The sequence below is a fragment of the Rattus norvegicus genome, chromosome 8 (genome assembly GCF_021556685.1).
Source record: "Rattus norvegicus strain SHRSP/BbbUtx chromosome 8, alternate assembly SHRSP_T2T, whole genome shotgun sequence".
NCBI classification, from domain to species: Eukaryota; Metazoa; Chordata; class Mammalia; order Rodentia; family Muridae; genus Rattus; species Rattus norvegicus.
In genome coordinates this window covers 64,322,319-64,745,406 of record NC_141541.1, presented here as the reverse complement: position 1 = coordinate 64,745,406, position 423,088 = coordinate 64,322,319, and the positions used below count along the sequence as shown (strand labels likewise).

At 43.1% G+C, this 423,088-nt stretch overlaps 2 protein-coding genes, 1 long non-coding RNA gene and 1 pseudogene across 15 annotated transcripts; 1 reads left to right on the top strand and 3 right to left on the bottom strand.

Moving 5' to 3' along the window:
• Positions 1 to 113,433: 113,433 nt before the first annotated feature.
• Hmg20a (high mobility group 20A) lies at positions 113,434 to 189,464 on the bottom strand. 2 transcript variants are annotated; one of them, NM_001108150.1, is made up of 10 exons: positions 189,194 to 189,464; positions 144,228 to 144,320; positions 137,170 to 137,317; positions 134,426 to 134,638; positions 129,833 to 129,965; positions 128,512 to 128,543; positions 123,604 to 123,679; positions 122,255 to 122,470; positions 120,209 to 120,351; positions 113,434 to 115,746 (listed from the first exon to the last, which is right to left on the bottom strand). In NM_001108150.1, the coding sequence occupies exons 2-9, from the start codon at positions 144,314 to 144,316 to the stop codon at positions 120,215 to 120,217; spliced, it is 1,044 nt and encodes a 347-aa protein (NP_001101620.1). In that variant the 5' UTR covers positions 144,317 to 144,320; positions 189,194 to 189,464; the 3' UTR covers positions 113,434 to 115,746; positions 120,209 to 120,214. The 2 variants fall into 2 exon arrangements, with proteins under 2 accessions (NP_001101620.1, XP_087418101.1); XM_087561975.1 differs by lacking the exon at positions 189,194 to 189,464 and adding an exon at positions 158,834 to 158,909 and having other exon boundaries at positions 113,482 to 115,746.
• On the top strand, positions 189,066 to 416,487 carry Peak1 (pseudopodium-enriched atypical kinase 1). 10 transcript variants are annotated; one of them, XM_087561970.1, is made up of 9 exons: positions 190,045 to 190,171; positions 234,678 to 234,741; positions 237,426 to 237,542; positions 301,208 to 301,363; positions 308,368 to 308,482; positions 359,685 to 362,914; positions 378,521 to 378,705; positions 391,434 to 392,176; positions 410,029 to 416,487. In XM_087561970.1, the coding sequence occupies exons 6-9, from the start codon at positions 359,805 to 359,807 to the stop codon at positions 411,190 to 411,192; spliced, it is 5,202 nt and encodes a 1,733-aa protein (XP_087418096.1). In that variant the 5' UTR covers positions 190,045 to 190,171; positions 234,678 to 234,741; positions 237,426 to 237,542; positions 301,208 to 301,363; positions 308,368 to 308,482; positions 359,685 to 359,804; the 3' UTR covers positions 411,193 to 416,487.
• Positions 323,130 to 325,812, bottom strand: Isca2-ps2 (iron-sulfur cluster assembly 2, pseudogene 2; annotated as a pseudogene).
• On the bottom strand, positions 347,486 to 378,626 carry LOC148004147 (uncharacterized). 3 transcript variants are annotated; one of them, XR_015627700.1, is made up of 7 exons: positions 378,401 to 378,626; positions 374,598 to 374,887; positions 364,412 to 364,545; positions 364,120 to 364,255; positions 353,360 to 353,737; positions 352,165 to 352,222; positions 347,486 to 350,196 (listed from the first exon to the last, which is right to left on the bottom strand). It is a non-coding gene; the product is annotated as an uncharacterized LOC148004147 (long non-coding RNA). The 3 variants fall into 3 exon arrangements; XR_015627701.1 differs by having other exon boundaries at positions 374,598 to 374,715; XR_015627702.1 differs by lacking the exon at positions 364,412 to 364,545.
• Positions 416,488 to 423,088: the final 6,601 nt, after the last annotated feature.

Below are 423,088 nucleotides of genomic sequence, written 5' to 3'. Positions count from 1 at the left end.
TTGTTGTCAGGTTGGGAAACATCAGTTTGGGAGAGGAGTACCCAGGGTCATAGGATAGAGTGGGTTGTTTGGAAGCTAAAAGGATGGTGGATCTTGACACAGCCTCTTTCTACTGTGGAAGGGTCACCACAGAAGAGGCCGGTGAATTACGCCATTGTTGTAAGCCTTGCTAGGGCTTACAGGCATCTCAGGGAAGCTAGAGAGCCTACTCTCTGTGCCCAGCAGCCTCTGGAGGGGACACAGGAGCAGCGGGAATCCAACCAAGGACACACAGGCTCTGGCCTGGAACTTGACCTCAGAGGCACACAGAACCTAAGTATTTCTGGCCACCATCCTGGGGTCCTGATCTGCACCTCAGAGCCTGCCGGGAAGGCTGTCCTGCCATCCCAAATGCTGCAGGTGGCTGTGCCCAGCTAACCTTTCCACATGGGATGGAGGGAAGAAGTCATAAGATGCTACCAAAGTAGAAAGGACAAGATCTGGAATCCTGAGGGTCTGCCCATTTTCCAGGGGATGGAACAAAGTCACTTCCAGGAGCAGGGCATGACAGAGAGAAAGATGAGGGGATTACCCTCACAAATAAATGGACTGATGGCACCCAGGAGGTAAGACTAGATGGAGCAGCAAGCTCCCCTTTCTGTTTACTCCTGACATGTCGGATGAGGTTCAGAGAGGGAGAGAGTAACCTACCAGAGTTACACAGCAGAGGCAGGAAGATCACCTTAGGGTCAGGCTGGCTCCTGTTCAAATCCCATCACCACTGAGACCCTGGTACAAAACGAGATTCAGAATCTGATTTTCAGAATGTCTGGAAATATTAATGATCATGTTGTATGATTTGGTGATTGTTGTGAGATTAACCCTGACGGGTAAGCAGGGGAATGGTTGCTGAACCCAGCAGCTGGGGTGTCAGAGACTTTGCAGGACCTGGTGGGGAGCCAGAAGTCCTGGGTCTCCAAATGGGGTCAGTTAGAAGCCGATCCTGGTACCTTGTCCACATGGTTCCTGGAGGCCTAAGTACATGGGAAGGTAAGGACAGACATGGCCATCTGTCTCCCTGCTTAGGGTAGAACAGCCATGCCCAGGGCCCTAAAGGACAGGTCTACCCATGTAAGTATTGATGAGAAGGGGCTACAGGAAACAAAGGAAAGAAGCAGAGTAGACCTTTGGCTGATGTCAGGGTCCCTGTAGCACAAGACAAAGACAGAGGTAGGGAAGTAGTTCACGTGGGAGAATGTTTATGTGGCATACACAAGGTTCAATCCCCGGTACCACAAATAAGTGTAGTGGTACACACCTGTAATCCCAGGAATAGAGGCCGGAGGATTTAGAGTTCAAGGCTACCCTCAGCTATGCAGTGAGTTCAAGGCCAGCCTATGGGGAAAATATAAAACCAACGAAACCAAGGACAGCACAGACCCACCAGAATGTGAGTGTCCTCCTGCTATAACAGCCCATACTGGACTGAAAGTCACTCCCTAACTCCCATCCCCCTTAGGAAATCCTCAGCTCCTGACTCCTTCCTAGTGTGTCTATTGGAGTCTCTCATCCCTTCTTTCAAAATGAATCCAACTGGTCACATACCAGACAATGCATTGGCTGCTTCAAAGTAAGGTGTTCCTCTCTTGTCTAATCAGCTGCAGCTAAGGAGATGCAGAGGCCAAATTTGGGTAAAGAAGTCACGGAAGGGACTAAGGTGGGGTAAAATTTTGCTACTCCCAAGACTTAGTGGTTTGGAGGCAATACCATTTATGAAACTCTCTATTCTGGAATTGGTGCAGAGCTCAGGAAAGACAGCAGCCTATCTCTGTCCTGTGGGGTGTTTGTCTGTCTACCAGGGAGACATGACTGGGTCTAAAAAGACTCAAGATAGTTTCTAACCGTGTCTCCTGTCTTATCAGAGGAGGTTGGTAAGGCTGGGGTAACTGGTTTCTGTTTCCACTCAGTCTGTTCAAACAAGCGTAACAACCCAGAGGCTCAGCTCTACGGCAGTGTCACAGAAGCCATCGATCGTGTGAGGCCTGGGCTAGAATGTTCCATATGAACATCTAGGCTCCTTCTGTTGTCTAGGCACATCATAAGCTCCTCAGCTTCAAGTTGAGGAGAGATTCTATCACCTGCCAGGAGAAACTGCCTGCTCATACTGGAGGACCTGCAAGACAAGAAGTGGCCACAGGTCCCAGGAAGTCATCCTCTCCAGCAGTGGTTCTCAACCTTCCTAATGCTGTGACCCATTAACACAATTCCTCATGTTGTGCTGACGCCCAACTATAACATTAATTTCATTGCTAATTCATAACTGTAACTTTATCACTGTTATGAATTGTAAATACTTTTAGAGACAGAAGTTTGTTAAAGGGGTTGTGACCTGCAGGTTGAGAACCGCTCAAGAACAAACATCTATAGTCCCTTTGTCTTTGGAGGATGCATCCATTGATATACAGGCCTCTAGAGTTTGCTCAGGAATAGGGGAGTCCTGAGACAGACTGGCTTTGCTGTCCCCTGGTACAATGTCCAGTGTTTCTGTGGCAGGCTTCAGCAGAGGCAGGGGCAGCAATCCTGTTGGCTGCAGTATATCAGGGGTTGTGCTGAGCAATAGGTACAAGCCATCCCTGAATTCTCTTCTTTAATCCCACTCTGAAGAAGTAATGTAACATATTCCATATGCTAACATATTCCATTTTAGAGGCAAATCTGTAGAATCAGGAGGTTGAAAGGATAGCTAGGCCCATCTCCAGGTAGGTTTGAAAGCCAGGACTAATTTTGAACCACTCTTAACTCAGGCTTCTTATCCATGAAGTGGACAAAGCTTACACCACCTCCTGCAGCCTCTCTTTCATGGATGAATGAGGCACTGGTGGCAAGCACGGTGTGGGTAGGTGAACAGAGTGAGCGTCGATGCTCGTGGCCAAGATCTATGCCAGTCAATCCTCCTAGGCCACCCTGGCACCGCTGCAGAGTGTAGAACTCTGATCAGAATACAAGACATAAGGCTTAGCAGCTGTGCTGAAGGCCTGGCAATCTGGCTTTGGCATCTACTAGGAGCTGGGGACACAGAGGCCATGCAGTGCAGTCCTAGGTGGTCAGAGCTCTCCCTGGGAGTTTAGTTGCTCAGCCTGCAAAGGGATTTATGGCCTCCTGCTATGGTATAATCTGCATTCACAACTCTGGCTGTTACTAGGGAAGGCTGGGGAAAATTCTGGTGACACAGAGACTGAGGGCGGCCTGGGCACAATCCCAGGTCCTCTCTTCCCCCAGCTCCTTTGAGTCCAGCCTTCATCCCAACCAGGACATCAACAGTGACCATACTTGGTTCTCTGCTCATCAGCTTCATCCTTGTCCCCAGCCCCTCTGTATTGTGGGGACACCTTCCTGAGAATGGCACTGCAGCATGTCCCAGGGAACAAGAGGAAGAAGAAGTCCAAGGAAGAGAAGGCCAGGGAGGAGTTAGGGACAGACGTCTTCTCTGAGACCTTCCCTCAACAATTGCACAGAGCCCAGGGCTGATCAGCATGACAGCAGTGGTCGACCTGTTTTGACAGCAAGAAACCAACGTCTCAGAGGGGCCCAGCTGCTGTGTAGGGCTGCGTAGTGGTACCACGATGCTTCAGAGAGCATGAGATTCTCTGCATTCCATTGTGCAGATGAGGAACAGGAAGAGAGGTGGCAGGCACAAGGTCACAAAATAAGTCATCAGCAGTGGTCCCTGCTCTGCCTCAAGCTGAACCAGGAAGTGGCCACGTGGAGGCTACCACCACAGCCCTCAGAAAACCTTCCCATGGGACAGACGCACAAGGTCAGGTGAGTGGGGGGAGGGGGCAGCTGGAGGCCCTGACTTTGTTCTGACTCGCAGACATTTACATAGCTCGTTAAAAAAATATGGCGTCGTAAAGAGAGGCATGGGCACAGTAAAGCTTGGCCCTCCATTACCTGCCAGCTCCATGGCTTCATGAGGGACACTCCAAGGACACGAGGAATACAGCTGAGTAGAAACGGGGCCGCGCCCACAGCAGCACCCACTGCTGGAAGGCAGAACAACCTGGTATCTCTCCTGTGCCTTGTCCATGGTCCAGCACTAGAAGTGGACATGCTTTGGGGGTGACCTTGCTAAACATCTCTGAACCTATCTTTCCCAAGAGCCTGGGAGAAGCCAGCACCATCTGGGCCTCCTATCTGTTTCCAGCTTTCAGCTTCCTCCCTGACCTCACTGAGGTTCCATCATGCTCCAGCCTGACCTGCCCATGATAACAGAAGCAACAATTATAACCTCTCCAGGAGTGTGCTTGGCCCATTAATCCCCATCTTCAAGGTAGCATGCTACCCTGACAGTCACCTGGGACAACATGGGACTAGGTCCCCTCCACCTCCCCAGCCCTGGTGTCCCTTCTGGCCCATTTCCCACACTGCTGCAAATGCTGCTCAGTACAGAGCCTCCAGAGGCTTCTCACCCAAAGAGCCCCTCATATGCCTTAGTGGTTTTCATACTCAGTCCTGTGTTTTCCTTCCTCTGAAACCATCTGGCACCTGGCCTCTGGCCCTCTAGCTCCCTTTCTTCTCTGTACAGCTGAGGTGGGGACCGGGTGAGCTCACCTGTGAGAAGCAGCTAGGACCTTCCGGACACTGGTAAGAGCAGGTAAGAGGCAGGACAGCTGTTGTCTTTCTTGTGTGGGGCAGCTAGAAAGAACAGGAACGCTGCAAGGTTGATGGGTCCCTGCAGTCACCTAGGCAGAAAGACCTTCTAGGGGTTGTGGGTTAGATGGCTGGGTGAACTGCTCAATAGTGAGGACACAAATGAAGAGACCAGCAGAGCAGAATGGGTTCCTGGGCTCCAGCTGGGCACACAAAAGCAGTTTTCCCAGCATACCTGTGGGGTAGTTTACGAGGGGGTCTCACCTAGGGACTGTATGTGTCCAGAGTCTCACCAGCAGTCTAGGCCAGGGTACAGTATGGGGGGATAAACACAGGTACAAGATTTTCAAAGTCTCCCAGAATTTCCAAGTCCCCTGATTTAAAATGAAATGTACTTAAAAAGTTTCAGCCTTGCTTTCTAGATCTCCCTGTGTTAGACAGAACCCTCCCTCCTATCAGTGTGTGATGTTTCCACCGAAAGAAAGCCAGATATGGGATGATGGCTAGGGAGGAAGGGCAGAATGTTTGCAAGAGCATTGCCTGGGCAATGGGGAGTTGTAGTGCATTCTTGGGCATTAGAACGACACATCTCACAGCTGAAGGAGGAAAAGTCCTGGAGGCCATAGAGTCCAAAGTGAGTATGCACACTTCTACACACACATACACCTCACCCTAGCACATGTGCACATCAAAGCATTCAACATCCGTATGGACCCCCATTCTCCTACACTGACAGGACAGCAGATTACATCCACACAAAACCTTACACACACACACACACACACACACACACACACACACACACACTCACGCACTCACGTGTGAATGCGCCCACGCACATGTGAGGTTGAACTTAACAATTACATACATGGTAGCCTCTTGGCCTAGAGCCTCCTCATTCTCACCCTGAGTCTGGGACAACCAATGAGAGCACTCCAAGCACTGTTTCCTAGGCAACCAGCCTGAACTATCTAGCTATGCTAGGAGGGGCTGAGGAGGGGGCATGGTCATGGGGACCACATACAGACACTGCCTTTTGAACCTGTGTACCTTGGCCCTTGTTCTTAAAAGGCTAGGAGACTGGGGGCTGGAGTGATAACAATGGCTTAGGAGTACCCAGATGAAAATGAACCATGATGGTGCTGATCTTTCTAGATGGGCTTGGGTGAGCATAATGGCTAGAGAAACCATAAGTGGCTGACTCTCCGCTGACTGCACGTACCCGTGTATGCATACATACATGTGCACGGACACACACACACTTATCATGGCAAACTTCAGTTCATGGTCTAGACCCTTCCACAAATGAATCCTCTAATTTTGGAGACAGTAATCCAAAATATGGGGACCAGGTGAGACTAGACCTTGAACTTTTGACCATTGAAATATAGTATATCAGGAAGTTGGGCTGAGTATAGGGGTTTAAGGGCACAGAGTCTGCAGCCAAGAGAGCTGTGTCCAAAACTTGGCTCTGCCACCAGCCAGCTGTGCGACTGTGGCAAGCTGCCCATTCAGCTTGTGAGGAGTGAATTAGATCGTGCCTTTGAGGCCCTTAGCACTGGGTCTGGCACAGCATAAGTGGCCAATAAATGTTTGCCCCTACTGTTATGATTCATGCAGATTCCCACAGCTTTCAGTGCCCAGTCGTTGTTCGAAACATGCAGAACAATCATGGGCCACTAAAGCAAGAGCCTCATAGGCTCAAGAGGAGGGTTTGTCCCCACCACACAGTCAGAGCCCTACCCCCAGGTGCCCTACCGCCCCCCCCCAAAAAAACGAGATTTGTCCCATTGGGGTGAAATTAGCGGTCCTGATTGTCATTTTCCTACTGGGCGCTTGCATTAAAAGCAGGCCTGGTTTCTCCCAGGCTCTCAGGCAGGCCCGGCATTCGAGCACATTCTCTATTTCATGGCCCATTGCCCTCAGCTCCAGGAAGAGTCACCCGCTCCTGCCAGAGGGCAGTTGTTCCCCACCCAAGAAGGCACCGGCTACAGGATGAGGCTTTAGACCCTCCCATCCTAATCCAGTCTAGACAGTATATGCCTCCACATACCCTGGGTGGTCCATAGAGTCAGGTACTAGCTCAACTCAGCTGTCATTCCTGTGTGACCGTTGAGTTTTCCCTTTCTGAAAATGGGATATTGCTTGCTCTAGAACTGTTCCCCCATCGAGTATCCACTCCCATCAGTCACAGAGAGGCAAGGACACGGTGAGCAAGATCCTACCTCAGGAAGCTGGGGGGGAAGGGGGGGAGCAACCGGTGGCTCATGGGAAACATTGGAAACTTCGGGGAGAGGGCTGGGGAAATGGTTCAGTTGGTAAAGTACTTGCTATGCAATCATAAAGTCCTGACTATAATTCCCAGAACCCACACAAAAACCCTGAAGCAAGGTCTCACTTGTAACCCAGTGCGCAGAAGCAGAGACAGGCTGATCCCTTCACTGCCTCAAGTCAGCGAAGGCAGTGTCATGGCTGTCTGAGGTGTGATACTTAAAGTTAACCTCTGGCCTACACACAACACACACACACACACACACACACACACACACACACACGCACACACACACACACACACACACACACGCACACACACACACACACACACTGTTAAGGAGGAGAGGAGTATCAAGCATTGTGAGAAATCACACAAGACAGGGTAGGGTAGGAGCAGCTATGATCATAAAGTACTCTGTGGCCTGTCAATCAGCCATTGATTGGAACCACAATCAATGGGAGGGGCCAAAACTCTTCATGTCCTGAGGCTGTGCCCCACCTCTTTCCTCTACTGCTGCTACCTTCCCAGGACACAGGCCCAAAGGCGTTTCCTCAATGCTTAGTCCCCTGCCCCTGCTCTCCTGTCCTATCTCACTCTGGGGGACAGGCAAACGGCAGCCCCCCACTCCTTTATCACAGCAGGGCCTGCCCTCAGCCCTGCTTTACATAATTGGCTTCTGGTGAGATCGGTTGGAAGCGATTCTCGGCATCAGCTTAAGCCTCTGCTCTGCTCCGCGATAATCTGCAGGCACCCTGAGGCACATTACCGCTCTTCTCAGCAAAAAAAAAAAAAAAAAAGGAAATGAAGATCATGGCTCTCCCTTCTGGGACTGTTGGCAAACTTGGATGCCATGTCCAGGAAAAGTACCAGGCTTGTGAGATGTGCCCAGAAGGTGCCAGCTGCTGCCCTACAGTAGGCCCTTCAGGAAATGGAGTAAGAGCCCCAGGCCACTCATGTGTTAACTACCAGGGTTGTCTGTGTTCCCTTACTGCTCAACTGCTACAACAGCCCATTTGGCTCGGGTGAGGGGAGTGGAGGTTGGGGTGAGAGTCTGTTCCTGTTGAGCAGAAGCTCAGGGAAGCCTTGTCCAGTGTAGCGAACAGGGACAAGGATGTGCTTGCTCTCCCCTTGGCTCAGCTTGTGACTGCACAGAGCTCAAGCCACCTGTCCCTCTCTGTAGAGGTGGCTTGCTCAGATGTCCTGTCAGGGGGATGGATGCATGACTGAGCTTGTTACCCTGAGATGGCAGCCTCGGCTATTCCAGCCCCCAGGGACAGCTCACCAGCTACCTACCCTGTTTAGCTGTAGATCCCCAGAGGGAGCTGTCAGGCCAGGATTAGGTCAAGTGTCTACCGTTGGTCCAATCAGCCAGGACAGGGCCAGGAGGCAGTGAAGGCTTTCTCTTCTAGGCTGCGGGAAGGACAAGGTTTTGAAGTAGGAATATGGATAGAATGAAAATGATTTTCCCCCCAAACTGGTGGCTCGGCTCCAGCTGCCTGATGTAGTCACAGGCAGACATGTACACCCCTGACTCCTGCCTCAATGGCAGGCAGTTCAAGAGCTCTCGAGGTATTTGGAATGTGCCGACAAGGTTCAAAGCCGGTGTTAGCCACTTTCCCATGCCTAGTCTTTCACTGCGGATAACCACTCCTCTGGTCATATTGAGGCCACACTTAAAGGCTTGCTCTCCTTGCCTAAATCAGTGTTACCCAAGCTGCTCTAGAACATGTGGTAAGAATCCAGATTCCCTGGTCAGGCCCAGCCCTACTGGATCAGAACACCTCCAGAGGATCTTTCCCACCCCATCAGCATCCTAGGCATGCAATCCAATCTCAGAGGGAAATCAGCCCAAGCCATAGGGACATCCGTGCAGCAAAGGAGGGGGAGCATCAGCTCTCAGCCCCTTGCTGTGCATTAGCCAGCAAGAAGCCAGTTCCTTCTCTCTGGTCCTCCTCCTGGTCTGATCTCACCCCAGCCCCATTCCTGTGCTGGAAAAACAGAGTCAACAGCTCCCATTCTGTCTGATCACAGGGCCTCTGGGGTAGGTAGTGAACCACAGCCTGACAGTACTTCCTGCCCTGGATGTGCCTGCTCTCTGAGAGGGCCCCTGGCCCACACTGAACTGGCCATCTCCACATCACTTTGCTGCTTGGACCACGTGCAGCCGGTCAAAGCCCTTCGCTGCGACGTTTGAATTCCGTTTTGTTAAGAGGGAGGCTGGGGAACGCGTGTGAATTTATAGACTCCTGGAGGAGCGGAGGCCAGCAACGGAATGTCCCTACAAGAAATGAAACACTGGTTCTGTTTTCCTCTGTGGTCCCTTGACCTGGATCTCAGTGGGCTGCAGGTCTGTAGGCCTCAGCAGAATGCCTGACTTTGCTGCTGAGTGAAAACAAAAAATTAAAAAAGAAAAAGGAACATGAACTGGTTCCAGATTTTGGCACCAGATGAATGAAAAGAGAAATAGAAAGGGAAGAACATGACTGCTCCTAGGTTTATTGTAGATTAAAGGCACAGCATAGACATTTTATCTGGGGGACAGCGTCTTCCAGAGTCAGAGACATCTGGGAGAGTCCAGAGTGAACATGACCCTGAAGTGCGTGAGGAGACGGGGTTGGGGTGGAGTGGGGGGAGGGGAGGGGGAGGGGAGAGGAGAGAGGAACCAGGTACAACACTCAGGAAGCTCAAAATAGTGTAGACAAAAGGGCCAGGTAACCAAAATGGTTGGCTTATATAGGGAAGGGCAGCTGGGGGAAAAACAGCCCAGCCCCTAGGCTGGACAAGTTTAGGGTTGGAGCAGACATACCAGCCATGAGGGCTTGTAACAGGTAGGGGATGGGGGATGCAGGGAGAATCAGGTAGACAGTCTTGCTGTGATATGTTAAATAGGTACCTCAGCCCTTTGTCCCAGGTTTGAAACCTAACAGTTACCACATATCATGTTGAACGGCCTCTTTACTCCTTGCCAAATAACTCAGTTTCTTGTCACCTTGCTCACAGTCAGGGGCTGTCCCAGGACCAGTGTCCTTGGAATGAAGGTAAGGGTATGATGAAGTGTTCAACAGCGTGACTGCAGAGAGATCTGACAGGCTTTGGAGCCAGCAAGGAGGCTGGGGAATCAAGACACTTGCTGAGGAAGGAATTGAAACCCACTGCCCCCACACTTTTCCCTCAACCATGAACACTTGGAAGGAGAGAACTGACTCTACACAGTGTCCTCTGAACCTCCATTACCACTGCGGCATATGCCACCTCCTTCCCCAGCAACAACAACAACAACAAGAACCATAGTTTTTTTAGTATCAGGGTCTTACCATGTGGCTTTTACTAGTCTGAAACTCTTTGTAGACCATGCTGGCCTCGAACTCACAGAGACCAGCCTGTCTGCCTCCCTAATGCTAGGATCAAAGGCATGCGCCACCACGCCCAGCAATAAGATATTTGTTAAAGAAAAAATTTAATCTCCAGTCTTCCTTCTCCCAAGTTGGAAACCGCCTGTGTGGGGGAGGGGTCTCCATTTGGGAGATGTCTCTGGGCTTTTTTACCTGAACACATCCATTCGACTCAACTTCAGCTCCCAATTTCTAACCAAATCTCTAGACCCACCACCACCACCACCACCACCACCACCACCACCACCACCACCACCACCACCACCACCACCACCACCACCACCACCACCGGATTTCAAAGTCCTACAAGACACATTCTGATTGGCTGAATTGAGTCAGATGATGTTAACCTGTCCAATCAGTTAAGGCCAGGGGATGTCTGGAAAACTGGCGGACCCTCCCTGGCAGGGTAGAAAAGAAAGTTGATCTGAAGGACCTGGAGTTCGCTCTGTTTCAACTCTTTTGTCTCCTAGAGAACACACACGGGCCTCAGAAAGGCTCACACTGCCCACTAGAAGCTGACACCATGGCAGGACAAATGTCCCCGAAGCGCTGATTCTCAGAGAGCTAGGAAGAGTGGAGGTCTCAGGCGTGGATTCATGCGGTTCCTCCAGCAGAGCCTAGCGGCTGCTGAGGGACAACCAGGGGTGACCCTCACCCTCAGGCACCAGCTGCAGGCCGATCTGCATCCTGTCCAGATATTTCCAGTAAATAAACATTGACGCTTTTGATATCATGTTAATTTCACAGGCGGCTGCTCTGCTGACAGTTTCCACACTCTGCCAGCGTCTCTTGTCAGCTTTACACTCACAGGCGGACAGCAGCCGGCTCACAGGCCACTCTGCACAGACATAAAAACAAATGCCTTGCTGCCAGGCACAGGTCTATGATCTCAGCACTCAGGAAGCTGAGGCAGAAGGATTGCTGTGAGTTTGAAGCCTGCTTAGGCTACAGAGTTAAGACTATCTCAAATATTTAAAAAAAAAAAAAGGCACTGAAGTTGCAATGGAGCAGTGAGCATAGTGAATCCCAGGCCGTGGAGAAGCAGCCCTGTACAGGGCTCCAACACCTCCTGGGGCAAGGCGCCAGGGCTTAGGACCCACTCCAAAGCCCAGCCAACTTCTGCTTCTCAAAACTTCTCTATAAGCTACCCAGAAAATTCTTGGAAGCGATTGCCTGGCTCTGCCTTTTACACAGCCCTATGAGGTCATTGAGGCACAGACTTGAGGCCAATGTGCAGGTGGAAAAGCTGAGGTTTACTGCAGATGAGGATTGGCTGAGGGGTACAGCCAGGAATAGGGGCAGAACCAAGGCAGGACAGAGTCCCTCTCCTGTCCCTTCCACACTCCCCACTTCATAAATCAGGAGCAGAAGGCCAGAGAAATGGTGTGGTGGAGTTCCCTACCTTGTCCTAAGCTTAGTGTAGTTTAGGCAATCCCATGGTATTATTTGTTCCCTCCCTCCCTCCCTCCCTCCCTCCCTCCCTCCCTCCCTCCCTCCCTCCCTCCCCCTCTCTCTATGAATAATCATGAGGTGTCATGCATATACATGAATTATTCTATTCCAGGATGAGCTTGGGACCACTTCTGGTTAGCATCTCTTTTCTGTCCTCTCAGTTCTGTGAGGAGTATCAGCCAGGGTTCCTGGGCTTCCCCTCAACTTCTCCTGACACTTCCCAACCTGTGTGGCAGCAATGGAGTTGGGAAGCAGGCAACCCTGAAAAAGACTGAAGCTTAGTCCCAAGTGTCAATAGCCCCAATACCCACCCCATAAATAGAGGCTTCACCAGTCCTAAGGATATGTGGTAACTCTGCATCCCAGGGGAGGTGACAGAGGCAGAGGGCAGCCCCTCAGCCTCTGATCCTGTCCAGGAAGGCTCAGATGGCCATCTCCTGTGGGGGCAGGGCTTAGAGGCGCCTGCATACCAGCTCACACCCACGCACTCCTGGCGCCTGCTCCAGCTCAATAAAGACTCGTTAATGGACTAAAGTGAGTTAGAGTCATTAACACTGTTATCAAAGGCGGCAGTGGCTGCCCCAGAGCTCCGGATCCAGCTCTCAGTCTGTGGAGCTTGAGCAAGACCTTCACTCCTCTCAGCCAGAGGTCTCTCACTCAGAACTGAAGTACAATGGCTTCCACCCCTGGAGGTTTCCCATCACTTGGCCAATGCTGTTCTCCACTTTTGAGGTGGGCATTCAAATCCTCCCCTCCCAAGTCCTTCCCTTACTGCCCCTACAGATAGATGCCTACCTGTGCAGGAGGATTCTGGATTTCAAGTGCAGTTCGGTCCTCAACTCTTTCATATCTACCTTGCAGCCTGAATAGAATCTCTTCTTCCCCTCGGACACTCAGGCTACCCCGAAAACCTTATGGTGTGGCAGGGAGAGTGGTTCAGTGGCAGAGCACTTGCCTAAATGCTGCTCCTGACACAGCTCTGTTTTTTTTTTTTTTTTTTTTTAAAGACATGGTGTCTTGTAGCACAGGCTGGCCTCAAACTCTGTATAGCCAAAGATGAGCTTGAATTCCTGATGCCCGGCCTAGGATTACAGGCATACATTACCATACCTAGCTTATGCAGTGCTAGAGACCAGACCCAGGGCTCCATGCATGCTAGGCAAGCACTCTACCAACTGGGCTAGCCCCAAGCTGTATTCATGCTGAAGAAATAGCTGGAGTAGATCTCTATCAGCACTTTTAAAAAGATTGTGCTTTTGTGATGTTACAGCATAACACAGGTGCTTGCCTCTGAACCGGAAGATCTGAATTCAATCCCCAAGACCCATATGGTAGAAGGAAAGAACTGACTCCCAAAGCTTGGCCTCTGGCCTACACACACACACACACACACACACACACCATGTCATGTATCTACCCCCCTACACAAACACAAAATGAATGAAGTATAATGAGTTTTTAAACTTTGTATTGATTCTTTGCGAATTTCACATCATGCACCCCAATCCCATTCATCTCCCCATCCCTTCATATCCACCCTCTGCCCTTGCAACATCTCCCCAAAGGAAAACAAAAAATAAAAATAATTTTAAAAAGAAAAGAAAACAAAAACATCTCGCTATGAAGCTGTTGTGTGTCACGGCGTGTCATATAGCACATGTTTTGCGCAAATGTCTTTGCTTGCAAATTTTCATTGCAATGAGTCATTGGTCTGGTTCTAGGCCTTTAACGTCTGCTATACTTTGATACTGGATCCTCACCGGGACTCTTCTGAGATATTCTGTTGTTGCCCTGTGTCATGGAGATCCTGCAGCTTTGGATCTGCAGGACCAGCTCCTTCACAGGCTCCCACAGATCATAGATGGGGTAGATGTTGAAGTGAGTCAACTCAGAGACCTGGATCTGGGCCTGGGTGAAAGCCAAGTTGGTCAGCCTGCCAGCTCTCTTGTACCTGCAGCACCAGAGCCAACCTGGTGAGGGGCAGGGCCAGCTCTCCTGAGTGCCACAGCAGGTAAGGGGCGGGGCTGGCTCTGCCCCCTCAGACATCAACATAGCCCCAGGTGGCAGCACAGACCAAGGACATCTGCATGGTCTTTGGGGGTAACCTGGGCCACAGACATTGACACAGACCCCTGCTACTGCAGGGTCAAGAACCTAGACATGGCCCTTGCAGCAGCATGGGCCACAACATCACCATGGTGATGACAGCACAGGTTCCTCACACTGCTCACCACTCTCCCGCTCCATCCCCTTCATAATGTACAGCCCTTTCCACTTCTCTTTCTCTCCCTTCTCCCCATCACATACCTGCTCATCTTTTGATATCTGTGTGCACTGCATGGCTTTGGGTGGGTGGGGCCTGTGGGATATCCTTCCTAAAGTATAATACTTTTCAAAGTGTCCAAGTCACCTCCTCCAGGGAGACTTCCCTAACTCCCCTCCCCGGCTGAGTCTTCTTCATTGTACCATCTGCAGGAGCCACCCAGAATGGAGGTTATGCTGTGGACAAATTAAAAGGAAAGTGGTTAAGAGCTCGTAGTGCCCTGGGCATGGTAGCACATACCTTTAAGCCTAGCCTTCAGGAAGCTGAGTTTGAGGTCATCCTGATCTTCATAGTGAGCTCCAGGATAGCCAGTACTACATAGAGAGACCCCATCTCCCAAAACAGAAGAATGAGGGGGAGGGGGGACCACGTAGTGCTCTGGCAGAGGACCCAGGTTCAGTTCCCAGCATCCATACGAAGCTGTTCATAACCACCTACAATTCCTATTTCAGGGGCTCTGACACGCTCTGGCCTCTGAGGACACCTGCACGCAAGCTAACACGGGCACACGCACATACACATGCTTTTTTTATTTAATAAGCAAATCTTTTTAAAAAGGGGGTTGGAGAGATGGCTTGATGGCTAAGAATGGTGCTTGCTCTTGCAGAAGAGACTCCTAAAACCCATGTGGGAGCTTACGAACATCTGTCACTCCACTTCCAGGGTCCCCTGACATTCCTAGGGCACCAGGCACACCTACACATACATGCAGGTAAAACACTCACACATATAAAATAAAAATAAACAAATATAATGGGGGGTTCTTTGTTTTTGAGACGGGGTTTCTCTATGTAGTCCTGGCTACCCTAGAACTCACTCTGTAGACCAGGCTGGCCTCAAACTCAGATATCCTCCTGCCTCTGTTTCCCAAGTGCTGGGTTTAAAAGCACAGGCCACCACTGCCAGACTCAAATAAGATTTTTTTTTTAAGTAAAAAAAATCCACGGGGTTGGGAATTTAGCTCAGTGGTAGAGCGCTTGCCTAGCAAGTGCAAGGCCCTGGGTTCGGTCCCCAGCTCCGGAAAAAAAAGAAAAGAAAAAAAAATCCCTTTCCCTATGATGATTTGCTCAGAATGGAATCCTCTCTGTCACGGGCAATATAGCTGTCTGCTTAGCAATCTATTCCCCACAGGCTGTCATCCCCAGGAGAGAGGCCAGGTCTGCATCCCTAGCCTTAATATATGATAGGAATTTCCAAATATGGGGGTCTCAGGCATTGAGCCATCAGAACAGTTACCCACAGGTGTGGACAAGTATGGACACAGCCCCTGCACCCTCCCATCCTTTCTCGGTGCCTACAAAGTCGCTTAATTGTTTTAGATTTTTCCTCCTTCATTACAGCCCACTTAACAAATTAGAAGTAAATAGAGGGAAGAGAGGCAGGAGCCAAGAGGAACTCACAGTGAAGCTGCCAATCGCTGCAGCTGTGTTGCTGGAGCTCAACAAGCCACCGAGAGCTTATATACACCAACCAAATGGGTGCCATCTAGGCTCTGAGTCGTTAGGGACAGTGGCTGCTCATCCAGGGGCCTTTATGAGCCTCTCCTCAGCCACTACTCTGACCTTCTCAATCCCATCCCTGTTAGACCCTCTACAGAGGAGAGAATGAGTTCCAGAAAGGCTAGGGGTGTCCCCTGGAAAGTGAGTCTGATAGCAAAGGCCAGGCCTCCACTCAACAGTCCTCTTGCCCAAGCGAACCCTCCTTGCCCCTGTGCTTTGAGCATTTCTTACAGACTTTTATGTCCTGTGTCTGGCCTGTGTATGAAAAGGCAAATGCCAAAACCACTTGTTTCTTTGACTTCATTACACATGCAGAAAGATACAGAGGGTAAGAAGGAATTATTGAGAGAGAGAGAGAGAGAGAGAGAGAGAGAGAGAGAGAGAGAGAGAGAGAGTCACAGGACAACTTAATGGAGTTCCTTCTCTTCTTCCACCTTTATACAAGTTCAACTTGAAATCATCAGATTTGCACAAAAAAAGCCTCAACCCCTGGAGTTTTATAAGCTGGGTGTATGGTATCCCACACCTGCACTCAGGAGACTGAGCTGGTAGGATAAAAAGTGATGCAATTGAAATAATACAGTCTAAGTGTCTTGGTTGGGTTTATTTTCTTTGCCAGTTAAAGATTTAAACACCAGGAAAAAGTTGAACTGCATCAGGTAGCAGCACAGAAACCTTAAACACCACAAATAGAACCAGCAGTTGAAGGAAAGTATTTGTTGTGGGTGAGGAAACACACATGCAGAGACCACAGAGAAAAGGACTCTGCAAAGCAGAGAAAGAAGCCAAGAAATGTCTCATTTCCAGAGCTGGGCTTTTAAAGCCTCTGGAGAGTTTTCCTCCCTACTTTAGGGTTAATCAGTTAAAGGCAGTATGGTTGATTGATCTACAACTGGTGTGTGGTCCTGAGTAGGCCTTGAACTTGTTGAGCCAGTCTATCAGCAGGGGACCTACAGCTGGAGACAAAAGCTGCCAGGCTTTTGTTTTAAGTCAGGAGGATGAGGAAGATGATGGCAATCTTGGAGACTGACCACATTCATTACCTAGCTACAGTTCCTCAGTTTGTGTCTGCCTATCATGGAGTCTGTCTAACTCTTGGTCTCTCAAAACTTCAAACTTGGGATACATAGCAAGATCCTGTCTCAAAAACTGAAAATAGTAATAACTGAAACAAGAATTATATTACAAGATAGGCATGGTGATACACGCCTTTGATTCCAGCACTTGGGAGGCAGAGACAGACAGATCTCTGAGTTCAAGGCAAGCCTGGTCTACACAGGATAGCAAGAACTACATAAAGAGATGCTGTCTCAAAAAAATACAATTTGAAAGATGAAATAATTATATCACAAAGGGTATAAAAGGTAAACACAAAGGAGTCAAAATAGAAACCTACTTTAAAACATGAATAATACAGAGGTGGATGCTCGCAGTCAACCATTGAACTGAGAACAGGGTCCCCATTGGAGGAGTTAGAGAAAGGATTGAAGGAGCTGAAGGGGTCTGAAATCCCATAAGAACAACAATATCAACCAACCGGAGCTCCCAGGGACTAAACCAAAATCCAAAGAGTACACATGGACAGACCCATGGATCCAGCTGCATATGTAGCAGATTGGCCTTGTTGGGCACCAATGGGAGGGGAAGCCCTTGGTCCTGCCAAGGCTGGACCCCCCCCCCCAGTGTAGGGGAATGTCAGGGTGGGAAGGTGGGAAGGGGTGGGTGGACGGGTGGGGGAACACCCTAACAGAAGAAGAGAGGGGTTTGGGGATTTGGCTCAGTGGTAGAGCGCTTGCCTAGCATGCGCAAGGCCCTGGGTTCGGTCCCCAGCTCTGGAAAAAAAAAAAGAAAAAAAAAAAGAAAATGTCTTGCTTTGGGCTGGAGAGATGGCTCAGTGGTTAAGAGCACTGACAGCTCTTCCAGAGGTCCCGAGTTCAAATCCCAGCAACCACATGGTGGCTCACAACCGTCTGTGATGGGATCGGATGCCCTCTTCTGGTGTGTACTTATATATAATAAATAAATAAATCTTTAAAAAAAAAAAAAAGAAGAGAGGATGGAGTAGGAGGTTTATGGATGGGAAATCGGGAAAGGGAGTAACATTTGAAATGTAAATAAAAATATCCGGGGTTGGGGATTTAGCTCAGTGGTAGAGCGCTTGCCTAGGAAGCGCAAGGCCCTGGGTTCGGTCCCCAGCTCCGAAAAAAAGAACAAAAAAAAAATATCCAAGAAAACATATATAATGAATAAGTTCTGGTTTCTAATCCATCATACCCCCAGCAGCCTACACACAGAGGCAGGACTCAGTGTTGGTTGGCACTTTCTCTCTCTAGGCTACAGTCAGTTTGCCTTCCATGGACAGGCTGCTCAACTCCCAGGAGAAGACTGACACCAAAGACTAACTCCTCCAAACCTGCCTTCCTAGGAAGGACTAAAGCCCTTTCCCACACAGAGAGAGCACTTTGTCTTCCATGACCTGTGTTATTCTGATGTCAGAGCGTGGGTGAGTTCCTGTCCATGCCCTTCACCCAAAAGCTGCAGCTGCTAGAAAGGATGTTAGTGGCTCTGGCCTCCAAACAGACGGCAAGAGACAGTAATCAGAGTGTCGTCTCCAGGATGACACCCCCAGCACATGGCTGGGTCCCATGTCCTACAGGATGGTAAGAGGTAGGGACCTGAGCACACATCTGCCCTGAGAAACAGTAGGAACAACAGCCTTCGGGGAAGTACAGCCACTCATTCATCCACTCATCAAATGTTTACTGAATACCTACTATGTGCCTGACAGCATATATACTGTATGCGGTGCTAGGGACACAATGAAAAACAGAACTGACAGAAGTCCATGCCGTGGTCATTCTCACAGCAACAACCACAACAGCAACAGATGCTTCCTGTCAGAGTAAGCAGTCCTGGCTCCGTGGGCCACATGTCATCTTTGTGGATTTGCCCATTATATTTAACTTCTTTATTTTCTTGTAATCCCTTAGAGATGTACTAACTATTTCTATTCCTGGGCCACCGCCAAACAGGTGGTTTGCTACGTGTGACACTCAGGCCGCAGTGCATCGATCCCTGGTGCATTGAGACGCTCTCCAGCAGACAAGCACCGTGGGACACAGAGTTTGTGCTTTATCTCTAGCAGCTACTTTGTAAGAGTAGGGTGAGATTAATTTTATCGGCACGGGCTTCAGCGAGTGATCTTATGAAAATTAAAGATGGGATCCTTTATCCACTTTTTAGCACCAACTCTTCATAATATGATGTGTGTTGTGTACTCATAGCATGTGGCACTTCTGACCAGTCACATTTCCTATGACCAAACAGTCCCCTGTGGCCAGTGGCCTCCATATTGGACAGTACAGGCTGAGTGGGAGAAACAGACAATAAACAAGATAAATAAGTCAGCTGTGGCAATATTTGATGATAATCGCTTGAGCTAAAGCTGACCCTATGGCAATATTTGAAAGTGATGAGCGCTATGAAAGAAGACAGAGTGGAGAGGGAGGGGAGCAAGGAACTCTGGGTAGGAGTCCCTCTCATCCTGGAGAATTTCACTCAGGCTCAGGACCTTACTCTCTCTCTTTCTTTCAAGTGTGTGTGTGTGTGTGTGTGTGTGTGTGTGTGTGTGTACAACATGTGGAAACCCAAAGTTGACAAGTGTCTTCCTTGACTGCTCTCTCCATCTTGTTTATGGAGTTGCTCACTGATCATGGAACTTAACATATCCTGGCTAGTCTAGCAGAAGGCTTCTGCATATGCTGTTTTTATGCTTTTATATGGATTCTAGAAATCAGAACTCTGGTCCTCACATGTGCATGGTAAGCACTTTACCCATTGAGCCATCTACCCAGCCTATGCCAAGGATCTTCTAAGTGATCCACAATGCTGTGAACTGTAGAGTGGACAAGAACGTGAGGGTTTATCATACCAAACCCCCTGGGTACGGGCTGCATTCCAGCCCTCTGACGTGACAGCAGGGCTCTTCTTAGCCACCTCCGAACGGGGAGCTTGTGGCTGCACTAGACAATCTTGATTTTGAATCCAGGATGAGATGTTTTTCTCCACTTTTTTTATTGCAGCCACATATACATAAAATTTCCTATCTTGGCACAGATATTATGCAGGTAAGCACAGCTCTCTGCTTGGATTTAAGGCCTACTCTACTGGAGAAACTAATGCCTGGTACTATACATCTGGCCAAAAACCCAAGGTTGGGAGCTTACAGTTCACAGGAATGAACCCACTACCATTATTATGCTGAATGAACACAATATTGAACTGCCTGTAAATTCTTATCTCCCTACCCATAGATTAGTGCAGCTCTTGGCTATTATCTTAGTTAGGGTTTTATCACTGTGAAGAGACACCATGACCATAGCAACTCTTACAAAGGAAAACACTTAATTGGAGCTGGCTTAGAGTTGAGGAAGTTTAGTTTATGATTATCATGGCAGAAAGCGTGGTGGCATATAGGCAGACATAATGCTGGAGAAGGAGCTGAGAGTTCTACATCTGGATGCACAAGTAGCAGGGAGAGCCAGTGAGACACTGGGCCTGGCTTGAGCATCTGAGACCTCAAAGCCCACCCTCAGTGACACACCTCTGCCAACAAGGCCACACCTACTCCAATAAGGCCACACCTACTCCAACAAGGCCACACCCACTCCAACAAGGCCACACCTACTCCAACAAGGCCACACCTACTCCAACAAGGCCACACCCACTCCAACAAGGCCACACCTACTCCAACAAGGCCACACCTACTCCAACAAGGCCACACCTACTCCAACAAGGCCACACCTACTCCAACAAGGCCTAATGGTGGCACTCACTGCGAGTCCATGGGGTCATTTTCTTTCAAACCACTACAGATATCATCAGAGAGGTTGGTGTGTAGTGTGGATAGTGGTTAGCGTGGACTCTCACATCTGGTCAGAGTGCAGAGAGGAAGTGGCAGGGAAATGCTCATCCACACATCACCCCCATAACAGGAAATGGGGCAGACCGATTCTAAGCCAAAGGTTGGGGACAACCCAAGCAAAACAGTGTCTTCTGACTATGACGGGAGTGTTACACACATGCTCACACAACTGCAGTTGCCTGGACAAGACCCACAAAAGTCTAAGCTGGTCAACATTTTAGTGTGAAAGGGAAAAGGTGTCAGTCATGAGCTCCCATCCTAATCTGGCTTCTATAGGAGAGTCCACTCTTTGAGGATGTGTCCTTTGGTAGTTTGACCACACTCCAGTAAATGGCCCTACACCCAAGGTAGATGGCCACCACAAATTGGCCTTGGCTGCTAATTTTTTTAAAAAAGGAGAGGACACAAAGTTGGGAAGGAGTGGGAGATGAGGAGTGGGTCTGATGGGGATTTAGAGAGAGCAGCAAAAGATAACTATGATCAAAATATATAGAATGAAATTCTTAAACAATTAATAAAAATATCATAAACACTTACTGTCTTAACTTTTTAGGTATATGAGCCAATGGTATTATCCTTATATTGTTGGAGTAATATTTATATAAAGAAAGCATTTGCCAAGATCAGGGAGATGGTTCAGTGGATTACAGCAAGCCTGAAGACATGAGTTTAATTTCTGGGAACTATGTGAAGGTGGAGGGAGAGAAACAACTCCACAGTGTTGTTCTCTGACCGGCACATGTGTGCTCTCCTAACACACACACAGCATGCACACACATGCACATAATAAATTAATATGTCAATATTTTTAAAAGAAAAACTATTTGTGCATTAGATTTCTCCTGTGGCTACTGGTTGCTGAGAGAGTAATGTTTGGAGTCCTCACCATGGTGTGTGTGGATCTGTCATTGGGAGGCTTTTGCCTGTAAGCAATGAGATATCCAACTGGTCCTGGTCTATTCAATAAAGAAACCATATGAATTCCAAAAATGAGTGGGTTTCAGAGCTGGTTGGTTCAGCAAAGATGTTCTTCCTCATCTCACCTCTCATTGGCCAGAATTGGATTACAAGCTCCTTCCTGAACAAGTCACCAGTTTGGGAACAGAATCACCAGCTGGTAACTGCCAGTCAACTCCACAAACTACACTGTGAGAGGAGAGTGGGAAGGATGTGGCGATGGCCCAGAGTGACAACCATGGGCCTCTAGTGGTGGATTCTGCTCACACCTGCTCGTTACCTCCCTGACCCAACCTCCTCTGTCCCAACAGAGTGTCCTCACCACCTAGGTCTTGAATCTTCCCATAGGCTATTTCCTCCCCTTAGAAGGCTTTCCTCTGTGTGCCACAGTCTGCCTTTGATGCCTAGTTTCTCTTTCTCCAAAGCTTCATGTCAGATATCATCCCTGTAGAAACACTATGCTTGGTCCCCAGATAATACAGAGGCTCTGGGAAGGCAGACTCCCTTCCAGAACCTAGACAAGAACCTCTATTGGGCAGACATCCAGTCAATCCTGTTATAGGAATTAGGTATATTTTTCAGTGTGGGATTTTGGTAGCTTGAAGACAGCTCAAGGTGCCCGTACTACCCAGTACCTTCTGGAGAGCAGTGCTGAGCACAGGGAGGAGTCCTACATCTGCCTCTGACTTTGGCCCAGTCAAGTATGTGAAGGGTTTGGTAGGTACAGTCGTTCGGTAGATGCTGGGAGCTGAGACAGGAAAGTGAACCCCATTCTTTGTGGCCAAAGGCTACCTGCTCCTCTTCTTCTCAGACTGTGTCTGTGAAGCCAGCAGAGCCCATGGGGAGTTAGTCCTCTTCTGCAGGGAGAGCTTAGAGGTGAGAGTGAGGCAGGGACCTCACAATTGAAATTCCATCAGGCACTCACAGAGTCTGCTCCCTGGAGCCCCGTGCCTTTGTTCCGTTTAATCAATACATAATTAAACTGAAATCCCAGCTTAAGAATTTCCAGTGGTGCTAAGACCAGAGTTTCAGAGGGTCTGGCAGAGCCGAAGCTCCCAGATTTACCTGCTATTAGTCCCTCACCGGCCTGGTTTACTCCGTCCTTTTGGCCCTCAAGGTCACCTTCCTCAGAAGGTCAGGCTAGTGTGCAACTCCAACTGTGACCAAGCATCTCAGGAGGGAACATACTCTCAAGACCTCATCCCTGCCCCTGGACAGTAGAATCTGGTCACCTTCACCTGAGAAGGGGAAACTGAGGAAAGCTAGCTGTGGTAGAAGGGGGACTCGGTCCTTTCTGCCCAGCCTTCCCCTCCTGCCTCTTTGTTTGAGGACTTTGAATGAAACAGACAGGCAAAAGGCAGTAACTGTGGGTGCTGAGGACTGCCTGGGTAAACCATGCATGAGTTCAACTCCACCACCCATTAAATTCTCACCACTTCCCTATGGCATTAGATGCTCTTAATGCCATTGTAAAGATAGGAACGCAGTCTTAGAGCAGGCACAGTATTACCAGTTGGTTGGTGGGGTGTAGGCTTTGAGCCAAAGCAGTGTATGTTCTAGGACCCTTGAACATCAAGAGCCCCAGTATAAGACGAGTCTGCCCACAGCTGCCAGGGAGGGCACAGACTCTGAGATACCTTGTTGCCAGGAGCCTGCCCCATCTTGAATATTCTCCACCCACCACATGATTCTCTTCAAGCCCAGAATTTGCTGACAGGAAAGAAATAAATGTTTCTTTTGGGACCTGAGGATGTTAGACTTCTACATGGGCAGCCCTGTGTTCAGAGACGTCAGGAACCCTACCTTAGACCAGTACTGGCCAGAAGAAACACATTCAGACTGAGCAGGTAAACAGAGAATGGATGTCTCCCAGGTCCAATCCAGCTCATGCCTGATCCAGGTGACCAGAGAGCCACCTAGGATGGTGATCTGACATCAGGCTATGCCCAAAACTTCCCCAACAAGAACATGGCCCTCCCTCAACAAGAACCAAGACCAGCCCAATGCACTAAAGAAGGAGAGTGGCCCTGTGCCTTCAGAAAACAGAGGTAGGATTACCAAACATATTGACTCATTGTCTTCATAAATCCCAGAGGAGCTGGGGCTTGATGGCACAGGCCTGTGATACCAGCTGCAGGGGATGCTATGGTGGGAAAGATCGAAACTTCAAGGCCAGCCTGGGCTACAGAGTGAATGCAAGTCCAGCTTAGGCAACTTAGTGAGATCCTTTCTCTAAACAAGCAGTAAGAAGACCCAGAAATGGTAAAGAGCTTGACTCTCATTCAAGAGGATAGTGTCAGGAAAAGGAGGGAGGGAGGGAGGGAGAAAGGAAGGAAAGAAGGGAGGGAGGAGAGAGGGAGGGAAGGAGGGAGGGATGGAGGGAGGGAGGGAGAAAGGAAAGAAGGGAGGGAGGAGAGAGGAAAGGAGAGAAGGAAGGAGGGAAGTAAGGGAGGAAGGAAAGAAGGAAGAAAGGAAGGAGAGGGGGTAGCAGGGAGACAGCCATAAGTACTCACTATTGTGGTCTGGTCTATCTGAAATCACAATAATGAGCAGAGAAGTCTCAGACCCTGAGAAAGAACTGACAAAGCACCTTGGAGGCATCAAAGCTGAGCCTGCCAAGCCCAGAGGCAAGCCTATAGGGAGACCAAGATGGTGGAGAGGAGAGCTGCCACCTCTGGAAGTCTAGACTAATACACCTATCCAGTGCCCAGCCTCACCTTCTCCTACACTTAGAGTAATACAGAAAGTCCACACAGAACTGGAACTCAAAAGAGCTGGAAGGGAGAGTGTGGGGTTTGTCACAGCTGAAAAACCAAAGAGAAGGCTTCTGGGCAGGGGGCAGGGAAGCTTCATCAAAGACACATGGAGAAGCCATTCGGCCTCTGTCCCCGTGATCCTCAAAACAAGGACATCCCTTATGTTATCAGTTATGGAGCCAAGAACCAGAATTTGGGCATGGCTGTGCAGTCAAGACAACACGGCCAGGCAGGCAGTGAAGCCGGGCTGGACCACTGTGATCTGTGGTTACAATTCCTATGGAGATGTTGAAAAGAGGACATCCACAGAAGGACCCAGAATCCTGCTTGAGTGAAGGAGGGATTCAGCGTCTCACTCCACCACTGGGGCCCATTGCTAATGCATGAGCCTGAGGGCGGACAGAATGTGACAGAATGTGACCTCAGCCAGCAAAGCAGGCAGAACGCACGGTAGGCAGTGGGTTGGAGTGGTGGCAGTGACTGGCTTGCGCAGGTCAGCCTCACAGTAGGCTGGCCCAGCCTGGTGGGCAGCTGGCCAGACTCACCCTTCCTCATCGGAGCCCCAGACAGTTGCACTGGGGCCAAAGTAAACCTCCTTCCTGGGGACATCCCCAAGCACCCCTCCTGCCTCATTCCCTCTGGTTCATGCCAACCTTTAAGGATGATATATGGCCAACCACACAGAAAGGGCAAGCAGAGATTGGAGAGAGGGCTAAGAAAATGTGACAACAGTTCAGCTCCCAGGGGGCAGGCGGGAGTGGGGCGGCTGGCTCAGGGTGTGACAGTCATGGTGATTAAAGTCCTCCCAGCCTCCCTCTCCACAGTCAGGGTTCTTTCGGAGGAGCTGGCAAAGACTTTCAGCCCTGTTATACAAGGGCAACAGAGGGTCCAGACCCTTCTTTTGGAGGAAGCCCCGTAGTTCTGGTACCCAGTGTCTGCTTCTCTTAGCCAGAGTACAGCATGGGAAGAGGTCAGCAGGGCAGGATGGGTCAGGGAGGGGGATTTTGAGGTATGAGGGCAAGTAGGGTGTCAGGAAAACACTGGGATTCACAGAAGACCACTGAGAGCCACTGGGCCTCGTCACTCAGCATCTGTGAGGTGTGGAGGTCAGGCACAGCCACATTCTGGCTCCATGTCAGCTCAGAGATTCCCAACTCACGCTCCTTCGGGGGTCCACCTCAGGGTTTTCTTCGGATTTTATTTTAGACACAGGGTCTCAGGTAGCCCAGGCTGGTTTCCAACCTCATTATAGAGCCAGAGATGACTGTGAACTCCTGCTCCTTCTGCATCCACCTGGGATTAGAGAAACTTGCCGTCACACGTGGTCTAAGCTGTGTGAGAGCAAACCCGGGGCTTCAGGCTTGGTCAGCAAGCGCTCTGCATGCCCTCAGCCCCTACATCAGAAATCTTTCATAAGCCACCATACTATGTTTCTCTGATCAACTGACTTATGGAGAAAGTTTATTTGAAAAGACAACCTTCTGTCCGTACCTGAAAAGAAAGGAAAAGAATCGCAGCTTCCATAAATAGAGGTTATCAGAGAGGAAAATACAACGCAAGCCATAAAAACCAAAACCGCATTCTAAACTGTGCAAGCTCGAAGCCAGGGGTCCTGGCCCTGTCCCCTCTCGGGGCCTCAGCAGCTGTAGAGCACTCTGTAGATTTATGGTCTGGGAATGAACAACACGGTCCTTCCATCTTGCTGCTGCTGTACTTATATGGCAGGTGGGAAAATTAAGGTCAAGATCACAAGTCAATAAGGATCAGAGATTTGAAGTCAGGCATTGTGAAGAAAGACTTTTGCGCCTTTCTTAAAACATCACCTTGTCCGGGCTCCTCCTGATAGACAGTGACTTAGAGACCTGCCTCAGCATGAGGCAAACAGGAAGGCAGGGAGAAGGCTGACCTCTGGGTGTAGGGCATCATGACAAGCTGGAGGCTGAGTTGCCTGCACCAGTGACAAGCCCCACTGCTCTGCCCCCACAACCCCACAAGAGGCCCCAAGGAAGATCCCTTTTATTGCCCCCTGACCTGCCTTTATGCCCCATAGCCCTGTCACGGCACTGGGAAACCTCCAGGCAGAAAGGCCTCTTTGTTGAACCTGAAGAAGAGTGGCCTAGTGTTGGTCACTGTGGTGAGCAGCACTGCTGTCCCCATGGCTGTGGCTCCCTTTGGGCTAGGAGGTAAAAGAATATGCTTTGCCAAGCGCTTGCAGCACGGTCCGTATCCTTGTCCTCCAAGGAAGCCGCAAAGCCAGAGGCCACGCTGGTGCCAGACGGAGTGTAGTCTGTCCTGAGGGAACAAGGCCTCACAGGGGGATCCACAGTCAGAGCCCAGGTTTTACTTTGTGGGGCTGAAAATGTCCTCTCCTCTTCCAAGGTCAGAGCCAAGCTGGCACCACATACATGGTGGTCTGAGGCTGGTGCTCCTGAAGTAGACCCTAAGTCAAGGACATGGCTGTTGTGAATTTATTTGTGAAGTGACCTCTGGGAGTACCAGGAGGGAAGATGAGGGGAAAATGGAAAAGGAAGGTTGCTATGGTAACCGGATCCTTGGGGAACCTCTGGAGGATTGATTGCAGGGTGCTTGCCTGAGCTGTCCCCACCATGGTGTGATAGAGGGAGACCAGCATTTGCCCTCCTTCTCCTTGTTCTTCATTGAGGCTGCTCCTGACACTGTTGGGATACCCCAGCTCCTGGGCCACAGGAAGCCCCAGGCAAAGGATGCAGATGTTCAAGCTAGAGAGCTTGGTGAGGACACAACGGGACCAGCGTGGTGTGAGCAGGGTCAACAGCACTTGCCACAGTGACTGTAGAACAGCCATGTCACTACTGAGCCTTGATCTCCTTCCCATAAGAGAGGACAACGCTGACTCTTTCATAGGGTAATTTCTTTCTTTTAAAGTTCCTATTGCATGTGTGTTTGTATGAGTGAATTGTGTGTTTGTGTAAGTGTGTTGTGTGTGTGTGTGTGAGTTTGTGAGCATGTGTACATGTGGGTATATGTGTGTGTTTGTGAGTGTGTGTGTGTGCATGTGTGTATGTGCATGAGTTTGTGAGTGTGTGCATGTATGTGAGTTGTGTGTGTACATGAGTGTGAGTGATGAGTGTGTGTATATTTGTGTGATTTTGTGTGTGTGAATTTTAAGTGTGTGAATATGTATGTTATGAGTGTATATATTTGTATGTTTGTGTGTGAATGCGTATGTGTGTGTGCATGTATGTGCGTATATTTTGTGTGTGTGCATGTGTGTTCGTGAATTTATGAGTGAGTGTGTGTGTGTGGTGTGAGTGAGTGTGTGTGGTGTGAGTGTGTGTGTGTGAGTGAGTGTGTGTGGTGTGAGTGAGTGTGTGTGTGAGTGTGTGTGTGGTGTGAGTGAGTGTGTGTGTGAGTGTGTGTGTGGTGTGAGTGAGTGTGTGTGTGAGTGTGTGTGTGAGTGTGTGTGTCTGTGTGTGTGTGGGTGTGTGTGTGGTATGAGTGAGTGTGTGTGTGTGTGGTGTGAGTGAGTGTGTGTGTGAGTGTGTGTGTGAGTGTGTGTGTGGTGTGAGTGAGTGTGTGTGTGAGTGTGTGTGAGTGTGTGTGTCTGTGTGTGTGTGTGGGTGTGTGGGTGTGGTATGAGTGAGTGTGTGTGTGTGTGGTGTGAGTGTGTGTGTGTGTGTGTGTGTGTGTGTGTGTGTGTGTGTGTGTGTGTGTGTGGTGTGAGTGTTCTTGCATGCCAGAAGCACCCTTCTGGAGATCAGAGCATAACCTGCGGGAGTCAGTTCTTTCCTTCCATGATGTGGGTCCTGGGATTGAACTCAGTTCATCAAGTTTAGTGGCAAGCACTTTTACCCACTGAGACGCCTTAATAGTGCCTCCAAGTTTTTGTTTCTTTGTTTTGTTTTTTGAGACAGGTTTTCACTCAGCCCAGGCTAATCCTCCAATGTAATATGTAAACCAGGCTGACCTTGAATTCCTCATCATCCTGTCTCCTCCTCCCAACAATGCTCTCAGTACAGGCATGTGCCACCATTCTCAACTAGGTGACCTAGCTTGCTTGCTCTTTTTAGAGTCTTGGTGTATCTCTCCAAACTGGCCATCTTCCTGTTTCAGGAACTGAGGTAGCTGGGATTACAAGTCCCACCACGGCTGGCCTGCTTTGAACTTTAAATAAGGTATTAGTAGCACAGGGCCCAGCCCAGTAGATAATAAAGATGCCTTTATTTTGGAAATGAAGCCATTGTTCAGCTTCAGGAAAAGAGTTTGGTTGAGTCATAGGCAATTGCAGAGGATGCAATCCCCAACAGAGCCCTGGGCTCCCAAACGGAGGCACGGATAATTACTCTCTGAAGGCATTACCTTCCAATGGGCATACGGCGGTCTTGGGAGCTAAGTTCTCCTGTGGCTCTGTTCCTTTCTCTCTCTACACAGTACTCTATGGTGTCTTGGGCTGACCTGGCTGCTCTAACAAGATGTCTTAGGCTGAGTAACCCAGGACCAATTGACACTGACTCCTTAGCAGTCCGGGGGCCAGGGAATCCAATCTCACAGTACTGGAAGATGGGGTGTCTGGAGAAGGTTCATTCCTCATATTCACAGAGTAGAAGACCCTCGAGCGCCACCTCTGAATACCACTACAGAGTATTGCATGTCACTATGAAGACTTGGAGCAAAGATTCAGACTACAGTGCACAGACAGTGGCCAGGAAGGCCAAGGGCCTGGGACTGACAGACAGCAGGCCCCACCTCTTTCCTATCCAGGGTACTGAACTCTCAAGGAGTCCACAGGTCATTGCTGGAAAGATGAAGGATAAGAGAAGACCTATTGTTGAGGGCATCAAACAAGCCAGGTTAACGATTATAGAAGGACGCGCTCAGAGAGAAGCCATCGTGTGTCTAGGGTTATTTATTGCTCCTTGCCTAGGGATTAGGCACAAGCACATCCTAAACAATGGGTAAGAAAGAAGGCATCATAGGGTGTCCTCCTGGCCATCCAACTTCACCCTACTCACCCTATCAGTCTGGATGGATGGAGTGGAGTTCGCTTCAAGCCTGGATAGAAGCCTGAAAATTCATCCTGAAGGAGAGGGAAGAGAGAGAGAGACTATGGGGTTGACATAGCATCCAGGATTCCAGGAAGAGCAGGTGGGGCTAAGGGGTGGGGAGAAAGGAAGCCCAGTAGGGCGTCTCTACTGTGCATCCCAGCCACTTTTGGAATGCAGCACCCATACTATTCCTCAGGAGGAATTCCCCTCCCACCCACTCCCAAGAGGCAGCTTCTTCCACAGTGGTGAGTAGGAAGTTACCTGAGCCATCCTTCTCTATGGCAGTCAGGGTTCTCCTCATGGGTTCTTGGTCCCAGTCATTCTAAAGCAGGCTTCTGGCAGCCTCTAGCACCCTGGGCAAGGTTCTGAGAACATTCCCAATGCCTCAGGAGTGCCCAGTGGGTCTTCTCTTGCTGTGTACCTTCTAGAGCTTGTGGGCATTAGGTCTTCCCTGAGGTGGGCACCTCATGGCTGTGGGGTGAACCCATTGCCTGTGCAGTGAGCCAATTGTAGGTCTAGGCCCAGCAGACACCAGATAGCAGTCTCCCAGTGGAGCAGGACTCGAGTCCATCAACCAATATCCATGGTCAGGTTGGCAAGAGCCGTCTGATAATGTATACACTTGTGTGTGGAAATGCATGGTGCCAGTGTGCACACATGGAGTCACCGACACATGCTAGTGAGTGTATGGATTGACAGGTTCTTTTTTTTTTCTTCTTCTTCTTCTTCTTCCACCTCCTCTGCGTCAGGGAGGATCTGTCATCTCCCCTCCTGTAATGATGTTGACCTGATTAAAATTTTTATTGGATTTCACAAAATAATTTCATATACAACATCTCCCCGGGGACTCTGCTGGAAGAGCTGACAGCACAGGACCATGGGAAATGAGAGTCTGGGGGCCAATATAAGGAGAGGGAGTGACAGGGAACTTGAGAAAGGTTGAGTCAGAAAGTAATTCATGCGTCTCTTATGGGATGGGCAAAGATAGGTAGAAGGGGAAGTTGGGTTTAAGCTCAGCTCCTGGGAGGCTGCAGGCTGGAGCATTGGTGTTTGAGCTCCAGCTGTAAGAGGAGTTCAGGTGACCCTACTCTGCGAAGCAGAAAACAGGAGGGGACCCAGTGGCAGGGATAGAAGATGAACATTCGCTGTTTCCTCTCTTCTCCCTTCCCAGGCCAAGGTTCTATTTCCACTGCTGAGCAGAGAATGCCACAGTCTGCACACACCCTGGAGGCCAAGGATCAAAGCTAAGGGAATCACCATGTGAAAGTGGCCCCAGGGTCCCCTGGCTGCTATAGAGGCCCAGACTGAGGCTTTATTTGGGGTCCCCTGGTTGCTATAGGGGCCCAGACTGAGGCTTTACTTGGGGTCCCCTGGCTGCTATAGGGGTCCAGACTGCAGCTTTGCTTGGAGGCAGTGCGCTAATCTGATTCCATTACCACTGACTGGGTGACTAAAGCAGTTCATTGTCTTCGTCTTTGTTTTCCTTCTGAGGAACAGACATTCAGGAAGATTCTAGAAGATCACAGAGGTTTTCAAAGGGCCTGGCTTGGGTAAGTGCCCTAACGTGGTAGTTGCTCTTTCTACCTCCTTGTTGTAACCCAGTTGTCCTTTATGCCGCAAGCATTCCTTCAAGTTCACCTGTCTCCAGACCGCTGTGCATTGACAGTGCAAACTTCCCACCTCATAGGGCTGACATCCCATCAGGAAAAAAAAATAAGAAAGCAAAACAGCATACCTGAGATGAGGAAGGAAAGAAAGTGCTTTAGATGGCGTCAGGTGTGATAGGGAAAACCAAGGTCAGACCAGAAAAGGTCTCAGGGGGTGCAGTTTACCAAGCACGAGTACTTGAGGTCTAGATACAAAGTCTTGAGGTCCGCCGGTCCTCAGCGTGAAACTCAGAAGTCCCACAAGTGCAATGGCCCTGGGGTAGATGCTCTGTCAAGTAGAGTAACATCAAAGAGACCAATGTCTGAGAGCAGAGTGAGCTGGGGAATGGGAGGACTGTGTACAGGGAGGAGACAGCCAATCCAGTATAACAGAGTAGGCTTCTCTGAGGTCTTTGGCTTTGCCAGGTGTGACAGGAATCCCTCCATATCTATCTTCCTCCCCATCATCTGGGTGAGAGCTTGGGGTCTTTTGCCTCGACCCAGTCGCAGGGTGCTTACCTTCTGTTGACCGAAGGTAGAAAGGCCAGGGTCACAGACCCCGCTCCCAAATTGCGGTGGGAAAGATTGGAGCAACAGTGAAGTGGTGCTAAGCAGGGCCTGGCTGGGCCCCAGGATGCCCTACTTACATCCCTCCTGCCTTTCCTGGCCAGGCATTGCAATTCTGAACACCCTAGCCTCAAGTCTGACCTTAGCTATTAGCCTCAACAAGAGGGTCTGGTCAAAGCAGTCTATGGGGAAGGAGCATGGAGCAGTGGATAGGTAGGACCATGTGGCCTGGCTATGTGCCAGCTTGGGCCCACTGTGGGCGAGCATCTCTGCAGGCAACAGGTAGACAGTACTCATGGCCAGGAAGATAGAGCATACACCTGCTATTGGGACTCAGCCCTTTTTTTCCTACTGTTTGTTTGTTTGTCTGTTTTTCAAGGGATTCTCCATGTCACCCTGGCTGTCCTAAAACTTACTCTGTAAACCAATGTGACCTCAAACTCAGAGATCCACTTGCCTCTGCTTCTCAGGTGCTGGGGTTAATGGTGTGTACCTCCACTACCTAGTGGCAGCTCTCTCTTCCTTAACACAGGCTATTTAGGGCATTTTCCTTGTACCAATGAGGATGGGGAGCATGTAACTAGAACAAAAGATTCCAGAGAAAATGGTGGCTCTAGCTTGGTACTGATAGCATAGCAGCAGAGAACAGGTCAGGAACACCAAAAGTGGTCCAAACTGAGCATCTGAGACGGTGCTGGGAGAAGCCATCCAGAGAGGAAAGACAGAGAAAGGTGTCACCCAAGGTGCAGGCCTAACAAGGGCCTGGAGGCCTAGGAGAGTGTGGACTCAACAGCCACAAATGCCTAGAGTGGTAGAAGTCTAGGAAGGAAGGTGGCTTAGTCTCTCAGTTGAGGGGAGCGTGATGGTTGGGGTCAGAAGTAGAGTGGGCCTTGTACACATGTTTGGTGGGGATCTAACTCTAGTGTGGAGACTAAGTTGGTGGGAGCAGAGGACCACTGAGGTACTCATGGGAGAGATGGGCTTCAGGGTATAACAAGAGTGTGTGCACAGTGTGACTACCACTGGGACAAAGAATGTTGTCAATTAGGGAAGGGTGAACAGGGTCCTAACACGGATAATGTTTAAAAGGGGGTGGTGGGGCAGGGACCTGAAGAGGGGCACATGGGTAGCTCAGAGCAGCTCTGAAGTATGATGTAGTACCTGGTCAAATGTGGGAGTATAAGGCTGCCGTCTGTGGGGTCCTTTGAAATCCATCACCAGAGGATGGGGAGCATGAAACCTGGACCTTGTCATCCAAGCCTCTTAGTCAGTGTCTACTCAAATAGCTCACCCCCTCCAGGTCCTACACAGAAAGCCTTGTAGAGGGGATAGGCTGCCCAGAAAAATTTATTTTTACCAAGTGCCCAAGTATTTTAAAAGAAGGCAAAATCATCGGGTTGCATGCCTCCTAGGGTCCCAGTAAATCAAGATGGGAGGCCAAGGGCCAGGCTGGTTGACCCAAATGTGTGCTGCGTTGCTGGGTAACCATCAGTCAGCTCGGCAAGCCAGTATCTCTGCAACCAAGGACTTGGAAAGAAGCTCACACCAGCACCCGGGGCCTGGGAACAGATATACCAGGCAGAGTGGGGAAGTCTCCCCCAAATGTCTCCTGGGAAAGTGTCCACATCCTTTGGAAGCTGCTCTCCATGGGGTGGGGAGGTGAGAACTGAGTGACTTCCCAGGGAGATGCACGTGACTGCAGGAACCAGCTCAACAGTGAGGCTTACTGGCTCAGGCTGTGTGGCAGGTGCTCCAGTGTGGGACCCTTGCCTCTTCCCCCTCAGCTCTTGCTCTGGGCAGCTGCCATGGTTGGCTATAAGGGAGCACTGCCTGTTTCTATGGGGATCTAGCCTCCTCTGGCTACTCAAGTCCCTCTGTGTTCACTGAAAACTTGAGCCAGTAAGAAGCACACACAGACAGGTAACTCACACCACAGGGAACTGGGCAACTACACCCCGTGCACATCAGAGTCTGCCAGAAATGCCACCATCAAGGCAGATTGTGAGGCTGACAGGATGGCCCGGGGTAAAAGGATACTGGCAGCCAAATATGATGTCCTGAGCCTGATCTCCCGGACCCATATGGTGGAAGGAGAGAACTGCCTTCTGTCAGTTGTCTTTTGATCCCCACATGCGCATCGAGGCATGTGAGAGCAAGTGCATTCTCATGCATGCGCACCCGTGCACACACACACACCCACACACACACACACTACATACATCGATGTCACTTTGAAATTAAAAACAAATAAACCAAAAACAAAACAGAACAAATAAACCAGCTTTTATCTTAGAAGCAGAAATGATGAGTAGAAAGTTCCAGAACCAGAGCTCGGCTTTTCCTGGGTAGCTTTTCCAGTTACAGTCAGGCTGTGAGGACCCCCTATGGGCTTCCTTTCTTCTCTGCAAGCTTGTGGAGGCTCTAGCTTTGAAGTGTGTGTGAACTGAAATGTGGTCCCTGTGTGCCTTAGACCATAGGCGGCAGGAAAGGATAGCAGCAGTGGGTGGGGGGCAGGACATGGGGTAGAACATGAAGTGGAACATGGAGGGTACAACTCCAGACCCAGCACCCCTAACTGGGAGAACTGGGAGTGTGCCTGGCACCGCATCAGCACTGCAGGGGATACAGAAGAGGAGCTACAGGGGGTCTGTGCTTGTCTGTGCCTTTCCACATCCGAGTGGCCTGTGCTCAGGCCCATGCACATCCTGCTCCCTCTGGTACCAGAACCCTTACCCTGCCATAGACCGGGACAGGCTGCTCTGCTCCTTCCAATGTGAGCAGCTGTCCCACCTACTTGCAGTGCTCACCAGAAGCCTTATTTTTCACAGCTTCCTCTCTACAACATGAGGCCCTCCCCTCACTTCGTTCACACATACCCTCTGCCCAATTTCTCAGGGTCTACAGGCTCCTGGCTCCTTTGCCCTTTCGCCATCAGTGAAGACAAGGATTTCAAGAACATCTGCTTACATCTTCTAAAAACCTATTTCATACTCATGTACCTCTGACGGCATGGGATAACTGAAACGTCCATGTAACATTGACCCATGGTACAGATAGTGAAACTGAGGCCTGGGCACTGTAAAGGGTGTTATATGTTGTAAAGATCATTGAGGTCTCACATTCCCTGCTATTTGCCAGTGTGCCACCTTAATAAAATGATTCACCTCTCAGAATCTCAGCTCCTAATTCATAGCTCAGGGAGGCAGCTGACAGTGAAAACCTTAGCCTCCTAGTGGTGCTGTCGAAGATGAATAAGTAAATCTCATAGCCCGGTACTGGCAGTCAGGAGTTCCCAGGAAGCAGATGTCCCTTCTCTGGGGCACAGTCTTGAGGAACAGGAGCCCACTCCAGCAAAACTGGCAGGATCAGCAGGTTGCCTGGCAGCAGGCAGTGGGCTCAGCAGGAGTTCAGAGTGAGTCTAGACTGGGCAGCTGGGGCCCTGCAGTGCAGGACAAGTGCCAAGTGTGCCCCTGGCAGAGCTGGAGACTCAGCAGTTCTGGCGTTGATGGGGTGGGCGGGGGGCTGGACCACTGCTGAGGAATTCTGTTGAAATGGAAGTTGCTTGAGTGTATAGTGTCTCCATCTCTCTGCATCCCCCGTGTTAGAGACGGGCTTGCTGTATTTCTCCCTTCTGAGTTCAGTGACAATATCTTCTGTTCCTTATTGAGATGGCCTCCGCTGTCCCTTCTATACCGGTAACAAGGGGTATCATCTTTGGTTTTTAGAGTCCAGGTGGCTCAGGGTTGGTCACGAGGAGGTGAAAGCATCAGCCGTACCTTGTAACAAGGTCCCTGTGGGGCTGGGTTCAGACTCTGCACAAGTCCTGCCTTAGGTGAGAGGAAAGAGAATTCTTACTGTGAGGCTCTTGCCCACAGCCTTGCCCCACCTACCTCCAGTTCTTCACAGTCAGAATCAGATTCACACATTCACTAGGGAAGCACTACTGGTCACCTGAAACCCAACACTCCCCCTCCCGGACCCCAGTCCACTCCTAAGAGCCCTGATATTCTCTAGGGAACCCTCTCCCCCATTCTCAGGCTGGACATGTGACCTGAGCCCAGTCAATGAGGGGCCACATGTGTGTTAGGGCACATGACCCAAGTGAATCAATACGGATGATTCTGGAATGGTTAGACTCCTGGAGTTACAGCCAATAGAACATAACTGCAGAGCTTCCAGGGGTGAAGGCCACTAAGGAAAGGAAGACCAAAAAAATGCCGTTATAGTGTTTGCACCCCTAGAGCCAGCTGTGCCTGAAATCCCTGTGTCCCCTTTATGACTCAATTATGTGAGACAGGCCATTGCTTCCTCCCCCCCCCCCACCCGTTCTTTCTTCTTTTTCTTTCTTTTCCATGTCTGGGGTTCTAATTTGGGACCTCGTGTATGCTGAGCGCATCCCCCGTGCTTGGAATACCTGCCACTGAACTATCCCGTAGTCAGCCGTTTTTGGTTTTGCTTAAGCCGTGTGGCACAAAGTTGGAATTGCTCATACCCAAGAGAGTCTTCACAGTCCCAAGAATAAAAATGTTGAGAGGACAGGATGGGAGCCCTACATTGTGAGGGCGGGGATGGCTGCTTGGACGGTAAGTCTCTGAGCCTCCCACACAATCCTAGCCTTGCCATCGAGGGCTGAAATAAAAAGACTCAGTAACCCAAGTGCACCTTGCCGCCTCTCACAGAGCGTGAGGAAAGAGGGTTCGTCCTGGATCCTGACCACTCTTGGTGGACTCTGTAGTCCCCTCTGAGGGCTGAGCTGAGGCTGAGGCAGCTCTCAACAGTTGCAGAGGGCCTTTCTCTGGGGACTGAAAAAGCCTTGGAGGTCCAACCTACCACCCCAGAGAGGTGGGCAGAGGCAACAGGACCTGACAGGCCAGATGCAGAAGAAAGGAAAACAGAGGGGGTGTGGGCAGAAGAAGAAAGGGCTACTTCAAAGCTCATAAAATCACAGAGAGCTGACTGCCCAAGAGGAGAACTAGCTGCTTCCTAAATTATGCAGATTTGTGCAAATATTATGCAAATTAGCCATGCAAAGGTGGCAGGGGGCACTCGCTGACAGGCTAGCTCGGAAGCCTCCTCATCAGTCAGTCAGCCTCTGCTTTGGAAGTAGGGGAGCTGTCACCTCTGCTAGTGGGTTGGTGGGTGCGGGGGCACAGGGTCTGGCTTATTCAAGACTGCTGCTTACCTTTCCCTCCTGGAGGGACCTCCCTCAAGTGACCCTCCAACTCACTTTCCATACCTAATTTCTTCTTGTCAGATGTGGCTGCACAGTCAGTACTCTCTGGTAACCGATCTACTTTCCCTTCCCTATGTAACAGATGAGGAAATAAATAGAGACCAGGACCTGGAGAAACACCAGCCACACCTCTGTAGATCTGTGCTTGACAAGGCTGAAGTCCTCACTCGCCTGCCGGAAAAGCTGGCCTTCTGCATGGTGACAATAGCAGCATCTCCTGGCTTGCAACACCAGCCTCACGAGGCCTCCTTAATCCTGCTGCTGCACCTGGAATTCCACCATCTATGTCCAGGTCATTATAGAACGTAGGGCTCCTAACATTTGTTCCCTCAGATTCAGGCGACAGAACTGGGGCTAGGCAACCACCACCTTGAATGTACAAGGTCACCCCCTTGTACACGGAAAGGTACATCCTCCTTCTGGATGTTCCCAGTGCCCTTCATGGCTGGCTGAGCCGCTCACCCCTTCCTCTTTAGAGTCTCCCATCGTTTCGTCACAGTGATGGAACCGGTCCATCTCTGTTGAGTGCTCACCTCGTGCCAGGCACCATTACAAACATTTAGCATCTTCACCACAGTCCTCCAGGTCAGAGTCTGTTATTACTCTCACAACTGGGCCAGAGAGCAGAGATGCCTAGTCAGTTAATCATGGCCGCCCATCTGACAGGTGAGGTGGTAGAGCCCTACCCAGGGATGCCTGCTGCCAGGGCACAAATCTAGGAGACCCGCTCAGTTCAGACTCCCTTCTCCTCCAGGAAGCCCATCTTGACTATAATCCTAAAGCCACTGGCCAGTTTCAAAGCCTCCTTCATAGCCTGTTGTAGCCTCCAAGGCTGCTCTCTTCTTGAATCCTATGGTTCAAGCCCAGTGGCTTGATCTGAAATTTGCTCATGAAATCTGGAAAGGGTTCTTGAAAGATAAGATGGGTCTTCCTGGGCCTTCCTTCCTCTATCACCTACTGTGGGCCTCTTGGATGTAGAGCCTGAGAGGGGGCCAGAGAGGAGTCTAGGGAGCCCAGGCCAAGACATTTTTTCCAGGGTTCTTCGTGTCTGGGTACCCCTTGCCTATAGTCTCAGTTCTATTTGTACAGTGATAGAGGACAAGGGACTTCCTTGACCTCTGACCACCCTTTTCTTGCAACATCTCCTGCTCCTGGCTATTCAGCTCTTTAATCCTTTGTCTCTGGGAACCTTGCTACCCTCCAGAGGGACTTTTCCTGAGCCTAACAAGGAGACCATTAGGGATATTCAGGTCCAGTCCCTTAGAGTAAAGATGAAGACTAAGTCAGGGTAGAGGTAAGGTTTGAACCCTTGATCCTAAATCTCAGTAAAGACTCTGCCAGGCTTTAAGGCTCTCTTAGGGCCACAGACACTTTTGAGAGTCTGGAGGAAGTTCCTAATACTAACAGATAAAAGCACAAGGCAGGAAGGCCTTAAGATCCCTGGCCATTCTGCCACCTGTGTCTTGATCTCAAAACTCGGAGCCTGGAGCCTAGGATATAATGCTGGACACTTCATCGCCAGTCCATTTCTTTTTTCTTTTTTAAAAAAGATTTATTTTATTCATTTCATGTATGTTAGCACACTGTTACTGTCTTTAGGCACACCGGAAGGGGATATCGGATCCCATTACAGATAGTTGTGAGCCACCACATGGTTGCTGGAATTTGAACTCAGGACCCCTGGAAGAATAGTCAGTGCTCCTAATCACTGAGCCATCTCTCCAGCCCCACCAGTCCATTTCTTAAAAGCTACTTCTTTTTGATGTCTGGGACTCCCTGGACAGCCAGCTTAGCCAATCAGTGAGCTTCAGGCTCAGTGAGAGACTCTCGCCTGAGAAAAAGAGGGAAACACATTAACCTTTGGACTACACATGTGTGTGCACACATACAGCTGTGTCTTGAGCAACACCATCCAAAACTGTCATCTGGCCTAACGTGCATTCACGCACTCATAAACATGCAAAACAACAACATGTATACAAAAAGATATTCCCAGGGATCCTTTGCATAATAACAAAATACCAGAAACTGCCCATCTCCTGTCAATAAAGGAACTGTTTGAAGAACCAAGGAGTACCTTGAAGCAGCTAAAAGGAGTGAAGATCAATTTCTAACATGGCAAGATTCCTCCACGCGTATCGGGAAAAGTAAATTCACAGTGAGTTCTACAAAGTAGAATCCTATTTAAGTCACTTAAAAAGAACACAGCTTGGGCCGGGCATGGTAACTCACACCTTTAATCCCAGCACTCCTGAGGAAGAAACAGGGATCTCCGTGAATTCCAGGCCAATCTAGTCAAGGTCTGTAGTAGTAACACCCTGTCTCAAAAGTAAAACAAAGCAGCAGAGCACAGCTCTGTCTGCCTGCATGTGTTTGGCTCCTCGTGCATTGGGTGAAAGGGTCTGAGAGATCACCATCTCAGAGCTAACAATAGGAGCGAGGGGGCGAGGGGAAAGGGGACCCGTAAAGCTGAACGCTGTTTGAGTTTTGTGGTGAAAATAACAACCATAGTAATCTTCAAATACTTTTCAATTACACGAATACAAAATTAAATAACTTCTCCTCTCCACACCTCTGAAAGCTATGTGGGGGTGAAGAAGACCCTTGCAGTTCATTCTGCCTGGCTCTTCCCGCTGCCCCTCCCCTGCCCCATCACAGCCAAGCTCATTTGGTCTTGGCTGCCCTGGCTCTGCCCTCAGGGTTATGGAACTGTCAGCTTGATTTCCACAACCTTCCATCAGCTGAGCGGGTGGCCATCTCTCAATCCTGATCAAACTGGATGCCATCATCTTTGTAACATCCGCTCCCTTGGGCCCCGGCAAGAAGCCATGAAGTAGGGACAAGGTCTGAAGATGCTCAGGCGCTCAGGCCACAGCTTCCTCTGAAACCTAGAAACGGCTCCCTGACAACAAGCGGGAACATTCAATTCCCTGAGGAAGAAAGAGACCAAGTCAGGATTGCCTTTGTGGCCGGGCGTGTGGGATAGACAGAGAGGACCTGCACTCAGAGAGCTCTGTGGAAACCTGGGAGGGAGCTCAGGGACTTCCCATTCTGCAGATGGCTGACAGGCTCAAGAAAGGAGAGCGAGGACGACGCCCTCAAATCCCCACAGTGAGTCTGCGCAGTGCTTCTGCGCACTCTAAAGCTCCCATGGAGAGCCTTGGCCTCTCCGTGTCCTTTTCTTACTAGCTTCCCACCGCAGAAAAATTCAAGAACCATCAGCAAGAAGCTGACAGGGCAGGAGCAGCCAGGCCCAAAGGGCCAGAGGCAAGCCAAGAAGGCTTACAGCTCAGCCAGTCATCAGTGGCCCAGGGAAAATATTGACCTTCCAGCTTCTAATGCCAAGTTCCATGAAAGCTTACAACTCCAGACTGAGAAAATCCACCAGGGTTGCATAAATATTTGAAAGTGTCCTATCGATTATCATCCTGGTACGGCTGCAACCCTGGTTTGAGGGTGGGCAGGGACAGAAGGCTGGGCCCTCCCTGCACCACAAGGTGATTTAGTCATCCATTCAGAATCTGTGCCTGTTTGTGCTCACTGGAAGTCAAAGCAGGATTAGACTTGGAAGGAGTGTCTGGTAGCGGGGGTGGATTGGAAAGATTTCTTACTTTATTCTGGACTATCTTGTTACGTTTTCTAAACATATAAATGTGTTGTTTTTTAAAAAATAGTCAATAAAAACGTTTAAACCGCTCCTGAGCCACCGTCTCTCTGGTCCTGGTTAGAAAGACCAAAAAAATTCAGACAATGTAGGAAAATGGACTCTACCAAGAGTACCCAACTGGGGGTAGGGGTGATCTAGCTGTCTACACCAACTACTGTGTCAGCGTTCGACTGTGACTGTTTATACATCTCTCTCTGCATCCCTATGAGCTCTGAGATGCCCAGAGCTCAGATAAACTATAGCTGTTAAATGATGCTGAGCATGTGTGGGACAGGCTCTGTGTGCTACACACACACACACACACACACACACACACACACACACACACACACGGAACAGTGACGTGTCGTGGAGGGTAGAGGAGGAGGTTTTCATGCCCTACCATCCTGCTGAAGTAACTTCAGAAGTGACTTCAGCTAGGTGTTGCTGAAGTGGTGGCTCCCTAGGCAGCCTTGAACCAACATGGACACAGCTCCCAGGGTTCCAGGAGCTTCCCCTCTTCAGGTTGGGGAACCTCAGACCTCTACCTCAACATCAGCCAACCTCTCAATGGCTACTGTGTGCAACCAGGCTTCCTGAACATTCCAATAAAAATGAAGAACGCTTGTGGAGGGGTCATCATTCTGAGGCCCCCAGAGAATACCTAGAACTCAACCCAAGGACAGTGGTCACAGGTTCAGCTGCAGGAGCATGTGCTGACAGGCTCTCATATCTGTGCCTGTGACACACAAACACATCAAGGATGTCGTGCACGTTTAGGGTTGTTTTTTATTTTAAAGATTTGCTTATTTTATTTGTATGAATGTTTTGACTGTGTACCTGGTGCCCACAGAGGTCAAAAGAAGGTATATAATTCCCTGGAACTGGAATTATGGATGGGTGTGAACCATTATATAGTTGCTGGGAATCAAACCTGCGTCCTCTGGAGAGAAGCCAGTGCTTTTGCTGCTGAGCCACCTCCCCCACCTGGGAAGGATTTGTTACTGGTCCTTCTTGTTGTTGTTTTGAGACAGGGTCTCCCTGTATAACTGTGGGTTGGCCTTGGAACTTGGGACATCCTCGAGCTCCCGCCTTAGCCTTCAGAGTACTGAGATTACAGAGGTGTGGCTGCCACGCTCAGCGTGGGCACATTCTTACAGTGTGCTCTGGTTTATGCTCAGGAATGTGAAGATTCCGTGTCCTCCAACACACACTGGTGGACAAGCAGTGGGCCACAGGTAGGTTTGGAGTCAGAGGGGCTTAGCCACTTCCCAGAGTCCAAGAACCCTCAGGCAGAGCCCCTAGGCAAACAGAGTTGGGGATTCTGGTGAGTCCTGTCCTGTTTTCCAGCTCCATCTGTACTCCTGGTTTGTGAGGCGGAAGAGAGGGGAAGTTTGGCTCAGTGTCCTCCAAGCACACACTCTTCATACATAACCTCCTCACATTCTGTGGTGTGGATGGTGGATTCAGCCAGAGGCTCTAGGCAGGCATTGATCTATGCTAATTAGTTCCCGGAGCCTAGGAGCCTGGAGGGACAAGCAACCTCTCTGCCCATCCACCTTGGCTGCCTCCTGTTTCTTTAGTGCTCTCCACTAAACCCACCATTTCCTCTTCTCATCCCCTCCTGCTCCTACACTGCCAGGCCAGCTCTCTCCCCCTTGGGTAAGTTCTATGAGTCCCTTTTGGGGCCCATCTAAGATGTGGATTATACTCCCCCAAACGTCCCAGGCCACAGATACTTCTTTGAACAGTCTCCAGGGTGGTCATGACGTGGGTAGACTGACTGAGCCACCTCTGCCTAAGCTTCTCTCAGGGTGGGATCACAGCCCTATAGTGACTACCCAGAAGACCCAGTGAGTGAGACCCGTCGGGGTGAACGTCCTCTAGACCATCTGTGACAGGAACCTTGACTCTTACTAGTGATGTCACAGAGCTACGTTCAGTCTCCTAATGACAAACTTTCTTGACTCTTCTCCCTGCTCTGGCAACCTTGAAAATTCTCATGTCTTTGGGTGCCTTCTGTGTCACAAGTCCCAAAGTTGCCTGTCCTTTAAGATGGTAATTGTAGGAAATGCATCTCCATTAGCACCCAAACACCCCACACTCCTGCATTCCCATGTCCTACCTGCCTTTGCCTGTTCCCAGGTCCTGCCTATGCTATGACTGTCCTTCCTGAGGCCACGGGAGCACCTTTCAGGACAACAGCAGCAGGTCCCAGCTCTTACACCCCACTCTCTTCCCTGAACTCCCCCCACCCCCAGCCATGCAGAGAAACATCCCCACCCCAGCCCCAACCCTCATCCCTGCAAACCCAGAATCGGATTTCACTTCTCTCTTTCCCTGACTCCTCCCATCCCCCCAGGCTCCCAGGAACCTGTGTGTCTCTCTAGAACAGTTCACACCCAGCCCCAGCTCCCAGGGCAGCACTGGCCTCCTGCTCCCTCAGCTTGACTTTCCTCCCTCCCCACAGGCCTTTCTAAAACCCCATCTGACCGGGTTCCTTCCCATTCCGAGGTGTTCTTTGCCTTTAGAGCACTTATCCTGACCTATTGCGTATTTATTCTTTTCTCTTTTGTAAAGAGGTTTTGTGGCTTAGTTCAGGCATCTAACAAAGGTACATCACGGAGCATTTTTAAGAAATGTAAAGGTTTATTTTATGCATGTGCATGGTTTGCCTACATGTATGGTTTTGCACAGTGTGCATGCCTGGTGCTCATGGAGCCAAAAAGAAAGGGCACCAGATCCCTTGGAACTGGAGTTACAAAAGGTTATGAGCACCACCTGGGTGCTAGGACCTGAACCTGGGATCCTCTGCACGAGCAGACCGTGCTCTTAACTGCTGAGCCATCGCTCCAGGTCCCATTTTTAAATAATTCACAACGGTATTGAGCTATACATTTATGGAGCCCAGACCTCAAAGTTATAAACAAATTGTATTCATGGTCAATACAAGAAGATCAAGTCTGGATTCCTATAAATCACCTTGAGAAACTGCTATCCTGGCTGACATCTATCCACCGTTAGGCAGCTTTGGTTAGGGCTGTTCGAGTCTTTCTAGCCAGTCAAGTGACTTGACATTTAGTGCCTGGTTCCCTGTTTACTGTTTGTATGTTTATTCTTGTGTCCTTTTTCTGTGTCTCTTGCACCAGATGTCAGTCATGAGAAAGACTTCCGTGTTTTACTGATCACTAGAAGACAGAGCGCCAAGTAGCTGTTCATGAAATGAAGGTGAAGAATTAAAATTTCAAAAAGTTAGGACGTGCCTGAGAGGGTGTTAGAGATAGGACTTGCCAAACCAGCTATCAGCCCCAAGGACATTGACCATCTGTAGCCACCCCCTCCCCTGAGTGAGATGAGCCACCCTACCTGCCTGCCGAGCTGCTAGAGAGCACGTACTCCTTGCTGATGTAATTTCGAGCCGAAAGTAACTGTGCACCATTTGAATTGACCAATCATGTGTAACCTCGAGAATGCCCCTATATAACCCCCCCCCCCGAGTTTGGAAGCTCGGGGTCGATTCCTCTGTCTCCTGTGTGGGATATGTATCGACCCGGGATCCCGCTAATAGGGATCTGGTTAATAAAAGCTACCTCCTGCTGTTACATCAAGATGGCTACTCGTGATTCCTGGGGGCACCCCATCCCACGATTGGAGTGAGAGACGCGGCTCCCCGTTTACTCTCTTTCAAAGGGAGGAAGGAATGGTAAGCCAGTGGTTAGCTGGCTCCCCGTTTACTCTCTTTCAAAGGGAGGAAGGAATGGTAAGCCAGTGGTTAGCTTACCATCTCTCCCTAGTCAAAAAGTGAAGACTACAGGTACCCTGCCACAGGAGGAGGGGTATCAAGATGGGAAGGGCAGCCTGGCCCTCCAAAGACAAGGCTAGCCCAAGCCAGAACCTGGCTACTGGGAGCCAAGTGATGAAAAAAGGCCCTGGGGCAGTCCTGCAGGCAGCCAAGGCATTGAAAAAAGAGCCTGGCGTCTGTCATGCGCACTTGTGCATAGGGATGGGGGTTGGGGGGCAACGACACGCACATGCGCCCTGGGGGATGTTTCCTGCTTATTGCTGTAGATTTGTATTCCTGCCGACTTTTATTTCAGGCCTTGTTTATTTCTCCTTAAAACGCGGCTGCTATGCCAAGAGTCGTACCCGAATTAGCTGCGAGTGTGTAATTTTACAGCTATTACCCGGGTGTTTCTGTGAGTTGGATAATAATGAGAGAAATATAAACAAACAACGGCTCAGTGGTTTAGCAGAGAGGCCTCGGAGCTGCACGTGCAGGCTTCCAAAGGGTGGAGTTCCATCCCTTCCCTGTCCTCATTTCTACCTACCCCCTCCTAGCCACAAGTCGCATCAGACCCAGGAACAGGGATGGGAGGAACAGGGGTCACGGAGCCCTGGCCCTAAGATGTTTGCGCCCCCAGAGGGACAGTCTCCCACCCACGGCTGTCCTCCTCATCCTCCCCTCTACAAAAGCAAACAAAAGCCTGGCCTAATTATGGGATATTTCCCTTCTCCAGTGGCTAATGGCAGCAGAGCATGTGTGACATTTTGCTCTCTTTCCTTTATTATTCTTGCTTTTTATCTACTGCTGCCAAGGGCTCCGGGCTGAGGCTGGCACAGATGCCCACCCCTCCTTCTTGGGCTCTGGTCTTTCCACTCCTCCTCACAGCCCCTCCCCTACCACTCCTACAGAGGGAGCTTGGACAAGCCTTTAGGCCACTCTTTGGAAAATGGGAGCAGGAGTGTCTGGGCTGGCTTTGGGCTCCTGAGAACAGGGACCTGCGTATTGCACCACTCCACTGAGGTCTCACAGAACCATTCTGTAAGTCCATGTATCTCCTTTGTGCTTCAGTTTCTCTAAATCTGTGCCATGAGAGATTTGATTCCCTGCTCTAACACCCAGGGTTGAGGGCCACGAACGGCTCAGAGCCATCAAGGGTCTCTTTGGGGGTGTCTCTGGGAATGAGATGCTCAGGGTGCCGGATTTTGCTGCAGGAGGAGGGTACTCAGCTCAGCAGAGGACGCAAGGCCAGGGAGACAGAGGAAAAAGAGGGAGACACTTTATGAGTCAGCTGCGCCTCAGTTTCCACAAACATTGTCACCAAAACCACCAAGCTTGCTACTTTTCAAAAAAAAAAATTACCAGATGCAAAGAAAGAGATAATAGAACGCGAACGTGTGCGACGTGAACCGGAAGGGGTTACTGTAGAGTGGCAGGGCAGCAGCAAGGGGCAGAGGACATAGGGGAGTAGAGAGGAGGGTTGACAGAAAAAGCCTGTATGAAAATGTCAAAATGAAACTCATTACTTTGTATGCTAATTAAAAAAATAATGAAAAATATTAAAAGGAACACAGAAAAGGTAAACCCATCAAATTTTCTTGTCTCCCCACAGAGGCGATGACCTCTGAGAAGTCTATCACGAATCCCTGCCAACTTTGGCCAAGGTAGATCTATTCTATATATTTACACACAGAGACTTTTTTTAAGAATCAAAATGGGGTCATGGCTTACATATTGATCAGCCACTTTCTTTATCCCTCACCAATATATCATGGACTTCTTCTAGGTCAGTACACTCAGATCGAACTCATTTTTTTAGTGGTGGTGGGGTGCTCCACTGTCCTGCTGGACCGCCATCGATGGTCATCTGGGTTGGCTCCAATTTGAGGCTATATCATTTTTTTGAAACTATAAATAATAGTTATCTGACAGCCCCTATACTTGGTGTCTTAAAGGGACATTAATTCTGCTTACAGTCACAAGGGTAGGCTCAGGCTGGGCTGGCTCCCAGGTGGACTCATTCACAGGCCTGTTTCATCTGGAAAAATGGCTGTGGCTTTAATGTAGGAGGACTCTAGCATGGGGTTTTCTTAAAGATTTATTTATATTTATTTTATGAATTTGAGTGTTTTGTCTGCCTGTATATATGCACACTGCACGTGTTCTGGTGCTTGCAGAAACCAGAAGAGGGCGCCACATCCCCTGGAACTGGAGTTTCAGAAGTAGTGAGCAGCCATGTGGATGCTGGGAACTGAGTCCAGCTCCTCTGGAAGTGCATCTAGTGCTCTTAACTACTGAGCCATCTCTCCAGCCCCCTAGGACTCCTATCTCATAGTTTTTCTTCTTGCAGTAGGCCTGCCTAAGCTCATCCCCATGGTTGGAGAGCTAGTGGAATAGCTTTCTTCAGTATTACGCAAGACCATACCCACCACAGCATCTCCTTGGCCAGTGCTAGTCAAGAAGTTAGTCCAGGGTTAAGGGGTGAAAAACCTAACCCTAACTCTGATGGGAGATTGGCAAATTGAGGCCATTTTGTCAATGAGCCTGTTACAAATAATGTTGTATTTACTGCTCTCCATTACTTCAGGCTAGCATTTCTGCAGATGCCAAGAGAGGCCTTGTGGAATGTGATTGTTTTTGCATTCTGTAGGGAGAGTAATACACAGTGCAAAACCATCCCTCCCAACAGTTTACACCAAAGTCTGCTCCCACCAACTTTCAAAACTGATAAACTGAAGGAGGGATGGGAAACCAGGCATGTCCTACCTCAATGGAGTCACCTCAGCGTCTGTTACTGGCACTTGCCAACCTCAAGAGTCCAGGGTAAAGGATTGCAGTGATCCTTGTGGAGACCTTGATAGCCAGGCTGACTATTAACCTAGCACTCTCTGGCTTCAGGCCCTACAGCCTGACCTTTCCTAGCCCTAACCCTGTGTTCAGATCAACATTGAGATAATTTTTATATGTGCCACAAGGAAAGAGTTCCAGCATCCTTTGTGGTGGGTAGCCAGTTGTCCGAGCTTGTGTGTTGAAAAGACTATTCTTTCCCCCCATTGAATTTTCTTGGCTCTCTGTTGAAAATCGATAGACTGTAAATGTGAGAGTTCATTTCTGAACTCTCATTTCTGTCCCATTGATCCATATGTCTTCTCTCGTGCCAGTGCTACACCGTCTTGATTATTGCAGCTTTGTGCTAAGTTTTGAGATCTAGAAATACAAGCCTGCCAACTTGTTTTTGTTTTGTTTTGGTTTTTTTTTTAAGATAATTTTGGCTATTCTAGATCCCTTAAACAGACTTTTTTTTTCAGAGCAGTTTCAAGTTCCCAGTAAAATTAAAAGAGTACAGAATTCCCATATGACCTCTACACACACACACATACAACCTTCACTATTGTCAGCATCCCAAGCCAGTGCATTTGTTTCAGTCGATGAGCCCGCACGGACACATCTGAAGTACATGGTTCATATTAAGGTCTTACTCTTGATATTAGACATTGAACTGATTTGGAAACTGACATATATCCATCATCATAGTACCATACAGAATAGTTTCACACTCGTTAAGTCCATCCCACTCTTCCCTCAAGCCCCAGCACACACTGCCCTTTTTATGTCTTGACGGTTTTGCCATCACCAGAATGATGTCACCAGGTTGCAGTCTTTACAGATCGGTTACTTTTACTTAGCAATATACATTAGACATTTTCCCATAATTTTACATAGCTATATTGCTGCTCACCTTTTAAATATTTATGTTTTATGGGGCTGGGGGGTTTCCTCATGCCATGGCAAGGTCTGGAATTGGTTCTTTTTTTTTCTTTTTTTCGGAGCTGGGGACCGAACCCAGGGCCTTGTGCTCGCTAGGCAAGCGCTCTACCGCTGAGCTAAATCCCCAACCCACTTTTTTTTCTTTTTTTTATTAGATATATTTCTTTATTGACATTTCAAACATTATTACCTTTCCTGGTTTCCTGTCCATAAGCCCCCATCCCCTCTCTCTTCCCTATACGAGTGTCCCCTCCCCATCAACCCCCTTACCACCTCCTCCTCTGACATTCCCCTGCACTGGGGGTCCAACCTTGGCAGGACCAAGGACTTCCCCTTCCACTGGTGCCCAACCAAGGCTATTCTCTGCTACATATGCAGTGTTTCTTTTCTTATGTTCTGGGGGTCAAACTTAGGTCAGCATGATTGGTGTGAAGCGCTTTTACCCACTGAAACATCTCCTTTCACCAACATTGATCTCTTCTTTAAAAAAACAAAAACAAAACTTTTGGATTGTATGGGTGTTTTATCTGCACGTCTGCCTCTGCACCACATGAATGCCTGCTGCCCATGGAGTCCAGAAGAGAATGCCAGACCCCCTCCGACTGGAATTGCAGACAGCTGTGAACTGCCATGTGAGTGTTGGGAATTGAACTCAGGTCCTCTGAAAGAGCAACAAGTGCTCTTAACCACTGAGCTGTCTCTTCTGCTTCTCTGACCACCTCTTATTTTATTTATTTTACTGACCGACAGACTGATTGATTGATGATTGATTGATGATTGGTTGATGACTGGTTGATGACTGGTTGATGATTGGTTGATGATTGATTGATGATTGATTGATGATTTTATGTGCATTGGTGTTTGGCTTGCATGTATGTCTGTGTGCGAGTGTTACAGCCCCTGGAACTGGAGTTACAGACAGTGTGAACTGCCATGTGGATGCTGGGAGTCGAACCCAGGTCCTCCCAACTGCTGAGCCATCTCTCCAGCCCCCCTAACCACTTCTTTTGAACACTAACGAATATTCCATTGTCCGATTGTACTATGGTTAACTAATTCCTCTGCGGAGGGTTATATTGGTTACCTGAAAGTTTCCTTAGTTATAGAGAAAGCTACTAGAGATATCCATGCGCAGGTCTATTCGATTATTTGATTGTTTTATGTTGTTGCTGATTTTGCATGTGTGTGGTACTAAGGTTTGAGCTCATGTAAATCAGGCAAGTGCTCTTTTGTAACCTCAGCACCCATTTTACTTTTATGTTTTTTTTTTTTAGATTTATTTTATTATATATAAGTACACTGTAGCTGTCTTCAGATACACCAGAAGAGGGCATCGGATCTCTTTACAGATGGTTGTGAGCCACCATGTGGTTGCTGGGAATTGAACTCATGACCTCTGGAAGAACAGTCGGGTGTTCTTAACCACTGAGCCATCTCTCCAGCCCTACTTTTATGTTTTAAATAATAATTTTTAATTTATTCTTTGGAATTTTCATATACATACACAATATATTTTAATATATATAATACATTTTTTATCACATTCATCCCACACCACTTTCTTCCCGCTCCCTTTCTCCCTCCCTTTGTTTATCTTTTTTCTCTTTAAAATGAATAGCCCATTTGCCACATTGCCCTGAGGGTATGTAAGTGGGCTCGGCTCCTGGCACTACATCTGGTTAGTGTTTCCCACGCACACATGGGACACAGTCAGCCTACCAGTGGCCACATCCCCAAAGAAAAGTGACTCTCACTCACTTAGCAGACACCAACTGTCAATAGCTCCTCAGCTGGGCAGGATCTTGAGCTCCTTCTCCACCCACGCTGGAATTTCTCTGGCTTGAACTTGTATGAGTCTTGTGCGGTAACCAGAGCTGCTGTGAGTGCTCCTGGGTAAAGGCTGAGTCACACTGTTTTTACCTTCTGAGGTAGGGTCTCACTATGCTGCCTGGCCTGGCTTTAAACTCAGCCTGCAGTCCGTGCTTCAGACTCAGCCTTCTCAGCAGCTCAGATAACAAGCCTGCAGCAGATGGAGCAGTACCTTTACAAGATTCTGTGTGCGTACAAGGTTTTAGCTCACTGGGGAGTATACTGAAGAGTCAAACTGCTGGGTTGTGTGGTAAGAGTATGTTTAGTTTTTGTTGTTGTTTTGTTTTTATATTTATTTATTTAATGTATGTGAGTACACTGTTGCTGTCTTCAGACGCGCCAGAAGAGGGCATCGGATCCCATTACAGATGCCAGTGAGCCACCATGCTGTTGCTGGGAATTGAACTCAGGACCTCTGGAAGAGCAGTCAGTGCTCCTAACCACTGAGCCATCTCTCCGCCCATGTTTATGTTTTTTAAGACCACCAAACTGTCTTCCAAGATATCAGTTCTATTTTGTACTCCTACAGCAATTCCTTGCATTTTCATTATAAATTTAGTATCATCTTGTCTGTTACTTCAATGAGTTGAGGTCTTGATAGACATGGCATTGCCTTTGTAAACCAGCTTAGGAGTATTGCTCTCTTTAGCATATTGTCTTCCGATCCATGAACATAGGATGTCTTTCTTCCAATCTTCTGCAATTTCTTTTAGTGTTTTGTGGTTTTAGATAAACTTGGCTAAATTTATTTCTAAGCATTTCACTCTTTCTTATAATGTAAATGAGATTGCCATCTTAATTTCATTGATCATTGCCAATGTGTGCAAGAAGAGTTTTATGCCACAGATGCAATACTCCTGCCTCTGGGTCTGGCCCTTAAATCAGTCACAGCTACAATATGTAAACAGGTAGGTAAGCAGCCAGGATAAGTCAGCATACGAAGTCATGATCTAAGAGCAGGGAGTGGGCATCAGGGAAAGAAGAAGCACATAGCAGGATAGACTTGAGCAGGTTTTAGAAGAGGGAATCAAAGTGTTCTAAGAAGACTAGGTAGGGAGGAAATGTCTTACTCAGAATACAGCATGAAGAAATCCTCAACAGATCTGGCCCTGTGACTCACTGGGGGAAAACAAAAGGCTAGCGAGTAGGACTGGGTTAGTGCCATCAACTGTGCTGAGAATCCATCTTGAGATTGTCAATTAATGTTACTTAAAGCAGGAGTTTGCTCTGGGCCTGTATATTTGGGAAGCATTGCGCTAAACAACCAAAGCACAAGGTACAAGATCAACATATAAAAATCAACAGACTAAAGCAAGGACAAGAAGCAGGGAGCAGGTACTCTTAGCTAGCTGCTCCTCTCTCTCTCTCTCTCTCTTTCTCTCTCTCTCTTTCTCTCTCTCTCTCTCTTTGCTTTCCTTTTTAAGGGATTTATTTACTTTTATTAATAACTATGTATCTGTGTGTATTTTGTGTCTGTACACAAGCCCACAGAGGCCAGAAGAGGGTATTGGATGCCCTGAATTACAATTGGTTGTAAACTACCAGATACAGGTACTAGAAACCAAAGTTGGACCCCTTGAAAGAGAGGGAAGCATTCTTAATTGCTGAACCATTATCTTCAGGTCCTAATGGATTCTTCTTAAAATTCTATTTCACATTTCTTTATTCTGTGGGGTCTAGGGGTGGGCTTATGCCATGATATATGTGGGGAGGTCAGAGGGACAGCTCGTGGGATTCAATTATCTCTACCTTGTGGGTCCTGATGATTGAACTCAGGTCATCAGGCACCGCAGCAAGCACCTCACTGGCCCCTTCCTTCCTTCCTTCCTTCCTTCCTTCCTTCCTTCCTTCCTTCCTTCTTTTTTTCTTCTGTTTATCTGATACTGTGTGTACTCAGGAGTTTTATGTCAACTTGAAACAAGCTAGAGTCATCAAAAAGGAGGGGGCCTTAATTGAGACAATTCCTCTGTGAGCTCAGGCTGTAGGCAAGCCTGTAGGGCCTTTTCTTAATTAGTGATTGATGTGGGAATGCCCACTGAGAATGGTGCCATCCCTGGGCTGATAGTCTTGGGTCCTATAAGAAAGCAGGCTGAGCAAGCTGTGGGAATCAAATCAGTGAGAAGCAGCACCCCTCCATGTCCTCACCATTATCTCCTGGCTCCAGGTTCCTGCCCTGTTTGAGTTCCTGCCCTAACTTCCTTTGATGATGAACAGTGATATGGAAGTGTAAGCTGAATGAACACTTTCCTCCCCAAGTAGCTTTGGGGAGGAAATATTGACGCCCCCCCCACACACACACACTAGTTATTGTGTTTCCTCACACAATAGTAAGCCTGACTAAAATGTAACAGTAACACTCGGATATAATAGTAACTCTTAAGATGCAACAGTAACACTTGGACACTATGCAAGGCCTAACGTAACCCTAGGGGTAATGCTATCCAGCTCAGTGCCAGGTCAATATTTGTACACTTGGTCAAGTATCTTGTCACCCTGATCTCTCCAACTCTCCAGCCGGAAGGAACTTACCAGAAGGATTTAAGAGGTTTGCTCTCCCATGACCAGACTGCGCCAATCTGGTTTGACTCTATCCTTTGCATTCCTGAGCTCCGCCACACTCAGAGTCCACAGTGTTAATCCTGAGAATCTGGAGGCATCGAGAGGATGACAGGTTGTTCCCACATCTACAGACAGAACTAACTAACATTCAATGAACACTAAGAACTAAAGCCTGGGCTTCAGGAGCTGATGATGCACTGGCCATGTACCTAGTATGTAGCTCTCATGTCTCCACCCTTCTCTGAACTCATTTGAGAGCCACCCTGGAGAGGTCCTTGGGCTGTCTGGCCTCTGATTACCCGCTTCTCCACTTGGGCTAGGTTCCTTCCACTGTTTTCCCATCTTCCTACTTTGACAGAAACCCTTCTCTTGGAGCCAACTCCCTGGAACTATGCCTGCTCTAGGCTCAGCACCCCCATCCTGCCTTTCTCCTGAGGTCCCAGAAAACAGAGTTGAGTGTCTTGTAGGCCCTGAGTTTTGTTTTGGGCACACTGAAACATTGAGAAATTATCAGATAAATTTAAGATGCCCAAGTGACAAGAGACAAGGGTCAGTAGGAAGGCTACGTGAGTAAACGTACTTCCTGCCAAGCTTAGGAACCTGAGTTTGATGCCTGGGACTGACATAGCAGAAATAGAGAACCAACTCCTACAAGTTGCCTTCTGCTCTCCAAACCCATGGGTACATAATTAGTTAATTAGTTGGTTAATTAGTTTAATTAATTAATTAATTAAAATAGAGACATCATTAGTACCCGATTACTCTTTATCAGATATTAAAGTCTTTTTATACAGTTATCTTGCTTCCAAAGTTGCATTAGCCTTGCATTGTAAGGCTGAATCATTGTTATTCCCATTTTACAAAAAAATAAGTAGAGACTCGGTCCTGGGGAGCCACTTGCTCAGATTTGAAGGCTGGGAGTCACCTCCGTATATGCTACCTTCAGACAGCATATTTCAAACCTAGACTGCAACTGGTCTCTAAAGGTCAAGAAGGGTAGTCTTCAGAGTCAGCGGAAGAGAGATCCAAGGACCACTTGAGGTACTCTGAGCTCCTCTGCCCTCAAACACATAATAGGTGCTCAGTAAGTGTTGGCCTACTAGCATCGGCATGAATAAAACTGCAGGCTCGGAGGCTACAGAATCACTAGTTCAGGATAGAGGTGGGGTAACTGACACTGAGGAGAAATAGAGTGCTAGCCCAGGGTAGCCATGTCCTTGCTCAGCACTGTACAACCTCCCCTGTTAGATTAGCCCCAGGCCAGGCAGCAGAGAGTTTGGCAGCCACCAGACGAGCCTCTCATTCTCCCTGTGCAAGGCTCCCTGGGATGTGGCCTTTATCAGGAAAGCTGCCTTTGAAAGCCCTGACTGTCAAATATGGTTCCTTCAAAGGGGCCAAAAGGTGGGCGTGCTCACCCTGCTTTGCCCCTGCAGGCTCAGCCGGCTCCTCATGATGGCTGGCGGGTATGTATTTTAAAACATCTAAATGCAGCTGAAGATAAAAATTATTTACAGCCCCCAACCAAGCTGGCAGTGCTTTAGAGTGTGCACTGACAGTGCCTCTCCCTCTTGCCTCTCCCCAGCTGATAAAAGGCCATAAACAAGGCTGACACGTTTATAATAACCTTTTTCTTCCTCTCCTTCCTCCCTCTCCTGGGCTCTCAGCTTGTCCTCTCGCTCGCACGCTATGAGGGATAATTTTTTATTATTCTGCCATTAGCAGAGAATAGAGAGTTTGATGGAGGGGAATAAAACATCAAATCATTCAGAAAGAGAGGGCGAAGAAAACAAGTGAGCAACTTTTATTTTCCCACGTCAGCAGCGGACATTGGGATGCCACCGTTGCAGACAGGGTTTGCAGATTTATTTTCCAATGCCCCACCCTCCCCATCCCCACCCCCACCCTCACCCCTGCTTTATTTCCTTTTTTCTTTCCCAAGCGGTGAGAGTGGCTGGAGGCTGGTTCTATTCGCCAGGTGGCTGACAGAGCCTGGGCCCAAGAGAAAGGTGGAATGCAATTCCCCCTTTGTCCTCAGGCTTTGGGCCCCTCCAGCGAGCAGATAAGCAGATAAGCACATTGCCTTCTGCAAGAAAGAGGACCATCAAAGGTCTCTGAAGAAGCTTGGCTTCACCGCACATGAACAAAGCTAGTGACACCAAGGTGGAATTCCACAAGCAAATACAAGCACGGCAGAGTTGGGGGTGGGGAGCAGAACCTCATGGATCTACACAGAAGAATCTGTATTGGCAAGACAACCGTGAGGCCAAAGGAATCCAGGTCCCTGTGCTGGATCTGCCTTCTTGTAGGTGTAGGCAGAGAGGGCTTTCCATGCCACGCAGATGTCCTTCTCACAGAGCTCTGGGGAGAAAGAAGAAGAGGTCCAAAGGGTTGAACTACAGCTGGGCCCTTCTGAATATTTTCTCCTGAAGACACTTCCTCCCCTTTGAAGCAGCAGAACCCCAAACCACGCTTTAGCAAGGCAGCCAATGATCTCCCATAGAGACCAACTCCCTCTTCAGAACCTCAGGGCCCTGGGTTTCCAGTGGAGCGCTGGTTGGTTCTCTGGAAAGTGCTAATGGAGTGCAGAGAGGCCCCAGGGAAGGCCCATCCTTCAACCCACCCCTGAATCCAGGCTCTTGGATGATGCACCAAGCCACTTCTGCTCTCGACAAGCTCTGGCCACAGGCTCTAACTGATGAGTTGTGAAGGTCCCAGGTTGGAGTCTCTAGAGGGCTTCAGCGAGGAATGTGGAATGTGGTTAACAAGGATCAGAAGAGGAAGGGTAGGGACAGGATCCAAGGCCTCAGCTCACATCCCAAGTGGCACCACTGACTTTATATTCACCCTGGATAACACAGGTCCTGTGACATTTGCCAGCAGGTCACAGTAATGTGGTTGGAGAAAGAGGCTCTTTTTTTTTTTAAAGATTCATTTATTTTATGTATATGAGTACACTGTAGCTGTCTTCAGACACACCAGAAGAGGGCATCAGATCCCATGACAGATGGTTGCGAGCCACCATGAGGTTGCTGGGAATTGAACTCAGGACCTCTGGAAGAGCAGATAGTGCTCTTAACCGCTGAGCCATCTCTCCAGCCTGAGAAAAAGGCTCTTTGTGGGATTTTTTTCAGCATTAATTATTTACTGTTTTGGGGAATGGTTAATATGTGTGGGTATTTATGGCATAGCTCTCATGTGGAGGCCAGGGGACAACTTTGTGGAATCCTTTTCCTCCTCCTACCTTTGCAAGGATTGAACTCAGGATTCCAGGCTTGAACGGCGAGCACCTTTATCGCTGAGCCATGTTAATGGCCTGCTGGATAGCAACTGTTACAAAAGCATCCTACAGTCTTAAAAGGGGTGTGGGCAGATGAGCTAGACAGAGTCACTGTAGGAACCCAGAGGACAGCTGGCAGCACACAAAGACCCAGAGACTTTAAGGCTTGCAAGCCTTTTTCTTACTAGAGTATGCAGACCAGGAAGACTGGAGAACCAGGCTGGACTGTTCCCAAGGTCTTCAGGAGATACCTTGCTGAGCACTCCAGGGTCACATGAAGTAAGTGGTCAGAGGATATACCATGCAGCTGTCCGACCATAGCAAGATTAATCATCACCATTCAACCAGGGCATAGACCTCCCCTTGGGGCTTCTTCCCTTGGAAACCAGTGGGCTTAGCTTCACAGATCATAGGAAGTAGAGGACATGGTATTTAGGATGGACTCTAGCTCCTCGGTGGCCACAAGAAGAAGATCCATCTCCCCTGCCCCTCCCACCCACGCCTGTACAACTTCCTTTCTTCTCACCATCAAAGGGACATCTGTTTCTCCATGGGAGGGAACTAAGATTCTGGGAACATACCTAGGGCTTTGATGTCCAGCACTGCCGACTTGGCCCTGCCTCCAGCCGCAGTCCCTGCTCCCTCTCCACTGCCTTAGGAGGCTGCTCGTCTACCATCCTCTGTATGATCAGCTCCTCTCTCCCTGCATCTGCCCAGATCTACTGTCCTGAGCCTTAAGACCAACTTAGATAGGAAGTTCCCCAATGGACCACTTCTTAGTCTACATAGGTCCTCTACCCTGTCCTGGAGAAACCAGTGGGAAATGAGGCTTTAGAGCCCAGAGGAAACCCTAAAAGCTGGGGCAAGCAAAGTCACAAGGACTGCAGCCACCCTGCTTTGTAGACTGGGCCCAGTCATGCTCCCAGAATGGAGGCAGCTGGCACACCAGGGTGAGATAGGAGGGCAGGGAACAGTGAGATGACCCTTTGCCTGCCTCCTAGCCTTCATCATTCTAGTGAAGCAGACAGCAAACAGAGGCATGGATGTGCTATCAGAGGGGCTGGAGCAGATGGACAGTCACTTGGAGGACAGACCTGAGATGAGCCTGGGACCAATTCCACTCTTAGTTGGGAGTGAGTAGCCTCCCCAAAGACTCTTCTTGACTGCTAGGTATTAGTCATTTCCTAAATACGTTCTTCCTCTCCTCTAGCTCCCTGTTGCCTTTAGGGGCACTGAGACCAGGGTCTTTCAAAAAGGTTTCCTGAGAGGGCTGGGCAAGGTGTTGGACAGGAAGATAGAGGGTCACTCCAATAGCGTGTGCTCTGGGGACGTTCCCAGCATTCAGCATGTGTAGTACTATACAGGTCGCATGGTCATTCGCACATGCATTGGACAATCATGCTTATACACAAATGCACACAGGTACATATACACGCTCACATTTGCACAATATACATTTAGCACCCACACAGCACACTGTACGCACATGCATATGCCATTTGCATCCCCAGGCTTTAATTGTAGAACTCACCTATCCTTGTCTTTGCCTGTAAAACCCTCATTGTCTATAATCTCTGATGCAGACCCAACCCCCTTTGCAACCTTCCATTGCCTCTAAAAGCCAGGGTGACTCAGCTAGGGATGCATCAATAGGACACTTTGTTCTAGACATCCTCATCCCCTCACACAAAACTGAGGACCACAGTGAACAGGGGAGAGCATGGGGGTGAGGTAACCGGGGAAATGGGTGGGGCTGCTGTCTCAATTTACAGATTTGAGGATCTTGCGGGGCAAAATGGCCCCATGTCTATGTTCATCCTAAACTAGCCCCTTCTAACTGAAGGGAAAGCCCAGGGCTCCACAGCTAGTGGCATCCAGAGAGAAGCTACAGGATGCCGCTCCCTCTGGGGCTTGGTGGTTGAAGAGGATCAGCAAAGGTAGAGTCAGCAGGGTAGTCTCTGCAGAGGAGGGGACAGCTTGAGCAAAGGTAAGAGATAATAAAGTATGAAAAAGTTGACACCCTATGGCCTCATGCCTCCCCTCGCCTCCTGCTCTTCTGGAGGCCCAGATGGCAGTGGTATAGCTCTGGGGGTCCCAGTTACAGAGGTACTCCCATCCCCATAGCCCAGGCTAGGCAGCCCTTGCTGGCTCCCTGAGGGTGAGCAGCTCCTGGAGAAGGGAGCATAGGTCTCCCTCTCAGGACAGACTTGGGAGAACTAGGCTGATTGGCAGCAAATGGGGCAGGGAGGCTGTAAATCCCACTGTGCAAGCCTGCCCTGCCCTGCTCTGCAAGGGCACTTAATTTAACCACTGCTGTCACAACAGCTTTGTGGGGCTGCTCACCAGGCCCCTGGAATTTATGACCCCAGAGAGACCTTGTTCTTCAGGCACTGAAAGCCTGTCCCACTGAGCCCAGGATCTGCCAAGGCTAAAATCTTGCCCTTCAGGGTGTCTTGGACAAGAGCAGTCCCCTTCTCCTGAGGTACCTCAGTGTCTCCCCAACTCTAACCACATCCTGCTGCTTACAGCAGGACTGAAGCGCTCTAAGATGCGGTCGGTGCAGTCGGACAGTTCTGCCAGGCCATCCTGGGGTACACGGTATTTGGGGGTCCACTCCCATCTCCTCCGGGGCTCCCCAATGGACTTGGCCTTCTGCACCACCCCCACCCCCTGCATGCTTCTCCACTTAAATGTGGTCCTCCTTAGGGGGCTGCAGACCCTTGTCACGCTGGGTCAGGGAGCAGAGCATTCATTGACTGCACTGGCAGCCGGAGAGGCCCGCAGCAGCTCCTCAGGCATCCAAATGAAGTTCCACCAGGTCTGCTAATCAGACTGGATTATCTACATAATCCTCCCCATCCCAAGGCCCCACGCTTGCTTCCAAATGAGGAACAATGATGTCTCCTGACCTTGGGCCACAATAGAGAGACCAGGAATACTAACGAATGCTCTGCTGTACCTCCCTAAGGTCACAAGAGGCTCCTGACGCCTTCCTCCTCGAGTGACATCCTAAGGATGGTACCCTTATGAGTAGTGACAGCATAGAGTAGGGCCTTGTGGGGCTTCTGTTTGAACTAGGCAAGCTTAGGTGTGCATCCCAGCTATGTGGGCCTTTTGCTGTATGACCTTGGGCAAAATGTTCAGCTACCCTGAGTCTGTTACCTCTCTTAGGGGATGGTAGCATATGATTGTTGGAAGGTGAGGTTTGCTGCATGGTGAGATGTGTACAAGGCCTCCAGCCCAGGGACTAGGATACCATAGGTGCTCTGTGGACAATGCCCCCTTTGCAAAGTATGATGGAGTCACCAGGTGGGCTACTTCACTGTAGATCACCAGAAGCAGCTATAACTAGTTCTGGCTGGCTGGGTAGACACTGCCATTTTTTCCTAGGGGGAGAAGCCAGGTGAGCTAGGAGGCTGACAAAACTCTGAGAAAGAGCTCTGGGGGCTTCCAAGATGCCAGCTCCTTCTGGTTTCTTACTGCCCAGTCATGCCTCCCAAACCCTGCCAAGTCTGCCGGCCCAGCCCTTTGCTCCTTGACCAACCTACCAATCTTTTTTCTTTTTTTAAATGGACTCTTTCTACATAGTCCTGTTACCCCCAAACTCTCTAGAGATTTGCCTCCCTCTACCTCCCAAGTGCTGGTATAAAAAGAATGCCCCACCACAGCCAGCCAGAGCCCACTAAGCTTGAACAGACCCAAGACAAGAATCTAATGCAACAGAGCAGAGAACAACCTTCTGGAAAGGTAGGATGGAGAGCCCAGGGAATCTCCCCTCAGACCCGTGGCTCAGACAAGCTGGTCTCATCTGTAAGAGGTGGGGAGTGTGGGAGGGTCCTGGGCTGTCTTCCAGGCAACCTCTGAATGTATTAGCTGTACCCATAACAGGAAGCCCTGTTCCCTGGGTGGCCAGCTCTGTACAGGCTTCTGCAGGAGCCAGTAGAGGGAGTGGGAAGTGTCTGTCACATGTAGACCCAGGCTACCTCACCTCTGCAGGATGAAGAACATGGGCCACAGGCAGGGCTGAAGGACCCAGAGCACAGATACCCTGAGCCAACTTCCATGTAAAGGCAGAAAAATTAGTGGATGCAGAGAAGATAAGCTCTAGGAGTGGGAGGAGTGTTGGTCAAGCTTTCTCACTGGGAAGCCAGTCATACTTAGGGAACAAGACAAATGGGCTTCTTGCAGTGGGCAAAAAGTGCCCTTACATGACAGGCTGTTGAGGGACAGGGCCAGGACCCCTGTTGCACAGTTGTGCAGCAGTACTGAGGATGCCTATGAAAATGAAGGGGTGACAGGAAAGGCAGGATGTGAAGGGGTAAAGAGGTGTCTACAAAACCCAGCTGGCTTTGCCCTTCCCTACCCTTCACATGGGAAGAAGGGAAGCAGAAAACCCTAGGGAAGACTTTGGGGGTGACAGAAGGATAGGTATAAGTGCTGATGGCCCCTCAAGGCCTGGCCTCCACCCCCAGGCTTTGGGAGGCAGGGAGGGATGGGTCCCCAACCCCTCTAATAGATTCTTCTTTGATCATGTTTTCCTGACCTTTGTAAAAGGCAATTTAAATTCTAATTGTCCTGTGAGTACCAAAGGAATCAATTAGAGACAAGAGTAGCTAATTGTGTGGGAGAAGCAAGTCCAGGGCAGGAGATGCAGGGAGGTACAGTACCTCCCACCCACCCGCAATGTCTGCCTGACAGCCTTTTGTCAGCCTCTCTTGCCACACACCCAACTCAACTCAAGTACTCACCATGCATCAGACACCTATTCTAATACTGTCAGTCCTAAGGAGAGGCGGGTGGCTAAATGCTGATCTCACCCCTATCGTACACGACAAGACTCAGGGCCAGTGATCACACAGCTAAGGGAAGACAGACCCCAAGGTTTGCTCTGCAGGGAGTCTGTTTGCAGAACCTAGATGCTTTTCACACCATGCTGGACCCACCGGGGAACACAGTGTTCTGTCTGCATCCAGGAGGCTTTAGTGAGCTGAGCAGGTGACAGGATGCAGTGACAAAGGAGCAGCAAGTCAAGACAGCAGGTATGCCCAGAGGCTGCTTGCCCCAATGATTTCTGCTATAACTGGGGAGCTTTGGCAGGCCTAGGAGACCCTGAAGCCACAGCAGTGACAAAATGGCTTCTATACAGCTGCTTTAGGGTGACTGTGACTCTTTAATTGTGCCACTAAAAGTTCAGTCATTTGTACTTAAGCCATTAACTGTAAGAATGTTGAGACTGGCTAGGCTGGAGCACCACAGGTGACTTTCCGGTTTCAAGACAGTCCTTCTTGATGTGCCCAGCTCCCCTCCGTCCCCAGGGAGGGAAAGCAGCAGGAGAAAGATGGGTCTTACTACACAGTCTTCAGCCCCAGAAGCCAGTAAAACCTGCTCTTCTGGGCAGGATCAAGGACCAGAGTTCAGTGTGCACTGAGGGGCTATCTCAGTATATAAACAAGGTCTAGCCCAGTGTATGAGCAGGGTGAGGGTCTGTATGGGAATAGAGCAGGATCAGGCTCAGTGTGTAAACAGTCAGTCCCAAGGGTGTGAGCAGGGTGAGGGCTTGGTAATGTAACCAGGCTGAGTGTTCAATGTATGACCTGGATCAGGGCTGAATGTGTGATCAGAATCAAGGCTCAGGTGTGACCAGGCTCAGAGCTCCATGTGTAAGCTACCTCAGGAACTTACCTAGTCTGAGGTTGGGGCTTAGTCGGTGTCTGATCCTTACTCTTCTCTCCGATTGACAGACAGTGTACTTGGTGTCAATTTTGCCCAGGAAACCAGGTAAGAATTGCCGGCTTTAACACTCCTCCTTACTCTCCTGTGTGCTCCTGGCTGTCTCACCTTCAGCAGCACATCATAACCCCGCCCCCTAGCACGAAGTCTCTATCAGCCTCCTTGTGACACAGACCATCCATGTCCCAAAGGAAAAGACCACAAATTGGCTATCCCTGCCTTCTTTCAATCTCATTGCTCCTGGATGCCCCCGTAGACATCTCAGCCTCAGCTGCACAGACTGAACACTCCCTGGAAACCTGCTTCTCCCTGACATCACCGGTATCAACCAAAGGCACCTAAAGGTCCAACTTGAAAATAGCCTAGCACTCTCCCCACAAGACCTTCCCCCACCCTTCTGCAGCAGGTCTGACTATCTTCTCTCTTAGACTGAACTGCAGTCTCACAGGCCTCTGTCCACCATCGGCTTCCCCTGCTGCGCTCTGAACTACAGACAGAGCGCCCTTTCCCAAGTGTTCATCTGACCACCTCACTCCCTGGAGGGACCCAAACAGAGCTAACCTAAATCAGCTGTGGGACACAACTTCTCCACAGCCCTGAGGGAAGGAGCCTCCCCAAGGGAAGGGGGTGTGGTGGACAGGTATGCAAAGCAAGAAGATGAAGGGAGGGGAGTTTCAGGAGATGCCCTGAGGTGTTTTTTTTTTTTACCTCAATCATTCCATTACTGAATATTAAATGTATGAAATAATTGGTTTCACATCATACAAAAAGGTAATATAGCTTTATCATATTCACCCCTTTGTTTGCTCTCCGTTTCTTCTATCTGTTGGTCTCCTTCCTCTTCCCAATTTGTTCCACTTCTACTCTTATGCCATATACACATCTGTAGGAATGTATGTGTATATTTATATGTATGTGTATGTGTAAGTGACTATATATGTATGTGTATGTGTAGGTGACTATATATGTGTGTGTATATGTAGGTGACTAGATATGTATGTGTATATGTAGGTGACTAGATATGTATGTGTATATGTAGGTGAATTTATATGTATGTGTATATGTAGGTGGATATATTGTGTATGTGTATGCACATATATATGTATATGCACATGTATATAGAGAGAGGTAAAGATTCCACAAAGGAGAAAACATGTGTAAAGCTTATTTCACTTAACGCTGTGATTTCCAGTCCTAACCATTTTCCTGCAATAAATGATTTTTTTTTAATCCAGTTCTTACGGTTCAAGAGACCGGTGTAGCTGTGAAAGATAGAGTGGGGGGGACAGAGCAGCACAGAGCCAGAGGCAGAGGAGGAGGAGCAGGAGGCACGGAAGGCAGGCTTAGTCCCTGCCCATACTCATCTCTCTGGCATCTCTAGGCTGCAGATGGCCTCGGGTGGTAATTCTTTAGCCAGAGACATCAGCCATCAGAAGGAGAGGAGAGAGCTGGGGTTGGGGCAGTGAAGAAGTCAGGCCGAAGGCAGATTTGGCCATGGCAAAGTGGCACACGGCTGGGGGAGGGCTCCATTTCAAACAAGGTGGGGCGGGAATGGACTCCAGTCCTGGATCCCTGCAGCATGTCCGCCCTGATCTCTCTCCACCTCCAACAGTGCCCAGCTCCCACCTGTGTGCCCTTGAAGGCTCATGCTGGGGGAGGTGAGAGGAAGTGACAGGAAACAGATGGCCAGATTCAGAGGAAGGATGCCAGACTAGCTCAAGGTCACCTGACTAGCTCAAGGTCACCCATATGCCAGCAATTAATCCAGGTTTGGCATGCTGGTCTCCTGCTCTGGTACCCTTTGCTCCAGCAGCAGGCGAGGAGCAGAGACTCCGAGGGAGGCTGAGGTGAGGTTGGACGACAGGGGTCTTGGGCTCGTGAGGAAGAGCTGAGCAGGGACAGAGAATTGTTTATTCAGCGTGGTTGCCATCAAGGTCCAGAGCTGTGAAACCATGACAGCTCCAGGTCCCAGACCTGCTTCCACCTCCCCAAGTGATACTGGGCCCTTCCCTGTCATGTCCAAGCTGCAGGCCTGCAGGTGTGACAGAGGAGACAAAAATGAGCCATTCCCAAGGGCCTTCCTGCAAAATCTTGCAAGAGATCACAGGCAAGAGTCAGCACAGGCCTCCTTGGACAGAGCTGAGCCGAGAGCCAGGGCAGTGCCAAGCCGGCAAGTCGGCAGGCATCAACTGCCGTGCTGCAGCCCTCCTGTTTGTGTGGAGGACACGGCTATGAAATGTAAGTAAAACCCAAGGCTAATTTCCCCGGTCAGAAGGAGGAGGCGCTGCAGCGTTCTCAAACCCTAATTAAACCCGCTCGGGCGGAGGAACACCAAAATCAGTTCCAAGATCAATATTGCTATTCATTTAGAAGTGTAACAAGGTTAGAGAGGTGAGCAAAGGAAATAATTAACTCATTTGCAGCCTTTTAAAACAGAAACAGTCATTTTAATCTCCAGGGTAATTAGTTAGGCTCTGTCCATCAATCGTGACGGCTGCCATTATTTTAAGTATTTTATTAATTAAGGAGGTGGGGGACTGAGGCACCTTTCTAGCCCCCCAACACTGTTTACTGAAACGGGAGAGCACTTGACAAAGGGTCAGCGAAGTCTGTGCTGAGAATGGTGGCTGCCAGAGAAAGGCTAACATGTGACAAGAGTCGCCGAAGTTGAGGTAAGCTGACAGGTGCAGAGACCCCCATCACACACACCAAGGCTTGACTCTTGCCAAAGAACGATGCTCCATTCAGAGTCTGGACGTGTTGGTGTCTGGGATTCCCAAGTTCTGCTCTAGTAACTGCTCCTAACTTTCTGGATGACAGCAACATGCCCCTGCCTCACCTTCCCGCCCTATGTTACTTCAGATGAACGTGGGATAGCCAGAAACTGAGGACTTGAAGTACCCAGGGGCCTCCAGCCACTGGAGGGCAGCAGAGCCCCAGGGACCCCAGAGCAAGGGCTGGGCGGGCTCAGGCTGTACCAGACCCCATTGTTCCTGCTTGTCACTCACTGCTTAAGGTCCCATTGCTCAGTCCTGTGACTTGGACAGGAAGCTGAGTCAGACGGTCTCTCACCCTGCTAACAGCCTGGTCTTGGCTATTCAATAGGAACCTGCCTTGCCCTGCTTCCCTCACATTCCAGATGGGGAAATAGACCCAGAGAGAGGCAGACTGTTGGTATACTAGTCTCCCCGTTTAGTATTTGTTAATAAACATGGGACACAAAATTCCTGGCCTGAAGACCTTCTGGGTGTAAATGTAACCAAACAGTAACCACTGGGCAGGATGAGAAAGCTGAAAGACAGACAGCTTGGGACAGAAGGTCAGCAGAGGCCATACCCCAAGCAACCTGAACAGTCAAGGAAGGCTTCCTGGAGAAGACAACTCTCAAATGAATCCTGGTGAAAGGCCGAGCAGCCCATTCCCCGGGAGAGGGAGAAGCAGTGCAGGGGCCCAAGCAAGAGCTCGAGGAGGCTGAGAAGGGGGTGCAGGCAGAACTGGACACCACAGGGTAGCTATGAGTGTCTTGAAGAAAAGGAGCCAGGCAGGAAAGTACTTGGTCTGGTGGCCACTGTCTTGCCAAGCCCTGCTGTGTCCCCCTGTACCCAGCCTTGGGCTTACCCTGAAGTCGATGATGTCATTTTCTCCAAGAGCCTCTCCCTAATGCTGTCCTCTCTGAGACTCATCTGGGAGGGGGTAGAGTGGAGAAAGAAGGAACTGTGGAGACAGAAAAACAAAAACAAAACAAAAAACTATGGCTGAGGGGGACAGCCAGGCAGGTGGGGGCTGCCTGTCTTACTGTCTTGGGCCATACCAGCAACGTCATCATTATAAAGCCTCTTCTAGCATACCTCCAGCCCCGGGGAAACTCTATCCCTAGAACTGACTCTCTCTCTAGTTGCTGATTCAGTGCCTGAGTGTGCAGAGAGCCCCGCTCGCAAGTCTAGTACACCCCTAATGCCTCCAGCACTGGTGTCCAGCGAGCTCTAAGTCAGCGAGTTCTAAGTCAGCCAGGCAGGTAGAGTTCTGCCCATGTTCATCAGTCACTTAGCAAGCTGGGAAGATCAGAGAGCTTGGCTGGTCACCCAGCTGGCACATGATCTTCTGGGAGAGTTCTGGGTCTGGGCACTGGCTCCAAGGTTGGGGGAGGGGGAAGCAGAAAGCAGAAGTCCAGAGAGAGGGAGGAGGGAAGAGGATCAGGCTGGAACTCTGTTGCTAGGGGCAACAGCATTGCATCCTGAGGAGGAACCAGATGCTGAGAAGGGCAGCAGATCCAAGCTCTGCAGGCTTGTGGGTGAGAGGGAGAGCACACAGCCAAGAGCCCAGGAAGAGGGTGGGACGTTCATGATGTATGTTTTTGTGTGAGGAGTTGTAAGGGGTTGGTATGTGGTGTGTGTGTGTGTGTGTGTGTGTGTGTGTGGTGAGGGAGGGGTATGGTATATGGGGTATGCGGGGGGTGGTAGGGAAGGAGTATGATATATGGTATGGGGGGATGGCGTGTGTGTGTGTGTGTGTGTGTGTGTGTGTGTGTGTATAGTGTGGTGGTGTTGTGATGTGAAGGGTTGTGTGTGGGGTGGTATGGGTGTCTGTGTGTGTAGGTGTATAGTGTAGGAGGTGTTGGGTTGTGAAGGGTTGTGTGTGTGTGTTTGTGTGTGTGTGTGTGCGTGCACATGCGAGCTCGCTCTGCAGTGCTGTCCTGACTTAGAGCAAGTATTTCCAGGAAGGAAGAGAACAGAGAGAACCACATCCCCTCCACATCTATAAGCCTGTTCTAGCTTTCAGGACCACAGTATCTGTGGGCCTCTAGAATTCAAGAGGTGTCTGAGGAGCTGGGGCTGGGGAAGCATGCTTGACTGAGCATGGGGCCATACCAGGGACTCCGGCCTGGGCCCAGCATGCCAGCTGTCCTACCTGCTAGGATCCAGGAAAGGACAGAGTTGTGAAGAGAGACTTAGGGGACACAAACAAAAGGCTAGTCCTCCCGACCTTTCCCACTTCAGTCTCCACATCTACAGAATGATGCAAAGAGTCTTGTCCTTTATTACAAAACTTAAGTCATACACAGGAAAGGGTCTCTTGTTAAGAGAATAAAAATCCCCCTGGTATTTGCTGCAAAGCAGGGATGGATAGACATTATCACTTTCCAGGTCTGCAAACCAAGGCTTAGACAGTTGGCTAAGTGGGGGGTAGGGGAGCAAGGAACTGATCACAGAGGAGTAAGTCACACCTCCACCACATTGCTGTCACCAGAAGCTGCCTCAACATCCAAACCTCACCCAAGTCCCCACCCTCATATGGCCAGTCCCTGAGCAGTAGAGTCTGCTCAACCTCACCTGCCTGACCCACTGACCAGACAAAGTCACCCCTCCCCTCCCCCAGGCCTTTGAGTCTCCATCCCACATCTGGTTAGTCCTCAACACTGCTCACAGAGTCATCTGTTTGCTTCCTGGCTGTTTCCTAGTCCCCAAAATGAGGTGGTGTAGACAATGCCCCTTTCCTATGCTCATGGATCCCACAGGTCAGGCATTTGGACAAGTCCCAGAAGGAACAGTTTGTTCTGCCATGTAACATCCGGGGCCTCAGTGGCTGTGATCAAGATCCTGCAGGAACATGTCCATACACTCAAATGGGTTGGGTTTCCCCCAGAAAACCTGCCAAGGACTTCCTGACCCAGCCCAGACCTCCTCAGGGTGCAGTGGCTCTGTTCTAGTAGGCGTTTACACGCTGGGCTCCAAGACAAGTGTCCCAGATAGAGCAGAAGTCATAGTGCGTTGATGGCCTGACCTCAGAAATCTCATGTGACCGCTCTGCAACTGACCCGCAATTTCAAGAGAGATTCAGACCTGCACATGTCCCGGAAAAGGGAAGAGGGCCCTCGGTCGAAGAGTCTGTGGGAATGGTGGCAGGGGCAGTGGTTGTGGCCCTGTTCTCTTTCACTACCACGTTCATTTTCTGTCACCTCTGGAACTAGGCATGGCCCTGTGTTCTATACTGACAGCTGTAGTTCCCATGTCCCAACAAGAATGCACTATGCCCCTTAGGCTGCTTGTTTCCCTCAGTCTTCTTGCACATAAGCCCCATGACCACCATCGGCCTTTGCTTCCCAAGCTGCTCTGTTACTTGCTGAGAACGCTGGAGCTTAATGTTTGCAGAAATCACACACCAGTCTCTTTCTGATGTCTGCAGTCAGTAACCCCCATTCTGACTTTCTCCAGAGGATGAAGTACCTTCACCCTGCCAGGCATGTGGGTTCCATTTCCACCAGACTAGGCCACACCACGTCCCTCTTCTGTCCTGAGGACCACACAACCGCCCCATACTCAAGCCAGAGTCCTGTACTCAAGTGCCCAGACTCTCCCAACATAAGCCCAAGCTAGGCTCTCCTCTCTCCGTGGCTGCCCTAGATGCTAGTGGCTGTGCCCCTCCTGTAGGTGCCACCTTCCAGCCTTGGAAGGCCATTTTCCCCAAGTAAGAACTTCAAACGAGGAAACCTGACCTTACCTCTGCCATCTAAGTTCTTACTGTGCGGCCCTGTGCCCTCATCCTTCTCACACCTGTGCTCAGGGTTCCAACTCCTCATGGGACAGGGACACCTTTCCCTGACCTCATGGAACTGACAGCTAAGTTTTCCTCTGACAAAGAGTGCATTCTTTCTCTCACTATTCAATGAGGTAACCACTGGCCCTTTAAAAATAGGGCTGAGGAAATGAAGCACGTGCATGTGGGTGTAGGTGTGTGTGTGTGTGTGTGTGTGTGTGTGTGTGTGTAGGTGTGGGTGTAGGTGTGTGTAGGTGTGTGTGTGAGTGTAGGTGTGTGTGTGAATGTAGGTGTGTGTGTAGGGGTGTGTGTGTAGGTGTGTGTGTTAGTGTAGGTGCATGTGTGTGTTAGTGTAGGTGTGTGTGTAGGTGTGTGTGTGAATGTAGGTGTGTGTGTGTAGGCGTGTGTGTGTGTGAGTGTAGGTGTGTGTGAGAGTGTAGGTGTGTGTGTGTGTGTGAATGTAGGTGTGTGTAGGGGTGTGTGTGCGTGTGTGTGTGCTCGAGTGTATATTTGTCTGTTTGTATGTGTGAAAAGGCCAGAGGTCAACATCAAGTATCTTCCTCTACTGCTCTTCACCCTGTTTTTTGAGACAGAGTCTCTCACTGAATCCTGAACTCACCAATTCAACTCTACAGGCTGGAAAATTCCACACATCCCCTGTCTGCCTCTCTAGTGCGAGAGTACACATACACACTGCTAAGCCTGTGGCTTTTACACAGATGCTGGGGATTGAACTCAGGTCTCCATCTTTGTCCCTCAAGCACTTTAGAGCCACCCCTCTTGACTGAGGAACTGAATTTGAAGTCCGTGTTTCATTAATTTTAACATTAATGGGTACACATGGTTGGTGGTTGCTACATTAGATTGTGCCACTCTAGGAGGAGGAGCCATTTCTTCCAGGAAATCCTCCCTGAACTCCCAAGGCTGGGGAAGAAGCCCCTCTTCCAAAGTGCACTAACTCCCTACTGGCCCACAGGTCATAGTATCCCCAGCTCATGGTCTCACAAAATAGATGCTTTTTCCTGACCCAGGTCTAGGCCCAGACCTTTTGAGTGTGGCTATGCACACGGGTACACAGGGAGTTTGTAGTAAGCAGCCCTTTGACTTTGGCAGGACCTGTGTGGTCTCTGGCCAGCTGAGAATCAGGGTCTCCCTCCCACACAGATGCTGGCACCCTGGGCAGGACCGGAAATGTGCCTCTGAATTGGCCTTTGTGAAAAATTAAACCCTGTTTTCATTCTAGTTCCTCAGAGGCTTCATCAGCAATGCAGATGAATCCTCACAAAATCCCAGCAGATAGCTTCCAGTTTTTGTGGGGACCACCTGCACTTCCATACTGTGTACAAGCAGGCCCCTGAGCGAGCCCAGAGCGTTGCCGTGAAATGACCTGCTAAGGCAGAGCCTTGGCCTGGGCTCGTGACATTCTTGAGCTGGGGTGTTGCAGTTCTGCACAGAAGCTGGGGCAAGCCTGCATTCTTTCCCTGCTCAGTTCCCTACCTGCGGCACTGTAGTCCTGGGAGGGACCGCCTCACGTCCCGGGGGGCAGGTTCTGGGCTAGAGGAAGGGACAGACGTGAATCTCACCCTTTGGAACTTCCTGGCAAGAGAGGGCTGTTTGTCTTTGCCAGTTCCCAGCCATTTCCTTGAAGAAAAAAAAATGGTGTGGTGATTAAAAGGAAAATGTCCCCAAAATCTCAGGCATTTGGACCTTTGGTCCTCAGTGGGAACTGTTTAGGAAGATTAAGGTGCAGCCTCACCGGTTGGAAGCCTCACTGGGGTAGGCTTTGAGATTAAAGAGCTAGGCCTTGTACCACTTCCAGGTGACTCTGCTTCCTACATATGGTTGAGATGTGAGCTCTCAGTTTCCTACTCTGGCCGCCATGGCTGCTGCTTAACGCCTTGATTCCAGTTATGAAGGGCAATGGTCAGGGTTCCCTCTAGAACTGTAAGCCCCCCCAAAAAAACCTCTCCATACATTGCCTTGCTCAAGATATTTGATCACAGCAAGAGGAAGTAACTAATAGGAAGAGAATCTTAGGAACCAGATGCTGAACAAGATTTCAGAGTCCAGGTCCGGTTTCTATAACATGGACAGACAGACTGAGGTCTGGGGGTGCTGGGCCCTGAACAACAGAATGGGGTTTCAGGAGCCTCAAGGTAAATCTCAGTCAAGGGCTCTGGACACCATGGCCATGACCTCACCCTGGACTCTCAATCGTGTCCTCCATCCATGTTGCAGAGAGAGAATCCCTGTCCTGCCTGGCACTGGGTAGTTGCCCTCAGCTGGGGCCTTGCTTATGAAAAAGCAAGGGACTTCCAAGGTGACACTCCATGGGAAAACAATTGCTTATCATGTAAGAGGCCCTGGCTTCCATCTCTATCTCTGGTAACCACTTTCTTCCAAAAATAGACCACAAGACTGTAGTGACAGTCCCCTATAGGGTGCAATGACAGTCCCCTGTAGAGTACAATGACAGTCCCCTCCCTATAGGGTACAGTGACAATCTCCTATACAGCACAGAGACAGTCCCCCTATAGAGTATGGTAACAGTCCCCTATAGGGTGCAGGAATAGTCCCCTATAGAGTGTGAGACAGCAGCAGCTGCCTCTGAGGCCACTATAGTTTTTTGAGTCTCAAAATGGCTGAAAGCATGAGTGAACAAGGAAGAATGGGAAAAAGAAATATGCAGGGGGTGGGGGAGTCCTGAGAACAGAAAGAAACCCCTCACCCTGGAACCTCTAGAGCGGACTGAGGGTCAAGGAGCTTCTGATAGGGGAGGGATAGGACTGCTTGCATCGTGTGTGTGTGTGTGTGTGTGTGTGTGTGTGTGTGTGTGTGTGTGTGTGTGTGACTGTGTGTGTGTGTCTGTCTGTGTGTGTGACTCTGTGTGTGTGTGGCTGTGTGTGTGTGTCTGTCTGTGTGTGTGACTCTGTGTGTGTGTGACTGTATGTGTGTGTCTGTCTGTGTGTGTGACTCTGTGTGTGTGTGACTGTGTGTGTGTGTCTGTGTGTGTGTGTCTGTGTGTGTGTCTATCTGTGTGTGTCTGTGTGTGTGTGACTGTGTGTGTGTCTGTCTGTGTGAGTGTCTGTGTGTGTGTGTCTATCTGTGTGTGTTTGTGTGTGTGTGTCTGTGTGTGTGTGTCTGTGTGTGTGTCTATCTGTGTGTGTTTGTGTGTGTGTGTCTGTGTGTGTGTCTGTGTGTCTGTGCATGCATGTATGCTTGTACGTGTGCATGTGTAGGGGGTCTGTCTGCATGTGTATAAATGCACAGACATTTATGGGGGCTCACTATATATCCCTGGATGTCCTTGAACTCACAGAGATCCCCCTGCCTCTGACTCCCAGGCGCCCTAATAAAGGCATGGGCCACTATGCTTTGCTACACTGTACTTTTTAGGCAGGGTCTCTTGCTGAACCTGGAACTGCACTGACTCTGCTGGACTCACCAGCTAGGGAGCGCTAGGGTTCCTGCCTCTACCTCTTCAGAGCTTGGACTTTTATAATCTGGGTGCTGAGGAGCTAGACTTGCTTGGGTCTTCATGCGTTTGCAGCAAACACTTTATACACTGAGTAATCCTCCACACCAAACCCTACATCTGACCTGATGGGCTCCACATGGCAGTCCCAAACCTGTGAACCTTCCCCACCCACAAAGGCCACAGTTATCTCTGGGATCTCCTCTCATCCCAGACAGCTCCCCTGGCCTTGTCTCCAAATTAGCCCTCCCCTGCCTGTCCCTGCCTCCCTTAGATACTCAGGAACTGAAATCATGAGTGCCAGCCCGTGCTAGCAATAGAACATCTTCCCTTGTTTTGTTTTGATTGGCCTATTACAGGCAGAGATTCCCCTCTTAGCCACCTAGTTGGGTTTTATTGCTATATCCCCATTACATCTTCAGAAGGCGTTCTCCTTGGATAGGAAAGCCACAGGCAATAGCAGCTACTCATGGGCTAGCGCCCAGCAGCTCAGACACTGCTCCCTCCAAGCTGGGTGGAGGAAATGAAGGTATGGGTCCAGGGTGGAGTCATGGCCACACCAACCAGAACAATAAATAGCATGCCTTCCCTCCTAGCCTAAAGGAATCTACCTCTCGGTGGAGATCTTGTCTCCTCCCCTAAGAATGAATCCAGTTGGACTGGTCATTCCACACACACACACACACACACACACACACACACACACACACACACACACACACACACACCCAGCCAAGGGACTACAGCTGATTGACCTTGAGTCATGCTAAAGACTTGGAGGGAATGCTTATCCCTCTAGTGAGATAATGTACTTTCTTTGCAGGAATCCTTGCCCTCTGTATGGTGACTATGAGGCTGACGTGAAGTTCTGTTAGATCTACACAACCTTCTGTGTCCTACCTCAGTAGACACAACATGTCTTTTTCTTTTCTTTTCTGCCTCATTCTTTTAGTTGCTGGCAGGAGCATACTTTAGGAGTTCCACTCTTTGTTCTATGAAATTTTCCACCTCCCCTACACACACATACGCACACACACACACACACACACACACACACACACACACACACACATACACACACACTCACACACGGCATGACTTTCTTCTTCTCCATCCTCCTCTCTGGGCACATTTGAGATTTACAGATTTCCTGGCCTGGATTTGTTTGTTTTCATTTTGGTTTTTTCTTCTTGAATTTTTGAGACAATGTCTCTATGAAATCCTGACTGTTCTGGAGCTCCCTATGCAGACCAGGCTATCCTTGAACTCATAGAGATCCTCCTGCCTCTGTTTCTGGAGTGCTGGAATTAAAGGCATATGACACCATGTCTGTCTATGAACTTTTTTTTTCTTTAGTTCATTCTTAAATTAGTTTAATAATGAGACTAAGGGTCCAAAGAGAGAATACAGGTAACCTGAGTCTTCAAGAGAGACTCCCTGAAATGTCCAGTAGCATTATTCTCTACATGTGGTCATCTTCAAGGTCACTTCATTTTCCAAAATGACTGCTCAGCCTCAACCTGTCTTCCTCCTAGGGAATCAGCAAGAAGCAGGAAAGTGGAAAGAGCCAGGCTCTTTATTTGTCTCCCTAGTGCAGACTTTCCCCGGAGTCCTATCCAGTTCATTCCTTTGACAGTAGCTCCCAGCCTTGCCTGGCTTCAAGGGAAGCTGGGAAGTATAGTCTTTAGGTGGATCAGTTGCCCCTAGAATAAAATTAGGGTTCTGATACGTGGTGCTGTGAATAAGAAGGGCTCATAGACTGAAGTGCTTGGCCACCCGGGAATGACACTATGTGAAAGGATTAGGAGGTGTGGCCTTGTTAGAGACCTAAGGTGGGTGTTGGGAACAGAACTCCAGTCCTTTGGAAGATCAGCAGCTCTCATAATCACTGAGTAATCTCTCCGGACCTGTTTGTGATTGCTTGTTTGTTTTGTCTTATTAGATTGTTTTTGAGACAAGGTCTCTATATAACTCTGGCTATTCTAACTCTGGCTATTCTAGAACTCAGTATATAGGCCAAGCTGGCCTCAAACTGAAAGAGATCTGCCTGCCCCTGCCTTCTCAATTCTGGAATTAAAGGTATACACCACCATCCTAGATTAGATATGTGTATTTTTTTTTCTTTTTTTCGGAGCTGGGGACCGAACCCAGGGCCTTGCGCTTGCTAGGCAAGTGCTCTACCGCTGAGCTAAATCCCCAACCCCGATATGTGTATTTTTTAAAAAGATTTATTTATTTTATAGATGAGAGTACACTGTTACTGTCTTCAGTCACACCAGAAGAAGGCATCCGATCCCATGACAGATGGCTATGAGCCACCATGTGGTTGCTGGGAATTGAACTCAGGACCTCTGGAAGAACAGTAAGTGTGTTTAAACACTGAGCCACCTCTCCAACCCCCAGACGTATATATTCATTTAGTAGTTCATTTGTTTTTGAGATAGGGTCTCCTGAAACTCCGGCCGGCTTTGAATTTGATCTTGGCTAAGCATGATCTTGAACTGATCCTGCTATCTACACCTCCCGAGTGCTGAGGTCACGGTGTGCATTACTACACCTGACTTCACCTTAGCTTTAGAATGAACTCTGACACACTTTCCTGGACCAGTCTAAGCTCTGACCTTGCTCCCTGAACCCTATCAAGGAGAGCTGATTTCTGGGCGTTAGCCGTGCATGTAGGAACAAGATTGAGGTTCAGGCTGGAGGGGCCCAGGCCCTCCAGACCTTGCAGAGTAGGGCAAAGAGCAAACCCATCCTGTGGACCCAGCAGAGAGTCAAGTGGGCGCTTTGAGAAACAGAAGGAGCTGGCCAGCTTCTCCCTAGTAATTTTCCCAGTCCAGACAGCTGTAATAGGGAAAGTATTGAAATTTAAATCCAAGCCCAGCCTAACCTCTCACCGCCTGCTAGCAGCCGCCCGCCTGTAATCTCGAGCTGGCTATCTCCTCCTGGGGAGAACGACAAACCGACTCCGGGAAAGTGATAAATTTTCAATTTTATTTTAAAATATACCAGATGGGAGATTTTATTGGAGCCATAAATATGTCAAGAGCAATGTTGGTGTGTGCTGGGCGATGCCCCCTCCTCAGGGCCTCTTCTCCCTGTTTAGAAATTCCATTAGATTCTTAATAAGAGGCTCGAGTTCGGCTGCAGCAAAATAGTCTGTATATTAAAGCAATTGAATTTCCATTTGCCAGGCAGCTTGCGCCCTAAGCTTCCAGGTTCCAGGGGTGTGGAGTTGCTAAGCTCATCCTAAATGAACCTAAACTAATAACTGCAGGCTGAGGTGGGGAAGAGAGGTGGAGGGAGGGAGTTGGTGGCACCAATCCCGACTCTGGGGAAGGAAGGAAAGATCCACCTTCATCTTTCCTGCTAGAATACCATCTAGGAATGAGAATCCTCGCCAAGCTGGGGGGCCAGCTCTCTTTTCAAAGGGGAAACTGAGGACCAAAAGTGCAGTGCTGTGGCTAGATTGGTGGTCCCTCTTCCCGACCTCCGATGCTTTTGCTGATGTCGTCATGCATCTGGGTCGTTTTGTGGAGCACGTGGTGGTTCAGTGTGTTTAGTGGGTGGGTGGGGAGACTGCAGCATCCACTTTGGAAGGTTGTCCTACGTCCTGGGTGTCTTCTCTCTTTGGCTCTGGCTGAGGACTTACTTCCAGAACCTCCTTCACCAGATCTTTCTTTGCTCCCTCCGAGACGGCAGACTTTTGTTCAGCCTCAGGCACCTGGATTGACAGGGATGTTAGAGATGACTTGATAAAAGGATCAGGGGAATGAAGTTCAGAAGGAGCACTAGGAATATGATTCTAGAACAATCTGGGAGTGGTGTCCACAATCTGTCTGCCCAGCTTGTTGTGCCTGACTTCAGCCACGGTTCAGAGGCACATACTCAGGTTAGACACAGACATTACCCAGTGACCAGGAGCCTGGATTAGAGCCAGAACGAACACAGCCTCACCTCTTAACTTGAAGCCTCCTCTTGCAAAGTGGGTTCACACTGCGAAATCCCAACAGTTAGCCAAAAGCGTGGGTTTACAGACCACTGCTGACACTCGCAAATGTTGGAGACGCACCCCACAAAGCACCAGGCAGGATGTTGGCTCCTAGAAAGCGTTCCAGAATTTTTCCCTCCAGCTCCCATTATCACAAGATTCATATTCCTGGATGTGTACTGTGTTCACTGTCCCTCCTCGTGGGGTCTGAGTCTCTAAGCTTATCTGATATCACTTCTGGAGACAGCGACTTTTCCCCTGCCCCACTTCCACCCCTCTGACAGGGTTTCTCTGTATAGTCTAGGCTGTCCTGGAACTCACTCTGTAGACCAGGCTGGCCTCCAACTCACAGAGATCCACCTGCCTCTGCTCTATGAATGCTGAGATTAAAGGCATGTACCACACTGCCTGGCCAGCAACTTCGAATTAAACAGAGAAGGATGTAAGACCCCAGGGGCTATCAGTAGAGGTTCAAATCCTGGCTTTTACATCCTTGCTGTAAGTACCCAGGGACTGCTGTGATGGTTTACTATGAACCGTGGGCTTTGTTCTCATGCAGTGTTGAGAGCTGGGGCTCCTGGAAAGCATGTGCATCATGAGACCTCTGACCTTATCAGTGGATTATCCTGTTGACTGATCGATCCACAGCTCCCCGGTATTATTGGAAGGTGGTGAAACTAGGAGGTGGAGTCCTGTTGAAGGAGGGATCTCTTTGGAGGAGGTGTGGTCCTGTGGGAGGAGGTAGAATCTCATTGGAGGAAGTAGGATCTCATTGGCAGAGGTTACATCCTGTGGGACATACTTATCCCTGATCTCTTCTGCACACCACACCCCCACCAAGGGACAAGCAGCTTTTCTTCTCAGTATCCTCCTGCCATTATGCTTGCCTCACCACAGCTACAAGCAACTGCAGCAGCTGATGAGGGACTGAAATCCCTGAAACCATGAGCCAAACAAACCTTAGCCTCTTCATGTTGATTTGCTCAGGGAGTTTATCACGGTGACTAAAGTGAGCAGCACTTCTCTGAGCCTCTGCTCCTTCATTGAGAGTGAGGGATCAATGCTTTCCCTCAGGACACACAGAGAGCCATGTGATGGAACCTTCCAGAAGCATGTCAGATTCACAGTAGCTGATGGGTAAAGGACTGACTTGGGGGTCTGTCTTTAGTTAGGGTTTTATTGCTGTGAACAGACACCACAACTAAGACAACTCATATAAAGGACTACATTTAATTGGGGCTGGCTTACAGGTTCAGAGGTTCAGTCCATCATCATCAAGGCGGGAACATGGGAACATCCAGGCAGGCATGGTGCAGGAGGAGCTGAGAGTTCTACATCTTCATCTAGAGGATACTGGCTTCCAGGCAGCTGCCCTTCCAGAAGTTATGAGTTCAATTCCCAGAAGCCACACGATGGCTCACCACCATCTGTAATGGGATCCGATGCCCTCTTCTGGTGTGTCTGAAGACAGCGGCAGTGTGCTCACATACATACAATAAATAAGTCTTTAAAGAGTCAGAGAGTGGCACACTGTAGGATATAAGAGCCTCCAATCCCAGCACTCTGGAGAGAGAAAAAGGAAGAACGGGAATTCAAAGCCATTTGTTGGCTACATAGAAAGTTTGATACATGAAACTCTGTCAGAAGAAAAAGAAAGAAAAAAAAAAAAACCAAGACAAATGAAAAAGAACAAAAAACTCCACAGAAACATATAGACTATACCCAATATAGAGATACCTTAAATATGTCTCTCTCAGAAGCTCCTCCCCCTCTGCATAGCTACTGACATCACTGGGACACTGTGTGTGAGTCCCTGAGCTAACCCACTTGCTGGCGTAACAACATCTCACCATACCAAGTCCTGCTCCCCACTTCCTTCTCCGGAAACCCCAGTGTGTAGCTTCAGGCTTTTTTTGTGTGAACCTCCTCATCCTCAAAAAGTGTTAAGAAGAGGCTCTGTCTGCCATGCAGGCTCTGACTCTCTTCAGAGGCCCTGCCATGCTGCCTCTAGGCCCCACCATCCCTTGTCTGTCCATAGTGTTAGTAAGTCTTCCAATAAACCCCTTAGTAATACCCAGTAACCCTGCTCAGTGTCTTTTTGACCTACTCGCCCCCAACCAAAGCCTAAGGTAAACTCTATCTTATCTTTGTAAACTCACTGACGTTGCTTCACCTCCATTCATCTTGGAATTCTTTTCTGCAGCATCCTCAGGTGTGTAAGTAGGGGGTAGCTAAAGGGGGTGGGCACTCTTCCCACTACTGCTGGTAGTGTTGGGCTGTCCCCCTGCTGCCTCAGACTTCCTCACCCATTTGTGGAGTGCCCCTAGACTCCTGTCATAACCTTTCTGACCCTTAGCTCTTCGATTTAACATAAAAATGATTCTGTTTCTCTCTTGGCATTGCTATGAAGGTGTTATCTTTGCCTCTTCTCTGGGAGCCGCCCCCAGCCTCTACAGGGACTTCTGGGGTCTACGAATTAGACTTCCTGGCGTCTGTTGCCCCTTAACCAGCTGTGTGGCCTGAAATAAGCTATTTAACCTCTCCGTCCTCCTTCCCTAGCTGCAGCACAAGATTGGTAGCTAGTGGCCATGTTTTATAAGGCTGCTATCAAGACCTTGATAAATGAGTTCGTCCACCTGACTCATTTGAACCTGGTCCTGGTTCGGTGTGACTCTTGCCATGCACACCCAGCTACACAACAGTAGGAGGTACCTTGTAGAGATATAATGTGCAGGGAACAACCTCTTCACCCTGACAATTTTTTTCTCCCTCTCATGGTCATCCTTGTAGAAATATCTGGGTGAGAAGCTTCCAGGGGGTCCCCCTGGGCCTGGATCCTCAGGGCAGATCCACTCCTACTGCAGAGGCTTGCTTGTCCCTGAACTGAACTAGCCCTCCAGATCCGCCATCCATCGATCGCCGGCCACAGAGGCAGCCAACCAGACACACACTTTTAACAGCCTCTTAATGTGATGGAGCTCAGTGAGCTCAGAGAGGAGGCACGCCAGGGGCTGCAGGAAGCTTTCAAGGTCATTCAGCAGCAGCCTGACCTTGAAGCCAGTAGCTGGCAGGGAACGGCCCAGGGGCTGCTGGGATGGGGACCATGTGTGCTTTTCCTTTTCTTGCTTGTCAAGGAGGCCCTGGGGGCCTAAGCTGAGGAAAAGCGTTTAAAAAAAAAATCAGGAGGGGGTGTTAAGCTACTTAAAAAGGCAGACTAGGGGACAAGGGGACAAATCTTGCTGGAGACAGTGACAGAGACACCCTCATTCCCCCTCCCAGACACGACACGTTTCTTTGTCACTGGCCAAAAAAAAAAAGGCCATGGCCCTGAGACTGGCTGGGAGGATGAATGATTCCCACCGCTCCCAAAGTCCGTCTTGTGAGGACCTGCTATTTCCTTTGTCCTGTAGATGGATAAGTCTGGGAAGTTCTTATGAAGACACGTGACTGGGTGGATCTTGCAATGTGGGGCTACCAGCCAGACCACCCACACCCAGCTTTTCCTAGAGAGCACAAACACTCAATACCCCTGTTGGCCGCTACTCCCTAGGCTTATCCAAAGAAGTCAGGATTCTGGCCCCTCTCAGCCACAGCTTGGGCAAACGGATGGCACAGGTCCCTCTGTCGGTCAAATCTCGGGTGTTATGAGCCCATTTCACAGATTGCTTTCCAGCGGCTGCTCTGTTGGCCAGTAGTGGACTTCAAAGTCAAGCCTGATTCTCAGATGAGTGCAACCAAGCTGGCTTTGGCTTGAGGAGGAGCCTGGGGGCCTCTAATCGCTGGGTCAGGTTCTCCGGGACTACAGGAGCACTGGTGGAGCAGGCCATAGTGGAAAAGCCATGTCCCTTTCCGCTCACTCTTCTTACTTCAGTCAGCCCAGAGAGAAGTCCTGGGAAACCTTAGGCCCAGGGTCTCCCAAAGTCTACTCCAGCTCAGGGAAGCCCAGAGGAACAAGGGACTTGAGGTACATTGTCAGTCTTAAGCTGGGAACTGGTTGCCTTGGCCCAGTTTTGGCACGACCACAAGCTAGGAAGTGCATGGCACAATTAACTGCAGTCTCTGTCTCAGTTTCCCCATCTGTGCAATTGGACACGGAGAGTCCAGACTAGAAGGTGGCACTAGCTGGCCCTCCGGCCACCTGGCTACCCTAGGACAGTGCACTCCAACAGCAGCTGGTGCATGGAGGCTGACCCACCGGAAGTCAGGGGCAGGGCTGTGGCTCCTGGCCTTAAGTTGCAGGGCTCACACAGACCAATTCACACTGTGCCCACAGAAGCCAGGCAGGAAGTGAACCAAAAGCCACGTCCCCAAGACCGAGAGGCCCTGGATCCATTATAGGGCTGTTCTGGGAAGGCAGCCTGTCTAGGCTGGCCCTGGGCCCTGAGGGACAGCCAGCTGCTTCCTGCTTCTGTCTTCCCACTCAGATCAGAGGACGTGTTCTGTTTCCTACAAATAAAACACCAATGGGCACAGCATCGGGAGCCGGTCTGCAGACTTGCCCTCCCCCATTGTCCTCACTGCCCTCCCCCAACAAACACGAGGCAGCTGCTGTTTTCTATGGTCTTCCTATTTATTTATTTTTAACAAACTGTTTATTATAATAAGCACTCCCAAAGTAGTGGCAGGTGGATCTCTGTTAGTTCAAGGCCAACCTAGTTGATATAGCAATTGAGTTCCATACCACAGCCAGGGCTACGCAGTGACATAGTGAGATCTTATCAAAAAAAAACAAAACAACAACAAAAAAAAAGACAACAAAATTTTTGATGTTTGATATCTTTCTTTCATTCTTCCTTCCTTTCTTCCCTCCTTCCTTCTCTCCTCCTCCTGCTCCTCCTCCTCCTCTTCTTTTGAAATAGGGTTTTCCTGTGTAACAGCCCTGGCCATTCTAGAACGTGCTCTATAGACCAGGCTGCCTTCCAACTCATATTCTCCTGCCTCTACCCCCCAAGTGCTGATATTAAAGGTGTGTGCCACCATCACCTGGCAATATATAAAAAATATTCTTATTGTATGTTCACTGGTGTTTTGCCTGCACGTGTGTCAGGTGTGAGGTGTCAGAAGCTCTCTGGAGCTGGAGTTACAGACAGGTATGAGCTGCCCTGTGGGTGCTGGGAATTAGACCTAGAAGAGGATCCTGTGCTCTTAAGCACTGATGCATCCTTCCAGCTCCTTGGTGGTTTTGTTTGTTTGTTTGTTTAGTTTGGTTTGATTTGTTTTTTACATTTCGTCTTTTGAATGTGTGTGTGTGTGTGTGTGTGTGTGTGTGTGTGTGTGTGTGTGTACTCCATGCACATGTAGACTTTGAAGGACAACTTAGGGGAATTCTCTCTTTCTACCACCTGATCCCAGGGTTCTAATCCAAGCCATCAGACTTGGTGACAAGTTCCTTTACTCACTGAGACATCTCATTGGCCCAGTCTTTCTTATTCTAAGGTCTCCCCCAAGTGAAGAGCATCATCCTGGAATATGGCATAGGTGGTCAGTTGAAGGCTATCCGAGGCCAGCAGGCTGCCATAGAGACTGAGGCTGGGCCAGACAGAAGCACCACCAGACACCTTTATCCCTGACTTCCTCACCCTGTACCTCCATGTGTGTCTCTCTGTGGTTAAGGTGACCTGAGGCACTTCCAGGCCAGCCACTCAAAAGCAGAACCTGTGGGCAGCCACAGGGTTCAGAACCCAGGTCCTGGAGGATAAGGCTAGCCCAGCAAGTGCAGGCCAGAGGCAGAGGGTAGTTCTGTGCCCAGGTTTGTCGCTCCAGCTCCCTATGCACACCTGTCCAGATGAGTAGATTCATATGAAGGATCACGCCAGGCTCCCCCATCAACAGGACCGTCTGGGTTTGAGAGTCAGGGGAAAGCAACGTTAAATGGAGAAGACAAGGCAGGGCCCTGTCAACAACAAGGTTCTGCTGGAGCAATCACGAAGTGAGACTTGGTGTGATTTGCTGGGTGATCATTGGCTAGATGTGCAGTCTTTGGACTTGAGCCTATCTGTGAAATGGCATGTGGGTTGATCCTCCTTGGCCTTTACACTTCTGTCAGACATGACCGCAGTGCCTCTATGGTCTCAGGTTTTCCTCAAGTATTGCCTACCTCCCCTTGCCCCTAAGCATCTAAAGTATTACTTCGTGCAGAAGGCCTGTGTGCCAGGGCTGCTCACCCAGCTCCTCACACAGGCTGCCAGTACCCACCCCCCTTTTCTAGCCTCAGCCCTGTGAATCAGTGCCTCTCCAGTCCATGAGACCACACGGAAGCAGGGTCAAAGCTGCCACAGGACTCAGAATCTACAGCTCTTCTCCCTGTGGAGCAGACTAAAGCCTTAATCCCTTTATACAAAGCCCATAGAATCCATCTTCTCTAAGGGGAGGAGGTGAGGTGAAAATTGGCTTAGCCACTGATCTAGAAGATGCTTGCTCAGAGGACTAATGCAGCTGGTCACTTTGGCCACACACATAGCCATGGCTACCCCATACATGTCGGGGAACGCTGAGAGATTCAGTGATACAGAGACCCAGGTAAATGGCTATCTAGATATAGACAGGTCTGGACAACCAAGTTCCTAAAGTCAACTAATTTGCTGTTTTGGCTCAGGTTGAGTGTCTGACCCAAGGCATGATGACTCTGAGAGACACAGTCAGAGGGGCAAAAGTATAGACAACTGAGAAAATGACCCTCTCAATCACTATATAATGTTCCTTCTGGCCAGAAGGAAGAGGATGTTTAGTAAATTCCCTTCCAATAAAATGTCAGACCAGCCAAAGATAAAGACATCTGAGCAGAGATGGCTGACAGCCTCAGGCATTCCCAGAGAAGACACTGTCAGGGTCTGGAAGTTTCTCTCCTCCATGAAAGCCCATGGCTGTGTCCACCTCTGCATGTGTGTGTGTGAGGCATGTGTGTGTGAGGCATGTGTGTGTGGAGCATGTGTGTGTGAGGCATGTGTGTGTGAGGCATGTGTGTGAGAGGTCAAGGACAGAGCTTTGTGTCACTAGAGGATAGCAGAGGATATTACAAAACCAGGTCCACAGAAGGACTTGCTAAAACCATCTACAGGGCTGGGCCAGCAAGAGGGTTAAGTATGTAAAGGTACTTGCTTGACAACCTGAGTTCGATCCCTGGGATTCACATGGTGGCAAGAATGAACTGATTCTCAAAAATTTGATCTCCATGTACATGCACATATATGTGCACACATTTAAATAAAAGGATAATTTTTAAAAATTTAAATAGTGTCCATAGGGATTGAGGTTGTAAAGTTGGCTTAACATGAATGAGGGTCCATAAAACAGGAGCTGGATTGATGGATTGGCGGTTAAGAGCACTCATTCGTGCAGGAGACTTGAGTTCGATTCTCAGTATCCTCATGGTGGCTTATAACCATCCACAGCTCCAGTTTTAGATGATCTGACACATTTTCCTGACCTCTGAAGACACCAGGTTCACACATGGGTCATAGACAAATATTCAAGCAAAGCACTCATATGCATTAGCTAAAATAAAACAAATTAATATTTAAACATTAGTTGTTTATTATTTATACAGTTAATTTATTATTTATTTATTTTGTTCGTTTGTTTTGAAACAGGGTCTCTTTATGTAGTCTTGGTTGTTCAGGAGTTCACTATGTAGACTAAGATGACCTCAAACTCTTAGAGATCCTCCTGCCTCTGCATCCTGAATGCTGGGATTAATGGTATGCTCTACCACACCCAGCCTTAGCCTTGTTTAATGTGACTAAACCACAGAGACAACCCTGCTGTCCAACAACAGGAGCCTGGATAAACTGTGGGCAGCCACCCCATGCGTCATTGTGCAGGATGGGACAAGGCTGTGAATGTCTTTGGTGCATCTTGGTTGTGGACCCAGGAAGTTAAGGCATAATACAAATCAATGTGAAACTGGCCTCAGAAAGACTTGATCCCAAAGACAAGGTCTCTGAGGATGGGCAGGAGATTTTGTTCATTCTAAGTGCACTGTTTTGTTTTCCATTTATGTTGTGGCTTGGATCTGAAGAACCTCCCCCCAACCCCATCTACAGGCTTCAGTGTGCAGGGTTTAGAGGTTGGAGTTCCTGGGATGTGGCTGTGTCATGGACAATTGGGAGGTGATGGAACAGAGGACCTGGGTTAATGGAGGAAGTGAGTCACTGGGGTGAATGCCCCTGAGGGCTACATATATTATCCCCTTTGACCTCTCTCTCTCTCTCTCTCTCTCTCTCTCTCTCTCTCTCTCTCCTTTTTCTCTCTTTGCTCCCTCCCTCTTCCCTCCAGCTATTACGAGGTGGTCAGCTTTGCTCTACCATGTGGTCCCATCATGATTGGCTTCACCATGGGCCCAGAAGCACTAGAGCCAAGAATTGTAGACTGAAGGCTCTGAAACCGTGAGCCAAAAATAAACCTTTTCAACGTTAAGTTGGTTGTCCAGGGTATTTTGTCACAGCAATGGAACGCTGGGCAACAACTCTGTTGGGGAGATATCTCCACTTTACAAGATGAGGAGACTGAGGCTTGGGCAGGTGGAGGGTTGTTGATTTTGCCTTTTTTCTTCTCTTTATATTTTTAAATTTATTGGTGGGTGGTGGTAATTCACAAGTGTCACTCCACGCATGTGACAGTCAGAGCAACCTGTGGGAGTTGGTTTTCTTTCTCTACCAAGTGGGCTCCAGAGATCATACTCAGGTTGTCTGTCTTGGAAGCAAGCACCTGTACCTGCTAGGCCATCTTTATAGCAGTAAGAAGTCACCAACCATGAGTTCTTCCTGTGCACCGGGCAACGAGAGTGAGCCTTATCGGAGGGCAAAGAAGGATCTGGCCGCAATGCCCTCTTGGCCTGTCACGCACAGCTCTGAGGCACCCAGTGTTCCCTGTTTGCCTCCCCTAAGACTCCCCAGCAGTTCAGCCCCAGCCCAGAAGCTGTAGAACTACATTAGAAGATATCAACAGAAAAGGAAGTTGTGTGTAAAGCTGACACACACTTTTCTTCTGCATTCTGTCTTCTGCTTCCAGTGGAGACCAAGTGTGACACTCATCTTCAGCATCTGTGTCATCAAGTCTCCAAAACACCAAAGTAATAGTCCCACCTTTGTCCCAGACAGGGACGCTGTTGGATACATTTGATGCAGAGGGTCAAATTCATTCTGGAAACATTCACTAATCATCTGCTACAAGCCTGTGCACTGGGCTAGGGTGGGGGGACACAATGAACGAGACCTATCAGGACCCACAAGATGCTCAGTGGCTATGGAGGATAGCAGACAGTCTAAGGATTAGGAGGTTACTAATCAGGCTCAGGGTAATCCAGGATTAACTCCTCGGTAGCAGAGTGCTAAGGGACCATAAGTTCCGGTGGATGATCCTGGGAGTTGGGGCCATCAAAGGACACATAGTCTCCTGGAATGAAGGACACACACACACACACACACACACACACACACACACACACACACACACAAAGTAAGCACTGAGAGTAGGGAGGGGAACTCCAGCTGCAAACTGTAGACAGAGCAAAGGGTACTGGAGTGCTCTGACAGTGAGGCCTCATATCCTAGAGATATGATTCCCTGTGGTACTTCCTGCTTTGTCTATGACAGCCATGCCTGCCCTGCCAGTACACAGTCAATCCTTTGTCCAGCACCCCAGCCCTAACTATCTCTATTGTACCCTACTGTGATGGTTTGTATGTGCTTCGCCCAGAGAGTGGTACTCTTAGGAGGTGTGGTCTTGTTGGAGTGGGTGTGTCACTGCGAGAGTAGGCTTTATGTCCCTCATCCTAGCTGCCTGGAAGCTAGTCTTCTAGCTGCCTTTGGAACAAGATGTTGCACTGTCGCTCCTCCAGCCCAATGCCTGCCTGGATGCTGCCGTGTACCCGCCTTGATGATAATGGGCTGAACCTCTGAACCTGTAAGCCAGCCCCAATTAAATGTTGTCTTTTTTAAGAGTTGCCTTGGTCATGGTGTCTGTTCACAGCAGACACCTTATCTAAACCTTATCTAAGACACCTACTTACAATCACCCTTAGCTGGTGGCTCCCTACCATGCTGAACCATCTCACTTCCAGGCCTCTGCCCAAGCTGTCCTCTCTTCCAGCAGTGCTCCCTACACCAGGCCTCTGCCCATGCTGTCCTCTCTTCCAGCAGTGCTCCCTACATCAGGCCTCTGCCCATGCTGTCCTCTCTTCCAGCAGTGCTCCCTACACCAGGCCTCTGCCCATGCTGTCCTCTCTTCTAGCAGTGCTCCCTACCCCATTTTTCTCATCCTTATAAACTGCTGAATACTTGGCTCTGCCCTTCTCCTCTCCCAGAACATGCCTGCAGGAGAACTTCACACTATAAAGAACTCTGGAGCAAAACTCTATGCTCCAGGGCCAGGAAAATGGCTCAGCATCTAAAGCTCTTGCTGCCAAGCCATCACCATCAGCCTGAGTTTGGTCCCTGGGCCCAGCACAATATATGAAGAGTTGTCCTCTGACTTCTACACACACACCATAGAACATGCTTGTGTGTGTGTCTGTCTGTGTGTGCGCGTGTGTGTGTATGTGTGTATACGCGCTCATGTGTGTTGTATATACTACCCAGACACATGGCTATACACAGATAGATTAAAAAAAAAAAAAAAAGCTGTTCTTCAACAGCCCCAGAAGTCACCTGACACAATACACTGATTTATAGAAACCAGGGGGAGCCAGTGAGGTGACTCAGCAGGTAAAAGGTATCTGTTCCCAAGCCAGAGGACCTGAGTTCAGTCCCTACAATTCATATGCAGGAGGAAAAGAATCTACTCCCACAGGTTGTACACACACACCATGGTACACACACACACACACACACACACACACACACACACACACACACACACAGAGTGAATCAGAAATGTTAAAAACATTAGTAACTACTTAGGTTGATACTATGTAATAAAGGCTGCTTCCCAAGGGATTTGCTGAATACACAGTCTTAATATTGCTCACTAAGGGGATATAAACTCAGCCAAATATAAAACAAAACACACAGGCTTTGAGCTGGAAAGATGCTGCAGCGATTAAAGGCCAAGACTCAACTGTGAAGGCAAGAGGGTGATGGCACTGGTATGCTGGGGGCTTAGCTGATGGAGTGCTTGCCTTGAAAACACAAGAACCTGAGTTCAAGTCTCGTGAAAATAAAGCCCAAGGCCCTGTGTGGTGACATTCACTCACACTGTGAGTTTGAGGTCAGCCTGGTCTACCCAGAGAGTTCCAGGCTAAGCAAGACTAAATAGTGAAAGCTTGTCTAAAATAAGAATTTAAACATTTAAAATCCTGGTGTAGTAGCTTACATTTTTTTTTTTTGGTTCTTTTTTTCGGAGCTGGGGACCGAACCCAGGGCCTTGCGCTTCCTAGGTAAGCGCTCTACCACTGAGCTAAATCCCCAGCCCCAGTAGCTTACATTTGTAATCTCAGCAGTTGGGGGTGGGATGGGTTGAGGGGTGGAGACAGTCAAATTCCTGGAGCTCTCTGGCCAGCCAGCCTAGCTAACCTAGTTTCAAGTTAGCAAGAAATCATGTCTCAAAAAAAAAAAAGTCAATTAATTAAATTAAATTTAAAAGGTAGTGGCTGAGACTTGAAGAATGACACCCAAGGTTGCCCTTGGCCTCCTGTGTGTGTTTATGCATCTCCCTACCTACACTCTTATCTGAGACTGGGGTGCCAGGCAGAGGCACTGCTGTGCACTAGCAGGGTGGATGTGGCAGCCAAGAGTCACATGGGAAGTCTGTCTCACACACACACCACAATCACACACACACACATCACACTCACACACACACACATGCATGTACGCACACCACACTCACACACACACACACACACCACACTCACACAGACACACACACCATACTCATACACACCACACTCACACACATACACCACACTCACTCAGACACACACGTACATGCACACACACCATACTCACACACACACCATACTCACACACACACATACCATACATTCATATATACATATATATACACCACAGTCAAGCACACACTCATAAACACCACATTTACACAGAGAGATTTCCCCACACACAGACATTCACTACACACACACACACATACACACACACACACACACACACACACACACACACACACACACACACAAAGCCTGGTGAAAAAACAGAAAGAAGATTTTATCTCTGAACTGGAAAGAGAAACACGAACGGGTCTAGCATCTCCCAAGTTCATTTTTGCGGGTATGAATATGTGTTTTAGATTTCAATAGTGGAAGAATGGGGGAGAGGGCAATAGACATGAGTCATGAAGTGGTCCTGGTCAGGGGTGCTCCTTACTCATCATTGCCTCAGTCAGATCCTGCTAGTGGCCACACAAGAAGTTGGGACGCTGTTAATGGCTGTCATGGGAGAGGGGAGCTCCCTGGTTTCTCCAGGTGCAGCTTTCTCGTCACCAGAGTTGATTGCTGAGGTCTAAGGTGCTTTGCTGTTCCTGGAACCCAAGGAGACCGTAGGTTTAGGACAGAGGCCCTTAGGGCCTTACTCCTTGAAGGTCAGATAGTGGGTCTGACACACATCCCTAATGATTATCATGTCTGTGCAGGATCAAACAGTAATCTGAGCCAGGGTGAGGCTGACAGACACAGAATGAGGCAGGGACGCCAGCCAGGCCTTCACTCTGGTTTTAGTCAGCTTGTGGACCCAAGTGAGGAGTCCATACTCTTTAGCAAAGGATTCTCAAAGTGTCAGTACCAACCCGTCTCCCCAGGAGAGATGCCTTCTGTCTGCCTCACAGGTCTGTAACTTGTGAGGGGCATGAGAGAGATGTGGAGCACTCACAGTGATGTCACCTCGCTGGCTATGAGACCATGGAAACAAAGGTCCCCAAGGAGACAGAATTTCCCCAGGAGGTTCCTGCTTAGGGAAGGGAAGGGACTAAAGCCGGTACCTACCAGGAGAGGAACCTGTCTCTCAAGAAGACACTCCATGAAGTTCTGACCACTTCCCAGAGCACTTGCAAGAAAGACTGGAGCAGAGGCAATGATGGGTCAACATGGCTGAATCCACACCGTGACCAGGGCTGCTCAGCTGTGCACACCTCTTGCCCCTTGCCCTCTATTTAAATCTAACCCTCATGTCAGGACTTTGAGGCAACTGCACCTCCTTATTTGTTCCCCCTCTTCAGTGTGGCCACATTGAAAAAAAATCTCTTCTTTCTGCTGTTCACTCTTACTTGTCTCTTTAATTGGTGTATTGAGACTGTGAGGACAAAGCCTTGTAAAGGCTGAGGAGGACCAAGCTGTGACCTTAAGAACTCTGGTCTTATGCATATCAGTGAAATCACATGGTGTTTGTTTTTTACTGTTTGTCTGGTCTGTATTCTTTGCTCAGGAATCTGTGGGAAACTTTATCCATGTCTAACAAGACTCAACTGTTAATTCATCCCAGCTCCTCGAAGCTTAGTGGTCCCTTGTATAGATACGCCACTATTCACAGTCACACTATCCCACTGTCAGAGTCACACTGCTGTGTGGTGGCCTCTCACAGTGTGTATACAAAGCTCTTGTATCTGGTGTAAGTCTATTTGGAGACAGATGTTTAAGGAGTTAATTAAGGTTAAAGGGTGTCATGGGTGTCCTTATGAGAGGAGGAAAAGGCCCAGAGTACACATATCCAGAGTTCAGGCCGCATAAGGACCCTGAGAGAAGCAGGCACGACTCGGCTAGGAAGAACGGTTTCATCAGGAGCTGAGCTGGCCCTCTGGTCTGGGACTTGAGCCTCCAGAATCATCAGAAGAGTCTGTTGAGAGCAGCCTGAGTAAAGCAGCACAGGTAGCCTTCGGGGCAATGACAAGCAAAGTGGCTTCAGAATATCCTCCCCCAAGACACGAGGGCTCTCTTCCTGTGTAGTCTCAGGAGTGCATCCCAAGGCTGATGTGGGGTGGGGCTGGGGCTGGGGCGGGCGTGCCATTTGAGAGTAAATGAGGTCAAAACATTGCACTCCTAACAGCATCTAATCCATAGACCGCTTTCCAATTTCACCAAGACGGCCATTCCACGGCAAGGTTCACCTTCGACCACTCCTTGATTTAGTTGTCAAGTATCTTTAGTCACCTTCAGTCCCTGGCAGTTCCTCAATCTCTACTTTTGTGACCTTGACACTTGTAAAGATTTCAGGCTGGCTCTTTTGTTCTTTGTCTCTCGATTTCAGTTTTTCTGATTCTGTGTGGTTCAGAGGAGTGGGAGGAGATGAAGGGGTGGGTACCCTTCCCACTGAGGCTGTTGGGATGTGTGTGCACTGAGGATGCATACATGTGTTCAGTTTGCCCCATTACTAACGAAGGGGGCTTTTATTTGTTTGTTTCTCTTGAGACAGGGTCTCACGACATAACCCTGACTATTCTGGAGCTCGCTGTGTGGACAAGGCTGGTCTTGAATTCACAGAGTTCCACCTGCCTCCATTTCCAAGTGCTAGAATTAAATGCTTATATACTATCATACCTGGCCTGATGCTGACTTTTTATAAAGATTTATTCTATCTATCTATCTATCTATCTATCTATCTATCTATCTATCTATCTATCATATATATATATATATAATGTATGTATGTATATACCTATCTATCTTGCTTGCTTGCTACTTCGATTCTTTTTCAAGACAGGATTTCTTTTTTTTTTTTTTTTTTTTTTTTTTTTTCGGAGCTGGGGACTGAACCCAGGGCCTTGTACATGCTAGGCAAGTGCTCTACCACTGAGCTAAATCCCCAACCCCGACAGGATTTTTTTTTATGTAGCCCTGGCCATCCTGTTGTGTGTACCTGGTGCCCAGTGAAGTAACAGGAAGGCGTTGGATTCCCTAGAACTGAAGTTACAGACAATTGTGAGCCACCATGTTGGTGCCAGGAATTGAACTCTGATCCTCTGGAGGAAGAGCGGCAAGTGCTTTTAGCCACTGAGCCAGATCTCCAACGTTGTTGTATTAACTATTATTCTTCAATTAAGATGATATATACAGGGCTGGAGAGATGGCTCAGTGGTTAAGGGAACTGACTGCTCTTCCAGAGGTCCTGAGTTCAAATCCTAGCACCTACATGGTGGCTCACAACCATCTGTAATGAGATTTGATGCCCTCTTCGGTGTGTCTGAAGACAACTACAGTGTAGTTATAAATAAATAAATGAATGAATAAATAAATAGAAAATTCATTTATAAAAGATGATATATGAGTCTCACTATAATTAATACACATTTTGAACTCATCAATCTGTAAGTAACTGATAAGTGTTTTATAGGAAAATAGCTGAGATTATGTGAATATTCTGTTTCCCATCACGTTACCCAGCAGCCTTCACATCCATGTGAGCTATGTCATGTGCTACACAATGCTGAGTAGAACCATGTTAAGGACTCACTGTTACCAAGGTTTCAGTCCATGGTCACTGGCCTAACTTTCTCTGGTCTGTGTTGAGACAGAACGTGAGATGGAAGGACTTGGTGAAGGGGACCCACCCAGCCATGGAAGACAGGAAGCAGAGAGAGACTGAGAAAGGAAGGGGTGAGGAGCGGGATATACATTTCAAAATCATACCCCTTTGTCCTGCTTCCTCCATGACTTCCCCAAAACACTATCAGACCATGCGTTCTTCCATGGATGAACCCACTGATGAAGCCAAAGACCATCAGCATCCAGTCACTTCCCCCAAACCCCATGAGCTGGCAATCCGTTCTTTAACACATGAGCCTTCTGGGAACATTTCTGAATGAACAGTAATGATTCTTGTTTGAATCAAATATTTCTATAATTGTGAAAAATTTTTTTGTAGTTTTTCCATATTTAACTTTAAGTAAGAGCTTTTTTCTCCTCACCAGTGTGTGTTTATATGCATGTGCATGCATGCCTACTCCCATATATGTGGTACACGTGTGTGTATGTGTATACATGTTCCTGTGCATATGGTGTATCTGTATGTTCACATGCATACATGTTCCTATACATGTGGTACACATATGTGTATTTGCATGCATGCATATTCCTATATATGTGATTCATATGTATGCCTGTGAGTATGCATGTTTTTGTACATATGGTACACATGTCTGTGTGCACATGTGTGCATGCATGCATGTTTCTATTGTATGTGGTACATGTGCATATATGTTCCTGTACATGGCATATGTATCTGTGCATGCATCTGTGTTTGCACGGATGCCAGAGGACAACCTTGGATGCTGTTCTTTCTTGGGCCATCCACCCTGGGTTTTTTGAGAGAGACTTTCTCACAGGACCCGGAGCTTGCTGATTATGCTAGGCTGGCTGGCCAGAAGCCCCAGGGATCTATTTGTCTCTAATTCCCAGTGCCAAGATCACAAGGGTGGGCCAAGAAGCCTGGCTTTTTACCTGGGTCCTGGGGATCAAACTCAGGTCTGCAGCAGACACTTTACTAACCAAGCTCTAGGATCACCAAGGTCCCCTCAGGGTAGGGAGCAGGGCCCTATGCATCCGAGATGCCCTCACCTGCTGGAGCCACAGCCAACCCCTGGAGATGTTGGAAACAGGGAAGATGAGGATGACAGAAGCTTGGGTAGAAATCTTCCAGGGAAGCAGGCCAGATCTTCTAGAAAGCTGCTGCCGGGCACACTGTGGTTGGAGGAGTCTGAAACTTGGGTAACCCGAGGAGCTCTTTGAGAAAAAGAGCAAGCTGGGCATAGTGGATTACATCAGTAACCCCAATATTCAGGAAGTGGATCTTTGAGTTTGAGGGGAACCTGATCTATATGGTGAATTCCAGCACCCCGAAAGGAAAAGGAGATATCAAATCTGAATACAAAGTTTGGTAGAGGACCTTGGAGGAAGCCTTGAAACACAAGCCTTCTTAGCCGACTCACGCACCTCTCCTTCTGCATTCTCACCTGGAGAAGCCCTTGGCCTGCCTGTCTAGAATTTATGATGCAGGGCTGTGGAGAACCCTCCCTGCAGAGTTGGGAATTCTGTTCATTTTCTGCTTTCCTTGAGCTCTTAAAGGCAGGTGAGATGTCTTCGTTATGCCTGTCTCCCATGGAAACAGAGCTTAATAGGCACATAGGACAGGCAGAAGAAGGCTGGGGAGGAAGGAGTAAGATTGTGTAGGGAAAAGATGCTAAACTTGAATTATACATCTGACATGTTGGAGACATACTGTTGGTAAAGTGCTTTCCCTGTAAGCACGGGAGCCTGAGTTTGAACCGCAGCAGCGACTAAAAGAGCACCCTCTCATCCTAGTATCAGGGAGGAGGACACAGGAGGCTCTTCAGGCTTCCCTGGTCAGTCAGCCTAGCTGAACTAGGAAGCTGCAGGTCAAGGGGAGAGTCCGTCTCCAAAAACAAGATGGACAGCTGCTAAGGCGTAACATCTCAGGCTGCCCTTTGGCTTCTAGCCATACACAAGCGCTCCTGTTACCACACCGCTACGCACAGACGATGTGCCAGGCTACTTTTCTGTATCGTTGTGTTCTAATAATCCCGGTGTTGAGGTCTGATTGTGGAGTATATGCCGGGAGGCTCACGTGTTGAAGACACTGTCCCTAGAGATGGAACCTATTACATTAGGAAATGAAGGTGACCACTCAACAGTTCTATCGTCCCGGGGGCTCCAGCTGTCCCAGTGAGGTGCTCAACGTCATCAATCAGAAGTGCCCAGCATTTTACAGATCACAAACTTGTCTGTAGGTGGGATCACCTCCAAGAACAGGTTGGAAGGGCGCATGTCCGATACTTTGTAAGATGCGTAGGGGCTGGCAGATGGAAGGCTCACAACTCACCTTTGCTGAGTTAAGAAGAGCGAACCTGGCTGGCAGTAACAGCCCCTCCACAGTCCTCCTGTGAGCCATTGTTGGGCAGGGCTGTAAACCTGGAGGCACATAAGGCACACCTCATGACCATATTGAAATCAAAACAATGCTAGGCCCGAGCCACAAAATAAGATATAATGTTCAAAGTTTTTCCATTACGATTCTGCAGGGATTTTTTTTTTTCCCTTCAAGATGGACTGTTTCTCCAAATGTCTCATTCAGGGTGTGCCCTGTTTTGCTGGTGCCAGAGCACATGCCTAGCCTGTCCAGTGACCCACCCAGTCTTCGGTTGGTGCCACCGCTTCTGATCAATTCCTGTGGACCCCAGGGCACAAGGTCTCCGAGGAGCAGAAAGATCTTCAGAGGCTTGGCCCTGAACAGGACGTTTGCCATTTGCCATGTGTCCCCTACTATAGACATCGGGATCAGCCACTTGCTCCCTGTACTTCAGTTTCCTCATCTGAATAAACAGGTTCCTAGTAGTTGCTTCATGAGCTCACAGAGCACAGGCATGGTGCTGGAGAAATGGAGTAGGACACACGAAACCAGATTGTGGTGTCCAGAGGTGCAGTGGCGTGGCAGGGAGCACCTGCTGCCGGAGTGTTCTCTGGGAGCTGTGGAAACAGCTTTTGTCTGAAGTACAGAAAAGAGCCCTGGGAACCACTGAATGGGCTAAGGTCATAGAGGCTAACCTGGGAATTGCAGTCTTTCCCAGCCCTTGTTTGGCTCAGTGGCTCAACCTTAATTCTTGGCCCAGGTTCAGCCCTCGATCCCTGGACCTGCTCCTCCCAACTCTGGCCACCCTGGGAATTAGTCAGGAAGTATGCACAATGGGCTTGTTGTTAATAGAGGAAGACAAAAATAGCTTGGGACTGCAGACTGGTGGAGGGGAGTTGGGGGGTGGGGTGGGCATAGTCTGTCACAGTTTTGGGGAGCCTATTTTTCTTGAGGGGAACTCAGACTCATAGAGGTGTGTTTGGAGTAGGCCACTCAAAGGCAATCCCTCCCTTGCTCTCCTCACCTATAGCCCAGCATCCCCCCTACCTGTCCAAGTCCTTCCTCACGCCCCGTGCACTTGTCTATCTCTGTACTTTTACTCCCAGTAGAGAGCACTTGTGTCTCTCTGCTGGAGGAGGGCTCCAGTAGTCAGAACCACTCTACCTGCTCCCAAACAGAGTAGGCAATGTGTAGACAGTAAGTCCTCTGTGGCTGAGAAGGAAGAAGAATTAGTGCTCCAACCTTCTTACCTCTGATGACAACATCTCTATGTGCCCAGGCTTCCCTGAGCCATAAGTTCAAATCCACTCTTTCTGCCATTTTGTTGGATGCCCTTGGTTGGGATGCATTCTCTTTGATTAAGTCTTCAACTTCCCTGTCCCCTGCTGTCTTTTTCCCTTTCAGGTTCTTAGTAAAAATTCAGTCTATTTCAGGAGCATCTGACCTAAGACTGTCCCCAACCACAGGATCGAGTGCAGTAAAGGGAGGTGCCTTGAAGATATCAGTCATATATTTGGGTTTTGGAAGGATCTGGGGACTCGAAGGGAGATGAGTGAAAGAGGAGAGAAAGGGCCTAAATTAGGTATCCAGAGTCATATGCATAAACACAGAGACATCTTTGTTATAAATGACTGGAGCCAGTCATGATGGCACAAGCTATAATCCCAGCACTGGGAAAGTGGAGGAAGGAGCAGGAGCAGGAGCAGGAGCAGGAGCAGGAGGAGGAGCAGGAGGAGGAGCAGGAGCAGCAGGAGGAGCAGGAGCAGGAGCAGGAGCAGGAGCAGGAGCTATACAGTGAGACCCTATTTCAAAATACCAAGGACTAGGGATACAGGCCCATAGAAGAGCACTTGCCAAGCACATGAAAGGTGGTCCTAGGTTCAAACCCAGTACAACACACACACACACACACACACACACACACACACACTCACACACATACATGCACACAACCAAGCACAGAGGAGGGGACAGGGAGAACTGACTCGAGATTATGGAGGCTCAAAAAAGGCCCTAGGAGAACTGTGACATAATGCCAATCTGAGAGTTGAGTGTGATGGGGGGGGAAAGACACATAGCAGATTGTGAGTTCCTACTTAGATAGCCTACATGGGCCTGCCCCTCTCCCTGGGCCCATTTGTCCCACGGAGGCTTTGACTTCGCCTAGGTACCTATTCAACTGCTAACTTCCCTAACACCTAGCTGTGCTCAGCCAAGTATCTGGGCATCCCTGGTCCTAGCAGGTGAAATGCTTAGGTAACCGTTTTACAGCCTTGCTAGACACCACTCAACCACCTTAGTGTCACCCCTGTACAGTACAAACCCATTCCACAGGCACAAAAACAGGACTCAGTACCCTTGGTGGGCGGGAGTCCTCCCAAGCTGTGCTCTGCCTTTCAGCAGCCCTACCCAAACCCATGGCTTTCTTCCTCATATTTCTACCTAGGGATCTAGAGAAGAATAAACCAGGTTAGATGCTCACCACCAAAGGCAAAGAACCCGTGTAGCCATAATGAATAGCAACGGACAGGAGTCAAGAGGCTGAGCCTGCACTCGCAGACCGAAAGCAACTGTGCTGAGCACAAGCTATGCTGGAGCCCAGGGAAGAGCTAAGTGCTGGCGGGGAAGGCAGCAGGACGGTGGCCATTGGGGCTGCCTGCTAAGGATTTCAGCACTAGTCTTCTGTGGCGGCACATGCCTGTAGTCATAGGACCTGGGACGCGTGTTCTATACATATAATCAAAGCACATAGAGCAGAAGTGTTGCCTGAGTTCAAAGCCAGCCTGAATCACATAATGAGTTCTAGATTCATCTTGGCTACAGAGTAGAATCCTTTCTCAAACAAAACAAAACAACAACAACAAAAAACCCAGACCAAAAACCAACCAACCAAAAACAACAAAACAAAAACAAGCAAACAAACAAACAAAAACAGAGAAAAGGAGAAAAGGATGTAACCCTTCTTGAAACGTCTGCAGTTCTTCCTAGAGAGAGGTTAGCAGGGGCCAGAGGTTAGACTTGCATGATAAAATACAAGATACTCCTTTAAAGTTGGATTTCATTTTACAAAAAAATGATTTATTTATTTTTATGTTATGTGCATTGATGCTTTGCCTGAATGTATGTCTGTATGAGGGTGTCAGAGCTCCTGGAATTGCAGTTACAGACAGTTCTGAGCTTCCATTGGGTTCTGGGAATTGAACCAGACTCCTCTGGAAGAACAGCCAGTGCTCTAAACCACTGAGTCATTTCTCCAGCCTCTGAATTTCACCTTAAAAAAAAAAAAAAAAAAAACGCATTGCCAGGCATGGTGGTATATGCCTTTAATCCCAGTACTTGGAAGGCAGAGATAGATGGATCTCTGTGAATTTGAGGCCAGCCTGGTCTAATAAATACCAAATTTCAGGCCCAGAAGATTGTATAGTGAAACCTTGTCAAAATTGTGTTCAGGTAGTGTGGCCCCTCCCCAATCCTAATTCACTCATCAAATGGAGGCACAGAAGAGGAAGGCATTTAGTCAGGCTGGTCCTCTATGGCCAAGTAAGGGCTCCCATCTCCTGACTAAAGGTAGGCACCTATGACCTTGAGCTCCAGAGAATCAACCACACAGAGTATGAAGCACCCTGTATATGAGCAAAAGTCACGGCAACCCAGAAGAGACGTCCCAGCTTCGCTCGGCCGCATACTCAGGAGAGAACAGATGCAAAGACCCGCAGAACCATTTGCACCCAATGACGGTAGGGTCAAAGCTTCCCAGGTCCCTGCGTGCAAGTTTGCTGTCCTTCCCACCCACTCTGTCCAAAATGCTAAGCTCTCTGCTGCTAGTTCCCTGACAATCTCTCAGCAAAAGTTCTTCGTTTTGCCAATGTCCCTCCAGCAACGTCACCAGAGCCACCCCTTACTGCAGACCTTCCTTCTACCCCAGGACCCTGGCATTTGTGCAGTAACCTATTGTGTTCAACGCCAACCACAATGTCTTCTTGTTCTGACTTCTCTAGGTGTGATTTCAGCCTCAGCCAGCAGCGTCTGCACCTCTTGGTCAATGCCAGAAGGCAAGCCCACGTATTAAGGATTTCTTGCAAAAAAAATCAGATGTTCCAATTAAACAGAAACCGGCCGTGAGTAGGCTCAGCTGTGGCCGCTGGGGAACTGGGAATTAAGGCCACCTAGGCTCAACTTTCCTCCTCTTTTCTCAAGCATTGTCCCTTCTTAGACTGTGAGTGAGGAGCCTACTCACTGACCACACTGGAAGCTATAGACCCTGGATGCCTTTCCTCATTCCTTTGGGAGCCAAACCCGTCAGGCTAGGTGGGTAGGTCTTTGGCCTCCACAGAATCCCTAAGCTGTGCAGATGTCTCCTTCTGTCTGATCCAAAGATCAATAGCGGAGGGTACCAGCTTGACCAGCGGTCTGCATCCCCTTTCAAAGCTTCCTCCAATCCCAGGGAAGCACTTTTGACAAGTCCTGGCTCAGCCTTGTAAATACTACACTTGAGTCCAAAGACCCAAGTTGAAGTCCTACCTCTGCTGCTTCTGAGCTAGTGTGTTAGATCTGTCATGGAGAGCTGGTCATTCAGGCTGTACACTATCTGACTGTTTGAAGTGGGGTCTAAAAATGACAGTACCCATATTACCTAGGTGTTTATTAGCGGTGTAGAACCTTGTTACTATCCCAGAGTCTGAATAAGACTCTGTCTTATCGAGGTGAGTTAAATATCAGAGTTTCAGAGTCACTGAGGTGTTACGATCCTAGGGCCATAGTGTGAGTGGCACCCATGGAATTCTATGACATGGCTCTCCTGGTTGGGAAGTCACTTTTCTCTGGCTTTTATTTCCCCATCTGTCTCTTAGGTGATGGTTCGGTTGAAGAGGCCTGGTAGACAGCCTCTCTGGAGGACCAGAGGAACTGGCTGGGTTGACAAAAACCACTCCCTCTGGAAGGGGAGCTCTGCACCACTCTTGACCCCAAGCTTCCAGGAAAAGTTAATCCTTAGTCCCTGAATCTGGAGAGGATCCCAGGGAGTCAAGTAAATACTTTTTTTAAAATTAAAACCCCCCTTTAAAAAATATTTTACTAAGATTTATTTTACACTGTAGTCATCTTTAGATATAGCAGAAGAGGACATCAGATCCCATTACAGATGGTTGTGAGCCACCATGTGGGTGCTGGGAATTGAACTCAAGACCTCTGGAAGAGCAGTCAGTGCTCTTAACTGCTGAGCCATCTCTCCTGCCCCTGAAAACCCTTTTTTTTAAAAGATTTATTTATTATATATAAGTACACTGTAGCTGTCTTCAGACACACCAGAAGAGGGCATCAGATCTCATTACAGATGGCTGTGAACCATCATGTGGTTCCTGGGATTTGAACTCAGAACCTCTGGAAGAGCAGTCAGTGCTCTTAACCACTAAGCCATCTCTCCAGCCCTAAAAACCCTTTTTCAAAAATTTTATGTATGAGTCTTTTTTTGCCTGCATGTCTGTTTGTCTGTCTGTGTACCATGTATGTACTGATACCCACAGAGGCCAGAAGGTGGCATAGGCTCCTCTGGAAGAGCAGCCTGGTGCTCTTAACCACTGAGCCATCTCTCTAGCTCCAGACACCAACTTTTGCTCAACAGTTTTACAGATGATAAAATCAAGAAAGAGTTGATGTAGCAAAGCTGACGTCAGTGTGAGCAGAGCCAAGGTCTGGATTCTCACTCCCAGCAGTCCTTGCAATTTACCTGCCTCTGTCTCGTCTTCAGTGCCCTGTGGGTATAAAGTAGAGGAAGCTTGAACAAAACCTCAAAAATTAGAATCTTTCTTGAAATAGAATACCTAAGCTGGGCATGATGGCTACGTGTAATCCTACCCTTGGAAGGCTAAGGCAGGAGGATCACCATGAGTTCCAAGGCTACAGGGTGACTTCCAGACTTACCTGGCATGCCCTGAGAACAGGAGAGCTGCTCCTGGTGGCATGGGTACCGGAGAGCTAGCCCCAAGCTTTGCCTGGGCAAACAGGAGAGTTGCCCCGTGGGACGGGCACGGTAGAACTGCCCCGTGGGACGGGCACGGTAGAACTGCCCCGGTGGGACGGGCACGGTAGGGCTGCCCCGGTGGGACGGGCACGGTAGGGCTGCCCCGGTGGGACGGGCACGGTAGGGCTGCCCCGGTGGGATGGGCACGGTAGGGCTGGCAGGCTGACCAGCTCAGCTTCCACCCAGGCACATCCAGGGCTCTGAGTTGGCCCAGCCTGTCTATGAATTGCTGCAGCACATGAAAGAGACAATCCTGCAGAGCCAAAGTTGCAGAATCTCCATGACACAGGGCAAAGAATAGGTTATCTGAAAGGAATCCTGATGAGAGTTCGGCATTGACAGTGTAGCAGAAGCCAGAGGCCTAGAACCAGAGCAACGACTCATTGTAATGGTCATTTGCAAGTGAAGATGTTTGGGCAAAAGGCTGCACTGTGCGACACACCTCAGCTTCCACAGCGCGGTTTATTTTCTTTGTTGGGGGAGGGTTTCAAGGGCAGAGGGTGGATATGAAGGGACAGGGAGATGAGTGGGATTAGGGTGCATGATGTGAAATTCACAAAGAATCAAAAGGGAGGGAGAGAGAGAGAGAGAGAGAGAGAGAGAGAGAGAGAGAGAGAGAGAGAGGATGCGTATATATGAATGTGTTTACATGTGTACACATGTGGAAGCCAGAGGCTGACATTGGGCATCTTTCTTAATTGCATTTCACCTTGTATATTGAGTCAGGATCTCTCACTTGAACCCAGGATTTGCCCATTTGACCTAGTCTAGCTCGCCAGATTGTTCCAAACTTCCTGTTGCTGCCTTGTAAGTGCTGGGATCACTGGAGGGCCGCCATGTCTACCTAATGTTTAGGTGTGTGTTAGAGACCCTGGTCCTCAGTGTTGTGGGGCATAGAAGTCATGTCCCCATCGCTTGGTATCTATAATATTTGGATATCCCTTGACTGGATCCCTCTTCCAAGAGAGTGGCTTCCCAGGGAGGTGTATGTAAAGATTGTGCCTTTTATTGGAAGGGAAGGACTGAGGTAGGAGAGGCTGGAGGTTTAGACTTGAGCTACCCAAAGCCACAGAAGTGAGACATCACATAGACCACTGAACATGTAGGCCCTGAGTTGAAGCTGAAGCTAGAGGAAGTGTTTTCCACAGTGGAGTAGTCATATCTGTTCAGGAAGGAGTGTAGACAGTTAAGCCTTACTTGGAGGATCAAGAAGAGAGTCAGAGAAGCAGGAGCGCACAGTAGGATGCTTGGTGAAAGCCCTGTGCCCAGCCTTGCCGAGGCCCTGAAGACCAGTGCTAGTGGGAGATCTGGTAATATGGAGAATGTTAGTGGCCTCACCACCAGCAGTTTCAGTGGGAAAGTGGGTGTGGAGCCACAGAGGAAGGAGGTGACATCAGCAAGTCTTCGGAGACATCATAACCTTTGCAAAATGGTCGAAATGAAGCATTAGTCATGAAGATGAGAGGTCGGACTAAACAAACTTGTACCGAGGGCCAACCATGTCCCAGGCACAATGCCAAGGTCCAAGAATGCAAAGGCAGGGAGACAGGCCTGAATAACCACACTCCAATATGCTCAACCGAGAAAGTCATAAACAGCGAGTGGGCCAGCCACAGGGATGTCGTACATAGCTTATGGCTCAGGACCAGGATGGGAGTCGGTACAGTGAGACCCCTGTGCTTGGAGATGTGGAGAGATAAAGGAAAGCTTTGCTCAGCAATGGGGCAGAGGTTAAAGTTGTGAAAGAAAGGGGGTGGGAGAGGGTGAGAAATAGCAGGTAGCCAAATGTGGCCTCCAGGGGTGATACGGGGCAGAAGGAGGAGGAAATGAAGCTGAGGAGTGAGACGCTGTCTGCTTAGCCTGTGTGCTCTGTGCGTTGGTGACACTTCCTGCTGAGTGCAGTTGTACATCCTTGTCACCCCAGAGTTTGGGAATCAGAGGCCGGAGGGTCAGGAGCTCAGTCATCTGCAGCTAAGAAGTGAGTCTAGCTGGGGCACCCAAGATCCTGTGAATCGTGTGCGTGCTGGGAATTGAACCTAGGTCCTCTGGAAGAGCAGTCAGTGCTCTTAACCACTGAGCCATCTCTGCAGCCTATCTATATCTATCTATATCTATCTATATCTATATCTCATCTATATTTCTAAGGAGAGGAATACATGGAAAAGAGCCTAGATCTACCAGCTGCATCCCAGGTACCTAAAATATTTTTGTCTTGAGATATTGTCTCACTATGTAACCAAAATTGACCTCAAGCTCTTGATCCTCCTGCCTCAGCCTCCCAAGTGCTGATGCTCCTTAAATATTTTGAATTAGTGTTTGAAAGGTAAAGCAGACCTGAGTTTATATTATGAATCTGTAAGGTGTCGTTGCTTTCATGGCCTTGAGTCCTTTAACTTGATGGAGACTCAGATTTAGGCTAGCAGGGATCATTTGGTCACTTACAACAGTTTTCCAAGGAGATACGAAAGTGACCAGCTGAGAACCAGAGGACCAGTGCCAACAGTTTTTCTAGGTACACAAGGCAAATTTAAATACCCATTTAATAGATGGCACAAACTGAGTCTGTAAGAGATGCAGACTTGTCTCAGGCCACAGCAGTGTTAACAGCTGTGGGAAGCAGCTTGCACCATGCTCAGAGCCTTGGCTGTCCCAGTTGGGGAAATGCTAAGCCTGTGAAGGGACCTGGAGCTAGAGGCCCATCAGAGTGGCATGAGGAGGGAGGAAAAGCACTTCAGGTTCGAGTTGCTAGTTTTGCAGAGTGTAAAATTACCGTACAAGTCCTAGAGAATAAACAGAGTTAACACCCCATTAAATACAATGGACTTTCGCGGTGTGCGCCAGACGTGCTAGGACTGAAACTAGCTGAGCAGGAGGGAAATGTATCACACCCTCTCTACCTTCATGCTTCCAACGAAAATCCAGAGCAGGGGTAAGAAAGCGCCAGCAGCGACTCTGCAGGCTCAGGGCTGAGGACCCGGTAATGAAGTCTTTCTGGAAGGTAGGAAGGGCTGTGTGCAGTGTGCTATTTTTAAACCTGCTGTAGTGGCAGTTGTATTCCTGCCCTGGCACTTTCTCTTGCAGAGGAGGGGCTCAGGGGAATGCAGCCAGGAATTTAGATGCTATTTATTGTATTTCCTTTTATCAGTCAAATGATTTTCTTATTTCCCACGTAGATAAAGATCTTGCGCTCACAGCTTCGGCTTGTTGACCTTGTCAGGACTGCTGTGCTGTCTGGAAATTGGTCCCAGAGAGAGAGAGAAGGGCATTGTTGTTAGGGGCTGCTTGGTGGTTTGGGTTTTCGGTTCTCCCAGCAGAGAGGAGCTCAGTTTGCCAAAAATAAATAAATAAAAAATCTTCCCCTCAAAACAGAAACTGATTGTCTTATGCCTTCTTTTTTTTCTCTTGCAAAACTGAAAGGTTGTCCAATAAGTTTGCTTCCGTAGCTTTCTGCACCTGGCTTGGGAGCTTGGGCGAGCGCGCGCGCGCGCGCGCGCGCGAAAACACACACACACACACACACACACACACACACACACACACACACACACACACACACAGTGTTCCCCCTCTCTCCTCTCTCATCACACAGTCATATTTCTCTCTTCTCCCTCCCCTCTTTCTTCCTCTTTTCTTTCCTTTTCTCTACCTTTTCCCTCCCTCTCTCCTCCTTTTCTCCCTCTCTTCCTCCTCTCTTTCTCCCTTTCTCTCTCCCTCCTCCCTCTTTTTTCCTCCCCACTCCCTCCTCTTCTCCCGTTTTCTCTTTCCTCTCTCCTTCTCCCTTTCTCTACCCCCCCCCCCCCCGTCGTTTCCTCTCCCTCAACCCGGCGAATCGGCTCTGGCGGTGCTGCAGAGGCTCCTTCTTGGCAGGAAACAGGGCAGAAGGCGGGGCCCCTCTCTGTCTGCGTTGCCAGCTCCTGGCGGTGGAGATGCCAGTTTGCCTGAGCTGAGCCATGGCAGCTTCCACTCTGCTGGAAGCCTCGGAGGCAGCCAGGCCTCTGCCAGCGCCTTCCAAGGGCACAATGAGGCCACAGGGCTGCCTCTCGGCCGGAGGCCTCCTCGTGGGCACGGTGCCCCTATTGTCTTGCCTGGCTTGGGGTTGCTGGCTAGGTTCTCATGCAGGAGTCAGCGTCACTGCCTCTCACCTCGGAACTAGCTCAGCAGATGCTGCGGGAGGCTGGAGTTTTATTGTAAATCCTCATTTTTGGCTGGCTCACAGCTACGGAACATCAAAAGAACCAGCTAGTCCGAGGGCAGCCAGCCTCTTGCAGTCTCGCAATGGGAAGAGAAAGGAGGTGCAAGGCCTCCAGTCAGCCACGGTGAGCCCAGGTTTTTATCAGGAACTTGCTTTCCAGACCTCTCGGGTTCTTTCCCTCCACCGCAGTGCTTCTTGGTCCGAACAGCAGAGGGCGCTGCTTCCTCTGACAGCACAGCGAGCCAGTCTGCCTTTCCACATCTGGAAATGGGCTCTACCACTCTTATGAAATACCAGAGAGCTGGGGATCTGTCTGTGTGAGACGTGCTGGCACCCGAGTGCACACGCAAACACATCATGAATTCCACTTTCTCATGAGTTAGATTTCCCGTGAAGAGCGCTTGTGGAATGTGGGGAATTTGCCTTGCCAAGGCGGCCAGCACATCCTATTCTTGGGCTTGTCTGGCCCAGGTTGGAATGCTTGGATGGACCACCCTCTGGTCTGAAGCCTTTGCCCTCCCCTCCCACGTGGAGTGGGGAAGAAAAATAGGAGACCTCCCAGATCTTTTTCTCAAGGGAAGAAAATTAAAAATGTTCAGCGCTGACCTTATAGGCCGTCCTGACGAAAGCAGATGTGGACGGCCAGGCAGCTTCCTAATTACAAGAGATTAGGAACGCCAAAGTGACAAGCCAAGGATGGAGGACAGGGCTGAAGCCAGCCAAAAGCCCTAGTTGCTATTCTGAGTCTGCTCCCCAGACTTCTGAAAGCCGCATGCATTTAAATGTCCACATTTTCTGCAGAAGCCAGAAATCTCTACTTCTCTTGGCCAAACAACACATCAGTCTAATATGGTGTGAGAGAAATATGTTACATTCTTTTATGAACAGAATGTTAACATCAACCAGAATCAATATTTATATCCAAGAACACAATGAACTGGCTTGTTTTGTACTGCACGAGTTTAAGACGAGGACATTGGGCAAGAGTGAGGAGCCCTCCCCTCCCCCAAAACACAGACAAGCTGAGGCTCAGGGTTCTGCCTGGAAGTCTGGGATTGGGTCCCTTCCCGGCCCTGCAGTGCTCCTGTAAGAAGAAACCAGAGCAGCAGGGGAAGCCGGATCCAGTGATGAGGTCCAGGATGTGAACCGGCATCCTGTAGGCAGGTCAAGGCCTCCTCCTGTCAGGCTAGGAGAGAAGGGCCAGGCCCAGGCCTGCATCCGGCCTTTCCTGCTGAATTCAGACTAGGTGCTGACAGAACAGAGGGACACCGGAAGCTGGCAAACAAGGACTAGAGGAGAGTGATGGCCCCATGTAGGTGTTGTTTTTGGACCAGGCAGTTACCTCCAGGTGAGAGGCAGGGGCGGGGAAAGAGGTGAAGCTTCCCTATCTCCATCAGAAGTCTTTGTTCCTTCACGTTGACTTTTTTTTTTTTTTTTTAACTTTTCTTCCTCTGGAGACAGCTTGGAGCCTGGAGTAAGCTACTTGCTCCCCGCATGTAAAATCTTTACCTAATTAAAACAAAAACAAAGGTCTTTCCCAGATGATTTTGTGTTTCCTGGCAACACCGCATCTCAAAATGGGAGCTTCCTCTCCACCCTCTCAACCCATGGACTCAACAGGGGCTCCTCTTGGTTTTCAGATGAAGCATTGAGCAATAGCCTGGCAGCGACAGCACTTGTCTCTCGTTAAATACCTGGAGCTCATTACTACACACCCTGCAGCAATCCTCACTGCCTTAACAGACGTGATCTTCAGGAAAGATCCTTTGGTTTAGAGTGCAGATTAGGCCGTGATTAATCTTGGCCCCGTTTAGCTGTGGGTCAAGTCTTCAGAGAGTGCAACCCCTCTTGGCGCGACCACGGTTGATAATCTTTGTGTAGTCTCCAGTCTTTCCTGAGTGTTTGGTTGCTGCCGTGTGCTTTGTTTGTCCTGTTCCCTTCACTCAGATCTTTCCCATCTTGAGACAGGGTCTCTGTGGCGCTGGTGGCCGGGAAATCACTATGGAGACCGGGCAGGCTTTGAACTCACAGAGATAGACCTGCTTCAGCCTCATGCATGCTGGGATTATTAGCCCATCCTGCACGCCTAGCTTTTCATACAGTTCCAAGAGAGCAACAGGAAACATCCCCAAGCACATTTGCTATAAAAATCAGTCAAGACAAACAGATACTGCCACACCAGAGGAACATCTGGAGTATTCTTTCCAGATGCAGTTCCCTTGCTGAATCTCCTGCAGGAAGCATGCTCTAACAACCACAGAGATGCCAACTGATCTAAGCCAGTTAGAAAAGCTTCTTCTGTCCTCGTGCTCTCCTGGAGTCATGGGAAGGGGAAAATAGTCCCGGTTGGTGGTAAGGCCAAATCTAAACATGAAATCTTTACCCAGGGGCAGCAGAGCTCGGAGGTCACCTGGCCTAGGCTTCCTGTAAGTCTACCCCATGTTACTCCAAACTTCGCTGTTAAGAGGTAGCCCATTGGGGCTGGGGATTTAGCTCAGTGGTAGAGCGCTTACCTAGGAAGCCCAAGGCCCTGGGTTCGGTCCCCAGCTCCGAAAAAAAGAACCAAAAAAAAAAAAAAAAAAAGAGGTAGCCCATTAGCAGAGATGCTTCAGCACTCCTTTATGGCAAATGAGCATGCTATAAAGGCCTTGCTTCCACCACTCCCATCTGCCCCAGCCTGCCTTCCCCCACACGCTGCAGTGGGCCTGTCCATCACAGCCTCTCTGTCCATCCCGCCCACCTCTAACCCATGCTCTGTTTTGTTCTTTATCTCTACCTGGGATCACAGGCATTTTCCACTTCTGCCCATCTTAGTCACGTTATTTATGGCTTTGCAAGGGAGCACAAATATGTCTATATGACACATTTTAAATATTTTGATAGCTAGCTTTTAATACAGTGGATTTCTTAAGTTTTTCTTGTTGTTTTGATATACTGGATAGCCCTAGTTACTCTGTAGACCAAGCTGGTCTCAAACTTGGTGAGATCCACCTGCCTCTGGCTCCCGAATGCTGGGATTAAAGGCTGCATGTGCTTACACATCGGGCTACATTTTTTTTTCTTAATGTAGTTGAAAACATTGCTTCTGGAAGGGCTGGTGTGCAGCCCTCACTGGATTGCCACAGGGATTCATGACCAAAAGAAAAAAAGAAAAAGAAAAAAAGAAAAAAAAAAGACTATGATCCTCTGAGCTAGTTTATTAGCTTCTCGTGCAAAAGCTTTGCAAAACCAGCTGTGATTATTTTTCCCTCTGCTACAAATTACGGTCCCTTAGCATGGTGTTTGAAGCTCATTACAACCCACTTCTCAAACACTTCACTGTCTCTGCAGTACCTGAGGGCCTCGTACATCACTCTGCCAAGTGCTCTACCATAGAGCTACCCGACCATTTCCAGTTTCTTAAAAAAAAAAAAAAAAAAAAAAAAAAATATATATATATATATATATATATATATATATATATATATATATATATATATATATCTTGCCATAGTGCCCAGCTTAAAGACGCTGTCCTGGTAAAGCCCATTTTTGGACCTCCCAGTATCAAAACCATCAAATTCTTCCTTTGTATTTTCCAGAACGCTTTGCTCACAGCTGTTTGATCACTTATCAGACCCCATTGTAGTTAGCTTTCGAATCTTTGTGTTTATTGTTGCACGGTGAACTAGCTCCCACAGGGGAGGGACTTCCTCAGCTTTCCACTCAAAGCACAAGGAAACGTCCAAATGGAATGAACGACTGTATCCAAAACATTCGTTCTCCCTAGCTTTGAGTGAAATCCAGCGACCACATTCGTCACTTTAAAAAGACTGAGAACGTCTTTTTCATAAATAGAAGGCTACCTAAAACACCCACCGGCCTGGAGAAAAATAGGTTACCATCTCACTTTCCACTGCTTGGACCCAGCTGACGGGAGGAGGGTAAAATCATCTCAGCAGCCATTTGCTCTGGGCAGCATCTCCTGTGTCTTCTCGTATTACCCTTCTTTGAGTGATGCCAAATGTATTTCTGGCCAGTCTCCCCGGCACACGCTTCCACTGCGTCTCAGTCTCTGCTAGCCGTCAGCCTATGGTATGATTTTTATATCCTACAACACTCAGCTGCTTTGGGCCAATCTTAAACAAAGGCAGATGCGAGGTTTTAAATTTTCTTTTCCTAAGGAGCTTGAAGAATTAAAAAGGAAACTGTTCCTTAATTTCATAGTTCAGTGAGCAGCTCCAGTAAGTAAACCTACGTGTGCCCATGCACAGATCATGGAAGGAATGTCCTCAAACAGTGACCCGCCGCTAGCAGCTCAGGGAAACCACAGGCTTTTAGGAGCTGAAAGGAATTTTTTTTTTTTTTTAAACTGATAGCAAAGAGATTTAAGCCAGCTGCTCAGGGCTAATCTCGTGGTTAGCTAGTCTAAAAGGAACCATTTTTTGCTTTACTTTTAAAGCAGTATCTCACTATATAATTTACCAGGCTGACCTTGAACTCTTATTAGCAGAGGATGACCTTGAACTTTGGCCCTTTGGCTTCATCGTCCAGAGTGCTGGGATCACAGCTATGCACTACGGCATGCAGTTTACACACTGCTGGGATAGGGCCCAGGACTCCGTGCCCTAGGCAAGCACTCAAACAACTAAGTTACAACCCCAGACTCGAAATGGAATTCTTGATCTTTCCTTCACAACATTTTGTTTCTAAATCTACCCCATCTCAGGCAACAGCATCCTGTCCTTGGCCCAACTGCTAAAGCCCCAAATGCTAGATGCTACTGGGGTTCAAACTCAGGGCTTGTGCTTGTTACCTAAATGCTTTACTACTGAGTCATACCCATGGGATCATTTCTGACTCTTCTGTCCCACCACCCCCATTTGCTTGCAATCCCTTAAACCTTTGGCCCATTATAATTCTCAACTAAATCTTGACTCTATTGGCTCTTTCCCATCCCCACTGCCATAGCTGAGCTGCTGCTGCTTCTCACTGGACTCTGTCAGCTTGCTTCACACCCCTCCTTCTTTGAGGCAGGGTCTCACCAGGTAGCTCAGGCTATCCTGGAACTCATAGGTAGACCAGGCTGGCCTCGAACTCACAGGGACCCACCGGCTTTGGCTGAGATTAAAGATGAGTGCAGGCACTCCTACAGATTCTGTGCCAGTTTTATAACTAGGTTCTTGATTCTTCTCGTTTCCTTGAAATTTTCCTCACAGTGGTGAAGAATTCTTAAAAATATTTCTGCTCCTCACTGCTATTGAAATCTGTCCACATGGTGCTTACATCGAGTTTAAGATCTTCCCCGTTCCTTCCTTACATGGCTCTGCATGGCAGCTGACTCTGCAGTCACTACGCCTCACACAGCCTGCTCTAGCATCAACAGTTTGCTTTTCTCCTTCTTCCTGTCCTGCCTCAGGATTGTGACCTTTTGATTCTCACAGTCTTGCTGGCTCTTTCAAATCAATTTTTCTCCCAAAAGATAGTTCTTATTTATTTTATTTTTCAAGACAGGATCTCTGTGTGTAACAGAGCCCTGGAGGTCCTGGACTTGCTTCAGAGACCAGGCTGGCCTCAAGATCACAGGGACCCAATTGTCTCTGCCCTCGAGTATTGGGATTAAAGGCATGGGCTAGCACATCTGGGCAAAAGAGTTTCTAAGAAAGACTTTTCCTCTCCCTTAGTCCTTATCACTTCTCATGCCTGACCACTGGTTATGGCAGGTGAACTATTTTACATATCTCTCCTTCTATACTCTTTACAGGGTGTGAGACCTAATACAATGGTGACACAAAGATTTTGAAAAATCTTGTCTAGTTCTCAACTCTCAGGAACTCAAGCTCATTCTTCCTACCTATTGAATTCTAGGCCTGCTTAGGCTACATAAGACACTGACTTAAAACCAATCAACCAACCAACCAACCAGCCAACCAACCAATCAACCAACCAACCAACCAACCAACCAATCAACCAACTAACCAACCAACCAACTAACCAATCAACTAACCAATGAATCAACCAACCAACCAATCAACCAACTAACCAACCAACCAACCAAACAACCAGCCAACCAACCAATCAACCAACCAACCAACCAACCAACCAACCAATCAACCAACTAACCAACCAACCAACTAACCAATCAACCAACCAATGAATCAACCAACCAACCAACCAATCAACCAACTAACCAACCAACCAACCAAACAACCAGCCAACCAACCAATCAACCAACCAACCAACCAACCAATCAACCAACTAACCAACCAACCAACCAACCAGCCAACCAACCAACCAACCAGCCAACCAACCAACCAACCAACAGATCCCAAGACAAAAATACTAAAAACAAACAAACAAACAAAAAAACCTCATTGTGTTTATGGTGGAATGTGGACTTCAGGGGCAGGTGAATTTTGAGTTCAAGGGAGAAAAGTTTGGTCTACAGCTCGAGTTCCAGGATGTTCAGGAATATACCGAGAAAACTCATAAAAAAACAAAAAAGAAAAAACAAACCAACAGACCACTCCCCCCAAAAAACTTTCCCTATTTGTTTCCAGTTCTATGTAAACTACTTATCATTCACCACCACCTTCCCCTCAGTCTTCATTTACTTATAAAATGGATGAACTATAAAGTTGTTAGGAATTAAAGGATACAATCATATAAAAACAGAACGGATTACTTACTTCACTTATGGTTGTTTCTCTTTTGCTTGAGTTTTCCAAAAAATTGTGAGTTTTTATGTGTCCTGTACTCTATGACAGGTACTATTCTAAATGTAACTAGTTTAACCCACATAAGAACTCCATTGTTCTCATGTGAGCACCACATATATTAAAATGGGAACAATTCAGTGAGAGCAGGGCCCTTGTGCGAGGGTGACACACGAATCTGTAAATCATCCCATAAACAAGCAAACAAAATAAACAGACCGCAGGAGCCTGGGAGCAGAGCCCAGTAGTAAAGATCTGTCTAGTGTGCACTGGAGGGGAACACGTTGGGAAGGAGGGGTTCCAGAGGCATGGGAGGGGATGAGAGAGGATATCCAGGGTGAAAATGACCAAATTACATCATAGATTTGTATAAAACTGTCAAAGAATTAAAAAAAAATTCATGTGTACAGATATTTACTCTGCATGTATGTCTGCAGTGGCATGGCTGTTCAGACCAGGAGAAGGTATGAGATCCCACAGGATTGGCGTTATAGGTGGTTGTGAGCCTTGGTGTGGATGTTGAAAACTGATCTGGGGTCCTCTGGAAGAGCAGCCAGTTCTCTTAACGGCTGATTCTCCAGTCCCCAAGTGCCAAAGAATTTAAGGAGAAAAGTTATCCCAGGGCTGGTCAGATGTCTCAGTTGGTAAAATAAAGACCTGGGCTTTTAGATTCCTAGCACCACGTGAAAGCCCTGGTGTCGCAGTGCATGTCTGTAGTTTCCGGGAGAGGGGGAAGACAGGTAGATTCAGAGCCTGCCTGCCAGAGTGCTGTGTTGGAACACTGCTTGACCTTGAGAAGACAGTACCTTGTAATACAGCCAGGGCTTGCAGGCTTCTGTTGGTATACTCCTCTCCCCTCTCTCTTTTTAAAATGAGACACTTTTATATCTTTGTTTCTCCAGACATGGTTTTTCTCTAACTCTGGCTGTCCTGAAACTCACTCTGCAGACTTCAAACTCAGAGATCCGACTGCCTCTGCTGGGACTACAGCCATGCACCACTGTGCCTGGCTTAGAGAGACCACTTATTCAAGTTACTGTTTACTTGGATTTCTGTTGAATGCAATCAAATCCAGTGCAACCAATTAGAGAGTTCTGGGCCCAGGAAAGTAGGTCCTAAATGATGATGATGATGATGATGATGATGGTATGATGTAGAGGAAGACCCTGCACTTGACCTCTGGCGCACACTCGAGTGTGCACACACACACACACACACACACACACGAAGTTATCTCCTCATTTGAAGCCTAATTTAAGCTGTTCCATGTCAGTACATTTCTCTCTATTCCCAGTAATTTTGCTAAGTGTACAGGTGGTTGGTCTACATGTATGTGCACCACCTGCATACCTGTGACGAGGGCAGAAGAGGGTGGCAGGTCACCTGGAAGTGGAGTTAGTTTATTAGCCGCTGTGTGGGTTCTGGGAATCTAACCCTTTGTGGAAGAGCAGCTAGTGAGTGCTTTTAACCACTGGGCCATCTTTCCAGCCCTAGAAATAGATCTTATAAATGCTTCTGTAGTTCCACACAATAACCTAAAGTGAAATGGGAAGATGCTCTGAAGTGTTGGGGAGCACAGAGAACACCCCTCTCAGTTTCACAGCTTCCCGCTGATCCAGCATGCGGGTCACTCACAAAAATCCTTCTGACGATGTGCACTGCCTGCTCTTAATTTCCCACTGCCATTGCTAGGTCCCCAGTTCCTTTTAGGGAGTTACATCCCTGTTTCTGGCCAGAGTCTCCCTGAAGTGCGCATTCCCATCACTCACTTTCTGCTTGAGTGGACAGACAGACAGCAGGTTCACTGAGACTTCTGACTTCCCGTTTCATGAGCTGGCCTGCGACCTAATGTTTCTGTAGGTATTTTAAAGTATATATCTGACTGCCTGCTTTGTGACAAAGGTAAATAAACCACTCTAAGAAAAAAAAAACCCTGACTTGGAGGTCCTGGTTGTGAGGCAGGAAACTATTTCACAAAGCAGGAAACAGTTATAGCTTTTCTACCAAACAATACTTCAGCACCCCCACCCTCAGGGAGCGCTCATCCTGGTGTTTCATCAGATTGAGGAGCAGTTAGGGTAAGAACACCCGATCAGGGCAAGCATTACCACCTGCTTCTGTTGACTTTTACCACGCCTGGCCACCAGCTGCTGAAGCTGGGGGAGAAGCTAAGGTGTGAACAGGAAGTGCCAACTCACACTGAAATATGAGGTTATTTTCAAAGGGTGAAGCTGCAAAGGAGAAACAATGTAGCCTTCATTAACAGAGGAAAATTCCTGACTCTCACTCTAAAACCTAAATTCATTTCTCTCTCCTACTAAAACTTCTGTAATTGAGCAGTAAAGTGCACACACCAATGGTGTTTCTAGGATTCTCTAACAGCCCAGTATGGTGATGTGATTGCAGGTGCCGAGTGTGATTTCCAGGGAAGTCTGGGAAATCAGGCTTGCCTGTCTGTCCTTGTCTCTTCTTCATGCTGCCAGGAATTTCAAAGGGATGGCCAATGGCCAAGTAGCTATGTTGGAACACAAGGTGACCTTGAAAGATGTGCTACATTGTGGTGCAGACAGGAACCTCTGTGTCAGTCTTGGATAGCCCCCCAACCCCAATACTGTGTGTGTGTGTGTGTGTTTTTTCTCCTTTTCTTTTTTTCGGAGCTGGGGACCGAACCCAGGGCCTTGCGCTTGCTAGGCAAGCGCTCTACCACTGAGCTAAATCCCCAACCCCCCCAATACTGTTTTGTGAGAGAGACACACCTCTGATTTAATCCATGGTTGATCTGAGTTTTTGTTAATTGTAATCAAACCCCATCCTACCTGTGATACCATGACGATTTTGGCACTTTTCAAAGTATGGTGGTTTCTTTTACCAAATTCTAGCCTTCTAACAATACGGTAAGAAAGTCAAGGCACTTGTGATGTCAGAAGAGAAGGCCTGAGGTGACACAATGCAAGACTTGTCGAGTGCCACACACCTGCCACCCAGGAGGAGTGGGCTCTCAAAGTCAAGGCTGCCTCATCCTAAAGATTTCAAAGCCTTTTAAAATATTTTGATTGGTAAGTGTGGTTATTTTTAAAAAGCAGAAATTTAAGCACAACATTTCTTCTGTCAAAAGATCAACTAACAAGGGACTTCAGAGTCACTGACTTAAAAACATTCAAGTTGCTTCCAGAATAGTACCTCCACATGAAGGAAGTCCAACTCACAGAACTGTTCTAGAGAACACTGGCAGAGCTGCACTGTCAACAGGTAAAGATGCCTTGAATCAGCAATTAGGAAAATGAACACGTGACTGCTCTAAGAGCCTAGCAGCCTTGATTAATGGAAAACTGATGAAGTCTTTCGGAAGAAAAAAGCAGAAGCAGAACTCTTTTGTTACAATGCAAGCAAAACTGATTACATGGATTCAACACAGAAAAGTTTTAATGAGACAAATGTCAAGCAAGCACATCAACTTCTTAAAGAAAATCCAAAAGTTTAATTACAAAACGCTTGTACAGAAACCTGGCAATTCAACAGCTCCAAACACATGTACACAATATTTCTTTTTCTAAAACTTGTCAGATATAAAGCCCCTCATCTCCCTTCCCCAGCTGCTCCTGTGTTTTAATAAAAAGCAAGAGTGGAATGTGTAACACTGACTTGGTAACTGCTTCCTTCTTGAGAACACGTAGGTGCAGGATCAGCCATGAACCTTCAGGGAATAAACCCTCGGGCCAGCCTGCACCCTTAACTCCTCCCCTATGTTGAGCATGGGGTGCGACAAGGTGGAACAAAACAGCCCTGCATAACCTGACTGAATCCCAGCCACTTAAGGCAAGTGTTGAGCTGCTGGGCGAGGCAGTATTTGAAAGGAAGCTGTTGCTGTGACAAGGATTCCATCCTGTAGATTCTCTTGCCATCCTCCTAAATTCTGGCTATGCAAATGTGTGTAGATGAGATGAGGTATCACATCTGTAAAGAGGAGAAAGATGATCTTTGGACCAAGCCATAGCTTTATCTGGGTGTTAAGATCAGTGCTATGGAAATGGCGCAGAACTGCACACAGAGAGAAACAGCAATATGAGGAGGAAGGAAGGAAGGGCAGGAAGCATCTGGCTGAAGACAGACAAAATCCCAGAACAGGCTTGGGTATCCTTCTGCCAGACAGTGAGTTCTAGCATGGGTTTAGCAGGCAAGCAATCTAAGGAGGAGGGAGCCGGGCAGACACAGGCAGCAGAGCTGGCTGGTTGTGCAGTGCCTACGAGGTCTTTTTCTAAATGAGTGGTATGTGGGTTTCAGTGCATGGAGTTCCATGTGCTCACACAGCTCTCATTACTACTGCTGCCCCCTTTGGACTAGCTAATAAAGCACGTAGAAGAGGATGCAGTACGGAGAAGACAGGGTGATGTGGCCACAGCATGGGGGCTCTGGCTTATGGGCATATGTGAGGGCCCTGCCTTTGGTGGCCAGTGCCTAGATCATGGACTCAGCATGCTCTGCTTTGGTTCCAAAGATCTCAGCTGCCACCTCTATCCTTGTTCTCTAGAGCATAAAAGGAAAACAAAAAACCAAACCAAACCCCAAACTTACAACCAAACCAAACCCCAAACCCAACCCCAACCCCAAACCCAACCCAAAACCCAAACCCAACCCAAAAACTGAAAACCGACCCTGAGGAGAGAAACAGAACCTGTTTGTTTTTGTGATTAAACAACAAGAAAATTCCATAGTAAGGAGAGGGAGGGAAGGAAGCTGCCTTTTCCTCATAGATTCCACAGATTCGGCAGTTAGTGGCTACAGAGGAAAGCAAACACAAGTGGATTCCACTGTGCCTTCTTGTGAGCTCATGAAACTTCTTCCAAAGACGTTCCCATCATCTCAATGCATGGATCTGTGCACTGAACCGTGCTGCTGTTTCCTCTTAGTCAGATGTGGGCTCCATCACTCTCCTCCCCGCTCTTTACCAATGACCTTTTCCTCAGCAAAAGTACTCCACAAGATACTGCCAACAGATGGGGACTGAAGAACCTTGCTGTGGCTGGGATTCCCAGTCTGAGCAGGAGCAGTGCTCAGAGATCAGCAGGCAGGACCAGGAAGGCAGGAGGGAGCACTGTCCTTTAGGGCAGCAGTCAGAGAGCCTGCTGAGGGGCTGGCACCCACTGAGCACCATGGAGGGCAGGAAACACTGCCTGGCTCCACAGGGCACTGTCAACAAGAAGCTCCCTTCTTTGGAGTCACAGCAGGGCAGTGATGGAGAAGATTGGGTCCATCCAATGAGAATTCTCCTTCAAAGCCCCGCTGAGCAACAAAACCCAGAGGTCAGAAAATGGAGATGTGTATCTTGGTAGGAGTGAAGGAAAGCAGTCCCCCAGAGGCATTTAAAAAAGTGACATCTGGGTAAGAAAACTGGAGTGGGATTGTAACAATGAGAAAGCTCCCTTTCTGCTGCGGAGAGAAGGAAGATGTCAGTCTTGGGTCGATGTTGTCAAGAGAATGTGTGCAGATCACTTCAGCAGAGGGGCTGTACACGTTCAAAGCTTCACACAGGGTATTCCTACAGAGTTCACATATCGGCTCTGTTGCCCCCTCACGCAGCTTCCTGGGATGAAAGCATTTCACTTACTGACAATTCTTTCACAGGGGGGATCTGCAGTCCTCTGCCCTGTCTCAGTTCAAATGTCAATGGGCGGCTTCTCGTTCTGTGCAAGTGTATACACTACATCTTGGAGCACTAAGATCTGTAGAACAGAGAGAGAAAAACAAACACCAAAAAGGTAACTGCCAGCCAGGAGTGAGGGTTATGGATTTAAAAATGCTTTGATTTTTGAGAGGGGTCTAACAGGGTAAAGTATGAAATAAAGACCTCATAAAGCCTCAGACAGGCAATAGTGAGATGCTTCAGACAGTTCAATGAGAAATATGGTCCTGCTCTAGTCCTGGATCCAAGAGAGCCAAGAAATCAGTGGCTGCTCATCAAAAAGCAAGGATCAGAGAAATCTGATGGGGGAAGTTAGCAACTCACTTCAGTCCATGGGATATACAGCCAATCAAAGCCAGTTTTCCTTAAGGATAAAACTGAAGATATCTGCTTGTACAGGAATGTATGCTATCAATTAATTTTCTTACTGATTAAAAATAGTCATTACACCAGCAAGATGGCTCAGTGGGTGACCTGAGTTCAGTCTCTGGGACCCACAGATAGAAAAAGAGAATCAACTCCCAGAAGTTGTTTTGTGATCTCCATACATTGTGGTATATCCGTGTACATGTGCATAGACAAAGACAGATACAATGAATAAAATGCAATAAAAATACATAAAGAGAATAATCTCTAATCTTCAAATAGCCAAACTCTGTGATTCAATATAAACTGGGCAATACACAGACTATGACAGTCACGGTGATCACGTCTCAACATAAACACCCTCCTAGTTCCTTTTGTGTCTCTAGATGCTAGCTAGCCACAAGAAAGGTGACAGCTAGGGCAATTCTTCCATTGTATATCTATAAAAATAAATTAAAAAATGGCTGGCCAAAAGTCACTAAGATCAATCACTGCATTTACCTTAGTGCTTTGTTTTAAGTCTTGAGTACCTTAGCCCTACTACCACCCTGTCACGTTAGGGCTCTGCTTCAGAGGCCCTTGAATGACAGATTACACAATCACGATTAGCCCTGGCATCTGAAATTATCTACTCAGGTATCTTCAAATGCTACATCTCACCTCTCTTTGGGATATACATAAATCTCTCTCTCTCTCTCTCTCACACACACACACACACACACACACACACACACAGAGAGAGAGAGAGAGAGAGAGAGAGAGAGTGTGTGTGTGTGTGTGTGTGTTACGTCTCTAAAGGCCTTTTCCAGCTCTGATATGCTCCTCTAAAACTTGTAAACTTGCGGCCTATGAGCTTCACTTTAGTCTCTGGTTCCTTACAGTAGAATGAAGCCTTTGCCAAGCTGGTGTCAGAGTAATTAATTGCACCATGAGTGCTGGGGACATCAGGCCTAGCTGTCTGTCTCTACATATTTGTATAATGAGACCAAGCTAGTATTAATCACCGTCTTTCTAATTGTTCCACTTGACAGCCTGGGATGGGGGGCTCGGTTATGTTTGCATTGGAAATTGTAAGATCTGTGGTAACAGAACAGTTTCAGACATTTTTTTTTCCCAAGGACAAAATACTTTTGGTTAAAATCAAGGAGCCTGGTAATGGCCTAGGTTTTTCAAAGATACTTGAGAGAGCAGCCACTACAGTTTATGGTCTTATGGTAGACAGCTTTAGGAGAGTCTTCCTGGCATATGCTCAAGTGAATACTCCATACTCGAATTCATTGCCCTCTCCTTAGGTGAGGAGACTCCACGTTATCAATTACTGATTTCCCTCACAATCTTCCATGCTGAGTCTCCCAGCTCTCTCTTTTTAAGCCTACAAGAGTGCTAATTGAAAACACTGTGTGAGAAGGAAGATGAGCTCCTGAGAATCCCAGGCCTAGATTTACAAGCTGTTCCCTTCATAAGTGGCGGCCCTGATGCTGCATCTCCATTCTCCAGGGAGTCCAGCCGGCTCTTAGAAGTATAGTCCATCCCATCTGGCTGCTTGCTACAAGGACGATAATCTTGTTCTCATTTAAGCATGGCCAAAATTAAAGAATAATGATTAGTCTTGTATGGTCACTACCCAAAGGCTCAACCAAGGAAAAAGACTCTATTGTCTTTGTCTGTTGGCAAATGCTGCCTTGTTAGATAGAGAGATAGGGGCCTTATGTGTTCTCACATGTGCTGCTCAAACTCTAAACCAAGGCAGAGTCCACGTTGTATGGATGAGGGTGCTCTGTACCCAGAGGACAGAGATTCAAATGCACACTACTCCTTATGAGCATTCTGCTGGGCTGGAGAGATGGCTCAGCGGTTAAGAGCACTGACTGCTCTTCCAGAGGTCCTGAGTTCAAATCCCAGAAACCACATGGTGGCTCACAACCATCTGTAATGGATCTGATGTGTCTGAAGACAGCTACAGTGTACTTCTATATAATAAAGAAATCTTTAAAATTAAAGAGCATTCTGCTATTCATTTTGTGTGTGTGTGTTTTATCTTTTTCTTTCATGGGCATTGTTGTTTTGCCTGCAGGTATATCTGTGAGGGTGGAGGATCTTCTGTAGGATCTCACAGACAGTTGTGAGGTGCCATGTGGAGCTGGTATTGAACTTGGGTCTTCTGGAAAGAAGCCAGTGCTCTTAACCACTGAGCCATCTCTCCAGCCCATCGCTTGAGTTTTAATACATGGCTTTATCACTAATGTGGTCCAACTTGAAGATTTCCACCCAGACTCTATGTCTATAGGTAAGAAACAATGTAATCGACAGACTGTGGGCTGCTTATTTTACTGATGGCGTGTTACGGTATCTCTAGGAATTACAGTGATCCATCCCCGCTTTCATTTAAGAATGTGGTCTGGTCAGATGTGTCAGTACAAAACACTTAATGCTAGTGTTTGGGAAGGAGAGGCAGGGGGATCTCTAGGAATTCCAGGCTAGCGTGGTTTACATTATAAGTCCTGGCCCAGCCAGGGCTAAACAGTGAGACCTTGTCTTAAAAAGAAATGATATCTGATGACTGGCCATTCGTACCAAAAATTCTTTGTGGGCAGCTCTCTTTTGGAAATGTACTTTCTGTCCACCTCCTCTCAAAGAATGTATAACACTTGCTGCTACTCATTTGTTGTCTTTTCTTCCTTCCTCCCTTCCTTCCTCCCTCCCTCCCTTCCTTCCTTCCCCCCTTCCTTCCTTCCATCATTCACTCACTCATTCATTCATTCACTCATGTGTGTGGTGTACATGTGAGGGCAGGTGTCCACAGAGGAGAGGAGGGCATGAGATCTCTTGGAGCTGGAGTTACAGGCAGTTGTGAGCTGCTTTGTGTGAGTGCTGGGAATTGAACTTGGGTCCCCTGGGAGAACAGCAAGTGTTCTTAACTAGTGAGCCATCTCCCCAGTCTTCCTTAATTTTTTTAAAAGACAGGTTCTCTCTATATAGTCCTGGACAGTCCTGGAATTCACTATCTAGACCAGGCTGGCCTTGAACTTACAGAGATCAACCTGCCTCTGCTGGGATTAAAGGCACAAGCCACCATACCTAGCCTCCTTTAAAAAAAAAATGTATTTTTAAAGATAGGGTCTTGGTATATTAGCCTTGGAGTTCACTAAGTAGATCAGGCTGACCTTGAACCTGTGGTGACTCTCCTGCCTTGAACTCCTAAGTGTGGGATTAGAGCTCAGCTTTACTTTTTGTTTTACTGGATGTGGGTGAGTGTTTTTGTAGATATGCATCCAAAGCTGTCTTTCTCAAGGGCCATCTACCTTCGTTTTTTTGAGAAAGGTCTTTCATTGGCCTGGAACTCACCAATTAGGCTAAGCTGATTGGCCAGCAAGGTCCAAGAGCCACGTGCCCCACCCCACTCCTCTTCCACAGCTGGCTTTTATGTGGGTTCTGGGACAAAACCTCAGAACACCTAACAGCTGAGCTACCTCTTTATATCCTTTTGTTTGCTTTTTCAGACAGTCTTACTGGTGTTAGCCCATGCTGGTCTTGAACTCACAATCCTCTTGCCTCAGCCTCTTGCCTCTTCCCTGCTACTGTGAATGGCTTTTTTTTTAAAAAAAAAAAAAAACTTAAAATTAGGACATGAATTGCTCCACTGAAGCGTAGTGTATATCAGCATTTAACATACAACTGCCACACTGCTACTGAGTGGTGAATAAGAACGCTTCTTACTTAGAAAGGATTAAATATACAAGTTCCTATTTGATATCTATAAATTAGCACTATTTATTAGGGAAGAGGCAGATTAATAGGTGAATGCTATTTATTTTGTTCTGAGAACTATTCTTTTCAGTGATTTCCATTAAACTTTCCCATAGAGTCTTCAAGACCCTTTGGAAACCAGTAAGAGGCAAAACTAGAACTGAGTTCCGACAACAAAAATCATGTTGCTTCCATTAAACATGGCTGACACGTGTCTAAGAAACCACCTCAAGTCTGTTTTTACTATCATTGAGAAAGACTTCTAGCAATTACACAGCAGGAATCTAAGTCAAGCCTCCACCTCAGTTAGTGCAGTTCCAGGATTTAGCAGTCGTTGTGGTCTGAGGACTGAAGGGCTGGCACTAAGTGTCCTACCGGTGAGCACTCACCAGTGCTTAGCGATCAAGCCTGTTCACAACCTCTCGGACTGTAGCTATGAAGTTTTCGTTGTCTTGGGGATTAGCTAAAATTATACTGTGCAATCTGTTCATGTATGAGTCAATGGTGTCCACTGTTGGTATTTCTCCACTTCCTGAAGAGAGATAAGAAGACACAGTTAAGAAAACTTTCCCATGCACTTCAGCTACATGACATTTAACAAATCCATGCAAAAAAACAAAAAAACAAACAAACAAACAAAAAAAAAACCAAAAAAAAAAAAAAAACCAAAACAAAACCATGACACTAATGTAATTTGTTCCACAGACGGTTTTTAATTGCCTAGGAGACAATTTTAGATCTGGAAGACAGGAAGCTAATCTTTATATTCTGTGGTGGTCTGGGTGAGAAACGTCCCCCGCAGGCTCATTTATTTCAGCTTTTGGCCCCTGGTTGGCACAGTTGTGGGAGGCCATGAAACAAGATGGAGGCTTGCCTGAGGTAGTACGATGCAGGAGAGGCCTCCTGAGTTGGTATCTTTGTCCCACCTCAGTCAGCTCTCTGCCTGCTGTGTTTGGTTGCAGATGTGCTCTGCTCTCACAGCAAGCATCCTGCTCTGGTCACCCGGCCTGTCACTTGCTGCTCCACTTCCCACCATGATGGACTCTATAGCCATAAACCAAAGTAAACTCTTTTCTACGTCTCTTTTGGTCATGACATTTTATTACAGCAACAAGTAACTAATACATACTCTAAACCAGTAGCTCTCGACCTGTGAGTAAACAAATCCTTTAGGGGGAAGGGACTCAGGGTCACCTAAGACTGTCAGTAACCACAGATATTTACATTGTTTCATAACAGTAACAAAATTACAATTATGAAGTAGCAACAAAGTAATTTTATGGTTGGGGGTCACCACAACATGAGGAACTGTATTAAAGGGTCAAGCAGCATTAAAAGGTTGAGAACCACTGCTCCAAACAGATGGGCAATACAATACAGTTTATATGAGGAGCTGTGTAACCAAAGATTTGAGATTGCCAGACTCAAAACTGCTCTGACTGTTATCAAAATGAACATGTAGTAAGAAATGCCAGTGCTGTTTGCCTTCCCACTAAAGCATAAATAAATACAAGGCAGACTTGGTGGAAGAAAGTGCTCTCCTTAGGCTTGGTCACCTGACCACCCACGTGGGTCTGAGTATCCAATTCGCTTTAATGTTAAGGAATGGGTTATATTAAAACAGAACTGGACGAAAGTCTGAATGACCAGTGAATTTAAAAGTTTGGAAGGACAATTTTTCTTTTGAGAAAGGGTCTCACTAAGCCACTAAGCCACTACCTAAAGACTATACATGGACTGACCCTGGACTCTGACCTCATAGGTAGCAATGAATATCCTAGTAAGAGCACCAGTGGAAGGGGAAGCCCTGGGTCCTGCTAAGACTGAACCCCCAGTGAACTAGACTGTTGGGGGGAGGGCGGCAAGTGGGGGAGGGTTGGGAGGGGAACACCCACAAGGAAGGGGAGGGGGGAGGGGGATGTTTGCCCGGAAACTGGGAAAGGGAATAACACTCGAAATGTATATAAGAAATACTCAAGTTAAAAAAAAAAAAAAAAAAAAAGAAAGAAAGGGTCTCACTATATAGCCCTGGGTATCCTGGAACTAGATCAGGCTGATATGGAAACTCATAGAGACCCACCTACGTCTGCATCTCAAGTGTGGAGATTAAAAGTGCATCACCATGCCTAGCTTCTTTTTTGTTTTTGAGAATCTATGTAGCTCAGGCTATCATGGATTCTCTAAGTAGACCAAGCTGGTTTTGAACTCACAGATATGTCTTCCTGCCTCTGCCTCCTGAGTACAGGGATTTAAGGAAAGCACCACCATGCCCTTCCCAGCCTGCACTGAAGATTTTGACAGGATTTTTTTCCCCTTCTCTTTTCCTCTTGGGACACGTTGTGGCTTCTCCACGTTGATATCAACAGAAATGAAGCCCAATCCCCGTCCTCCCGACTCTCCCTGCCACTGAAAGTGTGCGGAGAGGATGACGTTACCAGGCAAAGGCATGCTGGCAAAGCTGCTGGTCAACATCTGCCGCAGGGTTTCCAGGTGCTGCTGAAGGACGGTGTTTCGGCTCCGTTCCTGGATCACATCAACCTCCAGCTTCTCCACTGCTGTGCGCATGCTTTCCACATGCTTCTGTAGGGCTGCGTTCCTTTCTTCAAACTCCATGTTGGATTTACGAAGCTGGCGAAGTTCTGCCTCACGAGCTGAGGACAAATGCCCCCCAGAATGCGTGGTAAGAGGAGGAGCCTCTGACGAGTCCCTTCGACTCTTCTATGAAGTTCTGCTTAGCTGTCTCTCATTAGCTACGTCTCTTTACAACACTCCAGATAGCAATTTCAACAACCCGGCTCCCCAGAGCTATTTTAATTCTTAAAGCAACACAGTCAATACACAACATTGCAACAAACAGTGGTAATTTCCACCATTCGGTTAGATTTTGCTTTTTAAAATCCTGCAGTGAGAAGCCTGAAGGGCTACACAGGGGTGTCCAGAAGGGCTGGCTGGCTAAGCATGGCTGTGGTTACCTATCTGTCCCGAAGTGAGATCAATTTGTAATTTCTTTTCTTTTTCTTTTGTTCTTTAAGAAAAAAGATTTACTTATTTTTATGTGTGTGGGTATTTTGCCTGTATGTATAGCTATGTACCACATACATGCCCGGCATCTACAGAGACCAGGTTGAGTGTATTAAATTCTGTGGAACTGGAATTACAAACTGCCATGTGGATACTGGGAATGGAACCTGCGTCCTCTGGAAGAGGGGCCAGTGCTCTCTCCTAACCTCTAAGCCATCTCTCCAGGCTTCCAAGTTTTGCAGTTTCTTACTGAGTATTCTGGACTCCCATGTAAACTTTCATCTGTACAGAGGGTTCTAGGTTACCTATCGAAAAGCCATAGCTTTAGTGATTTACATTTATTTCTTTTGATCCAGAGACCAGAGAAACTTTGGCTGCAGTGCCCTTGTTTTCTCTTCCTGGTCACAGTTGGTCACAGGATGAAATAACAGCCACTCTTTGCAGCAGAATCTTCTCCAGTCCTAAGGAGGGCTATCAGTCGGTGCTTCTGAGCAATGAAATCAAAGACCCAGGAACACACACACACACACACACACACACACACACACACACACACACACGCACACACACACACGCGCACACACACACACGCACACACACACGCACGCACACACACACGCACGCACACACACACGCACGCACACACGCACACACACACGCACACACACACGCGCACACACACACGCACACACACACACACACGCACACACACACACACACACACACACACACACACACACACACACACACTAGCAGTAATCACCTTTGCTGTGGTTTAGGAACTCTTCGGTAAATATAGGGATGTCAAAAACAGAGCGTTCCTTTACTTCTGTTTCTTTCTATGAATCAAGAACAAGAGTTAATTTTTAGAAGATAAATTAAATACTACGATCATGTCTTCCTTAGAGAAATAACTGGTGGGCAGGAATCAAACCAGGAGAGCCTGGGAACAGTCACCTCACTAGAATGGAATGTCACAGAGCTGCGGCAGTTAGAATTAGATCTCTTAGGTGTACGGCTGCTGGGTAGTGAAGGACTTGAAAACAAACCCACATGCATTTCACTGATGAAGACAACGGAGGTCTTTTCTTAGCCCCGAGCTTTGAACAGTCAACAGTGGAGAGTTGTGAATGTGGCTGGGTTAGGAATTGAAAAAGGGGTCTTCCAGTTGTTCCTACTGGCTTCCCATATCTGAGATAGAGATGCAATCTAGATTTGCTGAGTGAAGAATAAGAATTCCCGGCAGAGTTCTGCCAGTGAGCAATCATAATGGCATTCCGTTGCTACTTCTCTCTGTTTACAAGGGGCAGTGTATCTTTAGGGCTCTTGAAGACTTTTCTTGAGACACAGGAAAAACAAATAAACCCAAGAAGCTAGAAATAGCAGGGCTCGACAAAAAAAAAAAAAAAAAAAAAAAAAAAAAAAAAAAAAAAAAAAATCTAAGGATTATGTGAGAGTGAAAATAGCAAAGCCCCAATTAATTCACCCATGAAACATTAAGATAAAAACTATCAAAAGACTACTGTAAAACACTTCCAACCTTGAGCCCTTAGAGCAGAGCCAATATTTCAATTTTCTTTGGCTCCCATTTCTGTAATTAATTTGAAGTTGAAGGTATAATGGATATAAGTTATAGGTGTTTGTATTCAAAGTCGTGAATAAATGAAGAGAAGAGTAGAAATTGAGGAATTGTGGAATCTGAAGATTCAAAACCTCTACTAGAAAGCAGTAAAGAAAGTACCCAGGGTTCAGCCCTAGAAACATGTTTAAGGTAAGAGATATGATGTAGAACATAGAGGATAAAATGTATCCTTCTGCCAGGCATTGTTTGAACAACAATAACAATAATAGAAAAAAGCGGTTTGATGCCCAGTAGAGGAGCTAAACAGTTCAGCTGTGAGGAAACCTGACAGCCAGAATTCTGTCCCACATTGGTGTTTGCCTAGGAAGGGATGGGCTGTAGGAACTGCCTACTGAGATGGGAATCTAATGTTTCACACCCATAATCACAGCGCTTGTGAGATGATCTCTCTAAAAAACAGATGGCAATTGGAAAAATTGTTTACTGGAGAAAAATTTAATTTCAGAACACCTAATTTTTACCACATCTTTTTTTGTTTTCCTAATGGAAGAAAGCAACTTTTTCTAGAACAATTTAAAAAGAAACAGCAGTATTACCATTAAAGCTCCACATTTTGATGTGCACACCTCTCCCTCAAAACAGCTCTTAGTGGATTTCAATGAGAATGGTTCTGACAGGGTCTTAGCCGCATTTCTAGTAGCTGTCTATAGATGCAGGTTGACTATATGCTTGAACAGGAAGCGTCAGGCCACACAATCCCAGCATGCACATGGCACACTAGGCCCAATCCTAAATCCATAAGTGACTTAGGAGAGAGTCATGTAACGTTAGCTCTCTTGCCTTGTTCAATTTACTACTCAGCTGCACAGTGACCTCGCCATGGCCCGGTATTTCCCATTCAGAATGATAAGGGGTTGCTTAGCTCCCATTACCATGGCACAAAGGGCCCTTTTCAAGGTCTTGACTCTCCTCAGAATGGTAATTCCATTCTATTCTTTGCCAGAACAGTCCAAACCCAACTTATTACGTAAGGGCAGAGGCTAGCGACAGCTAGGTGCAATATATACTGCCCCTTGGTACAGATTCTTAGAGTATAAAATAAGAAACATTAAAGCAATTAAATGAAACTGTTCAATCTCTGAATGCAACGGAGAATTCCTGCTTAAGGAAGAGTGGTAATAAAAACCACCAGCACTCTTCCATTACTGAGTACATTTCTCGGCACAGAGAGGCTCCTGCTGGGGGCTGGGATATACTTAAGCGCTCTAAGGATTGCTCATGGGATCAAAATCATAAGGATTCCATTACTCCTCATTGAAAGGGGCTAATTTGTTCAGCCCTAGTGTCATTTTCTCATTTTTCATAAATTAAAGGAGAAACAAAATTATTGTTTTACTCAGCCTTCACATGCGATGAAGATACTTTCCAGAGAGTAAACTCACTGGCTGTCCTGTCTAGTGGGCTGGTTTTTGATCTGAGAAGACAAGAGTGCTCCTCACTCTGGATTTCCATTGTGTACACCGAGTGTCGGGGAAGAGAACAGAGGGCTTCCTGAACACAATCTATTTCAGCCTGTGATTTAGGGTGAGGCTCGGGCCAGAGCCATAGGAGCGCGCCATGCACCTCTCAAGTGCCTTTTACTTGAGGACCATTATCATCACCAGGATGCAGGGCCTTCTGTTCAGTGGAATGGCTTCCAGGAGCATTTGTCAGCTCTTGGATGCACTCTGCTGCTCCTGTCCAAGCAACAATGACTTAGGGAATCTCAAGTCAATTGAGAAAGAAACCTTTACTTCGTGGAAACTGGTAAATCTGTCTTCACCAGTATGGAATCGACGCTGCAGGTTTCCTTCCCACAGCATTTAGTTTACTCCACGTGCTGCCCATAGTCCTTAACTGAGATACGGGAACTTCGGTTTTAGCCACTCTCCTGCAGCTAACCTTTTTTTTTTTTTTTTTTAAACTTTACTTTACTTGTCTGTCTGTCTATCTACATAGCTATTTACTTTGGTTTTTGGAGACAGAGTTTCTCTATGTAATAGCCCTGGCTGTCCTAGAATTCCTTTTGTAGACCAGGCTGGCTTCAAACTCATATATCTGGCTGCCTTTGCCTCCTGAGTGCTGGGACTAAAGGCACATGTCACGAAGCCCAGCTCAGTTTTTAATTTTTTAAATTTAATTTATTTTAATGTGTATGAGTCTTTTGCTTACATATATGTTCATGTATCACGTGTGTGCCTGGGGCCTGCAGAGGCCAGAAGAGAGCTCTCCTGGGACTGGAGTTACAGATGGTTGTAAGCTACCAGGTAGGTGCTGGGAATAAACCCAGGTCCTTGATAAGAACAGCCAGTGCTCTTTATTACTGAGCCATCCCCCCGGGCCCCTCTAACTTAACTTGAATAAGTTCTCTTATCCTAAGCAACTAGCCCCTTCACTGGCAAGATGAGGCAGCTGAAGCGATGTCTGAGGCTTTAGTATTTTAATACAGACTAGAATCTTTTCTTTATTGGGAGCTCATTCACTCCTTATAAGAGAAATAAGTATATATTTAGAATCCAGGATGTTTTAAGACACATTCTGTTTTTACTAACTCTAGTGTCTGCTGAAACATTCCAAAAGCACAGCACATATGAACATTAGAGGTCAACCTCGGGTATCATCCTTAAGAATTAGCCATCAACTGTGTTTGTTGAGATGGAGTCTCTCTTTGGACTGGAACTTGCCAATTAGGTTAGGCTGGGTGGCCACCCATACCCAGCCTGTCTCTACCTCCCCAGTGCTAATATGGCAGGTACGTGTTATTGTGCAGGTGGGTGCTAGGGATCGGACTCACCTGCATGGCCGCACAGTAAACACATCACCCACTGAGCTTTCCTAGCTTGAAAACCAGTTTAAGTCTCCACTGCTTTCCAGTCATCTCTGGATTCTTACAGAAAATAGGTTTTTATAGAATACCTCCTCCATGCAGGAGCGTAATGCCAGGCGGTATGGCACTGGATAGAAAGGTAGAAACTCTCTCAGGGAGATCATGCATAATCCAGAATTGTGAACAATGGAAGTACTTAGAGGAGTCTAGACAGGCCAGCTGAGTTAACTGTACAGGAGAAGTATAATAATTTTGAAGGTTAAAATAAGCTAGAAATAAAAACAGCTAAGGAGGATACAGAACTTAATAGGGCTTGAAGGAGGCCTTCAATTCTGAGGGCAGAAATAGGATGATGCAGAGAACGATGTGCGTAGAAGGGAGATTCCAGGAATACAGACATGAGGCAGACGAGAGCAGGACCTGGAAGACGGTGAGCACTGAATGCTTCACGGTGTTCGAGTGGGAAGCTGGGACTTATTAAGGAAGACTGACTGCTGAGTGTGAATCTGATTTGGTGAGCAAAGGTGAATCCCTGACATTTTAAAACTTGGAATGACCACGGATTATTTATTTGTAAGCACATATTTAACAGACTATGTCCATGTATGAAGCACATAAAAGTACCACAGCCACACATACAAGCTTATGTATAAGTTAGAGCATACAGAAATGCAGGCTTAAATTCTACTGACGGGCTTGAAGCAAATCAGAAAGAAGAGACTGATAAACAAGCACACTAGTGAGACAGGAGAGGAGAGGAGGAAAGGAGGAACAGGGACTGAGCTGCCATCAGCCACAGTGAGCTCCCGGCTAGCTGAGAGCTCCCAGCTAGCTCCCAGTAACCAAATGCTGGAGTTCCTAAATCACCTGTCTGACAATGGGATGACAACGTCTGTTGATGACAAACTATGGCCAACTTGCAGTCACTAGATGGCTTTCATTTCTGTATCTTACTCAGAATTCCAACCATTTTTTGGCATTTAAAACTAATAGACTTCTTAGACTACAGGAGCAGATTGGGGTTAGGGACTGTAGTTCAAAGGCAGATTCATGACATAAGTGTCTACCATATGTTAAGAACCCTCCAGCCAAAGCAACTCATTCAGTCTGAATTATGAGTAAAAACTCCATACTATTCATGAACAGCATTTCAAACAGCATTAACACACACCACACACGCACACACACATGCACATATGACATATATGCAAAAAGCTAATTACCTCATGATCATGAGTGGCCTGCCGGGCTGCATCTAAAAATAAAAGAATAAAGAAAACATTAAATTGAAAAAGAAAACAGTAACAAGACCCAAGTATATGACTTTGTCAACCTTTTTTTTTTTTTTTTTAAAGATTTATTTATTCATTTTATATATGACGAGTACACTGTCACTGTCTTCAGACACACCAGAAGAGGGCATCAGATCTTGTTACAGATGGTTGTGAGCCACCATGTGGTTACTGGGATTTGAACTCATGACCTCTGGAAGAGCAGTCAGTGCTCTTAACCGCTGAGCCATCTCTCCAGCCCGACTTTGCCAACCTTAAAACATGTCATGGACTTTCATGACATATTTTCATTCATGACATTAGCTGTCAGTCAACTAAAGTTAAATGGAATCCACACCTAGAAACCACACAATTGGACATTAGAAAGCAGCAAACACTTTTACCTTTGAGAGAAGAGGGTGGGAGGGTAGGTAGGAAACACATGCCAAAAGCCTTAGCAGCCTAGGTGTGCAAGTGTGAAGATGCTGTGACTAGGGAGTGGCAGACCAGTGTGGGTGGACATGGGAACTGGAGCGAGACATATGAGGACGAGATGTCCATTTCAACAGGAAAGAAGGATCCCATGAAGACATGAGTGCTGTCCCTTATTCACTGTAGTCCCTTGGTGTCTACAAGATCTAGGACTTAACAGAGAAGCTCAACAGATCTCCTTTTGAATTCATACACAAATAAATTATTGAATGAAGAGGCTCATGGAGGCTGAGAGGAATGGTACAGAAAAGCCTTAGAGGTACTAGGGCAATTGAGCTACATGTTTTGTTTTTAAAGATTTATTTATTTTTATTTATATGAGTATATAAATAAAATTTACTATAGCTATATTACACTGTAGCTGTCTTCAGACACACCTGCAGAAGACATCAGATCCCATTATAGTTGGCTGTGAACCACCATGTGGTTGCTGGGATTTGAACTCAGGACCTCTGGAAGAGCAGTCAGTGCTCTTAACCACTGAGCCATCTCTCCAGACCCTGAGTTACATGCTTTGGTAGACAGATTTGTTTAAAGGTAGAGAAATGCCTAATTTGGAAACTAGACAGAGAAAGCCAAGTAGCTAGTAATAGTTTTGGTTTGTTAATCTTAGATATGAAAAACCAAGCAAAATGTCTAAATGGTGTGATGTTGGTAAAATTCTAAGGTGACACTTGTAAGTAATAGAGAGATGACAGAAACACATCTTTCATGTTTGCCACTTGAACAGCTGGCTTTACAACATGCCGTCACATATGGCAAACTACACTTAGTTCGATACCTTGCCGATGAGATTTGCCTTTCTGACGGTCTTGCGTTTTCCTACTGAAGACCTTGTAGGCTTCGGTCTTTTGATACTGCTCCAGTTCCTTCATGTAACGCTCCTTATCTCTGTCTGCTTCATCAAGGTAGCGCTGGGAAGGAAATGTGGGATTATTTAAAAAACAAAACAAAACAACAACAAAAAAACCCAAAACCAAACCTGAGATGTTTGGTGAAGTATCAATTATCTTTTTAAAGAGAACAGTACAATTAAAACATTAAAAATATTATACAGTCAGTATGTTGTAGGAAAGAATCTGAAAGTGGTCACAAGTATAGAATAAAATATTTCAATTATAAAATAAACAAGGGCTGTTGGGGTGGATCAGTAGGTAAGGTGCTTTCTCTCAGTTCTGGCAAGTTCAGGTTGATCCCTGGAACCCCTATGGTTGAAGGGGAGAACTGGTGCCTGAAAGTTGTCCTGACCTCTGCACACACACATACACGCATGAAGCAGATAAACAAAACACCATTTAGAGAACAAATGAATGGATGGATGACTGACTCTCTAAACTGTGTAATGCCTTTCCTAGTTTAATGAAGGGAAAGTCTACTGAGAGCACCATCATAAAACATTCATGAAGTGTATAGCCCATCATCTCCTCAGTCTTGCAGATAGAATTTCGCAGGGCCACTAGAGTTCTTTAGAGGTCTGAACCCCATATAGGCACATGTTCCCAGGGGAGGGTAAGGAATATTAGTCTGTTTTTCTACCTTCAACTCATTTTGAGGGAATGATCTCATACATCCATTGGCCCTTTCAAAAGCAGATGAGTGGAGCCCTAAAGCGTGATCTCATCCTATGGTCTAGCAGAGACTACTTTAAGAGAGCTTTAGCTGTATGCTTTGATCATTATGTGCTATTAATTATTTAAACAAGTCCATTGATCTCCAGAATTGTTTTGCTTAATGCCTTGCCCATTTCATTCATCAAATTAGATAGAAGAAAGTATGAAAGGTGTTGCCTGTAAATGAACAACCCAGACTCAGGTTATGTCAGAAATCTGTCCCCGACCCAGTGGATATAAGGGATACCCAAATCTGGGGCGACTTAAGCAACAAATAACTAACTACAGTAATAATTTAGAAACCACTGGAAAATAAATTTATATTATAAATAAACTTTATGATGTGAGTTATTTATGATCATACCAATATAGAATGCAAGCAAGTAGTCAAAGGGAGGAGGAGTAAAATTCCTGTATAGATTAGAAAGCTGGGGGCCAGTCTTTAAGCCCAGAATTGGGACGGCAGAGGCAGGGAGCTCTGATTTGAGGCCAGCTTGGTGTGCAAAGCAAGTTCCAGGACAGTGAGGGTGACACAGAGAAACCTTGTTACAACAACAACAACAACAACAACAACAACAACAACAACAACAACAACAACACCACCACCACCACTTCCCCTCCCAACCCAAAAACCAACCAAACAAACAAAAGAACAGAAAAACAAAGCCAAGGGACAACTGGTATGGGGAGTGTTAAGAGTCCAAAACATTTTGTAAATACAGTAATAAAGATTAGGTAAGGTGAAACTTATCTATGGATATTAAGTTTGGGTTCTTTCTTTTCTTTTCCTTTTTTTTTCTTTTTTCTTTTCTTTTCTTTTTTTTTTTGAGACAGTGTTTTTGTACATAGACCCTGGTGTCCTGGAACTCATATAAACCAAACTGGGCCTACAAAATGGAAACTACAGAGATCGTCCTGCCTCTGCCTCATAAATGCTAGAATTAAGAGGCATGTGCCGCCATGCCTGGCTCTGGTCTCTTTTTAGAGCACATGAATCTCTCCTTCCTTTTTCTGAGACAAGGCCTCACTGTATGTCCTTTGCTGTCCTGGGACTCACTATGAAGATGGCCTTGAACCTGTGAGAGAGCCATCTGCCTGAGTGCTGCTGGGGTTAAGGGCAAGATGACTATGCCCAGCATCACGGAAAATTTTTTGCTGTAAAACAAGCTATATGTGTCTTTAAAATATCTCTCCATAGACTGCTTATGAATTATAAGGAAAATTTTATAAAGTCAATAAAATTACAAATAAGTAATAAAAGGCCATATACCTGCATGTGTGATACTCTGGGTAGTACACATCGTCTACTCTGACAAAGAATGTCTGACATCAATCTAATCATGAGGGAATGTCAGACAAACAGAAAGTGAAGAATGTTTTCTTAAAAGTAAAAACAAAACAAAAGACACATGTGGAGGGAGGCGGGGCGGAGGAAGGGTCAAGCTTGGGGAGAGAGAGGGTTCACACTCTCAAGGAATACCAAGGTGTAAGACAAAGCAACGCTGGGAACGGCCTGAGGAGAACTACAGACATCTGACTAAGCACAGCCTGGTACTAGGTTAAAGCCGTAGAAATGGATGCTGTACAGGAAGACGTTACCTCAGTGTCTGCAGGCAAGAGTATAGCACTATGTTAACACGAAAGAGGGAACTTGATGACTTTATCAGTTACATAACAGAGGATCCTTATTCTTAGGAAATACAAAAATCTTCTGGGGATAAAGGGCCAGCATATGTAAGTCACTTTTAAATGATTCAGAGGAAAAAATGGTAACTGTGCTAATAAAAGAAGCTGTTTAAAGGATTTCTGTATGTTCTTTGTACTGTTTCTACGTTTATAACTTTTGTGCATTTGAAATGATTTCAAAATAAAAAGTTGATCAAACACATACAAAACCTTGTCCATATCAGCCCACAGTGGCTATCGTTAGAGAACCACCGTTACTTTTGCTATTATCAGAAAAAATAAACCATGTGCATGCATTAACTTTGCAATGAAGATAAGAAAGGAAATAATAATCTGGTATGCCCAGCTGATGATCCCCTAGTTATAAACTGCTTTCTATTGGCTTGCTACCACAAACACAAAGCTTCAAATTGAAATTTAATCTCATCTCTTTGAAAAAATTTGAATTCAATTAATTCCCAAGACAGTATTTTTCAATTTGGTTTCAGTCTTTCTGGAATCCATTTTAAAGAGTGCAAGTCATAAAAGAGCTTAAGACATAAAAGAAATATAGATCTTTCAGATGCCGGGAAGCAGGGGCTGTAATGCAAAGCCTAGCGGCCCAGTTACCAGCCTCCCTCTGCCTCAGTGGCCTTTTACCCAGTGCATGGCTAGCTTGTGCTTGATTCCCCTCCAATCTCTCTAACAAAGGAATTGTCCCTTCACTGGGCAATAGGGTTAGTTTCTGTCTTAGGAGAGAGATCAGTTGGTTCTTGCTTTATTTCCTATAGTGGTTAAATTTGCTAGAACTCTACTTAAAACAGTCAGTAAAGCAATAAAATCCTTTTCTTAAATAACATTCTTATGTGAATTGAAGAATTTTGGCAAATGATTTTTCCCCTCATTTTTATTCATGACTTTCATTTAGTTCAATGGAATGCATTACTTTGATAGATTTCTTAATTTCTTAATATTGAACCACTTTTCAAAACATTCTTCTGTTAACTCAGTATACATATCAAATACAAATGTAGCTGCTTTGGCTGGGGTGGATTCTAGAGTCTTTTTGGCTCAAGCCCTCAGGACGACAAATCTCGGGACAGTTCCTACTCACTGCGCTAGACACAAACCCACAAAGATCCTGCTATTCTGGTCTTCCTTTCCTTCCCCATTGACTTTCTGGTGGTTCTGCTGTTCCTGGCCTCATAGAAACATAATTCCTATTTCTACCTCCCTCTTTATATATATGCCCCTCTCCACCAGGACCTGACTTTCTCTCCTATGAACACAGTCATGGATCAGGGCCATCTGAACCAGTCTTACCTCTCCTTAGCTAGTTACATCTACAAAGATCTTGTTCTGAGACTGCAGGCATAGACTTTAGGGTGCGTGCTCTCCAACCCAGTACACAAAGCTAGCAGTTTCAGTTTCTCTCCACAGCTTGGCACTAGCTAAGTGGGTGGCACTGGTCAACTTACTTTGTCACTCCAGGTCTCAACACCTTGCTTCACACAGTCTTTTTTCATGTTTGTTTTGCAGTATTAGACACTGAACCCAGACCTGTGTAAGGTAGTCAAGTGATCTGCTACGAGCGACTACCCAAACCCCTTTTGTATTTTCCTTTAGTTGAAGACTCTTAAGTTGCTTGGATTAGCCTTGAATTCACTCTGTAGCCTAGATGGGCCTTGAACTTATGCTTTTTCTGTGTCAGCCCCTCTGATATTCTGGTCTTCTAAGCACCGTGACACAACTACGAATCAACTTCCATCTTCTTTGCTTTTTTTTTTTTTGATATAAATCGTTTAAAGATATTTATATTATATTATACACGTGTGTGTGTGTGTGTGTGTGTGTGTGTGTGTGTGTGTGTGTGTGTAAATGGGTCATGTCTATAGGGATGCCTACAGAGGCAGAAGGGGGTGTCAGATCAGCTGAAGTTACAGGCAGCCACCTACCATGGGTGCTAGGAAGTGAACTTGAATCCTCTGGAGGAGCAGTGAGTGCACTTAACCATGAGCCAGTCTCCAAATTTCTCTAGCCCCCAAGTAACTTTTGAGATACAATCAAACACGAGGAGAGCCCAGCAGCAGAACTATCACCTGTTTTTCCTCAGGAGGCAGTTTACTCCACTCGTTGCCCAACATCCTTGTGATTTCTGGAAATGGGACCTCTGGTCGTTTTGCTCGAAGCTGTTCTCTACGCTCATTCATGAATCGAACATATCCTGTAAGGGGGGACTTGGGTGCATTGCTGTCCCGAAGAGGTTTCTTCCTTTTTCTCCCTTTGGACCAGCCTCCTCGTTTACTTCTTTGCTATAAAACAAAACAAAATGAAAAACCAAAACCCAAACAGTAATCACTCAAGTAATCGATCAGCAATAGGAACAAATAGGAACATCTAAAGAGGACACGAGCTGCACTTTCCTGTGGGGCCTGGATAGCCAAAGCTCTCCAGACCAGTCAAATACCATGATGACACATTAAATACAAATTTCAGATATTTCAACTACAGACCCTTTAAGGCAGTGGTTCTCAATCTGTGGGTCAGGACTCCTGAGGGGGTGTCAGATAACCCTTTCACAGGGGTTGCATATCAGATACCTGCATATCAGATATTTACAATATGATTCATGACAATAGCACAACTATAGTTATGGAGTAGCAATGAAAATAAGTTTATGGTTGGGAGTCATTACAGCATGAGGAATTGTATTAAGGGGTCAGACAGCATTGGGAAGGTTGAAAACCAGTGCTTTAAGACATCATACTACAAATTTGAGAAATAAAAGGCTATTAAAATTTTATTTTTGGAAACAGGGTCTCTCTAGGTAGCACAAGCTGGGTTCAAACTCATTATGTATCCCAGGGTACACTCAAAATCACGGTGATCCTACTGCCTCAGCTGCTTGAGTGCTGCGGTTTCAGGCATGCACTGCCACCCTTGTTGTCTAAAGGGTTATTTTGGTACTAATCCCAAAAGACGAGAAGGGGGCACCATGACTGTGCACGCTTTGGCCTTCCTCTACACTTCCTGACAGGGATGTTCTACATGACACATTCAGCTGCACTCCTCCCCAAACCAGAGAAGGAGGCACTGTCACAGGAAGTCAGGATAAGACGCTGCCATGTGCAGCGAGCGAGTGAAGGAAAAGCGGCAGCATGGGGATTAAAAATAATTAATGAAAGCCTTCCTCACTGATACTGAAGATCAGTTAATCCCATAGCAAACAGCAGATATTTAAATTAATATTTAGTCTCAGGAAATTATCAGCAATATATATAAAATAAAGACAAGTTCTTTAGCTTGATGATTGTTCATTAAGATACAAATTTTATAAAGTCATAGCCTTTTTTTTTGTTCTTTCATTTTGAGATAGAAGTTTTTACATACTGGGTTTCGATAAAGCAGATCAAATCAACTTTTAATATGCTTTTAAAAACTGCAGTGTCAGCTGGGCATGGTGGCACATGCCTTTAGTCCTCCGCAGAGGCAGTCGGAACTGAGTTTGAGGTCAGACTGGTCAGCAGGGTGAGTTCTAGGGCAGCTGAGCTACAGAGAGTAACCCTGTCTGGAAAACCCAAACCAAACCAAACCAAACCAAACCAAACCAAACCAAACCAAACCAAACCAAACCAAACTTCACTGAACCAAAACAAAACCCCCTGTGGTGTCGCTGATATGTGACACCAGTCTTTCTTCTTGCCTTCTAAATGAGACACATCATACTCTGTTCCATAATTTAACACATGCAAAGTCTATCAGTCTATGCACCATGAATACAGGAATTCTTATTTCAGGGAGGAGAAAGGTGAACAAGATCCGAAGGGGACAAGCGCATCTATGTATTAAGTGTAGTACTGTACTGTACTCCTCCAAATCTATGTGAATGGTGACAGTTCTGCATTTGGTAAATTGTATATTAGAGATTAGGTTTCCAGCTTTTTTGTTTTGTTTTGTTTTACTTTTTGGAAGCCTAGGAACATGAAGCTACTAAGGAGCCTAGTACGTGGCCCAGTGAAAATGTGCTTAGCATAAATCCCGAGCATTATACACCCACACAAACACCACCCCACACCATAGCAAACACGTAACAAGTTGAGGAAAAGCTACCAGCATTCATTATTATCTTTAGAAACACCAGCGGGGTATATGAACAAACCAGTTTTTTCATATACGAGAGAAGACAAACATGGATGATGCTGTTCTTGTCTGTCTTAAAACAGAAGAGTGGAATGTGGCCAGTCATCTGTAATAAAGTCATCTGTAAGTGAAGGCCATGACTGCCCATCCCCATACTGAATGTCTGTGTGCTTTGGGGAAGGATGGGCCCTACGGGAGGGAGGAGGACTCATTAAGTGATCTGGCACATATGTCTTTGTCTTGTAGGGCTTGTGAACAGCGTATAGCCCTGAACAAGGGCATGAAGACTTCTTAATAGTTACTTAATTAAACCATTCACTCACAAAACAAGTATTTGTCAAGACTGAGACCGGCAAGCACATCTGCAATTCTAGCAGATGTCACCTGAGACCCTATATCAAAACAGCAATAACAACAATAAAAACAAATCAACAACAACACAACAAACAGCTTCCGAGCATGCTGAACATTACAGGAAATAGCTATGTTTAGTCAGATTGAGGATAGACAGATTCTATTTGTCTCTACGTCATTAAAACCATTGATAAGACTCTAGATATGACAAGAGATATGTATGAGAAAGCTGGGCAAGTCTCAGCCCAGGAAACTAAGGCACGAGGTGGCAGTCACGTCACTGAATAAGTCCTTGGATGCCAGTTGCTTTGGAAGCTCCAGTGGACAGTGACAGGAGATGCTAGCTTACCTCATCTTCAGGCCTCTGCTCACTGCCTTCTGCAGCATTGGAAGACTCACTCTGAAGCAGCTGGCCTTGGGAGAGATCCTCCACAAATTCTGGGTTGTTGGTTGTTGATGTGGCTGCACTGCCATATGGACCCTCGGGGTGTGTTAACCTGAGTAGTAGGCAGAAGTACGTAAGGTCAGCATGGACAGCAGGAAACCTTCTCTTATTATGCTGCCGTAAGTTTTCCTGCTAGATAAAACACAAGCCAGTACTTGAATTATTTCTACCACTGCAATCTGTATAAAGTATAATGATGTTTCAACAGACATTTCCTAGCAAAACCAACTCTTAATTTCTGTCCAAAACAATGATCTCTCAAACGTAGACTTCATGTAACAGAGCTTGGCTTTTATATGCTACCTTTTATGTGTTACCCATGTGATGAGGAAACCCTAGTAATAGACCAGATGAACGGGGTTGTCCAGGTACTTTGTTTAACTCATCATATAAGAGTCATTTCTTAATGAGTACAGGAAATAACTCAGAGCATAGAGACAAGTGTTCAGTTCTGAGCTACAATCATAGCCCAAGTATAAATCTTAGTCAGGTAGGTCTCCTATTCCAATAGATTAACTATTAATTAACCAGTTAACAACAATTAATTAACTATCCCAATATTCTAATCTAATAGACTATCGGAAGCCTATAATCCATTCCTAGTAAGTTCTTCTAAGAGGTGGAAAAGGAGGATACAGATGATGGCTGACTGAGTCTTAGACTTGCATGTGCTAGAAAGGTATTTACTTATTTTTTGTTTTTAAAGAGGAGGGCTGGAAAGGTAGGAGAGGCAGGAATACAGATGGTAGAGTAATATTCAGTTATTATTCTGGAAGAATACACACTCCATCGGACAATCAGAAATGATCACAGTGTAAGTGCTGTAATAGATGTTTATAGAAAGTGTCAGAAGAGGCACTGGAGAAGGTCAGATGAATTTCTATGTGTAGAGGCTGCTAGAAAACATTTCACAAAGGACGTCTTGAAAGATGAACAGGTATTCATCAGGTAAACACTATCATCCTAGGCAGAAAGAACATGGTCTGAGAGAAGAAAGAGTCTTGCTAAGAGGTATGTGACACATGAAGGGGATTAAACGCAGGCGGGATGGGGAGCAGAGACACAAAAAGTGGAGCTTAGAGAGAGCGTAATGAATGAATGGGCATAAAAATGAACAGTGAAGGGAAAGTAAGAGTCCAAGGTAATTCTGAGGCTTCCAGTCAGGGATTAGGTACTTACTTATGAGCAGAGCAGGGTGCGTGGACAAGACATACACATGGACGATATGATGAGTTTGAAATTCTTATAGTATAATTAAATAAAGATACCCTATAGACAATTGGAAACTGTGTCCTGAGACAAAGAAGTAGGGATGTGGAGCCTGAACTGACCAGCTTTTGTAGCCAGGCAAGCCTTTTGGTGGTAAGACTGGGACATCAACTCAGCCAAAAACCTTTGACCTACAATTTGTACTGCTTACAAGATGTGTTGGAGTAGAACTTGTGGGAGTGGCCAACAGATGACTGGTCCAATTTGAGGCCCATGCCAGGAGAGGGATCTCACACCTAGATGGCCAGGAACCAGAGGCTGGAGAGCCCATAGACCTAGGATAGAATCAATCACAACTGGCCGAAAAAAGAAAACAAAGTCAATGAAATGATTCCTAATGATATTCTGCCACACTCATAGATTGGAGCTTAGCCCAATCGTCATTAGAGAGGCTTCATCCAGCAACTAATGTGGGCAGATTCAGAGGCCCCCAGCCAAACATTATGTGGAGCTCGGGGAACCTCTGCAAAAGAAAGGGAGGAAGGTTAAGAGTTACAGGGGATGGAGGACACCAGGAGAACATGGGCCAAAGAACCAATTAAGCAGGGCTAATAGGAGCTCAGAGAAACACAAATGACAATCACAAAGCCTGTATGGGTCTGAGGTAGGTCGTGTGCATTTGTATTATGGTTGTGGAGCTTGGTGTTCTTGTGGGACTCCTAACAGTGGGAGTCAGTGTCTCTGACTCTTCTGCCTGTTGCAGGAACCCTTTTCCTTCTATTGGGTTACCTTGTCCAGCCTTGATAGGAAGGTATGTGCCTAGTTTTACTATAACTTGTTACGCTGTGTTCAGATTATGTCCTTGGGAGGTCTGATCTTTTCTGAAGGGAAACAGGCAGGAATGGATCTGGGGGAGAGGGAAGCTGGAATGTAATGTATGAGAGAAGATTATATATATAAGAGCTGAAAGTCAGTGTTCGGGGGAACAATGGGTAGTGCTAGGTATTCTCCAGAAAGGTACCAGGAAGAAAAGTTCCACAGAACATGGTCAAGATGATAGCATTTTAAAAGCAAGTGTTAGAAATATTAGGGTTGGAGACTGGAGAATTAGGAGAACACTCCTGCGAGAGTAAGGAGAGAGAGACTTTAAAAAAAGGGGGCAGTAACCAAGACAAAAGATACTAAGGTCAAATAAGACAGGCTAGCTGGGTGAGGTGGTGCATGCCTTTAATCCCAACACTCGGGAGGCAGAGGCAGATGGATATCTGTGAAGTCAGGACCAGCCTGGTCTACATAGAAAGTTCCAGGTCAGCCAGGCTACAAAGTAATACACTTTTTTTTAAAAATGTCTTGTGATTTAAAAAGTATGTGAGTACACTGTAGCTGTCTTCAGACACACCAGAAGAGGGCATCAGATCCCATTACAGATGACTGTGAGTCACCATGTGGTTGCTGGGAATTGAACTCAGGACCTCTGGAAGAGCAGTCAATGATCTTAACCACTCAGTCATCTCTCCAGCCTCAGACACTGTCTTAAAGAGATGGCTCAGTGGTTGAGAACACTTGCTGCTTTTACAGGAGACCCAGGTTCAAATACTAGCTCCAACATGGTGGCTCATAACTCGTACACCAGGGGATCTAATGCCCTCTTCTGATCTCCCCAGGCGCCAAGTATGCATGCTGGGCACTCACAGATACATGCAGTCAAAACACACACATAAAATAAATGAAGCCTGAAAAAGTGCTCCTGAGACCTAGTTTGATCTTAGCAGCATTCTCTTGCGAATGTCTCAGTTGATTGGGATGTCAGGCTACTTGTGCTTTCCCTATCACTCATTTCAACTGGTTATCAGCTTGAAACTGATAACATTTTTCTTCCATCAAAATATGTGCATCAGGTTGGGAAAGAATGGCAATCCGACAAATTCCTGACAGATCCAGGCAGGTGGTGGGAAGGGAGTGGTCACAGGTGTCCACTGTGCATGCTCCTAGCTAAAGCGGACAAACCCTCCACTTCTACCTTGACCTCATTTTCTCCTGGTTACTAAAGAAGAGATTTTTTTAGCAATTATGCCCCATCTGGCCATTACTTGTTCTTTCTTCTACAGGATTGGTACACACTGTTAAAAGTGTGTTTATATAATTCTTAAAGCAGAAGGAAACAAAGATACTGTGTTCTACCTAACTTCCAGTGGAGGTCTTCCTTTGTTCCTTCCCTCGACAGTGAAGGCCCTGGAAAGAACCGGTTATATTCATGGAATTCAACTGTTCTCCCATGCTCTCTGAAGCAAATTTCAAAGGAGATGCAAGCTTACAAGTTTTATCTAGGCCACTGGCAAACCTCTTGTGAAGTCCAATGCCATTTCTCAGTACTCATCCAATCTACCAGAAGGACCTGGCACAGCCAGCCTCTTCCCATCCTTTGACATATAACGTTTAATAGTTGCTAGCTCCCTTGTGTTTATGCTGCTGCCTCTCTGCTCTCACTGTGACTCTGGCAGACTGTTCCTTCCGTTTGTCTTCTAGATGCTGGAGCCTCCCAGAGCTCATGCTCTTTAGGTGCTGGTGCCTGCCCCTGCCCCCAGCCCTGCCTTCAGTGCTCATTCCTTTAGTGATTTTATCTAGTCTCATGGCTTTACTATTAGCTACATGCTGATGATTTAAACTTTTTCTTTCTAGCCTAAACCGTCTGGAATTTCAGAACTTGGTATGGTATTGCCTGTTTGAATTCCCAGCTTAGAACTCTAACAAGTCCCTTAGTTTTATAGTTTTCTGATCAGCCTTCCTTCCCTTAACTGTTCAGTTCCCCCAGCTAAGTCAGTGGTGATGCCATCTTTCTAGCTGGTGGTGCCAAAACTTTGAAACTGTCTTTGTCTTCTCCCTTTTCACACTGCTCATCTGGTCTTGCCAGCAAATCCTACTATCAAAATAGCTCTGGAATTCAATACTTCTCGCTAGCTCCATTCCCACATCCTAGAAACACACTCCGATGAGGTTTTTTTTCTTCACAAGCTCACCAAAAATATTCTTGTCAAAGTTATGAGCGATGTTCTTCAGGCTACCATCTCTCTTCTAAATTACTTCCAGAGCCTCTTATGTGGGTGTCCTTGCTCCAGCTCTGGCTTCCTTCACCCTAGTCCTACTGGCAGCAGAACAATCACATCAGCAAGAAGTCAGTCAGACCTCATTTTCTTCAAACCCTCCAGTGTGTAGAGAGAAGGTTAAAGAATCTTACAGTCTTGCATGGCGGGCGGCCCTTCCTACTCAGAGTATGGCCTATTAGCATTCGGGACATTAGCTGCAAGCTTGCTAGAAACACAGCCTTATAAGATCTCAAGGCATTTCCTTGGCACACTGAAGAAGCACCCATCGAGTCCTTTAACTCCCACCTTTCAGTCTGCTGCTTTAGCCACACTGCCTTTCTGGCAGTTAATACAAGGCAGTGATGTCCTTCCTTCCAGGCTCTTTGCTTGATTGCTTCCTCTGCCTGTAAAAATTTTCCTTAGGTGGTAACATTCTAGTGACCTGATTTGTTTTGGGGGAGGGAGCACAATGTTTAAATTATGTTCTCAGTAAATGCTTTCTTGGCTATTGTCTAAAATTGTCCCCCCTAACCCTTCCTACGCCACACCCAGGCCCCTACTTTACTTCCTATCAACACAGCAGGCATCCTGCTTACTAAACTCTGTTTACTGCCCCACTTTTCTCTCATGATTGAGCTAGGAAGGAGACAAGTGTGGTGGTCCAGTTTATAATTCCAGCACTCAGAAGGCAGAGGCAGGAGGAAGGCCTCAAATCTGAGGACAGCTTGCTTTACAGAATGAGGCTCATTTGGGCTACATAGTGAGATACTGTCAATCCAAGATAAACAGTAAAATAAAAAGACCAAGTCTGTTATTTCTTTTGATGTTTGATTTTTGATCTAAGGCCCGAACACTCTTTGGTATACAACTGAAAAAAGTGTTGAGACAGGATCCCACTCTGCAGGCCCTGCTGGACTTGAACACACAGAGATTTGCCTGCCTCTGTCTCCCAAATGCTAAGCTTAAAGGGGTATGTCAGCTCGCCTGGCCACACTGAGCAGTCTTCCCGAATGATCTAACCTAGTAAATAGGCAGCCTTTAGAAAAGCCTTGGGGGGCAGCTGCATTTAAGCCAAGAGGTCAAAAGGCAGATATGTTAATGAGCGAGAAATGAATGTGAGGGAAGAGAACAGAATCACATAACATCTGCTTTGGGTACTTTTAAAAGGGCTTTAAGGATTAAAATAATTCTATTTATCTATTAGGGAATATTTCTTCTTTAGTAAATAGCTTCTAAATATCAAGAAACGATAAAAACCTCAAGCCAGGCATAGTGAGTGGCCAGGAGGCAGAGGCAGGCGGATCTGAGTGTGAGACCAGACTGATCCACAGAGTGAGTTCCAGGCCAGCCAGGGATATATGGAGAAACCTCTCAAGCAGAACAGACTTTCGAGGTAGATGTGGCTATTAACCTTTCTCTGAATCCTTTTACAGATCTGCCTAATAAGCCCTCCGAGGTCAGAAGGCAGCAACAGATCACCTAGAACTAACTGGAGTGGTTGTTGAGCTGGGCATGTGGGTGCTGAGGATTGAACCAAGGTTCTCTGGAAGAAGAGCCAGTGTTCTTAATCGCCAAACCATCTTTTCTACTCCAGCTTCTAAACATCTTGAACAAAGGATCATAGTAGAGGGCTAAAGGACTATAGGGGCTTTTGCCAGCCTTATACCGACCGGCCTTGGGGCAAGGCTAGGCCAGGTTCCAGCTTCCTGCCTAGGTTCAAGGCTAGTCCAAGTTCCATTCTCCACCCATAGGAACATTGTTGAGTAGAAAATTCTCAGAATGTACTGACTGTGCTTGCTAGCCAATAGATTTAAAGGTCAATATGCTTAGCCAATAAGTTTGAACTGTAACCTTTTTGAGGTAACCTGTGCCCCTAAAAAAGTATAAAAACTGCTTGTAATAGCCATTCGGGGTTGCCTTCTAGTCACTTGCCTTGAGGGAGTAATTGAAAGTCGACCCCAACGTGCCCTGCATGCAACATGCTTTCGCATGGATCTGCGCCGTGGTGTCTCAGGGGCATCTTGAAGTATCATTGACCAATGGTCAAGCTAGAACCTGGGCTGAAGACATGGCTCAGTGGCTAAGAGTGCTTGAGGATCAGAGTGTGGATCCCACAACTCGTGTAAATGCCTGGAACAGCCCCGTACACACCTGAAGGAAGTGGACCCAGGAAGATCATGGGGGCTTGCTGGCTAACTCATTAAAGAGGAAACAAAAAAAAAAAAAGAAAGAAAAAAGACCCCCCAAAAAACAACAAAAACCCCCCAAAAAGCAAAGAGAGAGAGAGAGAGAGAGAGAGAGAGAGAGAGAGAGAGAGAGAGAGACTAATGACACTCTACTTCCACCTGTCTACACACATGCACAAACCATACACAAGTCTGGGGGGGTGGGGGGGAACAACCTATCATAGCTTACAGAGAAAATGCATTTGATTTTTAGCGTGTTCTGTGTGACAGGTAATACCTTTGCCAGGCTGTACCAATTTACAGGGACCGGGCTGCAGCCAAAAGCACATTACAAAGCAGTTTACAACAGCTCTCTTTGAAAAGCCCAACAAATGCACCTTCTACCACTTATGGAACAAAACTGCCTCGTTAGCACCTCCAACTTTGTCAGAAGCTGTGTTCTGAAGCCTCTGCGGAGGTTTGGTGTCCCAGAGCAGCTGCTTACCCAGTTACAGCCAGACCGTTACTCTCCTTGGAGCCGTCTTCATCTGCAGAAAGGGGCGGCAGGGTAGAACTGGACATCAAGCTTTCCATCTCCCTGAGAGGAAGAAAGAATCATAAAAAGAAATTAATGGCTTAATTACTTCTGGTTCAAGCTCCACTAATTTAAGGGCCTGCCTTTCTTAGCTTTATTACATCAGCAACAGAATAGAAACTGACCTGAATGTTTGTTTCTCTGACTTGGACACATCAATTTAAACTCTGTGGCTAAAGGGCTTTTAACCATGGTCTTTATCAACTAAGCAGATGAAAAACAAGTTGGGGGCTAAGGAAATGGCTTAGTGGGTAAGTAAGAGTGGCAGTGTGCAAGCATGAGAACCCCAGCTTACTCCTCAGTACTCACATATGAAGCTAGGTATGGCTCCGCGGCATACTTATAAACCCAGTGCTGGGGCAGAGAGGACAGACTGGAGGGATACTGGGAATTACTGGTAGGTCATACTAGCTGAAATGGTGAGCTCCAGGTTCAGTAAGAAGCCCTGTCATGAGGGAATTCACTAGAAATTAATAGACTAGGGCACCTGATGGTCTTCTCTGCATGCATAGGTGTGTATACATGCACATACATGAGAATATACCACATATATATATACACCACACACACATACAAATACATGTGAACAAGCCCAGTTTTAATAAGCATGGTATACTTTGGAAAATCTTTTATTCATCCTGTAAAGTGTTCTTTAAGAAAGTAAAGCAACTTTAACTTGCTATTGTTTGCGCATGGCATGTGTAGATGCAGGTGTATGTGTGTGCACACGCAAATGCTATGGTTTATGTGTGGAGGTCAGAGGCTCTCCTTCCACGGGGAGGTCTGTGCAGCAAGCATTTTTACCCACTGCACCATCTCCCCAGGCCTTTAAAAGTATTCATTTCGTGTAGAGACTTTTAGGTGGAGTGACCTGGAAGCGCTGCAACCTTGAGCAAAATATTTAATCAACCACTTTAAGCTAACATGTCCCCATTGTAGACACAGACAGAACTGCTGACTTAACTTACAAGAGAGATTAAGCTGAAAGTGCTTCATACACAGAGAAAGGGCTAAAGCAGCAAGTGTTTGCAGTATTACTATATGCAGTATTATTGTTACAACATCACCAGCTCTTAGTCCCTCATGAATCATGCCTGGATTAAATGGCGACAAACCGAGCCCTTCAAAAGGGAAATAGTGTAAAGGAAGTAGAGGACAGAAGGCATACTGATGTGGTTCTGAGTCAGAGAAACCACACTTCCAGGTCAGAAACGTGCACCACTTCACTGCCATAATCCCTGGCGCCAATAGCATGCACCTGCGCGCATAGCAAACAGCTCAGCTTAATTGAAGAAAACACATAAATCACAGCAACCTGAGGTTATCAGACTGCAAGGATAAAAGGACAAAGTGACAAAGAGAGTAATTTCATTTAGCATATCTCTACAGAGAAGGATTTTTCCCTTTCAAGGTTTACCACCAAGGGCTTCACCCCATACAGCTAAAAGCAGCAGCAGCCAATTCATCACGAAAGTGATATTCACACAAAACATTCAATAGTGACCCCAAACATCAGCCACTTAAGTGGAACTGCAAAGCACTCAAGAGAGAAGGCCGCAATCAGTGGCGAATTGAGAAGGGAACGATGGATTTCACTGAGGGGGCCCTTGGCAGTCCTGGGGCTGCTGGGGAGGGGCCATTAAAGGCAGGCAGAGCAGCCAGAGCGAGCCAGTGTTCATCCTGGGGTGAGGTGGGGGGATTCAGGGGATAGGAAGCAACTGCAGTGATGACGACCCACATTCTCAATGTTCAGTGGAGTGGTTTAACCCTAAAAACTGAAACTGATGCTTTACTTCTAGCTCTTAGTTATTTCACTTCTAAATTTATTATTTAGCAGACCAAGGCCCATAAATAGCTGAGCATGACTAAAAGGCTTCTCTGTACTTATCTCAGGAACTACGGCACATAGAGAGCCTGGAAGGCAGAGGAAGGTGTTCATGCCACATGCAGGAAGGCTTGAGAGCCATTTTCAGTTTCTTCGAGACAAGGTGTTTACAGTGGAACGCCTCTAACAAATACTGTAGAATTCCACTTGCTTTGTAGAGTGATTCCCAACGTAAATGTACTTGGTTACCAACACCAGTGTTAACGTGCATTTAACTTGGTTCCTTCCTCACAAAGACTTAGATAGCACAGTCTAACAGTCACACATCCTCCAGCCTGAAAAGGACTTGGTCAATTTATTTCTAAATTTATTTCTAAAAGTGTCCCTTAGAAGTCACTGGCCTTTCAAGAGCCTCAGAAGCTTTTTGGCATTGCTCCCACATTCTTAAAGGGATATATTATTTGGCAGAGAACAAATTGGTTTTTTTTTTTTCCTCTCACTATGTCAACATGGCCTTCTTAAGAGTGTTCCCCAGATATCTTGGTCAGTTTTTGAAATGTAGGGAGACAGCTGGATAACACAACCTTAACAACATATAAACAGACCACATAAACAAAGGAAGTCCAGAGAACACATACTCTCTACCCTCCCAACCCCACCCCTGCACTCTCTTAAGTTTGTGTTACTCAACCCATATGGCTTCAGATACATTTTCTCAGTGTTACTGAGCAGTCAGGCCCCTAAGAAATGAGTAATAAAGTGGGTGGAAGATAAAGGGGCCAAGATCAACAAAAGAAGGAAATGAAGAAAAGGCCAGTGAAAACCAGAGGCCTCTAAAGTAGTTCAGAAAGTTGGAAAATATAATGATTCTCAAAAATATGGCTTGGATCCCGTGGGAAGGAAGCTCTCATCTGGTCCATGATGGGGTGATTCAAACTGAATCATGGCTACTAAGCCACTGAATGCCAAAAGTCCTTCAAGTGCATCATCTGGGCCTAATAATGTAGCAGTACAGAGGTCACAGTGAACTTTACAATCCCATGCAAGGCATTTAAGACATTTAATGAATGCTACTCTGGAAGGAGAAAGAAATGTGTATAAAGGCAAAGCAAAATACACAAATTTGCTTTTCTACTGCAGCTTACATAAATATCATGCAAGATACTTCCTGGCAGAGGGACCTACCCAAGTCTTCTGGCTACAGTCCTAAAAAAATCCTATTATTTTGAGGCTTATGCTTTGAGTCTGCACCTTAGCTTTGGAAGCCCCCAAATTCTGCACAACACTATTCACTTAGCCAAGAGCTAATTTAAGATATCTAATAACTGATATAAAATTAAAATTTATATCAATCATACTAACTACCCATTCTCTTGAGGAACCAAGTCATAATGGGAACATGGTTTGGGGGTATGTGGAGAGATGGCCCAGTGGATACTTTCCCTACCAAGAGTGAGGTGAAGATCTATGTACGAAGCTGGCAAGATGTGGCAGTTGCTGGTAATCCTAGCACTTGGGAGGTAAGATGGGATTTCTGGAGCAAGATGGTTAAGACAAGCCAAATCAGGAAGATCTGGGTTCAACTGAGACTGTCTCAAGACAAAATATGGAGAGCAAGCCACCTACAGTCAACTTTAGGCTTCTACATGCATGCATACATGTGTGCACTACATATACATGCAAACACACATATATTCAACAAGTAATAACAAGAGGAATGTGGCTTTTGTTAATATAGGGCAACAAAAAAGGAAATTGGGTGACATTTAAAAAATAATCCCTGGACCAGGGAAAAGAATACCACTTGCCAAGCAGCTCTGATGACATGAGTTGAGTCCTAGGACCCACGGTAAAAGAGAGAACCAATCTCTGGGAGTTGTTCTATGATCTCCACCTGCAAGCCATGCAACATGGGCACCTGATGGGCAAAAGTGCCTGTTGGGAGAGTTCTGATGGCCCGAGGTAGATTGCCATAACCCACAGACACTGACCCACTGGTGCTGTGATCCCAGCACTCCTACAGGAAGACCAGAGGTCAGAATAGGAGCCCCTGAAGCTTATTGGAATACACATGCCAGGAGCATGCGGGGGACAGAGACAGAGACTCTAGTCTCACAAGATAGAAGGAGAAAACTTCAAAAGTTGTCTGGTGACCTTTGCATGAGTACTGTGACACATGTATACTCACATCCACACCCTTACCTCTCCTACAAAATAGAAATACAATAAAAAATGAAAAAAAAACCCTCAATTATAAATTACCTACAAAGAAAACCACTTTAAATATAAAGATGCATACAATAGAACGGGATAGAGAGCTATCCCTTTTGATAGAACTACCAAAAGGAAGTAGAACTACTCATAATTTCAGATTAAAAACTTTTCCTCTGCAAAAGAAAATATCAAAGGAATGAAAAATAGGTTTCAAATTGGGAGAAATTTTTGTAAAAACCACATTGAATAAGAACAATTTAAAAAGGACCAAAACTTGCAGAATAGAACCTTATCAAAGAAGACAGGCAGATGATATCGGAAGTTCAACATCACGTTACGAAGTAATTGCAGATTAAAACTACTACTATCTACTAGATGGCCACAATCCAAAGTACCGACTATAGTAAGTGCTGGCAGGGACATGGAGCAATGGTAATCCCCACTGTTGACGGGAATGCAAAATGATAAATCCTGTGGAAGAAATTTAAGTCTCTTCTAAGAGTAAGTGTACTCTTATCTTTGGTATTTGATTAATTGAGTTAAAAACTATGTCCATATAAAACCTGCTAGACATGGGTATTTATAGTAGTTTTATTCATATCTGCCAAGCCTGGATATAATAAACATGTCTTTCAGTTGGTAAATAAAGTGTGTTATAACCAGATATAGCATGTTATTCAATAATACAAAGAATGGGCTGGCAAGCCATGGCAAGGCACAGAAGAAATAATACATATTACTAAGTAAAAGACAGTATGAAAAGGCTACATTCAGTAATATTGCATGAGTCTATTAATTTGATATCCCATGGAGTAAAAATAGTTGCCAGGATTTGGTGTGGGGAACAATGAATGTGGACTGAAACTCTCCTGTAGGGTAATTCAGTGAGGGACAGATATTATCATATGTCTGTCAAAACCCACTGCATGTATACCAGCAAGAGTAAACCTTGATGTGAATTATAGTGGTGTGCCAATTTTGTGCTGGCTACAACAGCTGTGCCATTCTGGCCAGGATGCTGACAGTGGGGTCAGCTGTGGGTTGTGGGAATGGTGAGCACACAGAATTCTCCTTGCTTCATTTATTCCTGTGGGCCTAAAGCTGCTTAAAAAACAGTTCATTCATTTAAAAATTACTGCATTAGCTATTTAGCAATATCTAATTAGATGTATAATTTACATTTTTGGGGGCACATAACCAGGTAGGCATAAACACAACTGACTTTGCTATGCCTATACATTTAAGCGGAGGAAGTGGAAGTACAAAGGCTTACTACAGCATCATCTACTAGCTGTGAATATTTAGCTGAGAACACTCAGTAGGCTGTAGGCATTAATTAGTATGTTTTACAGCGAGGGTAAGAACACTGCTAATCCTACTTGGCAGTTAAATGAGACTGAGTAAAGACTCTCGCTGCAGCCTTTTAAATGGGACAAGAGAAGAGATGAAGACAGGTTATCTGGGAGGGCTGAAGCAGGGGAGGCAATCCGTATACAAATTCCTGAAATAATGCTCAGAAAGCTGAGCATCTTCAGCCTTGGACCTCAGTCATTCGTGTAGGAGCCTGAGTGAAAGAGAAATAAGAACAGACAAAGAGTGAGATGGCCCAACTAGGTGGTGGGCATGAGGCTAAGCCCAGCACTTGAGAGGCTGTGGCAAAAGGACAACTGAGGACAAACCAAACCAAACCCAACCAACCAACAAAACGTATGGGGACTGGAAACCCAGTGGTTAGAGCACTTGTTGTGCAGAGGACCCAGGTTCAATTCCTGGCACTCACAATTTATAATTCCATATTTATAACTCCAGTGCCAGAGGATCTGATGCCCCTTTTCAGCCTCTGTGGGCACCAGGCACACACACGTGGTGAACAGACATAGATTCAGGCAAAACACTCATAAACATTAAAACAACAGCACTCCAGAGATAGGTGTGGTGGCCATGGTTTCACACACGGGATTTGGAAGGTGGGAGCTGTAGGATGAATAGTTCCAGGCCAACTCCAGCTATATAGTAAGTCTGAGGCTAGCCTGACCTACACAGTGAGATCTTGTCTCAAAAAATTCAAAAAATAAAGCAGAGAGATGGACATAAGGCAGTATTTGGCTAGAGGCTGGGTAGAGCAGGTAGTGTACAGGGTTTTTTATTTCTAGGGTTTCAGCTCAGGCTCCTGTGACCATTACTGATTTAAAAAATTCTAAGACTGAGATAGCAGAAAACCAAATCCTTCATTTATTCATCCATTCAGCAAACATCTGCTGTCTACCTATCACGTTAGGCTTTTCTATACACTGGGGATATGATAAGACGCTCACAACAGGCAAAAACCCCAATACTTTTGGAGCTCACAGTATACTGGGGCAGACATCAAAACTACTGAGTAAATGAATGATGCTAAATAGTGAGGTTTAGGGCTCAAGGGGAGGGAGTATTTTACATGTAGAGGCTAAGCTTCAGTGCGGTTTCCTTTGGGGGAAACGGTGTATACGTATGTGAAGGAAGAGCAGGCCGAGCAGATGGACACCGAGTGGGAATGCCTGGTATGGCTGAAGGAGGTGGCAATTGGGCAGACAGATCCAGAGGCAAAAGCAGTAGTTTGAGAGCTAACCACAGCACTAAGCTTTGAAGGTTACATTAAGGGTTTGGCTTATGTCCTAGAAAGGAAGCTACTAAAAGTAAATAAGGCATGAGATCTAATATTTTTATGGGGCTGTGGGCAGGCAGAGAGGGAAATGGGTAGAGACCATGTAGGAGGCTTCGGCAAGGAACCAGAAAGGTAATAGAGGCTTAGAAGGAACTAGTAGTAAAGGTAGGTGTGAAGTAGTTGATTTATGTACTGAAGGAGGAGCCAGGCTTGACGTTCAAAACAAACCAAATACAATTAGGAATAAATCTACAAACTGTTCCCTGTACATAGATTAATGCCAGTCCATTGATCTGATTCATAATAAAAGGTAGGCTGCACTGAAAATATACTATTGTAATTGTTTTGAAAGCAGATAGGTATCCTGCTACAGGAGAAATGATCGAGCTGCCATACATTTTCAACAATAAGCCCCTGTTCCTTCTTTTCACCATGGAATCAAGATTGTATTTGCTGTCAATGGTGGGCAGCTGTGTTTTATGGCATTTTATGGTATGCTATCTTTCTTGAGCTAGACATGTTCTTCAAAATCAAGAAAGAAAAAGAAGAGGCCAGAGTTAGAAACAAACATAAAGTTGCCATCTTGTTTAGTATGTTTATGAAGTAACAGTTTTGCCAATAAGAATCAAATAATTAAAAGAAATCCTACAGTCAGTTTCTTTCTAGACAGGTGAATTCTGGGACATGGGCATGCATCCCCCTTGGTGGAACGCTATTAAGACACACATGTACTGAAGGGAAAAAGTCCTCACAAAAGTAAAGAAGCAGTATTTGTTTCAGTGATAACAGGAAAAATAAAATCACCACTTTCTTCTGCCAAAGCAAAACTTGTCATTTTACAACAGGGTATTGTCTTGGAGTTTACGGTCCATTTGTTTGGCTGTTTTATGGTGTCCGTTGGTCTCAAACTGCAATTCCTACACAGCCTACCTAAGCACTGCTTTTATTAGCAGTAAAAGAGGAAGTTTACTGGAAGAAACAAGGAATGCCCAAGATCAACTCAGACCAATATAACTCAATAAAATTTGGCTTCATTTCCTCAGTGTGGAGCACCTTTCTAATTTCCTGGTATACTATAGCAGTAAGAAGGTGGTGTGAGGGCCTGGGATGTAGCTCAGCTGCTACAGTGCTTGGTTAGCACGTGAGGAGTCCTGGTACTGAATTAACCCACATAAACTGACCATGCTGGTACATGAGGATAACCTCAGCATTTGGGAGGTGGAGGCAGATTAGAAATTCAAGGGCACTCTTGACTTCACACACTGTGAGTTCAAGGCCAGCCAAAGTTAAAAGAAACACGATCTCAAAACAAAAAATTAAGCTGGATAGTTGTAGTGCACACCTTTAACCCCAGCACACAAATTTGAATTGTGAGTTCCAGCCTACTCTGGTGAGCGAGTTCCAGGACATGCAGAGCTACACAGTGAGACCCTGTCTCCAAACAAAAACAAAACATATAAAAAACAAAACAAAACAAAACACAAAAGGAAGATAGAAAAGGGAATGTTGGGATAACTATATTCCCTATAGGATATCATGTGATATTCTCTCTCTGATATATACACACATCCCTACCTACCTCTCTCTGCCTCCTTTCTCTCTCTTTGGTAGGGGTGGGGAATAAACCCAGGGCTTCAGCAATGCTTGGCAAATTCTCTGTTTAATATTGAGCCACATCTAACTAAACATTTATGACATTTTAAAAGAACAAAATTTTTAATTATGTAAAGAACAAAAATAAAAACATTTTATTTGGTGAAGGTATGTGTATTTTGCACTCTCTTCTTGATAACTATTTTTCATATTTATTTGTATTTTATGTGCATATTTATATGTGTGAGACCTGCTTGTATATGTGTACCAGGTGTGTGCAGTGTCAGCAGAAGGCATTGGGGCTCCTAGAAGTGGAGTTTCAGATGTTTGAGCGGTCAGGTGGTTGCTGGGAATCAAACCTAGAACCTCTAGAAGAGCAGCCAGTGCTTTAACCTGAGTCATTTTTCCAGCCTCTCTTCTTGGTGGTCCTTAGGAAGGTTTATCAGGATCAGGGAATTTAAAATTAGCATGGTAGCACACATCTGTGATTCCAGCATTTAGGAAGCAGAGGCAGGAGAATGACTGACATAGGGAGTTTGAATGATCAAGAGGGAACATAATGAGATCTCTAAAACGCTTTAAACACTGTTGTAGTTTATTCTATGTCACTATGTTTGGCATTATGGTTGGGTTGGGAATATATCCTACCATGACAAGTTCATGTGCTGAAGAACTAACTGGTTTGCAGCTGCTACTAGTGGGAGAGGGTGGGGATGTTCAAGGGGAGGACATACTCTGGGAAGGCATCTTTTTTCTTTTTTGTTTTCTGACCCTTTCCTTCTCTTCCTGGTCTTCATTCTTGTCTTCCTTCCCTTTTTCTTTCCTCCTAGCTGCTCTCAGGTGAGAGTTTTGCTTTACTCCATTCTCCACAATTAAACCTAGCTTATCTCAGCCCCACGGAACTAAAGCGATCCTGGCTTGATCTTCCAAAACCACAAACTCCCCTCCCCCCAAAAAGGTTCTACTGTACACTGATTTTCTCAGTATTTGGTCAATAGAAGACTAATATACACTGCAGAATGACAGAAGTAAATAAAATAAAAATAACAACAACAATCTCATGTCTTTTCATAGTTATACTTCATAATTTGGAGACAGGCAAATAGCTAAAAACTATGTGGAAAGGTGGCAATGGCCACTATATGTAAATATCTACTTTAGCATAACAGATATACAGAGATGTAGATGAATTCAGTGCTAAGGTAAACAGCCGAGGCGACCTTTAATCATCACAGTGCACTAACTGATGCACTGGACAACAGCTGAACTAACTGACATACAACAGTTAGCCTGGAGCACTTAGCTATTGAGAAATGCAGTTAATGCTAAGGCAGGGAGCATCAAAACAGTATGCTTCAAGGCTAGGGACTTAGGAAGGTAACACACAAGAAAGCAGAAGCAGCACAGGGCCCAGCCAAACATTAGCGGAGGTTCTAGGGCAAAGGTGCTGGCAGGTGCAGGGAGCACACCTTCTCTCGGTAATCTTACCCAGCTCACTTCTGTAGCTGTGGGAAGATGTTTCTTTTAAAGGCAGGGAATTCTTAATCTTTACTCTTTCAAAAGCCAGTGCGGGGATTGGATACAGCTCAGTTGATAGTGACTGTCCAGTCTGTACAACCCAACTGGTTCAATCTCCAGCACTCCACAAACAGGGAAGGGGGCCTATGCCTGTCATCCCAGCACTTGGGAAGTAGCTGCAAAATGAGCAGAAGTTCAAGATCATTCTTGGCTGCATAGTGAGCTTGAGAACAGTCTGGGATACAGGAAACCCTGCCCCGACACCCCCGACAATGACAATAACACAACAACAGCAACAAAACCAACAACCTAAAAACATTGTAGAGGACACTGGGTGATTCAGATTTCCTCTGCCAAGAGAGAAACAAGAAACTTATCAACAAGGAGGCAACAGTACTGTCTTCACTACCACTACCACTACAATGAAAAGGTTCAAGAACAAACAGGCAAACAAACAGATGAATAAAGTACCCTCAATTATTTTTATTGTATTTTGCTTCTAAATTCTAAAGAAGACAAGTTACTAAATAGCCACGAAACTCAGGTCTGATGTATTGAAAGCCCTCAGAGACCAGTTTCTGAGGATACTTGTTTGCCTGTCCTGAGTCTCACTTTTCACAGATGGAACCTCTTTGGTTTATAATCTATGGATTTTAGGTGAAAAAGATAAAAACCACATTAATTGTAACAAAAGAATAACAAGACTAACTTGATTACTTCAAGATAATGCATATTTTCTGGGTTTACTAAAATTTGATAGGACATATAATTTTGGAACTGTCTATTACTGGAGTTCAGTGGGCAGCAGACTGGTTTGTACAGCTTTTCTTCTAAACACATCCACTTGCTGTGTTAGCACGTGCTTTTGTCATGAACTGAAATCTGCTGTGGTACCACAGAGAGGCTGTACAGGTTCTTGTACAATGGGCTCTTTTTGCCTCAAGAGAAGGCTGTGAGAACGAAGTAAAATATTTCATATGCTCTGCAAACAAGAATGCAAAAGCTACTTTTTAACTCTTACAAGAGTCTTCAATGAAATATGTATGAGGAAGTATATAAAGATAGGTAAGAAAAAAAGACCGAAACAAACACCTAAATGTTCCAAACAAGTTAAATTAGAAGGTGGCAGATTTATGAATAATTAATTTTCAGACTTTAATGTTCCAATTTCCAGAAACACTGTTGTTATTTTAATGAAAGTGGAAAATCAAATATGGTGGTTCATGCCTTCAATCCTTGCACACTGGAGGCTGAGTGACGGCTGTACCTGGGCCATAGGATGGAACTGCAAGACTGACTGTACCACAGTGCCATCCCAAGTCAAGATTCATTCATTCATTCATTCATTCTATCTATCTATCTATCTATCTATCTATCTATCTATCTATCTATCTATCTATCTAATAGACACACATATATAAGGGTAGATCTAGATACATATGTATTTATTGAGACTGAGTCACACCTAATGCTCCACTATGATCTTGAACTTCTGAGCCTCTTGCTTTCACCTACCTAGTAAAAATGTACTGAAATTATCCAGAATAAAAAAATTCATGGCATTTGACCAAAACACACATAGGAAATTCTCAAACAATGAAAAAGAGATAAAACTGCACACACACACACACACACACACACACACACACACACACACACACACACACACACAGAGTATATAATAGTAGTACATTTAATCTAGTGAATGTGATGGCCTCATGCCACAGTCCATCAGGTGGTGTGGCTCACTGGCAGTCTCCTCAGGGAGAAATGTAGAGCACACTATATACAGCCTTAGGAAATACCAAAAGTCAAAATATGGAGTTTTAAAAAAAATCAATTAATTATAAAAAACCAGGCCATGACAATGAGCTTGGCATTTGCTTAAAATGTTTGGTTTTGAAAATCACAATATAAATGCACAATAATATTTCACATTATAAGTATGTACCACCATGACCAGTTAATTGTGTCGGGGTTTAGAGCCAACGTTTCATGCATGCTAGGCAAACACATATTAGTTTTTTTTTAAGTTAAAATTTAACTTCATATTCAACATGAAAACACATTTAAAAATATGAACATAGGAAGCAGAGGTAGGAAGGTTTAAAGTTTCAGATCGCCTCAAGCTACATAGCAAGTTCCTGCTTCACCAAATCAAACCAAACCACATCATCACAAGTACATACAACCAAAATTCTTCCTTTAACAATTTATTGGGCTGGAAGATGACTCAGAAGTCAGGAGCACAAATGCCTTTCCAGAGAACTTGAGTTCTCTTCCCATCTCCTAAGCCAGGAAGACCACAGCTACCGTTAACTCCAGCTCTAGGGAATCTGATGCTTCCTTCTGGCACCCAAAGGCACATGCACATACAGGCACATGCACATACCTACACACATACACGTACATAAAAATCCCCCAAATTTATTACTATTATTGTGTGTGCATGTATGTATATAGGTTCGAGTGTCCCGGTACATGTGTGGAGATCAGAAGATAACTCTGTGGGGATGCTTTTTTCCACCTATTTGTGGGCCCTGGGACTGAAGTCAAGTTGTGAGGTTTGAGGATCATGCATCTTTACATGCTGAACCACCTCTATGACCCCTAAAATTCCCTTTAGCTAGGAAATGGTTATTGCCAAAGAAGTCTTAGTGATAGACACCTAGGCTGTCTTTCAGCCATCCCTCTTGAACTGCCAACAGGGCAGAGAGAAGTAGAAATGTCTAGCAGGGAAAGTATGAGCTTTGTTTATAAAACTCATGTTTCAATTACTCAATTAAAAAATAAATTAAATTTTATACTCACTTTGAAAAGGTTTGCATTCTGTTTTATAAAAACTAATGCTTTATGTTATAGGAGGTCAAGAAACAGGTGAAGTTCATCTCAGTGGATAACTAACCAATTTAGAAGGGGAGGGAATATTGTGATTTTTTATTCCTTCTCCATCATCTAGCAACAGAAGAAGACATTTCTCTTATTGATTAGAAATCTATGATTGAGACTCCCCCCAAAAAATTCATGAAAATATACTGAAATCATTATATAAAAGCCCATGTAATTGTGGAAAACAGACAATGGCAAGAAGTTTTCACATTTTCTAAAAAACTTAATTTTGAAAATTTTAATACAGCTGACCTTGATAAACACACATTCACAGTCCAGTGGCAGGAAATGTAATAATAGGGCCCGAGGGATGGCTCCAGGTTTATGACATATAGCTGAACAAGGGGGCAGGGAGCTCATCTTGTAAGGAGCAGGCTTCAGGCTATAAATCGGAGGTAGGGAGAATGCTATGGTGGATACTTTCTGCAACACTATCAACAGTGGTGCATGACCAGGAGAAGGCTTTGCCATCCCTTTGAGCTTTCTCTTGAGGGGTTGAGGGGTGGCTGGTTTTGCCATCATCCCCTAGATGAGGCTCTGGTCTTTGACAGGGCTATGCCCAATCTCAGCAACATACATTCACGCAGGGCTTCACTCACACAGTAAGTCCTCCATGTCCCACAAGCTGTCACCTTGATAAAATACCCAACTAAAGCAGCACAGCAGAAGAGGAGTCCATCTCATCCCAGTTCCTGGTCATACTCTACCAGGGCTGAAGGAAGGAGGAAACCCAGAGCATAACGTCCATAGTAAAGAAGAGAGAGACTAAACACGGATCCTTAAGTGCTTCCTATGCTCAGTTGGTGTCCCTCTAACACAGTCAAGGTCTGGCCAAGTAAAGGGTGCTGATCACATTCATGGTGGGTCTTCCTACCGCAATTAACATTCAAGAGAACGCACCACACACATGCCCAAAGGCCAACCTGAAGTAGATTATTCCTCATTAAGACGCTTCTCTGCCAGGTGCGGTGGCATATGTTTTTAATCCCAGCACTCAGTAGGTTAAAGCAGGTGGATCTCTATGAGTTCAAAACCAGCCTGGTCTACAACTGTGTAGAGAGATCCTGTCTTAAGAAAAAAAAAAAAGACTGTCTTCCCAGGTGACTTTAGGTTGTGTCAAGTTTAGAGAGAGGGAGAGAGAGGGAGAGAGAGGGAGAGAGAGGAAGAAGGAGAGGGAGAAGGAGAGGGAGAGAGACAGGGGAAGAGGGAGAGGGGAGAAGGGGAGAGGGGGAGAGAGGGAGGGAGGGAAGAAGGGAGAGAGGGAGAGAATTGAATGTATATGCCTAACCGCCCCTCCCAAATGTATGAGAATGCTAGATATGGTAACACATAGCTTAACACCCCAAAACTCAGGAGGCAGAGGCAGGCTGATCTCTACAAATTTGAAACTAGCCTGTTCTACACAGTAAGTTACAAGCCAGCCAGGGCCACAAAATGAGAATATTTATGGCAGCTTTATTAATAATGACCTTAAATACTAATAATATCAGGGATCAATTATATCTTTTCCCTTTTTATTTATTTTTCTCTCATATATTACATCCCCAACCACGGTTACCCCTCTCTCTTCTTCAAGTCCCTCCCCTCTCTACCCCCAGCTCCTTCCTTTCTCCCCTTGGTTCACTGCTCTTTCCCTTCAGAAAAGAGCGAGCCTTCCAGGGGTATCAACCAGATACATTCACTATACTTTTTACAATGAAAACAAGAATATTATAAATATTAAACTATCACATGCAAAAAAGTGAGAAGACATCGGAGAAACACTGGTTTAGTTTAGTAGTTTAGGACTAAGATTCACACAGGACAGGAGCCACCCTAACTCCCAAGGCTCACCCCATCCTGAGTCTGTTCACTGTTTATCCAGCCTCTGAGGAGCTCCTGTAGTCAGACGGTGTGGTTCTTCTGGAATGAGCCCCAAACCCATCCCTACGAGGCTTCTGTCTCTGGGTTCTCATTCTGTTGGGGGAGGGAATAGGTAGACAGATCTCCCGAGTTCCCTGTTCTAAATAGAACTTTTCCAAGTCCTGAGACTTAGCTGGCTGGTGCGCAGATTCCTTCCAGCTGGAAACATTCTAGGCTTCGGCATTCGCTATTTGTTTACTCACCCTTCCCTCTACACCTCACTGAACTTTAGTATTTTAAAGTTTTGTTTCAATATGAGTAGATAATTAGCTTGTAGAAATTTTATTCAAAATAGAGATTTGAAATGTGTGTCAGTACCTTGCTATACTACATCCGTGTGTTCATAAAAGCAGGGGAGTGAGTGTCCTACTGCTGGGAACATTAGATGACAAGCAAGTCCCAAGGTGTGGCTTAGACCAGGAGGATGAGAATGGCATTTCTTACACAAAAGATAAGCTGATAAATTGGTGGCAATTATTTTGATCTAGACATTTTGAATGAAGATCAATAATTGGGAAAGTGATTATGAGCAGACACAAAAGCATTTACCTGACCTCAAAAGAGACATCTGAAAACTTACTAGAATTTTTAAGGAATTTAAAAATCTTTACAAAATTAAAGCTTAGGAGATAAATATAAAGGCAAAGAAAATGAGTTTTTATTTTTGATTTTAAAGCAGAGTCTCATGTAACAAACTGGCCAGAAGCTCATTATATAGCCAAGGATGACTCTGAACTTGCTATTCTCTGGCTTCCACATCCTCAATGCTGGGATAACAAGCACATGATGCTACTATGCTCAATTTACACTGTGCTAGAGAGCAAACTCAGGGTTTGTGCACACTAGGAAGCACTCTACCAACTGAACTACATCCCCAGGCCCAATGTTCTGTTTTTATTTCATAGACTGAAACAGTAACTGGGCCAAAATTAATTCAAGGACATTTGCAACATGAATTATACAAAATAAATCTTAACTCCAAATGTAAAATGTACTCATCTCATGACTCTGGGGAAGTTTTGTGGCAGCATATGAACTGAGAAGAGAGAAAATTTGTTCTTGGCTGTACTCTGAGAGGTGTCATGAAACTGATGGTTCTAAGGAGTCAGCATGCAAATAGGAACTACAGAACATGTCTGAAGACAATGGAGGTCACACATCGGACTAAGCAAGGAAATGTACCACAGGCAATGTAATCGGCAGCATCAAACCGAAGGCACAGTGTGTGTGGCTCCATGGTACACTGACTTAACAAAGAAAGCTGAACTCAGACGATATGCGGCTGAGTCTGCCAGCTGACTTTTCTTAATTCCCTGAGCTACCAGCTCTTTTATTCATGTAACATTTGGCACTTACACTCTAGCATCAGGAGTCTTTCCATTTCGTGTGATTCCTCATGCATCTGTCTTTTCTATAGAAGGCACCATGCCTGCAGTGACCCAGTTTCCTCAAGGACCTTGGTTGTCTTACTACCATTGTAACCTGTCTGGCGACAAGGATTACTGTTACTATTTTTCTTTCAGATGTAATCACTCTAGTTCTAAATGAGCACAAAACCAAACAAGGATTGTAGGAAAATCTTCCATTAATTTTTGTCTTCTTCCTGACCACTGTCCCGTGACTTGCTCATTTGAAAGATTACTCTAGGCATCACTTCTAGTCCGTCTGAAACCTATAGTAACCTCATTTCTATTTCTAACTTTATGGAATAGTCTCAGGTACTGGTACCCTCTGAGGTGCTCCTTTTGGTAGACATGTGTGTGTACGTGCATGTGTCACTTACTGGCCTGGAACTCACCAAGAAAATTAAGTTGGGCTGGCTACCCAATGAGTTCAAGGAATCCCACCTTTGCTTCCTCAGAGCTAGGATTATACCACTGTGCCCCACTCCTCATCTCCTTTTGTGATGGTGTGGATTCTGGGAATCAAGCTTAGGCCATTATTCTTGTAAGGCAAGTACTCTATACCAACTGAGCCATCGCCCCAGTCCAATGACCACTTGATTTTTACTCTGACCTCTCAACGGCATTTGATGTTGTAAATGACTCTTGTAATTCGTTTCCCACTACTACATAAGTTTCCTATACACTTCTTATATACATTTTGTTACCTGTTATCTTTATGTATTATTTCTGCCTCTGCTGATCTCTCTGTATGCTTTCCTAGTGATTTCTCTCTGTTCCACTTGTTTAACAGCAACCTGTATTGCTGATTTCTAAACCCACTCTTTTAAATTCTGAGCCTGCATCTGCAATGGATTGTATTCTTTTGATGTATTATAGAAACTACAACGAACACACAAAAACCGGAATCCATATTCTTTCTGTTAAATCTGTTCCATTGCCCTTGTCCTCTAGAAAGTACTTTCTTTTATTCACAATAAAAAGCTCAAGTGTCCTTTTCAACGCTGCTGCCTTGCCTTTCCATCAAAACCAATCCCTCACCCCCCCTCCAACCCCCCTTCCATGTGATTGACCTTCTTTTCTAGGTTCTCATTGTCACAGGTAAAGCCTTTCCTTGCTCTGATTACTCTAACAGCCTCCGATTAGTCTGACCTGTCTCTAGTCTGTTTCCACAGAGGATTCAGTGACCATATTAAAATACGAATGTAATTATGAATGCCACCCTTGTTTAGAATCATTCCAGTATTCAGAGTCTATCTATTGTCTCTGTGTGATCTAAAATTTTTTTAAATTTTATTTATTTATTTTTTTTACGATACTGGTTATTGAACTGAGGGCCTCCTATGTGCTAGGCAAATGTTCTATACCCGAGTTACATTCACTCCCAGCCCTTTTGTTTTTTTGCCTATTTTTTTGAGAAAGGGTCTCACCAAGTGCTCAGGCTGGCCTTGCACTCTCTAGCAGCCAGCCTAGGCTGGCCCTGAACTTGCTATCCTTTTATCTCTGCTTCTTCAGTAGCTCTGATTATGGTTCAGCTTCATTGTGAAATTTTTACTTTCTCTTCTGAAATGTCTCTGTTTAAAAGGATAAGTGTTATGCCTTTTAAAAATGGTTAAGGAGTTGGGAATTTAGCTCAGTGTTAGAACACTTATCTAGCAAACACAAGGCCCTGGTGTCAGGAGGGGGTGACACTGGTGGTAGGGGTAGTGGGGAGAACAAAATAAAAAATTGTTTAAATCATGAATGTTTTAAAGTATTATTTTATCATTTGCATAATTGATTAAACTTGGTTCCATAACTTGGTCCTATAAACTTTAAAATAATATTTAAAAAGGAAAGAAAACTGAAGAAAAGGGAATCTTGGCATGATGAAAGAAAATATAACAAAAAATTTAAAGCAACATATTAACAACAACTAAACCTTTTGCAGCATTCACATCTTTGGTAGCCTGTATCTCTGTTCTTGAGTGAAAGATCTCACAAATTTATCCTTTTGGGAAGTAAGATTTGGCTGGCTTACTAGTAAATACAGTAAAAAATGGTCATCCTACCAAAATAAACTAAGATTCAAAGGAATCTCCTTCAAAATTCTAACACAGTTCTTTATGGACCTTGAAAGGACAATTCTCAACTTCATATGGAACCACAAAAACCCAGGACAGCTGAGACAATCCTGAATAATGAAAGAACTGCTGGAGGCGTCACCGTCCTGATTCTAACGTGTAAATACAGAGCTACAGTAATAAAAACATGTGTTGGTGCAAAACAACACATGTTCATCAATGGACTCCGACTGAAGACCCAGACAGAAAGCCAAACACACACTGACACCTGATTTTTTTTTTTTCTTTTTTTTCGGAGCTGGGGACCGAACCCAGGGCCTCTAGCAAGCGCTCTACCGCTGAGCTAAATCCCCAACCCCCTGATTTTTGATAAACCAAAAACATACTGGAAAGATAGCATCTTCAACAGATGATGCTAGTCAAATTAAAAGTCCACGAAGACTTTCTATGCAAATTGATTCATATTTATCACCCTGCACAAAACTCCAAATTGATCAAAAACCTCAATGTAAAACTAGATAAGTTAAACCTGATAGATGAGAAAGTCAGAGATAGCCTTGAACTCACTAACACAAGAAAGAGCTTTCAGAACTAAACACTGTTAGCACAGGCGCTAAGATCAATAATTATGAAATAGGACCCCATGAAGCATCTGTAAGGCAAAGGACACTATCATAAGGACAAAGTAGAGGTGTACAGAAAGGGAAAAGATTTTCACTACACATCCCATGGAGGTTTAAAATCCAAAATATATACGGAACTCAAGAAACTAGGAATCAAGAAAACAACCCAAATAAAAAAATGGGTTACAGATTTCAACAGAATTTTCGAAAGAGGAAACTCAAATGGCTGAGTAACACTTACAGAAATGCTTAACATCCTTAGCCACCAGGGAAATGCAAATCAAAACTACTTTGAGATTCTGTCTTACACCTGTCAGAATGTCAGAATGCTAAGATCAACAAAACAAGTTGACAGCTCATGCTGGCATGGATGTGGAGTAAGAGGGACACTCACATATTGCTGGTGGGAGTGCAAACTTGTATAGCCACTATGGAAATTAGTGTGGCTCAGGAATTAGTCCCTCAGGAAGACGCCAATCTACCTCAAGATCCAGCTGTAGCACTCTTGGGCATATAGCCAAAGGATGCTTCATCCTTCCACAGAGATACCTGCTCAATCATGTTCTTGCTGCTCTATGTAGCTGTTTTTGGCTACTTTGTGGGTTCTTTTTTCTTTCACCCTTTCAACCTCCTAACACTAGATAAGAGAGGAAAAAAAAGGATAGGAGAGGAAAGAGATCCCTGAATAAAGTCAGGGGTCAGTAAGGGGGCAATGTTATCATTAGACTACTTCTTGCTGATTAGGGGAATCAAATTCCTTGGGGCAAGTTTGATCTTTGCTCTCAGGATACCTAATTTCTTCTTTTTCTTGATTCTTCTTTGCACATGAGTACTTGACAAATTGTGACTAACAACAACCCACACCTCTTGGGGATCCTAGCGTTTATATAACCTCTAAAAAGTCCCCAGAAGTCCAAATGTCCCACAATCGCAAAAACCATCTGCAGCTGGCAAAACCATGCCTCTGCTAGAGCATGAGGCAAATCACAGTCAGCTGCTGTGAAGCAGGTCCATACCCCACAGCTGGGATTAAAACAAAAGCACATTCCTTTCTGTGTTGAATTCTCGCTCACTATAGCTCTACTCATAATACACAGATACTGGAAATGGCCTAGATGTCCCTCAAGAGAAGAATGGATAAAGAAAATGTGGCACATTTATACAATGTATACAATGTATACAATGGGGTATTGCCTGTTAAAAGAATGACATTATGAAATTTGTAGGCAAATGGATGGAAGTAGGAAAAAATCATTCTAGGGGCTGGAGAGATGGCTCAATGGTTGACTGCTCTTCCAAAGGTCCTGAGTTCAATTCCCAGCAACCGCATGGTGGCTCACAGCCATCTGTAATGGAATCTGAAGACAGCAACAATATAGTCACATACATAAAATAAATAAACCTTAAAAAAAATCCTGAATGAGGTACCCCAGTCCCAGAAAGACAAATGTGGCATGTATTATAATCCACAGAACAGAAGAATGGAAGTACAGTAGAAGGGACTTGGGGGGCACATAGATTATTTTATAAGGAAAGGGAAATAGAAAAGTTATGAAGGGATGTGTGTGTGTGTGGGTGAAATAGGAGGATCAAGTGGGGAGGAGGGAGGGTTGTGGAAAGGAATATGGGGAGAGGCTGCTAAAATTAAGGGGCACTGAGGGGGAGCATGGAGGCCTAATACAGTAGAAACTTACTAAAATATATACACATATGAAGACAATCTAAATGAACTCAACCAAATAAATTGGGGAGACAGAGTCCCTAGTGGCATCTCTGGTAAACAAACAAAGGCTCCGAATTGGGTTCCATCTAACTGGGCTGTTGGCTAAAGGGAGCAGGAATCCCCAACAACCCAGGCTGTTGCCAGGTCTATAGGTTATTGACAGCAAAGGCGCCATTGCTGAGGACAACACCCACACAACTCACTGAACATGGAGATGTTGAGCCAGCACCTACATAGAGTACTGACTCCTCTGTTCAATGTCTTTGAGACAGGAAAGTATTCTGCATGTTATCAGAGGAGGAATGTAAACACCAAGCCACAAAGCCTTTATCTATAATGGTCTATCACCTGCAAGGTGGCAAAGCTTGTGAGAGTGACCGACAGAACTGATTTGACCTAAGGCCCCTTCCACAGGATGGAATACATACCCAACACTGCTCGGGTGACCAAGATCCTGAGACTACATAGTCCAGGGTCCTAAAAAACAACACCCCCCCCCAAGTAGCGGTAAAATGACTTCTAATGATATCCTGCCATACTCGCTGATCAGTGCCTTGTTCTGCCATCATCAGAAGCTTCCTCCTGCAGCAGATGGCACCCAGAGCCAGATGTAGTGTGTGTGTGTGTGTGTGTGTGTGTGTGTATAATATATATATATATATATATATATATATATATATATATTATATATATAGAGAGAGACCCTGAAGTAACAGCTATATATGGGATACCACCATCAAATCTCTCCCCGAAGAGGTCAGGAAACTTAGAGAAGAGTGGGAAAGTTTAAGAGGCAGAGGGGCTAGAGAACACCAAGAAAAGGCAGCCTTCTAAATCAGCATGAACAAAGCTCCTATGAATTCACAGAGACAGAAGCAGCATCACAGGGTCAGCACCAGGCCTTCTGTGTGTGTATTCTGGCCTCTTAGCATTTCTGTGGGACTCCTAAGTGTGCAAATGAGTGGGTTTTGATTGTTGGGTCTTTTTTGGACTCTTTTCCTGCTGTTTGTGATTTTTTATCTTATTATTTTATTCTGTTATATTTAATAAAATGAATGAATGAATGAATGAATACCTAGCCACTAGGGTAAAGGTTAACAACAGAACTGTCACTCAGACCTGCTAGGAGAGGGAAAGTCAGTTTTCTCCAATGGGGTGACACTGGGTATGTCACCATTTCAGGGCAGTCCTCATGGGCAGTGGCTGACTGATATATAACGGACTGCAGTTTTTTTGTATTCCTTCAGTTGGTTACAGTTTGTTTCCTTTTGGGTGTTTTTTTAAATTTTGTTTTCTTTGTTTGGGGGTGTTATATTTAGTTTTTGTTTGTTGTTTGAGAAAGAACTTAAAGTTGGATGGTAAGAATTGGGAGAGAATCTGAAAGGACTTGGGGAAGAGGAAGCATATAATTAAAAAACATATCCAATGATTTATTTTTATTTACATGCATTGGTATTTTGCCTGCATTTCACATCCCCTAGAACTGGAGTCACAGATTGTTGTGAGCTGCCAGGTTGGTGCTGGGAATTGGACCCAGGCCTTCTGGAAGAAGAGCTCTTAACCACTGAGTCATCTCTCCAACCCTCTGATGAAATGATCAAAATATATTTAAATTGAAAAATCATTTTAATAATAAAAAATGTAATTAAAAAATAAAAAAAGGAATAAAAGCAAAATGTAACCCTAGGTAGGCAGGATTGCTCAATGGCTAAAGACACACACACACTAAATTAATGTAACTTAAAAATCCTCTTTTAAAAGAACCTATAACCCTGATCCCTACCCCTCTTTAACTGAAGAATAAAATATATCAAATATCTTAAGTTCAGAAAATAACCCAATAATTAGGAAGATAAGTACTGTAAGGTTTAAGGCTCAATTTATATAACCATTTAGGATGTAGATTTCCTCTGAATTCTTACACCAGAAACACTGCTTTCAACAGCATCAAATTTAAATATGTTTCAGGCCTTCAAATTACTAGGTTATCAGATACAAGTTCTTTCTGATCTCCCTGACAATCTCTTAATTATACCATCTATCTTTTTTCCTGTAATACATTTCAGTTGCAATCAACTCTAAAGCTCTGGAGAGCAAACGCCACTCAGAACCATTACACCTGCATTCCCAAGTAAGTCAGAAAGCTGTAAAACTGACTGAGATCCCATGGTGCAGCTATGTTTCAATTTCCCTTTCGCTAACTTCCAAGACATTTTAGCATTACTGAGGTAAAGTGGATTCTCAGGTTTGGGAGATGTGCTCTGCTTGGAAGACAAAGAAAACAGTGTATAAAACGGCAGTGCTAGGTTACAGCTGAGTAGTTCTGGAGCAGGAGCTATGATTTATCTTTATTAGAAATATAAAGTGCTAGACAACAAACAGGAATGCAGCTAAGGGTTCATATATCAGCTGAAACACAGTCTCTTTTCTCTGTGGGAGCTGAGTTTGAAAACAACAAAGCCCAAATCAAATTAATAAACAATTTAGGTATAGTGGAGGAAAAAAGCTCTCACAATCATTACACTGAAGTACTGCTTTATAAAACAATGTCCCACATATAGTCTTACTTGATTTGAATTTCACATAGTTTGTGTGTATATGTACATGTTTGTGTATCTGTGGTATGTCCATGTTTGTACAGGAGCATGCACAGGTATGTGTAGGCCAGAGTTAGCACAGACGTCTTCTCTACTTTATTTTCTGAGACAGGGCCTGGGGTTCATTGACTCGGCTAGGCTGGCCGGCCGGTGAGTTCTAGGGAGCTACCTGTTTGTCCTTTAGTGCTGAGTTGGGACGTGTGCTACTGTGCCTGGTTTTTATGTGGGTGTTGGAGAGCCAAGCTCAGGTTCTCATGATTGGGCAGCAAGCACTTTAGAACTGAGACAACTTCCTAGCCTGAATTTAATTTGTATATGGTCTTCCTGTGTAGTTCTGACTGTCCTAGAACTCACAATATAGATCAGGCTGGCCTCACACTTACTGAATTTCAAATCTTCAACTCAAGTATCCTATTGGTTGACAGTCAACTATTAACAAGTTGTATATTATCGTTGATATAGAAAATGATGATCAATAATTTTTGCTAATGTTTTGGCAACTGGGTAGGCATTTTCTTTTATTAAAAGGTTTTTACACTGACTGACTATAATCTGGGTGCAGACATGCACACATATGATCCAGTACATACATGGAAGTCAGAGGACAACTTGTGGGAGTTGGTCCTTTGCTTCTATCATGGGAGCTTTGGGGATTGAACTCTGGTCATCAGACATTATGACAAGTGCCTTAATCCTCTGAGCCATCTTACCAGACCAGAATTTTCTAAGTTTTGATGACAAGGATGCAATTATACTAGCTGTTCCCTAATCTTTCACCTTGGAGTAGCAGTAGTCACCTAGAGGCCACCTTCCAGGGCAAGACGTAAGCAGAGAGCGCTTACATCAGTATGCTTTTATTACAGGGCAGACTCAGAGACTGAGGTAGAAAGATCACATCTTCAAGGCTAGCTTGTTCAAGGATAGTATGTTTCATAGTAAAGCACTTGCCTAGCATGTGTGAAGAATTAGGTTCAACTCCCTGTACTAAAAAATTAATTGGACTGGAGAGATGGCTCAGCGGTTAAGAGCACTGACTGATCTTCCAGAGGTCCTGAGTTCAAATCCCAGCAAACACATGGTGGCTCACAACCATCTGTAATGAGATCTGATGTCCTCCTCTGGTGTGTCTGAAGACAGCTACAGTGTACTTATATATAATAAATAAATAAATATAAAAAAAAATTAAAAAATTAAATGGCAATTTCTGCTGAAATAAGCAAACATTAAACTTTCTTTCTCTTCAAACATATCTATCAATCAGAAGAGGACATTGGATTCTATTACTGATGGTTGTGAGCCACTACGCAGTCGCTGGGAATTGAACTCAGGATCCCTAGAAGAGTAGTTAGTACTCTTAACCTCTGAACCATCTCTCCAGCCCCGTATTTTGTTTTTGAGACAAGGTATCTATCTATCTGTGGCTGTCCTGGAATTCATTCAGTGGACCAGGCTGGCCTTGAACTCAGAGATCCGCCTGCCTCTGCCTCCCAAGCACTGGATATAAAGGTTTGTGCCACCATGCCTGGCTAAACTGTTTATAGAAAGAGAACAACTCTATTGATGTGTCCATAGTTATAGAAAGACTATAAAACACATCTGTTCTTTGTCGATGATGGTGCTATTAGATAAAGCTGTTAAAATACATATGAGAAGACTGTAATTAGTAAAGGCTGAAAGCTAGAAAGAAATGACTGACCCAATTCTTTCTCTGCATAACCAATAATCTACAGTCTATCCTCAGTATCGTGAGTTGCTAGAGATTTTAATTAAACACCAGGGAGAAGAAATCTGTACATGAGACTTATGTAGTAGCTTTTTGTTTTGTTTTTGTTTCTCTAGTAAATGAACGAACACCAGTTGACACTGCATTTCTGACAAAATAAAACTGCTTTCCACCCGCCCCCTCCCTTAGAAAAGGACACAAAAAGTACTCAATCACATTGCTTAAATTGGCGACCCACTTCAGAAGACTTTAAGCCCCCTACTCTCCCTCTGCAGTCTAAATGCGTCATAGTTGCATAATACTACAGTATTAAAGACATAACTTCACCAGCTCAAGTCAATATTTTACACCTTAAAAACCCAAAGACAGAGCCGGCAGTAGCAGGCAGAGGCTCATCTCGTCAGAGCCAGCAGCAGGTATTTGTGAACTCAGAGGCTTCCTATTTTACTCACCTGAGAATAGTGATGAATCCCTTGTAAATTTAAAAATATCAACAAATACATGAAGTTTTAAAAAATATTTCATTCACAGAAAATAATTTTGTTAAGGTAGGATGAATAATATTAAAGTTAGAAATGTGGGTTTTTCTAGGCACTCAAAATTGTTAATCTTGTTATTCTGCCTCCTCCCCCACCAAAGCCCTAACCCTGCTCCCAGCCACAGAAATACTGACCATGTTTGTCTCTTACATAAAGCTTCTAAGAATAGTACTAGACTCTAGGAATAAATAAGAATATCCTATTTAGTGTACACTAAAATACACAGAAAATAATAAGTGTATAATAAAAACATTCCCTCTTAAAATGAACTTTACTTCATTTAAAATTGGTAGGGTTTAAGAGAGATGGCTCGGTGGTTAGAGCACTTGTCTTGCAGAGGACCCAGATTCCATTCACAGCCCCAACTTGATGGTTCACAACTATCTGTACCTTCACTTTCCAGGGATCTAATGCCTCCTCCTGACCTTCCACGGCACCAAGTAAGCATTGGTGCACTTTCAGATTTGAATGCAAAATAGTCAAAAATAAAATGAAACAACATTATTTTGGTAGTAAACCATCTCATCCCCACCAAGGGTCTTAAGAAATGCTAGTAGCCATAAAGCTACTTCAAACTGTTATAATTTCCTATCACATGTACAATTAAGCATTCTGTTTTACTGAAACCAGTTTTAAAAATAGTAATTTAATTAAAAACTAGGTCTAACGGTTCTCAAAGGAAGAAAACAAATGGTCATTAAATATTTGAAAGTGTTCAACAACTTTAGCCACCAGGGAATTGCAAATTAAAACTTCTTTGAGATTCTATCTCACCCCAGTCAGGGGTATCATCAAGAAAACAAAAACAAATGCTGCTGAGAATGTGGAGGGAGAAACACTTCTCTACTGCTGGGGACTGTAATCTGCTCCAGCTACTATGGAAATCAGTATGGAGCTCCCTCGAGCTCCATCCCCAACTCCAAACAACAGAAATAGAACTACCAAACAATCTGGCTCTATCCTTCCTCAAAGAGTTCTAAGTCGGCACACCACAGAGGCACTTGCACACCCGTGTTTATTTCTGCACTATTCACAACAGCTAGGAAGAGGAACCAGCTTGGATGCCCACCAGCAGGCGGGTGGGTGAAGAAAATGTGGTGCATTATACACAGTAGAATTCTCCTCAGCTGTTAAGAGTGAAATCACGGTACTTGCAGATCAGTAGGTCATTAAGTAAGTACGTAAGTCAGACTCAAATACTGTATACATTCTCTCATAAGAAGAATCCAGACTGAAATTTATAAACACCTCATGGACATATACATGTAGCACATGAGAGAAGGGAATATGAAAGAAGAAGAGGAGCAAGAGAGGAAGAGAGAAACAGAATACATGGGACAGGAAAGCAGAAAAGGAACTTATCTTGGGGAAAGAAAGAGCACCAACTAACCAAGAAGAGTAGGGGGGCAGGGAAGGTGGACAGTGTGTGTATGAAAATGGCAATGGTATTCATTACTTTGGATGTTAAGAAAATTAGTTAAAACGATTAAGAAAATAACCTCTAACATAAAAAGAACGAGGGAAAACACAAAGTGTCTAAGAAAACACAGACTACTTTTTAAAAATCTGTGTGTCTTACAGATATATGAAGACATTAGCACTGTGAAATGTGGCCATTTTCTGCTGTATTTTCATGAAGAGATGTGTCATGTACTTAAAGTGGTAGCATCATGGCATACTTATAATGATCGGAACACAAACAATACTGTCAATATTATTAGTAACAAACAAATATACTAGATCATCTTTCCTTTCTGGGGCTGTTATGGTTTCTAAAGAACTGCATTCTAGAAAAAGAAGACAAATTTGTGAGCCAATTCTGCCACTGAGAATTCAACTCTGCCTTTAGTTTTTAAGGGCTCCAATCTAAGAAATGTGGGCAAGTATATATTCCTTTGTGGAGGCTTAAACAAAACCTGCCCACACAGCCAGTTTAGCTCAGTACTGGGAAGACCAGCTGACCATCACAAACTGTCTTCAGGCATCACGATGACTACCCAGTGCCTGTTTCTGAGGACGCTGCTGAGAAGGACTGAGCCAGAGGAAATAATCTCCTATGACCAGGGCACAGGACGCAACTATACAGTGCTCCCCCAAGTGCAGTTTAAGGCTCCGTGACACATTTTCTTGTTTACCATATGTTTTCTAACATATAATTTATACCCAATCATGAGTAAGGTGCTAGGATTACAATAATAACAGGTAGTCCCTGCCTTCATGAAAAATTTCACCTTTAGGTGCAAGATATTGAATGCATACGTCAATAAACAATTTTAAAATTGTGAAAATCCTATTCAGAAAAAGAGCTTACTACTCTGTAGTAAGCTATAGAGTAACAGTAGAAGGCATCATTTAGATAAAGCCCATCTGAAGAAGTAACGTCACCGAGAGCCAAATGCTGAAGTAGGTACTTTTCCACAGAGAAGCTTATTAGACCTAATGTTAGACACACACACACACACACACACACACACAGCCCCTCTCCCCCCCAAAAAAATCTGAAGTGTGGGGGAGGAATCTGGTGCTCTGGAGAAAAATGAGGAGAGGCAAGTAGCAAAGACAGATAGATAGTCAGGAGCCAAATTACACACACATGGAGCTATGTTAAAGACCTGTATTGGTTCTCTTCTTCCACTATGTTGGGTCGGGGATCAAGCTGACCTCAAGTTGTTATCTTGGTGGCAGGCACTTCTACCTAGAGCCACCTCAAGGGGCCCATGTTAGTCATGTTTTTAAAAGGATCACTCTGATTTCTGTGTAAATAGCGGGTAAGAACGAGTGTAGATAGACCACAGGAAGCTGCTGCAGCAGCTACCACAGCATGACAGTAGCTTGGACTAGGACCGTGACAATGAGGACGGGGGAGAGGATGGATCTGTTGCAGAGGCGCCACAGCAGTCTGGATGGGGTGTGTGCACATATGTGCTTGAGAATGAGACTCGGGAATGAAACCGAGATTTCTTTCTTTTTCTTTTGTTAAATTACATTTGGGGCTGGAGAGACGGGCCATTGGTTAAGAGCACTGGCTGCTCTCCCTGACAACTTGGCACAGCTGGCACGGCAGTTCACAAGTGTTTGTGACTCTGCCCAGAGGACTCAATGCTCCCTTCTGGACCTCCATGAGTACCAGCCACCCAACTGGTGAACACACACACAGGCAAAACATCCATACACATAAAATAAAAGTCAAAATTTAAAAAAATTAAAAAAAATCAAAATTACATTGTGGGAGCTGGTTCTCTCCTACAATTTGGGTCTTAGGGAGTGAACTCAGGTTGTCAGGCTTGGTTGCAAACACCTTATCCTGATAAGCCATCAGCTCTGATGTCAAGCTTTCTAACTGAGAAATTAGATGTTTGAGCTGTTAGAATTAGAAGGGAAAAATCAATTTAAGACTCAACATATTCATTTTACGATGACTTTGTGACCAAAGTCAAGTTGGAGCCATATATCAGAGCTCAGAAGAAATGTTTGAGACAAAGATAGTTGAGGCATTTTCATTAAGTGTGACAGGTAAAACTTTCCATGACTTTGAGGCATGACCTAGGATAGGTAGATTAAGAAGAGGATTACCTATGAAGGAACTCATGAGTTAGATAAATAAGGAGCTCACAAAGGTGACTGACCCAGATGACACTAACAGAGGTGGGTAGATGAACAGCAAATGGTGTTACACAATTTCAATGGAGAAAAACAAAGAGACACCCACATGGTTTGGATTAAGTAAGGGAGACTGTGCAAGATGCCTATGTTGGTGGACAGCACAGAAGTTACTGGAGTTCTAAGAGCACAGCCTGTTGACAGAGCAATGGGAGCAGAAGCACCTCACCTCTCTTGAGTTGGGAAAGCATAGCAACATCTTTAAGGTCACATGAGCAGTGAGAGGTTTAAGACAATATAAATGTAAACAACTGACATCATATGTATTAACCTGATTGCTTTTCATGAAGTATACACAGTACCAACTATAGCCACACCAGGAAAAAGAATATTACAAGGCAGAAATTCCCCCACTTAAAACCGTTCTATGCATTATCCTTGCAAAAGTAACACTTAGGACTCTTACACTATAGATTTGTTTTGCCCATTTTTGAACTGAGTTCACCTAGTATGCAGTTATTTTTATCTGGGTTCTTTTGTTCACATATACACATGATGGCCATCTACTTTGTTATAGAAGGCATTTGCTAACCCATTCTAGTTTGATGGGCATTCAGACTGCTGTTATGGACATTCCTGTGTTTCGGTGAATGAATAACATAAGTTTCTGTTGTCTAGTACTCTGAGAAGTAGTAAGGCTAGAGGACCGCTCCAACTTTTAGCGCATACAGCCAAACTGATTTCCATGATAGTTGCGATAGGTCATGAACCCACCCAGAAGTATGAGTTGCATTTGATCTACATCATTAGGTCTTGTTCTTGTCAGTCTCGTCTGTGCTGGTGATTTTGTATTTTTGAGACAAGGTCTCACTATATAGCCATAACATGCCTGAAATTCACTATTCAGACCAGGCTAGCTCTAAATTTGGAAAGATCCCCCTGACCCAGCCTCCCACTGGCAGGATTACAGGTATGTACCAGCGCCCTGATCTATTGCCACACTTTTTAATTTTAGCCAGTATAATGGGTATGCAATGGTTTCTCACTGTGGCTCCCATCTGCATTTATCTTATACAAATATGAGGATTATAAGCCTTTGAATAGTTTCTTCTGTGAAGTGCTTATTTAAATATTTTGTCTATTTTAAAATTTGATTGTCTTTTCATATCTACTTGTGACATTTTTACAAGTCCTTCGTTGGCCGAATTGTGAAGTAATTTACAAACAAACTGGCCTTAAAAACATTTAATCTTTAAAAACGCCTTTAATCTCAGCATTTGAGAGGCAGATGCATGTGGATCTCTGAGTTTGAGGCCAGTCTGGTCTACAAAGTGAAACTCTATCTTGAAAAACCAGGGCATGGGGGTTGGGATAGGGCAAAAAGACCCTCCCAAACAAACAAACAAAACGAACCCCAGAAAAATCAACGTTGTGCAGTTCTGGCATCAAGGCTTTGTCAACCCAATAAAACAAATTATATTTCACACAAGAGTAAAGCTGAGGTCATTTCTCTTTATAACGTTTTTGGTTTGCTTTTTGAGACAAATTCTTAGTATATAGCTCTTGCTGGCCTCGAACACATAGATCTCTGCCTGGCCCTGCCCCTGCCCCTCAAAGTGCTGGGACTCAGACGTGTGCTGCATGGGTCACCTAAACATATTTTAAGAATTCATTGATAAAGTCCTCTAGGCTGTAGTTTCTTCAGGAAGATTTTAAGTAGACTAAATTTTATTAATAGATAAAAACGAGTATTCAGATATTCTAATTTTGGTGACATGTGTAACAAGTTGTACATTACACCTAAAAGTTCAAATCTATTCATATGAAGTTGTTCCTATCACTTTACCTTTTAAACATGCAGTATGTGTAAAAGACCATCCTCTTTCTAGCCACATGTGATGGCTGTCTCTACTTCTGAGTATCATGATTAGATACTTGTCTCAACAACTGAACACAAAGGTGTGTCTCCTTTTTCATTCCTGATAACGGAAATTTAAGCACCCTTCCTCCCACCTTGATTGGAATTTCTAGAGGCCTATACATTTTCTGAGAGCTTTCAAAGAACAAATTTCTGGTTTGTTTGTTTTCTATTTATTTCTATTTTTTACTATTTCCTTCCTTTCTTCAACTTGTTTGGGTGTGGTTTGCTGCTTTTCCCCAATGATATAATCAAAGCACTGATTTTTGACATTTTTCTTCTGGAATTCAAGGCAGTCAATTCCTCCTAACAGCTCTCACTAACTTCCATGCAGCTTGAGGTGTTGTGTCGTCCTATCTCTGTTACAGGAGCGCCTCTAACTTTCTCTTTGCTCCACTTATGTTTACCCTAGGCTTCCCACTGTTCCCCCATGCCTCTGCAATACAGCAGTATTGCTGTACTGCTGCTGTAACAGTCATTCCAGACTGTTGGCTTAAAGCCACGCACATTTATTTTCTTATACTTCTGGACCCTGTGCAGCAAAATGCTTTGAGGAGAAATAAATTTAGAATACTGGCTTCTTAAGCTTCTCTGTGGAAGTTCAATCTCTTATGTCCTTGCTTTTGTGGGTTCCTTTCCCAAAGTCCAGAATTTGTTCATCTATAATGGTTAATACTGAAAGTTCACCAGCTCTAGAATCACCCGTGACAAATCTCTAGCATGCCCCTGAAGGAATTTCTGGAGTAGGTTAATTGAGCTGGAAAGACCTACTCTAATGCTGGAGGCACAATTCCATGGAGTGATCCCAGACTAGTTTTTCTCTCTTGGCTTCCTGATGTGGATGCAATCTAAGGGTAGCCTCAAGCTCTTGCTGCCAGGCCTTCCCTGAAATGTTGGACTATATCCTGTAGCTATGAGCTCCAAAGCCTCCCTTCCTTAAGGGGCTTTGGTCAGGAGTTTTGATGCAACAACAAGAAAAATAACTAACATACCAGGTCCACAGGACCTAGGAAGCCCTGCTTCTGTTAATCCAACAGATTGTTTAATCAGGGGATTTAAGCATTCTTTCCATTTTTCTCTTATGAAAGGTGAAAAATAACAGCCTCACAAGTTTCTTGTGAGAACATGAAAAATTAAATGTAAGATGTCTGGCAGCAAAACCATTGAGGGCTTATGATGAGTAGACACTTCAGATTAATATAATGAATAGTATTACCGCTTCACTTTTCTTAAAATTCCATTATTTTTATTTATTCTCTCTCTCTCTCTCTCTCTCTCTCTCTCTCTCTCTCTCTCTCTGTGTGTGTGCGCGCGCGTGTGTATATGTGTATGTTATACACATGTGTAGAGGTAAGAGAACAACTTTCAGGAGTCAATTCTCACCGTCCACCAGCAGAGTCCTGGAAACCATCCTGGTCACAAGGCTTAGCCATAAATACCTTTACACTGAGCCAGTGCCCCACTCCGGGCTCTTCCCTTCATAAGATTACATACTAGAAAGTGACATACAGCTAGGATGTGACTCTAGAGCAGTATTTCCCAGTAACAATGCTTCCTGTAATATTGTTTCAATACTGTCCCTGATAGCAGTAATCAACCAGTGATTAACTATAATATGAAAATATAACTTTCAGAAATACATGCTAATCCATTTTTCTATTTTTTCCTCTATATTTATTTTTCTCCTTTCATAAAAACGTCTTATTAACACCTTTGATGTATTTCAAAAGAAATCACTGGGGAAAAGAAGAAGATACATAACATTTACTTAACCACGTGCTGGATACTTAATTGTTTTTACTTTTTAAATGTATTCATTGTTATTTTTGTGCGTGTATATAGGGATGGGTACACATGCACATGTGTAGACACACGGAAGAGGCCAGAGGATGGCAATAGTTTTCCTCAATTTCTTTCCACATGATTTTTTGAGACAGGGTCTCTCTTGCATGCCAAAGTTTATCCAGTCAGTTAAGACTGGCTGGTCAAGATGTCCCAGGATTCCTCCAATCTGTCTCCCTAGGCCGGAATCTGGGACTGCAGGTGTGCACTGACACACCCAGGCTTTACATAGGTGTGAAAGAACTACATTACTCTTTCCTTCTCAGCCTCTCAATTTTTTTTAAGACAATCTATCAGTGCTAACATTTTGTCTTCCAAATGTTGCAATATTTTTTCAGAATAAAGTATAATGGAATTATTGGCTTAATAGTATGGACATTTTATTAATGCTGATTCCTTAGTTACACTAGTTCCCATAAAAGCTGTAGTAGTTGTGATGTTACCAAAAACAACAACTAAAGGTTTAATTAAGAGAACAGAAATTAAAACTATAAAGTATAAAAGTAAAGGACACCTGGAGATAAGAAAGTGTTAGGAGAAATGAATCTTGAGGTTGAGAAAGACAAGTGTGGAGTAACTGGATATCTTTTTTGTGAAGCAGAATATTTCAATTGAAGGGGAAGAGATCCAAGAGATCTAGTTTTTATAGAAAATATAAATGTTTAAATACAAACACAAATGTATACCATTGTCAATAAGAAACATGTTTCAAAAATAGTTTCAAAGATCTCTGTTCCCTTCTCCCTAACAATAAAACCTTGAACACAAATATTTATGTGTAGGCGACATAAACCTACCTGGTATATCAGGGTTCAACCTAATGTTCAGTTACGGGTTGCCATTCTAACCTATTCCCAAACATTTAGAAATGTAATTTATGGACCTTTATTATTGTTTTAAGGTATATAGAAAGGTGATCTTTTGAACACTGTGGGTGGTGGTGGTAGTAGCAAGACAGACAGTGTAGTGGGTAAGGACATTTGTCACCAAGGCTGATGACCTGAGCCAGATCTCTAGAAGCCACATTGTACGAGAGAACTGACTCTTACAAGTGTCCTCTAACCTCCATGTGTGTGTCCCTCTGGATCTCCCACCAATAAAATGAACCAGAGCCAGGTCGGCAGTGGTGATGAATGTGTCCTCTGCTGCACAGTGGCTCTTGGGCAGACAGTACTCTTTCTGTGTGCTAAATGGTTTATGAGATAAATCATTTCTTTTCAAATATGTATTTTTTTAAAATCTTTCTCCCTTTGGATAGTCTTTCTTCTCTTTCTGATAGCAAACTTCCTTATATTCTTTCTCGCTGGTCCTCACTTCCTAACTTCCTCCTGCTGTCTTAACTTTTTAGATATTGTAACTTCTTTTACTTCACATTTCCCATCCTACTATTTCTGCCCCACTTTTGTTGTAGAGAGTGGTGGCTGTTGTAGCTGCATCTGACTTTACTGTATTTCTATGATGGCTTGCTTCTACCTGTCTGTGTTTGTTATTTGTTTCCTCCGCCCTATACAGAAGTGGGCCAGACATTGAGCTGAAAGGATGCAGCAGGGGCTTGGCTTGGTAGTGAGGTGTAAAATCTGACTATTCCCTATTTCAAAGTAAGTAAGTAAGCAAGTAAGTAAAGAAGGAAGGGACAAACAAACAAGCACAACAAAAAATCTCACTGGTAAAGACGTCCACAGATTGAGAGTCAAAGGATGAGAATCAATATATCAAGTGAACGGAAGATGAAAACAAGCTAGCACAGCCATGCTAGCCAGGAAAGTAGATCTAAAGGAAAATTACTCTGAAGAGATAAAGAAGGGCATCCCATATTAGTAAGGGGACCAATTCAAGGAGATATAACAATTGCAAATATATATACACCAACTATTGAGGACTAATTTTAGGAAACAAATATTAATGAGTGTCTTCATTAGGGTTTTACTGCTGTGAACAGATACCATGACCAAGGCAAGTCTTATAAAGGACAACATTTAATTGGGGGACAGCTTATAGCTTCAGAGGTTCAGTCCATTATCATCAAGGTGGAAGCATGGCAGCATTTAGGCAGATATGGTACAGGCAGAGCTGAGAGTTCTACATCTTCATCTGAGGGCTGCTAATGGAAGACTCACTTCCAGGCAGCTAGGATGAGGGTCTTAAAGCCCACATCCACAGTGACACACCTATTCCAACAAGGCCACATCTTCTAATAGTGCCCCTCACTGGCCGAGCATGTACAAATCATCACATTCTGCTCCCGGCTCCCATAGGCTTGTTCAAATACATGAGTCTATGGAGGCCATATCTAGCCATAGCATAATAAAAGTACATTTAGTCCAACTTCGAAAATCCCCATAATCTATAGCAGTCTCAACAATGTTAAATGTCCAAAGTTCAATAAGATCACATAGATTCTAATACAAAAATAGTGGGGTTCAATATCCTTCTATCTATCTATCTATCTATCTATCTATCTATCTATCTATCTATCTATCCACCTCATCCATCCACCCCATCCATCCATCCATCCATCCATCATCCACCCCATCCATCCATCCATCATCCATCCATCCATCCATCATCCATCCATCCATCCATCCATCCATCCACTCGTCTACTCATCCACCCCATCCATCCATCCATCCATCCATCCATCCATCCATCCATCCATCCATCCACTCGTCTACTCATCCACCCCATCTGTCCATCTGTCTGTCCATCCACCCATCCATCCATCCATCCATCCATCCACCCACTCATCTATTCATCCACCCCATCTGTCCATCTGTCTGTCCATCCACCCACCCATCCACCCACCCATCCACCCACCCATCCATCCATTCATCCATCCATCCATCCACCTACCCACTCATCTATCCATCCACCCCATCCATCCATCCATCCATCCATCCATCCATCCATCCATCCATCCATCTACCTAAATATTTTTGACACAAGGTTATACTGACTATAGACACTTACTTACATACATATTTACTAGCTTAAGGCTGGCCTCAATCTTGTAGCAAACCTTGCGCCTCAGCTCTTGAAAGCTGAAAAACACAGGTAGGTTCCATTTTGTTTGGTTTCTAACTCTCATCTTTAGGTAGGCCACCTGAACTCAAAAAGAATGAAGAAAGTTCATAATTATACCATGTAATAAACCAGGTGTGGGAATGCATGCCTATAACTTCAGCAAGTGGAAGGGAGAGGCACTATGATCAGGAATACAAGGCCATCCTCAGCCACAGAGAGAGTTTGGAGTAAGCCTGGGATACATGAGACTCTATTTCAAGGGAAAAAATCAATTAGACGACCAACCAACACCAAAACAAAACCTTTCAGCATGGATCAAATGGACTCAACAAATAATATGCAAAACATTCTGTCTAAAAACATACATAATATACATATTTCTCAGCAGCCCACGGCACCTTCTCTAAAACAGTCCATTCTAGATTTTTTTTTTTCGTTTTGAGACAGAGTTTCTCTGCGTAGCCCTTGCCATCCTGGAACTTGCTTTGTAAACCAAACTGGCCTCAAACTCAAGAGACCTACCTACCTCTGCCTCTTGAGTCATAAAACAAACCTAAACAAATACAAAAAGAAAACATTTTGGGGATCTTATCACAGTAGAATAAAACTAAAATCATTAGCAAGTAACAACTTTGGAAACTATACAAACACGCCTGAACAATACACTCTTAAAAGTCCAGTGGGCCACTGAGGAAACCAGGGAGAAATTTTAAAACTTCCAAGTACTAAACAAAAGAAGTTAGTTCTTGGGGCTGGGGATTTAGCTCAGTGGTAGAGCACTTACCTAGGAAGCGCAAGACCCTGGGTTCGGTCCCCAGCTCCGGGGGGGGGGGGGGGGGAGAAGTTAGTTCTTTGCAAAGATAAACATTAACATATCCATAGCTAAACTAATCAAAAGAAAGAGAAAACTCAAATTAATAAGGTTAGAGATGAAAAAGAGAAGCTACAACAGACTCCAGTGAAATCTTGAGGATCACTAGGGAATAGCTCGAAAACTAATATTCCACACAACTAGGAAGTCTAGGAGAAATTAAGAAACTCACAAACACATTTGAAATTAATTTGAAAATTAAATCAAGAAGCCACAAACAGGTTAAAGGAGCCCATAATAACCAAAGAATAAAAAGTCTTACAAGGGAACAACAACAGATTCACTACCAAATCCTACCAAACCTGTAAGGTAGCAGCACTAACAACGCCAAACTTTTCCACACTAACACTACTTAAACTTTCCTATAAACTAGAAAGGGAAGGAAGACTGCCAAACTTATTTTACAAAACTATCATTGTTCTAATGCCAACATAGGGTAGATATACAACAACAAAGAAGAAAAGTGTAGACTGAGTTCTCTGACTTCTCAATAAATATCTGTGTATTGAATTAAAGAACACAACACAGTAAGATCATACATAGGCCAGAAGAGGCTCAACTCATAAGGATGCTCGAAGTCTAAACTTGACGGCACAAGTTCAATCCTGGAACCTGTATGGTGGAAGGAGAGAATCAACTCCTACAAAATGTCCTCTGATTTCTCTATCTGTGTTCTCCCCAAACAAAATAAATAAATCCATGGGCAAAAAGAAGACCATATATCATGATCAACTTTGTTCAATCCTAGAGATATAAACTGGTTCTACATATTCAAATCAATATATGTAATACATAATTAAACTTGACAGAAATAACATGATCTTCTTAAAAGACACGGGAAAGGCCTATAAAACAAGGTTTAATAAAAGCTGTGAAGAATCAAGAAGTAGAAGAAACAATATTTCAGCAAGGTAGTTATGGCTCAAACCTTTAATCTCATCACTGGAGAGGCAGAGGGAGGTGGATCACTGTGAGTTCAAAGCCAGCCTCGTGTAGAAAACAAGTTCTAGGACAGCCAGTGCTATACAGAGAAACCTTGCCTCAAAAAACCAACTAACCAACCAAGCAAGCCCCTCCCCGGCCAAAACAACACATTTCATTTATAGCTGCCATAATGCTAAAAAAAGAAAAACCAAAACCACTTTCTTTAAAATCAGGAATGAGACAGGGTGGCCCCTTCTACTGATTTTTTTTCAATACAGAACTCAAAGCCTTAGCTGGAGCAGTAGACAAGGGAGATAAATAGAAGGGACACAAGTACAAAAAGAAGTCAAAGCTTTTGTATAAGCAAAGAAGACAGACTACAGAATGGGGGAAAAATCTTTATCCAGTATATATGAGACAGGAAATTAATACATAGAATATATACAGAACCGTAAAAATTGAACACTGTAAAATAAAATCATCTAATCAATAAATAAACCAATGAACCAAGTATTTCTGAAATATTTCTGAAAAGAAATACAAATGGTCCATAAATATTTGAAAAAGCGTTCAATATCTTAGGCTTTCAGAAAAACACAAACGTGTGTTGAGGGACTAGAGAGATGACTCAGTGATTAAGAACACTGGCCTTTCTTTCAGAAGACCTGGGATCAATTCATAGCACTTAATAGTGGCTTACACTTGTGCGTAATTCTAGTTCCTGGGAATCCAACACCCTCTTCTGGTCTCTGTGGGTATGCAAGCAAAATACTCATATACACAAGAACAAGAACAAGTACAAGAAAAAAAGAGATCTGTTTTGAGATTCCATTTCACCCCGTCAGAATTGCTATCACCAGGACAACATCAACAGTGGTGGCAAGGGTGAGGAAAGAAGCCATGCCCAGGGCTGTTGAGGATGTAAACCAGTGCAGCTGTCATGGAAGTCAGTGGTAGAGGGCCTTCCAACAACTACACTTGGGGTGTGACAACTAGTTTTAAGAATCAGCTTGTCACAAGCAGAATCACCTGGAAGGGGAGCCTCAATGAAGGACAGTCTAGATCAGGTTTACACTGGACATGTCCATGGTGTTTACTTGCCCAAGGGGAAGACTCGCCCACTGTGGGTATTCCCTGCACCATACACTTGCATGCAGGTGTAATCCATTGCTCTCTACTTCTGACTGTGGATGCAGAATGAACAGTTTTTTCAAGTTCCTGCTACTAAGACTTCCCTGCCACCATGGGCTGTAATCTGGAACTGTGACCTGGACACACCCTTTTTCTTTTATGTTGTTTGTCAGCATTTGACCACTGCAACAGGAAATGAAACTACGACACAGGGACTAAAAGATATAGCTCAGTGGATAAAGCACTTCATATGGGAGCACAAGGACCTGGTTCGTATCCCCGCAGCCACAAAAAGCCCAGTGTGGTGGCCTCTCAGTAGGAACAGAAAGCGGTGGATCTCAGGAGCTTGCTGACTACCTGAAATTGTGAGCTGGCTCTATGTGTGGTGAGGGACCTTGTCAAACAAAATACAAGTTAATAAGCTGGATGGAGAGTGGTAGACGTCGTCATCTAACATTGACCTCTGACTTTGCAAACATGCATGGGGCACATGAACACACACACAAAACAAGAACAAAATGTCCACATGACTTGGCCATGCCAATCCTGGGTACATAACTAAAAATACTTGCATATCCATATTCACTGCTACACTATACAATATACACTGTACAATAACTAAGCAATGGAGCCAATTGAGTTGATCAACTGGTAAATGGATAAAGAAAATGTGGCACACATACACAATGGAATTTTATTCAGGCATGAATAAAGAAATCTGAGTAATGATGAAAAATGTCCAACTCTCAGTCATCAGGGAAATGTAAATGAAATTCCATGCCGTCTTTGGCAGTGAGCCTATCATCAAGAAAGCAAAAACTAAAAGCAAACAAAGACAACTTGGCATGGCAGCGAACGCTTTAATCCCAGCACTTGGAAGCTAGAGACAGGTAGATTTGCAGGAGTTTGAGGCCTGATCTACACAGAGAGCCCTAGGCCAGCCAGGGCTACATAGTGAGATCCTGGCTCAAAACCGACAATAAAACAAACAAGCAAACAAACAACCACCCCTAAACAGAACTCTCACAGGACCCAGCTATCCTAGTATCTATCTACATTAAATATTACTTATTAATAAGGAAGATGAGAAGTTGTTTCCACTTACGATCATTAGGTTAAACACAATAAACCAGACTCAGAGAGGCAAGCATCACATGCTTCTCTCACATGTTGATTTTAGGTGAGGGAGAATACATGATAGATGGGGGACCATATCTTCTGGGAAAGAGGAAGGGGATCGGGAGGAGCGGGGACAACAGAAGGTAATGGGGGTAAATATCAAAATGTTTCATGCATATAAAATGCCTAAAAATCTTCTTAGTTTTTGTGTTTGAACTGAAGGGAAAGCTCTTCAAATACAATGTGTGCTGACCTTCCCACCCCTCACTTAGGTAAGTGAGTCCACAAGCAAGTTACAAACTGTTTTTTTCTAACATTGACTGCACAGATCAGTTCTCATAGTTATGATCACATATCAGGTAATTAATATATAACACTGACACCACAGAATGCTTGCAAACGGGAGCATAATAACTTAGTCACACATACTACAGATGTATGAGTCCCTATTATATACTGGCCATAATCCTTCCGGCTGAGCATAAATAGTAGATACAAGTTACATATGAATTTCATTACAACCCTAGTATCAATTAAACTATAAATATTGTCTACGCTTATGAGCGACATGGTTCCAGGGGTGAGAGCAAACCTAGAGATGAACAGGATATAGCTTATATAGCCTTGTTCAGGAGGACATTCTCACTACATAATAACAACAGGAGCCTGAGGACTAGTAAATTACACTAATAAATGCAACAATAAAGGCACAGAATACTCTGGAGGATTGACAGACAGACACATGTGGTTTGGGAGTGGACATCAGAACATATTTCTTGAAGGTGTACTTAGAGAGGACACAAGGGCAGAGTGTTGATAGATGGGAATTTCCAGGATAAGTGAAAGTATGTCAGACGACAACAGGAGCAAAGTGAGACAGGCAAGGTAGACGACAGAGCTTCCCCTCAGCCACCATCCAGTTTCAAATGTATAGACAGATGATGAAAGGCATGCTCACAGTGTGAGAGGCCTTCATAGTTGGCAAAATGAGCTGAAGGTCTTCCTAAAATAATTTACTTTGGTGACTCTTTAACTTTTTTTCATGAAAACGTTTCTATTAAGTATAATTTGTAAAACAATTGAGATTAGTGATTTTTTTCTCTCAGAAGAAACAAACAAAATTCTGACCACTTAGTGAGCATGCTAACAGAGGACAGAAGGCAGGATGTCAATGAATCTACTACTGTATTCTACCTGTGGCTTAACAGAGGTCAATGGGTGGATCCTAATAGTCTGAAAAGCTGAGGCAAGCCTGGGGTTAAATAATAGCATTCATTAGGCTCCAAGCCCCAGGACTACACCAAGTGATTCCCATGTAATCCCCCCTTTCACCAAGGAGTCACATTCAGATCAGGAAAACTGAGGCACATGGAAGCTAACCGCTCAAGCTGACGAAGCCAATGAAGCACAAAGACTAGCTTTGAATTTAGCCTGTCTGAGCTCCGGTTTTCCCTACTGTTCACTATACACAGTACAAGGCAAGTTAAACAGTAAAACCATGAAGCATGTAACAATAAAGGAAATAGTCAAAACAAGCTTTAGAATGGCTTAGAAATCAAGAGATATCAAATTTAGGAATGCATCTTAGTTCAGCTTGAATAGTGATGAGAACATCTCATTTAAAAACACCATACAAGCAAAATTCTGGCTTTGATCTATCAACTAGGAAGTAAGCCCCAAGAGAATAAGGGTATTTGTATTTCCTGTACTTGAAGCGAGATCATGACTGATACGTAGCAGTATTCAGTGTTTGTTGAAATAACGAAAAGCCATGTAAGCTAAATTTTCATTTGAACACATATGAAAGTACAGAAATAAAAATGACAGCAAAGAAATAGGTAAACTCATTTAAGCTGCTGCTAGCCTGCTCCTTTTAGCCCTCAACTACAAAGCAGAAACCAAAACCACCACCTCGGAGGTACAACACGGTAAACAAAAGGATGCAGAAAGGCCTTTGCAACTATGTAGCAACTGTGCAGATATTCAAGTTTTAGTGAGAAAGGTTCCAAGGTTCTGGCCTACTGTTTTAATGTTTCAAACTGCTCTGGGCAGTGTATGCCACAACTATTTTAAGGAAAAGAAAATAGTTACTTAATCCGAATACTCTAAAAATAATCAACAGCTTCTCTATCACAGATGGCAAGGAGTGAAGTGAAAATCTAAAATGTATTAACCTAAAGAAGTAACTATGTTTGCAAATGGTTTTCCTAATTTTGACACTAGGGATGTATTAAAAAAAAAAAAAAAAGGCAACAAAGGGGCATTAAGGGGAAAATCCCCTGGGAGGAGATAAGCCTTTCCATAGAAACACTCTTTAAAGAGGAGGAGGAATAGGCCACACAGGCTTCGCTTCTCTATTTTTCAGCAGCGTATCTAATAATTCTTCTTTGATGGGACCAATGAATAACTGTCACTTATCACAAAACATCTTCCTGATACGTACTTTCTATATTGCTTTCTTCTGCACAGACAGTTCTTCAAGCTGCACAAATCTTGCCACTGCAATTTGTCTTGTTTCTATTACATTGCATGTCTTCCACAGAATATCTTCAGGATCGATTTAATAAACTCCTTTGCTTTCCAAAACTGTTCCCAAAAAGGCAGCACTACTGTACCTCAACCAACATTGTGGCATTATTTTCCAGCTTTCTGGATTAGTTTTCCGTCCTTCTGTGTTTTACTTCCTAACACTAGAGTTAATTGCTCAGGGTGACTCCACCTAGAATGTTACATTAATGGAAAAGACACCGAATACTTCCTTCCTTCTCAATTCATATCCACTTGGTGTAGCGTACATGTCCCTAACCTCTACCAATAACCACAGACAATATTTTTCTTGTCTTTTAAAAATTCACTACTGCATCAATTTTGTGGCCTTTCAGATACTGATTTTAGCATCTCAGAAATGGTGGTGGTGGTGGTGCTGGGGCTGGGGCTGGGGCTGAAATGGAAGACTCCTCATATGAGGCAGGCAGTTCCATTCCAATCCCATCAGAGTGATTTGGTATTTGTTTTTGAGATAGGCTGTCACTGTGTACCTCTGGCTGGCCTAGAACTTACTATGTAAATTAGGCTAGTCTGAACCTCACTAAGATCTGCTTGCCTCTGCCTCCTGAGTGCTGGGATTAAATGTATGCACTACCATAATTACCCAGGCTGATTTTTTTTTTCCTGTCAGTACTGGTGATCAAACTCTGAATCCAGAGACTCATATTATGTACAGTTGGCAAGCGCTCTACCACTTAGCTGTACTCCCAGCCTAAGAATATTTTTTCCTATTATTGAAAATAGATTTTTTTCATACAACACATTTTGATTAATTTCCCTGCTGATGGCTCTTCCTCCTCTCTTATTTGAATTCACCCCTTTCTGTCTTTACTAGAAAACAAACGGCATCTAAGGAATAATAAAATAAAATACGATATCAGAATAGGACAAAACGAACAAGGAAAAGAACACAAAATGCATATAGACGCAGAGACACACACGCAGAAGACTTCCACAGAAAACAAAAATTGGATGTCATAACATTTACAAGAAGAACCCAAAAGGTTAAAAACAACTCATTGAACTTCCAAAGATTTGCCGAATTCATTCTGTGATGGTCATTTACTGCTGGACATGGGGCTACTTAAGAGCGGTTTGTTTCTTCAGTGAGACTACTTTGGAGAAAACTAATTTTTCACTTGTAAGCAAATTGGATATAGCTTCTAGGTTAGGGATGGGCACATGTGTCCACTTCTCTTTTCTCCTCTAGGACCCTATGTGGTGTAGACCTGTACAGGCCCTGTGCATGCATGCTGCCACAGTCTCTGTGAGTGCATATATATGCCAGTCCTGGTGTTTCTAGAATGAACAGGAATATTTTTTTAATGTTCATATAAAAGTTAAAATATTTTTATCTTCACATTTAGTTTAAAAAAATTTTCTACTGTAAGTGCAAACTATGAAATTAGAAACATATGCACCCTAATATTGGAAGACAATGCAATTTTAGGCTCACCTGATAGCTTAAGTTTTTATAAAGAGTTCCAAATAGACTGACTCTGCCAACATACACTTGTATACTGTGTTGCTGGACAAGAGCTGCCAAGGAATCAAAACTGTTGCTTATTACTTCAGATAGTTTCTTGGTTTTGCTTGTTTGTTTTGTTAAAACAGAGTAGAGAAAAACAGAAAGTTCTGTCTTACTCATCTTTAGTTCTTCCTGAGACATTTTCCTCTTACTCAGTATGCGAGTTGAATTTGCCAACATTTGCCATGTTTTAAAACCATAAATAGACCTCATTTTAAAATCAGTGACAAACTCAAATTACAAACGGGGAAACACCACAAAATGCATCTTTCATAAACACCACAGGTAAACTACATAAAAACAATTTTAAGGTGGATGATGTAGTTCTCCATTTTATAACATATAGGTTGAAACCTTCAATCTTAAAGTAACAGTTCTAAGTATGTAACATATACTCTATTAAGGTAACATCAAATCAGAGTTCTGCAGTGTGATACTCTCTCCCTTTGCAAATATGAAAATGTCCTATAATTTATGTGAACTATTCAGTCCTCTAATTAATAAACTACCTCCTTAAAAGAGAGGGTAAGGAGTTCCTGGTCTGTGTCTAGGTAGAGGCTACATACTTCACTCAGTTAAGGACAAACTTGACTTAGGTGCAAGGGTGGGCAATTCACAAGTCACATAACAAAAAGTATGTAGTCTTGTAGAGAATTTTAACAAGGTGTTTTAAATTCTTTGGAGAAAGCATTAAGATAATCTTGCTGGGGAGAAAATTTTCAATTTACACACAGAAACAAAATACATAAATTCTGATCGTGGCCTGGTGATTATCATAATTTGGGGGAATAACCGAACACGTGACTTGAAAACACATTTCCAAGGCTGTAGGAACTCTCTCTGAGAATGGCACAAACCAACACCTTTTCTGGCTCTCATCAACACGGGAAGTGGCTTGGACACCCCCCAAACATCATCCTACCCCACACAGGAAGTGAGTTATAGTTCCCCCTCCCCATGACAGCATGTCTCCCTTCCCCCAACCGGAAGTGAGGCGCCCCCATTCAGTGGGCCTTAAACCAAGACAAACCAATAACAGCAGCAGCAAAAGAGGGATGATCTTCAAAGGGGAAGGACATCTCGACTGTGGCCACCCCCATGCTCGTCTTGCTTACTAACCTGCTGACGGTAGGGGCAGGCAGGGGCCTGGGGACTAATGAAAGTCCCTTGCACAGAGGACAATTCCCTCAGCCCCTCGCAATCGCCTTCACTCTTCACTCCGTCGTCTCACAGCTTGACAGAAATTCCTCCGCAGTACTTTATTTTGATGTCTTTTCTTACTCTTTACTTAATCATTTAGTCACCTCCAGATAGGTAACTTCTTTTATCGTGGTAATATTGAGAATTGTTCCGATGAGGAGAGACGTGAAATGTTATACCCGATACTTTCAGAGAAATGAAGGGATTATTTTGTCCAATGCGGCGAAGGACTACGTGACTACGCAAGGTGAGACTCACTTTCGCGAAGGTTCTTGGGAAATGTAGTTTTCATTTTCATTGCTAAGGCGCTCAAAAAATAGTGGGACTTAAATCGGTAATTATTTTATACTGAGTCTTAGAGAATAGTTATTCTGTAGTTGACGACTGGCAGACTTAAGGTGATTCGGCCCCGAAAAGGCCCAAATCTGCACTGTTCACTTCCACTGGCGTTTAATTGAACCCAAATTCCCCGTCACATGGACTCAAGGTCCCGGTCGCCCCGCCCTCTAGTCTTGGCTCCACCCCTTAGCCAATCAGACCTTCTCTAGGTCCTGTTCTCCGGATATTGGCACTCAGAGAGGCGTGGCCTCTTGTCAACTCCTCCCATGGGGCTGAGAGGAGAGCTCGGAGACGGCGGAGGTTTGGTGAGAGCGCGCGCGCGCGTTCTCAAGAAGTGAAGCGGCAAGAGTGCGCGCGACGGGGCGGCGTGCAGGGTTGGGAGGAGCAAGCGGACTGGTGGGCTGGGCGGACGGAGCGGCCGGGAGCGCGCTGTGGACTCCGCGGCCGCGAGTAGTTAGTTAGTTGTGTCAGTTGCTCGGTGGAGGCGTCCGCGGTCACCAGAAAGGGGACGGGACAGGCGGCAATGGTGAATATCGTGACGGCGTGTGCTCCCCTCAGGTAACGGGGGCAGGGTTGCCCACGTACCCTAGGTCCCTTTCCCACGCGCGCTGGCTTATGGGGCCAGGGTCGCCGAGAGGTGAGGACGCGGACCTAGGGGACTCCGGACTGGGTGGCGCCGCAGGGGCTCGGCAGCCGGTGCGTCTTGCGGGGCGCGGGCTGCAGCGCCCCGGCCACCCACGCGCCCCGCGGGCGCCGCGAGCCCTCTCATGCCCCCCGCCGGCCCAGGCCTCGTTACCCTGGATTGCGATGGTCCCGGTAGCGCGGCGCCCCCCAGAGGAGGGAAAGTTGGAACCTGGCGGCTAGGGACTTCCCGGGGCTGGGCTGGGAGGCTCCAGAGGAAAGTGAAGCCTTAGAGGAGCCTGGGGACGCGGAGGCTGGGGCAGGAAGGGTTTCTTCTGCTAGTCTGTGTAGTCGCCTCACTCCCAGACCTGGGAGGATCCGGCTCAGCCTTGCAGCGGCAGTCGGGACGGAACCGGTGGCTCTGTGCCTGCTCACTTCACGCTCTGGCTAGTGAGCCCCTAATGCGCGCAGGCTTCCTAGGTTGCTTAGGGGTTTGGGATTTTGAGAGGCTGGTTTAGTCATTTTTCTTTTTTTCTTTTTTTCCCTTTGCCCTTTGACTTATGGTGTCTTGCGAATTTCCTTTCTTCCTTCGAAGAGGACTTGCCATCTGAACTGGGTACAAACCCCCCCCCCCCCATCTTATGCTCCATCCGTTGGAGAGCTTGATTTTGTTCTTGGACTACATTAATGACTACTGTGAGCAATATCAAAGAATAGTCCGCCTTCCCGTCCCCCTCCCCCAGATCCCGATTTTTAAGGACCCAAATTTAGGAATCAGAGCTGTGGAATGGAGTTATTGGGTGGCTGACGTTGAAGGATAGAGATGAGTTAGAGGAAAACTATGATTTCATCTTCGTTGGCCTTACTATAGAAAACCCAGTACATTTTTCTTGCCTCTGTTGAATGTGGTAAGAGTACACTCTCAATTAAATACTTGGTGACTTACATAAAAGGCTATTTTTAGGTCATTGGATGATGTACATGAGCAGCTTTTTCACCTGAATTGGAATTGCTTGCTTTGAGTATTCTGTTTGGCGGCCTGTTGATTTGATTTTTTTTCTTTCTTCCTTTTTTTTTTTTTCAGCCACAGTGTTCTTTCTCCCTTTACCTACCTTAGCAAATTAAGTATGTAGTCAAGAGAACACATATTGCTCTCTGCAAAGTAGGGGAAAAAAAAACAACCCAAAACCCAGGAAGCCCAAACTTGAATTATCCACAAGGGTAAAACTTTCCATGAGCAATCTTGGATACTCAGCCTCATGATGGTATCTTTTGTAATCTCGGAGCATTTTAGATCTTTCAATTCACTGACTACCCTAATTACTTTCCAAAGTGCCTGGCACTTTCTTTGGTGACTTTTTCAGTAAACTATAATTGCAGGTGAGGTACATTTTCTTGGCTTCCAAGTTGGGAGTTAATAGCCTTATCACAGAGATTAGCAGTTAACAATGGAAGCAGAGTTCATACCACACTGCAAGTGAGTTTTGGCAATGACCAGCTCTCAAACTATGTGCAAAAACAAAGATCTCCTTCCCATAGATGTCAAAGGGGAAGAAGAGAAAATATTTTTATCATGTCTCTATTTGGGAGAGAGTAGTATGACTATATTATGTGGGGATAATGGCAAATTATTTTCTTTAAGGCTTTTTGATTTGTGATCCTCCTTTCTCCCACCCTCTATTTAGGGACTGACATTTATGTTTGGCTAGTTTCCAGTGTTGTAAGAAGTGTTTTGGTGAGAGGAAAAGATAAGCTTGTTTGGGTCGTTAGGGTACTGCCTATTCATTCTGTCTAGTACTAGTGCAGAAAACTTCCACAGTAATGTTCCTACCCCATTAACATTCGGTCAGAATTTATTTTTTAAGAGCCTGTCCTGAGGCCCATAAAGAAATAATGCCACTTTGTAACTGTTTTCTGACGGTCACATTAAAACGTGCGTTCCTGAAATGCATTCTATGCGAATGCATATAAACATTTATCTCTGTACATTTATGGTAATGTAAATATTTAAGTCTGAGAGCTTAAAAACTTTTATTTGCTTATTTGCATACATGCCTTTTAACAGCCAGCAGTGCCAACCATATTTGCCAAAGAAGTATCAGCCATAAATTTCAGGCTTTGGCACACTTCATATAATAACTCTTCTAAATTGCTCCATGGTGAAGCATCATGAGATTAGCGTTTGCTTCATGAGAGAGATTTGTTGTTGTTTTTAACCGTAATGATGTGCTATTTAAGGGGAACAGGTGCTGGGCTCTAGCTGTTTGTGTTGTAACCTGCCAAGTCATACTCTTTTGTTGGATGGGTTGTTAAAGCAATTTAGGAACCGCACTGTGGCCCCTGGCATGCCAAGTGTGAGTTTGAGGCTCCATATCACTTTTGCAAATCCTCTTTCTTTCTTCCTTCCTTCCTTCCTTCCTTTCTTTCTTTCTTTCTTTCCTTCCTTCCTTCCTTCTTTCTTTCTTTCTTTCTTTCTTTCTTTCTTTCTTTCTTTCTCTCTCACTGTAAGAGGCAAGTGTGGATGTGAACTTTATTTTCGCATTTGTCTTTTACTAGGATTCCCTATGCCTCAGTCTAGAACTTCTGGTACAGGCTTCCTCCCTGCTGGCTAGTTTTCCTTGGAAAATTCAAATATTCTAGTAACTTTCAGGCTAAATTCACACTTGTCTGACAGAAGACAAGTATTTGAGTGTCTTCTAAAGTGTTAGGCCTGGTGGTAGGACCTGAATATATGTAGAATGATACTGCTTTTGCCAGGAGTTTATACTTTAGGAGGAGAGCTGGCTGGTAACCGGTAATTATAATATGGTATATGACAGGTGTGTGCACAGGTGCCTGTGAATGGAAGTACAGAGGCAGGCTTGTTGACTCAGACTTGGATTCTTGACTGTGGGGGAAGTTCTGGAATCTTAGTGAGTTATTCAAGCTAATCTTGAATAATGTATGAATCAACTAAGTTCAGAATGAGGAAACATATCTGTCCTCATGCTATTGTATTTTTAAAAAGGAAACATAAGCCATGTATGTAATTTCAAATATCTAGCAGCTGTGTTTTAAAAAATAAAAATTGAGATCAATGTAAAGAGTATACTAAGATATTTAATATTCTCCTTTTCATACAAAGTCTTAAGAATTTGGTGATTTTTTACAGTTTATCACATTTCAATTAAGACTAGCTACAGTCATATACTCCCTTTCTATACAGCGATGGCACAGCTTTAGAACAGAGGCAAATGAGTAAAATCCACGGATTATAAACCAATCTCAGGAATTTTAGCTTCACCTTGAAGGCTGCGAAGTTTTAGTTGAAAAGCAAAAACAGGGCTGGAGAAATGGCTTTTCCAGAGGACCTGGGTTCAATCTAGGCACCTACATGGTGGCTCACAAACACCTGTGGCTCTAGTTCCAGGGGCTCTGACACCCTCTTCTGGTGTCAGACGGCACCACAGGCAAAAGACCTATGCACATAAAATAAACAATAAAACCAAAATACACTTTTCCATCCCCAAGTCATCATGCAATATAATCAGAGCTGGCTTAGACCTATCATTTTCACAGAGAAGTGAAAGCTGGATTAAAAAGGGGTAAAGCTAGAAGCAAGACCAATGAACAAGCCAATCCTGATGAGAAGTGACGTGGAGTGGAGAGGAGGAGTGGATGTAGGAGAGATTTTTGAAGTATTATCAGTAATTTGGACAAATAGGTTATAGGTTAGAAAAGATTGGGTTGGGGTTGGGGATTTAGCTCAGTGGTAGAGTGCTTGCCTAGCAAGCGCAAGGTCCTGGGTTCGGTCCCCAGCTCCGGAAAAAAAAAGGGGGGGGGGCTGGAGAGATGGCTCAGTGGTTAAGAGCACCAACTGCTCTTCCAGAGGTTCTGAGTTCAAATCCCAGCAACCACATGGTGGCTCACAACCATCTGTAATGGTATCTGATATCCTCTTCTGGTGCATCTGAAGACAGCTACAGTGTACTTATATATAATAAATAAATAAATCTTAAAAAAAAAAAAGAAGAAAAGATTGGGTCTGGTGAGATGGTTTAGGGAGTAAAGGTACTTGCTGTCAATCTTGGCATCACGTTTTCATCCTTGGGATGCACATGGTGGGACAGAACCCACTCCACCGTATTATCCTCTAGCCTCCAAATGCACACCATAACACATGATCCCTCTACAATGAATGAATGAATGAATGAATGAATGGATGGATGGAAATAGAGGAAGACTGAAGATTAAGGATAATTCTCGTGTTTGTGTTGGGAACTGCTAGGTAGATAGGGCCAATAGCTAAGGGAGAGAGCCAGCCATCTATGCCAGATAGACCAAGGATGGAGAAACCAAACCAACCAACCAACCAAACAAACAAACAAGCAAACAAAAACACCAGAAAGACTGAGGGTTTATCTGGAAGCTGAGGGAGAAGCTTTCTAGGACTAGGAGCTATAAACCTACCAGTAAAGGGCAAGTAAGATGAAGTTTGAAAGAATTCTCTGAGACTTGGAGATTAAGTTGTCTGAAATAATTTAGAGCAGTTAGTTACATTGTAATGCATAGAGGAGGCGTGAGGAGTCAGTGCATCTGGGAGTTCAGCTAATTGAGAAGGATACAGTGTTTTTCTTTGTGCGAGTGATTTCTTGACTGGAATCGCCAGGAGCCCAGGCTGGCTTTTTAAAACTAGCTGTTGCCAAAGCTGACCTTGAACTGCTGATCTTCCTGCCCTCTCACTCCCAGCGTGTATCACCATGCCCAGGCAAAAGTAGTGCTTTTACCCAAGGACTCAGAAAATATAAGGAGGCCAGATGCTGAAGATTTAGAGAACTTTGCCGAAAAAAAGCTCTTATAAATTAAGAGTGTCTTGGGCATGCTTATGTGGAACTGGAAAGGATCAAAGGAGAGAGAAAGAGTTGGGGAGGGAGGAGAGGAGAGCACAGAGGAAGAGAGAGAAGGAAGGATATGAACATGGATACCCTGGGCAGAGGTAGAGGATTTGGCCCTGAGTGCCCTAGTTAAGGTTTCTATCACTGTGATAAACACCATGACCAAAAGCAACTTGGGGGAGGAAAGGCTTTTTTTTTTTTTCTTTTTCTTTTCTTTTTTGCTTACTCTTCACTTTAGTGTTCATCATTGGAGGAAGTCAGGACAGGAACTCAAACAAGGCAGGACCTGGAGGCTGGAAGCTGACGCAGAAGCCACAGAGGAGTGTTTACTGGCTTTCTCTTCATGGCTTGTACAGCCTGTTTGGGTTTTAGCTAATTCCAGATGTAGTCAAATTGACAACTAAGAATAACCACGAAGGAGTATTATTTTTCAGTGAGCAGAAGAGGAGGTAAAGACTGAAAGGTAAAACGGGTAAGTTTGAGACTGATAGGGCAGACAGCTATGTGTACTTATATACATAAAATAAGTAATTTTTTTTAAAAGGGCTGGAGAGATGGCTCAGTGGTTAAGAGCACTGAATGATCTGCCAAAGGTCTTAAGTTCAATTCCCAACAACCACATGGTGGCTCACAACCATCTGTAATGAGATCTGATGCCCTCTTCTGGTGTGTCTGAAGACAGCTATAGTATACTCATATACATAAAATAAGTAAATCTTAAAAAAAAAAAGAAACTGATAGGGAGAGGAATGGGAAAGACTTGGTAGCATGTCTTGGTGATTTTGATTAGCCACAAACCATGGATGGGGTAGAACACAGCTTGAAAAATATATGTGAGTTTGAAGCAACTTACAGGAGAGACTGGAGAGCAGAGGCAGATAGACAGGAGCCAGGAAACTGAAGAATATTGAGGAACTGTCTTGAGGTTGTAGACCTTAGAGTTATTGACATGGCTGTTTGATTTTTCTCAGTTGTATTCAGCCTGATTATATCTGGAGAATCTATTCAGTATTCATGAGACTCTTTCCTTACTATTATAACCCTTGTTTATAAGATGAATAGTGAGGGTTCAAATCTTACTGGTAAATTTCAGAACCCAGGTCACTACCAACTGCTTTCTAGATATCAGTTTAATAGACATACCTAAAGATAGGGAATTAAGGATACTCAGAATTGTGGCATGTATGAAGAATTGTGGAGTCCATGATGTATCATGAGCAGATAACCTGGAGGGATTATCTGATTGGAAGGCACGAGAGGATATGGATACCATTATAAATCCCACCTTGGAAAGCATAGAATGAGCGTGAAGCTGCAGAGATAGTGATGGGGAGTGGTAAAAGTACCCGCTATGTGCTGTACACTTTAGTACTGTATTTTGATCCCAAGCCTGAAGTACACGGTGTATTATGATCCTTATATGCTTGCCTTTGTCATTTCCTTAGATGACGAAGCTGAGGATTTGAGAGGTTAAATAGGTAATGAACCAGTATTCAAAGCCCCCTCATCATTTTCCAAACCATATAGCATAGGGAGCAGAAGAAAAACATTGAGGTATTTAATTTGCAAATGAACTTCTGAGGTATATCATTAGCAATTGTTTGGGAAGCATTGAATGTGTGTGCCAGGCATTATTTTAGAGACAAAGATCATAATAATGAAATAAAAATTGTTATACTATAAGATGGTTGTACTAGAGAGAGGAATAAAACAAGAAGGTCTTTAGGGATGCCAAAGGGAGCAGACTTGTACTTTTTTTTTTTTTTTTTTTTTTTTTTTTTTTTTTTTTTGGAGAAAGGTACTGATAGTGTCAACTGTCTTTGAACTCATGGTAATTCTCCTGCCTCAACCTCTTGGCTGCTGGTACTAAAAGCATGCAACTACCATGCCTGGGTACATTTTAAATCTTCTAATTAATTTACTAATAAGTTGTGTTTGTATGTGTGTGTAGTGATATACATATGGGAGTTGGTCCTATCCTGTCATGTGGGTCTAAAAGACTGACACACTGAGCCATCTTGCCTGCCTGAGAGTAGGTTTTGCTTTGGGGGCTAAAGAGTTTAGGATTCTTAGATAGTTCTGAGCAGAGGATTGATGTGACTAGGTTTATTGTGTTTGTGGATCTTTTCTGTTTTTCTTCTTTTAGACTACTATAGTGGTTGTCCTCTATAAAGAAAAAATAGAAACAAGACCAGCTAGGAGACTTTCTTAAAAATTGTACTTATTAAGGCCCTGGGTTCGGTCCCCAGCTCCAAAAAAAAGAACCAAAAAAAAAAAATTGTACTTATTGAGCTGGTTGTGGTTGCATAATCCAGTACACTCCTAAGACAGAGGCAGGGGGATCTCTGTGAGTTTCAAGTCAGCCTGGTGAGTGCCAGGCCATCAGGGCTACGTAGTGAAAGCCTGTCTCAGAAACTCACAAATAAAAATTTTAGTTGAACTGGGGCTTGGGTTACATATAGGTCAGTAGTAGTGTGCTTGCTTAGCATATTCAAGGCCCTAGGTTTGATCTCTAGCACTGCTAAAAAATCTAATTAAGAGATTGTGGTGTCTTGTAGCAACCAGGGAATTAATGAAAAGTAATTAGAACTGGACTTTTTTTTTTTTTTTAGCTTTTAATTTTGAGAAAATCTTAGAATTATGGTAAGTTGCCCAAATCCCAGAGTTCCTTTACATATCAGTGTTTGCTAGCCTTAGCACTACTGATATTTTGGACTGGATAATTCTTTGTTGTGGGTGTTGTCTTGGATGCTCCAGGAGTTAAGCAGCATCTTGCTTGGATTTCTTTCCGCTGAATGTTAGTATCATCTCTCCAGCTTGTGACAATCAGAAATAGCTCCAGACAGTGGGCAAAATTGTTCCCATTATGAGCCATTGACAAATAGGTATCACCGAGTTTCCTCTGAAGCTAACATCTTAACCAGTCAGAGAAGCTTATCAAGCCAAGAAATTAACTTGGTATGATGGACCAACTTGTGTTTCCCTTTTTGCATTCTGTTTTATACACCACATCTTGTGTATTTGTCAGTTCTTTATCTCTTGTATTGTGTGGCAGTTTCTTGGTCTTTTATGACCTTGGTACTTTTAAAGAATACTGATCAGGGGACTGGGAAACTGGCACGTTTGGTGAAATGTTTGTTGTGAGGACCTGAGTTTGGATTTCCAGAACCCACATAAAATAAAAGGCAGGCATATCCAGTGTGTGTGTGGCTCTACAACCCCAGCAAAGAGGGTAGAGGGCCTTCTGGGGCTTACTGGTCAGCCAGCTTCTTTCAACTGATGAACTCCAGGTTCAGTGAGAGACTGTCTCAAAAAACAAGGTACCACTTTCAGTGAATTATCTGAGCAGATTATTTGGCCCATTTTCATTTGGATTACTTCTTTTCTAGTTGAATCTTAGTTTTTCTTGTTTACTCTCAGAAGATATCTCTCATTAGTGTTTTTCCCCAGATATTGTTTGTTTTATGAAATCATGCATTTACTATTATTTAAAAAAATAAGCAGAGAAGCAATGGAGGGTGACAGCCTGACGTTGAATTCTTAGTTCTACATACACATGTTCACCTGCATATACAGGTTTCTGCTGCATTTGACTTTTGCTTTATTTTTAGTTTTATGTGTGTGAGCATTTTGCTTGTGTTTATCTTTGTGCACCTTGTGTGCTTAGTGCTGGAGGAGGCTAGAGGTAGATGTCGATTCTCTGGAACAGGAGTTAAAGATAGTTGTGAGCTGTCATGTGGGCTCTGGGACTCCAACATGAGTTCTTTGGAAGAGCAAGCAGCAGGTGCTCTTGATTTCTGAGCCATCTCCCCAGCCCTGCACTTGACTTTAACTTTTGGATCTCGGCCACTTTTTCACAATCAATAAAATTTGATGTAAGACTGGATAGTCAAGCATCTTCTGGATATGCTTATTAATATACTTTAATATTTAATTATTAAATAGCCAGATTAAATAATTACTAATATCACTAAATGTTTAATAATACCTCATCTGGATATTCTTATTTATCAAAATTGTTAACTTCCTTCACAGATGGCCTTAGACATTCACATTTATCATTGGATTATTAAAATCAATGTAAAATACAAATTTATAAATGTAAAAGTAATTCAAACACACAGCCTAGTAAACTGAGGTTTTAGTAAAACATTTTTCAGTTCTTTTCTCATAAAAATGGGTAGGCATTCATTGACATCTACTAAAAGGAGGCATTGCCTGAAGCAGGGTAATACTACCTATCCAGTCATTATTCAGGTGTCTCACTCTTAGGAACTATAAGAAAAATGAGAGATTTGAGTACTTTGTAGGGATAGGGTCAGGTAACCCTAGGACTGCATTCTTCATTCTACCACTGAATGCTAGCAAAGCTGTTACTCCCTTTTATCTTCCACTTTGTTGGATTTATTAGTTGTGAGAAACCTAAGCATACTTCTGGGCTGACTGGAATGAACTCTCTATGTGAAATGCAGACAGTTAGCTCAGTCCCTAGTACTTGGTAGATAAAGGCTTGTTGGATGAAGAGATCTCAGAGATGCTCAACCTTCATGCAGTTAGACCTGAAACTTTAATTAGCTTGTTTGAGACAATATTAGATACTAAAAACTTTAGTTGTCCAAGTCAGATTTTGGTCAAAATAAAATAAATCTGTGTGGTTACTCCCTCATTTTAGGCTCTGTAAGCACACAATTACTATTTTTCAAGTAGCTCATAAACCTACCCTCCAGGAGTAGTAAAGGATTCTAATTTCTGAGGTCAACCTGTCTTGGCTTAGTTATTTGCTAACCGTGTGACTTTAACTTAGTTTCCTAACAATGCTTCAGTCTCCTCATTTGTAAGATGGTGGTGTTCATATTTATGTTACAAGGGTTGAGATGAAATTTGCATATATGTCATGCAGAGAAACAAATACTTGAAATACAAGTTACTTAAACTGTTATTCTAAAATACTGAGACTAGTATCTTAAACATTTTTAGAGCTATAAAATCATCTGTGCTGAGCGTTAGTTAAAGGAGAAGAGACCCTATTTGTGTGCCAGAAGAAAACACTGGCAGAAACATAGTTTCAGTGGTTTGCTAGAATACCAGGCTAGCTATGTTACTTTTCGTGCTTGCCATTTTCCCCCTCTCATGGGCTTAGCGATTGTTACTAAATGCTTTCCTGGGCGTTGGTGAATGTCCTGCTTTCTGAGTTCTCTGGGAGCATAGCATTGTGCCTACAAGTTGGATGAATACAGGGCCCAGCTTGGCTTTAGTTGATTCTCACATCTGCCATTTGTAAGCTGTGTCCTTGGAAAATGGTTTTCTCAGTTTTCTTCTCTCTCCTGATCCTTTTGCCACAGCTACTCAAGGGAGAAGAGAAGTGTAGTTAGTATCATATATTTGTTAATGGTCTAAGTATTATAAGTATTAATGGTCTAAGTATTAGAAATAAATGATACTTTGTAGTTTTCCAGGACACATTTACATGTTTATCTATGGCTCCTTGGCTGTAGCACTTTTTCATTGTTTAAAGTTAGGGCTTCCACTTTAATTTTCAAAGTAGATTTGGTTACCTTATAACACAGAAGAGTGGGGATGATTCAACTCTTAAATGATGTAATAACAGACATCTGAAAGGATGCAGACCTGCCTTCCTCACAGGTGTGGGGTGGTACTTGGGACTTTATTGGGTAGGCAGTAGGTGGAATGGTGGGAGTTTGTGTGAAAAGGAAGACTTAGGGTATTGGCGAAGCAGTAGAAAGCATTTTGCTAATGCCACCCATTAATAATCTCTATTATTTTGGGACCAGTGGTAACCACAGTGGTAAACCTTACAACCAAATATTAAAAAAACACAAAAAATGTAAAACTTGTGGATTATAAATGAACTCTTCATCTTAAAGTTAAAAGAGCTTGTTGGTGTCCAGATTGCACAAGGAAGTTAGTGCAGTGAGCGATGAGAGGGAGAGAGGAGAGCCCTGTCACGCGATAACCTTTTCTGATCAATGCTGTGTAAGAACATATTTAAATTGTTTCTTTCCTGCTCCTTTCCATACAGATGAAGCTTGAGGAATTGTGGCATCTGTGACTCTGTAAACCACACCAGACACACAGACATAGTCTATAAATACAGTAATTTCTAATTTAGGGAGTTGAACTTTTGAATTCTTTCATTTTATTTTATGTATTTTTTTTAATGAAACACAAGTAAGCAGAATCTGACTCTTATTATAAATGCAGGCTGTGGTTCTCCCCCCAGTTCTGTGTTCCAAATGTCTAGCAAAGAATCTTGTCATGGGAGAAACACCATGTTTTATATTCTTCTGCAAAAGCCAACTACAGGGCTTTACAAAGGACTGAATGCTAATCCTCTCTTATCTCCTCTGGGCCTGCGTGGCCTGTATTTTTATGGGCTTGCTATCTGACTAGGCTAGACAAGTCCTGCTGTACACAAAACCTTCCCTCTAATCTTCTGCATCCTTTTTAGCTGAAGATCTGAAGTATAGTTTGACATTATATATTATACCACACATTAAAAATGATAGCTTTTATTATTGTTATTAATAATAATTATTATTTCTGGTTTGTTTGTTTGTTTTTAAAGACACAGTTTCTTTTGAAACCTTATAACCCTGGCTGTTCTGGAACTGGAGCTGACCTTGAACTCAGAGATTCATTTACTTTTTCCTCCTGAGCTGGATTAAAGGAGTGTGCCACCACCACCATCCAGCATATTAATAGCTTTTGAAAAGCCAGATGTGCTCTCAGCACTCAAGAGGCTGAGGCAGGTAGATTTCCAAGTCTTTGAGGACAGCCTAGTGTACAGAGCGATGGTATGTGCACTTGGATTCATTTGCCTACAGAGGTCAGAAGAGGTGTCAGATCCCCAGAGCTGGAGTTAGAGGGTTGTGAACGTCATAGTGTTGTTGAAGGTAAGAGTAGTGTATGTTCTTAACTGCTGAGCCATCTCTTCTGAAACCCTTACCCCAATTAATACCATTTAAGATAGGAAAAGTTATTGCCGTAGAAAAAATACAGACTAAAATGGAACATAGAGTAAAAGGAAAATCTGTCTTTCCATCTAGAGATGACTAATGCTCATAATTTGGTGCCTTTACCCACTCAGGGTTTTTGTTTTGTTCGTTTTTAGTGTATATATACACAATGCAATATATTGATATTATATGATATAAAGGAGGAATATGGTTTATATGTCAGTTATAATCAGTAGAAAGAGCTAACCCAGCGATAGACATGTGGGAGCTGGAGTGGCTTAGGAGATACAAATGTTTGCTTAGTGGAGAGAATTCTTTCCATTGAGAAAATTTGGTATTTTTCTCTTATTCTTTTATGTTGCTAAACTATACTTTAGCAATATTCAATAAACTATACTTTAGCCATATTCAAATGAATATTTGAAGTAGCTTCCCCTTCTTATAATCTTATAAATTTTTCTTGATAATATGTCAATTTAATTTTAAAAATATCCCACCTCTCTGATATTAAGAACTGACAATCATATAGGATATATTAGTAGTATAGATAGTTTCAAAATATATGTCTCAAATCTCTTACCAATACCATCTAGCAAAATTGATATCAGCCACATTGGTAATCTTTAATTTCTTGGACTCACATTTTGAACAACACGAGTAGATGAAACAAATCTTTATAATGTATCTTAATTGAATAAAACTTTCCCACATTTTGATTTTAATTTTTTGCTTTGTTTTCAAAATCTGATGTGTATTTTTCAGATACAGCCCATCTCATTTCAGGCTAACTGCGTTTCAAGTGCTCAGCCACGTTTGGGTACTGTTAGCACAGTTCTAGAACAAACAATTTTCTCCATAATGTGCAATAAGCCGTCACTTCACAGGTACTCCGGAGGGTTCTGTGAGAATAAAGCAGCAAAGCCAGGCTGCCCTGTGGATGCTGAATGCTCGTTTTTGTGCCTCATGAGAGGTTTTTCCAAAGCTTTGTCTCAATAAAATTTTATATTTGCATATTCGTGGGCCTTCATGTCACACACCTGTGTTAAAGTTGCAGTTGTCTAAAAGCCAGTTGGAAATTCTACTTACATTCTCAGAATGTTCTCTTAAGAATTCCATCTTCTAGGAATTCACGCATTTGCAGGTGTACCTATAGCTTGATATCTGAGGAAAATAACCTGCTACGGCTCTTTCCTTGGAGGGGGAAGCCTTCACAGAGTAAGTAGTAAATGCATAATACACACATTATACATATCTCTTGTTCTATGTGCACATACGCCATAATCTTGCATAAGAATAACAGCTAGGGTTGGATGTAGGTCAATGGGAGAGTCCCACCAAGTACCAGCTCCTGCAGTGCCTGCGATGTCAGCACTCAGGTGGAGGCCAGGCCAGACGCTCAGGGCCATGCTCTGCTACATCAAGACATGTCTCACAAAGCAAATATTAAAGTAATTCTTTTAAAAAATGAATTGGGTGGGGCTGGACAGATGGCTCAGCAGTTAAGAGCCCTGGCCGCTCTTCCAGAGGAATTCAATTCCCAGCAACCACATGGTAGCTCATAACCATCTCTATGTAACTCTGTTTTCAGGAGATCAACCCTGCCTTCTGGCCTGTTAAGCTACCAGGCATGTACATGATGCCCAGACATGAATGTAGGCAAAATACCCATACACCTAGACAACAAGAATAACAAAAAACCCCCAAAACAAAAAATAAAATAAGTCTGGCAATTATAAGAAATTTGTCGGTTTTATTTTATAATGAAAAAATAGGCTTTTTAAAAATGTATTTTCTTACCTTAGATACAGTCTTGCTGTGTAGCCCAGGCTGCCCTTGAATTTTTACAAACTGCCTTCAATTTTCCAAGTGTTGGAATCACAGACATGCATCGCCCTGCCTAGCAACAGAGAAATATTAAAAACAATTTTTGCTTTTAATTTTTTTAAAGATTTATTCATTTATTATATATAAGTACACTGTCACTCTCTTCAGACACACCAGAAGACGGCATCGGATCTCTTTACAGATGGTTGTGAGCCACCATGTGGTTGCTGGGAATTGAACTCAGGACCTCTAGAAGAGTAGTTGGGTGCTCTTAACCCCTGAGCCATCTCTCCAGCCCCCTTTGCTTTTAATTTAATTTTTATTTTGTGACATGAAAAAAATCCTATAGCATCGATAAACTACATTTTTTCTATTAGAGATAACCCTGTCTTTTTTTAATTATCAGGAAGTACTTCACTGAAATAAGGGTATCAGGTCCACAGTGAATTCAGAAGCTGAGCATAGCTAGGTCTGGTGTCATGAACCTGTAATTCCAAGTACATGAGAGCCTGAGCGAGGCAGGGGGATTGTGGGTTCAGGGCCTGGGCTGTGAAGTGAGTTTTTTTGACAGTCCTTTTCAGGGCCAGGAAATGGCTTAGTTGGTAAAAGCGCTTGCTTTGAAGGCATGAGCACCAAGTAAAAGCCAAGCAGCCATGCACAGCCGGAGTGCTGCGGGGAAGGGGAAGGAGGGAGGCCCGGAGAACTGCTGAGGCTTGTCAGCCAACCATGCTAGCTGCAAGCAGCAAGCTCCAGGTTCAGTGGGTGACTGCCTCAGACCGGAAGATCAGGGCACCTGGCATCCTTCCCTCATCTCTGCACTCATACACACATGTGCACACCCCACCTGCATTGTTAATTTAAAGTACAGCTAGCATGTTAACATCTCCCCGCCACTGAAACATTTCCTAAAGTCTCTGTTGGAATTAGTTAATAAACGTGACTGTTTTCTACTACAGTTGCTCTTGGTCATTCTAAAATCAACAGTGTCTAAGAGGCACATACAAACTCATTGGATGCCAAAATGGTGGCATTGGAGTAGCAATATTTAATTTAAGTACTTGGAATGCAATCCTCATCTTCGGAAAAGGCCACATACAAACTAGCTCTCTTTTCTCTCTGTTGCCGAGGGAAGCACCGTCCTCTCTGTCTGTGAGGTATGCAGTGCTTCAGACATGCTTCAGAGTCAAGCAACAGCATAATGCAGAGTGAATAATACTCTGCACCAGACCATCATTTGACAGTGTTCATGAAAACACTAGCTTTTTCTAGCATCAGCCTAAGGTTTATAACTGCCTACTCACTGACTCATCTGCAGCAATTGAAAATTCGGATATTTCTCATTTGTTAGGTTTTATTTTCCTTTAATAAAGTAGCTTGCTTTTATCTGTCTTAAATGAAGTAAGCCTCATAAAGTAGTGTGTCATTGTGTCTAATTCAGAAAACAGAGAGAGAGAGAGAGAGAGAGAGAGAGAGAGAGAGAGAGAGAGAGAGATATGAATGCTGGGTTTAGCTTATTTGTTTTTTTTTAATTCAGTCTAGCTCCCCCCCCTGAATTTAGCATGAATCTTCCCAGTCCAATTATTCCAATCTAGAGACTCTACGTGTATGACCAGAGGTCTGTCTCCCTGATATACAGAATTGCTATGATGACTATCTATCTATCTGACTTATTAGAGTGGCTTACAGGCTGTGGCCATACTGTTCTGACATTGTCCCTCAAATTCAAGAATCCAGTAGTTAAATTTGGCTGTCTCAGCTGATCATAAGGATTTGTCAGAATCCTGAAGGGTAGGCTCTAATGCCAGGGAGGGAATGAACTTGCCAGTGAGAGTGAGGGCAGGCAGGAAAATAGCAAGAACTTGCTTTATATAGGCTGCTGCTGGTAGGGCAGAAGTGTCTTAGGATGTAGAGCTGTCTGCTCTGGAACTTGCTATGTAGACCAGGCTGGTGTCAGATTTACAGAGATCCATTCACCTGTGCTTCTGGAGTGCTGGGACAAAAGGTCTGTCCTACCATATCCAGTCCTAGCAGACATTTTGAGTTTACCCCTACAGAGGCAAAATTCTTTTTTGGTTGTAGCATCTTGGAAGAAATTGCTGGAATTTACCTGTCATGTCTCAGGGAATGCTGAGAGGCAGTCATTGGCCTGTTTAAGAGTTTTGGATCTGGAGTGACACCTCCTTGTTGGAATCTTGGCACTGCCATTTCTTTATGGGTGGTCTTGAGCAAGTTGCTTATTTGTGTGTTAGCTACCTGGTTTATAAAATGGAGCAAACTCAGTACCTAATTAATAGAGTCAGTTTTGGACTAGCATAGGCTTGGAACATGTATGATACAATTGCTTAGTTAATATTAAAATTTACTGGATACAGAGAAAGTCCAGATTTTTCTTTGCTGGGATGCTGAAGATTGAACCCAGGGCCTTACACATGTTAGGCATGTGCTCTCGCACTAAGCTCATTCTTTTATTTTTCACTTTCATTCTGATTTGTTAGCCTAAGCAAGCAAAAGAGTCTTAGGGTATGGCTGATGGGCTGGGCATCCTATCCAGTCCTGCCTGTGTCCATGATAAGTTGTGTATACAGTGGTCCATGGTATCGGCTTCTAATGCTCTCACCCATCTCTGGATTTCAGGTGGAAAGCAGGTGGATAACTCCAGTTACCCCCAATGCAGTTCATGCTAAATTTGATGCTGTCATAATTTTTAATATTTGAAAGTTCTAGAACTTTCTCTGTGAAATTTGACCTTTTCTCTCTTGCCCCTTTCCTGCTTTTGCTTGTACAGTTGAGTGGATATGATGCTCTACTTCCCACACAGATACCAAAATAGCTCTGGCTGTGCAAATATTAGGTATCTTACTGTCCGCACATAACTTGTTGCTGTGTTCTTCCATATTAGACAATTTTTATAATTATCTAGGTTTGAATCCCACCTTTGCTAAGCTTCAGGTTTTATTTAGGGGACAAGAATTGGTTTTTTTTTTCAATTGGAATAAAAGCATCGATTTCATAGGGTTATTGCAAGGATTAGTAATGAGTATAAAACTGTCAGCACAGTGCCTCACACCTAATAAGTTGCAGGTATTGGGAAGGTGATACACCTATCATCACCAGGAGTTTAGCTTAGGTTTTAAATCAGTGATGAAACAGTACATGAACCAGGAGTGTGTGGAACACACCCTCAGTTCTAGCTAGGAGCTGAGCCAGGAGGATTGTCATGTATGAATTTGAACCAGCCTGGGCTACATAACAAGTTCTAGGCTAGCCTGAGCTACAGTGTGAGACCCCTATTTCAACACCTCCAATCTATTTTGTTATCAAAATAATTAAAAAAAAAAAGACAGACAGCATTAATTCATTTTTTTTTCATGGAGCTGTGAGTCTAAACAGAATGCAATTACTACTTGGTTGGAATATACCACAGCCTTTTTTTATAGTCAAGATTGTGTATGTGGGTTGCAGGTACATATATACTAGTAAACGCATGTATAAGGAGGCCAGAGGTCTATGTTGGTACCTCCTACCTTACTTCTGAGACAGTCATTCATTGAACCTGGAATTCAATGACTCGACTAAACAACTGGCTAGCAGGCTCAAGGGTCCTCTTCTCTCTGCCTCCCAGCACTGAGATAAAAGATCTGTGCTGCTGCCCTCAGCTTTTTATGTTGGTTCTGGGAATCTGAATTTGGATCCTCATGCTTATGTGCCATGTGCTTTACCGACTGAGCCATCTCCAAACCTCCTGTCTTCTACAGCTTACAAGGATGCTCTAATACAGTGTGGTATAGGATTTGACTTTCCTACCTGGTCTCTACCCAGATTTAGGTCAGATTTCTACTATCTATTCCTCTTAAATCCTCCTAAGAGAAAACTGGAAAAATGTGACTTACTGTAGTCTTTAATTGAAGCCAGAGTTGGGAAGTACCTTTAGTGGTTGTTTATTTATTTTATTTTATTTTATTTTATTTTTTTTTTGTGGCGGAAGACTCACCATGTCACCCTTGCTAGCCTGGAACTCACAGAGCTGTATCTGCCTCTGTCTCCCAATTCTAGAATTAAGCATCATCCCACTCGGTCTAATAATTGAAAAAGAAAGTAGAAAATGTTTAAAGGAAAAAGTTTCTTATGCACTCATTGGTTATAAATACTGTTTGCCAGTTCCCTAGAGTTTTTATATTTCTTTCCCTTTAATTTGAAAGAGGTGATAGAATACATGGTAGGATCATATTATATCCTATTACAAGTGAAGGAACTGGGGCTCAGATGGTTAAATAATTTACCTGAATTTGCCTGTGTATTTAGTGATACCGTAAGGACTCACTCAGGCTGATGAGATGTCTCCAGAAGTCAAGTGCTTGTTGCATGGCAAGAGAATAAACTCCTAAAAATTGTTCGCTATCCACAAATGTGTATGTACACACACACACACACACACACACACACACACACACACACAGAGTGTGGCTTAGTGGTAAAGCCCTTGACTAGCATGTATAAGGTTTGATCCTCTGCTCTATAAAACAATAAAAATTTGAATTGCAAAATTAGGTTGAATTTTCTCTAGAAAATACCATATATGGTATGACTAAAATAAAGTAGGCAAAAGAAGTCACAAAGGTAGAAAGAAGTTGTGGAAAAGGGTAAATTGGTTAACTTGGACCAACTATGAATGAATGGAACTTCGGGGCTGGAGAGATAACTCGGTTCTTCAGAGCACTAGCTATTTTTGCTGAGGACCTGGGTTCTGTTCCTAGTGCTTACCATGACAGCATGCACCAGTTAGAACTCCAACTCGAGGTGATTTGATGCCCTCTTCTGGCTTCTATGGGCACTGCACCTTACATAATGCAGGCACAACACTAATACACAGAAAAAATTGTTGGGGGGAGGGCGGCAATGGGGGGAGGATGGGGAGGGGAACACCCATAAAGAAGGGGAGGGGGAGGGATTAGGGGGATGTTTGCCCGGAAACGGGGAAAGGGAATAACACTCGAAATGTAAATAAGAAACACTCAAGTTAATAAAAAAAAAAAAAATAATTGAAACAGCAGAAAGTATCATTCAGGTATCTTGGGTATTGAAACAATCCAGAGAAGATTTGACAAGTCTGATAGATGATGGTTAGTTTTTGCTAAGTGTGGTGTTTAACTTGGTGTACTAGTTAATTTTTCATTGCTGTGACAAAATACCAAGCAAAAGCAGCTTAAGAAGAGTTTGTTTCCCTCACATTTTGAAGACTCAGTCCATCATTTGGGTAGTCATGGCAACAGGAATGCGATGCGGATACACTGTGTCCACAGTAAGGAAGCAGAGAGAGGGATGCTGAGACTCAGTGGCTGTCTCCTTTTTTATTCAGTCTACATCCCCAGCCTGGTTCTAGCCTTTGAGTGGTGTCATCCACATTCAGCGTAGATCTTCCTTCCTTCCTTAAAGGCTTCTAGACTGGGCCAGGCATGATGGCATGGACCTTTAATCTTAGTACTTTAGAGGCAGAGGCAGGAGAATCATCTCTGAGTTTGAGGCCAGTCTGATCTACACAGGAGTGCCAAGCCAGCCAGAGCCACATAGTGACACTGTCTCAAAAACAACAACCACTAACAACCCCCCCCCGAAACAATACAAACAAAAACCAAAGAAGAAACAACAACAAAAGCCCCAAACTCTTCTCAGAATAGCCTCATAGAGACAGACACCCAGAAGCATATCCTAAGTAATTGTAAATCGAGCCAGGTGACAATAAGATCATGCTTGCTAACTCAGAAATTCATGCCACAATTATGCCTAAAGAGAGGAGAAAGGATATTAACTGGGGATAAGTATACAGATAGACCTGTCATGATACTTAATAGAAAACAGTGATGAAGATGGGTGTGAGAAGTGTATGTGCTAAGCACTACTTTATGTAGATGCCAAGAGAGAAGGTTAACTGTGAGTGTTCTTTGATGCAAGAACAATTTCTGGAGTTGTTGCCATAGTATTAAATTATGTCTTTCTAGAAATAGGTTCCAGTGTGAAGCTTCCAACTTTTATTTGGAATGTGTAAAGGGTGTGGCAAGAGGAAGACACAGCCACTATCTGAGGGTGTCTTTTGATGATAACATTTCCTCAGTTATATACTCGTATGTAATCTATATTAATTACCCTGAGGCCTTAGCTTTGGTTCTAACAAATCTACCTGGTGTTTTAGCATTTTATGTGTGAGCCCCTACAAGCCCCTTTGTTTTAATTGGGATTTAGTTTATATTAATACTTATTAACCATGCCCATGTGTAAATCCATCCATCTGAATAGGATTTCTACCTTTCCTCTTTCCTGTTCTGCTAGCTCTCCTGACTTACAGGCTTGTTAGGAAAGCTGCCATCCACACAGTTGTCCTCTCTCCAAAGTGCTGAGGCTGTTTGACTCAGTGATTCTCTCCTATTTATGTCTTGCCAAGTCTGGTAGTTCCTTGGAATAATTGTTCCTTTCTCTTCAGAACTACTGGTTTATTTCTTTTTTTTTTTTAATTTATTTTTGCTACAGAGGAAAAGATAATTGTTTGCTTTGGGGAAGAATTCTCCTAAGTCTACAGTTTTGTCTTTCATATATGTATCTGTATGGTGGATATGAGTCTGTGTGGGTGTGGGGGAGGGGAGGCCACAGACCAATATTGCTTGAGTGGATTCCCCCGTCACCCACTTTAATTTTTTGAGACAGGCTCTCAGTGAGTTCACTGATCAGGCTGGCTGGCAGTGAGCTCCATGGATCTGCCCGTCTCCACCCCCTTTAGCCTGGTTCCTTTGCTGGGAGTGCTGGGGATTGGAACCTGGATTCTTGTGCCTGTATGGCAAGCACGTCATTTGATGAGCATCTCCTTAATCCTTTCTTTCATTTCCTCTTAGTTTAGTTCTTAACTTAATTTCTCTGGTAGGTCGACACAGCACCAGCAAATTCAGTTCTGTTGTGACCATGGGACAGTTCTGTTCTGTTCTTTTTTGTTTTTATCTAGACAGTGTTTCATGTAGCCCAGGCTAACCTGGAACTTGCAGTATAACTCAGGATGGCTCTAAATTCCTGATCTCAAATGGATTACAGGTATAAACCACCACACCTGGCACCATAGTTCATTTCTAAGAAATTGTGCACATTAAGCAAGATTGGCAGAAGAGGAGTCAAAAACATTAGCTGTTAAGCAGAGATAAAATCACTTTCCATATGTGATCATTTTGAATTTGAACAATAAACCCATCTGTTTTGCCTTAAACAAAAGGTATATTTGAATACAAATATTTGTAACCTAATGTAAGGCATCCTATTCTTTTAGAGTAGAGTTTAGGAGTGTACTAATTCTGCTTTATACATAGGTAGTAAGTCAGCATTTTGAAAGTATTAGAATCAGGTGTGTTGGAATGTCTTCCTTCACTGGTGTGATATACTGTCTTGACTAGCTCTAGATAGTACATTTAACTCTTGGTTTCTGTCTATTATATAGAATAAGAGAATTTGACCAGTGACTCTTCTGGCTCAGAGGCTCAGTGTTATATTCCCACCAAAGATCTTCGTTATTTTCTGGAGTAAAAGATGATTTTGCTCCATAACATTTTACTTTCCTTATTTAGTTCCACTTCAGATGGGTGTGAGAAAAGCCAGGCTAAATGTTCTTGAACTTGGATTATTTTTTTTTCTATGTCCTAAGCATATATTGAACTTAAAACCGAATCTTACTAGCCTTTTGCAGCCAATAGCATTTTCTGAACTGAAAAGTCTATTGGAATCACGTTGATGATAAGGCCTTAAAATGCTTTGTGTTTCATGGAGCCATTCTTAGAAACACCTGCTCATTCTAATGTACGATGTGGTAGTTAAGAGCTTAGATGCTGGCTCCTTATTACCTGGGTCCACATTGTCATGTTTGAAGGACAGTTCCCATCTGACAGTGAACTCTGAAGACTATATTCCTGGCCTGTGGTCCTGTTCTAGTTAGCTGATATTTTACATTCTGAGGGCCAGATGCATCTCTGATGTGTGCTTTAATTGCCATGCTCTGTCATAATCCTCATTGAAGAGACCAAGGCTCAGAGAGGTAAATTAATTGGCACAAGATCACATAGAATTATGGCTCAAAGTAGATGTTTCTGACTTACTCCAGAACCTCTTACGTCTGTGTTACTCTAAGCCTGGTCCTTTGGAAATCTGAAATGCTGTTAAGCTGAGGCAATTAGTGTGAGAAATCTCAAGTCCCAGATAACAGTTAAGTAAATCTTTCTACCATGAAAGGACCTGGCCAGCCATCACCACCATCCTTCTATAGATGTGCCTTTCAGGCTTCAGGGTTTTCTCTGGATAATATTTATACCATGTGACCTCTTTTTTTTGTCCATTTCCTCCACAAAACAAAGCAGCCTTGGCACCCAGCTCTCATATAGTGTTTCTCGGAACACTGGCCTTGAGAAGTGTTGGGTGTGGCTGTGAAAACAGCAGTGGTGAGGTTGAAGAGGAACATTTAACAGATCTGCTTTTCCTAACTTTAGAGTGTGAAAAAGTTAACAAAATCATTGCTATGCTCCACTTAATTCGTTGGATGCTTATTGACTAGGTATATTGACATTTTAATCTGGAACTTAGTCCTTTGATTTGCTGCTTGAGAATAAAAACCAATTGTTTTCAATTATAAAACTTTAAAGTATATTTGTTTTAATCATCTCCAGCCATTTTCTCTTCCTTGAAAATCCTATAGTCCCAACAATGGCACACAGAGAGGCTCTGTCACGGTCCTGCCTCCTCTGAGAATGCTGTGCTGACTAAGTCAGTGCCTCTGAGTTACACATGACTGCATTTAAGTCCCACAGTTTACTCCACCTAGGTTGTTGAGTCAACTCTGCTTTGTTTAGCAGTTCATGAAATACCTATGTTGGTTCAAATATTGTAAATATTCAGAAGTTTGATTGGGTACAATAATCTAAGGAATTCTGTAAGCTCTGTCATCTTCGTTTGCAGATGAATAGATAAGGACATTTTAGTCAGTTTATTTTGAACAGTCCAGGAGTTGGCACATACTCTGGTAAAGAGCCAGGTGGTGTTCTATGATTACCCAAGTGCTGATGTAGAACAAAAGCAGCCGTAGGCAGTGTCTTAGTTAGAGTTGCTATTGGTGTCATGAAACACTTTGAGCAAAAGCAGCTTGGGGAGGAAAGGATTTATTTTGCTTACTCTTCCAAGTCGTAGTTCATCCTCAATGGCAGTCTGGGCAGGAACCTAGAGGCAGGAACAGATGCAGAGGTCATAGAGGAGTGTTACTTTACTGCCTTGCTCCTCATGGCTTCCTCAACATGATTTTTTTTTTTTTCGGAGCTGGGGACCGAACCCAGGGCCTTGTGCTTGCTAGGCAAGCACTCTACCACTGAGCTAAATCCCCAACCCCCTCAACATGATTCTTAATAGAAACCAGGACCACCAGCCCAGAAGTGTCTGCATCCACAGTGGGCTAGGCCCTCCCCATCAATAACAAAATAAGAAAATGCCGTACACGCTTGCTTGCAACAGCCCAGTCTTATGGAGGCATTTTCTCAATTGAAGTTCCCTCCTCTCAGATGATTCTAGCTTTTACTAGCTGACACAGGCAGTTTATATCGTGGCTCTCACATCTATGGGATAATAGTTCCATGGGCAATCCCAGACCCTATGCATACTGGTTTTTCCCTATTAGAGATTTTTCTTTTTCCATTTAAAGGAGGCACTCAAAAACTTCCCTGTAGCATATCCACATTTCCAGCATTGCCCCTTTTCTGCTTTAAGGCCATCATGAAAGCAAAGGAAGAGTTACTGGAACACAAGCACTGAGCACTGCCAAGACTCGTTACATGACTACTGAGGGAGTAGTGTATACTGTGAGGATACTGTGGACAAAAAGCAGGAGTGGGAAGATGTAAGATCTCATACTCAGAAAATGAAGAATTTAAAACTCACATGTTAGAGTAGTTAGTAGTTCACCTGGGAACTACTCCCTGCTCCATGTATAGATTTTTAGTTTTCTTTGTGTGTTTTTAAAAGATAAATTGAAAATCTAGTACCATTCAAGGAAGGTATACGCAATACTTCAGTAGATACTTAGCATATTAAAATTTGGATTTGTTTTTAACTGACATCCTGACTTAAATTTGCACTTGAAGAAGAATGGCATTGTTGCCGTTTCCTCTGCTCCAGAGCATCTAAAACAGGTGGCTGGCAGCAGGCAAGGGAAGAGAAAGAACAGAATACAGTATTTTGTGATTTGCAGTTTTTACACTAAATTTTGAGCCTAATTAGGTTTTGTTCATTTGGATCAGTACTAATTCAACTAGTGTTGAATTCACCAGTATATTTTTATTATTAAGGTAAATAATTTTGTTGGGATTTTACCTGATTCAAGCTGACTATTTTTATTTGCAGTCTATATGATATAAAGTTGAATTGTTTTGTTTAAAAAGTTTTTGTTCTTTACATTTTAGGTAAGTGTGTGTACATGTGTGCATGCATGCGTGCGTGCGTGTGTAGCCCAGGCTGGCCTTATATAGTCAGTCACTAATATAGTCTAAACTGACTTTGTTTGTGATTCCCTTGCCTCAGGCTGTCTCTACTCTTGAGATTCTAGGCTTGCACCTTCACACCTTGTTATAGTTTTAGATTTTTATTCTAAGTGTGTTCTTAAGATTGGTAGATTTTAGGGATGCAGCCAGTAAGAGTATACAGAGCACCTTTAGAGAATGCTTTTAGAGTAAAAGTATACAGAGCACCTTTAGAGAATGCTTTTAAATAGTGGGTTTGCAGCATCCAACCTAGAGCTTAGGAAACAGGAAGGATCCGATTGATTAGCCTTTTTGAGAAGCAAAGGAAGGCCTACCTGAGAATCTTAAACCACAGTTCCCTGAAGCATGTATGAAAACTATGTTGCATATGGCACATTAGTTTCTTGTTACTCTGCTCAAATGCCCACTAAAAACAACTGAAGGGGCTTCATTTGGCTCAGAGCAAGGCTTCAGTTTATCACGCATGGCAGTGAAGTGCTGGCCGCAGGAGCTTGAGGCAGCGCAGCTCACTTAGCAGCAGTCAGGAAGCAGAGAGAGATGGACACTGCCGCTCAGCCTGCTTCCTCCTTTCCATTCAGTTCAAGATCCCAGTTCATAAAATGGTGCTGCCCAGTTAAAGTGGGTCTTTCACTTCAATTAACCTAAATAACCACTGACAGATGTGTCTAAAGGCCTTTTTAAAAAAGGTGATTCTAGATCCATCAAATTGACATCCAGGGGTAACATCACAGTGGGACTGCAGTGGGTTTGAGGTTGTAGCTATAGTCTTTTTTTTAAAAAATTGGTTATTTTATTTATTTACATTTCAAATGTTGACCCCTTCCTGGTTTCCTTCCATCTCATTCCCCCTCTCCTTTACTTCTATGAGGGTGCTCCTCCACCCACACTCCTACTCCTGCCTCACCACTCTAGCATCCCCTTACCCTGGGGCATCAAGCCTCCACAGGACCAAGGATCTCCTCTCCCACTGCTGTCAGATAAGGCCATCCTCTGCTACATATGCGGCTGAATCCATGGGTCCCTCCACGTGTATTCTTGGGTGATGGTTTAGTCTCTGGGAGCTCTGGGGGGTCTGGTTGGTTGATACTGTTCTTCCTATGGGGTTGCAAACCCCTTCAGTCCTTCTCCTAACTCTTCCATAGCTCTATTGTGGACCTGTAGTCTTTGGATGTTATTTTTCTTGAGCATCCCTTTTGCTTTTCACACTAACTGTATAACTCCCTATCCACTCTGTAGTCAATTACTAGCTTTTGATGCATCCTTTAACAGTTGTCCCACTGTGAACTAACTCACTGTGTGGCCTAGGCTGACCTGGAACTTGCAGTGACCCGCATGCGGCCACATCCCCTGTGCTGCAGTTATAAGTGTGCACTACCACATCTGGCTGTAAACTTCCCTTATATTTCAGTGTTTTGATCATTTAGAAGATGATACATGAGTACATTTTCAAAATGGATGCATGAACATAAAGTTTTTAAAGATTTGTTTTAGCAGTAGTTTGAATATTAATAAAAAATCATTTTGGGGATTGGATGAGCCCTTTGAGCCTTACATGACAAGTCCTCTGTGCAGTTATTTAATCCTCATTGGATTTTCTCTTAAGAAGCTAGTGGCCATATTCCAGATGTGCTTAAAATGTTCTAGTGAGTGGGAAGAACAGATAAAATGGAGGATGAAGAGAGAAGCAGCCGCGTTGCCAGACTGAGCACAGCGCTAGGTCTAAGTCATGTTGGTGCCTAGAAGATGGCAAACACTCACCAGTGAATTGACAACACTGCAGAGTTTCTAATTAGGGGTGGCAAGCAAGAGTGCCACATGAATATGTGGAGGTCAGAGGTCAGTTCTCTCCCTCCTTGGTGAGTTCAAGGGATCAGGCTTCGTGTGTCAGGCTTGCATAGCCCTCTTGGTAGCTCACCTTCTGAGAAGTCTGGTAAAGGTAAAGGAGGAAGAGTCATTTTACTTGTGTGATTAGAGGGGGTTATGCTCCAGGGTCTCAGATTTCTGAGAGAAAGTGAGTTTAATTTATCACATAGGCAAGGAAAAACTGATTTATGAAAAAAGGTGTAAGGACCTAAGGATCTGGGGTATGGGAAAGGGTGTTGAAAACTGGGTGTCTTTGCACATTGGAGCTGACAGACAAGGGAGTGGAGAGTGGTGTGGGAAAGGCATCAGGTAATGACCGTCCTGAGTACTAATGCTACCGAGTCCCCTGGATGATGACTGAGGCACTTCACAGACTCTGATTTATTATGTGTGTCTGTTAGCCACTTTGTCCTCACTGAAGTGAAACTAAATAAGAAGCCGGGGAAGTGGAGCCCTGTTTGAAACTTAAGTGGGTGCTTGTTTGTTTTTGTCTTTCATTATCTAAGAATTCTTTTTTTTCTTTTCTTTGATGTGTGTGAGGGTTATTTCCAAGGTAGAGAATGTATGAAGATTATCATAAAAGTTCTAATAGAGCTGTAACTCGGTTGGTAGAGTACTTGTCTACCCTGCATGAAGTCCTAGATTTACTTAGCACTGCATAGACACGAGGCCATCCTGGCATAGCGAGACCATGTCTCAAACAGTCAAACATACAAAATCCCCTGACAGCAGGAATTCAACTCCAAAGTTCTTAGTCTAGTTACATTAATTTTGGCAGGAGTGCATGATCTCTCTCCGTGTCACTTCCAGGTCAGAAGGAATTAGATCTTTTGATTGTGTTTTGCCCTGACTCTGTTAGTGAAGGTAGGGGTAGGTGGGTAAGGACAGGGTCTAGGTAAGTGCACCCAGAGATGAGGAGGCAAGCTAATTGCCATCAGAGCGGCAGTAAAGACTAAATGAATACCTTTAATTTGCTCTTAAGGTATTTGGGGAGAAAATGCCAGGAGAATTAGTGTAATTGAAAAAGATAATTTTCCTGGTGATTGAGTTTGAGACACTCGGTAACCTGGATGAAAGAAGTTGATCTATGCTTCACAAGTGAACTCTTAAGGTTCCCTTTCTTCCATCAGACAAATTAGAAAAGTAATTACTGTACTTGTATCTACCTGTTTCCAGTATAAACTGAATTGGTAATAAAAATGGGGAGTTTATTGGAAAGATCAGATTCAGTTCTTTACTGTTTGTAAAGCTACTCCCTGTTCTATTTGGCTCTGCCGTGGTCTCATACTCCGTTGCTTTTCTTGCTTCTGTTCTTGCCCAGCTGTAGTCCTAGATTTTGTTATGGTTTTGATCTTTGTTAAACTTTTTTTTTCCCATTTTTTTTTTTTACTTATGTGTGTGCCTGTGTGAGTTTATGTGCATCACAGGCGTGAGGTGCCTGCAGAGGTCAGAAACGGGCATCTCCTGGGAACTGGAGTTACAGCCCGTTGTGAGTTGCCATGTAGGTCCTCTGTCAGAGCTCTTAACCACTGAGCCATCTCCAGCTCCAAATGTTATTAATCCTAAAGCATGATTTTCACTGTGACTTCCTGCTTAAAAACCCACAGTAGCATTCTTCTGTCTTTCAGAGAACCTCTGTGATAGTCTCTGTGCTTGGTAAAGTGAGTCTCACTTTTGGGGCAGCGAGATGGTTGAGGAGGTAAAGACACTGTCTCCAAGTCTGACCACGTTAATTGATCCTTGGGGTCCACATAGTGGAAGGAGACCGCTCACTCCTGCATGTTGTTCCCTTGGTTTCTACATATGCACCACTGCACTGTCTCCCTCCCAAAATAAAAATTCATAAAAATTTAACAACTATTCTAAACTGGGCATAGTGACACATTCCTTTAACCCCAGCATTTGGTAAAAGCAGATTGATCTCTGTGAGTTTGGGCCAGCCTGGTCTACACAGTGAGTTCCAGGACAGTCAGGGCTATATAGAGAGACCCTGTCTCAAAACACACCAACCAAACAAAAGCAGCCATTATACTCTCCTTCAAATCTGGATGGTCTTTCTTAATTTTCCCTAAATAAATATGTGATTCTTCATGCTTGGATTTTGTCAATGCCATACTTTACGTAAGGTATAACACATTATTTAAAGATTAATGTTAGATTAGTGGGACAGAGTTGAAATTAGGTAAGCTTCTGTCATTGCTATTCTTTCCAGCATTGAAAAAATTAGTCTTTGTGTTTTTAAGTGCTCTGATGAAGGTGCCATGTTGTGGAGTGGGTCTGAAATCCAGCTAGAAAGCAGTTGGTTACTCCTCTTACTCTAGTGCCACTCTTGCACCTGTGGGCATACATAGTGCCAAGTCAGCTCTTAATTGTAGGTCACAGAGGTCATAGTTGGCGATTACATTTGCCTCTCTGGCATGTCTAGTAGTTCACATGCTATAAATGCTACCTAGTAAGGATGGAACTTCCAGGTCAGTAGCAGCTTGATTTCTCCATGTTCTGTGACTCAAGTATGAGGTGTGTTCAGCAGAAGTATCTTGCCATCAAGTTCTAGAGCGTAAACGAGCAATGGCAGCAGCCCATAGTGTTTTGGGGATGTTTGTGCAACCTCACTGACCAACAACTCGGAAGTAACCCATATCTGGCATTGAGCTTTTTGTTAGCATATTGTGAGCATTATCATTCTGTTTAAAAAGAGAGTTTAAAATAGGTACATATATTTAGGGACCTTCTGAATAATAGACTTTCATATGACTTTTTCAAAAGGTCCTTAGTGGGGTTGGGGAGATAGATGGCTCAGTGTTTAAGAATGCTCATCATTCTTACAGAGAACCAAGCTTAGTTCCCAGCGTCTATATCAGTTGGTTCATAATTACCTGTAACTAAGCTCCAGGGCATCTGACACCCTCTGGCCTCTGCAGGCATCTGCAGGCACATGATACACATAGAGTCACAAAGGTGGATACACACATTAATTTAAAATTAAAAAGGGACAACACTTTAATTTTAGGGATCTCCGAAATTACATACAGGATGTCTGAAAGATTATTTCCCTCCTGGAAAGTAAATAGCTTAAAAATGTTATATTACCATTTTTTAAGTTCAAAATTCTTGTTATTGACCTGGCATGATGGCATACACATTGATTCCACTACTCCAGAGGCAGAGGCAAACAGATCTCTGTGAGTTTGAGGCCAATCTGGTCTATATAGTGAGATCCAGGGCTACATAGAAGGATCCTGTCTCAAAAAACAAAAACAAAAGCAAAAAAGAACAATACAAAATTTTTACTAAAGCTATATATTTATTCATGTTTTACCTGCACACTTGTTTCCTTATGGCTTTTTAAATGATTCTGTTGTTTCTTTAGTAATGTCCTAACTTGAGTATAATGTAATACATATTTAATCAATGACCTTCAAATAATTATTCTACATTATTGAACATTTAATTATTAAATTATAAAGATAACTTAAATTCTGATTTTATATGCTCAGTAAATTTCTGTGATTAGAAAATTCTCTAGTGGTGCTCTATTTTATAATTAATATACTAGGTAAAACTAATTAAAAGTATTTGGAGCCCCTAGCAAAATCTGTAATTAGACATGCTGTTTATAATTAATTGACTCTTCTCATTATTACCTTTTCCTTCTCCTGAATTAATCACTTATGTTCTTCTTTAGTGATACTTGTCTTCTTGACTGAGACACTGATGAGAATTCTGTGATCACTGTGGATGGTTAAAAGAATATTTAAAGTCTGGGCAGTAGAGGCCCATACCCTTAGTCCTAGCTCTCAGGAGGCAGAGGCAAGTGGATCTCTGAGTTTGAGGTCAGCCTGGTCTACAGGGCAAGTTTCAGGACAACCAGGACTACACAGAGAAACCCTTTCTCAAAAAAAACTTAAAAGGAAAAATAAAATTAAACTTTGCTTAAAAACATAAAAAATTAGAGTTATATACTCTATAAAGTAGCATATTGAAGATTTTTGTCCTTGTTATCAGACTAAGAACTTATTTCACCAGAAGCTAAAGGCAGCGTAGAAAACAGGTAGACATGGCCATTTTCTTCTGTAGTTTTAAAGGATCTGTAGTTTTCTTATAAATTTGGCGAGTATCTATACAACTTTGACAGGATTCCAATGGTTCTTGAGTCATTGATAGGTCTGGTACGCCCTCATTTATCATGGCAAAGAACTAAAAATGTATTGTAGTAGACTATGAAAAGGGCAGTGCTCCTTGCTTTGGATATAAAGAACAAGAGTATAATTTAGAGTGCTTACCAGTCAGTGCAACAGAGGCACCACCTAGCAAGATGGCCCTAGCACTTGATCATGGTTTTGAAGAAGTCAAAGTTTTTCAACCTTTATTCTATGTCATGCTTTCTTGTTTGGTTCCTGGGTTGTTGTGGTGGTAGATCATGCTTTCAGCAGCTACCTGAGAGCTTGTGGGACACGAGGGAGTGACACAACCAGACGACATTACAAAGTATTTAGGTACTTCAGGCCATCTCTTAAGTATACCATCTTAATGCTAGCTTTGTCAGGAGGAGTTCAGATACTATTTGCAGAGAGTGTGCCTTCTATTAGGAGACAATTACAGCTAGTTCGTGAAGTACTTAATGGAGGTCTGTAAAAAGTACACAGGGTAGATGAAGCTTGAATCTTTAAAATGAGTGGAACTTGATCATCATTTTAGATGAAATAAGCCAGCTTCCGAAAAGCATGTATTGCACATTTTCATTTGCATAAAGAATCTAGGTGGTTTTTTTGTTTTTGTTTTTGTTTTGCATGAGAGCAGAAAGGAGACTATTAGGAAGAGGAAAAGAAAGTGAGGGAAGGCAGGGCAATAAAAAGGTAATGAGGGATGTGAACATGATCAAAATATGTTAACATACATGCATGAAAATGTTCTGGAGAAGGGTTGGTTGGTCGGTCTATCTATCTTTCTATCTACCATCTATCTATTTAGATATCTATTTATTCACTGCTCATCCTCTGTCTGGCCTGGAACTTGCTGTGGAGACCAGGTTGGCCTCAAACTCAAAGAGATTCATCTGCCTCTGCATCCAAGTTGCTGGAATTGAGTTTTTTTTTTTTTTGAAAACATTAATGAATGTATTGATAAACAAAAGCTAGACAACTATATAGGGCAAGAATTAGGAGAACTTTTTTCAGGGTGTAGTAACCAGTGAGACTTCTGTTCTGAGTAAAATTTTGCCAAATATGTTTGAGGAGATTCTTAATGAATTGGGTTGAAGGTAGAAAGATAAAGGCCTAAGGACATGAAAATGTACAGTGAGTTAAGAGATGACAGGAACAGTAGAACATTATCTTAGTTGTTGTTGTGTTTTGAAAAGACACCATGAATAAGGCAGCTTTTAAAAGGAAGCATTTGATAAGGAAAATGCTACAATTTCAGAAGCCTAGTTCTTGATCTTCATGGCGGGAAGCATGTCAGCAGGCAGGCAGGCAGGCAGGCAGGCATAGTGCTGGAGCTGTAGATGAGACCCACATTCCACCCACAAGCCCATGACAGAAAGAGAGGGAGGGAGATTAGGAATGGTATGGGCTTTTGAAGCTTTGAAGACCACTTCAGTGTCACACTTTCTCCCACAAGGCCACACCTTTTATTCTGCCCTAAACAGTTACTGACTGGAAAACAAACTTTCAAATATGTGAGTGTATGTGGTCTATTCTCATTCAGATCATCATAAAGGTCAAAACACTTTTGGACATTTGCTTTTTAAATTGGATAAATGGCACCACCCAGTGCTTTTGAAATTGCTTCCTGGGCTGGAGACATGGCTCAGTGGTTGAGAGCCCTGACTGCTCTTCTAGAGGTTCTGAGTTCAATTCCCAGCAACCACATGGTGCCTTACAACCATCTGTAATGGGATCTGATGCCCTCTTCTGGTGTGTCTGAAGACAATGACAGTGTATTCACATACATTAAATAAATAAGTCTTTAAAAAAATAAAAATAAACTGCTTTCTTTTGGTCAGAGAGCTACCGGAGTGTTTGATATAGAAGTTTCTTCAACTGTGTCCAATTCTTTTTACCTAGGAACCGTAGGGACTGTGGAGATTTGTTAGCTTTCAGGGCTGTACTAAGCATCAATAGAGCAAGAGTGCAATTAAAATCTCTTTGGTTCACCAAGAGGCTTCTAATGAGCAAACAGATTGAGGATGCTAGTTTTTTAATGACATCAAACTGTTGCCTGTAAGGCTTTTTGGCTGACATCATGAAGCTAATTTTGCTTAATGGCTATGGAGGCCTACAAATTCAAATGTGCAGAAAATGCAGTAAATAATTAGCCTGTCAGATTCCGGGTGCCTGTCATCTTTTCTATGAATAGCAGCTTTTGTTTCCAGATTGTCAGAAGCAATTATGTGGACCCCTTCAAGATTGTATTTGTATATGCTGTATAATTTAATTCAAAGCCATCTAAATATAGCAGACAGCAACAGCAAAAACTGCATCATCTTCTACTTTAGGGGTTGGGGAACACATCTCTGTACATCTCTTTTATTTCAGAGAACTTTGGGAAAATGTCAGACATCTGTAGCTGTGTAGGTTCTGGTTTCATTGCCAGAATGACTCAGGCCCTTGAAATACAGTAAAGCAGTGGTTCTCAACCTTCCTAATGCTGTGACCCTGTAATACAGTTCCTTGTGTTTGTGGTGACTCCAACCATAAAATTACGCTTGCTGCTTCTTCATAATTTTAATTTTGTATTGCTATGAATTGTTAGGTAAATATTTGGTATGCAGGATATCTGATCTGTGGACCCACATTAAAAAGGTTGCTTGACCTCCCCCAGTGGGGTCATGACCCACAGGTTGAGAACCACAGCAGTCATGTTATGGAAAATAGAGAAAATGTTTTCCCTATGACTCTATACTAGTTATATGCCAACTTAACACAAAATAGAGTCACTGGAGAGGAGGTATCCTCAACTGAGAAAAGGCCTCCTTCCATTAAGATCAGGCTGTAGGTGAACCTGTAGGGCAGTGATTCTCAATCTTCCCAATAACTGTGAGCTTTTCATACAGTTCCTCATGTTGCAGAAAACCCAATTATAAAATTAGTTTCATTGCTTCTTTGTAACTGTAATTTTGCTTTTGTTAAAAATTGCAGTGTAAATATCTTTGGTTTTTGATGGTCTTAAGTGACCCCTGTGAAAGGGTCTTTTTCCTCCAAAGGTGTAGTGACCCACAGATTGAAAAATGCTATTCTAGGGCCTTTTCTTAACTTAGTGATCGATGTCGAAGAGCCCACCCTAGTGTGGGTGGTAACCATTCCTAGGTTCTATAAGAAAGCAGGCTGACAAAGCCATGAGGAGCAAGTGAGTAAGCAGCACCCCTTCATGGCCTCTGCATCAGCTCCTGCCTCCAGGTTCCTGTCCTGTTTGAGTTTCTGTCCTGACTTCCTTCAGTGATGAACAGTGATGTGGAAATTAAGCCAAATAAACCATCTCCTTCCCAGGATGCTTTAGTCATTGTGTTTCATCTCAACAATGATAACCCTGTAAGACATTGACAATTTAGCTTACTGAGTCATCTGAAAGCATCTTTTCTGTGCTAGAATTTGTGTGGAATATAAACTGAGCAAGTGATTGTTCTTCTGTCTTCCTCCCTTTCTTCCTTTCTGTTTTATTTTGAGGCACTGACTCTCCGTGTAGTCCTGGCTGTCCTGGTGCTTACTATGTAGACCAGCCTGACCTAGAACTCACAGAGGTCCACCCGCCTTTGCTTCTGAGTTTTGGAATTAAGGGCATATACCACTAAGCCCAGCTGCAAGTGATGTTTTTCTAAGTACCTAATTAGGAATTTTCTCTTTTGAAACTAAGTAGTGAAAATGGTTGTCTTGGTGTGTGTTTATATCTAGTGTTAAAGGTGACAGTAAAGATTTGAGTTGCTAATGGTTTGTTTCAAAGATGGTTTTGAATAGGAGTGGTTTTAGGTTTTCTGATAGCTTCATTTTTAATCATCAACATTACTTATCATTTATTTCCAAATAGTCTAATTAGTAAAGACTATTTCCAATGAAATGTGTATCATATCCCAATATTATTGGGCACATATTTAGATAGCATTGAATTAGATTAGACTGAAAGGAATATCAGTTGTTACCATTTGTAGCATAAATTTAGTCAGTGAAAAGGAAACTAAAGTATTCAGCATGTGAAAAACTTAGCCTTTTTGATGTGCTTAATGTTATAAAAAGAATAGTTGAACCTTTTTTTTCTAAATTTAGAGAATACTTTATTAGTTTTTGTAATCAAACCCACGTAGATAAGACCTTACATATTTAATACAGTGTGTTACCCCTGTACAAATGGAAAAAACTTAAGTTCAACATTTCTAGACCAATATGGCTGTTAATTTCTGTACAGTGCCAACTCAACACAGTAAACGGGGATACTTTTTTCCAAAGTTGACAGCACAGCTAAAGTTTCCAAAAATTCAAATTATATATCTGTATATATATATATTTATATTTATATAAAAAGACCAATAATAGCAGTGTGTTATGCATCAACAGCAGCAACAGCTTTTCCAGGTTCTGCAGTCATCTGAACAAAACTGTAGAGACATCCAGCACACTCCATTAAAAAAAAAAAAAAAAGTAAAAAAACAAAACCCGAGAAAACAGCACAGTTCTGTTACTCTTGTGGTACCTGACACCATTTTTTTTTTTAAATTAGCTTCTCAATCATCATCTGGAAAGAAAACATTCTGAGCAACATCATTAAAAACAGCTCTGATAAAGCACGGTCACTACTACGTATCATAAAGCAAGTACAAGCTATTTTACATCCACAGAGGTATGATACAGTACTGTCCTACATCTATAATACTAGAGGATACAATTTAAAAGGCATTATTTGAGACTTGATTCTACTTTTCCAGCAGAGGGCCCAAAGGATGGTGTGACACAGCTTTGTAAAGAAACATACTCTAGACAGGATTTCCTTTCACTAGTGGCACAGTTCTAAGGATTCATTCTCTCCATGAATGTCAGCTAAAACCGTTATTAAAAAAATGAAATATCCCTAGAACAAAACCGTATAACCACCAGATTCACATGAAGATGACCTAGTGGAGAAAAGCTGGACCTCACCTTATCAACAAGCTATCAAATCTGTTATGTTTAAACAGTGAGACCTCCAAGGAAGGAGATGCCAAGTAGTGCTTCAAAGCTTCGGACCACAATCAAACACAGCATCCTTTTCAACAGAAGCAGAAGCTCATCTGAATATGCTCAAGGATGCTGACATCAACATTTAATCATCTCCTCACTCATCCAGGAAGAAGGGGAGATCAGTTACTACTGTACTTTATTGTGTTCAACCAAATCACCATGTTACAAAAATAGCAAGCTGCCATAATAAAAAATAAGGCTCTTCTATCCAGCACCAGATAGCATCATTTTACTTTCAAGCCTAGAAATTGCACACTTGTATATAAACCAACCGAAGATGAGGATTGAGAGTTCATCTTGGTGGATTTTTCCTTTGATGAATATGAAGTGTCCTTCCTTATCTTTTTTGATGACTTTTAATTGAAAATTGATTTTATTTGATATTAGGATGGCTACTCCAGCTTGCTTCTTCTGACCATTTGCTTGGAAAGTTGTTTTCCAGCCTTTCACTCTGAGGTAGTGTCTGTCTTTGTCTCTGAGGTGTGTTTCCTGTAGGCAGCAGAATGCAGGGTCCTCATTGCGTATCCAGTTTGTTAATCTATGTCTTTTTATTGGGGAGTTGAGGCCATTGATGTTGAGAGATATTAAGGAATAGTGATTATCGCTTCCTGTTATATTCATATTTGGATGTGAGGTTATGTTTGTGTGCTTTTCTTCTCTTTGTTTTGTTGCCAAGATGATTAGTTTCTTGCTTCTTCTAGGGTATAGCTTGCCTCCTTATGTTGGGCTTTACCCTTTATTATCCTTTGTAGTGCTGGATTTGTAGAAAGATACTGTGTAAATTTGGTTTTGTCATGGAATATCTTGGTTTCTCCATCTATGTTAATTGAGAGTTTTGCAGGATACAGTAACCTGGGCTGGCATTTGTGTTCTCTTAGGGTCTGTATGACATCTGTCCAGGATCTTCTGGCCTTCATAGTTTCTGGCGAAAAGTCTGGTGTGATTCTGATAGGTCTGCCTTTATATGTTACTTGACCTTTTTCCCTTACTGCTTTTAATATTCTTTCTTTATTTTGTGCGTTTGGTGTTTTGACTATTATGTGACGGGAGGTGTTTCTTTTCTGGTCCAATCTATTTGGAGTTCTGTAGGCTTCTTGTATGCCTATGGGTATCTCTTTTTTTAGGTTAGGGAAGTTTTCTTCTATGATTTTGTTGAAGATATTTACTGGTCCTTTGAGCTGGGAGTCTTCACTCTCTTCTATACCTATTATCCTTAGGTTTGATCTTCTCATTGAGTCCTGGATTTCCTGTATGTTTTGGACCAGTAGCTTTTTCTGCTTTACATTATCTTTGACAGTTGAGTCAATGATTTCTATGGAATCTTCAGCTCCCGAGATTCTCTCTTCCATCTCTTGTATTCCGTTGGTGAAGCTTGTATCTACAGCTCCTTGTCTTTTCTTTTGATTTTCTATGTCCAAAGTTGTTTCCATGTGTTCTTTCTTGATTGCTTCTATTTCCATTTTTAATTCCTTCAACTGTTTGATTGTGTTTTCCTGGAATTCTTTCAGGGATTTTTGCGATTCCTCTCTGTAGGCTTCTACTTGTTCTCTAAGGGAGTTCTTTATGTCTTTCTTGAAGTCCTCCAGCATCATGATCAAATATGATTTTGAAACTAGATCTTGCTTTTCTGGTGTGTTTGGATATTCCGTGTTTGCTTTGGTGGGAGAATTGGGCTCCGATGATGCCATGTAGTCTTGGTTTCTGTTGCTTGGGTTCCTGCGCTTGCCTCTCGCCATCAGATTATCTCTAGTGTTACTTTGTTCTGCTATTTCTGACCGTGGCTAGACTGTCCTATAAGCCTGTGTGTCAGGAGTGCTGTAGACCTGTTTTCCTGTTTCCTTTCAGCCAGTTATGGGGACAGAGTGTTCTGCTTTCGGGCGTGTAGTTTTTCCTCTCTACAGGTCTTCAGCTGTTACTGTGGGCCTGTGTCTTGAGTTCACCAGGCAGGTTTCTTGCAGGGGAAAAGTTGGTCCTACCTGTGGTTCCAAGGCTCAAGTTTGCTCGTGGGGTACTGCCTAAGTCCTCTCCGCGGCGGCAGCAACCGGGAAGATCTGCGCCGCTCTTTCCGGGAGCCTCCGTGCACCAGGGTTCCAGATGACGTTTGGTGTTTTCCTCTGGCGTCTGGATGTGCACCGAGTGCAGTCTCTTCTGGTTTCCCAGGCTTTTCTGCCTCTCTGAAGGTTTAGCTCTCCCTCCCACGGGATTTGGGTGCAGAGAACTGTTTATCTGGTCTGTTTCCTTCAGGTTCCGGTGGTGTCTCAGGCGCAGGGGTCCTGCCGCTCCTGGGCCCTCCCCTACGGGAACCCAGAGGCCTTATATAGTTGCCTCTTGGGCCAGGGATGTGGGCAGGGGTGGGCAGTGTTGGTGGTCTCTTCCGCTCTGCAGCCTCAGGAGTGCCCACCTGACCAGGCGGTGAGGTCTCTCTCCCACGGGGTTTGGGAGCAGAGAGCTGCTGCGGGCCGGGATCCGCGGGTGTGGAGAAGAGTTTGTTTGATTTTTGCAGGTGCATTGCATTTTTATCTTAATAAAGGTTCAGAACTCAAGTAGAAGTGGTTCAACTACTTTGAATACTGATAATTTGCATATTAAATATAAGGGTTTTAATAACTTAAAGTATTTATTTTGGGTCCTTGCCAGCTGACATGGCCTACATGTCTGTGGGTCTGCATGCAGATTTGCGTGCTGTTGCTGGTAGTAACGGAAGACTCCAACAGGCACAAGCAAGTAGATGAGGTGGTCGGCACGAGAGTCATTGTAGATAAGGAAGGGGTCAGGAAGAGAACAGAGTTCTCAGATGACCAAGCAGATGCAGATGCTGGTACTTGTCATTTTGAAACACGTGCTGTCAAACTGAAGAAAAGGTATTGCTGGAAGAACTACAAGATAATGTGATCAGGATCAGTTCATTGTTATTGTTGGTGGCAGAATGATGCTGCTGACGATGATGATGTTGACAATGATGTTGATGATGTGGTATGTCTCTTAAGGTAGAGCCATTGAAACCAAAGCCCACTGATGTGGAATGTCTTCAAAACTTTAAACTGTGTCATCAAGCTTAGTTAGGATTTCTATTGCTGAGAAGAGGCACCATGACCACAGCAATTCTTAAAAAGGACAGCATTTAGTAGGGGTTGGCTTACAGTTCAGAAGTTGAGCATGGTGGGAAGTATGGTGATGCACATGGTGCTGGAGAGGTAGCTGAGAGTTCTACATATCAGCAGGCAGCAGGGGTGGGGGGAAAGCAGGCAGACAGACAGAGCGGAGGAGAGAGACAGAGAGACAATCTTGGTATTCTCTCCTTGATATCAGTCTGACGTTACTTACTTGCTCCTTGTGCTATCTAACTCACAAATAATCTTGCTTGTGTGTACATTTAGCTGGGAACTTGACTGCTTACTTGTTTATTTATGTGAAAAATTTTATTTGTTTGTATGTGGGTGTTTTGCCTGCTTGTATCACATACATGCAGTACCACAAGAGAGTGCCATATTCCCCTGAGTTACAGATGGATGTTACCTGCTGTGAGGGTGCTGGGAATTGAACCCAGGTCCTCTGAAAAAGCAGCTAGTGTTCTTAACTGCCATGTCATCTTTCTAGCTCCTGTTTTATCTCTTTATAAAATACTTAATTAGTCCAGAAGCCAGCAAATTCTTGGTAAAGGATCAGATATAATTTGAAGCTTTGTGGGCACAGAATATCTATATCACATACTCTTATTCTTTGTTTTTAGTGTATCTTTTACCTGCGTGTGTGTGTGTGTGTGTGTGTGTGTGTGTGTGTGTGTGTGTGTGTGTGTGTGTGTGTGTATGGGACTGTAATGGTCCAGGATCACACAGGAAGGGTCAGAGAGCTTCAACTTTGGAATCTTCAGATGGGAACACCAGGAGTTGACTCCCTTCCCCCTCCCTGGCACCGTGAAGCCAGCTGCCCCACCATCAATCCTAGTCAGAATTTATTATCCTGACAGGAATCAAGCTTCACTCCTTGTTTGACTATATGAAGTTCATAAACACACACACAGCCTACAGCCCCTGAGTATGCAGATGAAGCATCTTCCAACACCCCTGTTCTGGCCAGTTATACATGACCGCACCACAAACCTTGTTCCAGAGACCCTGTCTATCTCCCCAGGGGCATAAATGCCTCTTTCTTACCCTGCTCCATGATCAAACTGAACCAGTTCTCTGAAGCTTTCCTGGGTGTGTGTTCCAAGGTGGTGCCTGACCCACCGGTCTTAGCTAAACTTTTCTCCCTCCAGTTCAGCCTGGTGTGCAACTACCCTGCTACCTCAAGGGAAAGAAGTGGACATGGGGCGGCATGTATGCACACCACGTATATGCCTGGTGCCCACAGAAGCCAGGAAAGAGAATCAAATCCCCTGAAACTGGTGTTAATGGCGGTTAGGAGCCACTGTGTGGGTTCTGGGAATCAAACTCTGATCCTCTGGAAGAACAGAAAGTGCTCATAACTGTTGAGCCGCCTCTCCAGCCCCTTTTTTTCATATTCTTATTTGTCGACATTTTTAAAATGTTGAAATCATCCTTCTCGCAAGATCCTGACAAAGCAGCCCATGGGATAGATTTGGACTCCCAAGTTGTAGTTTGATTTCTGATCTAGTTGCGTATTTATGACTGAAGTGAACTCCTACAGAATTTAGAAACCAAAACTTGGCCGTTCATGATTTCACCTACTCTCTTCTTCACACCGTCGCGGTTGTTGTTGTTACACATTAAGCTTTTTTGATGATAATTTAAAAAACATCTTAATCATTGAGCGGCTTCTAGCCTTGTTAGCTTCTAGCTCTTTATAGATACAAGTGAGTTCTTTGCTTGAAGTTTTGATTATCTCCTCTCTCCCACATTATCCTCTCATTTCCTTCCCACTGAACCCTTCCCTTTCCCAACAAACCCCTTCCTACTTTCACGGGTGGATGAGATTATTTTAGCAAAGGCTACACTCGCTACTGAGGAATTGACTTCCCTTCCCTCAGCAACCTTAAATGCCTGTAGTTTTTTTTTTTTTTTTTTTTTTTTTTGGTTCTTTTTTTCGGAGCTGGGGACCGAACCCAGGGCCTTGCGCTTCCTCGGTAAGCGCTCTACCACTGAGCTAAATCCCCAGCCCCTAGTTTTTTAAGGAGGGATGGAGCCTGATAAGCTCCTCCCCCAGGCATACAGGAGTGTTTGACAGGTCTAGTCTTGCTCAGGTCTTGTGCAGTCAACCATACCGTTAGCCCAGTAGCTGTGCCATGTCCAGAAGGTAGAGTTTCCCAGCACTCCTCCCCAGCTTCCATCTCTCCTGTTCTTTCTGCCCCCACCTCTGGGATGTCTCTAAGCCCATAGGTGTCCTGTTTAGCTGACCATTCAACAGTCACGGATTCCTATCACTTTGAGTCTTTGTATTCACTACTGCCCAATACAAAAAGAACTTTTTCTGGCCAAGGCTGAGCTCAGTACTAACCTGTGTATATAAACATAAATATTTAGAGGGCAGCTTGATAAACGTCACTTAGCCAAACATGTATAGTTGGTTCCTCATAGGGCCCATTTCCTTTCCAGCAATGGGCTTTTGACCATATATTTACAGTGTCAGAGATGATTTCCTCCCCTCAGAATGGGCCTCAGATCCAATTAGAAAGTTGGTGGTAGTCATACCTCTTGTGGGTACATCTTGTCTGACAGGTTGGTATTGTTGCACACAGAGTTCACGGTGGGGTAAGACTTGATGACTTTTTTCCCCCAACAGCTCACTAGTATCGTGAAAGATAGCCAGCAGGGAGAAGGCTTCCGGCTCAGTTCTAGCTTAATGGCTCTGTCTTGCAAAAGTAGTGTGTGGTGTCGTGGTTCATCATTAGGGCCTTATTTATCATCTGTTTCCGGTGGGGAAGCAAGAGCAGTGGTAGCCAAGGGCTTGTATTGTTTTGGGACCCTCATGAACCTCCCTGACCCTCCCTCAGGAAAGTTCCCATACCCAGCACTGGGATCTCTGTCTAATAACCTACAGCTACTGGAAGCAACATTAGCTGCCCATGTGGGATACTTCCATTTTCTTTTTAATTGTCTTTTTAAATTGGCTTATGAAGTGGTAGGTCATCATAGGATCTTTTTATACATCCTCAATATTGATTAATTCTTCCCCTTACCCATTCCTTTCCCTATCTCCCACCCTACTGCTTATTTAAAAGAAAAGCTGGAAGAGAGGTTACTGGTTTAAAGGATTGACTCAAGTGTTTGTTGTCTGTATAGATAGTGAATGCATATGAGTATGCAGGTGTTTGCCAACGTACATGCATGGGGAGGCCAGATCAGGAGATCGGGTGGCCCCCCTGTTGCTGTTGGCCTTATTACCCTGAGGCAGTGAGCTCTGACTTGGCCTGTTTCTGCCCCTATATACTGTGGTCATGGGCACATGGAGCCATGTCAGCCTTATGTGGATGCTGGGGATTCTAATTTGGGGCCTCATGCCCGCAGAGCAAGTGCAGAGCTAGTGGCTAAGAACTCACTGGCTAGCCTTCTAGCCCAGGGTTTGAGCTTTTTAAGGTTCTCGTTGACTATTACAAATTGCTTTTCAGAAAGATTTTTACTACTTTACATGATCAAGAACAGTACACAAAAATAGCCTTTATATGTATTCTAAATATATTATATTATTTAATTTCATAGCAGTCAGAACAGCCTATGTTATGCTATAGTAACAAGCAATTCCCTCAAATCTCTGTGGCTTATTACAACAAATTTTATTGTTTTTTTTTTTTTTTTTTTGTACCTGCCATTTATATCAACGGGGAGCCTAGGGTTTTTTTTTTTTTTTTTTTGTTTGTTTGTTTTTGTTTTTGTTTTTTGGGTTTTTTTTTTGAGTCATTTAGTTAACAGTCATCTCCACAGATTTCATGTGTACTGTCAGTTGCTTCTCTAATCCCAGTGGAAATGTGTTGTTCTTCTCGTTGTGTAGTGGCTTAAAGTTCATACCCAAAGATGTACCACTTAGCAGTAACATAGGCTTGATACTGAACTTGAAGAAGGTTCCGAGGTGCAGTCTTACTGTGAGCTGAAAAACATATTTTGTTTTGTTTTGTTTTTTACTTTTATTTATATGGTAGGGAGCTCAAGCATGCCATTGTGGACATGTGTAGTCAAGGACAACCTAAAGGGGTCAGTCCTCTCCTTACTCTGTGGAGGTCCCAGGGACTGGACTCAGGTATCAGGCTTGGCAGCATGTACCTTGAACCATCAAGTCATCTTGCCTTGAAGCTTAAGACGGTCTGGAGCTTCATATATGGCCAGCATTTTAAAAACAACTCTAACTTCATGGACAAAAGATGATGCTAGCTCATTTTAATTTGATTTCTTTTTTTGCCAGTATAAAATAGAATTGTGTTTCATATTTATAAGACTTTTATGTTCTTTTTAATTAAGATTTTATATATAATATGCTATTGGCTTACTTTTGTGCTTCATAGTTTTCAAATTGTTTCTGTTGTTTGTTTGTTTGTTTGTTTGTTTGTTTGTTTTTGTGGACATGATGGCCACCATAGTGCTAGTACACTATGTACTAAGTACACTAAGTACAGAGGCAGTTGCTGACTTTTCTCCTGAGGATTGAAGCCCATACAGTTTTATCATAGCAGTAGGAACACTAAGACACAGGACTTGCTACACTAACACAAAAACTCAAGCTTGGCTCCCTGGCATCCACATAAAAGAGCAGATCAGGGCCACAAACATACCTGCAACCCCATCTTGCAGGCAAAAGCAGGTGCATCCCAGGAGCTCATAGCCAGCTACCTGTGAGCTCCAGGATCTGTGAGAGCTCCTCTCTTAAGGTAAAAAAGAGTGCTGATAAGGGCACACAACATACTTCTTAAACCATACCAGCTTGCATACGCATGTGCACCCACACAGCTTTAATGATGAATATTATCATTAACATTTAATTAACAAGGTAGGGAATGTAGCTCAGAGGTGGAATGCTAGCTTTAGCATGTGTAAGACCCTCTTTTCAATTCCTAGCACAAAACATAACATTAAATAATCAAAGGCAATAGAAAGTCAGACATTTCTTTCTTGTTTTATTTTGAAAGAGAATATTTTATAGCTTTTAAACTTATATCTTATAAATCCATCACTGAGAGTATCCAGGACAGGAACCTGGAGGCAGGAACTAGAACAAAAGAGTGGCTTCCTAACTCCCCATAGCTTGTTCAAGCCTGCTTTCTTATAGCTCCAGGATCACCAGCTAGTGTCACACCACTCACAGTCGGCTGGGCCCTCTCACATCAATTATCAGTAATGAAAATGCACCACAGGCTTGCCCACAGACAAGTCTGGTGGGGACATTTTCTTAATCAGAAGTTCCCTCTCCCCAAATGAGTATGGATTATGTCAAGTTGATATAAAACTAGCCAGCACATGCTCTGACTCATCTCCCCAGACTCAAGAACTCTTAATTTTGGACTTGGTTCAGTCTTCTAAAGGACATTGTGAGAGCTGAAGGGACTTGAGACCCCATATGAGCAACAGTGCCAACCAACCAGAGCTTCCAGGGACTAAGCCACTACCCAAAGACTATACATGGACTGACCCTGGGCTCCAAATTCATAGGTAGCAATGAATAGCCTAGTAGGGGCACCAGTGGAAGGGGAAGCCCTTGGCCCTGCCAAGGCTGGAACCCAGTGAACGTGATTGTTGGGGGGAGGGCGGTAATGGGGGGAGGATAGAGAGGGGACCACCCACATCGAAGGAGAGGGGACCACCCACATCGAAGGGGAGGGGGAGGGGTTAGGGGGATGTTGGCCTGGAAACTGGGAAAGGGAATAACATTTGAAATGTAAATAAGAAATACCCAATTTAATAAAGATGGAGAAAAAAAAATCCATTGAGACCCACCTGCATAGAAGTAGTTCATGTAAAAGAAGAGACAGACATTGACAGAGATACAGACTCACCAGGTCTTCTATATATCAGTGTATGGATGACAAGGAATCATCAGGGTGTGAGGCCAACTTAAAAAAAAAAAAAAACATTGTGATCACAAAAGAATTAGGGAGTAAATAATCAAGTTAAAGTTTCCTTATGTGAGGAAGTAAGATGCCAGCTCAGATATAGTTTCATTGACCATGTTTTTTTTTTTTTTTTTTTTTTTCTTCTTTTTCATTTCAGGTGTCTATCCAACCCAAGTCTTATGCTGTAGTTGTTTCTTGGTGATTTGCCTAGAAAACCTAAGGTGAGATATTTATGAATGTATCTGGCATGTTATATATAGTTTATAATGAGAATGAGTTGCTTGTGAAAATTAAAGGTGGTAATATCTTTTCCTAAGTGTTTCAATAGGAAGCAAAACTTTTTTTGTAATGCTACGTTGTGGTCTGAATATTTATAGTTTGTGGCTTAGTTTGGGAAATAAACTGACTCCGTTGCTAAGATACGTTGGAGTATTGTTTCTTTGCCTTCTCTACTTGAAAATGGAGTTAAGTATATGCTGCTGATCTGACACACTGAAGGAAAATTGTGGCATTAGCGTAATGTTAAATAATCAAAGGCAATAGATGGCTTTAATTTTTCAATTTATACTTACATATTGATTTATAGACAGTTTCACTATATATCTCTGGTTGACCTGGAACTTCCTTTGTAGGCCAATATGACCTGAATTCACACAGGTCTATCCACCTGCTTCTTGCTTCTGTATGCTGGAATTGAAAGTGTGCACCATCACACCCTAATCTGATATGTTTAAAGACAAACCCTCTACTAGTTAAGTCAGATTGAGACAATTGCTATTTTAGTAGGCCAGTTGATAAAGAGTTTCATACAGCTCTAGTCCTTAGACTCGATTACTTTCCGTAATTCTCTCTATTGGCCTTATGTAATAAGTGTATCCATTAGTGTGCTAATTGGTTTCCACACACAGTTTTTGTTTTACCGAACACTTCTGTAGATAACATTCTACTCTAAAGACAATACTAAAGTCTTGTCTGTTTTCTTACCTGGCTTGGCTTTAGTCCTGTACATTTCCAAATTTTCTGTTTAAAAAATGGTTGGGTGTAGGCTGCAGATGGCAGGCTCCGCTGGTGTAGTACTTACCTAATGCTTACAAAGCCCTAGGTTGCCTCCCAGCACGACATTAACTAGGCTTGGTAGGCATGCCTGTAATACCAGCACCTGGAGTAGGAGACAGGGGGACCAGAAGTTCAAGGTCCCCTACCTCAAGAGCTTAAGGCTAGACAGATTAATGCATGAAACCTGGTCTCCAAAGTTTTCCTTCACCTTCATTTGAAAACTTTGAAGTTGACCATTAAATCTCTAGTCTAGTCTTTCTACCTGGAGTCCAGCTGCTCCAGGCCATTCTTGTCACTGTCAACATGATATTTTTTTCCTGTGATATAAATGCCAGCCTGCCTGTCTGATTCTCAGAATCCTTCAGTGCCTTTGGATTGCATAATATTTTAGATTCTTTTCAGAGAACATTGTAATCTAGTCTTTCTGCATGTTTTCCCCCAACTCACTAGTGTCCTAAATATGATTGTTTCGTTCATAACACTTCTTTACGGAGAAATAATTTAGATCTTATGAAACTGACTCACTTAAAGTATGTAGTTCAATACTTTTTGTTATATTTAGAGACCATCACCACAGTCTAATTTTGAAATATTTCAGTAATAAATCACAGTCAGTATTCACTCCTGTCGGCTTCTGATATGCATGCTGGCCGCTGATCCATTCTGGACGTTTCTTTCACATTCTTTAAGGTTTCAGGGTTCATTCATGTTGTAGCATATGTCAGTACCCCATTACCTTTTGTAGCAGAGTGATGCTATATTCTATTGTTTATATTAGACCCTGGGCTAGAGAAAGACCTTCTGGGTAGTCAGCTTTTTATTTTTAGTATAGAATAGAGTTTATTCAGGGCATGGGGAGGGGAGTTAAAAGGGTAGTAGGGGCATGGGTGGGGAGAAGAAGAGGAGGAAGAAGAGGATGAAGAAGAGGAAGAGGAGAGGCAGGCCATGGACATGTGGAGCGAAGGGGGAAGGTAGTAGAGAGAGAAGGGACAGAGTGGGCAGAGGGGAAGAGCAAGAGATGAGCAAGAGGAGTAGTCAGCTTTTTAAAAAGGGTTAGAATAAAATCCTTTAACCGTTTGGCTGAATTGGGTTAGACAAGAGGCTGAGCCTATGAAAGTGTAAGCTCCTGCTGTCAGGCAGCAGCATAGAGGAGGTGGCCCATAGGAAGTTCTGTGGATCCAGGGCAGGCGAAGGACTGATAGATGAGATAAGAGTGGAAACAGGCTGAGGGAGGCCTCGGGACCAAATCTTTCGTATTCCCTGGCTTCCGGGGAGTGGATGTCAAAGGACCTGCACACTGAGGGCCACAGAGAAACTTCTGAATGATGGCATCTGATCTAGAAATGCAGCTATGCTTCAAAGCTTGGTCACTGTGGGGCATGTGGTGTGGCATTACCCCTGCAATTCCCTTCAGATGCTGCAGCCTCCTGACTGTGGTCAAGTCTGGTGAAAAGAGCAAGAATCCTGTGGCCAAATGTCAGGGCTGTGTGCACAGCCGCTTACCAGGGTTCAGTGCCTTTCACTCATCTTCCCTTTAGTCCTAGAGGATCACATACTGTCTGGGAAGCGGACCCAGGGCGTTCTGGGATTCCAGGGAGGTGGAGAGTAGCCTCTGGGAGTGAGGCTCAGTAGCACTTCCTTTGGTGCTCAGTACTGCTTACTACTTAGAAGAGATGTGGCCCTCGAAGGAGGCCTACTCCTGTGATCTAAAGGAAGCAGTGGGCTAAGAATCTTCCAGTAGGCCTGCCAGGCTATATTGTTCTGAGCTTTTAGAAATTTTAGTCTGTCTTTTTGTTGTATGTCCAGAAAGACTTCCTTAAGTTTGTCTGGTTTTCATACTTGTACCCAGAACCTTTCGGTGTGTCATGTATTCTTGGAGATTACATTCAAATCTCTCACGTTACCTGTGGAACATCTCTTGTGATCACCGCTGACCTTTTCTTCCTACCAAGTCTTGCTTTTGCAGGTAGGTTCGCTCTTCTACCTGTACAGCTTTGCACACAAGTACCAAGCAGATGTCTGTTTTCTTAGTGACTTGAGACACATCTGATAAAATGTGACTTAAGTGCTGTACTATTCAGTTGGCTGGCTTCCAGATTTTCTTTTAATCAGTTTCCCAGCTGCCTAATAATGCCGTATTTATAAAATAATTATTGTGTGAGAGTAAATCATCTTGACTAAGTAGAGGAACTGATTGACCTATTTGCAGAAGAATTAGCTTAAATTCTGAGTATGAAGTAATGGAAGGACAATTTAAAGAGTTGATTAAGAAACGTAAAGTATATGAATAGCAGAGCCATTGATGCTGGAAACAGCAAACTTTTTGATTATGATAAAATACCCAGAAAGTCAGTACCCAGCTGTAAGGTTGAAATCTATGAATAAGCACAATAAAAATGATTGTCTACTTTGTCTTAAGCTAATAGTAATTAAAGTTTCAGTTTGGAAAATGTTCTTAAAAAACTTGTCTTTGGAAAATTATTCTGTTTTGGGGGGTGGGGATAATTCAAGACAGCTTTCTGTATAGTCCTGGCTGTCCTGAAACTCACTCTATAGACCAGACCTGCCTGCCTCTGCTTCTAGAGTGCTGGGATTAAAGACATATGCCACCACCGCCCAGCTTGGTACTTTATTTTTATAATGAACATTTTTGAATTGAGAAACTGATTGATTCTGCTAAACACAGCATGGGACTGTATCCTGGGATGTGACACGATTATTGATTGAATAAACCACTGCTTGCCGAAGCATTTTTTCTTTGTGTACTCAGTTATGTGTAAGAAAGGCTTTCAGTCACTGTTTCAGGAGGTGGGAGGATGTGTCATAGGTTTTAGTCATGATTCCAGTCCAGCAAGCTGACATTTGGTGACTTCCGTGTGCTCCTGAGTCAGCCATATTGTGAAGACCAGTTGGTGTGTACATGAGAAAGTGCTGAATAACCGGGCTTCCGGATTCAGAGCTGAAGCAAGCTCTTAGCTCCTTCTCTGCCAGGCTGGCTAAGCGCAGTTACCGTTATGTTCAGTTCTTATAACTTAGAATACAGAATTATTTTCCTCTTTTGTTTACCCTCGTTTCTCTTGCTGTTACACATGTTGTCAGATGGTAAGACCAGGTTCCATTAATTTTCACCTGTTTTGTTTCATTAATAATTACAATGAGTCTAATGTGGTGGGTGGTGGTGCCTCGTTTTCCTATTGAGGGAAATGTGAGGGAAATTACTGAACTTCCACATGCAGAGTATGATGCCAGTCATTATTCATGTTTCTAAACACATGGCTTAGGTGAAGACCTATTGCCATGTACCTCAGCTAAGGCAAGCTTTGATCTCCATTTCCCCCCTTTGCTTGTTCTCAGTAATGGTTAATGTCTAAACAAAATGGTATTGTAGAAAAATGTATGTTTGATAGCATAACTTGGAAATTTTAACATTACAGCACCATTAAAATGTCGTGTTAATATTATATAACGTAGAGTCTATATTTGGGAATCCTTCAGTGCTGTAAAATGTGGTTGTCTTTCAAGTATGATAGCTAGTTTTCTCTTTTAAGTGTTTATTAAGTTTTAAAGTCAGCATAACAAGTAGGTTGCACACTGGCATTCATATACAGAATGTCATTGTACTTTGTTCTAATTAATCCCCAAGCTAATGTTTTTAATAGGTATAGCTTATTTTTAAGGCATAGAGCTGTTTATTATATATACTTATAAGCCAAATAAGCTTTTTTTGTATAACACTCTTTTTTTTTAATTGGATATTTTATTTATTTACATTTCAAATGTTATCCCCTTTCCCAGTTTCTCCTCTGCAACCCACCCATCTGATCTCCACTCCCTCTGCTTCTATGAAGGTGCTCTCCTACCCACTTCCTACCTCACCACTCTGGCATTCCCCTACACTGGGGCATCGAGCCTTCACAGGACCAAGGGCCTCTCCTCCCATTGATGCCAGATAAGGCCATCCTCTGCTACATATGCTGGAGCCATGGGTCCAAGCCAAATGGTTCGAGCATAGTGGTTCCCAACCTGTGAGTCACGACCCCTTTGTGTGTGTGTGTTCAAATGATCTTTTCACAGGGGTCACTTATCAGATATTCTGCATATCAGATACTTACATTATGGTTAGTAACCATAGCAAAATTACGATTATAAAGTACCAAGGGAAATAATTTTATGGTTGAATGTCACTACAAGATGAGGAAATGATTAAAGGTTGCCATATTAGGAAGGTTGAGAACCACGTTTCTATCAGGAAAATGGGTGAATAGTGTTCTTAATTTGTCCAGATGCAATGGCTCATGCCTGTGATTATAACACTCCGGAGGCTGAGGCAAGAGGAACCTGAGTTGGGAGCTTGTCTGAAAGAAAGATTTCCATTTACTTCATAATTTAGGAAAGGTGTTAAATGGGGGAAATGTTTCTACATTATCTAAACATTTGTGTTAGTGCGTTTTTATAGTTCTCTGGTTTATATTAAATAAGAAAAGCCTCTGAAGTACCTGAGAGGTAGTTGTCAAGAAGAATTAAGACAGTAGACAGGAGTGTTTGCTTCTGTCTGGATTTCATCCTGATGCTGCCCTTGAAGCTCATAAGCTCCCTTGTTCAGGCACAGGCTCTAGATACTGATCTTACTTGGAATTCTGTTCCTTTCAGGGTGAATGACAGGACCCTCACACTGATCTTTTCTGACCCACAGCCTTCGAGTCACTGTTTAACGTGAGGTTCTCTTTTTTTCTGTTAAAGATTCCCCAGTGGCCATAACTGTGTAGAATTATGTATCAGGAGCTCATTTTTCATAGTTGTAATTTTTCCCCCAAGTGATGACTTTGAGATGGTTGTGGTACTTTGAGGTCTTAGGTGCTACTGTTCTTAAAAACACCAGAATCCACGAGACTAGAGCAGTGCTGACTTTCTTTTCTGTCCTGTGAACATAGAAAGTTTATTCCAGCTTTAGAATCATATACTACCATCCTTGTAGGCAGTAGTTTTCCTCAGCCTGTTGATTGCTGGATCTTTCCCATTTTAATGTCTGTTCTTCAATGAGGTTTCCGTGTTAGCTCACGAGAAATGAGTGCACCCACCCTGGTTTGTTTCATGACTTGTGTATTTCCTTAGCACCTAATCACTGATTGTTGTTTATTTTGCATTTATCTCTCCTGGCACAAGGGACAGTGTGCCTTACTGCTGTATTCCTAGGATCTGAAACAGTATCTAATGTAATAGTAAACCTAGTAAATGATTTTTAAGTAGCCAGAGAATGAATGCATTTTCTATTTGTTATGTGTGGATGCTTGCTTTCTTCTTTTCATTTCTGTGTATCTTCATTCCTTTCTTTCCAGGAAAGTAAAACCTATTATTGTTTTCTTCAACTGTTTCTGTATCTTTGACTTTTTTTTCCTGTTGTTTGTTATTCTTTCCCTAGTAAGGTTATTTTGGAGGAAGGGAGAACCTTATAGTTCTCAAACTCTTGAGAAATGACTGTTTCACTCTATCCACTGATGTCTGGGTGGTGTCAGAGCTGGTACAGTGTAGTCAAAAAAGCGCTGAGCAGACAAGAAAACTGACTGCTCACATCTGTTTCCATCCTGCTTGAGTTGGCCTTTCTCCCAAGGGCTTATCCCTGTCAGTTCAGCAAAATGAAACAGTCTTCTCACAAACACCTTTCTGATTCCAGGTTTATAAACTAAGCTAAAATGTAGCACCAGAACTGTCGCGCGCCCAATGTCCCGCCAGCAAGAACGACGCGTGGCAACAGGATTCTTCTGCGAGCAAGCCTTTACTGTGTTACAGCTCTTCTTAGTGTTACAGCTCTCTTAGTGTTACAGCTCTCTTGAACAGGGACTCCGAGCAGCAAAATCGCTCGGCTTATATAGACAACAGTATGCTAATTATCTCTCAGGGATTGGTGGGGCTTGGATCACCCCACTACTTGTCCTCCAGGGATTGGCGGAGAATGAATCACCTCATTAGCATATTAACAGTCAACTAACACCTGGTGAATAAACCGCACATGTGCAGTACCGCTGTTCACCACTAGAGGGAGCCCTAGCAAGGGGACAAGCCTGCACATGCGCAGTAAGTCGTTTATATCCAGACAAGGCTGGATGTCGGCGCCATCTTTGTTTCGCCGCGCCGCTCTCTACATCTCCCCCTTTTTTGTTTAATAAAATGACTGGTCTAGATCTGGGTGTCACGTCAATCTTGTCATTGCTCCTGTCTTAGGTCGTTCTCATCCAAACTCGGCCTTACCCGTCATAGAGTTACCCTATCGCCACCGGGCCCCGTGTCTTAGGTTGGTCCGAGTTCGAGGAAAGTTGCCCGTCCCTGGATACAATGACTCCACATGACTGTGACAAAAATGATCTAGGGCGAACTCTTGATCTTTCAAAGAGGCCAGCCATATGTTGGGAGAAGCACCCTTTTTAATGGTGGTCATAGCCTGGTAAACAACCATTTTGTGTCTGGCATGTTCTCTTTTTAAACAGCCAATAAGCCAGAGACCTACTCCGCATCCCAGGAGGACAATAGCTCCCCGGGACAAACATGCCCGCCCACTCCTTGAAAAGGGAGAAAGCATTGGTAATCCATGAGGTAAAGTCTTCAACTGTGATGGGGTCCAGCCTAGTGCTGTTGAGGACAGCAATCTGCATCAGCAATTGTCTTGATAGTTGCTCTGCTTTCATGGACCAGTTTCCTTTCAGATAATTCGATATTTCTTTGCTCTGTTGAAAATTCTGAGAAAAGTTAGCTCACAAAGGAATAATGCATAAACCTCTAAGGGAGGAAACACAAGACAGCTGTGTCATATGATACAGTGCTTCAATTTGTTCTTGAACTAAATCTATCCTTTGATTGGCTAATAGAAGGCCAGATGCCAAATTGGTATTAAATTCTTCTTGTATCTCTAGCACCACTGCAGTTCTTTCTACAATCTGATTGACAGTCTCAGCCGTCTGTATTTGATTGGTCATAGCGATTTCAGCTGTGGTAGCTGCGGCAGCAGACAGCACAATGGCTGAAATTATGGCTGCCGTAATTCCAAAATCTCTTTTGGCTCTCAGCAAATTAAGAATAGGAAAGCTATCTGGGTTTGCCTCCACTGGGATTGGCACAAAGGAGGGAATCTTAACCATCACTGCGGTGTCATTAGTGCCATCCCAGCATTCAGCTAAATAGCAGACTACATCAGAGCTATTACAATTTAAAGCACCACTGCTTACATTAGTGCTTATCAGAAAAAAGGTGATCTAGCACGTACTGAAGTACTAGTGGCAGTATTATTTACCAAGAGTTTATTATATTGAATATTGATCAACCTGGTATCACCTTTTTCTGGTAGCTGAAACATTATACAGCACGAAGTTCTCTCCCATCAACCTAGCAAAGGGGGTCAGGGATGTATATGCCCCTTGCTCATTGGACAGCACCCATTGAAACCAAGACCAGAGATTATGCTTGTCAGTCTTATTCTCAAAACAGTAGAATTGCTATGAACTGGCATGGGTACTGGCCAGGATCTGGCAATAGCCCACAGGGTGAGCGAATTAACCTGTATTACCATTCCCAGTAGTAATAGTAGGGTTCGTAGTCTCATCTTCAGGAAGAGCAGAAGGCAATTTTCGAGTCAAACACTCAGGTACCCAAATTGGATTTTCTTGATTCTGCGGAAAAACACAAATCGCTCCCCTAGATCTCGAAATCACGGGATCTGGGCCACGCCATTCATCAGTTAAGACATCCTTCCACTTTACTTCTACATTAGTTATAGGTGTAGTAGCAGCATGGCGATCCATGGCAGAACGGCCATGCGCATCCAAAATTAAGAAATTTAGAGTAAAAAGAGCTAAAGAAAGTTGTTCTTTTGGTGTTCAGCTGCTGGCAATTCCCCCTTTTTGTTTTTGTATAAGCTCTTTTAAGGTACGATGTACTCTTTCCACAATTCCTTGACCTTGGGGATTGTATGGCAATCTTGTAGTATGTTTGACCTGCATTGTCTGGCAAAATGCCTGAAAGGACTTTGCAGTGTAGGCAGGCCTGTTGTCTGTCTTGAGACTATCAGGCTTTCCCCAGGCTGCCCATGCCTCTAAGCAATGGCTAATGGCATTACGAGCCTTTTCACCAGTCATCAGAGTAGCATGTATAATACCGGAATAGGTATCAACAGAAACATGAGCATATTTTAAATTTCCAAATTGAGATATGTGTGTGACATCCATCTGCCAAAGTTTTAGCTGGATCAGACCACGAGGGTTAATACCACATGAGGAGGGTGGTGAAATTGAACACAATTTTGGCAACGTAACACCACATCACAAGCTGCAGCTCTAGAGATTTTTAAATTTTTGTTGAAGAGTAAAAGCAGGTACATGAAACTTTTGATGAAATCCTCTAGCGAGATCAACCGGAGTGGCATGAAAAATAAACTCTCTACGAGTACTAGCATCCACCAGGGTGTTATTACTGGTCATGGGACCAGGCAAATTAGTATGGGCTCGAATATGTTGTATAAAAATTTTATTTTTTCTGGCCCAAATCAAATTTTGTAATTCTAAAAGAATTTGACATACGGTACTACTCGACCAAATTGGCCCTGCAATTTCAAGTGAGTGCACAGCATTAACTACATAAGCAGAATCAGAAATTAAATTAAAATAATCATGAAATCTTTTGAAAACTTTCAATACAATTTTATATTCTGTAATTTAGGGGGTACCTGGACTGTATTGAATTAATACTGGTTCTTGAGAATCAACCATATAGTCACCTACACCTGTTTTGGAGCCATCTGTATAAATATCTAACAAAGGCTCTGGCAAAGGCTCTGAGGCAGTGATCTTAGGAAAGATCACTGGATGTTCAGTAAAAAAAAAATTGTAGCAAAGGATCCTTAGGATAATGATTGTCAAACTCTCCATCAAAACTACAGCGTAATATGGCCCAATCATCTATCAAGGCACACAATGTTTCTATTTGAGCTGTTGTATATGGTATAATAATTTTCTTGGGTAAAATACCAAAATGCTGAATACAAGATTTAACGCCTAACACAGCAAGCTGTGCAACAGCAGAAGTGTAATATTCAAGGGTCTTATTTGGAGAAGTATGGGGATAAATCCAAAGAAGTGGACCTTGTTGCCATAGCACTCCTGTAGGCTGACAAAAGGTTCTTAGTATACACAAAAGCAGATCTTCCTTTTCCTTGTACCTTCTTAGCATTGCCTTTTCTAATCTTCTACTTTCCTCCAATGTTACATTTTTTTTAAACCATATCCAATAACTTAAAAGCCAATAGTCCATAACCAAGGCATGTAGAGAATATTCATTCATTTAAAACCAATCAGAAAACAAAAATGAAGTGGCTACACATACCTTTAATATTTAAATCAATCACCATTTTTACTTTTTCTAGCTGTAGTTTTAAGAGAAACACCTTGTCACCTGTTGAGTCCAATAATCACAGTCAAAGATTTTTCTAAGAGAGACAGCGATCAGTTCCGTTACCTTAGAAGCTGTGAAGCTCCTTGTGTCTTTAGGATCGGCTAGTGTAAACATTTAGCCAGCCCCCTGGGGAGCTTGCCCAGCCGACTTAGGCTTCTAGCTACAGATGCAGGCTCCAAAAGCCAATTGAAACTTTTTATTTATTTGTTCCTTTCTTGAAAGGAGTTAAAGCTACATCAATGGGTGAATCAACCAGCATTTAAAATTTTAACCTTTTCTTTTAAACATGAAACACAAAACATTCAAGCAAGGAGAAGCAAAACCCAGACATAAATTGACATACATGGACAGCTTGGTGCACCAAGGACAGACAATAGACACAGAGGAAAAGAACTAGATGGTGTTCCACCAAAAGGACCCAAACATCCTACCTAAAGAACCCAGAACCAGAAATAAGCACTTCTCCAATAGGAGCCAGCAAGGAGGCAAGACGTCTCCCACCTCCTTCTGTTCCCAGGAGAGCTCCAAAAAGTTTAAGCTCATTTCCTTCTTTTGCCAAAGCATCTGTGGAGAGTTCGGGAGGAATGTTTTTCTCAACCCCATTCTCTCTCTTGTCCACGGTGTAAACTGTCTCTAGTCAGGGTCCAAAGACTAGAAGCATCTATGAGAATCAACTTTGCTTCTCTAGATTTTAACATAACTCTAAAAGAACACATACACAAAAACATTTTACCATTATTACCTTGTCCACTACCACTACCCCAAATCTTTATCTTTGCACATGCTTTCAGTTTCTGTGATCCTTCTGAATTCTGCTTACTGGGGCCTTTAAAATCTGTATCCACCACCTGAGTTCCCATTCGAGGGGTCAATATGAGTCTGGTGGTCAAACTGAGGTCGAGTCCTGCGCTTCCCTTGTTGCTCTGCGGGAGGCCCGGGACCCGATGGTTCTACCTTTAGTTTCACTTTCTCTAAGCTGTCGGTGATGCTTTCTAGATTGTCTGACATTTCTAAGGTCAAGGCTTTTAAAGAATATATCTTATTTGTTTCCTGGTCCTGATTATCCTCTTTTTTTATCTCTGCCTTCTCTCTGTTCCTTTTATCTCCTTTTCTTTTCTCTTTTTCTTTGAAGACCTTTTCTCCCTCTGACATACTTTGTTGCTCTGCAAGGACCCTCTGACCTGTCCTAACGGAACGGCTTCCTCACATTGTTTATCCTCTAAGCAGGCAGGGACCATTTGCCAAAGAGGTTTTGGTCCGGGCTTAAGCTTGCCGTCTGTGGCTTCTCTATCCCACACAAAGAAAAAAAGAAACAAAATTACCAGCCTTGCCCACAAAGGATCCATAACTTTAGGTTTCTTCACAGTGGCTCTCCACCTAGGCCCATATCTTTCTTCCTCATATATGGCTGCCTCTTCCTCTAATTCCTCCTCCTCGGACTCTGACAACTCTTGCTCAGAGTCACTGCCAGCCAGTTCTAAGGCTTCTAATTCTTTTAATGGATACAAAGTATCCTCTCCGGATGACTTGTACTTCGTCCTCCGGGGCACTCTTATTTTTTCCTCCAGCGGCATTTTTTCTGCCTTTTGTATCTCTTTCACTTTTGTTTTAGTAACCTTTTTCTTTTTGCGAGCTCCTAATTTGAGCTCCTAATTTCTCACTCTGCTCCGTTTCTGCCTCTGCTCCGTTTCTGACATGCTCTCTTAAATCCAAAAAGGGGCATGCCTCTCGAAGCCTAATTTCTCACTCTGCTCCGTTTCTGACATGCTCTCTTCCAAAAAGGGGCATGCCTCTCGAAGCTTACCTTTTAATTTACCTTCTCGCAGTTCTGAATCCTCTTCAGCACACTGAAGGGTCCCCTGGCACCGGCGATGTTGGTTCCCGGGTCTCGGCACCACTTGTCGCGCGCCCAATGTCCCGCCAGCAAGAACGACGCGTGGCAACAGGATTCTTCTGCGAGCAAGCCTTTACTGTGTTACAGCTCTTCTTAGTGTTACAGCTCTCTTAGTGTTACAGCTCTCTTGAACAGGGACTCCGAGCAGCAAAATCGCTCGGCTTATATAGACAACAGTATGCTAATTATCTCTCAGGGATTGGTGGGGCTTGGATCACCCCACTACTTGTCCTCCAGGGATTGGCGGAGAATGAATCACCTCATTAGCATATTAACAGTCAACTAACACCTGGTGAATAAACCGCACATGTGCAGTACCGCTGTTCACCACTAGAGGGAGCCCTAGCAAGGGGACAAGCCTGCACATGCGCAGTAAGTCGTTTATATCCAGACAAGGCTGGATGTCGGCGCCATCTTTGTTTCGCCGCGCCGCTCTCTACACAGAACAAAGGAGAACAGTTTCCTGCTGCTCCAACTTGAGTCAAGACAGCAGCGTGTGTTCTCATGGGAGATGCCACTGAAACTTTCGTTATGTCAAAAGCTTAGCTTTAATGCATTTATCAGTATTGGTAAGGAAAGTGACAATTGCTCAAAATAGAATTGTGATTCTGTGAGCTTCTGTTTATGCCATAGACCTTCTGTTTCTTAAGTTAACTTTATGGAAAAGAGAAGGCATTTTTGATTGAAAGTCATTTGGTTTCTGGGCTATTTTGTTCTTCCAGCTGTTATTTCATTCAATAAAATTTTCCCTCTCCCTCTCTCCTGTCCCTCTTCCCCTGTATGTGTGTTGCATGCATGTAAGTGTGTATATGCCCTTGTCCATGAGCAGTCGCGTGGAGACCAGAATGGGATGTTGGGTGTTATCCTCTGTCATTTTTACTGTATCACCTTGAGGTTTTGTTGGACTAGCTGGCTAGCAAGTTCTCTGGATCCTTCTGTCTTTGCTCCCTAATATGGTAGGTGTCCAGGTGTGCATAGGTATGCCCAACTTTTACTCGTGTGCTTGGGATTTGAGCTCAGGTTCTCAGGTTTGTAGAGCAAGCACTCTTTCCTACTGAACCATCTTCCCAGCCTCATGGTTTCCTTTGATATATTATGCCTCAATCATGATGGTGTGCCATTATCAATGTATATATACAGGCTTTTAAAATGTATTCAGGTAAATAATACAGTTCTAGTATATAAGTTCTGGCATGCCTCAGTGATATCAAATGTGCTTGTTCACTTTGATCCATTTTAATAGATTTTACTTGAAATGATTCTCAAGTTTTGAAATATGCTTCTTTTAAAGTTGATATCCACTCAATATCCTCTTTTTAAAAATCCTTTCTTGAAGCTCAAATTTATGTCATTAAATTCTATTTTTTTTGTTTTAAAAATTAAGAGGAGCTCCCTGCAAGATGAGGGCACTAACAACTGTCCTTTGTGTGACACGCAAGGTAAGAAGCTGTCTGCTTGCCTAATGAGTGACCAAAATCACAGTCAGCTCACTTAATCGGAAAAATTGTCAAGGTGTACTATTCTTTTAGATAAAAGGTTATCATTACACTAAAAAAAAAGTTATTTCACCTAATAAAGTCCATTTATGAAGTGCTCACAGCCAACTTCATGCTGTAAGCTTTTCCTTTGATATCATGGGCAAAGCAAGGACATTGTATTCTGAATCCTAACCGGAGGGATCACAGAAAGTAAATAAAATTGATCCAAGCTGGAGAGGAAAAAGTAAAATTATCTATTTCCTATAATATTAACATTATTATAGGAAGAAAATTCTAAGATTATGCAAACCATTGTTAGAACTCACGAATTCACCATATTAGCCCACAGAGTAACACATTTCTTTTTTTTTTTTTTTTGGTTCTTTTTTTCGGAGCTGGGGACCGAACCCAGGGCCTTGCGCTCCCTAGGCAAGCGCTCTACCAACTGAGCTAAATCCCCAACTTCAGAGTAACACATTTCTATACAGGAGCGGTGCAATCATATGGGTAGATTTTACTAATGAGGTAAAAAATTTAAACACTGAAAATCACCAAGTACTGTCAAAATAAAGACATCACTCACGTCTTCTGTTTATGTAATGGAGATAAATTACCTGTTCATGAATCTGAAGGCATTGATACAAAATAACTTATAGAACCAGTATAATACCTATCAAAATCCCTGTGAACATTTTTCCTGAGACAAAAATTCATCTTAACAGCATGGAATCTCAAGGATTCTGAAATATAATCTCATGATAATAACGAAGGATAAGTCTCACATTTTCTAATTATTTAAAAACTTTAGACTGACTGAAGATGACTAAGTGGGCAATGCTAGTGCTTCCTGTGCAAGCCTGAAAACCTGAGTTCTGGGCTCTGTGCTTGGCATAAGCTAGAGTCAACAGAGAAAAGGGAGCCTCACTTGAGAGAATGCTTCCAGAAGACTGGGCTATAGGCGAGCACATAGGGCATTTTCTTAATTAGTGATTAATGGAGGATAGTCCATCCCATTGTGGTTGGGGCCACCTTCGGCTGGTGGTCCTGAGTTCTATAAAAAAAGCAAGCTGAGCAAACCATGAGAGCAAGCCAGGAAGCAACCCTCCTCCATGGCCTCTGCATCAGCTCCTGCTTCCAGGTTCCTGCCCTCTTTGAGTTCCTGCCTGACTCCTTCAGATGATGATCACTGATGTGGAAGCAAAACAAAAACCCTCTCCTCCCCAGGTTGCTTTGGTCATGATGTTTAACCATAGCAGCAGTGACCCTAACTAAGGCATCCTTAGAGCCCATTTTAAAATGGTAGATGCGGTGGTTACATATCTCTAATCCCAGCCCTCCTGTAGCAAGATGAAAGGCGGATACAGACTTGCCTGGAAGCTAACAGGTCAGACAGCCCAGAATGGGCAGAGTAGCAGAAATGAGAGAACCTGCATCAACAAAGTGGAAGGAGAGAACTGACTCCTGAGAGTAGTCTGTCCTCTGACTTCTTTATGTGCACATGACACACACATACACAACTGCACTCAGACACAATTCCACACATATGCACAATAATTTTTTAAACTGTAGCAAAGCTATAATCAAATGGTGTGGTATTGGCATAAAGACAAATGTATGGAGTGGTGGAATAGAACAAAAGCCAAGAAGTAAAACTTTCTATATGTCAGGTGACTTCTGTATAGCAAGAGCTTTCCTGGGGAAGGTCAGGTGGATTTGTTCATGTTTTCAACAAATGATTGAGAAAACTGGACATCCAAACATAAGACTTGAAGTTGGAACTTTACCTAATATTAAAGAATAGCCCAACACAGCTTCAAGAGCAGGATGTAAGAGCTAATGGAAAAGTTTAGAAGAGATTAGAAGAGACAGCAGATACAGTTCTCATGTCAGCAGGGCAGGCAGTGATTTCATACTTCCAAAACCAGAGGTGGTAAAAGAAATACGGGTAAGTTGGACTTCATTAAAATTAAGTGAAATGACCAACAGTGTAAAATGACATGCTAAAAAGGAGGAGGAGGAACGTTTGCAAATCATAGATTTAATAAGGAATCAATATCTAGAAGGCATAAAGAATCTGGATATGTTAGGAATACTCAACGGTTTACAGTTGGGCAAAATCAGAGACTAGGAATCTTGTTTTATAACACTGTTGACTCTCTCACCCATGCAGATGGGTGCTCATTCGTGATAGGAAAACATTAATGGAAGAATGGCAAGGGAACCGTAGCAAACCCCTGTTGGAGTGGCTGCGGCTCACTGCCACTAACTAGCCAGCATCAGGAGAGAAGCCATGCCAAGCTGCTATAGAATGTGTATCATTACACCACTGTACGATTTAAATCTTATTATCTGCCTGTCATGAGGTGAGCTCTGTCTGTAACACATGATCTCTGCACATAGTTTGCTTTTAAAAACAGCATTAGTTTTGAGATTTAGAGGGTTTTCAGAGCATAGAATGCATGCTTTAATGAAGGTTAGTTTACAATAGGTGTTAATATTTTTCTTTTTAAAAACGATTTTATTGTTTATTTTTACTTTATGTGTTTTGACTTTTTGCCTGTATGTACGCCCATGTGAGGGTGTCAGATCCGCCAGAAATGGAATTACAGACAGCCTCAAGCTGCCATGTGGTTCCTGGGAACTGAACTCAGGTCTTCTGGAAGAGCAGCCAGTGCTCTTAACTGCTGAGCCATCTCTCCAGCCTTATAGTGTCATTTTTCTTAAGAGATAAATTTTTTATGTTTTTCTCTGGAATCTACTATGATTAATTTATGACCTACATGCTTTATTAAGTCCTTTTTACATTCATCTATTCAGTGTATGTGTATCTGTGTGCATGTTGAAAGTGGAGGACAACTTGAAAGTCAGTCCTTCCTTCCACTGTAGGTTCCAGGGATGGACTTTAGGGTACCTCAGACTTTAGGTTGCTGTGTACTGCTGGCCACCTTATCTTCTTTTGTTGTCCCTTTTCTCATTCATTTCCTTATCTTTGTTTTCCTCCCCTAAGCCTCAACTCTAATCCAGTTAATGTGTTTGGATATTTGCTTTACATTGGAAAATGGGTAGTGCTTCCTATATATGTGCTTCTAGTTTCCATAAACAGCCCTTGGTGTACATTCTATTTTATGTGTCAGGAGTGGTGGGACCTGGAGACACAGACACTTGCTTCATGCTGCTGCCTGTGACTGCCTGGGTTCTCTCAGAGACCTCTATTTAGATGAAGCTGAATTCTCAACTACACTGAGGAGGAACTTAGAGAAGTAAACTGGAGTTCTAAGGAACAGCTTTAAGTGGATTTCAGCATTAGAGTTAGTAAAAAGGTGTTTAGGGAAGAATAGAACACATCTAAGTGTGGGTGTGAGCTTTTCGATATTCATGTGCATGATTTGTGGATTCTAAAATTACATCTTTCAAAGGGTTCCTAAGAGACCTTCTCCCCTTTTCTCTTTTTCTGTGAGGTTGTAGCATGGTTCCTGAGGTGCAGTGGGTGGGAGGGACTACAGGCTGGTGGAGCAGAACAATAGGTCACAAACTTTGTACAAGGAAGTGAGCTATGTTTTTATTGTAATTGAGTTTATTGTCTCGTTTGTGAGATTTCCAGAAAATTGCAGGTTTACAGCTAGGTAAGGAACAAGGTCATACTCAAGGTTATGTGTACTGAGACCTTGCCCACGATTCATTACTGCTTTGACATTCTGATTTGAAATGTCTCTGCTGAAAAGAATGTCTCTTTGTAGACAGCTATAAAAGCAAATTTTGTTAATTGTGTTGGCATTTTTTATTCTGAGCTGGAAAGACTTCAGGCAGGCTCTGGGGTCTCTTTATCATGCCTCACTATACTTTATCAATACTGCAATGATCTTCATTTTTTTCTTAAAGAGATATATATATATATATTTAAGAGTGAAATTGGAAGGTTTTTGGATGTCCATAATAAAGTCCACTAAGAATTCCTGGTTTTCCTTTAGATTGACCATATAGTTTATATTCCTTTGAGCACTGCTTAAGGATTCCTAGACTACAACTCCATTCCTCATGAAATCCAGCCAAAATTGAACTGAGAGTTTGTATTTATAAACCTGGTGTCGTGGACTCATACTCGTGATCTTAGCTCTCGGACAGTCGCTGTATACCGAGGAAGGTAAAGATAAGAGAGTATTGATTTTGGGTAAGATGCCTAATTGCTATGAATAAGATAAAGGCAGAGTAGGTCAGGATGAATCCTTCATCCAGAAGAGACTAATAAAATACAGAAGCCTTTGGTCTTAGTAAATTTTCCTAAAGGGCACCTTGTTTTCTAACATGAGGGCAAGCCCTGCTGAACAAATCAGGCCTGCCCACCAGCCATGTGGATCATTTAGCTCCAGAGCTGTAAATGGCTAGGTTTCTCTGTATGCTCATTACGGCTCTTGGGATGCAAACATCAATGAAACTGACTCTCTGTCCCTGAAGCTTTGTGGTTATAGACAAGTGGATGCAAGACTTGTGCCTCATGTGCTCTTTTGGAAAGTCATTTGCAAAGTTGACTCTTGCTGTGTAGTGTTTGATGGCAGCCAGCCTCGTGTCACTGTTCTTCCTATTTTACCTTCTTAAATTAAGATCTGTATTAACTGAATATTTGGGACTCCACAACCATCCTATCTAGCCTAATGAAAGATTTCCCAGGGAGGGGTAAGATTGGGTGAGGTGGTTATTTCTTACAGTGTGTTGATTGGAGTGGGAGGTATAACATGCTTGCAAATCCCTTTGCATTGGCAAAGTAGACATTGGGAAATACTACCTAGAAGCATGAAGTCATTAAAAGTAATAAGCTATATAGTAGATAGTGCTAATAATGTAGAAAATAGTATTGAGGAAAATATAATGTGGTTTCCAATCTTTTTTTTTTTTTCTTTTTTTGGAGCTGGGGACCGAACCCAGGGCCTTGTGCTTGCTAGGCAAGCGCTCTACCACTGAGCTAAATCCCCAACCCCCCAATCTTTATATAAGTAAATTTTCCTTAAAAGACCAACAAATTACAATCTGTGCTTTCACCCTCACTTGTCCCCAAGAAGTGGTAGATAAGTCCCTATCGTTTTCTTCTTTTTTTTTTTTTTCTTTTTTCCCTTTTCTTTTTTTTCGGAGCTGGGGACCGAACCCAGGGCCTTGTGCTTGCTAGGCAAGTGCTCTACCACTGAGCTAAATCCCCAACCCTGATAAGTCCCTATTGTTGCAGACACTGTACACTTCAGACCCATGGCCTAGAAGTCCCTGACCTAGAACTGATCTGAAAGCCTATTCACTAGGGAGTAGTTTCTCTGGGACATGAAGGAGCCATGCCAACTTCCAAAGGAGGAAAGCAACTGACAGTTCTACCCAGTGATAACGTGTGAATCATGGAGGCGAGCATGGCTGGTACAGTAACCTTATGGGTTCAGCAGTGGCATGTGTGTCCTGTGGGTGACCAGCAGCTCTCGAATAGGACTTAAAACCTATTCAACAAGTGGGAAGTCAAATGGAGATCATGGTGCTTTGCTCTGATGTGACCCTCTCCTGGTATATTTGAAGACAATGCTGGCCAAGTTTACTTTGCATTTTGTTTCCAAATCATTTACAGATGAATTACAGATTCATAGTGGCAGTTGTTTTATAAACAGAAACATCATTTCATGGCTTGTTGGATATACTTTAGTCCATTAATAAAAAATATAATTTGTTTTATGAAATAAAACAATATCTCATTTTACATTTTCGATTCTGAAGAGCTTAAATGCATGGGCTCTTTTGCAGCTTAACGTTTTCTTCATTGTCTCTTTGTGTACCCACTGTGCTGCGCCTTGTCATGAGTACATGCTTTTTTAATTTGCCATGTTTGTCTGTCTTTGACTAGTTGGCAGTTGTCTGGTGATGCTGAATCGGTGTTTTTGTTGTTTTTACCTGAACATTTAAGTGAAAACAACTCCTGTGTTCCCAGACTAGGTGACTATAATATTTACGCTTTATCAGTTTCTTCATTACTAGCCACAAATTGGGTGTGGTACTACAGAAAGCCAAGTCCTCAGTCCCATGAGTGAGTGTTTTGCCTGCATGTGTGACTGGTGTCTAGGGAGGCCAGGAGCGTGCTGTGGATATGTTGCAACCGGAGTTACGGACTGTTGTGATCCACCATGTTGGTGCTGGGAATCAAACCAGGTTCTTTGAAAGAGCAGCTAGTGCTGGTAACTGCTGAGCCATTTCTTCAACTCCAGAAAGAGCAGTTTTTGGTACCATGCAGACAGAAAAGGATCGCAGGACTGACACTGAATGGCTGTCAGTGCCTTAGCTGTCTTATCAGTAAAACTGCCTATTTCCAGACTTCTAGTGTCATCTCTCCAGCATTGTGCCTACTATACAGCACATGTTTTTTTTTTTTCTATGTTTTTCATTTATATTTTAGTTTGTCTACTTGGGTGACTTGTTTCAGGTTAAGGTAATTTTAGAGTGAGCACTTTGAATAGTGAATGAAGTTAGCTATAGGATGCCAGACCTCCAGTTGAGCTTGCCTAAAAAAAATGTATCTGTCACCAATTCTCCTTTTCTCATTATTTCTTATATAATTATGTCTTATTTTTTAAACTTCTTTAAAAATATGTTTATCAAGCCTGGAGGTGGTGGCCTTTATCCCAGCACTTGGGAGGCAGAGATAGGTGGATCCTTGAGTTTGGGGATAGTCTGGTCTTCATAGTGAGTTCCAGAGAAACCCTATCCCCCCAAACCAAACAAAAAAGAGAGCACAACAACTATGACAAAAACCACAAAACCCACACAAAGCTCCCAAATTCATTATATAGCTTGATAGTAAGTTGAAGTATAAAAAATTGTACCAGAGCTCCTGCAATGTCAGTTCAGTATGACTAACAGCTTTGTACATGTCTGCATAAGATACATGTCCTCACCGCCCCCCATTGTGAAAGAAACTGGGGATCATACTGGGAAAGCTTTTTAAGCATGTGAATGTGCTAATGGGCCAATCCGTGGGTTAAAGTCCATGTGGTGTATGTAAAGTGATCTGGAGCCTGTTATTGGAGAATGAAGGTTCCATTATCCGATTAGCCTCGTCTCCGTTGGGACTACAGAGTAGTTAGTGGCCCTGGAGCAGCTGTGAGGGAGCCGAGCTGGTTTTGTGCTATCAGAGCATTCTTGAAGGCAATGTAAACTATTGCTCTTTTGGGCTACTGTGTCCAAGGTGAGTTCTTTCTTCATAACATTCCTATCGATTTTCAGACTTGAAAGTATGAGTGTGAATACCTTTTTAAAAAATTTTAATCATTTTATCTTTGGATTTTTATAATACTGCCTATTCTTAAACAATGTTTAATGGCTGATTTTTGTTTTCAACAGAATAATTTAGCATTTGTGTAGATTTTTTTTATTTGATGTAGGATGATATTTCTCAGGGTTTACATAAAACAATCCAACACCCATCTATAGTTTTTCTGTTAAATGAAAATATTTCCTGTTGGTGTTGGTGTACTTTAGTATTTATTTCTATGAAGTTCCATTAATAATGAATATTAGTGTCATATATTTATATACATTATAAAAATTAGCTTGCCTCATAGTTGTCTGTTCCTTATATAAAATAAGTTGATAAAGGAATTCAGATAGATAATTAGAATCTATTAAAATCAGGTTTGACTTTATCTTACTGGGATTGGAACTTAGAATGATGTCAGGTTCTTTGAGCAGTTGGTTTCAGACTAAATGAACTCCTGCTGTAACAGCAACTGATCTCCCTTAGAACTGGGGACACTGTGTGCAGTACAGCCTAAAGCTTTGTTTTCTGGCTTTTAAAATCTGGGTTTATTACCCTGGAAAACATGGAGGCTCATTAAGAATGTTTGAATTTTCTTTGAGTACCCAAAGGCATTCTCTAAACATAAATGATACTCAGGTAACGTATTTGGTATGTAGATCTGAACATGCTTTATTGTTGAATATGTTTAGTTGAGACAATAGGATCAGTTTCTGACGCCTTCCAAATACAGTACATGAAATAGGCTGTGTTCTGTCTACCTATAGTCTGAGATCATTTGTCACCAGTAATTTTTTAATGCATTTCACATGTTAAATCACTTTCTAAGTAGAATAGAATTAAGAATACAGACTATGTTGGAGGGGATCGAATGTCAGTTTCAGAGCTCTTTTCAACATCACAGGCACTTGTCCTTCCGAAGACTGTTGGACCTTGATCCAAAAGGAAGGCTTTTGTGATGAAGGAAATCACTCCTGCATTCAGAGTTCTCTCATCAGATGAAGTGCAGGCTGAACAAAGAGGGGTCGCAGGGCAGCTTTTCATCCCTTCACTTTGTTTATAGTAGGAGGAAATATAGATTGATTTTTCATTTTTAGGATGTAAGTCTCATTTTTTAAGTGATTCCTGGGATTTCTGGTGTTTTTGGAAACATTCTGGGTCCTTTACTTGTCCTAGTTTCAAGTCTGCTTGTTTACTCTTCTGTTGGAAATATTCGCAGGATCCAAGGTTTTGCAGTTTGTCAACATGAGAGTAATTGGAATGTTTGTTCCTCAGTCTCCTCATCTACACTCATAGTCTAGTCACTTTGGAATTCATTAGTTCACTCTGAAATCTACACTGGGCATGAGGGAAGCTGGTGGGGAGGTGAAGCATGTCAGGACAGCAGGCTAAAGTGACTTAGGGATGGAGAGATGGAACTGTCTTACTGTAGTTGCAGGGAATATTTTGAGGACAGATTTCTCTTATAATTTAGAATGTTTAACAAACAAATTGAAATTATATAGTGTTAGATTTCATGCTATTAAAGGTGGTTGTTGTTCTATTGTTTGTACTGAATGACATTATGTTTTTGTCCACCTTACTCTATTCTTCAAAACTAATTTATCTTCATATAGCATAAGTGAAATTTAAGTTGAATACGTTTCAGGATGAATACATTGTGTCAAACAATCTTAGCATGAGAGAAAGGTATTAAAAAAGCAATGGGTATGATAGAATTGGATTATAAGATTCCAGTTGGAAAAAAATGTCATTCATCTTATAAGTTGAGATTTGTGTATTATTGAGGGAAAGCACATGAAAAATCTTAGAAACTTCATTTTATCATTAGTGCTAAAATGGAAAGGTAGCATTTCTCCCTGGGGACTTTAGCGTGCCAAGGAAATGTGAACCTAAGTTGGGGGAGAGTTACTGCTTCTGGCCTGTTTCCTCTCTACAGAAGCACTTGCCTGTTCAGCCCCACCTGCATGCTATGACCACACTAAGAAAGTATTCCAAGAGAATGGGTTGTAACTGGCTTTCCCTGCTTCCTGTTGTCTCCAGATTTCACTATGTATGGGATGCAGGAATTGAATTCAATTTGATACATCATTGCCCTGCACCAAATTGTCTTACAGACACTAGCAGACACATATTTCAGAGATTTTTTTTTTTACAGAGATTGTGGGTACAGTATTAGAAATTATTTTTAGCCACTGTGAAAAACAGCATGAAAAATACACTGTGGATCAATTTGATAATGCATTTATTGAACAAAAATTTATTACACTCATATTCCATAAGTAGATGCTAGAAGCATGGAGATAAGATTTGATTCCTGCCCCTAAGGATATCATTGTCTCCTTTTTAAGCTTTAAAATTTGGTACAGAGAAATAAGAGGCTCAACCAGATTCTAAATGAGATAGTTTAACTCCCAGCTATGAAAACCAGTGAACTGCACAGACAGACCATCGGTTGTTGGTGTTGATAGTCTATTTCGTTCTACCTCCCCCCTCTCCCCCCAAAAAACCCTGGGAAATAAAATTGTAGTAAACAGTGGAATTGTTCCTCTAGACGATTTTGTAATGGTTATTAAATGTTTTTGTGACCATGTCTCTAGGGGCCAACTACATGCAAGCCTCGTGCTCAACCCTGGGATTTGAAATGTATGAGACTGTGCATTTTATTCTTTAAGATGCCAGTACTAAAGAGAGCTATATATAAAATAATTGCACTGTGCTGGTAATAGCCATGGATTTTATTGTTGCATTCTGTTCCAAGTGATTTCTCTTGCTAGTAGTGACCCTAGGGTGTACATAGAGACTCAAGAGTTTTCTTGGTAGCAGTGATACCAAGGGCAAACAAAGAGGAACTAAAATTATGAAGCCAAATCCATGAATAATGAGAGAGGGCCAGTCTTGCCATTCAGGATCTTTCATGAGCTCTTTTTTTATATTAAATTTATGTATTAATAATTTCAGTGGTAAAGAAAAAAGCATGCATACTCTAGAAAGCATAGAAACATATTCTTTGGGGCCTAGAGGGTTAGAGCACATGATGTTCTTCCGGGGACCTGATGTCATTTCCTAGCACCCATGTCACATGTCTCACAACTGTCTGCAACTCAACTCCAGGCCTCTGACACTTTCATGAAAGTGGCTCTCATGTATGCCTGTAAACAAGTTGTATCACATGTGTTTTACACACACACACACACACACACACACACACACACACACACACAAAGAGAGAGAGAGAGTAAACACACACAAATAAACATAAGTGAATCTTTTAACATGGATGAAGATGGTGGTGTATATTTTGCTAGAAAAAGGTACTTTGGTATTCTTAATAGAACATTGTATTGGATGATATTTTCTAGTTCCATCCATTTGCCTAAGAATTTCATGAAGTGATTGTTTTTGAGAGCTGAGTAGTACTCCATTGTGTAGATGTACCACATTTTCTGTATCCATTCCTCTGTTGAAGGGCATCTGGATTCTTTCCAGTTTCTGACGATTATAAATAAGGCTGCTATGAACATAGTGGAGCACGTGTCTTTGTTGTATGTTGGAGCATCTTTTGGGTGTATCCCAGAAGTGGTATAGCTGGGTCCTCAGGTAGTACTATGTCCAATTTTCTAAGGAACCTCCAGACTGATTTCCAGAGTGGTTGTACCAGCTTGCAATCCCACCAACAATGGAGAAGTGTTCCTCTTTCTCTACAACCTCACCAGCATCTGTTGTCACCTGAGTTTTTGATTTTAGCCATTCTGACTGGTGTGCGGTGTAATCTCAGGGTTGTTTTGATTTGCATTTCCCTGATGACTAAGGATGTTGAACACTCTTTAGGTGCTTCTCAGCCATTCAGTATTCTACAGTTGAGAATTCTTTGTTTATTTCTGTACCCCATTTTTAATAGGGTTACTTGATTCTCTGGAGTCTAACTTTTTGAGTTCTTTGTATATTTTGGATATTAGCCCTCTATCAGATGTAGGATTGGTAAAGATCTTTTCCCAACCTGTTGGTAGCCATTTTGTCCTATTGACAATGTCCTTTGCCTTACAGAAATATTGCAATTTTATGAGGGTTCATTTGTCAATTCTTGATAAGCCATTGGTGTTCCTTTCAGGAAATTTTCCCCAGTGCCCATATGTTCAAGACTCTTCCCCACTTTTTCTTCTATTAGTTTAAGTGTATCTGGTTTTATATGGAGGTCCTTGATCCACTTGGACTTGAGCTTTGTACAGGGCAGTAAGTGAGGTAACCCAATCACAAAAGAACACACATGGTATGCACTCACTGATAAGTGGATATTAGCCCAAAAGCTCAGAACACCCAAGATACAATCCACAGACCACATGAAACTCAAGAAAAAGGAAGACCAAAGTTGGATGCTTCAGTCCTTCTTAGAAGGGAGAACAAAATATTCACAGGAGGAAATACAGAGACAACATGTGGAGTAGAGACCGAGGGAAAGGTCATCCAGAGAAGGCCCCACTTGGGGATCCATCCCATATAGAGTCACCAAACCCAGACAATATTGTGAATGCTAAGACATGCGTGCTGACCGGAGCCTGATATAGCTGTCTCCTGAGAGGCTCTGCAAAAGCCTGAGAAATATAGTCAAGATGCTCTCAACCAACCATTGGACTGAAAATGGGGCTCCCAATGGAGGTGTTAGAAAAAGGACTGAAGGAGCTGAAGGGATTTTCAACCCTATAGGAAGAACAATATCAACCAACCAGACACCCCACCACCCCAAGCTCCCAGAGACTAAACCACCAACCAAAGAGTACACATGGAGAGACCTATGGCTCCAGCCACATATATAGCAGAGGATGGCCTTATCAGCCATGAGAGGAGGGTCCCTTAGCCCTGTGAAGGCTCCATGCCCCGCCCCCATGTAGGGGAATGCCAGGGCTGGGAGAAGGGAGGGGAGTGGGTAGTAGTGGGGAAACACTCTTCTTAGAAGCAGGGGGAGGGATAGGGGGATTCCAGAGGGGAAATCGGAAAGGGGATAACATTTAAAATGTAAGTAAAGAAAATATCCCAAAAAAAAAAAAGAAAAAAGAAAAAAGAAAAAACAACTTATATTGGTCCTGCTTTTTTGTTGATCTTTAATGATAGTTTCCATTGGAAACAGCTTTTGTTTACAAATGAAGAAAGTAAACAAAACCAGCAGAAATAGTAAAGCTCACCAACCACAGTGATCCAGATAGCAGTAGTACTCACTTTGCTCTGCTCTGGCTTGAATGCATCTGTAACTTGGTATAGAGAGGCCTGGTATCTCAAGACAGACAAGACAGAATGTGGGTAGAATTAACTATTTGAGGGAGATTGATTTGCACAGAGCTGTAGAGGTCCTCATCCAGAATTTTTATTTTGTATTGTTGGCCGGTTGACGCAGTTGATATTGTCCTTTATTATTCTTTCAAACATCTTAAAAGGTGAAATACTTCAAAGAACCTTTTATCTCTGTTCTGGGTTTCTCAACTGAAGTATGCTTTCCTTTGTATCATAAGCCCTCCTAGAGTTTTCTGTACGCCCATCAGGAGTTCCTTGTCTGGCAGATGCAGCCATTTTTAGTTTCCTTTACTTTCTTTTATTTAGGAACTTTCAAAATGAATAATGAACTCTTTGGTTACTTCAGGACTAATGATTGTGTTGCTAAGTATAATCTTATTTTACCAATTTCTTTAACAATGTTGTTTCTTTTGAATTAGAAATAATTTTAGACCACTAAAAAAAATAAAGCCTTGAGTTTTACAGATAATAAGTATATGTATGTGCTTTGTTTTGAAAACTCTATTTGGGGTAAATTATTGCTTACTTTTAATTCACTAGAATTCGATATCTCGCTCCCCCTGCCCCCCAACACACACACATGTTCTTGTCTAATGTGTGAGGTTTTAGTGAGGTGGGAAGGAAGGTTAAGGGTTAATGGCTTTAGCAAGAGTGAGAGGAGGTCATTGGGTGAGGATGTTTGTTCCATCTTGGAGTGTATGAACGTAATGGTTAGGATTGTTACCACAACCAAAGGGGATTGTATCTAGAGCCCATTAGTTATTAGTCTGGATTCAAGGTCAAGTTTTGGCAAAGCCCCACCTTTTGAATTAAGGTCGATAGTTTTGCTTTCTTCAGAGAGATGTTGGCTACAACGTTAGATGCTTTCTAGTCCAGGAATCCAAATACCAGCTCTGATGAGTAGTCCCTGCCTGGAGGACCTGCGGACAGTAAGAAAAGTTCCAGGGACAATTGGGAAGAAGTTGCTGCACTCCACATTCAGAAGGAAGGTAATAGATTTGTAGTCTAGAAATAAACCATGACCCATTCTTAATCATATTGCACTTAAGAAAACAATCTTTCCTGTTCAGACACTTCCCGTTTACTGCCTAAAACTTCATTCCACTGGTGAACACCTTGTGTTATAAATTCTCTCCTCTAGTATCACTTTCCTTTTCACGAGTTACTATTCTGTATTAAACACTTGTGAAATTTTAACATAAAAAGTTTCCTAATACAAAAGCAAGGATAAATTATGAGAAATTTTTGTCTTTATCATGTCTTTCTCTGAACTTTTATGATTTCAAGAATAGAACAATATAAAAGTGGTTATATAGTAACCGAGTTGTTTCCTGTATCTTTAGGTATATTGTGGGATTCTTTTGTTTGTTTTAGGTCACTACTAAAGTACCCTCCCTTTCCCCCCTTAAAACCACAGAAATATTTGCCTATGTCTACACGAACAATGTTTGAAATGTTATGAAAATGGTTAACAGTGGGGTTGGAGGGAATGGCTTAGTAGTTCAGACTGGGTACTCCTCTTGTAAAGGACTAGCATTTGGTTCTTAGTACCCCACATCAGATGACTTACAACTGCCTGTATGTAAGAGACTCCAGGGAGCTGCTGGCTACTACACTATGTGTGTGTGTGTGTGTGTGTGTGTGTGTGTGTGTGTGTGTGTGTGTGTGTGTGTGTGTATGGATATATGGCTATGCGTTCACTTGTGTGCTAGTGTGTGTGGAGGTCTGAGGTTAACAATGGATGTTTTCTTTGCTCTATGCTCTATGTATTTAGGTAGGGCTCTCCTGAACCCAAAACTCCTGTTATGGCTAGTCTGGCTGGTCAGCTTGCTCTGGCATCCCTCTGTCTGGTGTCTGCTGGGATTGCAGATGGGCTGCTATACCCTCCTATTTTTATGTGAGTTCTGGGTTTCCAAACTCTGATCCCTTGGGCTTGCATGCTAAGTTCTTTACTCCTTGAGCCATATCCCCAGCCCCCATAGATAGTAATTTTTGAGTTGAAATCTAAGCATGTGTTAATGTGTATTAGAAATGTTTACAAAAGGGTTGTATAGCAATGATACACATACAGCTGGAAGGCAGCATATCAAAACACATAGAATCTTTACTTCTGGGACGTGACATCACACAAGTTTGTCTGTATTAATTTTTGTACAATGAACATGCATTTTGCTAAAATACACACACATATTGGATATCTGATTATACATATCCTTAGAAGAAAATAGGGAAGATTGAATATACCTTGGTGTTAATACTATGGTATCATTGTAGCTAAATAGTCTCTATATTGAACCAACACTAGCCTGCTGACAGCTTTCATACATTGGTTTCTCTGCACTGTGTGAAATAAGAACTTATATATTTGAAGATAGCTACTATGTTCTCCTCATCAAGTAGAATTTTGCCATGTAGAAAAGACCTAGTTACTCATATATCATGGCTTACATTCTTTAATCATTCTGCACACATATGTACATATATATATATTCATGCATATATGATTGTGAAATTTTTAATTATTTTTTAAGCATTGTACATGCATAGGATGTATTTTAAGCAGATTCATCTCCATATTCCTCTATCTTACCTTTTTAAAACCCCTTTAAAAAGGTTTTGTTAGTGATTTGGATTATTACTATGTCCTCTTACATTACCACAAGTAATACTGAATTTTTATTAAGAACCTTAATAGGTTTGAATGGCAAATTAAAATATACAAGAACAAGTTATCTGAGAAAACCTATTAAATACTATGATGGATTAATATTGAACTTGACAGACTCTAGAGCCATCTAGGAGACAGAACTCTGGGTTTGTCTGTGAGAGATTTCTCAATAGCATTCATTGTAGTGGGACGAACCTCCCTAAATGGCACTGTTCCGTTGATGGGTTTGGGACTGAAAGACTGAATAAGGATACTTTATCTTAACACCAGTAGTCAATACTTTGTTTCCTAAATAAATAAATAATATAGATACTACTTTGTATTTGGCTCACAAATCAGAACAACAACAACAACAAAAAAAAACTAAGTTTTTTGGTGACCTAAATGGGGTGTGGATAGGGAATAACTGGGTGACAGAAACTGGTATGTGATGATTTATCTGCCACAAGACCACTTCATTTCATTACACTATTAAATTTGCATATCTACTATCATTTTCAACCTGATCAGGTACTAATTTTAAAAACCTTTTATTGATTCTTTGAATTTCACATCATGCACCCCAACTCTACTCATTTCCCTGTCTTCATCTCTGTCCTTGAGCTTCCTCCCCAAAAACAAAAGCAACGACAAAAAACAACTAAAACTAACCCCAAAAAACTATCTTGCCATGGAAGCTGTTGTGTGTCACAGTGTGTCACACAGTATACTACCCTTTTGTTCACACATCTTTACTTACAGTGCAGTCAATGAGTCATTGGTTGGTTTGAGGCCACTGACTTCTACTACACTATGAGTACTGGATCCTTACCAGAACTCCTCTCAGATATCCTGTTGTTGCCCTGTGTCATGGAGATCCTTTAGCTTTGGATCTGCAGGATGGCCCTTTTATATGCTCCAGCAGATCACAGATGGGGTAGATGTTGGGGCGGGCCAATTCAAAGCTCTAGATCTGGAATTAGGAGGTAACTGAGTGGGGCAGCTCTCCTGTGCCTACACCTCCAGGGTAAGCTCTCCAGCACTGCCTCAGCTAGCTCACCCCGTGCCACAAGGCAGCAAGGGGAGGGAGCAGCTCCACTGTGCTGTCCAGGTAAGGCGCACAGCTTACTTTCCTGAGTGCTGCAGCTGCTGAGGGGCAGAGCTAGCTGTTCCCCTCTCATGACCTGGGGGCCAGCTCTCCTTCCTGCCTCAGGTGGGGCAAGGAGGGGGAGGCTATTTTTTCTTTAACAACACCATCACACAGCAGACAAGTGTCAGGGTCAGCTCTACTGTGCTGCCTTGGTGACCAGGACTTTACCTTGGCTTAGGTGGCAGGACAGGGTACTCACATTAGGCGGTTCCTCCCTGCCCCGTGTCTCCAGTTCATCTCTCTTCACAGTACTCCAGCCATTCAGCTTCGCTTTCTCTCCTGTCTCTCCACACCATATATGCATACCTTAGTGGTTCCCACTGCTGGCTGGCCACGCTTCAGGCGGCCCTCTGACTGTGTTCTGCCCACTCACACCAAATGGCGGCATGTGGGCATATTTATACACACAATATATTTAACATTTTCTACCCATTACATGTAGATTGTTGTGTTTTTGGAATTGTAGAGGGTGGGGAGTTTTCTTACTAGAAAGCATAGTTTCTGTATGAATTATAATTTATGGCATCCTTTTAAGTCAACCTTCCTGTCTCTGCCAAAGTAAAGATTTCACATTTGCTTCTTTTGAATTAGGAGAGTCAAAACCAATGGTGGCAGCTGAACTTTGTGTGAACCACAGAGACTTGAGGATAACTGTGAAGGCTTTTCAACCTTTCTCTTTGAACTTTTGTGGTACTCTGAAATAAACTCCCATACTCAGACAAGATATCATTTGTCTTCATCATAATAAGTTTTTGCTATTATGGTCTTTTGCTAATCAAGTCTTCTACTAGTTGAAAGTAAAAATTATAAAGCATTTTGTAAATAATTAGTGTATTTCTAGCAAAAATAAGAAAACAAGATGGAAATGAGGCTGTGAGGTAAGTGCCCGCAGCATGTGAGGCCCAAGGTTCTGTCACCACTGTTGCAAAGGAAACAATAAATAGTCAAAAGAAAAAAAAATTGAGTGGCTGGGGATATGGTATTTGATAATGTGCTCATCACACAAACATGAGGACCTAAGTTGAGATCTCCAGCACCCACAAACACGCTGGGTGTGTCAGCATGTGCCTGCAAACCTTTAGCAATGCAGAGCACAGACAGGCAAATCCCTGAAGTTTATTGGGATATGAATGAGCTGCAGGTTCAATGAGACACTGTCTTAAAAAATAAAGTGGGAAGTGATTGTGAAATAAACCTGATGTTAACCTTTGGCCTCCACATGCATGCTTGCATGTGCACCTACACTCACAAGTTCACATACCTACACAAACATGTGAATACATCTCACATGCACCTATATGAAAAAGGAGTGTTCTTTTATCTGATATTTGGGGTTTCGTTTGTGCTAAAACTCAAACGTTTACGTTAGAATTCATTATCTTTTCAAAGGAGAGTTTTTAATGGGCTTTTTTTGCCTTGATATTTCCATCTTTTAAAATATAAAACTTGCCCATGGTCTAATCTTGTTGTCTTGGCTTTGAGTAGAAATGTCAGCATTAACAATATCCCCTTCAATGCTTGGACTTTCCCTGCATTGCAGTATTTGTTGTCAGGTACAAGACTAGGAAAGGCCTAATGTGGCATAGATAAGCATTTGCTTTAGGGACTGTCAGTGATACCAGAGCATGTGAAGTGAAACAGAAATACTTGATCAGTCACAAAAACTATTTACTACTTCATAAACCTTGGTGCTCAACGTCATAAATAGTGTCATTAGAAAAGCAAAGAACTATCAAAACTAGTTTTCTCTATCCTCAAAATACTGAAGGCTTCTATCTCTTACCACTTCCAATGAAGCTGATACTTGAGAGAGGGATACATTATTAACCGAAATGTGATCGGGGTCTTAAATATAAGCTAACAGTATGTTGGAAATGAAACAAAGTGGAAAAGGCCTTATCTATTAAGTCTGGTTACACTGAGGAATAACAGGTCTCATGGGGCAGTGGGTGCTTCCACATGCTAGCTTTACTTTATCACAACCCTGCAAAGTTGGTTTCAGTTTTACAAATGAGGTCACAGAACCTCAGAGAGGTTAGGTCACACTGGTATGTTTATTATGCTTCTGTTTTGTCCTGATACTTTTGACCACTTGTCAGATGAAAGCTTATATTAAAATAGACATTTAAAATGTTAGCATACTTTGAAAAGTTAACTTATACTGTGTTAATTTTATATTTTTAGTATATAGTTTATATTTTGCATACTGCCATTTGTTAGTTAAATATGTATTGTAAAGAATATAGTAAAATAAAGCCTAATATTTTCCATTAGGTTTTTCAATGAAATGTTCTAGTCTTATGTACACAAAATGTGAGAGCCAAATACTAGAACTTCTACATTTTTATACATAAAACTTTGACTAATTGTGTCCCTTCTTTTGAGATAGGGAAGTTTGGGTAAAAGCTAAAAGGCACCATCAATTGATATTTCCTATGCTCTGGTTTATAAGAACAAATACAGAAAACAAATTTCACTGTCTCTTCAAAATATTTTTTAAATGTTTTAATCTTTTTAAAATTATGTGTATGCGTTTATATCTTTATATTCACACATGAATCAGATACCTATGAATGTGGAGGTTTCGGATCGCCCTGGAGCTGAAGGTACAGGCAGTTTTGACTTGTCCATTGTGTTTGCTGGGCATTGAACTCTGGTCCTCTGGAAGAGCAGTACATGCTTTTCTCTGCCAAGCCATCTCTCCAGCCCTGTAAACGCATTATGGAGAGTAAATTTTGTGTAGCAGTAATGTAGAAGACATAGTTAGTAATTGACTTCCTCAGATAAAATAATATTTGTGCTGAGGGAAACGGAGGCTGTTTAGCCCAGAGTCCAAGGGAATGCTTTTATTATGGTGGTAACATCTTATGAACTCAAATACTTGTGTGCGCAGGTTACCTCCCTTTCCTTCATGACTCATTGCAACTGCATAGATCCTTTATTTTGGCAATGTTTTTATAAATGTCCTTAATACTTTGTGAAAATATCAATTTTAGAAGCTAAAACATTTTTATTGCTGAGGCATATTTAAGTAAATGTATTGATTATATTGTCCAGGTTTCAGTTTACAAAGAAGCTAAGGCCCAAGTAAGTCATGATAATGTATTTATTCCTAGACTCAGTGCCAGACCAGGGGCTTGCCTTGGCTGTTTGTCCTCCAGCACTAGGGGAAGAAGGCATGAAGGTCAGTGATGGCCTAATAACAATAAAAATAAGACGGACTGTGGGGAGTTCTTCAGTGGAGTATGTGGAACTTCTACATCAGAAACTCATGCAGTCACTTAATTTCTAAAGTCACTTGTGTGCATGCCACCTTTATAGTGTGTAATACAGTGTGAATGCAGCAGATTTAACAAAAAGCCTTACGCTGTGAGGTTGTAGTGGCCATATAATTGGTAAGCTTGGATTTATTGACATATTCTTCTTTTAACTGCCTATTAACTGAAGTGCAGTAGACAGGTGAGGTTGTGGAGAGTTTGAGTTGGAGTGCCTTTGTTGGCTGTGATTACAGTAATGTATTTCAGCCTTGAAACTGAGTGCCCGATGTCAGAGGGAAGCAGCCAAGATGTAAGAAAGTGCCAACGAGGCAGAGTGCCCTTCATCTAGTCTATCCAGGGATGGCGATAAAGCAGTTCAAAATGCAGATACCAATTCTAGAGTATGAACGGCCAAAACTCTTCTTTTTCTGGATGTACTTGCACTCCTAATGGCACAGGGAAATATTTGGTGCCTTCTATTTCTCACAGGCTGTATAGTCTGTATGCAGATAAACCGAAAGATACATGAAAACAATGAAAAGATGTCCTTAGAATCCCATGAAGCCCAACAGAAGTTAGGCTTGAAATACTTGAAATCTATTGATTCCATTTTTTTTTCCTTTAAAACCTAGTGTGACTTTAAAGGAACTCTAGGAATGACCCCCTTAAGGAATTTTGTCATTTATCTTTATGGTCATGGTGTACCTCTTGTGCATCTGTGACCTGGTCAAGCTCTCGTCACAAGTCTAGAGAGCCAGAGCAGGGATCCTTGATGGATTATCGGAGACCCCACCATCCCCTCTCCAGTGCCCCCCTAGAGAGGGTCTGGACCGCCGCTCTGCAGTGAAGTTATTCTGACACCCACTGCAGCAGAGCCACCACCTTGCTACACTCTCAGGCCCAAGAGTCACGGTGGCGAGCTGGGAGGCCTCCACAACCCCATCCTTTGGACTACTTCACCCACCTGCCTCCTGGGTCAAGTCTAGGACTCTGGGAGTTCTGGAGTAACTACCATTCTGCTATGTCTCTGATCCTTCTTAGATTTAGCTTCCTGCCTTTTTCTGCCCCTGTCCTCCCCAATTGCTTTTTGTCCTGAGGGCTAAATTGGGTCCATAATTTCTGTCCCAACTCTAAAGGTTGTGAAGGAGGAAAATTTTGAGAGTTAGGGTGGCTGCCATGAGTGCTCAGCTCAGTGGCTGGAGGACTGCAGGTTTTGGCTTGACAGCTTGCTCTGCCACCGCACAGGAGTGCTTCTGTGCCCATAGAAGATCAGAGCTTGAGCTGCATGGACCCCAAGCCTCCTCCTGACTCTGCCTGTACAGAGAAGACTCCATTGTGCCTCCACAGTATGTGTTCTCTCTAAAGTTCACTGAGGGCCCGAGTTGCCTCTGGCTGAGAAGAGGTAGTGGAGATGAGCTCTGGGACAAAGGGGGCATTGTGCCAAACTCCCAGCATTGGTGACTGAGTGCATTCATTGCTTGTCAGCCTGAGAGTCCCGTGCATCCAGGATGCAAATGCTTTGACCTTCAGTTCCCAGACACTTGTGGACTGGAACTCCGGTACCCATCCCCACTCTGTGTTCTCTGTAACTACTCGGGAGACATGGGCTGGGAAGTGGCCTCCTGGGAAAAGAAGGTAGTGTACAAAAGAGGTGAGGATAAGGGACATGTGTGGAGTGGAGTCTAACAGAGTGCTGAAGTCCCAGACTTTTTTCCCGGCAGTCTCCTGGATGGGGAGAGATGGCAGATACTTTGCTCTTTCTGTCCAGTCTGGGTCCAAGACACTAACTCAGCATCGTTCACATTAGGAAATTAAGCCTCGAGGGAAAGAAGATTCAGTCCTGTGGCAGGGGAGCAACTTTATTCAGCTCAGTTCTTGTTGGGCCTGCAGTAGCACTTGCAGTTGGGTGCTTGGTTCAAGGCCAGGATCGTGGGAGTTCCACCAGGAGCTGGATCCTCTTTACTGTGTATGCTTCAGTGAACTCCACGACAGTCTCCTCCAGACACTGTGACAACACGGCCAAATTTCCTGAGAGGACTAGATGGAAATGTGGTCCTGGTGTGTAGGCAGGCAGGGGCCTCCTCCAAGACTGTTACAATACCCTGGGGCATCAGGACTCAGGCGGGTCATAGAACCAGAGCTTGGCATCACCAAGGCTGCCACAGTGAGGGTTCCTGAAATGAACAGGTTCCTGAGAAAGAGGAGTGGGTGCCGGCGTGGCGGTATTGGAGGTGGCAGGGAAAGGAATAAGTGGAAACCTAGCAGGTCAGGGTTGGAAGGAGGAATACAGAAGGTGTTTGTGTGTGTGGCCGATTCTTATTAGACAAGTGCCAAGTTTAAGTTGCCCTCACTGGAAAGCCCTTTCCTCTGTAGGAGGAGGTTAAGCAATGAGATTCAGAGTTCTGAATAAGGAAGAGGTCATGTGACCCTCAGCCTGCATGTCATCTGCTGGTCATTTAAGATGGCATAGAACTTTATACTTTTCTCCAGCAACAGTGGTGTGGCCTGAAGCTCATCACTGCTGGAATCCAGTGACTGAAATGACTACTTCTAGCTGCCCTACAGCCCTTTGTCACTGTTGGTAGGTGATCTGACACCATCCATCCATGTCGTCAGTGTTTGTTTACAAAGCTACAACTATATGTGTGGTACACTGACCTGGCCTGGATATCCAGAAACAGGCAGATGTGTGGGACTTTCCAGTTCTGTTTCTATGACTGAGCCTACAGAAGGGCCATACACTAAGTCTCATCAAAATGTTTGTCTCCTGCTGCATTGAGGCTCGGGAATGAAACTGTAGTTCCTATCCATTGTTCTGTTTGTAAGCCATGTGCACCCATACTGAATGAGATTCGTCTGTAAGGAGTGTATCTGCAGTACCAGCCTGGCACAGTGTCCATCACTTACTGTTGGGAGAAAAGGCAAGTTAAAAGCAGCTTTAATTTGAAAAATAAACTCCACTGTTACATTAAACATAATAGTCTATATACAATGAGGTGGTTAGGTTAGAGTATTTGAGTCCCTGTCTTGTTTTAAAAGCCTTCTCCCTGCAATCTGACCCTTCTCTATTCTACTCTATCCATATTCAAATTAATTTCCATAAAACTCTGGCAACAATCTCTTTGTCCTTATCAGGAACTTCTGGTGATCCTGCCTCTAGCTACTGTTAGAAAATCAAGGAATGAGTCTTCCTGTGAGACTTCTAAGAGATTATAGACAATATTTTGTAAAAGAACCCACTTTTATTGTCTAAGGATAATTTTCTATTTTTCTAAGATAGTAAATGTTTAGTAATTTCTTTTAATAGCCACAAGGAACTACTATAGTCATGAAATTCAAGGAAGGAAACTGGGGAGATAGCTCAGTTGGTGAAGTGCTTGCCGTATAAGGATGAGGGCTGAATTTGGCCCAGCACCCATGCGAACATCTGGGGTTATGGCCTGGCTTGTGATCCTAGTTGTCAGGATGGAAATGGACCTAGTTTGCAAGCTTCGGGTTTCAGTAATAGACCTTGCATCCAAGGAAAGCAGCCAATGATGACCTTTGTACAACATACACACACAGCTATACCCACATGGACACACCTACACACACACACACACACACACATCAACCCACCCCACAGACACAAGGGGGAAAAAAATCAAAGATATGAGAAACTGTCATAACCAAGAGTAACCTAAGGACTTAAAAATGCACTTACTAAATATATCAGTACCTCCTGGCTAAGATCCTAAACAGGAAAAAAAGGGTATCAGGGAAAACCTGACGAAGTTTAAGTAAAATGTGGACTTTAGTAATACTATATTTTGTTTCATTAATTGTGACAGAGGTATACTAATATAAGTTCTTGGTAGGGAATTTGGGTATGGGACACAGAAGTGCTGTTTGTTATTTCACAATTCATTAATGTATCTAAAGCTACTCAGTTGTATCTGGTGAAGAAGAAAGAAGGAAAAGATATTTTTCTTGGGAATAAAATGATCCCCAAATATTATACCCTAGAATTTCCTTACCTTGACAACTTGTTCTAGGGAAATGAGCCCATTAATAGTGTCCCTCCCTTCCTTTGAGTGTCAACTTTGATGATCAAGGTAAATGCTACTATTGAGAAAATACTCTTGTCTGGGAAACCGGAGTGGGAGTAGGTTGGGGTTGGGGTGTTGAGTAAGTTCAGGGAAATCTGTTATGTTACCATTTTCAACAAGGTATGTGGCTTTCTTCCTACTGTCCTTCTGGAATAGTTCTGAAGGTTATGAATTAGGGTCCACAGAAGTAAATGTCTGTGCTTAGATATATCAACTCTATCAGAGGTTAGGAAGGACTCAAGGGAAGGGCATTACATTGAAATGGTACTAAAGCTACCTGCTGATCCACACACTGAGCACCTCTTTGAGTATCAAATTAGTAATTATTAGCTAATAGTATTATAGCTCATTGAATAAACATTGAAGTTAACAAATCAGTCATGATATAGTAAACTAATGGATAAAGAAAAGAGAATAAAGGGATTAGAAAAATCATTTGGAAACCATTGTATTACTACTAGTCTATATAAAATAACAGCTGCTAAAATTAGTGGGTGAAAGGTTGGTGACCTTGTACATAGTCACGTTTTCTCCTCACAAAATGTCAATTATAAAGGGATGAAGAATTTGTCAAAGAGGGAACCTGAAAAATATTTCCCCAGTCCGGAGCAAAATGCGGTATGTGTTACTTGAAGGGATGCAGCATAGAAATATAGTTTCATTTCTCTGATATGTCTCCCCAAAAATGCATAAATAAAGTTTAGTTTTGAAGAGAGGTTAGAGAATTCCAATTGAGCTTACCTGGCCTATAGTCTACCAACTTAAAAGATTATGAAAATCCAGACTAGTTTTAAGAGCTATTCCAGGTATAAGGAGGACAGAAACCTGACGGATAATTGCAACCTATAATGACTGACCAGATCCTTTCGTTACAGAAGACATTAGTGAAGCTTGGATGGGCATATCAGTTACAGGGAGGTTAGTGTGTTGCTTTGTCTGTGGTATTGGTATTGCAGAGAGTATCTTTATTGGAAAAATGAGAAACCTAAGCTTTTATGGTAATGTGATATAATATTCCCACTGTGCTATCAAATGGATCAATCTTCTTCATACTTCATATGAATTCTTGATGCTTTTGAACTGTCATGTATGTTTAAAATTATTTTTAAAGTTTTTAATAAAAGCCCATATGAGTTGGGGATGAGAGGAAGAAATCATTACATATATGATTATCCCCAGACTTTGATGAAAATGGAAGGTTTATAAAGGGAAATACTAAGATAATAAAAAAATCAATTTAGAAGAGATTGTGACAGATTTTTGTGTGTGAGAGGTAGAGAAATTATGCAGACAACCTTTGGAACTTTGTATCTGAGTTTTGGAAGTTCTTTTCTGCTGGCCCCACTGCATTGCCTTGGGTGGAAGTGAACTTTTGGCTGTTCCTTGAGGAGTTGGAGGGGATATGCAAGGGGATGCAGGGTGTCAAGCAGTACCTTCTTACGTCTGCCTGTTCTGCCTGAGATGCTGCTGCCCAGTGACCTGAAGGCGTAGTTCTCATAGCCTGATAACACCAAGAAACCATGGAGGAGAGAGGCTTTGGAGGCATAGAAGGGACTTAAATTTGACTTCATTAATGGAAGACAGTGCCCAGTGCTAAATAAGATAAATTTATCAAAACTCTATGTATACCATTTATCTGTTCTCATTCACTTCTCAGTGGATGCCGATTTTAAAGTTTGAATTTAGAGTTGCTCATACAAGTTGTATATTGATTATAGCCATCCTATTTTCCCCTTTCTCACCGTTCTCACTCCCGCATGTTCTTTACATAATCTTTAATGATTTCTTCCTCTCATTCCCAACTCATAAGGGCTTTTATTGAAAACCCTAAAAATAATTTTAAAAATACACAAAAGTTCAAAAATCATACAATTTCATCTGCTTTCATTTTATATATACATGCATGATTTTCTGTGACTATATGCAACCTAGGAACCACCACTGAGAGGAAAGGTAACACTTACTTTGGTAAGGATGATGTAGACGCTTCAGAGTCCCCCGGAGCTGGAGTCATAGGCAACTGTGGGAACTGTTGGGAACTGAGCTCAGGATATCTGTAAGAGCAGTATGCGCTCTTACCTGCTGACCCATCCTCTCTATAGCCGTGTAGAGAAGATATTTTTAAAGGACCATTTAAGCCATTATGTTTCATCTGGCAGTTAAGAGTCTGGTAAGAGTTGTGATAAAGGACAGTTACTGGTTCCTTTTGAAGTTGGAATTAAGGATACTAAGCAAAAGCTATACTTTTCAGAAACAATAAATATGACAGGAAGACAAGTTGAGGTAAATACTGTTGATGTTACTATGTTTCTCATACTAGAAAAAAAAAACATAATCTCTGTTCTCTCCTAATCACTACTAAGCCAAGACTGTATAGCTCAGGTTGGCCTGGAACTTGCTGTATTGTCTAGGCTAGCCTTGACTTTATGATCCACCTGCTTCGTCCTTTCCAGCCACAGAATTACAGAGTTGCACCCCCATGCCAGGATAGCTGTTTTTAATATTTAAAATCAGAAAACCTAAACCATAGTAACAAAAATGAAAGTATCCCTGTGAAATGTTGAATAATTAAAAATTGACAGTTTCTCATTAGGAGAGAAGTAAATTTCTTACCCCTATTATTCCAGTCTTATTCTCTACTTAGCACAGTGTTTGAATATAGTACAAAACTTAAATTATTCTCAAAATCACATAAAGGGGAAAAAACATAACAGTCGTTCAATATAAATAATTCATGAAACCGAGGAGTGCTTCAGAACCTTGGTCTACTGTAGTACTGTTCATTCATTAACTGATGACTTGGAACTTAACAGTTCCCTATTAACCTATTTACTTTGGTTTTCATATCCTACTCTAAAATCGTTCTGTGCCTTTATATGTAACTGCAACAAAACAGTGACTTTATTTTGGAAAGCATTTTTTTCCTTAATGAAGTATGGATATAAGGCATAGCTGGTTTAGTTTGCTATGCCATGAAAGAATGGAAGCTAAAGCTCAGAACTCATCCCACTGTGACCTGGTAGTGTCCGGAATTCCTGCTAGACATTGCTAGTGTTCAGTCACTGGTACATGTTGATGTGCTAGATGCTGCATAAGAACTGTAGGTGCTTTTCAAGACTTGACAGCTACTGTGTTCATAAATCACCTGTCAGTATTTTACATATTTTATACAGATTTGTGTTTTTTATATTGAATTTTTTTATCCTTAGAACTACCTTGAGACATAAGCATTGTCTTTTACATAAACTCAAAGTCGGCATGTATAGACAAAATTTCAAATCTCCCAATTCCTTGTTAATATTCTGTCTGGTACTCTACAGAGAAAGCAATAATCATATTATTTCATGGTGATAGATGATAAGCTACTAGAACAGTAATAATCCCCTATTTATAGAGCACTGGCAATTTTTAAAAATGTCATATTTAAAAGAAAATTTAGAAAGAAGATTCCTTTGTACTTGTCGAAGTTTCCTTTATTAGACTCGTCCAGTCAGTAGACCAAGCTGCCTGTGTGGAGATACTGGATTAGTCACTGAAGAAGAAAAGCAGTCCCCACCATTGAGGAAGTTTGGCCATCAAGACACTGTTGACTTTCACTGTACATGAGGACAATGAGATAGAATTTGCTGAGCATATTGAGAAATACTTATTTTTTTTTCTGTTAAATGGATAATCCTGTGACTGGTCTCATCTGTGACTAGTCCCGTCCTTTGTCCTTCATGAATACAGACTTAATGCCTGGATCTGCAGTAGACTGTTCTGAGGTATCAAATTCACACCCGTAACGAGCAAAGAGAATGAGCCTTAGACTTGGTGGCCGTCTTGAACTTGTTTTCTAAGCTCAGACAACTTGCTGAGAGCTCAGAGCACCCTGTGAGACATCAGCCATGCCACATTGTTTGTGCTGCATTATACCTGATTGTCACTTAGCAATCGTGTTTCTTTCTCACCAATTTTTGCTTTTTATAAGAAACTTTTTGTATGGACTACAAGATAGTATATGAAAGTACAACACCCAGCTACAGTGTTAATATTTAATCAGTCTTTTGTGCTCATGTACTTTCTTTCCTGCTCATAGCTAAATTTAATGGCTCTATAATGGAAGTCTGTGAAAATGCTGAGGAAGCACAGGGAAGAGAGTGCTTATGTTGGTAAGTGGTGGAGGCTGTCGTGAAAGGCGACACCAAGGATATAATATCAGCATAGGCTTTAGGACAAGAAGAAAATGGAAAAAGAGCAGCAGCAAGAACCTTTGATGTTCCCAGTCAGCAGAGCAACAGGCACACAGGGTTTCCAAAGCATAAAGTGTCCCTGTGCTTGCCATACAGTTTGTCAGGACAAGCATCAGAAGATGAGCATGCAAATATGATTTGGGATCAAATCATGAATGGACCTATGTCCCATACCAAGAAGTTTGAATCTGCCTTATGGGTATAAAGAAGCAAGGGACTATGGGTAAGTTGGAGTCTTAGAAAAAAAATACTAACAATATTACAGCCTGTAGTTTTAGAGTGTTAGAGTGAGCATGAAGCCGGAGTTATAGCAATGGTGTGTATGGTAATGAAACCCTTGATGGTAATTTTACTATGTCAGAAAGCCTTAGGAGATGTTGGTGCCCCGTAAAGATATGGGGGGGGGGTAACCCACAGAGTAGCCCGAGGGAGTACAGCAATGTCATTGAAGAAGAAATGATATCTATGGTAAGGGCAGGTAATGCATTTGGTTTAGTTTGATTTATAATTGGGACATTCGGGTAGAGGTATTTAGTATGCCAATATGAAGACATGCACATGCTCACATGGCTACGTATCCATGCCCAGCCAATTCTCAGATTCCATGTTTCCAATGCCTATTTAATAAAATGTACCAATAATTTTCAATTCTGTCCTTATGGTGTTTTTTGGAGTTATTCACATACATTTTGAGAAAGACAAAAAATTTGAATCCCCTAGAATGGTTAATTCTGAGCTGAGGTCAAACAAGATGGCATTCTGCCTTCTGTTTTAGTTCTTACACAGTTAACAGTTATTCTTTTTACAGTCTACATAATGCCATGTAGTCAAAATTTTTTGTGTGCTTTCTGTTAGTCATTTTGCTGTTTAAAATGATCCCAAGGGATGTGGTGGAGTATTACCTAGTACTCTTTACTGAAGAAAACTCTGACAGGTCTTATGGAGAAGCACGTGGATTGTAAACCTTTGCTCTGTCATGAGGTAGGCCGTCTGTGGCTCTGAGTTTGGTGTTAGTGAATCAGCAGTATACATCAACTAACACATCAGACGGTTACACATGGAAGACCAGCAGCTCCTAGGAATCTAACCCTCTTCCCAGTTCACAGGAGCACTGATGTCTTATTAGTATCGTAATAGCAAGAGGGAGCTGTGTATGTACATAAAATGTACCTTTTAAATACATTTTCCTCACATTAGTCCTAATTCACACTCAAGATTATGTCCATAAGCAGTGTGACTCATTTCTTAATAATTTACCTCATGTGACCTGAGCCAGGAGGAGACTTCATATCCTAGATCACTGAAGAAATGCAGACTTAGGAATGCAGAAGAATGCCTGGCAGCATCTGGACAGTCCACAGCAAACTTGAGCAGAGAAGCCATCAGTGTCACACTGGTGACCTGCCACTCTGTTTTTATGCTTGACTTGATGTTATCATTCCCCATTCCCTTACTGAGATTTACTTTATAATGGTATTTATGTGCGAGGAAATTTCATAGTTGAGAACTTGGATAAAAGCATTCATGTTTCAATGTGCTTGAATGCAATAGCTCAAAAAGATTTTGACCTCATTCAATGATTTTTGTTTCATATGAGAAGAGATGTTTTTAAATGCAAAATGAGAATTACCCATCCCTTCTGACAAAAGGTATAACACTGAAAGTGTCATTCAGTTTTATGTCGGGTTTTTTTTTTTTTTTTAACTTTCTGCAAAGCTGAAAAATAATGGCATCTGCGGTGTCAAAAGTAAAAAGACAAATCCCACCTGAGTTTTACAACACTTCAGAATGGACCTGCAGCTGTTGGTATTTGTGTCTCTTTAAAATTGTATTTAAAGTTTATTACATTTATCAGAGGTGTGACAGGGTCACAGCACATATATGTAGGTCAGTGGACCACTTGGAACTGGTTCTATCTTTCCACTCTGTGGGTCCCTTAGGTCTAACTCAGTTGACTGGGTTTGGTGGGCACCTTTACCTGCTGAGTCATCTCTCTGGCCCAGTAAGGTAGCTAGTCTTTTGTCAATTTGGCACAATTTGGGGAGAGGCAGCTCTCTCAGGATGTAGGCCAGCTGGTAGGGTATTTTTTTTTTTAAATTAGTGATTGATAGGGGAAGGCTCAGTTTACTGTGAGTGGTATCACCCCCATCCCACCCCATACAGCTAGGTTCATAGAAGACTTCAAAATGATCAAGCCTTGATTAGCAAGCCAGTAAGCTGCCTTCCTCCAGCCTCCCTCCAGCATCCCTCCAGCCTCCCTCCAGCATCCCTCCAGCATCCCTCCAGCATCCCGCATCATCAGCTTTTTCTTCTGGGTTCCTTCCTTAAGTTCCTGCTCTGACTTCCTCCTACTACAAGCTGTAGGCTGAAAGAAACCCTTTCTCCTCAAGCTGCTCTTGGCCATGGTGTTTTTAGAACAGCATTAGAAACCTAACCATGACGCCCAGCATATGTTTCTTTATCCCCTTTATGCTCCATATAAAAGGTATGAACTGAATATTATTAAGCTATGTTTAAAACAAAAAAAATAGAGATTTCTATTCGGAGCATTTAGAGATGCTTCAACTTGACATAGGTGATTTACGTGTCTGCCTTTAGGCTATGGTTTCACTGCAAGCAGTAGATTTTCTGTGAAAGCATTTATTTCTAATTTTTGATAAATGACCTTAATTTTTACCGTTCATGGCAAATGTCCCATAGGTTTTTCTTCTATACTCTGGGTAGTGTATTTAAAGATTGATATACTTTATTTATACTGCATTCAGAATGTAAACTATTTGTAGTTAAGTCCCCCAGTAAACCCACAATTAAGCTTACCACATTTTTACTGTTTGCTGCTGATTTCAAGTGTCTAACTTCACTGTATTAAGATTATTAAGGGGTGGGAGAATGAGAGAAATGGCACAGTGGAAAGAGTACTGGGGCGCAGACGTGGTTTGCCGTGACTGATGCACACGGAGTAGGAGAGGGACGTGGAGATTGAGTGTGCACGCATGAGCCGGGTCGCTGAGAAAACGCCGAGTTATGCTTCAGCGTCTGCTCTGGAGTAAACCTGGGCCTGTTCTGTGTGTGACTCGTTATCATCCAAGGCTTTGATGTGTGCTGGTGCCTGATGCAGTAAAACAGGTCACTTAACATACTGGTACATTCGGGATAAGATGGGCAGGTGTTGTGGGTTACTGGTCAGTGTGTTTGATAACCCTTTGTACAGCATTTAATTACTTAGTACTGAGCACTAGATACTGAGTAAATGCTTCAATTTACCAACATTGTTTTTCACCTGGAAATTTTTCAGATTTTGTTTCCTAAGTTTGGGAAGGACTGTTTTTCAATTCAGGTGATTTGATAAGCACCTAGTGTGAACTAGTTGACACTGTCGAATACTTTATTTTTAAAACAATCCTATAGGTAGAGTGGGGTTTTTTCTATTTTGTATTTGCATAACATGCAGATAAGAAATGCTAAATTTTTATGGCTTTTCACATATTTACATATATATAACTTTTTTCTGCTAACCACTGGTAATCTATAGGTTTAGAGTCTCCTTAATCACACCCACCAGATCACATTAGAGCCTCTTAAATTTGTTCAGTTGTGAAAGGTACTTTGTTCCCAGAGCCATGATGTATGCTGAATTCCGTGTGGTCACCCTTTGAATTAGCATGGGCACTGGGTGTATCAGATGCACCGCCTTTCTCGGTTAGTTCCTTCACTATTTGATTAGCAATTTGTATCACATGTTTCCAAAGTTGCTTTAGGACTATGAAGTCTACAACTTGAATTCTGTATGTTTACCTGGAATCTACTAGAATGTTTTAGAGATACACACCATATCCACCTAGGGTTTCATGACTCAAATAAGATTATACAAAATTTGGTTTATGTTTGTGCCTTTTAGGGTATGTGGTTCATAGCTGTCCCTCCTGCCTGACCCCATCCCTGATTTCTCCTGGTTCTAAAAACATCAACATTCACTCTTTGTTTCTGTAAGTTAAGAAGTTGAGCCTTAGAAGGATTTTTTGTAAATTCTACACTTTATTATGTGCAGCCTTTGGGTACTTAGGTCATCTTTAGCAAAGGTGCACTATTCTTTGAATGTATTTTTTTAAAAGTACAGAACAATTTTTATTTATATTAAAGAAAAGGATTTCTTCTTAGTTACCTAACCTATATCACTTAGATTCTTCATTTGTTTGTTTTATTAACCAGCTAAAAGTACCTCTTGACTGTTTTATTGCTTCAGAAACTGAACCAGCCAGGCATCTTTAATCCACATCTTTAATCTCAGAATTCAGGAAGCAGATGAGCGTGTTGGGAGTTTGAGGCCAACCTGGCTTACAAGGCAAGTCCCAGGTTTTCCGGGGCTGCATAGTAAAAGCCTGCTTCAAAACAAACAAATGAATAAATCAAACCAGGTCCATGATAAAGCGCTTGCACGGTGTGTACTGAGGTTGATCCTTATCTCCCCAAATCAAAACTAACCAAAGAGTAACCACAGGAAGCCAAGGTTTGATTCTGCCTATAATAAATTAGAGAAGAGTAATTCAACCATCTTTCACATATATATATATATATATATATATATATATATATATATATATATATATATATATATATATTTCTCAGTTCATCTTCCCATAGGAAAAGAATATATGAAGTCTGTTGGTTTTAAAAAGTTAGAAGCAAGGATTAGAGCCAGTTAAATACCTTTTTCCCCTTTCCATAATGTAGCACCTTTTCTTCCAGTCTTGAATCACTTTTACCAGTTTTCTGCTTTCTCCTAGCATTAAATCTTCTAATTTTGAGCCTTGCCATAGTAACACGGGAAGCACAGAGATAAAGAGACATGCCCTTTTCACAGTGTTTGTGGGAGACCTGCCAACAGGAGAGACAGGTTGATAAAAAAGCTAGATAAGGTCTTCATTTTACAATGAGAGTTTGTAAGGTTTGGCAAATTGCTTAAAGTCAAAAGCGCTTAGTCACAATGGGATTCAGACAGATGTGTTGACTGGGAGCCACGTGTGCCTTCTATTGTCACAGTGCTCTTCAATTTATTAAGTTTGCTGTTGAGCTACTGATTACTGAAGGTGAGGCCCAGAACCAAGATAGAGAGATAGGACATTTTATTTAAGGAAGCTTTCTTTGGAGTTACAAAGAGAGAAAAACACCCTCTATTCTCTGAAGGTTTAGAAGGCTAGAGAGGCAAGCCAGTGCACTTACTAAGTGCCTGACTCTGTTGTGCCATTTAACATGGGCCAGCATGTTCACATCATACTAGCCAAGTGACATATTTGATATTAGTCTTTATCCTTAAGATAGAAAAATAAGTAAATTATTCTAGATTATATAGTTAATATGTAATGCCTTTGTAATAAAGGCAAAATTAAACCTCTGTCCTGGGAAAGATTAGACAGGTTACATCATGCCTGTTTGATTAAGATTTGACATCACGTGAGCCAAGCATCTGGCAGTTGAGTCTGAGCACCTCTGTGTGCCCTTTGGTATTTGGGACTGTCAATATTCTTAACTATTAGTAATTGAATTGTGGCACTAGTCTAATATTTACATCATTTTAATATGATCTTCCTTGTAACAAGTTATAGCCATAGCTTGAAGCTTCCTGATCCCATGGTGAAGAGATTTTGATAGTGAGTGTGGATAGCAGCTATGACAGACAGCTTCAGATGATGGGAAGGGCAGTGTGCAGGAGGAAGTCTGAGTCTTTTCAGTTCCAGTAGTCCTACTCCCCCTGTGCTGTACCCATCCTTTACTTTACTTTCTGATTCATTTTTGTATCATGAGGCTGCTAATCTCATATAAAATTAGCCAGTGCTTTCCCTGTTTCAGAAGTGAATAGCAAAGACTTTAGAGATCCCTTCATTGAATCTTCCCACATGGCAGATAAGGGAACAGTTCACATTTGTATAGCACATTAAAGAGTTCTAAGTTCTCTTGCATATGTTAACCTCTTGCAAGAGTCCTCATGCTCTCCTGGGTTAAATGTTATCATTGTCACTGTACCAATGACCAAAGTTGCTTAGGGTCACATAGCTGGGCCTAGATTGAGGGACTTAGTACCTGTTTGTCTTTTACGTGCTTTCTTGCTTTAAGAGGATAAAATGCATTTCCCTGATGACTAAGGATATTGAGCATTTCTATAGGTGCTTCTCGGCCATTTGAGATTCCTCAGTTGAGAATTCTTTTAATAGGGTTATTTGGTTCTCTGGAGTCTAATTTCTTGAGTTCTTTATATATTTTGGTTGTGCGTGTGTGTGTGTGTGTGTGTGTGACTAATCTTGCTGTAAAGAATTGTAAGTTGTGTTACTTTGGTAATTTTCTATAAGTAATATGATATGAAAGGAAATGTTCTTTAAAATAATGTCAGCTTTCTATTTGACCAGAAAATATATACAAGATTTTTTTAATCTATTGTTATATGACACTTGAAACTAGAAAGTGAAAAGGCTGAGTTGATTTTTAATTTTTAATCATTTTTGGAAGCTTCAAACACCTGACAGTTTCATTGGATTATTTCTACTCTAATGTGCTTGTATCTCCCTTTACCAGATGACAGTTTTAAGAACTACAGTTAAGTTTCTCATTGGCCACTTGTGACTTAGTAGGCATGAAGTAGTGATGATTAACTGATGGATAGAGTTTTTTAAAATGGCTGGACTTCCTCCTATGATGTGTGAATTTCTTTAGTTTGACTTTTAGATTAAAGAGTTCTTGATCTAGGTTAGTGGCATGCTGGCCAGGCTTCCAGACAGCTCTTCATTCAGATTAGAACATTTCTTCCATTCTGCAAAAGCTAGTACTTGCCTGTAATCCCAGCATCTGGAGGTTGAAACACAAGAATTCAAGGCCAACGAGAACAATATAAGTAGTTCTGGGCTAACTTGAATTATATAGTTAATCCCTGCCTCAAAAAATTATTTTGGTATATATTATATTTATAATTATATTTATATATTATATTATATTATATTTATAATTACTATTATCATTACTTTATTTTTGGTTTGAGACAGTGTCTCGATATGCAGCCTAGCTTGCAACCTCGTTTAGGTCTTTTTGATGTCACTCATGTTCAGTAAATCTGAGGATAGCAGTGAAGGAATTATGGGATGCTGGTTTCTATGTGTATGCATGTTTTAGTATGATTGAGCTAAGCACCTGGGCAATAAAATAATTTGTCTGAATTTTAGCTTTCTTTCAGAACAACATATTATAAATTTAACATGGTTCTAGAGTGTGAGGAGCAGAGGAAACTTGGAGTGAGCCTGTTATTAACATGGGCATGCTATTAACAGGGGCATGGCCATTTTACAGACCTTAGCCTCGGACCCTTGGGAAGAAGACCCAGGGGTGAGGCTCAGAGGAGTGGCAAAGCCTCCCTCTCAAACTTATGCAAATATGGATAGTGAGTGTAGAAAATATCCACATTGCTTTCTTTCTCCTGGATAGTTACGGCCTGAAGACCGCTCCCCCACTGGGATTGCTACTGAGATTGGCCAGCCTTGTCTCTTTGTTCAGATGTGTAATACTCCTGCTTCCCTATCTAGCTGATGCAATAACTATACTTCCATTGCTCAACTGTATGCAATAAATACACCGAGCATCCAGGACGCCGTGGTTTCTCCACCTGAGAGCCCAGTCCCCTCCATCTGAGTCAGGCCCATCCCTGAAGCCATGCCAAGGGTATGGGAATGGAAGTTATAGAAAGATCGATTGGTTTTCCTCTTTCAGATATACTTAATAGTTAAGCCATTCAGTATTACTCAGAACATCATTAATATCTCACTACTATGCTTGCAAAAATTAGAAGGATTGAGTCCCATCTTCAGAAATAGAAAGATAGGCAATAAAGAAGAATTGCAGGATCTATTGACCTGTATTTTGTAGCTCATTTTATAAATAGTTGCTCCGTTACTTAAATTTATCAGAGGGAAAAAAGTATCAAGTATTAAGTATTAAGTATAAATACTCAAAATACTAATTCAATATTTGTGTACCATCTATGCCACAGTTTTTTATTTTTAATGTGAAATTAGATTATTTTCACAGATACTTAAAGATTATTTTGCTGCATACAATTGAAAGTTATTGAAATAGATAATTATTTGCTCTTGGTCTTTTTTAAAATGAAAAATGTAGCTTCAACCCCAAATATAAACAAACAAAAACCCCAAAGGCCATTAACTGCAGTTTGTTTTCCTTGCATATGAATAAATTTGCATTGAAATTATATAAATTATCTTTCCAGCTTTGCTTGTTTTTATACATAGCCAGAACATTTTGATTCAAGATTTGGTATTCTGAAATGTGGCTGTTCTGCAGATCTACGCGAACAATGAAAGACTATTAAAAAGATCAGGGAGTTGAAATCCCTAGTTTTATTAGGATTCATTCTTCTCATAGATTACATTAGCTTGGATAAATATATAATGGCACATGATAATGTGTACTTTATTATAGTGTCAGACAGAAGACATTCATAACCAAGATCTTCAGTGTTCTGTTTAGTCATCCCTCTAGTCTCTCCCATTGTTTTGTTTTTGTTTTTATCTGTTCCCATAGTTATATCTTTCTAGGGTATATAGTTGGATTCAAATAATATATAATCCACACAGTTTGATTAATTTTTACCTATTATAGGTAAAGGTACCATAACTTTGCTTTTTAGCAAAAAATTCTTGCTGGGCTGTGGAGGTGCACACTTTCAATCTCAGCACTGAGGAAGCTGAGGTAGATGGATCTCTGAGTTCAAGGCCAGCCGGGGCTACACAGAGAAACCTGTCTTGAAATACCAAAGTGTTGGGGTAGGGGATGGGGGAATAAAAAGATTCTTACTTATAAATAATGTAAGTAAACCTTATAAAAGAATTCACAGTGGGTCCTTCGATAGCTCAGTAGGTAGAGCGAAGGACTGTAGGTGGATCTTCCGGCCCCCCAGTGCAGGGATATATAGGGGTGGGCAATAAGGGGATATATAGGGGGAAGATCCATATGGGGGAGGGGGAAGGGAGGGGATGGGATCTTATGTACAGGAAACTGGGAAGGGGAATAATGTTTGAAATGTAAGTAAAGAAATATATCTAATAAAAGATTTAAAAAAAGAAATCACAAATTAGAAAGTTATAGACATAATGCATAGAGGCCCATTAACACTTTATTAGTCACACCTTATTCAACTTACACAGTATCAAAGGCAAGAAACTAATGTTGGTGTCAATGAGTATATAGTTTTGTAGCCAACATCGAAGTCATGCTGCAGACCTATTCCGTTACCATCATGTTATCTCTTTATGTCTGTGGGGGACAGCACTCGGGACCTCCAGCACTCGCTGAAAGTGAGGCACTTACTACACTGTAAATAAACCATCTTCTGTCCATAGTACCGATCTTAGTAACTCAGCAGGGAACACTCTCTCTTTGTTACATGGAGGACTTCTACTGTTTCACTTGAAGTTCCCTTATGGCTTCTCTTTGGTGTTCCTGAAGTGTCAGCCTCATTATTGTTAATGAATTCTCTTTCATCCCTCGCTTCAGTACTGATTTCTGTCTTTTGTTCAGTCTGGCCACAAATGTATTAATGTAATTAATTCTCACTCAAAAAACCAGTCTTTGGTTTCATGGATTTTTATCTGGGTTTTGGCTGGCCCTGTTATTTATTTGTTTAATTTTTGTTTTTGTCCACTTACTTTGATTTAATTTTCTCTCTCTCTCATCCCCATAGAATCTTAGACAATTGCTTGTAGGCTTTTAACTCCTTAATAAAAGTAGAAGAAACTATAAATGTGGTCAGAGCATCTGGCAGATTTTGTTTTTAGATTTTCACTTTTATTTGACTCAAATTCTTTTATAATTTCCTGTGTTTTTCTCATTACTGTATAGATTATTTTGGAAGTCTGTGTCTGATTTCTGAATGTTTGGGGGTTTGTAGAATCTTTCTTTTGTTGTTTTCTGACTTGATTTCCTGTAGTTTCCATTCTCTGTTTGTACAGCCTTATTCTTGTTGAGCCAGTGTTCTCTTCCGAGGAGCGCCTTGGTCATCATAGAGTCACTGCTGCCGTGGACCACAGTGTTCAGCTATGCTGGCTCGGCTCAGATCTCCCTCCTGTGCGACTGGAGCACTTGTTCTTTTAGCTCGTGGGGAATGTGGTGTCTTCAGCTGTACTGGTGTCTATCCATGGCTTCTGACAGCTTCGCCTCACTCATTTTGTACCTCTGGTATTATAGGCATGCATACTTAGAATTTTCTCACTTTTAAAATAAATTTTCTTGTAGACTTTAAAATTCCTTTCAATCTCTGACAATAAGTGATTGTATTCTACAGTATTTGATATAAATGGGGCTGTTCCATATTAACACTGAAGGGTTTTGTCTTTCTAATTTAAACCTGTTGCCTTATTTTTGTGTGTGTGGGCAGGCAGATAATATATATTTGGATCTTAAACGTTTTATATGTCTTATTTACTTGGGGATTGTTCTTGTTTTGAGACATAATCTTGCTTTGTAGCCCAGGCAAGCCCCATTCAAGATTGTATGGCCCATTCCTCTTATACGGACCACCATGACCCACTTATGTGCCTTTTACACTTGATCTTAGCCAAAAGGCCGAGAAGCGATCTTATGTGCCTTTTAAATGGAATATTAAGGGCTGGGGATTTAGCTCAGTGGTAGAGCGCTTACCTAGGAAGCGCAAGGCCCTGGGTTCGGTCCCCAGCTCCAAAAAAAAGAACCAAAAAAAAAAAAAATGGAATATTAAAGCTGTGGTAGATCACTTGCCTAGCATGTACAAGGCTTTGGAGTTAGTCCTTGTTCAATGAAAGTTAATGAATGGAAGATAATTTATATTTAATATATTTATAGGATTTGTATTGAATCTGGCCCCTTACTAGTTTGTTCGCTGTTAATTATCCCCTCAAAATAACCATGCTTTTAGATTCCGTTTAGCTTCTCTCTTGGTTCATTTGAGTCCCTATCAGTTTATTTTCTATTCTGTTTACTTGGCTCTTGTCGTTTTAGTTCTTGCTCTATGAATACAGTGCGTCTCTTTCCTTAGAGTGACATCACATAGCTCCTCATAAGATGTGGTTTTTACAAGAGTGGGTTTTTTTTTACTATGTCAGTTTTTGGTTTTTCTTTTGATTTTGGGGTGTGTGTGTGTGTGTGTGTGTGTGTGTGTGTGTGTGTACACTATAGTGCATTTGTTAAGTCAAAGGATAGAGAGTCCTCTATCATGTGAGTCCTGGTCATCAAACTCATCAAGCTTGGTGGCAAGTGCCTTTACTCCCTAAGCCATCTCTTCTCTGCCCTCTTTCTCTCTGCATGTCCCTTTGGGTAAATTTTGTTGCTCTGTCTGTAAGTTCACTAATGTCTCTTTCCTTCAGAATATAAACTATTCTTTGTCTATTCCATGTAATTTCCACTTAAATCTTAAATTTTTATGTATAAGTTTTGTTTTGAGAATCCTCAAGTTCACCTACACTCACCATATTCCTGTTTTCATTTATGTCCTGGACTATACGAAGAGTATGAAGAATCAATTTCTTTGTTGTTGCCTGCTAATTCTCTCATTTCTTAGTATCTCCACACTTATATTTTCTAGTTATGAATCAGTTTTATGGCCTCTTAAAATATCCAGTAGTCTCATTAATGACAAATAGCTATGAATTTTATATTCATAGGTTTTAAATTTTGTTTCTTTAAAGAACATTGGACTTTCCCTACAAGACAACCTTCTCATTGCACACTGGTTTGTTCCTTTCTAGGCTTCCTAAGCTCAGACGACTTCCACACATGTCTGGAGTTGTCCTCCCCCATTCCTCACCCTAAGGCTACTTTTGCCTGTGTCTGTGATGTGGCCCATCTGTGGTCTTCCTGGTTGTTTTGTATGTTCAGTAAGGTTTTTCCCTTCATACTAGAGAGAATTTGTTAATTTTCTGCCCAGTGCCAGCTTTGAGAATCATTTATGTTTTTACTCCTTAGTAACTTGATTTCTGTGGACTCTCATCCTTTTGGAAACGCTACCCTTGTATACGAGTGTTTGTGTGGCTGACACTCAGGACCATGCTTCCAATGCCAGGAACCACTTCGCCTGCTCAGCAGTTCTGCCATGTGATCTCCAGCCACATTGGCCTTATCACGTGTTCTGCTTATGTCTACAGGATAGCAAGACTCTGTTTGGTTCTTCCTTACTGCGCTGTAATGGAAACCACTTCCTGCTAGAGAACCTTTGTTTCTTCTTTCTTTGCATGTGTGGGCCTGTGTCTGAAATGGTCTTTTCCTGTTTTCTTTACCATGTGGAGCTTGTTTGCCGTGGGAGGATCATTCCGGACATGTTAGCTCCCTCGTGGTCAAAAGCAGATGTGGAATCATTCTAGAAGGCTTTATAACACCTTTGCAAAGTTCCAAAGCTCTCAAATTCCAAAGCTATTTTTTGCTCTCTGTTGTTATGAATAATCTTGTTTCTACTATGGAAAATACTATTTACATTTCAACACGAAGAGCCCATTGCAACTTTAAATCAGAACTGGTCAGAAGAAAATGATGTATCATATCTAACAAATTTTACAAACGAACAAACAAGTTTTCTTGAGTTTAAGACTGACTTCATGGGGTTGGGGATTTAGCTCAGTGGTAGAGCGCTTGCCTAGGAAGTGCAAGGCCCTGGGTTCGGTCCCCAGCTCTGGAAAAAAAAAAAAAAAGACTGACTTCATATTATTATATAATAACTGTTTAATGTTTACTATTTAATTACTAATACTATTTAATGTTTCCTTAGAAGTATAAAAGAATAAAGTGGCAGTAGGTAAGGACTAAAACTATTTGATCTAGAGTTTAATTTTTTTCATTTAATATTTTATGATCATGTTTCCACCTCCCACACTCTCCCCACCTCCCTACCAACCCAATCCTATCTTTTCTCCATCTCAATGTCTTGTCTCACTCTCTTATTCTATCCAAAGAACAAAGAATAAAATAAAGGAAAAAAACCCAGAAAAGCCCACCCAAAAACCCCCATGAAGGGCATTAGCATTTTAAAATATGTTTCGTCTTACATTAGAGGATAGTGATACTGAACTGAACTTAGATTATGTCAGGACTTGGCGAACGTTAATTATAAAGGGAGACTTTATAGGCAGTTAACTTAACTATGCTCTGATCACTACTCCCCCTTGTCCTTATATAGTTCAAAGCAACTGTAGACGATACATAAACAAAAGAACTGGCTGTGTTCTTAGGAGTCCTTATTTATAGACAATGAACTTTAGATCTCATATAATTTTTATGCTCAAAATACTCTCCTTTTGGTTTTTTCAATTGTTTTAAAATATAAAAACTATTTTTAGCTTGTAGACTATAAATAAACAGGTGGCAGGTTTGGTTTGGCTCCTAGCTCCTTTTGACTGCTCCGTCTGGTTAAAATTTCCAGTGAGATGTTGGATCCCCAGATGGTGAATGCATTGTATTTCAGCTTTGGTATTTTTAAAAACCATTCCCCAGTGTTAAGTTTATTAGTAAAGTAAACATGGCTTTTGAGAGAGACTGTAGTACCAAAGCTCATGTCAGAAGCTGGACACGGTGGCATGTGTCTGAGTTCTCAGCTACTCAGGTTGAGCTGTGGAGTTTGATATCAACCTGAGCTGCTTACTGAGGCAGTCTATGTGCATCTGCCCCTCCTCCTCCCTGTCTCTTGTCCCTGCTGTCTGTAGTGTCTTTTGCCACTTTGTGGATTCTTCTTCCTTCTACCTTCTCACCCTTAGTCCACCCTTTTCTACCCCCAACACCAGGTAGGAGAGAAAGAGATCCCTAAATCTAATTTCTTTCTTTTTGTTTCTTCTTTGACCATGACTACTATCAAACAGCGACCAACCAACCCTCCCAAATGACCAACAACCAGCCCTGCCTCTCTGGGGCCCTACCTTTTATATACCCTCTGAAAAGTCCCCAGAATTCCAAATGCCACATAATTGCAGAAACTACCTGCAACTATTTGCAATATTAATATCACAAAACCACGCCTCTGCTAAAGCATAAGGACAATCATAGTCAGCTGCTTGGGACACTGAAGCAGCCTCGCATCCCACACCTGGGATTAAAGTGAAAACCTGTTCTTGCAATATTTATGTGTTTTTTTTTTTAAGGAAACCAATATTAACATCTGTCTCTGTTTCTCTGTCTCTGTCTCCATCGAGTGCACACACACACACACACACACACACACACACACGCACACACACACATGTGCACACACACATGCACGTGCACAACCCCAACCCAGACAAAAACATTACACCAGATCATCCTCAGCCAGCTAGAGAGCCGGTAGTGACCTGTAGTTCATCTTGTCACCAGCTTGCACCGTGTCTCTTTCCTCTGTGCTGAGTTTCAGCACGCCTGTTAGTACTGTTCTGAAATTAGCACATAGATTTCCTCCAGATTCAGTTATTCTATCAGTTACTTTTACCACTGCAGTGACAAGATGCCTGATGAACACTGCCTAATGAAGGCAGCACTTACTTTCACTCGTTTCTGAGGGTGTAATCCATTATGGCAGGAAGGCGTGGTGGCAGAGGCATCTGGCATCTTCCGTTAGGAAGAAGGGAGAGTTGAATTCTGGTGTTCAGTTCACTTTCGGTCCAGGACCCCAGTCTTTAAAATGATGACACAGACATTTAGAGTAGTTTTCCCAGCACAGTTAACCCAGTCTAGAAATTTCCTTACAGGTTTGTCTCCTAGGTGAATCTAGACCTGTCCAATTGACATGACAGTCACTGTTAACCATCACAGTTATTTTGTGATAAAGTTGACCTTGTTTTAATGAATGAAGAGTTCTTCTATCATATATGATTTTTAACTTCATATTAATTCTCCTTACAAGATTCTCGATTTTCTACTCCTAGTTTTCAACCCTGAACCAAAACTTCCTTTCATCGTTACCTCCTCTTCTGCAATGCCTTCCACATATCTCAGTTGGCCCATTAGAATAGAAAATATATCTGAAAGCCTCGGCTGTCCTGAACTCACTTTGTAGACCATGCTAACCTAGCTTCAAACCAAGATTTGCCTGCCTCTGCCTTTGCCTCTCGAGTGCTGGGATTAAAGGCCTGTATCCCTACTACCTGGTTTCCAATATGTTTCAAACAGAATTCATTCTTGTCTTTAACACTGGCTTTTTAACCATAGCAAGTTCTAAATGTATAATTTATTATATGTGGTTGGCTGAAAGATGAGTAAGTGAAAAGAATCTGTTGAATAATTTGTGCTGATATCTTATATGCTAACATAGAAATCATCAAACAGAACAGTGTAAATAACTGTCCACAGAAATACTTATTCTTCATTTTAGAAATGTGGGGTGTGTGTGTGTGTACTTTCATAAACAAGTTATAGGAATAATTTATTTCCTGAATGACTTAGGAGTGGGTCGCAATCCCTTTGGCAAACTTCTGTCTCCAGAACTACTTATATTACAATTCAGAACAGTAGCAAAATTTGGTTTGAGGTTACCACAACATGTATTAAAGGGTCTCAGCCTTTGCAAGGTTGAGAACAACTACTTTAGAGTGTATTTTCTAAAAAGGTGTTATCATACATATACAGTTATACAATAAAAAATTTTAATTCTACATTTGTAGGTTACTACTGTACAATTCTCTACAAGGTCTGGAATTTGGCCCTGTAAATTCCCTAAAGCAGGGAACCTCAAAAAACTACATATATATACTCATTTTAATTCACTGGTTGACCCTAACTTCGCATGTAATGGAGGACACTCCTAGGATCTAATGGAAAGTAACAGCTTTAGTGGATGTTGTGGAGTAGATATTTCTAGTCAGATTTGGAGTTGGGGGCCTTCGGTGATAGAGTTGGTTTGTTTGTTTGTTTGATTGATTTTTATTTAAAAAAATAGATTTTCTAATTCAAGATAAAAAATGTTCAGCTTTAGTAATAAGTGCTATGCCCAAGGCTTTAAGGATTTATCCTAGAATTAAGGGAAAAACTTAAATATAGCCTCCCTGATAAAACAAGGCTTAAGTTTCCAGAGTCTCAGGGTGTCAAGCAGTATTTAACTGCCCATTAGCAGAGAAATGAACATCATTCAGGAAAGATAGAGTCTATATGGACTGCAGCACACTATCCATACTGTTCCGGGTCACATGTGACGAGACAGATAGGCTACCATATAAGAGGAAAAAAATCTAGACACTGAGGCCAGTAAACAGTAACTTAAAAATCAACTTTTTTAAGTGTGGTTAAGAAATAGAGGTTGGGCCCACACCCGCGGATCCCGGCCCGCAGCAGCTATCTGCTCCCAGACCCGGTGAGAGAGAGACCCAACCGCCTGGTCAGGTGGGCACTCCTGAGGCTGCAGAGCGGAAGAGACCACCAACACTGCTCACCCCTGCCCACATCCCTGGCCCAAGAGGAAACTGTATAAGGCCTCTGGGCTCCCGTGGGGGAGGGCCCAGGAGCGGCAGGACTTCTGCGCCTGAGACACCGCCGGAACCTGAAAGAAACAGACCTGATAAACAGTTCTCTGCACCCAAATCCCGTGGGAGGGAGAGCTAAACCTTCAGAGAGGCAGACAAGCCTGGGAAACCAGAAGAGACTGCTCCCTGCACACACATCTCGGACGCCAGAGGAAAAAGCCAAAGACCATCTGGAACCCTGGTGCACTGAAGCTCCCGGAAGGGGCGGCACAGGTCTTCCTGGTAGCTGCCGCTGCAGAGAGCCCCTGGGCAGCACCCCACGAGCGAACCTGAGCCTCGGGACCACAGGTAAGACCAAATTTTCTGCTGCAAGATAGCTGCCTGGTGAACTCAAGACACAGGCCCACAGGAACAGCTGAAGACCTGTAGAGAGGAAAAACTACACGCCGGAAAGCAGAACACACTGTCCCCATAACTGACTGAAAGAGAGGAAAACAGGTCTACAGCACTCCTGACACACAGGCTTATAGGTCAGTCTAGCCACTGTCAGAAATAGCAGAACAAAGTAACACTAGAGATAATCTGATGGCGAGAGGCAAGCGCAGGAACCCAAGCAACAGAAACCAAGACTGCATGCCATCATCGGAGCCCAATTCTCCCGCCAAAACAAACATGGAATATACAAACACACCAGAAAAGCAAGATCTAGTTTCAAAATCATATTTGATCATGATGCTGGAGGACTTCAAGAAAGACATGAACACACTTAGGGAAACACAGGAAATCATTAATAAACAAGTAGAGGCCTACAGAGAGGAATGGCAAAAATCCCTGAAAGAATTCCAGGAAAACACAATCAAACAGATGAAGGAATTAAAAATGGAAATAGAAGCAATCAAGAAAGAACACATGGAAACAACCCTGGATATAGAAAACCAAAAGAAGAGACAAGGAGCTGTAGATACAAGCTTCACCAACAGAATACAAGAGATGGAAGAGAGAATCTCAGGAGCAGAAGATTCCATAGAAATCATTGACTCAACTGTCAAAGATAATGTAAAGCGGAAAAAGCTACTGGTCCAAAACATACAGGAAATCCAGGACTCAATGAGAAGATCAAACCTAAGGATAATAGGTATAGAAGAGAGTGAAGACTCCCAGCTCAAAGGACCAGTAAATATCTTCAACAAAATCATAGAAGAAAACTTCCCTAACCTAAAAAAAGAGATACCCATAGGCATACAAGAAGCCTACAGAACTCCAAATAGATTGGACCAGAAAAGAAACACCTCCCGTCACATAATTGTCAAAACACCAAACGCACAAAATAAAGAAAGAATATTAAAAGCAGTAAGGGAAAAAGGTCAAGTAACATATAAAGGGAGACCTATCAGAATCACACCAGACTTCTCGCCAGAAACTATGAAGGCCAGAAGATCCTGGACTGATGTCATACAGACCCTAAGAGAACACAAATGCCAGCCCAGGTTACTGTATCCAGCAAAACTCTCAATTAACATTGATGGAGAAACCAAGATATTCCATGACAAAACCAAATTTACACAATATCTTTCTACAAATCCAGCACTACAAAGGATAATAAATGGTAAAGCCCAACATAAGGAGGCAAGCTATACCCTAGAAGAAGCAAGAAACTAATCGTCTTGGCAACAAAACAAAGAGAATGAAAGCACACAAACATAACCTCACATCCAAATATGAATATAAAGGGAAACAATAATCACTATTCCTTAATATCTCTCAATATCAATGGCCTCAACTCCCCAATAAAAAGACATAGATTAACAAACTGGATACGCAACGAGGACCCTGCATTCTGCTGCCTACAGGAAACACACCTCAGAGACAAAGACAGACACTACCTCAGAGTGAAAGGCTGGAAAACAACTTTCCAAGCAAATGGTCAGAAGAAGCAAGCTGGAGTAGCCATTCTAATATCAAATAAAATCAATTTCCAACTAAAAGTCATCAAAAAAGATAAGGAAGGACACTTCATATTCATCAAAGGAAAAATCCACCAAGATGAACTCTCAATCCTAAATATCTATGCCCCAAATACAAGGGCACCTACATACGTAAAAGAAACCTTACTAAAGCTCAAAACACACATTGCACCTCACACAATAATAGTGGGAGATTTCAACACCCCACTCTCATCAATGGACAGATCATGGAAACAGAAATTAAACAGTGATGTAGACAGACTAAGAGAAGTCATGAGCCAAATGGACTTAACGGATATCTATAGAACATTCTATCCTAAAGCAAAAGGATATACCTTCTTCTCAGCTCCTCATGGTACTTTCTCCAAAATTGACCATATAATTGGTCAAAAAACGGGCCTCAACAGGTACAGAAAGATAGAAATAATCCCATGCGTGCTATCGGACCACCACGGCCTAAAACTGGTCTTCAATAACAATAAGGGAAGAATGCCCACATATACGTGGAAATTGAACAATGCTCTACTCAATGATAACCTGGTCAAGGAAGAAATAAAGAAAGAAATTAAAAACTTTTTAGAATTTAATGAAAATGAAGATACAACATACTCAAACTTATGGGACACAATGAAAGCTGTGCTAAGAGGAAAACTCATAGCGCTGAGTGCCTGCAGAAAGAAACAGGAAAGAGCATATGTCAGCAGCTTGACAGCACACCTAAAAGCTCTAGAACAAAAAGAAGCAAATACACCCAGGAGGAGTAGAAGGCAGGAAATAATCAAACTCAGAGCTGAAATCAACCAAGTAGAAACAAAAAGGACCATAGAAAGAATCAACAGGACCAAAAGTTGGTTCTTTGAGAAAATCAACAAGATAGATAAACCCTTAGCCAGACTAACGAGAGGACACAGAGAGTGCGTCCAAATTAACAAAATCAGAAATGAAAAGGGAGACATAACTACAGATTCAGAGGAAATTCAAAAAATCATCAGATCTTACTATAAAAACCTATATTCAACAAAATTTGAAAATCTTCAGGAAATGGACAATTTCCTAGACAGATACCAGGTATCAAAGTTAAATCAGGAACAGATAAACCAGTTAAACAACCCCATAACTCCTAAGGAAATAGAAGCAGTCATTAAAGGTCTCCCAACCAAAAAGAGCCCAGGTCCAGATGGGTTTAGTGCAGAATTCTATCAAACCTTCATAGAAGACCTCATACCAATATTATCCAAACTATTCCACAAAATTGAAACAGATGGAGCCCTACCGAATTCCTTCTACGAATCTACAATTACTCTTATACCTAAACCACACAAAGACACAACAAAGAAAGAGAACTTCAGACCAATTTCCCTTATGAATATCGACGCAAAAATACTCAATAAAATTCTGGCAAACCGAATTCAAGAGCACATCAAAACAATCATCCACCATGATCAAGTAGGCTTCATCCCAGGCATGCAGGGATGGTTTAATATACGGAAAACCATCAACGTGATCCATTATATAAACAAACTGAAAGAACAGAACCACATGATCATTTCATTAGATGCTGAGAAAGCATTTGACAAAATTCAACACCCCTTCATGATAAAAGTCCTGGAAAGAATAGGAATTCAAGGCCCATACCTAAACATAGTAAAAGCCATATACAGCAAACCAGTTGCTAACATTAAACTAAATGGAGAGAAACTTGAAGCAATCCCACTAAAATCAGGGACTAGACAAGGCTGCCCACTCTCTCCCTACTTATTCAATATAGTTCTTGAAGTTCTAGCCAGAGCAATCAGACAACAAAAGGAGATCAAAGGGATACAGATCGGAAAAGAAGAGGTCAAAATATCACTATTTGCAGATGATATGATAGTATATTTAAGTGATCCCAAAAGTTCCACCAGAGAACTACTAAAGCTGATAAACAACTTCAGCAAAGTGGCTGGGTATAAAATTAACTCAAATAAATCAGTTGCCTTCCTCTATACAAAAGAGAAACAAGCCGAGAAAGAAATTAGGGAAACGACACCCTTCATAATAGACCCAAATAATATAAAGTACCTCGGTGTGACTTTAACCAAGCAAGTAAAAGATCTGTACAATAAGAACTTCAAGACACTGAAGAAAGAAATTGAAGAAGACCTCAGAAGATGGAAAGATCTCCCATGCTCATGGATTGGCAGGATTAATATAGTAAAAATGGCCATTTTACCAAAAGCAATCTACAGATTCAATGCAATCCCCATCAAAATACCAATCCAATTCTTCAAAGAGTTAGACAGAACAATTTGCAAATTCATCTGGAATAACAAAAAACCCAGGATAGCTAAAGCTATCCTCAACAATAAAAGGACTTCAGGGGGAATCACTATCCCTGAACTCAAGCAGTATTACAGAGCAATAGTGATAAAAACTGCATGGTATTGGTACAGAGACAGACAGATAGACCAATGGAATAGAATTGAAGACCCAGAAATGAACCCACACACCTATGGTCACTTGATTTTTGACAAAGGAGCCAAAACCATCCAATGGAAAAAAGATAGCATTTTCAGCAAATGGTGCTGGTTCAACTGGAGGGCAACATGTAGAAGAATGCAGATCGATCCATGCTTATCACCCTGTACAAAGCTTAAGTCGAAGTGGATCAAGGACCTCCACATCAAACCAGACACACTCAAACTAATAGAAGAAAAACTAGGGAAGCATCTGGAACACATGGGCACTGGAAAAAATTTCCTGAACAAAACACCAATGGCTTATGCTCTAAGATCAAGAATTGACAAATGGGATCTCATAAAACTGCAAAGCTTCTGTAAGGCAAAGGACACTGTGGTTAGGACAAAACGGCAACCAACAGATTGGGAAAAGATCTTTACCAATCCTACAACAGATAGAGGCCTTATATCCAAAATATACAAAGAACTCAAGAAGTTAGACCGCAGGGAAACAAATAACCCTATTAAAAAATGGGGTTCAGAGCTAAACAAAGAATTCACAGCTGAGGAATGCCGAATGGCTGAGAAACACCTAAAGAAATGTTCAACATCTTTAGTCATAAGGGAAATGCAAATCAAAACAACCCTGAGATTTCACCTCACACCAGTGCGATTGGCTAAGATCAAAAACTCAGGTGACAGCAGATGCTGGCGAGGTTGTGGAGAAAGAGGAACACTCCTCCATTGTTGGTGGGATTGCAGACTGGTAAAACCATTCTGGAAATCAGTCTGGAGGTTCCTCAGAAAATTGGACATTGAACTGCCTGAGGATCCAGCTATACCTCTCTTGGGCATATACCCAAAAGATGCCTCAACATATAAAAGAGACACGTGCTCCACTATGTTCATCGCAGCCTTATTTATAATAGCCAGAAAATGGAAAGAACCCAGATGCCCTTCAACAGAGGAATGGATACAGAAAATGTGGTACATCTACACAATGGAATACTACTCAGCTATCAAAAACAACGAGTTTATGAAATTCGTAGGCAAATGGTTGGAACTGGAAAATATCATCCTGAGTGAACTAACCCAATCACAGAAAGACATACATGGTATGCACTCATTGATAAGTGGCTATTAGCCCAAATGCTTGAATTACCCTAGATCCCTAGAACAAACGAAACTCAAGACGGATGATCAAAATGTGAATGCTTCACTCCTTCTTTAAATGAGGAAAAAGAATACCCTTGGCAGGGAAGGGAGAGGCAAAGATTAAAACAGAGACTGAAGTAACACCCATTCAGAGCCTGTCCCTCATTTGGCCCATACATATACAGCCACCCAATTGGACTAGATGGATGAAGCAAAGAAGTGCAGACCGACAGGAGCCGGATGTAGATCGCTCCTGAGAGACACAGCCAGAATACAGCAAATACAGAGGCGAATGCCAGCAGCAAACCACTGAACTGAGAATAGGTCCCCTATTGAAGGAATCAGAGAAAGAACTGGAAGAGCTTGAAGGGGCTCGAGACCCCAAAAGTACAACAATGCCAAGCAACCAGAGCTTCCAGGGACTAAGCCACTACCTAAAGACTATACATGGACTGACCTTGGACTCTGACCCCATAGGTAGCAATGAATATCCTAGTAAGAGCACCAGTGGAAGGGGAAGCCCTGGGTCCTGCTAAGACTGAACCCCCAGTGAACTAGTCTATGGGGGGAGGGCGGCAATGGTGGGAGGGTTGGGAGGGGAACACCCATAAGGAAGGGGAGGGGGGAGGGGGATGTTTGCCCGGAAACCGGGAAAGGGAATAACACTCGAAATGTATATAAGAAATACTCAAGTTAATAAAAAAAAAAAAAAAAAAAAAAAGAAATAGAGGTTGGGGATTTAGCTCAGTGAGCAAGCGCAAGGGCCTGGGTTCGGTCCCCAGCTCCGAAAAAAAAAAAAAGAAAAGAAAAAGAAACTTGAAATAGACTTGTGGGATATCTTAGTTGTTAATGGAACTTGCTGCAGTCCTGAAGACGTGTGTTCAATCCCTGGAACCCATGAAGTAGAAAGAAAGAATAGTTCTTCTTTGACTCCACATTCAACCTCCCCAATAAAGATGGGAGGAAAGGAACCAGTCCCACAAAAATGTTCTCTGACTTCTACTTTGAAGCTGTATCCCGCAGCCCTTGACTTTGACACGGTCTCACTATGTTACCAAGACTAGGCTCAGACTCAAACCTTAAAGTCTTTCTCTCAGTATCTTTAGTAGCACCACCCAGCTTTAAAAAGTTCTCACCTCAGAGAACTGTTTTCAATAAATATATTTTTTGAAAATAAAGATAAAACAAATACAAATTTAGAGAAGTGAAAATTTGGGTAGTCCCTCGTCAATATAAGTACACTATTAAAATGCTCAGAATTTTTAAACTAAGAAATGGTAGTATTAGAAAGTTAGTTCTATAAAAGAGATAAAACGTCTCAGGTAATAAATATAAGACATCTTTCTTTTTTGTTTTGTTAAAAGATAGTTGACTGTGGTTTTATAATGTATATAGTGGTTTAATGTGTGATCACAATATACAAAAGGAGAATTACAGTATATGGGTGGTATTTCAAGATTTTATTTGCTTATTAACTTTAAGTTGTGATAATTTGAGAATGCATATAATAATTTCTAAACTGTTAAAGCACTGAAAAATATTTTACTGAAATTAAAGCAATGCAAGATAAACAACACCAGAAAGGGACAGAAACAGTAAAAATAGGAAACAATTTAAATGGTAAAACATTTTGCACATAAGTATTTCAGAATTTACATTAAGTATAAGCGGACTAAACTCTCCATTAAGAGTCAAGTTTCAGAGTACATAAAGATTTAAGGTCCTAGCTACATCATTTCTACAGGTCAGACATTTAACACGAGAAGATTGAATTAAACACAATTTATAGTACCTTCCATTTTATGTTTTCATTTTATGTCTATTATACTTGGTCATCTGCAATCCAAGAATAAGGTATTCAGCAAAAATAATTCGGGGCTTACAGGCAGATACTGTACGAGTAACCAACACCTGCCCTTGGGTAATAACTTTTCTGTCACTGAGAACTTTTTTTACTCCATTTTAAAAGTAAAAGTTGCTTAAAGAACATTTTTCTTTTCTAAGGACTTACAGTGAAAGATGACTAATTTTGCCACTGTTCTTCAAGACTTACATATTTGATAATCCTTACATCCTGCTTAATATTGTGTTACATTGATGTTTAAACACTGTAGAAACATTAAGAATACCACAGCTGTGTTCAATTTAGATAGCCTTTGATAGAGCTATGTTCCAAAGCCTCTCTTTTTTTTTTTAAACTGCTTTTTAAATTTTAAAATGTATTGGAGGATTTAATTTTACACGATGTAAGCATAATCAGAAATGATTCTGTACTTTGGTTGTGAGCCCATCCGTTAATGCTGAGCCATCTATCAAGCCTCGGGAATGGTTTTAGATCAACAGTCATCCTTCACCTTCTGTCCTGCTCACTTGTTTATTGGTGTTGTGTCAAAACCAAACTGGGGATTTGGTCAGTTTGGAACTCTTAAATCAAATGCCCAGGAGTCAGAAGTAGATTAAAAAAACCTTTTCAACCTGTTCATATTTTATGCTTAAGTTTCACATTGCTAAGTGGCTAATTAATTATTCACTGGCTAATTAAATATCCACATTTGGAGATAGCCGGAACAAATATTTTCCATTCAATAGATATCCTTGTGTTTCTTGTAAAATGAGTCTCTAAGAACAATCAAAAGAAGTTTTCCAAAATCTTTGACTTCAGTATTTTGATTCTGGAAGATAACTTGGTTTTTGTAAGTATGACAGGGGAGTTCTCAGGTGTGTGAGGTTGGATTTGTCTCCACCTGAATAAGGAGGTTACGTCTTAAGTTAGATGACTCAGAACTGCTGCATGAGGGTAAAATTCAGAATATCTAAGGACAAAGAAACAAATGCACCGTGTGTTAAATTACTTTGCCTTTTATCTAACATGGTTTTCTCTCTCTCCTGCAGTAACATTGGCACCTTCAGAATATAGAATGAGAGGCAAGGAGGAAAGGACATTCATCATAAGAAGATTTGAATCACCTTGAAATTGTAAAGGAATGTAGCACTTGCTGCCAAACTACCGTGGTTACCAGAATGAACGAAGTGCTTCAGCGTTAAATGGTAACCACAATTCTCCTCTCATGTCGTTCCACAAAGGTTTTAGAGCTCTCGAAAGGACTCCTTTCTGAGTTGGTCATACAACTACTGTGGAAGAGCCTGCTAGTCTCACAGCTTAGCGGCGTCAGGCTCCCTTGGTCCTGACGGCCTGTTTAGAAGACTTGCTGGGCTTCAATCCTCCTGCTTCTCAACAAGCAACAGGGAGGAGCGTATTTGAAAAGCAATATGGTCCATACTGCCTGTCACCCACCCCTCCGAGCATGCTCTCCCTTTCCAACAAGTAAGCTCGATGCCCTACGGACTTAGTAGCTCTTTTCATAGACAGTTGCCTTCTGAGTTACACTTTGGTTTCACTACTTGAGATCAGATTTGATCTTTTATATTTGGAATTTTAAGTTCATATTTAGTTTCTTTTTTGGCCCTTTCTACCTTAAAAGGAAAAAAAAAAAGAGGAATTGAATAGGAAAGCCATATGAGCATCCAGAATAGAGAACAATTTTTCGAAGATACTGTGAACATTTTTCTTCTCTTGATATTTAAAAGCCTGTTAGGTGGCAAGCAGGGCTGAGAACACATTTGGAAAGATTGGGGTAATTAGTTGCTTAACTCTTGATCTTGGGCCAAGATTGTTTGAATGCGTGTTGATAAAGATTCATGTTTGCAGCCTTTTTTGGGTGTCCTAATCATATTTTGTGTGTGGTCTGTGCATACGAGTGTGTGTGTGAAGGTTGACATGAGGGATCTTCCACAGCACTCCTCCCCTTAAAGACTGAGGCAGTACCTCTGTTTCATTTCTTTTGCCAGAGTATCTGAGGGAGAAATGGTTTCTTTTCAGCTCTCACTTTCAGGGTAGAGTCTCTCATTGCAGGAACCTGAAGTAGCTAATCACATCCACAGTAAGAGCACACAGGAAATGAACGTACTCGTTCATATGCTCAGCTCACCTTACATTCTCCATTCAGGGTCTCTCTGCCTAGTGCTGTCCCATAGTGGGAAGGTCTGTCTGCTATCTCAGTTAATATAGTCAAGGTAATGCCCCAAAGATATGACCACAGGCTAGCCTGATCTAGACAGTCCCAGAATCTGTCTTCCCAGGTGATTCTAGATTGTGTCGTTAGTTGGCTAAAATTAACTACCGAAGTAGAGGTTCTCAGCTGCACCCAGGTCTTGCCAGTTTAACTAGACTAGCCGTTTGCCTTCTGTTTATCTCCTGGTGTTACAGGAGGGCTGTTACACCTATGTAGCATTCATGTGGGCACTCTGAATTTGAATGGACATCTTCATGCTTGCAAGGCAAATGCTTTATCAACCGGGCTCTCTCTCTAACCCCTGACTGTAACTTTACTGTCACTGGCTGTCATTTGCCTTTGGTAACCATTTGCTGGCTTGAATACTGAGCATGAGTAAATGAGGATAACTGACTACATCTATTAGTAGATATAGAATACGGAGGATGTGAAAAACTTGCCAATGGGCAGTATTATGTACTAATCCTGATGATTCCAAGATATGTAGGACGTGTCTTAAGGAACTTATTTCAGTTCATGAATAAGCATGAATAGGTGTCCTAATTACTGTTTCTTGCACTGATTTAAAAAAAAAAAAGAAGTAGAAGACTTAAAAAACATTCTCCAATTCTACTTGTAATTAGAACTTTTCTTTGACCTTATCTTTCATAGCTATAGTCACAGTCATCACTTTTAAATGTCCATTAATTATTTCTGGTCTTCAACCACTATTCAAAACAAAACAAACAAATAAAAAAAAAAAACCCTAAGTTCTAGAGAGCAACCTTTCAAACACAACAGAAATTGAAGTACTCAGCGTTCACTCATTCAGGTGTAATAATACATGGAAAGCAATGAAATCTCCATTAACAAAGTAAACTTATTATTATATTTTTAGTTTATCTACTTCTATAATCTTTAATAATTTTTATTACCAAATTTAAGCCATACAATGTTGTCATATTTTATTGTGGTATGTTTATCATATTTTTTAGAATTCCTAATACCATTTAAATCTATTTCTCAATGTTTTGTAGTAACTTTAGGTAGGATCACTAAATTCACAGTATTAATTGTACTTTTCTAATCATTAATTGGCACAGGTTTTTTTTTTAGTAGAATGTTCTGATTTTATTCTTATTTTTAATATTTATTTATTATGTTTACATCATACTGCTTTTTGCCTGCATGTATGCCTGCAGGCCAGAAGAGGGCACTAGATTTGATTATAGATGGTTGTGAGCCACCATGTGGTTCCTGGGATTTGAACTCAGGACCTCTGAAAGAATGTAGAATGCAGAGGATGTGAAAAGCTTGCCAATGGGCAGTATTATGTACTAGTCCTGATGATTCCAAGAAATATAGGACTTGTGCTGAAAGAGCAAACAGCACTCTTAACCTCTGAGCCATTTCTCCAGCCCTCTGATTTTATTCTTATTTTCAAAATGATTTCATTAGGCTGGATTTCTTATGCTTCTGTATACATTTTAGAATGACTTTTACCATCAGGATACAAATATATATGGATGGTCCCTGCAGCCAATTTCTATATGTCTTGAGAGTACTGCATTCATAATAATGTTAAAGCTCCTTTGTTAGGAATTTGGGACTTTCTCAACCTTATAAAGATTTTATTAATAATATGACAATGACAATTACTTTCTGTTTAGTTGTATATTAAGAGATGTCTGTGAGAGTAGGACAAAGGATTGTTTGGGATAGGCCAGCCAAGGACATTACAAGAACATGGCCTTCTGAATCAACTAAGCAAGTCAGAGTCTTAAGGGATCACACAGTCTTTCGTTTTTTAATTGAATATTTTTTATTTACATTTCAAATGTTATCTTCTTTCCCAGTTTCCCATCCATAAATGCCCTTCCCATCCCCATCCCCTTTCTTCTGTGAGGGTGTTCCCCTACCTATCCACCCACTCCTGCCTCCCTCCCTCCCTCCCTCCCTGACATTCCACTATACTGGGGGATCGAGCCATGGCAGGACCAAAGGCTTCTCCTCCCATTGGTAATTGGCATGTTTTAAACTACTGAATTTGTTATCATGCTTAAAATATTAATAGGAAAGCCTTTAAAACTTTACTTTTTTACAAAGTAAAGCAAATGATCCATGTTCTTTCTTTCTCCCAGCCCATTCTGAAGCTGTGTCCCATGTCCAGAAGGTACACAGAGTTAAAAACAACCTACATTTATATGTTATCATCTAAGCCAAATGTCTCAAATATACAATCTAGAAAGATTTACTTGTGGTTCTTTGATTCTAAATTTGAACAAGAAGTTCAGATTTTCAGTTCAACAAACTATCACGGACTCTTTAAGAAGATAAAATGTAAAGGGTGACATTCTAGCTATGTAATAGTAAGGTTAAGATTAAGTTAAGCTTACCTTTAATGCTTAAGTCAAGCATTGGGCTTTAAGTTAATTGGCTTTATTGAATGCTTACTGTATGGCAGGCATTGAGATTAGCCTTAATATACTGTGTTATCTACTTTTCTATTGCTGTGATCAAACACCATGTTGAAGGCTATTCATAAAAAAACAAAAAAAAAAAACCAAAAAAAATGAGTTAGTTTATGGTTATGGTTCCAGAGGCTTGGCAGCAGGAAAAGGAAGCTGAGACCTCATATCTTGAACCACAAATAGAAAGCGTTGAGAACAAACTTGAAATGGCAGTCTTTAAATTCTCAAGGCCTGCCTCCAGAATATGCTGCCTCCAACAAGGCCACACCTCCTGAGCCCTCCCAACTAGCACCATCAGTAGAGACCAAGTAATCAAGTGCCAGAGACGATGGGAGATAGAGTTCTAATTTTAAAAACATCTTTATACAATATATTCTGATTAGTTTCCCCTCCCCTCAACTGCTCCCAGGTCTTTGCCACCTCCTTATCCCCCAACTCCATGATGGACCTTTTGCCATCTCTTTAGAAAACAAACAAAAATCAGAATAATTATAATAAAAAGAAATACATACACACAAAACCAGAGTCTTTAGCAACACAAAATCAGAAACTATAATATACAAGCAAAATGCCAGTAAAGTAAACAAATGCCCAAACAAAGCAGTTTGAGACAAGGCTACAAGCATACCAGCGTTCGTTTGGCATTGGCTGCCTACTTCTAGGCTAATATGCCTAGTGAGGCTCTGCCGGGGAAAACCAATCCTTCCTTTCCAAGTGGATGTCAGTTGGAGATAACTTTTGTTTTACGGGTGAGGACTTGTGTCCACTTTCTCTCTCAGTACTAGGACCCCATCTGGCTTGAACCCGTGCAGACCCTGTTCTTCTGCCACAGTCTGTGAGTTCATATGTACATCAGGCCTGTGGTATCTGGAGCACATCGATTCCTTGGAGTCATCCTTTTCCCTCTTGCTCAGAATCTTTCTGCCTCCTCTTCTGCATAGCTCCCTAGGCCCCGAGGGAAGGAATTTGATGAAGACATCCCATTTAGTACTGAGTGTTCCAAAATCGTTCGCTCTTTGCACATTGAGGACATTTTATTCAAACCAGCATATGCTGCCTTAGACTATTTGGGTTGTTTTTTCCAAAAGAAAATGCCTTTCTCTAGATGACTTAGAAACAACAGAGATTTGTCTCTCATGCCTCTGAAGGCTAGAGAGTCTGTGATAAAGGCACCCATGGACTAGAGTCTCATGAGAGCAGATATCTTGGCTCATAATTGGTTTCTTGTCACCGTATCCTTACAAAAGGCACAACTGGTTTCTAGCCTTCTTATCTGAGGCACTTATCCATTAATCAGGACACTATCCTCTTGACCTAATTACCTGTCAAAGGCCTCTCTTCCAAGTACTAAAGCATTGTCAACGTAGAATGTGGGAGAGATCTAAGTGTTGATTCTATGACATGTGCATTATGCTTGAATCTCCTGACCCTGCTTGACTTAGGTTTTATTGAAGAGTCCCATTTTGCTTTAATGGGAAACTTATCCTCAAGAAATTAATTGAATTGATCACTATCAAATGACTAGCTAAAGATAGAGCGAGGTCAGCCTGACTCTATACCCTGACCTCTTAGCCATGAGTTTATTCTACCTTGACTTACTGTACTTTGTAAAGATTTAAGCAGACCTGCTGGACTTGTTTCTGTTGTACCTAGCTGACATGTGAGACGGTCTTGCCATTAGTACCATTCTTGTTGCAAATAGGCAGAATCCCTGGAAAGATGTATAGTTCTTTTTCTGAAGCATTTGTTTTACTTTATCAGTAACCTAAGAGTCTTTATTTCCTCAATAATTTAAACATACTCAGTATATATAATTATAGATTATTATATTAACTGGACAGTTGTGAAAGGTAATCACCAAAATGTCAATTAATGTTGAGTAGCAGATCTGTGTCCAAGTTTACATTCCTTATAACATAGAATTTTTTAATGTTTGCGTCCAGCTTGTGCTTTAAATATTATAAAAGAAATGTTATTTTTATTTTATACGCAGTGATATTTTCCAAGTCAGTAGCGATGTGTTTTTGAGTTATGGCTTTGTTCGTGCTAGCCACTGTGCCTCTGATACCTTAAATCCTGTTTCAGAAGAATGTGACTATCAGTCTTTAGTTTCAGGTATATTTTCTACACTTTGTTGACATGTAGCTACTCTTAAGCTTTTAAAATTCTCTACTATTGGGATAATTGCTACAGAAATACTTCACAGTGGCGTAAACTACTAAGAGATGAATGTGTCACGGAGCAGCACCCAGCAAGGCAGTGCAGACTGCTGCACAGTAACACTCTGGTCATACTGCAGGGGACAGTTGCCCTCTGAGAACAACATGACAAAATGACCCAGAGATCGGTCAGGTTCTCTGGACAGCTTCTGTGGGTTTGGTTGGGTTTGGTTTGATGGTGTTCTGTTGTTGTTTTTAGCTGATTTGGAAGTGACTTCTTCACTCGGCGCCTCACTCTCAGGTGAAGAGTAGTGGAGGAAGGCAGGACGGGTAACTGTGGCTGGGATGATTGGTGTGGCTGTGGAGAACACATGTTCATCATTCAATTCTCTGTGCCACTGTAACAGGAAGCAATGTTGAAGCTGATACAGTCGGACTCTGTGTAAACACACGAGTGATAGACAGCACAGTGAGTGCAGAGAGTGCTTAATTTCTGCCTGGAGGGGAAGGCCAGTCTCTATTTTTAAGTGTCACGCCTTCATTGTTTTATGTGTTTTCCTTGCATCTATGTTTGTACACCATGTGCATGCCTGATGCCTGTGTGGGGCAGAGGGGGCATCTGGTCCCCTGAAACTGGAGTTACTATTGTTGTAAGTCACTGTATGGGTGCTGGGAAATGAACCCAGGTAATCTGGGAAAACAGCCAGTTCTTGTAACCAGTGACCATCTTTCTACCTCATCTTCCATGTTTTTAAATGGTGAAAAACTGCAAATCTCTTCATTTCTAACCCTAATAGTTATAGCTAAATAAAGGAGGAAGAAAATTCTCATTATCATTCTGGGCTGTACCTTTTAAAGAATAACAATTTGGTACTTGGTCATCACTACAAAACCCATGTAAAAATGCCAGTTATAAAAATGAAAAGAATCTTATCACTAAAGAAACTTGTTTTTCTTGGAGTCAGGCCTGACTTTTGTTTCCTTCTATTGGTTTGCCTTATAAAAGAGAAAACCCATTCAGGCGCTATAGCAGACACTAATGATGCATTATAGGTCAGTGCACACCTTGTGCCAAAAGGGAAACAAGGCACAGAGCCTTTGTTTTGATGCAAAGAGGAGGAAATGCCATCAGTATCTTTATTTGCAGATTGGTTTCTTGCCTGCTTTTTCTTCTGTATTCCACTGTACATCTGCCAAGAATGTAAAGGCACCAGACTCCTGGACATTTATGCAATCCGCACCCCCACCCCAATTACCCAGCAGGTATTCAAAACCTAAAGCAGCCAGAGTTGAGAGTCTACTTCACACTGGTGAGAATGGCTATAATAACAAAGACTTCGGTTTTCTTTCCTTTTGATGTGTGATGAAAGAAGACAAAGGAAAATAAGCTTTGGCAAGAACATAAAGAAGCTGCAGCCTGATGTATTGCTAATGCAAGCAGGAAATGTTTGCCATTATGGAAAGGGTTGGTGTTTTATCAGAAAGGTAAGTATGGAGTTGCCATGTGACACAGCTGGTTTAATGTTTGACACACATCAAAAAGTAATGAGAACTGATCTTAAACATTTTACACAAATGTTTATAGAAAGAGTATTCATAAGATCCAAAAAAAGGAAACCACCTGAGCATCTATCAGCAGATGATTGGATTGACCAATGGTAGATCAGTATCTAAAACCTAACTATGTAGGTAATAAGGTCTCATGCAATCCAGATTGACTGAGAGCTTCCCTGCATTATTCTTGCAAAAGATGACCTTTAACTTCTGATCCTCCTGCCTCTACCTACTGAGTGTTGGAATTAGAGGCATGTGCCTCATCACCCGCCTTCTTCAGTGCTGCTGACAAAACCAGGGCTTCCTGCATCCTAAATAAGCCCTCTACCAACTCAGCTACCATTCCAGCCCTAGCAATGCACTTCTAAATGGCTCATGGGTCTAAGAGGAACTCAAAAGGGAAATTATAAAACATTTTTAACTTTATGAAAATGAAACCTCAGCATCTCAGAGTTGTAGGATATTGCTGAAATGATGTGAGATTTCAAGCTTTAAGTGCTTAATTAGCAGAGAAAAAGGAAATCAAACCAAGAACCTAAGTGTTTATTTTATGGAAATAGAAAAAGCTGCATAAATTATACCTAGGGTAAGTAAAGAAGGAATTAATGAAGAACAAAAATTACTGAAATTAGTAGAAAACAAAAACAATAAAATTAACCAAAAGATGATTCTTTGAGAAGATGAATAAATTGTCCCTTTTGCCCAACTGAAGAAAAAAGGAAGCCATAAATTACTGAAAGAATGGATAGGGAAATATTAGTGCAGCTCTTACACATATAAAAGGAAAAGAAAGGAATTCTATTAGAACATTATGACCATAAATTAAAAGGAAGCATTTCTTGATAGACCCTGAGAAGTCTTACAGGTATTGAAGAAATTAAAATTGTCATTAAGGTTTTATTAAAGACAATTCCAGGCTTAAATGCCTTTTAGTAGAAATCTAAATCAATAAAATACTTAATAAAGAAATTATCAGCTCTATGCAAATTTTGCTAACGAAAGAAGACAAAACACTTTTTAACCCATTTTTAAAAATGTATTTTATGTATATAAATTGTTTTGCCTGTATATATGTAAGTATATTCCATGCATGCCTGGTGCCTGCCCATAGTAGCCAGAAGAGAGTGGTTGATGCCCTGGAACTATAGTTACTACTTGCTGAAGTCACCATGTGTGTCCTAAGAACTGAACACTGGTCCTCTGCAATTGTAGTTAAGTACCACCACATCTCTCCAGCTCATTTCCAACTAATTTTATGAAGTCGGCATTGTGCTAAACATGTAAAATAGATTATGGGAAAGAAAACTAAAGACACGGGCACAGGACAGTCTTAAAAGAAAATATTGAAAAATCTAACCAAATAGTAAGTAAACTGATAATGTTTTGTGTCTAAGAGGGCTTTATCCCAAGAATGTACGTTCCTTTAATCTTTAGAAAAAATTCTCTATCTCAAGAAATTAACTAGGTATTTCTCGGCATGGTTTCTCATATGTCTATAAGGACTAGGCAGGGGTATTGATGCAAGTTCAAAGCCAGCTGAGATACAGAATGAGACCCCCAACTTAAATAAAAAAAATAATAATAATAATTAGATACCATATCAGGTCAGTTCATTAAAAAAACAAAAACGAAAAACAAAACCTCAGAAAACCAGGAATAGAAGAATTTCCTTGACCTGGCAAAGGACGTACACACACATTCAAAGCCGGCATACTTACAGATGAGCATCTAGCTGTGTGCTTCTCTCCTAAGATTTGAAACAAGGCAAGGATGCCAAAGCCAGGTACCAAAGAAAACAGGATGCTCTCTGTATTTGCAAATTAAATCAATTTCTATACAGAAAAGTCAGATACGTCTCAGGATGCCTTGCAATACCTGTCCCTATCCTTCCTGTCCTTCCTCTGTTGTGTTTTGAAGTCAGCAGTCTTTTTCTTGCCTCTAGCTGCTAGCCATTTTATGTACATCACATCAGATTTGAAAATTAGCAAAAGAATTTCTACTATGACCATCAAAATGCGTAAGAAGGAAAGATGTTTCCCCCAAAGCAGTCTCCATTATATACTGTGCACATGGAAAACAGAAATAGGAGCTATATGTGATTCTTAGTCAGCCTGCTGTGCCTTCCTGATGTACACTCTCCCCGCAGACGAGTTACTCATTGTAATGTGTACTCGTCCTCTTCCTAAAGCTAGTGTCATACTCCCTGTCTTCTGTCACACAGCGAGAGCATTGGTGGAAACTGCTTTTCCATAAAAAGAACTGTGCCACCTACTCTTCAAATGCCACTGATTAAGAAAACTATTGATTGATTTTTTTTTCATAGGGAATAATCGGGCTTTCCCTTGAGATTGAAAAAAAGGAAATAATGGGACGTAAAGAATGAAGATGACTGTGTGTTGTGAGAATGTTTATGCAGTTGCCATGGAAACAGCATGTAGGCATTCAAAACAGGAGCTTATATTCATGTATTTGTCAAATATAAGTCAGATGGTTGTTTATTCTGTCTAAGCCTAAATTTAGTCTGACACATGGTTATGTAAAATATGCTCCTGCTTTATTACATTTGCTTAATGTTTGCAGGGATCCAGAAATACGTAGACTGCCATATTTTAAAAATCACATACGTGAGGTATAGAAGTAAAATGTGGGCAATAAACAGCAGATAATTCTTAAATAGCAGCCCAGTCGCAGTGCCTACTGCTGTCTGTCCTGTGGGTTTCATCATTAACAGCTGATTAATTTTTTCTTAATTGAAATATCTTTACAATGTTGGACATGACTGATACTAGCTAATTATTTTTTGGGTGATTTCAAATGCAGAAATGCATAATTTGGTTAATTCTTAATTAATGTATATAATTTCCCGTCTGGAGAGGAATGAGGCTCAATAGATAATCCTAAATGACTGTTAGACCCTTTGTTCACCAGCTGATTGTATTAAATTTGTGCTTTATAAATGGAGAAATGATTTTCAGAATTTGAGGGAAAAAAAACTTCAGAAAACTTACTTTGTGACTAATTCCAAAGATAATACAGAAAATGCAGTCCCCACGAGCACCCAGTGCCTTTTAATGGGCAGACAAAGAATGCTGAACCGGCTGCTTTCAATAGGAACTCTAATTACCCGCTTGTCTCTATTACCTTAGCCTTTCATGCCAGCCTTGCAGCCTATCAGTTTATTACTCCGTAGTTTTTCCGCTCTAATATTTTCTCAAAGACATAGTTAGTGGATCGCTTACAGGCATAATATCTTATTAAAGCAGTAATTGCCTATATGGTCCATAAATATAATAATAATTTAATGAGGCCAAATAGCTGCACAGATTGAACAATGAGAAGGCTCTAATTGAAGAAAGCTTTTCAGAGGAAATAAGGTTTAAGTCAAATGTAAAGATAAATTTTTTTTCTAGGTAGTATTTTGACAGTGTATATTGAAAAAATAGAAATGCATTATTATCCATATGTAACATATGTATCCCTTAAATCAAAAGTTGTACTTCCAACTGTTTATCTCAAGAAAAACAAAGATATGTGCAAAGATTAAATTAGAAGAATGTGTATTACACCCTGGTTCTGACAGGGATATTGGAAGCACTTTAAACAATATGGGTGAATAATAATCTGAGGATAAATCTGGGAAATGAAAGGGCATAGGACTATATAAATTGATTGATGTTACAGATATTTGTTCATATGGAAAAATGCCTGTGATGTATTGTTTAATAAAAAACACAGAAGTTTCATTGGTATTCTATCACTTCTATGAATCATTTTGAGGAAAACTGACATCTTTGTTGAATCTCCCACTTGAAGAACATAGTAAGTTTTTCCATTTATTTGGGTTGTTAAATTTCTATTAATGTTTCAGTAGTAGTAGTGTGTGCGTATGATGTGTGTGTGTGCGTGTGTGCGTGTGTGTGTGTGAGTGTGTCTGTTGTGTGTGCATATGTGTGTGTGGTGTGGGTGTGTCTGTGTGTCTGTATTGTGTGTGGAGTGTGTGTGTATGGGGTGTGGAGTGTCTGTGGGGGGATATGAAGAGGGTGTGTGGTGTGTAAGTGTGTGTGTGTGTGTGTGTGTGTGTGTGTGCACTCGAGTGCGCGCGTGTCTGTGCATATGCACGCGTGCATGCGCATGAGTGTATGTGTGGTGTGTTGTGTGATTCCATGCATGGCACAGTTACTGATGCAGATTTTTCTATCAGTCTGTCCATGAACCCACAGTGTTTCTTCCTCTTACTCTCAAATGATAGCTTTGCAGGTACATGCCACTGCGTCTGCCCTCATCAGTGTGGTCTTCTCAGCATGCAACTCCTGGACCTGTTTTTTTAGATGTATATCCAAGGAGTTACTCTTTCTTTATTTTTTATGTTTTCTGAAGAAAATTTAAAAGGTTCCTTCCCCTTTGGTGTGGGGTTTTTTGTTTTTGTTTTTGTTTTGTTTTTTGACAGGGGGCCTCTCTCTGTCACCCAGGCTGACCTTGAATTTACAAAGATCCTGCCTGGGATTGTAGGCTTGCAAGGCACTTCTACTTTCCGTTAGTGTATTGCCTGATGTAGAAACACAGTTGGTTCTTGTGTGTTACCTTTGGATCCTAACATCTTCAATTAGTAATTTTAAATGTTTTTTATTTAAAATTATGAAAAATATTGATAAGTATATAGTCATGTCTCATACGAATCTTTCATTTTAATACTTTGCCTTTTTTCTTGCCCTTTTTCACTGTTAGACATTTAATGTCTATAAGAGTTGGAACCCCATTGCCTTACTCTCTCAGAAGGTTGAGGGCAGGCTTTCACAATGGGATATGTGTGGTACTGGCTGAGGAAGGGTCTTGGTTTATTTGCAGAAATTCCTTTTATTCCCAGGATACTGAACATTTTCATATGATGGATATTGTGTTTTATGAAATAATTTTTTCTATAAATTTATATCATAGGTTTTCATTTTGAGCTTTTCATATGGTGAGTTACATAGGATAATAATTTAATATTTAATTTTTATTACTGAGATGAATCTTACTTATGTGTTGGTCTGTGTATCACTGGACTATCTCATTGGAAAATTTTATGTTTATGTTGCAGAATGTAGTCTATACTTTTGATTAATTTTGTTTTTTTAATACTTTCTTTGTGTTTCTGGAGAGTTGATCCATAGATAGTTGATCCATAGATTGTTTGGTTAGTATTCCTGAAGCCCTGGTTTCAGTCCCCAGCACCATATAGCTCAAGCTTGGTGGCACATGATTACAATCCCAGCATTCTGGAAGTAGAGACACTAAGATCAAGTCAAGGTCATCTTCAGCTACATCAAGAGTTCAAAGCCAGCCTGGGCTATGTGAAACTCTGTCTCAAAAACACTTGAAAAGAACAAAAAAATTTTTTTCTTTTTTTTTTTTAAGGTATTTGTGGTATACATGTGTGTATACATGAATGGGCGATTTTGTGAGTGCGTGTGTGTGTGCCTGTAAATTGTCTATTTTTCTCATTATCAGTGGAATACTGTCAGTCCCTACTGATGTTTTTTCTGGAGTCAGGCTGCTTTCGTATTTCTTATACCAGACCAACCCTTTCATACTCACTCACTCAGGGTTTTCACCAATAGAGAATGGCTATGTGTAATGTGTGCAAGCAAAATACAGTAAAAAGAAATTTGCTGAAAAACAAGTTCAGTAATGGTACCTAATGTTTTCTGTCGATGAAAGATCCTTAGTAGTAGTCAGTATAAATTGGCATTGTTTAGTGAGTCTATTTGTATAAGTACACTGTGATGCTCACACCATGAAAGCCCCTCCTACACACTTATTAGAATATAGACCAGGCGAAGCATAACTATTTTTGCACAGTGATGTTTCTAAAACATTATACTCCCCCACCAAATCCCGCCCCCAGTCTAATTCTAAGCACGTTTCCTTCTTCAGTACACATCAGAAGCACCTACACTACTTCTGTTGTCGTTATCTCTTTCCTGCGCCTCTTCCCTTCCCTTCTTCTTCCTCTACCTTAACCTTTTAATTTTTGCAGTGGTAGAGGTCTAACTGAGTGTGTCACTCATGCTAGGCAGATAGTCACCAGTGTCAAGAATCCAGCCCTCTAAACTGCCTCTTAAAAGGGAGATGTTTGAGCTCTAGCTCACATTTGCTCGCATGTGTAAGAATGTAACTCAGTGTCTGTAATTTGAAAGATATCCCAAATCATAGTAAAAATCATTAAAAATTGATACCTTCTAAAGAAGATAAATGCAAACAGGTTTTTTAGTTAGCCATGATGAGTCCACTTTCAGAGCTTTCACAACATAGGAGTATGGTGTAGGTCAAGAACAAGCCGGAAGAATAATGTCCTTGTATGTACAGTAGGAATGTTGATTCTTTATAAAGTAGTGGGGAATCAAAAAAAGAGAACAATGATAAGTGCTCACATGCTGTTAGCAGTTGTCAGTATTGCAATTCTAATAACGAGTTTATCCTTAGTTTCCATTTTCCCCTATAAAAGGGGGACACACCAGTTGTGATGACACACTCCGGTTGGATTTGCTGACAAAGAAGGAAGCAGGAGGATCACAAGGTCTGGGCCAGCCTGGGCTACACGTTACACTTGGGAGGCAGATGCAAGCAGGTCCCTGAATTTGAGGCCAGTTTGATCTACAGAATTAGTCCCAGGACAGCCAGGGCTACACGGGAAGACTCTGTCTAAATAACATACATACATACATACATACATACATACATACATACATACATACATACGAAAAAGTGAGATGCTCCTTATAATACTCCTTTCTACATCCCAAAGAATAGTTATGCAGAACTTCCTCTATTACCCATGATACCTTTTAACTAGACTAGTTTCCTCTGGTCTTTGAACTTTCCATTAGCTTTATATTTGAACTACTTAGAAAATGTGGCAGAGAAAGTAGCTGTCATTTTGATTCTCAGTTTCTCAATATCCTTTGGAGGAACAGGCACGCTCACATGCATGCACATGCAGAAGAAAGCTGTCGTTCTGTTGTCTGGTCTTGACCTTACTCATACATCCTTTTCTGTTTAGTTGTTACAAACTCGAAATAATTAAAATATATTGATTGTTTTTATTTCTGTTTTGACTAAATAGTTAAAGACTAACACTAAGAGTATGAACTTATTTATATGCCTATATGCCTGTGGCCTTGCATTCATTAAAGTTACACATGGCTAGCTGCAGTCTCTCATGAAATGGGACAGTTACATTGTCTTCTCACTGAACTGGCTGTGTGGAATGTAGTATAGTGAGTGTACTAAATGTTTTCCTTCTATTTAAACATTGCAAGTATCTAAGATTATATAACATCATGTTCACTGTATTCTTTTACTTCTGTGACTTGTAGGATTATGATATATGTAAGTTTTTCATATACATACACTGGTATTCATGTTGAGCATCCCTAACCTAAAATTCTAAAATATGAAATGCTCACAAATCTATAACTTTTTGTGCTTTGACATGATGCCCAAGTTCAAAATTCTGTACCTTGAAACTTGATATGTGTTTGTTTATAAAATTATTTAAGTAACAAATATAGGTACCTTTACGCTATGCATATGAGGTATAAAAGAAGCATCAGTGAATTTTGTGCTTAAACTTTGGTCCTATCCTCAAGTTATCTTACATATCTGTGAATATCCCAAACTCTCCCCCACCCTTCAAAAACCCCTAAAATTGGAAACATTTTCAATCTTTTAAATAATTATTTTAGAAAATGGATAGCCAGATTATAAACATTATAATTTTGCAAGCCTCTGTGCCAGTATTTCTGGGCTGAAATACTTTCTAGAAAATGCCACTACCAGAACCCACAGCAGGATAGGCTGTAATAATAGATAATTGCCTATGTCCTAAGAGATCTTTCCAAACTATGAGAATCTGGCCTTGTGCCTTATCTACCTAACTGCTGTGGTGTACTACAGTCAGTGAGTTATGCTGTCAGCTATCTGTATGCCCTTTGTGACCATACAGAAGAAATGGACTGAAGTTGGGGAAGTAATCTAGAGACACACAACCTAAGGTGTTTAGGCTTTTGATAAATCGGGAGTCACTGTGAGCTTCCTGAAAAGCAAATTCTCTTGTGAAATGAATTGAGAAAAATTACCTTAATGACCACATATAAATACAGTTGGAGAGGACCCAGAGGCAAAGACAGCAGCAGGTGGACTGCCAGAGAGACCAGAGTATGAAAGGTGACCAAGGACTTGACAAGACAAATGGCTGTGGAGACAAAAGAAAAAAAATCATCTGGATTTCACTAGTGTTCTTAAATATATTACCCTACAAATACTATAACAAAATCTTACAACACGCTGGTGTAGCATTGCACGGAAATCTCTGTGTTCTGTCAGAAATTAGGTATACTCTGGGGACTACAGTAGATAATGTGTGCGTTAAAGTACCACTTCCTTTGCTCTTTGTATGCTGGAACCCACAGGAAACACTGGCTTATCCCTGGAGGAAGTATCGCTATGGGACTTGCTTACTGAACGAAAAGCCTTTGTTTGAAACCAACTGACCCTTCTAAAACGGCACTATTTTTTTAAAGAGCTTATTCAATTTAGTCAGACTTTGCCCATCTGGTAAGTCAGAGATAAATCAAGGTCAACAGCCATATTGCTCTAAAAGAGCTGCAGTGGACTGGGGGAGGGGGCAATTAAGAATGTTTATTGAACAATTCGGACATTGAGTTGGATCTCTAACCACTTCCTGTACTGTGTTAGCTGGGTCAGCCACTGTGATCTCAATGCTTTTTGTAGGAGTGCAGGACTGTCTAGTTGACAGAGTTAAAATGTGGAAAAGCATATGAGATTAGAAACCAGGTAGTGTCTCAGTCTCTTGAATTTTACTTTGGTTACATTTCTGAAGTTAATGTTGGAAATAAAAGGCTATTTCAGAAATAAAGCAATACAGAAACTAAAATTGGTTTGCATATAGTTAAAGTATATCCAAAGGGATATAGTTTTGACCCCGTCTTCACCGTTCCCCAGAATTAGTGGTTTTGATAGGAATAACAAATATAAATAATAAATTAATATAACAAGCCTAGAAATCTCTAAAATAAGACTGTAGTTTTCCCTTGAAAAATACATACATTGTCACCCTGTCAGAACCTTCATTTAGAGTTGCCATTCTCAGGGAAGGATGTGTAAGTTGTGTGTTTTGTGTATAGGACATGTCTGTGTGCGTGTTATGTTTATATGTAATAACACAGTAGTAGTGACGATTACCTAGTAAATTGAAGTATTTTTTCTATGACCAAATACATTACTTCTCTTCCTCACCCCACCCCACCCCACCCCCCCCCAAAAAAAACCAAAACCCTAGTCTTGCTTGAGTAGTGGCTACATAAGACAAGTAGGTTACATTTATGTCTTTTTCTTGACAAAAAAAATTCATAAATGCTTTTTGTTTGGTTGGTTATTTTTTTTTATTTTGTTGGGTTTTTTCCTTTGTTTGTTTGGTTTGGTTTGTTTTTTGAGACAGGATGTGGTAGTTTGACTATGCTCGGCCCAGGGAGTGGCACTATTAGGAGGTATGGCCTTGTTGGAGGAAGTGTGTCACTGTGAGGGTGGGCTTTGAGAGACCATCCTCCTAGCTACCTGGAACTTAGTCTTCTCCTGTTTGCCTTTGGAACAAGATGGAGAACTCTCAGCTCCTCCAGTGCCACGCCTGCCTGGATGCTGCCATGCTTCTTGCCATGATAATAATGGACTAAACCTCAGAACCTGTAAGCCAGTCCCAATTAAATGTTGTCCCTTATAAGAGTTGCCTTGGTTGTGGTGCTCTTCACGGCAATGGAGACCCTAAGACACAGGGTCTCAGTATTTAACTCTGCCTGGACTTTACTATGTAGACGAGGCTGACCTTAAACTCATAGAAATCCACCTGCCTGTGCCTCCTGAGTTCTAGGATTAAAGGTGTGCACTACTGTATAAGTTCAGTCCTGGTTCTTCCTCCCAGCCCAATGCTCACAGAAATAAGACTCAGACACAAAATATATTTATAGATACCTTGGCCATATAACTAGGCTCTTCTCTTAATGATGTCCTGCTTTCTATTTCCTGCCTAAGCCATAGGCCATCAGATTTATTATTGACAGGTGCCACATCCATACAGACAAGATATTCTTTCGACACACTACTATGCCCAGACATAAATGCTTTCTTTAACCATAGTGTTAGAGGCCACTGGGCATAACTGTGTGTGCATGCACACATGCACACATATTTCATGTGGTTAAATATCCAGATCCCATGTTTAGGTGGTTAAATTTCAAAGAAAACTTTGAATTTGAGTAAAGAAAGCTCATCCTTACAAATGTATTTTATTCCAAGGGAACATATCTTGGGCCTTGATCAACCAAGAAAAGGCATGTGCTACAGTTTATCTATTGATTCTTGTATAGAAATTAAATCAGAGACATTAAGAGATAGGAGGTGAGACCAAGTTCTTTCCAAACTGGATTTAAAGAATGGGCAGTGACTTGAAAGTTTACTTAGCACGTGAAGCAAAACCATCATTAATAATTCACACAAGTACCTAAAACGGTTAGATGAGAGTGTTAGGTGCCCTAGAGCTTTACAGGCAGTTGTAAGCTACCTGTTGTATGGGTGTGAGGAACGACCAACTTTAGTCCTTGACAGCGACAGTGCCTGCTTTCCCTGCTGAGCCACATCTCCAGCTGCAACAACTTATAATAAATACTGTTCTTCCATAGGCTTTGTTGGCGATTGGCTAATTTCTATCTCTTTACACTAGTGTTGGGTATCCTTTAGTGACTGTCTGCTTCATTACAGTGAAAGTCATTGGCCTGGAGGATGTCAATAGGTGATAAAGTGCTTAGCATGGACAGGACTGCTTAATCCTCAATACGAAAATAAACACATTACATTTAAAACTTGCTTTCAACTTTTAAGACAGCTCTTTAAAATTGGTTTTTATATGCATGAATGTGTACCTACATGTATGTATGTGTACCTTATGCATGCCTTGAGCCTGCAAGATGCCAGAAGAGGGCATCAGGTCCCCTTGAACAGCAGTTATGGATAGAAGTGAGCTGCCATGTGTGTGCCAGTGCTCAGAACTGAACTTGGGTCCCTACCAAAGCAGCAAGTACTCTCAGCCACTGAGGCACCTCCTCTGCTTCTCAGTCTTTCTGTGCATACAATCAAAACACCAGACTAGATCAGTAGCACTGAAGACCAGAACGTGGCATTTCATCACTATTATTGTTGTTGTTTATGTGTTTTATTAATTGATTCTCTCATATATATATATATCCCAACTGCAGTTCCCCTCCATTTCTCCACCCCTACCTCCTCTGTCACCCCTCACCTCCTCCCCCATCCACTCCTTTTCCCTTCAGAAAAGGTCAGCCTCCAAGGGATATCAACCAAACATGGCATATCAGTAAGGTAGCAGTAAGGTTAGGCACCTGTCCTCATATTATGGCTACATGAAGCAACCCAGTAGGAGAACAAGGGTTACAAAAGCAGACAAAGGCATCAAAAAAAGCCCCTGCTCCCTCTTTAGCAGGAAAAACATCCCACAAAACATCAAGTTACACAACTATAAAATACACACAGAGGGTCTGTTTTATAACCATGTAGACTCCCTGATTGTCAGTTCAGTTTCTGTGAGCCCCAATGCATCCTGATTTGTTAATTCTATGGGTTTTCTTGTGGTATCCTTGACCCATCTGGCTCCTATAATCCTCCTTCCCCATCTTCAGCAGGATTCTCTGAACTATACCTAATGTTTGTGGTGTCTGCGTCTGTTTCCATCAGTTGTGGGATGAAACCTCTCTAATGACAAAACGAGTTTGGCACCAATCTATGAGTACAGCAGGAAAATATCATTAGGCATCAATTCATTGATTGTGTGTGTGTGTGTGTGTGTGTGTGTGTGTGTGTGTGTGTGTGTGTGTGCGCGCGCTTGTGTGTGTGTGCGCGCGCACGCGCGTGCTAGTCATATTTGGTTCTATCCTAGGTCTCTGGACCATCTGGCCTCTGGTTTCTGATCCCCCAGGCAGTGTCAGGGGTGGGCTCCCTCTCATGGCGTGGGTCTCAAGCTGGACCTGTCAGTGGTTAGCACTTTCACAATTTCTGTGCTACCTTTACCCCAGCACATCATGCTAGTAGGACAAATTGTAGGTCAGGGGTTTAAAAATGTAAAATTGCTGATGTCCCAAACCATCCACTGGACATCTTGCCTAGTTATAGGAAATGGTTGACTTAGGCTCTATATCCTCCCATTTCTAGGAGTCTTAGCTAGGGTCACCCTAATAGGATCCTGGGAGTTTCCATTGCACTAGGTTTCTACCCTGCCCCTAAATTGCCCTACAGTTTCATTTGACTCCTAGTACTCTCTCCATCCATCCTTTCCCTGCCTGATTGTTCCTGCTGTCCCCACTGCCCCCCAGCCTACCAAAATATGGTGGAGTGCAAACTTGTATGGCCACTTGGAAACCAATATGATGTTTCTCAGAAAATTGGGAATTGATCTGTGTCAAGACCCAGCTACACCACTCCTGGGTATATACATAAAGGACACGCCATCGTACCACAAAGACACATGCTCACCTAAGTTTCTAGCAGCTTTATTTATAATAGCCAGAAACTGGAAACAATCTAGATGTCCCTGAACTGAAGAATGATTAAAGAAAAGGTGGTATATTAACACAATAGAGTATGACTCAGCAGTTAAAAATTAATAACATCATGAAATTTGTAGACAGATGCAACTAGAAATAACCATCCTGAGTGAGGTAACCCAGACCCAGAAAGACAAACATGGTATATTCTCACTTAAAAATGAATATGAACTGCAAAGTAAAGGATAATCATGCTACAGTTTACAGACCCAGAGAGGCTAAGTAACAAGGAGGGCTCAAGGGGGATGCATAGAACTCCCTGCGAAGAGACAATGACATGTCTAAGATGCTCAAAGGTGCTACCAAAAGTTTAGCTAGCCATTCTTTTGGCGAAATAGGCGCAGTTGGGCTGAGTAGAGTATTAATAAGGCAGGGTCTCCTGAAGTGCACAGTTCTGTGGAACTCGCTGTGTAGCTGAGGTCCCGATCCTCCTGCTCCCTCCCAGATGGCTGTGGTTGCAGGAGTCCACTGCCATGCCAGCTAAACAGTTAGTTTTTTACACATAGTTCTATCTTCTTATTCTGAATTCGTTCTTTCCTAATGTATTACCCATTTATGGCATGTAGTTTGCCATTTCAAACTGCTTCATAATATTTACTCTTTCATTCAGTTGCATCTGAAGTTACACCTCTTTTTAGTGAGAACTCTGTACTTTGTTTTAGGGCTTTAGTGGTATGCCCCAAAGGAAAATTAAATCACCCAAACTAGTTGATTAGAGATTTTCCTATTTTATTAGCAAGCACAGGCTACAGAATAAGACCTGGGCTCTGTGAACTTGGGAAAGTAACTTGATTTATTTGACATTTCAATTTTTTTCTTCCGTAAACCCAAAATAAAATGAAAATGTTCTTAGTGTGTAAAATCCAAGATAATTGGAATAAGTAGTGATTGGCAATATGTATTAAATACCTAGTGTCATAAAGACCTACAGAATAATAAATATTTGACAGTTTATAGTTAAACATTGGAATGAAATAGGCATTAGTAATGATTTAATTTTCTTCGTGTCCAACATTTCATTAACACTATTCTAACAAAAAAAGTGTGAGTTGATTTCTTTTTGTTTGGTTTCGTTTTTTTTTTTTTTTTTTTTTTTGATATGGAATCTTTATGTATAGCTCAAGTTGGATTGAAATTCATGATCTTCCTGCCTCAACTTCCACTAGCACTGGAGAATTGCTATCTGTGAAAAAAATTAAAGACTAAATTTATGTTTTCACTTCTGCTTTACTCCATGTTTACCCACGTAATTCAGTGACTTGGAGGGCTTAGAATCAACCCGCCTTCTGAAAGTCTGTTAGAATCCTTGTATTAGGAAGAGAATGTATTACATGCCTGGCCATATTCTCTTGAAGAACACTGATTTTATTCTACTCTCCTACCTGGATTTGTTAAGCTGGCAGCCCAAACAGCGCCACCGTTGCTTTGTCCCAGACTATTCTAGTCAGGGGGCAGTCATCAGGAGCGACACAGATGCACATTGGAGAGTGTGACATAAAGCTGTCATCACTCTGGCAGCTTGGAAGACAATATCTCCTCACCCATGATTTCTTTATAATGATGCTTTGTATAGCCACACACACATATATAAACAATTCTGAAGGCTAGAGAAGTTAACTACAAATTTTGGAGTCTTAGAGATGCTGCATGGGTTCCAACTAGTGATTAAAGTTGAGGTAACAGCATTTAGCTTTGGTCTTAACATTGTACTTTTGGAGGGGAGAGTATTTTGGCCAAGAGTAAAAGCTTCACATTCCATAATTAATAGTGGATAATAAGACACTCCTGGATTAAATTAAATAAAATGAGAGAAGGGCATGATGAGAAAGAAACCTCTAGGATTCTACTTTTCCCAGGTTTTTCATACTGGTACAATGGTGGCAATCCCAGGGCCATCTGTTATTGTGTCAGATTTTGATAGAGAAGGATGACCCACAGGAGCAGCCTTGCTGGGCTTGAGGATTATTCAACACTTGGAATGAGCTCCTGATTAGCTCTTGGCTGAAGTATACCTGGGCCCCTTAACAAAGACCAAGCTATCAGAGTCAACCACGACTCTTGCCCCACCCTGTTCAAACACCCTAGACGCAGCTGTCTGTGAGGCAGATCTGTCCTTCGCCAGCATCTGGAATGGAGGACATTGTTTCCCAGTGGATCAAAAGCCTGGGAAAGACAGCGAGGAGCCTTCCCCAGGCACCTAGGAATGACAGCTCCGAACGCCTAGGCAGATAGGGACAAGGCTCTGGCAGCCTCCGTCTTACCGCAAGCTCCACTCCTCTAACTGATATTTTTAAGCAGCCCCTTTGATTTGGTCCAAACCTACTGAAGGTCATGGTATTTCCTAGTGTGTTCTGAAATATACATGCATAAACTGAAATCAGTTTTATGAAATTTCCTTTTTTCTGTTATATTAGCTAGTTTCTTATAGTGAGCATAAAATGTTTACTCAGATAGATGCTTCATAGCAGAGATTGTCTTCAGTAGCACATGTATTTTAGAATAACCTATCAGCTATACTTCATCAATATGAATTCTAGTTGATGGAACCCTCATCTGTAAGAATACAGTCTCAGTGCCCCTGGGCCTAGCAGTGCAGATCCTCGATATCATCTGTCTCACTTCAATGCTAATTGAAATCAGTCAGCCTATATTTCAGGATATCTGTGCATATTACCAACCATCTGGCTGTTCACAAATAATGAAGACATTTAATATGAAACCTGGATAATGTACTACCCTCTCACCCCTAGAGAACAAATCCTATATAGGACACACATAGTCTTACTCTAGTATCTGTTTGCAACAGAGTGGTCATTAGAGTCCCCAAACTCATAACAATCTAATGCAATCTATCCCGCATGACTGACGATGTGAGAGACATTCAAAATGATCTTTGCTGTATTCATTCAGAATTGGAAAGACAGTGCAAGGTTGATACTTGACCATTTGATCTAGAATATCTAAAGTACATTGCCTGTAGATAAAGGGCATATATAACTGTTTTTAGTAACAGTGTTTTTTATTAATTATTAAATCAAGAAATATTGAATAAAATATTTATGGTGAAAATATGCATTTCTGTTTAACATTTTATTGTTTATTATTTTAATCTTTAAAATTATATTTATTATTTTTAGCAAAGTTGGAATTTCACATATGTATTGTCTTTTTACCCTAAATAATAATTTATGAAGTTTTCAATGAAGTAATCACTTCCACTATATAATACTAATAACTGTATAATATATATATGGTTATAATATATAATAGCTATAATGTTCCAGCATGTTATAATAACCTCTTAAGTTACCAGTTCCCTGTTATGGGACACATTCCTCTCGTTTCCCTGTTATAAGTAGCACTGTAGGAACATCAGTAGACACATTTGTGAGCACAGTTTAATCTTCGAACAGATCTTTGCCTTCTAAGCTAAAGCCTACAAGTTGATTGCAACATCAAAAGGCATGTGAACTTTCAGTGCGCTCTGTTTGCTTTTGTTTTGTTTCAGAGGGGAAGGGTGATATTTGGATACTATTACCATGGCACGCTTGGAGGAAAAAAACAAAAGCTATCCCCTGTAACTGATTTGTTTTGTAGTTTTAGGAGTGTGTGGAAAGCCATGCAGCCTGACCAGCCGTTATGCATGGACTCCTTTGTCACAGTTTTAGTGCACTTTGGCAGCTGACTAACTGGCTCTCACTGTTGCCTTGACCTCTGTGGATTTTCAGTAAGGTTTTTGCTGAGATGCTTCGGTGGATTTCTCCTAATTTTGTCAGCTCCTATCAGACAGAAACAGTGGGCTCTATCCTCTTTTAGTTAGATATTCTAAGTAGTAATCAATAGCATTGGAGTGGTGGCGGTGGTGGCAGTGGTGGTGATGGCGGTGGTGCTAGGTTAGTGGTTGTGGTAACCGTAACAGTGTCTATGAACCCTTTTCCTCCTTTGGAAAAAAATCCAACTATATTTTGCTTTTATCCTATTTAAATTGTTAATCTCTTTGAATGCATCCATTGTTTTTGTGGAGGAGGGTGAAAATGTTGATATCTATATTCACAATATATAAGAAAAAATAGTTAAGTATGATTCAAGAAAAAAGTTGTTTAACTGTTGTAATAATGAAAGAATTCCCTGTTGATAAATTTTCCAAATTCTAAGACAATTAATTTGATGGTTTAAAAATAATAGCTAATGAAGGTAGAGTGTTTTGGAGACAAGAGCACCTTCTCTGTGCTACATACTGGCTCTGACGGACTTTCACTTCGTGTGGTGTTGAGAGCTTGAAAGCCCTTCGCTTCCGTAGGACCACAGTGAGGATGGAGGTCCCTTTCTTGTCTTCGCAGTCCAGACTCTTGAGTACATATGAACGCTGGTGTAACTGCAGCAAGACACTGTAACGAACTTACTTAACTGAACTTTATATTCTACTGGGAAGACAATGTGGGAGAAGGGATCCATTTTAATTTGCTCTATATGCATTTATCGTTTATAGCTCTGTCACCTATTAACGAGCCTTTATCTGATACCAAACCCCTATAACCACAATCCATAATTTTCACTGTCTTACATCTGGCTTACCAAGAAAAATTTCATCCTGACTTGCTCTTAAAATAGCCCTCAGTATTTAAACAGGCAGTGAGTATATTCCCTGTATAGTAATAGCAAAGTTTAATCTTCTGTTGGAAGATTATTGAAAAATTTTAGGACTATCATCCCGTCATTTGTTGAATCATCTCATTTCCATTATTTTCTCCTCTGCCAGTGGCCTAATTAAGATTTTATTACCTTCCACCTGCAATTTTAGAACTTCTTCCCTATTAATCTCCTAAATACAGTCATTTTCCATATTGCAGTTCATTTACATCATATAGATATATTAATCTGATTCTAAAATAATAGATATAATTATATTGCCCTTCTACCTAAAATATATATTTGATTGGCTATGTGCCTAGATCTAGCTGCCATTCAACAATTTAAATGTTTTACTCCTGCTCTTGTGTTATGGCATCATCTGATGCATCATTGTTCATGTGGCTCCTCACCCTTAGGTCTCCCCGGGAGTAACCTGTACATCCTACATTCCTACATCCGTACCACCTCAGATTCTCTCGAAGCCACAGACCCCTGCAAATTGTGCCATACTGAATGGGCAGCAGTGGGCCATGTTAAAACCTGCAGCCTTTCTGGTTTTGTGAACCAAAAGGGGGCAACTAGGAAATTATGAAGTCTGAGAAAAATGTACCCTGAAAGAAAATAAACTAATGTTCGTTTTTCTTTTCTTTTTCTGCCTACATTATTGACTGAGTCTTGAACCTTACAAGCTCAGAATAGACTCAGATCTGTCTGGCTAAAAGCAAAACATCTGCTCTGTGAAGAAAAAGAACCATTTGCGGTAAAATTTATAGTCATCTGCTGAAACAAAGAAAACTACTCAATAGAGAAAAATGACAGAATCAGGAAGCTCAGGATGAAATTCAGAATTACTTGACGTACAAAGAGCTGGGGAAATGGAGCTGCTAAAAGATGCTCAGTTAGCTCTGACCCCCAAGTGAGCCGCATGCTGGAATCATCCAGGGCTTTAGCGTCGCTATTAGAGTTATTGTCGCAAGGTAAAACAACAGCAAGTGTCTCAGCATGGAAATTTCAACTGAACACAAATTTTCACTGGGTGGGCTTACCAGCTGAATAGGACAATAGAGGACAGAGAAAGGATTTCAAATTATACAAGTAAAACAAGACAAACAAAACTTCAAGGCAAAGGGAAATCTACAAACCCTCAAAGTCTGTCAGATGGCACTCAGTGACCAAATGTCCATGAATTGGGACGTCCATGAAAGGAGGGGGGAATGGAACAAAATAGTTGAATAACTAATTGTTAAAACTCAGATATCTGATGAACGCTGACAACAAAATGTTTATTAAGCCCAGACAAATACACACAAGGGGCCCTATCTGAGCTGTGTCATAGTCACATGCTGACCAAAAAGGCAGCAGATCTAGAATGCAACAAACAAAGACTGGCACTTTCTGTATACAGGGACTGTGTAGTGTGGGTCCTGAATGTCTGACTTCTTTCTAATCAGAGGCTCATTGAGGGTGCAAAAGAGAACAGCATCCTTAAACCACTGAGCAAAGCAATCAGCCTAGAACTCCATAGCCAGAGGAATTATTCAAGAATAAAAGCAAAGTAACAATTTTCAGATCAAGGAAAGCCAGGAAAATTCAGTCCCATTAGATTTGCATCAGCCCTTCGCCCTGCCAAAATGTTAAAAGGATTTATCCATGATGAAGACAAATAATTCTAGACAGAAACTTGAATCTTGAATGAAGAACATAAAAAATACTAGATATCTGGGTGAAAGGCATGGACCTCTTTTTAAACCTTTCTTTTAATTTCTTGATGGTCTATATAATTTTAAACCACAAATTTTTATCTTATTGTGAGATTTATGCTGTGGGGGGACTCGTGGCCCTGTGTAATTACATGCCTATACTTCATGGGAAGTAATCTATTGCTAAGTACAGTGGACTTAGAAAGCTTAAGGATATATTCTGTAATCCCTACGGACAACTTATATAAGGAACGCAAAATATAATAGACATAAAAGGGCTGGAGAGAGTGCTTAGCAGTTAAAGGGGCATGCTTCTTATGAAGAGGATGCCGGTTCAGTCCCCAGCAGCTATATGAGGTGGCTCACAGCCACCTGCATCGCAGCTCCAGCAGGATCTGGTGCCTCTGGCTTCTACCACACCTGCATTTTGTTTCATATATGCACAGACATACATACATAATTTAAAATATTAAAAGAACAGCCAAATAATTTAAGCCAAAAAAACTTAAATTGGCATTCAACTGGAGCCTAAACCAGCATGTATGTGTGTGTTCATTATCATAGTCACTGCTTCAGAAAGCAGGCAGCAAAAGGTGACAAAAACCAAAGAACCAAACAGACTCATAGTCATACTTGATTATACATCACCTCACCAACCAAACACATAGGAATTATCAGAATAACATTTCAGCAGCTAGCCTTAGCTGTCGCTCATTTAACATGACATCATGGCACAGTGCACATTCTTTTTATATGCACGTGGTGTGCTTATCAGAATATAATCTACTATTGGCCAAAAAACAAGTCTCAAGTTTTAAAAGAATAGAACCTTAAAGGTTCTTATCTGACCCCAGCGAAGCCAAAGTAGAGGTCAACAGCAAGGAGATACTTGAAGGGTATAAATTGTCAGGTAAGGAGAAATCACAGGCTAATTAAAATATTTAAACTGATAATGAAAGCAGAACATACCAAAATTATACAGTGTACCAAAATTTTAATCTGGAAGAAATTGTGTCTTTAGATTACTGTAATACATAAGAGGAGATTTTCCATATAATGGTTGAATTAATAAGCTGGCTAAAAAGTTTGTAAAGAAATGCACAACTTAGAAAAGCCAGAGCAGCACTACAAACAAAATTGGAGGATATGTGCCATCTTACCGTAACACTGCAAGGCCACTGTAACCCTGGCAGTGTCGTGCAGTGTGACAAGATGACAACAAAGGAAGTAGAGTGTCTAGAACTAAGAGCAGCCCTGTGTGGTCAGTCCCTCACTCATTTCCTAAACAAGCACACCAAGGCCAGTCCCTAGGGGAGGGCGACCCCTTCAGGTAATGGTGCTGGGACAATTGTCTGTGTGAAAGGGGTAGGGAGACATAATCTTTTACCACACAGTAAACAAAAACTAGTGCAAAGTAGATCATTAATTCTAAATAGCAGAGCTTAGTCTTTAAAAATAGGGAAGAGTGTGGGTACCCTAAAGGTTGCTGGAATCCATGTGATGTATAAAACCCACCTTTATTCTTTCTGCTGAGAGCAGTTTGATTTCTCTGAACTCTGTTGTAAAAATGCCATCATTTCCTCTGCTTTGTCATGTGTGTACTTCTGCTCCCCTCAAGTCTAATTTCTTTGAGGAGAGAATTCTTATTTTACCCTGGCTCTCCCAAAGCTTGATGTGTACAAGTCTTATTTTTGTTGTGGTTTTCTTGGGAGCAAAGGGGAATGTGCACGTTTATGAAGTTTCTTCTGTATCACTGTCCACCTTATTTTTTGTTTAAAACAGTATCCCTCACAGAACCCAGAACTCACCAGTTGGCTGGCCAGTAGGCTCCTGGGGGTGTTTCTGTCTCTATCCCTGCCATCCCCAGCTGTACTGAGATTATGGGTGTTAGAGATCGGAGCTCAGGCCCTTATGCTTACATAGCTGGGGTTTTAATTACTCTCAGTCATTCCCCCAGCTTTTGTGCCTTTCTTCTCTTGCTCAAATACATAGGATAGAAATCCACTGTACTTGATAAGTTTCTAGTTCATTCAAGTTCTTTAATGAATGAAGATAAACTGCTGGAGAAAGGGGCTCAGCAGTTAAAAACACTGGCTGCTCTTCCATAGGTCACAAGTTCAACTCCCAGCAATGACATTCATAGTGTGATCCAAGGCCCTCATCTGTCTGGCATGCAGGTGTACATGCAGATAGAGCACTCATTCAAAAAATAAATAAATAATTCTTAAAGCATGTACTGCTATCAAAATATATTAAATACAAGAAATTGTGATCTCTTAACACGGTTTCCTTACAGATTTAAACACACGCATTCACGCACGCATGCACACACACACATAAACCTCTACCTCCAAAACTGCCAGATTTTTTTTTCTGCAACTAAACCCTAGAAAATATTATGTGGATGTTTGTGTAAGGATCATTTGGGTAATAACTAAGGCTGGAGTTTTAAAAAGAGTTCAAAATGTTCTCTGATTAACTGTTTCTTACATAAGGAGTCTATAGGAAGCCAGCCTCAGCAGGTAAGTTGCTTGTAGCCAAAACCGGTGACCTAAGTTCTATTTCTAGAACTCACACAGTGGGCAGAGAGAACTGCCTCCCACATTTTGTCCTCTAACCTCCACACAAAAGCTACAGCATTCATAAACACGTGCACATACACACCAAACACACAAATATTAAAATGGTGGGTTTGTGGGAGTAAGTCTGAATTGATGGATTATTTTCACAGGGATTTTTTTCAGCTAACATTGCCCTGGTTTGTTGCTTGCAGTTGGTCTCCTTGCTGGTGTTAAGGGTAGAGAAAGGGTAGAACCATGCTGTGGTTAGAACAGGGCACCCTACTTTTCTTGGCTTCTCTGGATCACATTAGACAAAGAGATTTCTTTGGCTAACATTAAAAACACAAAATAATGAATGCTCGTGAGGAAAACAAAAGGGTCTGTGTACAAGTTTCATGACCTCCTACCACAACAGATAGCAAAAACATCCTCACGTGCTAATTTATTTGTGCTGTGTCCCAATTTGGAGAGTCCTTTAAAAATTTTAAGCAGATCCTGTTTGTGATCACTGATCAGGAAGATGAGCACGAACCTGTCTAAGTAATAAAACTGACTTTTTTAAAAAGTATTTTTATTATAAAAGTTGAGGAGAGGAGGGCAACATGAAATCCGTCAGATACTTCAGCATCAGGCCGAAATGGCAGGAAGTCATAACTCCCGGTGAGTTCTGAAGAAGCTCATTAGATATTTGGGTTCCCAATTTGCTGTTCATGTGCCTCACTCTGAAAAATCATTGCTCATGCTACATTGTGCCGCTCTGTGTGATGACAGGAGTCAGGTGGCTGTGAGATGAGGTGACTGTCTCTGGAGGGTAGAACCTATCAGAGTCTAGTAAAGACACTATCAACGTTTTCTTTAAGTTGGACACCAGACCCTAGCTCTCTGCATTTTGCTTGAAGATTGACAGATAACTGAAACTGGAGCCACAAATACACCAAAATACCCATTATTTTCACAGGAATCTTGAAGTCTGTTATCTTAGGTATAAAAAAATCTGAAATTTTTGTATCAAATTATATAGGAAAGCTGTAAGTTTTTTGCTGTTCACAGGACAGCATTTAGTTTCACATGTCATAACACATAAAATGACTTGCCTTGGTTTGAGCCTGCCATAATTTGTTTAATGCTGCTATGACTTGAAGCATTATATTGATCACTTGGTGTTCACTGTAGAGACTTGTGTGTGTTCATTTAAATGAGTAGTTAAATCCACTAAAAATCCTAAATGTATAAGGTAGTTAATCATCAAGTCATGGGAATGAAAAATATATATGGTAATGTCATAAATCATAAATTCTTATTTGTCCTTGATTCAGCCACTTTTCCTAAAGTAAACATAGCCATAGTTGACGTCACTACTTTTAAGGCATTCCTGGCATTAGCAATGATTTAGTCTCTTGGATCTTGTGAAATTCAGTCTCGATGGATGTCATCCATTTTTAATGCTTTTGTGCATAAATTTTCTCAATGCACTATGTAATAATACTTCATTAAGTATGAGGTTTTGGGCAGGAATTTCGTTGTCTTTATTATATTAGTCCCTCTCTGCCTTCTAAAGCACCATTGGTAATGATTCCAATGAACAAAGAAAATCTTTTTTTTTTTTTAACTGCTTCACACTTGCTAAATTTCTTTGTTTAGTTTTCCAGTTTCTTCAGTTCCTCTTGCCACAGTCTGTGGAAACAAACTGACATTAGAAACATGCCTTTTTTTAAAAAAAAAAATCATATAATTAAGCCATGCTCTTTATGTATAATCTTAATAAACTCAGCAGTAAGTGATCTTAGTTATTTTGCTTTAAAGATGCTATCACTTAGCTATAGAGTCTGTTTCTGTGTAAATGTAAAAGGACAGTTTATTGAGAAGACTTTTTTCTGTTTTTCTCCTTTGTACTTATGATGCCATCCTTGATGCACACTAAATCTGACAGCATGTTTTGTATACAGTGCCTTTCAAATTTCAGTCTTTGAAAACCTGAGCAAATTCCTTACAAATGAAGCACAGTGCCTTATTTATTAAGTAGTCTTCTCTCTTCTTTTCATTGAACTTCTGTTCTTTGTTTGTAATTTTTCTTTTGGGGCTCCTGTTTTATTTGCAGTATTGGAGGAGCCATGCTAGCCATATTATATTAAACAAATATAATAATTTATAAGTGACTATTGTGAAAATTGACCACAAGTAGCACATCTTGGGCCCCTCCACATAGTTGCCAATGCAGCTCAACGTGGAGGACCAACCACTTGTAAAGCCTGGTGGGCAGTGCCTGAGACATAGCCAAGGTGCAGTCAGATAAGAATACTTACTTGTCTTCCAAATAAAATAGCCTATCATTTACTATCATAAATTAAACACTATTAATAATTGTTGACTTGCCAACTCTGCAAAAGCATATGTAATATCCGATGGCTCTTGTTTAACTCTGCTACTGCCAGCAGAAGTCGCATATGCAGGAGCAGGAATAATTTACCTTGTGTGACGCTGCAGCATCACATTGTCATCTACAGACTTTACCCTAGAACTACCCAGTTGAGTTATACACAGAAGAAACATACACAGTGAACAAAACAGCAAAATCTCGTGATGTTTTAAGTAATTTACAGTTGTGTGTCAGGCAGTATCCATGGCTGTTGTGTGTCACACAAGCCACAGGTTGAATACCCTAGCTTAGAGTAAGGGGGATTGGTTGAGTTTTTAAATTAAGTCATCTCAAGAGTCTCTCTGAATACATATCCTGTGTTATTGAATCCAGAAGAGACAAAATTACAAAGAAGCAGAATTGACCTTACTTTAAAACTTAGGACCCTGATTTATCTTTTGTTCCACTTTGACCCCTGCAGTGTCCCCAGAAGGTATCTGTAATTAAGATCAATTTTCATGTTTTTCCAAAATAAGCTTTGAATCCTGAGGATTTGGGTATTAGTTAACCTAGACCTTAAAATTCTATACCAAAGAAATTTGAAGAAATTATTAAGTGGGAAGAATAGTACAACGAGAACTTTGGGGACTGAGAATTTGGGGCTAGAGTACTAGAGCAGTCACCTAACAGCTGTAAAAACACAGCCATAGGAGCGTCCACCTGCCTAATCCGTTGATCTGTAACATGAAAAATAAGAAATCTCTTTTCATACATTTCTTTTTTAAATCATATATTTTAGTTCATATGCTATTTTCATACCTCATAATTCTTAGTTCTTCATCCTTGATTATAAGAAAATACACATCTTAAAGAAAATATCTTAACCCTGCCTGAGGTGATGATACATTCCTGCAATCTTAGCACTCAGTAGGTTGAGGTCAGCCTGAACTACACAAGTGTCAGCACTACCTGGGCTACAGTGAGACCCTGGCTCAACCGCTGCTCCGCCCCCAAATGCTATATAATCCTGTAAGAATGAGGGATTGGGTAAATATTAATAAAAGTTTTATGAATATGACTAGATAAATTCTGTTTTATATTATTTTAGTAAGTTTTAATATGGATTAAATATATCTGCCTTGAAAGGCATGCTATTGTACTAGGGTCACTGAACTTACAGATTTAAAACATGTTAGAGCTTTCGTACCATGCATGATCTGTTCAGCTATTGCTCTCCCTTTGTTCCATGTAAACATCTCTAGATGATATGTAAATGGAAGCAAGTGACAAGCCAGCTGTGACTCACCAGCTTGATCTTTTACAGTATTTACTGGAGGTAGAAAGCACGAAAGCCCCCCCCCCGTCTCTGACATAAACTATGTTAAATGTTCATTTGGATTTTTCTTATTACTAAGATAAAGAAGTCAGGCTATAATGATTTGCCTTCTTATTTTAAGCTTTTGGTCACTAAAGTGTTTTGGTTTTATCACAGGCAGGGGAAGGCACAGCAACACTGTTGCCTCTAGACTTAGTTATGGCTACTTACTACCTTGACAGAAGAGTCAGCAGTTGTGAAGCAAAGTTGGAATTTGTTGAGTAAAAGCAACTTAGTTTGTTCCCAAGTGGGTTTCTCAGAAGTCATGCATGTGTATGTGATTTTGTGGTTTTGAAATTACATTGCTCAAAGGATGTAATTTATAACTTGGTTGAAAGAGTAAAGCCAAGTGTTGAATTATGGAGAAAAGTATAAGCTGGTATACTTACTTCTCTTGTCTTGAAGGATTTCCTTTTGTGGAAGAAACTGTAATGTGATTTATGAGGTGTATCATTTCAGGTGCAGCAGGGGTGGGGGGTGGGTGCTGGTAAGGTTACCCTCAGGTCACATGCTATATATCTTTAAGCCTAGGTCATTAACTGTTTTAACAGTCTTTCAGATAGCTCTCAGGAAAAGAAGTATTGTCTTGAGGCGGACAATTGTTACAGAAGTTCTGACTTTGTCCATTTGTGTTAAAACAGTTGACCTTTTGGCTAGTGGGAAATACAAGGAAGATCGTAGGACCTCAGGTACTCTTTTCCCTTCCCCTCCCCTGCCCCTAATTGCCTGTGTGTCTCCATCTTACCAAAGTTTAAAGGCACCTTCTCCTGGAAGATAAAGCCATAATCTAAGGATAGAATCAGCATGAAATCACAACATGGTAGAGTGGCATGAGTGTAAAAATCACAGAACTTCTTTGGAACATTAAGATCCAAAACAACTTTAATCTTACAGTCTATGAGACCAACCCCTGCCTTCTACGTCAGTCTTATACCCTTAACTTTAATGATAGATGTATTAATGAGTATTCCTCCAGTGTGTGAAAACTACGTTGAATGTAGGCTTTGAAAAATAATCACATTATGCTGCTGCAGTATATTGTAAGACATTTGTAGAAGGATAACTAACTGTACGTATACTGTGACTGACTCAATGCCACGTAGATTACCATTGGTAAACCTTATTGCTCTGTGAGAAACAGTAGAGATACAAACATCAGACTAAGGAACCAGTTGGCAGAGTGAGTATCCAAGTGGAGATTGAGCCTTGTGTATAATTAATTTCTTATTGCTTCCCCAACAAACTGCCATAGACGAGTATATTATCTTATAGTCATAGACATAGAAACTGAATCAAATCCCAGTGGGCTAGAGTAAAGGTTAGGAGGGTTGCACACTTCTGAAGGCTCCAAAGGAGAAGACTCTGTAGACAGTGATGACTTCATATGTCCTAGCTTTAAGGTATAGGCCTCTCGGAGGGGGCTGCTAATCTACCTATCATGCTGAGTGGAAGGAAAAATTAAGCAATATTGTGCTTTTATCCTTTAAAAGGACTGGTTATTATCAGAGAGTAAGGACTTCAGCACAGTTTGAAACTAGTAGATCCTACTTCTGTAACATTTTTATCAGTGTTAGGCATTTGATACTAGTATAGGTATATTGCCTCTGTGTCTCCAGATAATCAAACTTTGAATTCAACTCAAATTAGACTTGGTTCGGTGCCCTCACCATCTGTTAGCTTGTTTCATAGTTTCTGTTAGAAAAGATGTCTTTTCCTGAAGGGTAAAAAAATAAAAAATATGTTCAGAACAAAATGCATATAGTGTCCTGCGCTCAGGAGACTAAGGTATAAGGAAATTTTGGGATCTTTTTATCTCTTCTGTCATAAACAGTTTAATGTCACATTTAAAGACACATTAAAGTGTGATCCTAGCCTCTGTCTTCTTTTTTTAGAACTGGTTTCAATTTGTTACCCCCCCCCACCCCTTTTTATCTTTTTCAATACTTATTTCTTGCCTTTCTATTAAGCGAATAAGTAATTGAATTTGGAATATAAATGTCCTTGCTACCCTGTAGACAATTAGCTCTAATTTTCAAAAATAGTGGGAGGCACACATACAGAGAAATTAATTAATAATTAAATTGTTTTTAAATTGGTAACAATAGATACTGTCCTTCAGGAGGAATAATAGAAATTTTAGATAGGCTACATTTCTTTGTTTGGTTGGTTTTTTGAGACAAAGTCTCACTACAGTCTGGACAGACCTAGAATTCATCACCTGGCACATGCGCTGGGATTAGGGGTGGGAGCTGCCAAACTCAGGTGGTGATTTGTGTGCTTTGTGTCTCTGTACAAACTTGTAATGCTTCAGGCCAAAGGCATGTATAATTGAATAACTTTTGTGCCTTTTTAAAGGCCATTTCTTCTGTTTTGACCAATGAATTTTCACAATCAAATTCTTCATCTTACCAAAACGAGTTATTTAGTATACCAGGTTTTAACTGTTCCAGAGCCCACCGCTTGTCTTGTTTTAAATAGGTGCTTGTATTTTTTTCTTTTCTATTGATTGAGACTTTCATATAGGTTTCTAATGTGTGTCCATTGGAACATCAGTAGCCTCTGAGTCTGCATGCCTGAAAGAACAATTTCTGTCTCCCAGCAGTCTTCGGTCACCTCTGAAGCTCCTCTGCTAAGGGTGGGAATTCCTCCCTGCTTCATGTGGGATTTTGTATGACTGGAATCTCTCTCAATCAGGTCTTGTACACACAGTCATGGCTTCTCTGTTTCCTTGTTCCTCTGTTGTATGGAGAAAGCACTCTTACTGTAGTCACCCATTACCTCTTTTGGATACAGTCTTTCCATGTCTTCTTTCTTGATGATCCCTGAACCTTGGGAGAAAGGAGTGTGATACAGACACATAGAGTCTATTTCTTTAAGCAGTTTCAGTTATTGAAAAGTTGAAGATACAGAGATTTTTCTGTGTGCCACCAAACCTCATTGATACACACATACTGTCGCCTGTACAGTCAACATTCTGCACACTAGCGTAGTACAAGTGAACTGGCATCAACATATCATCACCCTACTCATAATTTGTTCTGTGTTACATATTCTAAGGGTTTTGATAGCGTGCAATGACATGTACTCAGCATTACAGTACTAGATAGAATAGTGTCACTGCACTAAAGCTGACTTGCACTTTATCCATTCCTCTTTCACTGATCCTTTTATCTTCTTCATAATCATGCATATCCTATAATGTCATAGAGATGTAATCATAGTATATGGTCCTGTGACCATATGCTTCTCTTGCTTCACAGTATACATCTGAAACTCTTCTATGTCTTTTTATTTTATTTTTTTGGCTTGGTATTATTTTAAGTATATTTGCCACTTATATTACATGGATACTGTCATTTCAATGTGTTTTTGCTTCTGCCAGAACCCATGTAGAAAGTTGGTTGCCAGTATTGATGTCCAGAAGTGGTATCATTAAGAGGGATTAATGTTATTCTTCTGAGAGTGGATTAATTCTCAAGTATGTTGTGAGGTGTGAGTCAGCTCCTTTGTTCCCTCCCTGTCTTCTAAATACATCTGCTTGGAGTCTTTCATACATTCCTCCTGCCATGTGCTGGGTCTGCTGTGTTATGAAGCTCTCACCACATGTAGCCATGGATGCTTTGAACTGGTACAGACAGCTTTGAACTGCCTTGGAGGTGCTGGAACCATACCTGGGTCCTCTACAGGAATAAGAATTGTTCTTAACTTCTAGGCCATCTCTCTGGCCCAAATAGCACCTTCTGATGTGTGACAATGTCAGCCTTGTGGCTTTGTTCTTCAGAATTGTGTTCATTCTTGGTTAAGGTCCAGAGAATATGCTATGCAGTGTAATGAAACGCCCTTGAGCTGTGCTTTTAGCACATAGCTAGGGATTGGTAGAATCTTTTTCTCAATGCTATTAATACGACCCAGGGTGAAGCTCAGCCCTGGCAGTCATTCTACCACTGAACTAGATATGCTTGACCCCAAAAAAGGTGATTTTAAAAATTCGTACAACTACCGTTTCCCACATTTCTATAAACTCCATATGTTGTATATTCTAAAAACTGCTACTCCCAAGTGTCTGTTACCCCAGACCTACTGAATCAGAAACTGCATTTTACAAGATACTCGGGTATTTAGATATACCAAAGTTTAAAAGATCCTTCACTAAAAGAGCACCAAGAGCACCTGTGATGTGGTGTGGTACTTTACTTTGTACAACTTGAAAATCATATCACAATCCATATCCATATGTAAAACCATACCAACAGTAAAAAGATTACTCTTCATTTGTTTTGAGAAACTTCTCATGTTAGAACTACTGTTCAGACTGTTGGATGGTCGCTGATAAGAAGAACAGGCATGCTCAGTATAGCAGCTCGGATTACCAGGCCATCGGTTCATGCCCTAAAGGTTTTCTGGTAGGTTCAGTGTAGTTCATGTTATTCTGCTTGGTATTAAAATGGTTCTGTTCCTTGTTTCTTTTTACTTTTTCCTTTCTATCAATGTTAGGGGGGTTATTATAAGAACCATACAACTTATGTCTAATGTGACATATTTTATAAATGCCATTATTGTATAAAGCAGGGGTTTAGAGTCACCCAGGCCTGGGTTCTCATATTAGCTCCTGTTTCCTGGTATTATGCCATTGAATCTCTTTTCTCATCAATACATTAGAAAAATGATACAGGGTTGTTAAAAGGATAGATGGGTTAGCATAGTTTTCAGCATAGTATCTGTGTATTGTCTCAGTGTTAGCTTCTTTCCTCCATTCCTAAAACTCCAATTAAAATTCCCCTATAGAACTACTGAGATACTGATGCTCCATTGTTAGCAACTATGCACTTAGCAACTATGTAGTTGCTGACAAATGTATCAAATCCAAGCAACTCAAATTTATTGTTAGAAGTATCTGGGAACAGATTCCCCCCCTTTCTTTAAGGAAAATAAAAGCTTTAAAATTTTTTCTTTTAGAATATTTAGATGGGAACAAATACAGAGACCCACAGCCAGAAAATGTGCCGAGAGTGAGACCCTATAACATTCAGTCATCTCGGGGCTCAGAGAACACTGAAATAGGAGGCAGAAGGAGTGTACAAGCCAACAGAGATGGAGGACAGCAAGGGAACAAGCAGGATTAACTGACAGACGAACTCACAGACGGTGACAGCACCCACACGCCTGCACAGCTCTACAGCAGATGGGGTCCTAGCACAGAGAAGTGGACGAAAGCCCACATCCCTAACTCAGGATGCTACTTGATAACCAGTAGCAAATGAAAAATCCGTTCTTTCCAGTGGGGTCTCAGCAGGAATAAAAACCACTCTAAGGGCAGGCCTCATGCCCAGCAGTAGATGGCCAACACAAAACCAACACAGTAGTGTGTGTGTGCACCTGTGTGTGTGTGTGTGTGTGTGTGTGTGTGTGTGTGTGCTTCTAGTTTTGTGTTCTTATGGGATTACTGTGTGTGTGTCTCTGTGTCTATATATGTTCCTTGTGCTTTTTCTTTGGCTCTTTTTCTTCTGTTTGAATGTTTTGGTTTGGTTTTTTATTATTAATATTATTATTATTCTTTAAAAGTCTGTTTTTTGAAGAGAGGTAGCTCTCAGAGGAGTTACAAAGGGGAAACCGTAATCAGAATAAATGTATGAAAAAAAATCTATTTCCAGTAAAAAAAAAAAAAAAAGAGGGAAGAAAAAAGAAAGGATAAAAGTACCAATTTGTTTGTGCTATCTTTTGAAAGTCTTTAGTCTTAGGTTGCTTTAGTTGTCATATCCCTTTCCCCTGCTCTAGTCCCTTCCTCTTGCCAAATAGTCACTTCTCTCCTTTCATGTTCTTTCATTGTCGTGGAGGGTCTGCCTGTGAGAGATGTATTAATTATTTTTCTGTGGCTCTGATAAAATATTATGGCCAATGCAAAGTAAGTAAATGAGTTTATTTAGGCTTACAGTTCCGAGGGGTTAAAGTCCACGCTGTTAGGGAGGCATGTCAGCAAGCAGCAGGCATAACCGAAGCCGCAATCATGAAGCACAGGCCAGCAAAATGGAAGTAGCCTGAGGATTTAAACTCTCAAACCCAAACCAGAGATATTCATCAACAAGGCTACACCTCCTCCTCATCCCCCAATAGCTCCACCAACTGGGGACTGTGTGTTCAACCATCCGAGCCCTCTGGGGACATTCTCATCACACCACCACAAGAGAGAGCATGGGAGAGTTGTCTACGGTGTCTGGCTTCTTTTTTCCTTCCATTTCTCATAAACATCATGATCTCTGGCTCAAAGGACAGATTCTTAAAAGGTTTCACCACTATCTATCAAATTTTAAAGTCTATATATTGACCCCAAATTTTCCAAATATTATTATGTAACTTGATAAGCTTCACTTCTTAATTCTACTGCTTCTCCACTTCCAAGCATCATCCCCCAGCCTTCCCCATAGGGAGGTAATCAGTCCTACCTCTTTCTAGCTTGAGAGACCAGCAAGGAACACATCATATCCTGAATATCGTCTCTGCACTTTTATTTTATCATCAGAGAAAACTTAATTCAGTGTCCATTTTTATCTTAATATATTCATGGCCTCTTTCCAAGAATTTCAGGTACCTTGGAAGTAGCCTGACATTTAGCCAAAGGCATGAATGATTAATTCAGAGTTGCGTTTTAAAGACAGAAGAAGGAGTTGGATTTCCAACCACAACTATGTTAAATATCACACTTAGACTACACTGATTCCCCATGTGCATCTGATTCATCTGCTTTTTGTAGGAGTTGGTATTTATTTTTGTCTTCTGTGTTGCTTCAAGTCAGACAAAGCTTTAATATTAAGTATTGCTGCAGTCTTCTGGTGAGAGCTGGCTGTGACCTGAGAGTGGCAGTGTGCTCAGCACGTCGCTCTTCACATTAAGTCAGGTCTGTCCTTCCTATGTGTCCAAGGGCCATCATGCTTGCTCATTCATTCATTCCATCTTCCCTCCCTCCTTCCTTCCTTTGTAGATTTATGGTGCATTAATCAATTGTACTTTTCATGGTTATGCAATAGACTTGTTCGGAGTACTCTGGAAGTCGTCTAGTCCCCTTAGGTTGTCTTAGGCATCGCTTTCCCTTCACTGAGTCAGGGGTCTGTTTCCATAGCATATAGTTGTGTTTTGTGATTGAACTGAGCTATGATTGGTTTTGATATCTTGTCTTACTGGGTTTTATCTCAAAATATGAGGTTTGTTTTTTAATATGTTTTCGTGTTGTGTATATGGGTTTGGTTTTATGCACCATGTGCGTGCCCGGTGCCCACAGAGGCCAGGAAGAGTCAGATGTCTAAAGCTGGAGTTACAGATGATATGAACAGCCCTGCTCTTAACTGCAGAACCATCTCTGCAGCCCCAGAACATAAAAGTCGTAGAAAACCTACTCTACGCTGAATGCTAGCCCAAAATATTCTCCATTTAAATTGGCTAGTATGACCAAAACTTTGAAAGCAGTAGGTCTATCAGAAATTATTAAACCATAGTAATGGAATTTTTAAAGATTATTCAGTCATTGCACAGAAACCCCATCATGAAAATGTTCATGTCATTTTACTTTTAATTACATTCAAACTAATTAAATTCTTCTTGAATGTTACATAAACTCTACCTCTTGATTTTAAGCAAGAGCCCAGGGAAAATAATAAAATAAAAATTGCCTTTGCCGCTAGAGAGGTTTTTCTGGCCTATAACTACAAATTTTGTTGTTTCTATTATTGACTTGTGCTCTCCTAAAGATTCTTTGGGGTAATGCTTTCATTTTAAGCAACAACCATTGCTGCCACGCATCATAAACAAGCACCGGTTCCTCAAAGTTCTATCTCATAGGCTTCTTTTAGAAGGCAGCATATATTGTCTTCATCTTTGAAGGTATACTTCTAAATCACACTTTTTATCATGATCCCTAAATTCCCAAAGGGATCATCTTTAGACTTCTTTTAGAGTTAGGTTCCTCTTTGAGTTGAGTTTTCAAGGAGCAATTTTTTTCCCCACCATTTCCATATTTTCTGTGAGAGATGACTAATGTTTGGCATTGGTTGCTGTATGCCAGACAGTAAGTCTGCCTCAAGCTACCTTCTCCATGGTTCTGTCCCTGCCTTTCTGCCTCCTTCAAAACCGTCTGGGTTTTTAGTGTTTTCAGCAAGTCAAAAAACGTTGTGTCCTATAAATCTAGAGAGATTTGAGCAATTTTCTATTAGAATATGTTTGAAATGATGGTAACAAAGGATAAAACAGAAGAGTCCTGAATGTGAGGTAATCTTACAAATGAGTTGTAAGGTTTCTTCCTCTTTTGAGGCCTACAGATAGGTTATGTATCTCTGTCCACTGCAGACAGTGTTTGAGGAAGATCCAACCATGCAGACCGTCAGGCAGGCTTCTGTCGTACTTTGTTACTCCTTCAGTTAGCCGAGCTCAGGCTCCCACTACCTGGCAGACAAATTGAGGAGGAAGGAGCTGACTCAGGAACATTATTTGATCTGTCTTTTCACCCATTGTCCCTTTAAAACCAACCTTAGAGTGTGTTAGAACTGTCTGTACAGCAGGAAACCTGCCGCCCGGTGTTCAGGTAGCTCTAGCTTTAGGAGGTGGAGTAGATTATGGAAGGATAGCAGGGCTCATGGCTGCTTAACGTGAAATATCGAGTGATCTAGAGGGAAACACAAGTGTGGTGGTATTACTGCTGCAAATCACTGTGGGAGATGCTCACGAGTGTCACGGTAAGGCTGCACCTTCCGTGGGCGCTCATTTACGGAGCTGCTTCCTCAGGATAGAGCGTCGGCAACACATGTCTAATAGGTACATTCATTTTAATATGCTCATTCATTGAATAGTCCTGATTAATTAGTACATGTCACCATCTGGTACTTAGTGAGACTATTCATTTTTTAAATGTTGAAATTGCAGGGAATGGTGCACACCAATTAAAATCCTTTTAACTGGATTGTGTTGGTATAAAGTATACGTGTAGGAGGACTTCATTGGAATTCAGCATGCATCTCAGGGTACATGCATCAGCCTGAAGTCAATTAGAACAAAGAAAGTCAAGAGAGGGGAAAATGAAGGAAGTGCTGTCCGTTTTGTAAATGTGTTTGCTCCTATGCTAGGCTTTGCCTGTTTCTCCTCTCACTTCTAGTTGTCCTCCCACAGTTTTGTCTGGGAGATCCTGTCTCTTACTCTCCATTTTTACCTTCCTTTTGTGGCTGGGGTCCCCACATCCTCATCTCCCTAAGACCTGAGAATGAGTGAATAAATACCTTTAGGTCAGCGCAGTAAAAATCCAGTACCCCACCGTTCTCTCCCTTTGGAGAGATTTGAGCATCAGTTACCAATTTTTTGGCTAACTTTTGTGAGTTTGAAATCTTTAATATTAAACCATTTTAATTAAATAATCACTTAGTGCCACTGTGACCTGATTTTTATGCAAAATACAATTAGGAGTGCTTTTTTCCCCCTATTTTTAAAAGTTCTTTTAATGAGTTTATTTTATAATCTAATAAATGTAAATAATAAAACCATTTGTATGAAAATGTTTCCAAAACATATTCACACTTTTGTTGCTTTGTTTCTTGTTAAACATAGCATACCAAACATAATTTAACATTTCTTGCTGGCCTGCTGTAATTAGTGTCAACATCAACACAATGCTATTCTAGAATATGGTAATACCATTAAGGTATATAGGGCTGTTTGCCCTGCCCTGAAATGGTTTTGGGTTTCCACGCTTGCTTTTTCATGTTTTATCTCCCCATCTGCCATTGGGAGTCCCTTGTCACCATATGAATGTTTCTGTCTTCAGTAAAACTAGGTAGCACCAGGGGTTGGGGGTTTTAGCTCAGTGGGGGGTTGGGGATTTAGCTCAGTGGTAGAGCGCTTGCCTAGCAAGCACAAGGCCCTGGGTTCGGTCCCCAGCTCTGAAGAAAAAAAAAAAAAACAACTAGGTAGCACCGCACCACTTATTTATCTCTCTGAGAAGCAGATCAGTGCCATAACGGACGGAGAAATGTCTCTTGCCTTCACGTACCTGAAGTTAATGAGGGAAGGAAGTGTACAAACAACAGTGAGGAGCATGCAATAAGGGTTTGGGGAAGGATCCGTTAACTTAAGATGAGCAGCTTCACGGCGGAGTTCACTTTGACGTGGGCTGTAGAATTTTGAGCAATTGTCCCAGGAGTGGACCTGCAGGAAAGGATGCTTTTAAAAAATGAAAGATAGTATCAGGAACATGCATTACCTTTCATTCTCTGGAGTTCAAGGGTGTTAAATAGACAGTTGAGCCCTCTGTGATTTTATGGAGAAATAAGGTACAAAGCGGGCTATTTTTGTTAAAAGGGAAATTAGGAAACGGCAGTATATCATCTCAGCATTCTATTCACAAAGCAAATCCAGGACCCGCGTGTGGTTTGCAGGCAGGTCAACAGGAGAGGGCAGACTAAAGGACTGAAAGTCAGCCGTTGAAGTAGGATCTGGGTATTGCATGAGATGGACCATTCAGAGTTGGCCCAGCTTGAGAGTTTCCCAGTGTTGAGACTGCCAAGGACTGAAAATGATTGTGGAGGAAAGCTAATCAGTTGTGTGTGAAGAGAGGTCTACAGGTAACCAGAAGCTGATGTCCAGTGCTTCTGAAGACAGAAGCACGAGGTGTAGACACTGCTTAAACGTTTACAAATGGACAAAACCATGGGAAAATCATTAGAGCCCTGCCCTTCCCTTTTATTTCAGTGTTGGGAATCAAACCTGGGGCATCACATTCAGGCTCAGTAATTAATTTACCTCAGAGCCACATGCTATAGCCTTTTTATTTTTTCTGTGTGTGTATGTGATGCATGCATAGATAATCCACACGTGCACACCTGGAGGATACACTTTTTGTGGAGGTCAAAGGTTGACTTGTGGTACCAGATACGTTTCCATACCAGAAGTGCTTTTACACATGACACATGGTTTTAATTGTCTCAAGTTAATAAAGGACTCGAAATGCAACTTTATTTTTTTGCCTTGTTTGTTTGAACAATTAAAAATTGTATTTAACCCGAATTTGCATTTATGTAATATTTAGAATAGATTGTAAATTTTAGAAAAGATTTTAAAAGTGTTCCCAAACAGCCTGTTGATTATATGACATTCATCTGTTTATCTGTGTACATGTGCTGCTTGGCCTGAATATTAGAAAAAGACCCAAAAGGGCAAGTAGCAAAATTTTGGCTTTTTTGTTGTTGTTGTTGTTGTTGTTGTTGTTGTTGTTGTTGTTGTTCTGAGCAGCAAGGGTTGTTCTCTATCTTCATTTTCTGATTTTTTTTATATTATAAAGAATTAAGTTTCTCTTAATTTAAAAAGATGATAAAGTCCATAAAGCATGTTTGAGAAACTTGGGTAAACTTACAAAGGTACTTAGGGATATCTTTGAGTTTTCGTTACCTGTACTTCTAAGTGTCCTTGTAGTGACGGGTTGTTAAAATAGGAACAGAAAAAATACCAAGTGGTCTGCTGGTCATAAGAGCCGTAAGCCAGCCTTCTTCAGGCCTGGCAGACAGACACCTGACATGCAGGAGCCTCAGAGGCATCACCCTCCTAGGTCAGGGGCATCTTCAGTGGTGAGAATGCAGACCAGCACACTTTGGTGACGATGGTGTAGCTGATCTCCTGTCCAACCGTCTCCTTTTCTATTAAAATCCAGTATGTCCCCAAGGTCTAGGCTGTGGCTATTTTTCCTAAGGATCTGGGTATTTGAATGCTCTGATAGACATTCCTGTCTTTCCTACCCATCACTGACCCCTTAACTGCACATACTCAGCTCAGTTTCGTTTTTCTACTTTTACTCTATGTATGGTAAAATAAAGCTAACGAGATCGTTGCCGCTCTTCCACCTTCGTTGTCTCCCCGTCCATTTCAGCCACCTGTATGGTTCTTGTCACTCCTGCTGTATTATTTTTACTCAAGGTTGAGAGTCAAGTTTGTATGGACAACACATAAATTAAAGATATGGGTGTTCTGAACCACTCGCCTGGCTTCAGGATGTGTTTGATATCTTCTTTAGAGCATCAGATCAGTTTTGTTGCTGGGTTATTTTGCTCTGCCTTTCCCACTGTCTGTTGCAATTTGATGATCAAAGGAGTGTTACTGCTGTGAGCTGGATTGTCCACAACTTTATTATGCGTCTTGGGAAGTCATCCTGGGATTGGACCAAGAAAGGCCTTAGGGTCATCTTCATTTTCTCTTCCCCAGCACCCCATTGGTTAATAACTCTTTTTTTCCCCCTCCATCTTTATTAACTTGGGTATTTCTTATTTACATTTCAATTGTTATTCCCTTTCCTGGTTTCCCAACCAACATCCCCCTAACCCCTCCTTCTCCCCTTCTATATGGGTGTTCCCCTCCCCATCCTCCCCCCATTACTGCCCTCCCCCCAACAATCACGTTCACTGGGGCTTCAGTCTTGGCAGGACCAAGGGCTTCCCCTTCCACTGGTGCTCTTACTAGGCTATTCATTGCTACCTATGGGGTTGGAGCCCAGGGTCAGTCCATGTATAGTCTTTGGGTAGTGGCTTAGTTCCTGGAAGCTCTGGTTGCTTGGCATTGTTGTTCATATGGGGTCTCGAGCCCCTTCAAGCTCTTCTAGTCCTTTCTCTGATTCCTTCAACAGGGTCCCGTTCTCAGTTCAGTGGTTTGCTGCTGGCATTCGCCTCTGTATTTACTGTATTCTGGCTGTGTCTCTCAGGAGAGATCTACATTCGGTTCCTGTCAGCCTGCACTTCTTTGCTTCATCCATCTTATCTAGTGTGGTGGCTGTATATGTATGGGCCACATGTGGGGCAGGCTCAGAATGGGTGTTCCTTCTGCCTCTGTTCTAAACTTTGCCTCCCTAGTCCCTGCCAAGGGTATTCTTGTTCCCCTTTTAAAGAAGGAGTGAAGCATTCGCATTTTGGTCATCCCTCCTGAGTTCATGTGTTCTGTGCATCTAGGGCAATTCAAGTATTTGGGCTAATATCCACTTATCAATGAGTGCATACCATGTGTGTTTTTCTGTGATTGGGTTACCTCACTCAGGATGATATTTTCCAGTTCCCTCGATTTGCCTATGAATTTCATAAAGTCATTGTTTTTGATAGCTGAGTAATATTCCATTGTGTAGATGTACCACATTTTCTGTATCCATTCCTCTGTTGAAGGGCATCTGGGTTCTTTCCAGCTTCTGGCTATTATAAATAAGGTTGCTATGAACATAGTGGAGCATGTGTCTTTGTTATATGTTGGGACATCTTTTGGGTATATGCCCAAGAGAGGTATAGCTGGGTCCTCAGGTAGTTCAATGTCCAATTTTCTGAGGAACCTCCAGACTGATTTCCAGAATGGTTGTACCAGTCTGCAATCCCACCAACAATGGAGGAGTGTTCCTCTTTCTCCACATCCTCGCCAGCATCTGCTGTCACCTGAGTTTTTGATCTTTGCCATTCTGACTGGTGTGAGGTGGAATCTCAGGGTTGTTTTGATTTGCATTTCCCTTATGACTAAAGATGTTGAACATTTCTTTAGGTGTTTCTCAGCCATTTGGCATTCCTCAGCTGTGAATTCTTTGTTTAGCTCTGAACCCCATTTTTTTTTATTATTGAAAATAATTTTTTTTTCATTTTTTTTTATTAACTTGAGTATTTCTTATATACATTTCGAGTGTTATTCCCTTTCCCGGTTTCCGGGCAAACATCCCCCTCCCCCCTCCCCTTCCTTATGGGTGTTCCCCTCCCAACCCTCCCCCCATTGCCGCCCTCCCCCCATAGACTAGTTCACTGGGGGTTCAGTCTTAGCAGGACCCAGGGCTTCCCCTTCCACTGGTGCTCTTACTAGGATATTCATTGCTACCTATGGGGTCAGAGTCCAGGGTCAGTCCATGTATAGTCTTTAGGTAGTGGCTTAGTCCCTGGAAGCTCTGGTTGCTTGGCATTGTTGTACTTTTGGGGTCTCGAGCCCCTTCAAGCTCTTCCAGTTCTTTCTCTGATTCCTTCAATAGGGGACCTATTCTCAGTTCAGTGGTTTGCTGCTGGCATTCGCCTCTATATTTGCTGTATTCTGGCTGTGTCTCTCAGGAGCGATCTACATCCGTCTCCTGTCGGTCTGCACTTCTTTGCTTCATCCATCTTGTCTAATTGGGTGGCTGTATATGTATGGGCCACATGTGGGGCAGGCTCTGAATGGGTGTTCGTTCAGTCTCTGTTTTAATCTTTGCCTCTCCCTTCCCTGCCAAGGGTATTCTTTTTCCTCATTTAAAGAAGGAGTGAAGCATTCACATTTTGATCATCCGTCTTGAGTTTCGTTTGTTCTAGGGATCTAGGGTAATTCAAGCATTTGGGCTAATAGCCACTTATCAATGAGTGCATACCATGTATGTCTTTCTGTGATTGGGTTAGCTCACTCAGGATGATATTTTCCAGTTCCAACCATTTGCCTACGAATTTCATAAACTCGTTGTTTTTGATAGCTGAGTAATATTCCATTGTGTAGATGTACCACATTTTCTGTATCCATTCCTCTGTTGAAGGGCATCTGGGTTCTTTCCATTTTCTGGCTATTATAAATAAGGCTGCGATGAACATAGTGGAGCACGTGTCTCTTTTATATGTTGAGGCATCTTTTGGGTATATGCCCAAGAGAGGTATAGCTGGATCCTCAGGCAGTTCAATGTCCAATTTTCTGAGGAACCTCCAGACTGATTTCCAGAATGGTTTTACCAGTCTGCAATCCCACCAACAATGGAGGAGTGTTCCTCTTTCTCCACATCCTCGCCAGCATCTGCTGTCACCTGAGTTTTTGATCTTAGCCAATCGCACTGGTGTGAGGTGAAATCTCAGGGTTGTTTTGATTTGCATTTCCCTTATGACTAAAGATGTTGAACATTTCTTTAGGTGTTTCTCAGCCATTCGGCATTCCTCAGCTGTGAATTCTTTGTTTAGCTCTGAACCCCATTTTTTAATAGGGTTATTTGTTTCCCTGCGGTCTAACTTCTTGAGTTCTTTGTATATTTTGGATATAAGGCCTCTATCTGTTGTAGGATTGGTAAAGATCTTTTCCCAATCTGTTGGTTGCCGTTTTGTCCTAACCACAGTGTCCTTTGCCTTACAGAAGCTTTGCAGTTTTATGAGATCCCATTTGTCGATTCTTGATCTTAGAGCATAAGCCATTGGTGTTTTGTTCAGGAAATTTTTTCCAGTGCCCATGTGTTCCAGATGCTTCCCTAGTTTTTCTTCTATTAGTTTGAGTGTGTCTGGTTTGATGTGGAGGTCCTTGATCCACTTGGACTTAAGCTTTGTACAGGGTGATAAGCATGGATCGATCTGCATTCTTCTACATGTTGCCCTCCAGTTGAACCAGCACCATTAGGGTTCTTTTTCTCCCTGCAGTCTAACTTCTTGAGTTCTTTGTTTATTTTGGATATAAACCCTCTGTCAGTTGTAGGATTGGTAAAGATCTTTTCCCAATCTGTTGGTTGCCGTTTTGTCCTAACAACAGTGCCCTTTGCTTACAGAAGCTTTGTAGTTTGATGAGATCCCATTTGTCGATTCTTGATCTTAGAGCATAAGCCATTGGTGTTTTGTTCAGGAAATTTTCTCCAGTGCCCATGTGTTCAAGATGCTTCCCCACTTTTTCTTCTATTAGTTTGAGTGTATCTAGTTTGATGCAGAGGTCCTTGATCCACTTGGACTTAAGCTTTGTACAGGGTGACAAGAAGGGATCAATCTGCATTCTTCTACATGTTGACCTCCAGTTGAACCAGCACCATTTGCTGAAAATGCTATCTTTTTTCCATTTGATGGTTTTGGCTCCTTTGTCAAAAATCAAGTGACCATAGGTGTGTGGGTTCACTTCTGGGTCTTCAATTCTATTCCACTGGTCTATCTGCCTGTCTCTGTACCAAAACCATACAGTTTTTATCACTATTTCTCTGTAATACAGCCTGAGTTCAGGGATAGTGATTCCCCTAACTCTTAACTACTTAGCCTCTCAAGTCAGGCCTCAGTAGTTCCCACTGCCTCTCCATTAGCTCAGGTTTGTCTGATCTAGCCTTGTCAGAGATAAACTAACCACAGTGCTTCCCACCTGCCACGTTTCATGTTTCTTCTCCATTCCTCCCCATGTTCTTACAGCACAAGCAGTATTACATTCCACTGTTGTTCAGAAACTTGTTCCTGACAGTATCTTTTGAGATTGATGTAAAATGCAAGTCTGAAGTGGGTTGCTGCAGCTTTTCCTTTTTTTTTTTTTTTTTTTTGTTTGTTTGGTTGGTTGGTTGGTTGGTTTGGGTTTGGGGTTTTTGTTGTTGTTGTTCAAGGCAGTTGCAAATAATCTGAAATACATTTTCTGTGTAAAAGCAATAAATAGTAGATAAGCTTACAAGACAGTTGAAACTTGAAACCATCCACACTCACTGAAGCCTGAGCAGTGTAGGTAACAGTGTTTCTGTTGCTTCAGCTTCCCAGATGCTCAGTTTTTAAGTCAAGATTGGGACATAGATACACTTAGAAGGGACTGGAAGACATCACTCTCCTTCATAAATCCACTGGATACAGATTTAATAACAGGAAATAACTCGTGTTTACCAGTCAGCCCAAGAATTAAGCATTTTATGTTATTGTAATTCGTTTTCATAAAGACTGTAAATAATTACATCTCCTTAACAGATGCTTAGCAAATCAATAATGTGAGTAAGTTCCCAAGAGGAATACTTACCTAAAATAAAGGAGCATTGTTTTTAAGGCACTGCTTTTTTAATCTTTAGTAATTTATAAATCTTCTTGAATTGGAGAAGAATTAGTAAGTTTAGTATTTCAGTGTTTATACATTGTAAAATTTTACTTAAAGAATTAGTTATAAATTCTCTATGTTTTTATTTAATTATAAACCAGATTAAAGTTAAGTACAAAACACCTGGTGAAAAGCAAATTATTGATAATGTTCTGATAGATAATGCTTTATTGAAACTAAATCGTTACTCAAACTGAATATAAACTGCCTGTTACCCCAATTTTCTTCTTTACACTGACTTGCTTCGTTTTTGAGACAGGGTTTCGTGTAGGCCAAGCTTGCCTCAAATTCACTATGTTTTTAAGGATTATCCTGAAGTCTGATCCTACGGCCTCTATCCCCTGTGTGTTAGAATTATAGGTAGATGACATCATGCCCAGAATGGTCTTCTTATGCCATATTTCTTTCTTTCCTTTCTCAAGACCGATTTTATTTTTATTTATGTGTTTATACCTGTATAAGTACATGCAATGTGGGTATAGATGTCCTTGCAGGCCAGCTCAAGTTATAAGTAGTGTCAGCTGCCCCACATGGGTGATGAGGATAGATCTTGGGTCCTCTGGAAGAGCAGCAAGTGCTCTTAACTGCTGAGCCATCTCTCCAGCACCTTTCTAACATACTGAAAGTCCAACATGGGTACAGTAAATACAGCTTATATCATGGTGTCATTTTTGTCTTCACTTGGAAATACTGAATCATTTACATACGAATCAAGTCTGTTTGTCCCCTCATTATTTCTTATAGTAATGGTGTACATGGTGCCAGCTTAGATTATGAACACTGAGCTGTTGTTTCAGGTAGGCTGGCCAGCCAGCAAGTACCAGCCAGCAGCCCATTCAGTCAGTGCAGAGGTCATGTGCACATGCTGCTACCCTGCCTGCCTTGTATGTGGGTGCTGGAGATCTAAGCTCAGGTCCTATGCTCACAACAAGCACTTCACCCTCTGGGCCATCCCCCATGTCCCTGTGTTAACTTATTTTACACAGAAATTTTACTTCTAGATCAATATGAACCTATTTTGAGAACTCACAGACCCTTGAAAACTACACCCTGGATCCAAGTTTAGGGAATAGTCTTTCAGTATAATTTTAATTAAAACTTGTTACATTGCAGTATTTTCTTGAAGTAATCAATCTGTATTTCTCAAATTAGTCTGTAATTCAGATGTTGATTTAGTATTTTCTTCTTTAAAAGTTTAAATTATAAATACTTTACAGAATAGATTGTTTGCTTTTCTTTAGCTGAAGAAGGAAAATTTTAGTGTATTTAAAAATATAATATCACTTACCAAAGTACAGGTTACACTACTAAATAACCAGAAATGGTTATATTGTAAAAATCATAGAATAATGAACTTTTTTTCTTTTTCCAGTGTCCCTCTGCCTTTTATCTCCCTCATCTCTCTTCCCCTCGTTTCTTTTCTCCAATGGCCATGTCTCCCTACTTCAGCCTGGCGTTCTCTGCTGGGGTAGCAGTCGGAGCTGAACCCAACCATCTGAACGTACACTGCATGCATTCACTTACCCTGGATCTGGCCTCCACAGACACTGTGTGGCCTTAGGCAAATCCCATTTTCTTCATTCTAAGAGCAGAAACAAAAGTATCATATATGTCAGGTTTTTTTAGAAATTGTGAGTCTTAATGGGCAGTGACCCTGTGTCTAGGACTTATTAGAATTTGTTCAGCATGCTCTTATCTAGGGTCTAGTTTTTTTCTCAGCAATCCATTGATACAAATAAGAAAAGGACAGGGCACAGTCCTGTCTTCTTTTATTTTATAGTATGGTGCAATATAATAATTATGGTATTTACAGTATCAGAAGGAAAGGTCATCACAGAGGTAACCCCCAAACAAGATCATGAAGGATAAATAGTTATGGCAAGTTGAATAGTGTTAGAGGGGACATTCTGATCTAAGCAAAAGAGACAGTTCATGAACATAATAAAATTAAGAAGCCCGTGGTTAATATTAGATAACACTTTAACTTCTCTGATAAATGGCCTAAGAAGAAGTTTGACAAAAGTTCAGAGAATGTTTTAGTACTTTAGTATTAAAACTAGTTGCCATCAAGTTGTATTTAGTAGTGTACTGGCTGGTTTTCTGTGTCAACTTGACACAAGCTGAAGTTACTAGAGAAAGGAGCCTCAGTTGAGGAGATGCCTCCATGACACCCAACTGTAAGGCATTTTCTCAACTAGTGATCAAGGGGGAGGACCCAGCCCCTTGTGGGTGGTGCCGTCCCTGGGCTGGTGGTCCTGGGTTCTATAAGAGAGCAGGCTGAGCAAGCCGGGGGGGAAGCAAGCCAGTAAGTAGCATCCCTCCATGGCCTCTGCATCAGCTGCTGCTTCCTGACCTGCTTGAGTTCCAGTCCTGACTTCCTTTGCTGATGAACAGCAATGTGGAAGTGTGAGCTGAAGAAACCCTTTCCTCCCCAGCCTGCTTCTCGGTCGTGATGTTTGTGCAGGAATAGAAAGCCTGACTGAGACAAGTAGTATTAATCATATTTGACTGGTGTATCCAAGTTAGACTTTCACGCTGACTGGAAACCGAGCTGCATTGCTGCACTCTTACCTAGGATGGCTACCATAGCCATGCTGTAGAACAGCTAAAGGTGAATGGGCTTCTTCTGTCATGTAATAGAACCTTAAGATATGCAAATTACACATGTTTTACTTCGTCTGTTCTTTAGTTAAGAGAACATCATAATTTAAGAGCTTGCCTATTCTTGTGGTGGCCAGGAAAGTGATACTGTTCTCATTGCCATCATCATCACCTTCATCGTCGTCATCATCATTGTCATAATCCTCGTGATCATCATCCTTCAGTGAGGAAGAACCTCCTCACAGAGTTTCTATCTGTGGTCCACAGTGAGTCTGTCTTTTTTCTTTTTTTTTTCTTTTTTTTTCTTTCCGGAGCTGGGGACCGAACCCAGGGCCTTGCGCTTGCTAGGCAAGCGCTCTACCACTGAGCTAAATCCCCAACCCCGTGAGTCTGTCTTTTATCTCCTGCAAACCTCTTCCTGCAGCTTTGCTTTCACTTCCTCTCCACCCCTTTAGTCATGTACTGAAGGTTTGGCATGTCAGGTCAGCATTTCTCACTGTGGAAAAAGGAAAAGTTGGGAACAATGCTGTGGGGTATGTCACATTTTCCTTTGCTCTTTTAAATATAGATAAGTGGATCACATGTTCCATTACGAATCCTAATGAAAACCTTGCTTTATAAATTTTACTTTGGAATCATAGAGACTGGCTACCATGGGATGCCATGTGGCCTACCTCCTCAAAGTGTGTCCTTAAAGCCTGTAGACAGCAGTGAGGATTCTTGGCTCTGCCACTGTGGGAATGAGACAGATTTTATCAAGAGAGCTAATGGCCTTCGGGAGTTGAAGTATTGGGGGAGGACCTCAGCAGTCTCTTCCCATACTCCTTTATGACTTTCGGCTTTCCCTTCGGTTACCTTTAAGGAGTGTGCTGTGTATGGTGTTTAATAGACCCCCTACACAGTCCCTCTTTAAGGACAGGAACTGTGTCCCTCTTGGCGAGCTCAGTTTAATCCGAGATTGAAATCCAGGGTGAATTTTGTTGTTTTGTGTCAAATGTACTTGAAACAGTTGGGCGGGAAGCAAACTAATTATAGCCATTGTAGAGCAACAGAGAGCAAAGGGCAGCAGTAGATTCTCAAAAGCTTTCATGACTCAAGGTGAAATCAGCTACTGTGGAAAGTAGCTTTATCTCCAGCACAGAGGGGTTTCGTTCTGAAATTATGAAATGGAATTTTAATCATGGGGTCCTGGCTAGCTTCTGGGGGCAACTTCAGCCATTACATTTTCCCATCAACCACTTCACCTGGAGGATTTGCTTTAGGGTTATGAGGAATTTTCTTTGGTTTGAACCTGTGCTAGTCTCATGCTGTCAGTCTCTGTGAGTTCAAATGTGTATCAGTCCTGTTACATCTGGACACAGTTTCCTTTGAGTCATCCCAGTGATGACAAGGAGTGGACTCAAGTCCCAGCCCTAACCGAGATGCTTTTGCAGTTGATACTTGCCAGGAAGGGGAAAGTCGGTTTTCTCCAGCAGAGTGTTTTGGGGAATATCAACCACACTTAGTCAGCTTAAAACTGACCCCATGGAACTTGGCGTTTTTAAGGGGGTGCTTTTTGTTTTATTTAAGTTTTGTTTTGTCTTATTGATTTTTTGTGTGTTTTATTTGATTTTCATTTTTGTTTTGTGTTTTGGAAAGTGGGGGCAGGGGAGAGAATATCAGATTGGATAGGTAGGGACTGGGGTGGATTTGGGGAAAAGGAAAACATGATCAAAATTAGGAAAAATTTTAAATAAAAAGATTATAAAGAATATATAAGCAAATGAGCTTTTATTTTTAAGCCAAACATTGCATTTTGATACTCCTTGTCAGACCCTGTTCTGGCAAATAAGCAGAGCCCATCAGCGCAGACTGCTCTGTCTCCACATGCACACGCTTCAGGAGACAGATTTTCTTTAATGTCTCAAACGTAACTTCAGTGCCTCAAGTTTCCTGCTTGGACAGTGCCGTCATTGAGAGGGAAAGCTACAGGTACCATCAGTTGCCATTAAGGGATTCTGCAAAGGCAGGAAAGCCAGAAGATTGGGTTCCGGATGGACCTGCATTGATATAGCTTCTTTCTCTAGGGCCCGGGGTATGTTAAAATAGTTTTGACAGCATCTTTAACTGAACATCTTTGTCTCCAAACATAATTAGTGTTTGAAAGAGAAGGCCTCAAAGTCCAGGCTCTGTGGCTTAGACAGCAGCTCCATCTGGTGCTTACTGGAGGTGTGTGCTCCTTTCGTCTCTGGGTTTTATGGCAGCATAGACACAGATGTGCACAGGCCTTCCACGGGAGCAGCAACTTTAAGATCAGCTTCTAGTGCTGACGTGAGTTAGCTGTGTTCTTGATGAATCTCGTTTGACAGTTGTGTTGATGTGATAGCTGCTGATCAACTCAACAGCCATCATTTGGCTTAACTAACACACTCACAATGGGAAATAACTCTTCATATTTAGTAATCTGGGGGAAAATAACACATACTGTACTACTCACAAAGGAAGACTATAGTGCCTTAAAGGAATGGGTCAGCTTGGTTAACAAGTTACTAGGCAGGATGTCTTACTCATTTCCGTTCAGTGTCACATGATGCTTAGTATACAGGACATGTTCTTTAAGAAGGAAAACTTGCTTATTCACAGGAAGTGCCTCAGGTTGCTAATAGAAATTAATTCTGAATAGTAGGATTATACAGTTTTTCTATTTTCATTTTATTTTGTTTGTATTGGATTTTTCTGTTTCTTCAGGAAGGCTATACTACACAAAAGGGGCAAAACTAACAAAAAAAATTAGCAATTTTAAAAATATACTAGGGCCAGCAAGTAGCTAAGCAGGTAAATTTGCTTATGCTAATTGGCAACTTGACTCAGTCACAGGAACCAGCACGAGTGGGAATAAAAACTGACGCAGTTATCCTCTGACCTCTGCAGGCATATACATCACGAAAATACAGTTTATAAAGAAAACATGGTGAGGCCTGTGTCTCAGTTCTGGTCTCCCATTCACTGTAAATGGAGAAGAGTTATTTTTTTTTTCAGGTCTTCAGAACCCCTGGTTCATCAGACAACAGGAACAGACTGAGAGCTTTGTCAGTTTTAACGTTCTCAGATTTGAATTGAGCTCTCTTCCCCTGCCTCTTTTGCCTCTCCTATTCTTCTCTGTCTTCCCCCAATATCACCATGCAACATTATCTGCTTTCTCCTCTCTTAAAATCAGGAAGTCCTTTCTGAATCTCTAACTCTTCCCACCCAAATACTTTCCAAAGAGTCGTCCACCAGTGTCCTGTCACTTTGCTGTCCAGCCCACCAGTCTGAATTCCATCCTCATTGCTACACCAGAACAGAGAGAAGCCATCCTACACTTGTTCTGCCAAGTGTAATAGGACACTAAGTCCACATTTCCCAGCACCTCTCAGCAGCATATGAAATAGCTGCCTGCTCTCTCTGGCATCTGCCTCATCGTTACCTTGAATGTAGCTTTTACTTGCCTTTTTTCTGAGAGAAAGGGATAGTTATGTTCTTCTTCCTGGCTCACTACAAAGCCAAATCCCAGCCTGTTCTCTACCATTCTCTATTTTCTTCCTAGCCTAGAAAATACTTCTGGACTGCAATGCCCAAGCATGAGATCCACACGGTCCTCTCCTGAGTTCTAGATTGGTGAAAATCAACAGCCTACTCTGTAAGCTCACAGCGCATGCTCTGATCGTCTCCCTGCATATGCTATGCCTCTTCCAGTATTCCCATCTTGGTAAATATTCTTGTGCATTGTTGGAATAAACTCCACCATGCACCTCTTAACTCTCTCCAAAGTCCAGTGATTCTTTCACCTGCCTTTCTGTGTCTTCCCTGGCGTGATGCTTACCCTAGGCCTGATTCTCATCAGATCTTAACGTGCCTATAGCAGCCATTTAAGTATTTTCTTGTCTTTTATTCTTCCCTCCAATGTCTATTTTCTGTCCAGCCTAAGCTGTCTTTTGTAGCTCAGATTTATTGAAGTTTAATTTACATATAATATAATTCACCTTTTTTAGTGTTCACGTTTTATGAGTTTTGACAAATGTGTGCAGTTGTGTAGGATTGTCTCCAGTTTTTCTCTGTAAATCTCTGAATACTGATTTTAGTATAGATAGACATTTTTATTGTTTCTACTAAGTATCAAAGAATGAGATTGGTATGTTTAACTTTATAAGAAACTGCCAAACTGTTTTCCAAACTGCCTGAACCATTCAAGTCCCCCCAAGTGCTCCACATGTTCAACTTCCTCCCAAACATACACTCACTAATCATTCCAGGAAGTTCACAGTGGTGCCTCACTGTGGTTCTCATTTGCTTTGCTATATGACAAGCAGTATCACATAACTATAAGATAGATATAGATATGAGATACACATATGTACATACATGTATATTACATACATATATAAGTATGCACTGTATATGAACATAGTCTGTGGCGGTGTACCTACTAAATTCCATCTTTTGTTTTCACTGGCTTTACATTCACCCTCTCTTTTGCAAGTTTTTTAATTTAGGAAAAAATTCTCTTTGGGGTGTGTGTGTGTGTGTGTGTGTGTGTGTGTGTGTGTGGGTGTGGGTGTGTGGTGTGTGTTTGTCTGTGTGTGTACTGAAGCCAGAGCATTATGTGTGCTAGACAACCATACTACCATGAATTACATACCCAACCCAACATTTTTTGTTTTGATGGAGTCCCAAGTAATCAGTAGGATTTTTTTTTCATATTTAGGCATTAAGTCCCTACACTTTTGTCTGTCCTAAGATTAGCAGTCCTTAGTTTATTCTAAGTCTTGAACTCAGGAGGTTTGGTTCTCCTAACACACTTCACTGTCATTCCTCGTAGATGCATAGAACTGTGGTGGCCCTCTAGGAGAAGGTCTGCAGTGCTGAGACATGAGTGGCACAGAACTTTAGGACAGTGTATTTAGTCATCCCAGTGCTGTTGGGGACATAGACAGATGCTAGGAGCTTGCTGACCAACCAGCCTAGCCAAATCGGTGAGCTCAGGACCCCATCTCAAAATATAAGGTAGAGAACAACTGAAAAAAACACTGAGTGTCATCCTGTGGCCTCCACATGCACATGTGCACACAGTCAACACAAATGCTTACGTAAAAGGGAGGGAGTCCCTTGTTTGTGGAAGCAGAGGGGGGCTTCTATAATCCTTGAAGAAATGAATAGCCCAATTGGATACTACAACAAGAACTGATTGTCAAGAAGGGGAGATGCTAAGAGGCATGGGTCTCGTCTTACATAGCTCAGAGGTTCTAACACCTTGTTTACAATTCAGATTTGTTATTCTTCCCTGGCAGTTGGCTTAGGTAAGGCCTAAAGTGGTCCCCATGTAGTTTTATTCACCTGGCAGCATTCATCAGTGTGCACACTAACGTTAGGAAGTGCTGAATTAGGTAAGACTGACCAAGAACATCTAGTTTCAAGCTAATTAGTAAGAAGGTGATGCAATTACATCTGCCAGTGCAGTAGAGCAGTGGGCGCAGCTGAGGTTAAACTGCAAGTTTAATAGGTCTGGGTTTGGACCTAAAGTAACCTCATTTCTAGCAAGTTCCAGTAAGGCTGGTGTGCTTCTCTCAGAACCACACCTGAAGTAGCAGCAAACAAACAAACAAAGCCAAGATGGCTTAGAATGGGATGAGACTGCAGCCTCACTTAATAGCCTATCCCAGCAATCTGGGCAAGAGAGGATGAGTGTCCGAGCTGCTGGCAGTGCCAGGCGATGGCACGAATAGGGTCCAGTGAGATGTAAGGAGATAAAATTGGAAAAAGCAACTTAGGGGAAGTGGGGTTTATTTTAGTGCACTAGATCTGAAGAGTCTATTAAGCAGCTAACATTAAGAGTGAATGGAAGAAGTCATACCAGGATATGTCAAGCAGAGATTGAATGACACTCAGAGATCAGTATCAAAGGCAAACCCAGGGGGTTGAGAGAATAGCGCAGTGTACTTGAGGCAGTGGGTTTCCTCCTAGCACACCCACACCTGACTTCATACCACACACTTGTGCACACCCAGCTCACACATTTGCACTCCAGCACACTCACACAGGCCTTCCCAGGAGAGGAGGTCACACTATTTTTTTTTCTTTTTTCTTTTTTTCGGAGCTGGGGACCGAACCCAGGGCCTTGCGCTTGCTAGGCAAGTGCTCTACCACTGAGCTAAATCCCCAGCCCCAGGAGGTCACACTATTATTTCCATAGGCACATCAAGCTGGCAATTACATGTACATGGATACTGCCTGAGTAAATTTCCAAGATGCCAATTAACTGTAGAAAAATTATAACGCTCCCACCCCAAATCAGTTTTTTTTTCTCAATCCTTTGAAGAAAAAAATTTAGAATTTGAAGCTAGTTCCTTTCCACATCATTCATAGTGGTAAATCTTATAGTGCCTTTTGCATTCAGATTTTTTTTTCTCTCCTCCCACCCCCCACAGATTGATCATACTTAGAGGAACTGCTATGACAACATAAGGAGGTGAAAACTCACAGATGCAAATGCAAGTCTTGCTATGCACTGAAGGAAAAGCATTGTCTGGGAAGTTCTATTTTTAAAAATGTCTGCTTGTAACACCTTTACTGAACACGTTTGGAAACCTGGCGAATGCAAGAATTGCTTTAAACCGAAAAGCTTACACCAGCTTCCTCCAGACTCTGAGAAGGCGCCCATCACCCACGGCAGTGTGAAAACTAATGCCAATCACAGTAACAACCACCGAGTCAGGAACACCGGCAATTTCCGGCCCCCTGTGGCTAAAAAGCCCACCATAGCTGTGAAGCCCACTATGATGGTAGCAGATGGGCAAAGTGTATGCGGTGAGCTAAGCATCCAGGAACACTGTGAGAACAAGCCTGTCATCCTGGGGTGGAACCAAAACAGGACTTCTTTGAGCCAGAAACCACTTAACAACAATTCTGAAGGTGATACTGAAGGCTTTGGCAGTGTTCCTCAGCAGTGTGCCAATAATGACCGTGCAAAAACGATACCCAACAACAACGGGCTAACCGAAGTGCTAAAGGAGATAGCGGGTCTGGACGCCAGCCCTCCCGTCAGAGGAAACGAAACGAACTCCAGAGAAACATTCTTGGGAAGAATAAATGATTGTTACAAACGATCATTGGAAAGGAAGATCCCACCCAGTTGCATGACCGGGAGCACGAAGGACTCTCAGGGCAAGCACGTCATTCTGAGTGGGAGCACTGAGGTCATCAGTAATGAAGGGGGCAGGTTCTGCTACCCTGAGTTCTCCAGTGGTGAGGAGAGTGAGGAAGACGTGCTTTTCAGTAACATGGAAGAAGAGCATGAGAGCTGGGACGAGAGCGATGAGGAACTGTTAGCCATGGAGATTCGCATGAGAGGGCAACCTCGATTTGCCAACTTCAGGGCAAACACCCTATCTCCCGTTCGATTCTTTGTGAGCAAAAAGTGGAATACTATCCCCTTACGGAATAAGTCTCTGCAGAGAATCTGTGCTGTAGACTATGACGACAGCTATGATGAAATCCTGAATGGTTATGAGGAAAATTCTGGGGTGTCTTATGGTCAAGGAAGCATTCAGAGCACAGTGTCATCTGATTCCACATCACCAGATTCCTCCTTTACTGAAGAGTCACGTTCTGAAACAGCCAGCAGTTTATCCCAGAAGATTTGTAATGGGGGGATATCTCCTGGTAATCCAGGAAATTCTAAAGACATGGCAGAAACTGAGTCTAATTCTGAAAGTCCTCCTCCTAATAATGAGGAGAAGGACTCATCACTGACTTCCAAAAGCCCAGTGAAAGTTCCAGAGACACACAAAGCCGTCCTCGCTCTCCGCTTACAGGAGAAGGATGGCAAGATTGCAGTACAAACCGAGAAGCCAGAGAACAAAGCTTCTACAGATATTGCTGGCCAGGCAGTCACCATAAGCCTCGTCCCAGTAGAAGAACAGACAAAGCCCTACCGCGTGGTAAATCTGGAACAGCCACTGTGTAAGCCATATACAGTTGTGGATGTGTCGGCAGCCATGGCCAGCGAGCACCTGGGACGCCCCAAGGTAAAAGGTTCATCTTCAACCCCAAACTCTCCAGTTACATCACCTGCGTTGACACCAGGACAAATAAACGCCCATCTCAAAAAATCCAGTGCAATCCGTTACCAGGAAGTGTGGACTTCCAGCACCAGTCCACGACAAAAGATCCCTAAAATAGAATTAAGTACTGGGGGAACTGGGCCAAATGTCCCTCCAAGGAAAAACTGCCATAAATCAGCGCCCACTTCACCCACGGCTACAAACATCTCCTCCAAAACCATTCCTGTTAAGTCACCTAACTTGTCTGAAATAAAATTTAATAGTTACAACAATGCTGGGATGCCACCTTTTCCCATCATCATCCACGACGAGCCATCCTATGCCCGGAGTTCCAAAAATGCCATTAAAGTGCCCATTGTTATTAATCCAAATGCATATGACAATCTCGCCATCTACAAAAGTTTTCTGGGAACAAGTGGTGAACTCTCTGTGAAGGAAAAAACTACAAGCGTAATAAGCCATACTTACGAAGAAATCGAAACTGAGAGCAAAGTGTCTGACAGCACCCCCAGCAAGCTCGCAGACGGCCCCCCGGCTAAAGGGTTTTCTAGCAGTGCAGAACGCAAACGAGGCTCAGTAGCGCAGAAGGTTCAGGAGTTTAACAATTGTCTCAACAGAGGTCAGTCTTCTCCACAAAGAAGCTACAGTTCCACCCACAGCTCCCCAGCAAAAATCCAGAGACCCACTCAAGAGCCTGTGGGCAAAACAGAAAGTGCACAAGGGTCTCAGGTACCGGGCAGCAGTGGCAGCACCAGGGAGAAAGCAAGTGCCGTCCTATGTCAGATTGTGGCATCTATCCAACCCCCCCAGACTCCTCCAGAAGCACCTCAATCTAGCCCTAAGGCTTGCAGTGTGGACGAGCTTTATGCCATTCCTCCAGATGCAGATACTACAAAAAATATTCCTAAAAACACACCAGTCAGACCCAAATCTCTCTTCACATCTCAGTCTAGTGGCGAAGGTGAGGCCCATCAGACCACAGAAAGCCCTACTACCAAAACTCAGAAAGATCCATCCACAAAGCCAGTGACTTCTCCTCCCTCCAAATTAGTGACCAGCACCCAGAGTGAGCCACCGCCTCCCTTTCCCCCACCACGGTCTACTTCCTCCCCTTACCATGCAAGTAACCTGTTGCAGAGGCATTTTACCAATTGGACAAAGCCAACCAGTCCCACCAGATCGACAGAAGCTGAATCAATTTTGCACTCTGAAGGCAGCAGACGAGCAGCTGATGCAAAACCTAAACGTTGGATATCATTTAAAAGCTTCTTCCGCCGCCGGAAAACTGATGAGGAAGAAGAGAAGGAGAAAGAGCGAGAGAAAGGGAAGTTGGTGGGCCTGGACGGAACAGTCATCCACATGCTGCCGCCCCCTCCAGTCCAGCGCCATCACTGGTTCACAGAGGCAAAAGGAGAGTCCAGTGAGAAGCCTGCTATCGTCTTCATGTACAGGTGTGACCCTGACCAAGGCCACCTCAGTGTGGACCAAAGCAAGGCTGGGGCAGACAATGGAAGGACAGAGGACGTGTTGCTGCGGAACTTAGAAGAGAAGAAAAATAGCCATCCTCCATCTCAGATTCCTGACAAAGCTTGCAGGTATATAAACCGAGCCATCAGGTGTAGAAAAATACTTTAAATACATTTTCAAAGTTTTCTTTTATATCTTTTAAGATTGCACAGCAGCCATTTCCGTTTGTAGGGAGCTGCATGGTCATTATCCATCTTGATAACTACACCCTAAGATTAGAATAGTATCAAAGTGATCTCACTGCACTGAACAAGGCTTATGGCCCTCAGTCCCTAGCTAAAGGAGCGCATCCCATTCTGGTAAATGCAGAGCCTTTAACACAGAAAAGCAAATTCATAGCACTGTAATACTGATGTGTAATACATTCTGGATGCTGAGATAGAATGAGGAAGAAGCAAAATGAATGCCCCTTCCCTCATGTACATGAAATGAACTCCAAGAAATTCTTTATGGTTTTTACCAAGTTGTTATTCTCATATGTATTACTTTATCTTGAGTGATTATTTAGGTTTTTTTTATTGGTGTCTCTTTTTAAATGTTGTAGAGAAAGAATGTAGCAGAAAGTAAACCGTTTATGGATTTTTTTTTTTTTTTACTATGTAGGAGAAATAAGAAAAAAGAAAAGTTGGCTATTGATACTGAGGTCAAGGGTTACACTCCACTTCACCCAGGCAGTTGTAAGTTCTCTAGGCGATAGTCTTCTTAAATACTTCAGTTACTATTTTTTGATCACATATTCTCTGCATGGTACATCCAAATGTTTTTCTGAAATCCTACTAAAGCCTTATAAATTGATTGCATTCATCAGATGAGGAACTGAGAATTGGAGAAGAATTGACCAGAATCTTACATTAGTGTTTATTAGAGCTGTGATTCACATCTTGATCTGTCTCACTCTAAAACAGTTTTTCTCCTAAAACGCTGTGTCCTTAATCCATGAGGTCCAACCCAGCAGTAGTAGAATACTTGCTTAGCATGAGTAAGGATCTGACTTCAATCCCTGAACTGTATACACACACACACACACACACACACACACACACACACACACACGCGCGCGCGCGCGCGCGCGCGCGCGCGCGTTATGTATGTATGTATGTATGTGTATAAGTATTCTGCTTTTATTTATACAAGTGTTTGTGTGAAGGAACACTGTTTTCCTTCTCATAACTATAATAAACAAAGTAAGTTAACTGTCAGTTACACAAGTAAATTTATCCGAAGTTTGTAAAAAAAAAAAAAAAGGATTTCTTTTTAATCCTTATTCACTTACAAGTACTCCAAATACCTGATTCTTCTGAGTCATCTGCCCTGCTGGCATACAGTAAACTTTCTCCTCCCAGTCTGGCCTTCTCTCTGGCAAAGATAACAACTTCTGATTGAGAGGATAGGTTTTTCTCACCATTTTTCTGTAAAAAATATATAAGTGAAAAATGAACATGTAATTCCTTCAATTTTCCTAGCAAAATGCCAGGAAGTTCTCTGCATGTCTTTGCTAAAACGATCTTACCTCCACATAGTTGTCAAAATGCTAACACGTCTCAGTTTTCCTTAAACTCACTTACTAACAAAGCAGCTGAAATAAAGGCAGTGCATTCCAGAGAACAGCCTTCTGTCAGTTGAATCTCAGGCTCCCTTTTACATCCTCGGTGATAGACAGGCATGCTCCAGTAGTAACCCAGTGCCGGACTTCAGGTTCCTGTTCCATTTAAGAAGGAAGCCACTTACATAGCACATAACTCGCATTACCTGAGTGGGAAGGGCATATAGCTCTTACTGATCAATAAATGATTTCTCCTGTTCAAGTATGGCTGTAGTAGATGTATCCAGACCCTGGAGAACAGCCAAATAATGGTTTAGCGTTTTTGTGACTCTTTCCTGTGGCTATACTATACTGTATGTGGACTTGAGACAGCCCAAGCCCGGGTCATTGCAGACTCCTTTCTATTGAATTTTTAATTTTTTTTATAAAACCGCCCATGAAATCAAATGACACAGTTAATTTCTTCACCAATACTAAGATTTGACTGTTTCATAATTGTCCAGAGGAATATTAACACACACTGCCAGGTTCTACTCCAAGAGTTTGTTTTCTTTCTTTTCTTTTTTCTTTCTTTCACTTTACTTTTTGTTTTGTTGTGTTGTGTTTTGTTTATGTTTTTGTTTTTTTTTTTTTTTTTTGAGACAGGGTTTCTCTGTGTAGCCCTGGCTGTCCCTTAACTCACAGATCTACTGGCCTCTTCCCCCTTAGTGCTGTGATTAAAGGTGTGCACCACCGCTCAGCAATTCCCAGGGTCTCTAACTCACTTGGTCTGAGGTGCATCCTGACTCCGCACACCCAGCAGGCTGAGGTTGTTGAGCCACACTTTAGAATCATTAGTCTTAGCACTGTTCTAAAGGTTTACAGATAAAGCCAGGATTGGGATACTGAGCAGTTCTTACAGGAACATTTAAATTTTCTCATTTCAGAATGTCCCAGAGTGGGTAGAAAAAGAAGCATTCGATAGGTTATTTTTAGCCTTGTGGAAAGTTTAAAGCATGAATATGTATATTGAAAACTATACTCCATTTGCTTTTTAAATAATTACCTCATTTACTTGGATTGTCATTGATATTTACTTGAAGCAACTTTGAGAGGGAAAACATTACAATCAAATGTCAACATTTGTGTTTCTGGTTTGATGGCAGTGTGATCATTAAATTACCATCTCGTGCCTGAGAACACACAGCTGAAAGAAATGAAAATACTCTTTTCCTATAAGTAAATGAAGATGCCAACTCTAAACTGTCTGTAAAGCATGAAGAATGAAAAATGCCCTTGTGATGGCTGTACTGCAGGGCCTGGTAGAGCCTTGTGCTTGGTAGTAACAATTTCTAACATTTATTTGACTTTCCAAAGACATAAATTGAACGTGTGCCATTAGCCTTAGACCAAATAGGGGGAAAGCCATTGCTGCAATAATGAACTTGGGTTTGACTTCAGCTTTGCCTCTCTGGTCCTTCAGTATATAGGGCTGTAGTGATACTTATCGCATAGAATTAATTTGAACATTTTATGGGAAGACATAAAATAGGCTGTCCAGGGTCGGGCATATTAAATGTTTAAAAGTGTTAGTAGCCCCTCTGTCCTCAATGTGGTAAGTGCTCCGTGCACAAAATGATAAAGTAGCCCAGAACACCTAGTGATTAAATCAGCTGGAATCGACTTCTCTGAAATGAAATTGGAACCTGATCTTAAAAGACAAATGAGAAGACTGCGTATGGCAGCGTATATCTGTAATTCCATCAGTAAGGAAGCTGGGGCAGCAGGGTGGTGAGTTCAAGGCCAGCCTGGACACACACACCCCCATGCACTTATCAGCTGGTTAACACTGCAGGCAAAAGGAGGAGGAAAACAAATGGAAGCAGGGTGTGTAGCTAGAAAGGATAATGAATAGTACATGCTAGCAAGTGGAACTCAGAGAGAAGAGTCGTCACCAGAAGTTAGGGCAATGGGGAAGGGGAGATGTTATCATAAACTGGGCAGTGTGGGGGATGTCACTGAGGGTACCGGCTTTCCATTAGGATGAGTGTTGGTGGTCCATTCTTCTGCACGATGGCAGTATTTAATACAGTTAGGATTTCAAAAGTTCTAAAAGAACATATTTTAAGCCTTATCACAAAAAGGTGTATCAAATGATATATTAATTTTGTCTAATTTGTGTTTTATACATGTATTGGTATTGCATTCCGTAAATTATAGTCAAATATAAGAAAAACAGAGTAGTTCAATGGTTCTTCACATGCAATCCATGTAAGAGCAAACAGAAACTGTCTTGAATCTATCCCAAAAGGCCCTGTGTTAAATCTAAGTGAGCAGCCACAGGTCTCCTAGGAGAGGTTGAAACCATTAAGTGGAGCCCCTTTATGGAAAATGGAACAGAGACTAAAGGAAAGGCCATCCAGAGACTGCCCCACCTAGGGATCCATCCCATCTGCACTCACCAACCCCCCACACTATTGCTAATGTCAAGAAACACTTGCTGACAGGAGCCTGGTATGACTGTTCCCTGAGAGCTTCCACCAGCACCTGACTAATACAGATGCAGATACTCACAGTCAACCATGGGACTGAGCCCAGGGACCCCAGTGGAAGATATAGGGGAAGGACTGGGGAGCAGAAAGGGATTGCAACCCCATAGGAAGAACAATATCAACTAACTGGACCACCCAGAGCTCCCAGGGACTAAACCACCAACCAATGAGTACACATGGAGGGAACCAGGACTACAGATACATATGTAGCAGAGGATGCCCTTATGTGGCATCAGTGGGAGGGGAGGGAGGCTTGATGCCCCAGTGTAGGGGATGAGGTGGGAGTGGGTGAATGGGTGGAAGAGCATTCTTATAGAGACAAAGGGAGGGGGTGATAGTAGAGGGGTAACCAGGAAGGGGGATATCATTTGAAATGTAAACAAATAAAATGATTAATAATAGTAAAAAGAAAATATGGAGCCCCTTTGAAGAGAGTCCCTGAGGTACATGGCTTTGAAAAGAGCCTTGGGACTCAGGTCTGTTTTTCTATTTCTCACCCAGGCTCCCTCTTCCTGTCTCTCCCGTCTCCCCTCATCCCTTCCTTATCGATTGCTCTCATAAGCAGCTTTCTCTACGTACACCCTCAAGGACACTACCTTCACAGGCCAAAAGGCAGTGTTCCCAAGTGGACCGAAACAGTAAACCATGATAAATCTTCCCTCTAAGTTAATTACCTCAGATTATTTTGTCACAGGGTGAAAGACTAACCAACACAGATGCTGATATTTTCTTTTCCCTCCGTTGACTCTGCACCGACAGTGCAGAAACATCTGGGTAAAAGTAATTGCCATGAAGCCCAAACAAGGCCGTGGCATCGAATTGTACTAGGACTTTAAAAGGGAAAAAAAGATTAAGTAGTAAATTTTTATTAAATCTCAACCCTTGATTACTTTTCTTCTGGTTTTAATTGTGTGCTGAAATGAAAGTACACATGTACATTTGCATACAAGGATCCTAAGGGGAAAATGGGTTGTGTTGGACAGCTTCAGTTAGGAACTTTAACCCGTCTTTTCACCGACCCTTATGGAAAGGATGACTGGCAAACCACTTCCGAGGAGACCAACTTGCTTGTTTGTGAGAAAACTCAAGCTTTCAGACATCTCTCTACAGCACTGACCCTGATAGCTTCCTAATCCTTAAACCATTTGCTAGATGAGATTGGCAGTGCCACTAACAAGAGGTCGATCATTGGCTTGTTTATTAATATCCTATGGTGGAATGCATCCACATTTGAAGGATGTTTCAAATGACTGCCCTTGTAACATTATAAAATTATGCAGGTGGATTTTGATATAACTGAGAAGAGAAAGTTCTTTGGTAGACCCCGCTCTGCAACTAACATTTATGCAATGCCATCTGGCACTCTAACACAGTGCCAGCAAATGGCTGAAGTTCTCTCAAAGGTTATTAGTGTATACCCACTTCCCACCTGTAACCTACATGAGAGTGATTCCCTGTGTATTCTTTAACTAAGCAGCATGTCTCCATAGATTAAATACAGAAGCAGATAGGGAGATCTGCCTGTCATGTCTTACGCTGGCTACCAGAACAACTTTTCATTAAAAGACAGACCTTTCTGTCAGTGGTGCTAGTAGCAGTAGCGGGGTCTTGACTCGGCGTTTTATCCTCACACATCTTTCCCCAACCTGGTGGGACCAAGAGGAGATGCCGAGCCTAGACTGGCTAGTTGGGAATCTCTGCTCTGCCCCTTTTAGAAGGCTGTCTGCCGACCCTCCTGGACTCAGCATTCATAACAGAGAGTAAGGACGTGGATGGGGTAGGGGAAATGCAAGCCCTGGAGTTCACAAAGCTCTGGCTTCTGACTTTACCACTGGCTCAATTTCACTCCTTTCGAGCTAAGGTTTTCTTTTGTATTCAACGGGGAAAATAATAACTACCTTACAGAGATGCTATACAGACAAAATAGATATCACTAAAGCACCTAGTTGGGTAGATAGTAAGAGTTGACCTCTTTTCCCCATTACACTTAACCAGAACAGAAGGGCATCCCTACAGCCTGTTTTGAGGAGTCATATATACCTTTGTAGAAGAGATTTCCTGTGTGAGTGCCGTCCTCCTGCCTGTTTAGTCGTACCTTCTTGTTCACAGGCCTCCAGGTACTCAGCCCCCAGCTAAGGCCTTCATACATATTGTTTACTTGGAATTGAAAGTACAGGATTACTTTTTAATGGAAAACATCTTTAAAAGGGTCATTATTTTTGAAAAAAACTTTTTAGAGTAGAGAAATTTTAACCATATACAAAAGTAAATACGGGGTTGGGGATTTAGCTCAGCGGTAGAGCGCTTGCCTAGCGAGCGCAAGGCCCTGGGTTTGGTCCCCAGCTCCAAAAAAAAAAAAAAAAAAGAAAAGAAAAAAAAAAGTAAATACACACTGACAGACAAATATAGATAGATATTTACCACTGAAGGGACACTGGCCAGTTCACAAGCATGGCTCCGACAGGCCTGGCCTTTCTCTCTCATTCCCTCTGCCTTGCTAAAAAGCATTAGATTATATTCCTACAGCTAGCCACGAAGGTCTGTTCACTTCCTTGTCCTCTTCCTCCTCCTAAGGCTGACCACCAAGACCCAGCTATCAGTGTCCAGCAATGAAAACCCCCCTTTGGCTCACCTAATGAACCTGCCCAATTAAAACACCTCATCCTAACACAGGGTTTCTTGTACCTTTATAGTTTTGGTTGTGAGCCTTGCCTTTAACAGCTGAGTCATCTCTCCAGCCCCTCTTATCCCTTTATAGACTGTCATTTGCCTATGAGCCACGTCTGTCTCCTCTCTATCCAGAGCTGTCCTTTGTCCCACTCCTGGACAAATACCCCCAGCCCCTCTCTCTTGTTCCCCTCCCCTTCTTCCTCAACCTCCATCTCCTGTCTGTTTCTTATTCCCTGCTCTTTGTACCTCTGTGCTGAGAACTTGGTCTTGGAGGTCCTCAGCCGATAAGGTTCCCTACAGCCACAAAGCCACATTTTCCGTTTTCTGCGTATAGGATAGTTTATGTTCCCAGCTCTCAGGAAGGCTGAGTCAGGAAGATAACAGAATCATGAGTCCTAAGTTAACCTGGGCTATATAGTGAGACTTTTTTTAAAAAAAATAATTGATGTAGGGATTAGATAGATGGCTCAATGGTTCAGAAAACTGACGGTCCTTTCAGAGGACTCGGGTTCCGTTCCCAACACCTAACATAGCAGCTTACAAGCATCTGTAACTCCAGCCCCAGAGGATCAGACCCCTTCCTCTGGCCCCCAAGAACACCAGACATGCAGGCAAAACATCCATACACATTAAAAATTTAACAAATCAATGTACATATCATGTCTCCTTCACTCCTCATCTTTTCCTGTATCCCATGATAGAAGCAAATTCCAAGAGTTGCCTCATTTTCATTTCGGTGTGTCACTCAAAATCTTAACCATATACTGAAAAAGGTTCTTTAAGTCTTACTGGCTTAACATCATTGGCATCAAATTCTACATATACATTCTGATGACTCTTAAATGTATATCTTCACCTGTCACATTTTCCCCATGACTTACATGCACTCGGAAGGTGCATTTCCAATGAAACATGTCCAGACAGAGTTCAATTATTCCCTCTACATAGTCCAGTCTCAAGTCTCCCCTTCTTGTAAATGGCCCACCATCCATCCATATGTTCATGCCAGAAAACGGAATTGTCTGTGGTTCTTCTCTTGGTCCTAACTCTAAGGATTTAAAATATTAAATCCTGTGACTAAATTTCCAAAATACACATCACGTCTATGCCGTCATTCACGTCCACCTGGTCTGCATTACACCGTCTTTCACCTCATTTACTGAAGTATTTTGCTAATTCTTCCTACCCAGTCTCTTACTCTCTTTCTCTAGAGTAGCCCAGTATTCCTAAAGGCTAACTCCCATTCTTTATCCACAGTATGAGGTCTCTGCCGAAGACCTCTGCCTGCCTGCCCACTTGGTCCATCTCCAGTTTCTCCCCTCCTCCATAATATCCTCAAGAGTTTTAGCTTTCTGTTTCTCGGGCATGATGAGCACGATCCTTTGTTGGACCCCTTTATCGGGGGTAACCTACCCTGTAGGTTGTTGTATAGCATGTCTGAGTTTATATAAAGGGCTCTGGAGGGAAAAGGAAGTTTTACTCTCTTAGGACAGCTGACAAAGTCTGGAGACATTTTTTGGTTATCACAGCCAAGAAGGCAGAAAATACTGGGCTGCTCCTAGTATGTGGATGGCTTTCCACAACAGAATTATCTTGCTCAAAAATGTTAGTCATCCCACTTCTGAGAAACATGGTTTAAAAAGGGCACGTGATAAATGCTATATATGCTTTGGCTACTGTTACTGCAGTTGTTGCTGTTTTGAGAATAAAGGTGCCTCGGGCGCCATTGTTAGATGTGTATTTAAGTGCTGTGCCTAGCACTCAGCAACTGTGGATTACTATGAGAAGGACAATTATCTATGAATATTCTCTGCAAGAGCAGCTCCTATTTCAAGAAATACTTTTGCAATGTAAATAATTACTCTTGTGGCTTGTTTAAGGTTTTTCAAAATAGAGCACATCTGTATTCATTATTACTTCATATTTCTTTTTTTAATTTATCTATTATTTTTATTAGTTTTTTAAATTAACATACAGAGTAATGGATCTCATTATGACATTTTCATACAGTTTGCTCTTGGTCTTCATCTCCAACTCTCCTCCTGTACCCCCATGCTCTCCAGTTGGACCCCTCTCCCCCACAGTGGTGCCTCTTCATTTCTAATACCCTCTTTCTCCTCTTCCCTTTTGACATCTTTGCCCCACCCCAGGGCCTTCCTTTTTGTTTCACAAACTACACCTCACCTCCTTCTATTTCAATTAAAGCAATTTTCCTTTTAAAACACTCTTATAACCAGGCATTTACTGTGTCTGTACAATGTGCTTTTCCCCTTTCCTTATGTTCCCAGAATAGTAGAAAGAATGTGGGTATCAGAGTTGGACAGCATCACTCCACATTCCCACACTATCACCTCTGTACTCAGGTGGTCTCAGGCAGGTCATTTGCTTCTTTGAGCCTCAGTTTTCTCCTCTGTGAAATGGGATGACTTGCTCCTATGTCTCAACACTTTGGTGTATTACCTGCCACAGCATATGTGGCCCTGAGTAGACTGTCCTGAGAGCTCTTTGTCTCAGTCAGTACTCATTCCCATTGCATTTGGTTTGTGTACAAACCCTTCCCTGCTCTGACTCATGGAGCAAAGGAAGATAAGAGTAAGAGGAGAGCTGACTCCAGTGATTCCCAGCCTATGGGATGGAGCAAGCCCCATACCGCCTAGGTTAGGGTCCATGGTGAGAGGCGGGCATTTTCCTCTAAAAGCTTGTCTTTTCAGGACATGCATCTCTCTCATCATATTCTTCAAAAGCAAACCAAGGCTGGGTAATTTTGATAACCATTGAGAATGCCAACCTTATTTCGGTGATCTTTTCCAAAATGAATTACTCTGCTGTTAATTTGCACAGATGCCATTCTGACTTTGTATTTCACAGAATTTTAAAGCTAACTTTTTAAAACTATAACTTAGTTTTATGCAGGTGACAGTGATCTACTGATGATGGCCTGTGTCCTTCCTTGCTTTGCCAGCATGCAATCCAGTGCCTTGAAAATACTTCAAATGGCTATCATATCTGGTTTTGTTTTTTACATGGACCCCATAAAGTGTCAAGAAGTGAGAGCCTATTTCAAGACTCTGCACCTGCCTGCAGTATCCTGTGTGCACTTGGCTCACACAGGAACTCCTGTGTCTGACCGCATTCTGTTAGACAGTAGCAGGACCTCATCCAATCTCAGTTAAAGGTTAATCTCCGTTCAGGATAAGAAGTTTGACGTTTTCAAAGGCTATGGAAGCTTAGTGGGAAATTGGACATACCAGATAGTGATCAATAGATACGTTTTCCCACCTGAGAATGCCAGTGATTGGAAAATGTGGCAAAATCAGGTTGATGACTTAGAGACCAAGGTAGCATTAAGAAATGTCACCATGGTGGGGGTCCTAGAAGTAGAAATACAAAAATAAGTGGAGTTTGAGTTTGGTTGGGTTTTCCCCATCTCTTCCCTACCAACAGGTTTTAAAGGTGTGGGGCACGATGGCTCTCCTTGAAGGTTGATAGCTGACCCCACTTCTGAAAAGGCCATTGTCCCTCGAAACCCTAGAAGTAAACAGCACAGGAGACCAAAAACAAAACCACGAAGCATCCCTCTGATGTTCAGATTTTAGGAGTAAGAGTCTTTAAAAATTGCACTAATTTATTGGTGGTTTTGAGCCCGTAGAGATGTCTGCAATAGCTGAAGAGAGCTGACAGGAAAAATGTAGAATGCTGTTTGCCCCAAGAGATAGACAATCTCCATAGAATTGTGGTTTCATTAACTGCCCCTTCTGAAGCTGAACAGAGATGGTTGAGTTTGAAACTTAAAGTTGAACTAAAATTATGGAAATATTTAGATACAGAAAGGCCTTTAATCTGTTCTGATGGGAAATTTGATTTGCCTGTTAAAAGGTACATTCAGACATTTAACAGAATTCTTATAAAAATCTGTCTTGAACAAATTTTCCAGGAAAAAAAGATTATTTCATTTGATGCTACAATGATTAATCCTACCACCTGGGTAAAGCAGGCGAGCGGCCACGTGCGAGACTATCTCCGTAACTTTGAATTATGTATGAATATTGCAGACTGATGAGATTTAACCTTCAAGGGGTTTATTAGATAACAGACAGATCTGCAGCAGCGTGTCTGTTGCTTTTGAGTACCTTCATCCATTCTACAAATTCAGAAGAAGAATCTCTGCAGCAACTACGACGACTATGACAGTCTTTAAGTGTTAGGTCAAACATACAAAATTGCAATTAAAAAACACTCTTTAATGAAAAGTTGCTAGAGTTTAGAAGCATTCACCCCTCAGGATCTGCTAGGGTTTGGTTTCAAGGTTTCCTTGGATACAAAAACAAAATCTTTGGTTGTCTGAGTCTCTCTGTAAAATGACTCTACATATAGCCTCTTGTAGACATTTTGTTTTATTTCGTTATATTTCTTAAGACAGAATCTGGTCACCTGGCGTAGGTGGTCCTTACAATCACTGTGTAACGTAATCTGGCCTTGAGCTCTCAGTTCAAGTCCTCCTGTGTCAGCTTTCTGAGGGCTGGTCTTACAGAAGTGTCTCACCACGCCTGTCTCTTTATAGACGTTAACTTCATTCTTGGCCACTTACCATAGCCTAGTTCAAAGTAAATGCTCTGTGGCTAGTATTTTTCTGTTTTGTTTAGGGAATAATGGGAAGAAATAAAGTGTGTATGTTCAGTACTGGTCCACCTTTCCTGGATGCTTTCTATCTGAGCAAATAGGACCCAAGGATCCCAAGAGCCGGCTGTGCAGTCGGATGCACACCACCTTCCATTATGAAAAACAGAGTGATTACTGATGGACGACAGAGAGGCTAAGCCAGTTTGACAGAACCTGAAGATTAAGGACTTAGATATCATTAGCATAGTTATTACAAACTTCCCACCTTCTGTTACAGGACTAGAGACTCTGAAAGGAATTTAAATAGCAGAACTATAAAAAGCTCACAGGCCACTCATTACTTAAACATAGTCTTGTTTTAAAAAAATGAATATGAAATTTACTTACCTTGAAAAAACACCTACTTGGTCATTATTTTACAATTTCAACACGTGTTAGCCTGTAATAAGACTTTCCAATTATATTCTTCATGATTTTCATTTCGTAGGACTTTCCCCACTCATCTCTAGAACAAGATGGCGAGTTTTTATCAACTCATCATAGCAGTTTTATCTCCCTCCTCCTAGTGTCATTAGTTCAGAAGATCAGAGTGCTAAGAAGACAACCACCAGCATCTAATTTCCACACAAGTGTTCCATCACGTTAAACATCTCCCAGTGAAACGGTGCTGAGACGTTCTGTCAGGAGATAAAGCCTGTGTAAAGGATCACTTTAGAATTTGGGAAGATTTCCTGATTATTTTGATCATTTGTTTTCTTAAGAAATGATCCAAACTCCTTTATGCAGTTAATGTGCCCACTCCAGCACAGAGGCAGGCTCTCCTGTCCCCTGGCTGCGCCGTCTCTCTCTAATGTTTACACTCAGGAATTGATGCTCTTGGTTCTGCCACCTTGATTCTTCAGTTTTTAGTCTCTGAAGCACTACCTACATTTCAACTCTTAGAACTCTCTTTTTTCCTCTTGTATTACTTTAATAATACAAAGAGCTGTTCTTCTGTCCATGTCAAGCATTAAGAGGTGACATGTCATTGATGCATTTCTAAAGTTCTTACTCCTTTTAAGACTCTCACTGTAAATGCAGGTTAAACATTTCAGTATGCATTTGCAAATTCATAAAACTGTTGCATAGATTTCTATAGTTGACAAATATTGGTAACCTTGTATACCAGTGCATTCTAACCTGTTATATAGGCTATGCTGCCCTGGTCCTCAGAGAGTTAATAAATCTATCTTTCATGCTTAGCTCCCCAAAGGTAATTTGGCACATTTCCAAGACCAAGCCCTATAGTAAAGGTCAAAGTGCAGTGGGTGTTAGTGAGGTGCAGGATTCAAGTGTCTTGGCATAGCTTGTACAGCTTGGAACTCTTCAGAGCTCCTCGGCCTCTGCTCGGTCAGTTTCGGAACATGGCTAACAGGTTTGAGGAGACCCTGTGAAAATGTCCTTCAATGGGGAATTGTGTGAGCGAGTACAGCGGGTGAGTCTTTGATATTTCTTGCCTTTTAGCATCCATGTTTTGTCCACACCCTTAGAGCAAAGTTCTGTATTATGTGTGTGGAACAGACCCAGGGATTCCAGAGCTTAGCAACAGCTGCTCTCGCAGTGATTTTCTCAGTAGCTGATCCCCAGCACCAGGGTAGAAAAGCAGCCATGACAAGTACACAACTGTAACCCCAGCACTGGAGCACATCTGGCCTACACAGTGAGCTCCAAGTTCAGCGAGAGACCCTGTCTCAAAAAAAAAAAAAAAAAAAAAAAAAAAAAACCTATGGTGGAAACTAGCAAAAAAAAGACAGCTGGGGGGCTGGGGATTTAGCTCACTGGTAGAGCGCTTACCTAGGAAGCGCAAGGCCCTGGGTTCGGTCCCCAGCTCCGAAAAAAAGAACCAAAAAAAAAAAAAAAAAAAAAGACAGCTGACATCAGCCTCTGTCCCCCAAAGACACCTGCACATGCTAGTGCATACATGCAGTCATGTGAAATATATACATAAGCTAACTTTAAAAAAGAAAAAGGACCAAGAGCAAGTTCAGAGATTAGGGGTCCCTAACAGCCTGTCTGGCATTGAATCCAGGACCTAGCATATACTAGACAGGCACTTTCTCCCATGCTATTCTCAGCACATTTTAAACTTCTTTTATTCTGAGACAGCCTCTCTCCATTGCCCAAGTTAGCCTTGTAGTCACAATGGAGCCCAGGCAGGCCTTGAATTGGAATCCTTTTGTTTTAGCCTCCAGAATAGCTAAGATTACAGGCCTGTACCACCAAGCCAGAGGTGGCCAGCAAGTCCCAGTGCTTTCCTCTGCCTCCCCGGTGTTGGGACATTCCACCTGAGTGCAAATTTTTCTGAGTTCTGGGGATCTAAATGCATGTCCTTTTCTGGCACAGTAAGTCCTTTAACAACTGAGTGTTCTCTCCAGCCCACAAGTTTCTGTAAGAGATTTCACTTCCTTGTCATTAAAACATACATCAAGTGAAGAGTTAAGGGGGTAATCTGAAGGAGTACCTTCTTGCCAGTCTTTTATTTTAAAAATTATGTATGTATTTGGACAGAAATGTAAGTGTAGAAATCTGCTGGCTACACAACTCAAGTAATACTGTTTCCAAGCCAAGAGAGCCTGAGGTTACTCCTTATAGCAGCAGTGTAGAGTGAACTGGAACTTCCATTACGGGCTCTGGCTCTTGGGGATAGGAGGAATAGGAAGGAATCTTTCCTCCAGCAGTCCGCGGGGCAGTCTGTGAACGTGCTGCCTCTTGTCATGGGGCTACCGTAGTCATCAAAGCCTTCCACACAAAGCTAGTTTCTCATGAGAGGGACCATCGTAAGGACATGATAGCAAAGAGCTTGGTTCCCTTGCCTCAGTAAAGCCAAAGTAAAGTGACACTTCCAAGCCACTCCAAGGCACACTTTACATCAAGATTGAATGTTACCGAGTAGTTATGCACATACCGAAGGAGAAAGAAAATTCTCTTTGCTGGGTGAAAGTTAATATAAACTAGTTCTAATTTCAAGGCAGCTCATTTTATGTAACTAGAAAATGTCTTTTCTTCTTTGAGAGGAAAATAATGTTAACGGTTGCTTCAACATCAGATGTCGTAGTTCCCTAGAAGAACAGTCAGTCTAGCCAATCAGTGAGCTCTAGGTTCAGTGAAAGACCCTGCCTCAAAAAAGTAAGAGAAGTCCTTGAGGACTGTTGGTATCATCCTCTGTCCTGAAGACAGACGTCTACACATGCAGCCCCCCGCTCCCCAAAAAGTTTCTTATCATTTCTCCTTGCCCGTAAAGAAAGCAGAAAGAATATGGTGAGATTTGGTGGTCTCAGAACACTTCTCAGACCCTGGAACTTTTAAAGACACCTGGATTCGAAATATAGTTCATTTGGCCAACAACTTGAGATTTGCTGGCTTGGCCATTTTATTCTGCAGCAGTTAGACCATTGCTCACCTTGGACTTCACGACCTAGAGTTGACATCGTCGTTTACATGGGAGTGGGGAGACTGGGAAGAGTAGCTAAAGTAAATGAGCTGGCAGTGGTGCAAAGGAGAAAGCTTGGTCTTTAACTGCTTCAGGACCAGCAGGACGCTCCAGACTTGTTCTCTTCAAGAAGCTTAGCTGAAGAGTTAAGCTTTTCCCTTTCCTCCTATACCATGTAAATGAAAACTGATCCTTCTATCTGCCTCCAGTAACTTACCAGACCATTAACTTACCTTATAATCACATAGTATAATCACAGTCTTACTCCTAGTTCTTTCTAAATACCTCAGTAAATATTTTGACATGTAGCAAATACTATGTGCTACATAAAGTAAATAAAGTGTGGTACTTACTATAGTAGTAGAGTACCATTAAGGAATATGGTAAATATAGTAAATACACCAAGTGTTTTACTAAATTATTGAGTCTTTTCCTCTTTAAGGTATCCTTTTTTTTTTTTTTTTTTTTTTTTTCGGAGCTGGGGACCGAACCCAGGGCCTTGTGCTTCCTAGGTAAGCGCTCTACCACTGAGCTAAATCCCCAGCCCCGAGTCTTTTCCTCTTTAATCAGTTAAGCATTCACTAGCTTTTATTGTTACCTCTTCTCCCTTAAAGAAACGTGTACATTTAATGATCACATATGAAGGTCTCAGATCCTTTCTAGTTAGCTCTGACTATCCTGGAATGGACTATATAAACCTGGGACTCACATAGATACACACCTGCATCTGCCTCCCAAGTGCTGGGATTAAAGACATGTGCCACCACACCCGGCTCTATAAATCTAGATGTCCACAGAACTTTTGAATACAAATTTGATGGACTTGTCTCATTTGTTTCAGTCGCGTGACCCATGAAGTGGCAGAGGAACTTTCTCCTCGGGATCCAAGAACTCCTGCTGTGAAGCAAGATGGCACTTCAGTCACACCAACATTGCCTCCACCTGACCTGGAAAGGGAAGAAGAAAAAGATGCCACTTCGGATCCTACAGACGTGAGTCCGTGCAGCGCAACATACAGCAACTTAGGTAAGTACAGCGGTCACATAGACAATACCTACGCCTTGTCTTTTTAGTACTGACTGAATGTTATGTTTTCCTGGAGGATCAAAAGTTACACCATTGGAGTTATAAACCTGCATTTGCTTCAGAACATAAAATTCCGGTTTTTACTAGGCTGATTTTAAATGCCTGCTACCATGAGCCCTGTGCCATGTGCTAAAGGTGTTGATGTAGACCTTGCCTTAAGGATTTAACCTGAAGAGGGGAACTTGAATTCAGTAAAATGTGATAAATACAATTGTGGAAACACATGTGGATTATTTTTCATGTATACAAAGAAGGATGTCAAAAGAAGCCTTCTCAGAAATCATTCCTGAGTTGATTTAGCTCACTGTCAGAAGAAAGAATGTTCCAGACAGAGGCATCAAGTGAACAAGACCATGGAGATACAGAATAGCTTGGTGCCGCAGCCATTGAGGTTGCTGCAATGTGGAGCATTAGATAAGATGTATTTTAAAATCTTAGACCTTCTGTTATTTGTCATAGTGTCCCATAACAGAGCTTCGAGAAGACAAAGTGCCATGAGGTAAAATGGGTACATATAGGCTGTGGTGTTTGGTAGCAAGTACTATTACTGTAGGACTGCATGAGAGGATGAGGGGCAGGGGGCCTCAGGCAAGGTAGGCACAACTGTGGCATATTTCAGGGTTGAATTTGCAAAGGGTGGGATTCCTGGCTTGTGTTGTCAGACTCGAGTATGAGTCCTGTCATTGGAGGTGTGTAGGCAGGGGCTGACAGGCTGTGTCACAGACCCTTGAGAATGAGAACATGCAGGGAGGCTTACAGGAGTGCTTCAGAGCTGCCTGTCTGCAGAACTTCCTCAGGGCTCTGCTTTCCTCACTGACTTTGTGGGATTCCCAGTACTGCCGTGTTATCTCCCTCCCTTGAGTATCACACAGTTCCTTTCCTTCTGAAAAGAAAACCTGGAACGGCATAAGGAGGTTGGTGTTTATCTCCTGTAGGGAAGACGTGTGCGGCTTGGACTACCTGAGGACCGTGTGCCAGCAGATTCTCATGAACCCCGACCCCTGTGTAGGAACCACTGAGCCTGTGTAGAAACCGCTGCAGTGTCTCTGAAGGACCCAGCTTCTCACCTCCCTTCTTTGTCATTTTCCTCCTTCTTGTTATTTTAAGGAAAAGTGGTATCAGAATCAGCTAGTATACTCAAAAATTGAAAATAATAGGTTTCTTAATTTGTAAGTCCAAAAGATTGAAGCCACAGGAGAAATGCTCTACGGGCTGAGAGACTCACTCAGAACAACCCTCAGGTACTTGAAATTATCTTCTACAAGAAAAGACTTCTAACTTCAGTTCCTGTAAACTTTATAGTCAAATGGTTTATTGGGCTTTTCTCTTTCCTTGATATTTTTAGAAGTACATTGTAAGATGAAGTTTTTACTTACTTCATACCCTAAAATAGCATATCAGAAATTATATGAGTAGATATCTTTGCTATGCCAAAATTTCTTTCCTGACTGCCTCAGTAAAGTATCACAATCGCTAGGAATTAACACCATACGGCATCTCTTCCTTAAACTTTCTATAGCAGCCGGGTGTGACATCTTACAGCTATAATCCCAGCAAACCTAAGCCAGGAGCGTTGTGACCTTGAGATTAACCTTGACTTCATAATAAGACTGTCCCCCCAAAAAAGTAAAGAAGGAAAAAGAGAAAGTGGGGCACGGTGGCCCATGCCTTAATGCCAGCACTTTGTTGTAAGTGGAGGTAGAAAGCCCAGGAATTCTGTGTCATCCTCAGCTGCAGAGCAGTGACCTCAAAGGAAGGACGGAGGGAGGGGGAGGGAGAGGGGGAGAGAGAGAGGGAGGGATTTTTAAATTAAAAAAATTTTTACAAGCCTAACTGTGCGTTTAGTTATTTTGTCTCATTGTTAGAGGAGGAAAGAAAAGCAGAGGAGGTTGAGCCAAGATCAGAGCCCAGAGGGTCTGAGGCACCCATGACTCTCATGCTGTCAGTCATTACAGTCTCAGAAAGCCCTGATGGGCTGTGACTTCTCAGTCATCATCCTTCAGACACAAAATTAAAGTCTTCAAAGATTTATAGTCACTTAGAGTTCAAAAATACAAGGTATCCTATCAGAAAGGCCTGTCGCTTTCCTCTGAGTTTAGCTCAGTGGCAGAGCTCCTGCCTAGCAATCTCAAGGCCCCGAGTTCAGTGCCCAGCTCCAGAACAAAGGAAAAGCATGACTGCTTTCCTTCCTCATAACATATGATCCTATGTTATCCTTATCTTTAAAAACAAACAAAAACCATGCAAGTAAAAATATCACTCACCAAAATTAACCAGACCCAAAGTCTGATCATCTCATTGAATTTACAGCCATTCTGAAGCTGTCCAGCATCATGGTGGATTTTACCCTTTAACTATCACTTACCAACCACCAAAAAGTGAACAATCCACGGCAAAGTTAGACCTAGAAACACAATTAGCTTCAAGCCTTCTGTAAGTGCTTCAGTCGCTCTGTGCTTGACTTTGTAACAAACCTGATATGTGCTTAGTTCTTCTGCTTAGGAGTAATAGTTAAGGTTGGTTCCATCAGTTCTAGAAGCTGAGGGTTTGGGTTTATTGCCATTTTCCCTGGCGGAGCAAATCTGGAGCTGGCATTTGGAGCTCTATCTTTTTAAGACATTCAGCAAATCATCACCGTGCAGTTTTAAACTCCCCCATTGGGTAATTTTTTGTGATTTAAAGCCCTGGTAACTTTTTAATCCTGGCATTTAAGAGGTGGACAGGAGGTCAGGTGTTCAAGGCCATTCTGGGGAACATTGGACCCTATCTTAAAAACAAATAGGGGTTGGGGATCAGGAAAATGGGAATCTGTGCAAATGTTATGCAAACAATAAGACCTTAGCTTAAATCCCTGGTACCCACATAAGCAGCTAAGTAGGGCCACACATGCCTATGACCCTAACACTATAGGGACAGGAACAGGAAGTTTGCTGGGGCTTGCTGGCTGCCAGCCTCGCCCCAGGTCTTGTGTGAGCTCCTATCTGATGGAAACAAAGTAGGTCATTAGAGCAGGCCATCCAACATGCTGGTGACCTCACTCTGGATGGCGACCACATGGACCACGGGTGAACTGGCTTTGACCTTAGTCTCCCTTAATCTGAATTTTAGGGCGTGTCTGCAGCCAAAGCAATTTCCCAAAGAAGTGATAGAATATCCCTTTTTATTAAACCGTTGACATTCTTAGTTTCTTATGTCTATCTTGAAATGTCTTGAAGAAAGGTCACTGGTTATCTTTTATGTGGGTGTGACTCCTTTATCATCTGACTGGAATCAGAAGCATGTAAGAAGTTCTACTCTGTTGAAACCCAGCTGTTAACATTAGACCTCCTTCATTCACTTTGTAGCTAAGGACTCTATACACTGCTTTTTTAAAAGCTCAATCAAGTTTCCCTTTACTCTGCGTATATTTGGCTTCCTTGTCTCTGTATCCTTACAGCCTAGCACATTATCTAAAACACACAGGAGGTGCTAAGAATGTGTTTGAATAAATGAGCTAAAAATGACTGCTGGGTTTGACTTTTGAAGATTCCCAGATGAAAGAAATCTGACTGTTCCCAGGAAAGTTCACAGAAGAGACTTTCAAGTCATGGTTTACATGCTCTATTAATCTATTGATCTGGCTTATTTCTTCTACTATTGGGCTTACTGCATAAACTTCCTAATTAAGGCACTATATGAACTTTGCCTCTACGGTTCTCCTTAAGAGTCTATCCACAAACTTCATTGCAGTTACTTTGAGCAAATCCTTACAGCTTACCCCTTCAGACACCAAAGCCAAACACCAGAGCCTCCCACCTGTGGCACATAGTTTGTCAAACGTGAGGTGGGTATCATACACCACTTACACACACGCAGTACCTGTGTTATACTGCTGGTCTTGGTGTGGGTGTGGAGAACCATTAGAAATGCCTGCTCCTAAGACAGCATTCTGAGGAGCACCTTACGATTCATGGATGTGCAGTAAGTACTGAGCAGAAAGCGTCGCGTACTCTGGAGTGTTAGCTATCAAACCAAAATGAAAGCATTGCAGTTAAGGGCTGTCAGGATGGCTGGCAGAGAAGGGCACTTGCCACCAGGCAGGCCAGACAAATCTGAGTCAAATCCCTGGAACCCACATGGTGGATGAAGAGAACCAGCTCTCCACAGTTGTCTTCTGAGCCCCAAACCTGTGCATGCGGGTGTGTATGCACATGCACACACAAACACACACAAAATAAATAAATAATGAATACAATATAATAGTTTAAGAAGAACTACAGTGAAGATTATCTGGAACTTTTTTTAAAAAAAAAGCCAAAGTTGACAGTTTTGAACATTTGTTTGAGCATTTGTTATACCTCCTATAATTGTAATTATTTCTATTAAAAGAAATGGATTTTTGCTCCTAAGTTAGCTGCATTTGTGTTTTAAAATACTCTTTATATCTGAGAATTAGTTAATAAAGTACAGCATTCGAATTGCATAGATAACTTACCCCATATAAATGATCTGTGGCTTTGGGGAGGTGTTCTGTAACAAGACCTGTCAGCTGCTTCACCACCGGCCTGCTTTAAAAGCGATCTATTTGAGGATGCGTGCAAGTGGTCTCTGGAAGCCAGCCAGTTTGATTATTTGACAGGAAGTTGTTGTACCCCATGGCTTGCCAGTTGTCGCTTCTGTTTCCCTGCTCGGTGCTCCCAGCACAGTAAGAACAGAACGATGGCAGAGGAGGTGCTGTCCTCCTAAGCTTCAGGAGCTGCTGCTGGGGAACAGAGTGCTGGCCCAGCCAACCAGAGGCCCCGTTCATCTGACAGAGCCAGGGAACAGTGGTGTGTGTGACAGCTCTGTAAAGTGCAGCGCATGATTCTGTGTTTGGTCACGAATGTCCCTTCATTCCTGTCTCTTCCCATTCTCGTGTTACTTACCTTGAGATGGAGGTGTGGGTTAGGAATGAAAATAGAAACTGTACTTTCAATAGGAAGGAATGTTCTGCTAATTGGAACCGTTGTTTAATACCAAATGGCTGCAGTTCTGGGTAAGGAGCTGGGAACACTCACATAGTCTGATCTTTTGGAGAGAAGGACATGAGGCTACTGTCCTTTTGAGTTCCTGTGGCAATTGCTCTGTGCTGAAAGGTTAGTGAAGGCTTCTTTCTAGAAGGATCTAGGGCAAGACACTGCATCTTCTACTAATAGAGAATAGAGAGCAATGAAGACTTTTTAGAAGAGGCATACTCAGGACCAAAGCTCATCCTGGGAGCCCCGTGTGGATTGACTGGAGGTCAGGGAACCATACCTTGCTATCTTGTCACTAAGCAGCAACCTGTGATCAAAGGACAGCTCCTATTTAAATGCAGCATTATTTAGGGCCCTAATACTTTAATGCTACCAGATCATAAGCAAACACTGTGGTTTATTTTTAATGTGTCTTTAATATTTCCATCACTATAATGATGTAATTACTATTTTAAGGTTTTCAGTATGCAATCATCTTTTAAAACATTTATTTTAGAAATACCTTGTTTCTTGTGTATTTATACCAAGCTTGTAAGTTGTAAAAGCCATATATCAATCATTTTCATTCCCAGTGACTTTTAAACATACTTGGAATTAGTCTCAGTACTTTTTCTCTTTCCATTGAGTTTTCATCATTTGCTTTGAAAGGTGATGTGATACGGGACTGTCTTTGTCTGCTGAGCTGAAGGCTTATTTAAGTGGAGAGAAATTACAGCTAGACTGTAGAGGCTGGATAAGAAGACAGTAAGGCGGGGCTGGGGATTTAGCTCAATGGTAGAGCGCTTACCTAGGAAGCACAAGGCCCTGGGTTCGGTCCCCAGCTCCGAAAAAAAAGAACCAAAAAAAAAAAAAAAAAAAGAAGAAGACAGTAAGGCTTAAGGTTGGTTCAGTACAAACACTGTCCAGAGGGCCATTTCAGCGTATAACAGGGCAAGGTCTAGAATCAATCTCCCCGCCCCCCTTCCTTTCCACTTAGAAAGCTGGTATGCCACAAAAATGTGGAGTATGTGATGTTCTGTCTGCTGTTGAAAACCAAGCTTTGGTGTTTGGATCCCAGAGACTTCAGAAGAATGTACCGGATTAAAAGGTTAAAATAAAAGCAGCTAAGATACCAGACTTTTAGGACATTGACCCAAATGATCAGAATTTGTGATGTCGTCCCCCTCTTTTTTGGAGAAAATAAAGCACAAAAACACAAAGCACTTTCGGATTGAGAAGATAGCTTGACCTACTTGCAGGGGCTGTGGAACGCTCCTGGTTTCATTTAGAACAAGTTTCTGATTCTCTTGTGAAGTGCCCATAGCTCCCATGAGAGCCTGACTGCTATTGGAGGAGAGGGGCCATGTAATTATTTTTATATCTTGCTTCTTAGGGTGTCTCTTTCCATTTGGAATAATGACCAGTTCTGTTGGTTTTCTGTCCTTCAGTTCAGCAGACATTTACTGTATGCATGTTGCTTCTCTGGTACCACACGGGATTCTGGGCACACTATAAAAAAGCAAGAGAGCTAAGATAGCACAGAAAGAAGTGATGGCTTCCATTTTGAAGTGAAGAGCAGAGGACATCAGAGAAGGGTGGGGCTGGGCCAAAGACAGAATATACCCTTACTAAGGCAAAAATACAAAAATAGGGGAATTGGAATAGTGGTTAAAAATGTGTATTGCTGGGGTTGGGGATTTAGCTCAGTGGTAGAGCGCTTGCCTAGGAAGCACAAGGCCCTGGGTTCAGTCCCCAGCTCCGAAAAAAAAAGAACCAAAAAAAAAAAAATGTGTATTGCTTTTGCAGAGGACCTGAGTTCAGTTTCCAGCACCCACATCAAGTGGCTCACAACCACCTGTAATTCCTGCTCCAAGGGGCATTTGATCTCTGATCTCTGCAGGCACTACACTCATGTACACATGGAGAATTAAAAATAAATCAGAGACAAAGACAAAGGGAGGGAGGGAGGAGGAGGGAGGGAGGGAGGGAGGGAGGGAGGGAGGGAGGGAGAGAGAGAGAGAGAATATAACAGAAAATGTGAAGTGGAGGGATAGCTCAGCAGTTAAGAGCATTTGCTCCTTTCTCAGAGAACCCAGGTTTGGTTCTCAGCACACAAGGCAGTTCACAGACATCTGTGATTCCAGTTCTAAGGTACAATGACAGGAGTAATTCATGTTGAAGAGTCACTAAGAAATAGTGGTAGATAAGAGAAAGAACCTTGAGCTGCTTGTACAAAGTCTGAACTTTATTCTGAAAGTGGTGGCAGGACGCACACTCAGCCCTCTTCCACCTGCCTGATAAGCACTAAGGAACTCCATGTTCCCTAATTCACAGATAACTTTTAAATAAAAGAAAAGTAAAGACGCATCTAGAACTCATGATGCTACTCATAGCCACAAGTAATTGTTTTTCCTTATTTGACGAAATGGTTAGAAAATGGCAGCCCATAAGACCTTTTCTAGAGGACCTGAATAAAAACTGGATGATGTTTTCTATCCACCTCTGTCTCTCTATTTACCCAGCCACTCTTTCCCAGCCAGATTCTTGCTTGGTCTCGTGTATAAAAATAGGACACAGTCCCTGCCATCAGCGAGCAACCCAGTAGGGAATTCAGACTGTGACCCAAGAGCAGTATTATATATATATGCTTAGAGAAAAACATACACAAGGCAGCGTATCTGAGTTCCAAAGGGAGGGCCAGTCAGTTTGGGGGAATGGACGCAAACACTCCCCAGAGGCAGAGTGTTTGAAGGTGAGCAAGGAAGGCCAGGGATAGAACTCGGCAGTGATAACTCAGAGTATCCCGGCATGTATGAGCCCCTGGATTTGTACTGCAGAGGGGAACGAATAACCAAGATGAATGAGACAAGTGCGAAATGTCATTCAGTTGTGTGGCTAGAACACATCGTGTGTACCATTCATTAGGTGATAAACATTTGTGCTGTTTTCACTCTGGAGCTGTTATGAATAATACAGTATAAGAATGTGTTCTGGTTTCTGTATAGACATGTTTTCTTTCCATTAGATATCTCTGTAGGAGTGCATATGCTGGCTCATATGATGACTCTGTGTTTTACTCTTTGAGAAACTCAGGCTGCTTTCCAAAGTAGCTATTCAATCTTAATTTATTTAATCATCCAGATTTCTACACATCCTCACCAGTTGCCTATGGATATTATTATCATTGTTTTATTCTTATTACAATGATCCTAGTAGATGTGAAGTATTGTGGTCTCGGTCATTAATTAATGAGTAGTGATGTTGAACACCTTTCACCTGTGTATTGGTCATTCCTATTTTATCTTTGGAGAAATGTCTGTGAATTTCTTTCTCTCTTTCAAGAGTTCTTTATATATTCTCGTTGCAGGCTTCTTACCAAATATGCAATGTGAGCACACGTTCCCGTTCTCAGTGTATTTTTTTTCTTCCCTCTCATCTTCCTTTCCATCTCTCTTTCTCCCTCCCTCCCCCCCTCCCTCCCTTCTCCCCTCTTCTTTCTCCCCTCTGGTGTCCGAAGTCTTGCTATGTAGCAAGGCTACTCAGCCGCCAGAGAATTAGGTTTACAGGGATGTGTGACCATGTCTGAAACTGAAGGATACTAGTTTTTTTTTTTTCCTTTTTTCACTTGTAGCACATTGTTTTGCTGTCATTTTATATGGGGTGTTAGAACTAACCATTGCCTAACTCAAGGATACGGCCAACCATTTCTGTGCTTCATCACATTCCTGGAGTGAAGCCACAGCTCAGTGGTACAGCATGCTGGAGGCCCTGGGTTTGACCCTCAGCACTGAATAATGCAGACTTTTGTACTTTTAGTTCTTCCATTTACATCTTTTGTGCATTTTAGCTAATCTTCTGTGTAGTGTGAGGTAGGGCTCCAACTCGGGTTTTGTTCTTATCTCTTGTTTTCTGCATATGTGTATTCACCTTCACAGCCCCGTATGTCCTGTCCTCCCTAGTGACCTCCCACTATAAAGGTTTCTTTCTGACCTTGCAAACAGAGAGCATTCATCTACAGGGTCCCACCCCACGTTGATTACTATAATTCTGTAATGAGCTAGGCTGTTTTGGGTCACTCGAGCTGCTTATGCTCCCACATAGACTTGAGGGTCCCCACATCAACTCTGCAAAAGATCCAACCGAGATCTTGATAAGGATTACATTCAATCTGTAGGTTAATTTGGGGAGTATTTCCACCTTAACAGTATTAAAGTCTCTGATCCATGAGTTTAAATAGACTGCATAAAATTAGTCATTTTAATAATGTGACTGATTTTTTAATAACATGACTAATTTCCATTTATCCTGGTACTTTTTAATTTCTTTCAGCGATGTTTTATGGTTTTCAACATGCAACTTTTGCTTAATTAAATTTATCCCTTAATACTTTAGTCTCTGTTGCAAATGGGGTTATTTTCTTAATGTCAGTTTTAGATTAGTCATTACAATTAATTTTTGTATACTGATTATTTTCTTGCATTCTCAGTAAACTCATATGTTCTTTTCTTCTTTTTGATTGTTTATGGCAGGTTCTCATGTAGTTCACACTGGCTTCAGACTTACTGTGTAGCTGAAGATAGCTTTGACCTCTTGCTCCTCCTGCCTTCATGTCTTGAGTGCTGGAATTTTGTGTGTGTGTGTGTGTGTGTGTGTGTGTGTGTGTGTGTGTGTGTGTGTGTGTGTGTGTATGGATGTATGGATGGATGTATGTATGGATGTATGTATGATGTATGTATGATGTATGTATTCCACCTCGTTCAGTTTAGTAACATACTGGGAATTGAACCCAAGGTACCTTGCATGCTAGGTAAGTGCTCTACCATTCCAGCCCCGGCATATTATTTCTAATGGATATTTGTATGGTGCCTTGTGCTTTTCAAAATACAGGATTATATCTATGCTTAAAATAGGTTTACTTCTTTCTAACTTGATGTTTTTAATCACTATTCCCATGGCTATTGTCTGAGTATAATGTAGAATAAAGATGGTAATAACAGAAGTCCTTGTATTGCTGACATTAAGAAGACAGGAGACATCTAGTCTCCTGTCACCAAGTATGATATTAGCTCTTGGTTTGCTGTGGAAGCTATCAGACCAGAAAGTGGTGGTGCATGCTTTTAATTCCAGCACTTGGGAGGCAGAGGCAGGTGGAGCTCTCTGAGCTTGAGGCCACTGTGTGAGTGGACCTCTAAAGAGTGAGTTCCAGGACAGCTAATGCTACACAGAGAAACCCTGTCTCCAAAAAAAAAAAAAAAAAAAGCTATCAGGCTGAGGATGTTCCCTTCTGTCCCAAATTTGTTGAGTGTTGTCATGGAAAGGCATTAGATTTTATCAGATGTCTTTCTTAATTTTGAAAATACCATAGGAAAGATTTCTGTTTTTATTTTGTTATCATAACATACTGATTAATTACAAAATATTAAACCAATATGGCATACTATTGTGTTTATGATGTTTAAAGTGTTGCTAGGTTCAGTTGCTAACAATTACGTTTTTTTCCCTTTATTCATAAGTAACACTAGTCTCTAGTTTTTTGGATGTCTTTGGTTTGGTTGTCTAGGTAACATTGCTCCTGCAAAATTGCTCCCTTCTACTTTTTGGAATAGCTTGCAAAGGATTGTTAATACTACTTCGGTTTAATTAATATTAAGCATTTGGTAGAATTCACCAGTGTTTCCATCTAGTTCTGAGTTTTCTTCATGAGAAGGAAGTTTAGTTAGTTAGTTATATGCTAATTAAGGTTAAACCCAAGGGCTTGTGCAGGCTGGGCAAGCTCTGCATTAAGCCACCTCCCCACCAGAAAGTCTTAACTACCTTTGCTCCCTTAGAGCTTTGTGTTCTTTCCTTTATTCTCTTCCCCTTCCCTACCTCCTCCTCCCCCCTGTCCCCACCATGCATTCTCTCTATATATATTTTTGTTTGTGTTTAATGCTGCTCTCTCCCTTATAAAAACACTGTTATTTGCTATTAATGGAGAGAGGAGCTCTTTCAGTTTGCTGAATATATGTGGTAGTTAGTAGTTTAAACTCCTAGGTGTTCTTGATCAAAGTACTATATATATATAAGAAGTAGAATTAATTATCATCACAATTTATATTGATTCTCGCCACTGGTATTTCTTCAAGGATATGGTTTTAGCAAAACAAGCCAGCATGCATTAGCATCCTCAGAAGCATCCATATCTGTGACTTTCCTCCTTTCTGTGACAAAAGCAGATCAAGGCAGACAGCTTTGTTTCGGCTCACGGTCTAAGAGGACAGTCTAGCTTGGTGGGGAAGTCATGGCAGTAGGCCTGTGGGGCAGCTTTGCATCTGCAGCCTGGAGGCAGAGAGATGAATACGGGTGTTCAGCTCACTTTCTTTTCTTCAGTTCAGAATCACGGCCCAGGGTATGGTGCTGCTCACATTTGGAGTGGCTCCCCAAGTAGCCTACTGTAGGCATTCACAGATCTATCCAAAGGTCCCCCACGTGATTGTAGAACATATCCAGGTTGATAATATTAACCATCACGCCATCCACTTACCTGAACTCTGAATGATTATAAGTGGAAAATGTATTTATTTCCTAGGACTGCCATAATAAAGCATCTTAAATGGGTTGCCGAATACGACAGAAACTTAATCTTTGACAGTTATGAAATAGGGCCCTGAACTGAAACTTCTGTCCATAAAACTATGCTTCTTTTGAGACACTGAGTAGAATCTGTTCTTGCTTCTGTCTGGCATTTAATGATGGCCATCCATCTTTGGCATTTCTGGTTTACAGTTAAATCATTTCTGTCTCTGCCCCTGTCACCACATAGTGATCTCCTTATTTGTCTTCACACTGTTTTCTTTTTACTAGGATACCAGCCATTGTTGATTGGAACCTTCCCTAACCTCAACTTTATCATATTAGCAAAGACTCTATTTCCAAATGAGGACCTATTCATAGACACCAGGGGTTAGGACGGCAACATAACACAGTCCATAACCAGACATTATGTTATTCTTCTATCTCTCGAGTAAAGGCCTCATTTTAATAGCTTGACTAATTTTAGTAGACATTTGATGACATATTTCTATCTTTAGAAAATAATGTCTTCTCTCCATTATGTAAGAAACAAAGTATCATTGAACCCTTGTGTGCTTGTCCTCTAAACATAACCATTAGATCTATAAATTATATGTCCCTCTATGTAATGGCAGGTGCTGTATACAATGTAAAATTGGAATAATATGACAGGAAACAGAAGAATATTTGCCAGGCTCTGTGCAGTGATCTCATTGCTAGTTTCAGATCTGTTTTCAGTAGGACTCCCAGGTATTTTCTTGATCCTCAAGTGCTGTCATCTCTACTGTCACATGCAGATGTTTCTAGTGTCTCTCCTTCCCAGTACTGTGGTGTAGCGACGGCTAACAATATTATTGGAGACAGGACTGGAGAATCTGGATTCCTTTTGAAAACAGAGCTCACCACCCAAACTCTGACAAAGAAATGCTGAGACATAATTCATCTTTGTTACTCCAGTCGAGCTTTGGATTCATACCTTCAGTGTTCAAGCGTTTGTTCCTTGGTTTCACATTTCACTTCGGTGAAAGCATTGACGATTTCTAGATTCCCCATACCCACGTCACGCATTTCTACTTGTTTCAATTATGAAAGGAGGTTGACATTTTGATTCATTTTCTTCTTCTTTCTTTAAAAACAATGCAGGACAATCTAGAGCAGCCATGATACCTCCCAAGCACCCGCGGCATCCCAAGGGAGCGTTGGATGATGCCATTGCCTTTGGAGAGAAGACAGACCAAGAAGTATTGAATGCTTCCCAACCCACACCACCCCCACTGCCAAAGAAAATGATACGAGCCAACACAGAGCCAATCCCCAAAGACCTTCAGAAATCCATGGAAAGCAGTCTCTGCGTCGTGGCTAATCCCACCTATGATATTGATCCCAACTGGGATGCCAGCAGTGCTGGATCTTCTGTCAGCTATGAACTCAAGGGACTGGATGTTGAGTCTTATGAATCCTTGGAGAGACCTTTGCACAAGGAGAGACCTGTTCCTTCCACAGCAAACAGTATCTCCAGCTTAGCCACTCTCAGTATTAAGGACAGATTTTCCAACAGTATGGAGTCACTCTCTAGCCGACGTGGTCTCTCCTGTAGACAGGCTCGAAGCATCCAGAAGCCACAGAGACAAGCACTTTATCGAGGACTTGACAGTCGGGAAGAAGTGGTGGGTAAACTCCGAAGCCTTCATACAGATGCCTTGAAAAGACTGGCAGTTAAATGTGAAGACCTCTTCATGGCTGGGCAGAAAGACCAACTCCGCTTCGGAGTGGACAGCTGGTCAGACTTCAGGCTAACCAGCGACAAACCGTGCTGCGAAGCTGGAGATGCGGTTTACTACACTGCCTCATATGCAAAAGATCCACTCAGTAACTATGCAGTCAAGGTAGGGAAATATTGAAAATCTCACCTTAATATTTCCTTCCTTCTTTTTGAGTCAGGATCTCACCCATGTAGCTTCGTCTGGCCCTGAACTCGCTACATACACCAGGCTGGCCTCAAACCCATGGAGATCTGCCAACCTTTTTCTCCTGAGTGCCTAGCCTTACCTTAATCTTAGTCAGCACATTGTTACCAAAGCGGATTCATTCTTCACTCCCACTTTCTCTCCTCCATTGTGTGAGAGTGAGTGAGTGAGCCTCCTATATTAGCAGGTGGTCTAATAAGTAGGTTTATTACTGAAAGAAGAATAGACACTAAGGAAATATGGGGAAGCTAACATTCTGTGGGAGTCTGGAAGGATTGAGACCAAATGCCTGACAAGAAGCAACTTAATGGATGGAGGGTCGGTTTTGGTTTGCAGTAGGGTGGGATACAGTCTGTCACTGTGGGGAAGGCACAGCAGGGTTGGCTGGTCACATTGCAAGCAGAGAGGGGAGCACTGATTCTCAGTTAACTTTCTTCCTATTCAGTCTGGGGCCCCAGCCTATGGGACCCTGCTGCCTACATTCAGAGTGGGTCTTTCCTTTCTGCCAACACCCTCATAGTCACACTCAGAGGTATTTTTCCATGGGATTTATACATCCCTTCCTATTGAAAATGAACATGAACTATCACAGACTTTAACTCAGACTCTTAGAAGACATAGCCATTGAGCTTTGGCAGTTTGCAGTGGTTATCCAAAAAAACGAAGCCCGTGGGGTATCCCTTCACTCCATGTTTCTGCCTTTATTCTCTACCAAGTAAGAGATCCTTGCTTACCCCTTCTCTGTAGCTTGTGTGCTTCCTGGGAGACACTTTTATAGAAAAGGTACTTAGTACTCAATGTTTACATCATGCTCATAAGAGTCTTTTTTTCTCCATTTGACACATGAGGAAGGTTTTGTTCAGTGAGGTAACTAACTTGCTTGAGGTCACACAGTGAGGAGTAGAGCTAGGATATCAGGCCAGCAGAATGGCTCCTTGAGCAAAGATACTTGCTACCCAGCCTGATGACTGAGTCTGATGAGTTCAGTCCCTGGGATCCAGAAAGTGGAAAGAGAATATGGAGACCCCCTGCTCATATGCTCTCGTTCGTTCGTTCTCTCTCTCTCTCTCTCTCTCTCTCTCTCTCTCTCTCTCTCTCTCTCTCACACACACACACACACACACACACACACACACACACACACCTCAGATATTTCTGACTGTGCAGCCTATACTTTGCCTGTTTATTACATTTTTAAACACATGTCAACCATTCCAGACAACACTCTACTTTGAGATTCCCAGAGCACTTGACATTGAGGATTCTTGTCCAGTTATACTCACCGTAACAGTCATCCACAAGTCCCATGAGAGTAATGACTATACTGCGGACTATGAACTCCCAGAGACTTGCCTTCTTCTGATCCTGACCTTACCATCTAGTAGCTTTGTGGGTAGCAACAGCTGTCTTTGGGATTGTGGTTAGTGAGCTACTTTCGGCTTCTTTTACTTTACGAGGGTTAAAGAGAGTTAAAGTCTCGGGTCTCACAGATGGTTTCCTCTTCTTCAGATGTTTAAGTGGTAAGCCATGTACCTTATGGGACTTTACGTGACCAATGACATAAGACAAGTGAAAGGTGCTAAGAGTATAGGCTCAGTATAATGCTCTCCAATCCTACTGTCTCCTCTCACTGATTCTATTCACTGGTTCAAAACCGATTAACATAATCTAAATGACTTTTACATGTTAATTTAGCTTACAAAGACCAGATGGTTTCTTAGTAAATGAATGGGTAAGGTAAACAATTGGCCTTACCTCCCTATCAAGACAGACATGTTTCCACCGACCATCTGCAGTCTCACCACTGTCTTGACCTGCTGCAACAGCAGCCCACACTTTTAAAATTAAACCAAGGGATAAACTGTGGAGAGAAGATATGGACTCAAGTTAATATATTACTGTTGAGTATAAAAAGGCATTTTGAGATTCTGTGTAGCTCTCAAGAGCTATTATATCAATTGGGGTTATAGTACCTTATCTATCTTGGGTCTTTATTGCTACAAGATCACCAATGTAGAACGAGTACCTATTTCAGAAAGGGGCATAAAACTATCTGTTCTTTCAAAACAGTTGAGAAGTGGGGCTTGACTAACTTTATGTATTATTGCCACACAATCTTGTCTCTTTCCTAAATCAATGGTGTAGTATTGATTTCTTTGCTTGTAATAATACAAAAGCAATCTCAAAAGAACAGGTGGCAAGTGATTATATACTGGTAGTTGTTGGCAGGTTTGGGAAAGGGGGTTTTACACTAAATACTGAATATAAATGTCTCTTTGAAGACTTTCTGGGCATTTCCAGAAGTCCCTAATTGATTTACAGTCTGAAAGGGATTCTAAGAACTCTGAGACCCCTATATTTGCAGAGATGAGCAAATGAAACCAATGGGTGGCCCACACAGACCCTCTTCAATGTTTGTCTTCTTAAAATATCCCTCCCTTCCTATATTAGTGAGCTTAGGATAGCCTAATAGATAGGGCTTGTCTCTTAAATATTGCAAAGCAAGTTTATTTGAAAGGTAAGGGTCACACCTACATATTCACTGCAGTGGTGAGCTGTTAAAATATTTACTTCATGTCAGCTTTTTCAGGCTGCCATGTCAGAAGAGCACAGATTAATTAGGTGGCTTACATAAGCGTGTGTGTGTGTGTGTGTGTGTGTGTGTGTGTGTGTGTGTGTGTGTGTGTCCATGAGTACCAATCAAAGTACCATGAGTACCAATCAAAGCCCCTAGCCCAACAGTAGAAATTGATCTTTTTCCTGTTTCTAGAAGCTGAAAAGTCCAGAGTCAGAGTTTAACCTGGTTATTTTCAGATAAGGACTATTCTCTCTGAGTCCTCACATGTGATGAGAGTCACTAAGAGAAAGGTCTTTTCTTAAAATGACACTGGTCCGATTGTATCCAGGTCCCAACCGTATGACTTACCTAAGTATCTCTCTCTTTGTGGGCTGCATCTTCAGAGCTTGAGCATGTAAATGAGAAAGAGACACAATTTAGACCATAGGATTCTATCCCCCATCCCTCCCTCTCATGTCTTTATCACAGGCAAATCCATCCCAGTTACCTTCAAAGCCGTATTCCCAAGGATCAACTCTAAAGCCCTTAAAGTCTCATCTACATATTCTCTAAATGAGATATGAATGAAACTTAAGGTATGATTCAACTTAATGCACCGTTGTATCTGTGATCCTGGTAAAGCTAGACAACTTATTTGCTTCCCAAATACAGTTGTGCACAGGCAGAAGATAGACAGACACTCCATCCTGAAATGTGAGAAATCAGAGGCAGGGCAGAGAGAGAGCGGGTACCAAAGTCCCAATCTAGCAAGTCTCAGTCTTACCTCATAAAGATGCTCTCATCTGATACTGTCGCCCATATAGCTCCTCCAAAAGGCTCTCCACCCTGAGGCACTATTTATTTTCCCCCTAGCTCTCTAAATCTAGAGAAACGGGCTCATCCTTTGTTGACACCTAAAAGGAAACAGCCCTGTCCACTGGGTCCTTAGAAAGAAGAACAACATGGATTCTTTCTGAGTTTTTTCTAATGTGTATGTGGCGTGTTTACATCCCCACATGAGTTTATGTACAGCCCATGTGTGTGGGTGCCTGCAGGAGCCAGAAGGCGGCTCTGGATTCCCTGGAGCTGGAGAGGTATGGATGGTTGTGAACTGGCTGGTGTGAGTGCTGGGACCCAAAGCCAGGTCTGCTTTGAGACCATAAGTGCTGCCAACCTCTGAGCTGTCTCTCTGCAATAGTCTTGTTCTCTTTATCACCTCCATGACTGTTTTCCTTTTCCTTAAAGAATAGTGCACATGGGCAGCCAAAGAGCTCCATGGGCCAGGCCCATAGAATTCAGAATAGCTAGGAGTCTTTCCACACCCTTCTACTCTCGGAATCCACTTTGGGCAAAACTGCACCCAAACTGGTGGTCTCCACTCATACGACCTTGTCCTCATCCCTGACTTCTGCTGAGACCTCTGTATTGAATGGCTGTCTATGCTTTCTAGCCTGGTGTCGTGGTCACACCCATAGTCCTAGCATTCCAGTGGTAGAGGCAGGAGAACCAGGAGTTCAAGCCATCCTCAACTCCACTACAGAGTCTGAGGCCAGCCTAGTAGGCTACATGAGATCTTGTCTTCAAAACAAAACAAAAGATTAAACATGCCTGCCTTTTATACTATGAACAGACCAAATAGTCTGCATCCCCTTCCCCCTTTCCTGTTGTCCTGTAAGCAGTCAGGAGCAACCAAAGTGTTCCTTCACCGTCTGACTTGAACATCCCAACTAAAAATCCAATTTTACCTCTCATACATTCTTTCCTCAACAAACCACGAGAACACAGTGCAGTCTCTTAATTCTCTGCCACTTTATGACATGGGTCACCTTCCTAGGAGTTTCTGATTGTGTGCTCACCACCAACTCCTTTAACATCTGAATTTGCTGTAGTTGTCACTTCACACTTATCCAGGCGTTTTCTAACATGCATTCTAAATGCTTTCAGCATCGACTTAGTTCTAAGGCTGCTTCTGGAACATTCTTAACTATTGTTGGAATGGCACTTCCACGGTTTTTATTTACTTAAGCTGATAGAAAAACTGTCGTAGACTCCATAACTTAAATTCTCCAAATTCTAGAGTCTGGAAAACCCAAGGTCAGGGTCGTGGCTGACTTTGTTTCTGGTGAGGTTTTCATAGGCATTAGAGACAGCTACCTTTTCATTGCATCACAGAGAAAGCAGCTGAGCCTTCAGGTGCCTCTCTGCTAAGAGGATATTACTGACATCGTATCAGGCTCCTACTCGTAACCAGTTTAACCATAATTGCCTCCCGATAGCTCTGGGAGACAGTACAATCCAGAACAGGTGTTGATGTTGGTCTTTGTTCTAAAATGAGTGGTTTTAATTTGGAACTTTTACTGAATTTGAAGGTTTTCCTATTATCTATTCTAATTTTTCTTTATCACGAATAACTTTATTTGGATTTATCTTAAATTAAAAGGCATTTTAATGCAGAATAAAGAGCTTTGAAGTCATCTGGGCCCATGTTCTGAAATTTATCTCTAGTATTAAACAGGTCAAGGAACTTCTTTTAGTTTTTACATCAGCAGAAACTGGCTACCATGCCTACCCCATAAAATTGTTATAATGCACATGGCTATGTAGTGAAACTGCTTTCATAAACTATAGAGTGCATGTAAAATACAACGGGAAAATGTATTGTTGTTAGCGGTACAGGGAAAGCCGTCCACACTGTGGGGATTACTCATTAGTATTCTTTAATGGTAGGCGTTAGCCTCAGCACATTTACATAGCTTCTATGCTTAGATATTTTCTTTCTCATTACTTCAAAGATGTAAACATCTTTTTTCTTAAGATTATGAGAGAATGCTACAAAATGTAGCAACTCAAAATTTTCATTGATGTCAAAATTAGAAACAAATTAAGCTCCTGATACTAAGAAAACAGTTTAATAAATTAAAGCACATTATCCCAATTAAATGTTTGTAACCATTAAAATGGGTGACTATACCGACTGTATAAGGTGAAAAATGCTTATTTTAAAGTGTCCTAGAATACCAAATAGTAGGAGCACTTCTTTGTTCAAAGTGACCTACAAGATAGAAGTGTACAGTTAAATCCAGAGTGAGAGTGACGGTCACTATAAATGATTTGATTTTGTTAAAAGATAATATTGTGATTATTCCGTGGCAGGGGGAAGATTGGAGCATTTGAGGTTGTAGATCATCACATCGAGGTTCCTAAAAGCACGGGTACCCTTAGTTAGTCCTTGGTTCCTCAACTCTGTCGTCCTGTCCTCTAGCATAACTTAGAAATCACTCCCACTGCTGCTGCTCAGCGTTGGCACTTGCTGGTTCTTTGTCTGCACTGCCCTTCTCCTGGGAGACAGTGTGACTCAATGAAGAATTTCAGCTTCTGATGACCTATTCCATAACTACCTGAGGGACCCTCACTAACAGGACCATCGCCTCACCTACAGAATCAGAATTGCCGGCAGTGAGCTCTGGGAAACTGTATTTGTAGCAGCAGCCTCCACGGTGGTTTCCATATAGGATTTTGAGGCCTTTTGAGGAAGTGGTTAAGAATTAGGTTTTAAAGTTAGAAGAACTGGGTTTAACTTAGAGTTTAGCTGCATACTGACTATGTTTCTTTAGCCTTGTACATGCCTTTTCTAAGTCTAGTGTCTCTCTGTAAAGTAGAAAACATAGTTTATTCTTAAGTCTTATATTTAAGACTTACATATCTTCCCCTGTCACTATAGCCAAGTATATAACAAGGAGCTCTTTAAGCTTAAGAGGGGAAGGATTTATCTTGACTCACTGAGATTTCAGTCTATCATGGAGGGAAGGCTTTATGGCTAGAGCAGCTTGTGGCTCTGGTGGCAGAAATATGATACTACTTGCTCACATCTCACTGAACCAGAAAACAGAGAGAGATTGGGCTAGAAACAAGACTGGGCTATAATCCTCCAGGCCCATCCCCTAGTGACCCACTTCCTGCTGTGAGGCCCTCATGCTACAAGTTCTGCAACTTCCCAACTGATGCCATGTGCCAATGCAGAGAGCCAGCCGAGTCTCTGTTCATCTCCTTAGCCGTGAGAGCTGCTCTCGTCCTCTCCTCCTCACCTGTCCTTTATGCAGCTCTATCCACTTCCAGCCAGTGACCAAATACACCCTGTCATAGGCCACATGCTATGCTGTCTTGAAATTTCCAGTCAAACTGATTCTGTTACTTTTGAATTTATCTTCACTTAAATTTTTGGGACATAGGCAGACTATAACCAGATTCTCTGCCAGCATGTGACATAAATGGCATCTTGTCCCACTTTCAATAGAGAATGTTTCCCTCTACAACTTCATGAGCCTGGCCACATTTCTGTTAATGTTCTGGTCTCCTGAACTCCCAACCAGAGTGGCTCACTAAACTCTGTATATGACCGTCGTCTGTTGACCTCTGCTTCCAGAATTCTGGGTTTCTATAGCCTGCAGCTCCAAACTTCCACATTCCTCCCAGACCTGTTCCAAAGAATGAAAAGGCCAGCTTCCTCCCAGAAGCTACCCTACTTCTTACTGTTTACTTGTTTTGTTTTGTTTTGTTTTTCATCACTTTTTCCCATTGTTAGAATCAACTACTGAACCAGAAGGAACTTAAAGGGGTTAGGGGGTTTATTTCAGCTCACAGTTTGAGGCCACATCATGACTGGAAGGAGTGGCCTGCAGCAGTAGTAGCAGGAATGTGAGGCTGCCCGCTCATATCTTGTTAGATTAGCAAACAGAGCAATGAGAAGCAGAGGCAGGGCCAGGCTGTAAATTTTACTGTCTTCCCCGAAATGACCCCTTCCTCCACTGAGGCCCCACAAAAGTTCTACAGCTTCCCAAACAACTCCATTAGCTGGAAACCCCATGTTCAAATGCGTGAGCCCATGAGAACATGTCATAGTTGGACCCAGCCATTGTGAGAAAAAAAGGTTGCAGGATATCTGGGCATGGTTGGCAGATACCTGTAGTCCCAGCACTTGAGAAGCTGAAACAGAAAGATTTGGGGTTTCAGGCCAGCTTAGACTACACAGCTAGACTGTCTTTTAAAAAAAAAAAAAAAAAAAAAAAAAAAAACCACCCACAGAACTTAATATATGTAGTAATTCCATTATACAATAGAGAAACATTCATGTGTCTCTTAACCATCATTACTTTTGACATCTACTGCAAGGACCATGGCTTTTTAATTCTTATGTGCTTAGAACCTAGTACAGTATATAATAGTGGGCATTGGATAAAATATTTCGTGACCTTTCAAAAATACAAAACATTTTGATATTTTGTGGGTTTACATCAATACATATGCATAAGGCAAAAGCTTTGCCTTCATAGAGCTCCTAATGCAGTGAGAAAGCCAAAATATAACTCTTAATAAGACAGATTATAATGAAGTTTCAAACGCAGGGTGGGGGGTTGTACAAAATTAATTATTTTGTTGAAAATCATGATGGGAGGGACCCAAAAAAGCTGAGAGGTCACTAGTGTGTTTTCGCAATAGTCTAGGAAACTTTGAGTCCACCCACACTGCAACAGGACAAAGGAAAGGAAGGGCATGTGGTTCAGAACTGCTGAAGGCATGATCCTTGTATAGTAAGTGCTAGATGGAGGCAGTCGTCCTGAACCTCTAGGAAGGACAACCCCAAAGGATGGCAGTGCCATTTGGCAAAATATGAATCCGAAGGATGCGTTGTCTGTGAAGCATGCAAATGACAGCCAAGGTAGACAGGCTCAACAGCTAAACACAGGAGCTCGGGCCTTATACGAAACATGAAGTCTGGAAAGAGTTTTCCTATCCCCCCCTCCAGTGTCTTGATTTAATTCAGACTAAATGGGGTGTATGAGACTGTTAGTGGAAGGGTCTGTTACGTGAGGAAAAGCCTACACAGAGATGTGACTCAAGCAGGGGCAATTGGGACCCTAGTCACAAAAGGCAAAGTCCCCAGACCCAGAGCTTGAGCCTATTTCAAGACAAGACCATGTGTAATAGTGGGGTATGGACACCAGCCCAGCAAATTAGATAAGAAGGATAAGAAATGGGGAGGCAATGAAAATAGTCAACTTTTGATAAAGTAAGCAAAACTGATGCCCACACAGTCGGTTACCTTCAGTTCCCATGTTCTTTGTTCCTCATCCATGTTTTCTCTTATTCTCTCATCTTGGAAGACTACCACCCAGCAGACCAGACTGTCTGGTGAGCTGTACATTGGCTGGACTCCGGCCCCTAACTTACTTCCCTGGTCTCTAACTAAAGCTAAACATTAGATTAAACTTGAACTAAACTCCCTGCCATCCAAGTAAAATCTCCATTGCCTCCTTTGTCTTTCAAAGAGTCATAGTAGCCACTAGCCAGTCATCCTAATCGACTAAAGTCAGTTTACTAAAGGAAATGGAGGCCAGAGAGGTTGCCCTGTTTTGAACACACACCAGTTTCAATGGCAGACTGACTCCCGACTCTTAAGTAGTACCTCTCCCATTATTGTACTTGAGCCAGTAAGCCAGCCCCTTGTGTAGCCCCTTTTGCCTAGAAGAGATAATCTGGTAGATTATTGCTTGGTCTCATTAAGACTTTTTTTCACTTATCTCAAAGAGATAATTTTTGAACAAACCACTGCCATGAAAAGATTGTGTGTTAAATTTGGGTGAAGATCATTTAAAGAAGATGCTTAATGCTTCACATATATATATATAAAAGCCACTAACTTTCTGAATGTTTTCACCTCAAGAAGTCCAAAGTTGAGACAGTGGGTGTCTTCTCTTTTGACAGGACAGGTCTTTGTTCTTTTTTTTTTTTTTTTTTTTTTTTTTTTTTTTTTTGGTTGTTCTTTTCGGAGCTGGGGACCGAACCCAGGGCCTTGCGCTTCCTAGGCAAGTGCTCTACCACTGAGCTAAATCCCCAACCCCAGGTCTTTGTTCTTAATGCCAGGCAGTACACAGCTCAGTAGATGTGGGGACTTCCCTGTTATACCAGCGGGGCTACTCACTCTTCCGCCCACGCCACAGCCTTGTTAAAAGCTTGTAATAAAGTTGAGGTGAATTGTGGAGACCAGCGCCTTTTATTGCACTTTTTACTCAAATCCCAATTTGTCTTATTTGGGTAGATGCTGAGAAAGCAAGACACTAAATGAAAAGGCATTAAGGAGAATAGCTGTTATTGGTAGGAATTTACAATGGGCCCCTACTATCTACCCAGGCAGTTAATTACTAGCGTAGTAGTAAGGGAAAATCCAGATGGGAAGCCATTCCCACTTTCATAATTCAACACAAAGATGTCCAACATTGAAACGTAACAGAAAGTGGGTGATCAGTAGCCAGCTACATGCACACGGCCATTTTAGGTTAGAGGGCACCTCACTTCATGGCTTGATGGGTGCAGAATGTCAGAGGCCCAGCTGGGAACTTGCTCAGAAGAGAGAGGGTTCAGCTCATATGAACTTGGAATCAAAGTAGATTGCCTAATAAGAAAAAAAGATAGAACTGTAATATTGATGAGGTGAGAGAACATAGTGGGAATTACAAGTTGGGGTTCACATTAATTGAATTCCTAATCTGGAACCTGAGCTCTAAGTCACAAATCAAATGGTAAAGACTTACACATTGCCTTCTCAAATATCTCCTAGGCTCCAAATGAGTTTCTTAGCCATGTGAACCTTTTTGTAGTAATTTAAGCATTAAAGTACCTGGCCAGCCTGACAAGTCTCATAGCAAATTTCTACAGTGTGGAGTCCTCAGCATTTACAGTGTGGAGGCCCAGACAGCATTTATATATTAACATTTTGCTTGTTTTGAAGGTTGTCGTAACAGCACTGCTTACAGGGGTCAGGGTGGGGGATCTTACCTCTGTAACTAGAAGTAAAGGACTTCCTCAGCAGGCCGAGAATTGCTGTCACTCAGTAATTGGCCTATAACTTAGAATATCAAACACTGGGTATCAGTTTAGAAGTTGAGGTGTCATTCTGCACCCCCATTGCAGCTGTGCTTCTGTGTGCTGCAGCAGAAGAACCCAGATGGGAGAATGCATGTGGTCTTCAGTGTTTCTCGTTGTGTCCATCTACGGTTCACTCCCTCACTTCTCCATCTCACTTAAGGCTCACTGAGGCACTGTAAAATGTGTAACATGAGAAGGAAATGCGATTCCCTGCTGATAAAGTGGAAGTAGGCTGAAGGCACACTGGGCCCATAATGGAAAAATAAAAGCTAATGTAAGCTATTTTTGAAGAGTCCTGCATTTTGTAATTATTACTTTCTTTGTGGAAAAGAGTAGAAAATTGAGTAGAATGACGAAGGACCTTGTTGTTTGGTGTGGTTCTGTTCAGTACAAAGCTGGTAAGCCTCTGGGGCAGACTCGACTCAGCAGACAGCTAGCATTGATCCAGTTTTCCTGAATCGTGTGGTCAGGTCAGTCATGAGCATTGATTACTCAGGTCTGTCTGGTATTGCCCCCTCCCTATCATTTTGCCAACTTCCATCTGTTTCATGAAAGCTGTTCGTGTACTCTAGCTGTTCTGGGCAAATAAACAATATAACCACACTGGATTCAATGTAGCTTTCTCTTGGTGTTTTGTATAGGTAAATTGAACATGTTCTGTGTGCCTTGTTCTCTGTTAGGCCCTGAGATACAAGTGTCTGTTCTTAAAGTAGACCAAAACAAATCAGCTAAGTGTAGTAAGAGAGATACCCAGGTACAGAAAAGCAGTTTAGAGTGGTTAGCACGTTCTCTCAGAAGTAACACCCGAGAAAGGCTTTGAAAGCAAAGGTAGGAATCCCTTTGACACCTAAGGGATGAAAACGGGGCCTCAGACAGAAAGGGTACGTTAGGAATGAGAGACTGGCTATAGACAAACCTACATGGTAAGAACAGATGGAGAAGGGGCAGGAAATACAGTTGTGAAGAGAGACGCTAGAGTATCTAAATAGGTAGGTAATAGAGTTTTAAAGTTGGCTCTGCTCCCTATGAAAGTTATTTTTAAGGGAATTCGTAGAAGAAGCAAGGTGTCCCGTTGGAAAGCCTTTGTGGTAGTCTAGGAAAGCAGTAATGGTAAGCAGAGATGAAGAAAGAATAATTCAAAAGATGTTGAGGAGTAAACTCAGGAGTATAAATCAGTTGGACGCAGGGAGTAAAGATGGGAAAGAAATCCAGAGTGAACTTGATGCTAGAAAACGGGAGACTAAGCCAGATAATGGAGCCATTCACCAGGAGCAGAAAAGGCCAGAATGTGAGGGTGGAAAGGGCTCAGGTTGGGTTGTACTGAATATTATGAATTCATAGGATAAGACAGCACAAATTATTCAGCCAGTGTTTACAGTGTAAGATTCAGAGACATAGCTGAGTTGTAAATGCAGGTGTGAGGTCAGCGGCGTATGTGAGGGGACAGAATGGCTTATGAATACTAGCAGTTCAAGCCACCTTGGAGACAAAGGATCAAGAGATAGTAGTAAGTGACCAGCTCCATCACACACACACACACACACACACACACACACACACACACACACACACACACACACACACACACACACAGTGTCTCTGACTCTCACCCTAAATCTAAAGGGCAGCAGGCTGGAAGGTCTTCTTTACAGATAACAGGATGTCCTGAAAGGGTCGGTATTGATAGACGTGTGCTGTCTTTTCCTTCCCAGCTGCTCATTCTGTGGCTTTGCAGTCATGGCCCCCCACAGTCTACTTTATAAAAGTTAGCTGTCTGGGTTGACATTCTTATTACAAACATAAATGCTTTATAATGACAAATTTGCCTCAAAGGTATGCAGAGCAGTTGCCACGAGCAACACATAAAATGAGCCCCTGAACTGAAATGAATGTTTGGAATTAAACTTTTCAGATTATGTGTCCAGTTCCGATGCCCTGCTGAGACCATGCTGTGTACGAATAGTGTGTTTGACCCCAGGTTTAAGAAGGTCTTGAGAGAGGATAATTTGATCCTGATTCTGGTTTTGTTCGGTCTGGTTTGGTTTTTCCAGTTCCCAACAGATAACTTGTCAGTGGTTAACGTGTCCCCATCCTGTATTTGGAAATCTTGTCAGATTGCTTCAGGATGCTGTGGTAGCAAGTGCTAAAGAAGCATCAGTCTTGCTGGCCTGCTTGGTTGATAGTGACAAGATACTGTTCCTCCCTCCCCATGAATTTTGTCAGCTCAAATACGTCCCCATTTTCTCTTCAAGCCCCTAGTTTTCAAGCACCTGTACATTATTCATGCTGGGATCAGGGGTCGTATAGAGACCAGCCAGCTGCCCTTTGTGATGGTCCCCTAACCACTCTGGAGAGTAGGGCTCAAGCAGGCCATGCTGTGAGCTGGTGAGCATGAACCCCCTGCACCCGGGGAGGACTCCTGGCCTGCTTCTGCTCTTTTCATCACGTGCTCCCTTACTGAGTGAACTCAGTGTCACTAACTCTGATGAATCAGAGACTGGACAGATGGACAGACAGAGAGACAGATAGACAGATGGACAGACCGACCATGATATATTTTTGCCACATGAGCTACCCCTTCAGCAGCTGGATTTTGTTCTGCTGCATTGTGCTGCGTGCAGCCTGGATGCTGATATTGTAGCTCCCTCTAGTGTCTCTGGGGTGCAGTCCCTCGGTTCTTCTGTTGGAGAAGATGTAGACAAACACAGAATCCGCCAAAATTGGTGGCGTTTTAAGAATCTTTCCCATACATTTGCTTGTTGTGAATGTGATCTCTTCCTCATTCTGCTGTGTTTCTGTTTCAGAGTGTGGGGGATGGGACCAGGATCCCTGTGGGAATCGTTCTTCTGAGGGCTTCTTGAGATGCCCCTGTTCAGGCCTTATAAGGAAAGAGTGTAAATTCTGTTCAAAAAAGATAAATGAAACCAAGAAGCTGAAAAGTTTACTTGGATCCCAAGTAGAGAAAATATTGGGTAAAGGAATTTAAAAAAAACTGGCATTAAGAACTTTGTCCATTTATTCTGTAAAGAGTGGTTTGTTCTCCAAAATAACTTTTGGACTAGAAATTTATCATCTGAAGTCAGACCATTTTGAGGTATTTTTCTAATCTAAAGGAGTCAAGTTATTAATATTTGAAAAATGGCTACTATGTAGTACATAGAATAATATAATATTTCCTGCCTAAATTAACATCATTGCAGGCTCTATAATAAAGATTTATGAGCTACCTATCATGTGAAATCCTATTATGGAAATCTCAAGTCCGTGTTTGGGTTGTAACCGGCTTCACGGCTATAAACCAATTAAAAGCACAGTGCCTGCCTCTCCTCTCTCTTCCGCTCGCTCATTCTCTCTCGTTTTCATTTGCCCTTAAACCAGATTGACCCATTATTCTTCAGCCCGCCTGTGTAAATACAGAGATAAGGAAGTGCTTCCTCCTCAGCTTGCTCTCTGGGCAGGCCATTTTCCTCCCAAGCATCCAAAATAGTGGAACAATTTATCACTTCTCCTTTGTAAGTCACTCCTATCCTTTATCTCAAGTTGATCTATGAAGCGGAACATAAATTCTAGTTGTAGAATCCATGTTCTTATCTACTCCCAAAAACTCTGGAAGACTTTATAAAAATATGTATGACTACCTCTGTGTGTACATGCAGATAAAATTAAAATATCACAGTTAGGATAAGATATCTCCTCTACATTTGATGTTGAACTACCTGATGGTGAGTTGTTTGGGTTTTTTTTGTTTTGTTTTGTTTTGTTTTTCAGTGTAACTTGGCATAGTAAAGAGTAAAAACTCCGTTAAACCATTTTCTCTTAGAAGTAGAATGGCTTCCTTGGACTAGAATGTAATGGTGATCTTGGCATCAATGGTGGTGACCTCAGCTAGGTGTGGTGGCCACAGATATATGTAACCCAGGACTATATGTAGCTATGTGTAATTTCTAAGGGGAGATTACTTCAAGTTTGGATCAGCCAGAGCTCCATAGTGAGTTCCAGGCCAGCCTGGACCCTTTATCGGACACTATCTCAAAAAGACAAAAAGAAAACCCTTGCTGTTAGCTGTCCTCCCCAAGACCAACAACCAGAGAGCCCCACTGCTGTGGTAGGTAGCTCTCAGAACCTGAAGGAGAAGGGAGCACATGAACACTTACACACATCCTACCAAGAGTGGGTGTTTTTCCTTGCCCTCTCTGGAAAAAATACGAAGATTCTATAAAAGCATATCCTTTTTAACATTTCCAAGTGGTCTGGTTGGTTATCCACATTACATCTGTGTGTCTCAGTCACGTGTAGATTTCCTTCATATACTCGATCCCATTTTGTCTCATCACTGCCTGGGACGTAGAGTTTCCACAGTCTTTCTGTTGTTTGCTTTATTAGGCAGGCTGAGGCCCAGAGGAACTGAATGAGCATACCCAAGGATACTCAGCTATTGGCCAAGCTAAATCCTGGGCCCAAGTCCTTGGGAGTGTCCTTTCTGTAACACGTCAGCTGAGTTTAATTTTCAGTCTCATTCAGCCAAGCTCAATGATATTTGATAGACTTTTCAAAGAGTGAGGAGTTGGGGCCCTGAAACCTCCATCTCGGCAGGCAATATGATATTGAACAAATTATAAACTGCCCTTATTTAATGGCACCAGGTGCCAGATCCACCCCCGTACAACTAAATTATGGCTCGTATAGGATTTTAAATACCTGGTGACACATAAACATGAAGTATTACCTTCAGTGCATTATAGAAGGAATTCCTGTGATTGATGAGAATACAGGATATATTGCACTGCATGTGCTCCAGACTTTGAGGGCTTTCCAAAGATAGTATTTTCTGAAAGATAGATGTTTGAACTTGAACCCTGCCTGCGGACATCTATTTCAAGAGGAGAAGTTTGCTTTAAAAATAAATATAAAGCACTTTCCAAACCGATTAGGTAAGTGTGTGGCAGGAGACTTGAGCTTGTTTCCAGATGTCTCAGTAGATGCATGTGGACTTATCCGTGGCAGAACCGTGCTATCAGGTCTCTAATTGCAGTAAACAAAGGTGACAGGAAAGAGGTGCTCGTTCCCCCATATCCCTGACCCTTTCTATTTTTAATATCTTTAGGAATAAGCATCAGTGTGTGCTGCTTCTCCAAGCTGAAGATCCATCTGTATCTCCCAAGAGAACTGTAGTTTTCTTTTTAAGTAAAATGAATAAAATACAATTTTTTTAAACTTGCTCTTTCCCATAGCATTGTAACAAGCAGGCAGCATCTATACTCCCAGCACATACTCCTGGAGCCTGTGTTGCCTGAGGTGTGTGGTGTCCTCACTGAGCAGACCGTGCTGGTTTGTGAACTAGGGATGGACTGTGTCTGCACAGTCTGCACCTCCAGACCCCTCTGGGGTGATCTCACATGTGTATGGCTTTTATGTCCCCTTGAGATCAGAGACTCCTCTTTGAGTCACACCTGCTTTCCATAGACTTCCTTCTGGAAGGTCTTAGTGCCTGATGTTGGTGTAAGAGGCGTGTTAAAAGTAAACATTCTTAATGGAGATGGCCTAACACAAGACTCTGGCTTCAATCCCTACTACTACAGAGAGGGGCATAAGGGGCAGGACGAGAAAGTTCCAGGCTAGAAATTCCTACAGAAAGTGAGAGAAGTCTATTTTGCTAGTTTTGTTGTCTTCTAGGTATACGAAAGGTAAAGCAGAACCAGCTCTGGCATTACAACACACTCAACTCTGCATCCTGCTAACGTTTATCTGGACACTTACTTTTTCTTATTTGGAAAAACATAAACTGGACATGCAGCCTTCTTGGTGCTTAAACATCCAAAATCCTTCTTTTCTGGCTCTTTGAAAATAAGTTGTGTATTATCCATAATCATACTGTATAAAACTTCAGAATTCATGCCTCCAGCTATTGTCTACATCTGCTGCTCAGCCATGCCCGCCTCTTCCCAGCCTTTGATAACCACTAGTCCTCTCCCAGCTTCCATGACCGTTCTTTGGGATCCGCCTCTGACTGAGATCACACCGTTGTTTGTATGAGCCTGGTTTATTTCACTCAGCAAATGATTTCCACTCCCAGCCGTGTCATCACAAAGCACAGACTGTCGTTATTTTTTATGTATGTGTACCATATTATATTTATCCAGTCAACAGCAAATGTGATTTCCATTTCTTGCCTAACAATAGTAAACATTGGGATGCAGATGTTCCTTCCAATACTTCTGTTCCCTGGGACGACGAAGTGAACTTGCCAGATCACACGGTGGCTCCTCCACAAGGACTGTTCCCCTTTCTATTCCCACCAGTGGTGTGCACAAGGTTCTTTTTCCCCACGCTTTCACCAGCACTTTTCTTTCTTTTGGTAATAGCCTTTCTTTTTTTTTTTTTCTATAATTTATTTTTGCTACTTTTTAATTATGCACACGTGGGGGGTGAGGTGTGTGTGTATGAGTGCAAGCACCGTCAGAGCCCAGAGGCATCCAGTCCTCCTGAAGCTGGAGTTACATGTGGTTGTGATCTTCGTGGCATGGATGCTGGGAACTGAGCTCAGGTCCTCCACAACAGGAGCTAGCCAGTGTTCCTAACTGGTGAGCAGTCTCTCCAGCCCCAGGAATAGCCATTCTAATGGAAGTGAAGTATACAGTTTTGATTTGCCTTTCCCTGTCTTTGTGTGTGTGTGTGTGTGTGTGTGTGTGTGTGTGTGTGTGTTTGTGGGGTGTGGTGTGTACATATGAATGTATGTCTGTGAGGTGTGTGTGTTTCATTGTATGCCTTGTGCTAATTACTTTTAATTGAATTATTTGAGTTTTAGTGATTTTTTTGTTATTGTTAGTGTTTTTGGTTGATCGGTAGGTGGGCAGGTTAGCGTTTTTATTTTGAATTTCTTATGTATTCTGAATATTAGCCCCTTATCAGGTATGTAGTTTCAAATGTGTCTCCCATTGTTATGTCTTCAGTCTGTTTTCTTTGTGATAGAGGTAGTGCACATAAGGCACTGAGTGCAGACTAGAGATGGTGCACATAAGGCACTGAGCACAGACTAGAGATGGTGCACATAAGGCACTGAGCACAGACTAGAGATGGTGCACATAAGGCACTGAGCACAACCTTGGATGTGGGGTCCATGAGAACTGGTTGCAACCAGCAGTAGTCACTGAGTATGGGCTGCCTGCCCAGAGCCTTTCTGATGACTTACTGTGTACTATTTGTTCCTAATGAGTCACCTTGCAGTTAATCATCCTCTGCACCCGTACGTCTGCTTATGGGAAGTCTAAGTGTGCCTCCTGCTCTCTTTCAGATCTGCAAGAGCAAAGCGAAGGAGTCGCAGCAGTATTACCATAGCCTGGCTGTCCGGCAGAGTCTGCCTGTACATTTTAACATCCAGCAGGATTGTGGCCATTTCCTTGCTGAAGTCCCTAATCGTCTGCTTCCCTGGGAGGATCCCAATGCTCCTGAAAAGGCAGAGGATGGCAATGAAGACAGTGAGGAAGAGGTGAAGGCAGAAACTTCAGGGGGAAATCCTGAGCCCTGCTCTGAATCAGAGTCATCCCAGAAAGAGAACCAACAAGTCACAAACAGGAAGCAAAGAAGCCATGTCGTGGTCATCACCAGGGAGGTTCCCCATCTCACTGTGGCCGACTTCGTGCGAGACTCTTTGGCACATCATGGGAAAAGCCCCGACTTGTATGAGAGGCAAGTGTGTCTGCTGCTCTTACAGCTGTGCTCTGGTCTTGAGCACCTCAAGCCCTACCACGTCACTCACTGCGATCTTCGCCTGGAGAACTTGCTGCTTGTCCAGCACCAACCTGGGGGAGCCACCCAGTGCCCTTCACCTGCAGACCCCTGCCCCACCTCAGCTTGTCCCACAAGACTCATTGTGAGTAACTTTTCTCAGGCCAAACAGAAGAGCCATCTGATGGACCCTCAGATCCTCCGAGACCAGTCCCGCCTTGCCCCAGAGATCATCACGGCCACCCAGTATAAAAAGTGTGATGAATTCCAGACAGGCATCCTCATCTATGAGATGCTGCACCTGCCCAACCCTTTTGATGAGAACCCAGAGCTGAAGGAGAAGGAGTACACGCGCACAGACCTGCCTCGGATCCCTCTCCGCTCCCCGTACTCTTGGGGCCTGCAGCAACTTGCCAGCTGTCTCCTGAACCCCAACCCTTCTGAGCGCATCCTCATTTCTGACGCCAAAGGCATCCTCCAGTGTCTGCTCTGGGGCCCCCGAGAAGATCTCTTCCAAATCTTCACCACCTCGGCAACCCTAGTACAGAAGAACGCTCTCCTCCAAAACTGGCTGGACATCAAGCGAACACTGCTGATGATCAAGTTTGCCGAGAAGTCCCTGGACAGAGAGGGGGGCATCAGCCTTGAAGATTGGCTTTGTGCTCAGTATCTGGCCTTTGCCACCACAGACTCCCTGAGCTACATTGTAAAAATCCTGCAGTACCGTTAATGTGGCCTGGGCGTTGCTTTTATTGTTAAATATCGCCACCTTTTTCATGTTGTCCTCATTCCCTGTCCTGGTACTCACTCAGAATTCAAGGAAAGAAAAGAAGCCAACTGCCACCCTTGTCCAGGAACATAGGGCTTCTTTCAGCAAGGTCACCAATGGCTTTCCACAGAGTGAGCGGCTGAGTGTCTCTACTGTACAGGAATTCAACTGTGCAAACATGCGTTGCCTTCCCTTGGAACATTTGTCATCCCAATTGGCTCACAAATGTGGGGTAAAAAAATGAAAATGCACGTCCATGAAGGACCAGCTCCTGTGGAATGATCTCAGCAAGCTGCATCCGCCTCTTCCAGAACTCTGAAGCTCACCTGTACTAACTAGCTAGCAGTACACATGTCACCAAGCTCAGCTGTCACCCAGTAATGCTCTTGCAGCAGATTCCTCTTCCTCAGTGACTGCCTCTTTCCTGGGAGGACATGCCATTATCCTTCTCGGCTGAGTTTCAGTCACTGGGGACTAGCTTCTGTTCCGCCATACCATGAAAGGAGGAGAGAGATTCCCAGCCGTTAGATCATGGGTCTGTTTCCATTTTTGTTCTTAGCAAAGGTTGGACACTGCATAGACAACCCCACTGCCACTGCTTGGCTGTCCTTCACCTTCACCCTGTCCCACCTGCTAAAGTTGGAGTTTATTATCCACTTCTTGTGGTCCAGTACAAAGCTGACCAGAGGTGGTATCACCAATGCCTCAGCAGGATGGAGTACAGTCCACAGATTATGAATAGTGGGCAGGATATGAAGAAATAATGTCCTTATGTGCAATTCTCCAGGGGCCCTCAGGGAACAGACTTTCAAGTACTGTTCTTTGATTACTGTCAGACCTATCAGCATGGTAGCCAGGGCTGGTGGTGCCTGAGTCAGAGTTTCTTCCCCCGAAAGCAGTCATTGGCCAGCTTCCTTCCATCAGTAGCTGGTACTAACTAGTCTGCCAAATGCTGTTAGCAACAGCCCTGAATGAAATGGTTGTCAATTTAGCATTACCGTCACCTTAGAAAGCAACTGGTAGCCGGCTATTGGAAGGCAAGGGGAACGGGAAAGGCCACAAAAATGGCTGACCTGATCCTTGGAGTGCCAGCCTCTTCCAGAAAGACTGCCTCCCAGAGTGAGTGGCATGTCGCTCCTAAGACTGCAGTGGGCCTGGAGCTCAGCTCACAGGAAGGCTGATGGCTGCAGTGGATGACTGAGAGTTGTTCCCCATGAAGCCTGTGCTCTCCCGTGAATTATGTGCAATTTTTGTATGTATTTTTAAGCTGTATATTACAGTGTTTATGTTGCAACTTTACCTGAGTGAGAACTGCAGAAACATTCTTGTCTTCCCTTGGCACATACTTGCGCTGAGAGTCAAGTATCCTTTCCACCTGTGTGCGTGTATGAACGCTCATACACTTGTTTTATTCAAAACTGTGAGTCTCTGTTTACTTCAACCTTGAAATCCCAAGAGTCACTTGAATGGTAAGTGTGTAAGCATGTGTTACTATGTGCATGCACATGCTGGAGATAGGCCTCTGGGAAGCAACCTGTAGTGGGGTGGACAGATCAGTTCTGTACACCTTGACAGTGAGGAAACCCAGGAAGCCCTCGCCCACCAGCTCAGAATTGGCTTAAAGCCAAGACTGACTGTGCAGTATTATTTGGGTGGCACCTTAGTGGCCTTGGAAACTTCTAGACTTTTAACATTTTTAACAGCCTTTCATGTGATTCACCTTTATCAAAGAGGATCAAAAAAGGAGAATGTATTTTATTATGCATTTTTAAGGAGAACGATATGTATGAGGCTGCATATGCAGGATGGCTTTGCGATCCTGGCTAGTGCTCCGTACTCCCAGGAAAGAGGCCTAGTTTGCCCACAGAGTCTGTCTCTCCTAGACAGAATGACCGTGGAGTGGGCAGCCATGAGTCATGGCTACACCATGCCCAGCAGGCTAGGGTTTGAGTCATATAGCCCATGTACACATAACTTCCCGCCTAATTATGCACTGAACTGGTGGCAAAAAGACCACTGACCACGTCAGCTGGCCCAGCCCTTCACTTCCCACAGTGCTTGCAGATTGAGACATACCTTCTCCACATTGCTCTCATGGTGCCTTGCCCATGTAAATCTGAATGTTGATTATTTAATGAGGTTACATATTTAATGCAGAATGTTCCCTGGTCCCCTCTGTTTGTTGTCTGTAGAAATCTCTCTTTTTCTGTTTGTTATCTTAGATGCAGCCTTCTTTCACACTATAGTAGAAAAAGTGTGCACACGTCTGCTACCACTGTCTCCCTGCACTGGTAAACTGAGCACTCTTCCTTCCACGTGACTCCCACTAAGAATTACGGCCACACTAGTGAGGGACAAAGATGAAAGCCAGCTAACAGGAAAAGGGCCTCTGTCTTTCCAGAGACAGGAGTTAATTCTGTCTGGGGAATGGCCACAGAATGGGTGTGGGGAAGAAGGTTAGATCAGAGCAGAGACAAGAACTACATTTCTGGGCAAGAAGTCCATCAGGTGGTCTTTCATTTCTCAAAATAATGAAATCCAGTCCATATAACATTGTCATAGATACCTTACATTTCCACTTTGATTCATTCACTCACTGGAAGTCCTTCCCTCTGCAGTCACACACACACACACACACACACACACACACACACACACATTTTATATACACATATATTATGAATTTTGGAGTGTTACTAGTATAGCCCTTGAAGTTTTCACAAGTAACATCTGTATCGACTAGGTTTTTTTTTTTCTTTTCTATTAAAGTCTATGCCATAGATTCTCCCACTTCTGTTGAGAGTTTGAACAACTAAGGCCCACTGGAACTTTTCCCTAAGCCACATGAACAGTCTCTCCACACATGTGGGTGCTAGAGAGACAGGACTGTGGCCAGAGCAGGCAAGAGCAGGAGTCAGTGCCCCTCAGAGTGCCTTGTTAGTGTAGTAACATAGTCATGGAGAGAACAGCCTCCCTTGCCACACAGGAGAGCTCTTTGGGAATGCATACAACCACATAATGTTCACCGTAGAGGACAGCACTGGATGAGCAAAGGAACAATCAAAGCAGAAATGTGGGAAAGGACATGAAGTTCCTGAATATCACCAACCCCAAGGCTGAGTTAGGTCAGAAGGCACACCGAGAGCAGTGGGTTTCAGGGATTGTTCTCAGGAGATGGGCTGCATGAGGTCATGGGGGAGTGAGGCTCCCCAACTGCTGGTGCTAAGTAAGGGCCAAGAAGAAACTTCTCAAGAACCAGTGAGCACAGCCTTCCTTCATCAGCTAGAGGAACCAGTTCTGCCTCTGAGCTCAGGGTGTTCGTGAAGATAGGAATCTAAAGCTCTAGGAAGACATGCTTCTAGGAGTAAAGCCTCTGCTATCACAAAACCCCCACTCAGTAGTCGGTCATGCAAGCTCTCCAAGTTTGGTTTACCCCATATTGGAAAATCAACAGATACCAGCTGGTAACCTGCAGCGAGGATTTCCCCTGGCCTTTACCTAGAGTGGTCTGAAGAGATATGGGCCAGTCTCAAAGACTGGGATGGACTTAGGAGGCGTCCTTGTATTCTAAGTAATTCCAGGTACATAAAGCATGCACACACTTGGAAACAGGACAGCTCAGCTCTCTGGGCCGACTCTGGCATGCTTGTCATTCCTCTCACTAGTGGATAAGGATCGGGATTCTGGTCCAGCCTCGTAAGTGAACAGGATGGCTGCCCATAAAACTGGGTTATTAGATTTACCTCATTGAAGCTCATTTTCTCAGAGGCCCAAAGTGCTGCACTGAGACAAATCCAAGTGCTGCCCCTCCTGAAGTGTGCACTGAAGTCCATCTGCTCACGCTCAGAGCGGTGCACAGGTGGGGACGCCATGGACCAAAACCAGTGCCCCAAGGGAAGTCAGAAGAGCCATAATGCGAGATCCTAGACAGGGTATACCAAAGACATCAAGCCTTCCTCATCCTGATGCTTCTCAGATGATGGGGTGAGCTGTGACAGACGCCAGAGGAAAGGGTTTTGCAAACATTCCATGTTCAAGGTATTCGATTGGTAAGTCCATCCCTAACCTCCCCCAAGCCCCCAGAAAAAAAGCTCTCAGTTTGAAGCAGGCCATGTTGTACATCAGAAGAGAAGGTGGAGGGAGTGGCAGCAACCAGAGCAGACGGCAACATTCTCTGATGTCTAAGAAGGACTTTGAACCAGCCCACTCGCCATGCCTGGCTGTTGCCCAGACCGCATGGGAGCACCACATCTGTAATATCGAAGCTTGGGTTTGTGGTGATTTTTTTTTCTTAAAAAGAGGTGCTGTCAAGAGATTTGTTTAAAGAACTCTTGGGAATTTTCTTAGCCCACTATACCATTTATGAACCTTCCCACAAAGGTGACTCTTAGCATCACCATCTAACGTGTATAAGTACCCAGACTGTCCAAGGTGCTATACAGCTGTTCCTCCCCTACCCCCGCAGCCGTTTTAAATTAGAGACTTCTGCATCAGCTGCCACTGGACACTTTTTTTGCCCACGTAGATGGGGTCTGCATTCTGAGCATCCTTCATACATTTCCCCTCAGGAGCCTCCACATCTGTCCCTATCCCTGCTTCTAATCCCTCCCGTTCCATGTTTTTTTTTAAATCAAGAAAGTTTCAGGGAATCAAAAGAGGTTGGGATTTTTTTTAACCCAGCAGAATCGCAGAGTTATATATTTTGCTATGAATATTGTTGTGGTACAGAAAATCCACTTTGCCTGTTGGTTTGTGGCTAGTATGTGTGTCTCCACTCTTGGTCATTTGAATGTTGAGCCCGCCCTATAGCTTCAGTGTAATGTTGTTGAAAGGTTAAACCACACAGTTTCAGGAAGCCTACTCAAGCTGTTCCTTCCTTATTGCCCACCCCTTACCTGTTCTGGAGCGTGTGCATAGACACACTGGGCTGGGTTTTCTGTTCATGACACAGAGGGCATTTTGTTGGGAGGTGAAGGCAGAAGCAAGATGTCACCTGTCTCAATGAATTGAATCATGACAGTCCTTATTCTAATATCTCTAGTTCTCCATGGCACCGCCCACATTCTGCTTTAGAAAATCTTGTTTCTCTTCCTCCAGCGCTTTCCCATCTCCTTTCATAATTTACAATTGTGTAAATCAATAACAGGTCCCTGTGTCACCAGTGGCGCCTCCCTTTGGTTTGCTGTGGTACTTTGCTGTGTACTCTGTGGCCTCACGTTACTGTGTAAATAAATTCCGTTTAATATACACTAAAAACCGGGCTTGACGTACATGTCCTTCCAGTGGTTTATCCATAGTGACATGCTAGTGTGTGTCTGACTGCATACGTGGCTCTCTTCCCATTCCTAAGATGGCTTCCTGTCCTTAAAACAGGCAACAGTAGATAGCTTTTCGCCAGCATGCCCTCTGGACTCCATTTCTTACTGACAGACTTTTTTCTCTTCAGTGCCTCTGTAATTTGAGAAAAAGGTCTCCAAGAGCAAGTGGCTAACTCCTCGGGTTTGCTGGGTGAGATCGCCCCCTGGTGTCCAGACACTCCAGGCTGCCTGGTTAGAGAGGTTTGGCTAGCAGTAGATTTGGCTGACTCCTCCATGGGAAGTCAGACTGCAGGGACAAGCCTGCACACCATCATCTACAAAATCAGGCCTGTCCTTGAGGTACATTGTCACAGCAGACATCCTTCCAGAGGCAGCCAACAGGTAACAAAAAAGGAGCCTACCTGGTTTAGGCAAAAAGGCAGTAGTGAGCAGTGGCAGTGACTGCTCCACTCACATTGTTCTTAAGGCTTGTCCCAGAAAGGTAGCTTCCAGGCGTGGGTTTTATGTTGCTGAGTCACGGACTCCATTTGAATGTGCACTTTAAGCTGCGTTTCCTGCACCCAGAGGAAGAGTCAACAAACTGACTGGACACTGCCCATGGATGCAGGCTTTGCCCCAGTATGGGCTTGAGTGGTGCAGGTCCCAGAGGATGTGGTGCAATGATTGGGAAACTGCCTAACACTAGTGGTGCTATATGAGTAGCCACCCTGGGAACCTGAAAGGCTGTGGGCCCTGGAGGTGGTAGGCCAGTCATAGTTGGCTTAAGCTGAGTCCACGGAGGCCGCGGTCAGCTGGGGGAGATGGACCCCTGGCACTAGCATTCCTGCAGAGTCCCCTTTCAACCCATGAGGCAGAGAAGCTGATTTCTCTCCTGCCTGGAATAAGCAGGTCCCTGCCGCTCTGGGGGGCTCTCCGTGTGTGCTCTCTAGCCCGGCCAGGAGGTTTCCTTCTAAGTGAGTCTGCACTCCTCGAGGGAAAGAGCTTCATTAGCACCTTAGGAGCCAAGAGCAGCAGTTGGCACATCACAAGTTGTCATTAAAGGCAGCTCACAGCAATTACAGCTAAAACTTAAAAATTGAATTTCACACTAGGCGGGGCCTGGAGAGGGACTGGCTGCTAAGCTCCAACTCCAATGTGCAAAACACTTTTAAGAGGAAACAGGTTGTCTGGGTATGACAGGGCATCTCAGTACCAGATAGCCCTCTGCACCCACAGTCCAGTAACTCATGGTTCCTTTGTCCTCTGGAAGTTACGAGAAATCTGCTGGAAAGCAGAGTGGCCTTAAGTCTCCACTTAAGAACCGGGGGTGGGGAATGAAAAGGTGACTCCACAATGAGGAATGATCTCCAGTTAACATTGCTCATTACTGTTCTTGTGCAGGACTAGAGTTCGGTTCCCAGCACCCTTGCCAGGTAGTTCACAACGGCCTGGATCCCCATCTCCTGGCACCCAATACAGACATATATAACACATAACTTAAAAATAGAAGCTTCAGGATTACATGACAACAATAATAAAATTCATCCTTAAAATATGAGCAAAACTGGGGGCCTCTGGGAAATCTATAAGCAAAGCATCTAGGAACCTCTAGAGAAGAAATTCACCTGCTGGGAGGGGAGTACAGGGACCTCCTGTAGGTTGGTCCCCACCACCCACTGCTCACTAATCCATGCTTGAGCCAGAATCAAAGGGAGAGCCAAGACCCTTCAGGCAGGGCTGGGGAGATGTTTATCAGTTAAGAGCATTTACTGCTCTTGCCGAGGACCAAATTTGGCTCCTAGAACCCATGAGAGTTGGCTCACAATCACCTGAAACTCCAGCTCCAGGAGATCCAAGACCTGGCCTTCGCAGTCATCTGCGTGCTCATATGTGCACAGGCATGCATAATTTAAAATCTTTAAAAACAATGAAAACAAAAAAGCATTCCACACACACCTTGTCATCTTTCCACTCTCCCCACTCATGAGAAGCCTTTCCTTACACCACTGTGGGTGGTATGATGTGGATGTCTAATTTCTCCCTCCATGTCTCCAAACCTAGTTTCTGCCCTTTCATCTCTTCTGTTCTCTTGCCCCCCTTTCCTTTCCCTCCTCTTCCTCCGCTGTCTCTCACAGGCCTTATGATGCTGAGTAAGAAATCAGCTTTTGAGCTACAAACCCTCCTAACACCCACCCCTGCCCCATTTTGATCCATTCTGACTCCAGCCACCATAGGAGGAGTCACCAGACCTCTCCCCGGTCTTCCCTGTCTGGTGCAACAGATACCACTTGATGCTGGCACAGAGTCTGGCCATGGGCACCTATTTCTCCATAGCAGGAGGGTCTGAACTTGGCTTCTCCCACAGACTCTTATCACTCCCAAAGATAGGACAAGTAGCCACTTCCAAGAACAGCATACAGGCGTAGACTGTTCTAGAGAGTCCCAACCCACAGCTCAGGATTTAGAGTTTCATGCAAGTGCTTCACATGTACACACGTGTACACACACACACACACACACACACACACACACACACACACACGCCTGCTGCATTGATGTGTGTTCTCTTATATTTTTGGTTGTGAGCCTAGCCTTTAACAGCCAATCTCTCCAGCCCAATGTGTATTCTCAAATGTGATTTCATGTTTATTCAACCAACCATATCATGGTTCCATCATTTCTCAAATGAGGGAAATGCCCCTTTTTTCTGTTAAAGTGATTTGAACCTAGAGCTGTGTGATCTCATGTGTGGTGCTTTCTCGCCAGCCTCAATGCTACTGGATACCATCCAGTAGGGAGGTGCCCTGAGGGCATTATAGAGACATTTTCATTTGGTTTTGTTTTTCTGCCTATTGGTGCCATGTGCTGACTCCACCTCTGATAGGGTCAAAGCTTGACCAGCTTGCTAACCAGTGTGTTCTAAGCCTTCATCTTATAGCCTGCTTTTGTTCCAGTGGATGGGTATTCACACTCCACCAGTGATAGACTGGCAACCAAGGCTTCTTGGCGTGGCGGAGGGAAGGAAGAGGTGGATGCAGAGAGCCCAACTGAACTGCGCCCAGCTGGGCCCCAGGCCCTGGTGAGGCACACAGCTACCACACAAGTGGGAAGTGCCTCCCTCATTTGTCACAAAGAAACCCCAACCATTAATCCAGAACTACAGGGGCTCCCGGATTTCTGGATTAAACAGGAGAAAACTGATGTCCAACTGTTCGGTTTTCCCTTTCTGTAGTTGTGGGTAATTTGCCACCTCCCTCCCCACACACACACACAGCTCTTCCATTTCTTACACGGATATGGACATCAATTAAGACTGTAAGACTATCCTTTACCTCCATGTTTATCTAAATATCACACACACACACACACACACACACACACACACATATACACTGACCCTTACACCCTTGTAGAGGATATACAAAACAGGAATATTTTTATGGCCAGGACTCTGCCTAGTGCTTTGCTCACTGACAGTATATCAGGCTTTTTGAAAAGGAGCCTTCTCACTACAAATAATAATGCATATAACATGTAAGAATTGTATTAGCATTTCTACTTTGGGCATCCAGTTGCAAACTAGCCGGTGACTGAACCGTTAAGTAGGAGGGGCCGGAAGAACAGCTCAGGGGCACGGCGCTTACCTGGCATGTTCAAGGCCCTGTATTTGATTCCTAGCACCATTTTTTAAAGTGAAATTCATAAGTTGGACATGAAGAAATAAAATATGAGGAACAAGAAACCTCGAGAGAGCTGGAGCATGAGGACTACAGAGAAGAACCAGCCAATTGTTCTCTTGATGAAATTTGGATTTAGTTTTTTGCTAGGAGTAGAAATTACAAAAGGGTTCTCCAAATCACTTGGCAGAATGAGTAGAAGAGTCATAGAAATTGGGTCGAAGTGAAAAGACACAAGAAGCTCTGAGCTGGTTTGACAAATAAAACCCTATGGTACAGTATCTTAGCTAAGGTGAGTCTTGCTATGGTGTAACACCATGGCCAAAAGCAACCTGGGGAGGGAAGGGGTTATTTGACTCACAATTCCATAACAATCCATCAGCAAAAGCAATAAGGGCAGGAACCTGGAGGCAGAGGCCAGGCTGTGTCATTTACTGGCTTGCTCCTTATAGCTAGCCAGCCTGCTTTCTTACAGAACCCAGGATCGCCAGCCCTAGGGTGACCCCCACCTACAAGGGGGTCATATCAATCATTAACTAAGAAAATGCCTATGAGCCTGCCTGCAGCCCAATAGTACGGGAGCAATTTCTCAACTGGGGTTCCCACCTCTCAGATGACGGTAGCTCGTGTCACGTTGACATAAAACTAGCCAATACATGCATGTGGAAGGACAAAACATGCATAACAGCATAGGCAACCAGAGCGAGGGGTCAATCAAAATGAAACACAGGGAAGAGAGTCTCCAATACGCCATTTACAACTGTGTGGCTGTTCAGGAAACAATTATTCTGCATAATGTAGACCCCTATAAACCCAAACACATCAAACGGAATGCACACTGCTGAGGAAAGAGTAGAAAAGGGTCCCTAAGAACTATAAAGAATTCTAAGTCAATATGTGTTTCATCTCGTGTCAAAAAAGGATTTCTCTAAGCTAAAAAGCAGTGGGAGGCATCTGAGAGGAGATCAATGGGTTTGACTAAAGATGATAAACCTCTGCCCACTGAAAACATTAGAAAGCAAATTGAAAAGTAAATAACCAAGGAAGCTATCTGAACAAACGCAGCAGTCACAGGCTTAAAATCCTGAGTTGTAAAGATCTCATGTAAATTATTATGAGCATAAGACACCAGGAGGCAGGGAGAGAAGTCAGGAAAATCCACATTTAACCTTCCTGGAAATGAGAGAAAAGCTGAGGATGAAGTTAGGATGGCGTGCCTTAACAGCATTTGAGTAGCATTTCCAGTCAAATGTCCGCTGGGCCAAACAGTTGGGAGAACAGAGCTGAGCTGCCTGGTCCCTGTTCAGAAGTGACCGTCCACTAATGTGTTGTCAGCTGCCCATGTCCCAGACTCTGCCTCCTTTTTAATGACGATAATATTGCTGGCCTCCCATCATCTATCAAATGGACAGCGCTCATATTAGGGCTGGTGCTCAACACTGGTGACTGTGTTAAGCTTATGTCTGGGCAATTAAACAAGATGAAGGGGCCTAATTAGGCTTCTGATGCTGACCCCGGGAAAGAGCATGGCACAAAGACTTCACATCTTCCAGAGCAAAGAATCAGAACCCCACATGTCATTTCTGAAAGAGGGCCTCTGTGGCCACACCAGCCCAGTGACTGCGGAAGCCCCTCTTCGAAGGTTCCCAGCCCCTGCCGGCTCTTTCGTGCTAGAAGATGGAGTTTCCAAGGGCAGCTGCCGGCTGCCTAGGTTTGGACCCGGGGTCCAATTCTCCTAACCCTGTGTCCCCAGACACCCTCTAATCCTTGCTTGAATAGGATTACCTCAAGGTTTCATAAGGATGAAGAAACAGTCCAGCAATGCTTAGTCCTTGGCAAAGGAGACTGTTCCAATAGGTAAGTGCCGGATGAACCAAGTGGGTTTGCTTTCTGTTTTTATAACCAAGGAGGGATTTTCGAAACAAAGGCAGTGGGAGCTCAAATCTCTACCTCATGGGAGTAGAACTGCTTGTGGCTTTTGAATGACAGTTTCTCAAGCTTGCCAAGTTGCCTCCCCACTGGGTTACAGAAAGCCAGGACACAGTCCTCTCCTGCTCAAGGTGCCACAGAGCAGCAGAGGGAGGGATGGACCAGGCCCAGCCCCTTCCTCATACAGTTAATGGCTCTTCCTTCCCTGAGGGGTTTCAGGGTAAGGAGCTGAAGTGGGAGGGGACTTCGGTTAGGATGAAGGCAGCTCTCAGGGTATTTGGGGGGGGAGGGGGTTAGAGGATCATTAAATCCAGAAGCATTCTACCAAACATCCCCCACCTTGCTTCTGTGAAAAGGGCTCACTCAGGACCCTCACCCACCTGCTGCCTTCCTGGCTCTGCCTTAGGGAGCACTGCCCATGCAAAGGCCAGCATTTCAGCCCCTTGTGACACTGCCTTGACATAGTAAACACCACGGTTGAAAGTGCTTTGTTTCAGGGGAAGTCATTAAACTACTTTTGTGGAAACATTTTAATTGAATTAGATTGTTTTCTGATTGTAATAAATGCTAATTAATTGAGTGGGCTGGGTGTCCTTGGACCTGGCTGGCTTCTCTCTGGTTTAATTGGGAGGTTAAGTGTGGACTTAACATCTTTTACCATGAGTCTGTGGTTTGAATGTGCCTTTTGTGCAAACCGTGTGATCTTGCAAAGGCAGCGAACAAAATTTTTTGACAGAGTCTTGCTAGGTAGCTCTGACTGCCCTGGAACTCACTATGTAGACCAGGCTGGCCTTGTACTCACAGAGATCCTTCTGCCTCTACTTCCCAAGGTCTGGAATTAATGGTTTGTGTCACCATGCCTAGCATGATTATTTGTTACATCAAATGTAACAGTTGCTTTACCCAGAGCCAAAGGGAGCCGGTCCCTGCGTGGCACCTTCAAAGCGTGACCCA

Bases quoted from the DNA above. Each gene is read 5' to 3' on its own strand.
- Hmg20a (XM_087561975.1), bottom strand. The intron at 137,318-144,227 runs GTAAGCAGCTGC...CCTACTACTCAG, and splicing joins AACGGTCTGGCTGTAACTGG to GTTAACACACCCCGAGGGTC. The intron at 129,966-134,425 runs GTGATAGTTCTG...TTTCCTTCCCAG, and splicing joins TGCCTCCTGAGGAAAAACAG to CGCTACCTTGATGAAGCAGA.
- Peak1 (XM_087561968.1), top strand. From the start codon at position 359,805: ATGTCTGCTTGTAACACCTTTACTGAACACGTTTGGAAACCTGGCGAA. The intron at 362,915-378,520 runs GTATATAAACCG...CATTTGTTTCAG, and splicing joins ATTCCTGACAAAGCTTGCAG to TCGCGTGACCCATGAAGTGG. The intron at 392,177-410,028 runs GTAGGGAAATAT...GCTCTCTTTCAG, and splicing joins TCAGTAACTATGCAGTCAAG to ATCTGCAAGAGCAAAGCGAA.